General features: G+C 29.9%; 4 protein-coding genes across 5 annotated transcripts; 2 read left to right on the top strand and 2 right to left on the bottom strand.

Moving 5' to 3' along the window:
- Window positions 1-16,900: 16,900 nt before the first annotated feature.
- On the bottom strand, window positions 16,901-18,238 carry LOC139500124 (uncharacterized). Its single transcript, XM_071288862.1, has one exon. It carries the CDS (start codon window positions 18,236-18,238, stop codon window positions 16,901-16,903), a length of 1,338 nt encoding a protein of 445 aa, XP_071144963.1.
- A 273,335-nt stretch (window positions 18,239-291,573) lies between these two features.
- LOC139500123 (retinol dehydrogenase 12-like) lies at window positions 291,574-295,219 on the top strand. Its single transcript, XM_071288861.1, has 4 exons — window positions 291,574-291,878; window positions 292,274-292,480; window positions 293,028-293,172; window positions 295,017-295,219. The coding sequence occupies exons 1-4, from the start codon at window positions 291,792-291,794 to the stop codon at window positions 295,217-295,219; spliced, it is 642 nt and encodes a 213-aa protein (XP_071144962.1). The 5' UTR covers window positions 291,574-291,791.
- Window positions 295,220-310,342: 15,123 nt separating this feature from the next.
- Window positions 310,343-493,001, top strand: LOC139501535 (basement membrane-specific heparan sulfate proteoglycan core protein-like). 2 transcript variants are annotated; one of them, XM_071290645.1, is made up of 91 exons: window positions 310,516-310,889; window positions 326,170-326,317; window positions 343,161-343,326; window positions 348,512-348,663; window positions 349,522-349,578; window positions 360,507-361,016; window positions 362,148-362,273; window positions 363,184-363,303; window positions 365,073-365,189; window positions 369,591-369,701; window positions 371,754-371,876; window positions 372,654-372,758; window positions 373,479-373,607; window positions 374,555-374,682; window positions 377,845-377,986; window positions 378,405-378,509; window positions 384,969-385,211; window positions 385,596-385,709; window positions 386,580-386,699; window positions 387,435-387,542; window positions 389,498-389,605; window positions 391,082-391,209; window positions 392,250-392,391; window positions 393,936-394,079; window positions 394,858-394,974; window positions 395,663-395,794; window positions 396,680-396,967; window positions 398,564-398,691; window positions 399,864-400,037; window positions 401,545-401,640; window positions 402,973-403,056; window positions 403,842-403,987; window positions 404,617-404,728; window positions 405,038-405,151; window positions 405,746-405,873; window positions 410,470-410,621; window positions 411,097-411,164; window positions 411,811-411,951; window positions 412,435-412,620; window positions 413,516-413,614; window positions 413,799-413,882; window positions 419,303-419,421; window positions 419,758-419,869; window positions 420,849-420,962; window positions 421,662-421,789; window positions 422,594-422,680; window positions 423,444-423,508; window positions 424,090-424,169; window positions 424,618-424,758; window positions 425,167-425,358; window positions 427,256-427,351; window positions 427,706-427,795; window positions 428,324-428,656; window positions 428,846-428,973; window positions 429,290-429,376; window positions 429,977-430,041; window positions 431,211-431,483; window positions 431,850-431,953; window positions 433,455-433,469; window positions 438,183-438,357; window positions 438,544-438,816; window positions 439,197-439,346; window positions 441,834-441,974; window positions 442,373-442,518; window positions 442,867-442,984; window positions 443,544-443,667; window positions 444,346-444,500; window positions 445,423-445,704; window positions 447,479-447,586; window positions 448,411-448,590; window positions 449,009-449,272; window positions 450,183-450,345; window positions 450,804-450,910; window positions 452,267-452,350; window positions 454,643-454,822; window positions 458,926-459,061; window positions 462,166-462,410; window positions 464,092-464,280; window positions 466,585-466,734; window positions 470,118-470,336; window positions 471,538-471,630; window positions 472,308-472,529; window positions 472,865-472,981; window positions 473,536-473,616; window positions 477,056-477,183; window positions 477,487-477,658; window positions 479,399-479,533; window positions 480,178-480,403; window positions 486,828-486,911; window positions 488,017-488,126; window positions 490,019-493,001. In XM_071290645.1, exons 1-91 carry the CDS (start codon window positions 310,785-310,787, stop codon window positions 490,165-490,167), a joined length of 13,035 nt encoding a protein of 4,344 aa, XP_071146746.1. In that variant the 5' UTR covers window positions 310,516-310,784; the 3' UTR covers window positions 490,168-493,001. The 2 variants fall into 2 exon arrangements, with proteins under 2 accessions (XP_071146747.1, XP_071146746.1); XM_071290646.1 differs by lacking the exons at window positions 349,522-349,578; window positions 365,073-365,189; window positions 433,455-433,469 and having other exon boundaries at window positions 310,343-310,889.
- A 397-nt stretch (window positions 493,002-493,398) lies between these two features.
- Window positions 493,399-511,519, bottom strand: LOC139501536 (uncharacterized). The gene is made up of 7 exons (XM_071290647.1): window positions 511,354-511,519; window positions 507,404-507,615; window positions 506,458-506,739; window positions 505,856-505,894; window positions 498,760-498,792; window positions 497,447-497,485; window positions 493,399-493,873 (listed from the first exon to the last, which is right to left on the bottom strand). Exons 1-7 carry the CDS (start codon window positions 511,434-511,436, stop codon window positions 493,509-493,511), a joined length of 1,053 nt encoding a protein of 350 aa, XP_071146748.1. The 5' UTR covers window positions 511,437-511,519; the 3' UTR covers window positions 493,399-493,508.
- Between the last annotated feature and the right edge of the window lie 65,197 nt (window positions 511,520-576,716).

Raw genomic sequence — 576,716 nt, 5'->3', positions numbered from 1 at the left:
AAATACATGTTATAAAAAATATAGACAAGAAAGACCTCATAAATAGATAAAAATAAATACCAAATTAAAAGTTAAATATGAATGACTTACAACCTACATCTTTTTAAAGAGATCACTAAAGACCCAAATCCATGTTTAAAAAAACATAGACTAACAAGACCTATTAATAGGTATAAATAAAAACCAAAGAAAAAGTTAAATATTAATGACCAACAACGTACCCCTTTTTAAAGAGATCACTAAAAACCAAAATACATGTTTAAAAAAACAGAGACAAGAAAGACCTATCAATAGGTTTAAATAAACACCAAATAAAAGTTAAATATTAATGACCAACAAGTACCTCTTTTTAAAGAGATCACTGAAAACCAAAATACATGTTAAAAAAACATAGACAAGAAAGACCTATTAATAGGTATAAATAAATACCAAAGTAAAAGTTAAAAACTAATGACCAACAACGTACCTATTTGTAAAGAGATCACTAAAAACCAAAATCTATCTTTAAAAAAACAATATTAATTAACAACAACGTTCCCCTTTTTAAAGAGATCACTAAAAACCAAAATACATATTTAAAAAGGATTGACGAGAATGACCTATTAATAGATATTAATGAATACCAAATTAAAAGCTAAATCTAATGACCACCAATGTACGTCTATGGTTAAGGGTTCACTGAAAACAAAATACATGTTATAAAAAACATAGACTAGAAAGACCTCATAAATAGATAAAAATAAATACCAAATTAAAAGTTAAATATGAATGACTAACAACGTACATCTTATTAAAGAGATCACTTAAGACCCAAATCCATGTTTAAAAAAACATAGACTAACAAGACCTATTAATAGGTATAAATAAAAACCAAAGGAAAAGTTAAATATTAATGACCAACAACGTACCCCTTTTTAAAGAGATCACTAAAAACCAAAATACATGTTTAAAAAAACAGAGACAAGAAAGACCTATTAATAGGTTTAAAAAAACACCAAGGAAAAAGTTAAATATTAATGACCAACAACGTACCTCTTTTTAAAGAGATCACTGAAAACCAAAATACATGTTAAAAAAACATAGACAAGAAAGACCTATTAATAGGTATAAATAAATACCAAAGTAAAAGTTAAAAACTAATGACCAACAACGTACCTCTTTTTAAAGAGATCACTGAAAACCAAAATACATGTTAAAAAAACATAGACAAGAAAGACCTATTAATAGGTATAAATAAAAACCAAAGAAAAAGTTAAATATTAATGACCAACAACGTACCCCTTTCTAAAGAGATCACTAAAAACCAAAATACATGTTTAAAAAAAACAGAGGCAAGAAAGACCTATTAATAGGTTTAAATAAACACCAAGGAAAAAGTTAAATATTAATGACCAACAACGTACCTCTTTTTAAAGAGATCACTGAAAACCAAAATACATGTTAAAAAAACATAGACAAGAAAGACCTATTAATAGGTATAAATAAATACCAAAGTAAAAGTTAAAAACTAATGACCAACAACGTACCTATTTGTAAAGAGATAACTAAAAACCAAAATATATCTTTAAAAAAAACAATATTAATGAACAACAACGTACCTCTTTTTAAAGAGATCACTAAAAACTAAAATACATATTTAAAAAGGATTGACGAGAATGACCTATTAATAGATATCAATGAATACCAAATTAAAAGTTAAATCTAATGACCACCAATGTACATCTATGGTTAAGGGTTCACTGAAAACCAAAATACATGTTATAAAAAATATAGACTAGAAAGACCTCATAATAGATAAAAATAAATACCAAATTTAAAGTTAAATATGAATGACTAACAACGTACATCTTATTAAAGAGATCACTAAAGACCCAAATACATGTTTAAAAAAACATAGACTAACAAGACCTATTATTAGGTATAAATAAAAACCAAAGAAAAAGTTAAATATTAAGACCAACAACGTACCTCTTTTTAAAGAGATCATTAAAAACCAAAATACATGTTTAAAAAAACAGAGACAAGAAAGACCTATTAATAGGTTTAAATAAACACCAAAGAAAAAGTTGAATATTAATGACCAACAACGTACCTCTTTTTAAAGAGATCACTGAAAACCAAAATACATGTTAAAAAAACATAGACAAGAAAGACCTATTAATAGGTATAAATAAAAACCAAAGAAAAAGTTAAATATTAATGACCAACAACGTACCCCTTTTTAAAGAGATCACTAAAAACCAAAATACATGTTTAAAAAAACAGAGACAAGAAAGACCTATTAATAGGTTTAAATAAACACCAAGGAAAAAGTTAAATATTAATGACCAACAACGTACCTCTTTTTAAAGAGATCACTGAAAACCAAAATACATGTTAAAAAAACATAGACAAGAAAGACCTATTAATAGATATAAATAAATACCAAAGTAAAAGTTAAAAACTAATGACCAACAACGTACCTATTTGTAAAGAGATCACTAAAAACCAAAATACATGTTTAAAAAAACAGAGACAAGAAAGACCTATTAATAGGTTTAAATAAACACCAAGGAAAAAGTTAAATATTAATGACCAACAACGTACCTCTTTTTAAAGAGATCACTGAAAACCAAAATACATGTTAAAAAAACATAGACAAGAAAGACCTATTAATAGGTATAAATAAATACCAAAGTAAAAGTTAAAAACTAATGACCAACAACGTACCTATTTGTAAAGAGATAACTAAAAACCAAAATATATCTTTAAAAAAAACAATATTAATGAACAACAACGTACCTCTTTTTAAAGAGATCACTAAAAACCAAAATACATATTTAAAAAGGATTGACGAGAATGACCTATTAATAGATATCAATGAATACCAAATTAAAAGTTAAATCTAATGACCACCAATGTACATCTATGGTTAAGGGTTCACTGAAAACCAAAATACATGTTATAAAAAATATAGACTAGAAAGACCTCATAATAGATAAAAATAAATACCAAATTTAAAGTTAAATATGAATGACTAACAACGTACATCTTATTAAAGAGATCACTAAAGACCCAAATACATGTTTAAAAAAACATAGACTAACAAGACCTATTATTAGGTATAAATAAAAACCAAAGAAAAAGTTAAATATTAAGACCAACAACGTACCTCTTTTTAAAGAGATCATTAAAAACCAAAATACATGTTTAAAAAAACAGAGACAAGAAAGACCTATTAATAGGTTTAAATAAACACCAAAGAAAAAGTTGAATATTAATGACCAACAACGTACCTCTTTTTAAAGAGATCACTGAAAACCAAAATACATGTTAAAAAAACATAGACAAGAAAGACCTATTAATAGGTATAAATAAAAACCAAAGAAAAAGTTAAATATTAATGACCAACAACGTACCCCTTTCTAAAGAGATCACTAAAAACCAAAATACATGTTTAAAAAAAACAGAGGCAAGAAAGACCTATTAATAGGTTTAAATAAACACCAAGGAAAAAGTTAAATATTAATGACCAACAACGTACCTCTTTTTAAAGAGATCACTGAAAACCAAAATACATGTTAAAAAAACATAGACAAGAAAGACCTATTAATAGGTATAAATAAATACCAAAGTAAAAGTTAAAAACTAATGACCAACAACGTACCTATTTGTAAAGAGATAACTAAAAACCAAAATATATCTTTAAAAAAAACAATATTAATGAACAACAACGTACCTCTTTTTAAAGAGATCACTAAAAACTAAAATACATATTTAAAAAGGATTGACGAGAATGACCTATTAATAGATATCAATGAATACCAAATTAAAAGTTAAATCTAATGACCACCAATGTACATCTATGGTTAAGGGTTCACTGAAAACCAAAATACATGTTATAAAAAATATAGACAAGAAAGACCTCATAAATAGATAAAAATAAATACCAAATTAAAAGTTAAATATGAATGACTAACAACGTACATCTTATTAAAGAGATCACTAAAGACCCAAAATACATGTTTAAAAAAACATAGACTAACAAGACCTATTAATAGGTATAAATAAAAACCAAAGAAAAAGGTAAATATTAATGACCAACAACGTACCCCTTTTTAAAGAGATCACTAAAAACCAAAATACATGTTTAAAAAAAACAGAGACAAGAAAGACCTATTAATAGGTTTAAATAAACAGCAAGGAAAAAGTTAAATATTAATGACCAACAACGTACCTCTTTTAAAAGAGATCACTGAAAACCAAAATACATGTTAAAAAAACATAGACAAGAAAGACCTATTAATAGGTATAAATAAATACCAAAGTAAAAGTTAAAAACTAATGACCAACAACGTACCTATTTGTAAAGAAATCACTAAAAACCAAAATCTATCTTTAAAAAAACAATATTAATGAACAACAACGTACTTCTTTTTAAAGAGATCACTAAAAACCAAAATACATATTTAAAAAGGATTGACGAGAATGACCTATTGATAGATATTAATGAATACCAAATTAAAAGTTAAATCTAATGACCACCAATGTACATCTATGGTTAAGGGTTCACTGCCAAATTAAAAGTTAAATATGAATGATAAACAACGTACATCTTATCAAAGAGATCACTATAGACCCAAATACATGTTTAAAAAAACATAGACTAACAAGACCTATTAATAGGTATAAATAAAAACCAAAGAAAAAGTTAAATATTAATGACCAACAACGTACCTCTTTTTAAAGAGATCACTAAAAAACAAAATACATGTTTAAAAAAACGGAGACAAGAAAGACCTATTAAAAGGTTTAAATAAACACCAAAGAAAAAGTTAAATATTAATGACCAACAACGTACCTCTTTTTAAAGAGATCACTGAAAACCAAAATACATGTTAAAAAAACATAGACAAGAAAGACCTATCAATAGGTATAAATAAATACGAAAGTAAAAGTTAAAAACTTTGACCAAATGTCCAACAACGTACCTATTTGTAAAGAGATCACTAAAAACCAAAATACATATTTAAAAAATAATATTAATGAACAACAACGTACCTCTTTTTAAAGAGATCACTAAAAACCAATATACATGTTTAAAAAAACATAAACTAACAAGACCTATTAAACCAAAGAAAAAGTTAGATTATTAATAACCAACAACGTACCTCTTTTTAAAGAGATCACTAAAAACCAAAATACATGTTTAAAAAAACAGAGACAAGAAAGACCTATTAATAGGTTTAAATAAATACCAAAGTAAAAGTTAAAAACTAATGACCAACAACGTACCTCTTTTAAAAGAGATCACTGAAAACCAAAATACATGTTAAGAAAACATAGACAAGAAAGACCTATTAATAGGTATAAATAAATACCAAAGTAAAAGTTAAAAACTAATGACCAACAACGTACCTATTTGTAAAGAGATCACTAAAAACCAAAATCTATCTTTAAAAAACAATATTAATGAACAACAACGTACCTCTTTTTAAAGAGATCACTAAAAACCAAAATACATATTTAAAAAGGATTGACGAGAATGACCTATTAATAGATATTAATGAATACCAAATTAAAAGTTAAATCTAATGACCACTTATGTACGTCTATGGTTAAGGGTTCAATGAAAACCAAAATACATGTTATAAAAAGTATAGACTAGAAAGACCTCATAAATAGATAAAAATAAATACCAAATTAAAAGTTAAATATGAATGACTAACAACGTACATCTTATTAAAGAGATCACTAAAGACACAAATCCATGTTTAAAAAAACATAGACTAACAAGACCTATTAATAGGTATAAATAAAAACCAAAGAAAAAGTTAAATATTAATGACCAACAACGTACCCCTTTTTAAAGAGATCACTAAAAACCAAAATACATGTTTAAAAAAAACAGAGACAAGAAAGACCTATTAATAGGTTTAAATAAACACCAAGGAAAAAGTTAAATATTAATGACCAACAACGTACCTCTTTTAAAAGAGATCACTGAAAACCAAAATACATGTCAAAAAAACATAGACAAGAAAGACCTATTAATAGGTATAAATAAATACCAAAGTAAAAGTAAAAAACTAGTGACCAACAACGTACCTATTTGTAAAGAGATCACTAAAAACCAAAATACATGTTTAAAAAAACAGAGACAAGAAAGACCTATTAATAGGTTTAAATAAACACCAAGGAAAAAGTTAAATATTAATGACCAACAACGTACCTCTTTTTAAAGAGATCACTGAAAACCAAAATACATGTTAAAAAAACATAGACAAGAAAGACCTATTAATAGGTATAAATAAATACCAAAGTAAAAGTTAAAAACTAATGACCAACAACGTACCTATTTGTAAAGAGATCACTAAAAACCAAAATCTATATTTAAAAAACAATATTAATGAACAAAAACGTATCTCTTTTTGAAGAGATCACTAAAAACCAAAATACATATTTAAAAAGGATTGACGAGAATGACCTATTAATAGATATTAATGAATACCAAATTAAAAGTTAAATCTAATGACCACCAATGTACGTCTATGGTTAAGGGTTCACTGAAAACCAAAATACATGTTATAAAAAATATAGACTAGAAAGACCTCATAATAGATAAAAATAAATACCAAATTAAAAGTTAAATATGAATGACTAACAACGTACATCTTATTAAAGAGATCACTAAAGACCCAAATCCATGTTTAAAAAAACATAGACTAACAAGACCTATTAATAGGTATAAATAAAAACCAAAGAAAAAGTTAAATATTAATGACCAACAACGTACCCCTTTTTAAAGAGATCACTAAAAACCAAAATACACGTTTAAAAAAAACAGAGACAAGAAAGACCTATTAATAGGTTTAAATAAACAGCAAGGAAAAAGTTAAATATTAATGACCAACAACGTACCTCTTTTAAAAGAGATCACTGAAAACCAAAATACATGTTAAAAAAACATAGACAAGAAAGACCTATTAATAGGTATAAATAAATACCAAAGTAAAAGTTAAAAACTAATGACCAACAACGTACCTATTTGTAAAGAAATCACTAAAAACCAAAATCTATCTTTAAAAAAACAATATTAATGAACAACAACGTACTTCTTTTTAAAGAGATCACAAAAAACCAAAATACATATTTAAAAAGGATTGACGAGAATGACCTATTGATAGATATTAATGAATACCAAATTAAAAGTTAAATCTAATGACCACCAATGTACGTCTATGGTTAAGGGTTCACTGCCAAATTAAAAGTTAAATATGAATGATTAACAACGTACATCTTATCAAAGAGATCACTATAGACCCAAATACATGTTTAAAAAAACATAGACTAACAAGACCTATTAATAGGTATAAATAAAAACCAAAGAAAAAGTTAAATATTAATGACCAACAACGTACCTCTTTTTAAAGAGATCACTAAAAAACAAAATACATGTTTAAAAAAACATAGACAAGAAAGACCTATTAATAGGTTTAAATAAACACCAAAGAAAAAGTTAAATATTAATGACCAACAACGTACCTCTTTTTAAAGAGATCACTGAAAACCAAAATACATGTTAAAAAAACATAGACAAGAAAGACCTATCAATAGGTATAAATAAATACGAAAGTAAAAGTTAAAAACTTTGACCAAATGTCCAACAACGTACCTATTTGTGAAGAGATAACTAAAAACCAAAATACATATTTAAAAAATAATATTAATGAACAACAACGTACCTCTTTTTAAAGAGATCACTAAAAACCAAAATACATGTTTAAAAAAACATAAACTAACAAGACCTATTAAACCAAAGAAAAAGTTAGATTATTAATAACCAACAACGTACCTCTTTTTAAAGAGATCACTAAAAACCAAAATACCTATTTAAAAAGGATTGACGAGAATGACCTATTAATAGATATTAATGAATACCAAATTAAAAGTTAAATCTAATGACCACCAATATACGTCTATGGTTAAGGGTTCACTGAAAACCAAAATACATGTTATAAAAAATATAGACTAGAAAGACCTCATAAATAGATAAAAATAAATACCAAATTAAAAGTAAAATATGAATGACTAACAACGTACATCTTATTAAAGAGATCACTAAAGACCCAAATCCATGTTTAAAAAAACATAGACTAACAAGACCTATTAATAGGTATAAATAAACACCAAGGAAAAAGTTAAATATTATTGACCAACAACGTACCTCTTTTTAAAGAGATCACTGAAAACCAAAATACATGTTAAAAAAGCATAGACAAGAAAAACCTATGAATAGGTATAAATAAATACCAAAGAAAAAGTTAAATATTAATGACCAACAACGTACCTCTTTTTAAAGAGATCACTAAAAACCAAAATACATGTTTCAAAAAACAGAGACAAGAAAGACCTATCAATAGGTTTAAATAAACACCAAAGAAAAAGTTAAATATTAATGACCAACAACGTACCTCTTTTTAAAGAGATCACTGAAAACCAAAATACATGTTAAAAAAACATAGACAAGAAAGACCTATTAATAGGTATAAATAAATACCAAAGTAAAAGTTAAAAACTAATGACCAACAACGTACCTATTTGTAAAGAGATCACTAAAAACCAAAATCTATCTTTAAAAAAACAATATTATTGAACAACAACTTTTTAAAGAGATCACTAAAAACCAAAATACATATTTAAAAAGGATTGACGAGAATGACCTATTAATAGATATTAATGAATACCCAATTAAAAGTTAAATCTAATGACCACCAATGTACGTCTATGGTTAAGGGTTCACTGAAAACCAAAATACATGTTATAAAAAATATAGACTAGAAAGACCTCATAAATAGATAAAAATAAATACCAAATTAAAAGTTAAATATGAATGACTAACAACGTACATCTTATTAAAGAGATCACTAAAGACCCAAATCCATGTTTAAAAAAAACATAGACTAACTAACAAGACCTATTAATAGGTATAAATAAAAACCAAAGAAAAAGTTAAATATTAATGACCAACAACGTACCCCTTTTTAAAGAGATCACTAAAAACCAAAATACATGTTAAAAAAACATAGACAAGAAAGACCTTTTAATAGGTATAAATAAATACCAAAGTAAAAGTTAAAAACTAATGACCAACAACGTACCTATTTGTAAAGAGATAACTAAAAACCAAAATCTATCTTTAAAAAAAACAATATTAATGAACAACAACGTACCTCTTTTTAAAGAGTTCACTAAAAACCAAAATACATATTTAAAAAGGATTGACGAGAATGACCTATTAATAGATATCAATGAATACCAAATTAAAAGTTAAATCTAATAACCACCAATGTACATCTATGGTTAAGGTTTCACTGAAAACCAAAATACATGTTATAAAAAATATAGACTAGAAAGACTTCATAATAGATAAAAATAAATACCAAATTTAAAGTTAAATATGAATGACTAACAACGTACATCTTATTAAAGAGATCACTAAAGACCCAAATACATGTTTAAAAAAACATAGACTAACAAGACCTATTATTAGGTATAAATAAAAACCAAAGAAAAAGTTAAATATTAAGACCAACAACGTACCTCTTTTTAAAGAGATCATTAAAAACCAAAATACATGTTTAAAAAAACAGAGACAAGAAAGACCTATTAATAGGTTTAAATCAACACCAAAGAAAAAGTTGAATATTAATGACCAACAACGTACCTATTTTTAAAGAGATCACTGAAAACCAAAATACATGTTAAAAAAACATAGACAAGAAAGACCTATTAATAGGTATAAATAAATACCAAAGTAAAAGTTAAAAACTAATGACCAACAACGTACCTATTTGTAAAGAGATCACTAAAAACCAAAATCTATCTTTAAAAAACAATATTTATGAACAACAACGTACCTCTTTTTAAAGAGATCACTAAAAACCAAAATACCTATTTAAAAAGGATTGACGAGAATGACCTATTAATAGATATTAATGAATACCAAATTAAAAGTTTAATCTAATGACCACCAATGTACGTCTATGGTTAAGGGTTCACTGAAAACCAAAATACATGTTATAAAAAATATAGACTAGAAAGACCTCATAAATAGATAAAAATAAATACCAAATTAAAAGTTAAATATGAATGACTAACAACGTACATCTTATTAAAGAGATCACTAAAGACCCAAATCCATGTTTAAAAAAACATAGACTAACAAGACCTATTAATAGGTATAAATAAAAACCAAAGAAAAAGTTAAATATTAATGACCAACAACGTACCCCTTTTTAAAGAGATCACTAAAAACCAAAATACATGTTTAAAAAACCAGAGACAAGAAAGACCTATTAATAGGTTTAAATAAACACCAAGAGCAAAGTTAAATATTAATGACCAACAACGTACCTCTTTTTAAAGAGATCACTGAAAACCAAAATACATGTTAAAAAACATAGACAAGAAAGACCTATTAATAGGTATAAATAAATACCAAAGTAAAAGTTAAAAACTAATGACCAACAACGTACCTATTTGTAAAGAGATCACTAAAAACCAAAATACATGTTTAAAAAAACAGAGATAGACTAACAAGACCTATTAATAGGTATAAATAAAAACCAAAGAAAAAGTTAAATATTAATGACCAACAACGTACCTCTTTTTAAAGAGATCACTAAAAAACAAAATACATGTTTAAAAAAACGGAGACAAGAAAGACCTATTAAAAGGTTTAAATAAACACCAAAGAAAAAGTTAAATATTAATGACCAACAACGTACCTCTTTTTAAAGAGATCACTGAAAACCAAAATACATGTTAAAAAAACATAGACAAGAAAGACCTATCAATAGGTATAAATAAATACGAAAGTAAAAGTTAAAAACTTTGACCAAATGTCCAACAACGTACCTATTTGTAAAGAGATCACTAAAAACCAAAATACATATTTAAAAAATAATATTAATGAACAACAACGTACCTCTTTTTAAAGAGATCACTAAAAACCAAAATACATGTTTAAAAAAACATAAACTGACAAGACCTATTAAACCAAAGAAAAAGTTAGATTATTAATAACCAACAACGTACCTCTTTTTAAAGAGATCACTAAAAACCAAAATACCTATTTAAAAAGGATTGACGAGAATGACCTGTTAATAGATATTAATGAATATCAAATTAAAAGTTAAATCTAATGACCACCAATATACGTCTATGGTTAAGGGTTCACTGAAAACCAAAATACATGTTATAAAAAATATAGACTAGAAAGACCTCATAAATAGATAAAAATAAATACCAAATTAAAAGTTAAATATGAATGACTAACAACGTACATCTTATTAAAGAGATCACTAAAGACCCAAATCCATGTTTAAAAAAACATAGACTAACAAGACCTATTATTAGGTATAAATAAAAACCAAAGAAAAAGTTAAATATTAATGAACAACAACGTACCTCTTTTTAAAGAGATCACTAAAAACCAAAATACATGTTTAAAAAAACTGAGACAAGAAAGACTATTAATAGGTTTAAATAAACACCAAGGAAAAAGTTAAATATTAATGACCAACAACGTACCTCTTTTTAAAGAGATCACTGAAAACCAAAATACATGTAAAAAAAACATAGACAAGAAAGACCTATTAATAGGTATAAATAATAGAGATTATAAAAATTTCATATTTTCAATAATCTGGTTTAATTCAATCAAATATTTGTGTGGGTGTGTGGGTGTTGCAGCCTGTAGCTCATTGCCATATTCGGCATGGCCATAGAGGGCGCTCGCAGCTTGAATCAGAATTTTGGAATTCCCGTATCAGCTTGAATTAGAATTTTAGAATTCCCGAATCGGGCACTTGTTAATTTGCTGTCGACTAGAAAGCAGGTGTTACACAAATTAGTTAAACTTTTAAAAGAAAAAGAAAAGATGCCAAACAAGAGAAATGCTGTAGGATCGCCATCAAGGGCCATAGGAAAGAAGAGAAGAACGGCTAACAGGACAGGTGGACAGATAATGCAGAACCAGGAAATAACCCAAAAGAAGGACGGAGCTGGCCGGAGAAGAATTGCAAAGAAAAAACAAGGGGTCGGACACGTGGTGGCAGAAGGACCGGTGGAAACTACTGATTTTTCATCAGGTAATGAGTCGGAGGAGGATGCACGAGCGTTCACCTCTTTAAGGCACGACCCGTTACACAAAAACTTTGAAATTGCAAATAATTCCATTGATTTCACTCCTTCACAAGAATCTAGCATTCATGACACAGTGGGGGAACACGTGCCTTTTAAAATTAAGGAAAAAATTTGGGAGGGAAAGTTTATTGAGCTGCATTCTCTTTTGAGAACGCAAAAAGCAATGGAAGAGGTGGACGAGGGCGATTTGAAATTAAAAAGGGGAAAAATTTGCATTGAAAAAAGATCGTCGAGTGTTAATTTGTCCATAAATGAATGGACTTCAGCATTCATGGTTTTTATGAGTGTCTACATTGAGAAATACTGCACACGGGCACAGGAATTGTTAAAATATATGCGCGATATAAGACTAGCGGCAACGAGGTCAGAAAACTGGGCCACCTATGACGAGCAATTTAGGCTGAAAATAGAGAAGAATCCAAATTTATCTTGGGGAAATATACACGGTGAATATTGGCTATTACACATCACATCTCCCATAGTACAAAACAGCGTGTCAGTGCAATCACAGGGTTAAAGGACAAATACACAACATCCGCTAATCTGATGATTATAAATTCCTAACTGTCAGTATTAATTATAAGCCGATTCAACTATAAATTAGTGATAACGTATAATGTAAACATAACCAGACAAGGTCGTTAAACACTTCCATTTGTTTGTTGTTAACATAACAATCCTCCCCCTTTTAATTAAGATGATCAAGATAAACAAGATTAATCTCCAGTGAATGAAAGCAATAAATTCAATTTGCACTCAATTGAACTAAATAGCTACAAGTTTTAATGTTCAATTATGAAATGCTAAACCTACAGTTATATCACTGCACTAACTTAATTAACCACAATTATTTACAGTCATATATGTTTTCAATAAGTCTCTCTCAGTCTGGTGCCTTTCTTACTCTTTATGTGCGGTGCATAACTATAGTATCATTAGCATCTTCAATTGTTTTATTTTCGGTTATTTTAGTTTGTTCGGATTCATTGTTATTTTCAGATTTTTCGCTATCGCAAGTGAATTACATGTTGGTTAGGTTATTAATTCAGTGTAAATATCAGATATGGTAATTTCAAGTATGTTTGGTATGTTTTTATTTTCCTGCGGTATGAAGTTACGAATCTGAAAAATATGTCACTTCTAGATAAGTTACTGTTCCGAGTTTATGAACGATAGCTCCTTGTTTCCACTTGTTATTGTCTCTATAGTCTCTTTAAGATTTGAACTCCCTACTGGATGCAAAAAGAATATTTGTTTTTACCATCTCCCCATTTTATTATTATTCTCTGTGGAGCTATTGATTTGACATATTTAGAATTGACATCAAATGGTTTAATTGAAAAGGAAAAAATGGTCTACCCTACGTAACCAGGCTTTATTTAAAAAGGTTATTATAATATGGCCTTTATTGCTACAGTGCGATACTGGCATGTTGCACCCTTGAATGTGGGTGCAATAATAGAACAGAACAGAAAAAGAGTAATTTAGTGGCCAAAAATCTTTGTTACGGAAAAGAGGGGTAAAGCTATATTACATGAGAACATTAGGGCAAGTGAAGTGTTTTTATACAAAACAAATGGAACTTATTTGTCACAAACTGGAAATCAGGTTTTCTTGAATAATATACAAGGGTTTGTGTAGGGGGGAGTCGGTCCTACGCACAACATAATCAACTTTTCCTTAGAGTCAATAAAGAAAATTTTGTGGAGGTGAGAACCCATGTCAGATTTGGAAGCTGACTTGGGCTCTCATGTGGCGGTCCAGGGAGACTGGTAGTGATTGGGGGATTATTTCACTCGGCCCTTGCTCTGGGCCTGACAAGTTATAAAATTTGCAGGTTTGGAAAATGTGGTTAGTGGTAACGGTGTGGTCTACAGATGGGTGACTCTGGGACCTCCTCCACCTCATCTCATAGAGGGGAGGCCTACACCTGCCAACAGGTGGGGCGCTAACTGGAGCATTGGTAATACGAGTGTTTTCCCCGGTCACTCCCCATGGTAGGTGGTGGTGTAACCGTGTTTAACTACCAGGGGTTTTATGACACTATGTCAACATAGGTCAGCTGATAGCCATTGTGTGTAGGTAATCAGTAGTCCCCCTGGCGCCTCAACAAAATATCATAGAATACTCTGTAGCCAAAGTATTGCCAAAAAGTAAAAAATGTATATTCTAGTCATGAAAATGTAAATACAAGTTGGTGTAATAAATGTATGTTTAATTCAAAGGATTGTTTTGTATAAGTTGTATATGAATTAGAGGATGGAACCTCTACACAAATGAGTATAATACACAGAAAGTCTTTAGTTAGTATTTGGTATTTGTGAATTATAATTCACAACAGAAAAAGGGAGACAACTCTTGATTAAGTTTTAGTATGTTTAGAAAATACGTCGACAACTCTGGATCGTTGTTTTTCATCTCATTGTTATTCGTTCAGTATTGAAATAGGGTCTTCATATATGAGTATTGCAATTAATAGAGATTATAAAAATTTCATATTTTCAATAATCTGGTTTAATTCAATCAAATATTTGTGTGGGTGTGTGGGTGTTGCAGCCTGTAGCTCATTGCCATATTCGGCATGGCCATAGAGGGCGCTCGCAGCTTGAATCAGAATTTTGGAATTCCCGTATCAGCTTGAATTAGAATTTTAGAATTCCCGAATCGGGCACTTGTTAATTTGCTGTCGACTAGAAAGCAGGTGTTACACAAATTAGTTAAACTTTTAAAACCCGCCCGCCCTCCCTATGAGAATAGTTGCTGCTGTTTTTGTTTTATATTTTCAGGCATCTGTTTGCTGTATTTGATTGGCATATTATGGTTACCAGTATCCAAGCAGGACCTTCATAGTATTAGACCAATACAGGATAATTTCGAATAAACTTGCGTTTCTATGAATTGGACATTTCCGTTATTAAGCACTTTATTAACATATTATGGACTATTGTGATTTGAGCATCCAGCATTAATTTTAGTTTTTATTAATTAACAATTATATTAATTGGAACGAAAACAAGACATTTTTAAAAAATCAATTATCTTCTTTTATCCTAAGGCGCAGAGTCAATTTTGAATGGGGGGAGGTCCAGGGAGACTGGTAGTGATTGGGGGATTATTTCACTCGGCCCTTGCTCTGGGCCTGACAAGTTATAAAATTTGCAGGTTTGGAAAATGTGGTTAGTGGTAACGGTGTGGTCTACAGATGGGTGACTCTGGGACCTCCTCCACCTCATCTCATAGAGGGGAGGCCTACACCTGCCAACAGGTGGGGCGCTAACTGGAGCATTGGTAATACGAGTGTTTTCCCCGGTCACTCCCCATGGTAGGTGGTGGTGTAACCGTGTTTCAATAAATCGTTGTCAAAGCCTATCCCAGCACCCCAACTCCATAGATCATAAGGTGTTTCGAACATCTATTTAGACCAATTAGAATTAACTAATTGACCATGGCCATGTCCATCGTCAGGAGCCCAAGCCATTGCATAGTGACACTTATTATAAAAATACTGTAATTTTTATTAGGGGCTCGACACCTCATGATCTGTTTTATATTTTTCTATACTCTTTATCTACTTAACTTTGTTTATCAATTTAACGAACAAAGTTTAGAAACTATTTTCATAATCTGCAACATATCAATTACCCAGAGTTGCTGATGTTACTGTGTCTTTCAAGTTTTTATGCATACGGAAAGCAAACAGAGGTCTTTTATCAAATAAAATATTTCAATAAATCGTTGTCAAAGCCTATCCCAGCACCCCAACTCCATAGATCATAAGGTGTTTCGAACATCTATTTCAATAAATCGTTGTCAAAGCCTATCCCAGCACCCCAACTCCATAGATCATAAGGTGTTTCGAACATCTATTTAGACCAATTAGAATTCACTAATTGATCACGGCCATGTCCATCGTCAGGAGCCCAAGCCATTGCATAGTGACACTTATTATAAAAATACTGTACTTTTTATTAGGGGCTCGACACCTCATGATCTGTCTGACTCATATTTTTCTATACTCTTTATCTACTTAACCTTGTTTATCAATTTAACGAACAAAATATAGAATCTTTTTTCATAGTCTGCAACATATTAATTATTCAGAGTTGCTGATGTTACTATGTCTTTCAAGTTTTTATGCCTACGGAAGGCAAACAGAGGTCTTTTATCAAATAACAGTTTTGCCTCTTCGTCATCCTTTAATTTATCCCAGTGTTTTAAGATATTGTTCTTTATGTGTGATTTCTGTCTTGAAAACACTGTGGAGAATACCAAGGGAGGCGACTGTAATACAGATTTGGGCTTTACCATTAATGTATCTATTCTTTGTTTTGCAGTCACTTCCTGCATAACAGTTTTAATTTCATTTTTTGGATATCCCCTTTTAATAAGGCGCTCAGAAAATAACGCATATTGTGTTTGCAAATCTACTGGATCGTTCGTACATCTCTTAAAGCGAAGCATTTCTCCTTTAATTATGCCTCTGAAAGTAGAGGATGGGTGGTATGAGGATCTCTCTAAATACTGATAATTTTCAGTCTTTTTTCGGAATGTCGTGAGGTCTAAGATTCCTGTTTCTCTAAATCTTAGACCTTTGAATACCAGCACATCTAAAAACTGCATTTTAGTTTGTGATTTCTCGTGTGTAAATTTTAGAAGTGCATGTTGTCTGTTAGCATGTTCAAAGAATTGTGATATTTCATCATCTGTACCTTCATTGTAAATAAAAAAAGCCATCGTCCCTAAACCTGTAGAGACTTGATATTTTCTGTTTATGTTGAAAAGTCCTTAAAATACTATTTAAGACTTCATAAACTCTCAGATCCGTAATTTCAGGTGATAAACTATTTCCCATTGGAACTCCAGTTGAAGTTTTATAAAATTTACCATTGAACATAAATTCATTATTTTCAAGAACTATCTTAAGAAGTTCCAATATATATCGCAACGGAGGCAAAAGTATCGTATGTTTACATTTAATTATCGTAGGCCAAGCATGCTTGACTGCGTCAATCATTTCTACATGGGACATATTGTTGTACATTTCTTTTATGTCAAAACTGACTAAGTAGGCGTCAGGTTTTACCTGCAATTTCTCAATAATATTTATAAATTGTAATGAGTCCCTTAAATGTGTTTCTTGTTTTAATACTGCTGGAAGCATGAATTTATCCAAATACTGCCCTATTCTCTCTAAAACAGTACCCGATAATGAAACAATAGGCCTTCCTTGAATTCTGACATTTTTATACAGCGTAGGATTCTGTTGAACGCTTTCTATTAGTTCAGGATCAAGTTTGTGCAATTTAGGCAGAAGATACAACCTTCCTGGTTTGAGATCTCTCTTAGCAGAAAGATATTTAAAGGTGATTTCATCCATGACCCCTTTTCTATGCATTTCAAAGATAATAGTATTGATTTTCTGGTTAGTCTCTATAATGTTTAATTTTGCAATTTCCATGAAGTGAGTAGCACTACTTAATTGCCTCAGACCTTCATTTATATATTCTGTTTTATCCCAGATCACTGTGGTGTTATTTTTATCTGCTTTTCGAATTACTATTTTTTCGTTTCGTTTGAGGGAAGAAATTGCCTTTCTTTCCAGCGTAGTGAGATTATCGTGTGCTTTATTAATTGTTATATTATCTATCTCAACCTTAGTTTTGAATATATATGTCTCAATGGCATTGTTTGCAAGTTCCGGTTTATATCCGGATTTTGTTAAAAAGGGATGACGTTTGAAAATATCACCCTTGTCAAAATGATATTTACATCTTAGTTTTCTTGCAAATTCATTGAAATCTGATGCAATACTAGATTTTGCAAATTTCGTCGAGGGGGACGGTATATATTTTAATCCTTTACTGAGTAACAAAATTTCATCGTCTTTTATTTTTTCAGTGGTGAATATTTTTACATATTCACGTGCTTTTTCAATTGATTTTTTCCTCTTGAGAGAGCGAATCTTTATCTTTCTATTTATCTGATAGAAGGCCTTTTTCATGATAGCCTTTTTTATTTTTTTCCCTCTCTTAAAGTGTCTGTTAGCCATGCTTACAGATCGGAGGAAATCGCCAGAAGGCAGTGTGCAATTCATTTCTTGATGTAATATTGATTCTTTATCAAGCCTGTATGAATTCACCAATCAATCAGATATCAGTTACTCATTAGGAAACTAAATAAGGGGAAGAGGAGAACATCCCTCTAGACATTGCAACCAATCACCATTCATTGCTCTATAAACTGACACGTATACCAGATGTATTTTGACAATTTGACCTTTTAATTTATCAGACACTCAAAAACCATGCATTTTTGTTTTGCAAATCTCAGCACTTATAATCAACTTATTCCACTCACTAAACTCTGACGTATTGGTTTTTACATTTACTTTCTCTTTACTTGTCACAAAATTATTATAACAAATGATTCGTTCACCCGACGAGAGGGCTGCCTAGTTATCCATTTTATTCAGGGCTGCCTGAGAACTCAGTTTGTCCATTTGACAGTTCTTTTGGATACATGTTTTAGTGTGCAAATGGTTTTTTCACTCGAGGTTATCCGTCTCAGGTTGCAAAGTGAGCCCATACCCTCTAAGCATGGGCTGGGCCAGCGCTCAACATGCAGGTATTAAAATTAATTAAATAAAATAATAGAGTGGGTATACTTGAGTTACATATGTTTGACATGGGATGGGCCAGCGCTCAACATGTCACTCGTAGAGAGGTATTTTGAAGTAACATATAATTGTTCTTTGAATTATGCTTCGGGCTCTTGTAAATACTCTCTTTTAAAAGGCTCGCTTTGCTATTAGGTTCACATTGTTTGAGGTTTCATTCAATACTCTACGAGTTATGTTTCTGTTTGATGTATACTAAAGTGGCTCGTGACTTTCTCCTTAAAGTATATGGTGAAAGTTATTTGAAGTCACGGTACCACATCTACACTCTGTCGTCAAGTGCAAGTGCCGCGATAGATGCTCGAATAATGTGAATTTAATTGAGATATGTATTTTATTTTTTATTTTTTAAATACATATCAATTGCTAGCATGTTGCCCGTAACGCCAATTTTATATTTTGTATTTTTTATAATATTATGTTTTTATTACTGTTGTATATATATTATGTCTTGAATACAAGCCTGTGTAATTATATATAATAAATATTAGTCATTCTTAATTGATTTGATTACTTTAGCTTAGGTGGCAATTTGCTATACTTCATCAGTCGTTCTAATTCTGCATCTATGACAGATCTAATCTGTACCGTTACACACATTTAAATCTTAAACAGCTGGAGAAAGTTCATCGCTCGTTCAAATCTTTATCAATAGAAACACGGCTCATAAATGCGTATTAATGTTCATTAATTAAAGTTTATGTAAGTGTTTATTTCCTTGCAGATGCCATTTGTTTACTTTATCTCTTATCTTGACTTATTTATGGAAGTCTGGGAATTGTCTGACCGCAATGTTAATAGTCTATCTTGTTTGATATAAGGCATGTCAATCTTAAGTAACTCCTCCCTTACTTTTCTAGGGTACATTAGAAATTTAGTTAAGTTGCAGTTGTAATTTTTATATGGATTAGATACACATGTTTATTTTTATGCAATATTTTTATTTTGTAATTATTTACCCTCCATCCGCCCCTTACACCTCCGAGATTGTGGTTTGTGCTTTGGCAACATGTGCAGCAATTCGTTTGGGCAATGTAATAATGAATTTCATCCATTCTTTACTTGTCACAAAATTATTATCTGAGTTCTCAGGCAGCCCTGAATAAAATGGATAACTAGGCAGCCCTCTCGTCGGGTGAACGAATCATTTGTTTGTCCATTTGACAGTTCTTTTGGATACATGTTTTAGTGTGCAAATGGTTTTTTCACTCGAGGTTATCCGTCTCAGGTTGCAAAGTGAGCCCATACCCTCTAAGCATGGGCTGGGCCAGCGCTCAACATGCAGGTATTAAAATTAATTAAATAAAATAATAGAGTGGGTATACTTGAGTTACATATGTTTGACATGGGATGGGCCAGCGCTCAACATGTCACTCGTAGAGAGGTATTTTGAAGTAACATATAATTGTTCTTTGAATTATGCTTCGGGCTCTTGTAAATACTCTCTTTTAAAAGGCTCGCTTTGCTATTAGGTTCACATTGTTTGAGGTTTCATTCAATACTCTACGAGTTATGTTTCTGTTTGATGTATACTAAAGTGGCTCGTGACTTTCTCCTTAAAGTATATGGTGAAAGTTATTTGAAGTCACGGTACCACATCTACACTCTGTCGTCAAGTGCAAGTGCCGCGATAGATGCTCGAATAATGTGAATTTAATTGAGATATGTATTTTATTTTTTATTTTTTAAATACATATCAATTGCTAGCATGTTGCCCGTAACGCCAATTTTATATTTTGTATTTTTTATAATATTATGTTTTTATTACTGTTGTATATATATTATGTCTTGAATACAAGCCTGTGTAATTATATATAATAAATATTAGTCATTCTTAATTGATTTGATTACTTTAGCTTAGGTGGCAATTTGCTATACTTCATCAGTCGTTCTAATTCTGCATCTATGACAGATCTAATCTGTACCGTTACACACATTTAAATCTTAAACAGCTGGAGAAAGTTCATCGCTCGTTCAAATCTTTATCAATAGAAACACGGCTCATAAATGCGTATTAATGTTCATTAATTAAAGTTTATGTAAGTGTTTATTTCCTTGCAGATGCCATTTGTTTACTTTATCTCTTATCTTGACTTATTTATGGAAGTCTGGGAATTGTCTGACCGCAATGTTAATAGTCTATCTTGTTTGATATTTCAATAAATCGTTGTCAAAGCCTATCCCAGCACCCCAACTCCATAGATCATAAGGTGTTTCGAACATCTATTTCAATAAATCGTTGTCAAAGCCTATCCCAGCACCCCAACTCCATAGATCATAAGGTGTTTCGAACATCTATTTAGACCAATTAGAATTCACTAATTGATCACGGCCATGTCCATCGTCAGGAGCCCAAGCCATTGCATAGTGACACTTATTATAAAAATACTGTACTTTTTATTAGGGGCTCGACACCTCATGATCTGTCATATATTTCAATAAATCGTTGTCAAAGCCTATCCCAGCACCCCAACTCCATAGATCATAAGGTGTTTCGAACATCTATTTAGACCAATTAGAATTATCTAATTGATCATGGCCATGTCCATCGTCAGGAGCCCAAGCCATTGCATAGTGACACTTATTATAAAAATACTGTAATTTTTCGTCATAAATAGATAAAAATAAATACCAAATTAAAAGTTAAATATGAATGACTAACAACGTACATCTTATTAAAGAGATCACTAAAGACCCAAATCCATGTTTAAAAAAACATAGACTAACAAGACCTATTATTAGGTATAAATAAAAACCAAAGAAAAAGTTAAATATTAATGAACAACAACGTACCTCTTTTTAAAGAGATCACTAAAAACCAAAATACATGTTTAAAAAAACTGAGACAAGAAAGACTATTAATAGGTTTAAATAAACACCAAGGAAAAAGTTAAATATTAATGACCAACAACGTACCTCTTTTTAAAGAGATCACTGAAAACCAAAATACATGTAAAAAAAACATAGACAAGAAAGACCTATTAATAGGTATAAATAAATACCAAAGTAAAAGTTAAAAACTAATGACCAACAACGTACCTATTTGTAAAGAGATCACTAAAAACCAAAATCTATCTTTAAAAAACAATATTAATGAACAACAACGTACCTCTTTTTAAAGAGATCACTAAAAACCAAAATACATATTTAAAAAGGATTGACGAGAATGACCTATTAATAGGTATAAATTAATACCAAAGTAAAAGTTAAAAACTAATGACCAACAACGTACCTATTTGTAAAGAGATCACTAAAAAGCAAAATCTATCTTTAAAAAACATTATTAATAACCAACAACGTACCTCTTTTTAAAGAGATCACTAAAAACCAAAATACCTATTTAAAAAGGATTGACGAGAATGACCTATTAATAGATATTAATGAATACCAAATTAAAAGTTAAATCTAATGACCACCAATATACGTCTATGGTTAAGGGTTCACTGAAAACCAAAATACATGTTATAAAAAATATAGACTAGAAAGACCTCATAAATAGATAAAAATAAATACCAAATTAAAAGTTAAATATGAATGACTAACAACGTACATCTTATTAAAGAGATCACTAAAGACCCAAATCCATGTTTAAAAAAACATAGACTAACAAGACCTATTAACAGGTATCAATAAACACCAAGGAAAAAGTTAAATATTATTGACCAACAACGTACCTCTTTTTAAAGAGATCACTGAACACCAAAATACATGTTCAAAAAGCATAGACAAGAAAGACCTATGAATAGGTATAAATAAATACCAAAGAAAAAGTTAAATATTAATGACCAACAACGTACCTCTTTTTAAAGAGATCACTAAAAACCAAAATACATGTTTCAAAAAACAGAGACAAGAAAGACCTATCAATAGGTTTAAATAAACACCAAAGAAAAAGTTAAATATTAATGACCAACAACGTACCTCTTTTTAAAGAGATCACTGAAAACCAAAATACATGTTAAAAAAACATAGACAAGAAAGACCTATTAATAGGTAGAAATAAATACCAAAGTAAAAGTTAAAAACTAATGACCAACAACGTACCTATTTGTAAAGAGATCACTAAAAACCAAAATCTATCTTTAAAAAAACGATATTAATTAACAACAACGTTCCCCTTTTTGAAGAGATCACTAAAAACCAAAATACATATTTAAAAAGGATTGACGAGAATGACCTATTAATAGATATTAATGAATACCAAATTAAAAGCTAAATCTAATGACCACCAATGTACGTCTATGGTTAAGGGTTCACTGAAAACAAAATACATGTTATAAAAACATAGACTAGAAAGACCTCATAAATAGATAAAAATAAATACCAAATTAAAAGTTAAATATGAATGACTAACAACGTACATCTTATTAAAGAGATCACTTAAGACCCAAATCCATGTTTAAAAAAACATAGACTAACAAGACCTATTAATAGGTATAAATAAAAACCAAAGGAAAAGTTAAATATTAATGACCAACAACGTACCCCTTTTTAAAGAGATCACTAAAAACCAAAATACATGTTTAAAAAAACAGAGACAAGAAAGACCTATTAATAGGTCTAAATAAACACCAAAGAAAAAGTTAAATATTAATGACCAACAACGTACCTCTTTTTAAAGAGATCACTGAAAACCAAAATACATGTTAAAAAAACATAGACAAGAAAGACCTATTAATAGGTATAAATAAAGACCAAAGTAAAAGTTAAAAACTAATGACCAACAACGTACCTATTTATAAAGAGATCACTAAAAACCAAAATCTATCTTTAAAAAAACAATATTATTGAACAACAACTTTTTAAAGAGATCACTAAAAACCAAAATACATATTTAAAAAGGATTGACGAGAATGACCTATTAATAGATATTAATGAATACCAAATTAAAAGTTAAATCTAATGACCACCAATGTACGTCTATGGTTAAGGGTTCACTGAAAACCAAAATACATGTTATAAAAAATATAGACTAGAAAGACCTCATAAATAGATAAAAATAAATACAAAATTAAAAGTTAAATATGAATGACTAACAACGTACATCTTATTAAAGAGATCACTAAAGACCCAAATCCATGTTTAAAAAAAACATAGACTAACTAACAAGACCTATTAATAGGTATAAATAAAAACCAAAGAAAAAGTTAAATATTAATGACCAACAACGTACCCCTTTTTAAAGAGATCACTAAAAACCAAAATACATGTTAAAAAAACATAGACAAGAAAGACCTATTAATAGGTATAAATAAATAGCAAAGTAAAAGTTAAAAACTAATGACCAACAACGTACCTATTTGTAAAGAGATAACTAAAAACCAAAATCTATCTTTAAAAAAAACAATATTAATGAACAACAACGTACCTCTTTTTAAAGAGATCACTAAAAACCAAAATACATATTTAAAAAGGATTGACGAGAATGACCTATTAATAGATATCAATGAATACCAAATTAAAAGTTAAATCTAATGACCACCAATGTACATCTATGGTTAAGGGTTCACTGAAAACCAAAATACATGTTATAAAAAATATAGACTAGAAAGACCTCATAATAGATAAAAATAAATACCAAATTAAAAGTTAAATATGAATGACTAACAACGTACCTATTTGTAAAGAGATCACTAAAAACCAAAATCTATCTTTAAAAAACAATATTAATGAACAACAACGTACCTCTTTTTAAAGAGATCACTAAAAACCAAAATACATATTTAAAAAGGATTGACGAGAATGACCTATTAATAGGTATAAATTAATACCAAAGTAAAAGTTAAAAACTAATGACCAACAACGTACCTATTTGTAAAGAGATCACTAAAAAGCAAAATCTATCTTTAAAAAACATTATTAATAACCAACAACGTACCTCTTTTTAAAGAGATCACTAAAAACCAAAATACCTATTTAAAAAGGATTGACGAGAATGACCTATTAATAGATATTAATGAATACCAAATTAAAAGTTAAATCTAATGACCACCAATATACGTCTATGGTTAAGGGTTCACTGAAAACCAAAATACATGTTATAAAAAATATAGACTAGAAAGACCTCATAAATAGATAAAAATAAATACCAAATTAAAAGTTAAATATGAATGACTAACAACGTACATCTTATTAAAGAGATCACTAAAGACCCAAATCCATGTTTAAAAAAACATAGACTAACAAGACCTATTAACAGGTATCAATAAACACCAAGGAAAAAGTTAAATATTATTGACCAACAACGTACCTCTTTTTAAAGAGATCACTGAACACCAAAATACATGTTCAAAAAGCATAGACAAGAAAGACCTATGAATAGGTATAAATAAATACCAAAGAAAAAGTTAAATATTAATGACCAACAACGTACCTCTTTTTAAAGAGATCACTAAAAACCAAAATACATGTTTCAAAAAACAGAGACAAGAAAGACCTATCAATAGGTTTAAATAAACACCAAAGAAAAAGTTAAATATTAATGACCAACAACGTACCTCTTTTTAAAGAGATCACTGAAAACCAAAATACATGTTAAAAAAACATAGACAAGAAAGACCTATTAATAGGTAGAAATAAATACCAAAGTAAAAGTTAAAAACTAATGACCAACAACGTACCTATTTGTAAAGAGATCACTAAAAACCAAAATCTATCTTTAAAAAAACGATATTAATTAACAACAACGTTCACCTTTTTGAAGAGATCACTAAAAACCAAAATACATATTTAAAAAGGATTGACGAGAATGACCTATTAATAGATATTAATGAATACCAAATTAAAAGCTAAATCTAATGACCACCAATGTACGTCTATGGTTAAGGGTTCACTGAAAACAAAATACATGTTATAAAAACATAGACTAGAAAGACCTCATAAATAGATAAAAATAAATACCAAATTAAAAGTTAAATATGAATGACTAACAACGTACATCTTATTAAAGAGATCACTTAAGACCCAAATCCATGTTTAAAAAAACATAGACTAACAAGACCTATTAATAGGTATAAATAAAAACCAAAGGAAAAGTTAAATATTAATGACCAACAACGTACCCCTTTTTAAAGAGATCACTAAAAACCAAAATACATGTTTAAAAAAACAGAGACAAGAAAGACCTATTAATAGGTCTAAATAAACACCAAAGAAAAAGTTAAATATTAATGACCAACAACGTACCTCTTTTTAAAGAGATCACTGAAAACCAAAATACATGTTAAAAAAACATAGACAAGAAAGACCTATTAATAGGTATAAATAAATACCAAAGTAAAAGTTAAAAACTAATGACCAACAACGTACCTATTTATAAAGAGATCACTAAAAACCAAAATCTATCTTTAAAAAAACAATATTATTGAACAACAACTTTTTAAAGAGATCACTAAAAACCAAAATACATATTTAAAAAGGATTGACGAGAATGACCTATTAATAGATATTAATGAATACCAAATTAAAAGTTAAATCTAATGACCACCAATGTACGTCTATGGTTAAGGGTTCACTGAAAACCAAAATACATGTTATAAAAAATATAGACTAGAAAGACCTCATAAATAGATAAAAATAAATACAAAATTAAAAGTTAAATATGAATGACTAACAACGTACATCTTATTAAAGAGATCACTAAAGACCCAAATCCATGTTTAAAAAAAACATAGACTAACTAACAAGACCTATTAATAGGTATAAATAAAAACCAAAGAAAAAGTTAAATATTAATGACCAACAACGTACCCCTTTTTAAAGAGATCACTAAAAACCAAAATACATGTTAAAAAAACATAGACAAGAAAGACCTATTAATAGGTATAAATAAATAGCAAAGTAAAAGTTAAAAACTAATGACCAACAACGTACCTATTTGTAAAGAGATAACTAAAAACCAAAATCTATCTTTAAAAAAAACAATATTAATGAACAACAACGTACCTCTTTTTAAAGAGATCACTAAAAACCAAAATACATATTTAAAAAGGATTGACGAGAATGACCTATTAATAGATATCAATGAATACCAAATTAAAAGTTAAATCTAATGACCACCAATGTACATCTATGGTTAAGGGTTCACTGAAAACCAAAATACATGTTATAAAAAATATAGACTAGAAAGACCTCATAATAGATAAAAATAAATACCAAATTAAAAGTTAAATATGAATGACTAACAACGTACATCTTATTAAAGAGATCACTAAAGACCCAAATACATGTTTAAAAAAACATAGACTAACAAGACCTATTATTAGGTATAAATAAAAACCAAAGAAAAAGTTAAATATTAATGAACAACAACGTACCTCTTTTTAAAGAGATCACTAAAAACCAAAATACATGTTTAAAAAAACTGAGACAAGAAAAACCTATTAATAGGTTTAAATAAACACCAAGGAAAAAGTTAAATATTAATGACCAACAACGTACCTCTTTTTAAAGAGATCACTGAAAACCAAAATACATGTAAAAAAAACATAGACAAGAAAGACCTATTAATAGGTATAAATAAATACCAAAGTAAAAGTTAAAAACTAATGACCAACAACGTACCTATTTGTAAAGAGATCACTAAAAACCAAAATCTATCTTTAAAAAACATTATTAATAACCAACAACGTACCTCTTTTTAAAGAGATCACTAAAAACCAAATAACTATTTAAAAAGGATTGACGAGAATGACCTATTGATAGATATTAATGAATACCAAATTAAAAGTTAAATCTAATGACCACCAATGTACGTCTATGGTTAAGGGTTCACTGCCAAATTAAAAGTTAAATATGAATGATAAACAACGTACATCTTATCAAAGAGATCACTATAGACCCAAATACATGTTTAAAAAAACATAGACTAACAAGACCTATTAATAGGTATAAATAAAAACCAAAGAAAAAGTTAAATATTAATGACCAACAACGTACCTCTTTTTAAAGAGATCACTAAAAAACAAAATACATGTTTAAAAAAACGGAGACAAGAAAGACCTATTAATAGGTATAAATAAATACGAAAGTAAAAGTTAAAAACTTTGACCAAATGTCCAACAACGTACCTATTTGTAAAGAGATCACTAAAAACCAAAATACATATTTAAAAAATAATATTAATGAACAACAACGTACCTCTTTTTAAAGAGATCACTAAAAACCAAAATACATGTTTAAAAAAACATAAACTAACAAGACCTATTAAACCAAAGAAAAAGTTAGATTATTAATAACCAACAACGTACCTCTTTTTAAAGAGATCACTAAAAACCAAAATACATGTTTAAGAAAACATAGACAAGAAAGACCTATTAATAGGTATAAATAAATACCAAAGTAAAAGTTAAAAACTAATGACCAACAACGTACCCATTTGTAAAGAGATCACTAAAAACCAAAATCTATCTTTAAAAAACAATATTAATGAACAACAACGTACCTCTTTTTAAAGAGATCACTAAAAACCAAAATACATATTTAAAAAGGATTGACGAGAATGACCTATTAATAGATATTAATGAATACCAAATTAAAAGTTAAATCTAATGACCACTTATGTACGTCTATGGTTAAGGGTTCAATGAAAACCAAAATACATGTTATAAAAAGTATAGACTAGAAAGACCTCATAAATAGATAAAAATAAATACCAAATTAAAAGTTAAATATGAATGACTAACAACGTACATCTTATTAAAGAGATCACTAAAGACCCAAATCCATGTTTAAAAAAACATAGACTAACAAGACCTATTAATAGGTATAAATAAAAACCAAAGAAAAAGTTAAATATTAATGACCAACAACGTACCCCTTTTTAAAGAGATCACTAAAAACCAAAATACATGTTTAAAAAAAACAGAGACAAGAAAGACCTATTAATAGGTTTAAATAAACACCAAGGAAAAAGTTAAATATTAATGACCAACAACGTACCTCTTTTAAAAGAGATCACTGAAAACCAAAATACATGTTAAAAAAACATAGACAAGAAAGACCTATTAATAGGTATAAATAAATACCAAAGTAAAAGTTTAAAAGTAATGACCAACAACGTACCTATTTGTAAAGAGATCACTAAAAACCAAAATACATGTTTAAAAAAACAGAGACAAGAAAGACCTATTAATAGGTTTAAATAAACACCAAGGAAAAAGTTAAATATTAATGACCAACAACGTACCTTTTTTTAAAGAGATCACTGAAAACCAAAATACATGTTGAAAAAACATAGACAAGAAAGACCTATTAATAGGTATAAATAAATACCAAAGTAAAAGTTAAAAACTAATGACCAACAACGTACCTATTTGTAAAGAGATCACTAAAAACCAAAATATATCTTTAAAAAAACAATATTAATGAACAACAACGTACCTCTTTTTGAAGAGATCACTAAAAACCAAAATACATATTTAAAAAGGATTGACGAGAATGACCTATTAATAGATATTAATGAATACCAAATTAAAAGTTAAATCTAATGACCACCAATGTACGTCTATGGTTAAGGGTTCACTGAAAACCAAAATACATGTTATAAAAAATATAGACTAGAAAGACCTCATAATAGATAAAAATAAATACCAAATTAAAAGTTAAATATGAATGACTAACAACGTACATCTTATTAAAGAGATCACTAAAGACCCAAATCCATGTTTAAAAAAACATAGACTAACAAGACCTATTAATAGGTATAAATAAAAACCAAAGAAAAAGTTAAATATTAATGACCAACAACGTACCCCTTTTTAAAGAGATCACTAAAAACCAAAATACATGTTTAAAAAAAACAGAGACAAGAAAGACCTATTAATAGGTTTAAATAAACAGCAAGGAAAAAGTTAAATATTAATGACCAACAACGTACCTCTTTTAAAAGAGATCACTGAAAACCAAAATACATGTTAAAAAAACATAGACAAGAAAGACCTATTAATAGGTATAAATAAATACCAAAGTAAAAGTTAAAAACTAATGACCAACAACGTACCTATTTGTAAAGAAATCACTAAAAACCAAAATCTATCTTTAAAAAAACAATATTAATGAACAACAACGTACTTCTTTTTAAAGAGATCACTAAAAACCAAAATACATATTTAAAAAGGATTGACGAGAATGACCTATTGATAGATATTAATGAATACCAAATTAAAAGTTAAATCTAATGACCACCAATGTACGTCTATGGTTAAGGGTTCACTGCCAAATTAAAAGTTAAATATGAATGATTAACAACGTACATCTTATCAAAGAGATCACTATAGACCCAAATACATGTTTAAAAAAACATAGACTAACAAGACCTATTAATAGGTATAAATAAAAACCAAAGAAAAAGTTAAATATTAATGACCAACAACGTACCTCTTTTTAAAGAGATCACTAAAAAACAAAATACATGTTTAAAAAAACGGAGACAAGAAAGACCTATTAATAGGTTTAAATAAACACCAAAGAAAAAGTTAAATATTAATGACCAACAACGTACCTCTTTTTAAAGAGATCACTGAAAACCAAAATACATGTTAAAAAAACATAGACAAGAAAGACCTATCAATAGGTATAAATAAATACGAAAGTAAAAGTTAAAAACTTTGACCAAATGTCCAACAACGTACCTATTTGTGAAGAGATCACTAAAAACCAAAATACATATTTAAAAAATAATATTAATGAACAACAACGTACCTCTTTTTAAAGGGATCACTAAAAACCAAAATACATGTTTAAAAAAACATAAACTAACAAGACCTATTAAACCAAAGAAAAAGTTAGATTATTAATAACCAACAACGTACCTCTTTTTAAAGAGATCACTAAAAACCAAAATACCTATTTAAAAAGGATTGACGAGAATGACCTATTAATAGATATTAATGAATACCAAATTAAAAGTTAAATCTAATGACCACCAATATACGTCTATGGTTAAGGGTTCACTGAAAACCAAAATACATGTTATAAAAAATACAGACTAGAAAGACCTCATAAATAGATAAAAATAAATACCAAATTAAAAGTTAAATATGAATGACTAACAACGTACATCTTATTAAAGATATCACTAAAGACCCCAATCCATGTTTAAAAAAACATAGACTAACAAGACCTATTATTAGGTATAAATAAAAACCAAAGAAAAAGTTAAATATTAATGACCAACAACGTACCTCTTTTTAAAGAGATCACTAAAAACCAAAATACATGTTTAAAAAAACTGAGACAAGAAAGACCTATTAATAGGTTTAAATAAACACCAAGGAAAAAGTTAAATATTAATGACCAACAACGTACCTCTTTTTAAAGAGATCACTGAAAACCAAAATGCATGTTAAAAACATAGACAAGAAAGACCTATTAATAGGTATAAATAAATACCAAAGTAAAAGTTAAAAACCAATGACCAACAACGTACCTATTTGTAAAGAGATCACTAAAAACCAAAATCTATCTTTAAAAAAACAATATTATTGAACAACAACTTTTTAAAGAGATCACTAAAAACCAAAATACATATTTAAAAAGGATTGACGAGAATGACCTATTAATAGATATTAATGAATACCCAATTAAAAGTTAAATCTAATGACCACCAATGTACGTCTATGGTTAAGGGTTCACTGAAAACCAAAATACATGTTATAAAAAATATAGACTAGAAAGACCTCATAAATAGATAAAAATAAATACCAAATTAAAAGTTAAATATGAATGACTAACAACGTACATCTTATTAAAGAGATCACTAAAGACCCAAATCCATGCTTAAAAAAAACATAGACTAACTAACAAGACCTATTAATAGGTTTAAATAAACACCAAGGAAAAAGTTAAATATTAATGACCAACAACGTACCTCTTTTTAAAGAGATCACTGAAAACCAAAATACATGTTAAAAAAACATAGACAAGAAAGACCTATTAATAGGTATAAATAAATACCAAAGTAAAAGTTAAAAACTAATGACCAACAACGTACCTATTTGTAAAGAGATAACTAAAAACCAAAATCTATCTTTAAAAAAAACAATATTAATGAACAACAACGTACCTCTTTTTAAAGAGATCACTAAAAACCAAAATACATATTTAAAAAGGATTGACGAGAATGACCTATTAATAGATATCAATGAATACCAAATTAAAAGTTAAATCTAATGACCACCAATGTACATCTATGGTTAAGGGTTCACTGAAAACCAAAATACATGTTATAAAAAATATAGACTAGAAAGACCTCATAATAGATAAAAATAAATACCAAATTTAAAGTTAAATATGAATGACTAACAACGTACATCTTATTAAAGAGATCACTAAAGACCCAAATACATGTTTAAAAAAACATAGACTAACAAGACCTATTATTAGGTATAAATAAAAACCAAAGAAAAAGTTAAATATTAAGACCAACAACGTACCTCTTTTTAAAGAGATCATTAGAAACCAAAATACATGTTTAAAAAAACAGAGACAAGAAAGACCTTTTAATAGGTTTAAATAAACACCAAAGAAAAAGTTGAATATTATTGACCAACAACGTACCTCTTTTTAAAGAGATCACTGAAAACCAAAATACATGTTAAAAAAACAAAGACAAGAAAGACCTATTAATAGGTATAAATAAATACCAAAGTAAAAGTTAAAAACTAATGACCAACAACGTACCTATTTGTTAAGAGATCACTAAAAACCAAAATCTATCTTTAAAAAAACAATATTAATTAACAACAACGTTCCCCTTTTTGAAGAGATCACTAAAAACCAAAATACATATTTAAAAAGGATTGACGAGAATGACCTATTAATAGATATTAATGAATACCAAATTAAAAGCTAAATCTAATGACCACCAATGTACGTCTATGGTTAAGGGTTCACTGAAAACAAAATACATGTTATAAAAACATAGACTAGAAAGACCTCATAAATAGATAAAAATAAATACCAAATTAAAAGTTAAATATGAATGACTAACAACGTACATCTTATTAAAGAGATCACTTAAGACCCAAATCCATGTTTAAAAAAACATAGACTAACAAGACCTATTAATAGGTATAAATAAAAACCAAAGAAAAAGTTAAATATTAATGACCAACAGCGTACCTCTTTTTAAAGAGATCACTAAAAAACAAAATACATGTTTAAAAAAACGGAGACAAGAAAGACCTATTAATAGGTTTAAATAAACACCAAAGAAAAAGTTAAATATTAATGACCAACAACGTACCTCTTTTTAAAGAGATCACTGAAAACCAAAATACATGTTAAAAAAACATAGACAAGAAAGACCTATCAATAGGTATAAATAAATACGAAAGTAAAAGTTAAAAACTTTGACAAAATGTCCAACAACGTACCTATTTGTAAAGAGATCACTAAAAACCAAAATACATATTTAAAAAATAATATTAATGAACAACAACGTACCTCTTTTTAAAGAGATCACTAAAAACCAAAATACATGTTTAAAAAAACATAAACTAACAAGACCTATTAAACCAAAGAAAAAGTTAGATTATTCATAACCAACAACGTACCTCTTTTTAAAGAGATCACTAAAAACCAAAATACATGTTTAAAAAAACAGAGACAAGAAAGACCTATTAATAGGTTTAAATAAATACCAAAGTAAAAGTTAAAAACTAATGACCAACAACGTACCTCTTTTAAAAGAGATCACTGAAAACCAAAATACATGTTAAGAAAACATAGACAAGAAAGACCTATTAATAGGTATAAATAAATACCAAAGTAAAAGTTAAAAACTAATGACCAACAACGTACCTATTTGTAAAGAGATCACTAAAAACCAAAATCTATCTTTAAAAAACAATATTAATGAACAACAACGTACCTCTTTTTAAAGAGATCACTAAAAACCAAAATACATATTTAAAAAGGATTGACGAGAATGACCTATTAATAGATATTAATGAATACCAAATTAAAAGTTAAATCTAATGACCACTTATGTACGTCTATGGTTAAGGGTTCAATGAAAACCAAAATACATGTTATAAAAAGTATAGACTAGAAAGACCTCATAAATAGATAAAAATAAATACCAAATTAAAAGTTAAATATGAATGACTAACAACGTACATCTTATTAAAGAGATCACTAAAGACCCAAATCCATGTTTAAAAAAACATAGACTAACAAGACCTATTAATAGGTATAAATAAAAACCAAAGAAAAAGTTAAATATTAATGACCAACAACGTACCCCTTTTTAAAGAGATCACTAAAAACCAAAATGCATGTTTAAAAAAAACAGAGACAAGAAAGACCTATTAATAGGTTTAAATAAACACCAAGGAAAAAGTTAAATATTAATGACCAACAACGTACCTCTTTTAAAAGAGATCACTGAAAACCAAAATACATGTTAAAAAAACATAGACAAGAAAGACCTATTAATAGGTATAAATAAATACCAAAGTAAAAGTTAAAAACTAATGACCAACAACGTACCTATTTGTAAAGAGATCACTAAAAACCAAAATACATGTTTAAAAAAACAGAGACAAGAAAGACCTATTAATAGGTATAAAAAAACACCAAGGAAAAAGTTAAATATTAATGACCAACAACGTACCCCTTTTTAAAGAGATCACTAAAAACCAAAATACATGTTTAGAAAAACAGAGACAAGAAAGACCTATTAATAGGTTTAGATAAACACCAAGGAAAAAGTTAAATATTAATGACCAACAACGTACCTCTTTTTAAAGAGATCACTGAAAACCAAAATACATGTTAAAAAAACATAGACAAGAAAGACCTATTAATAGGTATAAATAAATACCAAAGTAAAAGTTAAAAACTAATGACCAACAACGTACCTATTTGTAAAGAAATCACTAAAAACCAAAATCTATCTTTAAAAAAACAATATTAATGAACAACAACGTACTTCTTTTTAAAGAGATCACTAAAAACCAAAATACATATTTAAAAAGGATTGACGAGAATGACCTATTGATAGATATTAATAAATACCAAATTAAAAGTTAAATCTAATGACCACCAATGTACGTCTATGGTTAAGGGTTCACTGCCAAATTAAAAGTTAAATATGAATGATTAACAACGTACATCTTATCAAAGAGATCACTATAGACCCAAATACATGTTTAAAAAAACATAGACTAACAAGACCTATTAATAGGTATAAATAAAAACCAAAGAAAAAGTTAAATATTAATGACCAACAACGTACCTCTTTTTAAAGAGATCACTAAAAAACAAAATACATGTTTAAAAAAACGGAGACAAGAAAGACCTATTAATAGGTTTAAATAAACACCAAAGAAAAAGTTAAATATTAATGACCAACAACGTACCTCTTTTTAAAGAGATCACTGAAAACCAAAATACATGTTAAAAAAACATAGACAAGAAAGACCTATCAATAGGTATAAATAAATACGAAAGTAAAAGTTAAAAACTTTGACCAAATGTCCAACAACGTACCTATTTGTGAAGAGATCACTAAAATCCAAAATACATATTTAAAAAATAATATTAATGAACAACAACGTACCTCTTTTTAAAGAGATCACTAAAAACCAAAATACATGTTTAAAAAAACATAAACTAACAAGACCTATTAAACCAAAGAAAAAGTTAGATTATTAATAACCAACAACGTACCTCTTTTTAAAGAGATCACTAAAAACCAAAATACCTATTTAAAAAGGATTGACGAGAATGACCTATTAATAGATATTAATGAATACCAAATTAAAAGTTAAATCTAATGACCACCAATATACGTCTATGGTTAAGGGTTCACTGAAAACCAAAATACATGTTATAAAAAATATAGACTAGAAAGACCTCATAAATAGATAAAAATAAATACCAAATTAAAAGTTAAATATGAATGACTAACAACGTACATCTTATTAAAGAGATCACTAAAGACCCAAATCCATGTTTAAAAAAACATAGACTAACAAGACCTATTATTAGGTATAAATAAAAACCAAAGAAAAAGTTAAATATTAATGACCAACAACGTACCTCTTTTTAATGAGATCACTAAAAACCAAAATACATGTTTAAAAAAACTGAGACAAGAAAGACCTATTAATAGGTTTAAATAAACACCAAGGAAAAAGTTAAATATTAATGACCAACAACGTACCTCTTTTTAAAGAGATCACTGAAAACCAAAATACATGTTAAAAAAACATAGACAAGAAAGACCTATTAATAGGTATAAATAAATACCAAAGTAAAAGTTAAAAACCAATGACCAACAACGTACCTATTTGTAAAGAGATCACTAAAAACCAAAATCTATCTTTAAAAAAACAATATTATTGAACAACAACTTTTTAAAGAGATCACTAAAAACCAAAATACATATTTAAAAAGGATTGACGAGAATGACCTATTAATAGATATTAATGAATACCCAATTAAAAGTTAAATCTAATGACCACCAATGTACGTCTATGGTTAAGGGTTCACTGAAAACCAAAATACATGTTATAAAAAATATAGACTAGAAAGACCTCATAAATAGATAAAAATAAATACCAAATTAAAAGTTAAATATGAATGACTAACAACGTACATCTTATTAAAGAGATCACTAAAGACCCAAATCCATGCTTAAAAAAAACATAGACTAACTAACAAGACCTATTAATAGGTTTAAATAAACACCAAGGAAAAAGTTAAATATTAATGTATAATCTTTATTTGTCATATAAGTAACATTATACTTGTGACATAAACAAAAGTAACAACAACAATAAAATAACTAAGTTGAACACACACATATATCTATATATATACAAGTAAAACTAACTAAGAGTCCCCTGTCCTCAGCTCTAAAGACTGTTTTATAAAGGAACCTGTTTTTTTCACTTGGTTTATATTAGAAGGATTTAGTAGAATTACTAGTTTTTGTGTATCAGATAGATTTGGAAACATAGGATTATCTATTGCCATGTCATTAAAAAGTTTTATACGTAAAACGTTATTAATTTGACAGTGGAGGAGAAAGTGATTTTCATCTTCTAAGGTTTTACAAGTTGGACATGTTCTATTGTCTCGAGGTATTTTTAGATATCTGCCCTTTTCAATGAGCAAATTATGGTCACTAATTCTGATTTTTGTAAATAAACGTCTAGTTTCTAAATTTTGATATTTAAGATAAAATTCTTGGTCTCGTTTGACTTTAATATTTTTGTAAAGAAAAAGTTTGTTATTTTCGTTCAAACTATTTATTTTATTTTCCAGTAGTTCTGTATAAAATTTACTTGTAGTATTCTTAATCCAAGTCTTTAATTTGTTAACTTGTTCCATGTTTTGACAGGACATTACTTTTTGTGTATCAATATTCATTTCTTGTGTTGAGTCTTTTATAAAAGTGAACCAAGTATAAACTCCTTGTGAATCAAGGTGTTTACTTAATGTATAACTTTCTTTTAGTAACGGGTTTATGTTTTCAGTATTTAATCTAGCCCAATAAAGAATTGCTTGTGTTTTTATATATTTTTCTATTGGTTGTCTACCAAGTTCAGCTTTAACGCCTAAATTAGCAGATGTTTTTTTAGTACCTAGAATATATTTACAGAAATTAACATGAACCTTTTCAAAGGGAGTCTTATCCAAATATTGGAAATTATCTATATCTTTGTTTTGAGATTTTAATCTGCCTTTTGCTCTATAATAAGATTGATATGTATCCATGTATGATATTTCAGCATTATATGTTAAAATTGGTTTTATAAGAGAATCAAAAAGATTACAGGATACATTAACAGGGAAATTTCCCCAAAAGGCTGCATGTTTTTTTAATGAAAACAGAGCTTTCCTAGCTTTTTTGGCTAAATCTGTTAAACTTGCATTTAAATTTCCGTTATTTTTTATCAGAGTGCCCAGAAATTTATATTCTGTAACGTTATCAATTTTTTCATTATTGAACCTTACAATGTATGGTTCCAGTTTTGTAGTTCTTTGTTCAATGATCATTGTTTTTGTTTTTTTAGTATTTAGACATAATTGCCATTTTTCACAGTAATTTGATAAGTTATTTAGGCTATTTTGAAGACCTTCTTTACTTTCCGATAAAATTATAAGGTCATCAGCAAACAAAAGACTTCCTATATCAGAATTTAATATTCTCAAGGGTGTTGAACCTTTATGGTCAAAATTTTCAACTATATCATTAATAAATAAATTGAAGAGTGTGGGACTAATACTGTCCCCTTGTTTTACTCCTCGGTCAATGGGAAAGAATCTAGAATGTTTATCATTATATTTTAAAGATGCTTCAGTATGAATAAACTGTTGTTTTATTATTTCAAACATATGTTTCCCTACACCCATTTTAGCTAATTTATAAAGCATTCCAATTCTCCAAAGGGAATCAAAAGCCTTTTTAAGATCTACAAAACAGACAAAAAGTTTTCTTTTATTTTTATGAATATATTTATTAATCAAAGTTTTAAGGATAAATACACTGTCTGCAGTTCTATGATTAACTCTAAATCCAAATTGGGCATTAGTTAATTTTTTTTCCAAAGTTTTAATCATTCTTTGATTTAAGATGCTACTAAATAATTTGGATATACAGTTGATTAAAGAAATTCCTCTGTAGTTGCTTGGGTTACATTTGTCACCAGATTTATGTACTAAAGTTATGTATGCAGTATTCCATGAAGTTGGATAGTGTCCTGTTTTTAACATAAGATTAAATAATTTAGCATATGCTTTGGTAGTTACTGGACTACTAAATTTAATTACCTCGTTTAACACACTATCTGGACCACTTGCTTTTCCATTTTTTAAGTTTTTTAAAATACAATTAATTTCAGAGCAAGTAATAGGCCTGTCTGTTTCAGGGTTATAAGAAATATTATCTTCAAAAATTTTCAGCTTTTGCTCAATTTTGGTTTGAAAATCATTATTTATTTTTGAAAACTTTCCTTGATTTTGGAAATGTTTAATTGTGCTTTCACTGTCCTTTAACATTTCTTTTAAATCATCATCTCCATCTGTATTTTTGTTTTCTAGTGATTTTAGTATTTTCCAGTATTCCTGAGGATTTTTATTCATTGAATCTGAAAGTTTATCAAAGATTTTCTTTTTATATTCTATTTTTTTCAGTTTTATTAACTTTCTAAATGATTTGAGTAAACAAAAATATTTATGTTTCAGTGAACAGTTAAAGGGATTTTGTCTTAATTCTTTTCCGACTGCATTTATTGACTTTTTATATTCATATACTTCATTATCTGACCATTTTTGTTTCTTTTTTTTGTTTCTTTTAGAGTTTGGTATACCTCTTACATGTCTTAATGTACAAGATTTTTCTGTTAAGTTGCATAAAATTAAATCAAGCTCACTAGCTGCCTGATCTATCCCATTTTGATTTTCACTATATTTCTTTGTTTCAAAGTTTATAATTTCATTTATAAAATTTTCAGAAGATATAGTATGAATTAATATATTTTTGGAGTTATCGTTCCACTTATAAGATTTCATTGTTTTCCATTTGTCTTCTGGAAATAGATACTGTTTTTCACTTATATTACATTTAAGAAATATTTCAATTTGTGCATGATCTGAAAGGTAGTTGATTTCATTAGTTTTAAAGTATATTACTGAGGTCAGGAGACTCTTACTTACAATAGCATAATCTACTGTACTCAAGCCATTGGGCGTGAAACATGTAAAATATCCCAAAGAATCACCAATGTATCTGCCGTTAAGTATACGTAGTCTTGATGACAAGCATAATTCTAAAAGATTGTTACCCTGTGCATTTAGTTTTTTATCTTGGTTATTTCTTTTTAAAAATTGATCCACATCATAATTTTGAGGTAATATATTTTGAGAATGTATATTAAATAGATCTGGGTCATCATTTTCTATAAAATCTGGATGACTGCTAGTGCGGGAGTTAAAATCTCCTGACCAACAACGTACCTCTTTTTAAAGAGATCACTGAAAACCAAAATACATGTTAAAAAAACATAGACAAGAAAGACCTATTAATAGGTATAAATAAATACCAAAGTAAAAGTTAAAAACTAATGACCAACAACGTACCTATTTGTAAAGAGATAACTAAAAACCAAAATCTATCTTTAAAAAAAACAATATTAATGAACAACAACGTACCTCTTTTTAAAGAGATCACTAAAAACCAAAATACATATTTAAAAAGGATTGACGAGAATGACCTATTAATAGATATCAATGAATACCAAATTAAAAGTTAAATCTAATGACCACCAATGTACATCTATGGTTAAGGGTTCACTGAAAACCAAAATACATGTTATAAAAAATATAGACTAGAAAGACCTCATAATAGATAAAAATAAATACCAAATTTAAAGTTAAATATGAATGACTAACAACGTACATCTTATTAAAGAGATCACTAAAGACCCAAATCCATGTTTAAAAAAACATAGACTAACAAGACCTATTATTAGGTATAAATAAAAACCAAAGAAAAAGTTAAATATTAAGACCAACAACGTACCTCTTTTTAAAGAGATCATTAAAAACCAAAATACATGTTTAAAAAAACAGAGACAAGAAAGACCTATTAATAGGTATAAATAAATACCAAAGTAAAAGTTAAAAACTAATGACCAACAACGTACCTATTTGTAAAGAGATCACTAAAAACCAAAATACATGTTTAAAAAAACAGAGACAAGAAAGACCTATTAATAGGTTTAAATAAACACCAAGGAAAAAGTTAAATATTAATGACCAACAACGTACCTCTTTTTAAAGAGATCACTGAAAACCAAAATACATGTTAAAAAAACATAGACAAGAAAGACCTATTAATAGGTATAAATAAATACCAAAGTAAAAGTTAAAAACTAATGACCAACAACGTACCTATTTGTAAAGAGATCACTAAAAACCAAAATCTATCTTTAAAAAAACAATATTAATGAACAACAACGTACCTCTTTTTGAAGAGATCACTAAAAACCAAAATACATATTTAAAAAGGATTGACGAGAATGACCTATTAATAGATATTAATGAATACCAAATTAAAAGTTAAATCTAATGACCACCAATGTACGTCTATGGTTAAGGGTTCACTGAAAACCAAAATACATGTTATAAAAAATATAGACAAGAAAGACCTCATAAATAGATAAAAATAAATACCAAATTAAAAGTTAAATATGAATGACTAACAACCCACATCTTATAAAAGAGATCACTAAAGACCCAAATCCATGTTTAAAAAAACTTAGACTAACAAGACCTATTAATAGGTATAAATAAAAACTTAAGAAAAAGTTAAATATTAATGACCAACAACGTACCCCTTTTTAAAGAGATCACTAAAAACCAAAATACATGTTTAAAAAAACAGAGACAAGAAAGACCTATCAATAGGTTTAAATAAACACCAAATAAAAGTTAAATATTAATGACCAACAACGTACCTCTTTTTAAAGAGATCACTGAAAACCAAAATACATGTTAAAAAAACATAGACAAGAAAGACCTATTAATAGGTATAAATAAATACCAAAGTAAAAGTTAAAAACTAATGACCAACAACGTACCTATTTGTAAAGAGATCACTAAAAACCAAAATCTATCTTTAAAAAAAAAATATTAATTAACAACAACGTTCCCCTTTTTAAAGAGATCACTAAAAACCAAAATACATATTTAAAAAGGATTGACGAGAATGACCTATTAATAGATATTAATGAATACCAAATTAAAAGCTAAATCTAATGACCACCAATGTACGTCTATGGTTAAGGGTTCACTGAAAACAAAATACATGTTATAAAAAACATAGACTAGAAAGACCTCATAAATAGATAAAAATAAATACCAAATTAAAAGTTAAATATGAATGACTAACAACGTACATCTTATTAAAGAGATCACTTAAGACCCAAATCCATGTTTAAAAAAACATAGACTAACAAGACCTATTAATAGGTATAAATAAAAACCAAAGAAAAAGTTAAATATTAATGACCAACAACGTACCCCTTTTTAAAGAGATCACTAAAAACCAAAATACATGTTTAAAAAAACAGAGACAAGAAAGACCTATTAATAGGTTTAAATAAACACCAAAGAAAAAGTTGAATATTAATGACCAACAACGTACCTCTTTTAAAAGAGATCACTGAAAACCAAAATACATGTTAAAAAAACATAGACAAGAAAGACCTATTAATAGGTATAAATAAATACCAAAGTAAAACTTAAAAACTAATGACCAACAACGTACCTATTTGTAAAAAAATCACTAAAAAACAAAATCTATCTTTAAAAAAACAATATTAATGAACAACAACGTACCTCTTTTTAAAGAGATCACTAAAAACCAAAATACATATTTAAAAAGGATTGACGAGAATGACCTATTGATAGATATTAATGAATACCAAATTAAAAGTTAAATCTAATGACCACCAATGTACATCTATGGTTAAGGGTTTACTGCCAAATTAAAAGTTAAATATGAATGATTAACAACGTACATCTTATCAAAGAGATCACTATAGACCCAAATACATGTTTAAAAAAACATAGACTAACAAGACCTATTAATAGGTATAAATAAAAACCAAAGAAAAAGTTAAATATTAATGACCAACAACGTACCTCTTTTTAAAGAGATCACTAAAAAACAAAATACATGTTTAAAAAACGGAGACAAGAAAGACCTATTAATAGGTTTAAATAAACACCAAAGAAAAAGTTAAATATTAATGACCAACAACGTACCTCTTTTTAAAGAGATCACTGAAAACCAAAATACATGTTAAAAAAACATAGACAAGAAAGACCTATTAATAGGTATAAATAAATACCAAAGTAAAAGTTAAAAACTAATGACCAACAACGTACCTATTTGTAAAGAGATCACTAAAAAACAAAATACATGTTTAAAAAACGGAGACAAGAAAGACCTATTAATAGGTTTAAATAAACACCAAAGAAAAAGTTAAATATTAATGACCAACAACGTACCTCTTTTTAAAGAGATCACTGAAAACCAAAATACATGTTAAAAAAACATAGACAAGAAAGACCTATCAATAGGTATAAATAAATACGAAAGTAAAAGTTAAAAACTTTGACCAAATGTCCAACAACGTACCTTTTTGTAAAGAGATCACTAAAAACCAAAATACATATTTAAAAAATAATATTAATGAACAACAACGTACCTCTTTTTAAAGAGATCACTAAAAACCAAAATGCATGTTTAAAAAAACATAAACTAACAAGACCTATTAAACCAAAGAAAAAGTTAGATTATTAATAACCAACAACGTACCTCTTTTTAAAGAGATCACTAAAAACCAAAATACATGTTTAAAAAAACAGAGACAAGAAAGACCTATTAATAGGTTTAAATAAATACCAAAGTAAAAGTTAAAAACTGATGACCAACAACGTACCTCTTTTAAAAGAGATCCCTGAAAACTAAAATACATGTTAAGAAAACATAGACAAGAAAGACCTATTAATAGGTATAAATAAATACCAAAGTAAAAGTTAAAAACTAATGACCAACAACGTACCTCTTTTTAAAGAGATCACTAAAAACCAAAATACATATTTAAAAAGGATTGACGAGAATGACCTATTAATAGATATTAATGAATACCAAATTATAAGTTAAATCTAATGACCACTTATGTACGTCTATGGTTAAGGGTTCAATGAAAACCAAAATACATGTTATAAAAAGTATAGACTAGAAAGACCTTATAAATAGATAAAAATAAATACCAAATTAAAAGTTAAATATGAATGACTAACAACGTACATCTTATTAAAGAGATCACTAAAGACCCAAATCCATGTTTAAAAAAAACATAGACTAACAAGACCTATTAATAGGTATAAATAAAAACCAAAGAAAAAGTTAAATATTAATGACCAACAACGTACCCCTTTTTAAAGAGATCACTTAAAACCAAAATACATGTTTAAAAAAAACAGAGACAAGAAAGACCTATTAATAGGTTTAAATAAACACCAAGGAAAAAGTTAAATATTAATGACCAACAACGTACCTCTTTTAAAAGAGATCACTGAAAACCAAAATACATGTTAAAAAAACATAGACAAGAAAGACCTATTAATAGGTATAAATAAATACCAAAGTAAAAGTTAAAAACTAATGACCAACAACGTACCTATTTGTAAAGAGATCACTAAAAACCAAAATACATGTTTAAAAAAACAGAGACAAGAAAGACCTATTAATAGGTTTAAATAAACACCAAGGAAAAAGTTAAATATTAATGACCAACAACGTACCTCTTTTTAAAGAGATCACTGAAAACCAAAATACATGTTAAAAAAACATAGACAAGAAAGACCTATTAATAGGTATAAATAAATACCAAAGTAAAAGTTAAAAACTAATGACCAACAACGTACCTATTTGTAAAGAGATCACTAAAAACCAAAATCTATCTTTAAAAAAACAATATTAATGAACAACAACGTACCTCTTTTTGAAGAGATCACTAAAAACCAAAATACATATTTAAAAAGGATTGACGAGAATGACCTATTAATAGATATTAATGAATACCAAATTAAAAGTTAAATCTAATGACCACCAATGTACGTCTATGGTTAAGGGTTCACTGAAAACCAAAATACATGTTATAAAAAATATAGACTAGAAAGACCTCATAAATAGATAAAAATAAATACCAAATTAAAAGTTAAATATGAATGACTAACAACGTACATCTTATTAAAGAGATCACTAAAGACCCAAATCCATGTTTAAAAAAACATAGACTAACAAGACCTATTAATAGGTATAAATAAAAACCAAAGAAAAAGTTAAATATTAATGACCAACAACGTACCCCTTTTTAAAGAGATCACTAAAAACCAAAATACATGTTTAAAAAAACAGAGACAAGAAAGACCTATTAATAGGTTTAAATAAACACCAAGGAAAAAGTTAAATATTAATGACCAACAACGTACCTCTTTTTAAAGAGATCACTGAAAACCAAAATACATGTTAAAAAAACATAGACAAGAAAGACCTATTAATAGGTATAAATAAATACCAAAGTAAAAGTTAAAAACTAATGACCAACAACGTACCTATTTATAAAGAGATCACTAAAAACCAAAATACATGTTTAAAAAAACAGAGACAAGAAAGACCTATTAATAGGTTTAAATAAACACCAAGGAAAAAGTTAAATATTAATGACCAACAACGTACCTCTTTTTAAAGAGATCACTAAAAACCAAAATACATGTTAAAAAAACATAGACAAGAAAGACCTATTAATAGGTATAAATAAATACCAAAGTAAAAGTTAAAAACTAATGACCAACAACGTACCTATTTGTAAAGAGATCACTAAAAACCAAAATCTATCTTTAAAAAAACAATATTAATGAACAACAACGTACCTCTTTTTGAAGAGATCACTAAAAACCAAAATACATATTTAAAAAGGATTGACGAGAATGACCTATTAATAGATATTAATGAATACCAAATTAAAAGTTAAATCTAATGACCACCAATGTACGTCTATGGTTAATGGTTCACTGCCAAATTAAAAGTTAAATATGAATGATTAACAACGTACATCTTATCAAAGAGATCACTATAGACCCAAATACATGTTTAAAAAAACATAGACTAACAAGACCTATTAATAGGTATAAATAAAAACCAAAGAAAAAGTTAAATATTAATGACCAACAACGTACCTCTTTTTAAAGAGATCACTAAAAAACAAAATACATGTTTAAAAAAACGGAGACAAGAAAGACCTATTAATAGGTTTAAATAAACACCAAAGAAAAGGTTAAATATTAATGACCAACAACGTACCTCTTTTAAAAGAGATCACTGAAAACCAAAATTTATGTTAAAAAAACATAGACAAGAAAGACCTATCAATAGGTATAAATAAATACGAAAGTAAAAGTTAAAAACTTTGACCAAATGTCCAACAACGTACCTATTTGTATAAATAAAAACCAAAGAAAAAGTTAAATATTAATGACCAACAACGTACCTCTTTTTAAAGAGATCACTAAAGACCAAAATACATGTTTAAAAAAACTGAGACAAGAAAGACCTATTAATAGGTTTAAATAAACACCAAGGAAAAAGTTAAATATTAATGACCAACAACGTACCTCTTTTTAAAGAGATCACTAAAAACCAAAATACATGTTTAAAAAAACATAAACTAACAAGACCTATTAAACCAAAGAAAAAGTTAGATTATTAATAACCAACAACGTACCTCTTTTTAAAGAGATCACTAAAAACCAAAATACATGTTTAAAAAAACAGAGACAAGAAAGACCTATTAATAGGTTTAAATAAATACCAAAGTAAAAGTTAAAAACTGATGACCAACAACGTACCTCTTTTAAAAGAGATCACTGAAAACTAAAATACATGTTAAGAAAACATAGACAAGAAAGACCTATTAATAGGTATAAATAAATACCAAAGTAAAAGTTAAAAACTAATGACCAACAACGTACCTATTTGTAAAGAGATCACTAAAAACCAAAATCTATCTTTAAAAAACAATATTAATGAACAACAACGTACCTCTTTTTAAAGAGATCACTAAAAACCAAAATACATATTTAAAAAGGATTGACGAGAATGACCTATTAATAGATATTAATGAATACCAAATTAAAAGTTAAATCTAATGACCACTTATGTACGTCTATGGTTAAGGGTTCAATGAAAACCAAAATACATGTTATAAAAAGTATAGACTAGAAAGACCTTATAAATAGATAAAAATAAATACCAAATTAAAAGTTAAATATGAATGACTAACAACGTACATCTTATTAAAGAGATCACTAAAGACCCAAATCCATGTTTAAAAAAAACATAGACTAACAAGACCTATTAATAGGTATAAATAAAAACCAAAGAAAAAGTTAAATATTAATGACCAACAACGTACCCCTTTTTAAAGAGATCACTTAAAACCAAAATACATGTTTAAAAAAAACAGAGACAAGAAAGACCTATTAATAGGTTTAAATAAACACCAAGGAAAAAGTTAAATATTAATGACCAACAACGTACCTCTTTTAAAAGAGATCACTGAAAACCAAAATACATGTTAAAAAAACATAGACAAGAAAGACCTATTAATAGGTATAAATAAATACCAAAGTAAAAGTTAAAAACTAATGACCAACAACGTACCTATTTGTAAAGAGATCACTAAAAACCAAAATACATGTTTAAAAAAACAGAGACAAGAAAGACCTATTAATAGGTTTAAATAAACACCAAGGAAAAAGTTAAATATTAATGACCAACAACGTACCTCTTTTTAAAGAGATCACTGAAAACCAAAATACATGTTAAAAAAACATAGACAAGAAAGACCTATTAATAGGTATAAATAAATACCAAAGTAAAAGTTAAAAACTAATGACCAACAACGTACCTATTTGTAAAGAGATCACTAAAAACCAAAATCTATCTTTAAAAAAACAATATTAATGAACAACAACGTACCTCTTTTTGAAGAGATCACTAAAAACCAAAATACATATTTAAAAAGGATTGACGAGAATGACCTATTAATAGATATTAATGAATACCAAATTAAAAGTTAAATCTAATGACCACCAATGTACGTCTATGGTTAAGGGTTCACTGAAAACCAAAATACATGTTATAAAAAATATAGACTAGAAAGACCTCATAAATAGATAAAAATAAATACCAAATTAAAAGTTAAATATGAATGACTAACAACGTACATCTTATTAAAGAGATCACTAAAGACCCAAATCCATGTTTAAAAAAACATAGACTAACAAGACCTATTAATAGGTATAAATAAAAACCAAAGAAAAAGTTAAATATTAATGACCAACAACGTACCCCTTTTTAAAGAGATCACTAAAAACCAAAATACATGTTTAAAAAAACAGAGACAAGAAAGACCTATTAATAGGTTTAAATAAACACCAAGGAAAAAGTTAAATATTAATGACCAACAACGTACCTCTTTTTAAAGAGATCACTGAAAACCAAAATACATGTTAAAAAAACATAGACAAGAAAGACCTATTAATAGGTATAAATAAATACCAAAGTAAAAGTTAAAAACTAATGACCAACAACGTACCTATTTATAAAGAGATCACTAAAAACCAAAATACATGTTTAAAAAAACAGAGACAAGAAAGACCTATTAATAGGTTTAAATAAACACCAAGGAAAAAGTTAAATATTAATGACCAACAACGTACCTCTTTTTAAAGAGATCACTAAAAACCAAAATACATGTTAAAAAAACATAGACAAGAAAGACCTATTAATAGGTATAAATAAATACCAAAGTAAAAGTTAAAAACTAATGACCAACAACGTACCTATTTGTAAAGAGATCACTAAAAACCAAAATCTATCTTTAAAAAAACAATATTAATGAACAACAACGTACCTCTTTTTGAAGAGATCACTAAAAACCAAAATACATATTTAAAAAGGATTGACGAGAATGACCTATTAATAGATATTAATGAATACCAAATTAAAAGTTAAATCTAATGACCACCAATGTACGTCTATGGTTAATGGTTCACTGCCAAATTAAAAGTTAAATATGAATGATTAACAACGTACATCTTATCAAAGAGATCACTATAGACCCAAATACATGTTTAAAAAAACATAGACTAACAAGACCTATTAATAGGTATAAATAAAAACCAAAGAAAAAGTTAAATATTAATGACCAACAACGTACCTCTTTTTAAAGAGATCACTAAAAAACAAAATACATGTTTAAAAAAACGGAGACAAGAAAGACCTATTAATAGGTTTAAATAAACACCAAAGAAAAGGTTAAATATTAATGACCAACAACGTACCTCTTTTTAAAGAGATCACTGAAAACCAAAATACATGTTAAAAAAACATGGACAAGAAAGACCTATCAATAGGTATAAATAAATACGAAAGTAAAAGTTAAAAACTTTGACCAAATGTCCAACAACGTTCCTATTTGTATAAATAAAAACCAAAGAAAAAGTTAAATATTAATGACCAACAACGTACCTCTTTTTAAAGAGATCACTAAAGACCAAAATACATGTTTAAAAAAACTGAGACAAGAAAGACCTATTAATAGGTTTAAATAAACACCAAGGAAAAAGTTAAATATTAATGACCAACAACGTACCTCTTTTTAAAGAGATCACTAAAAACCAAAATACATGTTAAAAAAACATAGACAAGAAAGACCTATTAATAGGTATAAATAAATACCAAAGTAAAAGTTAAAAACTAATGACCAACAACGTACCTATTTGTAAAGAGATCACTAAAAACCAAAATCTATCTTTAAAAAAACAATATTAATGAACAACAACGTACCTCTTTTTGAAGAGATCACTAAAAACCAAAATACATATTTAAAAAGGATTGACGAGAATGACCTATTAATAGATATTAATGAATACCAAATTAAAAGTTAAATCTAATGACCACCAATGTACGTCTATGGTTAAGGGTTCACTGAAAACCAAAATACATGTTATAAAAATATAGACAAGAAAGACCTCATAAATAGATAAAAATAAATACCAAATTAAAAGTTAAATATGAATAGCTAACAACGTACATCTTATTAAAGAGATCACTAAAGACCCAAATCCATGTTTAAAAAAACATAGACTAACAAGACCTATTAATAGGTATAAATAAAAACCAAAGAAAAAGTTAAATATTAATGACCAACAACTTACCCCTTTTTAAAGAGATCACTAAAAACCAAAATACATGTTTAAAAAAAACAGAGACAAGAAAGACATATTAATAGGTTTAAATAAACACCAAGGAAAAAGTTAAATATTAATGACCAACAACGTACCTCTTTTAAAAGAGATCGCTGAAAACCAAAATACATGTTAAAAAAACATAGACAAGAAAGACCTATTAATAGGTATAAATAAATACCAAAGTAAAAGTTAAAAACTAATGACCAACAACGTACCTATTTGTAAAGAAATCACTAAAAACCAAAATCTATCTTTAAAAAAACAATCTTAATGAACAACAACGTACTTCTTTTTAAAGAGATCACTAAAAACCAAAATACATATTTAAAAAGGATTGACGAGAATGACCTATTGATAGATATTAATGAATACCAAATTAAAAGTTAAATCTAATGACCACCAATGTACGTCTATGGTTAATGGTTCACTGCCAAATTAAAAGTTAAATATGAATGACTAACAACGTACATCTTATTAAAGAGATCACTAAAGACCCAAATCCATGTTTAAAAAAACATAGACTTAAAAGACCTATTAATAGGTATAAATAAAAACCAAAGAAAAAGTTAAATATTAATGACCAACAACGTACCCCTTTTTAAAGAGATCACTAAAAACCAAAATACATGTTTAAAAAAAACAGAGACAAGAAAGACCTATTAATAGGTTTAAATAAACAGCAAGGAAAAAGTTAAATATTAATGACCAACAACGTACCTCTTTTAAAAGAGATCACTGAAAACCAAAATACATGTTAAAAAAACATAGACAAGAAAGACCTATTAATAGGTATAAATAAATACCAAAGTAAAAGTTAAAAACTAATGACCAACAACGTACCTATTTGTAAAGAAATCACTAAAAACCAAAATCTATCTTTAAAAAAACAATATTAATGAACAACAACGTACTTCTTTTTAAAGAGATCACTAAAAACCAAAATACATATTTAAAAAGGATTGACGAGAATGACCTATTGATAGATATTAATGAATACCAAATTAAAAGTTAAATCTAATGACCACCAATGTACGTCTATGGTTAAGGGTTCACTGCCAAATTAAAAGTTAAATATGAATGATTAACAACGTACATCTTATCAAAGAGATCACTATAGACCCAAATACATGTTTAAAAAAACTGAGACAAGAAAGACCTATTAATAGGTTTAAATAAACACCAAGGAAAAAGTTAAATATTAATGACCAACAACGTACCTCTTTTTAAAGAGATCACTGAAAACCAAAATACATGTAAAAAAAACATAGACAAGAAAGACCTATTAATAGGTATAAATAAATATCAAAGTAAAAGTTAAAAACTAATGACCAACAACGTACCTATTTGTAAAGAGATCACTAAAAACAAAAATCTATCTTTAAAAAACAATATTAATGAACAACAACGTACCTCTTTTTAAAGAGATCACTAAAAACCAAATACATATTTAAAAAGGATTGACGAGAATGACCTATTAATAGGTATAAATTAATACCAAAGTAAAAGTTAAAAACTAATGACCAACAACGTACCTATTTGTAAAGAGATCACTAAAAACCAAAATCTATCTTTAAAAAACATTATTAATAACCAACAACGTACCTTTTTTTAAAGAGATCACTAAAAACCAAAATACCTATTTAAAAAGGATTGACGAGAATGACCTATTAATAGATATTAATGAATACCAAATTAAAAGTTAAATCTAATGACCACCAATATACGTCTATGGTTAAGGGTTCACTGAAAACCAAAATACATGTTTAAAAAAACAGAGACAAGAAAGACCTATTAATAGGTTTAAATAAACACCAAAGAAAATGTTAAATATTAATGAGCAACAACGTACCTCTTTTTAAAGAGATCACTGAAAACCAAAATACATGTAAAAAAAACATAGACAAGAAAGACCTATTAATAGGTATAAATAAATACCAAAGTAAAAGTTAAAAACTAATGACCAACAACGTACCTATTTGTAAAGAGATCACTAAAAACCAAAATCTATCTTTAAAAAACAATATTAATGAACAACAACGTACCTCTTTTTAAAGAGATCACTAAAAACCAAAATACATATTTAAAAAGGATTGACGAGAATGACCTATTAATAGGTATAAATTAATACCAAAGTAAAAGTTAAAAACTAATGACCAACAACGTACCTATTTGTAAAGAGATCACTAAAAAGCAAAATCTATCTTTAAAAAACATTATTAATAACCAACAACGTACCTCTTTTTAAAGAGATCACTAAAAACCAAAATACCTATTTAAAAAGGATTGACGAGAATGACCTATTAAAAGATATTAATGAATACCAAATTAAAAGTTAAATCTAATGACCACCAATATACGTCTATGGTTAAGGGTTCACTGAAAACCAAAATACATGTTATAAAAAATATAGACTAGAAAGACCTCATAAATAGATAAAAATAAATACCAAATTAAAAGTTAAATATGAATGACTAACAACGTACATCTTATTAAAGAGATCACTAAAGACCCAAATCCATGTTTAAAAAAAACATAGACTAACTAACAAGACCTATTAATAGGTATAAATAAAAACCAAAGAAAAAGTTAAATATTAATAACCAACAACGTACCCCTTTTTAAAGAGATCACTAAAAACCAAAATACATGTTAAAAAAACATAGACAAGAAAGACCTATTAATAGGTATAAATAAATAGCAAAGTAAAAGTTAAAAACTAATGACCAACAACGTACCTATTTGTAAAGAGATAACTTAAAACCAAAATCTATCTTTAAAAAAACCAATATTAATGAACAACAACGTACCTCTTTTTAAAGAGATCACTAAAAACCAAAATACATATTTAAAAACGATTGACGAGAATGACCTATTAATAGATATCAATGAATACCAAATTAAAAGTTAAATCTAATGACCACCAATGTACATCTATGGTTAAGGGTTCACTGAAAACCAAAATACATGTTATAAAAAATATAGACTAGAAAGACCTCATAATAGATAAAAATAAATACCAAATTTAAAGTTAAATATGAATGACTAACAACGTACATCTTATTAAAGAGATCACTAAAGACCCAAATACATGTTTAAAAAAACATAGACTAACAAGACCTATTATTAGGTATAAATAAAAACCAAAGAAAAAGTTAAATATTAAGACCAACAACGTACCTCTTTTTAAAGAGATCATTAAAAACCAAAATACATGTTTAAAAAAACAGAGACAAGAAAGACCAATTAATAGGTTTAAATAAACACCAAAGAAAAAGTTGAATATTAATGACCAACAACGTACCTCTTTTTTAAAGAGATCACTGAAAACCAAAATACATGTTAAAAAAACATAGACAAGAAAGACCTATTAATAGATATAAATAAATACCAAAGTAAAAGTTAAAAACTAATGACCAACAACGTACCTATTTGTAAAGAGATCACTAAAAACCAAAATACATGTTTAAAAAAACAGAGACAAGAAAGACCTATTAATAGGTTTAAATAAACACCAAGGAAAAAGTTAAATATTAATGACCAACAACGTACCTCTTTTTAAAGAGATCACTGAAAACCAAAATACATGTTAAAAAAACATAGACAAGAAAGACCTATTAATAGGTATAAATAAATACCAAAGTAAAAGTTAAAAACTAATGACCAACAACGTACCTATTTGTAAAGAGATCACTAAAAACCAAAATCTATCTTTAAAAAAAACAATATTAATGAACAACAACGTACCTCTTTTTGAAGAGATCACTAAAAACCAAAATACATATTTAAAAAGGATTGACGAGAATGACCTATTAATAGATATTAATGAATACCAAATTAAAAGTTAAATCTAATGACCACCAATGTACGTCTATGGTTAAGGGTTCACTGAAAACCAAAATACATGTTATAAAAAATATAGACAAGAAAGACCTCATAAATAGATAAAAATAAATACCAAATTAAAAGTTAAATATGAATGACTAACAACGTACATCTTATTAAAGAGATCACTAAAGACCCAAATCCATGTTTAAAAAAACATAGACTAACAAGACCTATTAATAGGTATAAATAAAAACCAAAGAAAAAGATAAATATTAATGACCAACAACGTACCCCTTTTTAAAGAGATCACTAAAAACCAAAACACATGTTTAAAAAAAACAGAGACAAGAAAGACCTATTAATAGGTTTAAATAAACACCAAAGAAAAAGTTGAATATTAATGACCAACAACGTACCTCTTTTTAAAGAGATCACTGAAAACCAAAATACATGTTAAAAAAACATAGACAAGAAAGACCTATTAATAGGTATAAATAAATACCAAAGTAAAAGTTAAAAACTAATGACCAACAACGTACCTATTTGTAAAGAGATCACTAAAAACCAAAATCTATCTTTAAAAAAACAATATTATTGAACAACAAATTTTTAAAGAGATCACTAAAAACCAAAATACATATTTAAAAAGGATTGACGAGAATGACCTATTAATAGATATTAATGAATACCAAATTAAAAGTTAAATCTAATGACCACCAATGTACGTCTATGGTTAAGGGTTCACTGAAAACCAAAATACATGTTATAAAAAATATAGACTAGAAAGACCTCATAAATAGATAAAAATAAATACCAAATTAAAAGTTAAAAATGAATGACTAACAACGTACATCTTATTAAAGAGATCACTAAAGACCCAAATCCATGTTTAAAAAAAACATAGACTAACTAACAAGACCTATTAATAGGTGTAAATAAAAACCAAAGAAAAAGTTAAATATTAATGACCAACAACGTACCCCTTTTTAAAGAGATCACTAAAAACCAAAATACATGTTAAAAAAACATAGACAAGAAAGACCTATTAATAGGTTTAAATAAACACCAAAGAAAAAGTTGAATATTAATGACCAACAACGTACCTCTTTTTAAAGAGATCACTGAAAACCAAAATACCTGTTAAAAAAACATAGACAAGAAAGACCTATTAATATGTATAAATAAATACCTAAGTAAAAGTTAAAAACTAATGACCAACAACGTACCTATTTGTAAAGAGATCACTAAAAACCAAAATCTATCTTTAAAAAAACAATATTAATGAACAACAACGTACCTCTTTTTGAAGAGATCACTAAAAACCAAAATACATATTTAAAAAGGATTGACGAGAATGACCTATTAATAGATATTAATGAATACCAAATTAAAAGTTAAATCTAATGACCACCAATGTACGTCTATGGTTAAGGGTTCACTGAAAACCAAAATACATGTTATAAAAAATATAGACAAGAAAGACCTCATAAATAGATAAAAATAAATACCAAATTAAAAGTTAAATATGAATGACTAACAACGTACATCTTATTAAAGAGATCACTAAAGACCCAAATCCATGTTTAAAAAAACATAGACTAACAAGACCTATTAATAGGTATAAATAAAAACCAAAGAAAAAGATAAATATTAATGACCAACAACGTACCCCTTTTTAAAGAGATCACTAAAAACCAAAACACATGTTTAAAAAAAACAGAGACAAGAAAGACCTATTAATAGGTTTAAATAAACACCAAAGAAAAAGTTGAATATTAATGACCAACAACGTACCTCTTTTTAAAGAGATCACTGAAAACCAAAATACATGTTAAAAAAACATAGACAAGAAAGACCTATTAATAGGTATAAATAAATACCAAAGTAAAAGTTAAAAACTAATGACCAACAACGTACCTATTTGTAAAGAGATCACTAAAAACCAAAATCTATCTTTAAAAAAACAATATTATTGAACAACAAATTTTTAAAGAGATCACTAAAAACCAAAATACATATTTAAAAAGGATTGACGAGAATGACCTATTAATAGATATTAATGAATACCAAATTAAAAGTTAAATCTAATGACCACCAATGTACGTCTATGGTTAAGGGTTCACTGAAAACCAAAATACATGTTATAAAAAATATAGACTAGAAAGACCTCATAAATAGATAAAAATAAATACCAAATTAAAAGTTAAAAATGAATGACTAACAACGTACATCTTATTAAAGAGATCACTAAAGACCCAAATCCATGTTTAAAAAAAACATAGACTAACTAACAAGACCTATTAATAGGTGTAAATAAAAACCAAAGAAAAAGTTAAATATTAATGACCAACAACGTACCCCTTTTTAAAGAGATCACTAAAAACCAAAATACATGTTAAAAAAACATAGACAAGAAAGACCTATTAATAGGTTTAAATAAACACCAAAGAAAAAGTTGAATATTAATGACCAACAACGTACCTCTTTTTAAAGAGATCACTGAAAACCAAAATACCTGTTAAAAAAACATAGACAAGAAAGACCTATTAATATGTATAAATAAATACCTAAGTAAAAGTTAAAAACTAATGACCAACAACGTACCTATTTGTAAAGAGATCACTAAAAACCAAAATCTATCTTTAAAAAAACAATATTAATGAACAACAACGTACCTCTTTTTAAAGAGATCACTAAAAACCAAAATACATATTTAAAAAGGATTGACGAGAATGACCTATTAATAGATATTAATGAATACCAAATTAAAAGTTAAATCTAATGACCACCAATGTACGTCTATGGTTAAGGGTTCACTGAAAACCAAAATACATGTTATAAAAAATATAGACTAGAAAGACCTCATAAATAGATAAAAATAAATACCAAATTAAAAGTTAAATATGAATGACTAACAACGTACATCTTATTAAAGAGATCACTAAAGACCCAAATCCATGTTTAAAAAAACATAGACTAACAAGACCTATTAATAGGTATAAATAAAAACCAAAGAAAAAGTTAAATATTAATGACCAACAACGTACCCCTTTTTAAAGAGATCACTAAAAACCAAAATACATGTTTAAAAAAACAGAGACAAGAAAGACCTATTAATAGGTTTAAATAAACACCAAGGAAAAAGTTAAATATTAATGACCAACAACGTACCTCTTTTTAAAGAGATCACTGAAAACCAAAATACATGTTAAAAAAACATAGACAAGAAAGACCTATTAATAGATATAAATAAATACCAAAGTAAAAGTTAAAAACTAATGACCAACAACGTACCTATTTGTAAAGAGATCACTAAAAACCAAAATACATGTTTAAAAAAACAGAGACAAGAAAGACCTATTAATAGGTTTAAATAAACACCAAGGAAAAAGTTAAATATTAATGACCAACAACGTACCTCTTTTTAAAGAGATAACTGAAAACCAAAATACATGTTAAAAAAACATAGACAAGAAAGACCTATTAATAGGTATAAATGAATACCAAAGTAAAAGTTAAAAACTAATGACCAACAACGTACCTATTTGTAAAGAGATCACTAAAAACCAAAATCTATCTTTAAAAAAACAATATTAATGAACAACAACGTACCTCTTTTTGAAGAGATCACTAAAAACCAAAATACATATTTAAAAAGGATTGACGAGAATGACCTATTAATAGATATTAATGAATACCAAATTAAAAGTTAAATCTAATGACCACCAATGTACGTCTATGGTTAAGGGTTCACTGAAAACCAAAATACATGTTATAAAAAATATAGACAAGAAAGACCTTATAAATAGATAAAAATAAATACCAAATTAAAAGTTAAATATGAATGACTCACAACGTACATCTTATTAAAGAGATCACTAAAGACCCAAATCCATGTTTAAAAAAACATAGACTAACAAAGACCTATTAATAGGTATAAATCAAAACCAAAGAAAAAGTTAAATATTAATGACCAACAACGTACCCCTTTTTAAAGAGATCACTAAAAACCAAAATACATGTTTAAAAAAAACAGAGACAAGAAAGACCTATTAATAGGTTTAAATAAACACCAAGGAAAAAGTTAAATATTAATGACCAACAACGTACCTCTTTTAAAAGAGATCACTGAAAACCAAAATACATGTTAAAAAAACATAGACAAGAAAGACCTATTAATAGGTATAAATAAATACCAAAGTAAAAGTTAAAAACTAATGACCAACAACGTACCTATTTGTAAAGAGATAACTAAAAACCAAAATATATCTTTAAAAAAAACAATATTAATGAACAACAACGTACCTCTTTTTAAAGAGATCACTAAAAACCAAAATACATATTTAAAAAGGATTGACGAGAATGACCTATTAATAGATATCAATGAATACCAAATTAAAAGTTAAATCTAATGACCACCAATGTACATCTATGGTTAAGGGTTCACTGAAAACCAAAATACATGTTATAAAAAATATAGACTAGAAAGACCTCATAATAGATAAAAATAAATACCAAATTTAAAGTTAAATATGAATGACTAACAACGTACATCTTATTAAAGAGATCACTAAAGACCCAAATACATGTTTAAAAAAACATAGACTAACAAGACCTATTATTAGGTATAAATAAAAACCAAAGAAAAAGTTAAATATTAAGACCAACAACGCACCTCTTTTTAAAGAGATCATTAAAAACCAAAATACATGTTTAAAAAAACAGAGACAAGAAAGACCTATTAATAGGTTTAAATAAACACCAAAGAAAAAGTTGAATATTAATGACCAACAACGTACCTCTTTTTAAAGAGATCACTGAAAACCAAAATACATGTTAAAAAAACATAGACAAGAAAGACCTATTGATAGGTATAAATAAAAACCAAAGAAAAAGTTAAATATTAATGACCAACAACGTAGCCCTTTTTAAAGAGATCACTAAAAACCAAAATACATGTTTAAAAAAAACAGAGGCAAGAAAGACCTATTAATAGGTTTAAATAAACACCAAGGAAAAAGTTAAATATTAATGACCAACAACGTACCTCTTTTTAAAGAGATCACTGAAAACCAAAATACATGTTAAAAAAACATAGACAAGAAAGACCTATTAATAGGTATAAATAAATACCAAAGTAAAAGTTAAAAACTAATGACCAACAACGTACCTATTTGTAAAGAGATAACTAAAAACCAAAATATATCTTTAAAAAAAACAATATTAATGAACAACAACGTACCTCTTTTTAAAGAGATCACTAAAAACTAAAATACATATTTAAAAAGGATTGACGAGAATGACCTATTAATAGATATCAATGAATACCAAATTAAAAGTTAAATCTAATGACCACCAATGTACATCTATGGTTAAGGGTTCACTGAAAACCAAAATACATGTTATAAAAAATATAGACTAGAAAGACCTCATAATAGATAAAAATAAATACCAAATTTAAAGTTAAATATGAATGACTAACAACGTACATCTTATTAAAGAGATCACTAAAGACCCAAATACATGTTTAAAAAAACATAGACTAACAAGACCTATTATTAGGTATAAATAAAAACCAAAGAAAAAGTTAAATATTAAGACCAACAACGTACCTCTTTTTAAAGAGATCATTAAAAACCAAAATACATGTTAAAAAAACATAGACAAGAAAGACCTATTATTAGGTATAAATAAAAACCAAAGAAAAAGTTAAATATTAATGACCAACAACGTACCCCTTTTTTAAGAGATCACTAAAAACCAAAATACATGTTTAAAAAAACAGAGACAAGAAAGACCTATTAATAGGTTTAAATAAACACCAAGGAAAAAGTTAAATATTAATGACCAACAACGTACCTCTTTTTAAAGAGATCACTGAAAACCAAAATACATGTTACAAAAACATAGACAAGAAAGACCTATTAATAGATATAAATAAATACCAAAGTAAAAGTTAAAAACTAATGACCAACAACGTACCTATTTGTAAAGAGATCACTAAAAACCAAAATACATGTTTAAAAAAACAGAGACAAGAAAGACCTATTAATAGGTTTAAATAAACACCAAGGAAAAAGTTAAATATTAATGACCAACAACGTACCTCTTTTTAAAGAGATCACTGAAAACCAAAATACATGTTAAAAAAACATAGACAAGAAAGACCTATTAATAGGTATAAATAAATACCAAAGTAAAAGTTAAAAACTAATGACCAATAACGTACCTATTTGTAAAGAGATCACTAAAAACCAAAATCTATCTTTAAAAAAACAATATTAATGAACAACAACGTACCTCTTTTTGAAGAGATCACTAAAAACCAAAATACATATTTAAAAAGGATTGACGAGAATGACCTATTAATAGATATTAATGAATACCAAATTAAAAGTTAAATCTAATGACCACCAATGTACGTCTATGGTTAAGGGTTCACTGAAAACCAAAATACATGTTATAAAAAATATAGACAAGAAAGACCTCATCAATAGATAAAAATAAATACCAAATTAAAAGTTAAATATGAATGACTAACAACGTACATCTTATTAAAGAGATCATTAAAGACCCAAAATACATGTTTAAAAAAACATAGACTAACAAGACCTATTAATAGGTATAAATAAAAACCAAAGAAAAAGGTAAATATTAATGACCAACAACGTACCCCTTTTTAAAGAGATCACTAAAAACCAAAATACATGTTTAAAAAAAACAGAGACAAGAAAGACCTATTAATAGGTTTAAATAAACAGCAAGGAAAAAGTTAAATATTAATGACCAACAACGTACCTCTTTTAAAAGAGATCACTGAAAAACCAAAATACATGTTAAAAAAACATAGACAAGAAAGACCTATTAATAGGTATAAATAAATACCAAAGTAAAAGTTAAAAACTAATGACCAACAACGTACCTATTTGTAAAGAAATCACTAAAAACCGAAATCTATCTTTAAAAAAACAATATTAATGAACAACAACGTACTTCTTTTTAAAGAGATCACTAAAAACCAAAATACATATTTAAAAAGGATTGACGAGAATGACCTATTAATAGATATCAATGAATACCAAATTAAAAGTTAAATCTAATGACCACCAATGTACATCTATGGTTAAGGGTTCACTGAAAACCAAAATACATGTTATAAAAAATATAGACTAGAAAGACCTCATAATAGATAAAAATAAATACCAAATTTAAAGTTAAATATGAATGACTAACAACGTACATCTTATTAAAGAGATCACTAAAGACCCAAATACATGTTTAAAAAAACATAGACTAACAAGACCTATTATAAGGTATAAATAAAAACCAAAGAAAAAGTTAAATATTAATGACCAACAACGTACCTCTTTTTAAAGAGATCATTAAAAACCAAAATACATGTTTAAAAAAACAGAGACAAGAAAGACCTATTAATAGGTTTAAATAAACACCAAAGAAAAAGTTGAATATTAATGACCAACAACGTACCTCTTTTTAAAGAGATCACTGAAAACCAAAATACATGTTAAAAAAACATAGACAAGAAAGACCTATTAATAGGTATAAATAAAAACCAAAGAAAAAGTTAAATATTAATGACCAACAACGTACCCCTTTTTAAAGAGATCACTAAAAACCAAAATACATGTTTAAAAAAAACAGAGGCAAGAAAGACCTATTAATAGGTTTAAATAAACACCAAGGAAAAAGTTAAATATTAATGACCAACAACGTACCTCTTTTTAAAGAGATCACTGAAAACCAAAATACATGTTAAAAAAACATAGACAAGAAAGACCTATTAATAGGTATAAATAAATACCAAAGTAAAAGTTAAAAACTAATGACCAACAACGTACCTATTTGTAAAGAGATAACTAAAAACCAAAATATATCTTTAAAAAAAACAATATTAATGAACAACAACGTACCTCTTTTTAAAGAGATCACTAAAAACTAAAATACATATTTAAAAAGGATTGACGAGAATGACCTATTAATAGATATCAATGAATACCAAATTAAAAGTTAAATCTAATGACCACCAATGTACATCTATGGTTAAGGGTTCACTGAAAACCAAAATACATGTTATAAAAAATATAGACTAGAAAGACCTCATAATAGATAAAAATAAATACCAAATTTAAAGTTAAATATGAATGACTAACAACGTACATCTTATTAAAGAGATCACTAAAGACCCAAATACATGTTTAAAAAAACATAGACTAACAAGACCTATTATTAGGTATAAATAAAAACCAAAGAAAAAGTTAAATATTAAGACCAACAACGTACCTCTTTTTAAAGAGATCATTAAAAACCAAAATACATGTTTAAAAAAACAGAGACAAGAAAGACCTATTAATAGGTTTAAATAAACACCAAAGAAAAAGTTGAATATTAATGACCAACAACGTACCTCTTTTTAAAGAGATCACTGAAAACCAAAATACATGATAAAAAAACATAGACAAGAAAGACCTATTAATAGGTATAAATAAAAACCAAAGAAAAAGTTAAATATTAATGACCAACAACGTACCCCTTTTTAAAGAGATCACTAAAAACCAAAATACATGTTTAAAAAAACAGAGACAAGAAAGACCTATTAATAGGTTTAAATAAACACCAAGGAAAAAGTTAAATATTAATGACCAACAACGTACCTCTTTTTAAAGAGATCACTGAAAACCAAAATACATGTTAAAAAAACATAGACAAGAAAGACCTATTAATAGATATAAATAAATACCAAAGTAAAAGTTAAAAACTAATGACCAACAACGTACCTATTTGTAAAGAGATCACTAAAAACCAAAATACATGTTTAAAAAAACAGAGACAAGAAAGACCTATTAATAGGTTTAAATAAACACCAAGGAAAAAGTTAAATATTAATGACCAACAACGTACCTCTTTTTAAAGAGATCACTGAAAACCAAAATACATGTTAAAAAAACATAGACAAGAAAGACCTATTAATAGGTATAAATAAATACCAAAGTAAAAGTTAAAAACTAATGACCAATAACGTACCTATTTGTAAAGAGATCACTAAAAACCAAAATCTATCTTTAAAAAAACAATATTAATGAACAACAACGTACCTCTTTTTGAAGAGATCACTAAAAACCAAAATACATATTTTAAAAGGATTGACGAGAATGGCCTATTAATAGATATTAATGAATACCAAATTAAAAGTTAAATCTAATGACCACCAATGTACGTCTATGGTTAAGGGTTCACTGAAAACCAAAATACATGTTATAAAAAATATAGACAAGAAAGACCTCATAAATAGATAAAAATAAATACCAAATTAAAAGTTAAATATGAATGACTAACAACGTACATCTTATTAAAGAGATCACTAAAGACCCAAATCCATGTTTAAAAAAACATAGACTAACAAGACCTATTAATAGGTATAAATAAAAACCAAAGAAAAAGTTAAATATTAATGACCAACAACGTACCCCTTTTTAAAGAGATCACTAAAAACCAAAATACATGTTTAAAAAAAACAGAGACAAGAAAGACCTATTAATAGGTTTAAATAAACACCAAGGAAAAAGTTAAATATTAATGACCAACAACGTACCTCTTTTAAAAGAGATCACTGAAAATCAAAATACATGTTAAAAAAACATAGACAAGAAAGACCTATTAATAGGTATAAATAAATACCAAAGTAAAAGTTAAAAACTAATGACCAACAACGTACCTATTTGTAAAGAAATCACTAAAAACCAAAATCTATCTTTAAAAAAACAGTATTAATGAACAACAACGTACTTCTTTTTAAAGAGATCACTAAAAACCAAAATACATATTTAAAAAGGATTGACGAGAATGACCTATTGATAGATATTAATGAATACCAAATTAAAAGTTAAATCTAATGACCACCAATGTACGTCTATGGTTAAGGGTTCACTGCCAAATTAAAAGTTAAATATGAATGATAAACAACGTACATCTTATCAAAGAGATCACTATAGACCCAAATACATGTTTAAAAAAACATAGACTAACAAGACCTATTAATAGGTATAAATAAAAACCAAAGAAAAAGTTAAATATTAATGACCAACAACGTACCTCTTTTTAAAGAGATCACTAAAAAACAAAATACATGTTTAAAAAAACGGAGACAAGAAAGACCTATTAATAGGTTTAAATAAACACCAAAGAAAAAGTTAAATATTAATGACCAACAACGTACCTCTTTTTAAAGAGATCACTGAAAACCAAAATACATGTTAAAAAAACATAGACAAGAAAGACCTATCAATAGGTATAAATAAATACGAAAGTAAAAGTTAAAAACTTTGACCAAATGTCCAACAACGTACCTATTTGTAAAGAGATCACTAAAAACCAAAATACATATTTGAAATAATATTAATGAACAACAACGTACCTCTTTTTAAAGTGATCACTAAAAACCAAAATACATGTTTAAAAAAACATAAACTAACAAGACCTATTACACCAAAGAAAAAGTTAGATTATTAATAACCAACAACGTACCTCTTTTTAAAGAGATCACTAAAAACCAAAATACATGTTTAAAAAAACAGAGACAAGAAAGACCTATTAATAGGTTTAAATAAACACCAAGGAAAAAGTTAAATATTAATGACCAACAACGTACCTCTTTTAGAAGAGATCACTGAAAACCAAAATACATGTTAAAAAAACATAGACAAGAAAGACCTATTAATAGGTATAAATAAATACCAAAGTAAAAGTTAAAAACTAATGACCAACAACGTACCTATTTGTAAAGAAATCACTAAAAACCAAAATCTATCTTTAAAAAAACAATATTAATGAACAACGACGTACTTCTTTTTAAAGAGATCACTAAAAACCAAAATACATATTTAAAAAGGATTGACGAGAATGACCTATTGATAGATATTAATGAATACCAAATAAAAAGTTAAATCTAATGACCACCAATGTACGTCTATGGTTAAGGGTTCACTGCCAAATTAAAAGTTAAATATAAATGACCAACAACGTACCTCTTTTTAAAGAGATCACTGAAAACCAAAATACATGTTAAAAAAACATAGACAAGTAAGACCTATCAATAGGTATAAATAAATACGAAAGTAAAAGTTAAAAACTTTGACCAAATGTTCAACAACGTACCTATTTGTAAAGAGATCACTAAAAACCAAAATACATATTTAAAAAATAATATTAATGAACAACAACGTACCTCTTTTTAAAGAGATCACTAAAAACCAAAATACATGTTTAAAAAAACATAAACTAACAAGACCTAATAAACCAAAGAAAAAGTTAGATTATTAATAACCAACAACGTACCTCTTTTTAAAGAGATCACTAAAAACCAAAATACATGTTTAAAAAAAACAGAGACAAGAAAGACCTATTAATAGGTTTAAATAAACACCAAGGAAAAAGTTAAATATTAATCACCAACAACGTACCTCTTTTAAAAGAGATCACTGAAAACCAAAATACATGTTAAAAAAACATAGACAAGAAAGACCTATTAATAGGTATAAATAAATACCAAAGTAAAAGTTAAAAACTAATGACCAACAACGTACCTATTTGTAAAGAAATCACTAAAAACCAAAATCTATCTTTAAAAAAACAATATTAATGAACAACAACGTACTTCTTTTTAAAGAGATCACTAAAAACCAAAATACATATTTAAAAAGGATTGACGAGAATGACCTATTGATAGATATTAATGAATACCAAATTAAAAGTTAAATCTAATGACCACCAATGTACGTCTATGGTTAAGGGTTCACTGCCAAATTAAAAGTTAAATATGAATGATTAACAACGTACATCTTATCAAAGAGATCACTATAGACCCAAATACATGTTTAAAAAAACATAGACTAACAAGACCTATTAATAGATATAAATAAAAACCAAAGAAAAAGTTAAATATTAATGACCAACAACGTACCTCTTTTTAAAGAGATCACTGAAAACCAAAATACATGTTAAAAAACATAGACAAGAAAGACCTATTTATAGGTATAAATAAATACCAAAGTAAAAGTTAAAAACTAATGACCAACAACGTACCTATTTGTAAAGAGATCACTAAAAACCAAAATCTATCTTTAAAAAAACAATATTAATGAACAACAACGTACCTCTTTTTAAAGAGATCACTTAAAACCAAAATACATATTTAAAAAGGATTGACGAGAATGACCTATTAATAGATATTAATGAATACCAAATTAAAAGTTAAATCTAATAACCACCAATGTACGTCTATGGTTAAGGGTTCACTGAAAACCAAAATACATGTTATAAAAAAAATAGACTAGAAAGACCTCATAAATAGATCCAAAGTAAAAGTTAAAAACTAATGACCAACAACGTACCTATTTGTAAAGAGATCACTAAAAACCAAACTACATGTTTATAAAAACAGAGACAAGAAAGACCTATTAATAGGTTTAAATAAACACCAAGGAAAAAGTTAAATATTAATGACCAACACACGTACCTCTTTTTAAAGAGATCACTGAAAACCAAAATACATGTTAAAAAAACATAGACCAGACCTATTAATAGGTATAAATAAATACCAAAGTAAAAGTTAAAAACTAATGACCAACAACGTACCTATTTGTAAAGAGATCACTAAAAACCAAAATCTATCTTTTAAAAAACAATATTAATGAACAACAACGTACCTCTTTTTGAAGAGATCACTAAAAACCAAAATACATATTTAAAAAGGATTGACGAGAATGACCTATTAATAGATATTAATGAATACCAAATTAAAAGTTAAATCTAATGACCACCAATGTACGTCTATGGTTAAGGGTTCACTGAAAACCAAAATACATGTTATAAAAAAACATAGAAAAGAAAGACCTCATAAATAGATAAAAATAAATACCAAATTAAAAGTTAAATATGAATGACTAACAACGTACATCTTATTAAAGAGATCACTAAAGACCCAAATCCATGTTTAAAAAAACATAGACTAACAAGACCTATTAATAGGTATAAATAAAAACCAAAGAAAAAGTTAAATATTAATGACCAACAACGTACCCCTTTTTAAAGAGATCACTAAAAACCAAAATACATGTTTAAAAAAAACAGAGACAAGAAAGACCTATTAATAGGTTTAAATAAACAGCAAGGAAAAAGTTAAATATTAATGACCAACAACGTACCTCTTTTAAAAGAGATCACTGAAAACCAAAATACATGTTAAAAAAACATAGACAAGAAAGACCTATTAATAGGTTTAAATAAATACCAAAGTAAAAGTTAAAAACTAATGACCAACAACGTACCTATTTGTAAAGAAATCACTAAAAACCAAAATCTATCTTTAAAAAAACAATATTAATGAACAACAACGTACTTCTTTTTAAAGAGATCACTAAAAACCAAAATACATATTTAAAAAGGATTGACGAGAATGACCTATTGATAGATATTAATGAATACCAAATTAAAAGTTAAATCTGACCACCAATGTACGTCTATGGTTAAGGGTTCACTGCCAAATTAAAAGTTAAATATGAATGATTAACAACGTACATCTTATCAAAGAGATCACTATAGACCCAAATACATGTTTAAAAAAACATAGACTAACAAGACCTATTAATAGGTATAAATAAAAACCAAAGAAAAAGTTAAATATTAATGACCAACAACGTACCTATTTTTAAAGAGATCACTAAAAAACAAAATACATGTTTAAAAAAACGGAAACAAGAAAGACCTATTAATAGGTTTAAATAAACACCAAAGAAAAAGTTAAATATTAATGACCAACAACGTACCTCTTTTTAAAGAGATCACTGAAAACCAAAATACATGTTAAAAAAACATAGACAAGAATGACCTATCAATAGGTATAAATAAATACGAAAGTAAAAGTTAAAAACTTTGAGCAAATGTCCAACAACGTACCTATTTTTAAAGAGATCACTAAAAACCAAAATACATATTTAAAAAATAATATTAATGAACAACAACGTACCTCTTTTTAAAGAGATCACTAAAAACCAAAATACATGTTTAAAAAAACAGAGACAAGAAAGACCTATTAATAGGTTTAAATAAATACCAAAGTAAAAGTTAAAAACTAATGACCAACACATACCTATTTTTAAATAGATCACTAAAAACCAAAATCTATCTTTAAAAAAAACAATATTAATGAACAACAACAGTTGGTGCACTTAGCGAACTCCATAATATTATGGAATTCCGTAACTTTTGTGAAAAATTAAAGTTTTCTCCCTTTGACTAACAGGCTAAATTTAAGATAACTATATTTTGAAACTGATTCTCTAAAAAAAAAAGGGAGACAAATGAAATCTATTTATTGTTTTCTGAAATACAATGGAAAAAAATATATAACATGTAGGAATGTTACCTCGGTGAAGAGTACTCGCTCGTGAAACATTTACAAAATGGAAACACAAAATTATATGCATTTTATTTATGTATTGTGGGTCGTTGTCTTTTTCTTTGTTTTATATATGTAAACTGTAATAATGTATAATGTTTTAAGCCATTGGCTCATATGGACGTAAAGTGCTTTTCAATAAAGAATTTAAGGACTGATAAACGTAAAACCCTCAACATTATAACAATGGACTAGATAATATGAATTATATACCATATAAATCATAATTAAAAGCTTATTTAATACATGACATACATGTTCTTATTTTATTATGTAAACTGACAATTATCTAATCCAGTAATTAAGTGATATCCATAGAAAAATTATTACTTAAACAACAGTATTAAGGGACCTTAAAAACACATTTTTTAAAATAATCAACAAGGGGATGATGTTTGAACTAACTGATGATCACTGATGACTTACATAATTTTCTGAGGGTCCACATGAGGTGCGCATTGAATTTGTTTGATCTAAAAGTAGTATCTTGACAACTGTGCATGGGATGACACTAATTCTCAATTTTATTTGTAACTAACAGTCCTGCTGATGAAAATATATGCTCTGACGGTATAAATGGTGAGGGAATGACTTAGATTAGCTTAAAGTGTAAGATTTTGAAAACTGAACTTGTTCATGGCATACCTCTGTTCGGGAGAATTTTAAATGAGAGCTAAGCGGAAATATTCGATTCGTATTTTAATTATCGAAAAATATTAGATATTATAATTGCAGGACATAAATACAACTATTGACAAATTGTTGATGCAATCACATTGACGTATGCGTATCTGTTTCCATATGTGTGCTTTTGGTACACGGATCCTTCAAATTGCACTTGCCAATTTAATATATAAAATTTTGTGATAAAAGATTAATCGCCAACTTTTATTTTTGTTTTAACTTTAATTGTTAATATGCTCTGAAAGAAAACAAACTTATCGATGACACAAAATAAAATAAAATCATTTGAAAAAGTCTATATAATAGAAAAACACTCACAACAAATTTATGAGTTTGTTTGAATGTTAAATTCGTTTGATTTTTTTTCGTATGTTCTAACTATCACGGACTTCAACGTGAAAGGTTGCTGGAATTTTAATTAAATTTATAATAAATGTTAAAAAGCTTGTGAAATACTAGAACTCCTTTCTTCTCGCGTGTGTTTGAATTACATGACTAATGTTATGGCATATTCAACTAAACTTGGAAATAGCGCTGTATTTTGTTTATATGTAGATTTAAATAGTCAACAAAACTTAATATGACTCCTCGAGCACAGTCTTTCCTCTGACATATAATACAGGGGCGGATCTAGCCATATTAAAAGGGGGATCCCAACTCAGGACAAAATGGGGGGTCCAACTATATGTTCCCATTCAAATGCATTGATCAGCCAAAAATAGGAGGGTTCAAACACCGGGATCCGCTAATGTAATAGTTCTAATTAATTGCCTCGAAAAATATCACTCATACGAAAGATGTCTTTGCCAGCACGAAACATGACATTTAATTGTATTGCAATACTTTAATTGTAATCTTCCTTTTAACATAAGCAGTATTGTTCATATGTTCTATTAATTTATTAAACTTTTCTAGGAGTTTTGGCTTAATTATATTCTAATAATTCGGTACAGAAATCCTGCAGGAAAAAAAATTGAGTAACAAGTCGACCTTCAATATTATTGCATTCATCACACAAAAGAACTACAAACAAGCTGTCCCAAGTCAGGATCATGTAATTCAGTGGTTGTCGTTTGTTGATGTATTACATATTTGTTTTTCGTTCATTTTTGTACGTATTTTAGGTTTGCATTGTTTTATATTTGTCCGGAACCTATTATAGCTGACTATGTGGTATGGGTTTTTCTCATTGTTGAAGACCGTACGGTGACCTATAATTGTTAGTTTCTATGTCATTTGGTCTCTTGTGGAAAGTTGTCTGATTGTTAATCTCATACAACATATTTTTTATAAGATAGAGTTTAGTTCATGATTTTTGAAATCTTTCAACATCAAGAATCACTTACACAGTGAAAATTGTTTTTCTTGAACTTGAGGTGAGTGATATTTTCCCCATATCGAAGTCCTAACTAATATTTCAAGTTGAAGACGAGCAATTAATGTGCGGTTCATGTGCTTTTTAGAGTTTTTAGCATTGCATGTACTGATTATGTGTCGTAGATAATTTTTTCGTCATTGTAATCACAATCTGAAAGAGGAAAAAAGGAATATTGCAGCTAGACAAAGTCTTTCAATTTTATTTATTCATTCATTGTATGCACTGTAATGAAAGATTCGAATTACCTCTATTTTCACTACTGTCCCGGAATATTGTGCGAGTTATAAAACAACACAAAACAATGCCAGTTAAATATAACTGGAGGCTCAAAATAGCCTGTGTTGCTCATCTTGGTCTATATCATATTAGACAAAGACACACTTCAACATTGTAGATGACAAAAACAGATGTTTTTTTTTGTTTTTTTTTATCTTATATTGGCGGTCATTTAAGTCTATTCAGTTTCTCTCATTTATATCTTATTAAGGACTAAATGCTTAAGTTTTAGAGATATAAATCAAACACTGCATCCCCGCTTATTTATTATTTAGCCATTCTGCCAGCTTGGTTGATGTTTGGTCATTGGATACATTTTTTTAACTAGATACCCTAGGGATTGTTTATGCAAAGTTTGTTTTAATTTGTACAAGTAGTTTCAGAGGAGAATTTTTTGGCAAATGATTACCGAAATGTAAGACAAATTGTGGGAAATTAACTGTAAAAGGCAATAACTACTTTTTGTAGATCTAGTTGCTGAAAAAGTTTGCTGTCAACAGTTTTTCTTCATGCATGGTAATATTCAGGATGATAGCCAAAAACTGCAAAATTTTCTTTCAACTATCAGTTCAAGGGGAAACAACACAACAACGGGTTGTCTAATGCATTAGTAGATAACCTTTGACTGAACGAACATAAGATTTGCTATAAATGCTTTAGTTTCAGAGATTTATACGCCAAAAACTAAATTTTACCCGATGTTCTATTTTTAGCGATGACTGCCATCTCGGTACACAAGCGTGGTCATATGCATCGGAATTAATTTTTTATCTACATACCCTAATAATGATTTAGGCCGAAATTGGTTTTATTTAACCCAGCAGATTCAGAGTGGAATATCTGTGTAAAAGCTATCAGACGACAACGACGGACGAAGGAAGACAATTGATGAGAAAAGTTTAATAAATAATCGCACTTTTGGCCTGGTGAGCTTAAAAGGAGATATTGCCAATTTGTAAATTTTATATACACAGTTAAACATTTTCTTTTGGAATGAAAAAAAACCGAACTAATCATAATGCATCTCGTTTGAATTGTTTTATCATTTGTAATTTCTGGGCCTTTCATATAGCAGACTATGCTGCACGAATTTTACTCATAGTTGAAAATCGTATCATGACCTTTATAGATATAAGAAGATAACATATGATTGCCAATGAGACAACTCTCCATTAAAGTCATAATTTTTAAAGATAAACCATTGAAGGTCAAAGTACAGTCTTATATGTACCATTTACTAGTTTTCTGGATCTTAGTTGATTAAGAGAGCAGGAAACTAAAAAGACTCAATGTGTCAGTGGCAACTCAAGCGTGGATCCAAAGGGGGGAGGTTTTTTTTTAAAAAGGCCGCCCCTGCAACTATTTGATACCCTTTGATAATTTGATTCACTTCATGTCAAAACAGTCACACTTACAATTTTGTTAATATACACGTGTCACACTTACAATTTTGTAAATATACACGTGTCACACTTACAATTTTGTAAATATACACGTGTCACACTTACAATTTTGTAAATATACACGTGTCACACTTACAATTTTGTAAATATACACGTGTCACACTTACAATTTTGTAAATATTCACTTGGCTTAAGGATGTACACCTCTGAGGAGCCAAAAATTTCTAGAATTAAACTTTTTTTCTTAACCTGATTTTTGGGTTTATAAGACTGTAAAAAATGATTGGTGAAGAAAAAATCATATTGTGGTGCACTTCTTTTTTTGCTACGGACCTTTGAAAATGCCAAATTTTGATGATTTTCCCATTTTTCATCGATTTTCACCTATTTTTGGGCTATTATCATGAAAAAAATCACAGTTCCACAATTAAACTTTTTTTCATACTTTCTATAAAGATTAAGTTGACTAATCTGAATAAATTTTACTTGAAAAAACTATAGGTAGGTGTTAATATAAGAAAGTTTTATCATATTTTGACGCTTTTTTGTGTATAATTTACCATGCTGTCAATTTTGTATTTTTGTGATTTTTCTCAGTTTTAAGAATCAACTGCATATTATTTCAACTTTTTTGTTATTAATGATTGAAAAAATACATATCTAAGAAATTTGAAAAGACCAAAATGATATGGGATGTACATGATTCTTGTAAAATCATTTTTTGTATCCCTAACCCATTTTCTCAAAATTTTGGCTAAAAATACTGACTTGATTGGTCGTAAAATTTGAAAACTGGATTACTCAAAAACCATTCATTGTAAATACACAATTTTTTTACAGAGTTATGTTTGATTATAATATTTTTAAAATTCATTGATATTTTCCACTTGTATCACATGTTTTGTAAATATTTCAAGAACGAGATTTCAACGAGACTGAACGAGACTGAAAAGTCAGAAGAATACATCCTTAAGCATAGTTTCATCAAATTTATACCGTTGGTTTTCCCGTTTGAATGGTTTTATACTAGTAATTTTGGAGCCCTTTATAGCTTGTTGTTCAGTGTGAGCCAAGGCTCCGTGTTGAAGGCCGTACGTTTACCTTTTTTTTTAAATTGTTATTTGGAAGGAGAGTTGTCTCATTTGCACTGCACACCACATCTTCCTATATCTAAGAGCTGATCTCAAGAGACTCTCCCTGGAACTACATATTAAATTTCAATCTATTTTGTATGGTAAACGTTTATCCATTTATGACATTTATGCTTCTAAAGGAATCATTTAGTTTTGTCTCAAAGCTCGAATTTATTCTTCAGTTGGTTCTCATATGTAAAACATGTATCAGAAGAAACTGGTATGGATTTAGACACTTTCAAGAAATATTCTTCTCATAAGATAACTAAAACTATTAGAGAACAAATAAAATTAAAATTGAAGGATTTTTATGAAAAGATAGTAAATGATAAGATATGAAGAATAACAGCAATCTCACTATTTATAATCTTGTAATACAAATGAAAAATATTTAACTTCCTCAAAATTTAATTTAGAAAACTAGAATTAGAGATTATAATTTATTAATAGACAAAAGAAAATATCTTAGGATGCCAATATATATAGAAGAAAGATTAAGCAAACACTGAAATTCATTTCTTTTCTATTTTGTAATAGTTACAGTAATAATAGAATTAATACCCAATCCAAGATCACACATTCAGGTAAATATAACAGGTGTTTTCGTCCTGTTATTTTTAGATTTCGGAGATAAAGCCACTGACTAAAGTCAAAACAGCTATAAGTTAAGCTTATATTATATTACTTCCTCAATAGTGCGAAAGAATTACAATGAAAGTTGAATGGTAATGTTCCAAAAAGACAGAATAGATAGTTATTTCAGTAAATGCTCAATACTAAGTATACAATTTATACATATGTCAATGTAAATGCACGGCATCTCTTCAGCTTGCCCGCTGTTATCTTATACTAGACCACGATCGCACCACGCTCAGCATGATCTAAAAAGTATTCAGATCGTGTTGAGGTCGCGGTATGGGCGGCATGAAAATGCAAATTTTGGATGTGTTCACGATGCTACTACGACCTCACTACTTTTCTACAACGATTCCGCCAAGAGTATACCCCGTTTTCATCACGCTTGTTCTGCGACCTCACTACGATAATCACGATCTTGCTACGCTCATCAGGTTCTTACTACGATTATACCACACTTATCTGATTAAAAAACGATCTTAGCACGTTTCTTCTGCGATTAAAGAACGATTTTATCACGATCATTCTACGATCTTACCATGTTCATATGGCAGTTTTACTACGCTCTCGATAATAACGTCAATATCATGTTGTCGGAGTCAATATAGATACTGTTCCATTCCTCCTTATTTTCATTTATACGTAGAATTCTCGATAACAACACAGACAGCCCACCAAAATCTACAATGTTTTGTATTTGTGCATGATAGGGATATAGGTAGTCAGTGGGGCGCCTCTGATACGAATCCTGATCCAGATGAGATATCGGATTAACATATCACAACGTATATTGCTGATCTATCAAGATCAAATGAAGATATTTTATTGAACAATTAATAGTGGGATGATACAAATGTGTCAATCATGGCTGAACTGTTGGACACTAGCGACATTAGGTCCAAATTATATACAGACGAACAAAACCTGGAGCTTTTACATGCTTTATTTGACAATGAGAATGAGCCCGAGCATGGCTATAAGTAAAAATGGTCGTAGTATAAACGTAGTAAGGTCGTAAGACGTGCGTGATTAGTACGGCATGAGCGTGCTAGAATCTTTTAGTGCCGATTATTGCTCCCGTTTGAGATCAGACTCGAAAAGTTAAAAAGTCGGATTACTATCTTCAATGATATGGAATGTCCTGTTATTGTCTGACCGCTGTAGTATACGTTCGTAACACTCAGACTCCTACGGATCGGAGAGTTTGGACAAGCACCCAGACAGTTAGGTGCGTCCCTTAACATTCGGGAAGTCTCAATCAATTTTGTCTAGTCGAATTACAATCGGTATTATGTCGTGACATAATACCGATTGTAATTCTCTAGTATCGCGATGATCAAAATCGTAACAATGATCTGTGACTAAGAATTTCATTATCCCAGGAATTGATCACCTTAGCAGTATTTGGCACATTTTTTTGGAATTATTGGTCTTCTTGTTTTGGTAATCAGTTTTTCTATTTATATAGTATATATAGGAAGATGTGGCATGTGCTAGTGCCAATGAGACAACTCTCTATCCAAGTATCAATTTATAAAAGTAAACCATTATAGGTCAAGGTACGACCTTCAACACGGAGCCTTAGCTAACACAAGATATAAAGTGTCCTAAAAATTACTAGTGTTAAACCATACAAACAGGAACGGTCTTGTTTTTTTGTTGTTTTTTTTTTTGGAGGGGGGGGATTGACAGACAAATTATAAAATCTGAGCCAAAACGTAGCCTTGTTTTTATTTACTTGATGCATTGTCCTTTAAACTATCGATTTTCTAGACTAAAAGGCAACATTAAAAAAAATTGTCACTCTCTCGGCCATGTGATAGAGAAGATTAACACCCTCGTATCAGCCATCAAAATATTGCATTTTCATATGAAGTATAATTCATTTTTTGTCGTTCACCAATTTAACGATAAGTCAGGCTGTTTGTTAACTTGTTTGAATTGCATTTTACCTATCATTTCGAGGCTTTGTAACTGATTTTGCAGTTTAGAATTTTTTTATTAGTGAAGGCCGTACGGTGACCTTAAGTTGTAAATTTTTGTGTCACTTGGTCTGTTGTGAAAAATTGATTCATTGATTACAATATCACAACTTTTCTTAAATTATGTTAATTACGTGAGCAAAAATTTAATGCATTACACGACGGTTCCCCAATGAATAGCCTTCATCTATAGATATATATATATGGTTAGGAATCTGTTAATGTGTAACAGTAATTGTAATATTTTCAAAAGTATACAAAGTCATGCAGTTGTGATAAGTTTAGAAAATTTAAATAAAAGATGATCTAGTCTTAAAGTGGTATTAGTGTCTTCCTCCATCTTGGATTGTAAAAAACTGACAACCAAAGATCAAGATTTTTCATCAAGATAGCAAAATTTGATGCAGGAATGCAGATATTTAATGTGAATTTTCATTTATAAAAGCCAATGTATAGGGAATAGAACTTAAAAATATTAATATTTTTGCAAATGTTAACTATTTTGGCTTGTTTTTTGTTTGTTTTTTTAATTGCCATTTTAAGGGGAGGTATCTCTAAAACAGGGCATTTTCTGAAGGATTCATGGAATTTTCTATTTTGTATTTTAGCCGGAAAAAAGTACGGTGACCCTATCTTTTCTTTTGATATTCTCGAAGCAGTGTCTGAAAACTATATTTTCCTGAAGTATTTAATAATTCTATCATTTTGTTTAGTTTCTAATCACAAAATGGTGTTTTTTCCTGTATAATCCATACAAAATGTGTCATTTTGTCCCGTCCTGTAGCTTGAGAAAATGCGCGTTGACTTATCATTTTTATTATATTTTTCGACATGTAAATAGATACTACGTTTTGGCAAAGTAACGAACAAATTCTATCATTTTTATTTTAGACTCCTATACCACCTTAAGTATTTTCTAGACTGATTTAACTCTGTAAAATAGTTAGTACAATCAGGGAGAATCCATGAAATGTGAAAAGGGAGTGTAAATCCCAAAAAGGCAATTAATACTGGCAAGAGGAGCTAGGTGAAGGACTACTTAATCCTTTAGATACATATAACTGTGAGAACCATACTATTTTCTGTCTATTTCGATGAAAGGAGGGGAGGGAGAACATCTTGCACACACCCTATCATAGATCGCCACTGGCAATGACAAGACTCGATTCTATTATGATTAAGTGGTAAAAAAATATGACATGGGTATAATCTGTTCTAATTTTCATAAGTAGAGTTTGAATATTGATTATATTTTTTAGTAAGACTAGACATCGTGGTTTCGTCCTTGAATCAAAGTACCTGGTATGCTTATTTTAAGACTGGACACGTATTGACGACTTATAAACAAACCCATGCTGATCTTAAAGGTGCACAGTTATCTTTGATTTCAAAACCTTTCTGTTTGAACCCGTCGTTGTTTTCTTGATACATTACACTTACAATAAACGAAGTTTAACTTTTCAACTTATTAACCAAAATCGAGTGGTGTTGGAGAGGAATGACATGTAAGAATGGTGTACCAAAGATTAACATAGATATAAAATAACTACTGGACCATAATTAATAATAAATTACGTCTTGTGTGCATAGAGGAGCTTTGATACTACAGTTTATAAAAAAATATTACATGTAATTAGTCACTTGATATAAACAAGCTTCAATCGATTTATATATACTAGTCAACAAAGGAAACGATTTGATTGGACTCCAGTGGCAAATAGTTCATGAATGGTTCCGGACGAACACAAGAAACAATACAAGGCAATGTATATCATTAAATTGGATACACTGTAAATATAAGACCAATTGGCCTATTATTTTCCTTATTACAGTGTATCCAATTTAATCAACTCTCCTTCCAAATAACAATTTAAAAAAAAGTAAACCATTATAGGTCAATGTACGGCCTTCAACACGGAGCCTTGGCTCACACTGAACAACAAGCTACAAAGGGCTCCAAAATTACTAGTGTAAAACCATTCAAACGGGAAAACCAACGGCATAAATTTGATGAAAACATGCTTAAGCCACGTGTATATTTACAAAATTGTAAGTGTGACTTTTTAAAAGGTGGTTTGACATGAAGTGAATCAAACCACCTTTTAAAAAGTTAAATTATCAAAGGGTATCGCAGGGGCGGATCAGGCCATTTTAAAAAAGGGGGAGGGGGTCCTAACCAAAGACAAAATGGGGGAGTTCCAATTACACATCCCCATTCAAATGCATTGATCGTCCAACAAAAAAGGGGGTTCAAACCCACGCTTGAGTTGCCACTGACACATTGAGTCTTTTTAGTTTTATGCTCTCTTAATCAACTCAAGATCCAGAAAACTAGTAAATGGTACATATAAAACTGTACTTTGACCTTCTATGGTTTATCTTTAAAAATTATGACTTTAATGGAGAGTTGTCTCATTGGCTCTTCTTATATCTATAAAGGTCATGACTTACAACTATGAGTAAAATTCGTGCAGCATAGTCTGCTATATAAGGCCCCGATTTTATATACACAGTTAAACATTTTCTTTTGGAATGAAAAAAAACCGAACTAATCATAATGCATCTCGTTTGAATTGTTTTATCATTTGTAATTTCGGGGCCTTTCATATAGCAGACTATGCTGCACGAATTTTACTCATAGTTGAAAATCGTATCATGACCTTTATAGATATAAGAAGATAACATATGATTGCCAATGAGACAACTCTCCATTAAAGTCATAATTTTTAAAGATAAACCATTGAAGGTCAAAGTACAGTCTTATATGTACCATTAACTAGTTTTCTGGATCTTAGTTGATTAAGAGAGCAGGAAACTAAAAAGACTCAATGTGTCAGTGGCAACTCAAGCGTGGATCCAAAGGGGGGAGGTTTTTTTTTAAAAAGGCCGCCCCTGCAACTATTTGATACCCTTTGATAATTTGATTCACTTCATGTCAAAACAGTCACACTTACAATTTTGTTAATATACACGTGTCACACTTACAATTTTGTAAATATACACGTGTCACACTTACAATTTTGTAAATATACACGTGTCACACTTACAATTTTGTAAATATACACGTGTCACACTTACAATTTTGTAAATATACACGTGTCACACTTACAATTTTGTAAATATACACGTGTCACACTTACAATTTTGTAAATATTCACTTGGCTTAAGGATGTACACCTCTGAGGAGCCAAAAATTTCTAGAATTAAACTTTTTTTCTTAACCTGATTTTTGGGTTTATAAGACTGTAAAAAATGATTGGTGAAGAAAAAATCATATTGTGGTGCACTTCTTTTTTTGCTACGGACCTTTGAAAATGCCAAATTTTGATGATTTTCCCATTTTTCATCGATTTTCACCTATTTTTGGGCTATTATCATGAAAAAAATCACAGTTGCACAATTAAACTTTTTTTCATACTTTCTATAAAGATTAAGTTGACTAATCTGAATAAATTTTACTTGAAAAAACTATAGGTAGGTGTTAATATAAGAAAGTTTTATCATATTTTGACGCTTTTTTGTGTATAATTTACCATGCTGTCAATTTTGTATTTTTGTGATTTTTCTCAGTTTTAAGAATCAACTGCATATTATTTCAACTTTTTTGTTATTAATGATTGAAAAAATACATATCTAAGAAATTTGAAAAGACCAAAATGATATGGGATGTACATGATTCTTGTAAAATCATTTTTTGTATCCCTAACCCATTTTCTCAAAATTTTGGCTAAAAATACTGACTTGATTGGTCGTAAAATTTGAAAACTGGATTACTCAAAAACCATTCATTGTAAATACATAATTTTTTTACAGAGTTATGTTTGATTATAATATTTTTAAAATTCATTGATATTTTCCACTTGTATCACATGTTTTGTAAATATTTCAAGAACGAGATTTCAACGAGACTGAACGAGACTGAAAAGTCAGAAGAATACATCCTTAAGCATAGTTTCATCAAATTTATACCGTTGGTTTTCCCGTTTGAATGGTTTTATACTAGTAATTTTGGAGCCCTTTATAGCTTGTTGTTCAGTGTGAGCCAAGGCTCCGTGTTGAAGGCCGTACGTTTACCTTTTTTTTTAAATTGTTATTTGGAAGGAGAGTTGTCTCATTTGCACTGCACACCACATCTTCCTATATCTAAGAGCTGATCTCAAGAGACTTCCCCTGGAACTACATATTAAATTTCAATCTATTTTGTATGGTAAACGTTTATCCATTTATGACATTTATGCTTCTAAAGGAATCATTTAGTTTTGTCTCAAAGCTCGAATTTATTCTTCAGTTGGTTCTCATATGTAAAACATGTATCAGAAGAAACTGGTATGGATTTAGACACTTTCAAGAAATATTCTTCTCATAAGATAACTAAAACTATTAGAGAACAAATAAAATTAAAATTGAAGGATTTTTATGAAAAGATAGTAAATGATAAGATATGAAGAATAACAGCAATCTCACTATTTATAATCTTGTAATACAAATGAAAAATATTTAACTTCCTCAAAATTTAATTTAGAAAACTAGAATTAGAGATTATAATTTATTAATAGAAAAAAGAAAATATCTTAGGATGCCAATATATATAGAAGAAAGATTAAGCAAACACTGAAATTCATTTCTTTTCTATTTTGTAATAGTTACAGTAATAATAGAATTAATACCCAATCCAAGATCACACATTCAGGTAAATATAACAGGTGTTTTCGTCTTTCCTGTTATTTTTAGATTTCGGAGATAAAGCCACTGACTAAAGTCAAAACAGCTATAAGTTAAGCTTATATTATATTACTTCCTCAATAGTGCGAAAGAATTACAATGAAAGTTGAATGGTAATGTTCCAAAAAGACAGAATAGATAGTTATTTCAGTAAATGCTCAATACTAAGTATACAATTTATACATATGTCAATGTAAATGCACGGCATCTCTTCAGCTTGCCCGCTGTTATCTTATACTAGACCACGATCGCACCACGCTCAGCATGATCTAAAAAGTATTCAGATCGTGTTGAGGTCGCGGTATGGGCGGCATGAAAATGCAAATTTTGGATGTGTTCACAATGCTACTACGACCTCACTACTTTTCTACAACGATTCCGCCAAGAGTATACCCCGTTTTCATCACGCTTGTTCTGCGACCTCACTACGATAATCACGATCTTGCTACGCTCATCAGGTTCTTACTACGATTATACCACACTTATCTGATTAAAAAACGATCTTAGCACGTTTCTTCTGCGATTAAAGAACGATTTTATCACGATCATTCTACGATCTTACCATGTTCATATGGCAGTTTTACTACGCTCTCGATAATAACGTCAATATCATGTTGTCGGAGTCAATATAGATACTGTTCCATTCCTCCTTATTTTCATTTATACGTAGAATTCTCGATAACAACACAGACAGGCCACCAAAATCTACAATGTTTTGTATTTGTGCATGATAGGGATATAGGTAGTCAGTGGGGCGCCTCTGATACGAATCCTGATCCAGATGAGATATCGGATTAACATATCACAACGTATATTGCTGATCTATCAAGATCAAATGAAGATATTTTATTGAACAATTAATAGTGGGATGATACAAATGTGTCAATCATGGCTGAACTGTTGGACACTAGCGACATTAGGTCCAAATTATATACAGACGAACAAAACCTGGAGCTTTTACATGCTTTATTTGACAATGAGAATGAGCCCGAGCATGGCTATAAGTAAAAATGGTCGTAGTATAAACGTAGTAAGGTCGTAAGACGTGCGTGATTAGTACGGCATGAGCGTGCTAGAATCTTTTAGTGCCGATTATTGCTCCCGTTTGAGATCAGACTCGAAAAGTTAAAAAGTCGGATTACTATCTTCAATGATATGGAATGTCCTGTTATTGTCTGACCGCTGTAGTATACGTTCGTAACACTCAGACTCCTACGGATCGGAGAGTTTGGACAAGCACCCAGACAGTTAGGTGCGTCCCTTAACATTCGGGAAGTCTCAATCAATTTTGTCTAGTCGAATTACAATCGGTATTATGTCGTGACATAATACCGATTGTAATTCTCTAGTATCGCGATGATCAAAATCGTAACAATGATCTGTGACTAAGAATTTCATTATCCCAGGAATTGATCACCTTAGCAGTATTTGGCACATTTTTTTGGAATTATTGGTCTTCTTGTTTTGGTAATCAGTTTTTCTATTTATATAGTATATATAGGAAGATGTGGCATGTGCTAGTGCCAATGAGACAACTCTCTATCCAAGTATCAATTTATAAAAGTAAACCATTATAGGTCAAGGTACGACCTTCAACACGGAGCCTTAGCTAACACAAGATATAAAGTGTCCTAAAAATTACTAGTGTTAAACCATACAAACAGGAACGGTCTTGTTTTTTTGTTGTTTTTTTTTTTTGGAGGGGGGGGATTGACAGACAAATTATAAAATCTGAGCCAAAACGTAGCCTTGTTTTTATTTACTTGATGCATTGTCCTTTAAACTATCGATTTTCTAGACTAAAAGGCAACATTAAAAAAAATTGTCACTCTCTCGGCCATGTGATAGAGAAGATTAACACCCTCGTATCAGCCATCAAAATATTGCATTTTCATATGAAGTATAATTCATTTTTTTGTCGTTCACCAATTTAACGATAAGTCAGGCTGTTTGTTAACTTGTTTGAATTGCATTTTACCTATCATTTCGAGGCTTTGTAACTGATTTTGCAGTTTAGAATTTTTTTATTAGTGAAGGCCGTACGGTGACCTTAAGTTGTAAATTTTTGTGTCACTTGGTCTGTTGTGAAAAATTGATTCATTGATTACAATATCACAACTTTTCTTAAATTATGTTAATTACGTGAGCAAAAATTTAATGCATTACACGACGGTTCCCCAATGAATAGCCTTCATCTATAGATATATATATATGGTTAGGAATCTGTTAATGTGTAACAGTAATTGTAATATTTTCAAAAGTATACAAAGTCATGCAGTTGTGATAATACTAATTTGATTGAAATCTTAATACATATTTTTCTTAAAAATTACAAGTTTAGAAAATTTAAATAAAAGATGATCTAGTCTTAAAGTGGTATTAGTGTCTTCCTCCATCTTGGATTGTAAAAAACTGACAACCAAAGATCAAGATTTTTCATCAAGATAGCAAAATTTGATGCAGGAATGCAGATATTTAATGTGAATTTTCATTTATAAAAGCCAATGTATAGGGAATAGAACTTAAAAATATTAATATTTTTGCAAATGTTAACTATTTTGGCTTGTTTTTTTTTTGTTTTTTTAATTGCCATTTTAAGGGGAGGTATCTCTAAAACAGGGCATTTTCTGAAGGATTCATGGAATTTTCTATTTTGTATTTTAGCCGGAAAAAAGTACGGTGACCCTATCTTTTCTTTTGATATTCTCAAAGCAGTGTCTGAAAACTATATTTTCCTGAAGTATTTAATAATTCTATCATTTTGTTTAGTTTCTAATCACAAAATGGTGTTTTTTCCTGTATAATCCATACAAAATGTGTCATTTTGTCCCGTCCTGTAGCTTGAGAAAATGCGCGTTGACTTATCATTTTTATTATATTTTTCGACATGTAAATAGATACTACGTTTTGGCAAAGTAACGAACAAATTCTATCATTTTTATTTTAGACTCCTATACCACCTTAAGTATTTTCTAGACTGATTTAACTCTGTAAAATAGTTAGTACAATCAGGGAGAATCCATGAAATGTGAAAAGGGAGTGTAAATCCCTAAAAGGCAATTAATACTGGCAAGAGGAGCTAGGTGAAGGACTACTTAATCCTTTAGATACATATAACTGTGAGAACCATACTATTTTCTGTCTATTTCGATGAAAGGAGGGGAGGGAGAACATCTTGCACACACCCTATCATAGATCGCCACTGGCAATGACAAGACTCGATTCTATTATGATTAAGTGGTAAAAAAATATGACATGGGTATAATCTGTTCTAATTTTCATAAGTAGAGTTTGAATATTGATTATATTTTTTAGTAAGACTAGACATCGTGGTTTCGTCCTTGAATCAAAGTACCTGGTATGCTTATTTTAAGACTGGACACGTATTGACGACTTATAAACAAACCCATGCTGATCTTAAAGGTGCACAGTTATCTTTGATTTCAAAACCTTTCTGTTTGAACCCGTCGTTGTTTTCTTGATACATTACACTTACAATAAACGAAGTTTAACTTTTCAACTTATTAACCAAAATCGAGTGGTGTTGGAGAGGAATGACATGTAAGAATGGTGTACCAAAGATTAACATAGATATAAAATAACTACTGGACCATAATTAATAATAAATTACGTCTTGTGTGCATAGAGGAGCTTTGATACTACAGTTTATAAAAAAATATTACATGTAATTAGTCACTTGATATAAACAAGCTTCAATCGATTTATATATACTAGTCAACAAAGGAAACGATTTGATTGGACTCCAGTGGCAAATAGTTCATGAATGGTTCCGGACGAACACAAGAAACAATACAAGGCAATGTATATCATTAAATTGGATACACTGTAAATATAAGACCAATTGGCCTATTATTTTCCTTATTACAGTGTATCCAATTTAATCAACTCTCCTTCCAAATAACAATTTAAAAAAAAGTAAACCATTATAGGTCAATGTACGGCCTTCAACACGGAGCCTTGGCTCACACTGAACAACAAGCTACAAAGGGCTCCAAAATTACTAGTGTAAAACCATTCAAACGGGAAAACCAACGGCATAAATTTGATGAAAACATGCTTAAGCCACGTGTATATTTACAAAATTGTAAGTGTGACTTTTTAAAAGGTGGTTTGACATGAAGTGAATCAAACCACCTTTTAAAAAGTTAAATTATCAACGGGTATCGCAGGGGCGGATCAGGCCATTTTAAAAAAGGGGGAGGGGGTCCTAACCAAAGACAAAATGGGGGAGTTCCAATTACACGTCCCCATTCAAATGCATTGATCGTCCAACAAAAAAGGGGGTTCAAACCCACGCTTGAGTTGCCACTGACACATTGAGTCTTTTTAGTTTTATGCTCTCTTAATCAACTCAAGATCCAGAAAACTAGTAAATGGTACATATAAGACTGTACTTTGACCTTCTATGGTTTATCTTTAAAAATTATGACTTTAATGGAGAGTTGTCTCATTGGCTCTTCTTATATCTATAAAGGTCATGACTTACAACTATGAGTAAAATTCGTGCAGCATAGTCTGCTATATAAGGCCCCGAAATTACAAATGATAAAACAATTCAAACGATGATTAGTTTGTTTTTTTTTCATTCCAAGAAAATATGTATAACTGTGTATATAAAATTTACAAATTGGCAATATCTCCTTTTCAGCTCACCAGGCCAAAAGTGGGAAAGTGCGATTATTTATTAAACTTTTCTCATCAATTGTCGTCCTTTGTCCGTCGATGTCGTCTGATAGCTTTTACAAAGATATTCCACTCTGAATCTGCTGTGTTAAATAAAACCAATTTCGGCCTAAATTTCTCTCGTATGAGTGATATTTTTCGAGGCAATTCGAACTATAACATTAGCGGATCCAGGTGGAGGGGGTCCGGGTGTTTGAACCCTCCTATTTTTGGCTGATCAATGCATTTGAATGGCAACATAAATATCACTTTTAGGGTATGTAGATAAAAAATTAATTCCGATGCATATGACCACGCTTGTGTACCGAGATGGCAGTCATCGCTAAAAATAGAACATCGGGAAAAAAATTTAGTTTTTGGCGTATAAATCTCTGAAACTAAAGCATTTATAGCAAATCTTATTATGTTCGTTCAGTCAAAAGTTATCTACCAACCCGTTGTTGTGTTGTTTCCCCTTGAACTGATAGTTGTAAGAAGATTTTGCAGTTTTTGGCTATCATCCTGAATATATGAAGAAAAACTGTTGACAGCAAACTTTTTCAGCAAAACTAGGTCTACAAAAAGTAGTAGGCCTTTTACAGTTAATTTCCCAAAATTTGTCTTACATTTCGGTAATTATTTGCCAAAAAATTCTCCTCTGACACTACTTGTCCAAATTAAAACAAACATTGTATAAACAATCCCTAGGGTATCTAGTGAAAAAAAATGTATCCAATGACCAAACATCAACTAAGATGGCAGAATGGCTAAATAGTAAATAAGCGGGGATGCAGTGTTTGATTTATATCTCTGAAACTTAAGCATTTAGTCCTAAATAAGATGTAAATGAGAGAAACTGAACAGACTGAAATGACCGCCAACATTAGATAAAAAAAAAAAAAAAAACATCTGTTTTTGTCCATACTTTTCTCATCTACAATGTGAAAGTGTGTCTTTGTCTAATATGATATAGACCAAGATGAGCAACACAGGCTATTTTGAGCCTTCAGTTATATTTAACTGGCATTTTTTGTGTTGTTTTAACTCGCACAATATTCCGGGACAGTAGTGAAAATAGAGGTAATTCGAATCTTTCATTACAGTGCAGACAATGAATCAAAAATCAAATTGAAAGACTTTGTCTAGCTGCAATATTCCTTTTTTCCTCTTTCAGATTGTGATTACTATGACGAAAAAATTATCTACGACACACAATCAGTACATGCAATGCTGAAAAAACTCTAAACAGCACATGAACCACCTTTTGGATTATAGCTCTTCATCTTTTATATAGCTTTGGATTTCAAATATTTTGGCCACAAGCATCACATGAGACATGTATTGTCAAAATGCGCATCTGGTGCAAGAAAATTGATACCGTTAATTTTATTAATTGCTCGTCTTCAACTTGAAATATAAGTTAAGACTTCGATATGGGGAAAATATCACTCACCTCAAGTTCAAGAAAAACAATTTTCACTGTGTAAGTGATTCTTGATGTTGAAAGATTTCAGAAATCAGGAACTAAACTTTATCTTATAGAAATTATGTTGTATGATATTGCCAATGAAACAACTTTCCACAAGAGACCAATTGACATAGAAACTAACAATTATAGGTCACCGTACGGTCTTCAACAATGAGCAAAACCCATAGTCAGCTATAATAGGTTCCGAAATGACAAATATAAAGCCATGCAAACCTAAATTACGTACAAAATGAACGAAAAACCAATATGTAATAAATACATCAACAAACGACAACCACTGAATTACATGATCCTGACTTGGGACAGCTTGTTTGTAGTTCTTTTGTGTGATGAATGCAATAATATTGAAGGTCGACTTGTTACTCATTTTTTTCCAGGAAATATTAATTCTGTACCGAATTATTAATATAATTAAGCCAAAACTCCTAGAAAAGTTTAATAAATAAATTGAAAATATGAACAATACTGCTTATGTTAAAAGAAAGATTACAATAAAAGTATTGCAATACAATTAAATTTGTCATGTCATGTTCAAACCGACCCGTCAGTTTCGTGCTGGCATAAAGACATCTTTCTCTCGTATGAGTGATATTTTTCGAGGCAATTAGAACTATAACATTAGCGGATCCAGGTGGAGGGGGTCCGGGTGTTTGAACCCTCCTATTTTTGGCTGATCAATGCATTTGAATGGCAACATATAGTTGGACCCCCCCTTTTGTCCTGAGTTGGGACCCCCCTTTTTGGCTAGTATTATATGTCAGAGGAAAGACTGTGCTCGTGGAGTCATATTAAGTTTTGTTGACTATATGTACATGTAACTTTGCACGTAAACAAAATACAACAGCTTCCCAGTTTAGTTGAATATGCCATAACATTAGTCATATAATTCAAACAAACGCGAGAAGAAAGGAGTAAGCTTTTAGCATTTATTATAAATTTAATTTAAATTCCAGCAACCTTTCACGTTGAAGTCCGTGAAAGTTAGAACATACGAAAAAAAAATCAAACAAATTTAACATTCAAACAAACTCATCAATTTGTTGCAAGTGTTTTTCTATTATATAGACTTTTTCAAATGATTAATTGATTTTATTTTATTTTGTGTCATCGATTAGTTTGTTTTCTTTCAGAGCATATTAACAATTAAAGTTAAAACAAAAATAATAATTTATAACTAATATCTACGCTTGTGTATTGTGATGCGTTGTCTGTTTTCAAAGTTGGCGATTAATCTCTAAACTTATATCACAAAATTTTATATATTAAAGTGGCAAGTGCAATTTGAAGGATCCGTGTACCAATAGCACACATATGGAAACAGATACGCATACGTCAATGTGATTACATCAACAATTTGTCAACAGTTGTATTTATGTCCTGCAATTATACTATCTAATATTTTTCGATAATTAAAATACGAATCGAATATTTCCGCTTAGCTCCATTTAAAATTCTCCCAAACAGGTATGCCATGAACAAGATCAGTTTTCAAAATCTTACACTTTAAGCTAATCTAAGTCATTCCCTCACCATTTATACCGTCAGAGCATATATTTTCATCAGCAGGACTGTTAATTACAAATAAAATTGAGAATTAGTGTCATCCCAACCACAGTTGTCAAGATACTACTTTTAAATCAAACATATTCAATGCACCTTATTTCGACCCTCAGAAAATTATGTAAGGCATCAGTGATCATCACTTAGTTCAAACATCACCCTTTGTTGATTATTTTAAAAATGTGTTTTTTACGGTCCAATTAATACTGTTAATTTTTCTATAGATATCACTTAATTACTGGATTAAGATAATTGCCAGTTTACATAATAAAATAAGAACATGTATGTCATGTATTAAATAAGCTTTTAATTATGATTTATATGGTATATAATTCATATTATCTAGTCCATTGTTATAATGTTGAGGGTTTCACGTTCATAAGTCCTTAAATTCTTTATTGAATAGCACTTTACGCCCATATGAGCCAATGGCTTAAAAGATTATACATAATTACAGTTTACATATATAAAACAAAGAAAAAGACAACGACTCACAATGCATAAAATGAATATAATTTTGTGTTTCCATTTTGTAAATGTTTTACGAGCGAGTACTCTTCACCGAGGTAGCATGTTATTATATTTTGTTTTTCCATTGTATTTAAGAAAACAATAAATAGATTTCATTTGTCTCCCTTTTTTTTAAGAGAATCAGTTTCAAAATATAGTTATCTCCCATCTTAAATTTAGCCTGTTAGTCAAAGGGAGACAACTTTAATTTTCCACAAAAATTACGGAATTCCATAATATTATGGAGTTCGCTAATTGCACCGACTTTTAATGATCTCTTTAAAAATAAGTACGTTGTTGGTCATTAGTTTTTAACTTTTTACTTTGGTCTTTGGTATTTATGTATACCTATTAATAGGTCTTTCTTGTCTCTGTCTTTTAAACATGTATTTTGGTTTTCAGTGATCTCTTTAAAAAGAGGTACGTTGTTGGTCAATAATATTTAACTTTTTCTTTGGTGTTTATCTAAACCTATTAATAGGTCTTGTTAGTCTATGTTTTTTTAAACATGTATTTTGGTTTTTAGTGATCTCTTTAAAATGAGGTACGTTGTTGGTCATTAATATTTAACTTTTTCTTTGGTTTTTATTTATACCTATCAAAAGGTCTTTTTATGTTTTTTTAAACATGTATTTGGGTCTTTAGTGATCTCTTTAATAAGATGTACGTTATTAGTCATTCATATTTAACTTTCAATTTGGTATTTATTTTTATCTATTATGAGGTCTTTCTACTCTATATTTTTATAACATGTATTTTGATTTTCAGTGAACCCTTAACCATAGACGTACATTGGTGGTCATTAGATTTAACTTTTAATTTGGTATTCATTAATATCTATTAATAGGTATTCTCGTCAATCCTTTTTAAATATGTATTTTGGTTTTTAGTGATCTCTTTAAAAAGAGGTACGTTGTTGTTCATTAATATTGTTTTTTTAAAGATAGATTTTGGTTTTTAGTGATCTCTTTACAAATAGGTACGTTGTTGGTAATTAGTTTTTAACTTTTACTTTGGTATTTATTTAAACCTATTAATAGGTCTTTCTTGTCTCTGTTTTTTTAAACATGTATTTTGGTTTTTAGTGATCTCTTTAAAAAGAGGTACGTTGTTGGTCATTAATATTTAACTTTTGTTTTGGTTTTTATTTATACCTATTAATAGGTCTTGTTAGTCTATGTTTTTTTAAACATGTATTTTGGTTTTTAGTGATCTCTTTAAAATGAGGTACGTTGTTGGTCATTAATATATAACTTTTTCTTTGGTTTTTATTTATACCTATTAAAAGGTCTTGTTAGTCTATGTTTTTTTAAACATGTATTTGGGTCTTTAGTGATCTCTTTAATAAGATGTACGTTGTTAGTCATTCATATTTAACTTTTAATTTGGTATTTATTTTTATCTATTATGAGGTCTTTCTAGTCTATATTTTTTATAACATGTATTTTGGTTTTCAGTGAACCCTTAACCATAGACGTACATTGGTGGTCATTAGATTTAACTTTTAATTTGGTATTTATTTTTATCTATTATGAGGTCTTTCTAGTCTATATTTTTTATAACATGTATTTTGGTTTTCAGTGAACCCTTAACCATAGACGTACATTGGTGGTCATTAGATTTAACTTTTAATTTGGTATTCATTGATATCTATTGATAGGTCATTCTCGTCAATCCTTTTTAAATAAGTATTTTGGTTTTTTGTGATCTCTTTAAAAAGAGGTACGTTGTTGTTCATTAATATTGTTTTTTTAAAGATAGATTTTGGTTTTTAGTGATCTCTTTACAAATAGGTACGTTGTTGGTCATTAGTTTTTAACTTTTACTTTGGTATTTATTTAAACCTATTAATAGGTCTTTCTTGTCTCTGTTTTTTTAAACATGTATTTTGGTTTTTAGTGATCTCTTTAAAATGAGGTACGTTGTTGGTCATTAATATATAACTTTTTCTTTGGTTTTTATTTATACCTATTAAAAGGTCTTGTTAGTCTATGTTTTTTTAAACATGTATTTGGGTCTTTAGTGATCTCTTTAAAAAGATGTACGTTGTTAGTCATTCATATTTAACTTTTAATTTGGTATTTATTTTTATCTATTATGAGGTCTTTCTAGTCTATATTTTTTATAACATGTATTTTGGTTTTCAGTGAACCCTTAACCATAGACGTACATTGGTGGTCATTAGATTTAACTTTTAATTTGGTATTCATTAATATCTATTAATAGGTCATTCTCGTCAATCCTTTTTAAATATGTATTTTGGTTTTTAGTGATCTCTTTGAAAAGAGGTACGTTGTTGTTCATTAATATTGTTTTTTTAATGATAGATTTTGGTTTTTAGTGATCTGTTTACAAATAGGTACGTTGTTGGTCATTAGTTTTTAACTTTTACTTTGGTATTTATTTATATCTATTAATAGGTCTTTCTTGTCTATGTTTTTTAACATGTATTTTTGTTTTCAGTGATCTCTTTAAAAAGAGGTACGTTGTTGGTCATTAATATCTAACGTTTTCTTTGGTGTTTATTTAAACCTATTAATAGGTCTTTCTTGTCTGATTTTTTTAAACATGTATTTTGGTTTTTAGTGATCTCTTTAAAATGAGGTACGTTGTTGGTCATTAATATTTAACTTTTTCTTTGGTTTTTATTTATACCTATTAAAAGGTCTTGTTAGTCTATGTTTTTTTAAACATGTATTTGGGTCTTTAGTGATCTCTTTAATAAGATGTACGTTGTTAGTCATTCATATTTAACTTTTAATTTGGTATTTATTTTTATCTATTATGAGGTCTTTCTAGTCTATATTTTTTAAAACATGTATTTTGGTTTTCAGTGAACCCTTAACCATAGACGTACATTGGTGGTCATTAGATTTAACTTTTAATTTGGTATTCATTAATATCTATTAATAGGTCATTCTCGTCAATCCTTTTTAAATAAGTATTTTGGTTTTTAGTGATCTCTTTAAAAAGAGGTACGTTGTTGTTCATTAATATTGTTTTTTTAAAGATAGATTTTGGTTTTTAGTGATCTCTTTACAAATAGGTACGTTGTTGGTCATTAGTTTTTAACTTTTACTTTGGTATTTATTTATACCTATAAATAGGTCTTTCTTGTCTATGTTTTTTTAACATGTATTTTGGTTTTCAGTGATCTCTTTAAAAAGAGGTACGTTGTTGGTCATTAATATTTAACTTTTTCTTTGGTGTTATATAAACCTATTAATAGGTCTTTCTTGTCTCTGTTTTTTAAACATGTATTTTGGTTTTTAGTGATCTCTTTAAAAAGAGGTACGTTGTTGGTCATTAATATTTAACTTTTTCTTTGGTTTTTATTTATATCTATTAATAGGTCTTGTTAGTCTATGTTTTTTTAAACATGTATTTGGGTCTTTAGTGATCTCTTTAATAAGATGTACGTTGTTAATCATTCATATTTAACTTTTAATTTGGTATTTATTTTTATCTATTATGAGGTCTTTCTAGTCTATATTTTTTATAACATGTATTTTGGTTTTCAGTGAACCCTTAACCATAGACGTACATTGGTGGTCATTAGATTTAACTTTTAATTTGGTATTCATTAATATCTATTAATAGGTCATTCTCGTCAATCCTTTTTAAATATGTATTTTGGTTTTTAGTGATCTCTTTAAAAAGAGGTACGTTGTTGTTCATTAATATTGTTTTTTTAAAGATAGATTTTGGTTTTTAGTGATCTCTTTACAAATAGGTACGTTGTTGGTCATTAGTTTTTAACTTTTACTTTGGTATTTATTTATACCTATTAATAGGTCTTTCTTGTCTTTGTTTTTTAACATGTATTTTGGTTTTCAGAGATCTCTTTAAAAAGAGGTACGTTGTTGGTTATTAATATTTAACGTTTTCTTTGGTGTTATTTAAACCTTTTAATAGGTCTTTCTTGTCTCTGTTTTTTAAACATGTATTTTGGTTTTTAGTGATCTCTTTAAAAAGAGGTACGTTGTTTGTCAATAATATTTAACTTTTTCTTTGGTGTTCATTCAAACCTATTAATAGGTCTTTCTTGTCTCTGTTTTTTAAACATGTATTTTGGTTTTTAGTGATCTCTTTAAAAAGAGGTACGTTGTTGGTCATTAATATTTAACTTTTTCTTTAGTTTTTATTTATACCTATTAATAGGTCTTGTTAGCTTATGTTTTTTAAAACATGTATTTGGGTCTTTAGTGATCTCTTTAATAAGATGTACGTTGTTAGTCATTCACATTTAACTTTTAATTTGGGTTTTATTTTTATTTATTATGAGGTCTTTCTAAGTCTATATTTTTCATAACATGTATTTTGGTTTTCAGTGAACCCTTAACCATAGACGAACATTGGTAGTCATTAGATTTGACTTTTACTTTGGTATTCATTAATATCTACTAATAGGTCATTCTCGTCAATCCTTTTTAAATATGTATTTTGGTTTTTAGTGATCTCTTTAAAAAGAGGTACGCTGTTTTTCATTAATATTGTTTTTTTAAAGATAGATTTTGGTTTTTAGTGATCTCTTTACAAATAGATACGTTGTTGGTCATTAGTTTTTAACTTTTACTTTGGTATTTATTTATACCTATAAATAGGTCTTTCTTGTCTATGTTTTTTTAACATGTATTTTGGTTTTCAGTGATCTCTTTAAAAAGAGGTACGTTGTTGGTCATTAATATTTAACTTTTTCTTTGGTGTTATTTAAAGCTATTAATAGGTCTTTCTTGTCTCTGTTTTTTTAAACATGTATTTTGGTTTTTAGTGATCTCTTTAAAAAGAGGTACGTTGTTGGTCTTTATATTTAACTTTTTCTTTGGTTTTTATTTATAACTATTAATAGGTCTTGTTAGTCTATGTTTTTTTAAACATGTATTTGGGTCTTTAGTGATCTCTTTAATAAAATGTATGTTGTTAGTCATTCATATTTAACTTTTAATTTGGTATTTATTTTTATCTATTATGAGGTCTTTCTACTCTATTTTTTATTACATGTATTTTGGTTTTCAGTGAACCCTTAACCATAGACGTACATTGGTGGTCATTAGATTTAACTTTTAATTTGGTATTCATTAATATCTATTTTGGTTTTTAGTGATCTCTTTAAAAAAAGGTACGTTGTTGTTCATTAATATTGTTTTTTTTAAGATAGATTTTGGTTTTTAGTGATCTCTTTACAAAAAGGTACGTTGTTGGTCATTAGTTTTTAACTTTTACTTTGGTATTTATTTATACCTATTAATAGGTCATTCTTGTTTATCTTTTTTTAACATGTATTTTGGTTTTCAGTGATCTCTTTAAAAAGAGGTACGTTGTTGGTCATTAATATTCAACTTTTTCTTTGGTGTTTATTTAAACCTATTAATAGGTCTTTCTTGTCTCTGTTTTTTTAAACATGTATTTGGGTCTTTAGTGATCTCTTTAATAAGATGTACGTTGTTAGTCATTCATATTTAACTTTTAATTTGGTATTTATTTTTATCTATTTATGAGGTCTTTCTAGTCTTTATTTTTTATAACATGTATTTTGGTTTTCAGTGAACCCTTAACCATAGACGTACATTGGTGGTCATTAGATTTAACTTTTAATTTGGTATTCATTAATATCTATTAATAGGTCATTCTCGTCAATCCTTTTTAAATATGTATTTTGGTTTTTAGTGATCTCTTTAAAAAGAGGTACGTTGTTGTTCATTAATATTGTTTTTTTTTTAAAGATAGATTTTGGTTTTTAGTTATCTCTTTACAAATAGGTACGTTGTTGGTCATTAGTTTTTAACTTTTACTTTGGTCTTTATTTATACCTATTAATAGGTCTTTCTTGTCTATGTTATTTTAACAAGTATTTTGGTTTTCAGTGATCTCTTTAAAAAGAGGTACGTTGTTGGTCATTAATATTTAACTTTTTCTTTGGTGTTATATAAACCTATTAACAGGTCTTTCTTGTCTCTGTTTTTTTAAACATGTAGTTTGGTTTTTAGTGATCTCTTTAAAAAGAGGTACGTTGTTGGTCATAAATATTTAACTTTTTCTTTGGTTTTTATTTATGCCTATTAATAGGTCTTGTTAGTCTATGTTTTTTTAAACATGTATTTGGGTCTTTAGTGATCTCTTTAAGAAGATGTACGTTGTTAGTCATTCATATTTAACTTTTAATTTGGTATTTATTTTTATCTATTATGAGGTCTTTCTAGTCTATATTTTTTATAACATGTATTTTGGTTTTCAGTGAAGCCTTAACCATAGACGTACATTGGTGGTCATTAGATTTAACTTTTAATTTGGTATTCATTAATATCTATTAATAGGTCATTCTCGTCAATCCTTTTTAAATATGTATTTTGGTTTTTAGTGATCTCTTTAAAAAGAGGTACGTTGTTGTTCATTAATATTGTCTTTTTAAAGATAGATTTTAGTTTTTAGTGATCTCTTTACAAATAGGTACGTTGTTGGTCATTAGTTTTTAACTTTTACTTTGGTATTTATTTATACCTATTAATAGGTCTTTCTTGTCTGTTTTTTTAAACATGTATTTTGGTTTTCAGTGATCTCTTTAAAAAGAGGAACGTTGTTGGTCATTAATATTTAACGTTTTCTTTGGTGTTATTTAAACCTATTAATAGGTCTTTCTTGTCTCTGTTTTTTAAACATGTATTTTGGTTTTTAGTGATCTCTTTAAAAAGAGGTACGTTGTTGGTCAATAATATTTAACTTTTTCTTTGGTGTTCATTTAAACCTATTAATAGGTCTTTCTTGTCTCTGTTTTTTTAAACATGTATTTTGGTTTTTAGTGATCTCCGTAAAAAGAGGTACGTTGTTGGTCTTAATATTTAGCTTTTTCTTTGGTTTTTATTTATACCTATTAATAGGTCTTGTTAGTCTATGTTTTTTTAAACATGTATTTGGGTCTTTAGTGATCTCTTTAATAAGATGTACGTTGTTAGTCATTCATATTTAACTTTTAATTTGGTATTTATTTTTATCTATTTATGAGGTCTTTCTAGTCTTTATTTTTTATAACATGTATTTTGGTTTTCAGTGAACCCTTAACCATAGACGTACATTGGTGGTCATTAGATTTAACTTTAATTTGGTATTCATTAATATCTATTAATAGGTCATTCTCGTCAATCCTTTTTAAATATGTATTTTGGTTTTTAGTGATCTCTTTAAAAAGAGGTACGTTGTTGTTCATTAATATTGTTTTTTTTAAAGATAGATTTTGGTTTTTAGTTATCTCTTTACAAATAGGAACGTTGTTGGTCATTAGTTTCTAACTTTTACTTTGGTCTTTATTTATACCTATTAATAGGTCTTTCTTGTCTATGTTATTTTAACATGTATTTTGATTTTCAGTGATCTCTTTGAAAAGAGGTACGTTGTTGGTCATTAATATTTAACTTTTTCTTTGGTGTTATATAAACCTATTAATAGGTTTTTCTTGTCTCTGTTTTTTTAAACATGTAGTTTGGTTTTTAGTGATCTCTTTAAAAAGAGGTACGTTGTTGGTCATTAATATTTAACTTTTTCTTTGGTTTTTATTTATACCTATTAATAGGTCTTCTTAGTCTAGGCTTTTTAAACATGTATTTGGGTCTTTAGTGATCTCTTTAAGAAGATGTACGTTGTTAGTCATTCATATTTAACTTTTAATTTGGTATTTATTTTTATCTATTATGAGGTCTTTCTAGTCTATATTTTTTATAACATGTATTTTGGTTTTCAGTGAACCCTTAACCAAAGACGTACATTGGTGGTCATTAGATTTAACCTTTAATTTGGTATTCATTAATATCTATTAATAGGTCATTCTCGTCAATCCTTTTTAAATATGTATTTTGGTTTTTAGTGATCTCTTTAAAAAGAGGTACGTTGTTGTTCATTAATATTGTCTTTTTAAAGATAGATTTTGGTTTTTAGTGATCTCTTTACAAATAGGTACGTTATTGGTCATTAGTTTTTAACTTTTACTTTGGTATTTATTTATACCTATAAATAGGTCTTTCTTGTCTATGTTTTTTTAACATGTATTTTGGTTTTCAGTGATCTCTTTAAAAAAAGGTACGTTGTTGGTCATTAATACTTAACTTTTTCTTTGGTGTTATTTAAACCTATAAATAGGTCTTTCTTGTCTCTGTTTTTTTAAACATGTATTTTGGTTTTTAGTGATCTCTTTAAAAAGAGGTACGTTGTTGGTTTTTATATTTAACTTTTTCTTTGGTTTTTATTTATAACTATTAATAGGTCTTGTTAGTCTATGTTTTTTTAAACATGTATTTGGGTCTTTAGTGATCTCTTTAATAAAATGTACGTTGTTAGTCATTCATATTTAACTTTTAATTTGGTATTTATTTTTATGTATTATGAGGTCTTTCTACTCTATATTTTTTATTACATGTATTTTGGTTTTCAGTGAACCCTTAACCATAGACGTACATTGGTGGTCATTAGATTTAACTTTTAATTTGGTATTCATTAATATCTGTTTTGGTTTTTAGTGATCTCTTTAAAAAGAGGTACGTTGTTGTTCATTAATATTGTTTTTTTAAAGATAGATTTTGGTTTTTAGTGATCTCTTTACAAAAAGGTACGTTGTTGATCATTAGTTTTTAACTTTTACTTTGGTATTTATTTATACCTATTAATAGGTCATTCTTGTTTATCTTTTTTTAACATGTATTTTGGTTTTCAGTGATCTCTTTAAAAAGAGGTACGTTGTTGGTCATTAATATTCAACTTTTTCTTTGGTGTTTATTTAAACCTATTAATAGGTCTTTCTTGTCTCTGTTTTTTAAACATGTATTTTGGTTTTTAGTGATCTCTTTAAAAAGAGGTACGTTGTTGGTCATTGATATTTAACTTTTTGTTTGGTTTTTATTTATATCTATTAATAGGTCTTGTTAGTCTATGTTTTTTTAAACATGTATTTGGGTCTTTAGTGATCTCTTTAATAAGATGTACGTTGTTAATCAGTCATATTTAACTTTTAATTTGGTATTTATTTTTATCTATTATGAGGTCTTTCTAGTCTATATTTTTTATAACATGTATTTTGGTTTTCAGTGAACCCTTAACCATAGACGTACATTGGTGGTCATTAGATTTAACTTTTAATTTGGTATTCATTAATATCTATTAATAGGTCATTCTTGTCAATCCTTTTTAAATATGTATTTTGGTTTTTAGTGATCTCTTTCAAAAAAGAGGTACGTTGCTGTTCATTAATATTGTTTTTTTAAAGATAGATTTTGGTTTTTAGTGATCTCTTTACAAATAGGTACGTTGTTGGTCATTAGTTTTTAACTTTTACTTTGGTATTTATTTATACCTATTAATAGGTCTTTCTTGTCTTTGTTTTTTTAACATGTATTTTGGTTTTCAGAGATCTCTTTAAAAAGAGGTACGTTGTTGGTTATTAATATTTAACTTTTTCTTAGGTGTTATTTAAACCTTTTAATAGGTCTTTCTTGTCTCTGTTTTTTTTAAACATGTATTTTGGTTTTTAGTGATCTCTTTAAAAAGAGGTACGTTGTTGGTCATTAATATTTAACTTTTTCTTTGGTTTTTATTTATACCTATTAATAGGTCTTGTTAGTCTATGTTTTTTTAAACATGTATTTTGGTTTTTAGTGATCTCTTTAAAATGAGGTACGTTGTTGGTCGTTAATATTTAACTTTTTCTTTGGTTTTTATTTATACCTATTAAAAGGTCTTGTTAGTCTATGTTTTTTTAAACATGTATTTGGGTCTTTAGTGATCTCTTTAATAAGATGTACGTTGTTAGTCATTCATATTTAACTTTTAATTTGGTATTTATTTTTATCTATTATGAGGTCTTTCTAGTCTATATTTTTTATAACATGTATTTTGGTTTTCAGTGAACCCTTAATCATAGACGTACATTGGTGGTCATTAGATTTAACTTTTAATTTGGTATTCATTAATATCTATTAATAGGTCATTCTCGTCAATCCTTTTTGAATATGTATTTTGGTTTTTAGTGATCTCTTTGAAAAGAGGTACGTTGTTGTTCATTAATATTGTTTTTTTAATGATAGATTTTGGTTTTTAGTGATCTGTTTACAAATAGGTACGTTGTTGGTCATTAGTTTTTAACTTTTACTTTGGTATTTATTTATACCTATTAATAGGTCTTTCTTGTCGATGTTTTTTAACATGTATTTTTGTTTTCAGTGATCTCTTTAAAAAGAGGTACGTTGTTGGTCATTAATATTTAACGTTTTCTTTGGTGTTTATTTAAACCTATTAATAGGTCTTTCTTGTCTGTTTTGTTTAAACATGAATTTTGGTTTTTAGTGATCTCTTTAAAAAGAGGTACGTTGTTGGTCATTAATATTTGACTTTTTCTTTGGTTTTTATTTATACCTATTAATAGGTCTTGTTAGTCTATGTTTTTTTAAACATGTATTTTGGTTTTTAGTGATCTCTTTAAAATGAGGTACGTTGTTGGTCATTAATATTTAACTTTTTCTTTGGTTTTTATTTATACCTATTAAAAGGTCTTGTTAGTCTATGTGTTTTTAAACATGTATTTGGGTTTTTAGTGATCTCTTTAATAAGATGTACGTTGTTAGTCATTCATATTTGACTTTTAATTTGGTATTTATTTTTATCTATTATGAGGTCTTTCTAGTCTATATTTTTTATAACATGTATTTTGGTTTTCAGTGAACCCTTAACCATAGACGTACATTGGTGGTCATTAGATTTAACTTTTAATTTGGTATTCATTAATATCTATTAATAGGTCATTCTCGTCAATCCTTTTTAAATATGTATTTTGGTTTTTAGTGATCTCTTTAAAAAGAGGTACGTTGTTGTTCATTAATATTGTTTTTTTAAAGATAGATTTTGGTTTTTAGTGATCTCTTTACAAATAGGTACGTTGTTGGTCATTAGTTTTTAACTTTTACTTTGGTATTTATTTATACCTATTAATAGGTCATTCTTGTTTATCTTTTTTTAACATGTATTTTGGTTTTCAGTGATCTCTTTAAAAAGAGGTATGTTGTTGGTCATTAATATTCAACTTTTTCTTTGGTGTTTATTTAAACCTATTAATAGGTCTTTCTTGTCTCTGTTTTTTTTAAACATGTATTTTTGTTTTTAGTGATCTCCTTAAAAAGAGGTACGTTGTTGGTCTTAATATTTAACTTTTTCTTTGGTTTTTATTTATACCTATTAATAGGTCTTGTTAGTCTATGTTTTTTTAAACATGTATTTGGGTCTTTAGTGAATCTTTAATAAGATGTACGTTGTTAGTCATTCATATTTAACTTTTAATTTGGTATTTATTTTTATCTATTTATGAGGTCTTTCTAGTCTATATTTTTATAACATGTATTTTGGTTTTCAGTGAACCCTTAACCATAGACGTACATTGGTGGTCATTAGATTTAACTTTTAATTTGGTATTCATTAATATCTATTAATAGGTCATTCTCGTCAATCCTTTTTAAATATGTATTTTGGTTTTTAGTGATCTCTTTAAAAAGAGGTACGTTGTTGTTCATTAATATTGTTTTTTTAAAGATAGATTTTGGTTTTTAGTGATCTCTTTACAAATCGGTACGTTGTTGGTCATTAGTTTTTAACTTTAACTTTGGTATTTATTTATACCTATAAATAGGTCTTTCTTGTCTATGTTTTTTTAACATGTATTTTGGTATTTAGTGATCTCTTTAAAAAGAGGTACGTTGTTGGTCATTAATATTTAACTTTTTCTTTGGTGTTATTTAAACCTATTAATAGGTCTTTCTTGTCTCTGTTTTTTAAACATGTATTTTGGTTTTTAGTGATCTCTTTAAAAAGAGGTACGTTGTTGGTCATTAATATTTAACTTTTTCTTTGGTTTTTATTTATATCTATTAATAGGTCTTGTTAGTCTATGTTTTTTTAAACATGTATTTGGGTCTTTAGTGATCTCTTTAATAAGATGTACGTTGTTAGTCATTCATATTTAACTTTTAATTTGGTATTTATTTTTATGTATTATGAGGTCTTTCTACTCTATATTTTTTATTACATGTATTTTGGTTTTCAGTGAACCCTTAACCATAGACGTACATTGGTGGTCATTAGATTTAACTTTTAATTTGGTATTCATTAATATCTGTTTTGGTTTTTAGTGATCTCTTTAAAAAGAGGTACGTTGTTGTTCATTAATATTGTTTTTTTAAAGATAGATTTTGGTTTTTAGTGATCTCTTTACAAAAAGGTACGTTGTTGATCATTAGTTTTTAACTTTTACTTTGGTATTTATTTATACCTATTAATAGGTCATTCTTGTTTATCTTTTTTTAACATGTATTTTGGTTTTCAGTGATCTCTTTAAAAAGAGGTACGTTGTTGGTCATTAATATTCAACTTTTTCTTTGGTGTTTATTTAAACCTATTAATAGGTCTTTCTTGTCTCTGTTTTTTAAACATGTATTTTGGTTTTTAGTGATCTCTTTAAAAAGAGGTACGTTGTTGGTCATTGATATTTAACTTTTTGTTTGGTTTTTATTTATATCTATTAATAGGTCTTGTTAGTCTATGTTTTTTTAAACATGTATTTGGGTCTTTAGTGATCTCTTTAATAAGATGTACGTTGTTAATCAGTCATATTTAACTTTTAATTTGGTATTTATTTTTATCTATTATGAGGTCTTTCTAGTCTATATTTTTTATAACATGTATTTTGGTTTTCAGTGAACCCTTAACCATAGACGTACATTGGTGGTCATTAGATTTAACTTTTAATTTGGTATTCATTAATATCTATTAATAGGTCATTCTTGTCAATCCTTTTTAAATATGTATTTTGGTTTTTAGTGATCTCTTTCAAAAAAGAGGTACGTTGCTGTTCATTAATATTGTTTTTTTAAAGATAGATTTTGGTTTTTAGTGATCTCTTTACAAATAGGTACGTTGTTGGTCATTAGTTTTTAACTTTTACTTTGGTATTTATTTATACCTATTAATAGGTCTTTCTTGTCTTTGTTTTTTTAACATGTATTTTGGTTTTCAGAGATCTCTTTAAAAAGAGGTACGTTGTTGGTTATTAATATTTAACTTTTTCTTAGGTGTTATTTAAACCTTTTAATAGGTCTTTCTTGTCTCTGTTTTTTTTAAACATGTATTTTGGTTTTTAGTGATCTCTTTAAAAAGAGGTACGTTGTTGGTCATTAATATTTAACTTTTTCTTTGGTTTTTATTTATACCTATTAATAGGTCTTGTTAGTCTATGTTTTTTTAAACATGTATTTTGGTTTTTAGTGATCTCTTTAAAATGAGGTACGTTGTTGGTCGTTAATATTTAACTTTTTCTTTGGTTTTTATTTATACCTATTAAAAGGTCTTGTTAGTCTATGTTTTTTTAAACATGTATTTGGGTCTTTAGTGATCTCTTTAATAAGATGTACGTTGTTAGTCATTCATATTTAACTTTTAATTTGGTATTTATTTTTATCTATTATGAGGTCTTTCTAGTCTATATTTTTTATAACATGTATTTTGGTTTTCAGTGAACCCTTAATCATAGACGTACATTGGTGGTCATTAGATTTAACTTTTAATTTGGTATTCATTAATATCTATTAATAGGTCATTCTCGTCAATCCTTTTTGAATATGTATTTTGGTTTTTAGTGATCTCTTTGAAAAGAGGTACGTTGTTGTTCATTAATATTGTTTTTTTAATGATAGATTTTGGTTTTTAGTGATCTGTTTACAAATAGGTACGTTGTTGGTCATTAGTTTTTAACTTTTACTTTGGTATTTATTTATACCTATTAATAGGTCTTTCTTGTCGATGTTTTTTAACATGTATTTTTGTTTTCAGTGATCTCTTTAAAAAGAGGTACGTTGTTGGTCATTAATATTTAACGTTTTCTTTGGTGTTTATTTAAACCTATTAATAGGTCTTTCTTGTCTGTTTTTTTTAAACATGAATTTTGGTTTTTAGTGATCTCTTTAAAAAGAGGTACGTTGTTGGTCATTAATATTTGACTTTTTCTTTGGTTTTTATTTATACCTATTAATAGGTCTTGTTAGTCTATGTTTTTTTAAACATGTATTTTGGTATTTAGTGATCTCTTTAAAATGAGGTACGTTGTTGGTCATTAATATTTAACTTTTTCTTTGGTTTTTATTTATACCTATTAAAAGGTCTTGTTAGTCTATGTTTTTTTAAACATGTATTTGGGTTTTTAGTGATCTCTTTAATAAGATGTACGTTGTTAGTCATTCATATTTGACTTTTAATTTGGTATTTATTTTTATCTATTATGAGGTCTTTCTAGTCTATATTTTTTATAACATGTATTTTGGTTTTCAGTGAACCCTTAACCATAGACGTACATTGGTGGTCATTAGATTTAACTTTTAATTTGGTATTCATTAATATCTATTAATAGGTCATTCTCGTCAATCCTTTTTAAATATGTATTTTGGTTTTTAGTGATCTCTTTAAAAAGAGGTACGTTGTTGTTCATTAATATTGTTTTTTTAAAGATAGATTTTGGTTTTTAGTGATCTCTTTACAAATAGGTACGTTGTTGGTCATTAGTTTTTAACTTTTACTTTGGTATTTATTTATACCTATTAATAGGTCATTCTTGTTTATCTTTTTTTAACATGTATTTTGGTTTTCAGTGATCTCTTTAAAAAGAGGTACGTTGTTGGTCATTAATATTCAACTTTTTCTTTGGTGTTTATTTAAACCTATTAATAGGTCTTTCTTGTCTCTGTTTTTTTCAAACATGTATTTTTGTTTTTAGTGATCTCCTTAAAAAGAGGTACGTTGTTGGTCTTAATATTTAACTTTTTCTTTGGTTTTTATTTATACCTATTAATAGGTCTTGTTAGTCTATGTTTTTTTAAACATGTATTTGGGTCTTTAGTGAATCTTTAATAAGATGTACGTTGTTAGTCATTCATATTTAACTTTTAATTTGGTATTTATTTTTATCTATTTATGAGGTCTTTCTAGTCTATATTTTTATAACATGTATTTTGGTTTTCAGTGAACCCTTAACCATAGACGTACATTGGTGGTCATTAGATTTAACTTTTAATTTGGTATTCATTAATATCTATTAATAGGTCATTCTCGTCAATCCTTTTTAAATATGTATTTTGGTTTTTAGTGATCTCTTTAAAAAGAGGTACGTTGTTGTTCATTAATATTGTTTTTTTAAAGATAGATTTTGGTTTTTAGTGATCTCTTTACAAATCGGTACGTTGTTGGTCATTAGTTTTTAACTTTAACTTTGGTATTTATTTATACCTATAAATAGGTCTTTCTTGTCTATGTTTTTTTAACATGTATTTTGGTATTTAGTGATCTCTTTAAAAAGAGGTACGTTGTTGGTCATTAATATTTAACTTTTTCTTTGGTGTTATTTAAACCTATTAATAGGTCTTTCTTGTCTCTGTTTTTTAAACATGTATTTTGGTTTTTAGTGATCTCTTTAAAAAGAGGTACGTTGTTGGTCATTAATATTTAACTTTTTCTTTGGTTTTTATTTATATCTATTAATAGGTCTTGTTAGTCTATGTTTTTTTAAACATGTATTTGGGTCTTTAGTGATCTCTTTAATAAGATGTACGTTGTTAGTCATTCATATTTAACTTTTAATTTGGTATTTATTTTTATCTATTATGAGGTCTTTCTAGTCTATATTTTTTATAACATGTATTTTGGTTTTCAGTGAACCCTTAACCATAGACGTACATTGGTGGTCATTAGATTTAACTTTTAATTTGGTATTCATTAATATCTATTAATAGGTCATTCTCGTCAATCCTTTTTAAATATGTATTTTGGTTTTTAGTGATCTCTTTAAAAAGAGGTACGTTGTTGTTCATTAATATTGTTTTTTTAAAGATAGATTTTGGTTTTTAGTGATCGCTTTACAAATGGTACGTTGTTGGTCATTAGTTTTTAACTTTTACTTTGGTATTTATTTATACCTATTAATAGGTCTTTCTTGTCTTTGTTTTTTTAACATGTATTTTGGTTTTCAGAGATCTCTTTAAAAAGAGGTACGTTGTTGGTTATTAATATTTAACTTTTTCTTTGGTGTTATTTAAACCTTTTAATAGGTCTTTCTTGTCTCTGTTTTTTTTAAACATGTATTTTGGTTTTTAGTGATCTCTTTAAAAAGAGGAACGTCGTTGGTCATTAATTTTTAACTTTTTCTTTGGTGTTTATTTAAACCTATTAATAGGTCTTTCTTGTCTCTGTTTTTTTAAACATGTGTTTTGGTTTTTAGTGATCTCTTTAAAAAGAGGTACGTTGTTGGTCTTAATATTTAACTTTTTCTTTGGTTTTTATTTATACCTATTAAAAGGTCTTGTTAGTCTATGTTTTTTTAAACATGTATTTGGGTCTTTAGTGATCTCTTTAATAAGATGTACGTTGTTAGTCATTCATCTTTAACTTTTAATTTGGTATTTATTTTTATCTATTATGAGGTTTTTCTAGTCTATATTTTTTATAACATGTATTTTGGTTTTCAGTGAACCCTTAACCATAGACGTACATTGGTGGTCATTAGATTTAACTTTTAATTTGGTATTCATTAATATCTATTAATAGGTCATTCTCGTCAATCCTTTTTAAATATGTATTTTGGTTTTTAGTGATCTCTTTAAAAAGAGGTACGTTGTTGTTCATTAATATTGTTTTTTTAAAGATAGATTTTGGTTTTTAGTGATCTCTTTACAAATAGGTACGTTGTTGGTCATTAGTTTTTAACTTTTACTTTGGTATTTATTTATACCTATAAATAGGTCTTTCTTGTCTATGTTTTTTTAACATGTATTTTGGTTTTCAGTGATCTCTTTAAAAAGAGGTACGTTGTTGGTCATTAATATTTAACTTTTTCTTTGGTGTTATTTAAACCTATTAATAGGTCTTTCTTGTCTCTGTATTTTTAAACATGTATTTTGGTTTTTACTGATCTCTTTAAAAAGAGGTACGTTGTTGGTCATTAATATTTAACTTTTTCTTTGGTTTTTATTTATACCTATTAATAGGTCTTGTTAGTCTATGTTTTTTAAACATGGATTTGGGTCTTTAGTGATCTCTTTAATAAGATGTACGTTGTTAGTCATTCATATTTAACTTTTAATTTGGTATTTATTTTTATCTATTGATGAGGTCTTTCTAGTCTATATTTTTTATAACATGTATTTTGGTTTTCAGTGAACCCTTAACCATAGACGTACATTGGTGGTCATTAGATTTAACTTTTAATTTGGTATTCATTAATATCTATTAATAGGTCATTCTCGTCAATCCTTTTTAAATATGTATTTTTGTTTTTAGTGATCTCTTTAAAAAGAGGTACGTTGTTGTTCATTAATATTGTTTTTTTAAAGATAGATTTTGGTTTTTAGTGATCTCTTTACAAATAGGTACGTTGTTGGTCATTAGTTTTTAACTTTTACTTTGGTATTTATTTATCCCTATTAATAGGTCTTTCTTGTCTATGTTTTTTTAACATGTATTTTGGTTTTCAGTGATCTCTTTAAAAAGAGGTACGTTGTTGGTCATTAATATTTAACTTTTTTCTTGGTGTTATTTCAAGCTATTAATAGGTCTTTCTTGTCTCTGTTTTTTTAAACATGTATTTTGGTTTTTAGTGATCTCTTTAAAAAGGGGTACGTTGTTGGTCATTAATATTTAACTTTTTCTTTGGTTTTTATTTATACCTATTAATAGGTCTTGTTAGTCTATGTTTTTTTAAACATGGATTTGGGTCTTTAGTGATCTCTTTAATAAGATGTACGTTGTTAGTCATTCATATTTAACTTTCAATTTGGTATTTATTGTTATCTATTTATGAGGTCTTTCTAGTCTATATTTTTTATAACATGTATTTTGGTTTTCAGTGAACCCTTAACCATAGACGTACATTGATGGTCATTAGATTTAACTTTTAATTTGGTATTCATTAATATCTATTAATAGGTCATTCTCGTCAATCCTTTTTAAATATGTATTTTGGTTTTTAGTGATCTCTTTAAAAAGAGGTACGTTGTTATTCATTAATATTGATTTTCTTAAAGATAGATTTTGGTTTTTAGTGATCTCTTTACAAATAGGTACGTTGTTGGTCATTAGTTTTTAACTTTTACTTTGGTATTTATTTATACCTATTAATAGGTCTTTCTTGTGTATGTTTTTTAACATGTATTTTGGTTTTCAGTGATCTCTTTAAAAAGAGGTACGTTGTTGGTCATTAATATTTAATTTTTTCCTTGGTGTTTATTTAAAGCTATTAATAGGTCTTTCTTGTCTCTGTTTTTTTAAACATGTATTTTGGTTTTTAGTGATCTCTTTAAAAAGGGGTACGTTGTTGGTCATTAATATTTAACTTTTTCTTTGGTTTTTATTTATACCTATTAATAGGTCTTGTTAGTCTATGTTTTTTTTAAACATGGATTTGGGTCTTTAGTGATCTCTTTAATAAGATGTACGTTGTTAGTCATTCATATTTAACTTTTGATTTGGTATTTATTTTTATCTATTTATGAGGTCTTTCTAGTCTATATTTTTTATAACATGTATTTTGGTTTTCAGTGAACCCTTAACCATAGACGTACATTGGTGGTCATTAGATTTAACTTTTAATTTGGTATTCATTAATATCTATTAATAGGTCATTCTCGTCAATCCTTTTTAAATATGTATTTTGGTTTTTAGTGATCTCTTTAAAAAGAGGTACGTTGTTGTTCATTAATATTGTTTTTTTAAAGATAGATTTTGGTTTTTAGTGATCTCTTTACAAATAGGTACGTTGTTGGTCATTAGTTTTTAACTTTTACTTTGGTATTTATTTATACCTATTAATAGGTCTTTCTTGTCTATGTTTTTTTAACATGTATTTTGGTTTTCAGTGATCTCTTTAAAAAGAGGTACGTTTTTGGTCATTAATATTTAACTTTTTCGTTGGTGTTTATTTAAACCTATTAATAGGTCTTTCTTGTCTCTGTTTTTTTTAAACATGTATTTTGGTTTTTAGTGATCTCTTTAAAAAGGGGTACGTTGTTGGTCATTAATATTTAACTTTTTCTTTGGTTTTTATTTATACCTATTAATAGGTCTTGTTAGTCTGTTTTTTTAAACATGGATTTGGGTCTTTAGTGATCTCTTTAATAAGATGTACGTTGTTAGTCATTCATATTTAACTTTTAATTTGGTATTTATTGTTATCTATTTATGAGGTCTTTCTAGTCTATATTTTTTATAACATGTATTTTGGTTTTCAGTGAACCCTTAACCATACACGTACATTGGTGGTCATTAGATTTAACTTTTAATTTGGTATTCATTAATATCTATTAATAGGTCATTCTCGTCAATCCTTTTTAAATATGTATTTTGGTTTTTAGTGATCTCGTTAAAAAGAGGTACGTTGTTGTTCATTAATATTGGTTTTATAAAGATATATTTTGGTTTTTAGTGATCTCTTTACAAATAGGTACGTTGTTGGTCATTAGTTTTTAACTTTTACTTTGGTATTTATTTATACCTACTAATAGGTCTTTCTTGTAAATGTTTTTTTAACATGTATTTTGGTTTTCAGTGATCTCTTTAAAAAGAGGTACGTTGTTGGTCATTAATATATAACTTTTTCCTTGGTGTTTATTTAAAGCTATTAATAGGTCTTTCTTGTCTCTGTTTTTTTAAACATGTATTTTGGTTTTTAGTGATCTCTTTAAAAAGGGGTACGTTGTTGGTCATTAATATTTAACTTTTTCTTTGGTTTTCATTTATACCTATTAATAGGTCTTGTTAGTCTATGTTTTTTTAAACATGGATTTGGGTCTTTAGTGATCTCTTTAATAAGATGTACGTTGTTAGTCATTCATATTTAACTTTTGATTTGGTATTTATTTTTATCTATTTATGAGGTCTTTCTAGCCTATATTTTTTATAACATGTATTTTGGTTTTCAGTGAACCCTTAACCGTAGACGTACATTGGTGGTCATTAGATTTAACTTTTAATTTGGTATTCATTAATATCTATTAATAGGTCATTCTCGTCAATCCTTTTTAAATATGTATTTTTGTTTTTAGTGATCTCTTTAAAAAGAGGTACGTTGTTGTTCATTAATATTGTTTTTTTAAAGATAGATTTTGGTTTTTAGTGATCTCTTTACAAATAGGTACGTTGTTGGTCATTAGTTTTTAACTTTTACTTTGGTATTTATTTATACCTATTAATAGGTCTTTCTTGTCTATGTTTTTTTAACATGTATTTTGGTTTTCAGTGATCTCTTTAAAAAGAGGTACGTTGTTGGTCATTAATATTTAACTTTTTCGTTGGTGTTTATTTAAACCTATTAATAGGTCTTTCTTGTCTCTGTTTTTTTTAAACATGTATTTTGGTTTTTAGTGATCTCTTTAAAAAGGGGTACGTTGTTGGTCATTAATATTTAACTTTTTCTTTGGTTTTTATTTATACCTATTAATAGGTCTTGTTAGTCTATGTTTTTTTAAACATGTATTTGGGTCTTTAGTGATCTCTTTAATAAGATGTACGTTGTTAGTCATTCATATTTAACTTTTAATTTGGTATTTATTTTTATCTATTGATGAGGTCTTTCTAGTCTATATTTTTTATAACATGTATTTTGGTTTTCAGTGAACCCTAAACCATAGACGTACATTGGTGGTCATTAAATTTAACTTTTAATTTGGTATTCATTAATATCTATTAATAGGTCATTCTCGTCAATCCTTTTTAAATATGTATTTTGGTTTTTAGTGATCTCTTTAAAAAGAGGTACGTTGTTGTTCATTAATATTGTTTTTTTTAAAGATAGATTTTGGTTTTTAGTGATCTCTTTACAAATAGGTACGTTGTTGGTCATTAGTTTTTAACTTTTACTTTGGTATTTATTTATACCTATTAATAGGTCTTTCTTGTCTATGTTTTTTTAACATGTATTTTGGTTTTCAGTGATCTCTTTAAAAAGAGGTACGTTGTTGGTCATTAATATTTAACTTTTTCCTTGGTGTTTATTTAAACCTATTAATAGGTCTTTCTTGTCTCTGTTTTTTTAAACATGTATTTTGGTTTTTAGTGATCTCTTTAAAACGGGGTACGTTGTTGGTCATTAATATTTAACTTTTTCTTTGGTTTTTATTTATACCTATTAATAGGTCTTGTTAGTCTATGTTTTTTTAAACATGGATTTGGGTCTTTAGTGATCTCTTTAATAAGATGTACGTTGTTAGTCATTCATATTTAACTTTTAATTTGGTATTTATTTTTATCTATTGATGAGGTCTTTCTAGTCTATATTTTTTATAACATGTATTTTGGTTTTCAGTGAACCCTTAACCATAGACGTACATTGGTGGTCATTAGATTTAACTTTTAATTTGGTATTCATTAATATCTAATAATAGGTCATTCTCGTCAATCCGTTTTAAATATGTATTTTGGTTTTTAGTGATCTCTTTAAAAAGAGGTACGTTGTTGTTCCTTAATATTGTTTTTTTAAAGATAGATTTTGGTTTTTAGTGATCTCTTTACAAATAGGTACGTTGTTGGTCATTAGTTTTTAACTTTTACTTTGGTATTTATTTATACCTATTAATAGGTCTTTCTTGTCTATGTTTTTTTAACATGTATTTTGGTTTTCAGTGATCTCTTTAAAAAGAGGTACGTTGTTGGTCATTAATATTTAACTTTTTCCTTGGTGTTTATTTAAACCTATTAATAGGTCTTTCTTGTCTATGTTTTTTTAAACATGTATTTTGGTTTTCAGTGATCTCTTTAAAAAGAGGTACGTTGTTGGTCATTAATATTTAACTTTTACTTTGGTATTTATTTATACCTATTAATAGGTCTTTCTTGTCTATGTTTTTTTAACATGTATTTTGGTTTTCAGTGATCTCTTTAAAAAGAGGTACGTTGTTGGTCATTAATATTTAACTTTTTTCTTGGTGTTATTTCAAGCTATTAATAGGTCTTTCTTGTCTCTGTTTTTTTAAACATGTATTTTGGTTTTTAGTGATCTCTTTAAAAAGGGGTACGTTGTTGGTCATTAATATTTAACTTTTTCTTTGGTTTTTATTTATACCTATTAATAGGTCTTGTTAGTCTATGTTTTTTTAAACATGGATTTGGGTCTTTAGTGATCTCTTTAATAAGATGTACGTTGTTAGTCATTCATATTTAACTTTCAATTTGGTATTTATTGTTATCTATTTATGAGGTCTTTCTAGTCTATATTTTTTATAACATGTATTTTGGTTTTCAGTGAACCCTTAACCATAGACGTACATTGATGGTCATTAGATTTAACTTTTAATTTGGTATTCATTAATATCTATTAATAGGTCATTCTCGTCAATCCTTTTTAAATATGTATTTTGGTTTTTAGTGATCTCTTTAAAAAGAGGTACGTTGTTATTCATTAATATTGATTTTCTTAAAGATAGATTTTGGTTTTTAGTGATCTCTTTACAAATAGGTACGTTGTTGGTCATTAGTTTTTAACTTTTACTTTGGTATTTATTTATACCTATTAATAGGTCTTTCTTGTCTATGTTTTTTAACATGTATTTTGGTTTTCAGTGATCTCTTTAAAAAGAGGTACGTTGTTGGTCATTAATATTTAATTTTTTCCTTGGTGTTTATTTAAAGCTATTAATAGGTCTTTCTTGTCTCTGTTTTTTTAAACATGTATTTTGGTTTTTAGTGATCTCTTTAAAAAGGGGTACGTTGTTGGTCATTAATATTTAACTTTTTCTTTGGTTTTTATTTATACCTATTAATAGGTCTTGTTAGTCTATGTTTTTTTTAAACATGGATTTGGGTCTTTAGTGATCTCTTTAATAAGATGTACGTTGTTAGTCATTCATATTTAACTTTTGATTTGGTATTTATTTTTATCTATTTATGAGGTCTTTCTAGTCTATATTTTTTATAACATGTATTTTGGTTTTCAGTGAACCCTTAACCATAGACGTACATTGGTGGTCATTAGATTTAACTTTTAATTTGGTATTCATTAATATCTATTAATAGGTCATTCTCGTCAATCCTTTTTAAATATGTATTTTGGTTTTTAGTGATCTCTTTAAAAAGAGGTACGTTGTTGTTCATTAATATTGTTTTTTTAAAGATAGATTTTGGTTTTTAGTGATCTCTTTACAAATAGGTACGTTGTTGGTCATTAGTTTTTAACTTTTACTTTGGTATTTATTTATACCTATTAATAGGTCTTTCTTGTCTATGTTTTTTTAACATGTATTTTGGTTTTCAGTGATCTCTTTAAAAAGAGGTACGTTTTTGGTCATTAATATTTAACTTTTTCGTTGGTGTTTATTTAAACCTATTAATAGGTCTTTCTTGTCTCTGTTTTTTTTAAACATGTATTTTGGTTTTTAGTGATCTCTTTAAAAAGGGGTACGTTGTTGGTCATTAATATTTAACTTTTTCTTTGGTTTTTATTTATACCTATTAATAGGTCTTGTTAGTCTGTTTTTTTAAACATGGATTTGGGTCTTTAGTGATCTCTTTAATAAGATGTACGTTGTTAGTCATTCATATTTAACTTTTAATTTGGTATTTATTGTTATCTATTTATGAGGTCTTTCTAGTCTATATTTTTTATAACATGTATTTTGGTTTTCAGTGAACCCTTAACCATACACGTACATTGGTGGTCATTAGATTTAACTTTTAATTTGGTATTCATTAATATCTATTAATAGGTCATTCTCGTCAATCCTTTTTAAATATGTATTTTGGTTTTTAGTGATCTCGTTAAAAAGAGGTACGTTGTTGTTCATTAATATTGGTTTTATAAAGATATATTTTGGTTTTTAGTGATCTCTTTACAAATAGGTACGTTGTTGGTCATTAGTTTTTAACTTTTACTTTGGTATTTATTTATACCTACTAATAGGTCTTTCTTGTAAATGTTTTTTTAACATGTATTTTGGTTTTCAGTGATCTCTTTAAAAAGAGGTACGTTGTTGGTCATTAATATTTAACTTTTTCCTTGGTGTTTATTTAAAGCTATTAATAGGTCTTTCTTGTCTCTGTTTTTTTAAACATGTATTTTGGTTTTTAGTGATCTCTTTAAAAAGGGGTACGTTGTTGGTCATTAATATTTAACTTTTTCTTTGGTTTTCATTTATACCTATTAATAGGTCTTGTTAGTCTATGTTTTTTTAAACATGGATTTGGGTCTTTAGTGATCTCTTTAATAAGATGTACGTTGTTAGTCATTCATATTTAACTTTTGATTTGGTATTTATTTTTATCTATTTATGAGGTCTTTCTAGCCTATATTTTTTATAACATGTATTTTGGTTTTCAGTGAACCCTTAACCGTAGACGTACATTGGTGGTCATTAGATTTAACTTTTAATTTGGTATTCATTAATATCTATTAATAGGTCATTCTCGTCAATCCTTTTTAAATATGTATTTTTGTTTTTAGTGATCTCTTTAAAAAGAGGTACGTTGTTGTTCATTAATATTGTTTTTTTAAAGATAGATTTTGGTTTTTAGTGATCTCTTTACAAATAGGTACGTTGTTGGTCATTAGTTTTTAACTTTTACTTTGGTATTTATTTATACCTATTAATAGGTCTTTCTTGTCTATGTTTTTTTAACATGTATTTTGGTTTTCAGTGATCTCTTTAAAAAGAGGTACGTTGTTGGTCATTAATATTTAACTTTTTCGTTGGTGTTTATTTAAACCTATTAATAGGTCTTTCTTGTCTCTGTTTTTTTTAAACATGTATTTTGGTTTTTAGTGATCTCTTTAAAAAGGGGTACGTTGTTGGTCATTAATATTTAACTTTTTCTTTGGTTTTTATTTATACCTATTAATAGGTCTTGTTAGTCTATGTTTTTTTAAACATGTATTTGGGTCTTTAGTGATCTCTTTAATAAGATGTACGTTGTTAGTCATTCATATTTAACTTTTAATTTGGTATTTATTTTTATCTATTGATGAGGTCTTTCTAGTCTATATTTTTTATAACATGTATTTTGGTTTTCAGTGAACCCTAAACCATAGACGTACATTGGTGGTCATTAAATTTAACTTTTAATTTGGTATTCATTAATATCTATTAATAGGTCATTCTCGTCAATCCTTTTTAAATATGTATTTTGGTTTTTAGTGATCTCTTTAAAAAGAGGTACGTTGTTGTTCATTAATATTGTTTTTTTTAAAGATAGATTTTGGTTTTTAGTGATCTCTTTACAAATAGGTACGTTGTTGGTCATTAGTTTTTAACTTTTACTTTGGTATTTATTTATACCTATTAATAGGTCTTTCTTGTCTATGTTTTTTTAACATGTATTTTGGTTTTCAGTGATCTCTTTAAAAAGAGGTACGTTGTTGGTCATTAATATTTAACTTTTTCCTTGGTGTTTATTTAAACCTATTAATAGGTCTTTCTTGTCTCTGTTTTTTTAAACATGTATTTTGGTTTTTAGTGATCTCTTTAAAACGGGGTACGTTGTTGGTCATTAATATTTAACTTTTTCTTTGGTTTTTATTTATACCTATTAATAGGTCTTGTTAGTCTATGTTTTTTTAAACATGGATTTGGGTCTTTAGTGATCTCTTTAATAAGATGTACGTTGTTAGTCATTCATATTTAACTTTTAATTTGGTATTTATTTTTATCTATTGATGAGGTCTTTCTAGTCTATATTTTTTATAACATGTATTTTGGTTTTCAGTGAACCCTTAACCATAGACGTACATTGGTGGTCATTAGATTTAACTTTTAATTTGGTATTCATTAATATCTAATAATAGGTCATTCTCGTCAATCCGTTTTAAATATGTATTTTGGTTTTTAGTGATCTCTTTAAAAAGAGGTACGTTGTTGTTCCTTAATATTGTTTTTTTAAAGATAGATTTTGGTTTTTAGTGATCTCTTTACAAATAGGTACGTTGTTGGTCATTAGTTTTTAACTTTTACTTTGGTATTTATTTATACCTATTAATAGGTCTTTCTTGTCTATGTTTTTTTAACATGTATTTTGGTTTTCAGTGATCTCTTTAAAAAGAGGTACGTTGTTGGTCATTAATATTTAACTTTTTCCTTGGTGTTTATTTCAAGCTATTAATAGGTCTTTCTTGTCTCTGTTTTTTTAAACATGTATTTTGGTTTTTAGTGATCTCTTTAAAAAGGGGTACGTTGTTGGACATTAATATTTAACTTTTTCTTTGGTTTTCATTTATACCTATTAATAGGTCTTGTTAGTCTATGTTTTTTTAAACATGGATTTGGGTCTTTAGTGATCTCTTTAATAAGATGTACGTTGTTAGTCATTCATATTTAACTTTTAATTTGGTATTTATTGTTATCTATTTATGAGGTCTTTCTAGTCTATATTTTTTATAACATGTATTTTGGTTTTCAGTGAACCCTTAACCATAGACGTACATTGGTGGTCATTAGATTTAACTTTTAATTTGGTATTCATTAATATCTATTAATAGGTCATTCTCGTCAATCCTTTTTAAATATGTATTTTGGTTTTTAGTGATCTCTTTAAAAAGAGGTACGTTGTTGTTCATTAATATTGATTTTTTTAAAGATAGATTTTGGTTTTTAGTGATCTCTTTACAAATAGGTACGTTGTTGGTCATTAGTTTTAACTTTTACTTTGGTATTTATTTATACCTATTAATAGGTCGTTCTTGTCTATGTTTTTTTAAACATGTATTTTGGTTTTCAGTGATCTCTTTAAAAAGAGGTACGTTGTTGGTCATTAATATTTAACTTTTTCCTTGGTGTTTATTTAAAGCTATTAATAGGTCTTTCTTGTCTATGTTTTTTTAGCATGTATTTTGGTTTTCAGTGATCTCTTTAAAAAGAGGTACGTTGTTGGTCATTAATATTTAACTTTTTCCTTGGTGTTTATGTAAACCTATTAATAGGTCTTTCTTGTCTCTGTTTTTTTAAACATGTATTTTGGTTTTTAGTGATCTCTTTACAAATAGGTACGTTGTTGGTCATTAGTTTTTAACTTTTACTTTGGTATTTATTTATACCTATTAATAGGTCTTTCTTGTCTATGTTTTTTTAACATGTATTTTGGTTTTCAGTGATCTCTTTAAAAAGAGGTACGTTGTTGGTCATTAATATTTAACTTTTTCCTTGGTGTTTATTTAAACCTATTAATAGGTCTTTCTTGTCTCTGTTTTTTTAAACATGTATTTTGGTTTTTAGTGATCTCTTTACAAATAGGTACGTTGTTGGTCATTAGTTTTTAACTTTTACTTTGGTATTTATTTATACCTATTAATAGGTCTTGTTAGTCTATGTTTTTTTAAACATGTATTTGGGTCTTAAGTGATCTCTTTAATAAGATATACGTTGTTAGTCATTCATATTTAACTTTTAATTTGGTATTTATTTTTATCTATTTATGAGGTCTTTCTAGTCTATATTTTTTATAACATGTATTTTGGTTTTCAGTGAACCCTTAACCATAGACGTACATTGGTGGTCATTATATTTAACTTTTAATTTGGTATTCATTAATATCTATTAATAGGTCATTCTCGTCAATCCTTTTTAAATATGTATTTTGGTTTTTAGTGATCTCTTTAAAAAGAGGTACGTTGTTGTTCATTAATATTGGTTTTTTTAAAGATAGATTTTGGTTTTTAGTGATCTCTTTACAAATAGGTACGTTGTTGGTCATTAGTTTTTAACTTTTACTTTGGTATTTATTTATACCTATTAATAGGTCTTTCTTGTCTTTGTTTTTTTAACATGTATTTTGGTTTTCAGAGATCTCTTTAAAAAGAGGTACGTTGTTGGTTATTAATATTTAACTTTTTCTTTGGTGTTATTTAAACCTTTTAATAGGTCTTTCTTGTCTCTGTTTTTTTTAAACATGTATTTTGGTTTTTAGTGATCTCTTTAAAAAGAGGAACGTTGTTGGTCATTAATTTTTAACTTTTTCTTTGGTGTTATTTAAACCTTTAAATAGGTCTTTCTTGTCTCTGTTTTTTTTAAACATGTATTTTGGTTTTTAGTGATCTCTTTAGAAAGAGGTACGTTGTTGGTAATTAATATTTAACTTTTTCTTTGGTGTTTATTTAAACCTATTAATAGGTCTTTCTTGTCTCTGTTTTTTTAAACATGTGTTTTGGTTTTTAGTGATCTCTTTAAAAAGAGGTACGTTGTTGGTCATTAATATTTAACTTTTTCTTTGGTTTTTATTTATACCTATTAAAAGGTCTTGTTAGTCTATGTTTTTTAAACATGTATTTGGGTCTTTAGTGATCTCTTTAATAAGATGTACGTTGTTTATCATTCATATTTAACTTTTAATTTGGTATTTATTTTGATCTATTATGAGGTCTTTCTAGTCTATATTTTTTATAACATGTATTTTGGTTTTCAGTGAACCCTTAACCATAGACGTACATTGGTGGATATTATATTTAACTTTTAATTTGGTATTCATTAATATCTATTAACAGGTCATTCTCGTCAATCCTGTTTAAATATGTATTTTGGTTTTTAGTGATCTCTTTAAAAAGAGGTACGTTGTTGTTCGTTAATATTGGTTTTATAAAGATAGATTTTGGTTTTTAGTGATCTCTTTACAAATAGGTACGTTGTTGGTCATTAGTTTTTAACTTTTACTTTGGTATTTATTTATACCTATTAATAGGTCTTTCTTGTCTATGTTTTTTTAACATGTATTTTGGTTTTCAGTGATCTCTTTAAAAAGAGGTACGTTGTTGGTCATTTATATTTAACTTTTTCCTTGGTGTTTATTTAAACCTATTAATAGGTCTTTCTTGTCTCTGTGTTTTTAAACATGTATTTTGGTTTTTAGTGATCTCTTTAAAAAGGGATACGTTGTTGGTCATTAATATTTAACTTTTTCTTTGGTTTTTATTTATACCTATTAATAGGTCTTGTTAGTCTATGTTTTTTTAAACATGGATTTGGGTCTTTAGTGATCTCTTTAATAAGATGTACGTTGTTAGTCATTCATATTTAACTTTTAATTTGGTATTTATTTTTATCTATTTATGAGGTCTTTCTAGTCTATATTTTTTATAACATGTATTTTGGTTTTCAGTGAACCCTTAACCATAGACGTACATTGGTGGTCATTAGATTTAACTTTTAATTTGGATCTATTAATAGGTCATTCTCGTTAATCCTTTTTAAATATGTATTTTGGTTTTTAGTGATCTCTTTAAAAAGAGGTACGTTGTTGTTCATTAATATTGTTTTTTTAAAGATAGATTTTGGTTTTTAGTGATCTCTTTACAAAAAGGTACGTTGTTGGTCATTAGTTTTTAACTTTTACTTTGGTATTTATTTATACCTATTAATAGGTCTTTCTTGTCTATGTTTTTTAACATGTATTTTGGTTTTCAGTGATCTCTTTAAAAAGAGGTACGTTGTTGGTCATTAATATTTAACTTTTTCCTTGGTGTTTATTTAAACCTATTAATAGGTCTTTCTTGTCTCTGTTTTTTTAAACATGTATTTTGGTTTTTAGTGATCTCTTTAAAACGGGGTACGTTGTTGGTCATTAATATTTAACTTTTTCTTTGGTTTTTATTTATACCTATTAATAGGTCTTGTTAGTCTATGTTTTTTTAAACATGGATTTGGGTCTTTAGTGATCTCTTTAATAAGATGTACGTTGTTAGTCATTCATATTTAACTTTTAACTTGGTATTTATTTTTATCTATTTATGAGGTCTTTCTAGTCTATATTTTTTATAACATGTATTTTGGTTTTCAGTGAACCCTTAACCATAGACGTACATTGGTGGTCATTAGATTTAACTTTTAATTTGGATCTATTAATAGGTCATTCTCGTCAATCCTTTTTAAATATGTATTTTGGTTTTTAGTGATCTCTTTAAAAAGAGGTACGTTGTTGTTCATTAATATTGTTTTTTTTAAAGATAGATTTTGGTTTTTAGTGATCTCTTTACAAATAGGTACGTTGTTGGTCATTAGTTTTTAACTTTTACTTTGGTATTTATTTATACCTATTAATAGGTCTTTCTTGTCTATGTTTTTTTAACATGTATTTTGGTTTTCAGTGATCTCTTTAAAAAGAGGTACGTTGTTGGTCATTAATATTTAACTTTTTCCTTGGTGTTTATTTAAACCTATTAATAGGTCTTTCTTGTCTCTGTTTTTTTAAACATGTATTTTGGTTTTTAGTGATCTCTTTAAAACGGGGTACGTTGTTGGTCATTAATATTTAACTTTTTCTTTGGTTTTTATTTATACCTATTAATAGGTCTTGTTAGTCTATGTTTTTTTAAACATGGATTTGGGTCTTTAGTGATCTCTTTAATAAGATGTACGTTGTTAGTCATTCATATTTAACTTTTAATTTGGTATTTATTTTTATCTATTGATGAGGTCTTTCTAGTCTATATTTTTTATAACATGTATTTTGGTTTTCAGTGAACCCTTAACCATAGACATACATTGGTGGTCATTAGATTTAACTTTTAATTTGGTATTCATTAATATCTAATAATAGGTCATTCTCGTCAATCCGTTTTAAATATGTATTTTGGTTTTTAGTGATCTCTTTAAAAAGAGGTACGTTGTTGTTCCTTAATATTGTTTTTTTAAAGATAGATTTTGGTTTTTAGTGATCTCTTTACAAATAGGTACGTTGTTGGTCATTAGTTTTTAACTTTTACTTTGGTATTTATTTATACCTATTAATAGGTCTTTCTTGTCTATGCTTTTTTAACATGTATTTTGGTTTTCAGTGATCTCTTTAAAAAGAGGTACGTTGTTGGTCATTAATATTTAACTTTTTCCTTGGTGTTTATTTAAACCTATTAATAGGTCTTTCTTGTCTCTGTTTTTTTTTAAACATGTATTTTGGTTTTTAGTGATCTCTTTACAAATAGGTACGTTGTTGGTCATTAGTTTTTAACTTTTACTTTGGTATTTATTTATACCTATTAATAGGTCTTTCTTGTCTATGTTTTTTTAACATGTATTTTGGTTTTCAGTGATCTCTTTAAAAAGAGGTACGTTGTTGGTCATTTATATTTAACTTTTTCCTTGGTGTTTATTTAAACCTATTAATAGGTCTTTCTTGTCTCTGTGTTTTTAAACATGTATTTTGGTTTTTAGTGATCTCTTTAAAAAGGGATACGTTGTTGGTCATTAATATTTAACTTTTTCTTTGGTTTTTATTTATACCTATTAATAGGTCTTGTTAGTCTATGTTTTTTTAAACATGGATTTGGGTCTTTAGTGATCTCTTTAATAAGATGTACGTTGTTAGTCATTCATATTTAACTTTTAATTTGGTATTTATTTTTATCTATTTATGAGGTCTTTCTAGTCTATATTTTTTATAACATGTATTTTGGTTTTCAGTGAACCCTTAACCATAGACGTACATTGGTGGTCATTAGATTTAACTTTTAATTTGGATCTATTAATAGGTCATTCTCGTTAATCCTTTTTAAATATGTATTTTGGTTTTTAGTGATCTCTTTAAAAAGAGGTACGTTGTTGTTCATTAATATTGTTTTTTTAAAGATAGATTTTGGTTTTTAGTGATCTCTTTACAAAAAGGTACGTTGTTGGTCATTAGTTTTTAACTTTTACTTTGGTATTTATTTATACCTATTAATAGGTCTTTCTTGTCTCTGTGTTTTTAAACATGTATTTTGGTTTTTAGTGATCTCTTTAAAAAGGGATACGTTGTTGGTCATTAATATTTAACTTTTTCTTTGGTTTTTATTTATACCTATTAATAGGTCTTGTTAGTCTATGTTTTTTTAAACATGGATTTGGGTCTTTAGTGATCTCTTTAATAAGATGTACGTTGTTAGTCATTCATATTTAACTTTTAATTTGGTATTTATTTTTATCTATTTATGAGGTCTTTCTAGTCTATATTTTTTATAACATGTATTTTGGTTTTCAGTGAACCCTTAACCATAGACGTACATTGGTGGTCATTAGATTTAACTTTTAATTTGGATCTATTAATAGGTCATTCTCGTTAATCCTTTTTAAATATGTATTTTGGTTTTTAGTGATCTCTTTAAAAAGAGGTACGTTGTTGTTCATTAATATTGTTTTTTTAAAGATAGATTTTGGTTTTTAGTGATCTCTTTACAAAAAGGTACGTTGTTGGTCATTAGTTTTTAACTTTTACTTTGGTATTTATTTATACCTATTAATAGGTCTTTCTTGTCTATGTTTTTTAACATGTATTTTGGTTTTCAGTGATCTCTTTAAAAAGAGGTACGTTGTTGGTCATTAATATTTAACTTTTTCCTTGGTGTTTATTTAAACCTATTAATAGGTCTTTCTTGTCTCTGTTTTTTTAAACATGTATTTTGGTTTTTAGTGATCTCTTTAAAACGGGGTACGTTGTTGGTCATTAATATTTAACTTTTTCTTTGGTTTTTATTTATACCTATTAATAGGTCTTGTTAGTCTATGTTTTTTTAAACATGGATTTGGGTCTTTAGTGATCTCTTTAATAAGATGTACGTTGTTAGTCATTCATATTTAACTTTTAACTTGGTATTTATTTTTATCTATTTATGAGGTCTTTCTAGTCTATATTTTTTATAACATGTATTTTGGTTTTCAGTGAACCCTTAACCATAGACGTACATTGGTGGTCATTAGATTTAACTTTTAATTTGGATCTATTAATAGGTCATTCTCGTCAATCCTTTTTAAATATGTATTTTGGTTTTTAGTGATCTCTTTAAAAAGAGGTACGTTGTTGTTCATTAATATTGTTTTTTTTAAAGATAGATTTTGGTTTTTAGTGATCTCTTTACAAATAGGTACGTTGTTGGTCATTAGTTTTTAACTTTTACTTTGGTATTTATTTATACCTATTAATAGGTCTTTCTTGTCTATGTTTTTTTAACATGTATTTTGGTTTTCAGTGATCTCTTTAAAAAGAGGTACGTTGTTGGTCATTAATATTTAACTTTTTCCTTGGTGTTTATTTAAACCTATTAATAGGTCTTTCTTGTCTCTGTTTTTTTAAACATGTATTTTGGTTTTTAGTGATCTCTTTAAAACGGGGTACGTTGTTGGTCATTAATATTTAACTTTTTCTTTGGTTTTTATTTATACCTATTAATAGGTCTTGTTAGTCTATGTTTTTTTAAACATGGATTTGGGTCTTTAGTGATCTCTTTAATAAGATGTACGTTGTTAGTCATTCATATTTAACTTTTAATTTGGTATTTATTTTTATCTATTGATGAGGTCTTTCTAGTCTATATTTTTTATAACATGTATTTTGGTTTTCAGTGAACCCTTAACCATAGACATACATTGGTGGTCATTAGATTTAACTTTTAATTTGGTATTCATTAATATCTAATAATAGGTCATTCTCGTCAATCCGTTTTAAATATGTATTTTGGTTTTTAGTGATCTCTTTAAAAAGAGGTACGTTGTTGTTCCTTAATATTGTTTTTTTAAAGATAGATTTTGGTTTTTAGTGATCTCTTTACAAATAGGTACGTTGTTGGTCATTAGTTTTTAACTTTTACTTTGGTATTTATTTATACCTATTAATAGGTCTTTCTTGTCTATGCTTTTTTAACATGTATTTTGGTTTTCAGTGATCTCTTTAAAAAGAGGTACGTTGTTGGTCATTAATATTTAACTTTTTCCTTGGTGTTTATTTAAACCTATTAATAGGTCTTTCTTGTCTCTGTTTTTTTTTAAACATGTATTTTGGTTTTTAGTGATCTCTTTACAAATAGGTACGTTGTTGGTCATTAGTTTTTAACTTTTACTTTGGTATTTATTTATACCTATTAATAGGTCTTTCTTGTCTATGTTTTTTTAACATGTATTTTGGTTTTCAGTGATCTCTTTAAAAAGAGGTACGTTGTTGGTCATTTATATTTAACTTTTTCCTTGGTGTTTATTTAAACCTATTAATAGGTCTTTCTTGTCTCTGTGTTTTTAAACATGTATTTTGGTTTTTAGTGATCTCTTTAAAAAGGGATACGTTGTTGGTCATTAATATTTAACTTTTTCTTTGGTTTTTATTTATACCTATTAATAGGTCTTGTTAGTCTATGTTTTTTTAAACATGGATTTGGGTCTTTAGTGATCTCTTTAATAAGATGTACGTTGTTAGTCATTCATATTTAACTTTTAATTTGGTATTTATTTTTATCTATTTATGAGGTCTTTCTAGTCTATATTTTTTATAACATGTATTTTGGTTTTCAGTGAACCCTTAACCATAGACGTACATTGGTGGTCATTAGATTTAACTTTTAATTTGGATCTATTAATAGGTCATTCTCGTTAATCCTTTTTAAATATGTATTTTGGTTTTTAGTGATCTCTTTAAAAAGAGGTACGTTGTTGTTCATTAATATTGTTTTTTTAAAGATAGATTTTGGTTTTTAGTGATCTCTTTACAAAAAGGTACGTTGTTGGTCATTAGTTTTTAACTTTTACTTTGGTATTTATTTATACCTATTAATAGGTCTTTCTTGTCTATGTTTTTTAACATGTATTTTGGTTTTCAGTGATCTCTTTAAAAAGAGGTACGTTGTTGGTCATTAATATTTAACTTTTTCCTTGGTGTTTATTTAAACCTATTAATAGGTCTTTCTTGTCTCTGTTTTTTTAAACATGTATTTTGGTTTTTAGTGATCTCTTTAAAACGGGGTACGTTGTTGGTCATTAATATTTAACTTTTTCTTTGGTTTTTATTTATACCTATTAATAGGTCTTGTTAGTCTATGTTTTTTTAAACATGGATTTGGGTCTTTAGTGATCTCTTTAATAAGATGTACGTTGTTAGTCATTCATATTTAACTTTTAACTTGGTATTTATTTTTATCTATTTATGAGGTCTTTCTAGTCTATATTTTTTATAACATGTATTTTGGTTTTCAGTGAACCCTTAACCATAGACGTACATTGGTGGTCATTAGATTTAACTTTTAATTTGGATCTATTAATAGGTCATTCTCGTCAATCCTTTTTAAATATGTATTTTGGTTTTTAGTGATCTCTTTAAAAAGAGGTACGTTGTTGTTCATTAATATTGTTTTTTTTAAAGATAGATTTTGGTTTTTAGTGATCTCTTTACAAATAGGTACGTTGTTGGTCATTAGTTTTTAACTTTTACTTTGGTATTTATTTATACCTATTAATAGGTCTTTCTTGTCTATGTTTTTTTAACATGTATTTTGGTTTTCAGTGATCTCTTTAAAAAGAGGTACGTTGTTGGTCATTAATATTTAACTTTTTCCTTGGTGTTTATTTAAACCTATTAATAGGTCTTTCTTGTCTCTGTTTTTTTAAACATGTATTTTGGTTTTTAGTGATCTCTTTAAAACGGGGTACGTTGTTGGTCATTAATATTTAACTTTTTCTTTGGTTTTTATTTATACCTATTAATAGGTCTTGTTAGTCTATGTTTTTTTAAACATGGATTTGGGTCTTTAGTGATCTCTTTAATAAGATGTACGTTGTTAGTCATTCATATTTAACTTTTAATTTGGTATTTATTTTTATCTATTGATGAGGTCTTTCTAGTCTATATTTTTTATAACATGTATTTTGGTTTTCAGTGAACCCTTAACCATAGACATACATTGGTGGTCATTAGATTTAACTTTTAATTTGGTATTCATTAATATCTAATAATAGGTCATTCTCGTCAATCCGTTTTAAATATGTATTTTGGTTTTTAGTGATCTCTTTAAAAAGAGGTACGTTGTTGTTCCTTAATATTGTTTTTTTAAAGATAGATTTTGGTTTTTAGTGATCTCTTTACAAATAGGTACGTTGTTGGTCATTAGTTTTTAACTTTTACTTTGGTATTTATTTATACCTATTAATAGGTCTTTCTTGTCTATGCTTTTTTAACATGTATTTTGGTTTTCAGTGATCTCTTTAAAAAGAGGTACGTTGTTGGTCATTAATATTTAACTTTTTCCTTGGTGTTTATTTAAACCTATTAATAGGTCTTTCTTGTCTCTGTTTTTTTTTAAACATGTATTTTGGTTTTTAGTGATCTCTTTACAAATAGGTACGTTGTTGGTCATTAGTTTTTAACTTTTACTTTGGTATTTATTTATACCTATTAATAGGTCTTTCTTGTCTATGTTTTTTTAACATGTATTTTGGTTTTCAGTGATCTCTTTAAAAAGAGGTACGTTGTTGGTCATTAATATTTAACTTTTTCCTTGGTGTTTATTTAAAGCTATTAATAGGTCTTTCTTGTCTCTGTTTTTTTAAACATGTATTTTGGTTTTTAGTGATCTCTTTAAAAAGGGGTACGTTGTTGGTCATTAATATTTAACTTTTTCTTTGGTTTTTATTTATACCTATTAATAGGTCTTGTTAGTCTCTGGTTTTTTTAAACATGGATTTGGGTCTTTAGTGATCTCTTTAATAAGATGTACGTTGTTAGTCATTCATATTTAACTTTTGATTTGATATTTATTTTTATCTATTTATGAGGTCTTTCTAGTCTATATTTTTTATAACATGTATTTTGGTTTTCAGTGAACCCTTAACCATAGACGTACATTGGTGGTCATTAGATTTAACTTTTAATTTGGTATTCATTAATATCTATTAATAGGTCATTCTCGTCAATCCTTTTTAAATATGTATTTTGGTTTTTAGTGATCTCTTTAAAAAGAGGTACGTTGTTGTTCATTAATATTGTTTTTTTAAAGATAGATTTTGGTTTTTAGTGATCTCTTTACAAATAGGTACGTTGTTGGTCATTAGTTTTTAACTTTTACTTTGGTATTTATTTATACCTATTAATAGGTCTTTCTTGTCTATGTTTTTTTAACATGTATTTTGGTTTTCAGTGATCTCTTTAAAAAGAGGTACGTTTTTGGTCATTAATATTTAACTTTTTCGTTGGTGTTTATTTAAACCTATTAATAGGTCTTTCTTGTCTCTGTTTTTTTTAAACATGTATTTTGGTTTTTAGTGATCTCTTTAAAAAGGGGTACGTTGTTGGTCATTAATATTTAACTTTTTCTTTGGTTTTTATTTATACCTATTAATAGGTCTTGTTAGTCTATGTTTTTTTAAACATGGATTTGGGTCTTTAGTGATCTCTTTAATAAGATGTACGTTGTTAGTCATTCATATTTAACTTTTAATTTGGTATTTATTGTTATCTATTTATGAGGTCTTTCTAGTCTATATTTTTTATAACATGTATTTTGGTTTTCAGTGAACCCTTAACCATAGACGTACATTGGTGGTCATTAGATTTAACTTTTAATTTGGTATTCATTAATATCTATTAATAGGTCATTCTCGTCAATCCTTTTTAAATATGTATTTTGGTTTTTAGTGATCTCGTTAAAAAGAGGTACGTTGTTGTTCATTAATATTGGTTTTATAAAGATATATTTTGGTTTTTAGTGATCTCTTTACAAATAGGTACGTTGTTGGTCATTAGTTTTTAACTTTTACTTTGGTATTTATTGATACCTACTAATAGGTCTTTCTTGTAAATGTTTTTTTAACATGTATTTTGGTTTTCAGTGATCTCTTTAAAAAGAGGTACGTTGTTGGTCATTAATATTTAACTTTTTCCTTGGTGTTTATTTAAAGCTATTAATAGGTCTTTCTTGTCTCTGTTTTTTTAAACATGTATTTTGGTTTTTAGTGATCTCTTTAAAAAGGGGTACGTTGTTGGTCATTAATATTTAACTTTTTCTTTGGTTTTTATTTATACCTATTAATAGGTCTTGTTAGTCTAGGTTTTTTTAAACATGGATTTGGGTCTTTAGTGATCTCTTTAATAAGATGTACGTTGTTAGTCATTCATATTTAACTTTTAATTTGGTATTTATTTTTATCTATTTATGAGGTCTTTCTAGTCTATATTTTTTATAACATGTATTTTGGTTTTCAGTGAACCCTTAACCATAGACGTACATTGGTGGTCATTAGATTTAACTTTTAATTTGGATCTATTAATAGGTCATTCTCGTCAATCCTTTTTAAATATGTATTTTGGATTTTAGTGATCTCTTTAAAAAGAGGTACGTTGTTGGTCATTAATATTGTTTTTTTAAAGATAGATTTTGGTTTTTAGTGATCTCTTTACAAATAGGTACGTTGTTGGTCATTAGTTTTTAACTTTTACTTTGGTATTTATTTATACCTATTAATAGGTCTTTCTTGTCTGTTTTTTTAACATGTATTTTGGTTTTCAGTGATCTCTTTAAAAAGAGGTACGTTGTTGGTCATTAATATTTAACTTTTTCCTTGGTGTTTATTTAAACCTATTAATAGGTCTTTCTTGTCTCTGTTTTTTTAAACATGTATTTTGGTTTTTAGTGATCTCTTTACAAATAGGTACGTTGTTGGTCATTAGTTTTTAACTTTTACTTTGGTATTTATTTATACTTATTAATAGGTCTTTCTTGTCTATGTTTTTTTAACATGTATTTTGGTTTTCAGTGATCTCTTTAAAAAGAGGTACGTTGTTGGTCATTAATATTTAACTTTTTCCTTGGTGTTTATTTCAAGCTATTAATAGGTCTTTCTTGTCTCTGTTTTTTTAAACATGTATTTTGGTTTTTAGTGATCTCTTTAAAAAGGGGTACGTTGTTGGTCATTAATATTTAACTTTTTCTTTGGTTTTTATTTATACCTATTAATAGGTCTTGTTAGTCTATGTTTTTTTTAAACATGGATTTGGGTCTTTAGTGATCTCTTTAATAAGATGTACGTTGTTAGTCATTCATATTTAACTTTCAATTTGGTATTTATTGTTATCTATTTATGAGGTCTTTCTAGTCTATATTTTTTATAACATGTATTTTGGTTTTCAGTGAACCCTTAACCATAGACGTACATTGGTGGTCATTAGATTTAACTTTTAATTTGGTATTCATTAATATCTATTAATAGGTCATTCTCGTCAATCCTTTTAAAATATGTATTTTGGTTTTTAGTGATCTCTTTAAAAAGAGGTACGTTGTTGTTCATTAATATTGATTTTTTTAAAGATAGATCTTGGTTTTTAGTGATCTCTTTACAAATAGGTACGTTGTTGGTCATTAGTTTTCAACTTTTACTTTGGTATTTATTTATACATATTAATAGGTCTTTCTTGTCTGTTTTTTTAACATGTATTTTGGTTTTCAGTGATCTCTTTAAAAAGAGGTACGTTGTTGGTCATTAATATTTAACTTTTTCCTTGGTGTTTATTTAAACCTATTAATAGGTCTTTCTTGTCTCTGTTTTTTTTAAACATGTATTTTGGTTTTTAGTGATCTCTTTACAAATAGGTACGTTGTTGGTCATTAGTTTTTAACTTTTACTTTGGTATTTATTTATACCTATTAATAGGTCTTTCTTGTCTATGTTTTTTTAACATGTATTTTGGTTTTCAGTGATCTCTTTAAAAAGAGGTACGTTGTTGGTCATTAATATTTAACTTTTTCCTTGGTGTTTATTTCAAGCTATTAATAGGTCTTTCTTGTCTCTGTTTTTTTAAACATGTATTTTGGTTTTTAGTGATCTCTTTAAAAAGGGGTACGTTGTTGGACATTAATATTTAACTTTTTCTTTGGTTTTCATTTATACCTATTAATAGGTCTTGTTAGTCTATGTTTTTTTAAACATGGATTTGGGTCTTTAGTGATCTCTTTAATAAGATGTTCGTTGTTAGTCATTCATATTTAACTTTTAATTTGGTATTTATTGTTATCTATTTATGAGGTCTTTCTAGTCTATATTTTTTATAACATGTATTTTGGTTTTCAGTGAACCCTTAACCATAGACGTACATTGGTGGTCATTAGATTTAACTTTTAATTTGGTATTCATTAATATCTATTAATAGGTCATTCTCGTCAATCCTTTTTAAATATGTATTTTGGTTTTTAGTGATCTCTTTAAAAAGAGGTACGTTGTTGTTCATTAATATTGATTTTTTTAAAGATAGATTTTGGTTTTTAGTGATCTCTTTACAAATAGGTACGTTGTTGGTCATTAGTTTTAACTTTTACTTTGGTATTTATTTATACCTATTAATAGGTCTTTCTTGTCTGTTTTTTTTAAACATGTATTTTGGTTTTCAGTGATCTCTTTAAAAAGAGGTACGTTGTTGGTCATTAATATTTAACTTTTTCCTTGGTGTTTATTTAAAGCTATTAATAGGTCTTTCTTGTCTATGTTTTTTTAGCATGTATTTTGGTTTTCAGTGATCTCTTTAAAAAGAGGTACGTTGTTGGTCATTAATATTTAACTTTTTCCTTGGTGTTTATGTAAACCTATTAATAGGTCTTTCTTGTCTCTGTTTTTTTAAACATGTATTTTGGTTTTTAGTGATCTCTTTACAAATAGGTACGTTGTTGGTCATTAGTTTTTAACTTTTACTTTGGTATTTATTTATACCTATTAATAGGTCTTGTTAGTCTATGTTTTTTTAAACATGGATTTGGGTCTTTAGTGATCTCTTTAATAAGATGTACGTTGTTAGTCATTCATATTTAACTTTCAATTTGGTATTTATTGTTATCAATTAATGAGGTCTTTCTAGTCTATATTTTTTATAACATGTATTTTGGTTTTCAGTGAACCCTTAACCATAGACGTACATTGATGGTCATTAGATTTAACTTTTAATTTGGTATTCATTAATATCTATTAATAGGTCATTCTCGTCAATCCTTTTTAAATATGTATTTTGGTTTTTAGTGATCTCTTTAAAAAGAGGTACGTTGTTGTTCATTAATATTGATTTTTTTAAAGATAGATTTTGGTTTTTAGTGATCTCTTTACAAATAGGTACGTTGTTGGTCATTAGTTTTTAACTTTTACTTTGATATTTATTTATACCTATTAATAGGTCTTTCTTGTCTATGTTTTTTAACATGTATTTTGGTTTTCAGTGATCTCTTTAAAAAGAGGTACGTTGTTGGTCATTAATATTTAATTTTTTCCTTGGTGTTTATTTAAAGCTATTAATAGGTCTTTCTTGTCTCTGTTTTTTTAAACATGTATTTTGGTTTTTAGTGATCTCTTTAAAAAGGGGTACGTTGTTGGTCATTAATATTTAACTTTTTCTTTGGTTTTTATTTATACCTATTAATAGGTCTTGTTAGTCTATGTTTTTTTTAAACATGGATTTGGGTCTTTAGTGATCTCTTTAATAAGATGTACGTTGTTAGTCATTCATATTTAACTTTTGATTTGGTATTTATTTTTATCTATTTATGAGGTCTTTCTAGTCTATATTTTTTATAACATGTATTTTGGTTTTCAGTGAACCCTTAACCATAGACGTACATTGGTGGTCATTAGATTTAACTTTTAATTTGGTATTCATTAATATCTATTAATAGGTCATTCTCGTCAATCCTTTTTAAATATGTATTTTGGTTTTCAGTGATCTCTTTAAAAAGAGGTACGTTGTTGTTCATTAATATTGTTTTTTTAAAGATAGATTTTGGTTTTTAGTGATCTCTTTACAAATAGGTACGTTGTTGGTCATTAGTTTTTAACTTTTACTTTGGTATTTATTTATACCTATTAATAGGTCTTTCTTGTCTATGTTTTTTTAACATGTATTTTGGTTTTCAGTGATCTCTTAACCATAGACGTACATTGGTGGTCATTAGATTTAACTTTTAATTTGGTATTCATTAATATCTATTAATAGGTCATTCTCGTCAATCCTTTTTAAATATGTATTTTGGTTTTTAGTGATCTCTTTAAAAAGAGGTACGTTGTTGTTCATTAATATTGTTTTCTAAAGATAGATTTTGGTTTTTAGTGATCTCTTTACAAATAGGTACGTTGTTGGTCATTAGTTTTTAACTTTTACTTTGGTATTTATTTATACCTATTAATAGGTCTTTCTTGTCTATGTTTTCTTAACATGTATTTTGGTTTTCAGTGATCTCTTTTAAAAGAGGTACGTTGTTGGTCATTAGTTTTTAACTTTTACTTTGGTATTTATTTAAACCTATTAATAGGTCTTTCTTGTCTCTGTTTTTTTAAACATGTATTTTGGTTTTTAGTGATCTCTTTAAAAAGAGGTACGTTGTTGGTTATTAATAATCTAACTTTTTCTTTGGTTTAATAGGTCTTGTTAGTTTATGTTTTTTTAAACATGTATTTTGGTTTTTAGTGATCTCTTTAAAAAGAGGTACGTTGTTGTTCATTAATATTATTTTTTAAATATGTATTTTGGTTTTTAGTGATCTCTTTACAAATAGGTACGTTGTTGGACATTTGGTCAAAGTTTTTAACTTTTACTTTTGTATTTATTTATACCTATTGAAAGTCTTTCTTGTCAATGTTTTTTTTAACATGTATTTTGGTTTTCAGTGATCTCTTTAAAAAGAGGTACGTTGTTGGTCATTAATTTTTTTTTTTTTTTTTTGGTGTTTATTTAAACCTATTAATAGGTCTTTCTTGTCTCCGTTTTTTTAAACATGTATTTTGTTTTTTAGTGATCTCTTTAAAAAGAGGTACGTTGTTGGTCATTAATATTTAACTTTTTCTTTGGTTTTTATTTATACCTATTAATAGGTCTTGTTAGTCTATGTTTTTTTAAACATGTATTTGGGTCTATAGTGATCTCTTTGATAAGATGTACGTTGTTAATCATTCATATTTAACTTTTAATTTGGCAGTGAACCCTTAACCATAGACGTACATTGGTGGTCATTAGATTTAACTTTTAATTTGGTATTCATTAGTATCTATTAATAGGTCATTCTCGTCAATCCTTTTTAAATATGTATTTTGGTTTTTAGTGATCTCTTTAAAAAGAAGTACGTTGTTGTTCATTAATATTGCTTTTTTAAAGATAGATTTTGGTTTTTAGTGATCTCTTTACAAATAGGTACGTTGTTGGTCATTAGTTTTTAACTTTTACTTTGGTATTTATTTATACCTATTAATAGGTCTTTCTTGTCTATGTTTTTTTAACATGTATTTTGGTTTTCAGTGATCTCTTTAAACTGAGGTACGTTGTTTGTCATTAATATTTAACTTTTTCCTTGGTGTTTATTTAAACCTATTAATAGGTCTTTCTTGTCTCTGTTTTTTTTAAACATGTCTTTTGGTTTTTAGTGATCTCTTTAAAAAGGGGTACGTTGTTGGTCATTAATATTTAACTTTTTCCTTGGTGTTTATTTAAACCTATTAAAAGGTCTTTCTTGTCTCTGTTTTTTTAAACATGTATTTTGGTTTTTAGTGATCTCTTTACAAATAGGTACGTTGTTGGTCATAAGTTTTTAACTTTTACTTTGGTATTTATTTATACCTATTAATAGGTCTTTCCTGTCTATGTTTTTTTAACATGTATTTTGGTTTTCAGTGATCTCTTTAAAAAGAGGTACGTTGTTGGTCATTAATATTTAACTTTTTCCTTGGTGTTTATTTAAACCTATTAATAGGTCTTTCTTGTCTCTGTTTTTTAAACATGTATTTTGGTTTTTAGTGATCTCTTTAAAAAGGGGTACGTTGTTGGTCATTAATATTTAACTTTTTCTTTGGTTTTTATTTATACCTATTAATAGGTCTTGTTAGACTATGTTTTTTTAAACATGGATTTGGGTCTTTAGTGATCTCTTTAATAAGATGTACGTTGTTAGTCATTCATTTTTAACTTTTAATTTGGTATTTATTTTTATCTATTTATGAGGTCTTTCTAGTCTATATTTTTTATAACATGTATTTTGGTTTTCAGTGAACCCTTAACCATAGACGTACATTGGTGGTCATTAGATTTAACTTTTAATTTGGTATTCATTAATATCTATTAATAGGTCATTCTCGTCAATCCTTTTTAAATATGTATTTAAGTTTTTAGTGATCTCTTTAAAAAGAGGTACGTTGTTGTTCATTAATATTGTTTTTTTTAAAGATAGATTTTGGTTTTTAGTGATCTCTTTACAAATAGGTACGTTGGTGGTCATTAGTTTTTAACTTTTACTTTGGTATTTATTTATACCTATTAATAGGTCTTTCTTGTCTATGTTTTTTTAACATGTATTTTGGTTTTCAGTGATCTCTTTAAAAAGAGGTACGTTGTTGGTCATTAATATTTAACTTTTTCCTTGGTGTTTATTTAAACCTATTGATAGGTCTTTCTTGTCTCTGTTTTTTTAAACATGTATTTTGGTTTTTAGTGATCTCTTTAAAAAGGGGTACGTTGTTGGTCATTAATATTTAACTTTTTCTTTGGTTTTTATTTATACCTATTAATAGGTCTTGTTAATCTATGTTTTTTAAAAATGGATTTGGGTCTTTAGTGATCTCTTTAATAAGATGTACGTTGTTAGTCATTCATATTTAACTTTTAATTAGGTATTTATTTTTATCTATTTATGAGGTCTTTCTAGTCTATATTTTTTATAATATGTATTTTGGTTTTCAGTGAACCCTTAACCATAGACGTACATTGGTGGTCATTAGATTTAACTTTTAATTTGGTATTCATTAATATCTATTAATAGGTCATTCTCGTCAATCCTTTTTAAATATGTATTTTGGTTTTTAGTGATCTCTTTAAAAAGGGGTACGTTGTTGTTTATTAATATTGTTTTTTTAAAGATAGATTTTGGTTTTTAGTGATCTCTTTACAAATAGGTACGTTGTTGGTCATTAGTTTTTAACTTTTACTTTGGTATTTATTTATACCTATTAATAGGTCTTTCTTGTCTGTTTTTTTAACATGTATTTTGGTTTTCAGTGATCTCTTTAAAAAGAGGTACGTTGTTGGTCATTAATATTTAACTTTTTCCTTGGTGTTTATTTAAACCTATTAATAGGTCTTTCTTGTCTGTTTTTTTAAACATGTATTTTGGTTTTTAGTGATCTCTTTAAAAAGGAGTACGTTGTTGGTCATTATTATTTAACTTTTTCATTTGTTTTTATTTATACCTATTAATAGGTCTTGTTAGTCTATGTTTTTTTAAACATGGATTTGGGTCTTTAGTGATCTCTTTAATAAGATGTACGTTGTTAGTCATTCATATTTAACTTTTAATTTGGTATTTATTTTTATCTCTTTATGAGGTCTTTCTAGTCTATATTTTTTATAACATGTATTTTGGTTTTCAGTGAACCCTTAACCATAGACGTACATTTGTGGTCATTAGATTTAACTTTTAATTTGGTATTCATTAATATCTATTAAAAGGTCATTCTCGTCAATCCTTTTTAAATATGTATTTTGGTTGTAGTGATCTCTTTAAAAAGAGGTACGTTGTTGTTCATTAATATTGTTTTTTAAAGATAGATTTTGGTTTTTAGTGATCTCTTTACAAATAGGTACGTTGTTGGTCATTAGTTTTTAACTTTTACTTTGGTATTCATTTATACCTATTAATAGGTCTTTCTTGTCTATGTTTTTTTAACATGTATTTTGGTTTTCAGTGATCTCTTTAAAAAGAGGTACGTTGTTGGTCATTAATATTTAACTTTTTCTTTGGTTTTTATTTATATCTATTAATAGGTCTTGTTAGTCTATGTTTTTTTAAACATGGATTTGGGTCTTTAGTGATCTCTTTAATAAGATGTACGTTGTTAGTCATTCATATTCTACTTTTAATTTGGTATTTATTTTTATCTATTTATGAGGTCTTTCTAGTCTATATTTTTTTATAACATGTATTTTGGTTTTCAGTGAACCCTTAACCATAGACGTACATTGGTGGTCATTAGATTTAACTTTTAATTTGGTATTCATTAATATCTATTAATAGGTCATTGTCGTCAATCCTTTTTAAATATGTATTTTGGTTTTTAGTGATCTCTTTAAAAAGGGGTACGTTGTTGTTTATTAGTATTGTTTTTTTAAAGATAGATTTTGGTTTTTAGTGATCTCTTTACAAATAGGTACGTTGTTGGTCATTAGTTTTTAACTTTTACTTTGGTATTTATTTATACCTATTAATAGGTCTTTCTTGTCTGTTTTTTTAACATGTATTTTGGTTTTCAGTGATCTCTTTAAAAAGAGGTACGTTGTTGGTCATTAATATTTAACTTTTTCCTTGGTGTTTATTTAAACCTATTAATAGGTCTTTCTTGTCTGTTTTTTTAAACATGTATTTTGGTTTTTAGTGATCTCTTTAAAAAGGGGTACGTTGTTGGTCATTAATATTTAACTTTTTCTTTGGTTTTTATTTATACCTATTAATAGGTCTTGTTAGTCTATGTTTTTTTAAAGATGGATTTGGGTCTTTAGTGATCTCTTTAATAAGATGTACGTTGTTAGTCATTCATATTTAACTTTTAATTTGGTATTTATTTTTATCTATTTATGAGGTCTTTCTTGTCTATATTTTTTATAACATGTATTTTGGTTTTCAGTAAACCCTTAACCATAGACGTACATTGGTGGTCATTAGATTTAACTTTTAATTTGGTATTCATTAATATCTATTAATAGGTCATTCTCGTCAATCCTTTTTATATATGTATTTTGGTTTTTAGTGATCTCTTTAAAAAGAGGTACGTTGTTGTTCATTAATATTGTTTTTTAAAGATAGATTTTGGTTTTTAGTGATCTCTTTACAAATAGGTACGTTGTTGGTCATTAGTTTTTAACTTTTACTTTGGTATTTATTTATACCTATTAATAGGTCTTTCTTGTCTATGTTTTTTCAACATGTATTTTGGTTTTCAGTGATCTCTTTAAAAAGAGGTACGTTGTTGGTCATTAATATTTTACTTTTTCCTTGGTGTTTATTTAAACCTATTAATAGGTCTTTCTTGTCTCTGTTTTTTTAAACATGTATTTTGGTTTTTAGTGATCTCTTTAAAAAGGGGTACGTTGTTGGTCATTAATATTTAACTTTTTCTTTGGTTTTTATTTATACCTATTAATAGGTCTTGTTAGTCTATGTTTTTTTAAAGATGGATTTGGGTCTTTAGTGATCTCTTTAATAAGATGTACGTTGTTAGTCATTCATATTTCACTTTTAATTTGGTATTTATTTTTATCTATTTATGAGGTCTTTCTAGTCTATATTTTTTATAACATGTATTTTGGTTTTCAGTGAATCCTTAACCATAGACGTACATTGGTGGTCATTAGATTTAACTTTTAATTTGGTATTCATTAATATCTATTAATAGGTCATTCTCGTCAATTAATATTGTTTTTTTAAAGATAGATTTTGGTTTTTAGTGATCTCTTTACAAATAGGTACGTTGTTGGTCATTAGTTTTTAACTTTTACTTTGATATTTATTTATACCTATTAATAGGTCTTTCTTGTCTATGTTTTTTTAACATGTATTTTGGTTTTCAGTGATCTCTTTAAAAAGAGGTACGTTGTTGGTCATTAATATTGTTTTTTTAAAGATAGATTTTGGTTTTTAGTGATCTCTTTGCAAATAGGTACGTTGTTGGTCATTAGTTTTTTACTTTTACTTTGGTATTTATTTATACCTATTATTAGATCTTTCTTGTCTATGTTTTTTCAACATGTATTTTGGTTTTCAGTGATCTCTTTAAAAAGAGGTACGTTGTTGGTCATTAATATTTAACTTTTTCCTTGGTGTTTATTTAAACCTATTAATAGGTCTTTCTTGTCTCTGTTTTTTTAAACATGAATTTGGGTCTTTAGTGATCTCTTTAATAAGATGTACGTTGTTAGTCATTCATATTTAACTTTTAATTTGGTATTTATTTTTATCTATTTATGAGGTCTTTCTAGTCTATGTTTTTTCAACATGTATTTTGGTTTTCAGTGATCTCTTTAAAAAGAGGTACGTTGTTGGTCATTAATATTTAACTTTTTCCTTGGTGTTTATTTAAACCTATTAATAGGTCTTTCTTGTCTCTGTTTTTTTAAACATGAATTTTGGTTTTTAGTGATCTTTTTAAAAAGGGGTACGTTGTTGGTGATTAATATTTAACTTTTTCTTTGGTTTTTATTTATACCTATTAATAGGTCTTGTTAGTCTATGTTTTTTTAAACATGGATTTGGTTCTTTAGTGATCTCTTTAATAAGATGTACGTTGTTAGTCATTCATATTTAACTTTTAATTTGGTATTTATTTTTATCTATTTATGAGGTCTTTCTAGTCTATATTTTTTATAACATGTATTTTGGTTTTCAGTGAACCCTTAACCATAGACGTACATTGGTGGTCATTAGATTTAACTTTTAATTTGGTATTCATTAATATCTATTAATAGGTCATTCTCGTCAATCCTTTTTAATTATGTATTTTGGTTTTTAGTGATCTCTTTAAAAAGAGGTACGTTGTTGTTCATTAATATTGTTCTTTTAAAGATAGATTTTGGTTTTTAGTGATCTCTTTATAAATAGGTACGTTGTTGGTCATTAGTTTTTAACTTTTACTTTGGTATTTATTTATACCTATAAATAGGTCTTTCTTGTCTGTTTTTTTAACATGTGTTTTTGGTTTTCAGTGATCTCTTTAAAAAGAGGTACGTTGTTGGTCATTAATATTTAACTTTTTCTTTGGTTTTTATTTATACCTATTAATACGTCTTGTTAGTCTATGTTTTTTAAACATGGAATTGGGTCTTTAGTGATCTCTTTAATAAGATGTACGTTGTTAGTCATTCATATTTAATTTTTAATTTGGTATTTATTTTTATCTATTTATGAGGTCTTTCTAGTCTATATTTTTTATAATATGTATTTTGGTTTTCAGTGAACCCTTAACCATAGACGTACATTGGTGGTCATTAGATTTAACTTTTAATTTGGTATTCATTAATATCTATTAATAGGTCATTCTCGTCAATCCTTTTTAAATATGTATTTTGGTTTTTAGTGATCTCTTTAAAAAGGGGTACGTTGTTGTTTATTAATATTGTTTTTTTAAAGATAGATTTTGGTTTTTAGTGATCTCTTTACAAATAGGTACGTTGTTGGTCATTAGTTTTTAACTTTTACTTTGGTATTTATTTATACCTATTAATAGGTCTTTCTTGTCTATGATTTTTTAACATGTATTTTGGTTTTCAGTGATCTCTTTAAAAAGAGGTACGTTGTTGGTCATTAATATTTAACTTTTTCCTTGGTGTTTATTTAAACCTATTAATAGGTCTTTCTCGTCTGTTTTTTTAAACATGTATTTCGGTTTTTAGTGATCTCTTTAAAAAGGGGTACGTTGTTGGTCATTATTATTTAACTTTTTCTTTTGTTTTTATTTATACCTATTAATAGGTCTTGTTGGTCTATGTTTTTTTAAACATGGATTTGGGTCTTTAGTGATCTCTTTAATAACATGTGCGTTGTTAGTCATTCATATTTAACTTTTAATTTGGTATTTATTTTTATCTATTTATGAGGTCTTTCTAGTCTATATTTTTTATGACATGTATTTTGGTTTTCAGTGAACCCTTAACCATAGACGTACATTTGTGGTCATTAGATTTAACTTTTAATTTGGTATTCATTAATATCTATTAAAAGGTCATTCTCGTCAATCCTTTTTAAATATGTATTTTGGTTTAAGTGATCTCTTTAAAAAGAGGTACGTTGTTGTTCATTAATATTGTTGTTTAAAGATAGATTTTGGTTTTTAGTGATCTCTTTACAAATAGGTACGTTGTTGGTCATTAGTTTTTAACTTTTACTTTGGTATTCATTTATACCTATTAATAGGTCTTTCTTGTCTATGTTTTTTTAACATGTATTTTGGTTTTCAGTGATCTCTTTAAAAAGAGGTACGTTGTTGGTCATTAATATTTAACTTTTTCCTTGGTGTTTATTTAAAGCTGTTAATAGGTCTTTCTTGTCTCTGTTTTTTTAAACATGTATTTTGGTTTTTAGTGATCTCTTTAAAAAGGGGTACGTTGTTGGTCATTAATATTTAACTTTTTCTTTGGTTTTTATTTATACCTATTAATAGGTCTTGTTAGTCTATGTTTTTTTAAAGATGGATTTGGGTCTTTAGTGATCTCTTTAATAAGATGTACGTTGTTAGTCATTCATATTTAACTTTTAATTTGGTATTTATTTTTATCTATTTATGAGGTCTTTCTAGTCTATATTTTTTATAACATGTATTTTGGTTTTCAGTGAAACCTTAACCATAGACGTACATTGGTGGTCATTAGATTTAACTTTTAATTTGGTATTCATTAATATCTATTAATAGGTCATTCTCGTCAATCCTTTTTAAATATGTATTTTGGTTTTTAGTGATCTCTTTAAAAAGAGGTACGTTGTTGTTCATTAATATTTTTTTTTAAAGATAGATTTTGGTTTTTAGTGATCTCTTTACAAATAGGTACGTTGTTGGTCATTAGTTTTTAACTTTTACTTTGGTATTTATTTATACCTATTAATAGGTCTTTCTTGTCTGTTTTTTCAACATGTATTTTGGTTTTCAGTGATCTCTTTAAAAAGAGGTACGTTGTTGGTCATTAATATTTAACTTTTTCCTTGGTGTTTATTTAAACCTATTAATAGGTCTTTCTCGTCTGTTTTTTTAAACATGTATTTCGGTTTTTAGTGATCTCTTTAAAAAGGGGTACGTTGTTGGTCATTATTATTTAACTTTTTCTTTTGTTTTTATTTATACCTATTAATAGGTCTTGTTGGTCTATGTTTTTTTAAACATGGATTTGGGTCTTTAGTGATCTCTTTAATAAGATGTACGTTGTTAGTCATTCATATTTAACTTTTAATTTGGTATTTATTTTTATCTATTTATGAGGTCTTTCTAGTCTATATTTTTTATGACATGTATTTTGGTTTTCAGTGAACCCTTAACCATAGACGTACATTTGTGGTCATTAGATTTAACTTTTAATTTGGTATTCATTAATATCTATTAAAAGGTCATTCTCGTCAATCCTTTTTAAATATGTATTTTGGTTTAAGTGATCTCTTTAAAAAGAGGTACGTTGTTGTTCATTAATATTGTTGTTTAAAGATAGATTTTGGTTTTTAGTGATCTCTTTACAAATAGGTACGTTGTTGGTCATTAGTTTTTAACTTTTACTTTGGTATTCATTTATACCTATTAATATGTCTTTCTTGTCTATGTTTTTTTAACATGTATTTTGGTTTTCAGTGATCTCTTTAAAAAGAGGTACGTTGTTGGTCATTAATATTTAACTTTTTCCTTGGTGTTTATTTAAACCTATTAATAGGTCTGACCTTCTTGTCTCTGTTTTTTTAAACATGTATTTTGGTTTTTAGTGATCTCTTTAAAAAGGGGTACGTTGTTGGTCATTAATATTTAACTTTTTCTTTGGTTTTTATTTATACCTATTAATAGGTCTTGTTAGTCTATGTTTTTTAAACATGGATTTGGTTCTTTAGTGATCTGTTTAATAAGATGTACGTTGTTAGTCATTCATATTTAACTTTTAATTTGGTATTTATTTTTATCTATTTATGAGGTCTTTCTAGTCTATATTTTTTATAACATGTATTTTGGTTTTCAGTGAACCCTTAACCATAGACGTACATTGGTGGTCATTAGATTTAACTTTTAATTTGGTATTCATTAATATCTATTAATAGGTCATTCTCGTCAATCCTTTTTAATTATGTATTTTGGTTTTTAGTGATCTCTTTAAAAAGAGGTACGTTGTTGTTCATTAATATTGTTCTTTTAAAGATAGATTTTGGTTTTTAGTGATCTCTTTATAAATAGGTACGTTGTTGGTCATTAGTTTTTAACTTTTACTTTGGTATTTATTTATACCTATAAATAGGTCTTTCATGTCTGTTTTTTTAACATGTGTTTTTGGTTTTCAGTGATCTCTTTAAAAAGAGGTACGTTGTTGGTCATTAATATTTAACTTTTTCTTTGGTTTTTATTTATACCTATTAATACGTCTTGTTAGTCTATGTTTTTTAAACATGGAATTGGGTCTTTAGTGATCTCTTTAATAAGATGTACGTTGTTAGTCATTCATATTTAATTTTTAATTTGGTATTTATTTTTATCTATTTATGAGGTCTTTCTAGTCTATATTTTTTATAATATGTATTTTGGTTTTCAGTGAACCCTTAACCATAGACGTACATTGGTGGTCATTAGATTTAACTTTTAATTTGGTATTCATTAATATCTATTAATAGGTCATTCTCGTCAATCCTTTTTAAATATGTATTTTGGTTTTTAGTGATCTCTTTAAAAAGGGGTACGTTGTTGTTTATTAATATTGTTTTTTTAAAGATAGATTTTGGTTTTTAGTGATCTCTTTACAAATAGGTACGTTGTTGGTCATTAGTTTTTAACTTTTACTTTGGTATTTATTTATACCTATTAATAGGTCTTTCTTGTCTATGATTTTTTAACATGTATTTTGGTTTTCAGTGATCTCTTTAAAAAGAGGTACGTTGTTGGTCATTAATATTTAACTTTTTCCTTGGTGTTTATTTAAACCTATTAATAGGTCTTTCTCGTCTGTTTTTTTAAACATGTATTTCGGTTTTTAGTGATCTCTTTAAAAAGGGGTACGTTGTTGGTCATTATTATTTAACTTTTTCTTTTGTTTTTATTTATACCTATTAATAGGTCTTGTTGGTCTATGTTTTTTTAAACATGGATTTGGGTCTTTAGTGATCTCTTTAATAACATGTGCGTTGTTAGTCATTCATATTTAACTTTTAATTTGGTATTTATTTTTATCTATTTATGAGGTCTTTCTAGTCTATATTTTTTATGACATGTATTTTGGTTTTCAGTGAACCCTTAACCATAGACGTACATTTGTGGTCATTAGATTTAACTTTTAATTTGGTATTCATTAATATCTATTAAAAGGTCATTCTCGTCAATCCTTTTTAAATATGTATTTTGGTTTAAGTGATCTCTTTAAAAAGAGGTACGTTGTTGTTCATTAATATTGTTGTTTAAAGATAGATTTTGGTTTTTAGTGATCTCTTTACAAATAGGTACGTTGTTGGTCATTAGTTTTTAACTTTTACTTTGGTATTCATTTATACCTATTAATAGGTCTTTCTTGTCTATGTTTTTTTAACATGTATTTTGGTTTTCAGTGATCTCTTTAAAAAGAGGTACGTTGTTGGTCATTAATATTTAACTTTTTCCTTGGTGTTTATTTAAAGCTGTTAATAGGTCTTTCTTGTCTCTGTTTTTTTAAACATGTATTTTGGTTTTTAGTGATCTCTTTAAAAAGGGGTACGTTGTTGGTCATTAATATTTAACTTTTTCTTTGGTTTTTATTTATACCTATTAATAGGTCTTGTTAGTCTATGTTTTTTTAAAGATGGATTTGGGTCTTTAGTGATCTCTTTAATAAGATGTACGTTGTTAGTCATTCATATTTAACTTTTAATTTGGTATTTATTTTTATCTATTTATGAGGTCTTTCTAGTCTATATTTTTTATAACATGTATTTTGGTTTTCAGTGAAACCTTAACCATAGACGTACATTGGTGGTCATTAGATTTAACTTTTAATTTGGTATTCATTAATATCTATTAATAGGTCATTCTCGTCAATCCTTTTTAAATATGTATTTTGGTTTTTAGTGATCTCTTTAAAAAGAGGTACGTTGTTGTTCATTAATATTTTTTTTTAAAGATAGATTTTGGTTTTTAGTGATCTCTTTACAAATAGGTACGTTGTTGGTCATTAGTTTTTAACTTTTACTTTGGTATTTATTTATACCTATTAATAGGTCTTTCTTGTCTGTTTTTTCAACATGTATTTTGGTTTTCAGTGATCTCTTTAAAAAGAGGTACGTTGTTGGTCATTAATATTTAACTTTTTCCTTGGTGTTTATTTAAACCTATTAATAGGTCTTTCTCGTCTGTTTTTTTAAACATGTATTTCGGTTTTTAGTGATCTCTTTAAAAAGGGGTACGTTGTTGGTCATTATTATTTAACTTTTTCTTTTGTTTTTATTTATACCTATTAATAGGTCTTGTTGGTCTATGTTTTTTTAAACATGGATTTGGGTCTTTAGTGATCTCTTTAATAAGATGTACGTTGTTAGTCATTCATATTTAACTTTTAATTTGGTATTTATTTTTATCTATTTATGAGGTCTTTCTAGTCTATATTTTTTATGACATGTATTTTGGTTTTCAGTGAACCCTTAACCATAGACGTACATTTGTGGTCATTAGATTTAACTTTTAATTTGGTATTCATTAATATCTATTAAAAGGTCATTCTCGTCAATCCTTTTTAAATATGTATTTTGGTTTAAGTGATCTCTTTAAAAAGAGGTACGTTGTTGTTCATTAATATTGTTGTTTAAAGATAGATTTTGGTTTTTAGTGATCTCTTTACAAATAGGTACGTTGTTGGTCATTAGTTTTTAACTTTTACTTTGGTATTCATTTATACCTATTAATATGTCTTTCTTGTCTATGTTTTTTTAACATGTATTTTGGTTTTCAGTGATCTCTTTAAAAAGAGGTACGTTGTTGGTCATTAATATTTAACTTTTTCCTTGGTGTTTATTTAAACCTATTAATAGGTCTGACCTTCTTGTCTCTGTTTTTTTAAACATGTATTTTGGTTTTTAGTGATCTCTTTAAAAAGGGGTACGTTGTTGGTCATTAATATTTAACTTTTTCTTTGGTTTTTATTTATACCTATTAATAGGTCTTGTTAGTCTATGTTTTTTAAACATGGATTTGGGTCTTTAGTGATCTCTTTAATAAGATGTACGTTGTTAGTCATTCATATTTAACTTTTAATTTGGTATTTATTTTTATCTATTAATGAGGTCTTTCTAGTTTATAATTTTTATAACATGTATTTTGGTTTTCAGTGAACCCTTAACCATAGACGTACATTGGTGGTCATTAGATTTAACTTTTAATTTGGTATTCATTAATATCTATTAATAGGTCATTCTCGTCAATCCTTTTTATATATGTATTTTGGTTTTTAGTGATCTCTTTAAACAGAGGTACGTTGTTGTTCATTAATATTGTTTTTTTAAAGATAGATTTTGGCTTTGAGTGATCTCTTTACAAATAGGTACGTTGTTGGTCATTAGTTTTTAACTTTTACTTTGGTATTTATTTATACCTATTAATAGGTCTTTCTTGTCTATGTTTTTTTAACATGTATTTTGGTTTTCTGTGATCTCTTTAAAAAGAGGTACGTTGTTGGTCATTAATATTTAACTTTTTCCTTGGTGTTTATTTAAAGCTGTTAATAGGTCTTTCTTGTCTCTGTTTTTTTAAACATGTATTTTGGTTTTTAGTGATCTCTTTAAAAAGGGGTACGTTGTTGGTCATTGATATTTAACTTTTTCTTTGGTTTTTATTTATACCTATTAATAGGTCTTGTTAGTCTATGTTTTTTTAAACATGGATTTGGGTCTTTAGTGATCTCTTTAATAAGATGTACGTTGTTAGTCATTCATATTTAACTTTTAATTTGGTATTTATTTTTATCTATTTATGAGGTCTTTCTAGTCTATATTTTTTATAACATGTATTTTGGTTTTCAGTGAACCCTTAACCATAGACGTACATTGGTGGTCATTAGATTTAACTTTTAATTTGGTATTCATTAATATCTATTAATAGGTCATTCTCGTCAATCCTTTTTAAATATGTATTTTGGTTTTTAGTGATCTCTTTAAAAAGGGGTACGTTGTTGTTCATTAATATTGTTTTTTAAAGATAGATTTTGGTTTTTAGTGATCTCTTTACAAATAGGTACGTTGTTGGTCATTAGTTTTTAACTTTTACTTTGGTATTTATTTATACCTATTAATAGGTCTTTCTTGTCTATGTTTTTTCAACATGTATTTTGGTTTTCAGTGATCTCTTTAAAAAGAGGTACGTTGTTGGTCATTAATATTTAACTTTTTCCTTGGTGTTTATTTAAACCTATTAATAGGTCTTTCTTGTCTCTGTTTTTTTAAACATGTATTTTGGTTTTTAGTGATCTCTTTAAAAAGGGGTACGTTGTTGGTCATTAATATTTAACTTTTTCTTTGGTTTTTATTTATACCTATTAATAGGTCTTGTTAGTCTATGTTTTTTTAAAGATGGATTTGGGTCTTTAGTGATCTCTTTAATAAGATGTACGTTGTTAGTCATTCATATTTAACTTTTAATTTGGTATTTATTTTTATCTATTTATGAGGTCTTTCTAGTCTATATTTTTTATAACATGTATTTTGGTTTTCAGTGAACCCTTAACCATAGACGTACATTGGTGGTCATTAGATTTAACTTTTAATTTGGTATTCATTTATATCTATTAATAGGTCATTCTCGTCAATCCTTTTTAAATATGTATTTTGGTTTTTAGTGATCTCTTTAAAGAGGTACGTTGTTGTTCATTAATATTGTTTTTTTAAAGATAGATTTTGGTTTTTAGTGATCTCTTTACAAATAGGTACGTTGTTGGTCATTAGTTTTTAACTTTTACTTTGGTATTTATTTATACCTATTAATAGGTCTTTCTTGTCTGTTTTTTCAACATGTATTTTGGTTTTCAGTGATCTCTTTAAAAAGAGGTACGTTGTTGGTCATTAATATTTAACCTTTTCCTTGGTGTTTATTTAAACCTATTAATAGGTCTTTCTCGTCTGTTTTTTTAAACATGTATTTCGGTTTTTAGTGATCTCTTTAAAAAGGGGTACGTTGTTGGTCATTATTATTTAACTTTTTCTTTTGTTTTTATTTATACCTATTAATAGGTCTTGTTGGTCTATGTTTTTTTAAACATGGATTTGGGTCTTTAGTGATCTCTTTAATAAGATGTACGTTGTTAGTCATTCATATTTAACTTTTAATTTGGTATTTATTTTTATCTATTTATGAGGTCTTTCTAGTCTATATTTTTTATGACATGTATTTTGGTTTTCAGTGAACCCTTAACCATAGACGTACATTTGTGGTCATTAGATTTAACTTTTAATTTGGTATTCATTAATATCTATTAAAAGGTCATTCTCGTCAATCCTTTTTAAATATGTATTTTGGTTTAAGTGATCTCTTTAAAAAGAGGTACGTTGTTGTTCATTAATATTGTTGTTTAAAGATAGATTTTGGTTTTTAGTGATCTCTTTACAAATAGGTACGTTGTTGGTCATTAGTTTTTAACTTTTACTTTGGTATTCATTTATACCTATTAATATGTCTTTCTTGTCTATGTTTTTTTAACATGTATTTTGGTTTTCAGTGATCTCTTTAAAAAGAGGTACGTTGTTGGTCATTAATATTTAACTTTTTCCTTGGTGTTTATTTAAACCTATTAATAGGTCTGACCTTCTTGTCTCTGTTTTTTTAAACATGTATTTTGGTTTTTAGTGATCTCTTTAAAAAGGGGTACGTTGTTGGTCATTAATATTTAACTTTTTCTTTGGTTTTTATTTATACCTATTAATAGGTCTTGTTAGTCTATGTTTTTTAAACATGGATTTGGGTCTTTAGTGATCTCTTTAATAAGATGTACGTTGTTAGTCATTCATATTTAACTTTTAATTTGGTATTTATTTTTATCTATTAATGAGGTCTTTCTAGTTTATAATTTTTATAACATGTATTTTGGTTTTCAGTGAACCCTTAACCATAGACGTACATTGGTGGTCATTAGATTTAACTTTTAATTTGGTATTCATTAATATCTATTAATAGGTCATTCTCGTCAATCCTTTTTATATATGTATTTTGGTTTTTAGTGATCTCTTTAAACAGAGGTACGTTGTTGTTCATTAATATTGTTTTTTTAAAGATAGATTTTGGCTTTGAGTGATCTCTTTACAAATAGGTACGTTGTTGGTCATTAGTTTTTAACTTTTACTTTGGTATTTATTTATACCTATTAATAGGTCTTTCTTGTCTATGTTTTTTTAACATGTATTTTGGTTTTCTGTGATCTCTTTAAAAAGAGGTACGTTGTTGGTCATTAATATTTAACTTTTTCCTTGGTGTTTATTTAAAGCTGTTAATAGGTCTTTCTTGTCTCTGTTTTTTTAAACATGTATTTTGGTTTTTAGTGATCTCTTTAAAAAGGGGTACGTTGTTGGTCATTGATATTTAACTTTTTCTTTGGTTTTTATTTATACCTATTAATAGGTCTTGTTAGTCTATGTTTTTTTAAACATGGATTTGGGTCTTTAGTGATCTCTTTAATAAGATGTACGTTGTTAGTCATTCATATTTAACTTTTAATTTGGTATTTATTTTTATCTATTTATGAGGTCTTTCTAGTCTATATTTTTTATAACATGTATTTTGGTTTTCAGTGAACCCTTAACCATAGACGTACATTGGTGGTCATTAGATTTAACTTTTAATTTGGTATTCATTAATATCTATTAATAGGTCATTCTCGTCAATCCTTTTTAAATATGTATTTTGGTTTTTAGTGATCTCTTTAAAAAGGGGTACGTTGTTGTTCATTAATATTGTTTTTTAAAGATAGATTTTGGTTTTTAGTGATCTCTTTACAAATAGGTACGTTGTTGGTCATTAGTTTTTAACTTTTACTTTGGTATTTATTTATACCTATTAATAGGTCTTTCTTGTCTATGTTTTTTCAACATGTATTTTGGTTTTCAGTGATCTCTTTAAAAAGAGGTACGTTGTTGGTCATTAATATTTAACTTTTTCCTTGGTGTTTATTTAAACCTATTAATAGGTCTTTCTTGTCTCTGTTTTTTTAAACATGTATTTTGGTTTTTAGTGATCTCTTTAAAAAGGGGTACGTTGTTGGTCATTAATATTTAACTTTTTCTTTGGTTTTTATTTATACCTATTAATAGGTCTTGTTAGTCTATGTTTTTTTAAAGATGGATTTGGGTCTTTAGTGATCTCTTTAATAAGATGTACGTTGTTAGTCATTCATATTTAACTTTTAATTTGGTATTTATTTTTATCTATTTATGAGGTCTTTCTAGTCTATATTTTTTATAACATGTATTTTGGTTTTCAGTGAACCCTTAACCATAGACGTACATTGGTGGTCATTAGATTTAACTTTTAATTTGGTATTCATTTATATCTATTAATAGGTCATTCTCGTCAATCCTTTTTAAATATGTATTTTGGTTTTTAGTGATCTCTTTAAAGAGGTACGTTGTTGTTCATTAATATTGTTTTTTTAAAGATAGATTTTGGTTTTTAGTGATCTCTTTACAAATAGGTACGTTGTTGGTCATTAGTTTTTAACTTTTACTTGGTATTTATTTATACCTATTAATAGGTCTTTCTTGTCTATGTTTTTTCAACATGTATTTTGGTTTTCAGTGATCTCTTTAAAAAGAGGTACGTTGTTGGTCATTAATATTTAACCTTTTCCTTGGTGTTTATTTAAACCTATTAATAGGTCTTTCTTGTCTCTGTTTTTTTAAACATGAATTTTGGTTTTTAGTGATCTTTTTAAAAAGGGGTACGTTGTTGGTCATTAATATTTAACTTTTTCTTTGGTTTTTATTTATACCTATTAATAGGTCTTGTTAGTCTATGTTTTTTTAAACATGGATTTGGGTCTTTAGTGATCTCTTTAATAAGATGTACGTTGTTAGTCATTCATATTTAACTTTTAATTTGGTATTTATTTTTATCTATTTATGAGGTCTTTCTAGTCTATATTTTTTATAACATGTATTTTGGTTTTCAGTAAACCCTTAACCATAGACGTACATTGGTGGTCATTAGATTTAACTTTTAATTTGGTATTCATTAATATCTATTAATAGGTCATTCTCGTCAATCCTTTTTATATATGTATTTTGGTTTTTAGTGATCTCTTTAAAAGAGGTACGTTGTTGTTCATTAATATTGTTTTTTAAAGATAGATTTTGGTTTTTAGTGATCTCTTTACAAATAGGTACGTTGTTGGTCATTAGTTTTTAACTTTTACTTTGGTATTTATTTATACCTATTAATAGGTCTTTCTTGTCTATGTTTTTTCAACATGTATTTTGGTTTTCAGTGATCTCTTTAAAAAGAGGTACGTTGTTGGTCATTAATATTTAACTTTTTCCTTGGTGTTTATTTAAACCTATTAATAGGTCTTTCTTGTCTCTGTTTTTTTAAACATGTATTTTGGTTTTTAGTGATCTCTTTAAAAAGGGGTACGTTGTTGGTCATTAATATTTAACTTTTTCTTTGGTTTTTATTTATACCTATTAATAGGTCTTGTTAGTCTATGTTTTTTTAAAGATGGATTTGGGTCTTTAGTGATCTCTTTAATAAGATGTACGTTGTTAGTCATTCATATTTAACTTTTAATTTGGTATTTATTTTTATCTATTTATGAGGTCTTTCTAGTCTATATTTTTTATAACATGTATTTTGGTTTTCAGTGAACCCTTAACCATAGACGTACATTGGTGGTCATTAGATTTAACTTTTAATTTGGTATTCATTAATATCTATTAATAGGTCATTCTCGTCAATCCTTTTTAAATATGTATTTTGGTTTTTAGTGATCTCTTTAAAGAGGTACGTTGTTGTTCATTAATATTGTTTTTTTAAAGATAGATTTTGGTTTTTAGTGATCTCTTTACAAATAGGTACGTTGTTGGTCATTAGTTTTTAACTTTTACTTTGGTATTTATTTATACCTATTAATAGGTCTTTCTTGTCTATGTTTTTTCAACATGTATTTTGGTTTTCAGTGATCTCTTTAAAAAGAGGTACGTTGTTGGTCATTAATATTTAACCTTTTCCTTGGTGTTTATTTAAACCTATTAATAGGTCTTTCTTGTCTCTGTTTTTTTAAACATGAATTTTGGTTTTTAGTGATCTTTTTAAAAAGGGGTACGTTGTTGGTCATTAATATTTAACTTTTTCTTTGGTTTTTATTTATACCTATTAATAGGTCTTGTTAGTCTATGTTTTTTTAAACATGGATTTGGGTCTTTAGTGATCTCTTTAATAAGATGTACGTTGTTAGTCATTCATTTTTAACTTTTAATTTGGTATTTATTTTTATCTATTTATGAGGTCTTTCTAGTCTATATTTTTTATAACATGTATTTTGGTTTTCAGTAAACCCTTAACCATAGACGTACATTGGTGGTCATTAGATTTAACTTTTAATTTGGTATTCATTAATATCTATTAATAGGTCATTCTCGTCAATCCTTTTTAAATATGTATTTAAGTTTTTAGTGATCTCTTTAAAAAGAGGTACGTTGTTGTTCATTAATATTGTTTTTTTAAAGATAGATTTTGGTTTTTAGTGATCTCTTTACAAATAGGTACGTTGGTGGTCATTAGTTTTTAACTTTTACTTTGGTATTTATTTATACCTATTAATAGGTCTTTCTTGTCTGTTTTTTTAACATGTATTTTGGTTTTCAGTGATCTCTTTAAAAAGAGGTACGTTGTTGGTCATTAATATTTAACTTTTTCCTTGGTGTTTATTTAAACCTATTAATAGGTCTTTCTTGTCTGTTTTTTTAAACATGTATTTTGGTTTTTAGTGATCTCTTTAAAAAGGGGTACGTTGTTGGTCATTAATATTTAACTTTTTCTTTGGTTTTTATTTATACCTATTAATAGGTCTTGTTAGTCTATGTTTTTTAAAAATGGATTTGGGTCTTTAGTGATCTCTTTAATAAGATGTACGTTGTTAGTCATTCATATTTAACTTTTAATTAGGTATTTATTTTTATCTATTTATGAGGTCTTTCTAGTCTATATTTTTTATAATATGTATTTTGGTTTTCAGTGAACCCTTAACCATAGACGTACATTGGTGGTCATTAGATTTAACTTTTAATTTGGTATTCATTAATATCTATTAATAGGTCATTCTCGTCAATCCTTTTTAAATATGTATTTTGGTTTTTAGTGATCTCTTTAAAAAGGGGTACGTTGTTGTTTATTAATATTGTTTTTTTAAAGATAGATTTTGGTTTTTAGTGATCTCTTTACAAATAGGTACGTTGTTGGTCATTAGTTTTTAACTTTTACTTTGGTATTTATTTATACCTATTAATAGGTCTTTCTTGTCTGTTTTTTTAACATGTATTTTGGTTTTCAGTGATCTCTTTAAAAAGAGGTACGTTGTTGGTCATTAATATTTAACTTTTTCCTTGGTGTTTATTTAAACCTATTAATAGGTCTTTCTTGTCTGTTTTTTTAAACATGTATTTTGGTTTTTAGTGATCTCTTTAAAAAGGAGTACGTTGTTGGTCATTATTATTTAACTTTTTCATTTGTTTTTATTTATACCTATTAATAGGTCTTGTTAGTCTATGTTTTTTTAAACATGGATTTGGGTCTTTAGTGATCTCTTTAATAAGATGTACGTTGTTAGTCATTCATATTTAACTTTTAATTTGGTATTTATTTTTATCTCTTTATGAGGTCTTTCTAGTCTATATTTTTTATAACATGTATTTTGGTTTTCAGTGAACCCTTAACCATAGACGTACATTTGTGGTCATTAGATTTAACTTTTAATTTGGTATTCATTAATATCTATTAAAAGGTCATTCTCGTCAATCCTTTTTTAATATGTATTTTGGTTGTAGTGATCTCTTTAAAAAGAGGTACGTTGTTGTTCATTAATATTGTTTTTTAAAGATAGATTTTGGTTTTTAGTGATCTCTTTACAAATAGGTACGTTGTTGGTCATTAGTTTTTAACTTTTACTTTGGTATTCATTTATACCTATTAATAGGTCTTTCTTGTCTATGTTTTTTTAACATGTATTTTGGTTTTCAGTGATCTCTTTAAAAAGAGGTACGTTGTTGGTCATTAATATTTAACTTTTTCTTTGGTTTTTATTTATACCTATTAATAGGTCTTGTTAGTCTATGTTTTTTTAAACATGGATTTGGGTCTTTAGTGATCTCTTTAATAAGATGTACGTTGTTAGTCATTCATATTTAACTTTTAATTTGGTATTTATTTTTATCTCTTTATGAGGTCTTTCTAGTCTATATTTTTTATAACATGTATTTTGGATTTCAGTGAACCCTTAACCATAGACGTACATTTGTGGTCATTAGATTTAACTTTTAATTTGGTATTCATTAATATCTATTAAAAGGTCATTCTCGTCAATCCTTTTTAAATATGTATTTTGGTTGTAGTGATCTCTTTAAAAAGAGGTACGTTGTTGTTCATTAATATTGTTTTTTAAAGATAGATTTTGGTTTTTAGTGATCTCTTTACAAATAGGTACGTTGTTGGTCATTAGTTTTTAACTTTTACTTTGGTATTCATTTATACCTATTAATAGGTCTTTCTTGTCTATGTTTTTTTAACATGTATTTTGGTTTTCAGTGATCTCTTTAAAAAGAGGTACGTTGTTGGTCATTAATATTTAACTTTTTCTTTGGTTTTTATTTATATCTATTAATAGGTCTTGTTAGTCTATGTTTTTTTAAACATGGATTTGGGTCTTTAGTGATCTCTTTAATAAGATGTACGTTGTTAGTCATTCATATTCTACTTTTAATTTGGTATTTATTTTTATCTATTTATGAGGTCTTTCTAGTCTATATTTTTTATAACATGTATTTTGGTTTTCAGTAAACCCTTAACCATAGACGTACATTGGTGGTCATTAGATTTAACTTTTAATTTGGTATTCATTAATATCTATTAATAGGTCATTCTCGTCAATCCTTTTTATATATGTATTTTGGTTTTTAGTGATCTCTTTAAAAAGAGGTACGTTGTTGTTCATTAATATTGTTTTTTAAAGATAGATTTTGGTTTTTAGTGATCTCTTTACAAATAGGTACGTTGTTGGTCATTAGTTTTTAACTTTTACTTTGGTATTTATTTATACCTATTAATAGGTCTTTCTTGTCTATGTTTTTTCAACATGTATTTTGGTTTTCAGTGATCTCTTTAAAAAGAGGTACGTTGTTGGTCATTAATATTTAACTTTTTCCTTGGTGTTTATTTAAACCTATTAATAGGTCTTTCTTGTCTCTGTTTTTTTAAACATGTATTTTGGTTTTTAGTGATCTCTTTAAAAAGGGGTACGTTGTTGGTCATTAATATTTAACTTTTTCTTTGGTTTTTATTTATACCTATTAATAGGTCTTGTTAGTCTATGTTTTTTTAAAGATGGATTTGGGTCTTTAGTGATCTCTTTAATAAGATGTACGTTGTTAGTCATTCATATTTAACTTTTAATTTGGTATTTATTTTTATCTATTTATGAGGTTTTTCTAGTCTATATTTTTTATAACATGTATTTTGGTTTTCAGTGAACCCTTAACCATAGACGTACATTGGTGGTCATTAGATTTAACTTTTAATTTGGTATTCATTAATATCTATTAATAGGTCATTCTCGTCAATCCTTTTTAAATATGTATTTTGGTTTTTAGTGATCTCTTTAAAAAGAGGTACGTTGTTGTTCATTAATATTTTTTTTTTAAAGATAGATTTTGGTTTTTAGTGATCTCTTTACAAATAGGTACGTTGTTGGTCATTAGTTTTTAACTTTTACTTTGGTATTTATTTATACCTATTAATAGGTCTTTCTTGTCTGTTTTTTCAACATGTATTTTGGTTTTCAGTGATCTCTTTAAAAAGAGGTACGTTGTTGGTCATTAATATTTAACTTTTTCCTTGGTGTTTATTTAAACCTATTAATAGGTCTTTCTTGTCTCTGTATTTTTAAACATGTATTTTGGTTTTTAGTGATCTCTTTAAAAAGGGGTACGTTGTTGGTCATTAATATTTAACTTTTTCTTTGGTTTTTATTTATACCTATTAATAGGTCTTGTTAGTCTATGTTTTTTTAAACATGGATTTGGGTCTTTAGTGATCTCTTTAATAAGATGTACGTTGTTAGTCATTCATATTTAACTTTTAATTTGGTATTTATTTTTATCTATTTATGAGGTCTTTCTAGTCTATATTTTTTATAACATGTATTTTGGTTTTCAGTAAACCCTTAACCATAGACGTACATTGGTGGTCATTAGATTTAACTTTTAATTTGGTATTCATTAATATCTATTAATAGGTCATTCTCGTCAATCCTTTTTATATATGTATTTTGGTTTTTAGTGATCTCTTTAAAAAGAGGTACGTTGTTGTTCATTAATATTGTTTTTTAAAGATAGATTTTGGTTTTTAGTGATCTCTTTACAAATAGGTACGTTGTTGGTCATTAGTTTTTAACTTTTACTTTGGTATTTATTTATACCTATTAATAGGTCTTTCTTGTCTATGTTTTTTCAACATGTATTTTGGTTTTCAGTGATCTCTTTAAAAAGAGGTACGTTGTTGGTCATTAATATTTAACTTTTTCCTTGGTGTTTATTTAAACCTATTAATAGGTCTTTCTTGTCTCTGTTTTTTTAAACATGTATTTTGGTTTTTAGTGATCTCTTTAAAAAGGGGTACGTTGTTGGTCATTAATATTTAACTTTTTCTTTGGTTTTTATTTATACCTATTAATAGGTCTTGTTAGTCTATGTTTTTTTAAAGATGGATTTGGGTCTTTAGTGATCTCTTTAATAAGATGTACGTTGTTAGTCATTCATATTTAACTTTTAATTTGGTATTTATTTTTATCTATTTATGAGGTTTTTCTAGTCTATATTTTTTATAACATGTATTTTGGTTTTCAGTGAACCCTTAACCATAGACGTACATTGGTGGTCATTAGATTTAACTTTTAATTTGGTATTCATTAATATCTATTAATAGGTCATTCTCGTCAATCCTTTTTAAATATGTATTTTGGTTTTTAGTGATCTCTTTAAAAAGAGGTACGTTGTTGTTCATTAATATTTTTTTTTTAAAGATAGATTTTGGTTTTTAGTGATCTCTTTACAAATAGGTACGTTGTTGGTCATTAGTTTTTAACTTTTACTTTGGTATTTATTTATACCTATTAATAGGTCTTTCTTGTCTGTTTTTTCAACATGTATTTTGGTTTTCAGTGATCTCTTTAAAAAGAGGTACGTTGTTGGTCATTAATATTTAACTTTTTCCTTGGTGTTTATTTAAACCTATTAATAGGTCTTTCTTGTCTCTGTATTTTTAAACATGTATTTTGGTTTTTAGTGATCTCTTTAAAAAGGGGTACGTTGTTGGTCATTAATATTTAACTTTTTCTTTGGTTTTTATTTATACCTATTAATAGGTCTTGTTAGTCTATGTTTTTTTAAACATGGATTTGGGTCTTTAGTGATCTCTTTAATAAGATGTACGTTGTTAGTCATTCATATTTAACTTTTAATTTGGTATTTATTTTTATCTATTTATGAGGTCTTTCTAGTCTATATTTTTTATAACATGTATTTTGGTTTTCAGTAAACCCTTAACCATAGACGTACATTGGTGGTCATTAGATTTAACTTTTAATTTGGTATTCATTAATATCTATTAATAGGTCATTCTCGTCAATCCTTTTTATATATGTATTTTGGTTTTTAGTGATCTCTTTAAAAAGAGGTACGTTGTTGTTCATTAATATTGTTTTTTAAAGATAGATTTTGGTTTTTAGTGATCTCTTTACAAATAGGTACGTTGTTGGTCATTAGTTTTTAACTTTTACTTTGGTATTTATTTATACCTATTAATAGGTCTTTCTTGTCTATGTTTTTTCAACATGTATTTTGGTTTTCAGTGATCTCTTTAAAAAGAGGTACGTTGTTGGTCATTAATATTTAACTTTTTCCTTGGTGTTTATTTAAACCTATTAATAGGTCTTTCTTGTCTCTGTTTTTTTAAACATGTATTTTGGTTTTTAGTGATCTCTTTAAAAAGGGGTACGTTGTTGGTCATTAATATTTAACTTTTTCTTTGGTTTTTATTTATACCTATTAATAGGTCTTGTTAGTCTATGTTTTTTTAAAGATGGATTTGGGTCTTTAGTGATCTCTTTAATAAGATGTACGTTGTTAGTCATTCATATTTAACTTTTAATTTGGTATTTATTTTTATCTATTTATGAGGTCTTTCTAGTCTATATTTTTTATAACATGTATTTTGGTTTTCAGTGAACCCTTAACCATAGACGTACATTGGTGGTCATTAGATTTAACTTTTAATTTGGTATTCATTAATATCTATTAATAGGTCATTCTCGTCAATCCTTTTTAAATATGTATTTTGGTTTTTAGTGATCTCTTTAAAGAGGTACGTTGTTGTTCATTAATATTGTTTTTCTAAAGATAGATTTTGGTTTTTAGTGATCTCTTTACAAATAGGTACGTTGTTGGTCATTAGTTTTTAACTTTTACTTTGGTATTTATTTATACCTATTAATAGGTCTTTCTTGTCTATGTTTTTTCAACATGTATTTTGGTTTTCAGTGATCTCTTTAAAAAGAGGTACGTTGTTGGTCATTAATATTTAACTTTTTCCTTGGTGTTTATTTAAACCTATTAATAGGTCTTTCTTGTCTCTGTTTTTTTAAACATGAATTTTGGTTTTTAGTGATCTTTTTAAAAAGGGGTACGTTGTTGGTCATTAATATTTAACTTTTTCTTTGGTTTTTATTTATACCTATTAATAGGTCTTGTTAGTCTATGTTTTTTTAAACATGGATTTGGGTCTTTAGTGATCTCTTTAATAAGATGTACGTTGTTAGTCATTCATATTTAACTTTTAATTTGGTATTTATTTTTATCTATTTATGAGGTCTTTCTAGTCTATATTTTTTATAATATGTATTTTGGTTTTCAGTGATCTCTTTAAAAAGAGGTACGTTGTTGTTCATTAATATTGTTTTTTTAAAGATAGATTTTGGTTTTTAGTGATCTCTTTACAAATAGGTACGTTGTTGGTCATTAGTTTTTAACTTTTACTTTGGTATTTATTTATACCTATTAATAGGTCTTTCTTGTCTGTTTTTTTAACATGTATTTTGGTTTTCAGTGATCTCTTTAAAAAGAGGTACGTTGTTGGTCATTAATATTTAACTTTTTCCTTGGTGTTTATTTAAACCTATTAATAGGTCTTTCTTGTCTGTGTTTTTAAACATGTATTTTGGTTTTTAGTGATCTCTTTAAAAAGGGGTACGTTGTTGGTCATTAATATTTAACTTTTTCTTTGGTTTTTATTTATACCTATTAATAGGTCTTGTTAGTCTATGTTTTTTTAAACATGGATTTGGGTCTTTAGTGATCTCTTTAATAAGATGTACGTTGTTAGTCATTCATATTTAACTTTTAATTTGGTATTTATTTTTATCTATTGATGAGGTCTTTCTAGTCTATATTTTTTTATAACATGTATTTTGGTTTTCAGTGAACCCTTAACCATAGACGTACATTGGTGGTCATTAGATTTAACTTTTAATTTGGTATTCATTAATATCTATTAATAGGTCATTGTCGTCAATCCTTTTTGAATATGTATTTTGGTTTTTAGTGATCTCTTTAAAAAGGGGTACGTTGTTGTTTATTAATATTGTTTTTTTAAAGATAGATTTTGGTTTTTAGTGATCTCTTTACAAATAGGTACGTTGTTGGTCATTAGTTTTTAACTTTTACTTTGGTATTTATTTATACCTATAAATAGGTCTTTCTTGTCTGTTTTTTTAACATGTATTTTGGTTTTCAGTGATCTCTTTAAAAAGAGGTACGTTGTTGGTCATTAATATTTAACTTTTTCCTTGGTGTTTATTTAAACCTATTAATAGGTCTTTCTTGTCTGTTTTTTTAAACATGTATTTTGGTTTTTAGTGATCTCTTTAAAAAGGGGTACGTTGTTGGTCATTAATATTTAACTTTTTCTTTGGTTTTTATTTATACCTATTAATAGGTCTTGTTAGTCTATGTTTTTTTAAAGATGGATTTGGGTCTTTAGTGATCTCTTTAATAAGATGTACGTTGTTAGTCATTCATATTTAACTTTTAATTTGGTATTTATTTTTATCTATTTATGAGGTCTTTCTTGTCTATATTTTTTATAACATGTATTTTGGTTTTCAGTAAACCCTTAACCATAGACGTACATTGGTGGTCATTAGATTTAACTTTTAATTTGGTATTCATTAATATCTATTAATAGGTCATTCTCGTCAATCCTTTTTATATATGTATTTTGGTTTTTAGTGATCTCTTTAAAAAGAGGTACGTTGTTGTTCATTAATATTGTTTTTTAAAGATAGATTTTGGTTTTTAGTGATCTCTTTACAAATAGGTACGTTGTTGGTCATTAGTTTTTAACTTTTACTTTGGTATTTATTTATACCTATTAATAGGTCTTTCTTGTCTATGTTTTTTCAACATGTATTTTGGTTTTCAGTGATCTCTTTAAAAAGAGGTACGTTGTTGGTCATTAATATTTAACTTTTTCCTTGGTGTTTATTTAAACCTATTAATAGGTCTTTCTTGTCTCTGTTTTTTTAAACATGTATTTTGGTTTTTAGTGATCTCTTTAAAAAGGGGTACGTTGTTGGTCATTAATATTTAACTTTTTCTTTGGTTTTTATTTATACCTATTAATAGGTCTTGTTAGTCTATGTTTTTTTAAAGATGGATTTGGGTCTTTAGTGATCTCTTTAATAAGATGTACGTTGTTAGTCATTCATATTTAACTTTTAATTTGGTATTTATTTTTATCTATTTATGAGGTTTTTCTAGTCTATATTTTTTATAACATGTATTTTGGTTTTCAGTGAACCCTTAACCATAGACGTACATTGGTGGTCATTAGATTTAACTTTTAATTTGGTATTCATTAATATCTATTAATAGGTCATTCTCGTCAATCCTTTTTAAATATGTATTTTGGTTTTTAGTGATCTCTTTAAAAAGAGGTACGTTGTTGTTCATTAATATTTTTTTTTAAAGATAGATTTTGGTTTTTAGTGATCTCTTTACAAATAGGTACGTTGTTGGTCATTAGTTTTTAACTTTTACTTTGGTATTTATTTATACCTATTAATAGGTCTTTCTTGTCTGTTTTTTCAACATGTATTTTGGTTTTCAGTGATCTCTTTAAAAAGAGGTACGTTGTTGGTCATTAATATTTAACTTTTTCCTTGGTGTTTATTTAAACCTATTAATAGGTCTTTCTTGTCTCTGTATTTTTAAACATGTATTTTGGTTTTTAGTGATCTCTTTATAAAGGGGTACGTTGTTGGTCATTAATATTTAACTTTTTCTTTGGTTTTTATTTATACCTATTAATAGGTCTTGTTAGTCTATGTTTTTTTAAACATGGATTTGGGTCTTTAGTGATCTCTTTAATAAGATGTACGTTGTTAGTCATTCATATTTAACTTTTAATTTGGTATTTATTTTTATCTATTTATGAGGTCTTTCTAGTCTATATTTTTTATAACATGTATTTTGGTTTTCAGTAAACCCTTAACCATAGACGTACATTGGTGGTCATTAGATTTAACTTTTAATTTGGTATTCATTAATATCTATTAATAGGTCATTCTCGTCAATCCTTTTTATATATGTATTTTGGTTTTTAGTGATCTCTTTAAAAAGAGGTACGTTGTTGTTCATTAATATTGTTTTTTAAAGATAGATTTTGGTTTTTAGTGATCTCTTTACAAATAGGTACGTTGTTGGTCATTAGTTTTTAACTTTTACTTTGGTATTTATTTATACCTATTAATAGGTCTTTCTTGTCTATGTTTTTTCAACATGTATTTTGGTTTTCAGTGATCTCTTTAAAAAGAGGTACGTTGTTGGTCATTAATATTTAACTTTTTCCTTGGTGTTTATTTAAACCTATTAATAGGTCTTTCTTGTCTCTGTTTTTTTAAACATGTATTTTGGTTTTTAGTGATCTCTTTAAAAAGGGGTACGTTGTTGGTCATTAATATTTAACTTTTTCTTTGGTTTTTATTTATACCTATTAATAGGTCTTGTTAGTCTATGTTTTTTTAAACATGGATTTGGGTCTTTAGTGATCTCTTTAATAAGATGTACGTTGTTAGTCATTCATATTTAACTTTTAATTTGGTATTTATTTTTATCTATTTATGAGGTCTTTCTAGTCTATATTTTTTATAATATGTATTTTGGTTTTCAGTGATCTCTTTAAAAAGAGGTACGTTGTTGTTCATTAATATTGTTTTTTTAAAGATAGATTTTGGTTTTTAGTGATCTCTTTACAAATAGGTACGTTGTTGGTCATTAGTTTTTAACTTTTACTTTGGTATTTATTTATACCTATTAATAGGTCTTTCTTGTCTGTTTTTTTAACATGTATTTTGGTTTTCAGTGATCTCTTTAAAAAGAGGTACGTTGTTGGTCATTAATATTTAACTTTTTCCTTGGTGTTTATTTAAACCTATTAATAGGTCTTTCTTGTCTGTGTTTTTAAACATGTATTTTGGTTTTTAGTGATCTCTTTAAAAAGGGGTACGTTGTTGGTCATTAATATTTAACTTTTTCTTTGGTTTTTATTTATACCTATTAATAGGTCTTGTTAGTCTATGTTTTTTTAAACATGGATTTGGGTCTTTAGTGATCTCTTTAATAAGATGTACGTTGTTAGTCATTCATATTTAACTTTTAATTTGGTATTTATTTTTATCTATTGATGAGGTCTTTCTAGTCTATATTTTTTTATAACATGTATTTTGGTTTTCAGTGAACCCTTAACCATAGACGTACATTGGTGGTCATTAGATTTAACTTTTAATTTGGTATTCATTAATATCTATTAATAGGTCATTGTCGTCAATCCTTTTTGAATATGTATTTTGGTTTTTAGTGATCTCTTTAAAAAGGGGTACGTTGTTGTTTATTAATATTGTTTTTTTAAAGATAGATTTTGGTTTTTAGTGATCTCTTTACAAATAGGTACGTTGTTGGTCATTAGTTTTTAACTTTTACTTTGGTATTTATTTATACCTATAAATAGGTCTTTCTTGTCTGTTTTTTTAACATGTATTTTGGTTTTCAGTGATCTCTTTAAAAAGAGGTACGTTGTTGGTCATTAATATTTAACTTTTTCCTTGGTGTTTATTTAAACCTATTAATAGGTCTTTCTTGTCTGTTTTTTTAAACATGTATTTTGGTTTTTAGTGATCTCTTTAAAAAGGGGTACGTTGTTGGTCATTAATATTTAACTTTTTCTTTGGTTTTTATTTATACCTATTAATAGGTCTTGTTAGTCTATGTTTTTTTAAACATGGATTTGGGTCTTTAGTGATCTCTTTAATAAGATGTACGTTGTTAGTCATTCATATTTAACTTTTAATTTGGTATTTATTTTTATCTATTTATGAGGTCTTTCTTGTCTATATTTTTTATAACATGTATTTTGGTTTTCAGTAAACCCTTAACCATAGACGTACATTGGTGGTCATTAGATTTAACTTTTAATTTGGTATTCATTAATATCTATTAATAGGTCATTCTCGTCAATCCTTTTTATATATGTATTTTGGTTTTTAGTGATCTCTTTAAAAAGAGGTACGTTGTTGTTCATTAATATTGTTTTTTAAAGATAGATTTTGGTTTTTAGTGATCTCTTTACAAATAGGTACGTTGTTGGTCATTAGTTTTTAACTTTTACTTTGGTATTTATTTATACCTATTAATAGGTCTTTCTTGTCTATGTTTTTTCAACATGTATTTTGGTTTTCAGTGATCTCTTTAAAAAGAGGTACGTTGTTGGTCATTAATATTTAACTTTTTCCTTGGTGTTTATTTAAACCTATTAATAGGTCTTTCTTGTCTCTGTTTTTTTAAACATGTATTTTGGTTTTTAGTGATCTCTTTAAAAAGGGGTACGTTGTTGGTCATTAATATTTAACTTTTTCTTTGGTTTTTATTTATACCTATTAATAGGTCTTGTTAGTCTATGTTTTTTTAAAGATGGATTTGGGTCTTTAGTGATCTCTTTAATAAGATGTACGTTGTTAGTCATTCATATTTAACTTTTAATTTGGTATTTATTTTTATCTATTTATGAGGTTTTTCTAGTCTATATTTTTTATAACATGTATTTTGGTTTTCAGTGAACCCTTAACCATAGACGTACATTGGTGGTCATTAGATTTAACTTTTAATTTGGTATTCATTAATATCTATTAATAGGTCATTCTCGTCAATCCTTTTTAAATATGTATTTTGGTTTTTAGTGATCTCTTTAAAAAGAGGTACGTTGTTGTTCATTAATATTTTTTTTTAAAGATAGATTTTGGTTTTTAGTGATCTCTTTACAAATAGGTACGTTGTTGGTCATTAGTTTTTAACTTTTACTTTGGTATTTATTTATACCTATTAATAGGTCTTTCTTGTCTGTTTTTTCAACATGTATTTTGGTTTTCAGTGATCTCTTTAAAAAGAGGTACGTTGTTGGTCATTAATATTTAACTTTTTCCTTGGTGTTTATTTAAACCTATTAATAGGTCTTTCTTGTCTCTGTATTTTTAAACATGTATTTTGGTTTTTAGTGATCTCTTTATAAAGGGGTACGTTGTTGGTCATTAATATTTAACTTTTTCTTTGGTTTTTATTTATACCTATTAATAGGTCTTGTTAGTCTATGTTTTTTTAAACATGGATTTGGGTCTTTAGTGATCTCTTTAATAAGATGTACGTTGTTAGTCATTCATATTTAACTTTTAATTTGGTATTTATTTTTATCTATTTATGAGGTCTTTCTAGTCTATATTTTTTATAACATGTATTTTGGTTTTCAGTAAACCCTTAACCATAGACGTACATTGGTGGTCATTAGATTTAACTTTTAATTTGGTATTCATTAATATCTATTAATAGGTCATTCTCGTCAATCCTTTTTATATATGTATTTTGGTTTTTAGTGATCTCTTTAAAAAGAGGTACGTTGTTGTTCATTAATATTGTTTTTTAAAGATAGATTTTGGTTTTTAGTGATCTCTTTACAAATAGGTACGTTGTTGGTCATTAGTTTTTAACTTTTACTTTGGTATTTATTTATACCTATTAATAGGTCTTTCTTGTCTATGTTTTTTCAACATGTATTTTGGTTTTCAGTGATCTCTTTAAAAAGAGGTACGTTGTTGGTCATTAATATTTAACTTTTTCCTTGGTGTTTATTTAAACCTATTAATAGGTCTTTCTTGTCTCTGTTTTTTTAAACATGTATTTTGGTTTTTAGTGATCTCTTTAAAAAGGGGTACGTTGTTGGTCATTAATATTTAACTTTTTCTTTGGTTTTTATTTATACCTATTAATAGGTCTTGTTAGTCTATGTTTTTTTAAAGATGGATTTGGGTCTTTAGTGATCTCTTTAATAAGATGTACGTTGTTAGTCATTCATATTTAACTTTTAATTTGGTATTTATTTTTATCTCTTTATGAGGTTTTTCTAGTCTATATTTTTTATAACATGTATTTTGGTTTTCAGTGAACCCTTAACCATAGACGTACATTGGTGGTTATTAGATTTAACTTTTAATTTGGTATTCATTAATATCTATTAATAGGTCATTCTCGTCAATCCTTTTTAAATATGTATTTTGGTTTTTAGTGATCTCTTTAAAAAGAGGTACGTTGTTGTTCATTAATATTTTTTTTTAAAGATAGATTTTGGTTTTTAGTGATCTCTTTACAAATAGGTACGTTGTTGGTCATTAGTTTTTAACTTTTACTTTGGTATTTATTTATACCTATTAATAGGTCTTTCTTGTCTGTTTTTTCAACATGTATTTTGGTTTTCAGTGATCTCTTTAAAAAGAGGTACGTTGTTGGTCATTAATATTTAACTTTTTCCTTGGTGTTTATTTAAACCTATTAATAGGTCTTTCTTGTCTCTGTATTTTTAAACATGTATTTTGGTTTTTAGTGATCTCTTTATAAAGGGGTACGTTGTTGGTCATTAATATTTAACTTTTTCTTTGGTTTTTATTTATACCTATTAATAGGTCTTGTTAGTCTATGTTTTTTTAAACATGGATTTGGGTCTTTAGTGATCTCTTTAATAAGATGTACGTTGTTAGTCATTCATATTTAACTTTTAATTTGGTATTTATTTTTATCTATTTATGAGGTCTTTCTAGTCTATATTTTTTATAACATGTATTTTGGTTTTCAGTAAACCCTTAACCATAGACGTACATTGGTGGTCATTAGATTTAACTTTTAATTTGGTATTCATTAATATCTATTAATAGGTCATTCTCGTCAATCCTTTTTATATATGTATTTTGGTTTTTAGTGATCTCTTTAAAAAGAGGTACGTTGTTGTTCATTAATATTGTTTTTTAAAGATAGATTTTGGTTTTTAGTGATCTCTTTACAAATAGGTACGTTGTTGGTCATTAGTTTTTAACTTTTACTTTGGTATTTATTTATACCTATTAATAGGTCTTTCTTGTCTATGTTTTTTCAACATGTATTTTGGTTTTCAGTGATCTCTTTAAAAAGAGGTACGTTGTTGGTCATTAATATTTAACTTTTTCCTTGGTGTTTATTTAAACCTATTAATAGGTCTTTCTTGTCTCTGTTTTTTTAAACATGTATTTTGGTTTTTAGTGATCTCTTTAAAAAGGGGTACGTTGTTGGTCATTAATATTTAACTTTTTCTTTGGTTTTTATTTATACCTATTAATAGGTCTTGTTAGCCTATGTTTTTTTAAAGATGGATTTGGGTCTTTAGTGATCTCTTTAATAAGATGTACGTTGTTAGTCATTCATATTTAACTTTTAATTTGGTATTTATTTTTATCTCTTTATGAGGTCTTTCTAGTCTATATTTTTTATAACATGTATTTTGGTTTTCAGTGAACCCTTAACCATAGACGTACATTGGTGGTCATTAGATTTAACTTTTAATTTGGTATTCATTAATATCTATTAATAGGTCATTCTCGTCAATCCTTTTTAAATATGTATTTTGGTTTTTAGTGATCTCTTTAAAGAGGTACGTTGTTGTTCATTAATATTGTTTTTTTAAAGATAGATTTTGGTTTTTAGTGATCTCTTTACAAATAGGTACGTTGTTGGTCATTAGTTTTTAACTTTTACTTTGGTATTTATTTATACCTATTAATAGGTCTTTCTTGTCTATGTTTTTTCAACATGTATTTTGGTTTTCAGTGATCTCTTTAAAAAGAGGTACGTTGTTGGTCATTAATATTTAACTTTTTCCTTGGTGTTTATTTAAACCTATTAATAGGTCTTTCTTGTCTCTGTTTTTTTAAACATGAATTTTGGTTTTTAGTGATCTTTTTAAAAAGGGGTACGTTGTTGGTCATTAATATTTAACTTTTTCTTTGGTTTTTATTTATACCTATTAATAGGTCTTGTTAGTCTATGTTTTTTTAAACATGGATTTGGGTCTTTAGTGATCTCTTTAATAAGATGTACGTTGTTAGTCATTCATTTTTAACTTTTAATTTGGTATTTATTTTTATCTTTTTATGAGGTCTTTCTAGTCTATATTTTTTATAACATGTATTTTGGTTTTCAGTAAACCCTTAACCATAGACGTACATTGGTGGTCATTAGATTTAACTTTTAATTTGGTATTCATTAATATCTATTAATAGGTCATTCTCGTCAATCCTTTTTAAATATGTATTTTGGTTTTTAGTGATCTCTTTAAAAAGAGGTACGTTGTTGTTCATTAATATTGTTTTTTTAAAGATAGATTTTGGTTTTTAGTGATCTCTTTACAAATAGGTACGTTGTTGGTCATTAGTTTTTAACTTTTACTTTGGTATTTATTTATACCTATTAATAGGTCTTTCTTGTCTGTTTTTTTAACATGTATTTTGGTTTTCAGTGATCTCTTTAAAAAGAGGTACGTTGTTGGTCATTAATATTTAACTTTTTCCTTGGTGTTTATTTAAACCTATTAATAGGTCTTTCTTGTCTGTTTTTTTAAACATGTATTTTGGTTTTTAGTGATCTCTTTAAAAAGGGGTACGTTGTTGGTCATTAATATTTAACTTTTTCTTTGGTTTTTATTTATACCTATTAATAGGTCTTGTTAGTCTATGTTTTTTAAACATGGATTTGGGTCTTTAGTGATCTCTTTAATAAGATGTACGTTGTTAGTCATTCATATTTAACTTTTAATTTGGTATTTATTTTTATCTATTTATGAGGTCTTTCTAGTCTATATTTTTTATAATATGTATTTTGGTTTTCAGTGATCTCTTTAAAAAGAGGTACGTTGTTGTTCATTAATATTGTTTTTTTAAAGATAGATTTTGGTTTTTAGTGATCTCTTTACAGATAGGTACGTTGTTGGTCATTAGTTTTTAACTTTTACTTTGGTATTTATTTATACCTATTAATAGGTCTTTCTTGTCTGTTTTTTTAACATGTATTTTGGTTTTCAGTGATCTCTTTAAAAAGAGGTACGTTGTTGGTCATTAATATTTAACTTTTTCCTTGGTGTTTATTTAAACCTATTAATAGGTCTTTCTTGTCTGTGTTTTTAAACATGTATTTTGGTTTTTAGTGATCTCTTTAAAAAGGGGTACGTTGTTGGTCATTAATATTTAACTTTTTCTTTGGTTTTTATTTATACCTATTAATAGGTCTTGTTAGTCTATGTTTTTTTAAACATGGATTTGGGTCTTTAGTCATCTCTTTAATAAGATGTACGTTGTTAGTCATTCATATTTAACTTTTAATTTGGTATTTATTTTTATCTATTTATGAGGTCTTTCTAGTCTATATTTTTTTATAACATGTATTTTGGTTTTCAGTGAACCCTTAACCATAGACGTACATTGGTGGTCATTAGATTTAACTTTTAATTTGGTATTCATTAATATCTATTAATAGATCATTGTCGTCAATCCTTTTTAAATATGTATTTTGGTTTTTAGTGATCTCTTTAAAAAGGGGTACGTTGTTGTTTATTAACATTGTTTTTTTAAAGATAGATTTTGGTTTTTAGTGATCTCTTTACAAATAGGTACGTTGTTGGTCATTAGTTTTTAACTTTTACTTTGGTATTTATTTATACCTATAAATAGGTCTTTCTTGTCTGTTTTTTTAACATGTATTTTGGTTTTCAGTGATCTCTTTAAAAAGAGGTACGTTGTTGGTCATTAATATTTAACTTTTTCCTTGGTGTTTATTTAAACCTATTAATAGGTCTTTCTTGTCTGTTTTTTTAAACATGTATTTTGGTTTTTAGTGATCTCTTTAAAAAGGGGTACGTTGTTGGTCATTATTATTTAACTTTTTCTTTTGTTTTTATTTATACCTATTAATAGGTCTTGTTAGTCTATGTTTTTTTAAACATGGATTTGGGTCTTTAGTGATCTCTTTAATAAGATGTACGTTGTTAGTCATTCATATTTAACTTTTAATTTGGTATTTATTTTTATCTATTTATGAGGTCTTTCTAGTCTATATTTTTTTATAACATGTATTTTGGTTTTCAGTGAACCCTTAACCATAGACGTACATTGGTGGTCATTAGATTTAACTTTTAATTTGGTATTCATTAATATCTATTAATAGGTCATTGTCGTCAATCTTTTTTAAATATGTATTTTGGTTTTTAGTGATCTATTTAAAAAGGGGTACGTTGTTGTTTATTAATATTGTTTTTTTAAAGATAGATTTTGGTTTTTAGTGATCTCTTTACAAATAGGTACGTTGTTGGTCATTAGTTTTTAACTTTTACTTTGGTATTTATTTATACCTATTAATTGGTCTTTCTTGTCTGTTTTTTTAACATGTATTTTGGTTTTCAGTGATCTCTTTAAAAAGAGGTACGTTGTTGGTCATTAATATTTAACTTTTTCCTTGGTGTTTATTTAAACCTATTAATAGGTCTTTCTTGTCTGTTTTTTTAAACATGTATTTTGGTTTTTAGTGATCTCTTTAAAAAGGGGTACGTTGTTGGTCATTATTATTTAACTTTTTCTTTTGTTTTTATTTATACCTATTAATAGGTCTTGTTAGTCTATGTTTTTTTAAACATGGATTTGGGTCTTTAGTGATCTCTTTAATAAGATGTACGTTGTTAGTCATTCATATTTAACTTTTAATTTGGTATTTATTTTTATCTCTTTATGAGGTCTTTCTAGTCTATATTTTTTATAACATGTATTTTGGTTTTCAGTGAACCCTTAACCATAGACGTACATTTGTGGTCATTAGATTTAACTTTTAATTTGGTATTCATTAATATCTATTAAAAGGTCATTCTCGTCAATCCTTTTTAAATATGTATTTTGGTTTTAGTGATCTCTTTAAAAAGAGGTACGTTGTTGTTCATTAATATTGTTTTTTAAAGATAGATTTTGGTTTTTAGTGATCTCTTTACAAACAGGTACGTTGTTGGTCATTAGTTTTTAACTTTTACTTTGGTATTCATGTATACCTATTAATAGGTCTTTCTTGTCTATGTTTTTTTAACATGTATTTTGGTTTTCAGTGATCTCTTTAAAAAGAGGTACGTTGTTGGTCATTAATATTTAACTTTTTCCTTGGTGTTTATTTAAACCAATTAATAGGTCTGACCTTCTTGTCTCTGTTTTTTTAAACATGTATTTTGGTTTTTAGTGATCTCTTTAAAAAGGGGTACGTTGTTGGTCATTAATATTTAACTTTTTCTTTGGTTTTTATTTATACCTATTAATAGGTCTTGTTAGTCTATGTTTTTTTAAACATGGATTTGGGTCTTTAGTGATCTCTTTAATAAGATGTACGTTGTTAGTCATTCATATTTAACTTTTAATTTGGTATTTATTTTTATCTATTTATGAGGTCTTTCTAGTCTATAATTTTTATAACATGTATTTTGGTTTTCAGTGAACCCTTAACCATAGACGTACATTGGTGGTCATTAGATTTAACTTTTAATTTGGTATTCATTAATATCTATTAATAGGTCATTCTCGTAAATCCTTTTTTAAATATGTATTTTGGTTTTTAGTGATCTCTTTAAAAAGAGGTACGTTGTTGTTCATTAATATTGTTTTTTTAAAGATAGATTTTGGTTTTTAGTGATCTCTTTACAAATAGGTACGTTGTTGGTCATTAGTTTTTAACTTTTACTTTGGTATTTATTTATACCTATTAATAGGTCTTTCTTGTCTATGTTTTTTCAACATGTATTTTGGTTTTCAGTGATCTCTTTAAAAAGAGGTACGTTGTTGGTCATTAATATTTAACTTTTTCCTTGGTGTTTATTTAAACCTATTAATAGGTCTTTCTTGTCTCTGTTTTTAAACATGAATTTTGGTTTTTAGTGATCTTTTTAAAAAGGGGTACGTTGTTGGTCATTAATATTTAACTTTTTCTTTGGTTTTCATTTATACCTATTAATAGGTCTTGTTAGTCTATGTTTTTTTAAACATGGATTTGGGTCTTTAGTGATCTCTTTAATAAGATGTACGTTGTTAGTCATTCATATTTAACTTTTAATTTGGTATTTATTTTTATCTATTTATGAGGTCTTTCTAGTCTATATTTTTTATAACATGTATTTTGGTTTTCAGTAAACCCTTAACCATAGACGTACATTGGTGGTCATTAGATTTAACTTTTAATTTGGTATTCATTAATATCTATTAATAGGTCATTCTCGTCAATCCTTTTTAAATATGTATTTTGGTTTTTAGTGATCTCTTTAAAAAGAGGTACGTTGTTGTTCATTAATATTGTTTTTTTAAAGATAGATTTTGGTTTTTAGTGATCTCTTTACAAATAGGTACGTTGTTGGTCATTAGTTTTTAACTTTTACTTTGGTATTTATTTATACCTATTAATAGGTCTTTCTTGTCTGTTTTTTTAACATGTATTTTGGTTTTCAGTGATCTCTTTAAAAAGAGGTACGTTGTTGGTCATTAATATTTAACTTTTTCCTTGGTGTTTATTTAAACCTATTAATAGGTCTTTCTTGTCTGTGTTTTTAAACATGTATTTTGGTTTTTAGTGATCTCTTTAAAAAGGGGTACGTTGTTGGTCATTAATATTTAACTTTTTCTTTGGTTTTTATTTATACCTATTAATAGGTCTTGTTAGTCTATGTTTTTTAAACATGGATTTGGGTCTTTAGTGATCTCTTTAATAAGATGTACGTTGTTAGTCATTCATATTTAACTTTTAATTTGGTATTTATTTTTATCTATTTATGAGGTCTTTCTAGTCTATATTTTTTATAATATGTATTTTGGTTTTCAGTGAACCCTTAACCATAGACGTACATTGGTGGTCATTAGATTTAACTTTTAATTTGGTATTCATTAATATCTATTAATAGGTCATTCTCGTCAATCCTTTTTAAATATGTATTTTGGTTTTTAGTGATCTCTTTAAAAAGGGGTACGTTGTTGTTTATTAATATTGTTTTTTTAAAGATAGATTTTGGTTTTTAGTGATCTCTTTACAAATAGGTACGTTGTTGGTCATTAGTTTTTAACTTTTACTTTGGTATTTATTTATACCTATTAATAGGTCTTTCTTGTCTGTTTTTTTAACATGTATTTTGGTTTTCAGTGATCTCTTTAAAAAGAGGTACGTTGTTGGTCATTAATATTTAACTTTTTCCTTGGTGTTTATTTAAACCTATTAATAGGTCTTTCTTGTCTGTTTTTTTAAACATGTATTTTGGTTTTTAGTGATCTCTTTAAAAAGGGGTACGTTGTTGGTCATTAATATTTAACTTTTTCTTTGGTTTTTATTTATACCTATTAATAGGTCATGTTAGTCTATGTTTTTTTAAACATGGATTTGGGTCTTTAGTGATCTCTTTAATAAGATGTACGTTGTTAGTCATTCATATTTAACTTTTAATTTGGTATTTATTTTTATCTATTTATGAGGTCTTTCTAGTCTATAATTTTTATAACATGTATTTTGGTTTTCAGTGAACCCTTAACCATAGACGTACATTGGTGGTCATTAGATTTAACTTTTAATTTGGTATTCATTAATATCTATTAATAGGTCATTCTCGTCAATCCTTTTTAAATATGTATTTTGGTTTTTAGTGATCTCTTTAAAAAGAGGTACGTTGTTGTTCATTAATATTGTTTTTTTAAAGATAGATTTTGGTTTTTAGTGATCTCTTTACAAATAGGTACGTTGTTGGTCATTAGTTTATAACTTTTACTTTGGTATTTATTTATACCTATTAATAGGTCTTTCTTGTCTATGTTTTTTCAACATGTATTTTGGTTTTCAGTGATCTCTTTAAAAAGAGGTACGTTGTTGGTCATTAATATTTAACTTTTTCCTTGGTGTTTATTTAAACCTATTAATAGGTCTTTCTTGTCTCTGTTTTTTTAAACATGAATTTTGGTTTTTAGTGATCTTTTTAAAAAGGGGTACGTTGTTGGTCATTAATATTTAACTTTTTCTTTGGTTTTTATTTATACCTATTAATAGGTCTTGTTAGTCTATGTTTTTTTAAACATGGATTTGGGTCTTTAGTGATCTCTTTAATAAGATGTACGTTGTTAGTCATTCATATTTAACTTTTAATTTGGTATTTATTTTTATCTATTTATGAGGTCTTTCTAGTCTATATTTTTTATAACATGTATTTTGGTTTTCAGTAAACCCTTAACCATAGACGTACATTGGTGGTCATTAGATTTAACTTTTAATTTGGTATTCATTAATATCTATTAATAGGTCATTCTCGTCAATCCTTTTTAAATATGTATTTTGGTTTTTAGTGATCTCTTTAAAAAGAGGTACGTTGTTGTTCATTAATATTGTTTTTTTAAAGATAGATTTTGGTTTTTAGTGATCTCTTTACAAATAGGTACGTTGTTGGTCATTAGTTTTTAACTTTTACTTTGGTATTTATTTATACCTATTAATAGGTCTTTCTTGTCTGTTTTTTTAACATGTATTTTGGTTTTCAGTGATCTCTTTAAAAAGAGGTACGTTGTTGGTCATTAATATTTAACTTTTTCCTTGGTGTTTATTTAAACCTATTAATAGGTCTTTCTTGTCTGTGTTTTTAAACATGTATTTTGGTTTTTAGTGATCTCTTTAAAAAGGGGTACGTTGTTGGTCATTAATATTTAACTTTTTCTTTGGTTTTTATTTATACCTATTAATAGGTCTTGTTAGTCTATGTTTTTTAAACATGGATTTGGGTCTTTAGTGATCTCTTTAATAAGATGTACGTTGTTAGTCATTCATATTTAACTTTTAATTTGGTATTTATTTTTATCTATTTATGAGGTCTTTCTAGTCTATATTTTTTATAATATGTATTTTGGTTTTCAGTGAACCCTTAACCATAGACGTACATTGGTGGTCATTAGATTTAACTTTTAATTTGGTATTCATTAATATCTATTAATAGGTCATTCTCGTCAATCCTTTTTAGATATGTATTTTGGTTTTTAGTGATCTCTTTAAAAAGAGGTACGTTGTTGTTCATTAATATTGTTTTTTAAAGATAGATTTTGGTTTTTAGTGATCTCTTTACAAATAGGTACGTTGTTGGTCATTAGTTTTTAACTTTTACTTTGGTATTTATTTATACCTATTAATAGGTCTTTCTTGTCTATGTTTTTTCAACATGTATTTTGGTTTTCAGTGATCTCTTTAAAAAGAGGTACGTTGTTGGTCATTAATATTTAACTTTTTCCTTGGTGTTTATTTAAACCTATTAATAGGTCTTTCTTGTCTCTGTTTTTTTAAACATGTATTTTGGTTTTTAGTGATCTCTTTAAAAAGGGGTACGTTGTTGGTCATTAATATTTAACTTTTTCTTTGGTTTTTATTTATACCTATTAATAGGTCTTGTTAGTCTATGTTTTTTTAAAGATGGATTTGGGTCTTTAGTGATCTCTTTAATAAGATGTACGTTGTTAGTCATTCATATTTAACTTTTAATTTGGTATTTATTTTTATCTATTTATGAGGTTTTTCTAGTCTATATTTTTTATAACATGTATTTTGGTTTTCAGTGAACCCTTAACCATAGACGTACATTGGTGGTCATTAGATTTAACTTTTAATTTGGTATTCATTAATATCTATTAATAGGTCATTCTCGTCAATCCTTTTTAAATATGTATTTTGGTTTTTAGTGATCTCTTTAAAAAGAGGTACGTTGTTGTTCATTAATATTGTTTTTTTAAAGATAGATTTTGGTTTTTAGTGATCTCTTTACAAATAGGTACGTTGTTGGTCATTAGTTTTTAACTTTTACTTTGGTATTTATTTATACCTATTAATAGGTCTTTCTTGTCTGTTTTTTCAACATGTATTTTGGTTTTCAGTGATCTCTTTAAAAAGAGGTACGTTGTTGGTCATTAATATTTAACTTTTTCCTTGGTGTTTATTTAAACCTATTAATAGGTCTTTCTTGTCTCTGTTTTTTTAAACATGAATTTTGGTTTTTAGTGATCTTTTTAAAAAGGGGTACGTTGTTGGTCATTAATATTTAACTTTTTCTTTGGTTTTTATTTATACCTATTAATAGGTCTTGTTAGTCTATGTTTTTTTAAAGATGGATTTGGGTCTTTAGTGATCTCTTTAATAAGATGTACGTTGTTAGTCATTCATATTTAACTTTTAATTTGGTATTTATTTTTATCTATTTATGAGGTCTTTCTAGTCTATATTTTTTATAATATGTATTTTGGTTTTCAGTGATCTCTTTAAAAAGAGGTACGTTGTTGTTCATTAATATTGTTATTTTTTAAAGATAGATTTTGGTTTTTAGTGATCTCTTTACAAATAGGTACGTTGTTGGTCATTAGTTTTTAACTTTTACTTTGGTATTCATTTATACCTATTAATAGGTCTTTCTTGTCTATGTTTTTTTAACATGTATTTTGGTTTTCAGTGATCTCTTTAAAAAGAGGTACGTTGTTGGTCATTAATATTTAACTTTTTCTTTGGTTTTTATTTATACCTATTAATAGGTCTTGTTAGTCTATGTTTTTTTAAACATGGATTTGGGTCTTTAGTGATCTCTTTAATAAGATTTACGTTGTTAGTCATTCATATTTAACTTTTAATTTGGTATTTATTTTTATCTATTTATGAGGTCTTTCTAGTCTATATTTTTTTATAACATGTATTTTGGTTTTCAGTGAACCCTTAACCATAGACGTACATTGGTGGTCATTAGATTTAACTTTTAATTTGGTATTCATTAATATCTATTAATAGGTCATTGTCGTCAATCCTTTTTAAATATGTATTTTGGTTTTGAGTGATCTCTTTAAAAAGGGGTACGTTGTTGTTTATTAATATTGTTTTTTTAAAGATAGATTTTGGTTTTTAGTGATCTCTTTACAAATAGGTACGTTGTTGGTCATTAGTTTATAACTTTTACTTTGGTATTTATTTATACCTATTAATAGGTCTTTCTTGTCTGTTTTTTTAACATGTATTTTGGTTTTCAGTGATCTCTTTAAAAAGAGGTACGTTGTTGGTCATTAATATTTAACTTTTTCCTTGGTGTTTATTTAAACCTATTAATAGGTCTTTCTTGTCTGTTTTTTTAAACATGTATTTTGGTTTTTAGTGATCTCTTTAAAAAGGGGTACGTTGTTGGTCATTATTATTTAACTTTTTCTTTTGTTTTTATTTATACCTATTAATAGGTCTTGTTAGTCTATGTTTTTTTAAACATGGATTTGGGTCTTTAGTGATCTCTTTAATAAGATGTACGTTGTTAGTCATTCATATTTAACTTTTAATTTGGTATTTATTTTTATCTCTTTATGAGGTCTTTCTAGTCTATATTTTTTATAACATGTATTTTGGTTTTCAGTGAACCCTTAACCATAGACGTACATTTGTGGTCATTAGATTTAACTTTTAATTTGGTATTCATTAATATCTATTAAAAGGTCATTCTCGTCAATCCTTTTTAAATATGTATTTTGGTTTTAGTGATCTCTTTAAAAAGAGGTACGTTGTTGTTCATTAATATTGTTTTTTAAAGATAGATTTTGGTTTTTAGTGATCTCTTTACAAATAGGTACGTTGTTGGTCATTAGTTTTTAACTTTTACTTTGGTATTCATGTATACCTATTAATAGGTCTTTCTTGTCTATGTTTTTTTAACATGTATTTTGGTTTTCAGTGATCTCTTTAAAAAGAGGTACGTTGTTGGTCATTAATATTTAACTTTTTCCTTGGTGTTTATTTAAACCAATTAATAGGTCTGACCTACTTGTCTCTGTTTTTTTAAACATGTATTTTGGTTTTTAGTGATCTCTTTAAAAAGGGGTACGTTGTTGGTCATTAATATTTAACTTTTTCTTTGGTTTTTATTTATACCTATTAATAGGTCTTGTTAGTCTATGTTTTTTTAAACATGGATTTGGGTCTTTAGTGATCTCTTTAATAAGATGTACGTTGTTAGTCATTCATATTTAACTTTTAATTTGGTATTTATTTTTATCTATTTATGAGGTCTTTCTAGTCTATAATTTTTATAACATGTATTTTGGTTTTCAGTGAACCCTTAACCATAGACGTACATTGGTGGTCATTAGATTTAACTTTTAATTTGGTATTCATTAATATCTATTAATAGGTCATTCTCGTCAATCCTTTTTAAATATGTATTTTGGTTTTTAGTGATCTCTTTAAAAAGAGGTACGTTGTTGTTCATTAATATTGTTTTTTTAAAGATAGATTTTGGTTTTTAGTGATCTCTTTACAAATAGGTACGTTGTTGGTCATTAGTTTTTAACTTTTACTTTGGTATTTATTTATACCTATTAATAGGTCTTTCTTGTCTATGTTTTTTCAACATGTATTTTGGTTTTCCGTGATCTCTTTAAAAAGAGGTACGTTGTTGGTCATTAATATTTAACTTTTTCCTTGGTGTTTATTTAAACCTATTAATAGGTCTTTCTTGTCTCTGTTTTTTTAAACATGAATTTTGGTTTTTAGTGATCTTTTTAAAAAGGGGTACGTTGTTGGTCATTAATATTTAACTTTTTCTTTGGTTTTTATTTATACCTATTAATAGGTCTTGTTAGTCTATGTTTTTTTAAACATGGATTTGGGTCTTTAGTGATCTCTTTAATAAGATGTACGTTGTTAGTCATTCATATTTAACTTTTAATTTGGTATTTATTTTTATCTATTTATGAGGTCTTTCTAGTCTATATTTTTTATAACATGTATTTTGGTTTTCAGTAAACCCTTAACCATAGACGTACATTGGTGGTCATTAGATTTAACTTTTAATTTGGTATTCATTAATATCTATTAATAGGTCATTCTCGTCAATCCTTTTTAAATATGTATTTTGGTTTTTAGTGATCTCTTTAAAAAGAGGTACATTGTTGTTCATTAATATTGTTTTTTTAAAGATAGATTTTGGTTTTTAGTGATCTCTTTACAAATAGGTACGTTGTTGGTCATTAGTTTTTAACTTTTACTTTGGTATTTATTTATACCTATTAATAGGTCTTTCTTGTCTGTTTTTTTAACATGTATTTTGGTTTTCAGTGATCTCTTTAAAAAGAGGTACGTTGTTGGTCATTAATATTTAACTTTTTCCTTGGTGTTTATTTAAACCTATTAATAGGTCTTTCTTGTCTGTTTTTTTAAACATGTATTTTGGTTTTTAGTGATCTCTTTAAAAAGGAGTACGTTGTTGGTCATTATTATTTAACTTTTTCTTTTGTTTTTATTTATACCTATTAATAGGTCTTGTTAGTCTATGTTTTTTTAAACATGGATTTGGGTCTTTAGTGATCTCTTTAATAAGATGTACGTTGTTAGTCATTCATATTTAACTTTTAATTTGGTATTTATTTTTATCTCTTTATGAGGTCTTTCTAGTCTATATTTTTTATAACATGTATTTTGGTTTTCAGTGAACCCTTAACCATAGACGTACATTTGTGGTCATTAGATTTAACTTTTAATTTGGTATTCATTAATATCTATTAAAAGGTCATTCTCGTCAATCCTTTTTAAATATGTATTTTGGTTGTAGTGATCTCTTTAAAAAGAGGTACGTTGTTGTTCATTAATATTGTTTTTTAAAGATAGATTTTGGTTTTTAGTGATCTCTTTACAAATAGGTACGTTGTTGGTCATTAGTTTTTAACTTTTACTTTGGTATTCATTTATACCTATTAATAGGTCTTTCTTGTCTATGTTTTTTTAACATGTATTTTGGTTTTCAGTGATCTCTTTAAAAAGAGGTACGTTGTTGGTCATTAATATTTAACTTTTTCTTTGGTTTTTATTTATACCTATTAATAGGTCTTGTTAGTCTATGTTTTTTTAAACATGGATTTGGGTCTTTAGTGATCTCTTTAATAAGATGTACGTTGTTAGTCATTCATATTTAACTTTTAATTTGGTATTTATTTTTATCTCTTTATGAGGTCTTTCTAGTCTATATTTTTTATAACATGTATTTTGGATTTCAGTGAACCCTTAACCATAGACGTACATTTGTGGTCATTAGATTTAACTTTTAATTTGGTATTCATTAATATCTATTAAAAGGTCATTCTCGTCAATCCTTTTTAAATATGTATTTTGGTTGTAGTGATCTCTTTAAAAAGAGGTACGTTGTTGTTCATTAATATTGTTTTTTAAAGATAGATTTTGGTTTTTAGTGATCTCTTTACAAATAGGTACGTTGTTGGTCATTAGTTTTTAACTTTTACTTTGGTATTCATTTATACCTATTAATAGGTCTTTCTTGTCTATGTTTTTTTAACATGTATTTTGGTTTTCAGTGATCTCTTTAAAAAGAGGTACGTTGTTGGTCATTAATATTTAACTTTTTCTTTGGTTTTTATTTATACCTATTAATAGGTCTTGTAAGTCTATGTTTTTTTAAACATGGATTTGGGTCTTTAGTGATCTCTTTAATAAGATGTACGTTGTTAGTCATTCATATTTAACTTTTAATTTGGTATTTATTTTTATCTATTTATGAGGTCTTTCTAGTCTATATTTTTTATAACATGTATTTTGGTTTTCAGTGAACCCTTAACCATAGACGTACATTGGTGGTCATTAGATTTTACTTTTAATTTGGTATTCATTAATATCTATTAATAGGTCATTGTCGTCAATCCTTTTTAAATATGTATTTTGGTTTTTAGTGATCTCTTTAAAAAGGGGTACGTTGTTGTTTATTAATATTGTTTTTTTAAAGATAGATTTTGGTTTTTAGTGATCTCTTTACAAATAGGTACGTTGTTGGTCATTAGTTTTTAACTTTTACTTTGGTATTTATTTATACCTATTAATAGGTCTTTCTTGTCTGTTTTTTTAACATGTATTTTGGTTTTCAGTGATCTCTTTAAAAAGAGGTACGTTGTTGGTCATTAATATTTAACTTTTTCCTTGGTGTTTATTTAAACCTATTAATAGGTCTTTCTTGTCTGTTTTTTTAAACATGTATTTTGGTTTTTAGTGATCTCTTTAAAAAGGGGTACGTTGTTGGTCATTATTATTTAACTTTTTCTTTTGTTTTTATTTATACCTATTAATAGGTCTTGTTAGTCTATGTTTTTTTAAACATGGATTTGGGTCTTTAGTGATCTCTTTAATAAGATGTACGTTGTTAGTCATTCATATTTAACTTTTAATTTGGTATTTATTTTTATCTCTTTATGAGGTCTTTCTAGTCTATATTTTTTTATAACATGTATTTTGGTTTTCAGTGAACCCTTAACCATAGACGTACATTTGTGGTCATTAGATTTAACTTTTAATTTGGTATTTATTAATATCTATTAAAAGGTCATTCTCGTCAATCCTTTTTAAATATGTATTTTGGTTTTAGTGATCTCTTTAAAAAGAGGTACGTTGTTGTTCATTAATATTGTTTTTTAAAGATAGATTTTGGTTTTTAGTGATCTCTTTACAAATAGGTACGTTGTTGGTCATTAGTTTTTAACTTTTACTTTGGTATTCATTTATACCTATTAATAGGTCTTTCTTGTCTATGTTTTTTTAACATGTATTTTGGTTTTCAGTGATCTCTTTAAAAAGAGGTACGTTGTTGGTCATTTATATTTAACTTTTTCCTTGGTGTTTATTTAAACCTATTAATAGGTCTGACCTTCTTGTCTCTGTTTTTTTAAACATGTATTTTGGTTTTTAGTGATCTCTTTAAAAAGGGGTACGTTGTTGGTCATTAATATTTAACTTTTTCTTTGGTTTTTATTTATACCTATTAATAGGTCTTGTTAGTCTATGTTTTTTTAAACATGGATTTGGGTCTTTAGTGATCTCTTTAATAAGATGTACGTTGTTAGTCATTCATATTTAACTTTTAATTTGGTATTTATTTTTATCTATTTATGAGGTCTTTCTAGTCTATAATTTTTATAACATGTATTTTGGTTTTCAGTGAACCCTTAACCATAGACGTACATTGGTGGTCATTAGATTTAACTTTTAATTTGGTATTCATTAATATCTATTAATAGGTCATTCTCGTAAATCCTTTTTTAAATATGTATTTTGGTTTTTAGTGATCTCTTTAAAAAGAGGTACGTTGTTGTTCATTAATATTGTTTTTTTAAAGATAGATTTTGGTTTTTAGTGATCTCTTTACAAATAGGTACGTTGTTGGTCATTAGTTTTTAACTTTTACTTTGGTATTTATTTATACCTATTAATAGGTCTTTCTTGTCTATGTTTTTTCAACATGTATTTTGGTTTTCAGTGATCTCTTTAAAAAGAGGTACGTTGTTGGTCATTAATATTTAACTTTTTCCTTGGTGTTTATTTAAACCTATTAATAGGTCTTTCTTGTCTCTGTTTTTAAACATGAATTTTGGTTTTTAGTGATCTTTTTAAAAAGGGGTACGTTGTTGGTCATTAATATTTAACTTTTTCTTTGGTTTTCATTTATACCTATTAATAGGTCTTGTTAGTCTATGTTTTTTTAAACATGCATTTGGGTCTTTAGTGATCTCTTTAATAAGATGTACGTTGTTAGTCATTCATATTTAACTTTTAATTTGGTATTTATTTTTATCTATTTATGAGGTCTTTCTAGTCTATATTTTTTATAACATGTATTTTGGTTTTCAGTAAACCCTTAACCATAGACGTACATTGGTGGTCATTAGATTTAACTTTTAATTTGGTATTCATTAATATCTATTAATAGGTCATTCTCGTCAATCCTTTTTAAATATGTATTTTGGTTTTTAGTGATCTCTTTAAAAAGAGGTACGTTGTTGTTCATTAATATTGTTTTTTTAAAGATAGATTTTGGTTTTTAGTGATCTCTTTACAAATAGGTACGTTGTTGGTCATTAGTTTTTAACTTTTACTTTGGTATTTATTTATACCTATTAATAGGTCTTTCTTGTCTGTTTTTTTAACATGTATTTTGGTTTTCAGTGATCTCTTTAAAAAGAGGTACGTTGTTGGTCATTAATATTTAACTTTTTCCTTGGTGTTTATTTAAACCTATTAATAGGTCTTTCTTGTCTGTGTTTTTAAACATGTATTTTGGTTTTTAGTGATCTCTTTAAAAAGGGGTACGTTGTTGGTCATTAATATTTAACTTTTTCTTTGGTTTTTATTTATACCTATTAATAGGTCTTGTTAGTCTATGTTTTTTAAACATGGATTTGGGTCTTTAGTGATCTCTTTAATAAGATGTACGTTGTTAGTCATTCATATTTAACTTTTAATTTGGTATTTATTTTTATCTATTTATGAGGTCTTTCTAGTCTATATTTTTTATAATATGTATTTTGGTTTTCAGTGAACCCTTAACCATAGACGTACATTGGTGGTCATTAGATTTAACTTTTAATTTGGTATTCATTAATATCTATTAATAGGTCATTCTCGTCAATCCTTTTTAAATATGTATTTTGGTTTTTAGTGATCTCTTTAAAAAGGGGTACGTTGTTGTTTATTAATATTGTTTTTTTAAAGATAGATTTTGGTTTTTAGTGATCTCTTTACAAATAGGTACGTTGTTGGTCATTAGTTTTTAACTTTTACTTTGGTATTTATTTATACCTATTAATAGGTCTTTCTTGTCTGTTTTTTTAACATGTATTTTGGTTTTCAGTGATCTCTTTAAAAAGAGGTACGTTGTTGGTCATTAATATTTAACTTTTTCCTTGGTGTTTATTTAAACCTATTAATAGGTCTTTCTTGTCTGTTTTTTTAAACATGTATTTTGGTTTTTAGTGATCTCTTTAAAAAGGGGTACGTTGTTGGTCATTAATATTTAACTTTTTCTTTGGTTTTTATTTATACCTATTAATAGGTCATGTTAGTCTATGTTTTTTTAAACATGGATTTGGGTCTTTAGTGATCTCTTTAATAAGATGTACGTTGTTAGTCATTCATATTTAACTTTTAATTTGGTATTTATTTTTATCTATTTATGAGGTCTTTCTAGTCTATAATTTTTATAACATGTATTTTGGTTTTCAGTGAACCCTTAACCATAGACGTACATTGGTGGTCATTAGATTTAACTTTTAATTTGGTATTCATTAATATCTATTAATAGGTCATTCTCGTCAATCCTTTTTAAATATGTATTTTGGTTTTTAGTGATCTCTTTAAAAAGAGGTACGTTGTTGTTCATTAATATTGTTTTTTTAAAGATAGATTTTGGTTTTTAGTGATCTCTTTACAAATAGGTACGTTGTTGGTCATTAGTTTATAACTTTTACTTTGGTATTTATTTATACCTATTAATAGGTCTTTCTTGTCTATGTTTTTTCAACATGTATTTTGGTTTTCAGTGATCTCTTTAAAAAGAGGTACGTTGTTGGTCATTAATATTTAACTTTTTCCTTGGTGTTTATTTAAACCTATTAATAGGTCTTTCTTGTCTCTGTTTTTTTAAACATGAATTTTGGTTTTTAGTGATCTTTTTAAAAAGGGGTACGTTGTTGGTCATTAATATTTAACTTTTTCTTTGGTTTTTATTTATACCTATTAATAGGTCTTGTTAGTCTATGTTTTTTTAAACATGGATTTGGGTCTTTAGTGATCTCTTTAATAAGATGTACGTTGTTAGTCATTCATATTTAACTTTTAATTTGGTATTTATTTTTATCTATTTATGAGGTCTTTCTAGTCTATATTTTTTATAATATGTATTTTGGTTTTCAGTGATCTCTTTAAAAAGAGGTACGTTGTTGTTCATTAATATTGTTATTTTTTAAAGATAGATTTTGGTTTTTAGTGATCTCTTTACAAATAGGTACGTTGTTGGTCATTAGTTTTTAACTTTTACTTTGGTATTCATTTATACCTATTAATAGGTCTTTCTTGTCTATGTTTTTTTAACATGTATTTTGGTTTTCAGTGATCTCTTTAAAAAGAGGTACGTTGTTGGTCATTAATATTTAACTTTTTCTTTGGTTTTTATTTATACCTATTAATAGGTCTTGTTAGTCTATGTTTTTTTAAACATGGATTTGGGTCTTTAGTGATCTCTTTAATAAGATTTACGTTGTTAGTCATTCATATTTAACTTTTAATTTGGTATTTATTTTTATCTATTTATGAGGTCTTTCTAGTCTATATTTTTTTATAACATGTATTTTGGTTTTCAGTGAACCCTTAACCATAGACGTACATTGGTGGTCATTAGATTTAACTTTTAATTTGGTATTCATTAATATCTATTAATAGGTCATTGTCGTCAATCCTTTTTAAATATGTATTTTGGTTTTGAGTGATCTCTTTAAAAAGGGGTACGTTGTTGTTTATTAATATTGTTTTTTTAAAGATAGATTTTGGTTTTTAGTGATCTCTTTACAAATAGGTACGTTGTTGGTCATTAGTTTATAACTTTTACTTTGGTATTTATTTATACCTATTAATAGGTCTTTCTTGTCTGTTTTTTTAACATGTATTTTGGTTTTCAGTGATCTCTTTAAAAAGAGGTACGTTGTTGGTCATTAATATTTAACTTTTTCCTTGGTGTTTATTTAAACCTATTAATAGGTCTTTCTTGTCTGTTTTTTTAAACATGTATTTTGGTTTTTAGTGATCTCTTTAAAAAGGGGTACGTTGTTGGTCATTATTATTTAACTTTTTCTTTTGTTTTTATTTATACCTATTAATAGGTCTTGTTAGTCTATGTTTTTTTAAACATGGATTTGGGTCTTTAGTGATCTCTTTAATAAGATGTACGTTGTTAGTCATTCATATTTAACTTTTAATTTGGTATTTATTTTTATCTCTTTATGAGGTCTTTCTAGTCTATATTTTTTATAACATGTATTTTGGTTTTCAGTGAACCCTTAACCATAGACGTACATTTGTGGTCATTAGATTTAACTTTTAATTTGGTATTCATTAATATCTATTAAAAGGTCATTCTCGTCAATCCTTTTTAAATATGTATTTTGGTTTTAGTGATCTCTTTAAAAAGAGGTACGTTGTTGTTCATTAATATTGTTTTTTAAAGATAGATTTTGGTTTTTAGTGATCTCTTTACAAATAGGTACGTTGTTGGTCATTAGTTTTTAACTTTTACTTTGGTATTCATGTATACCTATTAATAGGTCTTTCTTGTCTATGTTTTTTTAACATGTATTTTGGTTTTCAGTGATCTCTTTAAAAAGAGGTACGTTGTTGGTCATTAATATTTAACTTTTTCCTTGGTGTTTATTTAAACCAATTAATAGGTCTGACCTACTTGTCTCTGTTTTTTTAAACATGTATTTTGGTTTTTAGTGATCTCTTTAAAAAGGGGTACGTTGTTGGTCATTAATATTTAACTTTTTCTTTGGTTTTTATTTATACCTATTAATAGGTCTTGTTAGTCTATGTTTTTTTAAACATGGATTTGGGTCTTTAGTGATCTCTTTAATAAGATGTACGTTGTTAGTCATTCATATTTAACTTTTAATTTGGTATTTATTTTTATCTATTTATGAGGTCTTTCTAGTCTATAATTTTTATAACATGTATTTTGGTTTTCAGTGAACCCTTAACCATAGACGTACATTGGTGGTCATTAGATTTAACTTTTAATTTGGTATTCATTAATATCTATTAATAGGTCATTCTCGTCAATCCTTTTTAAATATGTATTTTGGTTTTTAGTGATCTCTTTAAAAAGAGGTACGTTGTTGTTCATTAATATTGTTTTTTTAAAGATAGATTTTGGTTTTTAGTGATCTCTTTACAAATAGGTACGTTGTTGGTCATTAGTTTTTAACTTTTACTTTGGTATTTATTTATACCTATTAATAGGTCTTTCTTGTCTATGTTTTTTCAACATGTATTTTGGTTTTCCGTGATCTCTTTAAAAAGAGGTACGTTGTTGGTCATTAATATTTAACTTTTTCCTTGGTGTTTATTTAAACCTATTAATAGGTCTTTCTTGTCTCTGTTTTTTTAAACATGAATTTTGGTTTTTAGTGATCTTTTTAAAAAGGGGTACGTTGTTGGTCATTAATATTTAACTTTTTCTTTGGTTTTTATTTATACCTATTAATAGGTCTTGTTAGTCTATGTTTTTTTAAACATGGATTTGGGTCTTTAGTGATCTCTTTAATAAGATGTACGTTGTTAGTCATTCATATTTAACTTTTAATTTGGTATTTATTTTTATCTATTTATGAGGTCTTTCTAGTCTATATTTTTTATAACATGTATTTTGGTTTTCAGTAAACCCTTAACCATAGACGTACATTGGTGGTCATTAGATTTAACTTTTAATTTGGTATTCATTAATATCTATTAATAGGTCATTCTCGTCAATCCTTTTTAAATATGTATTTTGGTTTTTAGTGATCTCTTTAAAAAGAGGTACATTGTTGTTCATTAATATTGTTTTTTTAAAGATAGATTTTGGTTTTTAGTGATCTCTTTACAAATAGGTACGTTGTTGGTCATTAGTTTTTAACTTTTACTTTGGTATTTATTTATACCTATTAATAGGTCTTTCTTGTCTGTTTTTTTAACATGTATTTTGGTTTTCAGTGATCTCTTTAAAAAGAGGTACGTTGTTGGTCATTAATATTTAACTTTTTCCTTGGTGTTTATTTAAACCTATTAATAGGTCTTTCTTGTCTGTTTTTTTAAACATGTATTTTGGTTTTTAGTGATCTCTTTAAAAAGGAGTACGTTGTTGGTCATTATTATTTAACTTTTTCTTTTGTTTTTATTTATACCTATTAATAGGTCTTGTTAGTCTATGTTTTTTTAAACATGGATTTGGGTCTTTAGTGATCTCTTTAATAAGATGTACGTTGTTAGTCATTCATATTTAACTTTTAATTTGGTATTTATTTTTATCTCTTTATGAGGTCTTTCTAGTCTATATTTTTTATAACATGTATTTTGGTTTTCAGTGAACCCTTAACCATAGACGTACATTTGTGGTCATTAGATTTAACTTTTAATTTGGTATTCATTAATATCTATTAAAAGGTCATTCTCGTCAATCCTTTTTAAATATGTATTTTGGTTGTAGTGATCTCTTTAAAAAGAGGTACGTTGTTGTTCATTAATATTGTTTTTTAAAGATAGATTTTGGTTTTTAGTGATCTCTTTACAAATAGGTACGTTGTTGGTCATTAGTTTTTAACTTTTACTTTGGTATTCATTTATACCTATTAATAGGTCTTTCTTGTCTATGTTTTTTTAACATGTATTTTGGTTTTCAGTGATCTCTTTAAAAAGAGGTACGTTGTTGGTCATTAATATTTAACTTTTTCTTTGGTTTTTATTTATACCTATTAATAGGTCTTGTTAGTCTATGTTTTTTTAAACATGGATTTGGGTCTTTAGTGATCTCTTTAATAAGATGTACGTTGTTAGTCATTCATATTTAACTTTTAATTTGGTATTTATTTTTATCTCTTTATGAGGTCTTTCTAGTCTATATTTTTTATAACATGTATTTTGGATTTCAGTGAACCCTTAACCATAGACGTACATTTGTGGTCATTAGATTTAACTTTTAATTTGGTATTCATTAATATCTATTAAAAGGTCATTCTCGTCAATCCTTTTTAAATATGTATTTTGGTTGTAGTGATCTCTTTAAAAAGAGGTACGTTGTTGTTCATTAATATTGTTTTTTAAAGATAGATTTTGGTTTTTAGTGATCTCTTTACAAATAGGTACGTTGTTGGTCATTAGTTTTTAACTTTTACTTTGGTATTCATTTATACCTATTAATAGGTCTTTCTTGTCTATGTTTTTTTAACATGTATTTTGGTTTTCAGTGATCTCTTTAAAAAGAGGTACGTTGTTGGTCATTAATATTTAACTTTTTCTTTGGTTTTTATTTATACCTATTAATAGGTCTTGTAAGTCTATGTTTTTTTAAACATGGATTTGGGTCTTTAGTGATCTCTTTAATAAGATGTACGTTGTTAGTCATTCATATTTAACTTTTAATTTGGTATTTATTTTTATCTATTTATGAGGTCTTTCTAGTCTATATTTTTTATAACATGTATTTTGGTTTTCAGTGAACCCTTAACCATAGACGTACATTGGTGGTCATTAGATTTTACTTTTAATTTGGTATTCATTAATATCTATTAATAGGTCATTGTCGTCAATCCTTTTTAAATATGTATTTTGGTTTTTAGTGATCTCTTTAAAAAGGGGTACGTTGTTGTTTATTAATATTGTTTTTTTAAAGATAGATTTTGGTTTTTAGTGATCTCTTTACAAATAGGTACGTTGTTGGTCATTAGTTTTTAACTTTTACTTTGGTATTTATTTATACCTATTAATAGGTCTTTCTTGTCTGTTTTTTTAACATGTATTTTGGTTTTCAGTGATCTCTTTAAAAAGAGGTACGTTGTTGGTCATTAATATTTAACTTTTTCCTTGGTGTTTATTTAAACCTATTAATAGGTCTTTCTTGTCTGTTTTTTTAAACATGTATTTTGGTTTTTAGTGATCTCTTTAAAAAGGGGTACGTTGTTGGTCATTATTATTTAACTTTTTCTTTTGTTTTTATTTATACCTATTAATAGGTCTTGTTAGTCTATGTTTTTTTAAACATGGATTTGGGTCTTTAGTGATCTCTTTAATAAGATGTACGTTGTTAGTCATTCATATTTAACTTTTAATTTGGTATTTATTTTTATCTCTTTATGAGGTCTTTCTAGTCTATATTTTTTTATAACATGTATTTTGGTTTTCAGTGAACCCTTAACCATAGACGTACATTTGTGGTCATTAGATTTAACTTTTAATTTGGTATTTATTAATATCTATTAAAAGGTCATTCTCGTCAATCCTTTTTAAATATGTATTTTGGTTTTAGTGATCTCTTTAAAAAGAGGTACGTTGTTGTTCATTAATATTGTTTTTTAAAGATAGATTTTGGTTTTTAGTGATCTCTTTACAAATAGGTACGTTGTTGGTCATTAGTTTTTAACTTTTACTTTGGTATTCATTTATACCTATTAATAGGTCTTTCTTGTCTATGTTTTTTTAACATGTATTTTGGTTTTCAGTGATCTCTTTAAAAAGAGGTACGTTGTTGGTCATTAATATTTAACTTTTTCTTTGGTTTTTATTTATACCTATTAATAGGTCTTGTTAGTCTATGTTTTTTTAAACATGGATTTGGGTCTTTAGTGATCTCTTTAATAAGATGTACGTTGTTAGTCATTCATATTTAACTTTTAATTTGGTATTTATTTTTATCTCTTTATGAGGTCTTTCTAGTCTATATTTTTTATAACATGTATTTTGGATTTCAGTGAACCCTTAACCATAGACGTACATTTGTGGTCATTAGATTTAACTTTTAATTTGGTATTCATTAATATCTATTAAAAGGTCATTCTCGTCAATCCTTTTTAAATATGTATTTTGGTTGTAGTGATCTCTTTAAAAAGAGGTACGTTGTTGTTCATTAATATTGTTTTTTAAAGATAGATTTTGGTTTTTAGTGATCTCTTTACAAATAGGTACGTTGTTGGTCATTAGTTTTTAACTTTTACTTTGGTATTCATTTATACCTATTAATAGGTCTTTCTTGTCTATGTTTTTTTAACATGTATTTTGGTTTTCAGTGATCTCTTTAAAAAGAGGTACGTTGTTGGTCATTAATATTTAACTTTTTCTTTGGTTTTTATTTATACCTATTAATAGGTCTTGTAAGTCTATGTTTTTTTAAACATGGATTTGGGTCTTTAGTGATCTCTTTAATAAGATGTACGTTGTTAGTCATTCATATTTAACTTTTAATTTGGTATTTATTTTTATCTATTTATGAGGTCTTTCTAGTCTATATTTTTTATAACATGTATTTTGGTTTTCAGTGAACCCTTAACCATAGACGTACATTGGTGGTCATTAGATTTTACTTTTAATTTGGTATTCATTAATATCTATTAATAGGTCATTGTCGTCAATCCTTTTTAAATATGTATTTTGGTTTTTAGTGATCTCTTTAAAAAGGGGTACGTTGTTGTTTATTAATATTGTTTTTTTAAAGATAGATTTTGGTTTTTAGTGATCTCTTTACAAATAGGTACGTTGTTGGTCATTAGTTTTTAACTTTTACTTTGGTATTTATTTATACCTATTAATAGGTCTTTCTTGTCTGTTTTTTTAACATGTATTTTGGTTTTCAGTGATCTCTTTAAAAAGAGGTACGTTGTTGGTCATTAATATTTAACTTTTTCCTTGGTGTTTATTTAAACCTATTAATAGGTCTTTCTTGTCTGTTTTTTTAAACATGTATTTTGGTTTTTAGTGATCTCTTTAAAAAGGGGTACGTTGTTGGTCATTATTATTTAACTTTTTCTTTTGTTTTTATTTATACCTATTAATAGGTCTTGTTAGTCTATGTTTTTTTAAACATGGATTTGGGTCTTTAGTGATCTCTTTAATAAGATGTACGTTGTTAGTCATTCATATTTAACTTTTAATTTGGTATTTATTTTTATCTCTTTATGAGGTCTTTCTAGTCTATATTTTTTTATAACATGTATTTTGGTTTTCAGTGAACCCTTAACCATAGACGTACATTTGTGGTCATTAGATTTAACTTTTAATTTGGTATTTATTAATATCTATTAAAAGGTCATTCTCGTCAATCCTTTTTAAATATGTATTTTGGTTTTAGTGATCTCTTTAAAAAGAGGTACGTTGTTGTTCATTAATATTGTTTTTTAAAGATAGATTTTGGTTTTTAGTGATCTCTTTACAAATAGGTACGTTGTTGGTCATTAGTTTTTAACTTTTACTTTGGTATTCATTTATACCTATTAATAGGTCTTTCTTGTCTATGTTTTTTTAACATGTATTTTGGTTTTCAGTGATCTCTTTAAAAAGAGGTACGTTGTTGGTCATTTATATTTAACTTTTTCCTTGGTGTTTATTTAAACCTATTAATAGGTCTGACCTTCTTGTCTCTGTTTTTTTAAACATGTATTTTGGTTTTTAGTGATCTCTTTAAAAAGGGGTACGTTGTTGGTCATTAATATTTAACTTTTTCTTTGGTTTTTATTTATACCTATTAATAGGTCTTGTTAGTCTATGTTTTTTTAAACATGGATTTGGGTCTTTAGTGATCTCTTTAATAAGATGTACGTTGTTAGTCATTCATATTTAACTTTTAATTTGGTATTTATTTTTATCTATTTATGAGGTCTTTCTAGTCTATAATTTTTATAACATGTATTTCGGTTTTCAGTGAACCCTTAACCATAGACGTACATTGGTGGTCATTAGATTTAACTTTTAATTTGGTATTCATTAATATCTATTAATAGGTCATTCTCGTCAATCCTTTTTAAATATGTATTTTGGTTTTTAGTGATCTCTTTAAAAAGAGGTACGTTGTTGTTCATTAATATTGTTTTTTTAAAGATAGATTTTGGTTTTTAGTGATCTCTTTACAAATAGGTACGTTGTTGGTCATTAGTTTTTAACTTTTACTTTGGTATTTATTTATACCTATTAATAGGTCTTTCTTGTCTATGTTTTTTCAACATGTATTTTGGTTTTCAGTGATCTCTTTAAAAAGAGGTACGTTGTTGGTCATTAATATTTAACTTTTTCCTTGGTGTTTATTTAAACCTATCAATAGGTCTTTCTTGTCTGTTTTTTTAAACATGTATTTTGGTTTTTAGTGATCTCTTTAAAAAGGAGTACGTTGTTGGTCATTATTATTTAACTTTTTCTTTTGTTTTTATTTATACCTATTAATAGGTCTTGTTAGTCTATGTTTTTTTAAACATGGAATTGGGTCTTTAGTGATCTCTTTAATAAGATGTACGTTGTTAGTCATTCATATTTAACTTTTAATTTGGTATTTATTTTTATCTCTTTATGAGGTCTTTCTAGTCTATATTTTTTATAACATGTATTTTGGTTTTCAGTGAACCCTTAACCATAGACGTACATTTGTGGTCATTAGATTTAACTTTTAATTTGGTATTCATTAATATCTATTAAAAGGTCATTCTCGTCAATCCTTTTTAAATATGTATTTTGGTTGTAGTGTTCTCTTTAAAAAGAGGTACGTTGTTGTTCATTAATATTGTTTTTTAAAGATAGATTTTGGTTTTTTAGTGATCTCTTTACAAATAGGTACGTTGTTGGTCATTAGTTTTTAACTTTTACTTTGGTATTCATTTATACCTATTAATAGGTCTTTCTTGTCTATGTTTTTTTAACATGTATTTTGGTTTTCAGTGATCTCTTTAAAAAGAGGTACGTTGTTGGTCATTAATATTTAACTTTTTCTTTGGTTTTTATTTATACCTATTAATAGGTCTTGTTAGTCAATGTTTTTTTAAACATGGATTTGGGTCTTTAGTGATCTCTTTAATAAGATGTACGTTGTTAGTCATTCATATTTAACTTTTAATTTGGTATTTATTTTTATCTCTTTATGAGGTCTTTCTAGTCTATATTTTTTATAACATGTATTTTGGATTTCAGTGAACCCTTAACCATAGACGTACATTTGTGGTCATTAGATTTAACTTTTAATTTGGTATTCATTAATATCTATTAAAAGGTCATTCTCGTCAATCCTTTTTAAATATGTATTTTGGTTGTAGTGATCTCTTTAAAAAGAGGTACGTTGTTGTTCATTAATATTGTTTTTTAAAGATAGATTTTGGTTTTTAGTGATTTCTTTACAAATAGGTACGTTGTTGGTCATTAGTTTTTAACTTTTACTTTGGTATTCATTTATACCTATTAATAGGTCTTTCTTGTCTATGTTTTTTTAACATGTATTTTGGTTTTCAGTGATCTCTTTAAAAAGAGGTACGTTGTTGGTCATTAATATTTAACTTTTTCTTTGGTTTTTATTTATACCTATTAATAGGTCTTGTTAGTCTATGTTTTTTTAAACATGGATTTGGGTCTTTAGTGATCTCTTAAATAAGATGTACGTTGTTAGTCATTCATATTTAACTTTTAATTTGGTATTTATTTTTATCTATTTATGAGGTCTTTCTAGTCTATATTTTTTATAACATGTATTTTGGTTTTCAGTGAACCCTTAACCATAGACGTACATTGGTGGTCATTAGATTTAACTTTTAATTTGGTATTCATTAATATCTATTAATAGGTCATTGTCGTCAATCCTTTTTAAATATGTATTTTGGTTTTTAGTGATCTCTTTAAAAAGGGGTACGTTGTTGTTTATTAATATTGTTTTTTTAAAGATAGATTTTGGTTTTTAGTGATCTCTTTACAAATAGGTACGTTGTTGGTCATTAGTTTTTAACTTTTACTTTGGTATTTATTGATACCTATTAATAGGTCTTTCTTGTCTGTTTTTTTAACATGTATTTTGGTTTTCAGTGATCTCTTTAAAAAGAGGTACGTTGTTGGTCATTAATATTTAACTTTTTCCTTGGTGTTTATTTAAACCTATTAATAGGTCTTTCTTGTCTGTTTTTTTAAACATGTATTTTGGTTTTTAGTGATCTCTTTAAAAAGGGGTACGTTGTTGGTCATTATTATTTAACTTTTTCTTTTGTTTTTATTTATACCTATTAATAGGTCTTGTTAGTCTATGTTTTTTTAAACATGGATTTGGGTCTTTAGTGATCTCTTTAATAAGATGTACGTTGTTAGTCATTCATATTTAACTTTTAATTTGGTATTTATTTTTATCTCTTTATGAGGTCTTTCTAGTCTATATTTTTTTATAACATGTATTTTGGTTTTCAGTGAACCCTTAACCATAGACGTACATTTGTGGTCATTAGATTTAACTTTTAATTTGGTATTCATTAATATCTATTAAAAGGTCATTCTCGTCAATCCTTTTTAAATATGTATTTTGGTTTTAGTGATCTCTTTAAAAAGAGGTACGTTGTTGTTCATTAATATTGTTTTTTAAAGATAGATTTTGGTTTTTAGTGATCTCTTTACAAATAGGTACGTTGTTGGTCATTAGTTTTTAACTTTTACTTTGGTATTCATTTATACCTATTAATAGGTCTTTCTTGTCTATGTTTTTTTAACATGTATTTTGGTTTTCAGTGATCTCTTTAAAAAGAGGTACGTTGTTGGTCATTTATATTTAACTTTTTCCTTGGTGTTTATTTAAACCTATTAATAGGTCTGACCTTCTTGTCTCTGTTTTTTTAAACATGTATTTTGGTTTTTAGTGATCTCTTTAAAAAGGGGTACGTTGTTGGTCATTAATATTTAACTTTTTCTTTGGTTTTTATTTATACCTATTAATAGGTCTTGTTAGTCTATGTTTTTTTAAACATGGATTTGGGTCTTTAGTGATCTCTTTAATAAGATGTACGTTGTTAGTCATTCATATTTAACTTTTAATTTGGTATTTATTTTTATCTATTTATGAGGTCTTTCTAGTCTATAATTTTTATAACATGTATTTTGGTTTTCAGTGAACCCTTAACCATAGACGTACATTGGTGGTCATTAGATTTAACTTTTAATTTGGTATTCATTAATATCTATTAATAGGTCATTCTCGTCAATCCTTTTTAAATATGTATTTTGGTTTTTAGTGATCTCTTTAAAAAGAGGTACGTTGTTGTTCATTAATATTGTTTTCTCAAGATAGATTTTGGTTTTTAGTGATCTCTTTACAAATAGGTACGTTGTTGGTCATTAGTTTTTAACTTTTACTTTGGTATTTATTTATACCTATTAATAGGTCTTTCTTGTGTATGTTTTTTCAACATGTATTTTGGTTTTCAGTGATCTCTTTAAAAAGAGGTACGTTGTTGGTCATTAATATTTAACTTTTTCCTTGGTGTTTATTTAAACCTATTAATAGGTCTTTCTTGTCTCTGTTTTTTTAAACATGAATTTTGGTTTTTAGTGATCTTTTTAAAAAGGGGTACGTTGTTGATCATTAATATTTAACTTTTTCTTTGGTGTTTAGTTATACCTATTAATAGGTCTTGTTAGTCTATGTTTTTTTAAACATGGATTTGGGTCTTTAGTGATCTCTTTAATAAGATGTACGTTGTTAGTCATTCATATTTAACTTTTAATTTGGTATTTATTTTTATCTATTTATGAGGTCTTTCTAGTCTATATTTTTTATAACATGTATTTTGGTTTTCAGTGAACCCTTAACCATAGACGTACATTGGTGGTCATTAAATTTAACTTTTAATTTGGTATTCATTAATTTCTATTAATAGGTCATTCTCGTCAATCCTTTTTAATTATGTATTTTGGTTTTTAGTGATCTCTTTAAAAAGAGGTACGTTGTTGTTCATTAATATTGTTTTTGTAACGATAGATTTTGGTTTTTAGTGATCTCTTTATAAATAGGTACGTTGTTGGTCATTAGTTTTTAACTTTTACTTTGGTATTTATTTATACCTATTAATAGGTCTTTCTTGTCTGTTTTTTTAACATGTATTTTGGTTTTCAGTGATCTCTTTAAAAAGAGGTACGTTGTTGGTCATTAATATTTAACTTTTTCCTTGGTGTTTATTAAAACCTATTAATAGGTCTTTCTTGTCTGTGTTTTTTAAACATGTATTTTGGTTTTTAGTGATCTCTTTAAAAAGGGGTACGTTGTTGGTCATTAATATTTAACTTTTTCTTTGGTTTTTATTTATACCTATTAATACGTCTTGTTAGTCTATGTTTTTTAAACATGGATTTGGGTCTTTAGTGATCTCTTTAATAAGATGTACGTTGTTAGTCATTCATATTTAACTTTTAATTTGGTATTTATTTTTATCTATTTATGAGGTCTTTCTAGTCTATATTTTTTATAACATGTATTTTGGTTTTCAGTGAACCCTTAACCATAGACGTACATTTGTGGTCATTAGATTTAACTTTTAATTTGGTATTCATTAATATCTATTAAAAGGTCATTCTCGTCAATCCTTTTTAAATATGTATTTTGGTTTTAGTGATCTCTTTAAAAAGAGGTACGTTGTTGTTCATTAATATTGTTTTTTAAAGATAGATTTTGGTTTTTAGTGATCTCTTTACAAATAGGTACGTTGTTGGTCATTAGTTTTTAACTTTTACTTTGGTATTCATTTATACCTATTAATAGGTCTTTCTTGTCTATGTTTTTTTAACATGTATTTTGGTTTTCAGTGATCTCTTTAAAAAGAGGTACGTTGTTGGTCATTAATATTTAACTTTTTCCTTGGTGTTTATTTAAACCTATTAATAGGTCTGACCTTCTTGTCTGTTTTTTTAAACATGTATTTTGGTTTTTAGTGATCTCTTTAAAAAGGGGTACGTTGTTGGTCATTAATATTTAACTTTTTCTTTGGTTTTTATTTATACCTATTAATAGGTCTTGTTAGTCTATGTTTTTTTAAAGATGGATTTGGGTCTTTAGTGATCTCTTTAATAAGATGTACGTTGTTAGTCATTCATATTTAACTTTTAATTTGGTATTTATTTTTATCTATTTATGAGGTCTTTCTAGTCTATATTTTTTATAACATGTATTTTGGTTTTCAGTGAACCCTTAACCATAGACGTACATTGGTGGTCATTAGATTTAACTTTTAATTTGGTATTCATTAATATCTATTAATAGGTCATTCTCGTCAATCCTTTTTAAATATGTATTTTGGTTTTTAGTGATCTCTTTAAAAAGAGGTACGTTGTTGTTCATTAATATTGTTTTTTTAAAGATAGATTTTGGTTTTTAGTGATCTCTTTACAAATAGGTACGTTGTTGGTCATTAGTTTTTAACTTTTACTTTGGTATTTATTTATACCTATTAATAGGTCTTTCTTGTCTATGTTTTTTCAACATGTATTTTGGTTTTCAGTGATCTCTTTAAAAAGAGGTACGTTGTTGGTTATTAATATTTAACTTTTTCCTTGGTGTTTATTTAAACCTATTAATAGGTCTTTCTTGTCTCTGTTTTTTTAAACATGTATGTTGGTTTTTAGTGATCTTTTTAAAAAGGGGTACGTTGTTGGTCATTAATATTTAACTTTTTCTTTGGTTTTTATTTATACCTATTAATAGGTCTTGTTAGTCTATGTTTTTTTAAACATGGATTTGGGTCTTTAGTGATCTCTTTAATAAGATGTACGTTGTTATTCATTCATATTTAACTTTTAATTTGGTATTTATTTTTATCTATTTATGAGGTCTTTCTAGTCTATATTTTTTATAATATGTATTTTGGTTTTCAGTGAACCCTTAACCATAGACGTACATTGGTGGTCATTAGATTTAACTTTTAATTTGGTATTCATTAATATCTATTAATAGGTCATTCTCGTCAATCCTTTTTAAATATGTATTTTGGTTTTTAGTGATCTCTTTAAAAAGGGGTACGTTGTTGTTTATTAATATTGTTTTTTTAAAGATAGATTTTGGTTTTTAGTGATTTCTTTACAAATAGGTACGTTGTTGGTCATTAGTTTTTAACTTTTACTTTGGTATTTATTTATACCTATTAATAGGTCTTTCTTGTCTGTTTTTTTAACATGTATTTTGGTTTTCAGTGATCTCTTTAAAAAGAGGTACGTTGTTGGTCATTAATATTTAACTTTTTCCTTGGTGTTTATTTAAACCTATTAATAGGTCTTTCTTGTCTGTTTTTTTAAACATGTATTTTGGTTTTTAGTGATCTCTTTAAAAAGGGGTACGTTGTTGGTCATTATTATTTAACTTTTTCTTTTGTTTTTATTTATACCTATTAATAGGTCTTGTTAGTCTATGTTTTTTTAAACATGGATTTGGGTCTTTAGTGATCTCTTTAATAAGATGTACGTTGTTAGTCATTCATATTTAACTTTTAATTTGGTATTTATTTTTATCTCTTTATGAGGTCTTTCTAGTCTATATTTTTTATAACATGTATTTTGGTTTTCAGTGAACCCTTAACCATAGACGTACATTTGTGGTCATTAGATTTAACTTTTAATTTGGTATTCATTAATATCTATTAAAAGGTCATTCTCGTCAATCCTTTTTAAATATGTATTTTGGTTTTAGTGATCTCTTTAAAAAGAGGTACGTTGTTGTTCATTAATATTGTTTTTTAAAGATAGATTTTGGTTTTTAGTGATCTCTTTACAAATAGGTACGTTGTTGGTCATTAGTTTTTAACTTTTACTTTGGTATTCATTTATACCTATTAATAGGTCTTTCTTGTCTATGTTTTTTTAACATGTATTTTGGTTTTCAGTGATCTCTTTAAAAAGAGGTACGTTGTTGGTCATTAATATTTAACTTTTTCCTTGGTGTTTATTAAAACCTATTAATAGGTCTTTCTTGTCTGTGTTTTTAAACATGTATTTTGATTTTTAGTGATCTCTTTAAAAAGGGGTACGTTGTTGGTCATTAATATTTAACTTTTTCTTTGGTTTTTATTTATACCTATTAATACGTCTTGTTAGTCTATGTTTTTTAAACATGGATTTGGGTCTTTAGTGATCTCTTTAATAAGATGTACGTTGTTAGTCATTCATATTTAACTTTTAATTTGGTATTTATTTTTATCTATTTATGAGGTCTTTCTAGTCTATATTTTTTATAACATGTATTTTGGTTTTCAGTGAACCCTTAACCATAGACGTACATTTGTGGTCATTAGATTTAACTTTTAATTTGGTATTCATTAATATCTATTAAAAGGTCATTCTCGTCAATCCTTTTTAAATATGTATTTTGGTTTTAGTGATCTCTTTAAAAAGAGGTACGTTGTTGTTCATTAATATTGTTTTTTAAAGATAGATTTTGGTTTTTAGTGATCTCTTTACAAATAGGTACGTTGTTGGTCATTAGTTTTTAACTTTTACTTTGGTATTCATTTATACCTATTAATAGGTCTTTCTTGTCTATGTTTTTTTAACATGTATTTTGGTTTTCAGTGATCTCTTTAAAAAGAGGTACGTTGTTGGTCATTAATATTTAACTTTTTCCTTGGTGTTTATTTAAACCTATTAATAGGTCTGACCTTCTTGTCTGTTTTTTTAAACATGTATTTTGGTTTTTAGTGATCTCTTTAAAAAGGGGTACGTTGTTGGTCATTAATATTTAACTTTTTCTTTGGTTTTTATTTATACCTATTAATAGGTCTGGTTAGTCTATGTTTTTTTAAAGATGGATTTGGGTCTTTAGTGATCTCTTTAATAAGATGTACGTTGTTAGTCATTCATATTTAACTTTTAATTTGGTATTTATTTTTATCTATTTATGAGGTCTTTCTAGTCTATATTTTTTATAACATGTATTTTGGTTTTCAGTGAACCCTTAACCATAGACGTACATTAATGGTCATTAGATTTAACTTTTAATTTGGTATTCATTAATTTCTATTAATAGGTCATTCTCGTCAATCCTTTTTAATTATGTATTTTGGTTTTTAGTGATCTCTTTAAAAAGAGGTACGTTGTTGTTCATTAATATTGTTTTTTTAAAGATAGATTTTGGTTTTTAGTGATCTCTTTATAAATAGGTACGTTGTTGGTCATTAGTTTTTAACTTTTACTTTGGTATTTATTTATACCTATTAATAGGTCTTTCTTGTCTGTTTTTTTAACATGTATTTTGGTTTTCAGTGATCTCTTTAAAAAGAGGTACGTTGTTGGTCATTAATATTTAACTTTTTCCTTGGTGTTTATTAAAACCTATTAATAGGTCTTTCTTGTCTGTGTTTTTAAACATGTATTTTGGTTTTTAGTGATCTCTTTAAAAAGGGGTACGTTGTTGGTCATTAATATTTAACTTTTTCTTTGGTTTTTATTTATACCTATTAATAGGTCTTGTTAGTCTATGTTTTTTAAACATGGATTTGGGTCTTTAGTGATCTCTTTAATAAGATGTACGTTGTTAGTCATTCATATTTAACTTTTAATTTGGTATTTATTTTTATCTCTTTATGAGGTCTTTCTAGTCTATATTTTTTATAACATGTATTTTGGTTTTCAGTGAACCCTTAACCATAGACGTACATTTGTGGTCATTAGATTTAACTTTTAATTTGGTATTCATTAATATCTATTAAAAGGTCATTCTCGTCAATCCTTTTTAAATATGTATTTTGGTTTTAGTGATCTCTTTAAAAAGAGGTACGTTGTTGTTCATTAATATTGTTTTTTAAAGATAGATTTTGGTTTTTAGTGATCTCTTTACAAATAGGTACGTTGTTGGTCATTAGTTTTTAACTTTTACTTTGGTATTCATTTATACCTATTAATAGGTCTTTCTTGTCTATGTTTTTTTAACATGTATTTTGGTTTTCAGTGATCTCTTTAAAAAGAGGTACGTTGTTGGTCATTAATATTTAACTTTTTCCTTGGTGTTTATTTAAACCTATTAATAGGTCTTTCTTCTCTCTGTTTTTTTAAACATGTATTTTGGTTTTTAGTGATCTCTTTAAAAATGGGTACGTTGTTGGTCATTAATATTTAACTTTTTCTTTGGTTTTTATTTATACCTATTAATAGGTCTTGTTAGTCTATGTTTTTTTAAACATGGATTTGGGTCTTTAGTAATCTCTTTAATAAGATGTACGTTGTTAGTCATTCATATTTAACTTTTAATTTGGTATTTATTTTTATCTATTTATGAGGTCTTTCTAGTCTATATTTTGTATAACATGTATTTTGGTTTTCAGTGAACCCTTAACCATAGACGTACATTGGTGGTCATTAGATTTAACTTTTAATTTGGTATTCATTAATATCTATTAATAGGTCATTCTCGTCAATCCTTTTTAAATATGTATTTTGGTTTTTAGTGATCTCTTTAAAAAGAGGTACGTTGTTGTTCATTAATATTGTTTTTTTAAAGATAGATTTTGGTTTTTAGTGATCTCTTTACAAATAGGTACGTTGTTGGTCATTAGTTTTTAACTTTTACTTTGGTATTCATTTATACCTATTAATAGGTCTTTCTTGTCTATGTTTTTTTAACATGTATTTTGGTTTTCAGTGATCTCTTTAAAAAGAGGTACGTTGTTGGTCATTAATATTTAACTTTTTCCTTGGTGTTTATTTAAACCTATTAATAGGTCTGACCTTCTTGTCTGTTTTTTTAAACATGTATTTTGGTTTTTAGTGATCTCTTTAAAAAGGGGTACGTTGTTGGTCATTAATATTTAACTTTTTCTTTGGTTTTTATTTATACCTATTAATAGGTCTTGTTAGTCTATGTTTTTTTAAAGATGGATTTGGGTCTTTAGTGATCTCTTTAATAAGATGTACGTTGTTAGTCATTCATATTTAACTTTTAATTTGGTATTTATTTTTATCTATTTATGAGGTCTTTCTAGTCTATATTTTTTATAACATGTATTTTGGTTTTCAGTGAACCCTTAACCATAGACGTACATTGGTGGTCATTAGATTTAACTTTTAATTTGGTATTCATTAATATCTATTAATAGGTCATTCTCGTCAATCCTTTTTAAATATGTATTTTGGTTTTTAGTGATCTCTTTAAAAAGAGGTACGTTGTTGTTCATTAATATTGTTTTTTTAAAGATAGATTTTGGTTTTTAGTGATCTCTTTACAAATAGGTACGTTGTTGGTCATTAGTTTTTAACTTTTACTTTGGTATTTATTTATACCTATTAATAGGTCTTTCTTGTCTATGTTTTTTTCAACATGTATTTTGGTTTTCAGTGATCTCTTTAAAAAGAGGTACGTTGTTGGTTATTAATATTTAACTTTTTCCTTGGTGTTTATTTAAACCTATTAATAGGTCTTTCTTGTCTCTGTTTTTTTAAACATGTATGTTGGTTTTTAGTGATCTTTTTAAAAAGGGGTACGTTGTTGGTCATTAATATTTAACTTTTTCTTTGGTTTTTATTTATACCTATTAATAGGTCTTGTTAGTCTATGTTTTTTTAAACATGGATTTGGGTCTTTAGTGATCTCTTTAATAAGATGTACGTTGTTAGTCATTCATATTTAACTTTTAATTTGGTATTTATTTTTATCTATTTATGAGGTCTTTCTAGTCTATATTTTTTATAATATGTATTTTGGTTTTCAGTGAACCCTTAACCATAGACGTACATTGGTGGTCATTAGATTTAACTTTTAATTTGGTATTCATTAATATCTATTAATAGGTCATTCTCGTCAATCCTTTTTAAATATGTATTTTGGTTTTTAGTGATCTCTTTAAAAAGGGGTACGTTGTTGTTTATTAATATTGTTTTTTTAAAGATAGATTTTGGTTTTTAGTGATTTCTTTACAAATAGGTACGTTGTTGGTCATTAGTTTTTAACTTTTACTTTGGTATTTATTTATACCTATTAATAGGTCTTTCTTGTCTGTTTTTTTAACATGTATTTTGGTTTTCAGTGATCTCTTTAAAAAGAGGTACGTTGTTGGTCATTAATATTTAACTTTTTCCTTGGTGTTTATTTAAACCTATTAATAGGTCTTTCTTGTCTGTTTTTTTAAACATGTATTTTGGTTTTTAGTGATCTCTTTAAAAAGGGGTACGTTGTTGGTCATTATTATTTAACTTTTTCTTTTGTTTTTATTTATACCTATTAATAGGTCTTGTTAGTCTATGTTTTTTTAAACATGGATTTGGGTCTTTAGTGATCTCTTTAATAAGATGTACGTTGTTAGTCATTCATATTTAACTTTTAATTTGGTATTTATTTTTATCTCTTTATGAGGTCTTTCTAGTCTATATTTTTTATAACATGTATTTTGGTTTTCAGTGAACCCTTAACCATAGACGTACATTTGTGGTCATTAGATTTAACTTTTAATTTGGTATTCATTAATATCTATTAAAAGGTCATTCTCGTCAATCCTTTTTAAATATGTATTTTGGTTTTAGTGATCTCTTTAAAAAGAGGTACGTTGTTGTTCATTAATATTGTTTTTTAAAGATAGATTTTGGTTTTTAGTGATCTCTTTACAAATAGGTACGTTGTTGGTCATTAGTTTTTAACTTTTACTTTGGTATTCATTTATACCTATTAATAGGTCTTTCTTGTCTATGTTTTTTTAACATGTATTTTGGTTTTTAGTGATCTCTTTAAAAAGAGGTACGTTGTTGGTCATTAATATTTAACTTTTTCCTTGGTGTTTATTAAAACCTATTAATAGGTCTTTCTTGTCTGTGTTTTTAAACATGTATTTTGGTTTTTAGTGATCTCTTTAAAAAGGGGTACGTTGTTGGTCATTAATATTTAACTTTTTCTTTGGTTTTTATTTATACCTATTAATACGTCTTGTTAGTCTATGTTTTTTAAACATGGATTTGGGTCTTTAGTGATCTCTTTAATAAGATGTACGTTGTTAGTCATTCATATTTAACTTTTAATTTGGTATTTATTTTTATCTATTTATGAGGTCTTTCTAGTCTATATTTTTTATAACATGTATTTTGGTTTTCAGTGAACCCTTAACCATAGACGTACATTTGTGGTCATTAGATTTAACTTTTAATTTGGTATTCATTAATATCTATTAAAAGGTCATTCTCGTCAATCCTTTTTAAATATGTATTTTGGTTTTAGTGATCTCTTTAAAAAGAGGTACGTTGTTGTTCATTAATATTGTTTTTTAAAGATAGATTTTGGTTTTTAGTGATCTCTTTACAAATAGGTACGTTGTTGGTCATTAGTTTTTAACTTTTACTTTGGTATTCATTTATACCTATTAATAGGTCTTTCTTGTCTATGTTTTTTTAACATGTATTTTGGTTTTCAGTGATCTCTTTAAAAAGAGGTACGTTGTTGGTCATTAATATTTAACTTTTTCCTTGGTGTTTATTTAAACCTATTAATAGGTCTGACCTTCTTGTCTGTTTTTTTAAACATGTATTTTGGTTTTTAGTGATCTCTTTAAAAAGGGGTACGTTGTTGGTCATTAATATTTAACTTTTTCTTTGGTTTTTATTTATACCTATTAATAGGTCTTGTTAGTCTATGTTTTTTTAAAGATGGATTTGGGTCTTTAGTGATCTCTTTAATAAGATGTACGTTGTTAGTCATTCATATTTAACTTTTAATTTGGTATTTATTTTTATCTATTTATGAGGTCTTTCTAGTCTATATTTTTTATAACATGTATTTTGGTTTTCAGTGAACCCTTAACCATAGACGTACATTGGTGATCATTAGATTTAACTTTTAATTTGGTATTCATTAATTTCTATTAATAGGTCATTCTCGTCAATCCTTTTTAATTATGTATTTTGGTTTTTAGTGATCTCTTTAAAAAGAGGTACGTTGTTGTTCATTAATATTGTTTTTTTAAAGATAGATTTTGGTTTTTAGTGATCTCTTTATAAATAGGTACGTTGTTGGTCATTAGTTTTTAACTTTTACTTTGGTATTTATTTATACCTATTAATAGGTCTTTCTTGTCTGTTTTTTTAACATGTATTTTGGTTTTCAGTGATCTCTTTAAAAAGAGGTACGTTGTTGGTCATTAATATTTAACTTTTTCCTTGGTGTTTATTAAAACCTATTAATAGGTCTTTCTTGTCTGTGTTTTTAAACATGTATTTTGGTTTTTAGTGATCTCTTTAAAAAGGGGTACGTTGTTGGTCATTAATATTTAACTTTTTCTTTGGTTTTTATTTATACCTATTAATACGTCTTGTTAGTCTATGTTTTTTAAACATGGATTTGGGTCTTTAGTGATCTCTTTAATAAGATGTACGTTGTTAGTCATTCATATTTAACTTTTAATTTGGTATTTATTTTTATCTCTTTATGAGGTCTTTCTAGTCTATATTTTTTATAACATGTATTTTGGTTTTCAGTGAACCCTTAACCATAGACGTACATTTGTGGTCATTAGATTTAACTTTTAATTTGGTATTCATTAATATCTATTAAAAGGTCATTCTCGTCAATCCTTTTTAAATATGTATTTTGGTTTTAGTGATCTCTTTAAAAAGAGGTACGTTGTTGTTCATTAATATTGTTTTTTAAAGATAGATTTTGGTTTTTAGTGATCTCTTTACAAATAGGTACGTTGTTGGTCATTAGTTTTTAACTTTTACTTTGGTATTCATTTATACCTATTAATAGGTCTTTCTTGTCTATGTTTTTTTAACATGTATTTTGGTTTTCAGTGATCTCTTTAAAAAGAGGTACGTTGTTGGTCATTAATATTTAACTTTTTCCTTGGTGTTTATTTAAACCTATTAATAGGTCTTTCTTCTCTCTGTTTTTTTAAACATGTATTTTGGTTTTTAGTGATCTCTTTAAAAAAGGGGTACGTTGTTGGTCATTAATATTTAACTTTTTCTTTGGTTTTTATTTATACCTATTAATAGGTCTTGTTAGTCTATGTTTTTTTAAACATGGATTTGGGTCTTTAGTAATCTCTTTAATAAGATGTACGTTGTTAGTCATTCATATTTAACTTTTAATTTGGTATTTATTTTTATCTATTTATGAGGTCTTTCTAGTCTATATTTTGTATAACATGTATTTTGGTTTTCAGTGAACCCTTAAGGTAACACGATACCGAATGACGTTACGCCATGAGTTATCGTTCCTGACGTTATCGAATAACGTTCACACATATAAGCCAATGCAGGGGGTTTTGTGTGGCATTTTTAACGGTAACTTTCCCTAGATGCAGAGTGCCGAGAGTTTTGATGCAATACGTAGCGGTTATTTGACATAGATTGTTTTATCGTTTTCCGGCAATCATTCTGCTCATTGTTAATCTTTAAAAAGTATTACTTTACTTTTTAAATATTCTGTTTCTTTGATATTTAAGCATCTGCACGCTTTATCTATATATGTTCTTATGCATAACAGACACAGTTTTATCACTTTATTTTTATTCTTGGTATAGATAAAGGAAGATGTGGTGTGAGTGCCAATGAGACAACTCTCCATCCAAATAATAATTTATAAAAGTAAACCTTGGTTTATTTTTGCAATAAGTACTTATTCATGATTCGCGCTGTATCCCCATGAAATTTTGTTTTGAAAGTAGAAATCTAATTTATAGCACTTGGGACTCGTATGGATAGTAAAAAAATTATTGTAATCGACTAGCAATGGATTGTTGAGACTTGATATATGTTTATACATTGTAGAAAATTGTAAATAAATTAAAAAAAAACACAAACATTTTTTTTTTTAGTGAGGTCCAAAAAAGGGGGGTCCATGCCCCAAATACCTGTGGTCTACTCAGGACGGACAGCAACATCGGAATGAAGCATTAGAAAGTTAACGAAGGTTGAGAAATACATGGGCACTTGATTCGGCAGAAATAAAATAACAAAATTAAGGTTCCGTTACAGTCTGAATAAAGCCAGCCCCGAGTATCCACTTGCGTCTACAAACGCAAGTTGGTACTTGGGGCTGGCTGTAGTCAGACCGGTTCCATGTTCCCTGATTCCGTTATAATTTTTTTCTCGGAATTTACATGCAAACGGCTGACTTTTTATTATTCAAACGGCAAGAGACTGTAAAAAAGCTAGATCTTGAAATCATTTAGATTTTATATTCGTGTTAATTTACGCTTGCATGGGTATTCGGTGTTTTTTTAGTTTTGAGTTGGAAATAATGTACATGTACAAGTTGGGAGACAAAACGACTGAAAGAAAATCAACAAAGTTATCTTTTAGGGCTCTGGGGGCCATATTGCTCGCATACTAGGCGTCGGAAAAGGTCCGAAAAGTTTCTTTCTTAAAATTAGTTTTTAGAACGAGTATACAAGTATATATATACATGTATAGCGTCAGTTAAAATTTTCCCGACCATCATCGCGGATGACCTGCCTCTATTGCAAAACCTACCTATTGTATTTATTGTTAACTTGTTCTCGTCCTGAGCATGCATGAAATATTTTCCACTGGACGTTAACCAACCAATAATCAAAGCAATCAATCCTACAATTTACACCCGTCACTTGGAACTTTAGTTGTTAAAATTTAAATCATTGCCTCTATTTTTTTCAAATAATTCGAAAAAGTTTAAACGCAGACCGCGAGGAAGACCAAAATTGAACAGTTACGCAAAACTATATATCTACGTTACCGCTTGCTCATTTTGGAAGTGGGGTAACATGAGACTTTATTTGTAAAAGTACAAGTACAAATATTTTTTTTTTTGTGTACATGTACATGTTATTTGTACAAAAGTTGGCTGATAGAATGATAAATGGAGATATGTGATATGCAATTTATAAGATAGCAACAGCTGGGCATTTATTAACTGACATCAACACCTTGAAGACATCAAGAAAATCGTAACTAATGCTAATTGGAATAGTATCTTTACACTTCTTATTTGTAGTTTTAGTAAAAGTTGGAAAATTTTGAGTATGTGTAGTATAATTGTCACAGTAACATTTCGGTCTCTTGGTTAATATTAGTTTAAGTCTTTTACAACTTTTGCTCTTCTCTAGAAAATTCAAACCATTATGAAATATAAGGAGATGCGGTAAAATTTCCAATTAATCAACTTTCCACCAAAGACGAAATGACGGAAATGCTAGCCTTCTTACATTGCTACTACATTTCAGATCTCCAAATTACCATTCCATTATATGAACTGCATATTCAAAAATATGCATTGTCACCAAATTACTTACAGAGCACGTATCATCATATTGTTTTACATTTGTCCGTTCGACCGTTAATCCCGCACTTAGTATATATAGGGTTAATTCGGCTAATTATTTAGGACTACAGTACTTTTACTTCAGCTTTAAAACTATGTACCTGGTGTTACTACTCATATTATAGGTGCGCATATCGTCTGGAGTTTTTTTTGTTTTTGTTTCATGACAGGTTGCTGGATTAGGCATTTTGATAAAATACAAAGGCACACAGAGTACAGACTCCGGCTTACATCTGATACAGGTTGAATTTCAAGCTGGAACTTTTAAATTTCGCAGTTGTTTTACTTATATAAAGAATGCATATATGATTTCAAGATTTTTTATGTAAATAATTTTTCACAAATGACAGAATGTTGAAATTTGTGAAATTTTGTATACAGTTTGCTAACCCGAATAATTCAGTCCCTCCCCGTAATCGATCTCTCCTACTTACTTAATGTAGTAAGCGGAATATAACGACTGAATTAATTCGGGTTAACAGTTTGCAAGGTTTGTCTGACTTGCTGAGCAAACAAGTAACACATTTACACCACGCAGAGTACTCTATACTACATGTATTGTATGTACCAAGTCAAGAATATGACAGCTGTTTATCATTCTTTTGATGTTTTTCAGCTTTTGATTTCGTCATTTGAAAAGGGATTTTTTTCGTTTTGAATTTTTCTTGGAGCTTTGTTATTCTATTTTTTGGAATGTGTATTTTAGCATGATTATTATTTTTCCTCATAATTTTCACTAATAACAGAATGTTTAATCTTTTTTGACTGGTACATCAAATGTGTCTTTTATAAACAACTGTTTTCAAAATTGTATTGTATCGTCCCGAACATGCATGAACTATTTGCCACTGAACGTTAAACAACCATCAAACCGAGCAATTAAAAAACAGTTAAATGAATCAAATTTTTTGAAATACTATATTTCTGCATCACGGGATGCAGTGATGATACCACCATGTCTAATATGATGGAGTTAAAAATCAGTAATTCGGATGAATCTCACGTGAAATATTTCATTTAATTTTCACGTAAACTTAACAAAAGTCTGAAGGAATTTTTTATGGTTTTAATCAAATTTTAGATCAAAGATATTATTTAAATAATTTTATTTCAAATATTTACGTGAATTTAACGTGTACAAAATTCCGGTGATTTATGCATGAACTATTATCATACGATTCACATGGAACCTGTTCACGCAAGTTTCAAGTATATGCTCGTTTGTTGTGAAAATCAGACGATATTGATATTAATTCATGAGTGAAATTCCATGTGCAGGACGAAATAAAATTATATCTGATTCAGTAGAATTTTATATTGCATTACTAGGAACTTTACGACAGTCGACAGGGGAAATGAAAATAAAATACTAGTATACTCATTCAGATCCCGACACATATTTTTTTCTCCATTTCTCTGAGAAGACGTTATATTCCGTACACCATAACGTCACACGTTTTTGGTCAAATTTTAGGCCTATCGATCAACTTTGAAGCCATTTATTTCAAAAACAAGGATGGTGACATATGAGTTTCTATACGTGTATGGATTCACTATGCAATCCTGGATATTATGTTAGTTTTTTGTTTTTCTCCGTATATAAGAAAATAGCCATCCATTCGAAAATCTAATTTGTAAGCCGAAAAAAAGGCATTTCCCCTATATACCTAAGTAAATTTGTCGCCAAAATTGACGTTTTCTTATGAAAATTACAAAAAAACAAAAATGGTGACCCCCATTTTTTATTTCATATTCCGATGTAACTCGATTCAAAGAACACGTATGCCAAAAATTTGGGAAATCGGGAGATATGCCATTCGGTATCGTGTTACCTTAACCATAGACGTACATTGGTGGTCATTAGATTTAACTTTTAATTTGGTATTCATTAATATCTATTAATAGGTCATTCTCGTCAATCCTTTTTAAATATGTATTTTGGTTTTTAGTGATCTCTTTAAAAAGAGGTACGTTGTTGTTCATTAATATTGTTTTTTTAAAGATAGATTTTGGTTTTTAGTGATCTCTTTACAAATAGGTACGTTGTTGGTCATTAGTTTTTAACTTTTACTTTGGTATTTATTTATACCTATTAATAGGTCTTTCTTGTCTATGTTTTTTTAACATGTATTTTGGTTTTCAGTGATCTCTTTAAAAAGAGGTACGTTGTTGGTTATTAATATTTAACTTTTTCCTTGGTGTTTATTTAAACCTATTAATAGGTCTTTCTTGTCTGTTTTTTTAAACATGTATTTTGGTTTTTAGTGATCTCTTTAAAAAGGGGTACGTTGTTGGTCATTATTATTTAACTTTTTCTTTTGTTTTTATTTATACCTATCAATAGGTCTTGTTGGTCTATGTTTTTTTAAAGATGGATTTGGGTCTTTAGTGATCTCTTTAATAAGATGTACGTTGTTAGTCATTCATATTTAACTTTTAATTTGGTATTTATTTTTATCTATTTATGAGGTCTTTCTAGTCTATATTTTTTATAACATGTATTTTGGTTTTCAGTGAACCCTTAACCATAGACGTACATTTGTGGTCATTAGATTTAACTTTTAATTTGGCATTCATTAATATCTATTAAAAGGTCATTCTCGTCAATCCTTTTTAAATATGTATTTTGGTTTTAGTGATCTCTTTAAAAAGAGGTACGTTGTTGTTCATTAATATTGTTTTTTAAAGATAGATTTTGGTTTTTAGTGATCTCTTTACAAATAGGTACGTTGGTCATTAGTTTTTAACTTTTACTTTGGTATTCATTTATACCTATTAATAGGTCTTTCTTGTCTATGTTTTTTTAACATGTATTTTGGTTTTCAGTGATCTCTTTAAAAAGAGGTACGTTGTTGGTCATTAATATTTATCTTTTTCCTTGGTGTTTATTTAAACCTATTAATAGGTCTGACCTTCTTGTCTCTGTTTTTTTAAACATGTATTTTGGTTTTTAGTGATCTCTTTAAAAAGGGGTACGTTGTTGGTCATTAATATTTAACTTTTTCTTTGGTTTTTATTTATACCTATTAATAGGTCTTGTTAGTCTATGTTTTTTTAAACATGGATTTGGGTCTTTAGTGATCTCTTTAATAAGATGTACGTTGTTAGTCATTCATATTTAACTTTTAATTTGGTATTTATTTTTATCTATTTATGAGGTCTTTCTAGTCTATATTTTTTATAATATGTATTTTGCTTTTCAGTGAACCCTTAACCATAGACGTACATTGGTGGTCATTAGATTTAACTTTTAATTTGGTATTCATTAATATCTATTAATAGGTCATTCTCGTCAATCCTTTTTAAATATGTATTTTGGTTTTTAGTGATCTCTTTAAAAAGGGGTACGTTGTTGTTTATTAATATTGTTTTTTAAAGATAGATTTTGGTTTTTAGTGATTTCTTTACAAATAGGTACGTTGTTGGTCATTAGTTTTTAACTTTTACTTTGGTATTTATTTACACCTATTAATAGGTCTTTCTTGTCTGTTTTTTTAACATGTATTTTGGTTTTCAGTGATCTCTTTAAAAAGAGGTACGTTGTTGGTCATTAATATTTAACTTTTTCCTTGGTGTTTATTTAAACCTATTAATAGGTCTTTCTTGTCTGTTTTTTTAAACATGTATTTTGGTTTTTAGTGATCTCTTTAAAAAGGGGTACGTTGTTGGTCATTAATATTTAACTTTTTCTTTGGTTTTTATTTATACCTATTAATAGGTCTTGTTAGTCTATGTTTTTTTAAACATGGATTTGGGTCTTTAGTGCTCTCTTTAATAAGATGTACGTTGTTAGTCATTCATATTTAACTTTTAATTTGGTATTTATTTTTATCTATTTATGAGGTCTTTCTAGTCTATATTTTTTATAATATGTATTTTGCTTTTCAGTGAACCCTTAACCATAGACGTACATTGGTGGTCATTAGATTTAACTTTTAATTTGGTATTCATTAATATCTATTAATAGGTCATTCTCGTCAATCCTTTTTAAATATGTATTTTGGTTTTTAGTGATCTCTTTAAAAAGGGGTACGTTGTTGTTTATTAATATTGTTTTTTAAAGATAGATTTTGGTTTTTAGTGATTTCTTTACAAATAGGTACGTTGTTGGTCATTAGTTTTTAACTTTTACTTTGGTATTTATTTACACCTATTAATAGGTCTTTCTTGTCTGTTTTTTTAACATGTATTTTGGTTTTCAGTGATCTCTTTAAAAAGAGGTACGTTGTTGGTCATTAATATTTAACTTTTTCCTTGGTGTTTATTTAAACCTATTAATAGGTCTTTCTTGTCTGTTTTTTTAAACATGTATTTTGGTTTTTAGTGATCTCTTTAAAAAGGGGTACGTTGTTGGTCATTATTATTTAACTTTTTCTTTTGTTTTTATTTATACCTATTAATAGGTCTTGTTAGTCTATGTTTTTTTAAACATGGATTTGGGTCTTTAGTGATCTCTTTAATAAGATGTACGTTGTTAGTCATTCATATTTAACTTTTAATTTGGTATTTATTTTTATCTCTTTATGAGGTCTTTCTAGTCTATATTTTTTATAACATGTATTTTGGTTTTCAGTGAACCCTTAACCATAGACGTACATTTGTGGTCATTAGATTTAACTTTTAATTTGGTATTCATTAATATCTATTAATAGGTCATTCTCGTCAATCCTTTTTAAATATGTATTTTGGTTTTTAGTGATCTCTTTAAAAAGAGGTACGTTGTTGTTCATTAATATTGTTTTTTTAAAGATAGATTTTGGTTTTTAGTGATCTCTTTACAAATAGGTACGTTGTTGATCATTAGTTTTTAACTTTTACTTTGGTATTTATTTATACCTATTAATAGGTCTTTCTTGTCTATGTTTTTTTAACATGTATTTTGGTTTTCAGTGATCTCTTTTAAAAGAGATACGTTGTTGGTCATTAATATTTAACTTTTTCCTTGGTGTTTATTTAAACCTATTAATAGGTCTTTCTTATCTCTGTTTTTTTAAACATGTATTTTGTTTTTAGTGATCTCTTTAAAAAGGGGTACGTTGTTGGTCATTAATATTTAACTTTTTCTTTGGTTTTTATTTACACCTATTAATAGGTCTTGTTAGTCTATGTTTTTTTAAAACATGGATTTGGGTCTTTAGTGATCTCTTTAATAAGATGTACGTTGTTAGTCATTCATATTTAACTTTTAATTTGGTATTTATTTTTATCTATTTATGAGGTCTTTCTAGTCTATATTTTTTATAACATGTATTTTGGTTTTCAGTGAACCCTTAACCATAGACGTACATTGGTGGTCATTAGATTTAACTTTTAATTTGGTATTCATTAATATCTATTAATAGGTCATTCTCGTCAATCCTTTTTAAATATGTATTTTGGTTTTTAGTGATCTCTTTAAAAAGAGGTACGTTGTTGTTCATTAATATTGTTTTTTTAAAGATAGATTTTGGCTTTTAGTGATCTCTTTACAAATAGGTACGTTGTTGATCATTAGTTTTTAACTTTTACTTTGATATTTATTTATACCTATTAATAGGTCTTTCTTGTCTATGTTTTTTTAACATGTATTTTGGTTTTCAGTGATCTCTTTTAAAAGAGATACGTTGTTGGTCATTAATATTTAACTTTTTCCTTGGTGTTTATTTAAACCTATTAATAGGTCTTTCTTATCTCTGTTTTTTTAAACATGTATTTTGTTTTTAGTGATCTCTTTAAAAAGGGGTACGTTGTTGGTCATTGATATTTAACTTTTTCTTTGGTTTTTATTTACACCTATTAATAGGTCTTGTTAGTCTATGTTTTTTTAAAACATGGATTTGGGTCTTTAGTGATCTCTTTAATAAGATGTACGTTGTTAGTCATTCATATTTAACTTTTAATTTGGTATTTATTTTTATCTATTTATGAGGTCTTTCTAGTCTATATTTTTTATAACATGTATTTTGGTTTTCAGTGAACCCTTAACCATAGACGTACATTGGTGGTCATTAGATTTAACTTTTAATTTGGTATTCATTAATATCTATTAATAGGTCATTCTCGTCAATCCTTTTTAAATATGTATTTTGGTTTTTAGTGATCTCTTTAAAAAGAGGTACGTTGTTGTTCATTAATATTGTTTTTTTTAAGATAGATTTTGGTTTTTAGTGATCTCTTTACAAATAGGTACGTTGTTGGTCATTAGTTTTTAACTTTTACTTTGGTATTTATTTATACCTATTAATAGGTCTTTCTTGTCTATGTTTTTTTAACATGTATTTTGGTTTTCAGTGATCTCTTTTAAAAGAGGTACGTTGTTGGTCATTAATATTTAACTTTTTCCTTGGTGTTTATTTAAACCTATTAATAGGTCTTTCTAATCTCTGATTTTTTAAACATGTATTTTGGTTTTTAGTGATATCTTTAAAAAGGGGTACGTTGTTGGTCATTAATATTTAACTTTTTCTTTGGTTTTTATTTATACCTATTAATAGGTCTTGTTAGTCTGTTTTTTAAACATGTATTTGGACCTTTAGTGATCTCTTTAATAAGATGTACGTTGTTAGTCATTCATATTTAACTTTTAATTTGCTATTTATTTTTATCTATTTATGAGGTCTTTCTAGTCTATATTTTTTATAACATGTATTTTGGTTTTCAGTGAACCCTTAACCATAGACGTACATTGGTGGTCATTAGATTTAACTTTTAATTTGGCATTCATTAATATCTATTAATAGGCCATTCTCGTCAATCCTTTTTAAATATGTATTTTGGTTTTTAGTGAAATTGTCTTTTTAAAGATAGATTTTGGTTTTTATTGATCTCTTTACAAATAGGTACGTTGTTGGTCATTAGTTTTTATCTTTTACTTTGGTATTTTTTTATACCTATTAATAGGTCTTTCTTGTCTATGTTTTTTTACACTAGTAATTTTGGGGCCCTTTATAGCTTGTTGTTCGGTGTGAGCCAAGGCTCCGTGTTGAAGGCCGTACTTTAACCTATAATGGTTTACTTTTTAAATTGTTATTTGTATGGAGAGTTGTCTCATTGGCACTCACACCACATCTTCCTATATCTATTTTGGTTTTCAGTGATCTCTTTAAAAAGAGGTACGTTGTTGGTCATTAATATTTAACTTTTTCTTTGGTGTTTATTTAAACTTATTAATAGGTCTTTCTTGTCTCTGTTTTTTGAAACATGTATTTTGGTTTTTAGTGATCTCTTTAAAAAGGGGTACGTTGTTGGTCATTAATATTTAACTTTTTCTTTGGTTTTTATTTATACCTATTACTAGGTCTTGTTAGTCTATGTTTTTTTAAACATGTATTTGGGTTTTTAGTGATCTCTTAAATAAGATGTACGTTGTTAGTCATTCATATTTAACTTTTAATTTGCTATTTATTTTTATCTATTTATGAGGTCTTTCTAGTCTATATTTTTTATAACATGTATTTTGGTTTTCAGTGAACCCTTAACCATAGACGTACATTGGTGGTCATTAGATTTAACTTTTAATTTGGTATTCATTAGTATCTATTAATAGGTCATTCTCGTCAATCCTTTTTAAATATGTATTTTGGTTTTTAGTGATCTCTTTAAAAAGAGGTACGTTGTTGTTCATTAATATTGTCTTTTTAAAGATAGATTTCGGTTTTTAGTGATCTCTTTACAAATAGGTACGTTGTTGGTCATCAGTTTTTAACTTTTACTTTGGTATTTATTTATACCTATTAATAGGTCTTTCTTGTCTATGTTTTTTTAACATGTATTTTGGTTTTCAGTGATCTCTTTTAAAAGAGGTACGTTGTTGGTCATTAATATTTAACTTTTCCTTGGTGTTTATTTAAACCCATTAATAGGTATTTCTTGTCTCTGTTTTTTTAAACATGTATTTTGGTTTTTAGTGATCTCTTTAAAAAGGGGTACGTTGTTGGTCATTAATATTTAACTTTTTCTTTGGTTTTTATGTATACCTATTAATAGGGCTTTTTAGTCTATGTTTTTTTAAACATGGATTTGGGTCTTTAGTGATCTCTTTAATAAGATGTACGTTGTTAGTCATTCATATTTAACTTTTAATTTGGTATTTATTTTTATCTATTTATGAGGTCTTTCTAGTCTATATTTTTTATAACATGTATTTTGGTTTTCAGTGAACCCTTAACCATAGACGTACATTGGTGGTCATTAGATTTAACTTTTAATTTGGTATTCATTAATATCTATTAATAGGTCATTCTCGTCAATCCTTTTTAAATATGTATTTTGGTTTTTAGTGATCTCTTTAAAAAGAGGTACGTTGTTGTTCATTAATATTGTTTTTTTAAAGATAGAGCTTGGTTTTTAGTGATCTCTTTACAAATAGGTACGTTGTTGGTCATTAGTTTTTAACTTTTACTTTGGTATTTATTTATACCTATTAATAGGTCTTTCTTGTCTATGTTTTTTTAACATGTATTTTGGTTTTCAGTGATCTCTTTTAAAAGAGGTACGTTGTTGGTCATTAATATTTAACTTTTTCCTTGGTGTTTATTTAAACCTATTAATAGGTCTTTCTAATCTCTGTTTTTTTAAACATGTATTTTGGTTTTTAGTGATCTCTTTAAAAAGGGGTACGTTGTTGGTCATTAATATTTAACTTTGTCTTTGGTTTTTATTTATACCTATTAATAGGTCTTGTTAGTCTATGTTTTTTTAAACATGGATTTGGGTCTTTAGTGATCTCTTTAATAAGATGTACGTTGTTAGTCATTCATATTTAACTTTTAATTTGGTATTTATTTTTATCTATTTATGAGGTCTTTCTAGTCTATATTTTTTATAACATGTATTTTGGTTTTCAGTGAACCCTTAACCATAGACGTACATTGGTGGTCATTAGATTTAACTTTTAATTTGGTATTCATTAGTATCTATTAATAGGTCATTCTCGTCAATCCTTTTTAAATATCTATTTTGGTTTTTAGTGATCTCTTTAAAAAGAGGTACGTTGTTGTTCATTAATATTGTTTTTTTAAAGATAGATTTTGGTTTTTAGTGATCTCTTTACAAATAGGTACGTTGTTGGTCATTAGTTTTTAACTTTTACTTTGGTATTTATTTATACCTATTAATAGGTCTTTCTTGTCTATGTTTTTTTAACATGTATTTTGGTTTTCAGTGATCTCTTTTAAAAGAGGTACGTTGTTGGTCATTAATATTTAACTTTTTCCTTGGTGTTTATCTTTTTCCTTGGTGTTTATTTAAACCTATTAATAGGTCTTTCTTATCTCTGTTTTTTTAAACATGTATTTTGGTTTTTAGTGATCTCTTTAAAAAGGGGTACGTTGTTGGTCATTAATATTTAACTTTTAATTTGGTATTTATTTTTATCTATTTATGAGGTCTTTCTAGTCTATATTTTTTATAACATGTATTTTGGTTTTCAGTGAACCCTTAACCATAGACGTACATTGGTGGTCATTAGATTTAACTTTTAATTTGGTATTCATTAATATCTATTAATAGGTCATTCTCGTCAATCCTTTTTAAATATGTATTTTGGTTTTTAGTGATCTCTTTAAAAAGAGGTACGTTTTGTTCATTAATATTGTTTTTTTAAAGATAGATTTTGGTTTTTAGTGATCTCTTTACAAATAGGTACGTTGTTGGTCATTAGTTTTTAACTTTTACTTTGGTATTTATTTATACCTATTAATAGGTCTTTCTTGTCTATGTTTTTTTAACATGTATTTTGGTTTTCAGTGATCTCTTTAAAAAGAGGTACGTTGTTGGTCATTAATATTTAACTTTTTCCTTGGTGTTTATTTAAACCTTTTAATAGGTCTTTCTAATCTCTGTTTTTTTAAACATGTATTTTGGTTTTTATTGATCTCTTTAAAAAGGGGTACGTTGTTGGTCATTAATATTTAACTTTGTCTTTGGTTTTTATTTATACCTATTAATAGGTCTTGTTAGTCTATGTTTTTTTAAACATGGATTTGGGTCTTTAGTGATCTCTTTAATAAGATGTACGTTGTTAGTCATTCATATTTAACTTTTAATTTGGTATTTATTTTTATCTATTTATGAGGTCTTTCTAGTCTATATTTTTTTATAACATGTATTTTGGTTTTCAGTGAACCCTTAACCATAGACGTACATTGGTGGTCATTAGATTTAACTTTTAATTTGGTATTCATTAATATCTATTAATAGGTCATTCTCGTCAATCCTTTTTAAATATGTATTTTGGTTTTTAGTGATCTCTTTAAAAAGAGGTACGTTTTGTTCATTAATATTGTTTTTTTAAAGATAGATTTTGGTTTTTAGTGATCTCTTTACAAATAGGTACGTTGTTGGTCATTAGTTTTTAACTTTTACTTTGGTATTTATTTATACCTATTAATAGGTCTTTCTTGTCTATGTTTTTTTAACATGTATTTTGGTTTTCAGTGATCTCTTTTAAAAGAGGTACGTTGTTGGTCATTAATATTTAACTTTTTCCTTGGTGTTTATCTTTTTCCTTGGTGTTTATTTAAACCTATTATTAGGTCTTTCTTATCTCTGTTTTTTTAAACATGTATTTTGGTTTTTAGTGATCTCTTTAAAAAGGGGTACGTTGTTGGTCATTAATATTTAACTTTTTCTTTGGTTTTTATTTATACCTATTAATAGGTCTTGTTAGTCTATGTTTTTTAAACATGGATTTGGGTCTTTAGTGATCTTTTTAATAAGATGTACGTTGTTAGTCATTTATATTTAACTTTTAATTTGGTATTTATTTTTATCTATTTATGAGGTCTTTCTAGTCTATATTTTTTATAACATGTATTTTGGTTTTCAGTGAACCCTTAACCATAGACGTACATTGGTGGTCATTAGATTTAACTTTTAATTTGGTATTCATTAATATCTATTAATAGGTCATTCTCGTCAATTAATATTGTTTTTTTAAAGATAGATTTTGGTTTTTAGTGATCTCTTTACAAATTGGTACGTTGTTGATCATTAGTTTTTAACTTTTACTTTGGTATTTATTTATACCTATTAATAGGTCATTCTCGTCAATCCTTTTTAAATATGTATTTTGGTTTTTAGTGATCTCTTTAAAAAGAGGTACGTTGTTGTTCATTAATATTGTTTTTTTAAAGATAGATTTTGGTTTTTAGTGATCTCTTTAAAAAGGGGTACGTTGTTAATATTAATATTTAACTTTTTCTTTGGTTTTTATTTATACCTATTAATAGGTCTTGTTAGTCTGTTTTTTTTAAACATGGATTTGGGTCTTTAGTGATCTCTTTAATAAGATGTACGTTGTTAGTCATTCATATTTAACTTTTAATTTGGTATTTATTTTTATCTATTTATGAGGTCTTTCTAGTCTATATTTTTTATAACATGTATTTTGGTTTTCAGTGAACCCTTAACCATAGACGTACATTGGTGGTCATTAGATTTAACTTTTAATTTGGTATTCATTAATATCTATTAATAGGTCATTCTCGTCAATCCTTTTTAAATATGTATTTTGGTTTTTAGTGATCTCTTTAAAAATAGGTACGTTGTTGTTCATTAATATTGTTTTTTTAAAGATAGATTTCGGTTTTTAGTGATCTCTTTACAAATAGGTACGTTGTTGGTCATTAGTTTTTAACTTTTTCTTTGGTATTTATTTATACCTATTAATAGGTCTTTCTTGTCTATGTTTTTTAACATGTATTTTGGTTTTCAGTGATCTCTTTTAAAAGAGGTACGTTGTTGGTCATTAATATTTAACTTTTTCCTTGGTGTTTTTTTAAACCTATTAATAGGTCTTTCTAATCTCTGTTTTTTAAACATGTATTTTGGTTTTTAGTGATCTCTTTAAAAAGGGGTACGTTGTTGGTCATTAATATTTAACTTTGTCTTTGGTTTTTATTTATACCTATTAATAGGTCTTGTTAGTCTATGTTTTTTTAAACATGGATTTGGGTCTTTAGTGATCTCTTTAATAAGATGTACGTTGTTAGTCATTCATATTTAACTTTTAATTTGGTATTTATTTTTATCTATTTATGAGGTCTTTCTAGTCTATATTTTTTATAACATGTATTTTGGTTTTCATGGAACCCTTAACCATAGACGTACATTGGTGGTCATTATAGGCGAGCGCCGATTTGAGAAAAAGCCTCTCGTTAAGGTTTTTAATGCACCTATCTAACACACAGCTAATTTTGGTATCAATTGAAAGAAAAACTTCTAGAGCATACGATTTGGGTGGTCGTCAAAGTTCCCTATGGTCACGTTTCTTGCAAATCTCACGAGAACACAGACATGTCGAAACACTTTGGATTATACGGTGACATTTAACATTGATTATATCGGCATTGTTGTAAATATATTATTCATTTCTATCTAAGATAGCTTTGACTACATTCTAAAAAGACATCGAATCCCCAAAAAATAGAAGATTTTATGAAAAATTAGTTAATTCAGAGGCATCTGTCAAACCAATCCTAAAATTTTAAAAAAATACCATAATTTTTTAGATTGTCAGTGTCAATGACTTATTAAAACTCTCATATGTTTTGTTTTTAGAAATTCCATATACCTTGAAAAGATTGCGACAAACATCGAAGCTCAATGATAGATAATAAATATTTGACGACTTCTCTAAAATCTGCATTATTAAACGGTATTCCGGATCTGTATCGTGTTTATCCCAGACGCTCAAAATTTATATAAATTGAGTATCTAATATGCACAGGTAACATTTGAGTTGCCAAAATACAAGTCGTGTTTTAACATATTACTAAATAAATATTCGTATATGTGTTACCGAAAGACAATTTTAAGCATTACTAACGATATTAGCATGTGATATGTAAGCAGCAGACTTCATTTTGTAGAATAGTTTATTCTTAAATATTATCATAATTACTCATCATTGATGAGTGTCAAAGTCCTGTGAAATGTGCGCCACCTCCAATGAAGCGCGGTCGCATGCCCATAAATTGGCAACGCTGTATAATATGTCAAAATATTACACAAGAGACTCTCAGTATGACAACCGATAGAGGTGTTACAACCTTAATGAATGCTGTAAGGCAAAGACAAGATGATGTGTTTAGGTTGTTTTTGAGTGAGGTTGATACATTATAGATGCATTTTTGGTTTAACAAGGAAGAAGGCTTCATTGATAAGATGGAATCTGACAAGGCATGTGCTTAGTCAGATAACATCGGCAATGAGAGCACGTGCGTGTCTTGTTCAGGTTGATGACCAATGTCACGAAGAAGCAAAACCAGCTGCAATGAAAAGGGATGAAAAACATGTACAAGATCTAATTGTTTATATAACAGAAAATATGACAAATCCATTTGACGTTGATAATCACCTCCGTCAGCTTATTAACATTTCAACTGGTCTCCATGCAAGTCACGATATTAAAGATTCACTGTTAAAATCAGTTGAAACTGGAAGAACTAAAATGAAGATATGTGTTGAGTCATCTCTATCAACAGACAAGGCAGGTAGCTTTTACCATCCCATCCAAAGATCAGGACTGAAGACCTTTGAAGATATGAACCCCAAAGTACAACTAAAATACAAATCTGGGCAAGTTGTAAAAGGTCGTTTAAATCCCGAGCTTGTGTTAAGACGTGCACTATCTATTACTAAATGTAAAGATGACGTATCTGTGGAAACTGTTTTTTCCTATCCAATTTGTCCCATTCCCACTGCATTATTTCATGACGATGGAACTATGAGGAAAACAAATAAGTCTGATCTTGCCCATGAATTGGAAATTTTAGTAGGATCAGTCCTTAACATTCCTCCATTCGACCACAGTGCTACCGTACTAATAAGAGATGACATGAGCTTAGTTTGATGTTAAAAGGATGTCCACATTTGGAGACTTGGCCAAATCTTACATTATGCAGGTACAATCATGCTTCCGATTCACAGACAAGGTTGTTGATGTCTTCGATCGATATGACACTGAACATTCCATAAAATAAGCAGAGCGACATAGACGATCGGCAACAACAACTACGCAAAAAGTTTATCATATCGCTGAAGGCCGAACTGTTCCAGACTGGACAAAATTTCTATCAAGCAACAAAAACAATCAAGCTCTGATTACTTTCCTTGGTGATTATCTGAGCAGCAATTTGTCTGATATGTTCCAGGAGGAAAATAATTGTTAAGTTCTTACCGGTGCATTTTCCAATCCAGAAATAGTGCGACAACTCTCTAACGAGCATGTAATCGATCTCCCAGACCTTTTCTGTTCGCACGAAGAAGCAGACACAAGAATCTTGCTTCATGTTATACACTCTGATAAAATCTTTCAGCAGTTGAGTATAAGGGGACGAATCATAGTCAAGTGTTCCGATACATATGTGCTTGTGCTCTGTGTTCATTATTTCAAGGTTCTTGTGTCGACTGAACAAATGTGTTTTTTTACGGGGTCAACTAATTCTCTTAGGGACTGTAGAAGGTACATACCAATCCATGAGTTAAGTAAATCTACTAGCTAACATTCTCCCTGCAGTTCATGCTTTAACTGGTTGTGATACCACTTCCGCTATATTTGGTTTCGGCAAAAAGACTGTATTCAAGTTGATAAGAAAATTTCCGAGTAAGTTTACAAATCTCCAAAACTTTGACACGATTGATTTTTCCACATCATTGTCAGCATCCAGAGAGCTTATTTCAAGCTTGTATGACCCAAAGCCAAATTTGCTTCATCACATGTTGACTTAAACAAGTTACGTGTTAAACTTGCAACATGCAAAGACACAAGTTTGTTGCGATTGCCACCAAGCGAACCTGCATTCAAAGAACATGTTTTGCGGTCATGTCTATAAACGAAAATTTGGATGTCCTCACATCTCGATCACCCAAATCCTTTGTCTCCTTATGAATATGAGTTCACATGGCCCGGATCCAGTCTACTTTTTAGACATGATGACGTCCGATTTCCTGCAAGATTTAATATGTTTTTGCAAGGGGAAATATATATATAGCAAGTCATGTATTTCTCAAGGGCAGCAGATGTCTTGCACTGAGCTTTGTCCATGTCAGGGTAGTGATACCTGCCAAAATATATATTGTAAAGAGGACATCGACCTCGAAGATCAAATGAATGACGCTGATGAAGATGAAAACGATGCCATTGACTAACAGCGAAAGAGCATTTGAGCAAAGGGGCAACATAAAATTTAATTTGCCTCACTGTTATTCAATGTAAATATGTATATTATTATTAATTTTATGTTTTTGTAATAACTCTACCAGGTGAAATAAATGGTTGTGTACTTAAATTCCGTATGCGATGATAGTGGTAGTTTAAAAAAAAAAAAAAGAAAAAAAACCTTGCTAGTGATCTTCGACCTTGGCGTGGTTGGCAAGCTTAAGACAATTAAATCATAATGTATTTATAACTGTCGAACTAACAGGAGACCAAAATAACATAGATTTTTAACTGTGCTGTAAACATGGTAAATATGCGCTTTAAAGCAGTTTTACGATATGTTTTAATATAGTTTTATCAATATTTGATCGGTATAAAAAACATGCTAGGCAACATAAGAACTTAAAAAACTAGTTATATATGTTATTAATATAAAACCAATACAATTTCTGGGTTTTCGATGCAAAATTAAATATTACCGAGCGTTTTGCGTCAATACCTGTAAAAATTATGATTTTCACAAAAATACGAGATTTTTTTCGTTTTAAACACTTTTTTTAATTTTTTTATTTCAGAAACAAAAATTAGATAGACTATAGTTTATTAAATGATATATTTCATCTTATATTGCATATGAATTTGTTTTTAAACTGCATTTTTCTAACAATATCGTCAAATTATGACTTATATTTTTTCCCCTTTTTTTGCCGTTTTTAGAAAAATGTGACCATTTCCCAATTTGACGACCAGGCAATTCTGAATGTACGATAAAATACCTTTTAAATGATATATCATATAGCCGTGTGTTAGGTAGGTGCATTAAAAACCTCCGAATCCTTGGTTTGGCGCTCGCCTATTAGATTTAACTTTTAATTTGGTATTCATTAATATCTATTAATAGGTCATTCTCGTCAATCCTTTTTAAATATGTATTTTGGTTTTTAGTGATCTCTTTAAATAGAGGTACGTTTTGTTCATTAATATTGTTTTTTTAAAGATAGATTTTGGTTTTTAGTGATCTCTTTACAAATAGGTACGTTGTTGGTCATTAGTTTTTAACTTTTACTTTGGTATTTATTTATACCTATTAATAGGTCTTTCTTGTCTATGTTTTTTTAACATGTATTTTGGTTTTCAGTGATCTCTTTAAAAAGAGGTACGTTGTTGGTCATTAATATTTAACTTTTTCCTTGGTGTTTATTTAAAGCTATTAATAGGTCTTTCTTGTCTCTGTTTTTTTAAACATGTATTTTGGTTTTTAGTGATCTCTTTAAAAAGGGGTACGTTGTTGGTCATTAATATTTAACTTTGTCTTTGGTTTTTATTTATACCTATTAATAGGTCTTGTTAGTCTATGTTTTTTTAAACATGGATTTGGGTCTTTAGTGATCTCTTTAATAAGATGTACGTTGTTAGTCATTCATATTTAACTTTTAATTTGGTATTTATTTTTATCTATTTATGAGGTCTTTCTAGTCTATATTTTTTATAACATGTATTTTGGTTTTCAGTGAACCCTTAACCATAGACGTACATTGGTGGTCATTAGATTTAACTTTTAATTTGGTATTCATTAGTATCTATTAATAGGTCATTCTCGTCAATCCTTTTTAAATATGTATTTTGGTTTTTAGTGCTCTCTTTAAAAATAGGTACGTTGTTGTTCATTAATATTGTTTTTTTAAAGATAGATTTCGGTTTTTAGTGATCTCTTTACAAATAGGTACGTTGTTGGTCATTAGTTTTTAACTTTTACTTTGGTATTTATTTATACCTATTAATAGGTCTTTCTTGTCTATGTTTTTTTAACATGTATTTTGGTTTTCAGTGATCTCTTTTAAAAGAGGTACGTTGTTGGTCATTAATATTTAACTTTTTCCTTGGTGTTTATCTTTTTCCTTGGTGTTTATCTTTTTCCTTGGTGTTTATTTAAACCTATTAATAGGTCTTTCTTATCTCTGTTTTTTTTAAACATGTATTTTGGTTTTTAGTGATCTCTTTAAAAAGGGGTACGTTGTTGGTCATTAATATTTAACTTTTTCTTTGGTTTTTATTTATACCTATTAATAGGTCTTGTTAGTCTATGTTTTTTTAAACATGGATTTGGGTCTTTAGTGATCTTTTTAATAAGATGTACGTTGTTAGTCATTTATATTTAACTTTTAATTTGGTATTTATTTTTATCTATTTATGAGGTCTTTCTAGTCTATATTTTTTATAACATGTATTTTGGTTTTCAGTGAACCCTTAACCATAGACGTACATTGGTGGTCATTAGATTTAACTTTTAATTTGGTATTCATTAATATCTATTAATAGGTCATTCTCGTCAATTAATATTGTTTTTTTAAAGGTAGATTTTGGTTTTTAGTGATCTCTTTACAAATAGGTACGTTGTTGGTCATTAGTTTTTAACTTTTACTTTGGTATTTATTTATACCTATTAATAGGTCATTCTCGTCAATCCTTTTTAAATATGTATTTTGGTTTTTAGTGATCTCTTTAAAAAGAGGTACGTTGTTGTTCATTAATATTGTTTTTTTAAAGATAGATTTTGGTTTTTAGTGATCTCTTTAAAAAGGGGTACGTTGTTAATATTAATATTTAACTTTTTCTTTGGTTTTTATTTATACCTATTAATAGGTCTTGTTAGTCTGTTTTTTTAAACATGGATTTGGGTCTTTAGTGATCTCTTTAATAAGATGTACGTTGTTAGTCATTCATATTTAACTTTTAATTTGGTATTTATTTTTATCTATTTATGAGGTCTTTCTAGTCTATATTTTTTATAACATGTATTTTGGTTTTCAGTGATCCTTTACCATAGACGTACATTGGTGGTCATTATATTTAACTTTCAATTTGGTATTCATTAATATCTTTTAATAGGTCATTCTCGTCAATCCTTTATAAATATGTATTTTGGTTTTTAGTGATCTCTTTAAAAAGAGGTACGTTGTTGTTCATTAATATTGTTTTTTTAAAGATAGATTTTGGTTTTTAGTGATCTCTCTACAAATAGGTACGTTGTTGGTCATTAGTTTTTAACTTTTACTTTGGTATTTATTTATACCTACTAATAGGTCTTTCTTGTCTATGTTTTTTTAACATGTATTTTGGTTTTCAGTGATCTCTTTAAAAAGAGGTACGTTGTTGGTCATTAATATTTAACTTTTTCCTTGGTGTTTATTTAAACCTAATAATAGGTCTTTCTTGTCTCTGTTTTTTTAAAACTTGTATTTTGGTTTTTAGTGATCTCTTTACAAATAGGTACGTTGTTGGTCATTAGTTTTTAACTTTAACTTTGGTATTTATTTATTCCTATTAATAGGTCTTTCTTGTCTATGTCTTTTTAACATGTATTTTGGTTTTCAGTGATCTCTTTAAAAAGAAGTACGTTGTTGGTCATTAATATTTAACCTTTTCCTTGGTGCTTATTTAAACTTATTAATAGGTCTTTCTTGTCTATGTTTTTTTAACATGTATTTTGGTTTTCAGTGATCTCTTTAAAAAGAGGTACGTTGTTGGTCATTAATATTTAACTTTTTCCTTGGTGTATATTTAAACCTATTAATAGGTCTTTCTTGTCTCTGTTTTTCTAAACATGTATTTTGGTTTTTAGTGATCTCTTTAATAAGGGGTACGTTGTTGGTCATTAATATTTAACTTTTTCTTTGGTTTTTATTTATACCTATTAATAAATAGGTCTTGTTAGTCTATGTTTTTTAAACATGGATTTGGGTCTTTAGTGATCTCTTCAATAAGATGTACGTTGTTAGTCATTCATATTTAACTTTTAATTTGGTATTTATTTTTATTTATTTATGAGGTCTTTCTAGTCATTATTTTTATAACATGTATTTTGGTTTTCAGTGAACCCTTAACCATAGACGTACATTGGTGGTCATTAGATTTAACTTTTAATTTGGTATTAATTAATATCTATTAATAGGTCATTCTCGTCAATCCTTTTTAAATATGTATTTTGGTTTTTAGTGCTCTCTTTAAAAAGAGGTACGTTGTTGTTCATTAATATTGTTTTTTTTTAAAGATAGATTTTGGTTTTTAGTGATCTCTTTACAGATAGGTACGTTGTTGGTCATTAGTTTTAAACTTTTACTTTGGTATTTATTTATACCTATTAATAGGTCTTTCTTGTCTACGTTTTTTTAACATGTATTTTGTTTTTCAGTGATCTCTTTAAAAAGAGGTACGTTGTTGGTCATTAATATTTAACTTTTTCCTTGGTGTTTATTTAAAGCTATTAATAGGTCTTTCTTGTCTCTGTTTTTTTAAACATGTATTTTGGTTTTTAGTGATCTCTTTAAAAAGGGGTACGTTGTTGGTCATTAATATCTAACTTTTTCTTTGGTTTTCATTTATACCTATTAATAGGTCTTGTTAGTCTATGTTTTTTTAAACATGGATTTGGGTCTTTAGTGATCTCTTTAATAAGATGTACGTTGTTAGTCATTCATATTTAACTTTTAATTTGGTATTTATTTTTATCTATTTATGAGGTCTTTCTAGTCTATATTTTTTATAACATGTATTTTGGTTTTCAGTGATCCTTTACCATAGACGTACATTGGTGGTCATTAGATTTAACTTTTAATTTGGTATTCATTAATATCTTTTAATAGGTCATTCTCGTCAATCCTTTTTAAATATGTTTTTTGGGTTTTTAGTGATCTCTTTAAAAAGAGGTACGTTGTTGTTCATTAATATTGTTTTTTTAAAGATAGATTTTGGTTTTTAGTGATCTCTTTACAAATAGGTACGTTGCTGGTCATTAGTTTTTAACTTTTACTTTGGTATTTATTTATACCTACTAATAGGTCTTTCTTGTCTATGTTTTTTTTACATGTATTTTGGTTTTCAGTGATCTCTTTAAAAAGAGGTACGTTGTTGGTCATTAATATTTTACTTTTTCCTTGGTGTTTATTTAAAGCTATTAATAGGTCTTTCTTGTCTCTGTTTTTTTAAACATGTATTTTGGTTTTTAGTGATCTCTTTAAAAAGGGGTACGTTGTTAGTCATTAATATTTAACTTTTTCTTTGGTTTTTATTTATACCTATTAATAGGTCTTGTTAGTCTATGTTTTTTTAAACATGGATTTGGGTCTTTAGTGATCTCTTCAATAAGATGTACGTTGTTAGTCATTCATATTTAACTTTTAATTTGGTATTTATTTTTATCTATTTATGAGGTCTTTCTTGTCTATATTTTTTATAACATGTATTTTGGTTTTCAGTGAACCCTTAACCATAGACGTACATTGGTGGTCATTAGATTTAACTTTTAATTTGGTATTCATTAATATCTATTAATAGGTCATTCTCGTCAATCCTTTTTAAATATGTATTTTGCTTTTTAGTGATCTCTTTAAAAAGAGGTACGTTGTTGTTCATTAATATTGTTTTTTTAAAGATAGATTTTGGTTTTTAGTGATCTCTTTACAAATAGGTACGTTGTTGGTCATTAGTTTTTAACTTTAACTTTGGTATTTATTTATACCTATTAATAGGTCTTTCTTGTCTATGTCTTTTTAACATGTATTTTGGTTTTCAGTGATCTCTTTAAAAAGAAGTACGTTGTTGGTAATTAATATTTAACCTTTTCCTTGGTGCTTATTTAAACTTATTAATAGGTCTTTCTTGTCTATGTTTTTTTAACATGTATTTTGGTTTTCAGTGATCTCTTTAAAAAGAGGTACGTTGTTGGTCATTAATATTTAACTTTTTCCTTGGTGTTTATTTAAACCTATTAATAGGTCTTTCTTGTCTCTGTTTTTCTAAACATGTATTTTGGTTTTTAGTGATCTCTTTAAAAAGGGGTACGTTGTTGGTCATTAATATTTAACTTTTTCTTTGGTTTTTATTTATACCTATTAATAAATAGGTCTTGTTAGTCTATGTTTTTTAAACATGGATTTGGGTCTTTAGTGATCTCTTCAATAAGATGTACGTTGTTAGTCATTCATATTTAACTTTTAATTTGGTATTTATTTTTATCTATTTATGAGGTCTTTCTAGTCATTATTTTTATAACATGTATTTTGGTTTTCAGTGAACCCTTAACCATAGACGTACATTGGTGGTCATTAGATTTAACTTTTAATTTGGTATTCATTAATATCTATTAATAGGTCATTCTCGTCAATCCTTTTTAAATATGTATTTTGGTTTTTACTGATCTCTTTAAAAAGAGGTACGTTGTTGTTCATTAATATTGGGTTTTTTTAAAGATAGATTTTGGTTTTTAGTGATCTCTTTACAGATAGGTAAGTTGTTGGTCATTAGTTTTTAACTTTTACTTTGGTATTTATTTATACCTATTAATAGGTCTTTCTTGTCTACGTTTTTTTAACATGTATTTTGGTTTTCAGTGATCTCTTTAAAAAGAGGTACGTTGTTGGTCATTAATATTTAACTTTTTCCTTGGTGTTTATTTAAACCTATTAATAGGTCTTTCTTATCTCTGTTTTTTTAAACATGTATTTTGTTTTTAGTGATCTCTTTAAAAAGGGGTACGTTGTTGGTCATTAATATTTAACTTTTTCTTTGGTTTTTATTTATACCTATTAATAAATAGGTCTTGTTAGTCTATGTTTTTTAAACATGGATTTGGGTCTTTAGTGATCTCTTCAATAAGATGTACGTTGTTAGTCATTCATATTTAACTTTTAATTTGGTATTTATTTTTATCTATTTATAAGGTCTTTCTAGTCATTATTTTTATAACATGTATTTTGGTTTTCAGTGAACCCTTAACCATAGACGTACATTGGTGGTCATTAGATTTAACTTTTAATTTGGTATTCATTAATATCTATTAATAGGTCATTCTCGTCAATCCTTTTTAAATATGTATTTTGGTTTTTAGTGATCTCTTTAAAAAGAGGTAAGTTGTTGTTCATTAATATTGGTTTTTTTTAAAGATAGATTTTGGTTTTTAGTGATCTCTTTACAAATAGGTACGTTGTTGGTCATTAGTTTTTAACTTTAACTTTGGTATTTATTTATACCTATTAATAGGTCTTTCTTGTCTATGTCTTTTTAACATGTATTTTGGTTTTCAGTGATCTCTTTAAAAAGAAGTACGTTGTTGGTCATTAATATTTAACCTTTTCCTTGGTGCTTATTTAAACTTATTAATAGGTCTTTCTTGTCTATGTTTTTTTAACATGTTTTTTGGTTTTCAGTGATCTCTTTAAAAAGAGGTACGTTGTTGGTCATTAATATTTAACTTTTTCCTTGGTGTATATTTAAACCTATTAATAGGTCTTTCTTGTCTCTGTTTTTCTAAACATGTATTTTGGTTTTTAGTGATCTCTTTAAAAAGGGGTACGTTGTTGGTCATTAATATTTAACTTTTTCTTTGGTTTTTATTTATACCTATTAATAAATAGGTCTTGTTAGTCTATGTTTTTTAAACATGGATTTGGGTCTTTAGTGATCTCTTCAATAAGATGTACGTTGTTAGTCATTCATATTTAACTTTTAATTTGGTATTTATTTTTATCTATTTATGAGGTCTTTCTAGTCATTATTTTTATAACATGTATTTTGGTTTTCAGTGAACCCTTAACCATAGACGTACATTGGTGGTCATTAGATTTAACTTTTAATTTGGTATTCATTAATATCTTTTAATAGGTCATTCTCGTCAATCCTTTTTAAATATGTATTTTGGTTTTTACTGATCTCTTTAAAAAGAGGTACGTTGTTGTTCATTAATATTGGTTTTTTTTAAAGATAGATTTTGGTTTTTAGTGATCTCTTTACAGATAGGTACGTTGTTGGTCATTAGTTTTTAACTTTTACTTTGGTATTTATTTATACCTATTAATAGGTCTTTCTTGTCTACGTTTTTTTAACATGTATTTTGGTTTTCAGTGATCTCTTTAAAAAGAGGTACGTTGTTGGTCATTAATATTTAACTTTTTCCTTGGTGTTTATTTAAACCTATTAATAGGTCTTTCTTATCTCTGTTTTTTTAAACATGTATTTTGTTTTTAGTGATCTCTTTAAAAAGGGGTACGTTGTTGGTCATTAATATTTAACTTTTTCTTTGGTTTTTATTTACACCTATTAATAGGTCTTGTTAGTCTATGTTTTTTAAACATGGATTTGGGTCTTTAGTGATCTCTTCAATAAGATGTACGTTGTTAGTCATTCATATTTAACTTTTAATTTGGTATTTATTTTTATCTATTTATGAGGTCTTTCTAGTCATTATTTTTATAACATGTATTTTGGTTTTCAGTGAACCCTTAACCATAGACGTACATTGGTGGTCATTAGATTTAACTTTTAATTTGGTATTCATTAATATCTATTAATAGGTCATTCTCGTCAATCCTTTTTAAATATGTATTTTGGTTTTTAGTGATCTCTTTAAAAAGAGGTACGTTGTTGTTCATTAATATTGGTTTTTTTTAAAGATAGATTTTGGTTTTTAGTGATCTCTTTACAGATAGGTACGTTGTTGGTCATTAGTTTTTAACTTTTACTTTGGTATTTATTTATACCTATTAATAGGTCTTTCTTGTCTATGTTTTTTTAACATGTATTATGGTTTTCAGTGATCTCTTTAAAAAGAGGTACGTTGTTGGTCCTTAATATTTAACTTTTTCCTTGGTGTTTATTTAAACCTATTAATAGGTCTTTCTTGTCTCTGTTTTTTTAAACATGTATTTTGGTTTTTAGTGATCTCTTTAAAAAGGGGTACGTTGTTGGTCATTAATATTTAACTTTTTCTTTGGTTTTTATTTATACCTATTAATAGGTCTTGTTAGTCTATGTTTTTTTAAACATGGATTTGGGTCTTTAGTCATCTCTTTAATAAGATGTACGTTGTTAGTCATTCATATTTAACTTTTAATTTGGTATTTATTTTTATCTATTTATGAGGTCTTTCTTGTCTATATTTTTTATAACATGTATTTTGGTTTTCAGTGATCCTTTACCATAGACGTACATTGGTGGTCATTAGATTTAACTTTTAATTTGGTATTCATTAATATCTTTTAATAGGTCATTCTCGTCAATCCTTTTTAAATATGTTTTTTGGGTTTTTAGTGATCTCTTTAAAAAGAGGTACGTTGTTGTTCATTAATATTGTTTTTTTAAAGATAGATTTTGGTTTTTAGTGATCTCATAACAAATAGGTACGTTGCTGGTCATTAGTTTTTAACTTTTACTTTGGTATTTATTTATACCTACTAATAGGTCTTTCTTGTCTATGTTTTTTTTACATGTATTTTGGTTTTCAGTGATCTCTTTAAAAAGAGGTACGTTGTTGGTCATTAATATTTTACTTTTTCCTTGGTGTTTATTTAAAGCTATTAATAGGTCTTTCTTGTCTCTGTTTTTTTAAACATGTGTTTTGGTTTTTAGTGATCACTTTAAAAAGGGGTACGTTGTTAGTCATTAATATTTAACTTTTTCTTTGGTTTTTATTTATACCTATTAATAGGTCTTGTTAGTCTATGTTTTTTTTAAACATGGATTTGGGTCTTTAGTGATCTCTTCAATAAGATGTACGTTGTTAGTCATTCATATTTAACTTTTAATTTGGTATTTATTTTTATCTATTTATGAGGTCTTTCTTGTCTATATTTTTTATAACATGTATTTTGGTTTTCAGTGAACCCTTAACCATAGACGTACATTGGTGGTCATTAGATTTAACTTTTAATTTGGTATTCATTAATATCTATTAATAGGTCATTCTCGTCAATCCTTTTTAAATATGTATTTTGGTTTTTAGTGATCTCTTTAAAAAGAGGTACGTTGTTGTTCATTAATATTGTTTTTTTAAAGATAGATTTTGGTTTTTAGTGATCTCTTTACAAATAGGTACGTTGTTGGTCATTAGTTTTTAACTTTTACTTTGGTATTTATTTATACCTACTAATAGGTCTTTCTTGTCTATGTTTTTTTAACATGTATTTTGGTTTTCAGTGATCTCTTTAAAAAGAGGTACGTTGTTGGTCATTAATATTTTACTTTTTCCTTGGTGTTTATTTAAAGCTATTAATAGGTCTTTCTTGTCTATGTTTTTTTAAAGATGGATTTGGGTCTTTAGTGATCTCTTTAATAAGATGTACGTTGTTAGTCATTCATATTTAACTTTTAATTTGGTATTTATTTTTATCTATTAATGAGGTCTTTCTAGTCTATATTTTTTATAACATGTATTTTGGTTTTCAGTGAACCCTTAACCATAGACGTACATTGGTGGTCATTAGATTTTACTTTTAATTTGGTATTCATTAATATCTATTAATAGGTCATTCTCGTCAATCCTTTTTAAATAGGTATTTTGGTTTTTAGTGATCTCTTTAAAAAGAGGTACGTTGTTGTTCAATAATATTGTTTTTTAAAGATAGCTTTTGGTTTTTAGTGATCTCTTTACAAATAGGTACGTTGTTGGTCATTACTTTGGTATTTATTTATACCTATTAATAGGTCTTTCTTGTCTATGTTTTTTTAACATGTATTTTGGTTTCAGTGATCTCTTTAAAAAGAGGTACGTTGTTGGTCATTAATATTTAACTTTTTCCTTGGTGTTTATTTAAACCTATTAATAGGTCTTTCTTGTCTCTGTTTTTTTAAACATGTATTTTGGTTTTTAGTGATCTCTTTAAAAAGGGGTACGTTGTTGGTCATTAATATCTAACTTTTTCTTTGGTTTTCATTTATACCTATTAATAGGTCTTGTTAGTCTATGTTTTTTTAAACATGGATTTGGGTCTTTAGTGATCTCTTTAATAAGATGTACGTTGTTAGTCATTCATATTTAACTTTTAATTTGGTATTTATTTTTATCTATTTATGAGGTCTTTCTAGTCTATATTTTTTATAACATGTATTTTGGTTTTCAGTGATCCTTTACCATAGACTTACATTGGTGGTCATTAGATTTAACTTTTAATTTGGTATTCATTAATATCTATTAATAGGTCATTCTCGTCAATCCTTTTTAAATATGTATTTTGGTTTTTAGTGATCTCTTTAAAAAGAGGTACGTTGTTGTTCATTAATATTGTTTTTTTAAAGATAGATTTTGGTTTTTAGTGATCTCTTTACAGATAGGTACGTTGTTGGTCATTAGTTTTTAACTTTTACTTTGGTATTTATTTATACCTATTAATAGGTCTTTCTTGTCTATGTTTTTTTAACATGTATTATGGTTTTCAGTGATCTCTTTAAAAAGAGGTACGTTGTTGGTCCTTAATATTTAACTTTTTCCTTGGTGTTTATTTAAACCTATTAATAGGTCTTTCTTGTCTCTGTTTTTTTAAACATGTATTTTGGTTTTTAGTGATCTCTTTAAAAAGGGGTACGTTGTTGGTCATTAATATTTAACTTTTTCTTTGGTTTTTATTTATACCTATTAATAGGTCTTGTTAGTCTATGTTTTTTTAAACATGGATTTGGGTCTTTAGTGATCTCTTTAATAAGATGTACGTTGTTAGTCATTCATATTTAACTTTTAATTTGGTATTTATTTTTATCTATTTATGAGGTCTTTCTAGTCTATATTTTTTATAACATGTATTTTGGTTTTCAGTGATCCTTTACCATAGACTCACATTGGTGGTCATTAGATTTAACTTTTAATTTGGTATTCATTAATATCTATTAATAGGTCATTCTCGTCAATCCTTTTTAAATATGTATTTTGGTTTTTAGTGATCTCTTTAAAAAGAGGTACGTTGTTGTTCATTAATATTGTTTTTTTAAAGATAGATTTTGGTTTTTAGTGATCTCTTTACAGATAGGTACGTTGTTGGTCATTAGTTTTTAACTTTTACTTTGGTATTTATTTATACCTATTAATAGGTCTTTCTTGTCTATGTTTTTTTAACATGTATTATGGTTTTCAGTGATCTCTTTAAAAAGAGGTACGTTGTTGGTCCTTAATATTTAACTTTTTCCTTGGTGTTTATTTAAACCTATTAATAGGTCTTTCTTGTCTCTGTTTTTTTAAACATGTATTTTGGTTTTTAGTGATCTCTTTAAAAAGGGGTACGTTGTTAGTCATTAATATTTAACTTTTTCTTTGGTTTTTATTTATACCTATTAATAGGTCTTGTTAGTCTATGTTTTTTTAAACATGGATTTGGGTCTTTAGTGATCTCTTCAATAAGATGTACGTTGTTAGTCATTCATATTTAACTTTTAATTTGGTATTTATTTTTATCTATTTATGAGGTCTTTCTTGTCTATATTTTTTATAACATGTATTTTGGTTTTCAGTGAACCCTTAACCATAGACGTACATTGGTGGTCATTAGATTTAACTTTTAATTTGGTATTCATTAATATCTATTAATAGGTCATTCTCGTCAATCCTTTTTAAATATGTATTTTGGTTTTTAGTGATCTCTTTAAAAAGAGGTACGTTGTTGTTCATTAATATTGTTTTTTTAAAGATAGATTTTGGTTTTTAGTGATCTCTTTACAAATAGGTACGTTGTTGGTCATTAGTTTTTAACTTTTACTTTGGTATTTATTTATACCTACTAATAGGTCTTTCTTGTCTATGTTTTTTTAACATGTATTTTGGTTTTCAGTGATCTCTTTAAAAAGAGGTACGTTGTTGGTCATTAATATTTTACTTTTTCCTTGGTGTTTATTTAAAGCTATTAATAGGTCTTTCTTGTCTATGTTTTTTTAAAGATGGATTTGGGTCTTTAGTGATCTCTTTAATAAGATGTACGTTGTTAGTCATTCATATTTAACTTTTAATTTGGTATTTATTTTTATCTATTTATGAGGTCTTTCTAGTCTATATTTTTTATAACATGTATTTTGGTTTTCAGTGAACCCTTAACCATAGACGTACATTGGTGGTCATTAGATTTTACTTTTAATTTGGTATTCATTAATATCTATTAATAGGTCATTCTCGTCAATCCTTTTTAAATAGGTATTTTGGTTTTTAGTGATCTCTTTAAAAAGAGGTACGTTGTTGTTCATTAATATTGTTTTTTAAAGATAGCTTTTGGTTTTTAGCGATCTCTTTACAAATAGGTACGTTGTTGGTCATTACTTTGGTATTTATTTATACCTATTAATAGGTCTTTCTTGTCTATGTTTTTTTAACATGTATTTTGGTTTCAGTGATCTCTTTAAAAAGAGGTACGTTGTTGGTCATTAATATTTAACTTTTTCCTTGGTGTTTATTTAAACCTATTAATAGGTCTTTCTTGTCTCTATTTTTTAAACATGTATTTTGGTTTTTAGTGATCTCTTTAAAAAGGGGTACGTTGTTGGTCATTAATATCTAACTTTTTCTTTGGTTTTCATTTATACCTATTAATAGGTCTTGTTAGTCTATGTTTTTTTAAACATGGATTTGGGTCTTTAGTGATCTCTTTAATAAGATGTACGTTGTTAGTCATTCATATTTAACTTTTAATTTGGTATTTATTTTTATCTATTTATGAGGTCTTTCTAGTCTATATTTTTTATAACATGTATTTTGGTTTTCAGTGATCCTTTACCATAGACTCACATTGGTGGTCATTAGATTTAACTTTTAATTTGGTATTCATTAATATCTATTAATAGGTCATTCTCGTCAATCCTTTTTAAATATGTATTTTGGTTTTTAGTGATCTCTTTAAAAAGAGGTACGTTGTTGTTCATTAATATTGTTTTTTTAAAGATAGATTTTGGTTTTTAGTGATCTCTTTACAGATAGGTACGTTGTTGGTCATTAGTTTTTAACTTTTACTTTGGTATTTATTTATACCTATTAATAGGTCTTTCTTGTCTATGTTTTTTTAACATGTATTATGGTTTTCAGTGATCTCTTTAAAAAGAGGTACGTTGTTGGTCCTTAATATTTAACTTTTTCCTTGGTGTTTATTTAAACCTATTAATAGGTCTTTCTTGTCTCTGTTTTTTTAAACATGTATTTTGGTTTTTAGTGATCTCTTTAAAAAGGGGTACGTTGTTGGTCATTAATATTTAACTTTTTCTTTGGTTTTTATTTATACCTATTAATAGGTCTTGTTAGTCTATGTTTTTTTAAACATGGATTTGGGTCTTTAGTGATCTCTTTAATAAGATGTACGTTGTTAGTCATTCATATTTAACTTTTAATTTGGTATTTATTTTTATCTATTTATGAGGTCTTTCTAGTCTATATTTTTTATAACATGTATTTTGGTTTTCAGTGATCCTTTACCATAGACGTACATTGGTGGTCATTAGATTTAACTTTTAATTTGGTATTCATTAATATCTTTTAATAGGTCATTCTCGTCAATCCTTTTTAAATATGTTTTTTGGGTTTTTAGTGATCTCTTTAAAAAGAGGTACGTTGTTGTTCATTAATATTGTTTTTTTAAAGATAGATTTTGGTTTTTAGTGATCTCATTACAAATAGGTACGTTGCTGGTCATTAGTTTTTAACTTTTACTTTGGTATTTATTTATACCTACTAATAGGTCTTTCTTGTCTATGTTTTTTTTACATGTATTTTGGTTTTCAGTGATCTCTTTAAAAAGAGGTACGTTGTTGGTCATTAATATTTTACTTTTTCCTTGGTGTTTATTTAAAGCTATTAATAGGTCTTTCTTGTCTCTGTTTTTTTAAACATGTATTTTGGTTTTTAGTGATCTTTTTAAAAAGGGGTACGTTGTTAGTCATTAATATTTAACTTTTTCTTTGGTTTTTATTTATACCTATTAATAGGTCTTGTTAGTCTATGTTTTTTTAAACATGGATTTGGGTCTTTAGTGATCTCTTCAATAAGATGTACGTTGTTAGTCATTCATATTTAACTTTTAATTTGGTATTTATTTTTATCTATTTATGAGGTCTTTCTTGTCTATATTTTTTATAACATGTATTTTGGTTTTCAGTGAACCCTTAACCATAGACGTACATTGGTGGTCATTAGATTTAACTTTTAATTTGGTATTCATTAATATCTATTAATAGGTCATTCTCGTCAATCCTTTTTAAATATGTATTTTGGTTTTTAGTGATCTCTTTAAAAAGAGGTACGTTGTTGTTCATTAATATTGTTTTTTTAAAGATAGATTTTGGTTTTTAGTGATCTCTTTACAAATAGGTACGTTGTTGGTCATTAGTTTTTAACTTTAACTTTGGTATTTATTTATACCTATTAATAGGTCTTTCTTGTCTATGTCTTTTTAACATGTATTTTGGTTTTCAGTGATCTCTTTAAAAAGAAGTACGTTGTTGGTCATTAATATTTAACCTTTTCCTTGGTGCTTATTTAAACTTATTAATAGGTCTTTCTTGTCTATGTTTTTTTAACATGTATTTTGGTTTTCAGTGATCTCTTTAAAAAGAGGTACGTTGTTGGTCATTAATATTTAACTTTTTCCTTGGTGTATATTTAAACCTATTAATAGGTCTTTCTTGTCTCTGTTTTTCTAAACATGTATTTTGGTTTTTAGTGATCTCTTTAAAAAGGGGTACGTTGTTGGTCATTAATATTTAACTTTTTCTTTGGTTTTTATTTATACCTATTAATAAATAGGTCTTGTTAGTCTATGTTTTTTAAACATGGATTTGGGTCTTTAGTGATCTCTTCAATAAGATGTACGTTGTTAGTCATTCATATTTAACTTTTAATTTGGTATTTATTTTTATCTATTTATGAGGTCTTTCTAGTCATTATTTTTATAACATGTATTTTGGTTTTCAGTGAACCCTTAACCATACACGTACATTGGTGGTCATTAGATTTAACTTTTAATTTGGTATTCATTAATATCTATTAATAGGTCATTCTCGTCAATCCTTTTTAAATATGTATTTTGGTTTTTAGTGATCTCTTTAAAAAGAGGTACGTTGTTGTTCATTAATATTGGGTTTTTTTAAAGATAGATTTTGGTTTTTAGTGATCTCTTTACAAATAGGTACGTTGTTGGTCATTAGTTTTTAACTTTAACTTTGGTATTTATTTATACATATTAATAGGTCTTTCTTGTCTATGTCTTTTTAACATGTATTTTGGTTTTCAGTGATCTCTTTAAAAAGAAGTACGTTGTTGGTCATTAATATTTAACCTTTTCCTTGGTGCTTATTTAAACTTATTAATAGGTCTTTCTTGTCTATGTTTTTTTAACATGTATTTTGGTTTTCAGTGATCTCTTTAAAAAGAGGTACGTTGTTGGTCATTAATATTTAACTTTTTCCTTGGTGTATATTTAAACCTATTAATAGGTCTTTCTTGTCTCTGTTTTTCTAAACATGTATTTTGGTTTTTAGTGATCTCTTTAAAAAGGGGTACGTTGTTGGTCATTAATATTTAACTTTTTCTTTGGTTTTTATTTATACCTATTAATAAATAGGTCTTGTTAGTCTATGTTTTTTAAACATGGATTTGGGTCTTTAGTGATCTCTTCAATAAGATGTACGTTGTTAGTCATTCATATTTAACTTTTAATTTGGTATTTATTTTTATCTATTTATGAGGTCTTTCTAGTCATTATTTTTATAACATGTATTTTGGTTTTCAGTGAACCCTTAACCATACACGTACATTGGTGGTCATTAGATTTAACTTTTAATTTGGTATTCATTAATATCTATTAATAGGTCATTCTCGTCAATCCTTTTTAAATATGTATTTTGGTTTTTAGTGATCTCTTTAAAAAGAGGTACGTTGTTGTTCATTAATATTGGTTTTTTTTTAAAGATAGATTTTGGTTTTTAGTGATCTCTTTAAAAATAGGTACGTTGTTGGTCATTAGTTTTTAACTTTAACTTTGGTATTTATTTATACCTATTAATAGGTCTTTCTTGTCTATGTCTTTTTAACATGTATTTTCGTTTTCAGTGATCTCTTTAAAAAGAAGTACGTTGTTGGTCATTAATATTTAACTTTTTCCTTGGTGCTTATTTAAACTTATTAATAGGTCTTTCTTGTCTATGTTTTTTTAACATGTATTTTGGTTTTCAGTGATCTCTTTAAAAAGAGGTACGTTGTTGGTCATTAATATTTAACTTTTTCCTTGGTGTATATTTAAACCTATTAATAGGTCTTTCTTGTCTCTGTTTTTCTAAACATGTATTTTGGTTTTTAGTGATCTCTTTAAAAAGGGGTACGTTGTTGGTCATTAATATTTAACTTTTTCTTTGGTTTTTATTTATACCTATTAATAAATAGGTCTTGTTAGTCTATGTTTTTTAAACATGGATTTGGGTCTTTAGTGATCTCTTCAATAAGATGTACGTTGTTAGTCATTCATATTTAACTTTTAATTTGGTATTTATTTTTATCTATTTATGAGGTCTTTCTAGTCATTATTTTTATAACATGTATTTTGGTTTTCAGTGAACCCTTAACCATAGACGTACATTGGTGGTCATTAGATTTAACTTTTAATTTGGTATTCATTAATATCTATTAATAGGTCATTCTCGTCAATCCTTTTTAAATATGTATTTTGGTTTTTACTGATCTCTTTAAAAAGAGGTACGTTGTTGTTCATTAATATTGGTTTTTTTTTAAAGATAGATTTTGGTTTTTAGTGATCTCTTTACAGATAGGTACGTTGTTGGTCATTAGTTTTTAACTTTTACTTTGGTATTTATTTATACCTATTAATAGGTCTTTCTTGTCTATGTTTTTTTAACATGTATTATGGTTTTCAGTGATCTCTTTAAAAAGAGGTACGTTGTTGGTCCTTAATATTTAACTTTTTCCTTGGTGTTTATTTAAACCTATTAATAGGTCTTTCTTGTCTCTGTTTTTTTAAACATGTATTTTGGTTTTTAGTGATCTCTTTAAAAAGGGGTACGTTGTTGGTCATTAATATTTAACTTTTTCTTTGGTTTTTATTTATACCTATTAATAGGTCTTGTTAGTCTATGTTTTTTTAAACATGGATTTGGGTCTTTAGTGATCTCTTTAATAAGATGTACGTTGTTAGTCATTCATATTTAACTTTTAATTTGGTATTTATTTTTATCTATTTATGAGGTCTTTCTAGTCTATATTTTTTATAACATGTATTTTGGTTTTCAGTGATCCTTTACCATAGACGTACATTGGTGGTCATTAGATTTAACTTTTAATTTGGTATTCATTAATATCTTTTAATAGGTCATTCTCGTCAATCCTTTTTAAATATGTTTTTTGGGTTTTTAGTGATCTCTTTAAAAAGAGGTACGTTGTTGTTCATTAATATTGTTTTTTTAAAGATAGATTTTGGTTTTTAGTGATCTCATTACAAATAGGTACGTTGCTGGTCATTAGTTTTTAACTTTTACTTTGGTATTTATTTATACCTACTAATAGGTCTTTCTTGTCTATGTTTTTTTTACATGTATTTTGGTTTTCAGTGATCTCTTTAAAAAGAGGTACGTTGTTGGTCATTAATATTTTACTTTTTCCTTGGTGTTTATTTAAAGCTATTAATAGGTCTTTCTTGTCTCTGTTTTTTTAAACATGTATTTTGGTTTTTAGTGATCTCTTTAAAAAGGGGTACGTTGTTAGTCATTAATATTTAACTTTTTCTTTGGTTTTTATTTATACCTATTAATAGGTCTTGTTAGTCTATGTTTTTTTAAACATGGATTTGGGTCTTTAGTGATCTCTTCAATAAGATGTACGTTGTTAGTCATTCATATTTAACTTTTAATTTGGTATTTATTTTTATCTATTTATGAGGTCTTTCTTGTCTATATTTTTTATAACATGTATTTTGGTTTTCAGTGAACCCTTAACCATAGACGTACATTGGTGGTCATTAGATTTAACTTTTAATTTGGTATTCATTAATATCTATTAATAGGTCATTCTCGTCAATCCTTTTTAAATATGTATTTTGGTTTTTAGTGATCTCTTTAAAAAGAGGTACGTTGTTGTTCATTAATATTGTTTTTTTAAAGATAGATTTTGGTTTTTAGTGATCTCTTTACAAATAGGTACGTTGTTGGTCATTAGTTTTTAACTTTTACTTTGGTATTTATTTATACCTACTAATAGGTCTTTCTTGTCTATGTTTTTTTAACATGTATTTTGGTTTTCAGTGATCTCTTTAAAAAGAGGTACGTTGTTGGTCATTAATATTTTACTTTTTCCTTGGTGTTTATTTAAAGCTATTAATAGGTCTTTCTTGTCTATGTTTTTTTAAAGATGGATTTGGGTCTTTAGTGATCTCTTTAATAAGATGTACGTTGTTAGTCATTCATATTTAACTTTTAATTTGGTATTTATTTTTATCTATTTATGAGGTCTTTCTAGTCTATATTTTTTATAACATGTATTTTGGTTTTCAGTGAACCCTTAACCATAGACGTACATTGGTGGTCATTAGATTTTACTTTTAATTTGGTATTCATTAATATCTATTAATAGGTCATTCTCGTCAATCCTTTTTAAATATGTATTTTTGGTTTTTAGTGATCTCTTTAAAAAGAGGTACGTTGTTGTTCATTAATATTGTTTTTTAAAGATAGCTTTTGGTTTTTAGTGATCTCTTTACAAATAGGTACGTTGTTGGTCATTACTTTGGTATTTAGTTATACCTATTAATAGGTCTTTCTTGTCTATGTTTTTTAACATGTATTTTGGTTTCAGTGATCTCTTTAAAAAGAGGTACGTTGTTGGTCATTAATATTTAACTTTTTCCTTGGTGTTTATTTAAACCTATTAATAGGTCTTTCTTGTCTCTGTTTTTTTAAACATGTATTTTGGTTTTTAGTGATCTCTTTACAAATAGGTACGTTGTTGGTCATTAGTTTTTAACTTTTACTTTGGTATTTATTTATACCTATTAATAGGTCTTTCTTGTCTATGTTTTTTTAACATGTATTTTGGTTTTCAGTGATCTCTTTAAAAAGAGGTACGTTGTTGGTCATTAATATTTAACTTTTTCCTTGGTGTTTATTTTAGGCTATTAATAGGTCTTTCTTGTCTCTGTTTTTTTAAACATGTATTTTGGTTTTTAGTGATCTCTTTAAAAAGGGGTACGTTGTTGTTCATTAATATTTAACTTTTTCTTTGGTTTTTATTTATACCTATTAATAGGTCTTGTTAGTCTATGTATTTTTAAACATGGATTTGGGTCTTTAGTGATCTCTTTAATAAGATGTACGTTGTTAGTCATTCATATTTAACTTTTAATTTGGTATTTATTTTTATCTATTTATGAGGTCTTTCTAGTCTATATTTTTTATAACATGTATTTTGGTTGTCAGTGATCCTTAACCATAGACGTACATTGGTGGTCATTAGATTTAACTTTTAATTTGGTATTAATTATTATTTTTTAATAGGTCATTCTCGTCAATCCTTTTTAAATATGTATTTTGGTTTTTAGTGATCTCTTTAAAAAGAGGTACGTTGTTGTTCATTAATATTGTTTTTTTAAAGATAGATTTTGGTTTTTAGTGATCTCTTTACAAATAGGTACGTTGTTGGTCATTAGTTTTTAACTTTTACTTTGGTATTTATTTATGCCTATAAATAGGTCTTTCTTGTCTATGTTTTTTTAACATGTATTATGGTTTTCAGTGATCTCTTTAAAAAGAAGTACGTTGTTGGTCATTAATATTTAACTTTTTCCTTGGTGTTTATTTAAACCTATTAATAGGTCTTTCTTGTCTCTGTTTTTTTAAACATGTATTTTGGTTTTTAGTGATCTCTTTACAAATAGGTACGTTGTTGGTCATTAGTTTTTAACTTTTACTTTGGTATTTATTTATACCTATTAATAGGTCTTTCTTGTCTATGTTTTTTTAACATGTATTTTGGTTTTCAGTGATCTCTTTAAAAAGAGGTACGTTGTTGGTCATTAATATTTAACTTTTTCCTTGGTGTTTATTTAAAGCTATTAATAGGTCTTTCTTGTCTCTGTTTTTTTTAAACATGTATTTTGGTTTTTAGTGATCTCTTTAAAAAGGGGTACGTTGTTGGTCATTAATATTTAACTTTTTCTTTGGTTTTTATTTATACCTATTAATAGGTCTTTTTAATCTATGTTTTTTTAAAGATGGATTTGGGTCTTTAGTGATCTCTTTAATAATATGTACGTTGTTAGTCATTCATATTTAACTTTTAATTTGGTATTTATTTTTATCTATTTATGAGGTCTTTCTAGTCTATATTTTTTATAAGATGTATTTTGGTTTTCAGTGAACCCTTAACCATAGACGTACATTGGTGGTCATTAGATTTTACTTTTAATTTGGTATTCATTAATATCTATTAATAGGTCATTCTCGTCAATCCTTTTTAAATATGTATTTTGGTTTTTAGTGATCTCTTTAAAAAGAGGTACGTTGTTGTTCATTAATTTTGTTTTTTTAAAGATAGCTTTTGGTTTTTAGTGATCTCTTTACAAATAGGTACGTTGTTGGTCATTAGTTTTTAACTTTTACTTTGGTATTTATTTATACCTATTAATAGGTCTTTCTTGTCTATGTTTTTTTAACATGTATTTTGGTTTCAGTGATCTCTTTAAAAAGAGGTACGTTGTTGGTGATTAATATTTAACTTTTTCCTTGGTGTTTATTTAAACCTATTAATAGGTCTTTCTTGTCTCTGTTTTTTTAAACATGTATTTTGGTTTTTAGTGATCTCTTTACAAATAGGTACGTTGTTGGTCATTAGTTTTTAACTTTTACTTTGGTATTTATTTATACCTATTAATAGGTCTTTCTTGTCTATGTTTTTTTAACATGTATTTTGGTTTTCAGTGATCTCTTTAAAAAGAGGTACGTTGTTGGTCATTAATATTTAACTTTTTCCTTGGTGTTTATTTAAACCTATTAATAGGTCTTTCTTGTCTCTGTTTTTTTAAACATGTATTTTGGTTTTTAGTGATCTCTTTAAAAAGGGGTACGTTGTTGGTCATTAATATTTAACTTTTTCTTTGGTTTTTATTTATACCTATTAATAGGTCTTGTTAGTCTATGTTTTTTTAAACATGGATTTGGGTCTTTAGTGATCTCTTTAATAAGATGTACGTTGTTAGTCATTCATATTTAACTTTTAATTTGGTATTTATTTTTATCTATTTATGAGGTCTTTCTAGTCTATATTTTTTATAACATGTGTTTTGGTTTTCAGTGATCCTTAACCATAGACGTACATTGGTGGTCATTAGATTTAACTTTTAATTTGGTATTCATTATTATCTTTTAATAGGTCATTCTCGTCAATCCTTTTTAAATATGTATTTTGGTTTTTAGTGATCTCTTTAAAAAGAGGTACGTTGTTGTTCATTAATATTGTTTTTTTAAAGATAGATTTTGGTTTTTAGTGATCTCTTTACAAATAGGTACGTTGTTGGTCATTAGTTTTTAACTTTTACTTTGGTATTTATTTATACCTACTAATAGGTCTTTCTTGTCTATGTTTTTTTAACATGTATTTTGGTTTTCAGTGATCTCTTTAAAAAGAGGTACGTTGTTGGTCATTAATATTTAACTTTTTCCTTGGTGTTTATTTAAAGCTATTAATACGTCTTTCTTGTCTATGTTTTTTTAAACATGGATTTGGGTCTTTAGTGATCTCTTTAATAAGATGTACGTTGTTAGTCATTCATATTTAACTTTTAATTTGGTATTTATTTTTATCTATTTATGAGGTCTTTCTAGTCTATATTTTTTATAACATGTATTTTGGTTTTCAGTGAACCCTTAACCATAGACGTACATTGGTGGTCATTAGATTTAACTTTTAATTTGGTATTCATTAATATCTATTAATAGGTCATTCTCGTCAATCCTTTTTAAATATGTATTTTGGTTTTTAGTGATCTCTTTAAAAAGAGGTACGTTGTTGTTCATTAATATTGTTTTTTTAAAGATAGATTTTGGTTTTTAGTGATCTCTTAACAAATATGTACGTTGTTGGTCATTAGTTTTTAACTTTTACTTTGGTATTTATTTATACCTACTAATAGGTCTTTCTTGTCTTTGTTTTTTTAACATGTATTTTGGTTTTCAGTGATCTCTTTAAAAAGAGGTACGTTGTTGGTCATTAATATTTTACTTTTTCCTTGGTGTTTATTTAAAGCTATTAATAGGTCTTTCTTGTCTCTGTTTTTTTAAACATGTATTTTGGTTTTTAGTGATCTCTTTAAAAAGGGGTACGTTGTTGGTCATTAATATTTAACTTTTTCTTTGGTTTTTATTTATACCTATTAATAGGTCTTGTTAGTCTATGATTTTTTAAACATGGATTTGGGTCTTTAGTGATCTCTTTAATAAGATGTACGTTGTTAGTCATTCATATTTAACTTTTAATTTGGTATTTATTTTTATCTATTTATGAGGTCTTTCTAGTCTATATTTTTTATAACATGTATTTTGGTTTTCAGTGAACCCTTAACCATAGACGTACATTGGTGGTCATTAGATTTAACTTTTAATTTGGTATTCATTAATATCTATTAATAGGTCATTCTCGTCAATCCTTTTTAAATATGTATTTTGGGTTTTAGTGATCTCTTTAAAAAGAGGTACGTTGTTGTTCATTAATATTGTTTTTTTTAAAGATAGATTTTGGTTTTTAGTGATCTCTTTACAGATAGGTACGTTGTTGGTCATTAGCTTTTAACTTTTACTTTGGTATTTATTTATACCTATTAATAGGTCTTTCTTGTCTATGTTTTTTTAACATGTATTTTGGTTTTCAGTGATCTCTTTAAAAAGAGGTACGTTGTTGGTCATTAATATTTAACTTTTTCCTTGGTGTTTATTTAAACCTATTAATAGGTCTTTCTTGTCTCTGATTTTTTTAAACATGCATTTTGGTTTTTAGTGATCTCTTTAAAAAGGGGTACGTTGTTGGTCATTAATATTTAACTTTTTCTTTGGTTTTTATTTATACTATTAATAGGTCTTGTTAGTCTATGTTTTTTTAAACATGGATTTGGGTCTTTAGTGATCTCTTTAATAAGATGTAAGTTGTTGGTCATTCATATTTAACTTTTAATTTGGTATTAATTTTTATCTATTGATGAGGTCTTTCTAGTGTATACTTTTTATAACATGTATTTTGGTTTTCAGTGAACCCTTAACCATAGACGTACATTGGTGGTCATTAGATTTAACTTTTAATTTGGTATTCATTAATATATATTAATAGGTCATTCTCGTCAATTCTTTTTAAATATTATTTTGGTTTTTAGTGATCTCTTTAAAAAGAGGTACGTTGTTGTTCATTAATATTGTTTTTTTTTAGATAGATTTTGGTTTTTAGTGATCTCTTTACAAATAGGTACGTTGTTGGTCATTAGTTTTTTACTTTTACTTTGGTATTTATTTATACCTACTAATAGGTCTTTCTTGTCTATGTTTTTTTAACATGTATTTTGGTTTTCAGTGATCTCTTTAAAAAGAGGTACGTTGTTGGTCATTAATATTTTACTTTTTCTTTGGTGTTTATTTAAAGCTATTAATAGGTCTTTCTTGTCTATGTTTTTTTAAACATGGATTTGGGTCTTTAGTGATCTCTTTAATAAGATGTACGTTGTTAGTCATTCATATTTAACTTTTAATTTGGTATTTATTTTTATCTATTTATGAGGTCTTTCTAGTCTTTATTTTTTATAACATGTATTTTGGTTTTCAGTGAACCCTTAACCATAGACGTACATTGGTGGTCATTAGATTTAACTTTTAATTTGGTATTCATTAATATCTTTTAATAGGTCATTCTCGTCAATCCTTTTTAAATATGTATTTTGGTTTTTAGTGATCTCTTTAAAAAGAGGTACGTTGTTGTTCATTAATATTGTTTTTTTAAAGATAGATTTTGGTTTTTAGTGATCTCTTAACAAATAGGTACGTTGTTGGTCATTAGTTTTTAACTTTTACTTTGGTATTTATTTATACCTACTAATAGGTCTTTCTTGTCTATGTTTTTTTAACATGTATTTTGGTTTTCAGTGATCTCTTTAAAAAGAGGTACGTTGTTGGTCATTAATATTTTACTTTTTCCTTGGTGTTTATTTAAAGCTATTAATAGGTCTTTCTTGTCTCTGTTTTTTTAAACATGTATTTTGGTTTTTAGTGATCTCTTTAAAAAGGGGTACGTTGTTGGTCATTAATATTTAACTTTTTCTTTGGTTTTTATTTATACCTATTAATAGGTCTTGTTAGTCTATGTTTTTTTAAACATGGATTTGGGTCTTTAGTGATCTCTTTAATAAGATGTACGTTGTTAGTCATTCATATTTAACTTTTAATTTGGTATTTATTTTTATCTATTTATGAGGTCTTTCTAGTCTATATTTTTTATAACATGTATTTTGGTTTTCAGTGAACCCTTAACCATAGACGTACATTGGTGGTCATTAGATTTAACTTTTAATTTGGTATTCATTAATATCTTTTAATAGGTCATTCTCGTCAATCCTTTTTAAATATGTATTTTGGTTTTTAGTGATCTCTTTAAAAAGAGGTACGTTGTTGTTCATTAATATTGTTTTTTTAAAGATAGATTTTGGTTTTTAGTGATCTCTTAACAAATAGGTACGTTGTTGGTCATTAGTTTTTAATTTTTACTTTGGTATTTATTTATACCTACTAATAGGTCTTTCTTGTCTATGTTTTTTTAACATGTATTTTGGTTTTCAGTGATCTCTTTAAAAAGAGGTACGTTGTTGGTCATTAATATTTTACTTTTTCCTTGGTGTTTATTTAAAGCTATTAATAGGTCTTTCTTGTCTCTGTTTTTTTAAACATGTATTTTGGTTTTTAGTGATCTCTTTAAAAAGGGGTACGTTGTTGGTCATTAATATTTAACTTTTTCTTTGGTTTTTATTTATACCTATTAATAGGTCTTGTTAGTCTATGTTTTTTTAAACATGGATTTGGGTCTTTAGTGATCTCTTTAATAAGATGTACGTTGTTAGTCATTCATATTTAACTTTTAATTTGGTATTTATTTTTATCTATTTATGAGGTCTTTCTAGTCTATATTTTTTATAACATGTATTTTGGTTTTCAGTGAACCCTTAACCATAGACGTACATTGGTGGTCATTAGATTTAACTTTTAATTTGGTATTCATTAATATCTATTAATAGGTCATTCTCGTCAATCCTTTTTAAATATGTATTTTGGGTTTTAGTGATCTCTTTAAAAAGAGGTACGTTGTTGTTCATTAATATTGTTTTTTTTAAAGATAGATTTTGGTTTTTAGTGATCTATTTACAGATAGGTACGTTGTTGGTCATTAGCTTTTAACTTTTACTTTGGTATTTATTTATACCTATTAATAGGTCTTTCTTGTCTATGTTTTTTTAACATGTATTTTGGTTTTCAGTGATCTCTTTAAAAAGAGGTACGTTGTTGGTCATTAATATTTAACTTTTTCCTTGGTGTTTATTTAAACCTATTAATAGGTCTTTCTTGTCTCTGATTTTTTTAAACATGCATTTTGGTTTTTAGTGATCTCTTTAAAAAGGGGTACGTTGTTGGTCATTAATATTTAACTTTTTCTTTGGTTTTTATTTATACCTATTAATAGGTCTTGTTAGTCTATGTTTTTTTAAACATGGATTTGGGTCTTTAGTGATCTCTTTAATAAGATGTAAGTTGTTGGTCATTCATATTTAACTTTTAATTTGGTATTAACTTTTATCTATTGATGAGGTCTTTCTAGTCTATACTTTTTATAACATGTATTTTGGTTTTCAGTGAACCCTTAACCATAGACGTACATTGGTGGTCATTAGATTTAACTTTTAATTTGGTATTCATTAATATATATTAATAGGTCATTCTCGTCAATTCTTTTTAAATATTATTTTGGTTTTTAGTGATCTCTTTAAAAAGAGGTACGTTGTTGTTCATTAATATTGTTTTTTTTAAGATAGATTTTGGTTTTTAGTGATCTCTTTACAAATAGGTACGTTGTTGGTCATTAGTTTTTTACTTTTACTTTGGTATTTATTTATACCTACTAATAGGTCTTTCTTGTCTATGTTTTTTTAACATGTATTTTGGTTTTCAGTGATCTCTTTAAAAGAGGTACGTTGTTGGTCATTAATATTTTACTTTTTCCTTGGTGTTTATTTAAAGCTATTAATAGGTCTTTCTTGTCTCTGTTTTTTTAAACATGTATTTTGGTTTTTAGTGATCTATTTAAAAAGGGGTACGTTGTTGGTCATTAATATTTAACTTTTTCTTTGGTTTTTATTTATACCTATTAATAGGTCTTGTTAGTCTATGTTTTTTTAAACATGGATTTGGGTCTTTAGTGATCTCTTTAATAAGATGTACGTTGTTAGTCATTCATATTTAACTTTTAATTTGGTATTTATTTTTATCTATTTATGAGGTCTTTCTAGTCTATATTTTTTATAACATGTATTTTGGTTTTCAGTGAACCCTTAACCATAGAAGTACATTGGTGGTCATTAGATTTAACTTTTAATTTGGTATTCATTAATATCTATTAATAGGTCATTCTCGTCAATCCTTTTTAAATATGTATTTTGGGTTTTAGTGATCTCTTTAAAAAGAGGTACGTTGTTGTTCATTAATATTGTTTTTTTTAAAGATAGATTTTGGTTTTTAGTGATCTCTTTACAGATAGGTACGTTGTTGGTCATTAGTTTTTAACTTTTACTTTGGTATTTATTTATACCTATTAATAGGTCTTTCTTGTCTATGTTTTTTTAACATGTATTTTGGTTTTCAGTGATCTCTTTAAAAAGAGGTACGTTGTTGGTCATTAATATTTAACTTTTTCCTTGGTGTTTATTTAAAGCTATTAATAGGTCTTTCTTGTCTCTGTTTTTTTAAACATGTATTTTGGTTTTTAGTGATCTCTTTAAAAAGGGGTACGTTGTTGGTCATTAATATTTAACTTTTTCTTTTGTATTTATTTATACCTACTAATAGGTCTGTCTTGTCTATGTTTTTTTAACATGTATTTTGGTTATCAGTGATCTCTTTAAAAAGAGGTACGTTGTTGGTCATTAATATTTAACTTTTTCCTTGGTGTTTATTTAAAGCTATTAATAGGTCTTTCTTGTCTCTGTTTTTTTAAACATGTATTTTGGTTTTTAGTGATCTCTTTAAAAAGGGGTACGTTGTTGGTCATTAATATTTAACTTTTTCTTTGGTTTTTATTTATACCTATTAATAGGTCTTGTTAGTCTATGTTTTTTTTAAACATGGATTTGGGTCTTTAGTGATCTCTTTAATAAGATGTACGTTGTTAGTCATTCATATTTAACTTTTAATTTGGTATTAATTTTTATCTATTGATGAGGTCTTTCTAGTCTATGTTTTTTTAACATGTATTTTGGTTTTCAGTGATCTCTTTAAAAAGAGGTACGTTGTTGGTCATTAATATTTAACTTTTTCTTTGGTTTTTATTTATACCTATTAATAGGTCTTGTTAGTCTATGTTTTTTATAACATGTATTTTGGTTTTCAGTGAACCCTTAACCATAGACGTACATTGGTGGTCATTAGATTTAACTTTTAATTTGGTATTCATTAATATATATTAATAGGTCATTCTCGTCAATTCTTTTTAAATATTATTTTGGTTTTTAGTGATCTCTTTAAAGAGAGGTACGTTGTTGTTCATTAATATTGTTTTTTTTAAGATAGATTTTGGTTTTTAGTGATCTCTTTACAAATAGGTACGTTGTTGGTCATTAGTTTTTTACTTTTACTTTGGTATTTATTTATACCTATAAATAGGTCTTTCTTGTCTATGTTTTTTTAACATGTATTTTGGTTTTCAGTGATCTCTTTAAAAAGAGGTACGTTGTTGGTCATTAATATTTAACTTTTTCCTTGGTGTTTATTTAAACCTATTAATAGGTCTTTCTTGTCTGTTTTTTTAAACATGTATTTTGGTTTTTAGTGATCTCTTTAAAAAGGGGTACGTTGTTGGTCATTAATATTTAACTTTTTCCTTGGTGTTTATTTAAACCTATTAATAGGTCTTTCTTGTCTCTGCTTTTTTAAACATGTATTTTGGTTTTTAGTGATCTCTTTAAAAAGAGGTACGTTGTTGTTCATTAATATTGTTTTTTTTAAGATAGATTTTGGTTTTTAGTGATCTCTTTACAAATAGGTACGTTGTTGGTCATTAGTTTTTAACTTTTACTTTGGTATTTATTTATACCTATTAATAGGTCTTTCTTGTCTATGTTTTTTTAACATGTATTTTGGTTTTCAGTGATCTCTTTAAAAAGAGGTACGTTGTTGGTCATTAATATTTAACTTTTTCCTTGGTGTTTATTTAAAGCTATTAATAGGTTTTTCTTGTCTCTGTTTTTTTTTAAACATGTATTTTGGTTTTTAGTGATCTCTTTAAAAAGGGGTACGTTGTTGGTCATTAATATTTAACTTTTTCTTTGGTTTTTATTTATACCTATTAATAGGTCTTGTTAGTCTATGTTTTTTTAAACATGGATTTAGGTCTTTAGTGATCTCTTTAATAAGATGTACGTTGTAAGTCATTCATATTTAACTTTTAATTTGGTATTTATTTTTATCTATTTATGAGGTCTTTCTAGTCTATATTTTTTATAACATGTATTTTGGTTTTCAGTGAACCCTTAACCATAGACGTACATTGGTGGTCATTAGATTTAACTTTTAATTTGGTATTCATTAATATATATTAATAGGTCATTCTCGTCAATCCATTTTAAATATGTATTTTGGTTTTTAGTGATCTCTTTAAAAAGAGGTACGTTGTTGTTCATTAATAGTTTTTTTAAAGATAGATTTTGGTTTTAGTGATCTCATTACAAATAGGTACGTTGTTGGTCATTAGTTTTTAACTTTTACTTTGGTATTTATTTATACCTATTAATAGGTCTTTCTTGTCTATGTTTTTTTAACATGTATTTTGGTTTTCAGTGATCTCTTTAAAAAGAGGTACGTTGTTGGTCATTAATATTTAACTTTTTCCTTGGTGTTTATTTAAACCTATTAATAGGTCTTTCTTGTCTCTGTTTTTTTAAACATCTATTTTGGTTTTTAGTGATCTCTTTAAAAAGGGGTACGTTGTTGGTCAATAATATTTAACTTTTTCTTTGGTTTTTATTTATACCTATTGATAGGTCTTGTTAGTCTATGTTTTTTTAAACATGGATTTGGGTCTTTAGTGATCTCTTTAATAAGATGTACGTTGTAAGTCATTCATATTTAACTTTTAATTTGGTATTTATTTTTATCTCTTTATGAGGTCTTTCTAGTCTATATTTTTTATAACATGTATTTTGGTTTTCAGTGAACCCTTAACCATAGACGTACATTGGTGGTCATTAGATTTAACTTTTAATTTGGTATTCACTAATATCTATTAATAGGTCATTCTCGTCAATCCTTTTTAAATATGTATTTTGCTTTTAAGTGATCTCTTTAAAAAGAGGTACGTTTTTGTTCATTAATATTGTTTTTTTAAAGATAGATTTTGGTTTTTAGTGATCTCTTTACAAATAGGTACGATGTTGGTCATTAGTTTTTAACTTTTACTTTGGTATTTATTTATACCTATTAATAGGTCTTTCTTGTCTATTTTTTTTAACATGTATTTTGGTTTTCAGTGATCTCTTTAAAAAAGAGGTACGTTGTTGGTCATTAATATTTAACTTTTTCCTTGGTGTTTATTTAAAGCTATTAATAGGTCTTTCTTGTCTCTGTTTTTTTAAACATGTATTTTGGTTTTTAGTGATCTCTTTAAAAAGGGGTACGTTGTTGGTCATTAATATTTAACTTTTTCTTTGGTTTTTATTTATACCTATTAATAGGTCTTGTTAGTCTATGTTTTTTTAAACATGGATTTGGGTCTTTAGTGATCTCTTTAATAAGATGTACGTTGTTAGTAATTCATATTTAACTTTTACTTTTGTATTTATTTATACCTACTAATAGGTCTGTCTTGTCTATGTTTTTTTAACATGTATTTTGGTTATCAGTGATCTCTTTAAAAAGAGGTACGTTGTTGGTCATTAATATTTAACTTTTTCCTTGGTGTTTATTTAAAGCTATTAATAGGTCTTTCTTGTCTCTGTTTTTTTAAACATGTATTTTGGTTTTTAGTGATCTCTTTAAAAAGGGGTACGTTGTTGGTCATTAATATTTAACTTTTTCTTTGGTTTTTATTTATACCTATTAATAGGTCTTGTTAGTCTATGTTTTTTTAAACATGGATTTGGGTCTTTAGTGATCTCTTTAATAAGATGTACGTTGTTAGTTATTCATATTTAACTTTTAATTTGGTATTTATTTTTATCTATTTATGAGGTCTTTCTAGTCTATATTTTTTATAACATGTATTTTGGTTTTCAGTGAACCCTTAACCATAGACGTACATTGGTGGTCATTAGATTTAACTTTTAATTTGGTATTCACTAATATCTATTAATAGGTCATTCTCGTCAATCCTTTTTAAATATGTATTTTGGTTTTAAGTGATCTCTTTAAAAAGAGGTACGTTTTTGTTCATTAATATTGTTTTTTTAAAGATAGATTTTGGTTTTTAGTGATCTCTTTACAAATAGGTACGATGTTGGTCATTAGTTTTTAACTTTTACTTTGGTATTTATTTATACCTATTAATAGGTCTTTCTTGTCTTTTTTTTTTAACATGTATTTTGGTTTTCAGTGATCTCTTTAAAAAGAGGTACGTTGTTGGTCATTAATATTTAACTTTTTCCTTGGTGTTTATTTAAAGCTATTAATAGGTCTTTCTTGTCTCTGTTTTTTTAAACATGTATTTTGGTTTTTAGTGATCTCTTTAAAAAGGGGTACGTTGTTGGTCATTAATATTTAACTTTTTCTTTGGTTTTTATTTATACCTATTAATAGGTCTTGTTAGTCTATGTTTTTTTAAACATGGATTTGGGTCTTTAGTGATCTCTTTAATAAGATGTACGTTGTTAGTCATTCATATTTAACTTTTACTTTGGTATTTATTTATACCTATTAATAGGTCTTTCTTGTCTATGTTTTTTTAACATGTATTTTGGTTTTCAGTGATCTCTTTAAAAAGAGGTACGTTGTTGGTCATTAATATTTAACTTTTTCTTTGGTTTTTATTTATACCTATTAATAGGTCTTGTTAGTCTATGTTTTTTTAAACATGTATTTTGGTTTTCAGTGATCTCTTTAAAAAGAGGTACGTTGTTGGTCATTAATATTTAATTTTTTCCTTGGTGTTTATTTTAAGCTATTTAATAGGTCTTTCTTGTCTCTGTTTTTTTTAAACATGTATTTCGGTTTTTAGTGATCTCTTTAAAAAGGGGTACGTTGTTGGTCATAAATATTTAACTTTTTCTTTGGTTTTTATTTATACCTGTTAATAGGTCTTGTTAGTCTATGTTTTTTTAAACATGGATTTGGGTCTTTAGTGATCTCTATAATAAGATGTACGTTGTTAGTCATTCATATTTAACTTTTAATTTGGTATTTTGTTTTTATCTATTTATGAGGTCTTTCTAGTCTATATTTTTTATAACATGCATTTTGGTTTTCAGTGAACCCTTAACCATAGACGTGCATTGGTGGTCATTAGATTTAACTTTTAATTTGGTATTCATTAATATCTATTAATAGGTCATTCTCGTCAATCCTTTTTAAATATGTATTTTGGTTTTTAGTGATCTCTTCAAAAAGAGGTACGTTGTTGTTCATTAATATTGTTTTTTTAAAGATAGATTTTGGTTTTTAGTGATCTCTTTACAAATAGGTACGTTGTTGGTCATTAGTTTTTAACTTTTACTTTGGTATTTATTTATACCTATTAATAGGTCTTTCTTGTCTATGTTTTTTTAACATGTATTTTAGTTTTCAGTGATCTCTTTAAAAAGAGGTACGTTGTTGGTCATTAATATTTGACTTTTTCTTTGGTTTTTATTTATACCTATTAATAGGTCTTGTTAGTCTATGTTTTTTTAAACATGTATTTTGGTTTTCAGTGATCTCTTTAAAAAGAGGTACGTTGTTGGTCATTAATATATATTTTTTTCCTTGGTGTTTATTTTAAGCTATTTAATAGGTCTTTCTTGTCTCTGTTTTTTTTAAACATGTATTTCGGTTTTTAGTGATCTCTTTAAAAAGGGGTACGTTGTTGGTCATAAATATTTAACTTTTTCTTTGGTTTTTATTTATACCTGTTAATAGGTCTTGTTAGTCTATGTTTTTTTAAACATGGATTTGGGTCTTTAGTGATCTCTTTAATAAGATGTACGTTGTTAGTCATTCATATTTAACTTTTAATTTGGTATTTATTTTTATCTATTTATGAGGTCTTTCTAGTCTATATTTTTTATAACATGTATTTTGGTTTTCAGTGAACCCTTGACCATAGACGTACATTGGTGGTCATTAGATTTAACTTTTAATTTGGTATTCATTAATATCTATTAATAGGTCATTCTCGTCAATCCTTTTTAAATATGTATTTTGGTTTTTAGTGATCTCTTTAAAAAGAGGTACGTTGTTGTTCATTAATATTGTTTTTTTAAAGATCTGCTGCAGATACTCCAGATCATAAATGAGAGAATGTATGAATAAAACTGTTGTTGTTATTACTAAGAATTTTTTTTTAGGTATTACAGTGAAGAAAATAGATGCTTCTGACTGCGGGTACAATTTCTTATGTGTGCATCTTTTTTTCAGTTTTATTTTTAACCGCCATTCTATATTGATCCACAGTATGACAATGACAATTTCATCAGCCAATCCAATAAAAATGTTAATGCGCACACATGTACTAACTATTCTGAAGACATCTGGTAGCCAGAAAAGTTTAAAACAAGTCTGAAAACTACTTTTTATCATATAAAAAAACTTAAAAGTGCATGCAAGATATATGCTTACATGGACTTCCTACAGTGAAATTTCGGTGGGACTACTTGGACCCGTACCGAAATTATATTAATTTAAATAGAAACTTCATGATTTTGTACTACTAGCAGCAAGATAAGACTCTAAAGTGGACAAAATATATTACTACATGCATGGTAAAAATATTCTTTACAATTCTGAATAGAAAAGGGCTCTCAATTTTTGATATAGTATCCTGTAATATTAGTTTTCTAAAAAGAAATATTCAAATTAATGAATTATGCAAGATATTTAAACTTTAACTTAGCAAAAAGATTATGTTTTTTGCCATTTTCTATCTATGATGGTTCTCTTTCTTTAGTCTAGACTACTGGTGTAAATAATACATAAAAAGAAGACAAGACAAGTGAAGAAAAGAAAAGAAAAGAAAAGAAAAGAACAGAACAGAAGCACAGATAGGAACATTTATATGTTGTTTTTTTCTTTCTTTCTTTTGTACTATTGAATACTTCACACTAGAGAATTTTACGTTTCAAACGAAACTTACGTACGTAAACGCAAGTGACTTAGGCCTACAATAATACGGACTTATAAGACATAAATTATTTTGTGGTTGTCTCCCTTCGCCGGTTTCAGCATGTCAAACTTCAGTCGGATACTATTCTTTTAATTCTAAATAACATTCATGTACGAAGCAAGGACCGTTCGATATTGGGGGGAGGGGGTCATGCTGTGAATTTAAAAAGAAGATATTTCTGCCCATTAGATAATTTTCAAAACAAAATTTCCGAATCAATATCTCTCTAACCTCCCCCGAAAATTAAATGATCGATTAACAAAATCAAAAATGGCTGCAAAACATTTAGAATATGGAATATTTGGAATATAGAAAAAATCACATAGGCAAGCAATGACAAAATAGGCTCAATCGAAATTTCTCCAAAAATGTTAGAAATAAAACAAATTTATCCATGTACCCCCTCCCCTAAAAATAAAAGGGTTGCTTCCTTATCAAAAACATGGACATGCATTTAGCTGAACGGAAGTAAAATGTGTACAAAAGTAAGAATATAACACATTTACAGAAAAAAGGTTTACCACAAAGTTTTTTTGGTATTCTTTGTTTTTGAAAGTCAATATTTTCCATTCTTTTTTATCCGTCTTCCGTTTTCTCGGGACTGAGGGAATTATCGACCTCACTATACAAAATGTATAGGTCTGCTTCGAACTGTGCAGAAAGCTGTTCAACTATCTGACTATACCTCATAATGTCAGGTCAAGTAAGATAAACGATACAGTGGCTGTAGTTCCATCGGGAAATCGGAGGAGTAAATCGGTTTAACTTAGGATGTAAATCGGTTTATATATGTTACAGTTCATAAGTTAACAAAGTAACAGGCCGACAGGTTGACACTAGAAAGGTTGACAGGTTGACTATAAAAAGGTCCATAATGTTGACAAGTGTTAAGGTGGACAAGTTGACAGGTCGACATGTTTAAAATTCGATAAATGCATAGGTCGACAGGTTGACAAGTCTTGTCAACCTGTCGACCTATTGAAGTGTAAAGGTTAAACGTCGTGTGAAGTTGAGTTATGTGTTTGACTTGCAAAGAGAAGGGCTGGATTTATAAATGATCCTGATGAAGAACAAGATGTTCCTACGGTTGCAGAATAAAGTCATGCAAGATTTGTTTAAATTTCGTTCTTAAAAGATAAAATTGTCAATATTTAAAAACCTTTTTTGTCCATTTTTCAAATAACAGTCCTTGTGGTTAATTTTAGTAAGGACGGGTCCTTTTCATTTTTTTTTTTATACCAACTCGTGTAGGTGAGTGAGACTGTAACAGACTCAACTGATATACATATTACATATACATGCAAGGACTGTGATCTGAAAATTGAACTGAATACACTGAAAAATCTAAACTTTTCAGTTCGATTTGGTCGTTTCAGTCTGATTATAAAATAATTAGTGGCAAGTTTTACGTCGTCACTACGAAAACATTTATGTGCATCAAGTTTAATTTAAAATAAACAAGTTAAATAACTAAACCTTTGTCCCATGATAATATGACTTGAAACACAATAATTGTTAGATACATCGAGAAAAAATATATACTGAACATTAATGATATGTATTATCTATAAAAAAAAGAAATATGACTCAGAAAATAAAACAAACTTAAAACCTAAAAATGTCGAGGGGCAGGGTCATGGAATTCTGCGCATCAATTTCAGTTGAACAGAAGACGGTCAAATATCGTATGTCATACTCGGTAGTTTGCCTCCATGCAGACCATCCAAGCTTACAATTTACAACAGATAAAAAGTTTCAAATAATGTACTCAGTGGTTGTACCAGGGGTGCGGGTCTGTGATTGGATATTTTTTTTCTTCGGAAAATTCGAAAGATTACGGGAAGATTACAGAAAAGGAGACAACAACTGTTTTTTTTCCCTCTTTATTCTGTAACCCCTATTTTTAAAATTTCTGGATCCGCCCCTTTTACTTATCTACCGCCATAGAACCACGATTTTGCTATGTATCCAAGTTTTTTGTAGTCTGTATGATCATGAAGCAGATTATGAATACGAAGATGTGGTATGGTTGCAAATGAGACAACTCTCCACAAAAGACCCAAATGACACAGAAATTAACAACTATAGGTCACTGTACAGCCTTCAAAAATGAACAAAGCCCATACCGCATAGTCAGCTATAAAAGGCCCCGAAATGAAAATGTAAAGCAATCCAAACGCGAAAACTTACTGTCTTATTTATATAATAAAAAATGAACGAAAAACAAATATGAAACACATAAACAAACGACAACCACTGAATTACAGGCTCCTGGCTAAGAACAGGCACCGTACGCGTACATACATACATACATAATGTGGCGGGGTTTAATAATTTAAGTTAGCAGGATCCCAACCCTCCACTAACCTTGGACAGTGGTATAACAGTACAATATAAGAACGAACTATAAAAATCACTTGAAAAAATATAAACTCATCAGATGGACTAAAATACTAGTGGATGTGGCCGGGTACTTGTACATCCCAACAACAAAAAGACAATAGGAACAGATCTAAGAGTACTGACGGCTAGTTCAAGGCCACTAACAACTTATAAACTAACTAGTATGATAGCTACCCGAATTAAAACAACAGAAATTTGAAACAAATCAAATATGCTGCTTTATGCAGCTTTGATTGTCACTTATGCATAACTTAGTTCCAATATTTAAGGCAATGCATTAGGAACAAATTATAAAGATTACTATTTCCAAAAACCTTACTCGGAATGGTTCACCTGTCATGGTAATGTATCATGTGACAGTCAATTTCTAAAGTTTATGCGCTGATCGTGGTAAAAGGGCCCAACAATCTTAGAATCAAGCCATCATGCTTCGTTGACATAAATGTTAGAGATATTATAACCCATTTTGAGTAATTTGAGACCGTATCTTGTATTTGATAACTTACATGTCGGCTTGGATTTTTTTGTCGAAACGCAGAACTTTTCTCTTCAAGAGACAGCCTTCTTTTTTTTCAGAGTAATTACCTGTCCCCAGCGATGCTTCGAGGGGTAATAGTAACACAATAATACCTTCAATCCCTCTGTCTGTCCGTCGGTCTGTCCGTTCGTAACACTCCTGTTGGCACTCTTGAACCTACATCCTTCAAGGAATTCTAAACATGAAACATGGCAAATGTATAACACAGCGATATGTTGTTTTTTTTTTTCACTTTCCATAATGTACTTTCCAAGGAAAATAAAATTGAGAATGGAAATGGAAAATGTGCCAAAGAGAAAACGACCCAACCATAGAGCAGACAACAGTCGAATGCCATCAATTGGTCTTCAATGCAGCAAAAAACTCCCCCACACGGAGGCGTCCTTCAGCTGGCCAAGTTTTCAAACTACTTTTCTTAATAGGTTATGGCACACACGACACAGATCATTCATTGAAAAAAAGAAAAGCTGGGTTATCAATAAGACAAAAAAAAAGTAAAGCCCATACTCATTTTAAAGGCAATCAAATAAAATAACTCACAGAACGATCTGATAATCATATAATCATGTTATTTTAATATGCCCAAATATTAGAAAACATTGCAACCTTCATGTATATTTATTCACCTAATTTTTTGAACTTGTACAAGGTCTTTTATTTTTGATAAAATTTATCCTTTTTAGAATATACATGTGTATATATATGTTAAAAAAAACTAATTTTCCCGTATACTCTTTGAACGCCATGTTAACAATATTAATTTGGTTGACCACAGAAACTCGTTTTGCACGAAAACATGAAACATTTGTAACTTTATATATTGAGAGCCGAAGTGACCCCCCCCCCTCCCCCCCCCCTCGCCCCCATTTTCAATTTTCCAATAAGAAATGCATTAAAAATAATTATTCGACGTCCTTCAAATTCACGCCAGCAAATTATCATTATTCCAGCCAGAAAATTTCAAAGTATATACCTGTGGCCCATGCGAACAAAATTTGGCCTTTTTGTATAAAACAAGTGTATACTCTGAGTCTCGCTCGTGGAATACGCTATTTTAAATAAATTTGAACTAAACGGAGAAAGGGAGACAAACACAATTTTATAACGACCAAGTTAAGGTGTATTACGTACGTCAAAATATACGATTTTTGTTTAATTCAGAAGTTAAATGGTCAACGGGAGATAACAATGAACATATTTTTGAAATGTTAAGGTTTGTTACGTTTAAGTACGTCAAAAACTTAAAATTCTCTACTAGGACATACATGTACCATGATAAACAAACACCCCCTTTTTTTTTATGTGTGATGAAACTTGTGTCATATAATTTAAATTTTTGTCTATAATTGTATTGCGTTGTATAAAGATGGATTCAACAAGAAGAAATAAAAGAGAGAGAGAGAGAGATGGGAGAAGAGGGGTTCAGCTATGTCTCTTTTTTTTCATGTACATGTACAACAATTTATAGATTATTTTTGAAAAATATTGCTGGCCCTGAAAGGGGGTCTCATTGGGGGGTTCCGATCCCGGATCCCGCTTACTTTTTTGTCAGATTCCCGTATCCCGCTTACACTATGTACGTAAGCAATTCTCATTTTTTTGTCATTTCCCAGGTCCCGCTAGACCTCATTTCCCGTTTTCACGACACAATAATTTGACTTTCACGTGTCCCGCTTACAAAAAATCGGCAATCCCGCGTCACGCTTAGACCCCAATGAGACCCACCTGAAAAGGGCCGTTATGTTTTGGTGAAAAATTCACACTTCTTAACTTAAGGTGGTATGGATGTCTTCCTCCATCTTGGATTGTAAAAAACAGAGAATCAAAGGTCCAGATTTTCCATCAAGTTAGCAAAATTTGATGCAGGAATGCAGATGTTAATGTACATTTTCATTTAAAAGTCTCAATTTATAAGAATATAACTTCTAAATATTGATATTTTTGCAAATGTTAACTATTTTTGGTTGTTTTTATCTTTTTTTAAAAATTGAACATTTTAAGGGGAGGTAACTCTAAAAAAATGCATTTTCTGAAGGATTCTGTATGGAATTTTCCTATTTTGTATTTTAGCCGGAAAAAACGTACGGTGACCCTATCTTTTCTTTTTATATTCTCAAAGCAGTGTCTGAAAGCTATCTTTCCCTGAAGTATTTAACAATTCTATCATTTTGTTTAGTTTCTAATCACAAAATAGTGTTTTTTCCTGTATAATCCATACACAATGTGTCATTTTGTCCCGTCCTGTAGCTTGAGAAAATGCGCGGTGATCTATCATTTTTATTATATTTTTCAACATGTATCAATAGATACAACGTTTTGGCAAAGTATGAACAAATTCTATCATTTTTATTTTAGACTCCCATACCACGTTAAGCACGTTCTCCACGGATTCTTCGGGCCAACTGGATATCCTTTGGCATGATGGTTACTCTCTTGGCGTGGATTGCGCACAAGTTGGTATCCTCGAAGATACCGACCAAGTAGGCTTCGCTGGCTTCCTTGTAGGGCCATGACGGCTGAACTCTGGAATCGGAGAGGTGTCTTTACTACTAGCCAACGCAAAGAAAAGAGTGCTTGAAATACATTACGATTTTATAAATAACGCTTCAGTGCAAATAAATAGCTACTAGAACACATCCGCGAAATCGCGGGCATTCAGAGCGTAGTTTATAGTATGTAAAGTGTTGTTGGAAGAATTATGTAAAATATTGAATGACTGGAGAATTTCAGCAAAAGTATCATAAGTCAAAGGTTATTGGGGACAGGAAAATGTGTTGTTTTTTTTTATCCCTCCTCCTTTATTTCCAAAATTCCCAATTTTGGTTTTCTATCAATTTCAATATGAACATAATACATTTAGTGGGGAATTTCAGCAAAAGTATCATATAAGTCATAGGTTATTGGGGACAGGAAAATGTTTTTTTTATATCCCTCCTCCTTTATTTCCAAAATTCCCAATTTTTGGTTTTCTATCAAATTCAACCAGACACAAGTTGGTTCCTTTTTCCTTTTTCCTTTTTCGATATTCAAATTTTGAAAAATATTACATGTCCAAACTGAATTTTTTTTTCCTTCAAAATTTTTTTTCCTTCAAAATTTTTTTTCCTAAAAAATGTTTTTTCCCTCAAAATTTTTTTTCCTCAAATTTTTTTTTCCTCAAAATTTTTTTTTCCCTCAAAATTTTGTTTCCTCAAAAAAAATTTGTCCTCAATTTTTGTTTCCTCAAATTTTTTTTCCTCAAATTTTTTTTTTTCCTCAAAATATTTTTCCTCAAAAAGTTTTTCTTCTACTTTTTTTTTCATTTCCTTATTCGTTTTCTTTTTCCTTTTTCGATTATCATCCTTATTCGATTTCCATTTCCTTATTCGATTTTCATTTCCTTATTCGATTTTCTTTTCCTTATTCGGTTTCTTCTTCCTTTTTCAATATTCATTTCCTTTTTCGGTTTCTATTTCCTTATTCGGTTACTATTTCCTTATTGGATTTTCATTTCCTTATTCGATTTTCATTTCCTTATTCAATTTTCATTTCCTTATTCGGTTTCTTTTTCCTTTTTCAATATTCATTTCCTTATTTGGTTTCTATTTCCTTATTCAGTTTCTATTTCCTTATTGGATTTTCATTTTCTTATTCGATTTCCATTTCCTTATTCGATTTTCATTTCCTTATTCGGTTTCTTTTTCCTTTTTCAATAGTCATTTCCTTTTTCGGTTTCTATTTCCTTATTCAGTTTCTATTTCCTAATTGGATTTTCGTTTCCTTATTCGATTTCCATTTCCTTATTCGATTTTCATTTCCTAATTCGGTTTCTTTTTCCTTTTTCAATATTCATTTCCTTTTTCAGTTTCTAGTTCCTTATTCGGTTTCTATTTCCTTATTGGATTTTCATTTCCTTATTCAATTTCCATTTCCTTATTCGGTTTCTTTTTCCTTATTCGGTTCCTTTTTCCTTATTCGGTTTCTTTTTCCTTTTTCAATATTCATTACCTTTTTCGGTTTCTATTTCCTTATTCGGTTTCTATTTCCTTTTTCGATTTTCATTTCCTTATTCGGTTTCCATTTCCTTTTTCAATATTCAAATTTTGAAAAAATATTACAAGTCCAAACTGAATTTTTTTTTTGCTTCAAATTGTTTTTCCTCAAAAAATTTTTTTCCTCAAAATTTTTGTTCCTCAAAATTTTTTTTTCCTCAAATTTTTTTTTGCTCAAAATTTTTTTTTCTCAATTTTTTTTCCTCAAAATTTTTTTTCCTCAAATTTTTTTTTCCCTCAAAATATTTTTCCTCAAAAAGTTTTTCTTCTAATTTTTTTTTCATTTCCTTATTCGTTTTCTTTTTCCTTTTTCGATTATCATCCTTATTCGATTTCCATTTCCTTATTCGATTTTCATTTCCTTATTCGATTTTCTTTTCCTTATTAGGTTTCTTCTTCCTTTTTCAATATTCATTTCCTTTTTCGGTTTCTATTTCCTTATTCGGTTTCTATTTCCTTATTGGATTTTCATTTCCTTATTCGATTTTCATTTCCTTATTCAATTTTCATTTCCTTATTCGGTTTCTTTTTCCTTTTTCAATATTCATTTCCTTATTCGGTTTCTATTTCCTTATTCAGTTTCTATTTCCTTATTGGATTTTCATTTCCTTATTCGATTTCCATTTCCTTATTCGATTTGTACGTAACTCAACGGTTGGTGCTGTTTTGGAGAAATCATTTAATGAATGAGGTCATTTCATTCATCATGATAACATCAAAAGAATTGAAATGCATATCAGCAAAAAAACTAGCTTCACGTTTTATTTGATAACGATTTCAACGTTTCTAGAACACTTTGTTTATGATTCCCTATGAAATTATTTAGTGGTACATAAGAGAATGAATCAAACAGACCTTAAACGAACTGAGTTGACATGACTTTAATATTCTAAATATAGATTTGCGTTTGTGATTGGTATTGGTATTATTCTTTTGTTTCTTATCTATATTCGTTAACGTGTCAAATTTGTGTTAATTTCATTGTATAATTGTTTCTTGCATGATTTTGAAATTAGACATTAAATATTAAACAATAAATTTCAGTCGTTTCATCAAAAGATTTTGTTTTGATGATTGGAAACCTGAGATTTTGCATTGACTCAGTGAGAAAAGGACACTCTTCTCATGTTTTTATTTTATCAACAACTTGAGACTTTTTTCTTGAAATGCATTCCAAATAAAAGTAACTGACAATTTATTGATAAATAAGACATATTTGCCTATTCTGTCGTCGATGAAAAACACCAATATAAAAAGGAAGATATGACATAATTGCCAATGAGACAACTCTCCACCACAGGCACTTGTCTGAGGCAAGTGCATGTGTTCTCGACATGAGACCAAATGACACAGAAATAAACAACTATAATAGACCACCGTACGGCCTTCAACATTGAACAAAGCCCATCCCGCATAGTCCGCTTTAAAAGTCTCCGAAATGTCAAGTGCTAACAAATTTCAAACAAGAAAACTGACGGCCTAATTTATGTACAAAATATGAACGAAAAACAAATATGTAACACAGCAACAAACGAGAACCACTGAATTAATTTACAGTTTCCTGACTTGGGATAGGCACATATACATACATAATGTGGCGGCGTTAAACATGTAACTTTGACAGTGGTGTAACAGTACAACATAGAGAGAACTATAAAAATCAGTTGAAAAAGACTTAAGCCTGACTTAACTCAGATCATGAGATACAAATAGAAATACACCTTGCTAAAACACAGTGTACGTGGCCTGGTACATATTTGAGAGTTTTTCCAGTTATTAACAGCTAGTTCAAAGCCAAAAACAAATAATAAACGAAATAATTAATCATCATAGAATTAAAAAGACTAGAATAATTATTAATTAAATTGTACTGACATTGTATTCTTTAAATATCTTATAAACGATCTTTTAATTGAAGCTTTCCTTCCACCTTTATTGGTTAAATATCGCATACGTGTGTATTACGATTTATTTTGAAAATGCTGAAAATATATTGATTGATTGATTGTTGGTTTCTCAACGTTCAGTGGCAAATATTTCATGAATATTCAGGACGAGAACAATTTAACAATATATACAATAGGTAGGTCTCGTAATAATTGAGGCCATCCGGGATGATGATCAGGGAAATTTTAACTGCCACAGGAAGATGAGGGTATATTGGATAGGGACATGAATTTTGCCTTGCATCAGGTATCCTACGAACCCCTCAAAGAGTTGTTGTAAGGGTTCTTAATGTACAAAGAGCATGACTTTCTCTTAACACGAGGCATCGGACTTAATCTATCTTAAATATGTATTTGTTTCTAATAAAATGCATAGTTTCAGCTTTCGCGTATGCAGTACGCATATGTTGTACTATGTTTAAGTGGAAACTCACAATTGGTTAATTTAATAGACCTTCACAGTCCTTGTTTCACAGTTGTAATACAACATCTAGAAGTTTTCAACGACCTTGACTGGCTATTGAAACATCCAAATGTTGTATTAGAATTGTGAATTTATAAGACCTTCACAGTCCTTGTTACACATTTGTATTAAAAAAGGTTTTGCATTTATGTTTATCATAATATACATTTTCAATAAGGCCGATTTTATATGTTAAAATAGCTCTTATTCTATCATGGTTTTGAAAGTCTACTTCAAAAAATTGCCAACTTATTCAATTTAAATTGTTGTATCTGTATAACAGGCGATTATTTGAAAAAAATATGAAAATATTTTATTTTTAGCTTGTTTATGTCTGTGCAATTTCAAGGGAAATAAATCTTAATCACAAACCGTACGTTGCAACGGTTACTACTTGCAACGGTTGTTTGAAAGCATAATCGAGTACACACAATGTCGTTTGTTATGAACGTTGCGAAATATATTGATTATATACCTTTTGTTCCTCTCTTAATACGCTTTCGAATGAGGTATAAAGTTTACAGGGCCGTAACTACCTATGAGGCAGGGGAGGCAACTGCCTCGCCTGAATTTTCTGCACCATTTTTTTTTTAAGTAATAAAATGAAATATTGACAATATGTACAAGAAGAACTTGAATTTATATCATAAACAACACAGTTTTAACAGTGTTATCATGATACATGATATATCTGTCATTGTCTGGATTTTTGATTGATAGTGAACCGTTTCAGTATTTGTTTTATTTTTATTTTTTCGTGTGGCTGTCCGTCTGTTATTCAGTATTCGTACGAGAACACATATGAAACTTTGCTTTCGACAAGTTTGAATAAAACCTAACTATTCACATTTATTTAGGGGCTCAATTAAGCAGAGGAAATTCACTTTGTATTGTGATTCTTTTATGATATCGGAAATTCGTTACCGGCTGAATCAGCTGTTGGATCATTTTTTTTAACATCTTCTGATCATACTAGAACATTATGGTCAATGCCTTAGTTACTTAGTTAAACACTCCCATTCGTTGTAGCAGGGACTTTCTATACTAAGTATATACTAGTATAGAAAGTCCCTGGTTGTAGTTTATACATGTCTGTTCAGCTTTCAACAATATTGAAATTCAAGGTCCTCGATAAAAAAAAATATCTTGCGTTCTATGATCTTGCTTTATATGTTTTTTTAACTTACCAGTTCGATTTCTTACAAAAATATCTTTAAATACAGATAATAATTGTTTGCATAAAAAGTGCTTCCAGGACCCAGCAATACTGATGTTTCTTAAAGAAAGGAAATCGAAGAAAAACGGGTACTGAATTTTTACGGCCACCGATTTTATTAAGAAAAAAATCCGCGGTCACATTGTATTTAATGTTAATAATTATAGGTCAAAGTACGGCATTCAAGACGTAGCCCTTGCCAGTCAACCCGAACAGCAATCTCAGATTGTTTTTGCATAAAATTGCTTCCAGGTTCAAGCAATACTGATGTTTCTTAAAGTAACGAAATTGAAGGAAAACGGGTAATTTTTAGCCATTTTACTGAGAGAGAAAAAAAAATCGGCGGGTCTAGGGGGCCTCAATCGGCGGCCCCAAACCCCTGCCTCCCCTGAATTCGAACCCTAGTTACGGCCCTGGTTTATCTGTAAATACGGGCTGAAGTGTCACAGCAGTCCATTCAATTATTCAAAATATCCATTTCATTATTCAAAATTGGCTATTTCCTAATTTTCACGCGTGTTTTGGCATTTAGGTCCTCCGTAACCCCTCTAATGGTCATTGCCGCACATATGGTTTATTATCAGTGTATTTCTCTATCAATAAGCTTTTTATTGGTGTATAATTTTTATCGTAATTATGAGCTGACGGGTTGCAGCAGTCCGTTCCATTATACAAAATAAGCTATTTCTCAATGTTCACGCGTATTTCGATATTAAGTCCGTCGGTACTCCTCTTATATGCGTTGCGGAACATATTGACTATATACCTTTTGCTCCTCTCTTAATAAGCTTACGAATGAGTTATAAGGTTTATCTATTATTCGGGGCTGAAGGGTAACAGCAGTCCATTCAATTATTCAAAATATCCATTTCATTATTCAAAATTGGCTATTCCTTAATTTTCACACGTGTTTTGTCATTTAGGTCCTCCGTGACCCCTCTAATGGTCATTGCTGCACAATCAACTTGTTATATCTTTAATCAGAGGATGAAGAATAGCAAAGGTCCAGAGAAAATAAAAAAAGACAACGTAGAGTATTTTAATTTTGATATATGATCATATATATATATATGTTTTGGTATTCAGGTTGTTCATACATGGAATTTCTTTTAAAAATAGTTAAGAAAAAGCCATAAGTTTATATCCTCCGAAACTAAATAAATAAATGAAATTAAAGATTTACAGAGTGTTTTTTTATAATAATTTGAATGATCGTTTGAGAACACTAAAATGACGAATTTAAAAATGCGGAATTTAGCTACAGTGTCAGTTATTTTTATTTCACTATTCACCGCTCCAACTTGAATAATGAAACCTAAACTATTTCATCATTCATTACTTAACATTGAATAGTGAATAGTGAACTAGTTCATTATTCATTATTGAATTTTGAATAATGAATAATGGACGTACTTCAGCGCGGTAAAAATGACAAGTATGATGGATTTTTTTCTGTGCCCGGTAAAAAGACCACCTACATAATGTAGTGTTCTAGTACTTCCAAGATCTATGGACAAACCGACAGGCAGGACGGAACACTCTTAGTTAATCATATGTACATACCACCTAAAACTTCATTTTTGAAGGATTATATATATACATGCAACCTCTAGTAACTTACCCTTTATTTCACTTTAAATGTGTCTTGTTTTATACTAATGTATAAGTGAAATAGTCGGGCAATCCATGACAGATTTTGCCAAGTAGCCTTTGCCAGCTGTTCATATTAAATTGTTCATATTGCCTCGCATATGTGTGTCTTCTATGCCACATACAACTGTGACGATATTGACTTTAGCAAACAATTCTGCTCAAACCGGTGCTAGGGACTGTCTTTCAACTTTCATTGAAACGAGCATGATTTCTCTGTGTAAAAGATCTCAATGTATTTGTCAAGAGAACAGCAATAAAGACGCTGTTTCTTTACTGCAAATGTATTGTGTATATGTCTTGATTTTGATGTCGGGCAAACTTATGAAAGAAAACGGAAACACAAAAATCAGTATTTTTTTTTTAATTTGTTAAGGCGCATAACCCTAGAATGGTATAAATGACGCCACCAAAATTCAAATGTGATCTGTATTTTGTTGTAATACGGATTGTGTACAAGTTTCTTAACATTTTGTTGAGGCAAACTCAAGATAAAAGAACAAAAACTAATTTTTTGACGTACGGACATACACACAGACAAAGCTGGAAAAACTTAATGCCCCCTCCACTATAAGTCATATTTCATTGAATAACCCGATGTTTTCATCACTTAGTCACGATACTTGCTATCTATATCCTATTCTTTTTTTATTTATATAAAGTTCCGGAAAAAATTTCCCTAACCGATATTAATCAGAGTCTTTTAAATAACTAGAAGGAATTCCGATCTATATATAGAAAATTATTGACCTGGCTACTGAGGTTGTCATTTGTCGCTTCTGTAAAAGGAGTAAAAAACGGGGCATGTAATATCAAACTCGGGAATACGCTGGCATTTCATAATCTATCATGTATTGTTACGTAGGGACATTTGTTCTTACGAAACAGCTTATAAATGCACATCTTATACAGGGGCAGATCCAGCCATTTTAAAAAGGGAGCGGGTTCCAACTATATGTCCCTATTCAAATGCATTGATCGGCCGAAAAAGGGAGGTTCCAGCCCCCGAAACCCCCTTCTGGATCCGCCACTGTTACAACATTTTGATGTCTCATATAGACTTTCCAGTTCGTTTTTCATTGTATACTAGAAAGATCTCATTTTTGTCTGAATTGGTGAACCCTTTTTAACGATAAAGAGTAATAAGGAAATGAAAATTGAATAAGGAAATAGAAACTGAATAAAGAAATAGAAACCCAATAAGGAAATGGAAATCTAATATTATAACAATGAAATAAAACCCAATAAGGAAATAGAAACCGAACAAGGAATGAAAATCGAATAAGGAAAAAGTTACCGAATAAGAAAATGAAAATTGAATTAGGAAATAGAAACCAAATAAGAAAATAGAAACCGAATAAGTAAAAAGTTACCGAATAAGGAAATGAAAATCGAATAAGGAAAAAGAAACCGAATAAGGAATGTTATTACATTGGTTGCAATGAATTACATTGATTTCCCAGTTAAATAAAAACCGATAATTTCACATGTGAAATAAACGTGGTTATTTCACTCTCTGACGTCATACAATAAGTACCGATTATCAGGTTATCTGCATGTTGATATCGTAAAATATCAGCTGCGAGACATAATATGAAGCTTTTTGTCGAGTGAGCGTAGCGAACGAGATCAACTAGCCTTCATATAATGTCAAGCAGCTGATATTTTACAATATCAATATGCAGATAATCTGATAATCGATTTATCGGGCTATATTTGCGTGTTTCGGAAGTGTTTTCTTTGTTTCACCAGCACACAAAAGATGACTTGATAAGTTCGGGTCAAAGTTATTAACGTCGGTTCAAACATTATGACGTCGCTGATATGTCAGGGTCAAAGTTATTAAGGCCGGGTCAACGTATTTGACGTCACAAAGACATGATACGGAATAATATTATTAATTTGTATATTTTAACAAATTTGATTCGTTTAGGGATAGTCACATGTTAAACTATATTTTCGAAGGTAGAGAGAAAACGGCGGATAGCAAAAAGCATATTGTACGGCAAAAAGCATATTGCACGGTTATTTTTAGAAAATATAAAAACCGATAAACTTTGTGACGTCATGTATTGAATTTCAGGATATTGTTAAACGATCTTAACGTTTTGAAACAGATGATATCTGTGATCGATTATTTGACGGAAAAAATCTTCAAATACTTAAGATGACAAACAAACAAAAAAAAAGCAATTGAAATAACAACTAATATTTTGTATTGTTAAGGAGACAATATGATATCTATAAAATTCCAACAAAATCAAATGACGATTTTGATACAAATATGGTCGGAAATTAATAATATAACAAATATAGCCTTTGTATGAGGTCAATACAGGATATATCGACCCAAAGAAGTATATCGACCTCGGACTACGTTCTCAGTCAATATACTTCTTTCAGGTCAATATATCCTTTTATCATATGTTTAGTAGTAAATACAGTAGTTTTGCATGTTTGATAAATAGCCTGCTGTTTAATCTGTATCGCGCAACTTTGGTGCGCACCCTTTATCGCATACCCTTTATCACACCCTTACCCTTTATCGCATACCCTTTATCACACCCCTACCCTTTATCACACTTCTACTTTTTATTTTTTTAATTTTTTTACATAAAGTCAGTTTTGGATATTTTTTTTGCTTATGAAAAATTTTCCTCAAAATTTTGTTTAATGACGTCATTGTTTGGTATGTGACGTCACGAACGTCGTTTTCATATTGTATGTGACGTCACGAACGTCGTTTTCATATTGTATGTGACGTCACGAACGTCAAGTTTTCATATTTTTGGCACACTAAATGCAACTATAAAAAATACAAAAATAAACAAAGTATTTTTAAAACAACAGCACGCAAATTGTAAGGTAACCAAGGTGCTTCGGATTAGTAATTGAGCAGTTCGTTTAAGGCCTTTGAAACAAGACAGAAGTAGAACTGAAGGTAACCCAGTGCTATGGAACAGAAAACAGTTCATATAATACTCTTCTGTTGAAACATATGATAAAGCGTATAATACATGGCAAAATCCGTATCATATTTCGTATCATCCCGAGACATCAATATCAGCTCGTTTAATCCATGCGTCGTTCGGTCACGCGTTGTCTTATTTTTGATATACAAATACGGCGATTAGTTATACTATAAATAATCGAAAAAGGAAAAAGAAAACGAATAAGGAAACGAAAAAAATTTTTTGAGGAAAAATATTTTGAGGAAAACAAATTTTGAGGAAAAAAAAATTGAGGAAAAAAAATTTTGAGGAAAAAAAAATTTGAGGAAAAAAAAAATTGAGGAAAAAAAATTTTGAGGAAAAAGAAACCGAATAAGGAAAAAGAAACCGAATAAGGAAAATGAAACCGAATAAGGAAATTGAAATTGAATAAGGAAATGAAAATCCAATAAGGAAATAGAAACTGAATAAGGAACTAGAAACCGAAAAAGGAAATGAATATTGAAAAAGGAAAAAGAAACCGAATTAGGAAATGAAAATCGAATAAGGAAATGGAAATCAAATAAGGAAACGAAAATCCAATTAGGAAATAGAAACCGAATAAGGAAAAAGAACCCGAATAAGGTAATAGAAACCGAAAAAGGAAATGAATATTGAAAAAGGAAAAAGAAACCGAATAAGGAAATGAAAATCGAATAAGGAAATGGAAATCGAATAAGGAAATGAAAATCCAATAAGGAAATAGAAACTGAATAAGGAAATAGAAAGCGAATAAGGAAATGAATATTGAAAAAGGAAAAAGAAACCGAATAAGGAAATGAAAATTGAATAAGGAAATGAAAATCGAATAAGGAAATGAAATCCAATAAGGAAATAGAAACCGAATAAGGAAATAGAAACCGAAAGAGGAAATGAATATTGAAAAAGGAAGAAGAAACGGAATAGGGAAAAGAAAATCAAATAAGGAAGTGAAAATCGACTAAGGAAATGAAAATCGAATAAGGATGATAATCGAAAAAGGAAAAAGAAAACGAATAAGGAAATGAAAAAAAAATTAGAAGAAAAACTTTTTGAGGAAAAATATTTTGAGGAAAAAAAAATATTTGAGGAAAAAAAATTTTGAGGGAAAAAAATGAGGAAAAAAAATTTTGAGGAAAAAAAAAATTGGAGGAAAAAAAATTTTGAGGAAAAAAAAAATTTTGAGGAAAAAAAAAAATTTGAGGAAAAAAAAATTTTGATGAAAAAAAATTTTGAGGAAAAAAAAATTTGAAGGAAAAAAAAATTCAGTTTGGACTTGTAATATTTTCAAAATTTGAATATCGAAAAAGGAAATGGAAACCAAATAAGGAAATGAAAATCGAAAAAGGTTATAGAAACCGAATAAGGAAATAGAAACCGAAAAAGGAAATGAAAATTGAAAAAAGAAAAAGAAACCGAATAAGGAAAAAGAAACCGAATAAGGAAAAAGAAACCGAATAATGAAATGGAAATTGAATAAGGAAATGAAAATCCAATAAGGAAATAGAAACCGAATAAGGAACTAGAAACCGAAAAAGGAAATGAATATTGAAAAAGGAAAAAGAAACCGAATAAGGAAATGAAAATCGAATAAGGAAATGGAAATTGAATAAGGAAACAAAAATCCAATTAGGAAATAGAACCCGAATAAGGAAATAGAAACCGAAAAAGGAAATGAATATTGAAAAAGGAAAAAGAAACCGAATAAGGAAATGAAAATCGAATAAGGAAATGGAAATCGAATAAGGAAATGAAAATCCAATAAGGAAATAGAAACTGAATAAGGAAATAGAAACCGAATAAGGAAATGAATATTGAAAAAGGAAAAAGAAACCGAATAAGGAAATGAAAATTGAATAAGGAAATGGAAATCGAATAAGGAAATGAAAATCCAATAAGGAAATAGAAACCGAATAAGGAAATAGGAACCGAAAAAGGAAATGAATATTGAAAAAGGAAGAAGAAACCGAATAAGGAAAAGAAAATGGAATAAGGAAATGAAAATCGAATAAGGAAATGGAAATCAAATAAGGATGATAATCGAAAAAGGAAAAGAAAACGAATAAGGAAATGACAAAAAAATTTGAAGAAAAACTTTTTGAGGAAAAATATTTTGAGGAAAAAAAAAATTTGAGGAAAAAAAAATTTGAGGAAATAAAAATTGATGAAAAAAAAAAATTGAGGAAAAAAAATTTTGAGGAAAAAAAAATTTTGAGGAAAAAAAAAATTTGAGGAAAAAAAATTTTGAGGAAAAAAAAATTTTGAGGAAAAAAAATTTTAAGGAAAAAAAAAATTCAGTTTGGACTTGTAATATTTTCAAAATTTGAATATCGAAAAAGGAAAAAGGAAAAAGGAACCAACTTGTGTCTGGTTCAAATTCAATATGAACATAATACATTGAGTATGTTATGATCATTTAAGTAAGGAGCCTGTAATTCAGTGGTTGTCGTTTGTTTATGTGTTACATATTTGTATTTCATTCATTTTTTTGTACATCAATAAGGCCGCTAGTTTTCTGGTTTGGATTGTGTTACCTTGTCAGTTCAGGGCCTTTTATAGCTGATTATGCGGTATGGGCTTTGCTCATTGTTGAAGGTCGTATGGTGAACTATAGTTGTTAATTTCTGTATCATTTTGGTCTCTTGTGGAGAGTTGTCTCAACATGGCTATCATACCACATCTTCTTTTTTTGTAATCAATGAATTTTGTAAAAGATTTAATAACTGGAGAATTTCAGAAAAGGTATCAAAAGTTCTCATGAATAATTTTAGCGCTTATATAAATCTGTATATTATGAACATTCATTACTATATAAATATAGTGTATTTACTTTCAATTTTAAGTTTACTAATCGATCCATGGTGGTCATTGATATAGTATACAGACCCTCTCTATTTAATAAACTATGTGACCGCCGTGGATAGTAAACTTGAAAATGATAGCAGATAGAATTCTTAAAATACAGTATACAGAAAAATGCAAACCGGAAGTCTAATCAGACTTAAAATTTCGTCCAATAACGGGACAATATCCGGATGCCTTTTGGTGTCAGACCACCAATTACTCCCTCCAATTTAGAACGTATGTAAAAGTAGCCCTACTCTGACACAAAATAGTGCTTTTGATGTCCTTGTTTACTTAAACTAACCAACAGATTTGCAGAAATGAAACTTTTGGTGAAAGAGAAATATATCTAGATCATTTTGAGCCAAAATTTACTTGTCTATGAGTTTGCATTAAAAATTGAGGATTAGTCATTCCCGGCGAGAAGAAATTCATGACTTCATGAACTATCATGAATGGTTCGTGAATGTTCATGAATGGTACATGAAAATTCATAAATAATTCATAAATGAAGGTTCATGAATCTAATTCATGAACTGTTCATTAAAAGTATTTTATGAATGTTCATGAAGTTTTGATGAATCACTAGCTGCTCATAAAAATTCATGAAATGTTCATTAAAAGTATTTATGAATGTTCATGAAGTTTTGATGAATCACTAGCTGCTCATAAAAATTCATGAAATGTTCATTAAAAGTATTTATGAATGTTCATGAAGTTTTGATGAATCACTAGGTGTAACATTTATAACTTACATCACACGTATAAATGAGTATCATAGGTACCGTTTCGACCGATCAGAGTAGAACATTTTACATAATTATTCGTGAAATATCATAAATGTATGGTGTTTTTATTTTTTTATTCCTGCAAAATAAAAAAATAAAATAAGATGAAATAGAAGTTGTAGCTGTATTTTAAGATAGATATTATATACAAAACTAAAATTTTAAAAGGAAAACGTATATTTTAATGAAAGTGAAATACATTTTCAAAACATTTTCAAACACCCATATTAAGGGGAAGTAACTCTTGTGATTTTAAATTTCTACAAACCGGCAAACCCCGCAAATCGGCTGTTTCCGTAGTCCAACGGTCGACCGATTTTGAGAAGTTCACTGAAATACCATAACAGGGACGAATCAACTTCGGGCCGATATTATATGGGACGAGATTGACACCTTGACTTAAACGCACTTGCAAATATGACGTCATATGATTACGCTGGATAACAAAAATGGAGAATCCAAACGCAGATGTTTTCAGATAAGTATTTGATTTAACATATAATGATTATGAAATACAATTTGTTGAGGCAATATAAAACATTTAGGATTTTAATCTGAGCAAAACATCAGAAAGTTTAGGCAGACAATAAATTAATGAAGAATGATAAATTGATATATTGTTGTCACATTCATAACAGACATATCGTAATCTGACATGTAAATGGTACATGGGTATATATGATAATCTGATATGTAGAAATTAAATTGTGTGAATAATATTCATCGTAAATTAAATTGGTGAAACGTTAATAATAATTTAAGTCGCCAGTTTCATCTTCAAGGGATAAAGAGGGGGGGGGGGGGGGGGGGGGGTACTAAATTTGAGTTTAACTTAAACTTCCAATGCAATTTAAGATGCATAATGCTGTTTCTATTGAATGTATTGCTTCATACAATCATTACCTCTTGAACAATTGATTCTTTGTGGATATTTTTGTACTTTTAGGGGATTAAATATGAGCTGCCAGCAATGATATGAAACAGATTTTATGCAGACTCTATTTTAATACCTTTATTCAGCAATTATTGTTGGAAATACAGAGACAGCAAGTTTTGAATTACAGAAAGGAAGAGAAGTTTATATATCACACATAATTTTTATATTAGTTAATCAGTTTGTGGATTTACCAGTGATAATTCCAGTGGAATCTACTGGAACAATTCATGAACAAGAAAGGTTCATGAACATTTAAGTGTTCATGAACTTCAATGTTCATGAACAATTTATGAACAAAGTTCATGAACAATTCATGAACAAGAAAGGGTTCATGATCATTGTTGTTCATGAACATTTAAATGCTCATGAACCTTTCTTGTTCATGAATTGTTCATGAACATTAAAGTTCATGAACATTACTGTCGATTTTCAGTTCATGAATTGCTCATCAAATGTTCATGAAGATATGATGAACTGTTCATGAAATCTGTTCATGAACAGTTCATGAAATGTTCATGCATATTCATGAATTATTCATTATCATCTCACAGGGGCGCGGCGCTCCCTAGTATACTAATTTTAGATTTCCAGAAAACCAGGTTTTTGTTTTGGAGTACCTCTGTTTGATGGTCAGTTATTTTGTTAGAAGGCTTTAAAAAGGTATGGTGAAAATTGGCATGTAGAAAGCTGATACATGTACAATTAAGGATATACCTGGTTTCTATGAAGTTAAACTTAAGGTAAAATATTTAGAAAGCTGTGAAAATTGCAAAATTTGGTTGAACAGATAGGGATTTTTAATTGGTGGTCTGACACCTTTAAGAGAAATGCGGTGAAACCCAAAATTCAGAAAACAATTGATTTTTTGGTCTTAACTGATCATTTGAAATAATAGTAGCCACATTTTAATCTTTTTTGGAGCAAAAATTCACATATTGCAAATTTAGAGCCTTAAACCTGAATGTGTGCTATTTTTAGCTTTTCCCACCCTGACAATATGCTTTCATATAAAAAATGTTATAAATTGTTATAAATGCACAGTAAGTTGTTTCTGTGGTGTTAAACATTTAAACATAGGTTGATTGCTACCCCAAAAAAATTGTCGTCATGAAGATTTGATGAAATTATTTGATTTTTACCCCTTATATCATTGCGGCATACCATGTATATGGCAGTTAACATAGCCTGATATAAACACTGCATAAACTCACAAAAATCTCATTTATTATCCCAAATGAAAGTTTTATACTTTTAATTTTATTGACTGATAGTAAATAAAACAGTTAAATGACCATGACTGCACTTTTGATCAGTTAATAGTCCCATTACTGACACCAGGTGTAAAAAAGGGGGGTCAATATTCCTTGACTCTTCAATACCTTGGATTTTTTATTAAACTCATTGTAAAAATTGTGGAAAGTCTTTAAAGCAGTAGAACAAACAAGGAAAAATCAACAAAAGCTGATCTTGATATTGAAAGTTTAGGTTTCTCTAGTCCAAAATGAGATTTTCAAGTATTTTCTATCAAAGGCTTACATTACAGTCAGTTTAAATTGAGCTGTGAAATTTGTTATATGAGTCGCATTATGCTCAGAAAGGATGTTTTTAACTTCAAATTGACTAAGGATTAAGAATAAACAAAACAAAAGATTTCTGATCAACTTTTTTTGCTCTTTAGGTGTCAGACCACTAATAACTCCCTCCAATTTAGAACGTATGTAAAAGTAGCCCTACTCTGACACAAAATAGTGCTTTTGATGTCCTTGTTTAAACTAACCAACAAATTTGTAGAAATGAAACTTTTGGTGAAAGAGAAATATATCTAGATCATTTTGAGCCAAAATTTACTTGTCTATGAGTTTGCATTAAAAATTGAGGATTAGTGCGCTCCCTAGTATACTAATTTTAGATTTCCAGAAAACCAGGTTTTTGTTTTGGAGTACCTCTGATGGTCAGTTATTTTGTTAGAAGGCTTTAAAGGTATGGTGAAAATTGGCATGTAGAAAGCTGATACATGTACAATTAAGGATATACCTGGTTTCTATGAAGTTAAACTTAAGGTAAAATATTTAGAAAGCTGTGAAAATTGCAAAATTTGGTTGAACAGATAGGGATTTTTAATTGGTGGTCTGACACCTTTTTTCTCGTTTTTCTCCCAAAATAACTCAATCTGAATAATCATATGAATGGGTGACAAATGCGACTATGCACTGTACCTATAGGACACAGAGGCGTGTTGATTAATTTATTGTGGAAAGAAGAGAAGCGACACCAAAAATGAGGTCTTCTCCTTTAATAGTATAGATATGTTTATATTTTCCGTGTTCATCCATTTTAACTTAGGGAGCTACCATTTGATTTTTATGGGGGGGCTAGGATGAAAAATTTTGTCCTGCATTTATTTTTTAGTTGTAATCTTTGTCCTGCATTTTTATTTTTCACTCTATTCGGTCCTACCTTTTTTTTAATAGTTTATCCTGACTTTTTTTACCTAAATAAATTGTCATCCTGCCTTTTTTTTTTTGCAAAGTGTCTCATCCTGCCTTTTTTTTTACTCAAAACTCCTGTCCTGCCTATTTTTTTTCAAATTTCATCCTAGCCCCCCCCATAAAAATCAAATGGTAGCTCCCTTACATCAGTAACACAATACAAAGGAAAACAATAAAAGGACTTGAGAAAAAATATTAACATCGTTTTAGAACTATTTTACAGGATACCGAACCGGAAGTACTAGACTCGATAAAAACCCCTTAAAATCCCTTGAGGTCAACTACAACTCGCCTCTACAGAGAAGAAGTGTATATATGGGGTCGATGTATCTTGTTTATAATAGTGAAAAGGGGGCCATAATAACAGCTTTTCTTGGTTATCAATACAAATTTGGCATGATCGTTATTAATTCGTCATCCATACAAAACAAATGTCATAAAACAGACCGTTCGAAACACACAGGTTCAGCCGAGACCATCACGGGTAGTGAGGCCCCTCATGGGGGGGTCCTAGTAATCACATAATCACCATTTTTTTGCCAATATAATCACATAATCATTAAATATTTGCTTATCTTTAGTAATCAAATAATCATAAACTAAAAATACAGTCCTAGGTAATCAAATAATCATGAAATATTTGGCTTAATAATCAAATAATCTTCTTCTTCTTTGTATAAGCTTCCTATAGACAGGAACACCTCTAATGATATTAGAGTATATATGAGGGTATTTTTGTGGATAATTTTTTTTTTTTTTTGTTGATCATAAAAAAAAGGGCCAAGTAATCACATAATCAAAAACCCCATGAGGGCCCTCGGTAGTCAATGACCGACTGAAATTGTCAATGTCGTTAAAAAAACATCAATGGAACCTATAAAGCCAGGAACTACAGTGAGATTCAGACATTACGAGAACACATTTGTAGATTTTTTTTTGTAGAATGTCTCTGTTTACGCACGAAGGCACCTAGGCACCTAGGCACCTCGACGAAGGCACATACTCAAAGGATTTCCAAAGCAATAAAAAATTAACATACGCACATATAAAAGCGGACAGAACATCAAATAATATATTATACCTTCTTACATTTTCTCAAACCAGGAATAAACTAACAAAGTTCGTGTGGTTCTTCTATTCCCCATGCATCCTCCAAACTGGTTTGCATTATTACTTCGTTTATTTATGCTCCACTGCTCAGGTGCACTTGACTGGTGTATCTGAAGACACATTTTCTCTGGTAATAGTGTTTAACATTCAACCAGCATACAATTAAAGGTTTGTCAATACATGTACTGTAGGGTTTGCTAGTTGAGAAGTAATTGTAAATATTTGCCAAAGGATTTAGATTTCATTTTAATTTACCAACAAACTTGACAACAAATAAATGAAATAGAAATTATTATTTCAAAGCAAAGATTTTTTTTAAGGCTACATCAAGAAAAGATGAGAAATATTCAATTTTTAAAGTTTTCTCAAATTCTTGTCATTCTTGTCATTTGATGATATTAACAGTTACTTCTCAATTAAAAAAAAACTTGTTTCACTTAATTACAGATCATTATTAGTTCATTGGAATTAAGATTGAAATAACTTATTACATATACAAAAATGGTTTACTTTTGATATAAATTCCACAAATATGACATGTTCTAAAATATTGTATGAATTAATAATTATTAATGTGTTACATATTGATTGTTATCAAACAACCAGCTCTAGGCAGATTCAGGGGAAGGGGATACCCTTTTCTGGGAGAAATTTGATTAATTATTATAGGAAATCATTGAAGCATATCTGTAGTGGGCCCCATCTTGGGTGTTATGAAAATTTCTGGTTCACTGCTGACACCTACAACATTAATTGATAATATTTACACATAAAACAATCAATATCAAGCCATTAACCACTAAAAATTCAAAATATTTATATCATCTGATACTATTATTTAAGAATTGAATGCTTCTTTTTGTAAATTTATTGGGGTACAAAAGCGTTGACCAAAGTACATTTTGTATGAAGCGCTTCTCTAAAAATGTGCGCACGGTCAACGCTTTTACAACCCTATAAAGTTACAAAAAGAAGCATTCAATACGCCACTTTATTGTTGGACCATGTGTTATCATGAATGAAAAGTTGTATTGAGCAATGCAACTGCTTACGGAATAACATGTGATGTGCAGTTAGCCAATCAAAATAAAGTATTATAATGAAACATACATCTAATGTAATTATTACTATACTATATATAAAAATATTAATTTTCGCGAACCATTTAGGTCACGGAAATTCCAAAATATGGCATCAGTAAGGAGAGTTGTACAAACAATGTAGATACACAGAACCCCATCCAAACTTGCTTTAGCTAATAGTATTCATCTTTTTCTATATTATATGTACAAACAACATTCCATTTTTCTATAATTTCGATTAAAAAATTCCAAAATCTGAGTTAAAATAGGTCGAATGCCCCAAATAAACGTTGTCTGATTGGTTGAAGTACTGTGGCGTCGATGATAAGCATAGAAAGCCTCGACGTAAAGCACACGCTTCACAGGAATAAGGAGAAATCCCGGGCTTAAAAACACGAAATCCCGAGGTCCCGAATTTAAATAAAGTTAAATCCCGAATCCCGTAATTTGAAAAAAAGAATTCCCGGATCCCGAAGGAGTAAATCCCGAAATCCCGAGCTTAAAAACACCCGATCCCGGAGTCCCGATAAAGGTCCTATCCCCCCTCAACATTCCATTTTTTTTTTATAATTCCGATTTAAAGATGTGGAAACCCGTAATAAAATTAGATGGCCTCAATGATTTAAAAGCAACGCAAAAAAATCCGTCAATACGACCCTGAGTTCAACCGGGGTTATATAAACCGATTCACAAATAGATCTCCTTGCGCTCAAATGTAATTCTTAGTGAAGTATACGGGTAAATTCGTTTACGGAAATTTATACACACTTTATCATTAATTATTACCAGGCTTTTGCATATTCACGTTTTTTTTATGCTCAACTTTAGTCAAATTCAATTCTATACATTTTTTTTTACGTAAAGCAATAGGAGTAAGAATATTATTTCGCGCCAATTTAACCAGCATCACAAAATTATTTACCGTTATCTTTGTGAAATTTCAGTTATATAGTTTATTAATTAGAGAAATTTTGGTAAGTATTACTTATTAATGTTAAGGTTCTACTGATGTGCTTCTCTAGACCTTTTTGACGGTCAGTTTTATCCCATTTATCTCAATATTATCCCCGATGACAAAAATGTCAACCCGACCTATTCGTGTCAAAAGTGAAAATCGATCTATTTGATTAACTAATTTCTTCATAAACTGTACATGCATTATTTCTGTATTATTTGACAACCAATCACATTCACGTTGCATGTTTGCATGATGATGGGTTATGTATTAGTGGATTGTAAGCCTTAAAGGGCAATGCAACATGTGAGGTCTGCGCGATCACGTGACATTATTATTTGTAAACAAACATGCTCCCCGTGTAACACGTGTCTGAATTATCCTTTCAAAGTGTTATGAATCTTCAATCACTATTTTATGATATATTTTTCTGTTTTTAGGTTTGCATATCAGTAGTCAAAGTGAATTAGACATAGTTCTGAGTATTGTGGTTTTTTTTTTAAATTAGAAGGTATAAAAAAAAAAATACATAACTTCATAAGTCATTATTTAACTCTGAGACTACTATAACACATTACAGTAGTCTCAGTTTAACTGAAGTCTAAAAAGATGACTCAACTTTCCCTCTTAGGCAGCAACCATTTGATTTTCTGGGGGGGGGGCTATGGTTTTTTTTTCTGTACAAACTTTTTTTTACGCCTGCGGCGAAAAACAATCTATTTTTTTCGCGACAAGTCGAAAACAATTTTTTTCTTTCAATTTTAGCATTACATATAGTGGCAGCTGAGGGTGAAACAAACAATTTTTTTTTCTCAGAATCAAAAACAAATTATTTTTTTCTCCAAAAACTGGAAACAAACTTTTTTTTCCAAAAAAAACCATAGCCCCCCCAGAAAATCAAATGGTTGCTGCCTTATTCTCCCTCTATTTTTGAAACTAGTCCGAGATTACTCTGAAAGGCAAAATGCCGAAATCGATGGGTCACTGTGAAAACTGTTAAAATATGGAAAAATAAAGGTTGGCAGGTAGGTGAAACTTACATAAATGAAGAGATAAATGAAAAATGAACAGATTGATGCCCGATTTATATAATTCCAAGGGCGTCAGTCGGCACTAGAAGTGACGAAGCAGCGCATCTATTTTGGGTGGGCAAATATCCACTTTTTGATATGGGACGAGCTCTGACGTCCCACGGCCCCAGCTTGTGTGGCAAACCAGCCGTTGGATGTCAGAATAATCTCGGACTATTTTGAAACCTGCATACCAAATGAAAGGGCATTTGCTCCCCTTCCCTGTCATTTCCCTTTAAATTTGCTCAAAAGTCATAGTCCATTTACAGTAACGGCTGATTTGTGATTTTACCATCTTAACTGCAATTTTCATATTGAACACATTTGACCATTCAGTATGAGTTCCCATGTATTTTTGTCTTATATGAAGGAGGTTTCAGGTCATGTTTTCCTAAACACCTTATTGCTATTTGTCTGTCTGGATTGTTAAAACCACAAATTCAAATATCGATGAATATGCAAGTTTTCAACAATCCAGGAGAATTGACATCCATGAAAAATATAGGATCCACAGTAAGATTTAGGTTTTGATAAATTTTGGAAATGACATTAGGAAGTTATAAAACTTTATTCTTTGAATATGTTTCAAGCATATTACATGCATGCTTGGCACCGCTTTTTATCAGGAATTTTATAATTTATGTCTTAAAATTCGGGTTTTTTCCATTATAATAGGTGGATTTTCAAGTTAATGAGAAAAATGCTTTGTTCACTAATTCAGCAATGCTTTAACTGTTGTGAATGTGAGCTCCCTTCGGCTATTATTAGAATCTAGATTTACAGCATTCATTTTCAATGTAAGAGTTCTCCTTTCATTCAAAAGGTAGATTTCCATGTTTGCTGGTCACTTGACTTGAAACTGCATTCAGTGATATTGTTTGTCTCAATTTACGCCTGAATTTCAGATTTTTCCTAATTACCAATCACTAAAATAAATGTCATTTAATACGTATTAAATACATGTAGCATTGTATGTAACTGGCTAAGTATTCAGTATAGTGTTGTTAGTGTGTGACAACATGTATGATTTTAAAAGTAGCTGTTTCAATCTTAATAACATGATTTTCTGAAAGGAGAATGATTCTAGTTTAGGGTTTTACATGTAAAAAGATAGTTATTTAGTCAGAAAACATAAAATTAGACCTAAATAGCATGTTGGACAGAGGTTATGTTGGACGTAACAGGACATTGAAAAATTGAATATTTTCCTTTTATATGAAGGCCTAGTTAATAAATATATCAATTTTTCTCTGACAGTTCATAAGATCTTCAATTAAAGTATATCATTTTGTTAAATTTTTCAAAAACTAACTTATAAGTTGGAAAAATCTTAAAATATGTCGGACAAACGGGGACATTTTTGGATGAGAATTTGTTCCATTTGCATCATTGAAAGTCAAAAACAAAATCAAAACTATGCTGTTTATACTAATATCTACAGCTGGTGTTCCTCAGCAAGAGGTAAAATGGTTCATTATTAAATAAATGGATAAAACAAAACCATAAAAAACTGTAGGACAAACATAGGACAGATTATATTCCCTGTCGGACAAACATAGGACAGAATTCATTAATTTACTGATCCTAATGGGAATTTAAAAATGGGCACCTCTTAAGAAGAGACTAGGAAGGGTCTGAGAACTATTTTTTAGTAGGTGGACTTGTTAGTTGTTAACAAGGTTCTTTTTACTTTTAAAAAGCTGTTACGTCCGACATTAGAAGATTTTGTCCTACGGTTCGTCCAACAGAAAATTAATGGACTCTTGTTACGTCCTAATTTTCAAAATTATGTCAAATTTAGACTGTCAACAGTTTAAAATCTCTTTATTTTTCATTTATATGGTAGTATTTAAGGTTAAGTAATTGTCAAAGTAGAAGCGAAATTGATTCTGTGACTTGTGGTAGCCATTTTAGAGAAAATCTTGGATGTTGGACCAAGGCTTCCAAAAAATATTTGAGCCAGCCGGACATTTCATATCTGATCCCGATTTTAATCCCTTAAGACTTAGTCACAAAAGGCAATTATGGTAATCAGATGGCCATTCCAATGATTGACATAACATTAAAAAAAACGATTTTAAACTTTACTTTGATATGATATGAATTTGATGTACGGATGTAACTGTTAAATTGGCAGTTCATCATTCAAAGTGTGCACATCAGCGTGCTCATATCTGCCTTAGACTTTTTATTTGTGCAAAATGACATTGTCAAAAACTTTACTTTCGTTTCACATTGTTCTAACTGGAGAGGTCAACCGGATGTTGACTTGACAATGGTAAAACATGGACCATAAACGGATACGTAAAATCCGTGTACGTTTACAAAGCACGACTGAGTGAAGAAGGTCTTTCCACGTTATTTCTTCAACAAAATACTTGAAACGAACGTTAGATACATGTTTCAATGATAATTTTAGCATTTTTGAAGAAATGTAGCCATTTATAGGATGCATAATTAAATTTCCCACCTGTGCACATGCGCACGTGTTCTAGTTCATACGACGTAGTTCTGACGATTTTTCATTTAAAACCTTTTTAAATTTTTCATCAAATCATGTTGATAAACTAATTTCTAATAATTTTAATCTTTTGGACTAAATCAATTAGAAACAAACCGCTGAAAAGTAAGAAAAAAATTGTGAATAAACCGATCAATTTATACGATGTCCGGTACTGAACATAGATCACCTGTCACCTGAACAGGTAGATTTCAGCTGTCCAACTACTAATTAGCCTTGATTAAAATTAGAAAGTATTGAAGTAGGTGTTGTTTTGATAGTAATTAATCATCATGTCACATTTATGACCGGAAATGTGATGATGTTGAAGGCATAAGGTTGGGTCAAAAAGAACGTGAATTATGTAAAAATGACCGAAAAAGCCTTGAAAACTAAAAAGTATATGACCGTTTCATGCTTTGACCAGCCGGTCTTTTACCGGACATTATACAAATGACCGGAATATATGACCGTTTTGGAAGCCCTGTGTTGGACGTAACATTTTTTTGGACAAATGTTGGATGTAACTTCCATCTCTTGGTTGGACAGAAAGAGTGTTCACCCCTTCAATGTCGTTGACCTCAAGTAAAAAGGAACAGTTGACAGCAATACCGTATGCACATCGCGATTGTCGTAAAATTTGTTGTCATAAACATTAAAAAAAACTTAAACTGAGTTGGCAACTTGCAAATGAAAATTGAAATTTTCGCCCGTAACGGTTGGACAGATTTTTCAAGAGTAAACTTTAATGACAATTCCTGAAAAAAATAAAACTTTCTGCTGTAACTTCATGATGAATTATCACATTTTAGTTAATAAGCTCAAGCCTCAAGATATTTTGTGCATTTAATTGCCCTCTATTGTTACATAACTTATATTTCATTTTCACATAGGAAGAAGACAGAAAATGTTAGTCCAACAACATGACCATTTAAAATTGTTTTTAATCCTTATTTTTCGATAATTTTTCATGTTATAGTGTCCTTAACCTTGCCAACCCTATTGTTTTACCTGAAAATCCTTTTTACCTAGTTGCCATTCATACAAAAAGGTTAATAAAACAATTTTGATTTTGGGTCATTCGACCATGTCACAAAATAAGCATGCAAAAAATAGGGAATTCAACACTTCATTTATAAAATACTTTATTCAACAATAAACTTTTCATATGAGACTGTTTATATTATCTCTTCATCATGCAGTGAATTGATTAGCTACCTGCATTAAAACTCAAAATAATCTAAAATATGAAAAAAATGCATTTTTCTGGGACACCCATTGAAACAGCACTTTACTGAATACTTAGCCAACTATCATATTCATGTTTTAATTTGACATTATGAAAGTACTATTGAGATCCAGGATTCTGACTTGAATAAACAGTGTTTGTAACACACATGGTTTTATCCGTTTCTTTCCCTTCCTTTAAAAGTATCTTTCAGTTTGAAACTACCTGACAATCATACTGAGTTCACACCTAATTTGAATTGGATTGCATCGACATTAACTAATTTGAATTAGTTAAATTCACATTTGAAATGGTTTACATTAACAAACACATAGTTCAAATGCGAATCGAATGCAAGTGAATTGTTTGTCTGTCTTATGGTCAACATGTTGGGGTATGACTATACCACTTTTACCAATTTTAAGAAACATTGTTGAATTTTATTTATGGAAGCTTACTTTTCATTTATATAAATTTAAGGGTTATGGATTGTCTCTACTTATAAAGGGGGAGGATTCCCAGTTATTTAATATATTTAATTAAATTGTATTCAGGCGCTTAGCTCCCTATATGCCAACACGCAACTGCGTGCGTATCAATTCAGCATGCAAAAAAAATATCAAAATAAAAATTTATAGCATTCGGCATGCAAAAAAAAATAATGTCAAAATAAAAATTTATAGCATTCGGTACGCAAAAAAAAATAATGTCAAAATAAAACTTTTAAGGAAAAACAAATATGTTGTTTATATAAACAAATCATTTAAACATTGTATGTTTTTCGAATATCATAAATACAGTTGTGAAAATGAATAATCAGTCCCTTGCTTTAATGAAAATGAAAAATCTTGCTTCACTAGTGCAGAAAATGAATAATTTGTCCTCTTAGATTACAAAAATAAATAACTTCAAAAACAAATCCTCCTGTCCCCTCCCCCAGAATATCAAATGGTCGACCCCTAAGTCTAATTATAGGATTTTTTTCTGCGACAAGTGCCTCAAACCATGTACATTGTATTAAGATTTTTGGATAAAGGACCACAATAGGTAAAAGTCCAATTTAATATTAAATGTTTTAAGTTCTTAGACTACATGTACATTCATTCTGTGTCAGAAACCTATTCTGTTTTGACTATTTGATCACAATCCAAATTCAGAGCTGTATCAGGCTTTAATGTTGTGTCCATACTTGCCCCAACTGTTCAGGGTTCGGCCTCTGCTGTAGTATCAAGCTGCGCCCTGTGGAGCATCTGGTTTATTTGAAGGGTAGATGTTCCCGACCTGTTTATTAGTGGAATTGTGAATCAGGCCATTACTCTTCTCAATTGTATTAATGCATACTTTTCATGTTGGGACAGTTTCCCTCATTTTTGAAGGCTGTATGGTTGCCTATAATTGCTTTGTCATTTGAACATTTGTGGGTAGTTGTCTCATTGGCAATCTTATTACGTATTTTAATTTTTATACGTATCCATCCTTCTGAAAAGTTGTTCCAAATGTAATGAATCCCCTCCAGGCTTGCCTTTATCTTCATTGGAACAATTTTTGGGATACGATTGCTTTCAAGCAATCTGTAGACTTATACTGGTGGCTCAGAGCGTTGCCCTCACGTCAATCGTTTTATTCTAAACATTAAGGAACATCTCAGATTCTTATGATTGTCTTGCTTTAAAAGGTAAAAACAAACAAAGGGATTGAACTTTAACAACTTTCCTATAATGTTCTTTTCATAATCTTCATGTTTGATAATTCCCTTGACTTATATATGCATGTTTTTAACAACACGGAAAATCAGAATTAAGCAGTATTTATATTTACTAAGTGTTTTTATAAATTTAGAAACACGTTAGAGGGAATTCCCAGTTTTGATAAAATGCGAGAGTTCTCTGACTTCCGATAAATCTATTTCTGTCATATAAGAACTGAAGTGGAGTTTTTCTTATATTTTACCTTTATGAAGGTACCTTTTGAGATTGTACTTCCATAAAGAAATAGAGAACTATCTAGGTCGTTTAATAAACATTTAATATACGACCTTGCTCCAGGTTTTTTTTTGAAATTATGCACATGGGTATAGTTTTCTTGACTTATGAGGGGTTTTCGATTGAATGGTTGCTCTGGATTCCCCACTCAATTAATTAATTTTTAACTCATGGGATCTTTTCTATGTATGTCTGCTATTGAAGGTTATTATTGTTGCATAATTTTAAATCATATGCATCATTTAAATTAAAATAAATATAGTCCACATCGTAGACCACCCCTTCAGGCGAAATGGAGTCTTCCATATTATTGTTTCGAGTTGTCTCCCTTCCGGAAGTAACTTCCGTGAATTCTGAATCAAAACAATACGTCGAGTATTAGCTCGTTCTGTCAATAAAGTGTATTACAATGTATATTAAAAACGATAGCAATTTAAACCGATAAATGTGTACGGAAAGGAGTTATGATCACTGACCGAAAGGAAATTAAATATTTAAAGAGTTAGGAATTGGGGCCTAAATTAAAATATTGTTTGTTTGCCCTTTTCCGACCCTATGTTTTGAAACAGGGTAGGTAGGTAGGTAAAATATTTTATTTTTTTCCCCAAAAAAATAATTTGATTCGGTATATTTTTTTACATGGGTAGGCAGGTAGGTATAATATTTTATTTTATAGATACGAAATCTGCATAATGTCATTTTTTGTCTGTTTTGCTTTTGCTTATAAGTTTGTGGGACAACGTTTTGAAAAAAAAAATTCATGTAGAATGTGAAGTTAATTCATATGGCTTTTTTTTTGCACTACTATTTTGTTTCCAAATATCAAAATAAAGTGCTGTGTCGCATATTTTCAATGTTCATTTATGCCTGTAACTTTGAAGAGTTTTAAATTGCACTAATATTCTGTACTACATACCTTGTGTGCTTACCTCTACCTAAAGGTTTTTTGTAAGAGATAACATTGTCCTGGTTAAATATGTCCGGGCAGACATACATTACTATAAGAAAAAGTCCCTAGAGTGTTTAAATTTCCGTGTGTGCCCACGTTTCCAATAAAAATGCTACAAAACTTAAACTCAATTGTCACGTATTTTACATCGCATTTATTAATGATTTGTATGGAAAACTTTGGCGATTTTACTGCCAAATATTCTCCACTTTACAGGCTTTTGTCACCAGTTTGGTTCATGTCAGATATAAATAATATGGCAATGCTTGTCGAAGGCATCGTTAACCATGATAATCATCCTAATGATTCCCTAATCTACGGATCACAAAAGGCCATCCCTACATAAAATACAACGTCCGTTTACAAAATAGTTTGTACACACGTTAATAATTTTTTATTAAACAAACTTTTTTGTAAATGAACCCTGCTCTTCAAGTAAAAAGATGCAGAGTTAACGTACGTCATATCATTATTTCAAAGCATTTAACATCGATTTCAAACAAATGCTTTGAAACTCTATGCATGCTATATGCAAGTGTTCATGTCAAACGCTCACGTGATACCAAACGGACTAGACCTTATACGATAAAGATAAAACCCGAGGATTCCGGTAAAAAAGTTTTGAGCGGGAAATACAAATATAAGATTTTTGGTAGGACGAAAAAATAAAATAAAATAAAATCTTGCTGGTAAATACAAATAAAAGATTTTCAGGCGGAACGAATTTATAGGGTCGGTCGGTAAAGGGCAAACAAACAATATTTTAATTTAAGCCTGGGTTCCTCCTAGAATTAACGTAGGAAAATAGGTGATAAGATACGAAGTGAAATACCTTCTCTCACTCTGAGTCTCAGTGACTGCTGTGGAAAGTAAACTTGGAATTGATAGTACAAAAATAAAACACAATAGGCTTAATTGCATTGTTCATGCACTTTTATCCGGGATTGGCTATTTTGTAACTATTTTACATGTGCAATTGAATTAGTTTTGAAAATAATATTATCCAGCTACATGTATACATGTACATGTGTCAACGAAACAACGGCAATCGTATCCCTCAGAGCAATCTGCTCTTTGATTTTTTTGGGGGGAGGGTTCCAAACCAGTTGTTTATAAGTTGCAAATCAGGCCATTAGGCATTACTTTTCTTAATTTAATTGTTGCTTACTTAACATGTCTAGACTGTTTTTTTCTCACTTTTTAAGGCTGTATGGTTGCCTATAATTACTTTGTTATTTTAACCTCTGGAAAGCTGTCTCATTGGAAATTATACCACATATATATTCAGATTTTTATATGGATTGTAGACCTGGTAAAGATTTTCAAAGTTGAATATGCTGCAAACTTCAAACAACCTACTACTTATTTACCATGCATGTCTATCATGAAACTTTTGATCAGAACTATATATAAGTGATTTCACCATTTCTTCATATGTGTACCACTATCAATCAACAGAACAAATGCAAATTATTTTTTTAATATTTGCATATGGTTTCCTTTAATTTCTCACATCTATTTTATTTGAATTTAGGGAAATAAGTATTATGTATATAAACAAATCTCATGTCGATATATAACATGTACAACAATCAAACATCAACCCACACCAAACTGGCTGTAGTTGAAAAACATCAATAGGGAAAATGCAGTGAAATTTGGAGAATTTATATTATCACATGTACATGCATTTGAAATATATTTAAAATATTTTTTTCAAATTTTTTAGTTTTAGTTTCCACCTAGCTACCATATTAGAAAACTGGGATTTAAACGCTAGTCTATTAGAGGGATATTTCCAGTGGCGAATCCAGAAATGTTCATAAGTGGGGGCCCACTGACTGCCTAAGAGAGGGCCCACTCTGATCATGCTCCAGTGGTTCTCTAAATAATCAACCATTTTTTTTCCAGACAAGGCCTCTTAATTCGCCTTTGATTTCATTGGTTGTAATTTTTATTTTATCATAAATCAGATTTGAACAGGACTTGGGGAATGAAGGTAAAGACCGAATGTCAGTTTTAGTCTTATATATGTACTCTAATTTTAGTCTTACATGTATTTATGTGTACATATATCACTGATTCAGTGGCGATGGTGAATAGCTATATATAGACACTGACAAGTCTTAGATAACATTTTATAGTTTTGAATGTTTCTTCATCAGTTGACTAAAATTAGGTGGAGGTATGTTTTTATTTCCAACAGAGGGGCACTCATGCTCAACCTATATCAGTTTGTGCATGAAGCGATTGATAGTTGCCAGACACTGAATGATTATACCACAAATTTGTGAAAGTTTTAACCTATGCATATATACTTTAAATACGATAAAAAAAATCATGTCTTTTTCAGGACTTCTGATCCAACCATGTAGAATGGCATGTTATTGAGATATGGTTCTGGTTGACGGATGTTCATGAAGGACCTGTAGTACAAAGTATATCACTGGATTGAGCTCTCTGTCAAGGTGTATTATTAAAGTGCTTTGCTTTGAGCTCGGTTCATTGTTATGCAATTCATTCTTTGTGAAATAAAGATTTTACAGACAACTCTCATGTACAAGGATGTCTCCAAGTATTATCATTTCTATGTACAATGTAAGTAACAGTGAGATAAAAGCATTTTTTGTTTGTTTGAACCAAACATTATTTGTCCATTGACCAAATTTGTTTTGCTTTCACCAGCTTTGAAGGAGATATTATCAAAGAATTGATAGAAAACAGCACAGAAGCTTACTTTCTAGCTCATCAGGCCCAAGCATCATGTTAGGCATTGTCATTACTAAAAACCAATAAATGTCTTCTAATCTGAGAATCAATTCACCATTTTAAAGTGTTTTACTAATGATACTGACAAGCCACCACAAAGATATACTGAGTGCCAATGAAAACGCAACACTTTTGTTTTTCAAAAAAGTCTGATAATTTTTATTTGTTTTATATTAGAACTTTGTAAAGTTGGTTGAAAATGACTTTAAAGACAATTGTCGACAACTTTACGGTTGGGTGATTTTTGGAACAAATGCGAAGTAAGGGTTATTATGAACGGATGTAAACCGAGTTCACCGCTTTTCAACATACGCACCATTTTCACGATTTTGTCATTTAAAGCTTGGCTAATGTCATGAATTTTCCCGCCCTTATTGTAAGGAAACTGCAATAAACATCTGAGTAAATGCCAGGACTTTCTGACAACCAGCGACATGCAGTTTCGGGCATGATCCAATGAAGCCTTTCACAGCATACAATAACCCAAATCATCCACAAATTGAACAAAAATGGATCAGTTAATGATAAGCCACATCCCGGGGTTCAAAAAGCAAGAAACCGGTTGGTTGTCATCGTGCAACACAGTTAATAACACATATAGGAAAATCATAGAACTACATTTATCATAAAACACTGTCAAACATCCAAACATACTATCCACACTCATCTGTGTCCACACTTGTATATTTTATAATATATCTATACATACAATTTCTATATATCTTTAATTTTTAATTTTTAATAATACTCTTAGAAGATATCTTACAAAACACACTTTATAAGACATCTCGCTAAATATAAGATAAATCTAATGAATTATACGAGTTATCTTACATAACTTATAAGAAATCATATTAATAATGTTAGAAATACGGAAAAAATGGAACGGTTATAAGATATTTTTCTTTTTTGTGATAAAATTAACAGTTCCAATTTTTGTGCACCAGATTCATATGAAATGTTCTTTCGGTGATGCTCGATGGAACACGTTTATTTTTTTTTTAAATTAATCAATCGTGCAAAATTGTCCAGAAACATTACATATCTTTAGAAAAGATATTTTATTATAAAGTTCAAGGGACATTGGACAATTCTGTCCACTACTAGGTATTATATTTATCAAATTCTCGGTTTTTTCTTGCATCTTTTAACAAAATGGTAAGTCCATTTTTAAACATACTAGAAAGGAATATTGTTTTACTTCCAGAATATACAGAAGATGGAAATGAAACTATGTTTCAGGTAAGGCTTAAAGAGTATATACGATGTGAGTTTTTATCACTATTGAAGGCCGTAAGGTGATCTTGGTTGCTTAAATATGTTATATTTTGACTCTGTTTGATTAGCAATCATAACACATACCCTTATATTATACTAGTCATAGCAGTCAAAATCCTATAAAGTTATACAAAACCTACTTTCAAGAGTTGAGAGTAAAAAGAAGAAAGATACCACAAAAATCAAAATATCAACAGAAAAATTACAAAGGCAGTGCACTGAAAACATACCAGTCAAATCCCATTAAAACTAGATGTTTTGAGCCGACCAGTATCTGAAACTACAAATAAGTGCTTTTCATGCTGAATATGTCCAAAAGTATCAAATGTAGATATTAACTTAGTTTTATATTGTTACAGGTAAATTATTTAAGCCAACTTTTGTTAACATTCCATTTGTTGCCAGTAATAAAGCGATCTGGTGACGATAGCAGAGTAATCCTTGTCAGCAGTTATGGACATAATTTCCACTCCACTCCATTTACTGTGGATAAAATACAAGGAAAGCAACACAACACTGGTAACTTCCCTAGATTCCATTATTATGGAAACTCGAAATTATATCAGGTAAAATCAAATATAAACCAAGGCCATACATAATTAACTAGTTTTCCATCATTATAAATGAAATAGTATATATTATGTGTGAAATGAAACGAAACGGAGGCAAATAAATTTTCGTTGTAGTATCAAAAGTTTAAAAAAAACCACATTGTTCTTTCAGACTTTTGTGATATTTTGATAATATACTCCAAATGTTAAACAGCATTACCCTGTACCTTAACTTATAAACTATGCAAACTATTCAAAGACAATGCACCTTGACTTAAGGTGCAGGAACAAATAACCCTTGGATGTGAGAAATGCCAATGCTAATACAACTACAATCCAAATACCAATGACTTATCATAAGCGATTCCCTGCACATACTTCAGTATGTAAACTTTGCAAAACTTTCAAATATCAATGGACAATGACTGAAATAATCTGGTATCTTGAACCAATTGTTAAATTATCTAAATCTCAATCTTACTATAAAGACAACACAGCTTTTTTGAATTAAGGATTTAGTTCTGTCTTTTTATCTCACTCCACAGAGACCATTTCATTTCAGATTTTACAAATGTATTTTATGAATCGTCGGCTTGCTGAAAGTAATGTGTGTGTGTTGTCACTACATCCCGGATTGGTAGACACAGAAGTAACACGAGGATTTCAAGATAATTCATGGATGACTTGGGGATGGAAAATAGCAAGAGGTAATTGCTACACATTTTTTACCCAACATGAGGCAGAAAATAAGGTCAAGATTTTAAGTCATATGCTAATATCAAACAAATGTACAAAACCCATATTGCATGTAAAGGCGTAGTTTGGAGAAACGTACGCAATAATGAAAAACATGATCCATCGATTTCAATAAAATCAAAAATAAGCTACATGAATATTCGACAGACAAGCCGTCTCCGTGGACATACTTTTGTTTCAATGAATGTAATATATGTATTACTGTTAAATTATCAAGTCAGGGATTTGTTATTAAAAGTCACCTAATAAAATTATTAAATGTTTTCTGTTTCTTAGATGTTAAAATTTGCTCAGTAAAATTGGCTTTAAGTGTGGATTTTTTATCGGTAAAACATTGATTTTATTTTTGAAAAATTGAAACATAACTAATAATCTTTTTTCTAATGTCCTACTTCCTGTCGATACCATATACTTATATAATGGCATTGCGCATACTTATATATTGGCATTGCGCAAGGCAATGTTTTCTCATACTGTTTTTGACATCTTAATTTACACTAAATTTGTTGGATGTGTACTTATTGATTCTTAAGTCTGTGAGACTGAGATCGTGATTTACATGTATTTATTCTTTTTCTGTCCGCATCGGGACAACCTCAAATGAGTATTTATGTATCTGTCATCTATATGATACTGTATGTACAATAAATCATTCACCATAATTGTACCATCACCATATATACACTCAAGTCATCAGGGTTGGAACCCCCCCTTTTTTTTGGCCGATCAATGCATTTGAATGGGAGCATATAGCTGGAACCCCTCCCCCCCCCCCCCCCCCCCCCCCCCCCCCCCCCTTTACTCTGGGTTGGGAACCCCCCCTTTTTAAAATGGCTGGATCCGCCCCTGCTGTTTAGTTATATGACATGTCACATGCTGATTTAGTCATAATCATTGTATGTGAGTAATATAGAAATGTTTCAGGACCTCCATTATTCGAATTCCGGATATCCATAAATTATTGAGGACTTCCTATAATATTTCAGTACCCCAGTATTCAAATTCAAGATATCCTGAAATATATCTGGATCTCCATAATTTGATTTAGGGATATCAGATAGTTATCAAAGGTACCAGAATTATAATTTAGTACGCCAGATCCTTTTATTGAATTTTAAAAGTCTTTTAGGGGGCTCACAGGTATAAATCTATTTTTTCTAATATAGGATTTCTCTATATTTTTCTATAAATGAACATTGTCATATATTTAAAAGAAAAAGATAACATAAACAAGAATGTGTCCCCAGTACAAGGATGCCCGACTCGCACTATCGTGGACCGTGAAATTGGGGTAAAAACTATAATTTGGCATTAAAATTAGAAAGATCATATCATAGGGAAAATATGCCTGAAGTTTCAAGTTGATTGGATTTCGACTTCATCAAAAACTACCTTGACCAAAAACGTTAATCTGAAGCGGGACAGACGGACGGATGAACAGACGAACAAACGGACGAAACAACGGAAGAACGGACGGACGAACGGACGCACAGACCAGAAAACATAATGCCCTCCATTATCGTGGTAGGGGCATATAAAATGGGGTCACCGTTCATTTAAACTCCAATCTGCCTTCGAAAGAAGCATACATGTTTGTACAGGTACTTTTTTTCTGTTGACCTGAAACTGATTTTTTTAGCTCCATAAGTATTTCAGGATATACAGAAATCGATAAATGTTAGTCCCATAATATTGATGGAGCTAATTGTTAAAGACTGTATTGTGAATTATAGTGACATCGACATTGAACTTAATGAATTCTGAATAAAGCTAATAACCTGTAATGTTAATACAGTTTTCAGTAAGTCATCAGCCGAAGGAGCAGAATGCACATTAAATGCAGCTATCAACCCTGCTCTAAAAGGTGTGCGAGATGTTTACTACCAAGACTGCAAACCAAAGAATACTCATGATGATGCAAGGTTTGTTTTTACTATTTTATTAGGTACATGTAGTTACAGTTTAGGTGGATTATCTGTATTTTGCAAAATATTTTAGGAATATTGGTCCACTTTGCTCTTCAACTTCATACTTTATTTATGACTTTTTAACTTTTTTGGATTTGATCTACCTGATGAGATTTTTGTAGACGAAACCCTTGTCTGGCGTAAATAAAAATATAATCCTGGTATCTATGCCTGCCCTTCTATTCAAACACTTTTAAGTTCTAATCTTAATTACGAAACAGTATGAAAATTCAAGCACTGCCTAACCCTTACAAGTTTCTATGAAATTCACTTTATAATGCCAGTGTGAACCACATATGCTTACCTCCTGAAATTATGTGCATATCTGGGCTGCAGCATATGCTTCATCTAGCTTACCTCGAGCAAAGTTAAAATTGGCCAGATATTTATTTAACTAACAAAATATCTTTTCACCACATTTAGTTTATATTGATAAGTTAAGAGGCAGGTTAATGAGGGGGGGGGGGGTACACAGGGTTTCAGGGACCCTGGGCTATATCAATTATTAATGAAATTGCTTCAACCTTCCCTCACCTTTTCCCTATCTATTTTCCTCTCTCCTCCCTTGATGCATTGCCAAATTTGGTGGATTAACTGTTGTCCAGTGCATACTTTATTTTTAGCTCACCTGACCTGAAAGATCAAGTGAGCTTTTCTTATCACTTGGTGTCCGTCGTCTGTAAACTTTCCAAAATTTTCTCCTCTGAAACTACTGGGCCACAATCATCCTTGGGGTATCTAGTTTTTAAAATGTGTTCGATGACCTGGCATTCAACCAAGATGGCCGCCATGGCTAAAAATAGAACACAGGGGTAAAATGTATATTTTGGCTTATATCTTTAAAACCAAAGCATTTAGAGCAATTCTGAATGGGGTAAAATTGTTGATCAGGTCAAGATCTATCTGCACTGAAATTTTCTGACGAATCAGACAACCTGTTGTTGGGTTACTGCCCCTGAATTGGTAATTTTAAGGAAATTTTGCAGATTTTGGTTATTATCTTGAATACTATTATAGATAGAGATAAACTGTAAACAGCAATAATGTTCAGCAAAGTAAGACCTAGAAATAAGTCAACATGACCAAAATTGTCAGTCAACCCCTTAAGAAGTTAGTTATTGCCCTTTATAGTCAATTTTAACAACTTTTTCGTATTTTTTGTAACTTGTACAAAAATCTTCTTCTCTGAAACTACTGGGCCAAATTTAAACTACCGTAACTTGGCCACAATCATAATTGTGGTATATAGTTTTAAAATGTGTCCCATGAACCCACCTACCAAACAAAATGGCCGACATGGCTAAAATTAGGACATAGTGGTAAAATGCAGTTTTTGCTTTATGTCTTTGAAACTAAGACATTTCGGGCAAATCTTTCAAGATTTAAATGTCTATCAGAATAAGATCTATCCCTCCCTCACAAATTTTCAGATGAATCCTACAACCCATTGTTGGGTTGCTGCCCTAAAATTGGTAATTTTAAGGAAATTTTGCAGTTTTTGGTAATATCTTGAATACTATTATAGATAGAGATAAACTGTAAACAGCAATAATGTTCAGCAAAGTAAGATCTACAAATAAGTCAAACAAGACCAAAATTGTCAGAGAACCCCTTAAGGAGTTATTGTCCTTTATAGTCAATATTGAACAACTTTTCATCATTTTTGTAACTTGTACAAAAATCTTCTTTTCTAAAACTATGGGCCAAATTTAACCAAACTTGGCCACAATCATTACTAGGGTATCTATTTTAAAAAAGTGTCTAATGACCCCACCAAGATGGCCAACATCAGTAAATACAGTAACAGGTGAGCGACACAGGCTCTTGAGAGCCTCTAGTTTGGTTTATGTTGGACTAGTTTGTCCTTTTTTTTGTTTGTAATGGCTGTTGGTTCCGATAACCTTATCATTTAGATTGCAAGAATTTTCCATCTCCCCCCTCTTTTTTACTTCACAATTTTGTTTGTCTTACTTCTGCATCCTCAATTTATTTTTACAATATAAAGTGCTACAGGTTACTGTATGCTTAATCTATTGAACAATATAATCTTGAACATCTTACTGTATCTCAAATCTTTTGAAAAACACATTCTCTTGCTTATCTTAAATGTATTGAGAAGCACAGTCTTGTTCATCTAACTGCATATTATATCTGTTGAAAAACACATTCTTGTACATCTTACTGCATTCCTGTTGTACATACATACACAGTGGTGAATCCAGGTGGAGGCTTCCATGCATTGGAACCCCAATTGAATGGGCATATAGTTTGAACCCCCTTTTTTTGCATTTGAATTGGCATATAGTTGGAATCCCCCTTTCACCTGGGGTGGGACCCCCTTTTAAAAAGTGTTGGACAGTGCAGGACATAAAGTTGGAACCCCTTTTCTCCTGGGTTGGGACCCCCTCCCTTTGTAAAGAATAAAACACATCTTACTACATCCTTCCTTAATCTATTTTATTTTTTTGTCAGATTTGAAACAGCTTATACTCAAAACAACAAATAAAATTCCTTTTTATATAATATTCAATGTGCACTGTTTGAGAGTTGAAAGTAACATTTTTTATGTAGTAGGTTATATTGGAATAATTGTAAATACATGTTACAATGATTTCCAACAAACTTGTGGTTATTCAACAAACACACTGAAATGTAAATTTTATCACAAATGTATGATTTTCAGATACTTTAATATAGCTTCATCTATGGTTAATGTTAAATATTATTCTCTCTTCATCTAACATTGCCTTGATTGGGGTCTATTTAGGTTTTGTTTATCTGTACTGTACATTTTGAAATAATAACAAGGTATATATATATTCTTGTATGTGGTTGTTTTTTTCAGAACAGTCAATAACAAGTCTACAACATCTTTGTAAACATTGTCTCCCTGATACGTTTCAGCATCAGGGTAATGTGATGCCATCTAAAATTATTTCCTTATAGATAGTGTAATGGATGCGATGCTTTAATTTCTAGCAAGAGTCTCCTCATGGGGTTATTGAATATGTGGCTGTGTTTATAGTGATTATTTGATTACCAGACAAAATATTTCATGATTACTAGTATTTGATTATTTTGTTCAAAATTGTGATTTAATATGGGATAACTTGGACACCCCTTTAAGGGGCCTGGAAACAAGAGGAAAGTTCATAATTTGCTATTTACCAGGATGCTATATGGGATCACTTGGACACCCCTTTAAGGGGCCTGGAAACAAGAGGAAAGTTCATAATTTGCTATTTACCAGGATGCTATATGAAATGTAGGGAGAACACTGGACTCATGTGCAGTGGCGGATCCAGGGAAGGGTCTGGGGTTGGAACCCCCTTTTTCTTGGATGATCAATGCATTTGAATGGGAGCATATAATTGGAACCCCCCCCCCCCCCCTTTACTCTGGGTTGGGAAGCCCCCTTTTTAAAATGGCTGGATCCACCACTGATGTGTCTTATTTGTATTTCAATGTAATCATATATTTTCTCTGTATTGTATTTATTGATAATTTGTTCTGGTCTGAAATATGCTTGGAATATTTGCCACTGGACATTAAGCAAGCAATTGATTTGCATTACCAATGGATGTCATATATCCTTAGAGATCATTTGGCCTAATCATCTCAGTCTAGGTATTTCAACTTTCAAAGTTTTATGTAAAATCTGTGAAAAGTTCACTTTAAAGGCAATCAGACACTATTTGCCCCCATGGAGACTCCCAAATTGAACATTTGAAAGATCCATGAAATGAGGTCGAGGTCAAGTGAAAACTGTCTGACAGGCATGAGGACCTTGCAAGGTATGCACATACCAAATATAGTTATCCTACTACTTATAATAAGAGAGAACTTAACATTACAAAAAATTTTAACTTTTTTTTCAAGTAGTCACTGAACGATGAAAATGAGGCTTAACTATGTAATTGTTAAAGGTTCCATCAAAGATTTATGATTCGAAGTATGTCAAATTCTTTGTTTATTTTTGGCATACATTTTAATAGATTAAATTTTTTGTCAAATGTATTAATGAAGTGACAAACTGAAATCTTGTACAAATGCTCAGTAAACACTTTGGACCTTGTAAAATATATGAAATATTTGTGTTTGGATTGTTGTATTTTGCAGTACAACAACAGTAGGAAGAATCCATTGTATCTTGTCAACAAATCTTTTTCTTTTATTATATGATTGATACTGAGTATTGATAGTATTCACTGTCAGTCTGTGTGAATTTAAATTTCTTATTTTGGTTTTAGATACTCTTTAAAAGTGTTTAAAAAACCTATTGGTGACCTTCTTCTGTTGTCTGTTCTATGGTTGGGTTGTTGTCTCTTTGACACATTTCCCATTTCCATTCTCAATTTTATTGTATTTAAAATTAACAATCTGATTAAAGTAATGAGTTTATCAAAATTCTAATTTATTACAGTTTGTCTCTTTTTTAAATGTACATTGTAGAGCCGTGATGTAGTGGTACTAAGTGCATTGGACTACTAACACAAAGGTTCCTGGTTCGATTCCCGTTTGGGATGAAAATTTCAGGAACTCAATTTTCGGCTCTCCCTTGACACCATCTGCGAGTATGGTCTTGAGGAAACGTTGATAGTCCATCGGAAGGGGGTGATAAATGGCTGACCCGTGTTAAGAGAGCCATGTCTCTTGCACGTTAAAGACACCCTTGTAGATTTCGAAAAAGAGTAGGCTAATGCCGCTACAAGGCCGCAAAGTGGAAAGGGATTAATATAAGTTGCAAAACTTGTTTCCCAATCCACTATAAATAAATAAGTTTAAACTAAATGAACATTGTAATTTCCAGTGGGTGTTCCGTGTTCTAATGTAGCTTTCTTTTTAAAGCTTAAAAATATAAAGGAAGGAAGCACCACATAGCTAAATTATAATCAACATAATCTCCAAGAATTTATGTTACAATGTATGTACAAGATTGAATCAGCTTCTACTTTATTTATTTTCCTATAGGGATAAAAATCATCAGTTGTCCACATCGTATCATTGTTTTACACCAATCAGCTTTAAGATATTAAAAACCAGGACATTGGATATTTAAAGTTCCCTTAAACCAGGACAGAGTTAAGCCAAAACACAGTTTGAAGAAAAATAAGGTAAGCATTATATGCATGAAGTTTGGATACCAGGAAGTTTATCAAGAGGGATAAAGGTACTTTTGACATGGGACATATGAAAATCAGTAGGACATTCAGATCCAGTTTTGTTACCCCCCCTCCCCCTTGTAATCAACCAAATTTTTCCAACAAAAAGAGAGGGGGCCTGCCCCCCCCCTGGATCCACCTATCTAATGTTGGTAAGTTAGGGTCTACACCATCCATTATTATGAGGTTCTTTTCCAGAATTTTATTTTGCTAATCATACATATTAATGAATGACTATTCCCATTAGGTTTGAATAACTCTACCTGTCTAATATTGCAGACTTTGAAACAAATAATGATAACTGGTATAATTCAGTGTAGCCAACTGTGTCAAAGTATGAGTTTGATTTTCAGAATGAAAATAACAGTAGAGGAACAAAGATTTCTCACGTATATAATTAACAATATGTACACAGTAAAAGAAAACAATTGTCATATTTGGCAGCACACCATCACCGATTATGGATATCCATCTCTCTGAATAACTTTTAGGGGGAAAAGGGTTGCTATACGGGCACACCGCCTTGTTTTTTATTTGTCAAATTATGCTAATCCATTGAACCCTAAAGTTCATGTCAGTCATGTTTGCCATGAGAAACTTTGTGTTAATGTTTTACATCTTAGCTATGAACCTGCAGTTGTCAATGCTCAGAGAAATTCTTGTTACAGAGCAAATAAATGCTTTGGACACATTGGTTATAAGAATTGTATTGTGTTAACCAAGAGGCAAGTAATGTTTCAGTTTGAAATTTGAATTATGTACAAAACAATATCAGTTTTTGGTAGAATAGAAACTCATACAGGTCAGTTTAGACACAATGGCATGTAATACACACTTTTTTTTTGGTGGTTTGGGGAATTAGAGACACATGAGTTATTTTATGGACTGTTTTATATATTCCAATTGACATTGTATTTGACATTGTATTTCTTTCAGGATGTCTTCTTCTGACGTTTCAGTCTTGTTGAAATCTCGTATTGGAATTATTTCAAAACTATGTTATAAAAGTGGAAAATAGCAATGTGTTTAAAAAATATCATTATCAAACTAAACTCTGTCAAAAAATTGGGTATTTAAATCAGTAGTTTTTGAGTAATTAATTTTTCATATTTTATTAACAATCAGGGTAGTCAATTTAGCCTAAAATGTGAGAAAATAGGTGAGGGGTACAAAAATGATTCACCAGACACATGTACATCCCATATCACTTTTGTCTTTTCAAATTACTTAGTTACGTTTTTTTCATTTATCAGACAAAAAACTTGAGATCATATGCATTATGTTCTTAAAACAGAGAAAAATCACAAATTTACAAAATTGACAGCATGGTAAATTTGCCAAGAAAAAGCATCAAAATATGACAAAACTTTCTTATATCAACACCTACCTATAGTTTTTGAATTTATTCAGATTGGTCTACTTCATCTTTATTGAAAGTATGAAACAAAGTTTAATTGTGGAACTGTGATTTTTTTTCACGATAATAGCCCAAAAATGGGCAAAAACTGATGAGAAATGGATAAATCATCAAAATTGGGTACTTTCAAAGGGCTGAAGCAAAAAAAGAAGTGCACTGAAATATGATTTTTTTCTTCTCTAATTATTTTTTACAGTCATATAGACCCCAAAAATCAGGTTAAGAGCACAAAATTTATGTTATCTTGTTTGATGATGCACAGACGCGGATTTAGGGGGCAGCAGCCCTTTTTCAAGAAAAAATTGGTTGCTTATATAGGGAATCACTGAAGCGTGACTGGAGTGGGCCACCTCTTAGGCAGTCAGTGGGCCCCCACTTATTAAAATTTCTGGATCCACCAGTGATGCAGCACATAAATTCCTATTTTTGAAAATCTCAAAGACTGTTATTTTTCAATGAATGTATCAATTAACATGTCACATTTATTTTTAAGTATAGTCATATTATATACACATTTGTTTGATTATGACTGAAATTGGATAGGCTGTTAGCTCACTTGCTATTTTGATCCATATATATGTTACTGTTTCAGAAATTTTGTCATTGTTCCCCTTTCAACCCCTACGGTACCTAACAATTTGTCTTCTCAATGTATTCATAAAATGTGTGTATTGTTATGCGTTTACTTTTCTGCATTGGCTAGAGGTATAGTGGGAGGGTTGAGATCTCATAAACATGTTTAACCCCGCTGCAATTTTGCGCCTGTCCCAAGTCAGGAGCCTTTGTTAGTCTTGTATGATTTTTAATTTTAGTTTCTTGTGTATAATTCAGAGTTTTGTATGACGTCCATTATCACTGTACTAGTATACAGGTGACATCCCATGAGTCCGACAACCATTATTCCGACAGCCCATTACTCCGACAGCCCATTATTCCGACAGCCCATTACTCCGACAGCCCATTATTCCGACAGCCCATTACTCCGACAGCCCACTTTTCCGACAGCCAATCACTTCGACAGCCCATTATTCCGACAATGCATCTATCTTAAGTTTATAGGTACATTTTCTATTAAAAAGACCAACTCCGTTCTCTATAATATTTGTGGTTGTACGTTTTGATTCCGATTCTTCTTCTCATGCGGAATATTTGTCTCAGTATATTGGAGTTGGTACACATGCGTTTTGCAACTGCTCAGTCCTGACCCTCGTCCCTCTTTCGTTTAAGTTTTTTTTTGGCTTTATCTATCTTCATTTCACTAGATCTTCGGATTCCCCCTTTCGCGCATCAGGGGAGTGAGGTTTAACCACTATTAACTACATAAATAAATATATCAGAGTTGGACAACACTACCCGCCCTCTTTGGTCACAACACATTCTTCTCCTTGTATGACACTCATCTGAGTTTTATTAAAATTGATTTTGTCGTGACAGTCAAAATGAGGGAAAAAAAGAGACAAATACAAACCAGGTCCTAAAAAAGATGACAAATAGGACGAAATATGTTTTCCGAAAAGATGAGTAATTCCAGCTTCTACCAAGACACCATACCGTGCGATTTTATGAATATCATTTTCGGGAATGTGAGTCCACGAAATACGGAGACATTCAGCACTTCCAATAACAATCGATCAGACATGGTTACACGCCATTATTCTGACAGCCCATTGTTCCGACAGCCTATTGGTCCGACCAGAGACATATATATGTGTATATATGTCTCTGGTCCGACAACCCAATATTCCGACAACCCATTGCTCCGACAGCCCATTTATCCGACAACCCATTAGTCCGACACTTATCAAGTATTAGGGTAAAATAAAATGTGCATGTCTGTATAATTACGTATATATGTTATAACATATTTAAAAAAAAATTACTCCTTATATATTACATAATTAGTTGGAATATTTTCTACATACTCAATTTGATATCTGTATATAGAATAGAACAGAATATAATATTTTATTTTCAAATTACAGGGTCTATAAAGAGCATATAAATCAAGAACAATAAGTGAAAGTGCGAGCTACTCACTTCAATGATACCCCGCCCAAATATTTTGGTAAACAGGAAGTTGTTGAGTGATGAATCTGAAAAAGCATCACACGTTATTGATGTCTTCAATATCCCTGTAATGTAGTTTATGAGAAAGATGCAACGAAAATATTCATTTAACCAAAACACATAATGTACTAAGTTTTTGATTCAAATAAGTTAATTGAATTCTTTTTGTAGAAATTCAATGCTGGAAAAAAACATGTATTGACCATAAAAAAATATAACTGTTTATTACACTTGTAGGCATCATATATAGTATTCCATCTTTCAAACCTACTAGTCTATGAACATTTTAACATTGATAAGTTAGTCGCAAAATAAGGAAATCTACCAAGTTCTGACATCACAGCTATACGAGTTACAATTAGTGTAATAATTTTCTCGCCTTTCCGTATATACAGAAATCGTTTAATATGTGTTCAGTACTATTTACAAAATTATAAAAAAAAAAAAAACAACGGATACACAAAACTATTTTGTGTGTGTTTAAGTTGGATAGACTTCGAATTACGTAAAAAAAAAGTACACACTATACAGAATTTAAATTACGTGTGTATATGCAGAATTCGAATAACGTTAAACAGGGAATTATTTGTACAGATTCTCAACAAACTATTCAAACCAATTCGGCTGGGTCAGCATATGGTCCGAGACCACAATTATTTCATAGTGCATTTCTTTTTAATAGAACATAAATGAAAATAAAAAAAAATCCCACCTGCGCTTTCTCAAAGAAACTTTTACAGTGTGTTGTACTACTTTTGGGACAAATTATATCTAAATTATAGAAAACTTCATCGTCTCTAACTCAAAATATGGACAATTTTATCTTTAGGGCGTCTTGAAATCTTTTGACAGCTTCCGAAGTGCTATTTTTCAACCTTTTTCACCTGGACCAAATCACTACTTTCCTTTAAAATTCTGGACCCAAGTTTTTTTACAGTGTAATTTCACCCCCCTACTTGCAATTTGAGGCATTAAACATGGAGAAATAAATTTGAAAGGGGTATAAAAATTATTCTAATGCAATTTGGATGTAACAATTTTTTTCATTGGCTCAGTAAAAGTTGCCGTCAAATCCACAGTTGACCAGACGTAACTAAGGAGGGACCCGCCATTTTGAATTGATGAATCAACAAATATTCAATTACTTCTATATAATCGAAAATAAAACAACACCTACCTCGAATTCGCCGTTTTAATGTTTTTTTATTCGAATTTGAAGCGTACAGGTAACGTAATAACCTCAAGTTTGTAAGTTTTCATATGTATGACGTCACGTTTAGCCATGACGTCTTTGTGCCAAAATCATTCATGAAATTTCGAGGATTTTTTTTTATTTGACAAATTTAGACATTTTTTCAAGTTTTATCGGATTTTTTTTTCTGTTTGTAATGCATTAGAATCGGAATAACAGTACTGTAGTTGAAGAGTTGCCACCGTCAATTTTGATTTGACGGTCGCAAATCTCTGTTTTACTGTCTCCACTACGCGTCGCCAGTAAAACTGCATTTGCGACCGTCAAATCTACAATTGACGGTGGCAACTCTTCAACTACAGTACTGTTATTCCTTAAATGGCAAGTAACCCACTGTCAACACTAGGGACTATATTTGTTATTCTGTATATCGGATGTTGTGTGACTTCAATATGGTCAAATCCAACCGGCACTAGTTACTGTAAGGATTAGGTGGGCGACTCTGCCTTAACCAATGAATAGAAGACAAACCAAGAGTAAGTCCAGGAGAAGGGAAATCATTGGACAAAGACACAATCGAGACAAAAATGTCACACATTGTCTTAGATACATGATTTTTTATTTATAAAAAAAGATGTGGTATCATTGTCAATGAGACAACTCTCCACAAGAGACCAAAATGACACAGAAATCAACAACTATAGGTCATAATATTTGTTATTGGCTTTGAACTTAAACTTTCAATAACTGCGAATACTTTCAGATCTGTACTTTGTATTTTTGTGGTTGTTAAGCCATGTCCACGTCCGGTATGTATAAGTGTTAAAAGTGTATGTGCTTTGTATAGATCTGATAAGTTAAGCCCTTTTCAACTAATTTTTAACCCTGCCATGTTCGTAATGTGCCTGTCCCAAGTCAGTAGCTGGTAGTCTAGTGGTTTTCGTTAGTTCATGTCTGACATTTTTGTTTTTCGTAAATAGTTATTTTGTAATTCATCAGTCCTGCACCTCTCCAACCATTTTAAAAGGTTTTTTTTCTAGATTTTAAAATAAGCTCGGGATATAAAATCGGTATCCCTGCAAATATATTGAGTGTTATCTCTTAGACTATGTCTGATCGATTGTTATTGGAAGTGCTGAATGTCTCCGTATTTCGTGGACTCACATTCCCGAAAATGATATTCATAAAATCGCACGGTATGGTGTCTTGGTAGAAGCTGGAATTACTCATCTTTTCGGAAAACATATTTCGTCCTATTTGTCATCTTTTTTAGGACCTGGTTTGTATTTGTCTCTTTTTTTACCTCATTTTGACTGTCACGACAAAATCAATTTTAATAAAACTCAGATGAGTGTCATACAAGGAGAAGAATGTGTTGCGACCAAAGAGGGCGGGTAGTGTTGTCCAACTCTGATATATTTATTTATGTAGTTAATAGTGGTTAAACCTCACTCCCCTGATGCGCGAAAGGGGGAATCCGAAGATCTAGTGAAATGAAGATAGATAAAGCCAAAAAAAAACTTAAACGAAAGAGGGACGAGGGTCAGGACTGAGCAGTTGCAAAACGCATGTGTACCAACTCCAATATACTGAGACAAATATCCCGCATGAGAAGAAGAATCGGAATCAAAACGTACAACCACAAATATTATAGAGAACGGAGTTGGTCTTTTTAATAGAAAATGTACCTATAAACTTAAGATAGATGCATTGTCGGAATAATGGGCTGTCGAAGTAATGGGCTGTCGGAATAATGGGCTGTCGGAGTAATGGGCTGTCGGAATAATGGTTGTCGGACTAATGGGATGTCACCGTTATAACATGTATGAGGTACTTTTGTACATGTTATAACTTGTATTTTTGCATTATACAAGTTATAACATGTACAATATTTTTGTACATGTTATAACCTGTACAAAATCGCAACTTGTACACGACATATATTTTACTTCATTAAAATTTATTTTAAATTTTGTACAAGTTAAAACCATTTTTAAGCAATATTTTGTACAGGTTTTAACATGTATGAGGTAATTTTGTACATGTTATAACTTGTATTTTTGCATTATACAAATTATAACATGTACAATATTTTTGTACATGTTATAACCTGTACAAAATCGCAACTTGTACACGACATATATATCATAAACTTAGTCATCTGTGCACTATTTTATTATTTATCAAAAGAAATCCATTACAAGAACAAAAAAAAAAAAAGTAAACATGAAAAACCGGGGGTTGTCTCAGATGCTTCGAAATAAGTAAACGGGCGTTTTTCAATAAAAGCGTATATTTCAGACCTAAAAAAATGGAATCAACTTGTCTAAAATTTAATTTCAAGAGTTATTTTGAATACCTCTATTATAGACCTGTTTGTAAACAAAAGGTCCAATCTTAAATACTCCTTAAAATGATATTTTTTTTCATAATTTGAGTACTGTTCAAAAGTCCCCTACGAAACTGCTTCTAAACACACATATGTTTGCAATTTTAAATGTTTCCTATAGACATTCAAGTTTGTTTACTTTATATACTAGGAAAATCTAATTTTTTTCTGAATTGGAGAACCATTTTTTATCGATGAAGATTAGACAGTACTTCACATATGAAGGTACAATTCGTGTTACGTAGTGGACATTTTGATGCGTTTCGTAGGTGACAAATCCGTTTCGTAGTGGACAAAAAGTTTCGTAGTTGACATCAACCCTATTCTATGTTAATAAAAACATAATAAAAATTACATGAAACTAACCCTTGGTATTTGCTTTGCACGAATATAATTGAAAAAAGAGTAAAAAAAGACTGCATGGTAGTGGTAGTGTCCCCTACGAAACGTTTTTCTCCCATACTTGTTTCGTATTCACATGTTTTATTTTTTTACCACAATCCCTTTATTGCAAAAGTAACAAGACTGATTGTATTCATCAAAGCATGTATTAAGCTGTACACTGATATTTTTTTCATAATTTTAAAACCAGATACTGATGGAGATTTGACCCGTTTCGTAGTGGACATTTACAAAAATACGGTATCACTCTGGTCCATTTGATGTGCTCAATTTTTTTTACCAACAATTTAATTGCCGTTATAAAAGCATCACTTCTTTTGTAAGACCCTAATGTTTATATCTCTTGCAAACAAAAATTACATTGATTTTATAAAACGGTTTATTAGCAAATTTAATGACTTCGTTTCGTAGTGGACATTTTGTTAGGGACACTTCTTCTGAAATTAAAAAGGCACTGGCTACGGTTACATGGAAATGTAACAATAATAAAAATATTATTGTTACATTGGAGACTAATTGCCGGAATGCAAAGTTGGGTAAGGAACCGATTAATTACGAATGTAACAATAATTATTGAGGCTACGGTTACATTGCGTTATTGTTACATAAAAAACAGCAATATACGCTAGATTTTTTAAACTTAAAAATCTTCTATAGTTTTATTGCTTAATTCTTTTATATGTACTTGATAATACTTGTAATAATGATAAATGATAAACATTATTATTTAACAAATGGTGTTTACATAGTTTTACATATTAAATTTGGTTTTGATGTTCTTAAAGATACTACACCAGATTAGGAGTGCCAAAGGCGAAAAATATACTAGTAGTTCAATCGTTTCACTTTTAAGTATTTAACTACACACCTACTCTTAATTTACTGTTCGATTATACTTTGAACAACGGATGAAGAGATTCCTATTATCAGTTTTGTTTAGGGTGGAAAATTTGAAATTTGGGATGCGTTTGAAACGAAACTGAAACAATATCAAGACACAAATTTCATTCAACTATACAAACGCAGTTCTAAATAATTTGATACATCAAAAGCAAACTGTGAACTAAAATACTGGGAACTTCTGTATACATGTATCCATGGAGGACGTTATTTCGTTCATCAAAAATGTGTCGGACTTAAACATGCTTTAACAACCACTTACTGGATATGTAGAAACTGTCATTGTAAATAAAAAAATAAAGAAATTGTATGTAATTATTGTATGTATTGTAAATATAAAATAAATGTCCTCAACTTTTATCATTTAGTAATAATTACTAGTCCCATCGTACATTGCTGTTTTTCATGTAACAATAACGCACTGTAACCGTAGCCTCAATAATTATTGTTACATTCGTCTCTAACCAACCATACATTCCGGCATTTAGTCTCCAATGTAACAATAATATTTTTATTATTGTTACATTTCCATGTAACCGTAGCCAGTGCCTATCAAAAATCCTATGTTAAAAGCTGTTTATTATAATATGTTGGCTCTAAACATACTTTTGAATTATTAAAGAACTTATATTAGTAAAAATAACATTTATTTCTACATTTTTTTACGAAATTAGCAATCCCTTTAAAAAATTAACTGTTTCTTTGCTTTAAAATGTTAAATCTAATTCAATGTACTGACTGCACAAAAAATTACTTGCAAAGACCAAACACATTATTTTTAAAGTGGCTAGGACAAGAAAATACGTTTTTATTGAAAAACGCCCAAACATGAAAAACCGGGGGTTGTCTCAGATGCTTCGAAATAAGTAAACATGAAAAACCGGGGGTTAATTTGTCTCAGATGCTTCGAAATAAGTAAACATGAAAACCGGGGGTTGTCTCAGATGCTTCGAAATAAGTAAACATGCAGATCCTGCCCAGTAGAAAATGTCCCGTATAATTTTGATGGAACTTTCCACAGAAAAAGTAAACTAGTCTAAAAAAAAATGCTAGTAAAGAAAGCAATGCCGAGGGTGCGATATTTTAAATTAACATTTATTGTTCTTATAGAATTATTCTTAGAAAGGCTATTTTATAATTTTATAAATGTTGTCTCATATTGAATGGGATTGTAACTGATGATGTATAAACCGAGTTTTTTTAATATTATGAAATGTAGTTTTATATTTTTTTTTTACTTTACGACACAATTAATAAGCAGTTACATCATCATAATAGTTAACATGCCAAAATTTTTGATCAACAGGGCAACCGCAAACACACTTGATAACGCCGATAAAAATATCATACACACAAATTTAAAGTTCACATTTTTCCTTTTTCGCACCTGTGATATGAAGTACCTAGGGTCGCGAAGATAATTATCCAAATAAAGAAGATCTTGAGAGCAAATATCCTTATCAGACCGATTATATAATTAATCTGGTTGAAGTATTATACTGTATAATTAATACCAGATTTTAAAGATAACGGTTATCTCAAAAGTCTCATTGACATGTTTCAATTTAGCAGATGAGGGGGGAATCCCGGGCTGTTCTATCAATTATACTTGGTTGTAAGAAAGTGTACTTCAAATGTCCGGTGGTATCACGATCATACATATTTGAGGGTTAAGTTGAAGGAAAATAATTGTTACAGTATTGCACACGTTTAAGTAGCTAATCAAAGTCTTTTTGTAATAATTGTGATGTTAGTGCGTGACTAATACGTGGGAGTTAAGTAACAGCCGAATAACATCGCCTTTCTTCAGTTCATTCAACCAGTGAATATAGAAAAGAAAGTGCTGGAGGCTTTTTGGAGGAGTTTGTTTTACAGTTTCAGCTGTTTTTCATTTTGTTGTTAGACGGCTGGGAAAAAACTCTGGCCTTGGATATTAGATAATGCATTTGAATAGGCATTTTTAATAGTGTGTCACGGCTTTTGTCTTTTTACATCTGGATTAGTACCGGTTAAAGAGAAAAGAAAAGGGGGTACTTACTGTCTGTTGCCCCAAAGGAAAGTGAAAATATGACCATGTATTCGTCTAGTAAAATATTATTCCTAAGGAACTGCAGAACTTTATTAATAAGTTTAATTTTATTAAATGGAATTTTATTATCAACTTCAGAATCGGTAAGTTTAAAAAGTGCTGATAAAGGAGTATTCTTGTCTGCATGTAGTCAGTAGTTAATTATTTTAATTATCTTATCAGAATATTATATAATCGGTGCATGTTTGAAAAGAGAACGCAATATATACAACACGTTTACATAAGTACTGGTACATGATGCATGTGTTTGAATTGATTATAGTCTGTTTCCATTTAGGAAAAGACATGCATGTGTATAAAGTGAAAACGTCAATTTAGCGATGCTATTTATTGAAATATTTGAAAACACACATAGGTGTATACTCGTATCTACATATTATAGAACAATTGACATAAAAAAAAAATATGCAACTTATGTGTTTATAGCTAATTTGACAGTATATCTGTATGTATGTACATGTGTGCATTTATCGTTCAAAACGGAAAAAAAGATGAAAAAGTTGCATACTAACTAATTTAATATTCCTGTTGCTAAGAAATATGTATACTTACATGTATATAAATGCAAAATTTTGTTTGGTGAATATTTCTAAAAATTCTTTGATGAGTTCTAGATCTTAAGATTTTTATAATAAATTATTTAGTTATGCAACTGTTGATCTGGTGCCTCCCAGATGTTTATAAATGATAACTGTCTTTAGCTCTGTTATGTGAAAGACTGGTTTCCTGCTGAGGTGATTTATCAGTCTTATCAAGGAGGTTATATGCTTTTCAGAACAAATATTTTTATTGATGAAAATCGTTTCACAAACCACCTGTGATGAATTAGTTTTCTTTTATGCATGGATATGTTGTTAAAGCAGCAGCAAAGCTGTTTTTCTTTGCATGTTAAATAGTATTCAAATTAGAGTTAGGACATAAAAAAGATATGTCTTGAGATCTTGCCAAACAAATTGTGATGTTATTTACTTTTTCCTTTTCTTTCTTTTTCCAATGCCAAGGCAACTTTTTCAAACAATTTCAGTAGAAAATTTGACCTACATGTTATCATTTCAATTTGTGACTGACTTCTGGAAAATCAAATATTAAATCTTGCCTAACCAAAATAAAATTTGCCTGGCAGATATGAAATCACACCCAAAATTTAAATAAAATTCATCATTGTCTGACTAGCTTTGACTATTCAGTCTATTGCCAATACTTGTCTGAAATAAAAATATTTCAGTCATATAAGTACATTGAATTATGGGGACCTCCCCTGGGAATAATTCAAGAACACACTGTTCTTAAAATGATCAAGAACTGTTCTAGGACCTAATTTTCACTTCAGTTCAAAGGAGATGTATTTCATGTATTTTGTATTCTTACATATACATATGTACATGTATAAAATAATCTTCAAAAATGGATTTCTTTAATATTTTTTTGGCAAATTGCAATTGCACAATGTAAATGTATTAAAATACAGAAAAGTGCAATGTTATCATGGTTATGTACATATTGGTTAATCCATGGAAGTAAAATGAATTATAATGCTTCCATGGTTTAACTAAAAAGACAATTTAAAAGCAAAAAATATTTTCTCCCAAAAAATAATTTTTAAAATGAAAATCAAACATTAATAGAAAGTCAAACTTGAATGTTATGTAAGACAAATTCTACCTTAGCATTTAATAACAAAAATATTAAAGTAGAAAATTATTCACAGATTTACTGATACAAATTTATTTCAGTCAAAAGCTAAATATAATCAGATGAAAAATAAGAGGTCACATTTTACAAATCTTTATGCAAGAGTTAATCTATTCATCTGGATTAAACCAATAACTATGAATATGAAATGATTTTACAATGAGAGTGACAAACAGGACATTCCTACAGGCTACTAATGGTGTAACAGATTTGTCTTCATGTATACAGGCTATCAACTGACCTGTATAGTGTACATGTCTGTATGCATGTTCACATTGTACAACCATTTTTGTACACTGTCATGACTGTATAACAATTTTAGATGTACATATATATAACACTTTGTAAGATGTTACATATATATATATATAATTACATTTGATGTATGTTTCATTATTTCGTTATTCTGATTGGCTAACTGCACAGCACGTGCTATTCCTTAAGCAATTGCATTACTCAATAAAATGTATCATTCATGATGACACGAGGTCCAACAATAAAGTTCACAGGTGAATTAAATAAAAACTTGATAAAAATCGTGTTTTCATGATCCTAGCTAAAAAATGTAATAAGTATTGAATGCTTCTTTTTGTAACTTTATAGGGTTGTAAAAGCGTTGACCGTGCACACATTTATAGAATGAAGCGATTCCGCGCTTCATACAAAATGTACTTCGGTCAATATTCTTTTACAACCCTATAAAGTTACAAAAAGAAGCATTAAATTCTTAAATATATATACGAGTCCAAATTGAAAACTACGTTTAAACCTATGATTGCGTTGGATAAAAACCGCAATTTTTATATGTGTGCATGTAAAACAAATTTCGTTGTAGAAGGGTCTAAATACAGCACAAACAACATTTTCCAAAAGACCAAAAATTTGAAGAAGTATACTTTTCATCTGAGAATATAAGACAGATTAAGTTAAGTTTCACTTCTAATTTTTGAATTTTCGGGCTGATGATATTAGCTAAAGGAAACATTTTTATTTGGATTATTTTAAGCAAAAAAATATGGCTGTCTAGTTCCTATACACTCCATGACCTCTGAATTTGCCTCTAACATGTCTAATTGTGGTTATAAGTCAAACAATATATGCGACTATAGTAAATATATACATGTACATGTACATGTACATGTCTATATATAGTAAAAGAAAGTCAGAGGTTGGAAAACGACCAGATACCACTGTACATGTAGTTATGACCATGTCATTTTCTTTGCTTTTACATGAATGTCAATGTATATTTGTGTACAAGTTATTGTTCATAATTATTTCATAAAAGTGAATTTTCTGTACATTTATATACAAAAAAAGCAGAAAGCATTGCAAAATATATTTGATGTACATTGTGTGTATACATTTGTACATGTACATGTAGGTATCTGAATATATATTATACTAGAGGGAAAAATGCAGACAAATCATACCCTTACATACACTGTCTGCAAGTACATGTACATGTATATAATCATGATAATAGTAAATACCATTGGAAATTAAGATTAAGTCTGATACATTGTAATACAATACAATACAATACAATATTTTTATTTTACAAATGTAAAGAGCCCATTAACATGATTAAGAGCATAACATTTATTACAACATGACATAATTACAGAGAGATTAAAGAAACATAAAATAATAATTCAAATGCATGAGGAAAGAATCAGTGGTCAAGGGGAGATAATTTTGATATCTTTAATTAGAGTAACTAATTTTCTAATTTTCTAAGTTGAAGACCTTTATCGAGGTATGCTAATTACAGCCATGTAAATTCTTTTGGGGGTACATGTAGTATATTTGATTCATGTTATAAAATCAGTGGGAAGCAACTCATTAACAAATACTTATGACTAAGTAGAAAATTATTTGTATTCCTTAAAGCTGGTAACTAAAACGATGTAATCAAAGAGGCTGCAGAGGAAGTTGACAGTTATTGCAATTGACATTTCGTGGTAGAAAATAATTATTATACATCATACATGTACATGAACTTAATAACACAATTCATTTTTGTGGTTAAAATTAAAAATGACCTAAATTTATAAAACACCAGGTTCTGTCAACGTATATTTGTTCCGCCTAACAGAAGTTCCAATGGAAACTTTGTTATAAACATTGTCATAATATCTATTCCTGTAGGAACAAATATTCTATACCATTTATTCCGTTAGGAACATATACTGTAATATTTGTTCCTGTGGAAATAATATTCCAGAATATATTTTCCTTTTGGAACTGATATTATGAAGGAACTTCTATTCCGTGACAGTTCAACATAAAATTTAAGCGATAGATATTTGGTTGCTGAATGTCTAACATGTTATTTAAAATATTATACATACATGCATATGAAAGAAGTACATTGTTCTATTAGCTCTAGGGATAAATGAAGGCATGGATTTACCTTTTTCAAATTTAAAACTGCTGCATTCTACATTGTGTACATCATCATGATCATGTATAATTCAAAATTTTAACAAAATAAATAATTATATCAATTATTCCCTCCCCCCCCCCCCCCCCCCAAATGAGACAACTCTCCATCCAAATCACTTTTTGTAAAGTAAACCATTTTAGGTCAAATTACGGTCTTCAATACAGATCTTGAGACTTGATCCACCGAACAGCAAGCTATAAAAGGCCCCCAAAATGACTAGTGTAAAATATTCAAAGAGGAAAACCAACAGTCTAATCTACATGTATATAAAAAACCGAAAAAAGAGTACCACATCAACAAACAACGACCACCACATCAACAAACAACAACCACTGAACATCAGCCTGAACTTGTAGACTCTAAAGAAGTTGTATCCTTAATGGTTTTGTCTGTAGAAAATTATAGGTTATCACTAAACAGCTTAAATACCCAAAATTGTTTTGCCCTATAATAACAATTATATTGCCATAAAATGTAGATAATTGGTCCAATTTCATTTTATCTAGTAAATATCCTCAGGTGTTCCTATTAAAAGTGAAAAGTAGGTTAATTGTACCCTTTTAACTTTGAGTTTCTGTAAAGCACATACACTATCTGGGTTTTTAGTACAATTAATAAAGGCATAGTGCGCAATTTAAAAATAGGTAACTTTTGATCCAAATATTTATTTTACCAAGTATATACAGTGAGTGGTTCATTTTATTTTTATTGCTTAAGCTGTGTGATCATATCTGGAGATTTTTCTACTTAATTTCATTGTTATATGATAAGAAAACTAATAAACTGATCAATTTTGCTGATTATGAAAAAAATAACAGAAGCTTTAAATACTTAATTGAAATTGACTTTAATGGATTGGTACATTGTACCAGTCTCTATAGAATTAGAACTGTTATAGGTGGACTAACTGGTACAATGGATTGGTACATTGTACCAGTCTCTATAGAATTAGAACTGTTATAGGTGGACTAACTGGTACAATGGATTGGTACATTGTACCAGTCTCTATAGAATTAGAACTGTTATAGGTGGACTAACTGGTACAATGGATTGGTACATTGTACCAGTCTCTATAGAATTAGAACTGTTATAGGTGGACTAACTGGTACAATGGATTGGTACATTGTACCAGTCTCTATAGAATTAGATCTGTTATAGGTGGACTAAGTGGTACAATGGATTGGTACATTGTACCAGTCTCTATAGAATTAGAACTGTTATAGGTGGACTAACTGGTACAATGGATTGGTACATTGTACCAGTCTCTATAGAATTAGATCTGTTATAGGTGGACTAACTGGTACAATGGATTGGTACATTGTACTAGCCTCTATAGAATTAGAACTGTTATAGGTGGACTAACTGGTACAATGGATTGGTACATTGTACCAGTCTCTATAGAATTAGATCTGTTATAGGTGGACTAACTGGTACAATGGATTGGTACATTGTACCAGTCTCTATAGAATTAGATCTGTTATAGGTGGACTAACTGGTACAATGGATTGGTACATTGTACCAGTCTCTATAGAATTAGAACTGTTATAGACAGACTATAAAGGCTGACTGCGCCATTAGTTTTATTACTATATTAGTTACTGATACAAATTTTAATCCCAACTTTTTGATTTTACCAAATAAGTCTTTCACCCATGCATTCATTAAAGAGTTTGAACTTGACAATACAGCTTGTTTAATGTATAGAGAAGGAGGGAATTCTTTTCTTCATGTTCAAGTAGCTAGCTACATGCAATAATTTAAATATTCAAAACTTTATCAGTACTTTAGTCAATTTTTTTTTTGCTTTTTAGGGGGGGGGGGGGGGGTAACAGACATTTCATTTAGCATCTTAAGTAAACAGGGAAATTTGAAATACAATCTTGTTTCTTAAAATTATAGCATGTGACATCCATAACTTAATCTATAATAAGAAATCCAATCCAGATAGCCTCATATTCAGAAATATAGCATGATATTACCATCATAATACTAATAGGTTTTGAGGAGTATCTGTTATCTGAACCCCTCCAACACTCCCCACCCCACGCTGGCTACAGGAATGTCTTTGAAACAGAACATGGTACTCAACTGTCAATCAACATGGCCTTTGTATTTTCCATTTAAAGTATATGTATGTATATGATACTGGTACATGTACATGAAATAGAAAATATACTTTTGAATATTACATGTATTAGGGAGGTTAAGGCCCTTGGTCTTAAATTACTATTTCCTGCAACTTATTAACTTGAGGATATATACATCTTACACTTACAGATATCATATTATGCATAATTTATTTCCGACTTTGAAAATTATGAACTTGAGTTAAAGATCTTATTGTGCAGATTCAAGTTGCCCTTTCCTTTCCTGTTTGGTAACATTAGATTGAAGTGTTAGATCTAAAGAAAATCATAAAGAAATATCATGTTTATATCATAAATTGTTGACAGGTCAGGGACAGATCCAGCCATTAATAAAAGGGGGATCCCAATCCTGGATAAAGGGGGTTCCAACTACATGTCAAAATGCACATTCAAATGCATTAATTGTTTACTGCAGGTCTTTTGATTGCTGGTTGCTTGAAACAGGAACAATTTAAGGATTTAAGTTTTAATTGGATTAATTGACTTTTTCCTATCATAATTGTAAAAATGTTGTTTTGAACAAGTTATTTGATGTTTTCTGATTGTTTTCTGATGTACACATCTATTCTTTCAATCAAATTTTATTTAACAAGCTGACTCACATATTAAAAAGTCTTCACATGTACATGTATCATTGAACCCATCCGAAAATGAACTAAACATCAAATGAAAAGGTTGCTGACTTGAGAAAAAAGATATGAAAAAATAAATTATTAAAAATAAAATCACAAAGCTGTGTAAACCCAGTTGTTAAACTGTCACAGTTTGTGGTATGATATAGGATGATTCAAATGTGGCTGTTGTTTGTTTGATGTCTCTGGTTTTCTCACCTGTAGGCTACAGGTAAATCTGATAAGGTAGATAAAAAGATGGATCTGTTCACCTTCAGTATCAGGTGTAAAAACAAATCATGGTGTAAAATTACTCAATTAATCATATCCTCTAAACCACAATGCATATATCCTCTAAACAAAAAAGTGTAAAGAAAAAATCTGTTAGAAAATAACTATTGACAAACAAAAGAGATTATTTGGTAGATATCCATTTCTATAGTTTACCTGTTGAACTGATTTAAACAAAAAGTGAAAATTCTCTCTGTTTTATACTAGTAAAAAAAGGCATTTTTGGCAGGAAATTTAAAAAAGGTAAACAAAAAGTCTTAACTTTTGTCAAACAAAACGGAATAGATTTTCTGTGAGACATCTTTTTCAGTAAGTTCTGAAATTTTAGCCACGGATTGTAAATGAGCAATAAAAAATCAATCAAGCTTTTTTCAATAGCTTACCTTATGAGCTGAATAGGAAAAGGCAGGATATTTTTATACACTTGGGACTATTCAATTGATCATTCTCTTAACCACAATAAACAAAAAGGCAAAGAAAAAATCTATCAAAAGATAACTATTGTCAACCAGTTATCTGGGAGACTTCTTTTTTTGATAGTTTACCTGTTGAACTGAATATGAAAAATGAAAATATTATTTAAATATCCTAGGGAAAACCATATTTTATAAAAGATGTAACAGTAGTATGTGATTTTTAACCACATCTTTATCCAAGCGGGGCGAGGAAATGGCTCCCTGGGAGATTTTCATACTTTTAAACCTTGTTTGAAAGAATGCAACTCTGTATTGTATGCTCAAGGTGAATGCACTTAGTTTACAGATGTGTGCAAGTATGCAGTCAAGTTTGAGATAAGAAAGTGCATTTATGATGGTGGACATGAGGGCACTCCATAAGATGATTAGATAAAATTTGTGCTAAAAGTAGCATTGAAGATGGATAATTTACATTTTTATCAAAAATGTTGCTAAACGATGTGATTTGAGGATTGACAATACAATTTTAAGGTTCTGACTGTTCATTTGACATAAATGCTAGCAAAAATAGGGAATAAATGCTTGAAGAGAAAGGGTATTCCTACCCTCATTTATGCAACAGGGCATGCATTTAGACACACAAACTTATAACCAAGTTCCCCAACTAGCTTTTATCATGGTTTTCACTGTAAATGTATTTGATTTTGGAGAAAAAACTGTATTTTATTGTACAGTGCAGTTTAGAGTTAAACAATTTTCTGCTGACAATATCCCTAAAATGCTACATTGCAATTAAATGTTTCCCCGATAGAAGGTTATTTTTAGGAATCGGTACATATACAATGTATGATATATAGATAGTTAAAATTAAGGAAGTTAAGGGGAAATAACTCTGAATTGATTGATGGATTGTTTGCTTAACACCCAGAGTGGATCTTTTGTGGCAGATACACTATTGTGCAAGTTCAAGTGCATATTAATGTGATATGTTATGCAATATTACTTTCAGTGATTTTACTTTATTCAGTTTACAAAAATTGGAACATATATATATATCATTGTATATACACAATATAAAATATGCAGCTGTAAAAACTGCATTTATCATGTTTTTCTGATTAAGATCTGTATTGCTTAAAGATGATTTCAACTTTCCAATTGTGAACTTTCCATTTTTAAGTAGCAACTTTCCAGCAGCACCTGCATACGGTGTATATATCTCCCAAGTAATACAATATTCCCGTGCTTGCATTTCCTATCATGATTTTCTTGATAGAGGGTTGTTGCTCACAAGGAAGCTATAAAATCAAGAGTTCCAAATGGTGAAGTTGAAATCATCCCTTCATACATTTTACGGACGCCATCACGAGTTGGTTGACTGTTATGGAATAACCGTTTCACAAATGATATCGGATATGTTCCTTATGTCATAACTACAATCCCTTTCCTTTCATGAATGTGACCTACCGAATTAGAGTGTTGTTTATTCTTTAGTTTTCTATGTTGTGTCATGTGTAATATTGTTTGTCTGTTTGTCCTTTTCATTTTTAGCCATGGCGTTGTCAGTTTTTTTCGATTTATGAGTTTGACTGTCCCTTTGGTATCTTTCGTCCCTCTTTTATTGTTTTTTGTCATCATTATTGGTTACTTGTTTCAGACAAGAAAAAAATGTTAGAGCACAAATATTACTGAAAAAAAGTGTCATAAAATTTTCCAATAGGCTGCTTTTTATATAAGTTGGTCAAGCAATTAGAATTTTATTTTTGACCTTACATGTTTTTATCTTGTTTGTGCATTTGAATGGGATTTTGGGATTTATACAGGTTTACTTCATAGTAATTGCAAATTGCCCCATAACCATGATAACTACTAATATTAGCATTTTGTCAATTTTTAAAGAAAAAATAACTCACTTTACAAATTGATTGCTCAGCCCTGGCTATAGGCTGTAACTGAAGTTAAGTACTTGAATTACTTCTGACTGACTTTTACAAGTAAATACACTGCATTTAAAAATATTATTGAAAATTTAACTGTATGGAATACGCTAGACATGTTACAAATGTAGATGTGGCTTAAAAAAGAATAATCTGAACCTTGGAGGCTTGATAGGCTTAAATTGACCTTGGAATTTTCATATGTGAATTTGTGACCTGAGGGTACCCTACTGGAGCTGCCAAAATGAACAGATATTCCATTAAAAAATCTGTCAAATAATGATAATAATAAAAACAAAGAATTTAAGTTGCTGATCTAAACTTACAATGGTTTTTTAAACTGGTTGTTAATGGATAAAATCAATGAAATGATTTGTTAGACATTCGACATATGATCTGATAATGGGATTGTGGCTTTATACATGTAGATGTCATAAGTTGTATATGCAAAAGTTTACTGTAGACTGACCCAAATAAAAGGGCTTTGTATGCACTATACTTTACATGTAATGTATATGTAAAAGTCAGTTAATAGTGCCATAAAATGTATTTCTTTTTAGTTTTAAAATGTATTAAAATAAAATCTCCATTGAGCAAAGAAAATGGACAGTTTGACAGACTTATTAATATTCTGTTTAAATGGCTCATGAACAGTTTCTTTAACAAAAAGCCATAAAGTATAATACCTCAATGTTGTCCATAAATAATTGTTAGTTTAGATATATTGAGTGAGAACAAAAAAAGAAGAAAAAGAGGTCCAAAAGGGGACATTTATATTTTGTCTGCTTGCTAACATGCTTTTCTTTTTCCTATCTAGTGGACTCTGTGGTTTACTTGTCTCAGTTACCTAACTACATAACTTACAATTCACCACCGAGGTGAGATTAAACACAGCATGTGGCAGTTGCACTCAAATCCAATTTTAGTTGACATGGATTGTCAGTTTTCCTTCGAAGGTTGTGCCATGGTTCTCTCAAGTGAATCTGGCTTCCTAAATGGCCAATGGTTCTCTCCGGTGAATCTGGCTTCCTGATTGGCCAATAGTGCTAAAAGTGTGCTGGTATTGGCTATTTATGTGTTTATAAAAGCTGAAGTATCTCGTATGGACTAGTCCTTTGATGTGCTTAGAATGGAGACATCTCATCTCATGGCTATAATGTTCTTTGTTTTGAATAAATAGGAGGCATTTCATCTCAGAGCTATTGCCCTTGGTGTGTTTAAAGCCTATGCATCAGTCAGCATAACATCTCAGAGCTATTGACCTTTGATGTGTTTAAAATCAAACATTTCTTCTGTATTATTCAAGATCATATATACATGTATATACAAAATCTATAATTATCTATCTGTAAAAACTGTAAAGAAGTACTTTTCTGTACCCCTCAAAATAATAAGATTAAAAATTTAGAGGAACAGGAGCATCACATCTCTGGGCAATTTCCCTTTGATGTGTTTAAAACAGAAGCATTACATCTCTGTGCAATTTCCCTTTGATGTGTTTAAAACAGAAGCAAGACATCTCTGGGAAATTTCCCTTTGATGTGTTTAAAACAGAAGCATTACATCTCTGTGCAATTTCCCTTTGATGTGTTTAAAACAGAAGCAAGACATCTCTGGGCAATTTCCCTTTGATGTGTTTAAAACAGAAGCATTACATCTCTGTGCAATTTCCCTTTGATGTGTTAAAAACAGAAGCATCACATCTCTTGGCAATTTCCCTTTGATGTGTTTAAAACAGAAGCATCACATCTCTGGGCAATTTCCCATTGATGTGTTAAAAACAGAAGCATCACATCTCTGGGCAATTTCCCTTTGATGTGTTTAAAACAGAAGCATCACATCTCTGGGCAATTTCCCATTGATGTGTTAAAAACAGAAGCAAGACATCTCTGGGCAATTTCCCTTTGATGTGTTTAAAACAGAAGCAAGACATCTCTGGGCAATTTCCCTTTGATGTGTTTAATACAGAAGCAAGACATCTCTGGGCAATTTCCCTTTGATGTGTTTAAAACAGAAGCATCACATCTCTGGGCGATTTCCCTTTGATGTGTTTAAAACAGAAGCAAGACATCTCTGGGCAATTTCCCTTTGATGTGTTCAAAACAGAAGCATTACATCTCTGGGCAATTTCCCTTTGATGTGTTAAAAACAGAAGCATCCTATCTCTGGGCAATTTCCCTTTGATGTGTTTAAAACAGAAGCATTACATCTCTGGGCAATTTCCCTTTGATGTGTTAAAAACAGAAGCATCACATCTCTGGGCAATTTCCCTTTGATGTGTTTAAAACAGAAGCATCACATCTCTGGGCAATTTCCCTTTGATGTGTTTAAAACAGAAGCATTACATTTGGGGCAATTTCCCATTGATGTGTTTAAAGCAGAAGCATTACATCTCTGGGCAATTTCCCATTGATGTGTTTAAAGCAGAAGCATTACATCTCCTGGCAATTTCCGATTGATGTGTTTAAAGCAAATGCATTACATCTCTGGGCAATTTCCCTTTGATGTGTTTAAAACAGAAGCATTACATCTCTGTGCAATTTCTCTTTGATGTGTTTAAAACAGAAGCAAGACATCTCTGGGCAATTTCCCTTTGATGTGTTTAAAACAGAAGCATCACATCTCTGGGCAATTTCCCTTTGATGTGTTAAAAACAGAAGCAAGACATCTCTGGGCAATTTCCATTTGATGTGTTTAAAACAGAAGCATCACATCTCTGGGCAATTTCTCTTTGATGTGTTTAAAACAGCAGCAAGACATCTCTGGGCAATTTCCCTTTGATGTGTTTAAAACAAGCATTACATCTCTGTGCAATTTCCCATTGATGTGTTTAAAGCAGAAGCAAAACAACTCTAGACAATTTCCCTTTAATGTGTTTAAAACAGAAACATCACATCTCTGGGCAATTTCCCTTTGATGTTTTTAAAACAGAAGCATCACATCTCTGGGCAATTTCCCTTTGATGTGTTAAAAACAGAAGCAAGACATCTCTGGGCAATTTCCCTTTTATGTTTTTAAAACAGAAGCATCACATCTCTGGGCAATTTCTCTTTGATGTGTTTAAAACAGAAGCAAGACATCTCTGGGCAATTTCCCTTTGATGTGTTTAAAACAAGCATTACATCTCTGTGCAATTTCCCATTGATGTGTTTAAAGCAGAAGCAAAACAACTCTAGACAATTTCCCTTTGATGTGTTTAAAACAGAAGCATCACATCTCTGGGCAATTTCCCTTTGATGTGTTTAAAGCAGAAGCATTACATTTGGGGCAATTTCCCATTGATGTGTTTAAAACAGAAGCATTACATCTCTGGGCAATTACCCATTGATGAGTTTAAAGCAGAAGCATTACATCTCTGGGCAATTTCCCATTAATGTGTTTAAAGCAGAAGCATTACATCTCCGGGCAATTTCCCATTGATGTGTTTAAAGCAGAAGCATTACATCTCTGGGCAATTTCCCTTTGGTGTGTTTATAACAGAAGCATTACATCTCAGGGCTTTTGCACTTTGATGAGTTTAAAGCAGAAAAATTCCTTCTGTATTTGAAAAAAATCTTACAAAATCTACAATTATGAATCTGCAAAAACCTAATAATCTGTACATTTTTGTACCCCTGAAAAGATTTAGTAGTAACATATTTTAGGGGCTCATTTCACATATTGCCCTTTCTTGTGTTTAAACCCAATGCATTCCCTCTTTATTTTAGCTCAAATTTACAAAATCTATAATTATATATTTGGGAAATATGATAATTTTTTGGTGAACTCTTGAAAAGATTTAAGGTACAGATAATTGTCACCTGTGTATAGGATTAAGATTAATCAGGCTTTAATATTCAGAATGATTTATGGAGAAGATAAAAGTGAAGGCAGATTTGTAATCAACAGGTGAATGTCTAGACTTAATCTCATCATGATGGGTTTATTGCCAAAATTATATTTTGAAATTTATGTTTGAAAATTTTTAATCACATAGATGTACATGTGCAGACCTACACTTTGTTAGTTTTAGGGGTTGTGGCATCTTTAAATGAAATATCTGACCTTATATGTATATACCTATGATTATTTAAATGTAGGACAGAAAGTCACAGGACAAAAAGTCACAGACAAAAAGCAACGGACAAAAAGTCACAGGACAAAAAGTCACAATTCATTTTTTCTGATTATTTTCTTTAAATAAAAAACGCTTATTTCTACAAAATGTATTTTTCTTGAACTATTGTGTATAAACCAACTTTGTAAACAAAATTTATCAAAAAAATATCAAAGATGATTAAATAATTGTTGAAAAAAAATGTCAGAGTGGCTTGGCACTTAAATGGCTACATCAGGTGCCAAGAAATCTTTCTTTTGCACGATTAAAACTAAATAAATCTTTATTTTTCAAGTATAATGACACATTTCCTAAACTTTAATATGAATATATAGATGTATTAAAAAGTAAATATTTCAAGATATTTTTCATACATATTCAAACAATTGTCAACATACACTGTATATATTATTTGTGACTTTTTGTCCTACCAAATTTATTACTTTTTGTCCTGTGACTTTCTGTCCGTTTACCGATTATTTAACGCAGAACTTTGTGTTTTTCATGGATTTTTTTTTTACAATCAAACATTTTGAATTTTGAAATTACTTCTTTATACCTCAATACAATGTTGCTGAATATATTTTAAAGTTCCTCAATGTTTTCAATTTCTGCTATTTGTGTGTCATCTAATTACCAAAAAAGTGACATGTTTTATAAACCTGCATGTATTTGGTGCAGATGTGATCATTTAAAGTTAGAAAATGTGGTGATTCTAAGGTATTTCACCAGAATTTTGCAAAAGACACGTGACAATTTGGTATATTGCAATAGAAATAATAGTGAAATTTTTTCTTCAAGGACCACAAGGGGAAAAAAATAAAAAGTTTTGAGAATCCTGTCTTTGAGGGTTAAAAAATCCAATTTAAAGTATATATTTTTTTTACTGAGTAATTTATAATTAATGCAACATATGATGAACATGTAAATAAATATACATATAAGGTTTAATCATGTAAATGTAGCATACATTGCATGTAGTATTTGGTTTCTTCCGAAGGTCAGCCATGTATGTATAGATTAACAACATTGAAACTGAATATAGTTTATGTCATTGACATGTATGTATTAAAGTTTATTGACAAAACCTGGAGTTTTAAATTTCATTCAGATTTTAATTTTATAGCTGTCAATGAAATTTGATAGCAGAAAAGGTCAGTAAACTGATGTGTCACTTTAACATATACTGAGAAATTTTTTTAGAAATAAAGGAAAAGTGGAGTGCATGTATACCTCACCTGGGAAGTATTTAAAAATAAATAAATGTAGTACGATTGCCAATGAGACAAGAAGATCAAATGACATAGCTGGTTTTCAAAGCTGAAAAATGAAAAACTAAGGATCAGGGGCAGATGCAAGCGAGATTGTGGCGGGCTGCTGCACCCTCCCCTTCCAAAATAAAAATGCAAAGCATGGGTTGTCCTCAGCATAATAAAGAATATTTTATCTTAAAAATTTAGTTTTAGGCCCCCTTTACCTAAAATACTGCCTTCAACAATGAGCAAAGCCCATACCACATTGTCAGGACCCGAAATGACAATTCATACGAAGAAAACTAACGACCTAATTTATGTACAAAAAATGTTTACTTTACTTACATGTACAAAATGTAGAATTTCATTTTAAAAGTTACATAATGTATTCTATTTAAAAAAAAAAATAAAAAATTCCAATATCATTTTGATAGTAGTCATGGTAGTAACTCTTAATTTTATGTTTTTCAGGAAAAAGATTTTGAATTTTTAGATGAAGAATTATCATTACATAAAGTAGAAAAACGTTCCGTAACAGATGATGAAGATTTTTTAAATGATGAATCAGGATCAACACCAGAGGGCAGTGGTGACACTGACGAAAAAGTCAGTTACAGAGGTAAACACATTTCTTGTAACTGTTATCATTTTAAGGATAAGAAAGACATAATTGTTTACTTTTTTTAATTTTATGCAATGAAATTATTACATAAGGTCAGGTGTGGTCTAGTATAATACTAAAATTACATATTTAGCTCTATTAGTTCCAAGGACACAGTTATCGTACTTAATATAGTCCCTAGTGGGAACAGTGTATAACTTGGATTTTTAATTTGATACACTTTCCCAATTTATTTCTTTGCATGAAATATTAAGAAGGTGGATGAATTACATGTTTAAAAAATTTGGGTGCTGAATCTTTATGTTATTTGTAGTGATTTGTTCCAGTTCAAAAAGGTCAAATTTGATTACGTCTGTCAAACTGAATTTTAGACCCCCTTAACACAGAATTGTCAATATTTTGAGTTAGAGCTGGTAGAAGTTTCTATAATTTTGATATTATTTGTCCCACTAGTAGTTAACTACCCTGTAAAAATGTTTTTGAGATAGAAATGGTGTGAATTTGAATTTTGAATTTGAATTTATTGTCTAAAAGAAATGCACTTCGAATTAACTCACTCACTCACTCAGTGTTCTTAGACCTTTTTATGAAAGGTGTTGATTGATTAGTAGGGTTATACAGTATACACTGAACCCATGTCCTAATTTGGTTATGTGTACATTTGTGGCACACTTAGACTGTGGTAAAAGTTAAAAACATTTGAAGCAATGATACATTACCTACATATTACATGAGCATTGTATGTCTGGAAGACATTTGTTAGTCAAACTGAATTGATATGTTATTGTTTTATGAGACTCCCCCACTCATAAAATATCTTAATACATTGTCATAATTCAATTTATCACTTCTTTTATGTGTGAAGATCTTTTAATATTTATCAAATCTGGAATCAAATAAAAATTGTCACCCATGCATGCAACAACAACAAAAAAACAACACTAAACAAGAAAAATATTAAAAAAAAAAAAAAAACAGGACAAAGGGAACAAAAAACTTCAGATTAAAATTGAATACAAAGATCAAAGCATTACAAAAACAATGTATAAGAAAACTAGTAAAAAGGTAAGATGTTTTGGCTGACAAGAGTTTTCTTAGACCTTTGGTCATAGAGGAAAACCTATTTGACCAAATAAGTTCAAATTTACACTTGCAAAGCTATATAATATACTTAGGACTCCCAATTATACTTTTTTTGTAACGATATTTTGGCTTGCTTAAGATTTCTAAGAACTTTGGTGACTTTGGTCATTGTTGAAAAGCAATATGACAAAATTTGATCAAGTTTACACTATAAAATATAAAATGTACATAATCTTTTGGCTACAAATAATAACATCAGATAACTGCATGTGGCCTATCTCAGTTTTAAATAAAGACAACTTATCCTGTTTACATGACTGAGCCGAGGGACAGAGTCTGATGTTTTTACATGACCCGAGGTAAAGATCACATGACCTGAGGTAAAGATCGTAGATGATATGTGAGACTTACATGTTCAGGGTCAGAATCTTCACAGATTTCTCTTCATCTTGTTTGTCATTGATTTATTTATAGCCGTAAACAAAAATTGAAAATGTTTATTTGAAGTTTTTGCTTGTTTGCTGTTGGCAAATGTAAAAATAGTTGTCAATTTTTGGATACAGTTACTTTTTAATTTTTTTACATGCTAAATTGTTTAAGTTTAAATTGAAAAAAAGCTATGTCTGTTTTGTTTTACTAATGTCATTCTATAATTTTCAATATAGTTTTCATAAGAATTACTTGACTGCTTTAAAAATGTTCATATTTGTTATATCATGGCCTTTTATAGCTGACTATACTGCATAGGTTTGGCTCATTGTCATTTGGTCTTTTGCGGACAGCTGTCTCATTGGCAATCATTATAACCACATCTTCTTATTTTTATGTAGCTATATTCTTGTGCTAATTTGGTTATATCTGATCCTAATAATAATATGAAATTAGAAGATGTGGTATGATTTTCAATGAGACAACTTATCTATGATGTAGATGTTAGGATGTCAGTCTATATTTGTTCTGCCTCTGTACACTTTGTCAATGTTTGTTTTAGACATTCCATCATATATTTGTTCCTGGAACAGTTATTCTGTAGTCTGTATTTCATAAGGTACAAATGGTTTTTCTGATCTTGTATATTCATGTAAAAGTACATAAACGTTCTTCAACTCTTTTTCATTAACACCCTGTCATGTTAGTGTAAACATCAAATTCATTTTATATGTAATACATCTGAATCTTATGGGACAAAGATGTTACAGATTCTTGAATGGGTGATTTGTAAAGGTTTTATTAGGAGATGAAATGGGGGTTTGGCATGAACTTAGGTAACAAAACTTTGAAGTTTTGATACAGAGAGGAAAAGGGGCTTTGAAAATAAGGTAGCATCAGTTTAAAGTTTAACCTTAAGATGAAAATGTGTTTTGAGTCTTAGGTAACATAAGTTTAAAGTTTTTATCTGGTGACAAAAAGGGTCTTTAAGCTTTCGTAAGTAAGAATAAGATTAAAGTTTTTACCAGGCGATGAAAAGGGGCTTTGAGCTTAAGTATAATAAGTTTTAAAGTTTTAACAAAGAGATGAAAAGGGGCTTTGAGCCTAGGTCAAATCAGTTTTATGTTTTATCAAGTGATGAAAAGGGGCTTTGAGCCTAGGTCGAATCAGTTTCATATTTTATCAAGTGATGAAAAGGGGCTTTGAGCCTAGGTCGAATCAGTTTCATGTTTTATCAAGTGATGAAAAGGGGCTTTGAGCCTAGGTCAAATCAGTTTCATGTTTTATCAAGTGTTGAAAAGGGGCTTTGAGCCTAGGTCAAATCAGTTTCATGTTTTATCAAGTGATGAAAAGGGGCTTTGAGCCTAGGTCTAATCAGTTTCATGTTTTATCAAGTGATGAAAAGGGGCTTTGAGCTTAGGTCAAATCAGTTTCATGTTTTATAGTACTAGAGGTCGGTCATTTAAAGACTTATCAACCGTATCAAATATGTTGAGGTATATATATGCATCTGCAGATTTACCAATAAACATTAAGTGATCCTGAGCTTTAATTTTATAAACTTTCAAGTATGCAGATGGGCAACTGATTATTTTCTACTGCTAGTATTCAATTGTGTAGCCGACTTAATTGTTTGAAAAGAGGGACAAAAGATACTAAAAGGGACAGAGGAAAAACGTATAATAGTCTTGAGCTTGGGATCACATAATATTTTTTGGTATATCTGCAGATGCGTAAATACGTCGAATGTATATGAGATGGTTGATATGTTTTAAAATGACCGACCTCTGGTGAGAGATAAATTTTGAAAAAAACAAATGTGGTGGACTTATAATAGTGTTTGATCTTTATGAAGAATAAATATACATATAGGTGTACACCTTTTAAGACTTATGATAGTAATAATTTTATCAATAGGTGGGGCTCTAAAAAATCATGACTCATAAAATAAGAAAGCTGTAGTTATTGTTATACATAGGGTAATTAATTAATGTATACTATATTATAAAATTGAGAATGGAAATAGGGAATGTGCCAAAGAGACAACAACCCCACCATAGAAAAAAACAGCAGCAGAAGGTCACCAACACTGTCTTCAATGTAGCGAGAAATTCCCACACCGGGAGGCGTCCTTCAGCTGGCCCCTAAACAAATATATACTAGTTCAGTGATAATGAACGCCATACTAATTTCCAAATTGTACACAAGAAACTAAAATTAAAATAATACAAGACTAACAAAGGCCAGAGGCTCCTGACTTGGGACAGGCGCAAAAATGCGGTGGGGTTAAACATGTTTGTGAGATCTCAACCCTCCCCCTATACCTCTAGCCAATGTAGAAAAGTGAACGCATATATGTGGTTATTGCATATAGATTTGTGAATTAATATTCATCACAATTAAAATCATGCAATGACCTTTTTCAAATTCAGATCCAGGATTTAAAAAAAAGGGGGAAGTGGGTAGGGCAACAAAGGAGGAAACATTTAATTCAGCATTAGGAGTGGGACTTGTAAAAATTCTATGCAGTAACCATGTATGTAGCTCCATATTTAAAAGGGTCCATTCTTCTTTACCCTTCACTACTTTAATTGCATGGATTTATGAATGTTTCTCGTTAATTAAATAAAGGACAGTGTTTCACATTGGACAAAAATTAAATAAAAAATTCTGACTTGTAAATAACAAATAAAATCTTAAAAGATCTACATTCTTTGACACAGGTTAAAAGATCTCTGTGACATTAAGTGTCTAGGTTAAGTAGCAGAGTATAGACACAGAGATAATATTTACATTTGGTTATGTTTGGAAAGTGGCCATTTAAATCAAGATGATATCTTATATACATTTTTGTATAGTAGACTTATATATTTAAGAGAAAAACATTTGAACTGATCATGAAACATTAATTATATGAAGAGTTAAGGTCAAGAAACAGTAAAAGAGCTAAGTCAGACACTGGTTTGGGTATCATTTTACATATAACTTTTGCTTGTACAATGAAAAAATTGGAAAAGAAAACACAATGGTTTTATCTTATTTCTAAATTATAACTGATTGAATTCTTTCAAAATACAACATTTGTTTAGATAGCAAATAAAATTGGTGAAAATTAGATTTTAATCTGAAATTTCTGTGACATCAGCCTATTTAGTATAACTTGACCTTAAGTTTCTATTGTATTTATAAATTTGTAGAGGTGATGGATTTCATCAATTAGAAGTAGAAATAAGTACTTTTGGGTATTTCTTTTGAAGAAGTAACACAGCTGCATATGTTCCTAAATTAGGATGGATGGCACTTCTATTACTATGACCTTGACATTTTGTGTAAGGGGTTAAGCTACACTTACTGAATTCTACTGTGTACTTTTGTCTGTAGAGAGGTGTTATTGTTTGGAAGATGCTAATTAATGGATTTTGTTTCAGAGCCAAACTTAAAATTCTTTCTGAGTAAAGTGCTCATACTTGTTTTTTTTCATAAAAGCTGTAATGCTTAAAATAACGAAAATCATGGAAATTGAAAATTTATGCTACATGTTTCAAGTTGAGTGCCAAATTCTGCCACATTATTTTCGCAAAATAGGATCACTTAAAAAACAATTTCAACACTTTCCTTTAATTAGCAATATGACACCACTATTTTAACAATGTGAATAATCTTAAATTGCAAAAATAAATATCAAAAGGTCTTGATGGGGTTTCAGTCTAGAAAAAGTAAATAATCTTAAATTGCAAAAAAAAAATAAAAAAATTAATATCAAAAGGTCTTGATGGGGTTTCAGTCTAGAAAATTGATGGGGAAAATAGAGAATTGGGCTAAAAAAAATAAAGAATTGACAAAAAAAAGTGAAAAAATAATTAAAAAAAAATAGAGAATAATGAAAAAAAATCATAAAGAATAGTGTTTTAGCTGTCAACATGGTTCTAAAGAAATTGCTTAAGTATATGTATAAATACTTGACTAAATTACAGTTAAACTTTTAACAACTTTGTGAAATCAATTGCCATCAAAATAAATGACTGTGAAATTGGTTATTATGAATTCACAAATGGAAATGTTATAACTGCCACCAAAATGTCATATTGCATGTCAAAGCAATTACGGTTTCACTAAACTATTTGTTTTTTTATGTACCTTACTATTTCAATTGCATATTTCATGTGATGATAAGGTAAACGGACCTGTGACTTTTATTGCTGTGACTTTTTTTCCTGCATTTGATGATAAGTACGTAAAGTGCAATTTGATGGGAGTCAGAGTGCCCTTAAAAAAGTTTGATCAATGTACAGTAAGACAACTATATTTTTTTCTGGAAAAAGGTGAGGGAGGTTTTCATCTATTTTAGTATTCTTTACCATTGTTTAAAATGACTTCAATAAAAAGCATTTGTTTTTATTAGAGTTTAAGAAAACGGTTTTTATGGCCCTGCAACAAAGTTGTCGGTGCCATATAGTTTTTCCCTGGTCTGAAATTCCGTAATTCCATCATTCCGTCATTCCTCAACAAACCAATATACAGAGTTTTTTCTAAACGCCTTCAGATATTAGGCTGATTTTTGGTATGTGAGTTAACCATGATAAAATGAGTTACAGATCAAGTTAAAGTTTCGTTCTGCTCTGCAAATTTTGGACTTTGATAAATTGTTGAAAATCACAGTTATACAGACTTTTTTTCTTAACACTTTCAGATATGGACTGATTTTTGATATGTGAGTTACTCATGATGAGTTACAGATCAAGTTTATGTTTTGTTCCACTCCACTTATTTTTGTCGATATTACGGGCTATGGACTTTGATAAATTGTTGAAAATCACAGTTATACAGTCTTTTTTTCTAAACTCTTTCAGATATTGGGCTGAATTTTGGTGTGTGAGTTACAGATCAAGTTTCAGTTTTGTTCCACTTTGCTAATTTTTTCCAAAATTAACGGTTTACAACTTTGAAAATTGTTGAAAATCACAGATTACAGACTTTTTTTTCTATATGCCTCCAGATTTTGAGCTGATTTTTGATATTTGAGACTACCATCATGTTTGTGTCCACATGTGTTATTGAAATTGTAGATTTTGTCAACTTTTTGAGACGGGACCGTTTGAGTCACTTTGACACATCTAGTTATTCTATTGAAGTTAGGGAAAAATATGAATACATCATTGAATTTAAAAAAAAAATGTTTTTTCTTGTTTGTTATGGGGAAAAATATATTTTTGTCATGTGGGGCTATGTGGTATTGGTTTTGCTCATTGTTAAAGGCCATATGATGACCTATAGTTACAAACTTCTATGGCATTTTGTCTGTTGTGGAGAGTTGCCTCACATCTTCTTATCTTTATACAGCAAATCTATACTATTAAAGGAGAAGACCTCATTTTATGTGTCACTTCTCTTCCTTCCACAATAAATTTATCATCATGCCTCTGTGTCCTATAGTTACATGACATAGTCACATTTGTCATCCATTCTTATGATTATTCAGTTTGGGTTATTTTGGGAGAAAAACGAAAAAAAAAGATGTCCCGGTATTGTTTTTCGACATTGGGCCAACTTTTAAGTCATGAAAGACTTCTGGTTTTTAACTTTTATAAACATATTATTTTCATATTAAAAATTCTGGAATAGGACAATTATTTTTCGGGTTATTCTTCATTTATTACTATGATTATACTCAGTCTCCTATAATGCATGTATGTACTATATTAGAGACCCTCTAGATGATCGCAGTGGAGAATCAAATGGGAATGGATTGTTAATAGCAACAAGGATTTGTATAGTACTATACAAATACTTGATAGCAAATACACTTTACACTTACACTTTATAATATATGTATGCTCATAGTATACAAAAATGTGAAAATTATGGAATTTAATAGAAAAATGAAGAATGGATTAAAATAATTGTCAGTGGCGGATTTTCATAATTTCATAATTTTCATATGTGGGGCCCACTGCCTAAGAGGGGGCCCTGCTCAAGATATGCTTATATTGTTGTCAGGTCATTAAAGATTGCATTTTTTGGCGTTAATATTGATTCACTTATAGGGTCTTTGCATCAGAACTAAACACATTTATTCAAAAACCAGTTGTTTGCATGACACGGGTTATGTTCTTCTCATATATATGTTATGATGGTATGATACTAAACCCCTAACGGAAGGATTGTGCCTGATATTCATATGATGAAATCACAATCTTTCAATCAGTTTAATTGAAGTCTGGAGCTGGCCTGTCAGTTAACTGCTAGTAGTGTGTTGTTATTTATGTATTATTGTCATTTTGTTTATTTTCTTTGGTTTCCTTTTCTGACATCAGACTCTGACAGACTTCTTGAACTGAATTTTAAATGTGCGTATTGTTTGAGTTTACTTTTCTACATTGGCTAGAGGTATAGGGGGAGGGTTGAGATCTCATAAACATGTTTAACCCCGCCACATTTTTGCGCCTGTCCCAAGTCAGGAGCCTCTGGCCTTTGTTAGTCTTGTATTATTTTAATTTTAGTTTCTTGTAACAATTTGGAAACTAGTATGGCGTTCGTTATCACTGAACTAGTATATATTTGATTAGGGGCCAGCTGAAGGACACCTCCGGGTGCAGTAATTTCTCGCTACATTTAAGACCTGTTGGTGACCTTCTGCTGTTGTTTTTTTCTATGGTCGGGTTGTTGTCTCTTTGACACATTCCCCATTTCCATTCTCAATTTTATTCATTGATTCCCTTTGTTATCAACCGTTTTTTTCAAAAAGGGGGTTCCAGGGTCGCCTGAAAACCATCTTAATCCGCCTCTGCAGTTTTGGTACCTTTTCTGAAATTCTCCAGAAAATATTTTTCAAAAAGGGGTCGCCCCGATATTCCGACACCCCGTTAGTCCGACACTTTTAACATAGATTATGACATTATATATAACTATGCAAATGCTTGAAATACTGAATGGACGAAAACATAATTGCAAACTGCATTCGTACATTAAAAGATATATAAAATTCAAACACTCAAAAACATGCTTACAGATCTGTTCCTAGCGTCTATTTGTTGTTTGGATGTACAAGTTAATGACAACGTCCACTTGTCTTTTCACCTGTTGAGTAAAGCCGTTTTCACCTAACTTGTATAGTTTGTTCTTGTGCCTGTCACAAGTCAGGAGCCAGCTGTAATTCAGTGGTTGTCGTTTGTTTATGTGTTACATATTTGTTTTTCGTTCATTTTTCTTTTATAGATAAGGCCGTTAGTTTTCTCGTTTGAATTGTTTTACATACATGTCATTTCAAGGGCCTTTTATAGCTGACCAAGCGTTATGGACTTTGCTCATTGCTGAAGGCATACGCGTACGGTGACCTATAGTTGTAAATTTCTGTGTCATTTTGGTCTCGTGTGGAGAGTTGATTCATTGGCAATCATAACACATCTTCTTTATACATATATATATTTATTGGCACAAACTCAATTACAATAATTGGCAACGGCCCATACAACTAGTATACTAATAGTAATGATGCAGCAATTGAACAATACTTACCGTAGCATATCATTGTGCACATTTCGAACAATGAAATGTGCAGTTATAAATATCAATATATATAGGTTAATTTGTAAGAATAGACTACTGACATAAGTATATTGTATATGTTATAGCTTCAAATTGTTCATATTACTCATTTATAAGGACATTTTTCCTGAATTCAAATGATTGATTAATAAAAGATGTTATTAATCTAAGTGTTTTTCTACACTTGTTATTAAGTAATAGTTTGATATATTCATCCTTAGTTTTAGATTGTTTGTCATAATTTTTAAAATTGGACAATTTTGATATAAGAACATTTCTTTGTGATTCATATTTTGTGCAATGCAAGATAAAATGTTTTTCGTCTTCTATATTTTTATTATGACATAATTTGCACAACCTTTCTTCTCTGTTAACTTGCATGTATCTACCTCTTTCAATTTCAAGATTGTGTGCACTTATAATATTGATTTAGGTGGAAAAAGCATTGATACACACCACCATTGAATAGTTATTAAGTGACCATACAGTACATCTGATGTACAAAATAAAAACATATATTGTTTATTGTTCTTTATCATTCATTTGAGCGTGTGAGTGAATGATACCATCGGGAATTTCATCTCTTGACTTTCACATTTATTTCTTCTTCAACACTTTGCAATGGCTAATTACTTTTGGGTCAATTGCTCTAATAAGTTTCCAAAGCTATATATCCGAGGTATTATTATTTACACTCTTCTAGTCATTTACTCAGTTGTTGAAATTTGTCAAAAAGGTTTTGAACCTAGCAGGAATGATACACGAAAGAACAATCATATGTCTAAGACAGGCATAATGGGCTTATAGTTAAATTGAGTATGACACTCACATTGAAACACTGATCATTCGCCGTGTGGACAATAGACTCAAGACTAATATCTTACCGAGAAAACGAGACAATAACTTATAATCAGAACTTGTTGTTCCGGGTTAATGTCATTATACATATTCCTCAGCGTGATCGTGTCCAAACCAGTTCTCAAAATATCTGAGGCGTTATTGTTGAATCTTGGAATTGGTATCAAATATACGAAAAGCTGTGTGAATTTTAACAGGTTTTTTTTTATGTCTTATACTTAAATTGAAACTCTTAAAGACGCATGTTTATTTACAGCATCTATTTTTTTCAGTATACGGATATGGATAGTAAAGTGCACATTGCTAGAAAACAAAGAAATATCGAAGGCATCGTCAAATACGTTAATAAAGTAATACAAATAGACAGGAAATACTAAAAAAAATATAAAAAACATTAATTAACAAAATTTTAATCTGCTAAACGAGTCCCTGTGATATGCACAGCAATACTTGTTTAAAGAACAGCTGCGCCATGTCTTGTGTATTAATTTTTATGCAATAATCATAAATTAAAGTTTCTGACATACAATTGTATGGCGCGGAATGTGGGACCCCCTTTTTTTTGTACCGAAAAATCAATTACTCTAAAATAAAATTTTGAATCATCACCAAAAAGTATACAGATCTTTAAATTAATATAACTTAGAAGTGAATAAAGTTATAAGCAATAATCATAAATCGTAAGATACGGCGCGACATGCTAGAACCCCTCCCCCTTATTTTACAAAATATTTAATAACTCAAAAACATAATTTGAGTCATCACCAAAAAGTATATAGATCTTTACATTGATATAACTAAGAATTTTGTAAAGTTTAAAGCCATTATCATAAATCGTTTTTGAAATATGGCGCGACATGTGAGCACCCCTCCCCTTTTTCTTTTACAAAATACTCAATGACTTAAAAATAAAATTTGAATCTGACATCACCAAAAAGTATATAGATCTTTAGATTAATAAAACTAAGAAGTGTGTTAAGTTTTAAGCAATAAATCATAAATGGCTTTTGAGATACGGCGCGACATGTGAAAAAAATACACCCCTCGTTTTAGTAACTCAAAAATGTTTAATCTTATTTTCATCAAAAAGTATACAGATCGTTTGACCATCATAAGAAACAACTACATGTACATGTATGTTTTTCATGAAATTTGGATGAGTCGTTCTCAAGTTACGGTGCAACATTTTTACACCGGACAGACAGATGGACAGACGGACATTTGTATATCATAATACATACAGTCAAAATTTTGACGGGCGTATAAACACAAACGCAGAACTGCCATAACATTACTTCTAATACTAGTATTTGAACCTGCAATTATTTTGTTGATATTTTGATACGTTGCCTAGCTAGATGCTTTTTGTAATTATATACATGTACGTGGTTTTTTTCCTTGGTTCCGTGAAACTACTATTGCACATTCGAATACCGGTAACAAGTAAGAATATACCGAACATCTATCTGGTGAGAGTTTCTTTGTCGTGTCTGTGGTTTATATCCTTCCAGATCACCTAGTTACATTTCAGGTTGTGAGTGCGAGTTTTTGTTTTAAACATGCAACTTTTATTTTTACTTAATAGTCAAATTGAGCATGGAAATTGGGAATGTGTAAAAGAGACAACAATCCGACCAAAGAACAGACAACAGCCGAAGGCCACTTATGGGTCTTCAATGCAGCGAGAAACTCCCGCACTCGGAAGCGTGTTGCAGCTGGCCCCTGAACAAAAATGATTGTTTAACTTGAACATTTGTATTGTCCTTAATTTTTGTATACTTACAGATCGATTTATTTGTTGCCTTTGACAAAGATACACTAGGGGTACCTAGATCAAAGTCGCAAAATTCCTGAATTTGTGTTCACTTTTATTTCAAATACAATAGATCTAAATACAAAAAGCACTCAGTTTTCGGTTTCGGTTAAACTAACCAATGAATGAATATCTTTAATCAACAATATTGAATCAATTCATTTACCAATAAATGAGTTGAAGATGATGATTGTTGTTTGCATCTCCCGCAATGGAGGGGTGAGGGGTAAGAAATTTCGTTCGGATAGTGGGTTAAATGATGTCGAAAGTATGTGTTTGGGCCCGTGTGTTCAGTTTCGGTATGCAATTTATCTTAATATGTTGTTCCTCGTAAAGATAAACATTTACATAATAGTAGGTTACCGATGTGTCCCTGATTGCTCTCTAAAAAATTGTATAACACTAGGTTCACAATTTAGTAAGTTTCTGTGTACCAGCTTAGTACTACAAATGTATTGGTCGGACTATTGGTGAGTCAGACCAATAGGGTGTCGGACTAATGGGGTGTCGGACCAATGGGGTGTTGGACTAGTGGGGTGTCGGACCAATGGGGTGTCGGACTAACGGGGTGTCAGAACATCAGGGCTGCCCCTTTCAAAAATTCATCTTACAACAGTTTACATACTTTCAACCAAGTTCTAAATGCCCGCAATATCCCGGGTGTGTTCTTGTAGATTATGAAATTAAAAACAAGCAGTGAAGCATTGTTAAATGAAAAACAAGCTCAAATATATGCAAAATATCTCAGTCACAAGGATTGGCAAGCAAAATAAATTTTAACCAAAATGAAAACTGCATGTTTCAATTTTATTAAGTTATATAGTGTATGGTTCATAGATCCTCTGTTTCTGTTTCACTGCAAAAGTCACTATGCACCTGTTGTCTAAAATGAATTAAAACAGAATTGCCAGATTTCTGGAAAATTAGAGATTAATTACTAAACGAAACACCTGGATTTTTCATCTGATTTTTAAAAGTGAAATTCACAAAATCACAGCCTTGCGATCCTGTAATAGTGTGGTAAGGGAAAAAGAATGGTCAATTAGACATCAACCCAACCAAACACAACAAAGTAAAGAAAAGTAAAAACACATGAAGAGTTTAGGTGTGCTTAAAGCAGTGGGTCAGTCTTCACAATCAAGTTTTGCAGCACATTTTGGAGAATCTTTATATATTGAATCTAATTTAGACTGCACGCAGTACATTTTCTTATAGACCTAATAGAATTTTACAAGCTTTGGCTGGTGGGTCTAGTAAAGACTCCTAGGTACAAGCACTTGTACACTGATTCATTTTCTTATGTTGAATTAATTTGTGGTTGGAAATTCCAGAGAGATCTGAGAAGAATCTCATAGACTATTTTTATAGACTGTAATTATCTATTGGAAAGTATTTATTTTTTATGATCTTATATCTGTTCCTCGTTTATGAAAAATCGTTTGATATTACCATTAATTGTTAAGGTACCAATTACATAAAAGAGAGGGATATTACAAGTTACCAATTATACATAAAAGAAAAAGGTCTGTTTGAATCGTTAACATTCTTTACTAATGTAATAACATCGGATGATGACCTTCTGCTTTGGTGCATCAGTTAAATTGCCAGACGTTTTCATGTTTACATGTGAAAAACTTGAAAATCTTAGGTGGGATGTGGTAATTTTTGTCTATACCGAAGAAAATTATAAACATTTGAAGATCAGTTTGAATGAAAAAGATAATTAATGACACTTAAAAGTCACTTTAAAGAAAATTAAATATTTGAAAATAATAGAATTAGAGGAGGAATATTTGAAAATAAGAGTAGGAATAAGTTGTAAATATGAGTAGGAGTAATGATTATAGCAGGCTGAAAATTGTATATGCCAGACACACATTTCCTCTATTAAAACTCACCCATTTAATGCTGATATCTACAAAGGCTGATAAAAAATCTTTTGTTTTTGGTCATGATTGCTTGAATTGCCCATCTTTAGAAGTCAATTCTTGATAGATGAAGTCTTCTGAAAGGAGTTTTTTTGAATATATCAATTAGACAGCAAACCAACACATAAAAAAACAAAAAAGACACATTAAAAGGTAAACGTCTGCAACAATAGCCAGGTGTCAATACAAAATGTTAAGCTTATAATGCACTAGTTTAAAAAGTTTGGAATAAATTTATTTTAATTTATTATTCTTTGTTGGATACCAATTTTTCGTTGTTTTTTGTGGGTACAGGTGAACCATGAATACAAATGTTTAATGAACTACAAATTTTCTATAGTCTTTGTATGCCTAGATTGGTGAAACCACAAAATCAAATATTGTTGAAAATGTTTGTTTTCTCCCATCCATGAAAATTGAATCCCACGAAAATAGAAGTATCCTTAGGATGTCACGGAATAGAATGATATAAGTTCCAAAAGGAAAATATATTCTGGAATAATATTTCCACAGGAATAAATATTACAGTATATGTTCCTAACGGAATAAATGGTATAGAATATTTGTTCCAACAGGAATAAATATCATGACAATGTTTATAACAAAGTTTCCATTGGAACCTCTGTTAAGCGGAACAAATATACGTTGACAGCAACTGAGAATAAACAGTTTTAAACATCAACATAAAATTTAGCAAACTTAAAAAAAACCCTAACATGAATAATCATCAGCTTGAATCACTGCAGCAAGCATAAAACTACCTTTTTGTGAAGCTATGAAAGGTCCACTAGAGTTATACATGTATTTTCAAATATGTTTGGTTAAATATTTCAATAGAATATAAGTCCTTGACCTTTGTTTTGTCAGAATATTTTTTCATGATTATCAAATTGCATGCTTATGAAAACTTCACCCTAAAACCATTCAAGTGTAACTTATTTGTCTGGAAAATTGTGAGTTTTGAATTAATCTTATACGAAATGGATAAAGAAATATATATATGATGATTAAACCAGAACTGCTTAGGGCTAAGGTAGAACTCTGGGAAACTCAAAAGTCAGTTATAAATTAACAGAAAAGCGAACTAAAATATGCTGTTGCAATTTAACCCTTTTTTTATTTCAAAATTTTTTGAATGAGTAGTTCTTATGACATATTTCAATTGAGATTTTAGTAAACAGAAATTCCTTTAATTCTTAATCTTAAGGAACCCTGCACATGGCAGGTGCAATTGACTCCATTCTCAATTAACTAGGATTGTCAGTTTCCCTGCAGGAGGTGGAAGTTTTCTGTGAGTTTCTTGAACCAATAAAAACTAACCCAAAAATTAAGGACAATAGGTCTGAAAGTGGCGTTAATTTAAACAAACGATAGATTAATGGTTTAAAATTTCTGGAATAAGAGTTATTGTTAGCCAAAAAAAATCATTGTTTGCAATATCATACATACAAAACAGTTTTTGATCAAAACAATACAAATTTTCGTATGAAATTTACCTATAGCATCTATTTGGGTCTAGCGTTAATAAAAATATTTTCATAGAAATAAGATGTGATATGAATTTGGGTTGTAACAGCCTTATTGATATATGTCCGTTTTCTGCTCCTATAAATGGAAATTGAAAAACAAAAATTTCAAAGCTCGGGTTTTTAAAATTAAAAAAAGACTAAGATTACTACTTATTTTTTAAAGCATTAATGGAAATTTTACGAAATGTATGCTAAAGTGACTAAGCAGAAACCAAGAGGTTTTCAATGGCAAAACCATTAAGATATTTAGATCCGGCAAAATGATTTATTATATCATGAAATCATATATAATCTCAATAATTAAACAGCAGAAAATAGTTAAATTTGTCCCTTGCAAGAATTTGTAGTGTATATAACTACCAGTAACACAACTCTATGGTAGTTTCAAGCTCTGGCGAATATTCAGGGAAATAATTAAGGAAGACTCTAATGCCAAAACATGTGTCATAATCAGACGAAGAATTCCAAGCAGGTTATTTTTTCTGCTGTATCACATGAGATGATCTGGTTTTATTGTATAATATAACATTTTGCCAGTTCTAAATAGCTTTATGGATGTCTGTAATCAATGTCAATTGTATAAAGAAAGATTGATATGATAAGCTATTATTAATGATGAAATTTTTTTATGAAGATTTAATTCTTGTTTTCAAAATTCCAATAGGGAATTTAACATATCTTTTATAATTGTATAAATAAACCAATTGTTCAAGACGTTTCGGCCATTGGCCTTTTTCAGTTGTTTATTATTCCTCTAAACTACATGGCTGCCATTCTTTTTTAAAACATTGAAAATAGGAATAATAAACAACTGAAGAAGGCCAATGGCCGAAACGTCTTGAACAATTGGTTTATTTATACAATTATAAAAGATTTAATTAACAATACAAGGGGTTTGTGATGGTTATGACAGTTATAACTGTAAGTGAAACTAACAAGTTTGTTGTCTTGCTTGAAGAAGGCATACTGCTGATGAGATCATTGGTTTGTGTTTGAGGAGAAAGGACGGCTATGTGTAGATAAAGCTGTTTGAGGAGAAATGAAGAATATGTGTAGATAAAGTTGATTAAAATACATGAATTGAGTCCCTTAGCTACGTCATTTAGTCTCTTGTGATGATTCGTCTCATTGGGAATCATACCACATCTTCTTACTGTTATATATGTACACTGCAACTTAATTGAATATAATTATAGCAACTTCCACCTGTACTTGCTTTGTTTAGATCAGTCCCTCATAAATAAAACCCATCCCCTCCCCCCCCAAAAAAAATTAAAAACAAACAAACTTAAAAACTTGTTTCAGTGAATTTAATCTAATAATTGAAGCTTTGCATCAATTTGTATATACTGTGGATTTATTATTTGTTGTGGGGAAACTAATTTTCGTGGATTACAATTTGAACAGATATTTTCTATATGCTTGTATGTGGATTTTGGCAAAACTAAGAGTTTATATATCCACGAAATTGTTTTTGTCAATTCATGAATATTAGAACCCAAGAAAATAAATGAACCCACAGTGGTTATAGTACATCATGTTAAGTTGTTTTTCATTAAAAACACATAATGTAGTTACCTCCCTATAATAAAGAGTCATACTTGAATATATAATAATTGCATTGCTAAATTATACTGTTTTTAATTTTTTTTCAGTTGTATACAGAGTAGACGTGAACTTCACAGATATTTTATATACGCAGGAATTATCTAACAGAGACAGTAATGAATTCAAAACTTTAGCAGAAAAAATTCAGAATGTCTTAACACCTTTATATATAAATGTACCTGGTACCCAGGAAGTAGTTGTGGTTCAATTTCAGTAAGTACCAGTATTCAATTTAAAGGAAGGTCAGTAATCTATAAATTTTCATTATTTTTCTTCAACAAGAACAGCATTCTCGGAGGAAGGATTTTTTCAATTTACAATCTTAAACAAGAACAATTTAAAGCATGCTATTCATTTAATGATGAGATAGATATCCACAAATACATGTATATTAATTAAAGGAGGTGTGTATATGTTATGGGACAGCTACCCAACAACAATAAAGCAGGAGACAAGCAGAGGTCATACATTCGTTATGATTGTCAATCTCAAATATCTTACAAATAACATAACTTGACATCTTTTTGATGCACTTTTGTTTTTTCTTTCGGATTTCCCACAGCAACACATGGACTGCCAATGCTAAAAACTTCATTCACTTACATTTGAATAAAATGAAACTTGACAGCATTGCTTAATAACATCTGCAGTTATGAATTTCAAACTTTTATATACTAAATTTAGTACTGGTATCTATGATGAGTTTACTTACAACCTGTAAGATTTATTTCCCCAAGGGTATCACAAGCCCAGCAGTCAGCACTTTTTGTGCTGACATGAATTGTCATTGATATGGTTATATTTATAAATTTACTGTTTACAAATTTTTGAATTTTTTGAAATACTAATAAGGCTTTTCTACCTCAGGCATAGATCACCTTAGCTGTATTTGGCAAAACTTTTAGGAATTTTGGTTCTCAATGCTCTTCAAATTCGTACTTTATTTGGGCTTTTTAACTTTTTTGGGTTCGAGCATCACTGATGAGTCTTTTGTAGACGAAACGCACGTCTGGTGTATATACTAAATTTAGTCCTGCCCTGCTTTCCTGACCTTGAATTATTCATGAATATTCATGAACAATTCATGAATATTCATGAATAATATTCATGAATATTCATGAATATTCAAGGTAACAGTTCATGAATATTCATGAATATTCATGAATGTTAAATGGCACCTTGAATATACATGAATATTGTTTGAACTGAATAAGCTTGAATATACATGAATATTGTATGAGCTGAATAAGCTTGAATATACATGAATATTGTATGAACTGAATAACCACGATTAAACATGAATAATTATCTGTAGAATATTCATGAACATGAAATAGGATGTCTATGAATAATGCATGATTAGAATCACCATGAATGAAAAATATATATCTATCCCAATTTTGAATGCTAAATACATACTCTAGAATAACCTTGAATATTTAATGAATATTGAAAGGTTGAATATTCTAGAATAACCATGAATATTGAAAGGTTGAATATTCTAGAATAACTATGAATATTGAATGGTTGAATATTCTAGATTAACCATGAATATTGAAATAAGTGTCCTTGAGAGGTTTTTTGAAAACCAAAAGCAAATACAGACATTTAAGTTTAAAATATTTTTTAATCATGATAGCTGTGAAATATGAATTTTACAATCACTTTCATTAAAAGCTAGCAAAATTGTCCACTATTTAATCTAGAATTTAATCCAAACCTGTTTAGTCGGATAGCTTTTTGAACATTTTGTAATTATGCAATGATATTTTTTCTCATTTATCTGGGAATTGTTCAAAAATTGTTATTGTCAATAATTCTTATGTAGGCCTATCTAATGCTGGCTTGACGTCGTCCTTTGCATTGGCTTTTCTTCCTTTCATTAACTTTACCCAACCCGCTAGTTTTCTCCAAAAATGAACAGGAAAACATCTATGACACATGACTGAAAGTCACTTTTGTTGCTTATTATTTTCTTGACATCTGCCCCTGCGAAATGATTATGAATAGTTCATGAATGTTCATGGATGATTCATGAATGATTCATGAACATAATTCATGAATTCCCCTGCGAAATGATTATGAATAGTTCATGAATGTTCATGGATGATTCATGAATGATTCATGAACATAATTCATGAATTGTTCATAAAAGATTCATGAACAGTTAATGAACTAGACATGAACTACAAATGGACAAGCACGTTCATGAACCAGTGAATAATGAACTATTCATGAACAGAAAGTGTTCATGAACTCTTTGGTTCATTAAAGTTCATGAACAAAAATAGTTCTTGAACTTTTATTATTCATGAATTGTTCATGATTTTAAAGTTCATGAACACGCTTGTCCATTTGTAGTTCATGTCCTGTTCATGTATAGTTCATGAATTTTTTTATGAATGATTCATGAATTTGTTCATGAATTTGTTCATGAACCATACCAGTCCATGAATCATTCATGAACACATGAACTACTGTGTTTATGAACTGTTCATTAGTAATTTAATTCATGAACATTGTCTGTCCACTTGTAGTTCATGAACTGTTCATCTAAAGTTCATGAAATAATTTAAAAGGATTTTTTTTAATTTTCATTTTTTGTGTTATTATCATAAGTAAACTTCTCTTCCTGTCTGTAATTAAAATTGCTGTATCAGGACTTCCAACTAGAAATGCTAAATAACATCTTGGTGCAGTTGTTCTGCTTGAAATTCTTCACAGTTGAACAGATCTTTTAATCAATAAATGCATCTGAGTTTCCCCCTGCAAAATCAAAAATCACTCCACAAAGAATCAAAAGTCCTTGATATTTGTTTTTATAAATAAGCACTCAAGATTAAACAGTTTCTAACAGGTATAATACAATGTAATAATTTAATTTAATAAATGTTGTTTTTATTAAAATATCAATAGAGTAAGATTAATAACATGAATATCACTTCAGCCTTTTCATGACATTTCAAATAATGTACCTACCCCCCTTTTTCCCCTTTTAATTTACCCACACACAATCATAAGAGTGGCTGAAGCATGAATTATTTTTACCTTGAAATACAATATATTGTACAAATCTATCAGTTATTCCTGAATGGAAATCATTAAACTAACACTGTAAAATGTAAAGGCTACTTTCTGGTGTTTTATATTTATTTTAATTAATCAATAATTATTATAAAATGCTTCAACAAATAGTTATTCAGCAAAAAAATATAATCAAAATATATATAATTTACTTATCTGATAACAAATCTGCTTTGTTTTGACAGCTATATTACTTCACTCCTCATCAAACATCTTCATTTGTATTGTAAGCGTCAAAAACATCATTTTGCTGACGTCATTATGACGTTTTTCTATTCCCAGTCACTTGGGGTTCGTGTTGTTTATTCTTTAGTTTTCTATGTTGTGTCATGTGTACTATTGTTTTTCTGTTTGTCTTTTTCATTTTTAGCCATGGCGTTGTCAGTTTGTTTTAGATTTATGAGTTTGACTGTCCCTTTGGTATCTTTCGTCCCTCTTTTGTAATCATTTGTCTACATTGTAATCTTTTGTCAAAGTCATTGAAGCGTTTTACAATAGGTAAACGTAATTCATTAATAATGATAATTATTGACACCAGTCTGCAATGTTTGGGAAAGAATGAATTGTCATTAATCTGTCCTTATTTTCCAAGTTCCTCTATGTGCCGTATGATGGTTAAGAAAGGCACATGTTTGAACTTTGAGAGACAATCAGAAATTACATCTTTAGAAGAAAGAAATTAAGTTTACCAAATTTGTCATGATTGTAAAAACGAAACATGAGAAACATCTCCAGCTCAAAGTAAGTTACAAAACTTCAAAGTGAGTCCCAAATTTTGTATGACTCTAAAAATGTAACACTCTTCTGGCATAGTATGAAAAAAAGAAAAAGGTGCTGAGCTAATATCTGTTGTTAAATGATTTTTTTTTAATGATTATTTTATTTTCTTTAATTTACCACAAAAAAGAGAGATATTTTATTTTTTCATATTTTATTTTTTTTCTCCAACTTTTTCTCTTTCTCCCAGCCTTCCTCTCCTTTCTCCTACCCCCTTTCTCCTTTCTCCTACACCCTTTCTCCTTTCTCCTACACCCTCCTCCCTGTCTCCCTTACCCCTGTCCTCCCCCTCATACATGTATTTACACTTTTGCTATTCAACTGAATTTTGTCTCAAAATGATCTCAAGATCTGTAAATGAATAAACTAGAGGTCATGCTAAAAGCACTTTAATTGTGATGTCATGATACAATGTAATGGATGTCAAATTTTATGAGAACTTGTATGACAGTCAAATTTATGAATTTTTTTATAAACTTTATGTATTCATTTATTCATTAAAGTTCATAAAATGTTCATGAACATGTGTTATGAACAATTTATGAACATTATGAACTGACTTACAGTTCATTAAAGTTCAGAAAATATTCATGAACTGCATTTTATGAACTATTCATGAACTAAATTCATGAACGAAACTTAATGAACTCATTATGAACAGTCATGCATTGTTCATGAACATTCATGAACAGTTCATGGTGGTTCATCAGTTCATGAATTTCATCTCGCAGGGGCAGTGTTTTGTATGAAGATGTTATGAATATCACCTACATGAGCTATCTATTAAAATTATCATATATTTTTTTCATTTAACTGTGGAATACATACATGTACATGTATGTTATTCCGCATCAACAATCAAGTAAAAATATACGTATACAAAAGTCCTAGAACAAATTTCATTATCAATTTTTATGCCGTTTACCACAAATAGTTCTGAGTCATTATCATGCAGCTTTATTCATGCTTATTCATGTTTGTCACACAATGGAAAAAATATTCTAAGTCCAAAATTTATTCCTCATTATTCATTCTTATTCATGAAATGTATGCAAAAAAATTCTAAGTCCAAACATTCATTCTTATTCATGTTTATTCATATTGACAAAAAGGGTTTTATTACCACAAAAAAACAATTTTGAATGAAGGAAACTTGATTATACTATGATATAGTAAGTGACTAGCATTTTAAGAACATTTATTTGTTGTCTCCAAACAGTTATTAAGAATTCATGTATATTCCACTTAATTCATGTTTCATATTCATGAATAATTTTGACACTGGAATAGTAACCATGAATGGAAGTGGAATATTCATGAATATTCATGAATATTCTACTTTATTCATGAATACATGAATATCATGAAAGCAGGGCGGTATCTATGATCAGTTTATTTATAGTAAATCTTTTTGAGGTTTATATTTGTTCTGTTCTCAGTTACAATGAAGAAGAAATTTGCAGAGACAAATATTTGTGTTTCAAAAAGCAAATGCATTGTAGAAACTATAATTCTCATGTTTTTTGTTAATTTTCAGACCTGGATCTCTTCTGACGACTTTTGATTTAACGTCACGAGGTTACTATGACGAACCTGTATTAAGACAAACCATAGAAAAACCCCTTAATGATGGACGAGTTGGACAGTATAGAGCTAGCCCCATTGGTTTTGCTTTCAGATCATTCTCTGGTAAGCACTTGTTTTGTTAATGAGAGATATTTTGTAAGCCTGTATCCTTAAAACTTATTAAATATAAACAGGTCGAAATTAACTGATAATTTTGACAATGAATAAATGCGAAAATTAACCCAAATATACATATATATTTATTTCTTGCATGATGAGGATGATTTAACTGTGTTGTCAACTAACATAGTTTGAAACAAACTTTTCCTCAAAACCCATATATAGTATGATAAACTTTGACACTAGGGTGAAAATACTTCTGCTTTTTGGTTGCGTTGTAGTCTTTTTAACACATTCCTTATTTCTATTTTCTATTCCATTGCTCTTAAAGTTTCCATTAACTTCCATTTGTAATTTTATACCTCAAAATGTCTATTCTAATGTTTTTTGGCACATTTTGAAACAAAACCACATGTCTCCAGGAGACTAAAGCCAAATAATTAAAGCAAAACGAAAAAGAAATCAAACTTCTCTACCTTAGAGTTGGTACAACCCTAATTCAAGAAAACTGGTCTTTTTAAATAATTTTACAGTACTATATATAGTTTCGAATAATACTTGTTGGGTTATAATTAATTATGTTTTACTAGCTATTACAGGTCTGAGATCAGGTGCAGATTCAGATTCAGGACTGAGGTGGATAATTCCCCCTAAAAAGATACTAAAAAAACAAAAAAACAAAAAAACAAAACAAACTTGTAAGTTGAAGGAAAATACAGCAAATTTGTACATGATCTTCTAGCTCTGAAATCTCAGGAGCTCCTCTCTAACATCAAATCCTGGATCTGCGCCTGTGCTTCTTTAAATATTGCAGACTATAGATTGTTGTTGACTCACAAAATGTATCTTTTTGTATACTAGGTCACAGTGATCCAACTAGAACGTTAACCCTTCCATCGACTGTTCTTTATCTCAATGGTAAAAGCAACCAATTCATGCTATGCTTTTTTCATATTTTCTATTTTGATAATATTTTTAGGGTTCAGTGGTTTTTATAAGAATGAGTCATATTTTTTCTGGAATTTCAAATTTTATAGCATGCCTTTATGATATTTATAGAAATTCTTTAAACTTATTTTATGAATATATAAATATATTGTATTATAAATTATGAGTTTAAAAATGAACTTTAATGTTTTTAGTAATATTGCATTTGATAACCAGTTGTTCACAAAAAATTAGGTTTTTCGTAAAATTATATGAAAGTAAATTTAAGTTTTACAAAAAAGTTTTACAATCGTGTGAATTATATTGGTATTGGTATAGATTTTTTTTTATAGTTCAAAAATCTTTCACCATGAATGAATGATCTTTTTCTCACAAACAGAGAACAAAAATTATTTCCTCACATAAAGAAAAATATTGCTAAGAAATTGTAAATCATGAAATGATGGTTTGAAATTTTTTATACCTTTTTCCCAGGTGTGCATGATTACAATAAAGGTTAAATATGTTTTATAGATAAGTAACTATAATATCCTATAATTTATAGATCATTATTTATTTTTATTGGGACAAGATATCTACTTTATATAATTTGAAAAATAAATATTTTCATAACAAAACAAACTTTGAATAGATTTTAAGTTATTGACCTGTAATCATTTGGACATGAGTTTTTATATGTGCACAATTTTATATTCAAGGTAGTTTTTACACAATGCATGATGTTAGAAAAGGGATTATCACATTTATTATAGTAATTTATAGTTTTTTAGGGTTTATTCATAAAATAGTTTTGCTACGGTCACAGCTTTAATGCATTTTTTGTACTTGTACTTTTGTGAATGGGAATTTTTTACATCAACATTAAAAAAGTATTTTTCACACTTATGCTTGTATCAATGCACACACATTTATATTTAAAAAAAAGATGAATTATTGAACAATTTAGTAACGCACAACCTGTAAAATTTTGTCTGTACTATAGTGTTTTTTAAATAGAAGCCCAATTGAATGGAATTGTGCTACATGTATGTAAATTTTATGCAGTTCTTTGTGTTTTTATAGAAAAAAATCCACTGTTAATTCAGAAAGTTTTTTGATGGTTTTGTAAAATTTGCAAAATCATTGGGCAACCATCTCAGAATAATTTTTTAACCCATTATTATGAAATATTTTTTAAAAAGGGATATTGAACCCCAGAGTCAGCAGGACAAAAAATGAAACTGACAACTTTCTTTAGGAAATGTATTCAGTTGTGTTCCATTTCAGTATATTTTTATGCGTCAGTGAATCTGAAGGTCACTCACCAAATCTTACAGAAAATCCAGATAACTTTTCTTTTATTTAGAAATAATTATTAAATTTTCTAAAAGAAATAGAAAACAGAATAGCCCTTTTGACATAGTTTTATCTATTTAAAGGATCATATTTTATACCTCCACTGGTTCATAATACCACTGTTTGTAAATCCATCAGATCTCTTGTGTCTATAAACTTTGTTTCAATTGACATACACAGGCCTGTGTGGTGAATAAATCTCTATTGAAAGGATTTGATAATGACATTCATAATAAAACAGATAAGATGATAAAAATTCTTCTGTACTATAAAGAATCTCTCCATTTTACTTGTTTTTTTTTTAAATGGAAGTCATAGGGTGTTTGTTTTATATATAACATTTAAAAAAAAAGAAAAAAAAAGGAGTAAATATTCATGAAATTTTCCAACAATGTGAAATTTTAATGTAATATTATGACTTTTCAATCAAGTTTACACGAAAAGTTTGCCTTTTTCTTTACTTTAAACATGAAATAAAGTTCTTGAAATGCAGAGGGGATGAACTGTGCAACTATAGAGCTCTAACAAAACTTAAGTAATATGTAAAAAAGTGCACAAATTTATTGTAATTGATTAAAAGAAATTTACAAAGAATCAGACATGCTAGTCTTTGCTTCATTTTAGGTCAAGCACATCCCTTAATTATGAGCAAACTTAAGATGCACCTCTGCTTTGTACTAGATCACTTGTAAAGATACAGTATGTACTCGTCTACCATAAACAACAAACAAACATGCATTTTCTTTACTATAATTGATAAACAAAAAACAAATCTGTTAGCATTGTTTCATGTTTTTCAAGTTACATCATTAAGGAAATCCCAGTTTGTCCTTCCCACATACATTACGTGTAATGTACCTAAAATTCTGATTTTAAAAAAAATCGCTGATGCGCTGATGACAGTTACCTATCTCATGTTTCCTTGGAGATAAAATTAACAAAATTTATGTAATTACTGCTGATTTATGTCTAGCATGCATGAAATTTGCAGATCTAATTTTTCTCAAGATGTATTTCCCATGCTAGATTGTCTACTCAAGTTTGTACCGAAATGACCTTTATACTTTTGATACATGCCTTCTCCAGATAAACAAGAGAACTGATATCTTCTGACATTTACATTTTTTGTTGCATTTGCTCTGCTGCTGGTTTGTTTCAATGCTAACTATATGTTTGCAAATATAATAAATAAGAAGATGTGGTATATTATATGATTGCCAATTATTCAAATCTCCACGAGAGGTTTCAAATCATGCTGTGTCTGTAAATACCGTATTTAGTTGTGTATAGTAAGCAGTTGTGTATAATACGCACCCTCCAAATTTGTCAAAAATAAGGATTAAAAAAAAAATGAAAAAAATAACGTACTATACACATCTAAAGACTGTATAAACATGATAAAATATAAGAATATTGCCAATGATACAACTCTCCACAAGAGCCTCACTCTGGGAGACTCCACGTAAGCCTCATTTAAAACAATAGCATTCACTTAGTTCAAGTTGCTTATCTAAATTTAATTCCATTTTCTTAGCCAAAAGACATATTTAAGTATTGCTAAGATAATGAATTTGAAAGTGCAATTTATACAAGGATACAGCTGGCTCAAATTGTAAATTACTTCAATGATAGTAGAAGTGTTAATCGGACAACGGACAACGTTTGTGGTAAAAAAAGATAAGTTTTAGAGAACATTGAGCAGTATTCCCCGAAAAAATTCTGAGAATGAACCATTATGGATGAAAATTGCTAAGCATATTGTTATTCTATTATTATTCACACACCTCTTGGAAGAACAATGATACAATCCATATTGTTTACAAGACAGGTAAATGAAAAATGAAGGAAAAGAGAGTATTAGAATATGTCATCACTTAGCTTGATAAATTTATTTATAATCAAACCTGTATAAAGGTCATACTCAGGACTTAAGAAAAATGACCCTATTAGAGGTCACTTTTTGAATTGAGGTTCAAGTTCCATAGGTTTGACAAAAATGGGAAAAATTTAGGGTGATCTGACATGGCCTGTTATTGCTTGCATGCTAAATTTGACTTTTATAATGTATAGAAAAGAAATACATAGTATTATGGTCAAACAATTTACAAAATTTGAGAAAAAAGTTCAAATGACAGTTGTGTCCTAATATTTTTCCTCCCTCACTATTTTCAAGTGCCACTTGTTCATATCTAATCATTTTAACACCATATTAAAGCCTTTGAAAGTTATGATAATTTTATAGTATATTCTAAGGTATGCATAACTTATAAAAATCAGATTCTGTTGAATCAGCAGTTTAAAAGTTGACTCACTTTATTGAGAGCTATTTAAACAACTTTGATAGTATGTTTATTCACTAATACCACAAAAACTGTGGTGCCCTACATTTATAAGTCTAGCATGGTTGATTTGTTAAGTGTATACATCAGAAAAAAAATATAGGTCAGACTGTAAATTAAGGATTTCAAAATAAAAAGAAAACAAATTTTAATGAGATATCTTAATTGTGCTTTTTATCAGGAAATATAAGTTTATTGAACTGGAAGGAAAGTTAAATTATGCATGACATCAAGACCATAAATGATCATTATCAATACATGGAGAAATTTCACTGAGGTTTAATAAGTGTCGACAATTTTGATTGATGGGATGTTGATAAGACCTTTTTGTTATAATTGTTTTAAAATACTTCTTTTGTGCAGTAATGTTAAAATGGGAAGTTAATATAATTTTGTCATGAGAAGTAGTCTGTCCTTGTCAAGAAAAAGACGTTGAGCACCTGGTTATTACCACCCAATTTGAGTAGAATTAATTTGTATGTTTATATTTTAATGTTCTGAAATTTGTTATTTACCAATTATGTTCATGTTATTGAGATAACAAAAGTTCTTTATCCCTATGATAATTAATAATGTTGAACATTTTTAGATAGGATATAATTCCAAAGTGGATAAATCATTTTAGTATTACAAAATGTACATAAGTTTTTTCTTTCTTTTTTCTTCTTTTTTTCAGTGTATTTTATCCTTTCTTCTAGCTTGTTTTTGGTGTATTTGATTTTAGTAATTTTGACTTTTGAACATTGCCAACTGCAAAAGCACATGATATATTTTGTATAAGAAGCAGTTTTAACAGTATCCTGAGCAAATACTAGAAAATCAAAGAAGGATAAAAATTCATATTAAAAACCAATTGTTGGCCTTGATGAGTATCATATCTTTGGGTTGATAAATCATTGTATCAACCTGATCAAAAGTCAGTAATTGTATAATATTAACCCATAGTATATCATTCAATCAAAATCAAAATGATACCATGTTGGTACAAAGCAGTGGCTACCAGTAATTAAACCAGGTCAAATTGTATTGTTGAGTTATAGTCACCTTAACCTTTAACCTGTTTCTTATTTGACATCTGTTGCTGCTTCTCTTGAAATAAGGTATGTAACTCAAGGGACAGTGATATGTCATATAGTTTGCTCCATTTGAGATTCTGGTTTGTAACTATGTAATGTAACTCAAGGGACAGTGATACGTCATATAGTTTGCTCCATTTGAGATTCTGGTTTGTAACTATGTACGGTTTGTATATTCCTTCTTTGTAGTTCTGCTCCAGTCTCAGCACATTCCAACTTTTTCATTAAGACATTTTTCTGCAAAATGAAATTTCTCTTGTGTTGATATAAACACCCTGAGGTATTGACGTATAGTCTAAATGTAGAGTTATCTTGTTTTCTTGGCAAATTATGCAATAACATTGTGAAGTTCATATGGAGGCTTCAATTAACCATGCAACAGAATCATCTGGGGAGTCTGCTGCCATCTTGGCATCATACATTTTCAAAATTCTCACGCATAATTTAAGTTCAGTAGTTTAATATGATTACATTAACAGTGTCTGAAATAATTTTAAGGAAATTTACAATATTGACTTCAATTTGAATCCCAACAGTTGACGAAATAAGAAAATTGTATAGGCAATGAAGTTTTAAATGAAAATCTTGTCATAGGGTGTAACAGAAGATACCTACAGCTTAACTTATTCATTTTTGGAATTAGAAAACAACAAAAAGGCATTTGTTTCAATCTATTTCAGATCTTATACCAGGAAACTATTAATATTAATGTTGCCTACAACTAGTCTACAAGTATATTAATATTTTTTGGGTGTTGACTTGAATAAGTCTCTTACTCATAAAGTCTGTATCTTAATGATAAAACAATAAATTTTTAAAGAATTGTTTGCTTTATTACGGATATATATAAATTATAAAGACACAGAAAGTTGTAGCTGAGAACAAGAGGACAAAGCAAAATAAATTGTCGAGGTGCTTGAGATGGCTATGACTGAAAGATTCTTTAACCTGAATAATTCCTTACTGTCCGCATTCTCTCTCCCTTTCAATTACTGTAGTGATCCATAGTGAGCTTAATATAATAACTGTATTATTCAGTAAAGGGATCTTTTTCTTTATCTCTATAAAAATTAAAGGGAAATAACTCTTTGTCAGGATCAGTTACTTCGCTGCCAAAGGACAAGGAATATTGTTGTAAAAGATTGACTGTTCTGACTCTAGCTGGAAGCTTTTTCATGAATGGTAAATTTATGGTAATCATGGGTTTCTTCCTATTGTGGGGTCACTCAGTTAAACAACTTTTAAGTCTGTTACAAAAACGCCTAAGAGATGACGTAAGCATACATTGTATGTTTGTCTGTGTAAGCATTCCTAGGTGAGTAAACATTGGTCATTTGTAATTAGGTACAACATGTATAGTCTGGCCAAGTTACTTAGTACTTACGCTTATATTTTGTAGGGTTTTGTATCTTTCAAAAGTTTGTCTACATTTTGCTTTATTGAACTTAGGAAATAAGAAAGGACACTGCAAGAATAGATTCACTGGAAACTTTAAAGTTATCAGGGGATCCTACAGTTGGGTCAGTTAAACAACTTTATAGTCTGTCACAAAAATTGCTTATACAAAAACATTATAAGCAGACATCGTATGTTTGTCTGTGTAAGCATTCCTAGGTGAGTAAACATTGGTCAGTAATTAGGTACAACATGTAAAGTCTGGCCAAACTACTTCCACTGATTATCTATGTTTATTGATAATCAGATATACCAATTATACTTATGTATATAGATATTGATATTGATAAGTATTGATAATGTAAATACTGCACTAGATATAAGATGGATGGATCAAAATTGAGCCATGGAATCTTAAGAATTAAAAGATTCTGATTGTGTTATTTTCTTTGGGTTCAGTTTGTACGGTATAAAATTAAAGATATATATGCAGAATGTGTCCCTTTTCTAGGTAGGGTTCAGTTTGTTGTTCTAAGATATAAATTTAGTCCTTTACTTCTTCAATTTTAATGTGTAAACAATATGCCTTGTAATATGCAAAATATATGTCTCTATGAATTGCTTTACTTTAGTAAGCTACATTACATATATCTGAGGGCTTTTGCTTTTATGACAAAAAAAAAGATGTTATTTGCAATTTTGTTTTGCATTCATGGAGAATTCCTCCTTGTAGGTGGGAGTGAAATAAATCTAACATGAAATGTTGTAGCTTTAACATGACATAATATTTACAGAAGGAAAACATAATTACCCAAGGTATTTTGTTACACATAAACAAAATACCAAATGGACTTTGTCTTTTAGAGTCTCAAAATTCATATGGCTAGTCCATCATTTTTTGGTAAAAAAGGTTATTTGCTTAAATTAATTTGTAATTTTGGAAGTTGTTACCATGTAAAAGTTAAAATTACCTGGATAGCATTTCATAAAAAATTAAATGTTTTGGGCAAAAACGGTTAATTTTGGAATTTAGAATTTATCTAAATATTAGTCTTGTTTGCAAAGATTGTAAAGAATTTTGATGTGATTAAAATATCAGCATAAAAAAGCTCTTTGGTCATCTTGCTATGTGCTTGTCTCTGGTTTGTAAGGGACGATATCAAAAGTTCAATGAAGGATAAAAACTTAATTCACATAGTCTTTTCATTGACCCCCCTACCCCCCTCCTAACTTAATTTGGGAAAAATTGATTGACCAATAAAGATACATGTAAAATCGATGTCAATTAAATAAAACTTGCAGCAATTTTACCCCTCACCCACAAACTATATGAATTAAGTTTTTTATCCTTCATTGATCTTTTGATGTCGTCCCTAAGGTAAAGATTTCAATACCTTGCCAGACTTGAAAACTGGTATAAATTTGTTTCTTCCCTTAACCACAGCATTTTGGGAGTCATTTATAAGACTGTTTGGCTTAAGAATATTATGCCCAGGTGTAGAGGCATGTCTTCCTGGAGACGGTTCAAAATCGGGCTCAGTGTGTCTGTCCAGTTCAAAGCAGTTAAGGCATATCGCATTATCATTACTTCTAATCTTGAATATTACAGACTTTTGACTCAGACATTTATATATTTTTTGTACACAACAAAATCATTGGAAAACAGTAAAATTTCCCTCAAGTTACAAGGATTATATGTTTAATTTTACTTCTTTTGGTTGCTCTCACTTGATGTATTACCACATAACCTGTTGAAAAGTTATACAATATGGAGTCAAAAGTCGGTTATATGAAAATTAGTCAATTAGTCCTTGGACGTTAAACAGCTGTCCATCATCATCTTCAAAATCTTTTTGTTGTCTGTAGAAATAAATAGCAAAACTTCAAAATTGACATTTTAATACAAATAAAGAAGGAAGATATTTGACTTTTTCTCGACTGTTTATATAACAATAAAAAAATATTTTTATATCAGTCTCAATATTTATATTTCTAGATCTGTTAATCTGCTGTAATTTATATACCACACATTTCCAAATTTCTTTAATTTGTTTACCTAACATAAAAATATTTTTATAATCAGATTCAACATGTTTAATATTTGTATCAGTTTAATAAGTGCTTATGATAACATTCATTGATAATGTCAAAAAGGTTATTCTCATATAGATAGGTCAATTTCCTACCCATTCAACCTAACATATGTGCTTCATTTCAAATGTTTGCTATCAGAGGGTAGAGATGGGGTCTACAGAAAAAATGAGTAATGGACAAAAGAGAAAAAAAAATGGGGGGAAATGATAAAGACAAATAAGACAAAAAAACATAAAGAACAGAGAAGAATGGGGTGCTGAAATATAAAGCATAGAAAATAAAGGACTTTAAATAGAGAAAAGTGTTCTAAAAACTAAAGGATAAAGAATTGAAGGATCCCCCATCCAGACTCTCCTATAAGCAGTGAGGCCACGAAATGAAAACATTAATTATTAAGCACTTATGAGTAATATGTATGATGTTGGCATGTGCATTAGCCCAATTAATGCATGTGTTTAATTATTATATCAGATGAAAATTATGCAAAAGTTATAGAAATTGAAAAAGTCATAATCATTAGATGTTCATTTCGTTGGTATTTAAACCATGTGTGAAGTATTAAAAGATTTATAAGAGAATTTATTGAAATATCTAACAGAACATTTTCCTGTTGCTGGAATTTTGTTATGTCTTGATTAATTTCAACAACAACAAAAAATACAACTTTGAAAAATCAAACAAAAAGAAGACAGAAAAAAAGGAAGAGTTCATTTTTCATATAAATGAATATATGCAGGGTAATAAGACAGTAACCAAAGACACAAAAAGAAAAACGCATCCCATTAGCTAAGAAAGGGGGGGATATACCAAAGCTGTATTTAAACTCATTAGTCAAAACAAACTGACAATGCCTAGGCAAAATATGAAAAATAAACAAGAGACATTATTTAAAACACAACATAGAAAACTAAAGATTGAGCTTCACAATCCCATCTTCAGCTTCCTAATTTAAAAAAAAAGGCCATCACAAAATTGCCAATAAGCTGACAGTGGCATGAAACACCAGAAATAAATCAATCATTGCTTGGATGGTTATTTGTAACAGTATGGCATACAAAATGAGATATAAAAGAAGTATAAATATACCATTGCAAATTCACACTAAACACCTAAGAGCAGGGAAACAGATTAACATTTCGAATCTGGGGGCCGCCACAATTTGAAAGGTAATAATATACTCACTATGGATATTTCCATTCCAAAATTTTGTTTGGGCTATTTAAGGTCCCAGCTAGTTGTTCTCTCTGACGAGATTAAAATGTGACCTGTGATAATGTACTTTAATCATGGGTTTCTGTTGAATGTATTTGAAAGACAGCTATTCTGCCAGGGTTCATAGAAGAGGTCCAAGACATTTCAATGTGGTGTCAAGTGACATTTTCTATGAATTTGACTCATATGTTTTTGAAACAGACAAATTCAGCAAATGGGAAGATTTAAATATTTAATCAACATGGAACTTTTCGTATTAAAAATTTAAGAATAGCAAGCAAGATCTGTCAATTACTTGTGATATGTTTTTTCATTGTATTTTGCTTTTTTTGCTATGGTGTTTTTAGTTTGTCTTTGACTTATGAGTTTGAATATCTTTTTGTCATAGATGTTCTGTTTCTCTTTAAGAATCCTCTTCTATCCTGGTTACTTTAAGTTTAAGAATGTAGAGTGTGAAATGGGGTTCACTGAGATTAGTAAATGTTGATGGGATTTTTATACTGCTTGTAGTTCAAATTGCAAAAGATGCCTAAAATCATTTTGTAATATGAGAATCTGGTAAATTTATTAATAAGACCTTAGGAATTCATTCCTTGAGTATCTTATATATCAATTTTTTTAAATCAAAAAGTCCTCTTTTTTCAGTGTGTAAACCCAACTTTAAATTTTTTTTTTAGAAAAAAATTCAAATGAAAAGATGTCTTTTTTTTCTTCAAAAGGTTCAAAAGATAAATATCATTTGACTTCTTTAGCACATTAAAAAACAGTTAATGATCAATTACAGGTAGTCATTTAAGTATTGATTACATTATAATTGCGGGGTTATGATTTCTTTTTTATTTGAAATATTTATTTAAAACTTCAGCGTAACCTGTTATTAGAACAGATCAAAGTGAGATACATGTACATTTACATTTACCTTGTATTTATGATATCCTTATATTGTGTAGCATGAGTTTATTTTACATGTACTTATATAATGACATGAATATTATTTTATCTGATTTGTTTGTGTAAAAGTTTTTAAAAAATAGCCCGCTATGTAAACCGAAAATAATATCTGTGATGTAATTTGAACATTCTAAACATGGATTTGTTTCGGAAATGTATTTTTATAATTTTTAACCTATATTTTGCCTCTGCACAATATGGGATTGTTTTTGAAAGAGGTAATTATGTATTTCTCATTAGTATGAATACTAACTTTATGTTTTATTAGTGTTTTAGTGTATGTTAATTGGTACATTCGACTATCAATTTTAAACTTTTCTTTCTGTTGTTACAATTATATAAATTACACATAAATGCATTATGCAACTGAAGGGCATTCAGCCTTAACTGTTTCAAAAATTTAGAACTACATTTTGAATTTAAAAAACTTAACATATTAGGTTAACTACAATGTAATATGAAAATCTTCTGACCAAAATTTGATATTTAATTACAGATGGAAGAACATGTCCAGATTTTGTTGGAAGGGACCCATCAAGATTACCTCGCTCTGGAGACAACCGTGCCAATCTTCTCATAAACAACATCTTTCCATGCCGTGGTTATGTCGTCGCTTGGCAATATTATCGTATTGTTCCTCGTTACACTGGCTATGTTGGTGTCTGGAGACAAATCAACGATTTACAGTTTCGACTTATTGGTAAAACAGAACTTCCAATTGCCAATGAAGGAAACCAGACTGTCTTCGTTGATCCACCAATTGCTGTCGAGAAAGGAGATTTCATTGGTATTTTTTATCCAAAACTGGCAGAAGAAGGCGTGGTTGCCAGTGCCACACCAGCAGAAGATGCTGTTGACTTCAGAGAATTGTATCAAAATTATTACGCAAAAATCTACAATGAAGATGCAAGTCCTGGAAGCATAGTTAATTTAAATGGCACTGACTTTCAGGATACAAAAGCTACTTTTGCCCTTAAAGCTATAATGGATTACACTGGTATAGATGGTAAGCTGTTAAATTGGTCAATATATAAAAGAAGATGTGGTATGATTGCCAATGAGCCCATTCTCCACAAGAGACCATTTGACACAGAAATTATCAACTATACATGTAGGTCACTTTATGGCCTTCAACAATGAGCAAAGCCCATACTGCATAGTCAGCTATGAAAGACTCTGAAATACCATGGTTGGTTTTCTTGTTACAAACGTTTCATGTTGTGTCATTCAGAGGCCTTTAAAAAAGTTTTATAGCTTACTATTACCTATGAGTTTTGCTCATTTTTGAAGGCAGTACATTAAAGACCTTACATATCCATCCATGTCCTCTGTTCTCTGGTAATCATATATTCAACAGTTTGAAAATATGACCTTACATTTCAAGTGATCTCAAATTGAAGATCCATTTAAGAAAATTTGAATTTACAGTAGTTAAGGTCAAGGGATGTCAACAGATTTTGATAAAATTTGGCACACAACTTTGGTTGGATGAATTATGAATGAGAAACAATGCATTTATACCTTTTTGAGTTAATACTGATTAAATTGTTTTTAATTAGGTAAAAATTTGCATTTAAAGCACATCGAATGAAAACTGTTCTTAAATTTATCAAATCTTCAATTTCAATTTTTGCGTAAACAAAATGTATGTTTTTGAACTTCCATTTTAATGATATTAAATGGTTTAGTGATAGCTGATAAGAAGGATATGGGATCCTATGGACACATTTTCTCGTTTGTTATTTTTATGCCACATTTATGTTCTCTGGTCCGTCCGCCTGTTTGTCCATTTGTTCGTCCATCTGTCCTACTTCCGGTTAAAGTTTTTGATTAAAGTTTTTGGTCAAGGTAGTTTTTGATGAAGTTGAAGTCTTTCATCTTGAAACTTAGTACATATGTTTCTTATGATATGATCTTTCTAATTTTAATGCCAAATTAGGTATTGATCCAAATTTATGGTCCACTGAACATAGAAAATGATATAGTGTACTATGGATGCATTCATGTTTTTCAAGTTCTACCTCTTGATCATATAAACTAACTTTGATATATTTCCAGTTTCTGTTACCCCATCAAGATGTGCAGACAACCAGTTCTACCTCTTGATCATATAAACTAACTATGAATATATTTTCAGGATCTGTTACCCCATCAAGATGTGCAGACAACCAGTTCCGCTGTGATGATGGTGATTGCGTAGATGGAAGGTTTAAATGTGACGGACAAATTGATTGTAATGATGAGTCAGATGAACTTAACTGTCGTAAGTTTCATGGACCTATAGTCAAGTCCAGTAATTTTATTTGCAGATAATTCAGTTCAGTTCATTGGTATAAAATTATTTGAAAAGACTAATTGAAAATATAATTCGAAGATGATGCTTTTATTTTTTTTTATTTTTCAAAACTTTTGGGTTAATTATGTTTTTTTTGGGGTAAAAACTACACTTTTACATTGATAGCAGCAATCACATGTTTAAATTAGATCTTTTAAGAAATTTTTCATAAAGTCCAATATATCTTTTAAGCCATAATCAGTGTTTTTACCAATATGTGTAAAGTTGTCTATTGAGTTTAAGGTCACTAGGTCAAAGACCAAGTCAAATATCAAGGTTACAATGCCTAGGAACTGATTGATACTTACACACAATATTGGTCACCATTCTTTTGTCTTTGGTTTATAATGGACATTTGGATGAAAAAGACTTGTATTTATTTTGAGTCAAGGGACAAGGTTACAGTAGCTTTTTATTGACTTATAAAACTGTTGAACCATACATCTAATCACTTCCAAAGTACGTATTGGAGACAAAATAACATCTAGATAAAAAGTTTTCATCTAAATTTCTTTTTAGTTTTTATTTAAAAGAGACAAAAGATACCAAAAGGATTTGCAAACTAATACTAACTGTTAAGGCTAAGGCAAAAAACAAAAAAAAAGACCAAATGACCAACAACAGTATAGGAAACACAACATAGAAAACTGATCAACACAAACCTTGGGAAGAGTAATCAGATCCTTTTCCACATTAGTAACTGATCAACACAAACCTTGGGAAGAGTAATCAGATCCTTTTCCACATCTAATCTAAATCATGTTACTCCTATAAAATTTGATGGCAATTTGTTGCACACATCTACTGATATTTTATGTTATTGATTTTATGCTTACAGCCGCAGTGATATGTAATACTGATGAGTTTCGTTGTAATAACAAGCAGCAGTGTGTACCCAAAGTCTTTGTTTGTAATAGACAGTTTGACTGTGCTGATGACAGCGATGAAGACAATTGTCGTAAGTTATCTCCTCTTGGATTTATTTAAATTTTGAGCTTTAAACCCTACTTCCTATTAAATTTATGAACTCAAATTTGCATTGAAACCTTTATATCTAGCTTTATCACTAAAATGATTGAAAATTGATTCTTCGGATTTTTGGAGATATATATATATGTGCTTTTTTTGTACCTGATTTGTACACCACATAATTATATTCTGTATATTTTGTTCTTCCTATCACATTTTATGGAAGTGAAATTTTGACAGCACAAAGCAGAAGTAATATTTGAAATAATTTAAATTAATTGAGTCAGAATACATGTATAAGGCATCTTGAGTTAAATTTTAGATAAGAACATTTACAAAACATTTTGAATTGCTAATAACTTTCTGCACTTATCAATGGATATCCTTATCAATGGCTTAAAGTTATTTTCATCTTATATACAAAATGAAATAACCCACATGCCTTTAAAAAGCAGATTTAATTTACAGCATTTTAGGAAATTGATTCAGCTTTTTTTTTTGCAAAACTGAAGTTTTCATGTTTATTTAAAGGGACAGTTTGAGAAGTGTAAATTAAATTTTCAGTTTGGGCAGGATCATGGTTTGGAGACTGGGTTAAGGTTTTTATAATGAAACAGTTTATGAAAATTATGGCCCTATCTATTGAATTGCAAAAGAGGGACAAATGATACCAGAGGGACAGTCAAACTCATAGATTGAAAATAAACTGACAACTCTATGGCTAAAAATAAAAAGAGAAACTGACAAATAATAGTACAGAAGACACAACATAGAAAACTAAAGACTAAGCAACACAAACCCTAGCAAAAACTGGGGGTGATCTCGGGTGCTCCGGAAGGGTATGCAGATCCTGCTCCACATGTTCTACCCGTCGAGTTGTTTATGTTATAGGTGCAAATCTTGAAAGTAATATTGGATAGAATAACTTTTTCATTTGAGCTGTCATATTTCACATGTAACCTGTTTTGTCCTCATTACAAGTTGTTACCCTCAGTGTATACAAATTGTATTAACTATTTTGTGACATTTCATTGTATTGTGTTCAGTTTTCCACACCCTTAATTAACTCATAAACTACCACCAATTTGTGCTAAACAACTGCTAAGGACATTGACAAGGTTACAAGACTAATTGATTGAAGGTCAAATGGGATTATCCAGATGTTAATATTGAGGTTTTTGGGTAATTTGTAAGTAGAATTTGTTGCCATTAGAAGGAGCTATAACTTTTGTCTCACTGGAAAGGGAATAAAGTTGTCTCTCCCCCATAGGAAAAGGAGTAATTTTGTCTCCTATACAGGAAAGGAATATAATTTTTGTCCCCTATACAGGAAAGGAAGATAATTTTGGTCCATGCTAGAAGGGTTGATAACTACATGTATGTGATTAAAGTACAAGAGCAGACAACATTGTTCCCACAGTCAGGGGAAATATCATTGTGTTTCAACTTCAAGGCCCAAAAACTTTGTCCCCTACATGAAAGGGAAAGTATTTTGTTCCTACAAGAAGGTTAGATTACTTTGGGATTAAAGCACAATGGGAGATAATTTTGTCCTTGCTAAAAGGATAGTTTACTTTGTGTTATAACAACTAGGACAGATAACTATGTCATTAAAGAACAAGAGCAGACAACCTTGTCCCCCACAAGAAGGGTAGACAACTTTATACCTTCTAGCATGGTAGATAACTTTGTATTCGAATTACAAGGGCAGATAACTTTGTCCCCCAGCATTTTGACATGTATATGTAAATGTTTTAGCCTATGATCAATGCTCATCAAGCGAGTTTCGTTGTGACGATGGATCATGCATCAGCGTGAATTCTGTCTGTAACGGCAGATCTGACTGCGCTGATCGCTCTGATGAGAGAGGATGTCGTAAGTATGGCTCAGGAGCATTTGTGATGTAACAGTGCATTATGCTCATTTATGCTCATTTATGCTCATAGTATCATCTCCCATGTAGAAATATTCATACTTAATTAAATATGTGTAGATATTCCAAGCCAGTCATTAGATTATTTATCTTATAGTTTATAACATGCTAAACTCTTGATGTACAGAAAGGGTTTGAATGTCCCAAAATGTTAAAAATTTATTCTAAAATATCTTATTTTTATTTTCAACTTTTTTGTTATGTGTCATTTATAGAATACATGTACTCACTTTTATTTGCCAAATTATTAGCTCACCTGGCCTAAAAGGCCATGTGAGCTTTTCTCATCACTTGGCGTCCGTCGTCGTCGTCGTCGTCGTCGTCGTTAACAATTTTTCAAACATCTTCTCCTCTGAAACTACAGAATAGATTTGAATGAAACTTAAAATGATTGTTCCTTAGATTATCCTGCACAAAGTGTGTGCTTCGATTTTTGATCCGTCAAAAAACATGGCCGCCGTTACTTAAAATAGAACATAGGGGTCAAATGCAGTTTTTGGCTTATATCTCAAAAACGGAAGCATTTAGAGCAAATCTGACATGGGGTAAAAGTGTTCATTAGGTCAAGATCTATCAGCCCTGAAATTTTCAGACGATTCAAACAAACCATTGTTGGGTTGCTGCCACTTAATTGGTAATTTTAAGGAAATTTTGCAGTTTTTGGTCATTATCTTGAATATTATTATAGATGAAGATAAACTGTAAACAGCAAAAATGATCAGCAAAGTAAGATCTACAAATAAGTTCATATGACCAAAATTGTCAATTGACCCCTTAAGGGGTTATTGTCCTTTAATGACAATTTTTCACAATTTGTTCATCACATTTGCTAACTTTAAAAAATCTTCTCCTCTAAAACTACTAAACCAAATTCAACCAAACTTCAACTGAATGATCAGTAGGGTGTTTAAAATAAAGTTTGTGCTTTATTTTTTATTTCGTCAAAAAACATGGCCGTCATGGCTAAAAATAGAACACAGGGTAAAATGCAGTTTTTGGCTTATATCTCAAAAACTCCAGCATTTAGAGCAAATAAGACAAGAAGTTAAAGTATTTATTAGGTCAAGGTCTACCTGTCCTGAAATTTTCAGCCGAATTGGGTAACTGGTTTTTCAGGTATAATGCCCCTGAATTGATGATTTTAAAGAAATTTTGCAGTTTTTGGTTATTATCTTGAATATTATTATAGATACAGATAAACTGTTAATAGCAAAAATGTTAAGCAAAGTAAGATCTACAAATAAGTCAATTTGACCAAAATTGTCAATTGACCCCTTAAGGAGTTATTGCCCTTTAAAGACTTTTTTCACAATTTGTTCATCATGTTGACTTACTTTAAAAAATCTTCTCCTTTGAAACTGCTGTATCAATTTCAGCCAAACTTAGGCTAAATGAGTTTCAGAGTATCTAGTATAAATTTTATATTTCATTTCCTTGTATGTCAGAAACATAGCTCCTATGGCTAAAATAGAACATAGGAGAAAATGATTTTTTTTTTGCTTTTGAAGAAAATAGGACGATTCAAAGAACATTTAAATAAATTGAAAAGCCAAAATAATCATTGATGAGAGATTTAACCAAAAAAATTAAGGTGAGCGATTCAGGCTCTTGAGAGCCTCTTGTTTTATAAACCCTCAATATACATGTATACATCTATTATCCATAATTATAATCATTTTAATTCCCAAAATAATGTTATTTCCCCTAACTGTACATGTTACATCAGTCATTTATAATAAAATCATTTTTATTCACCAAATTATTTTATAAACCCTAAATATACATGTAACTTATCTATTATATATTCATTGTTATTCCCAAGAATATTTTCAATACATGTATAAATTATATATTAATATAATCATTTTTATTTCAAACTTATTTTATAAAGTTCCAATATACATGTATACCAATTTTCCTCCCAGACAGAGTATTTACAGTTTACTATGGGTTATTTATTTTAATCACAATGGGTTTTCATTTTATATTTAAACACTCTGCTATAAATTGTGCATAATTCTTACTTCATACTTAAGTGTCCAAGGACTTCTTTGGCAGAGTAGTTCATTCTATTAGCTCTGAGGTTGTGAGTTCAAATGTTGCTGGATGCGAGGTGCATTTGACTACAATCTTAATTGACAAGGATTGCCAGTTTTCCTGTTTCATGGTTCTCTCTGGGAACTCTAGCCTCCTCATCAAAACTGTCAACCATGATGTATCCAAGGTTGCTGAAAGGATGTAGAGTCCCTGCTGTATATAACCTGAATAATTCAGTCCCTCCTTGTTATCCACACTTCCTCTTGCAAAGGCCTGAACACAATAATGATAAACAGGTTTCATTAATCCAACCCCCCTTAAATCTTCCACTGTTTTTCATCAATATGATTGAATTTTTACTGTTGGTTGTGGATATTTTTTTTTTTTATGGAACGAGGTTAGTGTGGTATGAAGATACCTTGCTAGCATGCTGGCTCACAAGATAAGCATTGCTATGAAGATTCTGACTCCATTTTCTGTAAGTCAGTGCTAGCATTCCTATATATCATGTTCTATGTTATATATGCATAATTATCAATTTAAAACCTTTTGATATATTAACCTAGATGAAAAAAATCATGGGAATGTCTTACTCAAAGGCAACACTCTACTACAGACCATTTGGGGTATTTTTGGTTATTGATAAACGACCTTTCTTCTATTGCAACCTTTAAACAGTGCAACTCTTGTGCGAAAGGAGTTATATATGACTTGTCAAATGGTGAATATTTGAAATTGGTTGTACATGATTTCTAAGCTTTAGATTGCAATGCAAAATACTTGGATTGTCATGTATTTTATTTTTAATGTTATTTTTATTAACAGATTTATTTAATTTATGGTGATTTTTGTAATTTTATTTTGACTCTTTAGTTTTTATTGACTTTACATGTTTTATTTGTTTTAGTACTAACTCTATTACTATTAGTAATAATGATTGATATGTTTATTTAGATATATCGTACATGTATTGCTAATAAAAAAATAATGCTGTAAAACTGTTTATGAACACTAAGAGATAAGATAAAATAAGATCAGATAGGGTGTATTGATATAAGATTTAAATTTCTAATCTTTGACTTCAGGAAACACCCTTAGAAAACGTGAATGCACTTTTTATACTGATTTATTTTCTTATAAAAGATTGCCACTTACATTTTATTAAAATTATGATGTGTACTTTGTATACATATGCTAGGGTTTACTTGCATTCTAAATAGGACTTATACCTAATGCCGCAATAAAGTCATTAGGGTATATATTAGCCAATCTGTTGTGAAAAGGAAGGTCCATTTAGACCTATATACCTAAAAGTTTCTTTTCAAGCAGTGTACAGAATTATATATTAAAAATTAAATACACAAAAAGAGTTTTAAAAGCAGCATTGTCCATGTATGTTCCAGAGACAATTATAATTACTTAGAAATCGGTAGTACGAAATATTTCAAAAACGGTAAGAAATTTACAGTAAACGCAAACATGACTTGCAAATCAGAAAATTTACTCTATTGTATAACATGTGTCAACTGTAAAGAAAATTACATAGGTCAAACAGGAAATAGTGTGTGTGAACGGGTCAGGATCCATAAACAGCAAATACGGCAACCCGAGTACAGACAAATTCCGTTGAGCGAACATTTAGACATTTGTGCGGGAGGAAAATTCAAAATTTTCCCGTTCTTCAAATGTACGGAACCAACAGAAGAATACCGTAAAGAACTAGAGAGAAAATTCATAAAAGTGTTTGACGCCAAGCTTAATGCTTAGTAGTTACATGAACAATAACGTCGCATCATACTACTAATATGTTACGAACAATGACGTTACGTCATAATACTAATGTGTTCCCCATAACGACGTTCATAGTCTTGAAAAGTCCCAAGATGGATGAAAGCGCTAGACAATGCTGCTTTTAAAACTCTTTTTGTGTATTTAATTTTTAATATATATATATAAGAATTAGAAGATTAAGAGATAAGGAAACAACAAAATCCAAGTTTATTTCTCATATATTTAAAAAAAAAAAATATCAATTTTTTTTTAAGGCTAGTAGGGCTGAAAAGAAATACACTCACTGATGCAATAACAATTATGATATGATGTTTAAAAAAGACTCTTTCAAATCATTATGGGTAAACAAATTTCTTTCATGGCATTATGGGTAATAATTATATTGAAATTATCCCCTACCATCCTTAATTATTGCTTTTCAAACTTGTGTTTATCATGAAAAGTCAGAAAAAGCTACCAAATAAATATGTTAAATAATGGAACATTTTGACAATTTTGTTAATGTATATTTTCAGCCGAGGGATGCCGTTTGGGCCAGTTTGAATGCCGTAACGGACAATGTATTGAATCCTTACTGAGATGTAATGACCAGTTTGACTGTGATGATCTGTCTGATGAAGAAGAATGTAAGTTTAAAGTCTGAGGGTGGGGATGGGTGTGGCCCTAGGTGACAGATGAAGTTTGGTGGTAGGGATGGGTGTGGCCCTAGGTGTCAGATGATGTTTGGTGGTAGGGATGGGTGTGGCCCTAGGTGAAAGATGACGTTTGGTGGTAGGGATGGGTGTGGCCCTAGGTGACACATGATGTTTGGTGGTTGGGATGGGTGTGGCTCTAGGGAACAGATGATGTTTGGTGGTAGGGATGGGTGTGGCCCTAGGTGACAGATGAAGTTCGGTGGTAGGGATGGGTGTGGCCCTAGGTGACAGATGACGTTTGGTGGTAGGGATGGGTGTGGCCCTAGGTGACAGATGATGTTTGGTGGTAGGGATGGGTGTGGCTCTAGGGTACAGATGATGTTTGGTGGTAGGGATGGTTGTGGCCCTAGGTGACAGATGATGTTTGGTGGTAGGGATGGGTGTGGCACTAGGTGACAGATGAAGTTTAGTGGTAGGGATGGGTGTGGCACTAGGTGACAGATAATGTTTGGTGGTAGGGATCGGTGTGGCCCTAGGTGACAGATGATGTTTGGTGGTAGGGATTAATGTAGCAAAGGGGAGTAAGTCTGAAGGTCAGGATTGATGTAGCTCTAGGGGACAAAAATGAAAGAGTTGAAGTTTTAACTCTGAGAAAAGTGATCGATGTAGCAAAAGGGTTCTGCTAGGTTAGAACGAAGTCATAGAGGAGGAGTTATTTGGTACTTAGGGGATAGACATGATTAAATGAACCTAAACATGGAAGTTTTGTGTTGTTAAACAAGAGAGGGCCTTGGTTGCTGAGAGTATAAGTAGTTCATCTGCAGTTATTACTTATCTGTCATGACTGAGGTTGTGGGTTCATACCTTGCTGGTGGCAAGGTGTGCTTGACTCCTATCTTAAATATCTAAGATTGCCAATAGCTTCCCCTACCTCTAAAGAATAGCCATCATGATATTGCCAATAGCTTCCCCTACCTCTAAAGAATAGCCATCATGATATAACCAATAGCTTCCCCTACCTGTAAAGAATAGCCATCATGATATTGCCAATAGCGTCCCCTACCTCTAAAGAATAGCCATCATGATATAACCAATAGCTTCCCCTACCTGTAAAGAATAGCCATCATGATATAGCCAATAGCTTCCCCTACCTGTAAAGAATAGCCATCATGATATTGCCAATAGCTTCCCCTACCTATAAAGAATAGCCATCATGATATAACCAATAGCTTCCCCTACCTGTAAAGAATAGCCATCATGATATAGCCAATAGCTTCCCCTACCTGTAAAGAATAGCCATCATGATATTGCCAATAGCTTCCCCTACCTGTAAAGAATAGCCATCATGATATTGCCAATAGCTTCCCCTACCTGTAAAGAATAGCCATCATGATATTGCCACTAGCTTCCCCTACCTCTAAAGAATAGCCATCATGATATAGCCAATAGCTTCCCCTACCTCTAAAGAATAGCCATCATGATATAGCCAATAGCTTCCCCTATCTGTAAATAATAGCCATCATGATATAACCAATAGCTTCCCCTACCTCTAAAGAATAGCCATCATGATATAGCCAATAGCTTCCCCTACCTCTAAAGAATAGCCATCATGATATAGCCAATAGCTTCCCCTACCTCTAAAGAATAGCCATCATGATATAGCCAATAGCTTCCCCTACCTGTAAATAATAGCCATCATGATATAGCCAATAGAGCTGAAAATGTCGTTAAACATCAACAACCAATCTATCTTCATCATTCAACAAGAATTATTGTAAATCAGCTTATTTTAGCAGAAACTTTGTGATATAATTTCACGTTTTTGAAATTACTTCGTGATGTTAAATAAGGAAAGATGCAAATTTTACTGATTTACAATGATTTATAATTGTGTTATTTTCTACTCCTGAAAATGGGGGAATAGATAATGTCTCTGAAAATTTGTTGGTTTACAGTCTTTTATATGGTCTCTATGGTCGGGTTGTTGGCGCTTTGACAAATTCCCCATCTCTTTTCTCAATTTTATTTTATATTTTATTTTAGGTAATGTTGCTCCACCATGTCCAGAAGGACTTTATCGTTGTGATGATGGACAATGTGTTTCACCAGACGCCAGATGTAATGGAATAGTCCAATGTAGGGATCGCTCAGATGAAGCAAATTGTGGTATGATTTAAAACACACAATAGATTCTAGCTTATTGCATAAGGCAACAAAATTTTTTCGAAAAAGAGTATCTGTTTTAATGAACATGAGAAAACCAATACACCTTATTGCTATTTGTCTATCATTACTGGACATCACAAAAGTTCCAGTAAAATTTTGACGCCATGATGGAAAAGTTATTGATGTATGATGTTCAAGCCAGGACAGACTTCCAAATAGCGATAAGGTGTATGGTATACTAAATACCAAACTAGAAAGGTACACCATTTGTATTGTAAAGACACAGTTTTATTGCCTCCAGATACTAGACAAATAATTACAGAAAAGTTCAGTGATGTTTTTTTATTTGCTTAAATTGCGACATGATAGGTTACACTACAATTAATGCTCCCATATGATTTTATATTTTATAACTTTTTGATATTTCTAAAATAGCAATTATTATTATTATTAGAATTTTGTTCATTGTTCAATAATAGCAATTAATCAATAAACACAAATATGATTGAATTTTTAGTACCCTTTATATGGGGTTATTTTCTCGTTGGGTTTTGTTTGCAGTTTTGGCTTACAGAAGGGAAAAGTTAAAAAAAATCTGCATTTATATTCTCATTTCAAAGTAAATAAACACTGAAATTTTCACTTTGAGTATATTTCACATTAAAAATGTCTCTCACACATATTGCAAAAATTAGACACAAACAGATATTTTTGGATATATAGTATGCAAAGAAAAGAGTTCTGAGTGGTCCAGACATCTAATCTTTCTATTTTTAGCCTGCAGACCAGATGAGTTTCGATGTAGAAGTGGACAGTGTATACCAAACTCTAGAAAATGTGATAGTACCCCTGACTGTCAGGATCGTTCAGACGAAGAAGATTGTAAGTTGTCCTTCTGACTTATGACCTTTGACCTCTATGTCATAGGGTACTTTGGATTATTTACTTTTAGTTGGGTATCAATTTTTATGGATTTCTTGTGTAAAATTTAAAAGTGCAATGAATTATGTAATTTCAAATGGTTTTGTTAGCAAACATTTGAAAAACTACAGAATCTTTTAAATATTCATAAAAATACATTTGTTCCTTGATTCTCAAAAAAATATAACCAATGAAAATAAAAGAATCTAAAATATTTGTATTCTTTTTAGTATATGGGAAGTCATTAATAATCAAATTCAGCACAAGTTTCTTTGCTTTTAAAAAAAAGAATTTGAATAAAAGGATTTCCCCACAAATGTCAATCAAACAGCAATCCAACAAGAACATACAACTAACAAGACAAGTAGAGGTGAACATACAATTATCAATTATATACAACCCCCATAAAAACAGGAGACATTTAAAAGGAGTTTTTTGAACGACCTTGACTACCTATGAGGGTCTTGCATTAAAGTTGGTATTTTAGAAATTAAGCTTTCAAGTCATATTTTCACTTCAAAGAAGCATAAACAAATCCTTTTCTAACAATGAAGGAAAGATTAATGTCATGTGCATTCTTGTTTCATTTTACAAAATCACAAGGTATTCACTTTCAGGGATTATATTGTATCAAAGATTTACCTTGCACTGATTCACTGTCGTTTGTTATTTATTTGATAGGTCCTGTAAAACCAGTATGTCCAGAGGGAATGTTTACCTGTGCTGATAATCAGTGTATACCACAAGCAAGGAGGTGTGACAATAGACAAGACTGTCGTGATAATACTGATGAATCTGTTGCAACATGTGGTTAGTATATCATTGTTGAGCCTGCGACATAGCGACCTACATTCCGTTGGCTGTATCAACATTTTTAAAAACCTTTTAAATTGAAAAAAATGCATAGCTTGAGTGGGGCATTCATGGGACACATTCTTCTTTTATGTTTGCTCTATTGCCTATACAAATAGGTACTGTAAATTTAATGTTTGCTCTATTGCCTATACATATCTTTTATGTTTGCTCTATTGCCTATACAAATCTTTTATGTTTGCTCTATTGCCTATACAAATCTTTTATGTTTGCTCTATTGCCTATACAAATCTTTTATGTTTGCTCTATTGCCTATACAGATCTTTTATGTTTGCTCTATTGCCTATACAAATCTTTTATGTTTGCTCTATTGCCTATACAAATCTTTTATGTTTGCTCTATTGCCTATACAAATCTTTTATGTTTGCTCTATTGCCTATACAAATAGGTACTGTTAATTTAGATTTTTTTCTCCAAAATTGCTACAAGGTCAGTCTTGCAAACAGGACAATTTTATTTTTATTTCATAAATTTCATTAATTGTAGGTATCTTTTAATGAATCATTACTCTCACAATTTTGTCATTTGTTCAACAATTTAAATAAGAAAAATGCACATATTTTTTTTTCAATTTATAATAACTCATATCAGTTTATTGTCCTGTCAGGTTTTGTTAGCATTTTGGGCTTTGAGATGTGGAAGTTAAATCTTTGCAATGTTTTAACATTAAATCACATTTCAAAGCATGTAAATGAACAGTTAAATTTTCTTGTGAGGTTAGTATATCATTGTTGAGCCTGCAAAATAGCAACCTACATTCTGTTGCCTGCATTAACATTATAGTTCAGTCTGTGGTTAAATTTCTTTTAACATCAATAACTTTGTCAAACCTTCATGGAATTTTTATTTGACTGAAAAATTACATAGTTTTGATTATTTTTTAGGTGTAATTGTGACCTCACTGAAAATAACGAACAAAGAGCTAGTTCTGAATGAGGGAGAAACTGCTGTGTTTGATTGTGTTGTTGAGGCTAATACCGCTGTCAAAATCCATTGGACCAGAGGTTCTCAGGTAATTACCATGGTGATAGTGTTGATGTTATTATTGTTTTTTTCATTTCAAAAGTTATAACCATGCAACTGGACATAATAGATATAGGAAGATGTGGTGTGAGTGCCAATGAGACAACTCTCCATACAAATAACAATTTAAAAAGTAAACCATTATAGGTTAAAGTACGGCCTTCAACACGGAGCCTTGGCTCACACCGAACAACAAGCTATAAAGGGCCCTAAAATTACTAGTGTAAAACCATTCAAACGGGAAAACCAAAGGTCTAATCTATATAAACAAAACGAGAAACGAGAAACGAGAAACACGTATATATTACATAAACAAACGACAACTACTGTACATCAGATTCCTGACTTAGGACAGGTGCAAACATTTGCAGCGGGATTAAACGTTTTAATGGATAATGCTTTTTTTTGCTTACAGATTTATACAATTATACTTATATGACAACATATAAATCAACACATAATAATTATTTTAATAAGCTTATTTTATATAACATAATCTTGGTGGAGTCCATGAAATAGTTTAAGATTTGACTCAACTTTAACACTTCAGAACTTTGATGCAATATCTTTCTTATATTAAGCAGTATTCTTTATAAGAAACACATTAACTCTGGAATATTTTATTTACTTGGAATTCCCTGTTTCAGAATTTGAGGGATTGTAGCTAATGTGACTATACTCAAAAATGAAAATAATGTGAATATCCTCTGTTTATAACTTTGTCACCCAATCAAAATGTTTTGGTATACTTTCTGATATTGATACCCAGAATGCATTAGACTGATGAGGATAACTTCGTTAATTTTTGTCAGGTCTTTTTGTTCCTTTCATTATTGCAAACAACCCTATCACTGAGAGTGTGAATTAAGCCACTCTCATTTGAAAAGTAGATTTTAAGAATTTTTTATTCCTATTTGTTGATTAAAAGTTTCAGGATAATATGGTAAGTATAATGTAAGTGGTATATATAACTTACCCTTAACAGGTAAGAGCAGACACAATGTTACATCAGTGATTTATTACATACATACTTCACATATTTCTACATGGACAATCATGTGACATTATCTTTTAAATGTGCAAATAGCAAATAAAATTATCAAATTCAGTGAAATTTGAGAAATTATGTTAGTTTTAATTGTACAAAAAAGGACAAATTTGAAGGCAATTTTTATATAAACCAAAATTTGAAAATATTCTGATTCTGTATCATTCTTTATAAGGCTGTACAAAATATTTATGTGGTTGGTTGTAAACAAATGTGTCTGCTCCACCTGGTATTTCCTGTCGGTGAGATTAATCCCTTTACACCTTTGTCTTGGGTGATCTCCCTTTACAGTACTACACATACACACAATATTTTGTCCTGGATGATTGTGTTTTTTTTGTACTGAGAAATCTGCCTTTACACTTCATGTTTTGTACTGGATTATTTCTCCTTTTGTACAGGTTAATCTCCCTTTACACTACGTATATACATGTTTTGTCCTGGATTTTTTCCTTTTTGTACTGGGTAATCTCCCTTTACACTTCATATTTTTTCCTGGATGCCTTCAAATCAATCAATTTATATTTTCATATTTTTCAAAAATTATTTTAATGTAGTATGGATTTTCCTTGTTTATTTAACACTTTTCCTCTGAAATATTACAAAATTTAATGCATATTTTATCTTCAATTTGAACTACATTTTATTTTCATTTTGTTAGATTCCTAACCTCTCTGGCAGAATGTTTGTGATAATAAATTGGATATACTATTTTGAAGATGATTCTTTTTCTTTTTTGTAATAAATATGTAAGGGAGACCTTGGGGAAAAATAAGATTATGATATATTGAAACAAAATATGCTTCTAGAATGGACCTGTTTGAATTTAGTACATGTATTGATTAGAAAAAAAATTGCCAGACAATATGCTATAATATAATCATAAATGCCACCATATTCTGAACCATCATTTATGGACTGGCTGTAGTAAGTCCAAATATAAAAATATACGGCATGTTTAGGCATAGGATTCTTAAAAAAAAGACTTTTGTCGTACGTTGCAACATACAGGGAAAATGGGATTAAGCAATACATTTACTATGAACAGTTAATGCCAGCTAGCACACGTCAATTAAAATAATGCGATCTCTCTTCAAATGTTAATTTTAGTTTAGTTAATATATAATGTGTTTTAATGTCTTAAATCGATTTTGTCTCTTCCTGAAATTCTAGAAAGTGAAACTAAAATTCTCTGTTGGTTAAAAGGTTGTTGGGGTAATACATTTTGTGGACATTGTCTATCCTTACAACCCCCTGTCTTGATAAGCCTATCAATATATATTGTATTGTAGCAGAAATATATACATAGAAGGCTAGTAGTTGTAAAGGCTATTTCATTACAATGGATGGGGTAGGCAAGGAACTTTGAAACACCCCACAACTAACATACTTTCTTTGCAAAATATTGCACACATAAAATGAACATACAGCTGCAAATGACCCATGTCTATTGTCCAAAATTAGATGTCCCTTTATATCCTCTGACAACTATTGTAATGGAATAGCCCAAACTGGATATTATCATCTTGTGAAAACACTTTCTCCTTAAAACAAAATCTTTTTTCTAGTATATGATATCTCTTTGGTTATTCTTTTCTTTTCATTAATTGCATGTTTCTCAGCTGATTCTTAAGAGTATCTTTCTGGATGGTGGTTAGATATTTCAAGACTGTAATTTACTATAAAAACAATGAAACAGCACATTTGTAGCTGTTCTTTATCTTAAAATGTTACAGTGTGGCATTCAATAATAAATCATGCCCCTTAGTATGTGGCCTCATCTTGGGAAAAACAAGTCAAAGATAGCCTCATTGCAGTGGATTAGAAAATTATAACACAGAGGAAAGTTAAAGAAAATGGTGATGCTTGGTACATACATATATTTATCTTTTCTTCAGATTCTTTGTTGAATAGCCATACCATTAAGATAATCTAAGGTTTTCCTGTTTGGGTCTTATTCTCATAATCAAGTATTTTTGTTTGGTCTTTCGATTTTGACGGAAGCAAATTTGAGGAAAGCAATTCCAAAATTTTGTATAGTGTGCATCAAATTTAGTAATGGTTAAATACTATATAATATATTAATTTCTATGTGAATAATAGGATATACCTTCTAAAGCTGTGATTGATAGAGGAAGACTGACCATTCCTAACCTGGTACTGGCCGATGCTGACACCTACATCTGTTCTGTACCTACCTCACCACGAGCCACTCCAGACAGGGCCAGTCTATTGGTTATCCCAGGTAAGGAGTAATTTATATATGTTTAGCAAAGGAAACTAAACCTTTCTTAAAAATTGATTGTTGTTTACCTGGTCATTTAATCAGCAAAGTGAGCTGTGCAAATGAATAAATACAAAATCTATTTTTCTTTGTTGTTTTTTTCAATAGATTTAAATTTTTCCTTGAATAAACGTTCATTCATTGATTAGATTGACTTTACAAAAAAAAATGTAACTCCTACTGATAGTTAAGAAAATAAATTTCCATAAATTTGTTCCATGGCTTCATATATTGCAGTTCACTTATTAGAAATATAGTAATCTTTACTTTCGAATCGTTAAAATGTTCATTTTATATCATTTTTGATCATTTGCTATATCATATATTATATATTTACACCATAAAGCAATCAACAATCAATCAATGTTATATATTTCAGCATGTGAACCTAACCAATTCCGTTGTCGAGATGGAACCTGTATTACAGACACGTACAGATGTGATGGTTATGCTGACTGTAATGATCGTTCTGATGAGGAAAACTGTAAGTACATGTGTACCCATTATTGAGGTTTCAAATAGGGTTTACATGATATGAAATAAAGGGACAAAATCTACCGATAAGTGTGCCAATCAAAGAATAGCAAAAATAGGCAACAAAAAAAATAAAGAATAAAATAAGAGAATAATGAGGCCCCTCATGGGGGGGTCCTAGTAATCACATAATCAACATTTTTTTGCCAATATAATCACATAATCATTAAATATTTGCTTATCTTTAGTAATCAAATAATCATAAACTAAAAATACAGTCCTAGGTAATCAAATAATCATGAAATATTTGGCTTAATAATCAAATAATCATTAAAAAAACGGCCAAGTAATCACATAATCAAAAACCCCATGAGGGCCCTCAATAATTTGGTGTAAAATATAAAGAATAAAAAATGATTGCATAAAAACCTAAGAATACAAAAAATAAAACCTCCTCTTCTTTGTGTTCTAATACATTTATGTTCAGCAGAAAATAATAGCATAACATGTTTAATGTTTTCTAGGGATTAGACCCAAGTTCTATTTTTATGCGGTTAAGCTGCATTATGCGAGCACCCTAGATTTATGGTCTACCCAATAAATGCTGAAATACTTGCCATTGTTATTATCTAGCTGGCTGCTATGTTATATGTAACTAATTGAACACTTTTTTAATACTTTTAATTCTGGATTACAAAAAATATGACCAGAAAAACCTTAAATGATCGTCGAATCACCCAAAAGTTTTGAAGTTGCACATAGGAAGTAGTGCTCATTAGGAATCCTTATGTAGTTTATTATTGCCTGTGCTTTTGGCTAAGATGTCAAAGAACAATTGTATGAAATATTTAATCGCCGAAAATCTTTAAAGACAAGTAGTTTAGTTTTCCCAAATGGCAAAAGTCGTAGGAATATTGTTTGTTGGCAATACGTAGTACTACGTCAGTAGTCTATTATATAATAAGTTCAACTGTTCATGCTGTTGGCGGCAATTTCAAATTAGAAGACGAAATTTTCGTATCTTTCAATTTGGAGGCAGTGGTTCAAATTAGCGGTGGTCCACAAATACATCTTTACCTGCCAACTTTCATGATTTTATAGGTGTGTATTACACGATTTTGACCCTTTGTCACGATTGGACGATTGTGATTGTAAAAAACCCTCTAAAACACGATTTTGTGAAAATCTACACGAAAAATATGATGGTTCCCGATTTTGAACTGTGTCCAAGGAAGACATTCGTGTTCAGCCAATCAAATTCTATGTTTCTCATGATTAAATTAATCAGCCAATCAAAAACGTTTTCTCTCAAGATAATTCTAACATCCTAGATTTTGAACTTGTGTTGAATTCCTCTTTTTTTAAATCTTGAACATGGCAAGTGGTTTTTCACCTGAAAGGAGGTTGTTACACAGAATAAGAATAAAAGCATGGCTTATTGACAAACTTCAATGATGCAGTACTATCATAAAGATAATAAATAGTAGTTTATTCACTAATTTATTGATATTACACTTGCTGTAACATTATGTTATTTATGTATTTAATTAAAATATCAAATCATTTAATGTACTATTCTTTTTTTACATGGACAAAACAAAAAACCCACATGAGGAATCCCTTAAATGAGGGACTTAATTCCCTTAATCAAGGGGTCATTTTACTTCTGTGAAAAATAAAAATGAAAAAAAAATGTAGATTTTTATTTAACTTATTTCTACTGATATATAATAACTAGAATCATGCAAATAAACTTAAGTAAAAGGCATGTAAGCTCATCTTACAAATATGACACTTTTTCTAGACCACAAAACAGCACACTCAAAATAGTCGTCGCAAAGAATTGTAACCTTTGAAATTGTTGTCGCGCACTAAAACCCCCAAAAGTTGGAGATTTACTTTTAGTCGAGTAGCAAGTATCAAGTTGCAAAAAGCGAGTATCAAGTTATGAAAGGTGAGTATCGAGTTATAAAAAGTGAGTAGCGAGTAACAAAAAGCGAGTATCGAGTTATAAAAAGTGAGGAGCAAGTAACAAAAAGTGAGTAGAGAGTTATAAAAAGCAGGTATCGAGTTATAAAAGTGAGTAGCGAGTAACAAAAAGCAAGTATCGAGTTATAAAAAGTGAGTATCGAGTTATAAAAAGTGAGTAGCGAGTAACAAAAAGCGAGTATCGAGTTATAAAAAGTGAGTATCGAGTAACAAAAGCTACAATTTATATTTTTTGTTTTTCAACGAATGATCATCTAACTGTTATTGAAAATTGGAATGTTAACATTTTTTTTTTGACAGCCCATATTTGGTAGAAATTGAAGACTGTTGAACATTGGGGTCTACCACTAGTAATATTGTGATCCCGTATTCGGTGAAGGATTTCATTAACATATACACCCATCACAGATCAACACATAAACATATTAATATCAGTGAGGTCAAAGGACAATTCCAGTATAATTCATGATGATTATCCTTTGTAATAAAATTCATCTTTTATGAACGTGTAGCTTGTTGTTCGGTGTGAACCAAGGCTCCGTGTTGAAGGCTGTTTTTTTTACCTACAATGATTTACCTCTATAAATTGTTACTTGGATGGAGAGTCTGTCTCATTGCACTCATATACCACATTTTCCTATATCTATGTATTTAGAATCATTTTTTTTTGTCTGGGGATAATGTTCCTTGTTTCCCGTACGTACATATTAAATTCGAGCATTTCTTTATATGACAAAAAGGAAAATATATGATATCTGATGAGGATCTCAATTAAGAACTACATGTAGGTCCTGACTACCAATATTAATGTGCATTTTTTAACAAAACTAATACAGATATATATAGTGTATGTTTCCTGGATTATTGCTTAACGTTTTGATAAATATTCCCATAATTAGCTAATTTGTAAATTTATTCATAAAAATACAAAGTGTAATTATGAAAAATCTTTTATTCAAACACCAATATACAAATTGAAATTATAGCCTCAGTCCTCCCCGGATCAGTCCTCCCCGGAGTTATGTTGTTTCGTTTTCCAATACAAAGCACTAGCATGTCAAGAAGAATACTAATTAGACTTGTATTATTTTTAATTTTTGTTTCTTGTGTACAATTAGGAGTTGAGTATGGTGTTCATTAGCAATGAACTAGTTCATGTAGTATAGATATTTGTTTATGGGCCAGCTGAAGGACGCCTCCTGGTCTGGGAATTTCGCTCTGCATTGAAGACCTGTTTGTGACCTTCTGCTGTTGTCTGTTCTTTGGTCGGGTTGTTGTCTCTTTGACACATTCCCCATTTCCATTCTCAATTTTAATTCATCTCCAAACAAGCGTTATGGTATGGTTATAAAAGTATTCTTTCACAATGGGACAAGTAATGAAATTCATCACCTATATCATTACTAGAGCAAAAATTACAGTCAAAGTTTTTGAATCCAAAAATTACTATTTAAAGTTCCAATTGAGGATAACATATTATAAACTTTGTCATAAGTTTAAAAATTCAAAATTTAATTTGAAAAGTAAAATTCTTTCCTTGTATCTATTTTCAGTTCCTTAATTGTAAAGAAAAGGTGTATTTTACAGGGTCCTACTAAAATGCGCCCGGGGAAAAGAAAAAGCGCCCGGAGAAGAAAATATAGCGCCCGGGGAACAGAAAAAGCGCCCGGGGAAAATATATAGATATTTTATTGGCATGAGACAAATTTGTTAAGAGATGAAAATTGATTTTTTTTTATTTTAGACAATTAATTTGCAAATTCAGATAATAGACATTTGTAATAAAGCACAAAAACAAGTATGAATATTTCAATTTTAACAATAATATATGAATACTTTTCGAAAGATTGATAACAATGGATCACAGTTTATGCGGAAGATTTATAAAATGTAAGACATCAAAAGACATGTTTTTCAAAAACGATATCAAAATGAAAAATGTATAAGACAACCCAAATTTCACAGATAAATATTAATTTAATCAAAAATTAAAAGAGGTACACATAATAAATCAGCACATGAAAAAAAGCAGTACTATACATGTACCGTAGTTAAAACAAGGGGGTAGAAAACAGGTGTTTGGTTTAAATTTAAGTCTAAGCATTAAAACCCTGATAAGCATAGCCATTGAACATGTTGAAGCAGTTTTAGTTTTATAAAATGATATAATAAATCTATCTCAGCATCTGTATAAAAAAGTGTTCACCATGCAGTTACGAAAATATTAGACCTCAGGCACCGATTATTTTTAAATAACAAAATATACATTTTGATCGAGGACAATGTCTTTCATGATTCTTCTATATACTCTTATTTATATTTATTTTCTTACTTATGTACAATTTTGAAATCTAAAATGTATAAGTGCAACAACACTTTAGATGTAGCATCGTACATATCCCCATTTATATTAAGGACAAAACAAGCAATGATTAGTTATTTTTTAAGGAAAAAAAAAATTGTTATAAAATATTATTATTTTCTTCTCCCGGGCGCTAATTTTCTTCTCCGGGCGCTAATTTTCCTTCTGCGGGTGCTTTTTCTTTTCCCCGGGCGCTTTTTAGTAGGACCGATTTTACAGATAGGTTTTCACTATTATTTTCATTATTTTTTTATACTAATTGGAAATTTCAAGCTGACGTACTATTTTAATAAAGATGTCTCTGTTTATAGTTTAATATATACACATGATCATCTAGGGGTAAGGTAGTTGGCTGTGACACAACGAAATGGGCGTAAGGCTAAAGCAAACTTAAACACACATGGGGGTCTTGCACAGTCGTACTGCATTTATAAGAATAATATGTATTTTAGTATATTACTTTACATTAGTTCTTTCAAAATGGCAAACAAAATATATCAATTTAAATTAATGAATTAAAATGAATATCCTTTGCAATGAACTATGATGCGCTGATATAAAAATGATAAGTACTTTTTGTTACTCGCTACTCACTTTTTATAACTCGATACTTACTTTTTATAACTCGATACTCGCTTTTTGTTACTCGCTACTCACTTTTTATAACTCGATACTCGGTTTTTATTACTCGCTACTCACTTTTTATAACTCGCTACTCACTTTTTGTTACTCACTACTCACTGTTTATAACTCGCTACTCACTTTTTATAACTCGCTACTCACTTTTTGTACTCGCTACTTACTTTTTATAACTCGCTACTCACTTTTTATAACTCGCTACTCACTTTTTGTTACTCGCTACTCGCTTTTTGTAACTCGATACTCCATTTTTATAGCTCGATACTCACTTTTTGTTACTCGATACTTGATACTCGACAAAAAGAAATCCTCCAAAAGTTGGCAGGTATGTGCATGGTAAATGAATATAAACACTAGAATTGAAAACCAAAAGATATATGTTAAAGAAAGAAAAAGCAGAAAATATTTTATACAGAAACTCAAAATTTAAATACTTTTTGACAAATTTTAATGTCAAAATCCTATACAATTTGACAGCTGGGAACAGTATATTTAACAATATATATGTTCCTGGTCACAGTATAAATTTTCTTTATCAGCAGTGATAAATGTTGATAATGCATGTAAGATGCTTTTAAAGTGTAAACATATTACTGCAATTTTGAAGGGGTATTTTTTTCTCAATTTTGAAGGGTCAGTTATATCAGAAATATAAGGGGAGTCCCTGGAGTTGCCCCATCCCCTCCCGTTTGAGAACTTGGAAATGGTCGAGTTCCCCGCCCCCAAAACCATACATACTCATGTATGGGACAATATAACTAATCAAATGAAATATAGGGGGATACCATGGGGTCACCAACCCCCTCCTGTTTGGAAACTTACGAAACGGTCGAGATCCGGCCACCCCTAAACACAATATATATTCAAGTATGGGACAATATAATAAATAAAATGAAATATAGTGGGAGTTCCTGGAGTCACCCCACACCCTCCTGTTTGAGAACTTGGAAACGGTTGAGATCCCAACCCCTAAACCAGATATATTCATGTATGGGACAATATAATAAATCAAATAAAATATAGGGGGAGTCCCGGCTGTGGTCACTGTACACTCTCCTGTTTGAGAACTTGGAAACTGTAGAGACCCCCTCCCCTTAACCATATATATTCATGTTTGTGACAATATAAAAAATAAAGTGAAATAATAGGGGAGTCGCTGGGGGTCACCCCACCCCTCCTGTTTTAAAATTTGAAAACGGCTGAGATCACCACCCCTAAACCATTTATATTCATGTATGGGACAATATAACAAATCAGATTACATATAGGGTGTGTCCCTTGGGTTACCCCACGCTCCTGTTTGAGAATTTGAAAATCGTTGAGATCACCACCCCTTAACAATATATATATTCATGTATGTTTAATAATTTCTTGCGTCCGAAGTGTTTTTCTGGATGTGTCATGTATGATTTATTTTATTTTGATAAACTCCTCTTTTATGAAAATATTTTTATTTTGAACCTTTTTTTTTCTCTACAGGCCCAGGAGGTCCATGTCGTACAGGTCAGTACGTCTGTGATGACGGGTCATGTGCCAGACAAGGAAGTGGCTGTAATGGCCGTACAGAGTGCAGAGATGGGTCAGATGAGTTTCCTAAATATTGTGGTTGTCCAAGTCTAAGACAGTTCCAGTGTAGAGATGGTACCAAGTGTATTGATGCCATGCAGGAGTGTGATGGAATTACTGACTGTACTGATCGCTCAGATGAACATAGCAGATGTGGTGAGTATCAAGTATTCATACTTTCTACTTGCTTCTACAAAGAACGATAGAAAAGTAAAGAATCAGGTTTCAAGGAAAATACAAAGATTCTTACCAAGGAAATTTAATGATTCCAAGGTACTGTGTGGATTCAGAAGAAAAAAATACTTTTTCATTTTCATTGTCTAAATCAGACAAGAAGACAAAAAAAATGCTGTACACATCAGCTTTGGCTTTGAAATTCATAAATGAAAATTAACCAGTTACAACAATTTACAAACAAAAATTTATCATCCAGATTTAATGTTGTTGTTTTTTTTTAAAACTTGGTGGTGATTGGTGAATAACAACCTGTAATGTTTCAGAATAATTGTTTATCAAAGAACTTTTGTTTGACTTTTGTAGTATCCACATGTCGCCCTGATGAATTCCGTTGTAGTGATGGTACATGCATCAACCTGGTTAAAGAGTGTGATGGTGTTAGAGACTGTGTCGACAATTCTGACGAAAATAATTGTCGTAAGTTTAGTTTTTCAAAAGTTTGAGATTGAGTTTTTTTTTCAGCATTTGTAATTTGATAGACATGTAGAAATAAGTTGCTGAAAACATGTATTTAATGTAAATTCAGAAATAATTGTGATGTTCTATTTATGCAAATTATAATGCGACTGGGGGAGTATCGCAGTAATAAGAACACACATTCTGATATCTGATACATTTATTTGTATGCAGATTAATCTGACAATAACTCACATTGTCTACAATAATAGCAATAATAAATGCTCACACTAATTTTTAAATTTACAGTACATAAAATGTATAAGTTTAAACATGCAGTTGCAGATTCAATTGAATGAAATTGGCAATTGCCACAAAAATAAATAAGAAAAGACATTTGCCAGCTTCAAAAGAAAACTTGTTTACTATAGAAGCTGACAAATTTATCATGCTTAATGTCAAAATGCTAGACATTGATTGGTTAAAACAAGGGAGATAATTTATGTTATCCCATGTCAAATATTCTATTACCCTTCACTGATAAACTAGATCAATTGTTTTTTTGTGAAATATTTGATTTTTTGTGGTAAAGAATGCATGCAATGCAATTAAAATTAAGAATGATCAAAACACTGGATTGCGGACAGATTTGAAATACTGTAAACCAACTTATCTTTGCAAGGTTTTGATTTCACGACTTCCATAATAGTAGTAAAATGATGCGAAATTGTTGTGAAAATGTCAAACTTGGATCTTTACTTATTAAACTACATCAAGTAAATTAGAAAATAGCAAAATTTAAAAGCTGTGATATGGACTAAAATTGGTAAAACGTGAAGTAAAGTTGGTTTACAGGAATCCTTTTAATTATGTCTTCTTTTTCTCTTGTAGCTACATTGAATTGTCGTGCTGATCAGTTTACTTGTACACAACAATTCCAGTGTATACCAGCAGCTAGAAAATGTGATGGTTTCGCTGACTGTTCTGATAGAACTGACGAGGAAGGCTGTGGTAAGAATAAAGTCAAATAACAAAAATGCCAAACTGTGAGGAAAAATTAAAAGCAGAAAGTCATTAATCAAATGGCATAATCAAAAGCTCAAACAAGTCAAACGAATGGATAACAACTGTCATATTTCTGACTTGGTACAGAGTCTTGTTGATTTGGACACCTAAGACGATTTATTATTGCAATTTGCGATTTGTTTACAGTTCCTTACAATTTTTACTTCTTATATTTGCTAGAAACTTATTCTTTAAGCATCATTGACAAAAAGGATTTTTTAAGTATACAAACCTTCATATGTTTAAAATCCTTTTCAGATTAACACCTACTGTTGTTGTTTAGTGTATTTTTGTTTAAATTAGAAGGAAACTGATAATATGAAAGAAGAAAATGTTAAGGCAATGGACAATATTCCAGTGCGTGTGATGATGCAACTTTACATCCCTGGTTAAAGAGAGATGATACCAAACTCATAAGTCAACAACAGACTGACAATTCAATGGCAAAAACAACAACCACAACACAAACAACAGAAAACAAAGCACAAAATAAAAAAACTATACTGAGAAAAAAGAACCCCATAAAAAAACCGGCAGTAATTTCATTAACTTTGGAGGAGTAAGCAGATCCTGCTACCCTTTCGTCACCTGTTGTGTTAAGGTTTGACCATTCCTGAGGAATTTACATTCAGAAAAGTGCTTTCAAAGTATAAAATATATGTTGTGTTATTTTTATCACAGCTTGTAAACCCAACGAGTTCCGCTGCAGTAATGGTCAGTGTATTGATAACAGGAGGCAATGTGATCGTAACAGGGATTGTTTGGACAACTCTGATGAAGAGGGATGTGGTAAGTTATAACGGTCAATTCTACACATTTTAGCTAAAATCATCAGACATCTGTATATGATTGTTTGCTAAGCAGTTGTTTAGATTCTGAACATGTTAAGAATACATTTTAAATTGACTGTGGATTTAAGGATGTACACCTCTGAGGAGCCAAAAATTTCTAGAATTAAACTTTTTTTCTTAACCTGATTTTTTGGTTTATAAGACTGTAACAAAATAATTGGTGAAGAAAAAAGCATATGGTGGTGCACTTCTTTTTTTGCTACAGCCCTTTGAAAATGCACAGTTTTGATGATTTTCCCATTTTTCATCGATTTTTACCTATTTTTGGACTATTATTACAGTTCCACAATTAAACTTTTTTTCATTCTTTCTATAAAGATGAAGTGGACCAATCTGAATAAAGGAGTAGGGGCAATAAGGCCCTTATTTGGCCCAAAAATTACTGCAAATTTGAAAGTTATCATACATATTTTAAAATTACTGAAAAGTATCTCAGGTAGAAGGTATTCAGAAAAACTAAATAATTTTGGACATTAAACAAGTTAACATTGCAACAAATCATGCCTTAATTTGCCTATTTTGTAAAATTTTGTGATTTTCCTTGTTTTTCATCAAATTTTTAAGTATATTTTCGATTGGAAAAGTATGTGCGCACGCAAGAAACAACTTTATATTTGGTGAGATTTTGTCAATAGTAATGATAAAGCTTCAGTTAAATTATTTTGTTGTTTCTTGGCTGCGCACGATGTTTCCACAACAGAAATAAAGATTGAAAACTGCATAAATTCTGAATTTTCATCGTTTTTGTGAAAACAGTATATATTATGACGTAATTGTGACGTCATCACATAAGAATCTTAATGTTTTTCATTTATATTTCTTGACCCTGTGCATTTCTAAAGATTATGTTCCAATTTGAAAAAGTTATCAAACATTTTATTTTCTTGGGCCAAAACCAGGCCTTAATGCCCCTACTCCTTTACTTAAAAAAACTATAGGTAGGTGTTAATAAAAGAAAGTTTTATCATATTTTGAGGCTTTTTTGTGTAAAATTTACTATGCTGTCAATTTTGTATTTTTGTGATTTTTCTCAATTTTAAGAACAAAATGCATATTATTTAAGCTTTTTTGTTATAGATGATTGAAAAAAATACATATCTAAAAAATTTGAAAAGACAAAAATGATATGGGATGTACATGGTTCTTGTAAAATCATTTTTTGTGCCCCTCACCTATTTTCTCAAAATTTTGGCTAAAAATAGACTTGATTGGTGGTAAAATTTGAAAACTGGATTACTCAAAAACCATTCATTGTAAATACACAATTTTTTCACAGAGTTATGTTTGATTATAATATTTTTAAAATTCATTGATATTTTTCACTTGTATCACATGTTTTGGAAATAATTCAAGAACAAGATTTCAACGAGACTGAACGAGACTGAAAAGTCAGAAGAATACATCCTTAATAATATTCTTGGTAAACTAATTTTCTTAGGTGTTGGTAAAACATGAATTCAGATATTCAAAACAGGAACACATTTAAAATAGATTTGTTCATAGACTTTGGCAAAATCCACAAAATCAGATATCCAGGAATTATTTTTTTTCTTCAATCAAACAAAATTGTGAAACCACGAAAAATAAATGAATCCACAGTACTTTTATAGCTTTGATTTAATGACTAATAGCTTTGTCCTGATTAATCGATGGGACTGTTTAAATAAATTACTAAATTAATGTGTATAACTATATAAATCTTTAAGCTAAAACAGCAAATATAGATGAAAATGCAATAAAAGGATAAAGTGAAACAATTTGAGACTGTATACCTGCTGATTGTAGAAATTACAGGATAACAGGTCAAACTTTAAATAATAAGATACTCAAGATGAGACTTTATTCATGCTGGCTTTGGACATACAACGGTACACTTAAACTTTTTCATTACAGGATGTCAACCAAATGAATTTACATGTAGAAGTGGAGACTGTATCCCTGCTGACCGTAGATGTGACAGGAGATCAGATTGTCGTGATGGATCAGATGAACTGAATTGTCGTATGTAAATTTGCAATATACAAACACAACAGTTTATAAAATGATTGGAACTTTTAAAATACCTGACAAGTATTCATTACAATTTAGAAAGATGTAGTATTACATTAAGAAAATAGCTTAATTAGAGAACAAAAATCTACACAGAAAAAATAATTTGAAATTCTTATATTTGTAAAAAAAAAAAGGGAAAAGTTGAGTCAAATGTTTCATTCTGTTGAGGCATGGAGGATTACATATTTCATATTATTGAATTTTGCTTTTATTTACTCTGATTTATCTATTTCAGTTTCTAAATAGTTCTTAGTGAGGTGCCCCAGGGACAATCATTTCAATTTTCTATTTCTGTGGGTAAAATGATCTTTGTAGTATGGTATTCTGTAATTAAAAAGATTAAAAATTCAGAAAACTTCATCAGCTCATTACACGAGCGCAAAAAAAAATTTGCGTCATATAATGATATCAATTCTTCATCGTCGTCCGAATACGCATTTAGTTTCCAGACAACTACTTTGATTTAGTTAATGGATCTCTATAAATTTTTACCAGAAGGTTTAATACTACTAAAGAAAAGTTGGGATTGATTTTAGAGGTTATGGTCCCAATAGTTTAGGAATTAGGGGCCCAAAAGGGGCCCAAAATAAGCATTTTGTAGTCTTCAAACAATAACTTGTGTTTAAGTGTATGAATCTCTCTGAAATTATACCAGTTTCCATACCATGATGGGATGGTTAATATTGACTTTAGGGGGTTATGGCTCAAAATGTTTCGGAATTAGGGGCAAAAAATGTGAAAAGCTAGGTATTTCTGGTCAGTGGACTATTAAGAAAATTTAAAAGCAGTGTAAGGGAGATTTCTAAAACATTTAACATACAATGTTTGGTATGTTTGGATTTAGTTCCCTTACACTACTTGTAAATAATGTATAAAGAAATGTCAGGTTTTGGACTTATTGCAAAAAAAAAGGAGGGTGGTAATAGATTTCCATTTTTTTTTTCAAGTTTCTCAATAACCAAATTTTTGAATTGTTTGAAGAAGAAATCTTTAATTGCACAATATTGCATAATAGATTTGTAAGATCTTGACATTTGTTCGGCGTCAGAAACTCGTATTATGTCAAGAATTTGATCTCAATCCAAATTCAGAGCTGTATCAAGCTTGAATGTTGTGTCCATACTTGCCCCAACTGTTCAGGGTTCACCCTCTGTGGTGATATAAAGCTGTGCCCTGTGGAGCACCTGGTTTTCTCTAGGCATCACAAAACAGAAAGACTATGGTATGGGTGTGGGTGAAGCCAGAGAGCTTCCGAGAAGAGGAAATTACACCTATTTTTACTTAACCAAATCTCATTTCTGCTCAACAAAAATTGAAAGAAGATAACTGTGTTCCCAGACCTAATGACTTAAAGTAAAGATGTTGCATGATATTATAGTAAATAATATATATTGTAAAAAATAACAATATTATTTTCTTTTGTAGCTTCTCAACAAGTAACCATCAGCATTACTCCCAGAGAGATGACTTTGAGAGTAGGTTCTCAGGCTTATTTTGAGTGTACTATATCACCAGCAGACACACCATTAGAATGGTACAGAAATGGAAATATTGTAAGTGTCTAAAATTTATAGGTTATCTTTGGTAATCTCAACAAGATTGATTATTCTTGCTTGAGCTGGTACGGCGAAAAGTGAGAAAAGCAATCGAGTAGAAATGACCAATGATAATCTGTTTATTAATTGCTATTTTACCTATGACGACATTGTTGATTTCATTGACAAAGGGCATGTAGGCTTTTACCTTCTGGCAATAAATTATCATATCACTCTACTGTGTTCAGAAAGGAAATTATCTGTCAGTAAGATCGATTCAAAATTTCATAAAATAATGAATCAACAGAGTACCTAATTTTAATTTTGACATAAAAACTAAATTTTTTAATCACATTTATCTCAAATCTTTCTGTGTGATAATTTTGCATCTAAGGCTGCCCAAGTGATTTTAGTTTTTCTGAGTAAAGATTAAAGAGAATGTATGATGTCAGATATTGTCTAGGACAAGTGTATATGTTTAAATAGATAATAGATATTATAAATGGTTTTTCAAACTTGAGGAAGTGTACATGTCTAGGTTACTTCTTAACTCGGTGCTATCCTCCTTTTTCAAGAATGTAGAATGTTGCTTTAAGAATTAAATGCTTCTTTTTGTAAATTAATTAGGGGGGGGGTATAAGCTTTGCCAGAAGTACATATTGTATTGGCTTCAATCTAAAAATGTGTGCTCAATCAATGCTTTTACAGCCCTATATACTAAAAGAATAAAATTGAGAATGGAAATGGGGAATATGTCAAAAAGACAACAATCCGACCAAACAGCAGATAACAGTCAAAGCAATGCTTATAATAACATTATTTTCCTAGGTTCATAAAGATTTCAATCAAGTTTTTCTTTCATTTAATTGAGCTCTTAATTGTGAAAGTGTGTGTCATCATGAAAATGTTCCTTTTTTGTTTTGAAATGAATGTAAATTAAGAATGATGCCAGATTGCTGTTAGCCAATCAAAATAATGTATTATAATGAAACCTTCATGTAATGTAATTATACACTATTGATTATCACTATATTATGAATTTTCTGTCTTTTTTGTAGGATATACAACCTAAAGCTACCGTGGAGAGAGGTCGTCTCATCATACCTAACCTTGATATTACTGATGCAGGAGATTATATCTGCTCTGGTATCTACAATGACAGGACATACACAGAATCAGCCAGGCTTGTAGTCAGGCAAAGTAAGTACGTAGCCTTGATATCACTGATGCAGGAGATTATATCTGCTCTGGTATCTACAATGACAGGACATACACAGAATTAGCAAGGCTTGTAGTCTGGCAAAGTAAGTACCTAGCCTTGATATCACTGATGCAGGAGATTATATCTGCTCTGGTATCTACAATGACAGGACATACACAGAATCAGCCAGGCTTGTAGTCAGGCAAAGTAAGTACGTAGCCTTGATATTACTGATGCAAGAGATTATATCTGCTCTGGTATCTACAATGACAGGACATACACAGAATTAGCAAGGCTTGTAGTCTGGCAAAGTAAGTACCTAGCCTTGATATCACTGATGCAGGAGATTATATCTGCTCTGGTATCTACAATGACAGGACGCACACAGAATCAGCCAGGCTTGTAGTCTGGCAAAGTAAGTACCTAGCCTTGATATCACTGATGCAAGAGATTATATCTGCTCTGGGATCTACAATGACAGGACATACACAGAATTAGCAAGGCTTGTAGTCAGGCAAAGTAAGTACCTAGCCTTGATATCACTGATGCAGGAGATTATATCTCTTCTGGTATCTACAATGACAGGTCGCACACAGAATCAGCCAGGCTTGTAGTCTGGCAAAGTAAGTACCTAGCCTTGATATCACTGATGCTGGAGATTATATCTGCTCTGGTATCTACAATGACAGGACATACACAGAATTAGTAAGGCTTGTAGTCAGGCAAAGTAAGTACCTAGCCTTTATATCACTGATGCAGGAGATTATATCTGCTCTGGTATCTACAATGACAGGACATACACAGAATTAGCAAGGCTTGTAGTCAGGCAAAGTAAGTACCTAGCCTTGATATCACTGATGCAGGAGATTATATCTCTTCTGGTATCTACAATGACAGGTCGCACACAGAATCAGCCAGGCTTGTAGTCTGGCAAAGTAAGTACCTAGCCTTGATATCACTGATGCTGGAGATTATATCTGCTCTGGTATCTACAATGACAGGACATACACAGAATTAGTAAGGCTTGTAGTCAGGCAAAGTAAGTACCTAGCCTTTATATCACTGATGCAGGAGATTATATCTGCTCTGGTTTCTACAATGACAGGACGCACACAGAATTGGCCAGGCTTGTAGTCTGGCAAAGTGAGGATCTAATGTTGCAATACATGGAAATATGGCTTAAACAGAGTGGAGGGTATTAATAACTTGTCTCTACATAATAGATTTTATAGGATTAATCTGCCATGTTCCATGTAATGATAAAAACTACATTAAATTCTTCATCAGAATTAAAAATAGCTTTGAAATAAGAATTTAAGAAAGATCTGTTGTGAATATGTGAAAAAAAAGTAGAGGTTTAGGAAAAAGGTTAGAAGTATCTTTCCATAACCCTTGTATTGAAAATAAGGGCATGATAGAATACAGAGGATTAGGAGTTTATCATCATCATCATAAACAATCATGGATTGTGGATGATTATTGAGAATTATAGTACCTGCTCATGTTAAAAGCATTGTCTTGAATAATTTCAATCTACTTTTAGTAACTGTACCAACAACGCCTGCACCGGTTGGTCCATGTGGTGTTGGACAAGCAACATGTAGGAATGGACAATGTATTCCGATTGACTATCGTTGTGATGGCGACAAGGATTGTGAGGACAACAGTGACGAAGACTCATGTACAGGTACAGTGAAACCGGTTTAATAGACCACTTGAGGGATAGCAAATTAGTGGTCTTACATGTACAGTGAAATCTGTTTTAAGAGTTAAATTCACAAAAATACTGAACTCAGAGGAAAATTCAAAACGGATTCACTAATCAAATGGCAAAATCAAAAGCTCAAACACATCAAACGAATGGATAACAACTGTTATATTCCTGATTTGGTACAAGCATTTTGTTATTTAGAAAAAATAGTGGACTAAACATCTTAGTTATATAACAGTTGTATTAAGTTCCATTATATTGACAAAGATTTGCGAACAAAACAAACAGACATAAAAGGTAAGAATTTTAAAAAAATAGGTGTACAGCGAATCAGCATTGTGTTATACCTTCATCACCATAAAAACAAACAAACATGTAACAAAGAAGCACAAAAAGGCATATAGACAAAGCACATTAGCAAAAATTAAAGACAAAAATTTACCATAGCACAATAGCACAATGAATATGTGAAGTGCAGAGTCATGTCATATGTATCAAAGAAACACAAAAAGACATATAGACAAAGCACATGCAAAACTGAAAGACAAAAATTTTACTATAACACAATAAAACAGTGACAGCAAACTTACAAAATTTTCTCAGAACATATAACAGTGTAATTTATTTAGTTTACAATTGAAAAAGAATGATGTTCATCTTCAACAGTATAGCAATTTACACTCTTTAAATTGAGGAACTTTTTTTCTTTTTTATGAATATCCTTCTATTTTCAAAAGAAGTGTTATCATTTCAGCATCTGCAATATGTGAACCCAATGAATTCCGGTGTAGAAATGACCGTTGTGCAATGAAGATCTGGCGTTGTGATGGAGATGATGATTGTGGGGATAATTCAGATGAAGAAGATTGCCGTATGTATTTCTGACTGTAACCTTTAAGTGAATAGTTGTGTCATTGGCAATAACAGCTCATTTTCATATTTTTATAATGGTATATAAAAGAATTTTATACCAACATTTCATGCTTAACACTTGTATTTGCTAAAAATGCCTGTTAAGTGGTAAACAAATTTCCGTATGCATAATATCAATTGTTTAATTTCACCAAATGCTCATTGTATCCATCATGACCTTAGAATTTTTATTGTTGTGAGTTTTATTATTATTATTTATGTAAGCACCAATTTCATAGATGCAATTGAGGAAAATATTTTCATGGATACCTAATTTCGATATTTTGACAAATTCAGCATACAAGTCTATATATAAAAGTTTTAAATTTTCATTTAAATTCATGGTTTAGCTAGGCCCCTTAAATCAAGATAATAAGCTACCCTATACATGTAATAATCATATTATATTATCATATCATATCATATTAATATAAATTATTATATATTACTGTAAATTCAGAATGCAGAAATTATTGACTTCATTTTTTATTGCAAACTTTGTAGAAAAGACTAAAATGCAAAAAATTGTGGTTTCAGGAAAATCTGTATACAGTTATACATATCAGATACAAGTTCTTATTATTGCGATACTTCATTCAATCGCATTATTTGCATTAATAAAAACCTTACATTGTATATCATTATAGCAACAAGAAAACCTGGTGATCCATGCGATACAATTGAGTTCCAATGTATGTCAGGTGATCAGTGTGTTCCAGGGTCGTACCAATGTGACGGAGAAATTGATTGTCAAGATCGATCAGACGAAATTGGCTGTTGTAAGTTAAAAAAGGTCACAGTTTATAATTTTTTTTTAACTGTAAACTTTAATATAATACATGGTATGTGATTCATATTTTTGAGAAATGACACTTGGTCATAAAATTTACATTTTGGGGATATAATTTTTACATTAAAATTTTCATTGTTGAGTATGTTTGTTTTGTTCATGCATCGTTGACAATGTAATGGAATTTGATGCGACTGTCATACAAGTGAGAGGTTTAGCTAGCTATAAAACCAGGTTCAATCCACCATTTTCTACATTAGAAAATGCCTGTACCAAGTCAGGAATATGACAGTTGTTATCCATTCGTTTGATGTGTTTGGACTTTTGATTTTGCCTTTTGATTTTTGATTTTCCTTTTTGAATTTTCCTCGGAGTTCAGTATTTTTGTGTTTTTACTTTTTACAAACAATGATTCTTCAAGTATCCCACTGAAAAATGTTATGACATAAATCTACATTAAATCAACTTCAAAATGGTGAATAACACACCTATTTCAGTTGTCAGAGTTATTCGTCACAGGCCTTCTAAGTTAGTCAACCATGATATATTTTGTCGTTTCACTAACAAACTGTAAAGTTTTTATCGCCTTGATTGATAAATTATATATATCTTGCAGTCATTTGGTAGAGGGAAAATGAGGGATTACAGAACTATTTTTCTTCAGTCATTATTGATTTATTAAAAAAAAAATAAGGCTTTTATTCTAAATTTTACACAATTTTATGGTCAATTTCTATTACTGTTTTATCAAAAAACTTGACTAAAATTAATTTGGCTCATTTGATTTCATATGTACTATCTTAAGAGAAAATTGATAGATGTAAAATATTTTTCTCTAATAGTGTAAGTATTTGTTTGTATAATTTATTTTTAGCTCCTCCCGTCATCAATTTACCACCAGTATCGAAGATAGATGTAGAATTAGGTGGGAGTTTTACCATTATTTGTGAAGCTGTTGGTACACCTACACCACTGATTGTCTGGAGATTGAACTGGGGAAATATCCCTACTGGGCCTCGTGTATTCACAAGCAGCAATGCTGGACGAGGAAATCTGACAATTACAGACGCTCGTGTGGAAGATTCCGGTGCATACACATGTGAAGCGATAAACACACGTGGTTCCATCTTTGCGACACCAGATGCTATTATTATTGTCAGAAGTAAGTAATGTTTATCTTATACATTTGAAAAATGAAAGTTCAAAAAAGAAAGAAATACAACTAGCATGAGGGCAAGGTCCTCAAGAACAGATTTTTTTTTAATCAATATACTAGTAAATCCAAAAAAGATTAAGCACTCATGTGAAACAGAAAAACAAAAATTAAACTGCATGTCAGAATTTTTATCATTGATATATTGAAAATTAGCAAATAATTAAGATTTAGTAAGTTGTCAATAAGAATATGAACTTTCTTTACCATATTAAAGGATCTTGACTTTTAGAACTTTTCTGTCTTTTATTTAATTCTATATCATAGAGAGAAAAATATAAAGAACATTATGTCTGCTTCTTTTTACAGAAAATATAACAGGTACTTTATACAGGATGTAAGAATAAAGTGAGCCAGTTTAGCCCATCCTATTGATATTATTGATGTATAAATGATTCTACCTCTGCATCAATTCTGATACTATGTTTTTTGACTTTAGACAGTCATACATAAAAGTTGAGGCTGAACAAGTATTTTTAATAAATGTAGTACTTTTAAAAGTTTTAACATTTAAAATGCTTGTGAAGCCTCAGGTTTTAGAAATGATAATACCTGTCTAGTCTGGAGTAATATTGTTTTGGAGAAGATTTGGTGGTGGTTACTGTTTCTCTAATGATATTTTTATGCCCCACCTACGATAGTAGAGGGGCATTATGTTTTCTGGTCTGTGGCTCCGTTCGTTCGTTCGTTCATCCGTCCGTCTGTTCGTTCGTTTGTTCGTCCGACTTCAGGTTAAAGTTTTTGGTCAAGGTAGTTTTTGATGAAGCTGAAGTCCAATCAACTTGAAACTTAGTACACTAGTTGCTTATGATATGATCTTTCTAATTTTAAAGCACAATTACACTTTTGACACCAATTTCATGGTCCACTGAACATAGAAAATGATAATGGGAGTGGGGCATCCGTGTACTATGGACACATTCTTGTTTTTACATAATTTATCAAATGATCTGAGGAAAGTTTTCTTTGTATGTGACATCATTGGTTAAATTTATTTCGTGATATCAAAATAGTATTTAAAATGAAAGCTAGAAAATTTGGCGTCATAATTGAATTTTGACGTCATAATTGAATTTTGACCAACGAAGAACTGAGACCAAACAAACCACAAGTTGATCAAATAAAAATATTCAACCAGTCAGGCAATGTATATAAATTGGACAAAATTTTTTGTTTAATCTACAATTTTTTCCAATGCACACTCTCCCATTTCTGCCTGAAGCACATACATTTGTATATGTCGGTTCACATGTTTTATTTTGATATTTTATTTGTTTTGTGTTAAAAAAAAAAAGATTGAAAATGTAAGAAGAAATAAAATATTGTTCTCAATATGTACATTTTGTATTATGAAAGTTAAAATATTTTATTTTAATATTTTATTTGTTTTGGGTTAAAAAAGATTTAAATTTTACTTGAGAAATTGGGATAGAATGGCTTAAAAGGAACAGTTTAAAACAATTTTATTCAAGAAGCCATCATTTTCACTGGATTAGCCTAGAAGGAATAAAATTAAAAATAAATATTTTTTTGTTTTATTATTAGGATATCCAGCAGGACTTTGCCAACAGCCATATTTCAACGTTGAAGCTTCTGTCACTGGTGATTGTGTTCGTTGTTTCTGTTTTGGACACTCTGACGAATGTTACAGCAGCAATTTACAAATTTCACAGGTATTTGGTTTATTTTTAGAAATTTTTAATTCTGCTGGGAATCCACTCTTTATCCACTCCTAATGTGGATATGTGGAAGCCACAAAATCCACCTGAACATAGTGAAGTAACAATGACAAAACTCATGTAGTGTGGTATTGATCACTGACATAACATAAAATTGTAGTGTGGTAAAAATGACATAGTTGTCATCTATAAAAGGTGACACAAGACATGAAATATAGTGTAGTAAAGATGAAATGTCACATGAACTGGTGTAGCAATGACAACACATGAACTACACATGAACTGGTGTAGTGATGACAACACATGAACTGGTGTAGTGATGACAACACATGAACTACACATGAACTGGTGTAGTGATGACAACACATGAACTGGTGTAGCGATGACAACACATGAACTACACATGAACTGGTGTAGTGATGACAACACATGAACTGGTGTAGTGATGACAACACATGAACTGGTGGTGTATTGATGAAAATTTATGAACTGTGATGTAGTAGGGATGACACAAAACACTGACTGTAGTGTAGTAATTATGACACACAATCATTTGAATTGTTCAGTGTAGTATAGATGACACATGAAATGTAGTGTAGTATAAATAACTTGAGTCAGACTGACACACCTAAATGGAAGTGTAGTAGAGATGACACGACTCATGAAGTAGTGTAGAAGAAATGACATGACTCATGAACTGTAGTGTAGAAGAAATGACACGACTCATGAACAGTAGTGTAGAAGAAATGACATGACTCATGAACTGTAGTGTAGAAGAAATGACATGACTCATGAACAGTAGTGTAGAAGAAATGACATGACTCATGAACATTAGTGTAGACAATTTGATGTGAAATGACCTGTAGTGTAGTTAAATGACAGAACACATAAGAATTTTAGTGAAGTGAAGATGACACAACACAAGACCAGTAGAGTACTCCAATTTCAAAATTAGATAAATACCAGTGTAATAATTTGTGTGAAAGTTATTGAAATTAGAATTTTACTTATTATGACGAAAACATCAGTTAAATTAGAAAATCATTAAAATGTCTGCTAGCTAATGCTTAACAAAAAAGAGGCATAAGTGAATATGAAATGTTAAATAGCTATACTAAAACATTTTGGAAGGCTATTAGTTTCAATTTTGTTCTTATATCTTTCAGATAAATCTAGTTGGTGAGATGAAATTGTTAGACACAAATTCATCAAGGACAGTTGAGACAGCCTATGTCCAGCAGCTGCCATCATTGAGGGGTGCACAGGTGCCAAGATTTGACCGACTTTCACCCAATATGTATTATTACTGGAGCCTTCCCAGCGAGTTTCTGAGTGAAAGGGTAATTATTATAAATTCTTTTATTTTCGAAGATATTAGATTTTGTGCATTTGAAGTTATTTGACTTTTGTTTTTTTCTAAAATCTACATACAATAGATATAGGAAGATTATGTATGAGTGCCAATGAGACAACTCTCCATCCAATAGATATAGGAAGATTATGTATGAGTGCCAATGAGACAACTCTCCATCCAATAGATATAGGAAGATTATGTATGAGTGCCAATGAGACAACTCTCCATACAATAGATATAGGAAGATTATGTATGAGTGCCAATGAGACAACTCTCCATACAATAGATATAGGAAGATTATGTATGAGTGCCAATGAGACAACTCTCCATACAATAGATATAGGAAGATTATGTATGAGTGCCAATGAGACAACTCTCCATACAATAGATTTTTTTTTTTTTTTCTTCCGCCTAATTTTTTTGTTGCGTATTGTTGATGTTTCAAAGATGTCGCTTAGATACTTGGAATATGATATCATATAGTTTATACGCTTTAAAAATTGACAAAGGCGTAACCAAATACTTTACGTTGTAAGAGTTATCTCCACAAACACTGTTTTTCTTGTGGCCACTACTCCTTCGCAACCATAAAAGATTACGACAAATTTATTTTACCAAATTGCTCGTTACATCTTCAGGATTCGGAGTTTAATTTGGACCGAAGCTATCCGGAGACTCCATATGAGAGTTGTTCCCCTTTATGTATTTGATATAAGTGAATTGCGTTTCAAACTGGTAAACCATAAGTGATAGAGACTTAAGGTATTTTGATTTGAGATCCTTGGTCCAAAAAAATGAAAATTAGGTCAAAGTCAAAAGTCAAGGTCATATTATAAATTATTTTTGCTTATTTTCAAACACTGTATAACATATCGACAAATTAGTTTTACTAAATTATTAGTTGCGACATGTCGTTACTTATATATTTTGGTTGAATGGGTACGTAGACAATTAATGGGAGTTTTTGCCCATCTAATACATTTAGAATTACGCGTAAAGTGATATTACTCTTTAACCAAACATATTAAAGACCTCGGATCTTTTGATTTAAGGTCCTTGGTTTGTGACCTTGAAATTGAGGTCAAGGTCATAGGGCAATAGGACGTTCTAGATTTTGACCTTTGCCTTAAATTCATATTAATACATCATAAAGCTATAGGAACTAACATTTTAAAGTGATTTTTCATATTTCAATATCAAAATAGATCTTTACTAGTGGAAAGACCTTCAATTGTTCTCTGAACAATTGGTTTTTAATTGTTGTATGTCTTTTTTACTATATCTTCTTTTATGAAAAATAGCATGTATTGGAAACTTAAAAAAAAATAAGAAAACTGAAGTTTATTTAATATTTTATAGCCAATAAGTTATTGTGGTAAATAAAAATAAAAGTTTTACCTTATTTGATTGTTGTTTGCTTAGTGTCCAGTGGCTCATATTTCATGCATGTTTGGGTCAAATATGTATAAGGAAAACAATTTTATTTTTTACAGTTAACCAGTTATGGTGGCAAGCTACAATACAATGTGTACTATGAAATAGCTGGTGGATCCCAGTATCCAACTCAACAATCAGATGTTATGATTACGGTAAGTTGATTGACGTCTTGACTTAAGTATTGACTTATATAAGGGATTGGGTTTGACGTCTTTCGCCAAAGAGTTTGTCTTTTTAGATCACCTGACCTGAAAGGTTAAGTGAGCTTTTCTCATCACTTGGCGTCCGTTGTTAACTTTTACAAAAATCTTCTTTTCTGAAACTAGGTTATCTTGTTTAAAAGATGTGTCCGATGACCCTGCCTGCCAGCCAACATGGCGAACATGGCTAAAAATAGAACATAGGGGTAAAATGCAGTTTTTGGGTTATATCTATGAAACTAAAGCATTTACAGCAAATCTGACGACAGTTAAAAATGTTTAATAGGTTAAGATCTATCAGCCCTTAAATTTTCAGACAAATCCCACAATCCATTGTTCGGTTGCTGCCCCTGAATTGGTAATTTTAAGGAAATTTTGCAGTTTTTGGTTAGCATCTTGAATACTATTATAGATATAGATAAACTGTAACAGCAATAATGTTCAGTAAAGAAAGATCAACCAAAAAATCGGAACCAAAATTGGCAGTCGATCCCTTTTATTGCATGCCCCTTATAGTCAATTTTTAATAATTTTTTGTAAATTTTTATAATCTTTTACAAAAATCTTCTTCTCTGAAACTACTGAGATAAATTTAATCATACTTTGTCATAATCATTATTAGGGTATCTAGTTTAAAAAATGTGTCCGATGACCACGCCTTCAAACCATGGTGGTGGACATGGTTAAGAATAGAACATAGGGGTAAATGCAGTTTTTGGTTTATATATCTGAAACTAAAGTATTTAGAGCAAATCTGACAGGTGGCAACAATGTTCATCAGATTTAGATTTACCTGCCATGAAATTTCAGACATATCCAACAACCCGTTGTTAGGTTGCTGCCCCTGATTTTTTGAAATTCTGAAATTTTGCAATTTTTGTTATTGTATATATCATTGTTCTATTTTATATCTAATATCATATGCATGATTACCAAAGCATCAGTAAAAACAGGTGAGTGACAGTCTCTTGACAGCCTCTACTTTACTTTATTTAATTCCTGTGTGCAGGTTCATTATCTGGACACCAGTCTTTCCTACTTTCAATACATGTTTTGGAGTTTAGTATGCCATTCATTTCTACTGAATAACTCAATTAGTACACATTGTTGTTAATTGGCCAGCTGATAGTCATCTCTGGGTATGGGATTTTATATTTATTTGCAAAAGGGTTTTGACTCATATTTTTAGGTTCAATGACCTTACAATAATGAAAAAGCTTGCAAAACACGGTGTTCTATGGACACATATTCTTATTCTCATGTCTTTTTTTTTCTTTTTTTTAGGGAAATGGTATTACCTTGTACCACAGAACTTCTACACAATTTCGACCAAGAGGAGAGAACTCTGTATCAGTTGCATTTTTGCCGGTTAGTTATATACCTATTGAAACCTTGTATATGTGCCAAACCATATAAATATATAATGATAACAACAGGTATTTTTCTGAGAGGGTGAGAGGTTGGTAATTTATTATTCAAATTTTCAAAATGGTAAGAAATAACTGAAATGAAAGTATAATATTATTCCCCATTCAGACCCTCGTGTAGTTTATCACATGATACAGACCAAAGTTTGATTAAATGACTCTTTTAGTATATATTTGTAAAACAAAAGTTTTAACCGCGGTTTGAAGGTAAGGAATGAAAAGGTATATGTTAAATAGTTTTTTTGGGGGTCTCTGTTAGCGTCAAATTTCTTAAAATTGCAGTTAGGTATAAGTGTGTGCTCCATATTGAAGGACAAAATACAGTTATGAGATTTAGAATTGCAAAAAGGTTCTGTAAGTTAGTATCAAACTGATTTTCCCTTCTTTTGAATTTTAATTTTGGGTTTTAACTTCTACTGTTATTTGATATTCAGACACATTTTTGTTGAAATCATTGAAAAATTCTTAACTTGCAGTTAAATATATTCAGAGCACAACATTCTACTGCATTTGATTATAAGATAAATAGAGAATCTACTAATACTGAGGATTTATTTTTTTGTGGGTACAAATGTTCGTGTATTAAGGATAACATACCCCAATACATGTATTGGGATAATTTCGTTGTTTTGCCAAAATCTATAGACCTATAGGAAATTTGTCATTTATAAAATAAAATAATGAATTCACATTAATATTTATAAAAGAAATATTTTGATAATTTAGAATGAGTGGACCAGGGAGGATCAGCCTAAGAGAGGCGATACCCCAGTAAGGGAATATGCCTCCAGGGAGGACTTGATGATGGTTCTAGAAAATGTTGAGTCCATTAAAATCCGCTCTCAGTATGATGCCAGACAGACTCTAACAAGGTATGATACTATAAATAGAATACAAGGTATGATACTTCAAATAGAATAATTTGAAATAAGGAAATATGGTTTGATTGCCATTGAAACAACTATGAACCAGAAACTAAATGATGTAGATTTATAGATCACTGTAGGGCCCTTGACAATGAGATAACCCAAATCAATGTCAAGGTGACTTAACAACAACTTGATATTATCTTAAATACAAGCCGTAGAAACGGGTAAACTTAAAGACTTTGCCAAGCATTTCTATTCTGTTTCAAGCTAAGGCAGGGGCCAATGTCAACTGGTCATTATTAAGTACAAAGCAAAACAAAATGAAAAAAAAACAAAATATAGAACTGATCAGATTTGATCATTTTAAAGGTCACACTGTTTCTTTTGAATAACAATTCATTTTACAAGGTCATTTATAAGCACAAAAAAAACAATACAAAATTAAAAATCAAAATATGAAATTGATCAGATTTGATCATTTTAAAGGTCACACTAGTCCTATTAAATAAGAAGTCATTTTAAAGGTCACACTAGTCCTATTAAATAAGAGGTACACCAAAGATAAGGTTTGGTTTGTCTAACCATTTTAGAGCTGCCTTCATTACTTAAAATAAATATATTTATGTTTACAGGGTTAATGATGTAATCTTGACCACAGGAGTACAGCAGGATACAGGTTTAGGTAGAGCTGTGTATGTAGAAGACTGTGTTTGTCCTGCTGGACATACTGGCTTGTCTTGTCAGGTGAGTTACTTCCCTTGCTTCAAAACAGGTTAAGAAAGATATGTGTATGTGAAGGACTGTTTGTCCTGCTGCACATGCTGGACTGTCTTTTCAGGTGAGTTACATCCCTTTTCACACCACATGTTTATTTGATTGCGTACTATTAGGAATAAACAATAAGGTAAACAGAATAATATTTTTTTTGGCATTAACATTGATGTCCAGTGTTGTTTAATGGAATAATGTTCAATAACTGTTCTTTTCTGGCAAATAATAATGTGGAATTATTGTTCTTTCTGGAATTTACAATAACTTGTTTTTATGTTTTAGGATTGTGCCGTTGGTTACCATCGAGTAAGAAATGGACCATACCTTGGAAACTGTGTACGATGTCGCTGTAACGGTCACTCAAATGATTGTGACCCTGTGACTGGTCAGTGTAGGGTGAGTAAAAAGCTTCTTATGCTTCTATTTCATAAAGAAAAAGATAAATAAAAAGTTGTTGAGTTTTAGTCAAACTATTTCCAGAGACATTTTGATGCAAATTTGGTTTGAAAATTAATGTACATAAACATAACAATTGACAAAATTTACTGAATTCAATAAAAGATATATATAGTTTAGATGCATTCATATCTGCCAACTGTCACTATTTGTGGGGTATTTATCCCATGAAAGCTCCAAAATTGAAATTTTGAAAGAGGCAATTTTGTCCAAAATTTTAAACAAAACAGTTTATTTCACAATGGCTATAGGCTTTAAAAAGCATGAAGAAGCCAAAATAGATGCATACATTAAAATGCAATGTGATGGCTGCCTTGTAGGTTTTTTAGGACTATAAGAGCCCTCTTGCACGTAAAACCCCCATGGGCATTTGGAAAAGTTTGCAGGATAATCCAATAGTTCACTGTTAACATTTTATTTATAAATGTTTTTTTTTTTAAATTGTGATTTTAAAGATATAAAAATCTTATATTACTTTTATGCATAACCTTTAGAGAAAAGATTTTTTTAATATTTTTGGAAATTTCTTTACAGTCCTGTCAACATAACACTGAAGGAACCAACTGTGAAAACTGTGCACGAGGTTACTATGGAGATGCCACTCAGGGTACTCCAAACGATTGTAACACATGTCCTTGTCCACTCACAGAATCAACCAATCAGTAAGTTTAAAATCAAAGTCACAGAAAGGTTAACTCGAATAATTCAGCGCCCTCTATCCACTACTTTTCTTGAGTGATCGAAGTGATCGTAATATAACGACTGGATTATTTGGGTTACAGAAAGGTTTGTAAATCTAAGGAAGTGTATCAAGTTTATATTTTGTCCAAAGATGAGATTTTTTTAAAGCTCTCATTAAAGACTTGTCCAATAATTTTTATGTGTCCCTCTTTTTAAAATTTATCGCCTTTTTATATGACCGCAAAAATTTTAATTTTTTGGTCGTCTATTGCTATCACGTTGGCGTCGTCGTCCGAATACTTTTAGTTTTCGCACTCTAACTTTAGTAAAAGTGAATAGAAATCAATGAAATTTTAACACAAGGTTTATGACCACAAAAGGAAGGTTGGGATTGATTTTGGGAGTTTTGGTCCCAACATTTTAGGAATTAGGGGCCAAAAAGGGCCCAAATAAGCATTTTCTTGGTTTTCGCACTATAACTTTAGTTTAAGTGAATAGAAATCTATGAAGTTTTGACACAAGGTTTATGACTACAAAAGGAAGGTTGTGATTGATTTTGGGAGTTTTGGTTCCAACAGTTTAGGAATTAAGGGCCAAAAAAGGGCCCAAATATGCATTTTTCTTGGTTTTTCGCACGATAACTTTAGTATAAGTAAATAGAAATCAATGAAATTTTAACACAAGGTTAATGACTACAAAAGGAAGGTTGGGATTGATTTTGGGAGTTTTGGTCCCAACATTTTAGGAATTAGGGGCCAAAAAGGGCCCAAATAAGCATTTTCTTGGTTTTCGCACTATAACTTTAGTTTAAGTGAATAGAAATCTATGAAATTTTGACACAAGGTTTATGACTACAAAAGGAAGGTTGTGATTGATTTTGGGAGTTTTGGTTCCAACAGTTTAGGAATTAAGGGCCAAAAAAGGGCCCAAATATGCATTTTTCTTGGTTTTTCGCACAATAACTTTAGTATAAGTAAATAGAAATCAATGAAATTTTAACACAAGGTTAATGACCACAAAAGGAAGGTTGGGATTGATTTTTGGAGTTGAGGTCAAAACAGTTTATGATTTAGGGGCCAAAAAGGGGCCCAGATAAGCATTATTTTTGGTTTTTGCACCATAACTTTGATATAAGTAAATAGAAATCTATGAAATTTAAACACAAGGTTTATGACCATAAAAGGAAGGTTGGGTTTGATTTTGGGAGTTTTGGTCCTAACAGTTTAGGAATAAGGGGCCCAAAGGGTCCAAAATTGAACTTTGTGTGATTTCATCAAAAATTGAATAATTGGGGTTCTTTGATATGCCGAATCTAACTATGTATGGAGATTCTTAATTTTTGGTCCCGTTTTCAAATTGGTCTACATTAAGGTCCAAAGGTTCCAAAATTAAACTTAGTTTGATTTTAACAAAAATTGAATCCTTGGGGTTCTTTGATATGCTGAATTTAAAAATGTACTTAGATTTTTAATTATTGGCCTAGTTTTCAAGTTGGTCCAAATGGGGGTCCAAAATTAAACTTTGTTTGATTTCATCAAAAATTGAATAATTGGGTTCTTTGATATGCCAAATCTAACTGTGTATGTAGATTCTTAATTTTTGGTCCAGTTTTCAAATTGGTCTACATTAAGGTCCAAAGGGTCCAAAATTATCTTGGGCTTATTTGATATGCGTTATCTAAATATGTACTTTGATTTTTGATTATGGGCCCAGTTTTCAAGTTGGTCCAAATCAGGATTCCATATCAAGTATTGTGCAATAGCAAGAAATTTTCAATTGCACAGTATTGCACAATAGCAAGAAATATCTAATTGCACAATATTGTGCAATAGCAATTAATTTTCAATTGGAGTTGTCTTTCTTTGTATAGAATAGTAGTTGATAATATATGTTGGAAATTTGCCAGACATGACTATGATGTCATTTTCTATTTTTATTTGCCAATAACTTTATGTAAATAACTTCATTGGAAATTTGCCAATAAAAAATGTTGCTGATGAAGCTTTTTTTCCTTATCTTATCTAAAATGTTTTTAGATAATGTATGTTGGACATTTGCCAGACATCAGACTATGATGTCATTTTCTATTTTTATTTGCCAATAACTTTATGTAAATAACTTCATTGGAAATTTGCCAATATAAAATGTTGCTGAGGAAGTTTTTTTTATTGTTTTATACAATAAACAATGTATATTCACTTTTACTACCAACCAATCTTTACCATTCAGTGATAACAAGCACTTTATTTTACATTTTAATATTTTATGATGTATTTAAAAGAGTAGTTATTGTTGCAAACTCCATTAGAAATTTGAATTGATATCAGTTTTGGAAAAAGGGAAACGGGGATGTGAAAAAAAGGGGGGGGGGTTAAATTTTTCTCATTTCAGATTTCATAGATAAAAAGAAAATTTCTTCAAACATTTTTTTGAGAGGATTAATATTCAACAGTATAGTGAATTGCTCAAAGGCAAAAAAAACCTTTTAAGTTCATTAGACCACATTCATTCTGTGTCAGAAACCTATGCTGTGTCAACTATTTAATTTTAGATTTAAAAAGTTTGAAGAAGAAATCTTTAATTGATTTGTAAAATCTTGACATTTGTTTTGTGTAAAAAAAAACCATGTAATGTCAAAAATTTGATCACAATCCAAATTCAGAGCTGTATCACGCTTGAATGTTTTGTCCATACTTGCCCCAACTGTTCAGGGTTCGACCTCTGCGGTCGTATAAAGCTGCGCCCTGCGGAGCACCTGGTTGGCTGACTTATATAAGATCTTTCTAAGGTTTAGAAACCATACAATGTAAGACACAGAAATTAAAACTATAGGTCAATGTACTGCTTTCAACAATGAGCAATACCCATACATCAATATGCATGTCAGAATGACACTTAAAATAAAAAAGAAGATGTGGTACAAATGCCAATGAGACAACTTTCCAACAGACCCTAAAATTGGTGGATTTAAGAAACTATAGTAAACTGTAGATAAAAACAACCTCCTAGAGTCAGTTTTTAGCTCACCTGGCCTAAAAGGCCAAGTGAGCTTTTCTCATCACTTGGCGTCCGGCGTCCAGCGTCGTCCGTCGTCGTCGTTAACTTTTACAAAAATCTTCTCTGAAACTACTGGGCCAAATTAAACCAAACTTGGCCACAATCATCATTGGGGTATCTATTTTAAAAAATGTGTCTGGTGACCCGGCCAACCATCCAAGATGGCCGCCATGGCTAAAAATAGAACATAGGGGTAAAATGCAGTTTTTGGCTTATAACTCAAAAACCAAAGCATTTAGAGCAAATCTGACATGGGGTAGAATTGTTAAACAGGTGAAGATCTATCTGCCCTGAAATTTTCAGATGAATTGGATAACCCGTTGTTGGGTTGCTGCCCCTGAATTAGTAATTGAAAGGAAATTTTGCTGTTTTTGGTTATTATCTTGAATATTATTATAGATAGAGATAAATAGTAAACAGCAATAATGTTCAGCAAAGTAAGATTTACAAATAAGTCAACATGACTGAAATGGTCAATTGACCCCTTTAGGAGTTATTGCCCTTTATAGTCAATTTTTAACCATTTTTCGTAAATCTTAGTAATATTTTACAAAAATCTTCTCCTCTGAAACTACTGGGCCAAATTAAACCAAACTTGGCCACAATCATCTTTTGGGTATCTAGTTTAAAAAATGTGTCCGGTGACCCGGCCATCCAACCAAGATGGCCGCCATGGCTAAAAATAGAACATAGGGTAAAATGCAGTTTTTGGCTTATAACTCAAAACCCAAAGCATTTAGAGCAAATCTGACATGGGGTAAAATTGTTTATCAGGTCAACATTTATCTGCTCTGAAATTTTTAGATGAATCGGACAACCCGTTGTTGGGTTGCTGACCCTGAATTGTTAGTTTTAAGGAAATTTTGCTGTTTTTGGTCATTATCTTGAATATTATTATTGATAGAGATAAACTGTAAACAACAATAATGTTCAGCAAAGTAAGATTTACACATAAGTCAACATGACCGAAATGGTCAATTGACCCCCTTAGGAGTTATTGTTCTTTATAGTCAATTTTTAACAATTTTCATAAAATTTGTAAATTTTTACTAACATTTTCCACTGAAACTAATGGGCCAAGTTCATTATAGATAGAGATAATTTTAAGCAGCAAGAATGTTCAGTAAAGTAAGATGTACAAACACATCACCATCACCAAAACACAATTTTGTCATGAATCCATCTGCTTCCTTTAATATTCACATAGACCAAGGTGAGCGACACGTTATAATAAGTGTCCTTGACATGACAAAATGTAAAACAATGCAAGCTGAAAAAATTCTTACATATGGTCTGATTTATAACACAACAACAAATGACATGCAGCAACTAAACACAGCTACTAAGCACTCTACCCTCCCCTAATCTGAAACAGTAGTGTAATGCACAATATCAAAACAATTTATAAAAATCAGTACAAAATAGCCTGATATATTAGAATGGCACAAAACATTTTTAGTATTTTATGATTTTTTTTTACACACAGATTTTGTGTATAATGATTTCTATTTATCCCACAGATTTAGCCCCACCTGTGAGATTGATCGTAGAGATGGACAGGTGACATGTACTGCCTGTGCTCAAGGTTATGAAGGAAGACGATGTGAGAGATGTGCCAGGGGTTACGTAGGAAATCCACAAATTGTAGGAGACTATTGTCGAATCAGTGATGGTTTGTAATATTAAGACTGTTTTTAATATATTGCCTAGTTAATACAATTTTTTTGGATATTGTTGCTAGGGGAAAAATTTAGAAACTTTCAGGACAATAAATTTTAAATTGATTTTTTTTGGTAAAAAATTTTTCTCAATCCATAAAAACATATACCAATCAGAAGAAATGAATGTATTCATTATTATTTAATGCCATTTTTTGTAGATTTAGTAACCATAGATTTGAATTTTCTAGGAATTGCAAATTTACTATTAATATATATATATAGGAATATTTGTCAAAACCATAAAAATCAAATATCCTCAAACAGGCAAGATTTCCTCAATCTGCAGAAAGTGAAAATAAATCATTCCTTTATGAAACATTTATTTTTAAATTTGAATGCCTACCTGTCATTTACAACTTTACATCTGTGTTCCACGGACTCATTCTCCATTTATTACATTTTGTCATAAACATTTTTGTTTTCCAGAGAGGTGTGACTCCAGAGGAAGTTTAAGTCAACTACCAGATTCTGTTACCAGACAATGTACATGCAAGGTAAATTTGTTTTAACATTTAAGGTTGTAAATTTTGCCACAATGATTTTATTATTAACTAAATATAAAAATAGTAAGATGTGTTTTTACCTAATGAGACAACAATCATTCATAGTCAAAATAAGGTAGAATTTAGCACCTATTGGTCTTTAACAATCAGCAAATGTATACTGCACAGAAAGCATCGAAAGCCCTGACATGTCAAATGTAAATAATATAAGAAAAGCCTGATTCATGCAGTAAAAATATTGAAGGAAAAAAATAAGTTTATTAACCTACAATTTCATGTTTACCTTAATCTTTTTGACAAGTTTGGTTTTTGACCCCAAACCACTTAACCTTGATCTTTGGAGAAGTTTTATTTCACTTTTCACAAAACTATCAACAGTACAAATCAATATGAAGACTTAACACGTTTATATTTTTCACGATTTTGTATTTTTTTGTCATTATTTTGTCATTTCCTTCTAACTTTACATTTGTATTATAAGATTCTGGCTGCCATAATTGGCTCAAAATGAGATATCTTGGATCTTACATGTATATCATTTGTCTAAAAAACCTCGAACTGCAAATAAAACTTGAATTCTAATTTTGAAAACACAAGATTAGAATACAGCTATCATTTTATCATCTATCTCTTTTAGACAAATGTGTATGGAAGGAATTGTGACCAATGTAAACAAAATACATTTTATCTGAGTGTAAACAATCCATATGGCTGTGTCTCCTGTTTCTGTATGGGTGTGACTCAACAGTGTACCAGTACCTTCTGGCATAGAGCTCAGGTAAGATAGGTCTGACTCAACAGTGTACCAGTACCTTGTAATAGAGCCCAGGTAAGATTCTACAGTAGCCATTATCAGTAGTATGTCTGATTGGTTAACTACAAGCAAACTGTATTCTGTTTGGTTAATATCCAGCAATCTATATTTAATAGGGGGAAATCTGTTAATTTATATAAACGAGGGAGGACTGTATAGCCAGTCAAGGTTGTTAAAATCTTCCATCATCAACTTATATAAATGAGTATCTAAAATTCATTGATGAGTTAATGAAAGAAACCTCATGTACAAAATGTATGAATTTTGCAGGCAAAAATTTTAGAATTTGTAACTTATTGAACACTTAACTTGTGGTTTACTTTACCCACAAAATCCATGGAATTTTAAATTCTTTGAAAATTTCAAAGAATTCACAGTATATGCAATGAATGCAAAATTGAATTATTGTCAGGTAAATGGTTTTTATGTATGAAATATATTTGATAGATTGGAGCATCTTTCACCAGAGACAGACAAGGATTTTCATTGGTTGATATTGCTCAGCGACAAGAACCAACCACAGATGGTTTTACAGTGAACAGCAATGTCAGAGAGTTGACCTATAGAAGATTTAACACACTACCACAGAGAGTATATTATTGGTCACTGCCTCAGAGGTTCTTGGGTGATAAGGTAAATCTTTGTTTGTCTGTTTATTCATTTTGATAATGAATGGGCTGATAACAAAAATTTATATTTTGTTTCATGGAAAAAATTAAACATGGTTTATACAAAATTCTAACATGACGTCCTTCAAGGGCTTTGAGTGTAAACCTGTGGTGAAATATGAATATATTGTTTTGGGCTGTTCCAATCGTACTCCCACATCATTTTTCTTTTTTTTATGAATGAGCTACCCAACGTCATAGAACGATGACGTCAGAAAATAAGCATTTTCCGGGAAAATACATGCTTGTGAAGCCGAAAATCATCACCACTTGGAAACGTAAACAAACGATATTAAAATGTGTTATTTTAGCAATTATTTGTATACATTTAATATATAAATATAATTGTCATTTAGATTCATCCAAACCTATCGAAATATGCTATTATAAATAGTTTAATCATGCCAACCCGTGGTAAAATCACGATATATTCAAGCCCCCATGAATTATTTCTTAAGTTTAACTCAACATATTTAATATCTACATAAGACTTATAAGTAAAAAAAATCCCAAATAAAGTATGAAGTCAAAGAGCATTGAAATTAAGCCAAATACAGCTAAATTAATCTGTTCCTGGCATAGATAAAGTATATCGAGCAATTAAAAGCTTGGTGAACATTTAATTGATAATAATGACATTATCAAAATGACTGACATTTGATATAAAGCTTCACGTGAGATTGTTACCTGTGATGTTCTCCTTTAATGTGACATTTATTATAAAGCTTCACGTGAGATGGTAACCTGTGAATTTTGTTCTACTCGAATGCAGGAGATCTTGTGTTTTAACTTCTGCCAAGTCTAACCAAAGACTTATTGGGTGTTTTTAAGAAGTTTATTTAATTATCTATCTATTACAGGTGACATCTTATGGTGGAAATCTTAACTTTGTGATCAGCTATAGACCTGGACTGGATACTAGCCCACAGGACACTGCTGCTCCACTGGTAGAAATAAGTGTAAGTGGAACCAGTTCAAAATCCAATTTTGTTTTCATGGACATTACAAAAGCTTTTCTCTATTTTCCTGGTACGGTAATATAACACATTGCGTTAAAATAAAATCAACAGCATTTTCAATAGCGATTATTACCATAATATCGTCTTTTCAACTTGTGTTTTATATTAAGATTTCTGTTTTCAGGGAAACGATATAACATTAGTTTACAAGGACAAGACTGCCCCAACATCAAATACACCTGCAGTATACAAAGTGCCATTATATGAGGTAAATTTTCAGGAGGAGTACTTTGAAAGAGGATATTCATGAATTTTAATCTACTACAATAACTTTTTATTTGGTTAAAATTGCTTTTGATATTTTTTTTTAGATTTATTGAGAATTAATTTCATAGAATGCATGAATTATGATCATTATAGCAAGTTGTTTCTGACATTATTTTATGATCATTATAGCAAGTTGTTTCTGACATTATTTTATGATCATTACAGCAAGTTGTTTCTGACATTGTTTTATGATCATTACAGCAAGTTGTTTCTGACATTATTTTATGATCATTACAGCAAGTTGTTTCTGACATTATTTTATGATCATTACAGCAATTTGTTTTTGACATTATTTTATGATCATTACAGCAAGTTGTTTCTGACATTATTTTATGATCATTAAAGCAAGTTGTTTCTGACATTATTTTATGATCATTACAGCAAGTTGTTTCTGACATTATTTGATGATCATTATAGCAAGTTGTTCCTGCCATTGTTTTATGATCATTACAGCAAGTTGTTTCTGACATTGTTTTATGATCATTATAGCAAGTTGTTTCTGACATTATTTTATGATCATTACAGCAATTTGTTTTTGACATTATTTTATGATCATTACAGCAATTTGTTTTTGACATTATTTTATGATCATTACAGCAATTTGTTTTTGACATTATTTTATGATCATTACAGCAATTTGTTTTTGACATTATTTTATGATCATTACAGCAAGTTGTTTCTGACATTATTTTATGATCATTACAGCAATTTGTTTTTGACATTATTTGATGATCATTACAGCAAGTTGTTCCTGCCATTGTTTTATGATCATTACAGCAAGTTGTTTCTGACATTGTTTAATGATCATTACAGCAAGTTGTTTCTGACATTGTTTTATGATCATTACAGCAAGTTGTTTCTGACATTATTTTATGATCATTACAGCAAGTTGTTTTTGACATTATTTTATGATCATTACAGCAAGTTGTTTCTGACATTATTTTATGATCATTACAGCAAGTTGTTTCTGACATTATTTTATGATCATTACAGCAAGTTGTTTTTGACATTATTTTATGATCATTATAGCAAGTTGTCTCTGACATTATTTTATGATCATTACAGCAAGTTGTTTCTGACATTGTTTTATGATCATTACAGCAAGTTGTTTCTGACATTATTTTATGATCATTACAGCAAGTTGTTTCTGACATTATTTTATGATCATTACAGCAAGTTGTTTTTGACATTATTTTATGATCATTACAGCAAGTTGTTTCTGACATTGTTTTATGATCATTACAGCAAGTTGTTTCTGACATTGTTTTATGATCATTACAGCAAGTTGTTTCTGACATTGTTTTATGATCATTACAGCAAGTTGTTTCTGACATTATTTTATGATCATTACAGCAAGTTGTTTCTGACATTATTTGATGATCCTTATAGCAAGTTGTTTCTGACATTATTTGATGATCCTTATAGCAAGTTGTTTCTGACATTATTTGATGATCCTTATAGCAAGTTGTTTCTGACATTATTTGATGATCATTATAGCAAGTTGTTCCTGCCATTGTTTTATGATCATTACAGCAAGTGGTTCCTGACATTATTTTATGATCATTATAGCAAGTTGTTTCTGACATTATTTGATGATCCTTATAGCAAGTTGTTTCTGACATTATTTGATGATCCTTATAGCAAGTTGTTTCTGACATTATTTGATGATCCTTATAGCAAGTTGTTTCTGACATTATTTGATGATCCTTATAGCAAGTTGTTCCTGCCATTGTTTTATGATCATTACAGCAAGTTGTTCCTGACATTATTTGATGATCCTTATAGCAAGTTGTTTCTGACATTGTTTTATGATCATTATAGCAAGTTGTTTCTGACATTGTTTAATGATCATTATAGCATGTTGTTTCTGACATTGTTTTATGATCATTATAGCAAGTTGTTTCTGACATTGTTTTATGATCATTATAGCAAGTTGTTTCTGACATTGTTTAATGATCATTACAGCAAGTTGTCTCTGACATTATTTTATGATCATTATAGCAAGTTGTTTCTGACATTATTTTATGATCATTACAGCAAGTTGTTCCTGACATTATTTTATGATCATTATAGCAAGTTGTTTCTGACATTGTTTTATGATCATTATAGCAAGTTGTTTCTGACATTGTTTAATGATCATTATAGCATGTTGTTTCTGACATTGTTTTATGATCATTATAGCAAGTTGTTTCTGACATTGTTTTATGATCATTATAGCAAGTTGTTTCTGACATTGTTTAATGATCATTATAGCAAGTTGTTTCTGACATTATTTTATGATCATTACAGCAAGTTGTTTCTGACAATATTTGATGATCATTATAGCAAGTTGTTTCTGACATTATTTGATGATCATTATAGCAAGTTGTTTCTGACATTATTTGATGATCATTATAGCAAGTTGTTTCTGACATTATTTGATGATCATTATAGCAAGTTGTTCCTGCCATTGTTTTATGATCATTACAGCAAGTTGTTTCTGACATTATTTGATGATCATTATAGCAAGTTGTTTCTGACATTGTTTTATGATCATTACAGCAAGTTGTTTCTGACATTGTTTTATGATCATTATAGCAAGTTGTTCCTGACATTATTTTATGATCATTACAGCAAGTTGTTTCTGATATTATTTTATGATCATTATAGCAAGTTGTTTCTGACATTATTTTATGATCATTATAGCAAGTTGTCTCTGACATTGTTTTATGATCATTATAGCAAGTTGTCTCTGACATTATTTTATGATCATTATAGCAAGTTGTCTCTGACATTATTTTATGATCATTACAGCAAGTTGTTTCTGACATTGTTTTATGATCATTATAGCAAGTTGTTTCTGACATTATTTGATGATCATTATAGCAAGTTGTTTCTGACATTATTTGATGATCATTATAGCAAGTTGTTTCTGACATTATTTGATGATCATTATAGCAAGTTGTTCCTGCCATTGTTTTATGATCATTACAGCAAGTTGTTCCTGACATTATTTTATGATCATTATAGCAAGTTGTTTCTGACATTATTTTATGATCATTACAGCAAGTTGTTTCTGACATTGTTTTATGATCATTACAGCAAGTTGTTTCTGACATTATTTTATGATCATTACAGCAAGTTGTTTCTGACATTGTTTTATGATCATTATAGCAAGTTGTTTCTGACATTATTTTATGATCATTACAGCAAGTTGTTTCTGACATTATTTTATGATCATTACAGCAAGTTGTTCCTGACATTGTTTTATGATCATTATAGCAAGTTGTTTCTGACATTATTTGATGATCATTATAGCAAGTTGTTTCTGACATTATTTGATGATCATTATAGCAAGTTGTTCCTGCCATTGTTTTATGATCATTACAGCAAGTTGTTCCTGACATTATTTTATGATCATTATAGCAAGTTGTTTCTGACATTATTTTATGATCCTTATAGCAAGTTGTTTCTGACATTATTTGATGATCATTATAGCAAGTTGTTCCTGCCATTGTTTTATGATCATTACAGCAAGTTGTTCCTGACATTATTTTATGATCATTACAGCAAGTTGTTTCTGACATTATTTTATGATCATTACAGCAAGTTGTTTCTGACATTGTTTAATGATCATTACAGCAAGTTGTTTCTGACATTATTTTATGATCATTATAGCAAGTTGTTTCTGACATTATTTTATGATCATTACAGCAAGTTGTTTCTGACATTGTTTTATGATCATTATAGCAAGTTGTTTCTGACGTTGTTTTATGATCATTATGGCAAGTTGTTTCTGACATTGTTTAATGATCATTATAGCAAGTTGTTTCTGACATTATTTTATGATCATTACAGCAAGTTGTTTCTGACAATATTTGATGATCATTACAGCAAGTTGTTTCTGACATTATTTGATGATCATTATAGCAAGTTGTTTCTGACATTATTTGATGATCATTATAGCAAGTTGTTCCTGCCATTGTTTTATGATCATTACAGCAAGTTGTTCCTGACATTATTTTATGATCATTATAGCAAGTTGTTTCTGACATTATTTTATGATCATTACAGCAAGTTGTTTCTGACATCATTTTATGATCATTACAGCAAGTTGTTTCTGACATTATTTTATGATCATTACAGCAAGTTGTTTCTGACATTATTTAATGATCATTATAGCAAGTTGTTTCTGACATTATTTTATGATCATTACAGCAAGTTGTTTCTGACATTATTTTATGATCATTACAGCAAGTTGTTTCTGACATTATTTTATGATCATTACAGCACATTGTTTTATGATCATTACAGCAAGTTGTTTCTGACATTGTTTAATGATCATTACAGCAAGTTGTTTCTGACATTATTTTATGATCATTACAGCACATTGTTTTATGATCATTACAGCAAGTTGTTTCTGACATTGTTTAATGATCATTACAGCAAGTTGTTTCTGACATTATTTTATGATCATTACAGCAAGTTGTTTCTGACATTGTTTAATGATCATTACAGCAAGTTGTTTCTGACATTGTTTAATGATCATTATAGCAAGTTGTTTCTGACATTGTTTTATGATCATTACAGCAAGTTGTTTCTGACATTATTTTATGATCATTATAGCAAGTTGTTTCTGACATTATTTTATGATCATTATAGCAAGTTGTTTCTGACATTGTTTAATGATCATTACAGCAAGTTGTTTCTGACATTGTTTTATGATCATTACAGCAAGTTGTTTCTGACATTGTTTTATGATCATTACAGCAAGTTGTTTCTGACATTGTTTAATGATCATTACAGCAAGTTGTTTCTGACATTGTTTTATGATCATTACAGCAAGTTGTTTCTGACATTATTTTATGATCATTATAGCAAGTTGTTCCTGACATTATTTTATGATCATTATAGCAAGTTGTTTCTGACATTGTTTTATGATCATTATAGCAAGTTGTTTCTGACATTGTTTTATGATCATTACAGCAAGTTGTTTCTGACATTATTTTATGATCATTATAGCAAGTTGTTTCTGACATTGTTTTATGATCATTACAGCAAGTTGTTTCTGACATTATTTTATGATCATTACAGCAAGTTGTTTCTGACATTGTTTTATGATCATTACAGCAAGTTGTTTCTGACATTGTTTTATGATCATTACAGCAAGTTGTTTCTGACATTATTTTATGATCATTACAGCAAGTTGTTTCTGACATTATTTTATGATCATTACAGCAAGTTGTTTCTGACATTATTTTATGATCATTATAGCAAGTTGTTTCTGACATTATTTTATGATCATTATAGCAAGTTGTTTCTGACATTATTTTATGATCATTATAGCAAGTTGTTTCTGACATTATTTTATGATTATTACAGCAATTTTGGACAAGACCAGATGGAGAACCTGCCACCAGAGAATTCTTATTGATGGCTCTAGCTGATGTTAGTGCCTTACTGATTAGAGCTACCTTTACAAGAGACACAGACTCAGCAAGGTAAAAACTAATGGCATTTCACATTTGTTTTATTTTTCTATTGAGAAAATATGGGGTTTCCCATAGCAAAACCTGGGATAGACATTGTGTATAAAAAATAAACACCAAGGATTTTGCAATATTGTGGGGAGGGGGATGAAACTTTAAACACTGGTCAAAATTTTGTTACTAGATTATCTAAGAAATGGTAAATAATGCTTTATACAATATTTTTAAACTCTCATTATTTATTTGATGGAATACAAATTTTAGGACAATATGGAAAAATGAAGTTAGCTTGTAGCAACATGGAAAATAGATTTTAAAACATTTTAATATTTTAAAATTTGATTTTAGTATCCGTGATGTAATTATGGACATAGCAGAAGACAGGGATACCAGATTAGACAGGGCTTATGCTGTAGAACAATGTGCTTGTCCAACTGGTTACAAAGGATTGTCCTGTGAAGTTAGTGAAAATATGATAATGATGATATACCAATTATGATGTATTTTTGAACCACAATTTTTAAATATTTTCATGAAAATCTTCAATTTTATATGCAATTCCAAAGTCTGCACATAAGCCTTTATATGCAGACTTTTGCAAAATCATGAACTCATACATCCACGAAAAAACATTTTTTCCTCAATTCATGAAAATTGATACCCTTGAAAATAAATAAATCCACTGTATATGATTTGAATTATTAAAATTATCTAGCTAAGATTGTATACTCTCAATTTCAATACACACACCAATAGGAGAAATATAAAAATAACTGTGATTAGAGATATAAAAAATCTATGAAGAAAAGGAAATATGGTGAGTATATCAATTAGACAGCAACCCAATGACAAAACTTGTTTTTTTCAAGATTTATTTACAGGATTATGAATCAATGCAGTTTTATTTTGATAACCAATTTAAATTTTTGTAAGCGACTTATTTTTGAGACTTTCTTGAACAGAAACCTAACACAAATATAAATTGCAGTGAATATGTGAAACTTCTGTCTTCTCTTTAATGTTCACATCAAGAAAATAAATCACTGCATAGTTTGCTGCTAAGGGCTTCAGTTTAAATGTATATTTGAATACCAACAGCACAGCTGTAAATCAACTGTATTTTAATTGGTTGGTAAGATAATCATTTCTTAAACAATAATCAAACAATAGTTGTGTTATGAGTGCCAATGAGACAAATCTCAATCAAAGTCACTATTTGTAAAAGTAAACCATTATAGGTTATAGTAAGGTCTTTATCATGGAGCCTTGGCTCACACCAAAGAGCAAGCTATAAAGGGCCCCATTCAAACAGGTATACCAACATTCTAATCTATATATAAAAAAACGAGAAACACTTATGATCCACATCAACAAACAACATTCAGTGAACATCACAACATAGAAAGACAATAAGTATATATATTTGTATAATTGTTTAGGATTGTGATAGTGGGTATACTAGGACAGGAGGAGGATTATACCTCGGGTTATGTGAACCATGTCAGTGTAACAGACATTCCAGTGAGTGTGACCCAGAGACAGGAACATGCAAGGTAGGGCCAGGTTACATGTTTTTACTGTGAAACTTTTTTTATCTTAAAATATGAAGAAGTTACCTTTTAAAGATTTATGTAAAAAAAAATCAATTGTTATACTTATGATACCATGATGTTGAAGTAGAAAAAAGTAAAAAGTGATTTAAAAGTCAAGGCTGATATGCATATTACCACTGAAGTTAAGATATCCAATAGCTATAGGAAACAGACATGTAGAGTTGTCTCATTGGCACTCATACCACATCTTCCTATAACTATGTTGTAGAAAAAAATCTGTCTTTTCGGAACAAATCTTAACTTAAGTAAATTTATTAATATGTGCCCAGAGGTTAAAAATAATTCAGAATTTGAAAATTCTGCTATATATTTCATAGAAAAATATATTTTTTATCAAAATTCTCCTGAAGTTTAATTTCTTGATGTAAATGAGTGAAAAGTCTACAGTTTCTTGCAATAATTGAAACATGTTTGTCCTATGACAGTACATTGAATAACTTTTTTTATAGTACAGTAATATAGAATTTATCACACATTTTTGAAAGGTGTAAAATAACTTCACTAGCTGACACAAATTCTTCGGGTGCAGGATTTTTTCACTGTGTTGGTGACCTGCACTGGCTGTAATCTGCACTTTGCTCGGTTTGTTGCTTTTCACATGTTCATTCTTAATTTTATCACAAATGAATCTATTTCTAGAACTGTCAACATAATACAGAAGGTGATATGTGTGAGAAATGTGCCCCTGGTTTCTATGGCGATGCTAGAGGAGGATCTCCAACCTCCTGTCAACCATGTCCATGTCCTCTTACAGAATCTCCAAATCAGTGAGTATATGATCTTTCAACTCTTCTGGTAATCATTTGTATACACCATGTATTAAACCAAAAGATGTCCCATTGCTTATTTTATTATGACATATACAGTCGAATATAGTTCTCACCCTTTTTATCCCCCAAAAATCTTTATTAATATAATTGATATTTAATATTAATAAAGGAAGTACCGGGACATCTTTTCGTCGTCCTTTTTGGGTTAACTATTTCGATTGTTTGATGGTTGAATTATGGTTAAAAAGAAATACTAAAAGACAAACATTGTTTGAGAAATGATCAGTATAATGGCAAAAGATGAGAAATGTAGATGTAACAAGAACAATGATTTTTGTATGTGGTTTTGAAAATAGCTGTTCATTCTAAAGAAAATTTAAAAAAGATAAACAGTCAAATAATTGTTTTTGTAGTAAATGCTTGTAATTATATTTGTTGACCAGAAAGTTTTGAAAATTGCTTTTGTTGGAAGTTTGACCAAACACTTTCAAGATAAAAAATTATGTTAAAAGGAATTCACTTCATTTGAAATGCTTATGTGAAATATCTTAAATGTTGTAAAATATATAAAGTACTGTAAAATATATAAAATATTGTAAAATATATAAAATATTGTAAAATATATAAAATATTGTAAAATATATAAAATAATGTAAATCAAATAAAATATTGTAAAATGTATCTAATGCTATTCTTAAGTAGATTATTGGCAGTACATTTGATTAATAGAGTTACTTAAATCTATTTAGAATTGTTTAATAGAGAATTATTTCCCTACAATTGATAAACATTTTACTTCAGATTCAGTCCAGTTTGTGAGTTATCCAGTGATGGCCAGGTGACATGTACGGCTTGTCCTGCAGGTCACACAGGCAGGAGATGTGAAAGGTAAATATTTAATATAAGCAGGAGGGCGGAAGGACATATTTTTGGATGTTAGTATTGTATCTTTAGTTTTGAGTGAAATTCAAGATTTACACTTATCAGGAATCAGGAATTAAAGATTATTTTCTTTCTGGAAAGAATGCTTTATTTTTGGGAAACGCAGATTCAGCTAAATTTTTCAGTGAATTTGGGACGACACCACCACATCTGAACCCCCTCAAATCAATATGTTTCAATATGTGACAATAGGAGTAAAGTACTCAACTTCAATTACTTTGGAGTCATTGCTATTCATACATATCAATGTTTGTGGATTTCGAAGGAATTGGTTAATTACAAATCTAATCTTAGATTAATAGAAATAATTAGAAGATGTGGTATGAGTGCCAATGAGACTACTCTCCATCCAAGTACACATTTTCAATAGGCTTGTTTGCAGACACAAAACAATAGCAAAAGATATCTTGGAAAGTTTCAAGCATCTTTAGAAAATAAAGCTTAAAACATTGCTAAGTTACTTCTTCATTTTTTAAAACTTGTTGGAAGATGAGTAAAAGCATTTTAACCTGAGATTTTTAAATTAAATTGTAGATATAAAAATCAAAGCTTTGGTTTGTAATTTAGAAATGTCATTATAACTGATAAACATTATCCAAACAACAAAATTTGCATTGCACGTCAAATAAAACAACTATTTAAAAGCTGAAGTTTTTCAGTTATTAATTTACTGGTTGCAAGACTAAATGAATAACCTTTGACCTTTCAGCTGTATACAAGGCTATACTGGTAACCCACTCAGACCTGGAGATTACTGTAAAATTGGACCAGTTGGTAAGTTAAAATGCAATTAAATTTTAAAAAATTACCTGCTATATAGTAATCAGTTGTTTGTACTTTGTGTTGTCTGTCAGAAAATCTTTTTGGAGTACTGCGGATTCATTTATTGTCGTGGATGAGGGAAAACTTGCATGTACTTGGATATTTAATTTAGTAGTTTTGATGAAGTCTATATACAAGCCTTTAGAAAATTTGTCATAATGGAAAACATTTAATTTTGTGGTTCACCTGTAACCACAAATTCCACGAAAATTTGCTTTGAATTTTTACATTGAAAGTTCACTAAAATTAAATATATCTCACATTTTTCTTAGAAAAACAGGAAGGGGGGTTGCTACCTGTAAGATATGAAGTGGACTTGTAAAAAGTCTATTCATTAACTTTATACTTAGGTCAATGAGGGTACCCCTTAATCTGTCTCTTATATCATGGATTTAGTAAGCGAAAAGTTTTTATTTTAATATTTTAAATCAATTATTGAAAATTTTTATGTAAAATTATCTCTAATTAAAGAAAAGATTTAAGACAGAAGCAAATATTGCCTGAATTATTTGCTATTATTATTTTGAAACCAGGACCAGATTGTAATTGTGACAGCAGGGGAACAGTTCCTAACACACAGTGTGATCCTAACAATCTACAATGCACGTGTAAAGTAAGTGACTGTATTCTTAGGACTTGTTGTCAAGTAACATTTTGAACCCCTCATGCTTTTTTCCTAGGCAATGCATTTAAATTTTGCCCACTTAATTTCAAAATTATTGTTTTTTTTGTTGTTGTTAAAATCTGTATATGAAGAGTTATATGATTGCTAATGAGACAAATATGAAGGACAGCAGCTGAATTATTAAGTACCGACTTCAAACTGTCACATGCAGAATGTGAATGGGTTAAACATCTTTGGACAGTGGTGTAACAGCACAACATAAGAAAAAAATCTGAAAAACAGATGGAAAGTTATTAATACTTATCTGATCAGAAAAAAAGAAAGAAAAAAAAACCCAAATGACATCAAACAACAACAATAGATTTGTCATTAACAAGGTCAGCCATTCATTGAAATGTGTATGATAGTATGTAAAACATTATGTTCTTGTTTTCAGTCCTATGTAAGAGGTCTGCGTTGTAGTTCATGTAAAGATGGCTATTTTTACTTGGACCAAAGTAACCAACAGGGATGTCTGGCATGTTGGTGTAACGGCCTGACCAATCAGTGCTCTAGTTCATCTTACTATAGAGATGAGGTAAGTACGATACCAGACAAAACAGTGCTTTTATTGCTATGGAAACATGCCTGTTATTTTTTATGTTGAATGTCATCTTTGTTTTCATCATTGTAAGGTTTGATTAAATGTAAAATTTTGACACATTTGGCACAAAAACACATATATAAATTTAACTGAAATTTTGAAACAATAAATGCAAATTGAAAATATTCCTACAGTGTTTCTCAAAATTTTGTTACAATTCAGACTTTTTCAAGATTTCCCATCAACATTTGACATCTTCACATAATTAATTTTCAAGTTAATTTTCTAATCGGGAAAAAGAAATCCCCCACAAAATTTAGACAGTTTGCAGTATAATTTTGTTTAAAGTATAATATCTTTGAAAAAATATCTTTTTATTTGCATATGTTTTAAACATTTTAGCTAAGACCACAGTTAGGATCAGATGGAAGCCATAACTTCGCCCTTACAAACAGAAGATTAAGTAATACAATTACTGATGGTTTTGAACTAGATGTCACAAGACGGGAAGTCAAATTCGCCAGATTAGATAGTGTCCAGAAGGAACGAGAAAGTCTTTACTTCAGCCTGCCTCCCAAGTTTAGAGGAAACAAGGTAAAGAAATTTTATTGCACAACTTCATTAGGTAAATCACCATTATTGCAAATCATCAGGTAAATCATGGTTACTGCAAATTATTAGGTAAATCCTGGTAAATGCAAATCATTAGGTAAATCATGGTTACAGCACAGCATCATTAGGTAAATCATGGTCATAGCACAACATCATTAGGTTAATCATGGCTATAGCATATCATCATCAGGTAAATAATGCTTATTGGAAATCATTAGGTAAATCATGGTTATTGCAAATCATTAGGTAAATCATTGTTATAGCACAGCATCATTAGGTAAACCATGGTCATGGTCATAGTACACCATCATTAGGTAAATCATGACTATAGCATTATTATCATCAGGTAAATCATGGTTATTGCAAATCATCAGGTAAATCATGGTTATTGCAAATCATTAGGTAAATCATGGTTATTGCAAATCATTAGGTAAATCATGGTTATTGCAAATCATTAGGTAAATCATTGTTATTGCACATCATCATTAGGTAAACCATGGTCATGGTCATAGTACAACATCATTAGGTAAATCATGACTATAGCATTATTATCATCAGGTAAATCATGGTTATTGCAAATCATCAGGTAAATCATGGTTATTGCAAATCATTAGGTAAATCATTGTTATTGCAAATCATTAGGTAAATCATTGTTATAGCATGTTATAGCAAATCATTAGGTAAATCATTGTTATAGCATGTTATAGCAAATCATTAGGTAAATCATTGTTATAGCATGTTATAGCAAATCATTAGGTAAATCATTGTTATAGCACATCATCATTAGATAAATCATGGCCATGGTCATAGTACAACATCATTAGGTAAATCATGACTATAGCATTATTATCATCAGGTAAATCATGGTTATTGCAAATCATTAGGTAAATCATTGTTATTGCAAATCATTAGGTAAATCATTGTTATTGCACATCATCATTAGATAAATCATGGTCATGGTCATAGTACAACATCATCAGGTAAACTATGGTCATGGTCATAGTACAACATCATTAGGTAAACCATGGTCATGGTCATAGTACAACATCATTAGGTAAATCATGGTTAGTACACCACATCATTAGTAACTGTAGGTACTCAAGTATAAAATCGGAAGTTTGGAAGTAAAATTAAGATTTTAGAGAGGGGTGACAACTTATAAGCAAGACCCATTTACTAGTGGAAAATCAAAGTCCAAGATATGCAGTCAGATTTAAATTCCCTAAGGAAAACTATGTTGGTAATAGCTAAACCTTTAAAACTCTCTTAATAAATAAATAAAATTAAATGACCACAATGAATGATGATGAATGGATTACAAAATGAATATAATTCCTGGATTTTGCATTGATTTTATAAACAGTCAGTTACTGTCTGTGGCAAAATTAAAATGCACAAAAATTTCCCAACTTATATGAGCCAACTTATATGAGGGTCAAGATTTATTCCTTGGATTTTGAAGCTGAAAATTGCATTCGACATTATAGCCAGATCAACTTTTTCTCAAGTACCAACGGTAAATCATCATCAGGTATTTCATGTAAAAAACATAGAATTTTCCTATTAATCTCTACAACATAGAAACAAAAAGAAAGAAATTTGCAAAAGCTCAATTTCTGGTATTTAAATCACCAGAGGTTCAGGGTTCAATTGGAAGTACATTAATTATATTAAATCTTCATAAATCAGGCCTCTAGTTTCCCTTTTGAATTGTTCTCATTTCGTCATTTTATGGCCTTTTCGGGATATCTTTACTGCTTAGATTTTTGCTTATTGTTGAAGTCCTTACCAGGAGTTATAGTAAGAACTCAGTGGGAAAGTTGTCTCGTTTACAATGATACCGCATCTTTTTATAAAGTTTTTATTTTTTAATTTTCAGGTGGAATCTTATGGTGGTTATCTACGATTTACATTGGAGACCCATGTAGCTCAGGATGCAGGAGGCACCTTTAGGGACGTTGATATAGAAATAATTGTGAGTATTTTCAAGCAATTGATACAAATTTCTTAGCACTCATAGAAAACATTTTTGTAAATGTTATCTGAGTAATTAAAAAAAATTATAATATAAACAATTTTTATTGATTGTATTTACAGAGTATTATGTATATATTTGCTAAATCTGTTCGTTCTTTTTTTACAATGAATGAAAATGAAATGAAATAAACCTGCAAAACTGTATGATGTATGGGACAGAAAATTGTTATATAAAGGAAAATTTATCATCTAGAATAGATGAATCTTTTTCTAAGCCTCCTTTGTAATGCACTTTCATATTAAAACTATTAACAAACATTCTATTTATAATATGCTTGAATTTTGTTTACAGACAAGTGGGCAGAGAGAGCGAATGTACCATCTATTCAATCCTGCAGTCAAGATGTATGAAGATAACTTATATGAGATTTTACTTAGAGAGGTAAGATTGCATTTTGAAAGAAGAACAATGAAATATTTGCCTCTGGAGGTTAAGCAATTAACAATTAATATATATGTTGAATAATGCTGTAAATATTGTTGTTCTCTTTTTTGTAAAAAAAATGGTTCTGACAAGGTTAAATTCCATGTATAATATAAGAGGTGTCCTCCCATTTCTTGAATTTAAAAATTGATTCCCTTGAAAGAATTTTTATATGTGCACACTTGCAAATATATCTCTGAAAATAGCTGTAAGCCAAGATGTAAAAAAATCCATATGTTAAGTTTGATATAAAATCAAAAATTATTTTAGTGGATTAATGTTAGTTGGTTATATGTAGTTATTTTAAGTATCTCATTAAAATCTAAAATAAAAAGATAAAAAAAAATAACTGTTACTTAGAAAAATAGAAGTAATTGTCTATCTTGATAGCAGTTATGAAAAAAATATGAAATCCAAAATTTCTTTTAACACGCTTTCAGCATAAACATCTAGATTCATAAGTGACCATTACATTTTGAATTTCAGTCAACTTTCCAATTGAGCGATGGATCAACACCAACCAGAGAAGCATTCCTTAGGATATTGTCTGACATCGAAGCCATTCTCATCAGAGCTACATACCACAGCATCACCTCATACACATCATTACGTGACCTTCGTATGGATACAGCTGTACCTGAAGTTACCAACCTTGGTCGCGCTCCAATGGTTGAGAGCTGTCGATGCCCAGAAGGATACAGAGGACTCTCATGTGAAGAGTGTGCTGTTGGTTATCTAAAGGATACCAATAACCGTTGTATCAGGTGTAGCTGTAATGGGCATGCTTCAGCATGTGACCCAGCAACTGGAGTCTGCTTGGTAAGATGTTGTTTGGTTTGAAACTAAATAAAAATTCAGTAAAATATATAAAAAAAAAAAATGAATAGTGGGCCAAGATCTAAAGATTAAAAAAAAAATTATACAAGGGAGAAAATTACATAAAGAAAATAAAAAAATTCAGTAATGAAGTTACTTCGTACAGAGACTCATTGAATTTTTGTTCAACAGAACTGTCAAGACAATACTGAAGGTGAGAGATGTGAAAGATGTGCTACTGGTTACTATGGTGATTCCACAACTGGTACCCCTAATGATTGTAGACCTTGTCCTTGTCCACTTACTGTACCCTCTAACCAGTAAGTATGAAAATTTTATAAAAATAATTGCATTTAGAATGATGGTGGCATTATAAGTACATAGCGGTTCTTGAAATTGCTGTAATGAATCTCATGATTGTGTCCATCATTTAATAAAAACAACAATAATTGTATGCAAAAATTTCTAAAATATGCAGATCATCTAAAAACTTTTAAGATATAGTAAAAAAGGAAGAACATAGTAAAATGGCAAGTTTGTGTGTAACATTCAAACAATTTTGAATTTACAGAACTGATATAGTCTTTAAGAATGAAATTATGAAAATATTGAAATTGAAAAATTTGTGCTTTACAGATTTTCACGAAGTTGTTACCTTGAATCAGATGGTCTAGTCACATGTGATAGATGTCCACCAGGATATATTGGTAGAAAGTGTGAAAGGTAACTCATATAACATTCTATACACCTTATGGCTATTTGTCTGCCATTACTGGACATCACAAAAGTTTTGTAAAATTTGACGTCATAAAACAAATATCTGACACCACAATGGAAAAGCGATTGTTGTATGACATCAATAGTTCAAGCGGGACAGATTCTCTGGTCAGCGGGAGAGACTGTGAAGGGCTTTTCCATTTAAGAGGTTGAGCTGTGGTAATGGGGTTGTAGAAAGTCTCTGTCAAATCTTCTTTCAACCAACATATACTTTCAATGAAAAATATTATACTTTTACCATTGCAGATCATTTTCTGTTTAATTAAATTTTGAAAGAAATTTAGCCATAGTGGAGGTTACTCAAACAATTCGATTGAAAAAAAAATGAATTCTCTGTAAATTTTCAGATTTTGCTTAAATCCAAGAGAATAGATTTGATAAAACATAAAAATAATACACTGTGGATTTTATATTTGTTTTCAAATATGCTTTAATGATCTTAAAATGAAAATCTTTCTTTTTATTGAGAAATAGTTTTGCAACCCGCTCTTCATCCAAATGGGTAGAAATTCTAGTTTTATATATCGAACATGATTTGTTTATCAGGTGTGATACAGACAGAGGCTACACTGGTAACCCTACAGAAGTAGGAGGAAGATGCCAGAGAGATGGTAAGTTACCAGTCATGTGACTTAATTTAGGAAATATTCAGAAAGAGGCTATGCTAAAAATAAAGAGATAATGTCAGGTTATATTTCATTGCGATATAAATGTACTGCTAAAAACTCATAAGACATCTATAGTGCAATAAACAGTTTTGAACAATAGACTGTTTTTTTTTTTGTCCCTAGTCAATTAGACAATTTGATTCACATGAGCAACATAATTGATTAGAATATAGACTTCCAATTTAAAATACAATGTCAAGGGCACTTCCAATTAATCTGGAAGAGGAAAGATAGTTGAGATGTCAGGTTGGTCGATGGTACACTATTATTTGAGATATGGAAGAATTAGATACTATAATGCATGAAGATACTGTAAATAGATATAGGAAGATGTGGTATGAGTGCCAATTAGACAACTCTCCATCCAAATAACAATTTATAAAAGTAAACCATTATAGGTCAATGTACGGCCTTCAACATGGAACCTTGGCTCACACTGAACAACAAGCTATAAAGGGCCCCAAAATTACTAGTGTTAAACCATTCAAACAGAAAAACCAGCGGTCTAATCTATATTAAAAAAATGAGAAATGAGATATACGTATAAAAGAGGGACGAAAGATACCAAAGGGACAGTCAAACTCATAAATCTAAAACAAACTGACAACGCCATGGCTAAAAATGAAAAAGACAAACAGAAAAAACAATAGTACACACGACACAACATAGAAAACTAAAGAATAAACAACACGAACCCCACCAAAAACTAGGGGTGATCTCAGGTGCTCCGGAAGGGTAAGCAGATCCTGCTCCACATGTGGCACCCGTCGTGTTGCTTATGTGATTACAAATCCGGTAAATAGTCTAATTATTATGTATAAATTACATAAACAAACGACAACTACTGTACAACATACTTATATTAGTCACTTTCACAAGTAGAATAATAACACAGATATGAATAGTTATGCTTATGCCAAATTTGGTTCTTCTCTTCAATGAATAAAAGAACAAGAGTAGAAAATCATGAATAGAAATCCTTGGAAAACAGTCTGAATTTAGTCTGGGCCGATTGCCAATGAGATTTTGAAATATTGGCATGGGTGTTTTAAATTTATTTGATATTTGCGTAAGAGAAAATCACTTGATTCAAATGAATGTTTTGTCTTCAGAGGTCCTAAAACCTGTTGTAACGGTCAACCCAACAGAGCTAGAGGACACAGTCGGTCAGACTATAGTCTTCCAATGTAATGTGCAAGGTCCAGGGCCTTTCAATGTAATCTGGAGTAGAATAGACGGCCAAGGTCTACCAAATAGAGCCCAAGTTGGTCCAAGATACTCACTTACAATCAGAGATGTACAAGAAACAGATGCAGGCAGATATGTTTGTACGGCAACTAATGTTCACGGAAGCAACAGGCAGTATGTCAACTTAATTGTGTTAGGTAGGTATTATGAATTATGTCCTCTTGTTGGCACTCTTTTATTTGGAATAAAATTGATTTGTACAAGAAAAATATGCAGGAAGAGATGTCTGTACGGCAACTTATGTTCACTCAAGCAGCAGACGTAATTGTGTTATGTAGATATTACAAATTATCTCCCCTTTCTAGCACTTACAGATTTTTTTGATTGCATAAAAGCTTTAGGTTTATTTGCTTATAGTAGCTTTTTGAAAAAACTGTCAAGATTGGAATTTTAAAAATCTTTGGGTGTGAATAAATTGGCAAAAGTCACGATTCAGCAGCTTTTATTGTCAGATTGAAAATTGGTTTGAAATTTATGCTTAAAAATATTTAATTTAACAACAGGTAAACAACAGCCTATTAGGGTGTACATTGAGCCACCAAAGGAACGATCAGTTGATCAGGGACAATCGGTTAGATTTGTGTGTGTTGCTCAAGGAGAAATGCAGGTACGTTTTGTCTGAAATCACCATAGTGATTAAAATTCATAATTTTAAATATAAACAGGTTTTTGCCAATTTTGAGATTTTAAAACTTTCATTTGAATTATTGCAATTTTAACTTTTCCTTTATTTTAACAACCAAAATGGACTAATGAAGATTTGTTATGCCCCACCTATGATAGTAGAGGGGCATTATGTTTTCTGGTCTGTATGTCCTTTCGTCTGACTGTCTGTTCCTTCGTCTGTCTGTTTGTCCCACTTCAGGTTAAAGTTTTTGATCAAGGTAGTTTTTGATGAAGTTGAAGCTCAATCAACTGGAAACTTAGTACACATGTTCCTTATGATGAAGTTGAAGCCCAATCAACTTGAAACTTAGTACACATGTTCCTTATGATATGATCTTTCTTATTTTAATGCCAAATAAGAGTTTTGACCCCAATTTCACGGTCCACTGAACAAAGGAAATGATAGTGCGAGTGGGGCATCCATGTACTGGGGACACATTCTTGTTTGTTTCAGCCTTTAATTACTGATATTTTTTTTTAATCATTTGATATTAAAGTTCCTTTGACATTGAACCTTCATTTTAATATTTTCAACGATTTCGTTTTACTTTTGTTATAAAATTGAGAATGGAAATGGTGAATGTGTCAAAGATACAACAACCCGACCATATAGCAGACAACAGCCGAAGGCCACCAATGGGTCTTCAATGCAGTGAGAAACTGCCGCACCTGGAGGAGCCCTTCAGCTGGCCCCTTAACAAATATGTATACTAGTTCAGTGATAAGGACATCATACTAAACTCTGAATTATACACAAGAAACTAAAATTTAAAATTATACAAGACTAACAAATGCCAGAGGCTCCTGACTTGGAACAGGCACAAAAATGTAACTTATTTACGAATGATGTTCCACTCTTAAAGTCAAGGCTATATTGTATTCAACTTGTCTGTCCATCTGTTCATTCAACAATTATTTTCATCACAATTTTTACAAACTCTACTGTCTAAAATGACTTTCTATTTGTTCAGCAATCTGACAATACAAATATGTAAAGTGTATAAGTGATTTTTGAATCTGTTGGACACTTACTGTTTCTTTACTTTGAATAACTAATTGGGTATATATGTTTAGTAGGACATCATATGTATTCTTTTTAATATTAACTTTAATAGGAAATGTCAAAGAATTCGTTTTACATGATAGTATTTAACAAAAAATGAATTTTCACAATTTTGTTATGGTACCACTTATTGTCATTTAGATTATTGATAAATACTTTTGTTACCAGTGGATAATGTCTGCAACTGGAAAATATTCCACTTTATATTAAGGGAGATTTTGTAAGCAGTGTCACATTCTAAGTTTGGATTATTTATGTTCTACTTTTATATATGTGATGCTATGTCAAATTATGATTTAGATATGGCGTACTGGTCGTATACAGGTAATTTATATACATGGGTAGAGGTACATGTAATCTATGCATTTGTATTGTATAGGGTCGCCGTCTGCAGGTAAACATTGGAGAAAAAATGTACTAACAAACCATTATTGAAAATTGCAGCTTTGTAATTTGTTTGTTTTTTCTTTTGAAATTTGCAGATTGGGGTAAACAACTTAGTCCATAATTATTGTTGTGCAATTTCCCCCCTCTCCCTCTTTCTGGTCTAAATTAGAATTTTCTATAGAAATCTTACTGTAAATTCAGAAATTTTTGCATGCATTTATTAATGCAATTGTGGGATTTGATTACAATGTTTAAATATTTCAGGAATTGCTGCATTCAACTAATCAAGAGAAAAGAGCTTAAAATTTGCAAAATTATCCCATTTGCAATAATGAAAGCAGTGCAAGAATTTCTGAATTTACAGTATCTAAATCATCTTTTGATAAAAAAATCTTTTTAATTCTCAAAGCCTGTTGCACAGAATGAATAAAATTAGCTTTTTGCATGCATATCTTTGAATTTATTAATTTTTTTTCCCAACTTTTTGAAGCAGCTAGCCTCATTTTTTTAATTCTTCAATTGAGGTAAAAAAATAATCTTGGAATATGGTAGAAAATTTAATGACTTACTGCAACCATGGTATCCACATATGGTTAGTCAAATGATATTGACTATATAAACAGTTGTGATATACTGTCACCAACCCCCAATAAAGCCGTCTTGGTTACACAAGTATAATATTGCCATAGAACTTTGTGTATAAAGCTTAGAGACACATATGAGTTGAGTAGCCAGCCTACAACAACCAGTTCATGTCCAAAGTCACACCAAACTTTTTAATTTGAGTACATTGTATTTTTAGTTGTTACAATAGAGCATGATTTTCAAATCCTATCAATATTCTCTTAATCTTTAAATCTCTTTTAACCACTAACCCAGGTTTTTCAGTTTGTTGCCAAATGTTACCTTTAAACATGATTTCCCTTCCAAAATATCATATGACAGGCAGATTTGAACATGTGACTGACCCTGCTCCACCAACTGAGCTACAGGAGCCCAAATGGTGGGCGTATATATATACGGCTGCAGTGCAGGCGATTTGGTGTCACGATATCACAGTAGCATGGGTTCCAATCCCAGCGAGGGAAGAACCAAAAATTTGCGAAATTGAATTGACTCCAATCTTGATTGACAGTGATTGCTACGTCAATCTTTAGACCCCACACATGACGGGTGGGATTGACTCCAATCTTGATTGACAGTGATTGCTATGTCAATCTTTAAAGACTCAAATGTTGCTAAACACTTATCCGACCTCCATGATAAATATGTTGTTGTCCCCGCAGACAAAGCCCCAAATAACATCGTTTTTGTCTGTAAAAGTCACTACATTAATTGCTTGATAAACGAATTAGGTATAGACAATTCACTTGGAAACTCAACATATACCCTCACGACACTTACCAAAGAGGAAATCCTGGATAATCATAGGTCTGTTCTTTGTTCCTTTGGTATTTCAACCAAAGATGAAGAACTGGATCTTCCATCACTGTATTGGATACCTAAACTACACAAGTGTCCTTACAAACAAAGGTATATTGCTGGGTCTTCCAAGTGCTCCACAAAACCTCTTTCTAAATTATTAACATCTATTTTATCAGCAATCAAAGACGGGCTTCAAAGTTATTGTGAAACTGCCTATTCTAGAGGTGGCGTGAATCAGATGTGGATACTTAAAAATTCCAAAGATCTTTTAGAGTACATACAATCTAACTCTCTTTCATCTTGTAACAGTATTAAAACATTTGACTTTTCTACTCTTTACACAAGTATTCCACATTCCAAACTAAAAGACAAATTGAAAGAGTTGATATTACTTTGCTTCATAAAAAAGAATGGCCAACGTAGATACAAGTATCTTGTCTTAGGGAGGGATAAATCATACTTTGTAAAGAATCACTCTGATTCAAACAAAAAATTCTCTGAAACCGATATTATCAAGATGCTTGATTTCTTGATTGACAACATATTTGTAACGTTCGGAGGACGTGTTTTTCAACAGACTGTCGGCATCCCAATGGGAACAAACTGTGCCCCTCTACTTGCCGACTTGTTTCTTTATTATTATGAGGCTGACTTCATGCAGGAACTTCTTAGAAAGAAAGATAAGAAGTTAGCAATATCCTTTAACTCTACTTTCCGCTATATAGATGACGTTCTTTCACTAAACAATTCAAAATTTGGTGACTATGTGGAACGCATCTATCCCATCGAATTGGAGATAAAGGATACTACAGATACAGTTAAGTCGGCTTCATATCTTGACTTACATCTAGAAATTGACAATGAGGGTTGGTTGAAAACAAAACTTTACGACAAAAGAGATGATTTCAGCTTTCCAATTGTGAACTTTCCATTTCTAAGTAGCAACATTCCAGCAGCACCTGCATACGGGGTATATATCTCCCAATTGATACGATATTCCCGTGCTTGCATTTCCTATCATGATTTTCTTGATAGAGGGTTACTGCTCACAAGGAAGCTATTAAACCAAGAGTTCCAAATGGTGAAGTTGAAATCATCCCTTCGTAAATTTTACGGACGCCATCACGAGTTGGTTGACCGTTATGGAATAACCGTTTCACAAATGATATCGGATATGTTCCTTACGTCGTAACTACAACCCCCTTCCCTTTCATGAATGTGACCTACCGAATTAGACTATTTACCGGATTTGTAATCACATAAGCAACACGACGGGTGCCACATGTGGAGCAGGATCTGCTTACCCTTCCGGAGCACCTGAGATCACCCCTAGTTTTTGGTGGGGTTCGTGTTGTTTATTCTTAGTTTTCTATGTTGTGTCATGTGTACTATTGTTTTTCTGTTTGTCTTTTTCATTTTTAGCCATGGCGTTGTCAGTTTGTTTTAGATTTATGAGTTTGACTTTCGTCCCTCTTTTACAGATCTAACATTGTTGGGTTGATGTTTAGACGAGTTGTATATATATATATATATACTTACTGGCTTAAATGAAGAACTGGTACACAGTTAAAAGGGAATGAGGCAAGAAACAGGATAGAAATGCCCATTAATCCTGTTTTTTTCTAAGCCCCACACACATGATTATTTGTTCCTAGACAATGTTTGGGGTATTCCATATTTTAATCTTTTGTTGATAGCTCATTGCATAAATTAAAAGAAGATGTCCTTGGAAGCTGAGTGGTAGAAGTAGTTCATCTACTATATCACAAGCCTGTCATCACTGAAGTTGTGAGTTAGACCCCACACATGACGGGTGGGATTGACTCCAATCTTGATTGACAACATTTATGCCAGTGATTGGTGGTTGTCAAGACACTCTGGCTTATCCTTCACTAATAAAAACTTACCACCATAATATAGCTGATAGTGCTGAAAGTGAGGTTAAACACCAAGAAACAATCACTCATCAGATATAAAGATGTTTACAAAAACAAGTTTTTGAATGAATGGTGATTGAGCATGTTTTCATAATTCTGGACTATGGTATAAATTGGTGAAAGTGTTTATTGTTATTTCTTGCCTAGCTAGGTAAAAGGGATACAGCAACAATAATGTTTATTGAATTTAAGCATGATTTTAACAGTCCAGGGACATTCTTAGGCCATGATAGTATTATTCCTAGATTAATAAAGTCAATTCAAAGTAAACTGGTAAAAAAATGTAATTGATAATCATACATGCATTATAGCTAATTGGTTAAAGAGGTCATCTTTCAAAAATAGATATTATGCAAATTACATAACGTTTTCATTTTGCTTTAGTATCAATGAAATTAGGAAATTCTTTCAAATTTGACAAATTGTAGGCAAAATAGTAATGTTTTGTAAATTTTCACTAGTATAGAAACAGTTATTTTCCATGTTAAATGAAAATCTTAAAACAACTAATATGGTTGAGGTGTTAAACCTCCAACACAACAACTGAATGCTCAAAGTTGGATGTAAAAAATATTTTCGAAACCTTGACAATTGTTAGTGTATGAATTTCCTAATTTCATGTTTACTGACCTTCATTATAATCTAGAATTATTATCATGACCCTATACTAATATTTTTTTAAAGTTTCTACTTAATTCATTGGTGCAATGGTTTGTAGCATTTTTAGAGTTCTTTTTGGTGAATTGTTTAAAAAAAAAATTATATAAGATTATTTATTTTAAAATGATTGTAACATTCTATCCCATTTTGCAAACATTATTTAGGAAATAAATGTAAAAAAAATCTGAAATTTCATAATTCTTTTTTGCTGAGACACTATAAGCAAAGAAAAGAAGTCATTTTATGTTAATGCAGATGTATAACTAGAGATTCATTTGGGTTGGATATTTTGCTATTGAGCAGCTGAATATTTATTTATTTCTGATGTAAAAAAGAATAATTAGATATGAACTTTGCTATTTCAACCAACATCCAGTTGGCAGGTCATCAAAGTTTACTAATGAAGCAATTAGTATATATGAAAAGTAACTTGTTATTAAAATAACATTTCATTTTATGTATCATTCTAATATGTAAATTCTGCGTCTAGCTGTTATCATTATATGTGAAATTGTCCACTTGTAAATGTTGCTTTATTAATAATATTGTTAGTTCTGTGTATAGAATATTAGACTCAGTGAATTGAGGCAATTTTTAAATGTGATCTTTTGATCCTAAAGGGGTGTGCCCTATTAGAGTCACCTAAAGCTGTGACAATTAAATTATGTTTGAACAAGATTTTATATCTTTTTGAACAGAGCAACTACATCCTGTCATGGTCAAAAGTTGGTGGTTTGATGCCAAACAAAGCTATTGATCAGAATGGTGTGCTGGTCATTCCAAATGTCCGACCAGAAGATGGTGGTACTTATGAGTGTACTGGTTCTGACATGTTCAATATGGATACAGATAGGGCTACTCTTGTTGTCAGCGGTAAATATAAAAAAAAAAAAAACATTTTTTTATGGTTTTGGTGGTACGTTTTTAGTATTTTGATTTACCAAATTATTTTCTTGCCAGTAAACTAGGTATCATTTGCAACACTTTTTTTTACTGAATATGAAACCAATGTCAAATACTTAAGTATTAATAATTGATGCTTTAAACTATATCTTACAGCACAACAAGTACAGCCTACTGTTAGAATTGAGCCAACATTCCAAACTGTGAACGAATTTGAGACAGCAGAGTTCAGATGTGTAACAACTGGTCGACCCGCACCAACAGTAGAATGGCGAAGAGGAACTGGTACTATGAACCCCAGTGCTGTTATATCTGGTGGTGTGTTGAGGATACCAGCTGCTCTAAGAAGTGACGAGGCCCAGTACTTCTGCAAGGCATCAAATGTAGCAGGAACCACAGAAGTTAGAACCATTCTTTATGTTAAATCTAGTAAGTACTATGATTTGCATGAACTTTAATTTGTTTCAGGGTATTCCATTATATTGGATTTGACTTTGTTTTGGACTATTCCATCAAACTTAATGTGACTTTGTTTTAGGCTCTTCCATCAAAATGGATATGACTTTGTTTAGACACTTTAAAATCTAAAAAAAAATTAACTGTGACAGTTTTTAAAGATTGAAACCTTTGACCTACTGGCTCGAAGCAAACCTTTGTGTTTGTACACTGGTAATGTAGACAATAGTATTTTCTGTTTTTTGTATTCTATTACATGGAGAAAATCTGTATGAAAATTTATCATTTATACATAGAAACATCTGATATTGTTTTCATGCAGCAGACACTATACATATGATTTCACCTTTCAGATCCACGACCACCGACTGACATAACAGTCATTGTAAGACAAGTAGCCATCATAGCAACAATAGGAAGTACAGAACAACTTATATGTTATATTGACGATAATTCAGTCAGACCTACGTTGATCTGGTCAAGGAATGGAGGTCTTCCATCAGGTGAGTCATAATAATGGGGGTCCTTTATTTCTATAGTTATTAGAAAAGAAATAGGTCATTTTTCTCTATTCTTTTATTTTTTTGCTCATTATTCTCTGTTCTTTAATTTTTAGCACTCTGTTATGATCAATTATTTTTTTTTCTATTCTGTATTTTTTGGGGGCCATTTTCCTGTAGATATACGTATGGTTCATTATTGTCAATTCTATAAACTGCATTCAGACCATCACAGTAAGCCTGCGCTATACCTTGTTTAGTAAGCCATATTCAAACTAGACCTGCCAACTTTTCATCCATGAGAGATTTTGACCGAACATTGAAATCCTCTACAGTAAATAAACTGCACAACTCAAAATAGGTATGTAAGGAAGTTAGAATGACACTTAATACATATACTCATTCAAAACAATAGTATAAAAATAAGAATCAACACACCCTAAATAAAAAAAAATTTAAATAGCGACAAAGGAATCTGAGGGAGAAAAAAAAATTAAAATATTGGAAACCCTCTTCCCACTATTTTAATCCCTCACAGGTAAAATTTAGAATAGCCTTCCAACATGTCATAATTATTAGCTCACCTGGCCCGAAGGGTCAAGTGAGCTTTTCCCATCACTTGGCGTCCGGTGTCCGTCGTCGTTAACTTTTACAAAAATCTTCTCCTCTGAAACTACTGGGCCAAATTAATCCAAACTTGGCCACAATCATCATTGGGGTATCTAGTTTAAAAAAATGTGTGGCGTGACCCGGCCAACCAACCAAGATGGCCGCCATGGCTAAAAATAGAACATAGGGGTAAAATGCAGTTTTTGGCTTATAACTCAAAAACCAAAGCATTTAGAGCAAATCTGACATGGGGTAAAATTGTTTATCAGGTCAAGATCTATCTGCCCTCAAATTTTCAGATGAATCCGACAACCTGTTATTGGGTTGCTGCCCCTGAATTGGTTATTTTAGGTAATTTTTGCTGTTTTTGGCTATTATCTTGAATATTATTATAGATAGAGATAAACTGTAAACAGCAATAATGTTCAGCAAAGTAAGATTTACAAATAAGTCAACATGACCAAAATGGTCAGGTGACCCCTTTAGGAGTTATTGACCTTTATAGTCAATTTTTAACCATTTTTCCTAAATCTTAGTAATCTTTTACAAAAATCTTCTCCTCTGAAACTACTGGGCAAAATTAATCCAAACTTGGCCACAATCATCTTTGGGATATGTAGTTTAAAAAATGTGTGGCGTGACCCGGCCAACCAACCAAGATGGCCGCCATGGCTAAAAATAGAACATAGGGGTAAAATGCAGTTTTTGGCTTATAACTCAAAAACCAAAGCATTTAGAGCAAATCTGACAGCGGTAAAAGTGTTTATCAGGTCAAGATCTATCTGTCCTGAAATTTCAGATGAATCAGACAACCTGTTGTTAGGTTGCTGCCCCTGAATTGGTAATTTTAAGGAAATTTTGCTGTTTTTGGTTATTATCTTGAATATTATTATAGATAGAGATAAACTGTAAACAGCAATAATGTTCAGCAAAGTAAGATTTACAAATAAGTCAGCATGACCAAAATGGTCAGTTGGCCCCTGAAGGAGTTATTGCCCTTTATAGTCAATTTTTAACCATTTTTTCGTAAATCTTAGTAATCTTTTACAAAAATCTTCTTCTCTGAAACTACTGGACCAAATTAAACTAAACTTGGCCACAGTCATCATTGGGGTAACTTGTTTAAAAAATGTGTGGCGTGACGTAGCCAATCAACCAAAATGGCTGCCACGGCTTATAATAGAACATAGGGGTAAAATGCAGTTTTTGGCTTATAACTCTAAACCGAAGCATTAAGAGAAAATCTGACAGGGTTTAATTGTTTATCAGGTGAAGATCTATCTGCCCTGATGTTTTCACATGGATCAGATAACCCGTTGTTAGGTTACTGTCCTGAATTGGTAATTTTAAGGAAATTTTGCCGTTTTTTGTTATTATCTTGAATATTATTATAGATAGAGATAAACTGTATACAGCAATAACGTTCAGCAAAATAAGATCTACAAATAAGTTTACATGACCAAAATAGTCAATTGACCCCTTAAGGAGTTATTGCCCTTTATAGTTAATTTTTAACATTTTTCATAAATTTTTGTTAATTTTTAGAAAATATTTTCCACTGTAATTACTGGGCCAAGTTCATTATAGATAGAGATAATTGTAGCAACAAGAATGTTCAGTAAAGTAAGATCTACAAACACATCGATCACTATCACCAAAACACAATTATGTCATGAATTTATCCGTGTCCATTGTTTAATATGCACAAGACCAAGGTGAGCGACACAGGCTCTTTAGAGCCTTTAGTTAACATTAGGTATTCTATGCTAAGCTATAGGTTAACTGTAAACTATTTGTGTACTGCATCCATTTATAAAAAAATGTATATTTATATTTTTTATTTTTGTTTTTGTTTTTATTTTTTATCTTTTTCATTTGCAGGCTCTGCACAAGAGAATGGTGTTTTGACCTTGAACAACATTCAGCCATCTTTTGCTGGTTCCTATGTTTGTACAGGTATAACACCAAATGGAGACAGGGGAACAGGCACAACTACTCTGACTGTACGACCTGAAATAGAAAGTAAGTACAATTGAATAGATATACCACCATGAACATCTACTGAATTGCATTTTTGTACCTTTTGTAAATTTGATATTGTATAACAATAAAACAAAACAAAAAAGCATGTTGTTTGCATACATATAAAATATACCTGCTTGACCATCTTGGGTACCAAACAAACAACAACAAAGAAACATGTTTGTTATGCCCGACCTAGGGTCATTATGTGTTCGGTCTGTGTGTCTTTTCATTTGTTTGTCTGTTACAATCATCAGAGACAAATAGCAATTTGTTATTCAATCTTAACTCGTAAGAATGCATTATGCAATAATGATGACTTCTGGCATAAAACAGATCTCTCTGATATCCATGTTCTTTGAGTTTAAAGTTCAAGTGCATTTTACTATTTTGTATAGCCACAGTACCAACTGCTACAGTGACACCAGATAGAACAACTATTGCCCAGGGAACTACTGGTACCATAAGATGTAGTGTAACTGGCACCCCACAACCTAAGATCACATGGTCTAAATCTAGAGGAGAATTGACATCCAGACATCAGGTAAACTGAGTTTTCAAGAAAAGAAAATTGAAAAAATTTGGGTCATTTTGACATTTAAAATTTCCACTTTGAAAAGGGAATGATTATTTCAAGGAATATTTTACCTTGCCTATATTTAGAAAAAAGCCAGCATTAGATATTTGAAATTATTTTAGCCTGAACTATTGTTCAACATTTTTTTAACAAGCGATAAAAACTAGTTTAGCCATTGGATTCACAAAATTTTCACTGCACTAATAGGCATCACACTACAAAATCTATTTAATGTCATCATAACAAATTGATTAAGTCAAGTGACATTTCAATTTAATGCTTTGAATTATCATAATATTATGTCTGTTTTTCTAGGTCGTAGGAGAAATGTTGAGAATCACTAACGCCCAAGTAGAGGACCGTGGTGTATACATCTGCCGTGCTGAGAATACTGCAGGGTTAGGACAAGGCTGGGCCATTGTAGAAGTTGAAAGTGAGTACAGTTGTACTAGTTAAAATAGTTGGAACTTTGGAAGTGAGTAAATAATATGATACTGTGGATTCAATATTATTCGTTAGATACCAATTTGTGGTGGTTTCGTGGGTACAGGTAAATAATGAATTCAAATATTCAACGAAATGCAATTTTTCTATAGGCTTTGAGAACAGAGATAGTCAAAATCATGAAGTCAAATATCCACAAAAATGCAAAGTTTTAATTAATTCACAAAAATTGATACCCTTGAAAATAAATGAATTCACAGTATGGGGTTTTGAAAATCTCAGAAATAAAGAAAAAAACAAAATGAAATCATAAGTTTGCCAGGATTTTCAACCAAAACAAATACTCATATTATGATGAAAATTGTTGAAATAAATAGAAACATGGCTCATGAATATTCTTTTTATTTCAGTTAGCTTCAGCTTTTAAATATTGTGCTGTATGTTATAAATATCCAAACTAAAAATGATGAACAGAATTTATGTATGAAGATTTGATGTTTTTATAATAATTGATTGATATCTAATACAAATATTTTATCTTGTTTCAGGAAGAGCTAAGCCTAAGTTGGACATCTATCCAGCAATATCTCAGACAATAAAGACTGGAGAAAGTGCATTGTTCCAGTGTCGTGTAATGGGTGGAGATCCTCCTCCCACTGTAACATGGTCAAGGTAAGCTTTAATAATTCTCAATTTTATTTTAAAAAATATTCAAATTTATAATTCCCTCAAAGAGGTTAAACTGTGTGTAATTATGAATGATGTGTATATACCAGAGAGCATGATTCTGTTGCAAAATCACCTGTATCCTTGGGAACTCTAATCTCTGTGTTACAAGGCAGCAATTTAAGTGACTGAGCTAAAGTATGATTGCCAATAGGACAACTATCAAGCAAATGTCTAAACCAAAGGCCTAATTTATAACAAAACATTTTGTAAACAACAGAAATGAACCAATGACAATCACTGAACTTCAGGATCCTGACTTGGGCTAGGCACATATAGAATGTGAAGAGGTTACTAATATTATTATAACTTTGAGTTTTGGAATTTTATGCTTATAAGCTAGAAAAACAAAAAAGTCATTGCATGCATGAACTAGTTGCAAATTGAATGCCTGCTCTGCACCTGAGGTTTTGCACACCACAATTAGACTAGACAAAAGTCCTTTTTTTTTTTAAATTTCAGCACTTTTTTGCTTTAAGTTTATAGATATAGATTTGATAATTGGTATACAGTTTTACTATGACACGTTACAGATCAATTTCTAATTTTTTTCCAGCATGATGATTTTTTGCAGAGTTATAGTTCTTGGACTTAAAAAAAGTAATTTTAATATTTTTTCTCCAGAGCTGGAGGAGAACCAATGTTGTCCACCATAGATACAATGGAGAATGGAGTCATCATGTTTAAGGGTGTGACAGGGGAGGAAGCAGGCGGCTACATTTGTACGGCCACAAATGAAATGGGATCTGTGACAGCTACAGCCACACTTATCATTCAGGGTAAGGTGTAAGATGAACTACATTACAGCTCAGGTGGAATTTACTTTGTCCACCCAACCACAGTTGGAGAAGGCACTGAGAGGGCAAAATTTCTAGCTTGTCCACTCTGCCCACCAATAGCAGTTAGCATGCAATTTCTTTTGTTTAATCAAAAGACTTGCAAGTGCAATCAATTGAAAAAAGCAGAAAAGCATTTTTAATTAATATTTTTTACAAATAAGATTATATAGCTAGAGTGGGCATATTTAGGCTGTGCACTGTAGGCAGATGGAAAAAGCAAAATTCACAAGGGCTGGTGTGTACATCTTAAAATAGAATTGGATTTTCAGTTTAAAATCACCTCAGAAATGGTACTGGAATCATTTTCAATGTGGAATAAATTGAGTTGAACTATTCCTATGGCGTTTTCTGGCAACTGATGGTTTTTGTTTTGTTTAAAGATCACATAGGCAGCAATATTGGAAACTTTCTCAATGTGGAACAATTAGAGCTGAACTAAGATGTTTTCTTGCAACTGATGTTTTTTCATCTAAAATGATACTGGATAAATTTGAAAATTCGCAAATGTAAGAATATATTGAAGTTAAGTTTGGACACTTTTGATTGACAATGCCATATTAAAGAATGAAAAGCAATGTTACGAAAGACAAACAATAGTACTCAACACACAAGATTGAACAACACAAGCATCATAAACCAAAGTCAGCTAGAGGGTGATATCAGGTGCTCTGGAAGGTAAACAGATCCTGAAATGGTAATAGGAATTAGGAAAGGTAGCAAATATTATTCTGTAAATAAAAATAAAAATTTATAGTATTTTGTGAGGTATAAAAAAGTTTTGTACTGAAAGCTTTTATATTTTCTCCTGAATAACCCTTTCTGAATACCAATCTTAGTGGAATATTTATTTTTTTAATTTTAGGTCCACCTAGAATTGTAATCTCTCCTAGTAAGAAAGTCTTTGCTGTAATCGGCCAGAGAGTATCTTTAGAATGTACAGGTGAAGGTGATCCTATTCCAACAGTACAGTGGAAATATGAAAGAGCCCCAGACAGAGGTGATGTACCAACACCAGTAGAGGGCGCCCTCAGTCAAGGATCGGCAACGCTTACTCTCAATGCTGTTTCTAGGAGTGATTCAGGAAATTACTATTGTACAGCTAATAATGTTGCAGGGTCTGTCACTGAAACTGTTCAACTTGAAGGTAAGAGACAAATACTTTTCTCTAATTCTTAGCCTGACCCTTTGAATACTTTTATTTAATTCTTAGCCTGACCCTTTGAATACTTTTATTTAATTCTTAGCCTGACCCTTTGAATACTTTTCTCTAATTCTTAGCCTGACCCTTTGAATACTTTTATTTAATTCTTAGCCTGACCCTTTGAATACTTTTCTCTAATTCTTAGCCTGACCCTTTGAATACTTTTATTTAATCAATGTGTGGTTTGGTTGATCTATGACAGAGTTAAAATGACTTTCAGATGTGTTTAGGTTTTTAATGCTAATGTTTGAGACTCAAAGAATTTATCATAATTATGTATTATATTATATATTCTACTTGGAGAATAAGTAGAATATATATCTAATTGATAATGGACATTTTATAATCAAAGTGACAATAATGCCTCAGGGCTTAATCCTTTATCTTTCTTAAATTAGAGACATTGCTAAAAGAGTTGTATTAATTATTTATCTTTCTTTATCTGGATAATAACTTGTTTATATTTGTCAACACATTAAGTGATAATTGATCTTAGCTTATTGTTTAATTCTCATATATATATATTGTACTATTTTGTGAAAAAGATAAGTTTGGAAGTCACAGTGTTGGTGACAAGTTCCAGTCTTGATAATAAATTATATACTACGTGGAATTCATCTTCTGTGTATTACTGCTAGTTTATGGTGCTTGGTTATTTAGGTTTAACATTTAGTTGTGACCAAATCCTCATATCAGTCTCCTAGTTTTAGACTGTGGATTTCTTGGTCACACATCTCAGTTTTTCATTGGTCAAATTTAAATTACTGTAAATTCAGAAATTATTGCAAGGCTTTTATAAATGTGAATAATGCAGCTGGGTTGAATATCACAATAATAAGAACTGGCATTCAGATAACTGAAACATAGACAATTATGCAGATTTTTTGCAAAATCCCCCAAAAAAGCAATAATTACCTCACATTTTTGTCTATTCTTGAAAGATTGCAATGATAGATGCATGCAATAATTTCTGAATTAACAGTATGACGTTATGAAATAAGACAACCATCACTGATGATACAGCATAGAAACTAATCATCTTCTAGTAGATTATTGAAAGCTTGTCTGCATATCATTCAAAAATCATTTGAGAATAAGATACTAGCACCAATACAATTCAATACAATATTTTTCAACTCTGGACAGTTGAATTTTAAATATTTAAGCCTCTAATTTATCTGTTCTGAGTGGCTACTCGTGTATTGAGGGGATAGACTTTTTTTTATCCCTTCAAGAAAATTTGGCATAACCATATTGGTTTTGATCATTTGACAAACTATTATTATGGATTTTGATAGAGCATAGGTATGGTAGATTTTTTTTTTCTTACCTTAAAGTTCTTTTTTAGGTGAACATGTATAATGTTTAAAAAAATGTGAGAATTTTAGCAGTCAGCAGCTTGAAAACAGACATGGATACTTAAATCATATTTAGGAAAATAGTATGATAAAAATGTACAATTTTATAGAGAATAATCAAAGTTAAAATATAAAAAAAATCAGATGTCATTTGAATGCCAGTGAGAAAACAATCCAACAGAGACAAATTACATGAATGAAAGCAGAATAGGTCACCATAAAGGCCTTCAACAATGAGAAAAACCCATACCATATAGTTGGCTAATAAGGCCCTGAAATGACAAAATATGAAGAAATTCAGAAAATAAATATCTGATCATTTTTTGGTTTGTACAACCATATTCTGTATTTTATTGTAGTTCAGGAAAGTGGCCAGCCATCAAGAGAGACTGGTGTGACAATCAGAGGACCAGGACAGCGTACAGTTAGAGAAGGAGAAACTGTAACAATCGAATGTGATACTACAGGTAAAAACTGCTTATTTAGATTATATGTATCTGTTCCAGACCATATGAGTATTTGGACCATACGTGTATGGTCATGACCATATGGGTATATACTCATATGGTCGGGGTAATTAACACTCTGTAACAGTTTACTTATAATACTTCTAAACTCTTCATATGGTATGACCGTTCATTAAAAAGATGCTACCATATAGGTAATTTTATTATTATTATTATAATAAAAATATTAGCTAAATAAAAATTAGAAGTTTCACATATAGTTAATTTACTTACTTGTCAAAACTATAATAAACACATTTTATACCGATGGTCGTTACCGATTTGTTATTACGAGTGAATGGCAATATGTCGACTTAAAAAAATAAATTCCAAAAATTTCTTAATGAACTGTTACACGAGAAGTAACATATAAGTAGACATATATTAAACCAGTGACAGTCTATTCATAAGTTTTTATATTTCCAGCAGTTCTGTCCCCTTTTTCTCTAAGTTTGAATAAGGTTTTACTCTAACATTTGAATTTTTAACAATAATTGGGAAGTTTATTTCTAATTTATATTTCTAAGAATTGTCTGCCCTTTTGCCCTGTTCTTTTTTTTCTTCATTTAGTGTAGGTGGTGGGGGTCATTACATAATGAATACGATTTTTCCTCTTCTGTATGATTGTGAATTGAGTAAAAGTTCTCATAATCAATAACTGCAGTCTTTAGAAATATCCACAAAAACAACACAATAGTCAAAAATAAATTTTGATAAATAATTTTTTTGTATATTTACCTCAACTTTTTTATCCCTTGATCATAATTTCTAATAATTTTCCATAGGAATACGAAATGCTGTGGTCCGTTGGAGGAAACGGGATGGATTGATGCCACCTAATCATTCAGTCCGTGGAGGAACATTAACCATACCTAATTTCAGATCAGTATACAGTGGGGAATACATCTGTTCTGCATCATCTCCTGTTAAAAATTATGAGACATCAGTTTTTATCATTGTTACAGGTAAGTACTGTGGAATTCAGAGCTGTTTTCGTGGAAAAAAAATTTCTGTTGAAACTTTTTTTCATGTTTTTTTTTTTTACAAATTTTACATTTTTATAGAAAACTTGTATTTTGTTACACTTCAATGCAAGAAAAAATAATTCATGATTGATTTGTCATAATATGAGTATATCTTATTAGAAATAGCTAATTCATGTTTACTACTCAAATTGTTTAATATTTCACCATGTCTATTTTCCACAAACTTGCTCTCCAGCCATGTTAAGTGAGGGTAGGGTTACTATTCAGCAAAATGTTATTCCACTTTTCATTTTTGTTTTCAGTTATGGCAAGTCTGACAATTTCACCTGTCAGAAATGAAGCAAGGGCAGGTTGGACAAATAATGTGAATGTAATTTGCTTTCTAATTTGTTTTCAGTTACACCAAGTCTGACCATCTCTCCAGCCAGAGTGGAAGCTAGGGCAGGAGGTACTGTTCAGCTAAGATGTCGGCCCCAGGGATCCGGACCATTTAACATTGAATGGTTGAAGGTTGATGGTGTCCTTAATCCTTCAGCTACACAGACTAGAGATGGTCTTCTAGAAATCAGACAAGTGACTGCAGCAGACACAGGCAGATACCGTTGCTTAGCAACAGGAAGCAGTGGATCTTCTGATGGTTTTGCTATAGTATCTGTAATAGGTAAGAAACATCCAATAGAATTATATTCATTGAAGGATTTAGGGATTCTGAGCTTTGGGCTTGGCAGTTTGTTAAGATAAAATATTCTGGTCCCTTAAAATTTGAAAATGAATATTAGGACAAGACTAATAAGTAAAAAAAAATCTAATTCCTTGCTATCAAATTATCAACATATTAAAATTAAATATTCTTTCTAGTCTTCTGGCAACAACATTTTAAAAGCAATAAAACTGTTAATTCAGTCTTTTCAAAAAGTTTCTGTAACTGTATCAACTTGTATGTTTGCAGATACTTTTTTCACTTTTGGTATTTTTCATCCAAATTCACAGAAATTAATGTTTGTGGTTTTCTAATTTTTCTTCATGTGTTTAAACAAGGGAATACCGGTACTTATATTCAGGATGACTTATATTAACATTATTATACTACTCACGAAAAATAAATTGCTGGTGAAATAATAAGTTGGTTTACAGTAGTTCAGATATGATTTTTTCCCTTAAATAAGTGTAAATAAAAAAACTTTCATTTGATTATATGATACATATATAGATTCTTACATTGGTAGCAGTGGATTATCGGATTTATCCAATCGAGATAGTTTAATTTTTGTTGATCAAATTTTTAATTTTAACTATCGTCTGAGATCATTGTCAGCCACCTGTTGATTAAATTTGTTTATTTAATACATCCAGAAAGGGTTAAAATATCAAAGAACTTGAGAAATATATCTACATGCAGCTTTTCATAAAATTGCAATAATTTATTTCCTATTTTTGTTATTTTTTAAAAATCGCAATCATAAATGCTCGTGACAATTTCTGAATTTAACTTACTCAGTCCAACTGCTTTAAATACTTCAAAAATGTAAATGTGTGTGTTTATAGGACAAAACTTTTTCTTTATATTCAAGTGCCGCCAACAATTACCCTTTCACAACGTGAAGCCAGGCCATACTTGGGTCAGTTGATGGAATTGAGATGTCAGGCTTCAGGAAACCCACCACCTAGTATAACATGGGAGAAAGAAAATGGAGTCCTTCCACGGGATCATACTGTCAATAATGGTGTTCTGCAGTAAGTATTACGTATCTCAAAGAGGTTACAGATCATCAAAGGACCTTAAAATAGTCAAATCCATCTACTGTCAACTTTACCTGAGGGAGTTGAAACCTTAGTATCTTTATAATTTCAAAATCTATAGACTGACAATTTTAGAAATTTTTGTTGTAAATCATGTCAGTAACAAAGTACTGACTAATGAGCTAATGATACCCTCAGTGGCTAATATTCGACCAAAAGAGGTACAATGTATCAATCCAGTACTGTAAATGAGCTAATGATACCCTCAGTGGTTAATAGTCGACCAGCAGAGGTACAATGTATCAATCCAGTACTGTAAAGTTAAAAATTACCACAAAAAAAAACATGTTTATTGATTCATTACTGATTACTTATATAGTTTGATTGATAAAAAAAGGTAGAATTAAAAAGAGTACTTTTGAGATTTATTGATTATGATTATTTTTTATTAGAATTTTCAATGTGAGACAAGAAGACAGTGGACGATACATTTGTCAAGCTGCCAGTCAGGCAGGAGTAGACAGAGAATATGTTACCCTTACTGTACAAGGACGTAATAGTAAGTGATTTTATTCAATAAATATAAATATATGTATCTGAAGAACTCAAGTCGAACATTAAAATGATTTGACGCATACAGGGGGACGTAGAGAGTTTAAATCCCTTTTTGTTTTGAAAAAATATAATTTTTGACATTGATTTGTCCAAAAGTTTTTCTTTTTCCAATGCTCTGAAATTTTTTACCATTTTGTATGATAACACTCCTCTTTCCTCTGACCCTTAATCGGATTCTTAAATGTTTCTGTCTATTTGTTGACAATGTTAACACCTTAAAAGACTGATAAAGTTTTAAGCCATACTTTCTGTTTAATTGTATTTCAAATGGTTTTGTTCTTTATAATAAAAACCTTGCCTAAAATGTTGGTGCATTTTTCTTTCACTTCCAATCCAAGGTTTCCACTTGTGTGTTCCCCTCATGAATATGTCAGAGTAAAATCTACATAGAATGTACATGGTTTTTGACTAGAAACAATTTCAACTGACCAGTCACATTCAGCTTTTTTTGGATATGCTAATGAAATAATTTATGTATATTTTTTTGCAATGGATTTTCATATTAAGTCATCTGAGGATAATGGTCCAATCACATTCAGCTATGTGTAAAAACATGTATGCTAATGAGATAACTAAGTGGTCCAATCACATTCAGCTATATGTATATACATGTATTCTAATGAGATAACTAAATGGTCCAATCACATTCAGCTATTTGTATATAAATGTATGCTAATGAGATAACTAAATGGTCCAATCACATTCAGCTATTTGTATATACGGTACATGTATGCTAATGAGATAACTAAATGGTCCAATCACATTCAGCTATTTGTATATACATGTATGCTAATGAGATAACTAAATGGTCCAATCACATTCAGCTAGCCTATTTGTATATACATGTATGCTAATGAGATAACTAAATGGTCCAATCACATTCAGCTATTTGTATATACATGTATGCTAATGAGATAACTAAATGGTCCAATCACATTCAGCTAGCCTATTTGTATATACATGTATGCTAATGAGATAACTAAATGGTCCAATCACATTCAGCTATTTGTATAAACATGTATGCTAATGAGATAACTAAATGGTCCAATCACATTCAGCTATTTGTATATACATGTATGCTAATGAGATAACTAAATGGTCCAATCACATTCAGCTATTTGTATATACATGTATGCTAATGAGATATCTAAATGTTCTAATCACATTCAGCTATTTGTATATATACATGTATGCTAATGAGATAACTAAATGGTCCAATAAAATTCAGCTATTTGCAAAAATGCTAATGAGAATATTTATGTATATTCTTTGTAATGTTGTGAAAATTTTCTTTACACAGCTGGAACTGGTACTGGTCCAATCAGGATAGATACACAGACTGTAAACATTGGTGAAAGAGTAGAAATGGAATGTGTTGTCACAGGTAAATATTTTATGTATGAATGGCTTAAAATTTTGGATTATCTCCCCTTATACATACACTAGGAGTTTGAGCCCACTAGTGCTTTGTGTCTGCTTGTTGGTTTTTCAGGTTTGATTTTGGAAAGTCTGAAATATTTCTCATTTTGTGGTTTATCTTCACTTGTCCATACATTAGCAGTCTTAGCCCACCAGTGCTTTGTGCCTTTCTATAGGTTTTAAGTTTGATTTTGGAATGTCTTAAAAAAATCATGGCAATGTAATTTGACTTTTATCTTGATTAACATAGATATTAACATCATTTGACTCTTGTGTAAATTTACAATGATTGCCAGTTTTCCTGCTGAAGGTTTTGGTTCTCTCTGTGCACTATGACTTCTTACTCCAATATATAAAATGCTGTAATGATATAACAAGGACTACTGAAACAACAACTATCATTCAAAGTACCATGCAAGTGATTTTCACATCGTAAAAACAAGTTTTTATTTTGCTTGTTCTTGTTTTGTTGTATTTTGGATACCCCAACTTTAAATGCTATGTTTTAAAAAACATGTATTGTATAAAGTGGAGAAAAAGTTTACATTATTTTGCATTTGTTGAAAGAAAATAAAAGTGCTTATAACAGGGATGAAAATGGTTACCACAGAGCAAAGGAGCTACATTATAATGTAATAAAGTACCATTATTAGTTGTTCTCTAAGTAATATTTTCCACATTTTAAGCAGTTCCAACTTCAATATCTTTACATATTCGGTATACTTTCTAATGTAAGGAAATTTATTTTAAAGGAGAATTAAGTAAGTATTGTTTGATAAGCTTGTCAGATATAACACTATTTTTTTCTCTGGGGCACTTCAGAGTGTTTTATCTTGAATGTCTTACTCACTCCTACCAACCAAGTGGGTAGTCTCCCTTTTACCAGTTCCACTAAGGAGAGGTAATTGGTGAAAACCCTTGTGAAGATATGAAGTATTTAAATATTTTAGCACAAAAGGATAAAATTGAAGTATCTTTTCAGAGATTTAATAATTTAAAACAATATGTTAATAAGATAAGATATTTTTTAATTTACTAATTGTGATAAGCATTCAATTTGCATTGGTTTTGCAATACATAAAAAATACAATCAAACAACTCAAACTATAAAGATAGGAATGACAATTCCTGGATTTTTAGTCACAAGAAATGAATTTTGACCCCCTTCACACATGGGATGTCCTAAGAGGGAGAATTATTTTTTTGAAGAAAAAGAGAAAGTCTCCCTTCTAGAATTGGTGGGTTGGCAATATGGTCCTACTTGATACACATGTCTTTTTACAGTTTACTCTTTACCTTTTTATAAGATATGGACTACAGAGAGCTAATTTCAATGAAACTGATGATTTTTTTAAAACATATATTTCTTTATCTTTGAAAGTTCCAAATTATTTTCTAGCATGAAATTTTAAATTTTGCATGGGAAGATTGTGGAAGGCATGATCTATGCATTTTTTGTTCTATACTTTTTTTCTTTGCAAAAACTTCGCAAAAAAGGCATTTTGCCAGCTGTGGATGTATTTATTTTGTTGGATACCAATTCACTTGGATTTAGAAACATTTTGTATTATCGTTGATATTGATTTGTGCTTTTGCTAAATAGATATAAGAAGATGTGGTATGAATGCCAATGAGAAAACTCTCCATCCAAGTCGCAATTTATAAATGTAAACCATTATAGATCAATTAGTATGGTCTTCGACATGGAGCCTTTGCATACAAAAAGCCTTGGCAGTACACAAGCCTATTGAAAATTTGTGCTTTGTTAACCTTTTGAATTCATAATGTTTACCTTTACCCACGAAATTTTCTGAAATTGGTATCCAACCAATAAATATCTATCCACAATTTCCTTTGAAAAGCATAAAAAAAATTCCTTTACAATTCTTTTCTGATTTTTTTTCAGCGTAGTTTTTGATTGCAATTATGGCATGTCCTTAGCTAAATTACTCTATTTGAGGAAATTGAACTGAAATAAAAAGAGACAGAAACTAGAATTTGATTTTTATAACATCCCTTCAGTAAACAGTATTTCTTCCCAGCTTTGTTATTTAATTCAGAGTTTCAAGATTTAGAGCATTAGATACCCATTTACTTTCCCTAATTTTATATCACCCTTATATTGATGTAGTTTATCCTTTGTATTAAATTTTAAAACCCTGCATCTGATCATGGAACTAGCTTTAGACCAAACTGACCTTTAAAATAATGATGTGTGTATAAAAAAATTTAATTGTAATATGAAAATAATTTGTAGGAACACCCATACCGACTGTTACATGGTCAAGAATTGGAGAACCACTGCCTGAGACTTCAACCGTGAACGATGTGTTCCTAGTTATTCCAAATGTCAGAATTGAGGATGCCGGGACTTATGTTTGTACAGCTCAGAATCTGAGAGGAACAATACAACAAAGAGTTAATTTGTTTGTCAAAGGTGAACCATTAACATTATTATACTTCATGTCAAAATACCATATTTTGATTGGCTAATAAAAGGTAGATTAAGTTTGTTTTATCCCATGTTAAATACTCAATATTACTCTTTAAGGGCACCCTTGATCAAGTGTGCACTTTACTCAATATGGATGGTTGTTATATACAAGATGTCATAGTTTATTATTTTAATTTTGAAATTTAATAGACAGTAATAACAGAATAATTAGATTACACATAGCTGAGATGGTGCTAGAGCAGCTTGGCTTCGCAACAGTTGACAATGTTTTCTCAGGGAAACAAATACTCTATCCAACTCTCAGCTGTTACGTTTCCAAATCAAAGTTATGCATATATATAACTAAAATAAGTGAATTCCTTTTGATCATAGAGTGATTGTATCAAAAACTAATGCTGAGTAAGAAAAAAAATTCTCTGCAATCATTCTTATAAGAACAAAAATGTAGGTTTTTTCAAAACATCAGTGTCGTCCTGCATATAGATCACTGAACACTTATGTTTTGTTTAAATATGTACACATCTGTCATTTAAGTTATTTTCATTTCATTATGAAAACACACACTTTTATGTACTTTCTGCCTGAAATGTATTTCACCCAAGAATGTGTACATGAAGAGTAATGATATGTCTTTTTCAATATCTTAAACTGCCCTAGAGAAAAAAATCAGTGGAATTACACTGGAATACCACTGATATTCCATTGTAATTTCCACTGGAATTCCAGTAATTATCAATGGAATAATTTGGCTGGAATTCCACTGGAACTACATTGGCTTTCCACTGGAATTACAGTGAAAATTCCAGTGTTATTTCACTGGATTCCAGCCAAATTATTCCACTGATAATCACTGGAATTCCAGTGGAAATTACAGTGTTATTTCACTTGTATTCCAGTGGAATTCCAGCCAAATTATTCCAGTGGAATGCGAATGTAATTCCAGTGGTATTTTGCTGCAACTCCAGTGGAATAACTACAGTTCCAGTGGAATTGCTACTCTGACATATACGCCCTATTGCTGGCCTTATCACTATACTTCTGAGAAACACAAAATATAGTGATTCATCATATGATTGATCTGATCATATTCAAATAAATAACATTTTTAACATCCTATCCATGAACAGAAAAATGTCCTGCATGGTTTGTATAAGTAGAATAAAAACAGTGTCTATATGGTCAGCTTAAACCGTACCCACAAACTGATTAACTAATATAAAAATTATGTGTGATATATAAACTTCTCTTCCTTTCTGTAATTCAAAACTTGCTGTCTCTGTTCTTCCAACTATAATTGCTGAATAAAGGTATTAAAATGGAGTCTGCATAAAATCTGTTTCATATCATTGCTGGCAGCTCATATTTAATCCCCTAAAAGTACAAAAATATCCACAAAGAATCAATTGTTCAAGAGGTAATGATTGTATGAAGCAATAAATTCAATAGAAACAGCATTATGCATCTTAAATTTCATTGGAAGTTTAGGTTAAACTAAAATTTAGTACCCCCCCCCCCCCCCCCCCCCCTTTTTAACCCTTGAAGATAAAACTGGCGACTTAAATTATTATTAATGTTTCACCAAGTTAATTTACGATGAATATTATTCACACAATTTAATTTCTACATATCAGATTATCATATATACCCATGTACCATTTACATATCAGATTACGATATGTTTGTTATGAATGTGACAACAATATATCAATTTATCATTCTTCATTAATTTATTGTCTGCCTAAACTTTCTGATATTTTGCTCAGATTAAAATCCTAAATGTTTTATATTGCCTCAACAAATTGTATTTCATTATCATTATATGTTAAATCAAATACTTATCTGAAAACATCTGCGTTTGGATTCTCCATTTTTGTTATCCAGCGTAATCATATGACGTCATATTTGCAAGTGCGTTTAAGTCAAGGTGTCAATCTCGTCCCATATGATATCGGCCTGAAGTTGATTCGTCCCTGTAATGGTATTTCAGTGAACTTCTCAAAACCGGTCGTCCGTTGGACTACGGAAACAGACGATTTGCAGGGTTTGCCGGTTTGTAGAAATTTAAAATCACAAGAGTTACTTCCCCTTAATATGGGTGTTTGAGAATGTTTTGAAAATGTATTTCACTTTCATCAAAATATACGTTTTCCTTTTTAAATTTTAGTTTTGTATATAATATCTATCTTAAAATACGGCTACAACTTCTATTTCATCTTATTTTATTTTTTTATTTTGCAGGAATAAAAAAATAAAAACACCATACATTAATGATATTTCACGAATAATTAGATAAAATGTTCTACTCTAAAAGGTCGAAACGGTGCCTTTGATACTCAAAATACGTGTGCTGTAAGTTATAAATGTTACACCTTGTCATAACGCAATAAAAAAGGAGAGTTATGAAACGAAATTGACAGGTGAACAGATATTACAGCCTCGGACTATTAGATGACCTGATTGAATTTTATTGACCGAACAATTTGTAGGTTACAGTTATACAAATGAAACAGTAATTTTAAATCATTTCAGATGACAAGGCCCATTTTTCGAGAATGAGTTATAATGATATAATTATTTAAATACAACAATACCGGCTGGTATCCGATTTCAAGGAATAACCATTTAATATAATGCAAATCTGCTGGGTCTTCTTAATTTGGCCGGTATGGTGGGAGAGGCTGTATTCAGATAAATTTCAATATATAAGAAACAAATAAGGGTGATGCATTAAAACATTTTTGAACAGAATGGCAATTTAATTTTTTTTCTTTGCACGTTGCTGCAGAAGTTGTCATTAAAGCAACAATTAAATTGCCTTTCAATTAAGACATCATAATTATTTTGACTAGGTACAAATGAATTGTACTGAGAATAGTCATTAGAATATAATATAAATACTTTTTCTACCCCAAAAAATGGCCATCAGTATCTAAATGATAAATCATGCAACCCAACAATGTATTCCAGTGGAATTACAGTGGTAAAATTTTCAAATGCCATTATTCCAGTGGAATTACAGTGGTAAAATTTTCAAATGTCATTCCAGTGGAATCACCAATCAAATTCCACTGGAATTTTTAGTTTTAAATGATTTACCAGTGGAATTCAAATGAGTCACTGTAAACCAGTGGAATTCCAGTGGAATCAACTGGTATTCCACTGGAATTCCATTGATATTTTCTATGGGGTGCTATTTAAAAAAATGGGGTAGACAAAACCTATGCGGGGAGATGTTAGATCCATGCCAAAAACAGAAATTTGAGAAAAAGACCAGCAATTGTAAACAGTCCACAAAACACTAAATAGAAAGCTAATTGCTGAGCATTAGGATAAGAAACCCACCCAAAAATGGAGCTGATCTCAGGTACCCAAGAAGGGTAAGCAGATACTGCTCCATATGTTCACCTATTGTGTTACACATGACAAGTCCAAATTCAGTTAAAAATCTCATTTGGTAATGTCACAATCAATTTAGGTTTTTAGGTAAATAGAATGATATACAGAATGAAATAATATACCTATTAAATATGTTGTAGCCCGTCCTATTATATACAGTTGCATTTGGGAATGTCACTTTCAATTTAGGATTTTTTTGTTCACCATAATCATAAATACACAATAAAATAATATACAAATGTCTTGTAGACTTTCCTAATTTATACATTCTCATTTGATGGTGTCACAATAGATTTTGGATTTTTAGGTCACCATAATCATATGAACAACTGAATAATATACCTATGAAATGTGTTGTAGCCCATGCTATTGTATACCATCTCATTTGGTAAAGTGACAGTCATTTAGGATTTAATGTAACCTTAATAATATACACAATGGAATAATATACCCATTAAATCTGTTGTAGCCCATCCTATTATATACAGTGGCATTTGGGAATGTCAATCAATTAAGAATTTGATATATTTATAATAATATACACAACAGAATGATATACCTATTACATTTGTTGTAGCCTGTCCTTTTATATACCTTCTCATTTGGTAATGTCAATCAATTAAGAATTTGATATATCTATAATAATATGTATATACAACAGAATAATATACTTATTAAATATGTTGTAGCCCGTCCTATAATATCAGGAAGTCAGGCTGACTCCATGACAGCAGCTCTGGGATCTAAGGCATCCATGTCATGTGAGGCTGTAGGATATCCACAACCTGATATCACATGGTACCGAAAAGATGGACAAATGCCAAGGTTTGTATTGGTACATGTACTTTTATTACTATGTAAGCAGGTGGTTACCAGCTCTAGGTTTTATTTTTAGCTCACCTGGCCGAAAGGCCAAGTGAGCTTTTCTCATCATTTGGCGTCCGGCGTCGTCGTCCTGCGTTAACTTTTACAAAAATCTTCTCCTCTGAAACTACTGGGCCAAATTTAACCAAACTTGGCCACAATCATCATTGGGGTATCTAGTTTAAGAAATGTGTCCGGTGGCCCGGCCAACCAACCAAGATGGCTGCCATGGCTAAAAATAGACCATAGGGGTAAAATGCAGTTTTTGGCATATAACTCAAAAACCAAAGCATTTAGAGCAAATCTGACGGGGTAAAATTGTTAATCAGGTCAAAATCTATCTGCCCTGAAATTTTCCGATGAATCGGATAACCCGTTGTTAGGTTGCTGCCCCTGAATTGGTAATTTTAAGAAAATTTGCTGTTTTTGGTTATTATCTTGAATTTTATTATAGATAGAGATAAACTGTGAACTGCAATAATGTTCAGCAAAGTAAGATCTACAAATAAGTCAACATGACCAAAATGGTCAGTTGACCACTTTAGGAGTTATTGCCCTTTATAGTCAATTTTTAACCATTTTTCGTAAATCTTGGTAATCTTTTAGAAAAATCTTCTCCTCTGAAACTGCTTGGCCAAATTTAACCAAACTTGGCCATAATCATCATTGGGGTATCTATTTAAAAAAATGTGTCCGGTGACCCGGCCAACCAACCAAGATGGCCGCCATGGCTAAAAATAGAACATGGGGGTAAAATGCAGTTTTTGGCTTATAACTCAAAATCAAAGCATTAAGAGCAAATCTGACTGAGTTAAATTGTTCATCAGGTCAAGATCTATCTGCCCTGAAATTTTCAGATGAATCGGACATTCCGTTGTTGGGTTGCTGCCCCTGAAATGGTAATTTTAAGGAAATTTTGCTGTTTTTGGTTATTATCTTGAATATTATTATAGATAGAGATAAACTGTAAACAGCAATAATGTTCAGCAAAGTAAGATCTTCAAATAAGTCAACATTACCAAAATGGTCAGTTTACCACTTTAGGAGTTATTGCCCTTTATAGTCAATTTTTAACCATTTTTCGTAAATCTTAGTAATCTTTTAGAAAAATCTTCTCCTCTGAAACTACTGGGCCAAATTTAACCAAACTTGGCCATAATCATCATTGGGGTATGTAGTTAAAAAAATGTGTCCGGTAACTTGGCCAACAAACCAAGATGGCCGCCATGGCTAAAAATAGAACATGGGGGTAAAATGCAGTTTTTGGCTTATAACTCAAAAACCAAAGCATTTAGAGCAAATCTGAGAGGAGGTAAAATTGTTGATCAGGTCATGATCTATCTGCCCTGGAATTTTCAGATGAATCGGATAATCGGTTGTTAGGTTGCTGCCCCTGAATTGGTAATTTTGAGGACATTTTGCTGTTTTTTTGTTATTATCTTGAATATTATTATAGATAGAGATAAACTGTAAACAGCAATAATGTACAGCAAAGTAAGAACTAAAAATAAGTCAGTATGACCAAAATAGTCAATTGACCCACTAAGGAGTTATTGCCCTTCATAGTCAATTTTTAACAATTTTCTTAAAATTTGAAGATTTTCAATAACATTTTCCACAGAAAGTACTGTTATAGATAGAGATAATTGTAAGCAGCAAGAATGTTTAGTAAAGTAAGATCTACAAACACATCACCATCACCAAAACACAATTTTGTCATGAATCCATCTGTGTCCATTGTTTAATATTCACATAGACCAAGGTGAGCGACACAGGCTCTTTAGAGCCTCTAGTTGCAATGTCATATGGTGTTCACAACCTGATATCACATCGTACAGAAAGGATGGAAAATGCCAAGTATTTTTTTTTAATTCTATTACTATGTAAGCAAGGGGTTACCAGCTCTATGTTCCATTAAGATAATTCCATGTGATGCCAAATGACACGCATAACCTGATGTCACATCGTACAGAAAAAATGGAGAAATGTCAAGTTTTCTTTTTGCTTTTTCATAACTTATGTCAGCAGAAGTTGATATCTCTGATTTTATTTTGACTATGCCATGTGATGCCATATGATACACACAACCTGATATTACATGGTACAGAAAAGTTGGACAAATGTCAAGGTTTGTTTGTTTACTTCTACAACTATGTTAGCAGATGGTTTCCAGCTCTTCAGTTTTATTTTTACAATGTTATGTGAAACCATATGATATGCACAATCTGGTTTCACATGGTACAGAAATGATGGACAAATACAGAAGTTTGTTTTTAGTACTTTAAAAACTATGTGAGGGAGTGGTTGCCATGAAAACTATAGGTTCTTTTTCTACACTTACAACCTGATTTCACATGCTGTGGAATTATTTGTTTCTTGGATACTAAATCGTGGTTTGTGGAGAATTCTTTTTTTGTGGATAACAGATTTCATGGTTTAGCCAAAAGATGTATACAATATGAACAAGCCTGTGTACTTCATTAAACATTCAGAATCATGTATTACCTATACCGAAAGATCTTGTACACAAAATCATCTGTGCAAATAAATTAAAGACCCCCTTACATCACTTCAAGCAGTTCAAGACAACAGAAAAGGTTTTAAGTCAAGGTCGAAGGGGACTTTAGGTTTGGACTCCGTCCAGCTGTCTGTCTGTCTGTTTGTCCATCTGTCTGTCTGGCAAATCAGTTTTCCACACTTTTTTCTTTGTTCTGAAAGATATTTATTTGATATTTGGTATATAGTTTTCTCATGACAAGTAATAGATCAAGTTCGAATGTTGTGCCAGTCCGAGAATTTGTTTAAGAGTTATGGTCCATATCTTATGTTAGAGTACTATATTAAACCATATATCTGTACAAAGAGAGATAACTCATGTATTAAAAGATTTTTAAATGACATTGTATTAGTAATTACGGATAAATTTTTACCTTGTAGGGTTCTATGTATTGACATGCAATACTCTCAAAATGTTTGTTTGAATCAATTGCAAGGTATGTGAATAAATAAATAAAAGCGATGAAATACCAAATATTTGAAAAGAAATTGTTTGTTTTCAATTTTAGCGAATATACAGTGGAGAAGGATGGTCGTCTGACAATACCCAAGGTAAACCCCGATGACGCTGGCATGTATGTCTGTAGTGCTGGTAATGAGCTTGGAAAGATTGAACAACCAATGGAACTTGTTGTTGGAGATCTGGTACCCTACTTCCCACAGAACCCAGTTTCCTATATAACTTATCCACCAATGAATGATGTTTATCTGGACTTTGATATCCTGCTTAGACTAAAACCAGAGGCAACTGATGGTAAGTGCAGAATATATTCATTAATGAGGTGCTAAAATAGAGACATATTGAGGTTCAGTCAAGAGTTGTTTAGTTCTTTCAAACGTTTTGGTGTAAGCTTTTGAAAATATTTCCCAGAATGTGCATGATTCTGAAATTCAGGCATTTATCTTCCAAGATATTGAAACAAGAAAAAATCTTTAAAATTTTGATTAGTAAAGATGAAAAGTATTGTAAGCTTTTGAAAATATTTTCCTGAATTCATTAAAATTTAGATAGGTATTTATCTTCCAATTTTTAGCTCACCTGGCCCAAAGGGCCAAGTGAGCTTTTCTCAGCACTTGGCGTCCGGCGTCCGGCGTCCGTCGTCTGTCGTCCGTCGTCTGTCGTCCGTCGTCCGTCGTCGTCTGGCGTCGTTAACTTTTACAAAAATCTTCTCCTCTGAAACTACTGGGCCAAATTTAACCAAACTTGGCCACAATCATCATTGGGGTATCTAGTTTAAAAAATGTGTCTGGTGACCCGGTCAACCAACCAAGATGGCCGCCATGGCTAAAAATAGAACATAGGGGTAAAATGCAGTTTTTGGCTTATAACTCAAAAACCAAAGCATTTAGAGCAAATCTGACATGGGGTAAAATTGTTCATCAGGTCAAGATCTATCTGCCCTGCAATTTTCAGATGAATCGGACAACCCGTTGTTGGGTTGCTGCCCCTGAATTGGTAATTTTGAGGAAATTTTGCTGTTTTTGGTTATTATCTTGAATATTATTATAGATAGAAATAATCTGTAAACAGCAATAATGTTCAGCAAAGTAAGATCTACAAATAAGTCAACATGACCAAAATGGTCAGTTGACCCGTTTAGGAGTTATTGCCCTTTATAGTCAATTTTTAACCATTTTTCGTAAATTAAAGTAATCTTTTACAAAAATCTTCTCCTCTGAAACTACTGGGCCAAATTAATCCAAACTTGGCCACAATCATCTTTGGGGTATCTAGTTTAAAAAATGTGTGGCATGACCTGGTCAACCAACCAAGATGGCCGCCACCGCTAAAAATAGAACATAGGGGTAAAATGCAGTTTTTGGCTTATAACTCAAAAACCAAAGCATTTTGAGGAATCTGACATGGAATAAAAATGTTTATCAGGTCAAGATCTATCTGCCCTGAAATTTTCAGATGAATCGGTCAATCGGTTGTTGGGTTGCTGCCCCTGAGTTGGTAATTTTGAGGAAATTTTGCTGTTTTTGGTTATTATCTTGAATATTATTATAGATAGAGATAAATTGTAAACAGCAATAATGTTCAGCAAAGTAAGATCTACAAATAAGTCAACATGACCAAAATGGTCAGTTGACCCCTTAAGGAGTTATTGCCCTTTATAGTCAATTTTTAACAATTTTCATTAATTTGGTAAATTTATGTAAATTTTTACCAAATATAGTTCTCTGTTACTAATGGGCAAAGTTCATTATAGATATAATTGTAAGAAGCAAAATCGTTCAGTAAAGAAAGAACTTCAAACACATCACCATCACCAAAATACAATTTTGTCATGAATCCATTTGTGTCCTTTGTTTAATATGCACATAGACCAAGGTGAGCGACACAGGCTCTTTAGAGCCTCTAGTTTTGTAACACAAGAGAATCTAATATTTAGCTTTAGTAAAGATAAATTGTATTTTATTGCATTTGACAGGTTTAGTTTTGTACAATGGTAATGATGACTTCCAGAGAGGAGGTGGAGATTACGTCTGCTTTGGGTTGAGAGAAGGTTACCCAGAATTCACCTTTGATGTAGGATCGGGACCAGCCATCATTCAGGGTAATGAGACCTTGGACCTGAACCAATGGCACACAGTCAGACTAGAGAGAAACAGGAAAGCTGGTCAGTTGTTATTTATAAACATTTAATTGATAAAATCATTTTATATTTTCTCTGTTATACAATCCTGAAAAAAGCCTCGGAAAACAGTTTTTTTTTTGTCATTTCTTATTAAATACTGTCGATTCATTTATTATTTATGATACCAAATTTTGCAGATTTAGGAAAAAAATGCACATTTTAGTAGAAATTTAATTTTTGTGATATGACTGGCAAAAATACTTTATGAAAATAAGTACTGTGGATTCATTTATTTTTGTGGGTACCAATTTTCAGGGATTGAGAAAAACCTGCATTTTCGTGGATATTTTATTTTATTTTTTATGCAGCAAAAATACTACAATCTGACTGGTTAATTACCCCAGGGTAAATAACACCCCACCCTTGTTCACCCCGGGATAAATAAAATTTTGTTAAAAAAAAAAATTAGATAAACGAATCCCCCCCCAAAAAAAAGTATTTGACAATATGCAGCGAAAAAACATCTACGCTATGGATAAAAAATAATTGGCTATAATGAATAAAACATAATTGATTCATTTTACAAAAAACAAAAAACAATACATGTATAATCAATTATCAGAAAATTGGGAGGTTTATAAAGGATGATTGTTTTGATATATTTTCCCAATATTTTCCACTGGACATTTAGCATTAGGAACAATAAATCGATAATATGTATTTTTAGGCAAACAAATAATGACAAATAAAGTTGTGGTAGTATATTTTGTTTATTTGTATTATTTACATGTGTTTTAGGGTCCTTGTTATTGATATTTTTTTATTTATTAACTTGTTCTTAGAGAATAAGATGTGTAATTTCTTATGATTATGAAAAAGATATCATTCTTATTTTTCTTATGCTACTTTTGAATGGAAATTTCCACAGTAAGTATCAAATATGAAATGTATATATTAATTTATGATTCGATGAACACATGCAATCAATCATCAATCAATGGTTTGTTGGTAAAAGAACGACCTTTTGCAGTGATTTGCAAAATACAAATTGGTTTTGGGCATGTTTGAAGTTAATCATGAAAAATAATAAAAGGATTCAATGGAAATAAAAGATATTATTGCATAGCAATATAATATTTCCCACAGAAAGTTACTAAAAGTTAGCGTGCAATAAATTCTAAAATTGCACTAGTGCAATAAATCTTCAAAAAATCATGACGTCATCAACGACAAAATCTTACTTTAAACCAATTTTTAAACGACCGCAAAAATTGAAAATGTATATTCACTTTTACTACCAACTGATAAATTAAAACAATCTTTACCATAACAAGCACTTTTTTTACATTTTAATATTTTATGATGTATTTAAATGAGTAGTTATTGTAGCAAACTCCATTAGAAATTTGGATTGAGATCAGTTTTGGAATTAGGGAAAGGGGGATGTGAAAAAAAAATTGGGGTGGGGAGGGGGGTTCAATTTTTCTCATTTCAGATTTCATAAATAAAAAGAAAATTTCCTCAAACATTTTTTTGAGAGGATTAATATTCAACAGCATAGTGAATTGCTCAAAGGCAAAAAAAAATAAATTTTAAGTTCATTAGACCACATTCATTCTGTGTCAGAAACCTATGCTGTGTCAACTATTTAATTTTAAATTTAAATAAGTTTGAAGAAGAAATCTTTAATTGATTTGTAAGATCTTGACATTTTTTTGTGTGTAAAAAACCCATATAATGTCAAAAATTTGATCACAATCCAAATTCAGAGCTGAATCAAGCTTGAATGCTTTGTCCATACTTGCCCCAACTGTTCAGGGTTCGACCTCTGCGGTCGTATAAAGCCCCTGCAGAGCACCTCGTTACTTTCCAATATCATATTGCTTTACAATAAAAGGGTTATTGCATGAATATTGGGGAATATTGTCCCTCGCAGAACATATATTGCACTCACAAGCTCGTGCGATATAAAATTCTACTTGGGACGATATTCCCCAATATTCATGCAATAACCCTATATTACAACATTATCAGAAAGTTACTACTGTCTTGTATTCAAATAGATTTACTATGATAACTTTTAATTTTTGCCAGACTATGCCATGGCTTACACTGCAATAATAAAACGTTGCAAAGTTAACAGTAAGTACTGGCGACATAGCTGTATTAGTAGCATGACAGATACTGTAAGGAATTCTGCTCAAATTCCGGTATTAGAAGCCATTTTACAATTGAAGTGATGTCTAGTGATGACCTCTCTGTTTATCAGAAGAAAAATAGAGTAAGATCGCTTGGTTTTTTGTCTGTTGTTCATGTAGTATATTTTTATTTTCTATCACATCACAGGTACTTTAACTGTCAATGAGAAACAGAAATACATTGGAGAAACTCCTGGCCGATTCCAGGGTCTGGACCTCACACAAGACATGTACTTAGGTGGTGTTCCAGACTATAGTAAGATACCACAGCCAGCCAGATATACCACAGGATTTGTAGGTAATGTCAAATTTATATTTAGTTTTTTAGCTCACCTGTCCCGAAGGGACAAGTGAGCTTATGCCATCACTTGGCGTCCGTCGTCTGTCGTCGTCTGTCGTCGTCGTAAACTATTTCAAGAATCTTCTCCTCTGAAACTACTGGGCCAAATACTTCCAAACTTTAACTGAATGTTCCTTAGGGTATTTAGTTTGTAAATTGTATCCGAAGTTGTGATCTATCAACAAACATGGTCGCCATTGCTAAAAATAGAACATAGGGGTCAAATGCAGTTTTTGGCTTATAACTCAAAAACCAAAGCATTTAGAGCAAATCTGACATGGGTAATATTGTTTATCAGGTCAAGATCTATCTGCCCTGAAATTTTCAGATGAATCAGACAACCTGTTGTTGGGTTACTGCCCCTGAATTTGTAATTTTAAAGAAATTTTGCTGTTTTTGGTTATTATCTTGAATATTATTATAGATAGAGATAAACTGTAAACAGCAATAATGTTCAGCAAAGTAAGATTTACAAATAAGTCAACATGACGGAAATGGTCAGTTGACCCCTTTAGGAGTTATTGCCCTTTATAGTCAATTTTTAACCATTTTTCGTAAATCTTAGTAATCTTTTACAAAAATCTTCTCCTCTGAAACTACTGGGCCAAATACTTCCAAACTTTAACTGAATGTTCCTTAGGGTATTTAGTTTGTAAATTGTATCAGAAGTTGTGATCTATCAACAAACATGGTCGCCATTGCTAAAAATAGAACATAGGGGTCAAATGCAGTTTTTGGCTTATAACTCAAAAACCAAAGCATTTAGAGCAAATCTGACATGGGTAATATTGTTCATCAGGTCAAGATCTATCTGCCCTGAAATTTTCAGATGAATCAGACAACCTGTTGTTGGGTTACTGCCCCTGAATTTGTAATTTTAAAGAAATTTTGCTGTTTTTGGTTATTATCTTGAATATTATTATAGATAGAGATAAACTGTAAACAGCAATAATGTTCAGCAAAGTAAGATTTACAAATAAGTCAACATGACGGAAATGGTCAGTTGACCCCTTTAGGAGTTATTGCCCTTTATAGTCAATTTTTAACCATTTTTCGTAAATCTTAGTAATCTTTTACAAAAATGTTCTCCTCTGAAACTACTGGGCCAAATACTTCCAAACTTTAACTGAATGTTCCTTAGGGTATTTAGTTTGTAAATTGTATCCGAAGTTGTGATCTATCAACAAACATGGTCGCCATTGCTAAAAATAGAACATAGGGGTCAAATGCAGTTTTTGGCTTATAACTCAAAAACCAAAGCATTTAGAGCAAATCTGACATGGGTAATATTGTTTATCAGGTCAAGATCTATCTGCCCTGAAATTTTCAGATGAATCAGACAACCTGTTGTTGGGTTACTGCCCCTGAATTTGTAATTTTAAAGAAATTTTGCTGTTTTTGGTTATTATCTTGAATATTATTATAGATAGAGATAAACTGTAAACAGCAATAATGTTCAGCAAAGTAAGATTTACAAATAAGTCAACATGACGGAAATGGTCAGTTGACCCCTTTAGGAGTTATTGCCCTTTATAGTCAATTTTTAACCATTTTTCGTAAATCTTAGTAATCTTTTACAAAAATGTTCTCCTCTGAAACTACTGGGCCAAATACTTCCAAACTTTAACTGAATGTTCCTTAGGGTATTTAGTTTGTAAATTGTATCCGAAGTTGTGATCTATCAACAAACATGGTCGCCATTGCTAAAAATAGAACATAGGGGTCAAATGCAGTTTTTGGCTTATAACTCAAAAACCAAAGCATTTAGAGCAAATCTGACATGGGTAATATTGTTTATCAGGTCAAAATCTATCTGCCCTGAAATTTTCAGATGAATCAGACAACCTGTTGTTGGGTTACTGCCCCTGAATTGGTAATTTTAAAGAAATTTTGCTGTTTTTGGTTATTATCTTGAATATTATTATAGATAGAGATAAACTGTAAACAGCAATAATGTTCAGCAAAGTAAGATTTACAAATAAGTCAACATGACGGAAATGGTCAGTTGACCCCTTTAGGAGTTATTGCCCTTTATACCCAATTTTTAACCATTTTTCGTAAATCTTAGTAATCTTTTACAAAAATCTTCTCCTCTGAAACTACTGGGCCAAATACTTCCAAACTTTAACTGAATGTTCCTTAGGGTATTTAGTTTGTAAATTGTATCCGAAGTTGTGATCTATCAACAAACATGGTCGCCATTGCTAAAAATAGAACATAGGGGTCAAATGCAGTTTTTGGCTTATAACTCAAAAACCAAAGCATTTAGAGCAAATCTGACATGGGATATTATTGTTAATCAGGTCAAGATCTATCTGCCCTGAAATTTTCAGATGAATCAGACAACCTGTTGTTGGGTTGCTGCCCCTGAATTGATAATTTTAAGGAAATTTTGCTGTTTTTGTTTATTATCTTGAATATAATTATAGATAGAAATAAACTGTAAACAGCAATAATGTTAAGCAAAGTAAGATCTTCAATTAAGTCAATTTGACCAAAATTGTCAATTGACCCCTTAAGGAGTTATTGCCCTTTAAAGACTTTTTTCACAATTTGTTCATCATGTTGACTTACTTTAAAAAATCTTCTCCTTTGAAACTGCTGTATCAATTTCAGCCAAACTTAGGCTAAATGAGTTTCAGAGTATCGAGTATAAATTTTATATTTTATTTCCTTGTATGTCAAGAAACATAACTCCTATGGCTAAAATAGAACAAAGGAGAAAATGATTATTTTTTTTGGCTTTTGAAGAAAATAGGACGATCCAAAAAACATTTAAATAAATTGAAAAGCCAAAATAATCATTGATGAGAGATTTAACCAAAAGAATTAAGGTGAGCGATTCAGGCTCTTGAGAGCCTCTTGTTTTCATTGACTTATTGGTATGTTTTGCCCCCACAAAGACAGTAGAGGGGCATTATGTTTTCTGGTCACTGGGTCCATTTATCTGATCGCTCCTTCGTCCGTCTGTCTGGCTTCAGGTTAAAGTTTTTGGTCAAAGTAGTTTTTGATGAAGTTGAAGTCCAATCAACTTTAAACTTAGTACACATGTTCCCTATAATAAGATCTTTCTAATTTTAAAGCCAAATTAGAGTTTTGACCCTTAATCCCCCAGGGCATCAATATAAGAAACACTTGTATGACAATGTTATGGAGTATTCCAGTTAATTTACAAGGATTGCATGTCCTGGGAAAGTCAAAAGTCCAGTTTTTCTTTTAGGTTCTCCAGCTCCTTTCTCTTATAGGCTTTTTAAACAAATTGGCCAATGTTATATTCCCAAAAGTTGCTGACAGAGGTTTTATTCATAATTTTTTGTAAAAGGTATTTGATTGTTTTGCAGGTGCCATTAGCCAGGTTGAAAGAAATGGTGATAACTTAAACTTGGGAGCTGATGCTGTTACTTTAGAAGGTATAGAGATGTATGATGCCTGTCAGAACAGACCATGTATGAATGGAGCTAGGTGTACTCCTGCTAATTCAGGAGATGGATTCAGATGTGTCTGTCCTCAAGGATTTACAGGGGAGAGATGTGACCAACAGGGACAGAGATGTTATCCAGGTAATGAATTATGTCTATGTTGTGTTGGGGAGTCACTGTCTGACTCAATGTGACCAACAGGGACAGAGATGTTATCCAGGTAATAAATTGTGTCTATGTTGTGTTAGGGAGTCACTGTCTGGCTCAATGTGACCAACAGGGACAGAGATGTTATCCAGGTAATAAATTGTGTCTATGTTGTGTTGGGGAGTCAATGTTTGACTCAATGGGACCAACAGGGACAGAGATGTTATCCAGGTAACGAATTGTGTCTATGTTGTGTTGGGGAATCACTGTCTGACTCAATGTGACCAACAGGGACAGAGATGATATCCAGGTAATAAATTGTGTCTATGTTGTGTTGGGGAGTCAATGTTTGACTCAATGGGACCAACAGGGACAGAGATGTTATCCAGGTAACGAATTGTGTCTATGTTGTGTTGGGGAATCACTGTCTGACTCAATGTGACCAACAGGGACAGAGATGTTATCCAGGTAATAAATTGTGTCTATGTTGTGTTGGGGAGTCAATGTTTGACTCAATGTGACCAACAGGGACAGAGATGTTATCCAGGTAACGAATTGTGTCTATGTTGTGTTAGGGAATCACTGTCTGACTCAATGTGACCAACAGGGACAGAGATGATATCCAGGTAATAAATTGTGTCTATGTTGTGTTGGGGAGTCAATGTTTGACTCAATGGGACCAACAGGGACAGAGATGTTATCCAGGTAATAAATTGTGTCTATATTGTGTTTGGGAGTCACTGTCTGACTCAATGTGACCAACAGGGACAGAGATGTTATCCAGGTAATAAATTGTGTCTACGTTTGTGAGTTCAAACCTCCCTTTTGGCAAGGTGCGTTTGACAAAAATATTGACTTGGATTACCAGTTAATATTCCTCTTCTGGTACTCCTTTGCCAGTTAATATTCCTCTTCTGGTACTCCTTTGCCAGTTAATATTCCTCTTCTGGTACTCCTTTGCCAGTTAATATTCCTCTTCTGGTACTCCATTGCCAGTTAATATTCCTCTTCTGGTACTACAGATTCCTCCACCAATTGACTTGGATTACCAGTTAATATTCCTCTTCTGGTACTTCAGATTCCTCCACCTTTATGGCTGCCATAATACAGGTTAGTGTGCTCTTAGTGGTGTTAAACACCAGGAATGATTGAATCATGAATGTTTAGGATTTCAAAATATATTTATCCTTTACAGGTGCCTGTGGACCAGCTGGACGTTGCCGTAACCTACCTAATGGGTTCACTTGTATTTGTCCAATGGAAAGTTCTGGACCTGGTTGTCTGACAGGTGAATATTAATATTATTGCCCTGGTAGTATGATATCAATTTACTGGCATTTCATTGGTTTTGGTGAATGAAAAATTAAAATTTTCCATAGAATAGAAAATGTTTATAGATGCATGGATAATGTATTTAAAAAAAATGAAATCAATAATTCTAAATTCTAAGGAAATCATAACTTCCAACTATTAATTAATTTAAGTGCCTGCTATTCTCCCACCAATATCAATAATTTTTGAAACAGCCTGTAGGTATTATATGTACATCCAAACACCAAAATATTAATCATTTTTATTCAAGTTATATAATTTTTTATTTTAAGATTCCATGGATGTTGACTCTATTCAGACACACATGGACATGTCTTATATTAAGGTGGTACCAATCACCTTGACTAAAATAAATTTGACTTGTTTACTTTTCTTAATATTTGGACAAAATATTTACTTTGGGCCTTTGACAAAAATATATAAAAAAAATGATAATAATTGAACCACACACTGCAATGGAAATATTTCATTGGTTATACATAAAGCAGTTTGACAAACACTAATTTTGATCATTGAGAAGCTCAATACTTCCTTAATAATAGAATGGAATTTAAACATTCATCTGATTTTTACAGAGTTATCTCCCTAGAGTGTTATGCACCAACCTATTAAGATTATTTAACTATATTTCAGTTGGAAGAATCAACATTCCAAGATTCAACAAGACTTCTTTTGCTGCCTACGCTGCTGTACAAGGAGCTAAGTTTGAAATGAAGATAGAATTAGAATTTAAACCACACAGTCTGGAGAATGGAATTGTTTTGTATAGTGCTCAAAGTAATGATGGAATCGGAGATTATGTCTCTTTGGCTCTAAGGAATGGATATCTGGAGTTCAGATACAATACTGGCTCAGGTAAGTTAAAATATGAGACATTTATCTCATTGGCTCCAGGAATGGATATCTGAGTTCAGATACAAGACTGGCTCAGGTAAGTCAGAACTAGATATCTTGTTGACTCTGGGAAATGATATCTGGAGTTCAGATACAAAACTGGCTCAGGTAAGTCAAATTATATCTCCTTTAGGTAGAAATTTTTCGGTAACAATAAAATATCACAAACATGTCTAAGATAAAGTATATGTAAAATATTCATGTGTATCGCATGTCAGCAAAGATTATTAGTTTTCAAATTTGTTATTAAACTTCTCATGCATATTTAAAAAGAAAAGCATTCAATTTCATTTCAGGCCCAGCAGTTCTCAGCAGTAGACGCAGGCTAACAGTCAATGAATGGGTCAAGGTTGTTGCTTCTAAGCAAGGACAGGAAGGAACACTTGTTGTTAATGATGAAGAGCCTGTCAAAGGTGAGATATTATACCTAATTTTGAGGTTTAGGGGAGTGTGAATGTTTGAAGTCCAAATTTTGCAATTTTGAGATATGTGTTTGAAGTGAAAATGGTTTCTTTTTCTTAAAATTTTTATCTGTTTGACTCAGATTCAAACTTCTTATCTGCTGATATTTAGACTTTTTTTTTAATTTTAGAAATGATTTTCTCTATAGTATCTTCTAATTAAAAGATATTTATCTCAAATACCACTGAAATGCATCGAAATATTCAATTTTAGATAATTTTTCAACTCAATTTTGTAATTAAATTGCCTAGCCAATCGTATCTCGATATATTTTTTTTGGTCATGGTTGCTAAGCAACTTATGGTTGATAATTGTGACTTAATTTTTCCTCAGTTGAGTTGATTGATGATAGTTTTCAATACATTTTTTTGTTTTGACCTTTGATAAATGAGACCTTAATTGCCCTTAGTTGAGTCAATTGGTGATTTTTTTATACAATGTTTTTGTTTTGACCTTGGTTGCTAAGCAACTAATGGTTGATAATTGTGACTTTTATTGCCCTCAGTTTGGCCATGGAGTTACTACAACAATAGATATAGAAATTACTACAACTACCATCTGTTGAGACGTTATCGTTACAGAAGAGGTATAGGCACTGCTTGATATCTGTTTTTTTAAAAGTAGTATAAAAAACCTATTGAAAATTCCTCATTTTACTTTTAAACAAAAATTAGAGAATGTAGAATAACTTTTATGTTTCTATGGTACAGACCTGAGTTTGACAAAAAAAATCTTGGGACCAAAATTTATCCTACGTTGCCAACAATTCTATATTAACCATCAATTTTAGTCAAAAGATTTTATGGGAAATGAAGGTCTGAATTGCCTTGACAAATAAGCTGTCAACCAGCATTGGTTGTTGTTTTGAATTGAAAACAGTTACCTTCAAATAAAATCTGTCAAAAAATTATGTGCAATAGAAAAAATTGTTTGTTTAATAAAGTAAAATGTTCTCTTGGATTTTTTTAACAGATATCGAATTTTCAATGGTGTTTTCGTACTGCTTGTATGCTTATCTTTGTCTTTGGAGACCAGTATTTTAACTTGGTGTGGGTTTTTTCATTATGATGAGCTTAGTTTTATCATTAGAATCAACATCATAAATCATTATCATTTAATTTTAGATTTTTGCATGTAAAAGGAAGATTCCTTTTAAGTAGGCCGTTCTAACTTGAATATTGAAAATGCATGGGTAGGGTTTAAAATATAGAAACAATATTGACTAGCCGTTAAGTATACATATATTTAGTAACTTAAAGATAAGTTGATATTTTAAGAATGTCCCATAATGTTGTGGGGGTTTTTTTGTCTGGAAGGAGAAAAAAATCATGATATTACTAAGAAAAAGAAATCGAAAAGGAAAAAAGATTACAGAGTAGATTTTGTTTGTTAGAAAAGGTTTCAATAAATAAAAAAAAATAAAGTTTTGCCAACCCACACCAAGAAGTAAATGAAAGGTCTTGTTTTTAGCTACATTTGAGATTTTTAATAATTTAATTAACATTTTGTGTGGTCTTAAACAGGATCATGACACTGTCCTGATAAGAAATATGTTGGCCTTATTTTTGCTCGTCAATGTAAAAACCTTTATTGTTAACAAAAAATAATTTGGAATGTGCATATTAACTATTTAATTTTGATTTTTTTGTGTCTTGTTCTGATTTTTTTCTTTCTGAAATAGATTTGAATGTGCATGTAAATTCAAGTCATGAAATATCAATTACTTTTTCAACATTATTTCTTTATTGAAGCTTGCTTTTACTGCTTGCAATGCAAATTACTGGCAGCATACTCAATGTTTAAAAATAGCAATGAAAGTTCATCATCAGAAAAGAGTGACAAAAACAGTTCACTGCAGAGATAATTGAAGATTGGGCAACACTTAAAACTAAGGTTGAATTCAAATGATTTCCAAGGGGCAGTAACTCCTGCTCCACTTGTGACACCTGTCATATCTCTATTGCTCCAAGCTAAGAGATGAATATCCTCTTAAATATGCACCAAATCACATGTACATACCAATTACATCAAATAAAATTATCTCTTTCTACAATTAAACATAGTGTCAAATCTAGCTTAATGTTGACCTGTAATCAGATGATGACTTTCAATGATTTTTTTAAATTTTGTGTAGTTATATATTTGGAACTTGGACAAAAGTGTATATATAAAGCTTTCACATCTATAAGGAATTGCTTAATTTATGAGAATGAATATTTTTCTGTTTAAATCTATGTTTTGAAATTAGGATATCTTATGATTTTTCCTCAAGAATGTTAGTAAAAAAAAAAATCTGACATGCTGACACATGCATACATAAACATGATAATGATAGCATTCTATGATTGAAAGTCATTTGTGTAGGTAATTCTTAACCAATCACAATGCATGATGCCTGCTGTTGAAAATTTGATTGGTTGAGTACCATTTGCTTAGAAGGTTCTAAACTAATCCCAATGCTTGATGAATGCTCTGAAAAATTTGAAATGGCCAATTGATGAATAGATTGATTGTCATTGCATGGTGTCATGAGAGTTTAGTTTTAACTTAAAATATAGATGTCTGCCTTTTCATTCTGTTCTTCAAAATTTAACATTTTAACCTACAAATCTAATGATGGAAGTTTCAGTCAGTAATCAATTGTTTTAGCTAACTTGGTCCAAAGCAGTGGCGGATCCGGGGGTTGGAACCCCCCCTTTTTTTGGACGATCAATGCATTTGAATAGGGACATGTGGTTGGAACCCATTTGTCCTTGGTTGGGACCCCCCCTTTTTTTTAAATGGCTTGATCCGCCCCTGCAAGACTTCAGTCTGACACTTTACATCTGTTATGTTTTAATTTCAATAATATGTTCTGCTACAAACAGTGGAACTCATAAAAATTGGCAGAAATAATTTTTATGCATTTTTATTGCTTCTTTGGTTTCATGAGAGTTAGAAAGAATTTTTGGGGGGAATTTATGATTGATCTGTTTAGTATATGGGAGTTTGGGGAAAGTTCATTTTATCTTTGGGAATTCAGGATTTAATTATATCGATTTTCATGGGAGTTTTGGTTTGGCATTTATTTTCTCCAATCAATCCTTCACTTTTGTCTCCCCCTTAATAGAAATAAGATGTCAATCAAATGTCATCAGTGAAATTTAAATCTCAAAAGATAAATGTACAATATGGGAAAAACTTCTATTCACTGGTCTATTTAGTTGAACTGCTATGCCATTAGCTAGTCAATATTGAGGTAGTGAGATCCTGCAAGTAGAAAGGATCACTCTATGCACTCAACACCAACCTTATTTGACTAGGATTGTCAGTTTTCCTAAGATAGGTTGGTTTTTCTCTTTGGGGACTCCGCTCACCCCATCAATTAAAACTGACTGCCACGAAATTGCACAAGAGTGCTGAAAGTGGCATTAAACACCAATAAACATTTAGCTTCATTTGATATTGACCATTCTTGATATTAGGCTGAGCTACCAGGTGTGCATTGCTTGCTCTTCAAATTGATCATTTTATCATTTATCTCAAGTCTTTAGCTTAATCTTGGTTGGCTAATATAGTTGGTAGATTTTTTAAAATTCAGGTATTGATTGTTATCTGTTCAATTTATCTTTCACTTTAACTGTTAAAATATAATGGTAACTTTGCATGGTTACAAAACGTATTTTCAGAAGTATATTTCTTAGTTTCTATTAATATTAAAAAACAAGAATTATATATATTTGCAAAGTAAATGAAGTTTAATTTAGAAATTTAGATTTCAGATGTTTCACAGACACTAGGACAGGAATGTTCTAGTTTGACATTTTGTAGATCGTTTAACAATGCCAAGACAAGGGGGGTTCAAATAAAAAGGAATTTAAAAAATATACAATCTCACATGTTAAATCATTCTTTAATATACACAGGTACAAATGATTCATTTTAAAACATATGGTCAATAACTTCCCTTTAAAATGTCAATTAAAGAAGGAGGGTAATCAATTTGTTTTAAAAATGACATTTACACTATTTGACTTCATTTTTAGCTGCATCACCTGGAACTACAATTGGTTTGGATCTAAGAACCATGTTATATATTGGAGGAACTGACTCAGATAATAAACTACCACAAAATCTTGGAATCACTGATGGTCTGGTCGGCTGTGTGGCTGAGGTGAGTTGTCATGTGATCAGAGGTACATACATGTAAAGAGGTTATAATGTGAGTTGTCTTGTGGTCAGGGTTCAAGAGTTCAGATTATGAGTTGTTATGTGATCAGGGTCCTGTCAAGTTCATGTTGAAATTTTTCTGTTAAATTTAAATTTAGATTTTACCATATATGTAAGGGCTGAAAATGTTTGAATCAAAATAATAAAAAAAAAAGTACAAATTTCTGAGAGAAAACACTAGTGTTTATGTGTTTCAAGAAATCTGATTACATATTTTTACTTTGTTATTTTGTCTTCATTTTAACAGGTAACTATTAATTCCAAACAAGTAGATTTGATTGGTTCAGCTGTGGAGACATACAATGTACAAGATTGTGGGGAGAGAAACATCTGTAATCGTCGGCCATGTTTGAATGGTGGAACTTGTGAAAGACTTTCATCTTTGGAGTACAGATGTGTTTGTCCTACAAAATTCACAGGTCAGGAATTTCAAGATTTAGTTTTCTGTGAAGTTTCTATTTTTCGATACCATTGGCAAAATTAAATCTTTTATTGGTTAGAGCTTTACCCCAAACTATAACTTCTCAATATAAAGGTGTTAGACATTTTGTAACAAAAAAAAATCTCATTTTGAGTAAAACTGCTGCTCATTATACTTTATGGTTATTATGGTTATGATAACAAAATGAGGCTATTTTGGCAATTTTGTTTTTTGATTGAATACAAAAAATTGAAGCTATCATAAGTCATATAATGTGTTAGAGTTGGTATTAGTGAAGTTATAATGATATCTTAAGTGTTATAATGTATCAGAGTTTGTATCAGATACTTTTGCACATCTTGTCATTTTAAGTGTTTACCATTAATACTGAAGTTAGATTTCAAAGAATTGTAAGAACAATAATGACCCTTTGTGAACCTTCTTCAAGACAAAAGTAGTTAATCAATTTTCAATTCTTATAAATCTATTTTAAAAGAACTTAAAATCAAAATAAACAACTAAAAAATGTAAACAGAGTTCCATGCCCTGTGAGAGGAACAAGACAGGGTAATTAAAGTGTCTCCTGCTCATGCCCTGTGAAAGGAACAAGACAGGGTAATTAAAGTGTCTCCTACTTTGCATGCCCTGTGAAAGGAACAAGTCAAGGTAATTAAAGTGTCTCCTGCTTTGTATGCCCTGTGAAAGGAACAAGACAGGGTAATTAAAGTGTCTCCTGCTTTGCATGCCCTGTGAGAGGAACAAGACAGGGTACTTAAAGTGTCTCCTACTTTGCATGCCCTGTGAAAGGAACAAGTCGAGGTAATTAAAGTGTCTCCTGCTTTGTATGCCCTGTGAAAGGAACAAGACAGGGTAATTAAAGTGTCTCCTGCTTTACATGCCCTGTGAGAGGAACAAGACAGAGTAATTAAAGTGTCTTCTGCTTTGCATGCCCTGTGAAAGGAACAAGACATGGTAATTAAAGTGTCTCCTGCTTTGCATGCCCTGTGAGAGGAACAAGACAGGGTAATTAAAGTGTCTCCTACTTTGCATGCCCTGTGAAAGGAACAAGTCGAGGTAATTAAAGTGTCTCCTGCTTTGTATGCCCTGTGAAAGGAACAAGACAGGGTAATTAAAGTGTCTCCTGCTTTGCATGGCCTGTGAGAGGAACAAGACAGGGTAATTAAAGTGTCTCCTGCTTTACATGCCCTGTGAAAGGAACAAGACAGAGTAATTAAAGTGTCTTCTGCTTTGCATGCCCTGTGAAAGGAACAAGACAGGGTAATAAAAGTGTCTCCTGCTTTACATGCCCTGTGAGAGGAACAAGACAGGGTAATTGAAGTGTCTCCTGCTTTGCATCACCTGTCATGTGAACATTGAATCAAGCTATCAACATATCACAATGTTGCTTTAACATGTCATTTATGCTTTTGACTTTTTTAGTATATTTGGCCTCACATGGAAAAAAAGAAGAATCGATAGTTTGAATGTTCTTTTGTATAAATAACTTCAATTACAATGTAACTTCTATCACCCTGTATTTGGGTGGGGTTCATATTGCTCAGTCTTTGGTTTTCTATGTTGTGTTTTGTAAACTGTTGTTTGACTTTTGATCTTTGTTCACTTTTTGCCTTTTAAAGTGTTGTATTTTTTTCTTCATTAAATGAGTTTGGATGTCCCTTTAGTATGGTTTATCTCTCAAGAAAGTAACTATATAAAAACTTGATGTTTTTATTTCCAGGAAAGAATTGTGAGACCCAGATAAATGTATGCATCACCAAGCAGCCATGTCAAAATAACGCCCCATGTAGTATAACTGCTGATGGATACAGATGTGACTGTCCACTCGGTTATATTGGTGTTCATTGTGAAGGCAGTAAGTATTTTATACCTACAGTATTAGGTTCAAATGCAATTTGGTATGTTATGTAAATTTTAATTGGATGGTGTAATTAGTAACATCATAGCTCAATAGCAGTCAATGTTTATTACCAAACAACAGTTTTGAGTTGTCTTAAGATAATGTATAAAGGGGATACAGAACACTTAGAGAAGTTTACTCTAAAAAAAATCAACTGAACATTTCAATTACATACTATTTTTAGAAAAGAGAAATCAAGCATCTTATTGATCAAAATATGTTTTTGTCAAACTTCTCGGTTATGGGGCTCCTTTTTCAAGATATTTGATTTTTTTTTAAATGGCGGGGAAAAGCTGACTTAGACTTTTACTTTATATGTGTATTCGCACTGGTATAATTTGGGTATTGAATTGAAAGAAAAGGGACATAGAACTGGCTTAAATTTTGGTAAATGACATTTTTTTATGCGTTTGAAGTCTTGTATAAAAAGAGGATGCATGTTATGGGGCAAAATATTTTACCCTGTATTACAGAGAAAAAACCAAGGAGTCTGCACTTTCGACACAAATTCCTAAACCTCATCTAAGTACATCCTTAAGTCAAAGTGTTGGGTACCCTCTTAAATATTTTAGAATTTGTCTTTTATATCATCTCAACAGCAACCCCACTTGGAGAAAAGATCACTGTTACAGGCGATGGATTTTTGGAGTTCGACAAATCTTTCTTGACCCAGACAGAGAACAAACAGATTGTCAAAGTGACCATCAGGACCACAGAACCTAATGGTCTAATATTTTACCAGGGCCAGGCTTCTCCTGCAGGAGGCATTAGTCGGTCAAAGGACTATGTATCAGTTGGTCTTAAAGATGGATTTATAGAATATAGGTAATGTACCAAAGCTTTGTAGTTTTTCAAGTCCGAATTAATTTTGTTTTTGACAAATTAATATTTCAATTCAGGTAGACAGTCATGCTCATCTTATACTGTAAATTCAGAAATTATTGCAAGTTTTTTATTGATGTGCATAACGCGACAGGGTGAGTATCGCAATGATAAGAACTCACATTCTTATAACTGAAACATAGACCTTTATGCATATTTTTTCGAAATCAAGTTCAAAGTTTTATTTCAAGTTGATACTAAATAAATTACATAAACAAAACCTCAAGAGGGCTTTTCATATCGCATTAATTAAACTCTCATTTTTGTCCCTTGAATAATGGCAATAAGAAATGCACTCAATAATTTCTGATTTTACAATAATTAACTTGGATTGTTAATATTACTCTTTTTAAGGAAAAGACAATTTCACATATGTTTGTTTAGGGGCCAGCTGAAGGACGCCTCCGGGTTTGGAATTTTCTCGCTTCATTGACGACCTATTGGTGACCTTCTGCTGTTGTATGTTCTATGGCCAGGTTGTTGTCTCTTTGACACATTCCCCATTTCCATTTTCCATTTTATTATATTTTCTGGGTACAAAATGTCCTTTAATTTTCTAAAATTTTGGATACTGAAAATGCCAGAATAATATGGATTCAACAGGGGAAAAATCCATAATTAAATATAAGTAATTCTCTTGAAATTCCTTCATTACATTTTATATTTTAAAATATACTTCTCGTTTTTGACTATATATTGAAATAGGGAGATGTGGTATGATTACTAATGAGACAAGAGTTCAAATGACATGGATATAAGCAATTAAAGTTTATTTTTATGCCCCATCTAGTGGAATTATGCTTTTCTGTCTGTGTGTTTGTTTCCTGGGTTGTTTGTATATAGTCTGTCCCACTTAAGGTTAAAGTGTCTGTCTGTGTGTTTGTTTCCTGGGTTGTTTGTATATAGTCTGTCCCACTTAAGGTTAAAGTTTCTGTCTGTGTGTTTGTTTACTGGTTTGTTTGTATATAGTCTGTCCCACTTAAGGTTAAAGTTTCTGTCTGTGTGTTTGTTTACTGGTTTGTTTGTATATAGTCTGTCCCACTTAAGGTTAAAGTTTCTGTCTGTGTGTTTGTTTCCTGGGTTGTTTGTATATAGTCTGTCCCACTTAAGGTTAAAGTTTCTGTCTGTGTGTTTGTTTCCTGGGTTGTTTGTATATAGTCTGTCCCACTTAAGGTTAAAGTTTCTGTCTGTGTGTTTGTTTACTGGTTTGTTTGTATATAGTCTGTCCCACTTAAGGTTAAAGTTTCTGTCTGTGTGTTTGTTTCCTGGGTTGTTTGTATATAGTCTGTCCCACTTAAGGTTAAAGTTTCTGTCTGTGTGTTTGTTTCCTGGGTTGTTTGTATATAGTCTGTCCCACTTAAGGTTAAAGTTTCTGTCTGTGTGTTTGTTTACTGGTTTGTTTGTATATAGTCTGTCCCACTTAAGGTTAAAGTTTCTGTCTGTGTGTTTGTTTCCTGGGTTGTTTGTATATAGTCTGTCCCACTTAAGGTTAAAGTTTCTGTCTGTGTGTTTGTTTACTGGTTTGTTTGTATATAGTCTGTCCCACTTAAGGTTAAAGTTTCTGTCTGTGTGTTTTTTTACTGGGTTGTTTGTATATAGTCTGTCCCACTTAAGGTTAAAGTTTCTGTCTGTGTGTTTGTTTACTGGTTTGTTTGTATATAGTCTGTCCCACTTAAGGTTAAAGTTTCTGTCTGTGTGTTTGTTTACTGGTTTGTTTGTATATAGTCTGTCCCACTTAAGGTTAAAGTTTCTGTCTGTGTGTTTGTTTCCTGGTTTGTTTGTATATAGTCTGTCCCACTTAAGGTTAAAGTGTCTGTCTGTGTGTTTGTTTCCTGGGTTGTTTGTATATAGTCTGTCCCACTTAAGGTTAAAGTTTCTGTCTGTGTGTTTGTTTACTGGTTTGTTTGTATATAGTCTGTCCCACTTAAGGTTAAAGTTTCTGTCTGTGTGTTTGTTTACTGGTTTGTTTGTATATAGTCTGTCCCACTTAAAGTTAAAGTTTCTGTCTGTGTGTTTGTTTACTGGTTTGTTTGTATATAGTCTGTCCCACTTAAGGTTAAAGTTTCTGTCTGTGTGTTTGTTTACTGGGTTGTTTGTATATAGTCTGTCCCACTTAAGGTTAAAGTGTCTGTCTGTGTGTTTGTTTACTGGTTTGTTTGTATATAGTCTGTCCCACTTAAGGTTAAAGTTTCTGTCTGTGTGTTTGTTTACTGGTTTGTTTGTATATAGTCTGTCCCACTTAAGGTTAAAGTTTCTGTCTGTGTGTTTGTTTACTGGTTTGTTTGTATATAGTCTGTCCCACTTAAGGTTAAAGTGTCTGTCTGTGTGTTTGTTTCCTGGGTTGTTTGTATATAGTCTGTCCCACTTAAGGTTAAAGTTTCTGTCTGTGTGTTTGTTTCCTGGGTTGTTTGTATATAGTCTGTCCCACTTAAGGTTAAAGTTTCTGTCTGTGTGTTTGTTTACTGGTTTGTTTGTATATAGTCTGTCCCACTTAAGGTTAAAGTTTCTGTCTGTGTGTTTGTTTACTGGTTTGTTTGTATATAGTCTGTCCCACTTAAAGTTAAAGTTTCTGTCTGTGTGTTTGTTTACTGGGTTGTTTGTATATAGTCTGTCCCACTTAAGGTTAAAGTTTCTGTCTGTGTGTTTGTTTCCTGGGTTGTTTGTATATAGTCTGTCCCACTTAAGGTTAAAGTTTCTGTCTGTGTGTTTGTTTACTGGTTTGTTTGTATATAGTCTGTCCCACTTAAGGTTAAAGTGTCTGTCTGTGTGTTTGTTTCCTGGGTTGTTTGTATATAGTCTGTCCCACTTAAGGTTAAAGTTTCTGTCTGTGTGTTTGTTTACTGGGTTGTTTGTATATAGTCTGTCCCACTTAAGGTTAAAGTTTCTGTCTGTGTGTTTGTTTACTGGTTTGTTTGTATATAGTCTGTCCCACTTAAGGTTAAAGTTTCTGTCTGTGTGTTTGTTTCCTGGGTTGTTTGTATATAGTCTGTCCCACTTAAGGTTAAAGTTTCTGTCTGTGTGTTTGTTTACTGGTTTGTTTGTATATAGTCTGTCCCACTTAAAGTTAAAGTTTCTGTCTGTGTGTTTGTTTACTGGTTTGTTTGTATATAGTCTGTCCCACTTAAGGTTAAAGTTTCTGTCTGTGTGTTTGTTTACTGGTTTGTTTGTATATAGTCTGTCCCACTTAAGGTTAAAGTGTCTGTCTGTGTGTTTGTTTCCTGGGTTGTTTGTATATAGTCTGTCCCACTTAAGGTTAAAGTGTCTGTCTGTGTGTTTGTTTCCTGGGTTGTTTGTATATAGTCTGTCCCACTTAAGGTTAAAGTTTCTGTCTGTGTGTTTGTTTACTGGGTTGTTTGTATATAGTCTGTCCCACTTAAGGTTAAAGTGTCTGTCTGTGTGTTTGTTTCCTGGGTTGTTTGTATATAGTCTGTCCCACTTAAAGTTAAAGTTTCTGTCTGTGTGTTTGTTTACTGGTTTGTTTGTATATAGTCTGTCCCACTCAAGGTTAAAGTTTCTGTCTGTGTGTTTGTTTCCTGGGTTGTTTGTATATAGTCTGTCCCACTTAAGGTTAAAGTTTCTGTCTGTGTGTTTGTTTACTGGTTTGTTTGTATATAGTCTGTCCCACTTAAGGTTAAAGTTTCTGTCTGTGTGTTTGTTTACTGGGTTGTTTGTATATAGTCTGTCCCACTTAAGGTTAAAGTTTCTGTCTGTGTGTTTTTTTACTGGTTTGTTTGTATATAGTCTGTCCCACTTAAGGTTAAAGTTTCTGTCTGTGTGTTTGTTTACTGGTTTGTTTGTATATAGTCTGTCCCACTTAAGGTTAAAGTTTCTGTCTGTGTGTTTGTTTCCTGGTTTGTTTGTATATAGTCTTTCCCACTTAAGGTTAAAGTTTTTTAATTTTTCGTCGTATATTGCTATCACGTTGGCGTCGTCGCCTTGCGTCATCGTCGTCGTCCGAATACTTTTAGTTTTCGCACTCTTACTTAAGTAAAAGTGAATAGAAATCGATGAAATTTTGACACAAGGTTTATGACCACAAAAGGAAGGTTGGGATTGATTTTGGGAGTTTTGGTCCCAACATTTTAGGAATTAGGGGCCAAAAAGGGCCCAAATAAACATTTTCTTGGTTTTCGCACTATAACTTTAGTTTAAGTGAATAGAAGTCTATGAAATTTTGACACAAGGTTTATGACCACAAAAGGAAGGTTGGGATTGATTGTGGGAGTTTTGGTCCCAACATTTTAGGAATTAGTAGCCAAAAAGGGCCCAAATAAGCATTTTCTTGGTTTTCGCGCTATAACTTTAGTTTAAGTGAAAAGAAATCTATGACATTTTGACACAAGGTTTATGACCACAAAATGAAGGTTGGGCTTGATTTTGGGAGTTTTGTTTATAATAGTTTAGGAATAAGGGGCCAAAAAAGGATCCAAATAAGCATTATTCTTGGTTTTCGCACAATAACTTTAGTATAAGTAAATAGAAATCAGTGAAATTTAAACACAAGGTTTATGACCACAAAAGGACGGTTGGGATTGATTTTGGGAGTTGAGGTCCTAACAGTTTAGGAATTAGGGGCCAAAAAGGGGCCCAAATAAGCATTATTCTTGGTTTTTGCACCATAACTTGAGTATAAGTAAATAGAAATCTATGAAATTGAAACACAAGGTTTATGACCATAAAAGGAAGGTTGGGTTTGATTTTGGGAGTTTTGGTCCCAACAGTTTAGGAATAAGGGGCCCAAAGAGTCCAAAATTGAACTTTGTTTGATTTCATCAAAAATTGAATAATTGGGGTTCTTTGATATGCTAAATCTAACTGTGTATGTAGATTCTTAATTTTTGGTCCCGTTTTCAAATTGGTCTACATTAAGGTCCAAAGGGTCCAAAATTAAACTTAGTTTGATTTTAACAAAAATTGAATCCTTGGGATTCTTTAATATGTTGAATCTAAAAATGTACTTAGATTTTTGATTATGGGCCCAGTTAAGTTGGTCCAAATCGGGGTCCAAAATTAAACTTTGTTAGATTTCATCAAAAATTGAATAATTGGGGTTCTTTGATATGCCAAATCTAACTGTGTATGTAGATTCTTAATTTTTGGTCCAGTTTTCAAATTGGTCTACATTAAAGTCCAAAGGGTCCAAAATTAAACTAAGTTTGATTTTAACAAAAATTGAATTCTTGGGCTTTTTTGATATGCTGAATCTAAACATGTACTTAGAATTTGATTATGGGCCCAGTTTTCAAGTTGGTTCAAATCAGGATCCAAAATTATTATATTAAGTATTGTGCAATAGCAAGAAATTTTCAATTGCACAGTATTTAGCAATAGCAAGAAATCTTCAATTGCACAGTATTGTGCAGTAGCAAGAAATGTTCAATTGCACAGTATTGCGCAATAGCAAGAAATCTTCAATTGCACAGTATTGTGCAAAAGCAAATATTTTCAATTGCACATGTAGTAGTTTGCAATAGCAAGAAATATCTAATTGCCCAATATTGTGCAATAGCAAGATATTTTCAATTGGAGTTATCTTTCTTTGTCCAGAATAGTAGTTGAATCAACTTAAATCATTGTTTTATACAATATACAATGTATATTCACTTTTACTACCAACTGATAAATTAAAACAATCTTTACCATTCAGTGATAACAAGCACTTTATTTTACATTTTAATATTTTATGATGTATTTAAATGAGTGGTTATTGTTGCAAACTCCATTAGAAATTGAAATTGAGATCAGTTTTGAAAAAAGGGAAAGGGGATGTGAAAAAAAAAGGGGGGGGGGGGTAAATTTTTCTCATTTCAGATTTCATAAATAAAAAGAAAATTTCTTCAAACATTTGTGTGAGAGGATTAATATTCAACAGCAAAGTGAATTGCTCAAAGGCCAAAAAAAAATTTTAAGTTCATTAGACCACATTCATTCTGTGTCAGAAACCTATGCTGTGTCAACTATTTAATCACAATCCAAATTTAGAGCTGAATCCAACTTGAATGTTGTGTCCATACTTGCCCCAACCGTTCAGGGTTCAACCTCTGCTGTTGTATAAAGCTGTGCCCTGGTTGGTCAATATACAGGTGCTTTAGTCTAATAATTCTTATTGTAACTTTGTTTGAATCTGTTATAATTAAATTTGATGCGACTGTCGTACAAGTGAGAGGTTTAGCGCTATAAAACCAGGTTCAATCCACCATTTTCTACATTTGAAAATGCCCGTACCAAGTCGGGAATATGACAGTTCTTCTCCATTTGTTTTTTTTGTGTTTTGTCATTTGATTTTGCCATGTGATTATGGACTTTCCGATTGGATTTTCCTCTGAGTTCAGTATTTTTGTGATTTTACTTTTTATATACATTTCAGTTATGACCTTGGAAGTGGACCAGCAGTAATTAGGTCATTACAGAAAGTAAATGATGGCTATGGCCATACCATTGAAGTTACAAGGTAATGAATATTTTTAATGTGATAAGAATTTAGAATAAATTTCAACTACAGTATACTCTCTCTCATGAAGTACCTTTAGGCCAAATAAATAATATGTGTGGTTCCAGTTACATCTTAAAATAAGTAATGGGTAGATTGGTAGGTAGGGATTTTTTTTATTTTACATTTTTTTTACATTGAGCCTAATGGGAGCAACATTCTGACTTTATCAGAGCTTAATGAAAAATGACAAAAATATCTTAAGGGTAGGCTATTGTTAAAAGTATGGTAGGTAGGGTAACTGGAACCACACATATATTTTTACTTGGCCTTATCATATCAGTATCAAATGAGAGAACAATTTTGAACACCTATAGAAATGCTACAGTAATTGTTCCATGAGGGAAAGATATTATAGCAGAATTTGTTTCACATTTCCATAGTCTTTCTTTCTTACAGAAGGAACATATTTGCTGACAACACAGTTTTTTCATATGTAACTGAGGATAAACAATTGTTCATAATGCCTAAAAAAGGGCATAACATATGGATTGAAGGGTTCAATAAACAGCAACTTTTTTATTCCTCCTCCACTAGGCTAAGAGGACATAAAATGTTACCCTTATCGGTCCTGGCTGTCCCTAGAGTATATCCTCAAAATTTGCTTCCGTTGTCTAATTTTAGTTTGCCTCAACCCAATGTTTTAGCATTTATTCACAATGCTTATTACCATAAAACATAGATCAAGTTCAAATTGAGTGGTATTGCTTTACCGTTCATCAGTTGTACCCCTTTATAATAATAATTATTTTTTTTTTCATTTTTGCTTATTGCTTTAGTTTGCCCCAAACAAATGTTATGAAACTTATACACAATGCTTATTATCACAAAACACAGTTCAAGTTCAAAATGTGGTGACATCACTTTTACGATTCATCAGTTATGCTCCTTTATAAACATGAAAGTTGCTGAATTTTTGGTTTGTTTACAAAGTCATTACTTAAATATGCAAAAGGGATGAGACACAAGTTAATCAAACTTATAAAGTCTTCTTCCAGTTGTTTACATCTGTGTCCATTGAACCCATTCCTCTTGCGTTTAATACTGAATGCATATTTTTTGACAGATTGGGACGTCAGGGTACACTAAAGATTGATGACAAACAAGAAACTGTAGTTGAGGGTACCTCACAAGGAATACTTCAGATGCTTAATGCAGGCAGTAATCTTTATATAGGTAAGTTCATTGTGTGAAGAACTCCTCAAAAGAATAATTTAGCAACATATCAAAAACTGTCTATAGCCATACACACCTCTCTACCAACTACTTTTTGGAGTTTAAAATGCATACTATACTCACCTAGAAACAATATACGTTTAGGGATTTACAAAAGGCAGAACAACAAGAAAAAATAGTTCACCAACTTGTACACTTCTATCTTAAGCTTGTTCAGCAATTAAGAAAACAGAAAAACAAATCATATTGAAAAATCAATGACAGGTTTATGTTGATATAATTATGTAATGACATGAGCATACATTATGAAGTGTACTGGTGAAAAAAGAAAAACTTTATAGAAATCGTAATGTAATTATAAGTATTGAATGTTTCTTTAGGAATATTATAGGGTTGTATAAACTATCTTTAGAATAGTGCACCAAATTTACTTCTATCAAAGCTTGGTAAACCCAGATGAATTTAAAAAAAAATAATATCCAGACATTAGTTTTATTTATTTAGGAAAGTTCATGCCATGCTGTATGAAACACCAACAAATCATTGAACTAATTTTAATTTTTTTTAAAATCCAGATTTCAAATATTTTTAAGATTTAAATACTTTTTTGTTTAAAAATCAGTAATGACATCTATAAAAATAACATCCTACAAAAAAAAAAAAATATCCTGTATCCCTGATGTAAATAGCTGGTATTAAGTTATCATCTATACTATTAAACGAGAAGACCTCATTTTGTGTGTCGCTTCTCTTCCTTCCACAACAAATTAATCATCATGCCTCTGTGTTCTATAGGTAACATACATAGTCGCATTTGTCATTCATTCTTATGATTATTCAGATTGAGTTATTTTTGGAGAAAAACGAGGAAAAAAAGGCATCCGGATATTGTCCCGTCATTGGCCGAAATTTTAAGTCAGATTAGACTTCCGGTTTACGTTTTTCTGTATACTTTGAACATACATATTCTACGAATAAAGAAGTGTATTTTCAGAATTCTATCTGCTATCATTTTCAAGTTTACTATCCACAGCGGTCACAGAGTTTATTAAATAGAGAGGGTCTGAATACTATATCAATGACCACCATGGATCGATTATTAAACTTAGAATTGAAAGAAAATACTCTTTATTTATACAGTAATGAATGTTCATAATATACAGATAAGCGCAAAAATTATTCATGTGAACTTTTGACACCTTTTCTGAAATTTTCGAATCATTTAATCTTTTACAAAATTCATTGATTACAAAAAAAAGAAGATCTGGTATGATTGCCATGTTGAGACAACTCCGTCCACAAGAGACCAAAATGACACAGAAATTAACAACTATAGGTCACCGTACGGCCTTCAGCAACGAGCAAAGCCCATACCGCATACTTAGCTTTAAAAGGCACCGAAATGACAATGTAAAACAATTCAAACTTGAAAACTAGCGGCCTTATTTATGTACAAAAAATGAACGAAAAACAAGTATGTAACACAAACAAACGACAACCACTGAATTACAGACTCCTTACTTAAATTGTCATAATATATACTAAATGTATGTTCATATTGAAATTGATAGAAAACCAAAAATTCAGAATTTTGGAAATAAAGGAGGAGGGATAAAAAAAAAAAACATTTTCCTGTCCCCAATAACCTATGACTTATGATACTTTTGCTGAAATTCTCCATTCATTCAATATTTTACAAAATTCTTCCAACAACACTTTACATACTTTAAACTACGCTCTGAATGCCCGCGATTTCGCGGGTGTGTTCTAGTAAGTTATAAATCTTGCACCAACAGATATTTTCTTGAATAAAACCCTCTTCAATTAAATAAAATGAAAATGGGTTAACATTAGCATGATTTAGGTTATTTAATTAATCTTTCTTTTTTTAGGAGGAGTACCTTCAGTAGAAACAATGACATCCAATAGATATAAAGAAACCTTTAGCGGTTGTATTTATGATATTTATTTCATGGACAAAGGGCCATTACGTGCTCCAGAAGATGCTGTTAGAGGATTCAATGTGCGCCCATGTAGCTAAATTTGTTAAATGACATGATTTTTTTATAAGAGTGTAAAAATCTGTTAATATTTGTTAATGTGCATGTGTGATCTTGTTAATGTGAACAAATTGTCTGCCATATTTTGGAATACTTAGATGGCGTGGATGGTTGATGGTTGATCCAATCAAATGATTTCAAAGATACAAAATAAATTCCTTATGAATAAAATTGCTTCAATTTTTCATAGCTTTGAAGCTTTCATAAATATAAATTTATATCCAGTGGTGGTAGTTAAAAGAGAATAAAAGCTCATTGAATTGTTATTTGTGCCAATAATTTTCAAAAGGATGGCAAATTAGTAAATTTTATGGATGAAGTGAACCAGCTTTTAAAATTACACATTTTGTGTACATTGAATGATATTATATGATTATAACAGTGAATGGTTTTCAGAATGCATGCAAGTTACGTACAGGAAACAAGTTAGCTATCTTGTTCATGCCACTAAGTTTTATTTAATTTCTTATATGGTAGTGATGCAGATCTGTTAATGTATTGAATGTGTGTTTCATTTGTTTTGTTAAATATGCAAAAATCATTTTGTAAAAATTTTTTTTTTTTTAAATATTTGAATGTCAAAGTGTTTGAATTTTGACATTTTAATTGTAATAATGCTGTAATTAATATTGTCAAAAATAGGTGCCGATATACCTTATTGTAGATAGTGTCCTTTTTATTATCAACTCCATTCTATCTGTTTTTGTTTTTAAAAATAATATTTTTATGTATATTTCCTGTATTTTGTTACCATAGATACTGTTTATATTGTTGAACTTTCTATTTTAAATGGTAACAGGAGTTAACTTTGCAGGCACTTAAGTACTTGATTGACTGCAAGCAAAAATGTTAGTACTGAATTTGAAATTAAAAAAATAATATGAAAAGTAACTTAAACAAGTCTTAAAGTTTGAAGTTTCAAAGAGGATGTTAAGATCCATTTACTTATGATGGTAGGCAATTCAATAAAAAAAAAATAAAACTAATTTTATTATAAAACTTTGTATTTCAATGTTTAAGGTGATGAATCCTATTGCAAATCCGAGACATTGTCTTGTTTATAATCCTTATCTTAAAATGTTTGTGTAACCTAAAAGGTTGTCATGGATACTGAGCTTTGTGTAGGTTGTCATGACCACAGATTGAACAAATCTACCACGCTTTTTATTTTTATTTCATTGTGTATTATTGTGATATATATAGACTTAATCCAAACATTTATATTTCATTTTATAAGTTTAGGTGCTGTATTTTTGTATTTTTTGTCTTATTTTATTGTAATAAAACCCATTTTTATATCATATAGTGTATTTTAGCTATTTTGAATGTTTTTGACAATGTATGTTGTCGTTTCTACAAAAATGAGAGCAAGCATTTCCAATTAAAAGACTGTATAAAATTTGTTTTGTTACCTAAACAACTGCCAACTTTTTTCTATGTCAAATATTTTTGTAATTGTTTCTGTTAAATTATCAGTACAGTGTAAAAATACTCAGTTTGAAAAAATAAACAGTGAAGTAGATTTTTGAAATTGTATGATACTGGTTAACTAATACAAATATAAATTCTTTCAGTTTGAAAATTCCTAAAAAGATACTTTAATCATAATGTGAAGGAGTGAAGATAAATACCAGTGTAGGCCTATTTTTTCTTCTTCATTTTTACGTCTAAAATAGTTTAAAAGTTTATACTGCATCATAGTGTTTATTTTGCAGGAGATACTTAAATACCGTTGCAAGCTAGTGAAAGCTTAAGCCCTAGCAAACTGTTTAGAATTACTGTCAAATTTCATTATGGTTATAAAGCCGATAGAAAAAAAATTGGATGTGCAATGAATTTGTAGTATCAAATACCTCAGCTTTGATCAAAATATACTGGCCAGTGCTAAAAGTATTACATCTTATTATAAGCATATATTTTAATCTCATTTTATACGAAATCCATACTTATCTTTATATAGAATGCATATGCACATGCACATTTTGTATTAAAGGTGCAAAATTTTGTTTGCTTGCTATGCAGTTGAAGAACTCAGATTCAGAATATTTAAGTCAAATAAAAAAATCAGTGTTTTTAGCTTTTAATTTTAATTTGTTACAGCTTAGGATCTGAATTCAGAGTTTTACTACAGTCCTAAAAATACCATTGAAATTATCCACTGAAGATGTACTTTTAACTTTAAGTATTAATTGTAAGATGTCTGTTGCAGTATTGATCTACGTGAACTGAACTTTTCATCTATTATCTAGTTGTTTCATTTTTTGCTATCTTTGTGGTTAGACTTGACAAAAATCTGTGGCAAACATAAGAACATGGTGGCAGTAATGCATTCAACCAATTGATTTACTGAAGTAAAATAACCACTGACAGACACTGTGTTACAATATCAAAGGAACAAATAAAGTGTCCCAAGTCATTGCTTTAAATTTATACATGACAAATTGTAAATTCATAAAGAAACAAATGTTCATTAAGCTTGCAAATTGCAAGAGAAAAAAAAACAAAGAAAAATAAGATTGATAGGAATTCACTGAATTGCAAATAATAGAATCTTTACCAATCCTACCATGTGATTGATTGGCAAAAGTACAAAGCATGTGCTTTATTTAAATACTTTACTTTCAACAGTATTTTTTAACAGTTTAGAAGTAAAATCATTGTTATCATTAGAAAATCAAAAATAGAAATATCTAGCATGCATCTAATTTTCATGAAATATTTTACAATTTATGAAGAGAAATGTATCATCAAATCAGTAAAGGGAAATTTCAAGGTGCATCAATAACAAAATACTGAATAAACACTACTGAGCTTTTGTGTAGTTTTGATCTTTAATATGCCATAGAATAAGTCGCTAATGCCAGAGAATTATTAATTACATTATACAAGAGAACTGCAACTCTTTTAAACTACTTATTCAAAAACTGAGATATTTTATTCTATTTTTTTTTGTCTGTCCTTTTGTCTGTCCCGCTTCAGGTTAAAGTTTTTGGTCGAGGTAGTTTTTGATGAAGTTGAAGTCTTATCAACTTGAATCTTAGTAAACATGTTCCCTACGATATGATCTTTCTAATTTTAATGCCAAATTAGAGATTTTGTCCCATTTTCACAGTCCACTGACATAGAAAATGATAGTGCGGATCTGTGTACTTGGGACACATTCTTGTTCTAGAGGTTTTCAAATATTTCAATTTGTTTGTTTACCTGATTCTCAAAACAAACCAACAAGCGAATGCAAAAATTACCCCCAAATAACAAAAAAAATTGACCTAAACTACCGGTAAGATATACAGCACACAACACTACAGTATCTAGCATAAAGTCATGGAATCGAACGAGTTTTACTTAGATCCTTCAATCTGTGATACATTGTCTCAAAAGCATCATACAAATTTTTCAAATCAAAACCAACAACGACCAAACTGATGATTCCAACGATTGAAACGCCAGATATCCCAATAACTTGTGCGCTGAATCTGTCGTCTGGTGCGCTTTTGAACTTCCGCTTATACTGTGACGTAGAATTTTTGCTTACTTTGATTTCACGTACAATCTTGTCAACGGATTCCTGTATTTCTTCCGGTGACATATGAACAGTGGTATTTTTGCTAGTTGCAGTTGGTTGTGTTGATTTGTTATTTGTAGATCTACATGAACAAGCACAAGGCGGTTCGGTGAAACTTGTTTCTGAAATTGATAGAAAAGTAATGTATAACATAATTATATTGTGACATATTATATTATACAGTGATGGCATGTACTCTTCATTTAAAATAATTGATACTTTTTGCTTTAATGAGGTTTTTATACGACCGCAAATTTTGAAAAAATTTTCGTCGTATATTGCTATCACGTTGGCGTCGGCGTCGTCGTCGTCGTCGTCGTCGTCGTCGTCCGGCGTCCGAATACTTTTAGTTTTCGCACTCTAACTTTAGTAAAAGTGAATAGAAATCTATGAAATTTTAACACAAGGTTTATGACCATAAAAGGAAGGTTGGTATTGATTTTGGGAGTTTTGGTCCCAACATTTTAGGAATAAGGGGCCAGAAAGGGCCCAAATAAGCATTTTCTTGGTTTTCGCACCATAACTTTAGTTTAAGTTAATAGAAATCTATGAAATTTTGACACAAGGTTTATGACCACAAAAGAAAGATTGGGATTGATTTTGGGAGTTTTGGTTTCAATAGTTTAGGAATAAGGGGCCAATAAAGGGCCCAAATAAGCATTTTTCTTGGTTTTTGCACAATAACCTTAGGTTAAGTAAATGGAAATCTATGAAATTTAAACACAATGTTTATGACCACAAAAGGAAGGTTGGTATTGATTTTGGGAGTTTAGGACCCAACAGATTAGGAATTAGGGGCCAAAAAGGGACCCAAATAAGCATTTTTCTTGGTTTTCGCACTATAATGTTAGTATAAGTAAATACAAATCTATGAAATTTAAACACAAGGCTTATGACCATAAAAGGAAGGTTGGTATTGATTTTGGGAGTTTTGGTCCCAACAGTTTAGGAAAAAGGGGCCCAAAGGGTCCAAAATTAAACATTGTTTGATTTCATCAAAATTGAATAATTGGGGTTCTTTGATATGCCGAATCTAACTGTATATGTAGATTCTCAACTTTTGGTCCCGTTTTCAAATTGGTCTACATTAAGGTCCAAAGGGTCCAAAATTAAACTTAGTTTGATTTTGACAAAAAATGAATCGGTTGGGTTCTTTGAATCTAAAAATGTACTTAGATTCTTGATTATTGAAGTTTTTTTGGTCCAGTTTTCAAATTGGTCTACATTAAGGTCCAAAGGGTCCAAAATTAAACTTTGTTTGATTTCATCAAAAATTGAATCCTTGGGGTTCTTTGATATGCCAAATCTAACTGTGTATGTAGATTCTTCATTTTTGGTCCTGTTTTCAAATTTCAAATTCTACATTAAAGTCCAAAGGGTCCAAAATTAAACTAAGTTTGATTTTAACAAAAATTGAATTCTTGGGCCTCTTTGATATGCTGAATCTAAACATGTACTTAGATTTTTGATTATGGGCCCAGTTTTCAAGTTGGTCCAAATCAGGATCTAAAATTATTATATTAAGTATTGTGCAATAGCAAGTCTTTTCAATTGCACAGTATTGTGCAATGGCAAGAAATATCTAATTGCACAATATTGTGAAATAGCAAATTTTTTTTTAATTAGAGTTATCTTTCTTTGTCCAGAATAGTAAGCAAGAAATATCCTATTTGTGCAATAGCAAGAATTTTTTTTAATTGGAGTTATCTTTCTTTGTCCAGAATCAACTTAAATCTTTGTTATATACAATATACAATGTATATACACTTTTTACTACCAACTGATAAATTTAAATAATCTTTACCATTCAGTGATAACAAGCAGTTTTTTTACATCTTAATATTTTATGATGTATTTAAATGAGTAGTTATTGTTGCAAACTCCATTAGAAATTTGAATTGATATCAGTTTTGAAAAAGGGAAACGGGGATGTGAAAAAAAAAGGGGGGGAGGGGGTTAAATTTTTCTCATTTCAGATTTCATAAATAAAAAGAAAATTTCTTCAAACATTTTTTTGAGAGGATTAATATTCAACAGCATAGTGATTTGCTCAAAGGCAAAAAAAACCTTTTAAGTTCATTAGACCACATTCATTCTGTGTCAGAAACCTATGCTGTGTCAACTATTTAATTTTAGATTTAAAAAGTTTGAAGAAGAAATCTTTAATTGATTTGTAAAATCTTGGCATTTGTTTTGTGTAAAAAAAAACCATGTAATGTCAAAAATTTGATCACAATCCAAATTCAGAGCTGTATCATGCTTGAATGTTTTGTCCATACTTGCCCCAACTGTTCAGGGTTCGACCTCTGCGGTCGTATAAAGCTGCGCCCTGCGGAGCACCTGGTTTGAAAATGGGTTTGAATGTGCAATTATAAATAACAACAAAGACATGCACGACACTACTACTATAATGCGGGACATATAAGTACACAATGAAAACGCTATGGGAGCTATCATTTAATTTCTTCTTAAGAGTGGGGTTGGGGTAAAAAGGTGCGGGATAACTTTTTATTTTTCACTCTATTCAGTCCTTCATTTTTTTAATTAGTTTATATCGTGACACTTTTTTTTTATGAATAATTTTATTGTTAATCCTGCATTTTTTTTTTAAGTATCTAGTCCTGTCCTTTTCAAATTTTATCCTATTCCTAATCCTCCTCCCCATAAAAAACAAATTGTAGCTCCCTGATTTCCCTATTATTACATTCCAGCTCCTCACTATAAATCTTATAATTAAATATACATTATATACGGAAAAGACTAATTATATACAATTATACGGAAAAGACTATCTATCAAAATTCGAACTGAAGACCTTTAGCATATCAAGCCACGACACAACCACTACACCAGGACGACTGGATACGAACTATCAGTAATTTAACATACTTAAAGGAAGCAAGATATTTTTATAAGTGGGGCGAGTTAGCAGACCTTTATTCAGTGGGGTTTAAACCCTTTTCGTCAATAAGTGAGTTGTCAGTGATTATTCAGTTTAATTTTACACTTTTTCAAAAGTGGGGCGATTTTTTTCATAAAGTGGCGATATAGGTTGGGCCGATTGGACAGTGGGGCGAGTTGACATTGTTTGATATCTACTCATCGTGTTCGGGGGTCAAAAAGGGTATAAATCATATAGTAATGTATAAAGTATATTATAATGGTTGTGTGGCGTTCTAAACTAGATTTTATGAATTGTAAATGGTTTTTCGTCTAATCATTATCTAAAACAGCTGGGATGTAAAATAGTTATCCCACTCGGACTTGGTGTGTCCGTGTTAGATCACCCTCTGGCCTCCGGCCATCGGGGTGATCTTACACTGACGCACCGCGTCATCGTGGGATAACTATTAAAGATCAAATTGCGAAATTATTCATCAGCACAAGTTCATCATGGTGAATTTCAGGTTAATGAATAAAAGATTCTTAAGAAAAAGTTTGACCCAGAAGATTATATTCCACGAAAATAAATTATTGTGCAGTATGTCCAACTCTAGTCTAAATAATTACGACGTCTGGCAAGGCTATTTTAATTTTTTTCTGGGACGCCTTCCTAGAAAAAAATTATTATTTGGACTAGGAAGGCGTCCCAGAAAAAAAATAAAATAGCCTTGCCAGACGTCATAATTATTTGGACTAGTCCAACTCCAGTCAACGTCAAAAAAGTCAATGCAGAATCAAAATATTTATAATACCTGCTTTTATAGTTTCATATACTTCTGTGATTACATCCTCTAAAATATAAAAACAATGTGTGAAAATTATCCAAGACACTCAAGTGAACATAACATCAGTTTAATTGAGGTCTGGAGCTGGCATGTCAGTTAACTGCTAGTAGTCTGTTGTTATTTATGTATTATTGTCATTTTATTTATTTTCTTTTGTTACATCTTTTGACATCAGACTCGGACTTCTCTTGAACTGAATTTTAATGTGCGTATTGTTATTCTTTTACTTTTCTACATTGGCTAGAGGTATAGGGGGAGGGTTGAGATCTCATAAACATGTTTAACCCCGCCGCAATTTTGCGCCTGTCCCAAGTCAGGAGCCTCTGGCCTTTGTTAGTCTTGTATGATTTTAAATTTTAGTTTCTTGTGTATAATTCGGAGTTTAGTATGACGTCCATTATCACTGTACTATTATGCATATTTTAGGGGCCAACTGAAGGACACCTACGGGTGCGGGAATTCTCGCTACATTGAAGACCCATTGGTTGCCTTCGGCTGTTGTTTGCTCTATGGTCGGGTGGTTGTCGCTTTGACATATTCACCATTTCCTTTCTCAATTTTATGAATGAACACAATAACAAACAACAACAAAAAAGTTAAAATAAAAAAAAAATATGAAAAAAGACAATAAGTAATTTTAAAACTGTAAAAAAGTCACATGGTTTATGCCCTCTCAACAAACCGACTTAAATCATTATGTCACATGGTTTATGCCTTCTCAACAAACCGACTCTAATCATTATGTTTGTCAATTTTGTTCATGGTACATGTACTCATTTTAAAAGTGTTTTTTAATATGATATTAGAGAGTATATAATAGATTGGGACTAATTGAGCTAAGATGTGTTAAAAAAAAACCAACTCTAAAAAAAAACTGCTTAAGTTTGTAATGGTTTAAAACATGTATTGAAATCGGGGGCTTCTGTACATTTTCTTTTTCCTAGCATAGAACTTCATATATCTGTAAAAAAAAAAAAAGTGTTCATATAAATATTTTCTTTGAATTTTGGAAAATAAGTTACAGGGAACTTTTAATAAAAACATGTCACGACCTATTACAACTGTATATTAACACACAAAAAACTGGATAAAATTAATTAACTTTCATATTTATATTTCAAACCATGTATATTTAAGAACAAATACAGTCCAGTGCGGACCCGAAATTTTCAGAAAGGTGGTGGTATATATAGCTGTTTCTTATGGACATAGACATAACATTTTTAAAAATGCAGAAAGTAAGAGCAAAAAGGCGAATAAAAATTATAAATTTATAATACTTATTGGTTCGTCTGCTTTTGTAGTAATTTCCTCTGTAATATAAAAAATACAAAAAATCTAAATCATATGAACATTTCCTGAAAACAAAGAAAACTTCCTGCATACATGTGAACATAGTAGAGAACATAATTGATGTCTTCAATAATAATAATAATATAATAATAATAATAAATTCTTTATTTAAAGAGGGTAAACACAGTTAGTTACAATTACTAATCTTCCCTGAGGCCCTCATATACATGTAAACAATCCAAGTAAAAAAAATTGAAATAATGATACGAGAAAAAAGCAAACATACAACTTAACTGGAATGAGTGTCGTAATATCATCAACGACTCACTCCGCGCCTACTGTTTGAAATGGGTAAAACGGGAAAAAGCTGACAAAAAATCTTTGGACTCTTTTATTAATTCAGTAATGAAGATAGTTGATATTCGAATACAACATTTTAAAGAACATTTTACCCTCAACAAAAACTATAAAAACCCTATTTCGCGTATCAAAAATAAACTAACAGAACTAGCCAAGGAATTTGTTTTTGTCCCGGCTGATAAAGCTGCTAATAATATCATTATTGTTTGACGTAAATTTTATATAGAGGTTCTGCAAAAGGAAATCACGAATTCACCAACATTCCAACTGACTTCATTTTCAGAAAACGACATCTGTAACAAACATAAACTTTTAGCTACTTCTTTACAAGCAGAACCAAACACAATGAAAGTCCCAACTATGTACTGGCTTCCGAAGCTGCACAAAAAACCTTACAAATATAGATTTATTTCATCTTCCAGCCATTGTTCAACTACTAAATTGTCTGTTTTACTTACTAGTACACTTGGTACAATAAAAAACCTGATAATAAATTGTTCAAATAAGGCCTTTGAAAATAGTGGAATTAATTACTTTTGGAGTGTCAAAAACTCGTTGGAAGTACTTGATAAATTGCATGCATATATTGGTGATTTTGAATCTGTTCAAAGTTTTGATTTTTCTACCCTATATACCACTTTGCCTCATATTCTTATTAAGAAAAAATTCACATCCCTAATTAACTGGGCATTTAAAAAGTCGGAATGCGAGTACATATGTTCAAACTCTTTTAGATCATTTTTTAGTAGCAATAAACAAAAGAACTATGTCAATTGGACATGCTTTGATACTATTTATGCACTTGAATTTTTACTTGATAACATTTTTGTTCGCTTTGGAGATTCCGTATATCGTCAAGTTATTGGAATTCCAATGGGGACTAACTGTGCACCACTTATTGCGGACCTGTTTTTGTATTGTTATGAGTTACAATTTATGACTAAAATTAGCAAAGACCCATCAAAACAACATTTGATACAAAAATTTAACAATACTTTTAGATATTTGGATGATATATTGGCTCTAAATAATGACGACTTCAGTATGTATACTAAAGAAATTTATCCTGTAGAACTTACTTTAAATAAAGCTAATGATAACAATGACCACTGCCCTTTCCTCGATCTTGATATCTATATCATAAACGGGAAGCTTAATACAAAAATTTATGATAAAAGAGATGATTTTTCATTTCCTATTGTTAATTATCCATTTTTAGATGGTGACGTTCCCTTGTCACCATCTTATGGTGTTTATATATCTCAACTTGTACGATTCGCTCGTGTATGTAACAATGTATTAGATTTTAGCGAGAGAAATTTATGTATTACTGAAAAATTATTACACCAGGGTATTCGATATCACAAACTGGTCAAAACATTTACTAAATTTTATCACCGGTATAAGGAAATAATTCGTAAATATAACTCAACATGCAGACATCTTATACGTTCAGGTATTTCACATCCAAAATTTTATGGAAATATTCTTTATAAAGCACAAAAATGTCAGTATTCTCCTCAGAAACTAACAAAACCTTTAAATAGACTTATTAAAAGGGGATATAGTTACGATACTGTTGTCAGGTCATTAAAGATTGCATATTTTGGCTTTAACATTGATTCACTGATAGGGTCTTTGCATCGGAACTAAACACATTTATTTCTAAAAAAACAGTTGTTGGCATGACACGGGTTATGTTCTTCTCATATATTTTATGATAGTATGATACTAAACCCCTAATGGGAGGGATTGTACCTGATATTCATATGATGAAGACATAATCTTTCAATCAGTTTAATTGAGGTCTGGAGCTGGCATGTCAGTTAACTGCTAGTAGTCTGTTGTTATTTATGTATTATTGTCATTTTATTTATTTTCTTTTGTTACATCTTTTGACATCAGACTCGGACTTCTCTTGAACTGAATTTTAATGTGCGTATTGTTATTCTTTTACTTTTCTACATTGGCTAGAGGTATAGGGGGAGGGTTGAGATCTCATAAACATGTTTAACCCCGCCGCAATTTTGCGCCTGTCCCAAGTCAGGAGCCTCTGGCCTTTGTTAGTCTTGTATGATTTTAAATTTTAGTTTCTTGTGTATAATTCGGAGTTTAGTATGACGTCCATTATCACTGTACTATTATGCATATTTTAGGGGCCAGCTGAAGGACACCTACGGGTGCGGGAATTCTCGCTACATTGAAGACCCATTGGTTGCCTTCGGCTGTTGTTTGCTCTATGGTCGGGTGGTTGTCGCTTTGACATATTCACCATTTCCTTTCTCAATTTTAACATATAAACACAATTGTATAGACATTGATTAAAAGATATAAAACAGTTACAGATTGCATACACTTGTAGTAAATAGATATAACATACAAATCATTAAAATCATACATTCTAAGAGTAATAGTTGCAATAATTTCAGACTGAATATTGGGACTGTCTCAAGTATTGTTTTATAATTTGTTTAAGAGAATAAGTGTTTTGCACTTTACATATTTCATATGGTAGTCCGTTCCATAAAACTGATCCAGAATAAGCAAAAGATTTTATAAACAGTTCAGTTTTTGGCTTTGGAACTATCAAATTACCTTGCGGAGTAACACCCCTTAAGGTGTAAGGATTATTAACAGATATAAGTTGAAACTTTTGAAATAGGTACTGTGGTGCTTCTTTCTGCATACATTTAAATAGCACTAAATATTTGTGGTAATTGATTTTGTTTTCTACTGTCATCCATCCAAGTTCTTTAAATAAGGGGGCTGATGGGTCTGCATCAAGAATTAATCTTGCTGCTCTTTTTTGAAGTTTTAATATTCTTACTATCCCTTCATTTTTACATTCTCCGCAAACAATACAGCAGTAATCGATGAGAGGCAGAATATACCCATTATAATATGCTTTCCTGGCATTAATATCTAAAAATGTCTTTAATTTAGAAAGAAGGTTTAACACCTAATAATTTCTCACATGATGAATTTTGTAGTTTTTCTGAATTTATTACTAAATTTGGTTGAAAATATTGGGTTGATAACTTCTGACTTGTTCCAGTAACCAAACATTTAGTTTTTTTGGTATTGATGAACATATTATTCATTTTGCACCATTCTTCAACTTTGCATAAATCTTCTTGAACATCATCATGTAAATTTTCTATACTTTTCCCGGATTTTTGAAGAGTAGTATCATCAGCATACAAGTCTGTTTTACAATTTTTAATGCAAAGGGGAAGGTCATTTATAAACAAGAAGTAATTGTAACAGGATGCTGTTACGAAGTCTCCCAAACAAAGCTCCCATAACTCGCCATTCATATGGTCCCATGTTCATTTGATTTGATTTTTTGTCCCATACAAGAATATACATGGCTTACGAGTAGGGATCTCCACCATTTACAAGTATTCAAACAGGAGGGGGTGGTGGTGACCCCCAGGGAATTTACCTATATTTCATTTCATTTGTTTTATTGTCCCCTACAAGAATGTATATGGTCTAAGGGTGGGGATCTGGACCGTTTGAATAATAATAGCACATTCTCAAATTGAACGGGGTGGGCAACCCCCAGGAACTTCCCTTTAATTTCATTTGATTAGCTTTATTGTCCCATACAAGAATATATATGGTTTAGGGGTGGGGATGTTGACCGTTTACAAGTTTTCAAACAAGAGGGGGTGGGGTGATCCCCCTACGGAATTCCCTTTTATTTCATTTCATTTATTTTATTGTCCCCTACAAGAATATATATGGTTTAGGGGTGGGGATGTTGACCGTTTACAAGTTTTCAAATAAGAGGGGGTGGGGTGACCCCATAGGAACTTCCCTTTAATTTCATTTCATTTGTTTTGTTGTCCCCTACAAGAATATATATGGTTTAGGGGTGGGGATGTTGACCGTTTACAAGTTTTTAAACAAGAGGGGGTGGAGATGACCCCCTAGGGACTTCCCTTTAATTTAATTTCATTTGTTTTATTGTCCCCTACAAGAATATATGTAGTTTAGGGGTGGGGATCCGGACCGTTTACAAGATAATAGCACATTCTCAAATTGACTGGGGTGGGGATGACCCCCTGGGACCTCCCATTAATTTCATTTGATTTGTTTTATCGTCCCATTCATTAATATATATGGTTTAGGGGTGGGGATCTGGACCGTTTACAAAATATAAGCATATTCTCAAATTGAAGGGGGTGGGGATGAACTCCCAGGGACTCCCCCTATATTTCATGTGATTTGTTTTATTGTCCTATAATCAATTCTGAAGACTGCATGTATCTATCACTTACAGTTTTCAAGTTATATTCATTTGAAAATTTTAGAAAATAAAATCCCATAGGGTTCTATAGTAAACCCCTTCCTCCTTTCTAACCCCCAAAATACCCCTTAATAGACCCCAATGCACAAACGAAAGATTGATGGCTCACCTAGACATATTAGACTACCATTTTATGAAATTCTAAGTCAATCTGACAAGCGGTTTTGGAGAAACGCTGCGGTTAAGTTCATTTTTTAAAGTGGCGGAAGAGGAAGAAGAAGAAGAAGAAGAAGAAGAAGAAGAAGAAGAAGAAGAAGAAGAAGAAGAAGAAGAAGAAGAAGAAGAAGAAGAAGAAGAAGAAGAAGAAGAAGAAGAAGAAGAAGAAGAAGAAGAAGAAGAAGAAGAAGAAGAAGAAGAAGAAGAAGAAGAAGAAGAAGAAAAATAATAAGAACTGAGCAAAAACAATAAGTCTCCAAACTTTGTTTGGGAGACTTAATAAGACAAATAATAAAGGACCTAGTATAGATCCTTGGGCCCACCCGGCCGAACACCAAATTTCACATCTTTTTTGTCAGAATTAACATTGCAAATGTTTACTTGCTGTGTTCTATTTCTTAGGTATGACCTGTAAAAAACTACTGCAGACTCATTGAATCCGTAAAGAGCAAGCTTTAAGCAAAGAATATCGTGATCTACAAGATCAAATGCTTTTTTAAATTCTAACAGTATTGCTAAGTTTAGATTACAATCATTCATTTCTTGCAGCCATTTGTCAATAATATCAATAAGTGCAGTTTGACAAGAATGATGTGGCCTAAAACCTGATTGTGTAGGATGATTCTAGGATGTAAAAGTTTAAATTTAAACAAGTACTTATACATGTTATTTGAGACCTGCCTTTCTAATACTTTTGATAGAGATGGAAGTACAGAAATTGGTCTGTAATTTGTTGCTAAAACCTTATCACCATCTTTGTAAGCTGGTGTTACCTTAGCATTTTTCAGTAATGAAGGATAGACACCAGTATCTATCATTCTGTTGAATATATATGTGAGAGGAGAGGCAATATATGGGGCACTTATTTTAAGGATGTATATATAAATATAGATGTTATTGTCTGGCTTTCTAGCTTTCAGTAACTGTGTGTACTTAGTGTCTTTTTTGTTGTGGGAATCTATCAATTCCAAGCGCCTGCCACATCCGTTCTTTCTTCTTGGTATTTTTTTTTATACCTCACCTAGTGACATGATTTTCGTTCTGTGCGTTCTTTCGTTCAAAACGTCTGTCTGTCCCGCTTCAGGTTTAAATTTTTGGTCAAGGTAGTTTCTGATGAAGTTAAAGAACACATGCTCCCTATGATATGATCTTTCTTATTTTAATGCCAAATTAGAGTTTTGACCCCAATTGAACGGTCCACTGAACATAGAAAATAGTAGTGAGAGTGGCCCAGGTTAAAGTTTTTGGTCAAGGTAGTTTTTGATGAACTTTAAACTTGATGCACATGTTCCGTGTGATATGCTTCTCTAATTCTATTAATGCGAAAAGAGTTTTGACTCCAATTTAATGGTCCACTGAATATAGAAAATGACTGTGTGTGTGGGGCATCCATGCACTATGTACACATTCTTGTTTATTCTGTGTGTTATGGGTCTGAATAATTTAGCCCTTTTCATAGAGTTTTTATCCCAATTTAATGGTCCACTGAATACATAACTGAATGATTGTGCCTGTGGGAGGACGAACATAATGTGGGAGGACAATTGTTTTATAATATTTAGCAACTTTACCAAAAAAATGCAAATGCAAAGGAACATGCATGAACTGCAAACATGATAATGTAAAAAAATATTACGTAACGCGTGTCACCTTGGGCGAGACTGGTACCAAAATAGGATTCAGATATACAATTAAACAAATATTTATTTTCAATTGTTCGTTTTCAATTGTTCATTTGTTCATTTTATCCATCTAATTGTAATAATAACAATTTGTAAAACTTAAAATAAAGATTGTGATAAATGTTTGTTTAGATTTAACCCATATGATCCAATAACATGTATAATCAGCTCGTACTGGACCACACGCGTATACTCATGGTCCGACCGTACGCGTATGGTCGGACCATACGAGTATACGTATACGGTTCGGACCGTATGCGTACGGTCCAAATACTCATATGGTCTGGAACATACACATTCTTGTTTATTCTGTGCTTTATCGGTCTGAAGAATTAAGCCCTTTCATTTATAATAGCCTGTTCTTATGTTGTACTGCAACACCACTGACCAATGTTAGGGCCGGGAGTGCCTGGCGCCAGCAAACTTGTTAAAACCCACAACATTCTATTTGCGCCTGTCATATAATATATAGTGGTATGGCCATAAAGATTTGAATTAAAGCGAATTGAATAAAATGACTGTTAAATTATGAAAATATAAGGAAATAAAATAAATTAATCTACATCATACCCTCTGTTTGGGCTTCTGCTTGTGTTGCACTGATATTTCCTGAAAATCCAAAATAAAACAATAAGGAAAAGAGAAGAGCTGAACGTGTTATCAAAGTGGTTAGAGTGACTATAATCTATGTCAAAAAGTTAAGAAATTGAAATTAAATTATTTTTTTGATACACAAATAAAAAAATACAATGTATACATAACAAATAAATTCCGATTTTTTTAAAATACGTCAGACGGAAATAGTTTCATGAATTTAAGATTTGAGGATCATAATTTGTCAAAACCATACCGATAAATCAGTCACATTTAAACCATACCGATAAATCAGTCACATTTTATCTACAAATATTCATTGAGATATAAATATTACTGGCTTTTATCATTAACATTAATCACCGATTTTTTTTTTTATTTCCATGAGTAAGCTACATGTGGAACCCGTTACCGGACGTGCTTACAGTACCTCCTCTAGGTCACATGCTATCCTCCTAGTTCCTGTTGGAGTTCGTACTGTTACCTATTATGAATAAAAAAACTCGTGTGTACAATTCATACCATAGCACCGTACAATACCATATTCGTTTATTTGCAAATAAATAACAAAAACTTGCCTTGAAAACATGTCTTGATGAACAAAGAAACGCCAGCATAGTTAGCCTCATTCTGTACACAATAATCCGTAGCTTTGGTGAAAAACAACCAGCAATCGTCTCCCTCATGTTCTGGCATATGAGCAGCCGCCCAGCATTCAATGTCGTTTACATTGTCTTCATTGAGACACACCATCAGACATTCTGTTTGGCTAATTTCACGTGTGTGTACATCCTCTAATAACATTAGTCGGTCACTGCTACAACCTCTACCTTGAGGTCTGTGTTCAAAAGTGCATTGCCCTGTCGACAGCAAATTAGTAATTGAAAATAGCAACACAATCAGACGTGAACTGGTGTGTGTTCTTTTTGAATCGTATTATAGAATTTCTGATTCTCGGTGAGTGTTTTAAAGTTTTTAAATCTCAGTGTGGTTACTTTTACATGCAGATCTCAATGTCTTGTTCCAAATTATTTTGACATAGTTTTGACGAGATTAGTATATGTTTATTCAGGAACATATATGTTAAATTCCGTGACTGTTTAAATCCGATGGGATACAACGTAAAACTGTTCATACAATCTTTATTTATAAACATTTTCTCCATTCTTTTATTTTTAGTGGTACCAAATTATCGATTCTTTGGTATTCTTTTTATTGTAGGTTAATTTGTCAATCGACTATATCATTTTGGCCAATATCTTGTACATGTAATTAATTGAAGGCCCGTTAATCTCTATTATGTTAACCCAACCAGACCCTGTATCTACGTTTCGCTAACATTTAAGTAAAGCGTGGACTCAAGATCTGTAATTTAAGGGGGTAAACCTTTGTTCAGAGAGATCACTCTTTAAATCAGTTATGGAGTTGTAAAAGTCCAGCTGCTTCAATGATTTTAAGCATTTAACTGAAACAGATCGGAAATTATCTATGTAACTTTATTTTAGAGATTGTAATTATGTTTACCTATGTCCATTTCACACACAAACCCCAATCGATCAGTACACGTATTTTTGTCCCAGTTCCCATGCTGAGCGTCTAATGCATAGCAATTCAGGTCAACTTCCTCTCTCCAAACGTTGTCGCTTGAGTATTTAGTCCAAGTCGGTGTTGAATCATCTGTCCATTTTACCGTTCCATATTCATCTTTACGTAGACCAATCCAAACATGAAAATCTCTGAAATCAAAAAATGATTATCATATATAAAGTTTAAAAAAATAGCGGGAGGGATGCCTTCAATTTCGTATTTGTATTAAATATATTTAACAAGGCCACTTCCTCTTCTTTTTTCTTCCTCACATTCTTCTTTATTCGTTATACGTCAACAGCTAATTATCATCTTTGCTTTATTTGATCTATCCTTTATTTTAATTTGTTCACCACATGCGATATGCAATGCTCTTCAACTTTGAACTTTTTTGGCTGTATAATATTTTTTAATATGAGACGGTCACTGATGAGTCTTATGTAGACGAAATGCGCGTCTGGCGTACTAAATTATAATAATGGTACCTTTGATAACTATAAACAGCCTCTCATGTTTTCATGGTTTTGTTTGGGGCCTTGATGACCGAATGGTCTAAGTAGTTTTACTTCTGTATCACTATCCTGTCAACACTGATGTTGTGAGTTCCAATCCCACACGGGGCAGGTGCAATTGTAACGTGTTTGGCTTATGAACTATATATGCGACTCGTATGTTTGTATCCGTTTTCACAGAATCTAACATGCTCCAATATTAATCTTTTAATTAACTCAAAAAACTAACTACAACTTTGAGGCTTTTCTTAAAAACTACAAGACCAACTTTTAAACTTTGAAACTTAATAAAGAAATATTATAACACTGTTTACACGAATAACTTTGTATCAAAAAGCAGTCTGAAAACTATAACCTCAATTTATCCTTGATCCTTTTAATGTCTCCGATGTCTCAACTGATTTGACAAACAATTATATAACAAGCTTCAAAAATCCTAGATTCATGAAACACCTAGTTCTGAGGCACCCAGTCTCTGAGACACCTAGTCCTGAAATGACTAGTCTCTGAAGTACCCAGTCGGAAACCCGGTTAAAATAGTGACAAAAATTTTAAAAGTTAATAGAAACAAACAAAATTACAATTGTCTTGTCAATTAAGAAGTGTTTTATTTTAAAAACACCATTTGCATAAGTTTTCAATTTATTTAGTACATAGTTAAGCAGAACAATTAGATATCAAGTCGACGACATGGGTATCTTTCAAGTTGGATGTAGAAAATGCATAACCTCCGATTTCTTTTAAAAATTTACCACGGACGGAAAACATATCAATCTATTAGTTCAGTAATTTTCGTGTCTGCCCTTCCATGATGTGACTCAAGAAAAAATTCCAAAAAATGGGTAACAATTGTATATCGAAAACAGAAAATCGAGTGCACCTTTTTATGTTAGGGCGTGTTTGAGTTGAATATTTTGTCTTGCTATCATATAAAGCAAGAATATTTCATACATCGTCTCGCTTCAGATTCTATCCTTTTTATATATCAAAGCTACAGGTTGACTTTATAACATAAAAAAAATCACAGTACTAAAAAATGAAATATATGGGTCAAGTGAAATACCTATCTAATGAATCACAAAAACAGAGTAGGTGTGTTCGAATAGCTATTTTTTTACTGAAAGTACTTGGCGACAGTCTTTCAAGTTGGATGATGAAAATGCGGATCATGAAATAAGATAAATATCGACATATATTTACTACGATATTATCATAACAGGCCTCATTGATATGCATAATTATGTCACTTTTAAGTAAAACTAGTAATAATAATAAAATAAGTTCATAAACTATACATATATGCCAGATTGAAAGTTTAATATTTCACAATTACTAAATTATTAGTCAAAAATTCACAAGATCATCATCCTGCGTAAACATTCATATTTTTTAATGAATTTCTTTGTAAATTTGCCAATTAGAAGGATAGAAAATCGGACAAACAACTATCTTCTTTGTTAGATCAGAATTTGAACACCTGGCTGTGTACACTGTGTCTGAACACACATGTTAATATTTTTAACACGAACGTTAAAACTTTGAACACGTCTCTAAGCATTAACATATGATGTTAAAATATTGAACATTCGGTGTACAAAGGAGTAGGTCCGGTAAGGACCGATTTTGGCCTCAAATTTCAGGTTCATCTATCGGAAGATTTTGGACACTTTTTAATCACTTAATAGTCCAGTCAATCTAGCACAAATTTGACCCTAACCCGAAAGTAATTGCAACAGAAGATTTTTAAGTTTTATTCTTTAGCATTATACCCCAAATATACACAGAAAAAAGTCCCATGAAATCTAACTTGAAGAAGACTAAAAAAATCACCATTTAAAATTCCTATGGAGATTTGCATTGAAAAGAGAGATAACTCTTGCAAAAAAGAGGCAGAAATATCAATAAAAATTTATACAAAATTATAACTTTACCACTTCTATTCATCAGAATGTATTGATTCTTGATTTTTTAGCGGTCTTTAGAGAATAACAAACAAGTCTAAAGGTGTTTTCATATATTTTATCAAGCTATAATCTAGATTTCATAATTGATTAATTGACCATTTATTGAATTTTTGTAACATGTCAAGGTAAAGAATCTCAAATTTAATAAAAATAATAAAGCATACATTCTTCTTTTTTGTGGTTTAAAGTTTCTTTAGATAAGTAAGTTGCTGAAAAAATATAATATACAGATATAAACAATGCCAAATTTTCACATTATTTCTTCAAAATGGTTTACAAAGCTTCAAATTTGCAATTTCTTTAATGAAAAATGCACAAAAAAATAAAACTACCCATAACACTTCGGTTTTGTACATTTCATGAGCAGAAGATTATATAATTTAGTCAAATACAAACTTATAACCCCATCAAAGTATCATACTTTACATAAATTTCAAGAAAAACAACAAAAAAGTGACCAAAAAAGACTCATTTTTGCAAGAGTTGTCTCCCCTTCCAATGTTAATTTTCATAGGAAATTAAAAATGCTGATTTTGAGTTTTCTTCAAGTTAGATTTAAGGGGACTTTTTTCTGTGTATATAAAGGGCATAATGCTATAGATTAGAACTAAAACATTTTCTATTGCAATTAGTTTGAGGTTAAATCGTAGTTTGACTGGACTATAAGTGTCTATTTCAATTGATTCAATTAGTTTATGTGAAAAAAATTAACTGATTTAGTCATTACAAACGCTCCGATATAAGTTTAAATATGAAAAATCTATCAAATATGCCAAAAAACGTCACTTTTCTGTTGGTTTTGTCAAAAATGAAAGGGGCTGCATCCGTGTACATCCTCAACCTTTATATATGTTATGTATTATCACCAACTACAACTTACATCTCAATATTATGAATGAACACGAATGCGGCCACTTTCATTTAAGACGGAAACCGTTTAAAATTTAACTAAAATGCTGATATTGTGAAGATTTCAGTAATTTAGCATGACTTTATGATGCTAGTTCCCGATATATATGCATTATATTGTCGATAACAGCCCATATTTATGTAGCAGAAGCATTCTTCTTTCCAATAAATAGCTAAAAGATTACATTTTCACAATTTTGTAAAACTGCTCTATTTTGGGGCCAAAAAGGGGTCTTACTGAACCTTATCCTTTTGAACGCGTCCGGACGCGTCAGGCGTCAGGTATATTTACAGTGCACGACATAGCATATTAGTGTTGAAAGTGGCGTTAAACACCAATCAATCAGTTTAGTGTTGCCAGTTAAACAGATATTTTTTCTAAAACCAGTTGTTGGCATGATACGGGGTACGTTGACGGTTCTTGTCAAATACTTAATGATTATACGAAACTTCTTGTTTCCCTCTTTGGTTAGAACACATACAATTTTCCCCCAATACTCACCCGTTTCCAATTTCACGTCCAGCATTGGTTAAATTGATGACGTAATCATTTTCTTGTAGGGTTTCTATTTTTAACATTCGCATTCCTGAATTTTCGCATATTTGCTTGGCGTCTGTAAAGTTTTTTTCCACATTGTAAAAGGTGAAATGTTGTTTGTCATAAGTTCCAATAACTACCAAATATAAATTATATAGAAATAAGAAGATGTGGTAAAAATTGCAATGAGACACACCATCTATGTCACAATTTAAAAAAATAAACCATTATACTTTTAAAATATGTTCTATTAAATTTATTAAATTGTATTGTATTTCATTGTATTGCATTGTATTTAAAATGTATATTTGTTTGTTTGTATTGCTTGACCCTTATGGGTGTAATTTTGCAATAACGATTATTATTATAGGTCAAAACACGGAGCCTTGGCTCAAACCGAACAGCAAGATATAAGGGCCCCACAAATGACTAGTGTAAAACCATTCAAACAGGAAAACCAACGGTCTTATCTATTTAAAATCGAGAAGCGAGAAATACCTATATGAACCACATAAACAACCTCCGAGCAATAGGTTCCTAAGCGTACGATGAGGTCAATGTACACTAACCAAAATTATTATAAGGGGATGCCTATTTAATTTCACTGGGGAGAGATGGAAAGGAATGTTTATTCCTGGATGTAAGTTTTAAACCACCTTGACTGGCTATACAGCCCTCGCACGGTGGGTGGCAGAATGTTCATTCACAGTTTGACTTATAAAGAAAGCTACCATTTGATTTCTGAAAGGGGGCTAGGATGAAAGAATGTTATCCTGCATCTTTTTTAGGTGCAATCTCTAAATTGTCATCCTGTTTTTTTGGGGGGTAAACTGTCCAATCCTGCTTTTTGTAATACTTGAAACTCCTGTCTGTTTTTTTTCAAATTTTATCCTAGCCCCACCACCATCTCCCCATAAAATTCAAATGGCAGCTCCCTTATTCTTGTTTAGTCACTCAAAACATTATTTTCCCTTCTATGCACAGTGATTTACTAAAATTTATTGAACAAATATAATTATGTTAATAATATATGACAAGGGACGACCATTTGATATTCCTGGAGAGAGTTGAGAAAGCACGATTAATTATATTTTTTTGTCCTCGGTGTAAAACGTATTTCGAACTAAGTTACCAGTTTAACAATCTTCAAACAATGCAGGAGTTGCTTTCAAAGTCAACCATAGGGGTGTGGATGGGAATTTACATAATAGAGAATAAAGGGCAATCTACACTATAGAGAATAAAGGGCAATCTACACTCTAGATTATAAAGGGCAATCTACACTCTAGAGAATAAAGGGCAATCTACACTCTAGAGAATAAAGGGCAATCTACACTCTAGAGAATAAAGGGCAATCTACACTCTAGAGAATAAAGGGCAATCTACACTCTAGAGAATAAAGGGCAATCTACACTCTAGAGAATAAAGGGCAATCTACACTCTAGAGAATAAAGGGCAATCTACACTCTAGAGAATAAAGGGCAATCTACACTCTAGAGAATAAAGGGCAATCTACACTCTAGAGAATAAAGGGCAATCTACACTCTAGAGAATAAAGGGCAATCTACACTCTAGAGAATAAAGGGCAATCTACACTCTAGAGAATAAAGGGCAATCTACACTCTAGAGAATAAAGGGCAATCTACACTCTAGAGAATAAAGGGCAATCTACACTCTAGAGAATAAAGGGCAATCTACACTCTAGAGAATAAAGGGCAATCTACACTATAGAGAATAAAGGGCAATCTACACTATAGATAATAAAGGGCAATCTACACTATAGATTATAAAGGAGAAACACATGATTATAAAAAAAATTTAGTAAAACGAACCAAGAAAGTAAAGAATTGAGAAAAATAATGGTCAAAAGAACAAACAAAAGAGAAAATTGTCTAAAAAATAAAGAACCGAAGACCCCTTCCACTTTAATGCATACATTTAACTATTCCCAACAAATGTCAGCAACGGCATCAAAACGAGTAAAACACGATTCTTTTGAAAAGATCATTAAACCAAATGTGACTCATAAAGTAAAGTTCTTGAATTGGTCATTGTTGAAGACCGATGACCTATTATAGTTGTTAATTTCATTGTCATTTGGTATCTTATCATTGACATTCATACCACGTCTTCTTTTTTTTATATTCTTAACATGCAATTGGTAACTTAAGTACTTACCAAATGATGGTACTGATAAAGTCAACACGACAGATAAGAAATTCCACATCTACAATTCGAATTGCAATTTTTGTTGACAATAAAATTGATGCTATCGTGCCACAGTGTTCAATGTAATTCTTTATAAGACTTTATAGCCATGTATAACGTGACAGCATACAAGGGATTAAATGGGTAAGCCAAAAAAAAATCAAAATAAAAAAATAACGTTAACGCAAACAAATCCTTTTGACGCCAGCGCTTACTCAGAATATGATGAGGTGAGTGACGATAAAAATGAAAATAGGATCATTTGACGCTGATGAAAACGGAAAAGGGGTGATAAATCCCTTTTTACCCTCAAATATAAGAATAAATCAATCTGAAATAATTCTCTACTAATCAATTATTTTGAAATTTGATGCGAATTCCAATAAGACTGTAACATATCTTAGTATATATAAAGCAATCATAAAATATCAGGTAACCTTCAGATTCATAATTTATTCACAACTTCGAAATAACTTTTTTTAATTGACAAATTGGTATGTAATAGATATAGGAAGATGTGGTATGGGTGCCCAATGAGACAACTCTCTATCCGAGTCACAATTTATAAAAGTAACCCATTAAAAGCTAAGGTACAGTACGGTCTTAAACACGGAGCCTAGGCTCACACCGAACAGCAAGCTATAAACGGCATCGATTTTTTTTTCTACTGTTTTAATCCAAATCTGTGAAACTTCACAGAAAGTTTTGCACACATATCGACAAAGTAGTGCACCCTCCTTGTTTAGTTCTTTTTTAAAGGTTTTTTTCTCTCACAATTTTATTATTGCGATTAATTTGGTATAAAAAAAAAGCCGACTGTGAAATGATTGCCAAAGAGACCAAAATGATACAGAAGTTAACCGCTATACAATACAATTTTTATTTTTATTTTCCAAATTAAAGGGCCCATTAAGAGCATAACATTAATTAAAACATGATATAAACATTACAGAGTGATTAAAGAAACATAAAATAATAATTCAAATGCATGAGGAAAGGATCAGTGGTCAAGGGGAGATAATTTTTATGTCTATTAGAGTATTTAAGTTAACTAATTTTCTGATTTTCTAAGTTGCAGGCCTTTATCGAGATATGCACATGAAATAGATAAAAATCTGCTATCTTCATTAATCATGATCCATGAAAAAAGATCTTTTCTGTTTAAATTATCTAAACTGGGGTATTTTTTTTTATATAATCAGTCATATCTCTTCTGAGGTTATTGTAAAAAGGGCATTTCATTTTCAATAACAATTTGAATTACAATGACGTTACTCACGGTGCTCGGTTTAGTAATGGTAACGTTAGTCGACGTCGTTTTCTATTATTTCAACCTACTTCTGTACCAAACGTCAAAGGTTTGCAGGTTTAAAAAAAAACGGCTTGCATTTTGATGTTTAACTATTTATTTAAAAAAAAAACAGCATGTTAACATGACTGATTACTAGTATATATATTTGACATCATATTCTTAACATAATGAAAGTGTATATTTCAAATATTTGTCACCGCCCAAGCATGTCAATTGTTGCAAAATGCACATCCTCTATGATTCTCAGAATTCCGTCATCACAAGTATCTAGGACTAGGCATTTATTTCGATTGGAAACAGTCAGTACCAAAGCTTTTTGTGCTTCAAGAGTATAAATGTTATTTAGCCACCTTCAACTAGTTTTTTAACTACTGTACCAGTTCGCGAATAATTTCAGGTCTTTTTATTCGTATTATCTACATCTCAAATATGTATCTTTCAAGAAGATTATAATGAAAAATAATCCTTGTTCAGGTCAATCGCAGCAACAGCTACTATTTATCCTCTGTTTGCTTGATCTATAATTTTAGTTTCATCCTCAGATTTTTGAAATGAAAACGGCAGTTTAGAATTGTTGATTTTATTTAAAATTAAAAAGTGATCTACAGTCCTTAAAATATAACTCAGTAATTTCAAATGCGTCTGTTTGTCGGATGCGTGGAAATGACTTTTAGTGTATACAACATATACAATCGTACTAGCAGACGCATCTATGTTACTAGAATTCAAAAACGAAAGCTTCGGCATGTTTAAAGCTTGTGCTACATATATATTCATCCGAAAATTTAGAGTAATATTTTGATAAATTTACATGTAAATTAACACATGAAAATCGCTGGATCATATAAAAAAAATCATGTTTGAATCATGCTTTTAGAGCTGTCTATGCGGTATGGGCTTTGCTCATTGTTGAAGGCCGTACAGTGACCTACAGTTGTTAATTTCTGTGTCACTTGGTTTAAAATGCAATTCTTTTGCATTAAAAATACCTAATCTTTTGCATGATACTTTTATTTATCCGACGCTTTTACGATCAGAAAATGGCCTAAAAATTTTGATGGAAGTCAAAGTTTCTTGTTGATTTAAATAATTATTCAAAAAATATCTCCCAAAATAATATCATCACACAGAACGTGTCAAATGCTTAAGAGACAACATGCTACACTTTTAGTAAATGGGAAATACAATTATATATTATAACGTTATATTCACGTTCCGTGCAAAAATCGTTCAATTTGGACGTGGTAACATTTACGGGAGACACGGAAAATACTGGAAAAAAAATAGGAGAAGCTATGTTAAAAATGAAAATATTTTTGTAAAATTCAATAAAATCACATTTTTATGTAGAGGTGGCGAACCTTTTCTATTATTTATATGAAAATATTATAATATTGAAGTGTTAACACATGGCAAGAGTAAAATCTCTTTGTTCTTACTCTGCTATAATCTTGATAATGCACAGCAAAGGTACCTAAAGAAAATGTTAAAGATTTTAAGCTTAAACACCGTACTTTGTCCAATCAAAGGGTAAACGACCCGTTTGCCCCAACTCCCGAATCCGCCATCTGCCTTGAAATTACGACAAAGTTGAACTTCGTACAATTATCGTAGTTTCAAAATAGGTAAAAAGATAGGTTTCTCATTCCTTTATTTTTTTTTTATCTAAGCTGGGACATAAACGGGTTGCGGGGAGTAAAAGGTTTTGAAAGAGAAACGTATTTTCTGTTTATTTAACATTTTAAATTTAGGTAATACAACATCTTCCTCGGTTCTTTTAAGCATATCATTGAGGAAAGGAAATTCAAAAGCAATTAATCTTATTTAAACTCAACAACCCTTGCAGGTATGGTTTTTTTTCATACACCGATTTGAAAGTACACAATTTTTATCAAAGTCTTAATCGTCACCAATTAAATAAAAATTGGGAATAAATTAACGGAAACGATTAAAAAGCATATACCATTAAAGCGCTATTTTAGTATGAGTCTAAATATAAAAAAAAGATTAATTTGAAACTTACCTAAGTCGTATTTCCCCCTTTCTTTACCCTACAAGAAACTTTCCTAGGACCCGTTGATTGCAGAATAACGTCCACATTTCTAAAACGTTCACGTATTACTAAATTGATTGCGTCATGTGTTAAAACAGTTATTGGCCAATCAAATCGGTATATGTAATTTAATCTGCACAGCACGAGATGACCCAATAACCCGAACTCCTACGTCGTTCGGGTTATTGGGTCATCTTGTGCTATGCAGATTAAATGACATATACCGACTTGTTTGGTCAATAACTATAACTTAGCTTTCATTTTTGTGTACTCGAATTTTCATAACTTACAGCTATATGGAATTTCGAAAATGGCTGCTAGATTGCGAACTGACAGGATATTTATCGTGACCGTTTAACATAATAAATATGATCATAATAATTTTATCATATCCCATCTGTACAAATTTTATCGAAATCCATTCAGTAGTTAGTATTTTTTCTTCGTTTATTTGTTTAATGGTTGGCGCTTGTTGTTACGTCTTACACGGAAAATACGGCAAACACTGGCAAAATCATTGTTTAATCATATAATGGGACATAACATTAAATTTATTAAAATCAGGTTTTATTTAATTTCGATTCAAATGAAAAATCAAGACAAGTTACTATTCAATAATGCGTAGATTTGATTTGTTTTTGTCATACTTATGCATCAAGAAATGGTCAAATGAAACATAGACCGAATACCGTGCGAAACGTCACTAGAAACATATCCTCTCATGTCGAGGTAATATTTCATATTTACCACATACATTTGTAATTCGTTCATGTCTGCCAGTGTCTATTCTTAAACAGTGATTGCTGAGTCTGTATTTTGTTAACAAGTGTTTTTGTGGTTGCTTTTTAAGTCAAAATAATTTTCATAGTCAAATGACCTTTTGAATGAAAAATAAGCGTCCAAGGTCACAGTACGACCTTCAACACTGCATAAAATTTCAGGAAAACTTATTAACGGATATTTATTTATCTCTTAGGGAATTCTACGAGGGGTTATGTTTTTTTCCTTAAGTCGATAAAATTCTGAATGCTGATTTCTACCTTTTAATTTTTTTAAAAGAAACAAGAATGTGTCCATAGTACACGGATGCCCCACTCGCATTATCATTTTCTGTGTTCAGTAGACCGTGAAATTGGGGTCAACACTCTAATTTGGCAATAACTAAGTACACATGTCGCTATGATATTTAATTGCCAAATTAGACTTTTGACCCCAATTTCATGGTCCACTGAACATAGAAAATAATAGTGCAAGTTTCAGGTTAAATTTTTGGTCAAGGTAGTTTTTGATTCACTGGTGGTAAGCGGATGGTCGTAACTAACTAAAAGTTACGACCATCTGAATATGGGAGACAACTCTAGGGATAAGTTTTTCTTTTCCGATTTTCGTGCAGTAAAAGGTTCATTTGAGTCAAACGGCTTGTCTCATATACACATATCGTGAGTGCATTCTTATTGAAACCAAATTTGACACATAAAATCATTCTAATTTTCGTAAAATAGTCATTCAAAAATTCGAGAATGATGGTCGTAACTTTAACTTGTGATGGTCGTAATGTCAACTGTAGTAATTTGGATGATGGTCGTAACCGACACAAGATGGTCGTAACTTTGAAAGATGACCGTAACTCAAGTATTTAGACGAACTTTTATCAAGCTATTTTAAAAGTACTGTGCTCATGCATAACCATGTTAATAAACTCAGTTGTTATATAAAGTTTACTACAAAAAAATATTATTTCATTTGTTACTCTGATAATGGTATGCAGAAATTAAGTTAAAGAAATATCAATCATACATTTTTGATATGTTCCAAACGACCATCATTTAGGAGAAACAGTGAAAACTAATCAACTCGCATTAAGCCAAATAATATGTTAGGGTTGAGTATTAATATATTTTTACTGTACGTTAAGGCATAAAATTGTTGAATATTTGCTTTCAGATTTTTTTTTTATTTACGACTCTTTACTTCCTGCAATCATGTCGGCAGATGAAATTATTGACCGTACAATTTTGAACAATCTTCTTTAATTTTTAATCAGCTATTGCAGCTTTTATAAACCATTGGCTTTCAAATATTCGGCTTTTGGTGAATCATGATTAATGAAAATCCACAAATGCCTGGTGTTTTTATCGTGTTGTCTTTATTTTTTATCGATTGCATGACGATATTGCGGTATATTATTGATAATTGTTCTAAGTATTGGTTCAGAATAAAAACTTAATCCATGGTGTCGCAATGAACAGTGTTTTAACCTAAAAAGTATGAATAAGGTTGAGATATTTTACAATGCTACACGCGTTGAATTTAAGAGTAAGATCAAATATCAGTAGTTTGTAGACAGGATAATATTACAAGGTAGAACTAAATGTACTGCGGCAAATATTACATACATATATGCAGGTATATATTTTACAATGATACACGCTTTGAATTTAAGAGTAAGATCAAATATTAGTAGTTAATAGCCAGCCTTGTAGCTAAGATAATATTACAAGGTAGAACTAAATGTACTGCGGCAACTATCACATACATATGCAGGTTGAAAATAATATTTATGTTATATGTTTATATTGTATGAATGTACTCAGATTTAAAAGACCAGCACGCTGAGTTGAAGAATAAAGATCTATATTTTAAATATTACCCTGGCTACAAGCTATGTATGAATACTGTTTGCTGAAGTCCTTTTGCTGAAATTTAAAAAAATACATTATCATCAGCACATAGTAAACAATGTGAATTGCTGACCCCCATATTCCTTAGAAAGAAGTTTAAGGATCCATACTGTGAAGGAATTTTTTTTTAACTCGTGTAGAAATTTTGACTCTAAATATGCCTCCTCTAGTAGTGGAAAGATGATCCCAAATTGTCAAGCCTGTGCCAGTATCTGATCATAGACTTTGCAATGACAAAATACAGAGTGAATCTACCGAGCTAAGAAAGATTGGCAAAATGTGTTTCTCTTTTGGTAACACCAAGTAAATGTTTACAAAATTCAATGCGTAGTCTTTCTGAAGGAATCTTAGGATAAGCCTGATCTACATTTTTTTGCTGAAGTTGAAAAAATGGCAAGATCATCAGCATATGTATAGTAAAGAATAGGCTGGTCGTGAATAAACAACAGCTGGATCAGGGGAACTTTTAACACAATCAGGAAGTTCATTTATAAAAAATTTAAACAAATTCGGACTAAAATTGTCTCGCTATTTTACTCCAACTTTAGTTCTAAAGAGATCTCTTACCATACTCTAACTATATTCAATAGCTTAAGTTTTACTTCCCTGGGAGAATGCCAGTATCAAAAGCCTTCTGGAAATCAACAAAGCAGGCAAACATTCTACCTTCTTTTGTATTACAATACTTATTTATAATAGTTTTTAGAATGAACATATGGTCAGATGGTCGTGTTATTTTTTTTTTTTTTTTTTTTTTTTTTTTTTTTTTTTTTTTTTTTGGTAAACCAAATTTGGCTCTCATCAATTCCTCGATAGTTATTAAGATCGGATGCATCATTCCCTTTATGAATTGGGGAAAAAAACGTGTGGTCCAGGGTTCATGGTATTTTCCATAAGAAAGACAAAGATGTATAACGGATAGCATGGTACCAATAGGCGTTTTCAGAATTTTCTAAAACCACGGGTAATAATTATACCTGAACTTCGAATTTGCACCTTATAATCAGCTTGACTATATGCCAAATGACAATACGACTTCTCAAAATCCAGGCTAAGAATAAGATGTATGTTGTTAAATTCGATTACGCACCTGCGAATTCGCGGATATGGTCTTGTCTCGATAACGATCCACATAACATTATTTTGACTCCTTACTTATGCTCTTTCGTCTTAAAGTATCAATTTTGAATTGTAGATTTTTCTTTTAAATTCCACCTAGTAGGTACATACTAGTTTTTAAAAAGTTTATCTTTTCAAAACATGCAAAATATGAAGAAAATAAATCAGGATACTGTTATTTCATGTGATGTCAAATTTGTTAAAATCGCCTTTTCTTAATTCGTAACTAAACCAGAGCTGTGTGTTAAAATGAATTCTCCACTTTTGAGAATTTATATTGTTATTAAACTTAACAGCTTATAATTAGTTGCCTCTTGGTTGATTTTATACATTATATTTTAAGCAACAGTGACTGGTCATTTCATTTTGTGTTGGGTTTTTTTTTCGATTCGTTCCAATTTTCTTTCCTTTCGCACTTTACAGGTATCCCTCTCTTCACCTCTTTTAGTTTTTATCATTTAGTGAAATCAACTTCACAAATATATCATATAATATATTCATATAACAAAAGACACGTTTAAAACTATTGACTTGTCTTATTAGGTCCTATTTAATAAAGAGTTACGACCATCACAATTTTAAGTTACGACCATCCTGAACATTTTTGTTTTTTTAGTTACGACCATCATGCTCGAATTATTGAATGATCATTTTACGAAAATTGGAATGTTTTTATGTATCCTATTTTGTTTCAATATCAACGCACTGACGATTAGTATGTATGAGACAAGCGGTTTTACTGAAACATTGTTTTACTGCACGAAAAACGGAAAAGAAAAATGTATCCCTAGAGTTGTCTCCCATCTTCGGATGGTCGTAACTTTAAGTTACGACCATCCGCTTACCACCAGTGTTGATTGGACTTCAACTTCATCAAAAACTACCTTGACCAAAAACTTTAACCTGAAACTTGCACTATTATTTTCTATGTTCAGTGGACCGTGAAATTGGGGTAAAAAGTCTAATTCGGCAATTAAATTAGAAAGATCATATCATAGGGAACATGTGTACTAAGTTTGAAGTTGATTAGACTTCAACTTCATCACAAGAGTGCACACGCTGAAATGTCTCGCCTTCTATACTAATCATTGATATTATGTTGATAGTCCTAAGTATAAAGCTAAGCTTTATTACAACTGTCACATAAACTTAACATTAACCAAGATAACTCAACAAAGACCAATGAACCTTGAAAATGAGGTCAAGGTCAGATGAACCATACCAGGCAGACATGTACAGCTAACAATGCTTCTATACAACATATATAGTTGACCCATAATTACTTATAGTTTAAGAAAAATAGACCAAAACACAAAAACTGAACACTGTGCAATGAACTGTGAAAATGAGGTCACGGTCAAATAAAACCTTCGCGACTGACATAAAGATCATAAAATATTTCCATACACCAAATATAGTTGACCTATGGCATATAGTATTAGGTAAAAAGACCAAAACTCACAAACTTAACTTTGACCACTGAACCATGAAAATGAGGTCAAGGTCACATGACATCTGCCCGCTAGACATGTACACCTTACAATCATTCCATACAACAAATATAGTAGACCTATTGCATATAGTATGAGAAAAACACACCAAAACACAAAAATTTAACTATAACCACTGAACCATGAAAATGAGGTCAAGGTCAGATGACACCTGCCAGTTGGACATGTACACCTTACAGTCCTTCCATACACTGAATATACTAGCCCTATTTCTTATAGTATCTGAGATATGGACTTGACCACCAAAACTTAACCTTGTTCACTGATCCATGAAATGAGGTTGAGGTCAAGTGAAAACTGTCTGACAGACATGAGGACCTTGCAAGGTACGCACATATCAAATATAGTTATCCTATTACTTATAATAAGAGAGAATTCAACATTACAAAAAATTTGAACTTTTTTTTTAAGTAGTCACTGAACCATGAAAATGAGGTCAAGGTTATTGGACATGTGACTGACAGAAACTTCGTAACATGAAGCATCTATATACAAAGTATGAAGCATCCAGGTCTTCCACCTTCTAAAATATAAAGCTTTTAAGAAGTGAGCTAACACCGCCGCCGCCGCCGTAGCCGCCGCCGCCGCCGGATCACTATCCCTATGTCGAGCTTTCTGCAACAAAAGTTGCAGGCTCGACAAAAAACTACCTTGACCAAAAACTTTAACCTGAAACTTGCACTATTATTTTCTATGTTCAGTGGACCATGAAATTGGGGTAAAAAGTCTAATTTGGCAATTAAATTAGAAAGATCATATCATAGGGAACATGTGTACTAAGTTTGAAGTTGATTAGACTTCAACTTCATCAAAAACTACCTTGACCAAAAACTTTAACCTGAACGAACGGACGGACGGAAGCACAGACCAGAAAACATAATGCCCCTCTTCTATCGTAGGTGGGGCATAAAAATTGATTGATAGCATCGAAAAACTTAATATTTTTGTTCGGGCCTGAAAATTATTACTGACTCAAAAACCCCTCCCCGTGAAATTAAATGGCTGTTACCTTACATTGAGCATACTGTATACATTTATCTACTTTCAAATTAACTCGATCATTAATGATCTAATTTTACTTCAATACGTCCTGTAGCTTGACAAACAAATAAGGAGATGTGTTATAATTTGTCAACATAAATGGGAAATGTGGCTAATAGACAACAACCCGACCAAATAGCAGAAAACAATACAAGGCCACAAATGAGTCTTCAACTCAGTAAGAAAATCCCGCAACTGCAGTCGGGCTTTAGCTGGCCCCTAAACAAACATGTAAAAATGGACCTTGGTCACACAAAACTTCAATGACAACCAATGAGACAATTATCCATCGGAGCACGTCACTTGTGAATGCAAGCAGCTATATGTCTTAATTTGTGTACGACCAATGACAACTTACTGAATTTCAGGCGCCTACAAGTACTGTGGACAGGCACATACAGAATAAGACAGGGTCACACATGTTTGTGAACGCTGAACGCTCCCCTAACTTGTGATAGTAGTGTAACAACATAACAAAAGGACATAAAGACTATGATACAGCTGTATCTAACTTTAAATACATGATTAACGTTATGGAAATGGAAATAACAGAAAGGTCTAACCAAAGCCCTGAGAACTTTTTACCTGAATTTTCGATGACTTTTAGCCACCTGTATGCTGTACATATCGAAGATAATTGATTCAGTGAATTCTTAGACAAAAACTACATTTTTGTAGGTTTATAAACTTGCGAGGTTTAATTTATCTCATATTACAACAGTTTCGTGCATAAAAAGTTCGATTTTTTTTTCATTTACATTGTACCTAAAACTGTTGTACAATGCAGTTAATATGGCTCCATATAAAAATATATTCACACAAGGAAAACTTATTAATTTAATTCCGAAAGCGGACCCACGATTGTGAAGATATTTGAAGTGACACGTATTCGACATCACACGAAATACCCCTGTGTTAGATATAGACAAAAGAAAGTGGTCATGCAAGCTGCTGTATAAGTTTGCTTATATTTCAATGACTTTGTTTTATCTTTATTTTTTATTTCCATATTCTTTAGTTCTGTTTTTCTTGCATGATTAGTTTGACAAATACATCTCGTCCTGACCCACGTTGATTTTCAAATTGTTTCTCGTTATGTCGATTATGGAGTGCTTTAAAACGCAGTTACGCATAAAAAATGCCATGAATAATGAATTAACCGTCCTTTTAAAAAAGACAATTCCGTACATAATTCAGTAAAATTGATTAACCGCCTACTTATCCTCAATATATGACCGATATTTCCATCAATTTATCAAATACAAAGCCTTATTTTTTAATATTTAAAAAGCAGCGTCAACCAATATTAGTTTTTAAAAACCAAAGTGTCATTTCAATTTTTAATTTTTATTTTATTAGCTTTGCCAAAGTTCTATTTGAAGACAATTGCATTTGTAAAGCATTGAAGTTTTTTGCAGTTGTATGTAAGTGATACGCAGTAGGCTTTATAATGAGGTCGTTCATTACTGTATCTAAACAAGAGTGCACACACTGAAATGTCTCGCTTTCTTGATATTATGTTGATAGTCCTAACTTAAAGTATAAAGCTTTATTACAACTGTCACATAAACTTAACATTAACCAAGATAGCTAAACAAAGACCAATGAACCATGAAAATGAGGCCAAGGTCAAATGAACCATGCCAGCTAACAAAGCTTCCATACAACAAATATAGTTGACCTATTACTTATAGTTTAAGAAAATAGACCAAAACACAAAAACTTAACACTGTGCAATGAACCGTGCAATTGAGGTCATGGTCAAATAAAACCTGCGGGACTGATATATAGATCATAATATTTCCATACACCAAATATAGTTGACCTTTGGCATATAATATTAGATAAAAAGACCAAAACTTAAAAACTTAACTTTGACCACTGAACCATGAAAATGAGGCCAAGGTCAGATGACATCTGCCCGCTAGACAGGAACACCTTACAACCATTCCATACAACAAATATAGTAGACCTATTGCATAAAGTATGAGAAAAACAGACCAAAACACAAAAACTTAACTATAACCACTGAACCATGAAAATGAGGTCAAGGTCAGATGACACCTGCCAGTTGGACATGTACACCTTCCATACACCAAATATACTAGCCCTATTACTTATAGTATCTGAGATATGGACTTGACCACCAAAACTTAACCTTGTTCACTGATCCATGAAATGAGGACCTTGCAAGGTACGCACATACCAAATATAGTTATCCTATTACTTATAATAAGAGAGAATTCAACATTACAAAAATTATGAACTTTTTTTTCAAGTGGTCACTGAACCATGAAAATGAGGTCAAGGATATTGGACATGTGACTGACGGAAACTTCGTAACATGAGGCATCTATATACAAAGTATGAAGCATCCAGGTCTTTCACCTTCTAAAATATAAACCTTTTAAGAAGTTAGCTAACGCCGCCGCCGTAGCCGCCGCGTCCGCCAGATCACTATCCCTATGTCGAGCTTTCTGCAACAAAAGTTGCAGGCTCGACAAAAAATGTGGCTGTTTTTCTGTATTCTTCCTTTTTTTTAAATTTCGGTAACCTATATTTACATCTGTTTCTTTCAATTTTCCATTATTTTCTATATTTTTGCACTTTTACCCCATTATTTTTTATTCTGTAAACCTCATCCAACCCCTCGTGAAAATGACACCCAGCCCTTCGTGAAAATGACAACCAGCCCCTCGTGAAAATGATATGCAGTCCCTCGTGAAAATGACATGCAGCCCCTCGTGAAAATGACATCCAGCTCCTAGTGAAAATGACATGCAGCCCCTCGTGAAAATGACATGCAGCCCCTCGTGAAAATGACATCCAGTCCCTCGTGAAAATGACATGCAGCCCCTCGTGAAAATGACATGCAGCCCCTCGTGAAAATGACCAATGTAACCATTATGTCAATGGGGGTTACAAAACAAGGTAACTGAATTATGGTGCACATTTTGTGCCGTATATGATTTTCCATCAATCATGACAAAAAAAATCATTAACATTTGAGAAAATGGAAATATGTATTCATATTCTTCCGTTTTGATCGTGTAACTAACTACGTTTACTTTTCTCATGCTTACAGAATTTTTCCTTTGGAAATTTTCATACGATTGATACTGGAGTATAAAGTGCAATTTGCTGGTAAAATTTAAAATATTCTTTGATTATTCCATTCCAAAAATCATTTTCTGCCTGATTTTCAACGACTGCTTGTACTATGTATTTTCGATAAATTATATCCCATATCATTTTCCAAAATAATTTTATTTTTCTATTTTGAATTGCAAGCAGTGTTTTTCGGCAACCATTTTAAAACGAATTGGTTTCTTTATGAAATTGCACTAATAGTATCACAAAAATTCCCCGTATTTTCACACATGATACTGCGTTTATACTTAAAGAAAATCATCGGGAAACGGCGTGCATCAGAGTTAAAAATACAATGCAAACAGACAGCTTAACAGTCAGTGAAAAAGTAAAAGAGGTACTTGAAGCGGAAGAAACAACGCTTCTATCTTGTGAAAGGACTAGACGGGGACGAGCCATAAAAAAACAAGACATTTAATCAATTTCTTTTAAAATAAGCTCCATATACCGACTAGTTTTTCATCTGTTCAGGGCGGGAGAAAGGACATATTAAAATTTTAACCATAGAATCAGAATCTTTAATGAAATGCTACTACTTTTATAGATTTCAGTTTTGACAAATCTCGTTTAAAAGCTTTGGTTGACCAGTTCACTAGTAAATACACTGACAATATTTGGCTGCCACCCTCCTACCCACCGTGCATCCCCAAATCAATAACCGACATATTTGTCACAAAAATCTGGTTATAACAATCTAAAGGGAGTTTACGCCATTAGATATAAAAAACTGCTATAAGTATTTTTGAGTTATTGTTTAAAACAGAGACATATAATATAATTGTATTATATGTCTCTGTTTAAAAACTGACTCAGAAACGTAATATCTAAAATTTATAACAAGAGTGCACATGCTGAAATGTCTCACCTTCTTTACTAATAATTATTACAACTGTCACATAAATTTAAATTACCGAAGGTGAGACATTTCAGCATGTGCACTCTTGTTATAAATTTTAGATATTACGTTTCTGAGTCAGTTTTTCAGATATGTCCTATTTTCGGTGCAAAATATAGTTAGCATGCATTTTGTGTCCTGGGATACATGGACACGTATGTATGGCTACATTCAAGAGTACAAAAGTGTTCTAACTATATAAACAGATAAACAATCAATGTCTATTATACGCTTGCGCAAAATCGTAATCTAGGACAGCATAACTTTAGGATTATCAAAACCGATATATAATTTTAAAAAAGTCGAAATATTTCCTGTGATGCGAACTATTGAATATTTCTGATGCTATTGGAAATCTCCACTTTTAATACATAATAATAGTTTTTTGTTTGTGTGTCCAGACACAAAATGCATGTCAACTATATTTTGCACCGAAACCTTGCCAGCTAGACATGTACACCTTACAATCATTCCATAGTGATAAATCAATACACCAAATATAGTAGACCTGTTGCTTATAGTATTTGGGACCACCAAAACTAAACCTTGTTCACTGATCCATGAAATGAGGTCAAGTGAAAACTGTCTGACTGGCATGAAGACCTTGCAATGTACGCACTTACTAAATATAGTTCAAGATAACAAAAAATCTGAACTATTTTTCAAGTAGTCACTGAACCCTGAAAATGAGATCAAGGACTATGGACATGTAAACCAAATATAGTAGACCTGCGATATAAAAAAAAATTTGAATCGTAATTGCCTGTCGATATGCACATCTACATAGTATGTCCTTATTATCTAAAAACGTTTCATGAAATTCTGTTGTGTGTTTTCAGAGGAGTTGCGATGACAAGGACAGGCAGACTGACATTGCGTAGGGTATAATAAACCAGATACAAAAACTGGGAAATCCCCCCCTTCTCTAGGAATAAAATCACTCAACTCAGAAAAGGTGCTTTCATCAATAGAAATAAACAATTCACTAAAGTTTTATACAACTTGGTGAACAAGTTTTTGTTGACAATGGACAGAAGGACAACAGTGTACCATAATACCTCCCTGAGGGAAAGGCCCATATCAAAAGGTTACCTGTACTATTAAGTTTGTATAATGAAACAATCATGCAATCATGATAATAATAAATATAAAAAGTTACAAAATTATTTCTTTAATACAAAATATAACATATCTATTAATATATTATATATTTTATATATTGTATAAATGTAATGTATTTCTTTCATATTGCTATTTTCATTGAATTTTGTTAATCATTTTTCGTCACAAGCTACTTGACTGAGAATTGTTTTCTCTCCATGAAATAGATTTGAGAATGAGACCATATAATGTGTCATTAACGTTGCTTTGGAAAAAGCTATAAACACATTAATTATGATATTTTTGAAAAGTTCTGTCTGTTCAATTTTTCATTCCTAACAATTATAGATTATCTACAGTTTTGGAAATGAGAGGAGGTTTCTAGGCTACAATTCATCACAGGGGTTGGCGCCTAACGCCCTTTGATGAGATTGCATCCAAGATTTCCCCTCTTGTTTCCAAAACCATAGATAATCAATAATCATTAGGATAAAATATTCAATAGAAGGGAAAAAAAATAATTTTGATTTGATATATTTAATCATTACATTTCATTTTAAAATGAAAATTTTCAGAGATATTTTAATTACAAACAGTGAAAAGAATAGACAAAACTATTTACAGAAATGAGCAACAATTTGTTATCAAAAACCTATAAGACGTGGAATATTTCCACCAAGTATCACTTAATTGATAATCAAAATTAATTTTGTTCACACATATATATGGGTAAAAATTAAGTTTTAATTTGACAGAAATATAATAATTAAGTTGGCAAATTAAAAATTCATTAAAGCCATTTTTAGAAATACCTATTTATTTTACATTCTATAATGAATGGTTCATTGATTTATTTTTAGTTTTAATGCCACTTTCAACACTTTTCTTCAAGCAAGGACTTTAAAAATGTTAAATTAACTATCGAGATTGGATAACTGATAAAGATTATGACCCTCACACTCAAAATCATCTTCAACCACACATTGATTAAATCTTTTTATACATTGGGTCAAAAAAGTGTTAATTGCTAAAGAATTAGAGAAATAAATATTCATGTGGCAAACCTTCAAGAAATTTTAATGTTTTAGAATTTACTGAGAATGTACAAAAATTTTTTTTTAGCATGCATTTTCACTTTGATCCTTTCACATTCTTTTTAAAATTTCAACTACTAGTCTTATTTTTGTTATAAATTCAAAAGGAATAAAAGGGGACTAACAAGGCAACTAGTGAACTTGCAATATTTGTAAAACTTAGAAGAGTATAAAACAGGACATTATTGATACGGTACAATTTAAGTAAACATGTATTTGAATACCTGCTATCTGTACAACAGTTGCAGGTAAAAAGAAAAATATAAATAGTTTTAAAAATAAACAATACAATACTAACCCGAATAATTCAGTTGTTATATTCCGCTGATCTACGATCACTACATTAACGCCTGAATGCAGACAATGAAAAATCTTCAATAAACCATTCGATTGGAATTAGCTTTGGATTTACCTATCTCGATAAAATTGAGCTGATTGCTTATTGGTCACCTTTTCTATAGGGCACCAATCAAAATCCAGGATTCGTGAAGAGTTTTTATCGTGTTAGGAATTCAGGCCCTCACAAGTAGGAGAGATTGATTACGGGGAGGGACTGAATTATTCGGGTTAATATAATACAAAAAATATATATATATATATACCAGTTTAATAAATACACAATATAATACACAAAAAAACAATATAATATGAGAAAAGTATACAATATAATACAAACAAATTTAATAAATAAAAAGTTTAGTACCATGCTTATCAAGATCAAGTTGAAATTTTGGTTAGAATAATAATTAACCCTTTTTTTACCCAAAATTTGCAGAAATCGGTTCTGTTCTCTAACTTAGGTCTGCCTCAACCAAATGTTTTTAAACTTATACACAATGCTAAGTACCATAGAACAAGAATCAAATTTGATTTGCGCCCTGATCCAATATATGGTTTTCCAGTTAGGCCAGGAGTGGCTTTCATGTCCTTCAGACTTATTTGTTGTCTTACTTTAGTTTCATGCATCATAAAAAAAAGTATGATTCACATCAATTGTGAGGGTCACTCAATGGGGAACAAAAAATTGCTGGTGTATAACACCTTGCGATCAGATGCCAACTTGGCTGTGTGAGACACTCAATGCGATAAGCCCAGTGCTGTATCCTTCTATAGATACTATTTTGTCAATAGTAAAAAGCGGTACCACGGATAGATTGTTCAGTGTCTACGTATGTCGGTTGAAAACATATGTACGATTAACCATGAATAACAATAGGTCATCTTTGCTAACATTAATGCATATTCATCAGGATTTCAGTATGAATATGGACAAAGTAATGGAGAAATTTGTTTCTACTAAGACCTAAAGAGCAGATATTGGACAATTTTGAGTAAAATTTATGTATTTAATGTACCATAATTTTCCCTATTCAAAAGAATTCTAAATAGATTTGCATTAATGGATGTCTAATAAGTCCTATGAGCACAACCTTTCTATGACCGAAAAAACCTACGGGAAAAAAAAAATTCTGCATAAATTGGTCTCGAAAATTTTTCATTTTATCCTAGCTATGCCCTGTAAGTGATTTGTTATTCTATTATTTTTTTTTAACTAGTTTTAGGAGATCACAATTTTACCTGATGTTGATCTGAATGATGCACAAATGGCTGTCATACACTTCTTATTTATCATAATTTAAAGATGTCTAATATATTTTTTTAAGATTGATGAAACATTTTGAAGAGACAAATAGTTTTTGTAACAAGTTAAAATCTCCAAATACTGATTATATGATAATATAAGATAAGAAACATTGCATAATTATATAAGATGTCACAATATATCACAAACCCAAGATGGAGTGTTTCTAAGCTGACAATATAATGTTTCTCTTGTAATGAGCTCTTTACATTGATATAATTATCAAAGTAAGCATTCTTTTTTTTTATATTATAATTATGACAATTTAAATTTAGATATAATAAAAGCTTTGGGTGATCTATTTTGAATATTTTAAAAATGAAATTTGAAAGGTTGAGGCCAATTTTCCCACAAAATGAATAGAATTTTTTCTGAAGTACATTACTTGTGGTGCATTCAGCCGAATTAATGTACTACGGTAACTTAATACTTTGAGATATGGAGGACTATGAAAAACTAAATCAAAGGATTTTCCCACCTTTTTCTCTTAGATCTGCAAATAAAAGTTGTTTTACTTCTTTATCAAAAAATTAATTACCTTGCAATTTTTGTCTGAACTAATAATATTTGAAAATTTAATCAGAGTGAAGCTGTACAAAATGTTAGAATCTCATAAAGTTGCCATAATATGATATTAACACCTGTCTACTGTAAACCAACTTCTTTTCGCGGATACTCTATTTCGCGTTAAGTTTTTCTAGTCTATTTCCCAGCAAAGTAATTTTGTGACTCTCAAATTTACTTGATGTAGTTAAGTAAGAAATAATCAAAGTTTTTCATTTTCGCTAAGATTTATATTCGTGAATATGCAGGTCCTTCGAAGACACATTTTCAACCCAAGTTTAATGAATAAGGGTTTTGTTCTTTCCTAAAGACATTTAACAACCTATATTTGGTGAATAAGGGTTTTGTTCTTTACTAAAGACATTTAACAACCTATATTTGGTGAATAAGGGTTTTGTTCTTTCCTGAAGACATTTAACAACCTACATTTGGTGAATAGGGTCTTGGTCTTTCCTAAAGACATTTAACAACCTATATTTGGTGAATAAGGGTTTTGTTCTTTCCTAAAGACATTTAACAACCTATATTTGGTGAATAAGGGTTTTGTTCTTTCCTGAAGACATTTAACAACCTACATTTGGTGAATAGGGTCTTGGTCTTTCCTAAAGACATTTAACAACCGATATTTGGTGAATAAGGGTTTTGTTCTTTCCTGAAGACATTTAACAACCTATATTTGGTGAATATAAGGGTCTTGTTCTTTCCTAAAGACATTTAACAACCTATATTTGGTGAATAAGGGTTTTGTTCTTTCCTAAAGACATTTAACAACCTACAGTTGGTGAATAAGGGTCTTGGTCTTTCCTAAAGACATTTAACTACCTATATTTGGTGAATAAGGGTTTTGTTCTTTCCTAAAGACATTTAACTACCTATATTTGGTGAATAAGGGTTTTGTTCTTTCCTAAAGACATTTAACAACCTTCATTTGGTGAATAAGGGTCTTGGTCTTTCCTAAAGACATTTAACAACCTATATTTGGTGAATAAGGGTTTTGTTCTTTCCTAAAGACATTTAACAACCTATATTTGGTGAATAAGGGTCTTGTTCTTTCCTAAAGACATTTAACAACCTACATTTTGTGAATAAGGGTTGTGTTCTTTCATTTAGTAATTTTCCAACATAAATTTGGTGAACAAGATACTTTTTCTTTCATGTAGACGTTTTCAATTCAGCTTTGGTGTACAAGAAAGAGTCCTTTTGAAACTATTGAACATTATCGATTATAACAATCTTCTGCACTCTTACATAATTTTCAGCCTTTGATGCATAAGATCATTCTTTCAAGTAAATGTTTTCAATTGTTCTCTCCATATATAAAGCCTCAGATTTAAAGTGCCCCTCTGACTGGACACCTCAATGATGAGAGGGTTTTCATCTGCAGAAAGCATGGTATTGTTTTCTCCATATACAAGTCCTCAGATTTCGAACTTAAATAAAAACGTAGAGAGGTTTTCATGTGCACTGACTGTCATGAAAATAGCCAAAAGAGATGATATTGACATTAAACACCAATCAGTTAATCAATCTCTCAAACCTTTAGTATTCATAGAGTTATATTCACTATGGAATCATTATTTTTCACTTAATACCAATTTTCATAGGAATATAAATTTTGTGCTGGTGGGGATTGAACAATAAAAAAAAAAAAAATCATTGAGAGATGAGTCATCTTATGACCAAGTCATTTTATCAGCCAAAAAAAGTCTTCCTAATCATGGGTTTTACATTCATATACCAAATGTCATGGTAACAATCTTTGTGGATTTCCCAAAAATAAAAGATTAATTAGAACACTAATTCTGTTGAATGATATCATGGTGTTATGTTTAACATGTACCCAATTTTCTTTAAGTCCATGCATGCATGCGCAGGCAGTGAAGGAAGTACAATTACTCAACCAAGAAATACCAGAATAGGTACCTTAAATCTGAAGCCTCCTGCAATCATATTTGAAAATCAGGACATTTAAAGAGGTATTGCCATATCTAGTTTACAAATTGAAAATCGGTACCATGAAATTTTGGGTTCTGAACTTTGTTTTGCTCGAATGCATATGGTGACTTAATGAAGTTGAAATTTGTTAATCCTTGAGAACCAGATAATCACTTTGGTGTTTCAGAAACCTAGGCAGAATTGTTCTGATTGTGTTGGCGGTCAAACAGAAAAATCCTGTCTGGTCCCTGAATTCCCCTGAAGGAATTATCCAATTCTCTAGGATTGACAAAATTTACCTTTTATAAACATTCATATGCACTCAACCAAAACAAAGCTAAGAAACCAACATTTCATGTTGCTGATATTCTACTTGCAAACTGAAAAAGTCAATATTTCTTGAATGTTCTGATTTTCAAATATATTTACTACAGATTAAAGCATCAAATTTAAGGTCCCCATTCTGATCAGATTTGGCTGCGTTAACATTTACATCCTGCACAGACTGGCCTGGACAGGGTTTTACTGCCGGTCAGACGACCAGGTGACGATATTTCTATTCCCCAGTCACCCTTGGGGTAAAATTGATATAAATTTAAAGTAAATGTAGGCTGGTCTTTAGTTTAAATAAATGAGTCACCCTATTTTACCAGAGTGAACTACTTGAAAGTAACCAATGAAAACATAAATTAAGTATTTGGTCAAAGCTTTTAAATTCATGACCACTGAATACAGTTCAATAGCATGGTCGCCTACAGTATTTGTTTAAACTCAATGTGGCCTGATGGCCAGTGAAATAATTTCATGAATATTCAAGACAAAACCAAATTATCAATACAACAAGCATTAATTCCCCATTTCCATTCTCAATTTTATGTTCTGTATAAAGTAGGTCTAAAGTGATGAAGAGCAAAACATTTGGACTACTGCCACTTAAAAAACTAGATGTGTCAAAACGACACGAATAGCCCCCATCTGAAAATGTTTGAAAATCTGTAATTTCAACAACAAATGTGGACACAAACATCCCCCCGATGATGGTAGTCTCACATATAAAAAATCAGCTCAAAATCATAGGGCTTTAAAATACTTCATACAACTAACTTTTAACAATTTATCAAAGTCCAAAGCCCATAATTTCTGCAAAAACTAACAGAGCAGAACAAAACCTTAACTTGACCTGCAACTCATCATGGATATATCACATATACAAAAAAATCAGCCCAATATCTGAAGGTGTTTAGGAAAAAGTCTGTATAACTGTGATTTTCAACAATTTATCAAAGTCCAAAGCCTGTAATTTCATCAAAAATTAGTGGAGCAGCACAAAACTCAAACTTGATCTGTAACTCACATACCAAAAATCAGCCCAATATCTGAAGGTGTTTAGAAAAAAAGTCTATATAACTGTGATTTTCAACAATTTATCGAAGTCCTAAGCCTGTTATTTCGATAAAAATTAGTGGAGCAGAACGAAACTCAAACATGATCTGTAACTCATCATGGTTAACTTACATACCAAAAATCAGTCCAATATCTAAAGGCGTTTAGAAAAATAAAACATATAATGGTTTGTTGCAGAATGATGGAATGACAGAAGGGCAGAATGATAGTTTGTCGGAAAAGGGTAAAACTATATGGCCCAGAAAACATTGTTGCAGGGCCATAAAAAACACTTGGATAAAGCTTATGATGAAGTTTATATCAACAAAATCCATACACCAGGCCTCATATTCAAAGTCCCTTCACTGACTTAACATCTCAATTTAGCAATGGTTTTCATATGCAGAAAATTTGGGATTGGCCACGCCATACATAAAACTTGGTATTGTTCTCTCCATATACACGTTGGCAGATCCAGAGGAGGGGTTCCGGGGGTTTTTAAACCCCCCCTTTTTTTGCCGATCAATGCATTTGAATGGGAGCATATAGTTGGAACCCCCCCTTTACTCTGGGTTGGGAACCCCCCCTTTTTAAAATGGCTGGATCCGCGCCTGTATACAAGACCTCAGATTCAAAATACCCCCCTGACTGTACACCTCAATTAAGCAAGGGTTTTCATATGCAGTAAACAATTTGTCAGTTCATGGTTTTACTTTGTACAAAAAAAAAAAACTTTCTATTAATTGTACAAAAAAAAAAGACTATTACTTAAAAGGTCTATTAAAAATGTAGAGACTAACAAATAAACCACAGAAACAAATCAGAAGACTAGAGCAATTGGCAGATAACAGCTTCTGTACATAATTTTGACTAATTTGGCAGAATAAATCCTGGGAACTTGAATGTGTCATTGTCCAGAAAAGTTATTAAAACACCAAATATCCTTGTTTAACACACAACAGATCAAGATCATGGATATCACTACCACGTCAGTAATCACGACAAGAGACAGAGCTTTGAAAAGACAACAAGGTTTGATATTAAATTTATTAAAGTCAAACCCTGCAAAGTTGATCTCAGATCTGTATGATACGTTGGTATTATATATTTTTGTTGAAATTACTTTTTAATAAGCAACTGTTACCACCAAGATGTCATTTTTGTCTATCACAGTTAGCAATTGTAGCAACTTCTGTACCAAAACGAGACAGAGCTCAAACTTAAAAAATTAGCGGTCAAACAGAAAAATCCTTTCTGATTTTCAACAATTTATCAAAGTCTAAAGCCCGTAATTTCTGCAAAAACTAACAGAGCAGAACAAAACTCAAACTTGACCTGCAACTCATCATGGTTAATTCACATATACAAAAAATCAGCCCAATATCTTAAGGTGTTTAGGAAAAAGTCTGTATAACTGTGATTTTCAACAATTTATCAAAGTCCAAAGCCTATAATTTCATCAAAAATTAGTGGAGCGGCACAAAACTCAAACTTGATCTGTAACTCACATACCAAAAATCAGCCCAATATCTGAAGGCGTTTAGAAAAAAAGTCTATATAACTGTGATTTTCAACAATTTATCGAAGTCCTAAGCCTGTTATTTCGATAAAAATTAGTGGAGCAGAACGAAACTCAAACATGATCTGTAACTCATCATGGTTAACTCACATACCAAAAATCAGTCCAATATCTAAAGGCGTTTAGAAAAATAAAACATATAATGGTTTGTTGCAGAATGATGGAATGACAGAAGGGCGGAATGATAGTTTGTCAGAAAAGGGTAAAACTATATGGCCCAGAAAACTTTGTTGCAGGACCATAAAAAACACTTGGATAAAGCTTATGATGAAGTTTATATCAACAAAATCCATACACCAGGCCTCATATTCAAAGTCCCTTCACTGACTTGACATCTCAATTTAGCAATGGTTTTCATATGCAGAAAATTTGGGATTGGTGTCGCCATATATAAAACTTGGTATTGTTCTCTCCATATACAAGACCTCAGATTCAAAGTACCCCCCTGACTGTACACCTCAATTAAGCAAGGGTTTTCATATGCAGTAAACAATTTGTCAGTTCATGGTTTTACTTTGTACAAAAAAAAAGACTTTCTATTAACATGATTAAATGTACAAAAAAAAGACTTCTATTACTTAAAAGGTCTATTCAAAATACAGAGCCTAACACAAAAAAAACACAGAAACAAATCAGAAGTCTAGAGCAATTGGCAGATAACAGCTTCTGTACATAATTTTGACTAATTTGGCAGATTAAATCCTGGGAATTTGAATGTGTCATTGTCCAGAAAAGTTATTAAAACACCAAATATCCCTGTCTAACACACAGCAGATCAAGTTTACGGATATCACTACCACGCCAGTGACTCACGACAAGAGACAGAGCTTTGAGAAGACAACAAGGTTTGATATTAAATTTATTAAAGTCAAACCCTGCAAAGTTGATCTCAGATCGCGCCCTGTCTGTATGCTACGTTGGGATTATATATTTTTGTTGAAATTACTTTTTAATAAACAACTGTTACCACCAAGATGTCATTTTTGTCTATTACAGTTAGCAAGTAACAACTTCTGTACCAAAACGAGACAGAGATCAAACTTAAGAAATTAGCGGTCAAACAGAAAAATCTTTTCTGGTCCCCGAATTCCCTGAAGGAATTATCCATCAATTCTCTAGGATTGACAAAATTTACCTTCTATAAACATTCATATGCACTCAACCGAAAAAAAAGCTAAGAAACCAACATTTCATGTTGCTGATATTCTACTTGCAAACTAAATAAGTCAATATTTCTAGAATGTTCTGATTTTCAAATATATTTACTACAGATTAAAGCATCAAATTTAAGGTCCCCATTCTGATCAGATTTGGCTGCGTTAACTTGTACATCCTGCACAGACTGGCCTGGACAGGGTTTTACTGCTGGTCAGACGACCAGGTGACCATATTTCTATTCCCCAGTCACCCTTGGGGTAAAATTGATATAAATTTAAGTAAATGTAGGCTGGTCTTTAGTTTAAATAAATGAGTCACCCTTTTTTACCAGAGTGAACTACTTGAAAGTAACCAATGAAAACATAAATAAAGTATTTCGTCAAAGAAGCTTTTAAATTCATGACCACTGAATACACACGAATGGCCCCGTCTCAAAATGCTGGAAAATCTATAATTTCAACAACAAATGTGGACACAAACTTCTCCCAATGATGGTAGTCTCACATATAAAAAATCAGCTCAAAATCTAAGGGCTTTAAAATACTCCATACAACTAATTTTCAACAATTTATCAAAGTCCAAAGCCCATAATTTCTGCAAAAACTAACAGAGCAGAACAAAACTCAAACTTGACCTGCAACTCATCATGGTTAATTCACATATACAAAAAAATCAGCCCATTATCTTAAGGTGTTTAGAAAAAAGTCTGTATAACTGTGATTTTCAACAATATATCAAAGTCAAAAGCCTGTAATTTCATCAAAAATTAGTGGGGCGGCACAAAACTCAAACTTGATCTGTAACTCACATACCAAAAATCAGCCCAATATCTGAAGGTGTTTAGAAAAAGTCTATATAACTGTGATTTTCAACAATTTATCGAAGTCCTAAGCCTGTTATTTCGATAAAAATTAGTGGAGCAGAATGAAACTCAAACATGATCTGTAACTCATCATGATAAACTCACATACCAAAAATCAGTCCAATATCTAAAGGCGTTTAGAAAAATAAAACATATAATGGTTTGTTGCAGAATGACGGAATGACAGAATGACAGAAAAGGGTAAAACTATATGGCCCAGAAAACGTTGTTGCTGAGGGCTATAAAAAACACTTGGATAAAGCTTATGATGAAGTTTATATCAACAAAATCCATACACCAGGCCTCATATTCAAAGTCCCTTCACTGACTTGACATCTCAATTTAGCAATGGTTTTCATATGCAGAAAGTTTGGGATTGGTGTCGCCATATATAAAACTTGGTATTGTTCTCTCCATATACAAGACCTCAGATTCAAAGTACCCCCCTGACTGTACACCTCAATTAAGCAAGGGTTTTCATATGCAGTAAACAATTTGTCAGTTCATGGTTTTACTTTGTACAAATAAAAAAGACTTTCTATTAATTGTACAAAAAAAAAAGATTTCTATTACTAAATAAAAGGTCTATTAAAAATACAGAGACTAACAAAAAAACACAGAAAAAAATCAGAAGTCTAGAGCAATTGGCAGATAACAGCTTCTGTACATAATTTTGACTAATTTGGCAGATTAAATCCTGGGAATTTGAATGTGTCATTGTCCAGAAAAGTTATTAAAACACCAAATATCCCTGTCTAACACACAGCAGATCAAGTTTACGGATATCACTACCACGCCAGTGACTCACGACAAGAGACAGAGCTTTGAGAAGACAACAAGGTTTGATATTAAATTTATTAAAGTCAAACCCTGCAAAGTTGATCTCAGATCGCGCCCTGTCTGTATGATACGTTGGGATTACATATTTTTGTTGAAATTAATTTTTAATAAATAAATGTTACCACCAAGATGTCATTTTTGTCTATCACAGTTAGCAAGTAGCAACTTCTGTACCAAAATGAGACAGAGCTCAAACTTAAAAAAACAAGTGAAACTGCGAGCTACTGCTCACTGATGATACCCCCGCTGCAAGTGGATAATACTAATAGTGTAAAAATATGCAAGTGTTTGGTAAACAGGAAGTTGTCGAGTGATGAATCTGAAAACGCATCAAACTGTTTAGCTGACTTATATAAATCCTGAAACCAAATTTCAGAATTCCTTGTCTTGTAGTTCCTGAGAAAAATGTGACGAAAATTTTCAACTTGGCTATCATGTGTAAAATCATACAAGTGTTCGGTAAACAGGAAGTTGTCAAGTGATCAATCTGAAAACGCATCACACGGTATAGCTGACTTAAATAAACCCTGAAACCAAATTTCAGAAATCCTTGTATTGTAGTTCCTGAGAAAAATGTGACGAAAAATATTCTTGGGACGGACGGACTGACTGACGGACTGACGGAAGGACAGACAGAGGTAAAACAGTATAATCCCCCTTTTTAAAAGCGGGGGTATAATTAGCGGTCAAACAGAAAAATCCATTCTGGTCCCGGAATTCCCTGAAGGAATTATTCATCAATTCTCTAGGATTGACAAAATTTACCTTCTATAAACATTCATATGCACTCAACCGAAACAAAGCTAAGAAACCAACATTTCATGTTGCTGATATTCTACTTGCAAACTGAATAAGTCAATATTTCTTGAATGTTCTGATTTTGAAATATATTTACTACAGATAAAAGCATCAAATTTAAGGTCCCCATTCTGATCAGATTTGGCTGAGTACTTGTACATCCTGCACAGACTGGCCTGGACAGGGTTTTACTGCTGGTCAGATGACCAGGTGACCTGGTATTTCTATTCCCCAGTCACCCTTGGGGTAAAATTGATAAATTTGAAGTAAATGTAGGCTGGTCTTTAGTTTAAATAAATGAGTTGCCCTTTTTTACCAGAGTGTACTACTTGAAAGTAACCAATGAAAACATTTATTAAGTACTTGGTCAAAGAAGCTTTCAAATTCATAGCCACTGAATGCAGTCCAATATCATGGTCAACTAAAGTATCCTGGCATTAGTCAATCAATATCACAAGAAAATAGAAAATCATCAATATCAAATTTGACCTCCATTTTCTTCATTAGTTACAACATTTATAAATTTGAAAAGCTTTGGTTGAACTGTTCACGTACACAACTGAAAACACCATTTTTCAATATTTCAAGAACCATAACTCCTCAACGGTAAAATCAAAACTGTCATTATTAAACTTGACCTCCATTTACGCATCAGTAATAACATATTAAAATTTTAAAAGCTTTGGTTCAACAGTTCTTGTGAGAAAATGCATGGACAGGACTGGAAACACCATTTTTCAATCTTTCAAGACCATAGTTCCTGCACGGTATAAGTCGAAATGGTCATTATTGAACTAAACCTCTATTTGTTGTCAGTAACAACATATTAAAATTTAGAAAAACTTTGGGTGAACGGTTCATGAGTAAATGCACGGACAACATTTGGCTACTGCCCGCCCAGCCGCCCGCCATACATCCCTCAATCAATAACCAACATTTTTATCACAAAAAACTGGTTAAAATTGGACAAAGATACATATTTTTTCTTTTATATCTATCTTTTTTCAAACTAAAATAAAAACTCGCTATCACAAAATAGCAAATAAAAAATGAAACAGGCATTAAACACCAATCAGTTAATCAAACTTTCAAACCTTTAGTAGTCATAGAGTTATAATAACTATGGGAACATTATTTTCCATTGAATACCAATTTTCTTGGGAATGTAAATTTTGTTCTGGTGGTGTAACCTCAGTTTTTGTCTAAGCTTCTACTGTGATAGGGAATCACTCTTCCACTGTCTCTAGCTAGCTTATTTGTAGGCGAGTTCAAGTTTTTTCTTGCCAGTACATATCCCTGTGAGACTATGAAGACTTCTACAATGCCTCATTGTGAAAGCATATGGTTACTACGATCTAGTATACTAGGCATAACTGTAAACCCAGATCTGATTAGCAGGGACCCTAGGTGTAGTGTCTCAGGCACCTTGTCTGTGAACATGACCTAGCATTCACTAACCTTGCTCCAGTTATAGGTTAGTAGCTAAAAAGATGAAAATGATCAGCCTTGGGAGGTAACCCATCTAGGAAAAGACAGACCATGCGAGGGCTGTATAGCCAGTCAAGGTCGTTAAACACTTCCAGTTGTCTAGGAAAGACAACTCTTTATAAAATGGGATAAGATTTGATCAAGTCTGATTTGGTTGGCAATTGATCTAAAGAAAATTCTCTGGCTCTCTAATTTGAGGATTGAACAATAAAAAAAAAATCATTGAGAGATGAGTTATCTTATGACCAAGTCATTTTATCAGCCAAAAAAGTCTTCCTAATCATGGGTTTTACATTCATATACCAAATGTCATGGTAACAATCTTTGTGGATTTCCCAAAAAAGATTAATTAGAACACTAATTCTGTTGAATGATATCATGTTGTTATGTTTAACATGTACCCAATTTTCTTTAAGTCCATGCATGCATGCGCAGGCAGTGAAGGAAGTACAATTACTCAGCCAAGTAATACCAGAATAGGTACCTTAAATCTGAAGCCTCCTGCAATCATATTTGAAAATCAGGACATTTAAAGAGGTATTGCCATATCTAGTTTACAAATTGAAAATCGGTACCATGAAATTTTGGGTTCTGAACTTTGTTTTGCTCGAATGCATATGGAGACTTAATGAAGTTGAAATTTGTTAATCCTTGAAAACCAGATAATCACTTTGGCGTTTCAGAAACCTAGGCAGAATTGTTCTGATTGTGTTGGCGGTCAAACAGAAAAATCCTTTCTGGTCCTCGAATTCCCTGAAGAAATAATTTAATTCTCTAGGATTGACAAAATTTACCTTCTATAAACATTCATATGCACTCAACCAAAACAAAGCTAAGAAACCAACATTTCATGTTGCTGATATTCTACTTGCAAACTGAATAAGTCAATATTTCTTGAATGTTCTGATTTTCAAATATATTTACTACAGATTAAAGCATCAAATTTAAGGTCCCCATTCTGATCAGATTTGGCTGCGTTAACTTGTACATCCTGCACAGACTGGCCTGGACAGGGTTTTACTGCCGGTCAGACGACCAGGTGACCATATTTCTATTCCCCAGTCACCCTTGGGGTAAAATTGATATAAATTTAAGTAAATGTAGGCTGGTCTTTAGTTTAAATAAATGAGTCACCCTTTTTTACCAGAGTGAACTACTTGAAAGTAACCAATGAAAACATAAATTAAGTATTTCGTCAAAGAAGCTTTTAAATTCATGACCACTGAATACACACGAATGGCCCCGTCTCAAAATGCTGGAAAATCTATAATTTCAACAACAAATGTGGACACAAACTTCCCCCGATGATGGTAGTCTCACATATAAAAAATCAGCTCAAAATCTAAGGGCTTTAAAATACTCCATACAACTAATTTTCAACAATTTATCAAAGTCCAAAGCCCATAATTTCTGCAAAAACTAACAGAGCAGAACAAAACTCAAACTTGACCTGCAACTCATCATGGTTAATTCACATATACAAAAAAATCAGCCCATTATCTTAAGGTGTTTAGAAAAAAGTCTGTATAACTGTGATTTTCAACAATATATCAAAGTCAAAAGCCTGTAATTTAATCAAAAATTAGTGGGGCGGCACAAAACTCAAACTTGATCTGTAACTCACATACCAAAAATCAGCCCAATATCTGAAGGTGTTTAGAAAAAAAGTCTATATAACTGTGATTTTCAACAATTTATCGAAGTCCTAAGCCTGTTATTTCGATAAAAATTAGTGGAGCAGAATGAAACTCAAACATGATCTGTAACTCATCATGATAAACTCACATACCAAAAATCAGTCCAATATCTAAAGGCGTTTAGAAAAATAAAACATATAATGGTTTGTTGCAGAATGACGGAATGACAGAATGACAGAATGGCGGAATGATAGAATGACAGAAAAGGGTAAAACTATATGGCCCAGAAAACTTTGTTGCGGGGCCATAAAAAACATTTGGATAAAGCTTATAATGTAGTTTATATCAACAAAATCCATACACCAGGCCTCATATTCAAAGTCCCTTCACTGACTTGACATCTCAAATTAGCAATTATTTTCATATGCAGAAAATTTGGGATTGGTGTCGCCATACATAAAACTTGGTATTGTTCTCTCCATATACAAGACCTCAGATTCAAAGTACCCCCCTGACTGTACACCTCAATTAAGCAAGGGTTTTCGTATGCAGTAAACAATTTGTCAGTTCATGGTTTTACTTTGTACAAAAAAAAAGACTTTCTATTAACATGATTAAATGTACAAAAAAAAGACTTATATTACTTAAAAGGTCTATTCAAAATACAGAGACTAACAAAAAAAAAACACAGAAACAAATCAGAAGTCTAGAGCAATTGGCAGATAACAGCTTCTGTACATAATTTTGACTAATTTGGCAGATTAAATCCTGGGAATTTGAATGTGTCATTGTCCAGAAAAGTTATTAAAACACCAAATATCCCTGTCTAACACACAGCAGATCAAGTTTACGGATATCACTACCACGCCAGTGACTCACGACAAGAGACAGAGCTTTGAGAAGACAACAAGGTTTGATATTAAATTTATTAAAGTCAAACCCTGCAAAGTTGATCTCAGATCGCGCCCTGTCTGTATGCTACATTGGGATTATATATTTTTGTTGAAATTACTTTTTAAAGGGAAACTTCGCAAAAAAATCAAAAATTGATATTATGTTTATTCTGTATAAAAATGCTCAAATTCATAGGTATTAAAGTTTTATTCTGCTAGATAAGAGATCACCATCGATTTTAAATTTAGAGTGTCAATTATCTCCGGTCGGCCATTTTGTCACCTTGTCGGATTTGCAGTCGCGATATGTCTAAGGACCAGAACTACAGTAACCCGATGTAGTCGTAATTGCGTGTCGATATCTCATCAATCGTACGGTTGTTTTATCCGACTAGTTAACTTGATACGGAAAATTTTCTTTTTTTTTTTTAATAACCATGATCTGTTATTTTAAGACTGTTAATATAGGAATTAGTGAAAAAGTCAAAATTTCAAATCATAAATAAGTCTTCCGTGAAACTTGAATTGTTTTCGGCAATCTAATTAGTTCATAATTCTTTTATGTAATAAACTTTATTCAAATAAATTAGGATCTTCGCTCCACTGATCACCCGCATGGCTAAAGGTATTACTCCCAAAGGTATTGTAGGGGGTGTGAGGTGACACGTCCAGGTATTCAAGCGATTTCCTGTCGAGTTTGCAAATTCATGCATCGTTTCACTTCTTAGTGTATTGATGGCCCAAGACCACAATTAATGACCCCGCTTTTCGTTGTCCACGAATATAGTTCCTTTTAATTAGAGTGTATTTTTCTTTAATTTTTTTTCTTTCCTTTCCTCACTCATTCCTTAAATCTTTTTGGGTGGAATTGAAAGAAGAGAGGTCAAATAAATTTTTGGAGGTTGTATTTTAACTGATTTTGATATGGAATGAGTGATTAGGTCAAGTGCAAAAAGGTGATATTTACAGTTTTCGGAACATCTCTTGACTTGTCAATAGGGGTATGGATGTGTATTGGCTAAATTTGTAAAAGTGATTGCTTCAATCTTTCTGAATTTTGGATATATATTTGGACTAGGACAATACATTACACACACAAAAAATTGAACAAAAGTGCATGGTGCAATTTTTTTAATGATGCAAAAGGTTATAAAGAACTGATAGAGGAATTAATTGTGGTCTGTGGCCTGATAAGTGTACATGGCCGATAACTTATAACTTTCCATTTTGAACTAGTAGGTGTATAATATACATCTCTATCTTGCGTGTCCGAAAGTGATATAATATATAGTCATTACTAAACATATAAGCTTGTTTATGAATAACATTTCTGGTTAAAAGAAAATTATTTATAAAAATATAAATAATACCAAAAAAAACAACAGATCTGATGAAATAAAAAAAAAATCCAAGAGTAAATTTGGTAAAATGTAATATATACTCGTTGTCAATGGTAAAGGACAGATTGGAACATACCAGAAATATATTGATTTAAAAAAAGGTACGCACTTGTCGACCATTCGTATATACGCCTGGATTATAAGTTACGGAACTATAGCGCAAATTAAAATATATACATTTATACATAGAACATAAGAAAGAATAATATATTTTGCGTAAATTGGGGTAAAAGTTTTGTAAAATGAAAAGTCCACGTATGCCAACAGTAAGTAATCATCAAATGTCGATAGATTATTGTATACCAAACGAAGAAGGAGAAGAAGGAGAGATTTAAACACAGGTCGATATATAACTTTATTTGGCTCATCGAAGTTATGGACATTTATAATTCAATTAGATTGTTCTCGAAAAAAGGACGAAATTCGTCTTCGTCACAATTGTTCCAAAATGCATGTAATATATGGTAAACGGACAGAAAGTCACAGGACAAAAAGTCACAGGACATAAAGTCACAAATTTGATAGGACAAAAAGTCACAGGACAAAAAGTCACAAATAATTTTTTGACAATTGTTTGAATATGTAAGAGAAATATCTTGAAATACTTACTTTTTTAATACATAATTTCATATTAAAGTCAATGAAATTTATCATGTTACTTGAAAAAAAAAAAGATTTATTCAATTTTAATCATGCAAAGGTCATATTTGTTGGCACCATGAAGCCATGTTTTTGTAAAAATAAGCATTTTTTATTCAAAGAAAATAATCAGAAAAAATGAATTGTGACTTTTTGTCCTGTGACTTTTTGTCCGTGACTTTTTGTCTGTGACTTTTTGTCCTGTCACTTTCTGTCCTACATTATAATATATACGCCACTGGAAGTACACTTATACCGAGGGATGTGAATATTTTCCGGGAAAACTATAGAGTATCAAAGTTTCAAATCAATTTCGGGATTTATTTTCTCTCTAGATATTCAATGACAGCAATTTAAAGAAACTGCTTGTCCGCTTTAGTGGTATTCTTGCCAGTTGAAACAGACTTATAATTACATTAAACAAGAATGTGTCCCCAGTACACGGATGCCCCATCCGCACTATCATTTTCTATGTTCAGTGGACCGTGAAAATGGGGTTAAATCTCTAATTTGGAATTAAAATTAAAAAGATCATATCATACAGAACATATATACTAAGTTTCAAGTTGATTAGACTTCAACTTCATCAAAAACTACCTCGACCAAAAACTTTAACCTGAAGCGGGACAGACGGACGAACGGACGAACGGACGAACGAACGAACAGACGGACAGACGGACGGACGCACAGACCAGAAAACATAATGCCCATAAATGGGGCATAAAAATAGGGAAGGATGACATTAAATTCGTTGTCTTTTTTTATACATCGTTGGTCAAATAGCTAAAGTATTATATATAGTTACGGTGTGAGACGAAGAGTATTTTAAGAAGGACATATTCCCGATTATGTATAAATTTTGTTGATGTTTTTCACACTTGAAAAGCATATCTGTTCGTAATTTGTCGATTCCATTCCAATTAGATCCTTTAATTTCCTGTCAATTTTTTTAAACATTTTTCTTTTTAAATATCTGAAGTCTTCATGTGTTGTCAGATTTAAAATATTTTGATGAGCTTATTAATTTCTAAATAGGTAATTAAAGATCACTTTGGATGGACTAAAATATATAATTGCAATTGTTAATGATCTGTTTGAAATATTTAAGGCTGCCGATCCTTATTTGAAATAGTACAATTTTTAGTTCATAAACTCGTGTTTAGAAGGCTATTTTTATTTATAAATTCTTCAATTAAAATAATTCAGTTTTTATCGTTACTAAAGTAATCAAAAGTCATAATTCATTAAAAAGTGATCTTATGCAAAATATAAAAATATACAACAGCTATCCAGTTATTGTGCGATCTTATTATTCCCGTTAATTAATTTTAATTTTTTTTTTACATTCATGTGTCTGAAATTTTGTCGGAGTCCCGTTTACAATTATGTTGTTCACACCTGAATGCCAGTGAACCGTGACGCCTAGATTTCACTGAATGAGGACCAAAGGATTAGAATTACATAATGCTAATCTTTTAATTACCTTGAGTTAACCTACGCATTCAACATTCTTTAAGTGTCACAAAACAATACACATTTTATTTCCACCGTACAAGCAAGTGAAAATGTTTGCTGTAATGAAGCAAAAACGTCAGAATACAAACATGTATTTTTAATACACTATTGATCATGTCAATTTCATATGTTTGTTTAAAGTATTTGTACAAAACAAATCATAAAAATTCGTTTTAAAATATCCACACGATCTAATTTTAAAAGTTGCATGGCTATCACTTATTTTTCGTTGGTTAATAGCTACACCAAAAGTCGTCGATGCGCTTAAAATCGCGTAATTAGATTGTTAACGAACAAGACTTAAATGAGATATTTTCACTCCCGGCATGCATCAAAGACTTAAACTACGTCACATAAGTCAGGAAGCGTCAAGAAATAAAATTAATAATTCCCAATTTTCTTCTTTATTAGATTTCATATCAAAATAAAACTTGGTGAATATGTTTTTTATGGTATTATGAACATAATAAGATGAAAAGTGAAAAATCGCGAATTATCCCTTTAATAAACAACTGTTACCACCAAGATGTCATTTTTGTCTATTACAGTTAGCAAGTAACAACTTCTGTACAAAAACGAGACAGAGATCAAACTTAAGAAATTAGCGGTCAAACAGAAAAATCTTTTCTGGTCCCTGAATTCCCTGAAGGAATTATCCATCAATTCTCTAGGATTGACAAAATTTACCTTCTATAAACATTCATATGCACTCAACCGAAAAAAAAAGCTAAGAAACCAACATTTCATGTTGCTGATATTCTACTTGCAAACTAAATAAGTCAATATTTCTAGAATGTTCTGATTTTCAAATATATTTACTACAGATTAAAGCATCAAATTTAAGGTCCCCATTTTGATCAGATTTGGCTGCGTTAACTTGTACATCCTGCACAGACTGGCCTGGACAGGGTTTTACTGCCGGTCAGACGACCAGGTGACCATATTTCTATTCCCCAGTCACCCTTGGGGTAAAATTGATATAAATTTAAGTAAATGTAGGCTGGTCTTTAGTTTAAATAAATGAGTCACCCTTTTTTACCAGAGTGAACTACTTGAAAGTAACCAATGAAAACATAAATGAAGTATTTCGTCAAAGAAGCTTTTAAATTCATGACCACTGAATACACACGAATGGCCCCGTCTCAAAATGCTGGAAAATCTATAATTTCAACAACAAATGTGGACACAAACTTCCCCCGATGATGGTAGTCTCACATATAAAAAATCAGCTCAAAATCTAAGGGCTTTAAAATACTCCATACAACTAATTTTCAACAATTTATCAAAGTCCAAAGCCCATAATTTCTGCAAAAACTAACAGAGCAGAACAAAACTCAAACTTGACCTGCAACTCATCATGGTTAATTCACATATACAAAAAAATCAGCCCATTATCTTAAGGTGTTTAGAAAAAAGTCTGTATAACTGATTTTCAACAATATATCAAAGTCAAAAGCCTGTAATTTCATCAAAAATTAGTGGGGCGGCACAAAACTCAAACTTGATCTGTAACTCACATACCAAAAAACAGCCCAATATCTGAAGGCGTTTAGAAAAAAAGTCTATATAACTGTGATTTTCAACAATTTATCGAAGTCCTAAGCCTGTTATTTCGATAAAAATTAGTGGAGCAGAATGAAACTCAAACATGATCTGTAACTCATCATGATAAACTTACATACCAAAAATCAGTCCAATATCTAAAGGCGTTTAGAAAAATAAAACATATAATGGTTTGTTGCAGAATGACGGAATGACAGAATGACAGAAAAGGGTAAAACTATATGGCCAAGAAAACTTTGTTGCGGGGCCATAAAAAACATTTGGATAAAGCTTATAATGTAGTTTATATCAACAAAATCCATACACCAGGCCTCATATTCAAAGTCCCTTCACTGACTTGACATCTCAAATTAGCAATTATTTTCATATGCAGAAAATTTGGGATTGGTGTCGCCATACATAAAACTTGGTATTGTTCTCTCCATATACAAGACCTCAGATTCAAAGTACCCCCCTGACTGTACACCTCAATTAAGCAAGGGTTTTCATATGCAGTACACAATTTGTCAGTTCATGGTTTTACTTTGTACAAAAAAAAAGACTTTCTATTAACATGATTAAATGTACAAAAAAAAGACTTCTATTACTTAAAAGGTCTATTCAAAATACAGAGACTAACAAAAAAAAAACACAGAAACAAATCAGAAGTCTAGAGCAATTGGCAGATAACAGCTTCTGTACATAATTTTGACTAATTTGGCAGATTAAATCCTGGGAATTTGAATGTGTCATTGTCCAGAAAAGTTATTAAAACACCAAATATCCCTGTCTAACACACAGCAGATCAAGTTTACGGATATCACTACCACGCCAGTGACTCACGACAAGAGACAGAGCTTTGAGAAGACAACAAGGTTTGATATTAAATTTATTAAAGTCAAACCCTGCAAAGTTGATCTCAGATCGCGCCCTGTCTGTATGCTACATTGGGATTATATATTTTTGTTGAAATTACTTTTTAATAAACAACTGTTACCACCAAGATGTCATTTTTGTCTATTACAGTTAGCAAGTAACAACTTCTGTACAAAAACGAGACAGAGATCAAACTTAAGAAATTAGCCGTCAAACAGAAAAATCTTTTCTGGTCCCTGAATTACCTGAAGGAATTATCCATCAATTCTCTAGGATTGACAAAATTTACCTTCTATAAACATTCATATGCACTCAACCGAAAAAAAAGCTAAGAAACCAACATTTCATGTTGCTGATATTCTACGCAAACTAAATAAGTCAATATTTCTAGAATGTTCTGATTTTCAAATATATTTACTACAGATTAAAGCATCAAATTTAAGGTCCCCATTTTGATCAGATTTGGCTGCGTTAACTTGTACATCCTGCACAGACTGGCCTGGACAGGGTTTTACTGCCGGTCAGACGACCAGGTGACCATATTTCTATTCCCCAGTCACCCTTGGGGTAAAATTGATATAAATTTAAGTAAATGTAGGCTGGTCTTTAGTTTAAATAAATGAGTCACCCTTTTTTACCAGAGTGAACTACTTGAAAGTAACCAATGAAAACATAAATGAAGTATTTCGTCAAAGAAGCTTTTAAATTCATGACCACTGAATACACACGAATGGCCCCGTCTCAAAATGCTGGAAAATCTATAATTTCAACAACAAATGTGGACACAAACTTCCCCCGATGATGGTAGTCTCACATATAAAAAATCAGCTCAAAATCTAAGGGCTTTAAAATACTCCATACAACTAATTTTCAACAATTTATCAAAGTCCAAAGCCCATAATTTCTGCAAAAACTAACAGAGCAGAACAAAACTCAAACTTGACCTGCAACTCATCATGGTTAATTCACATATACAAAAAAATCAGCCCATTATCTTAAGGTGTTTAGAAAAAAGTCTGTATAACTGATTTTCAACAATATATCAAAGTCAAAAGCCTGTAATTTCATCAAAAATTAGTGGGGCGGCACAAAACTCAAACTTGATCTGTAACTCACATACCAAAAATCAGCCCAATATCTGAAGGTGTTTAGAAAAAAAGTCTATATAACTGTGATTTTCAACAATTTATCGAAGTCCTAAGCCTGTTATTTCGATAAAAATTAGTGGAGCAGAATGAAACTCAAACATGATCTGTAACTCATCATGATAAACTCACATACCAAAAATCAGTCCAATATCTAAAGGCGTTTAGAAAAATAAAACATATAATGGTTTGTTGCAGAATGACGGAATGACAGAATGACAGAAAAGGGTAAAACTATATGGCCAAGAAAACTTTGTTGCGGGGCCATAAAAAACATTTGGATAAAGCTTATAATGTAGTTTATATCAACAAAATCCATACACCAGGCCTCATATTCAAAGTCCCTTCACTGACTTGACATCTCAAATTAGCAATTATTTTCATATGCAGAAAATTTGGGATTGGTGTCGCCATACATAAAACTTGGTATTGTTCTCTCCATATACAAGACCTCAGATTCAAAGTACCCCCCTGACTGTACACCTCAATTAAGCAAGGGTTTTCATATGCAGTACACAATTTGTCAGTTCATGGTTTTACTTTGTACAAAAAAAAAGACTTTCTATTAACATGATTAAATGTACAAAAAAAAGACTTCTATTACTTAAAAGGTCTATTCAAAATACAGAGACTAACAAAAAAAAAACACAGAAACAAATCAGAAGTCTAGAGCAATTGGCAGATAACAGCTTCTGTACATAATTTTGACTAATTTGGCAGATTAAATCCTGGGAATTTGAATGTGTCATTGTCCAGAAAAGTTATTAAAACACCAAATATCCCTGTCTAACACACAGCAGATCAAGTTTACGGATATCACTACCACGCCAGTGACTCACGACAAGAGACAGAGCTTTGAGAAGACAACAAGGTTTGATATTAAATTTATTAAAGTCAAACCCTGCAAAGTTGATCTCAGATCGCGCCCTGTCTGTATGCTACGTTGGGATTATATATTTTTGTTGAAATTACTTTTTAATAAACAACTGTTACCACCAAGATGTCATTTTTGTCTATTACAGTTAGCAAGTAACAACTTCTGTACCAAAACGAGACAGAGATCAAACTTAAGAAATTAGCGGTCAAACAGAAAAATCTTTTCTAGTCCCTGAATTCCCTGAAGGAATTATCCATCAATTCTCTAGGATTGACAAAATTTACCTTCTATAAACATTCATATGCACTCAACCGAAAAAAAAGCTAAGAAACCAACATTTCATGTTGCTGATATTCTACTTGCAAACTAAATAAGTCAATATTTCTAGAATGTTCTGATTTTCAAATATATTTACTGCAGATTAAAGCATCAAATTTAAGGTCCCCATTCTGATCAAATTTGGCTGCGTTAACTTGTACATCCTGCACAGACTGGCCTGGACAGGGTTTTACTGCCGGTCAGACGACCAGGTGACCATATTTCTATTCCTCAGTCACCCTTGGGGTAAAATTGATATAAATTTAAGTAAATGTAGGCTGGTCTTTAGTTTAAATAAATGAGGCACCCTTTTTTACCAGAGTGAACTACTTGAAAGTAACCAATGAAAACATAAATAAAGTATTTTGTCAAAGAAGCTTTTAAATTCATGACCACTGAATACACACAAATGGCCCCATCTCAAAATGCTGGAAAATCTATAATTTCAACAACAAATGTGGACACAAACTTCCCCCGATGATGGTAGTCTCACATATAAAAAATCAGCTCAAAATCTAATGGCTTTAAAATACTCCATACAACTAATTTTCAACAATTTATCAAAGTCCAAAGCCCATAATTTCTGCAAAAACTAACAGAGCAGAACAAAACTCAAACTTGACCTGCAACTCATCATGGTTAATTCACATATACAAAAAAATCAGCCCATTATCTTAAGGTGTTTAGAAAAAAGTCTGTATAACTGTGATTTTCAACAATATATCAAAGTCAAAAGCCTGTAATTTCATCAAAAATTAGTGGGGCGGCACAAAACTCAAACTTGATCTGTAACTCACATACCAAAAATCAGCCCAATATCTGAAGGTGTTTAGAAAAAGTCTATATAACTGTGATTTTCAACAATTTATCGAAGTCCTAAGCCTGTTATTTCGATAAAAATTAGTGGAGCAGAATGAAACTCAAACATGATCTGTAACTCATCATGATAAACTCACATACCAAAAATCAGTCCAATATCTAAAGGCGTTTAGAAAAATAAAACATATAATGGTTTGTTGCAGAATGACGGAATGACAGAATGACAGAAAAGGGTAAAACTATATGGCCAAGAAAACTTTGTTGCGGGGCCATAAAAAACATTTGGATAAAGCTTATAATGTAGTTTATATCAACAAAATCCATACACCAGGCCTCATATTCAAAGTCCCTTCACTGACTTGACATCTCAAATTAGCAATTATTTTCATATGCAGAAAATTTGGGATTGGTGTCGCCATATATAAAACTTGGTATTGTTCTCTCCATATACAAGACCTCAGATTCAAAGTACCCCCCTGACTGTACACCTCAATTAAGCAAGGGTTCATGGTTTTACTTTGTACAAAAAAAAAGACTTTCTATTAACATGATTAAATGTACAAAAAAAAGACTTCTATTACTTAAAAGGTCTATTCAAAATACAGAGACTAACAAAAAAAAATTGATATAAATTTAAGTAAATGTAGGCTGGTCTTTAGTTTAAATAAATGAGTCACCCTATTTTACCAGAGTGAACTACTTGAAAGTAACCAATCCCGTACGAAAATTTCAACAGGAGTTCAACTGGACTTCAGCTGGACTTGAGACGTATTCCAGTCTGACTTTGAAAAGTCCAGTCTGACTTGAGCCGTACACGTACTTTTTCTTATACTTCGGTTATTTGCCAGCCGGTATTTTCTTAAAAGTCCAACCGCACTTTTTGTAATTCTGACAAGAAAATAAACACGGCTGGACTTTTGAGGGAAATTATTCTTTCTGTAGAATGATCAGCAGGATTTTTGTCTTAGAAAATTTTACAGTCATTTATGAGCAGGAATTAAGACTTAGAATATTTTCATCAGCCAAATCTGCCCTTACAGAAATAAAAAGTTTGTCACTAGGATTCTGTTCTTTGAAAGGAACAATTTCTTTCAAAATGGAAAAGAGTTATAAATGAAAATTTGCAAGTTATAATAATGATATCATATTTTTTTACAATATACTTTAAGATCAATTAAACAATCAGATGTGATCTTTTCCCCTAAAATTTTCAATTCCATTATAAAATATTTAAAATAGACTGTAAATTGATAATTGAAATTTAATATAGGGGATATAATTTTGATTGAATTATATCCCAGTTAATATGTTTTCAACAATTATTTAACATTTTTACTTTTTCATGAAATAAAACCCCTAGCAAAATTACATCTATTAATAGGTTAAATTTATACATTTTCTAGTATAGTTATATTTAATTAGATGAATGCATAAAATAAATAATTATCATCATCCTTTAAATTAATATAAATTAGAAACTTGAGCCATAACAGTGATTTAATAGCAGTATGATAGTCTTGTAGAGAGTGCCATCTGTTTTCAATTAACCTCAGTCTGGACAGGTCACAGGAAGTAGCATCTACACAGAGGTTGATCATGGGGCCATTTGAAGGATAACACATTTCAAAATACATATATATATATCTGCAATAACTATCACTTTTATTAAACATTTCTTAATTGAACAAATTAATAATTGATTTTCTTTTTTTTAATATATCACATATTCAAAATTAAGACATATGCAAGAAGTCATAAGAAGAAATTTTTTCACAGCTCCTCAAACAACCTCATGTATTGCAATACAACAAAATTTGAATTTGGAATAAACAGGAAGATGTGTCTTCTTTCTTAAACAAAATGAGAAATTTACATTGGATGTAAAGCAAATGTTTGTTCTTTTCACATTATATTAGAGAAGATGGATCCTTCTGACTGGCATCAATTTCAATTTAGGAAGATTGCTGTTTGCATGTATTTTGGATTGCATATTCTGGTAAGTACAATCTGATGTGCTCTTTTTTCTTCAACATATTAATGAAATGATTACAACATTATAAATATATATTAGCTTAATTTTTATTTTTGAAGAGTAGAAAGAATTAAAAAAACTACATTAAATACTTAATTATGCAAAATATTTCAGTTTGAGTGATTTTCAAAGCTTTACTTTATTTTATGCACTTTAAATTTATTTAGTCTTAGTATATAATCCTGATAATTATAACCACACACTTTTAGGAGTAGCGTTTAGCTTCACAATTCCCCGTTTCTTGATTTTGCCAGCAAGACAGTAGAAAAAAGAAAAAGAAAAAAGCGGTACATATATGCATAATGCCATCTGTTTTTTTTTTAATTTTCAGATTATAACAAGGGATGCATATCAAATCAGAAGAATCCATCATCTAAAGAAAAACTAAGCAGAAGTAATCAAGAGGGAGGGTACTGTGGGGGTGGAACCCCCCCCCCTAATTTTTTGTGGATCAGCCCCTGCTGAGATCATCTTTAAAGGTCAAACAGAACTTTTTGAAGTCCAGCTGAACTTTTATGAGTTCAGCTGGACTTCTTAAAGTTCAGCCGGACTTTGTTAAGTCCAGCTGAACTTTATAGAGGCCTTTTTTTTGCCAGAAATGCCGGCTGGATTTTTTCAGACGTACTTTTATGAAAGTCCAGCTGGACTTTCTGAACCGGACTCCTGCTAATTTAAATATTTCCAGCCGGTTTACGGCTAATTTCGCTGAAAGTCCAGCCGGGTTATCCATTATAAGACATTCAAAGAAAAGTCCAAATGATTATTATAATTACGGTCTCAGTACGGCTACTGTCCAGCTGGAGTACGTGTCATGTTTTTCGTACGGGATGAAAACTTAAATTAAGTATTTGGTCAAAGAAGCTTTTAAATTCATGACTACTGAATACAGTTCAATAGCATGGTTGCCTACAGTATTTGTTTGGAATCAATGTGGCCTGATGGCCAGTGAAATAATTTCATGAATATTCAAGACAAATCCAAATTATCAATACAACAACCATGTTCTGTAAGTAGGTCTTAAATGATGAAGGGCAAAACATTTGGACTGTCTGACACTTGAAAAATAAGCATTTGGATAAGGCTTACGATGTAGACTAAATCAACAAAAATCCATACACAAGGCCTCTTATTCAAAGTCCCCTCTCTGACGACTGGACCCCTCAATGTAGAGAGGGTAGCATCTGCAGAAAACTTGGGATTGTCCTTTCCATACACAAGGCCTCATAATCAATGTACCCCCTGACTGTACACAAATTTAGCGAGGGTTTTCATATGAAGAAAACAATTGGTCAATTCCTATTTTTAATTTGTACAAAAAAGACTTTCTATTACTTAAATGGTCTATTCAAAATACAGAGACTAACAAAAAACATAGAAACAAATCAGAAGTATATTGGCAGATAACTTTTGTACATAATTTTGAAAATAATTTGGCAGATTAAATCCTGGGAATCAGAATGTGTCATTGTCCAGAAAAGCTATTAAAACACCAAATATCCCTGTCTATTACACGGCAGATCAAGTTTATGGATATCACTACCATACCAGTGACTCACGACAAGAGTCAAGAGCTTTAAGAAGACAACAAGGTTTGATATTAAATTTATTAAAGTCGAACCTTGCAAAAATGATCTCAGATTGCTCCCTGCATGTCTGTATGATACGTTGGGATTACATATTTTTGTTGAAATTACTTTTTAATAAACAACTGTTACCACCAAAATGTCATTCCTGTCTATCACAGTTAGAAATTTACAACTTCTGTACCATATTAACCAGACAGAGCTTTGCCAGCGACATTCAGGGTTCAACATCTTGTGCCCTGCCAAGTGGGATCAGTTTGGATTGGAATGCTGTTCAAACTAAATTTTCGCAACTTAGTTCCCTAAGTGCCCTGATATTTCTTTGAAAAATATACCGAAACTTAACAATATTCAAAATAGGTCTGAAGTTGTCTCAACAAAATATTAAACCAAAAAAATTAAATAAAACAAGACATCTTTTACCTTTCTGGAGTTTAATATCACAAACATTCTAAAGGTATTCAATTTTGCTCTGAAATACTTATTGTTGTAAAAATTAAAGCTTTTTTAAGATTTCATAAAATTCTGTGAAGGTTTGACAAAGCTTGGGATGTCTAAAACAAGAGTGCACACCCTGAAATGTCTCGCTTTCTTTAATAACCATTGATATTATGTTGAAAGTCCTAATTATCAAGCTTTATTACAACTGTCACATAAACTTTACATTAACCAAGAAAACTGAACATTGATCAATGAGCCATGAAAATGAGGTCAAGGTCAAATGAACCATGCCAGACAGACATGTACAGCTAACAATTCTTCCATACAACAAATATAGTTGACCTATTGCTTATAAATTAAAGGGGCACTAGCTGTCGAATTCATATTCACCGATTTTAATCAAAATTTATAACAATGTAAAACATTTATTCAAACTATTAGGTAGCACAATACAAAGATTGTATAACTCCAACTCCCAAGTTTTAAAATGCTGTAACTTTCTTAATAATGCTTGAAAATTTATAAAAGTGGAAGTTTTGGAAAGCTAACAGATTACTTTTTTCAAATTAATGCAGTGTTAGTATTATGCAACAATTATGTAACTAATTATAATGTTAACTGTGTCTAAAATATTTTTCATCAAATTTCCACTTTCAAATGAAATTAGCTTCTGCATATGTATACCTAGAGGGTTGATTTTATTATATGTTGTTCCTATGGTCATTATCTACAAAAGTGTGTCTCAGATTTCAGATAGAATGTATAGAACAAATTTTACACCTAATTAAACAATATCTTCTTTTATGTGGTTAGGATGTTTACACTAATTAGAGATTTATGAGAGAATGGAATACCATAGAGACAATCTGAGACACCCTTTTGAAGCCCATGATGTGTTGATTAAGATTTCATTAAAATTTTCTGTATAGTTAAAGAGATGATAGAGCTAAATTCATTCAAGTGAACTTACCCAGATTTTGCCACTAATTACATAATGATTGCATAATAAAAATATTGCATTCATTTAAAAGATTAATCTTTTATCTATCTATATATACCTCTTTTATTATTTTCTATGCATTCATAAGAAAGTTACAGCATTTCAAAGGTTAGTGATTGGAAGTAAAAAAATCTTTGTATTGTGCTACCTTAAAAGTCTCAAATAAACAATGAACAGCTAGGCACTGGCCTGAAAATACGGAGCTTCATTTCGTGTGTATTTTAGTCTAAACGCCATCTAATTTATTATCGAGTTGAGCATTGTTCTTACCTGAATATGAATGATTTTTTGTGGATCGGATCAATTAATCAAATGATTTACCTTTGTTTCACTTTCAATGTTGACATTCTTTTCCTTTAATTAACTATACACATACAATTCATGTGTTATCCATCTCAAGTTGAAAGGGTTAAATTGAAGTTCAGATGAATACGGATTCAATGACGTAGAATTATTCAATTGCAAGTGAATAATTCATAGTCAGTTATTTTGCTTATTTTAACAAAATTGAACCATACTGGCTGCTAAAAGCGAATAAATATTTCACAATTTGCATTTTACTAATGATTGAGCAAAAAACAAGAATGTGTTCATAGTACACAGATGCCCCACTCGCACTATCATTTTCTATGTTCAGTGGACCGTGAAAATTGGGGTTAAACCTTTAATTTGGAATTAAAATTAGAAAAATCATATCATAGGGAACATGTGTACTAAGTTTCAAGTTGATGTAACTTTAACTTCATCAAAAACTACCTTGACCAAAAACTTTAACCTGAACTTCGTACTATCATTTTCTATGTTCAGTGGACCACGAAATTGGGGTCAAAACTATAATTTGGCATTAAAATTAGAAAGATCATATCATGGGAAACATGTGTACTAAGTTTCAAGTTGATTGGACTTCAACTTCTTCAAAAACTACCTTGAACAAAAACTTTAACCTGAAGCGAACGGACGCAGACGGATGAATGAACGGACGAATGGAGGCACAGACCAGAAAACATAATGCCCCTCTGATATCATGATGTAATAATTAAACATGTACCCATTTTTTTTATAAGGCTTAAGGCAGTGATGGATTTACAATTACTCTGCCAAGTCTTATCAGAATGGGTACCTTAAATCAAAAGCCTCCTGCGATACATTTGAAAATCAGAACATTAAAAAAAAATCGCCATATCTAGTTTACAAGTAGAAATCTGCACCATAAAATTTTAGGTTCTGAACTTTGTTTTAGTCTAATGCATATAGACGCTTATAGAAGCTGAATTTGTTAATCCTTGAAAACCAGATAATCACTTTGGGGTTAAAGAAACCTAGGCAGAATTTTTCTGATTGTGTTGGCGGTCAAACAGAAAAAAACCCAGGGCTTTCCCCTTGAAACGGATGTAGTAGGCTAAATTAAAATTAAAGGGGGCTTAAAATTCATTTGCATATAACTATGTACATTTGTAAACAAATTACCCCCCTTTTTTCTCGAAAGACTGTTACATGTATTCAGTGGCGGATCCAGATTACTTTTCATAAGGGGGAGCCCGCTGACTGACCTAAGGGGGGGGGGGCTCCAGTCATGCTTCAGTGATTCCCTATATAATCAACCAAATTTTTCCCACAAAAGGGGGGGGGCCAGGGCCCCCCTGGATCCGCCTATGGTATTTAAATCATACAATTATTTCTAAAGCATTGACAGAAAATTGAAATATCCTCTGTTTTTCTCTTTTTTTTGTAAACTGTTCAATAAGAAGGATACAAAACTAAATCAATTGGAAATGTTATTTATTTGTGGCCGAGTCAACAATGTTTTACTTTTGTTTTTTAACTTAATTCTCTGAACACCATGTGGGCTTTGAAAAATGAACTTCAAAAGGTACTGTTTTCCAGATTCTGAACAACATGATATGATTTGACTGATATATTATTCCATAACATACTATTGTCATCTTATCTGATTGTTTGTCTTCACTTTCTTAAAAGCCAAAACGGACGAGTTAATGACCATCAAAACGTCTCTTTTGTTATCCTTCAATGACAATCGGAATGTCTCTCTTGTTATTCTTGAAAAGAAACTATGCATTCTGACTTTAAATAGCACAATACTGGTATAAAAATTTTGTACCAGTATTGTATTCCAGTATTGTACCAGTATTGTGTTTTTTTGTTTTTTTTTTTAAATAAACTTGTTAATTTGATTATAATCAGGTTCCCCTATTAAGCAACTTTTTATCATAATGGATATTGATATCTTTTATCTTGTTTATTGTGAATAAAATATAATGTCTTGTATTAAAATATCTGGAAAAAAATGCATGTAAATGCTGAATTTACAGTGTTGTAGCTGTAATAATTTGTTTGAATTTATTAAAAATTAACTCAGATTAAATTATAAGCAATTATTTATACATAATTTACAATTGTTTTATTATTGCAGTAGTATTTTGTTTATTTAGTTATTATTTTTAACTGGTTGTTAATTGATTTCACAATTATCCTCTATAATCTTTTTGAGTTCATTTAATCTCCCTTTGATCTTCTAATTTTGCTTAAAATTCAGTTTCATCATACACCTTAAAGTATAGTCAACAATACAACTACAATACTGGTATATCAGTAATGTACCAGTATTGCTGTTTTTTTTTTAAAGTTACAATACTGGTACAAATTTTTTATACCAGTATTGTGGACAATACTGGTATACCAGTATTGCAATCACCAACTACAGGAGATCCTAGATGACCAATCAGTGACCTGAATTCACATTAACTATATCTAGCCCAAGGTAAACTCTGAATTTTCATCCTTTTTTTCGTGACAGGGACTTTGCGACAAAATGTCTCTCGACTGCCTGTAATCATTTAAAAAATAATATTTTTTTCTTTATGAATTTATATTTTTGTCAGTGAAGTATCAAACGGCGGAACACTTTCACTACTGATTTTTTTTTTCCATGGGATTCCCTGGCCCAAATTCATTTGCACGAGCCATTTGTCTGACAGGAATTAATTTGACATGTGCTACAACAAAAACGATTTAATATTTGAATATTTTTTTTATTTCTAGAATTTTGGTTAATCATGAATAAACCATACAAAGAAATGAACTTGCACAAGGTCATGGTTTTCTTCAATGACTAAATCCATTGGTGTATATTTGTACTGATTGATATTTTAGTCCTAGATGCATATTTTTTTATTAGTTGTTATTGTCTTTGAACTACCTGTCAGCAACTACTTACAGCTTGTACTCTTAAGATCTCTGTACATGGCAGTGTCTTTTTTGTTATGAGGATTTATAATTAGTACCTTTCCAATTCTTCTTTATTATTGAAGATATTCACATTTTTGGGTAATTATTCCAAAATTTAAAATATGTCCACTTAAAACACCACTTTAATGTTTATTATCTTGAACTCTGTTTACAATTTTGTTTTGATATTATTTCTTGTCATTTTATCTTTTTTTAGGTTTTGTTTTTACAAAGCTATAGATAATTAAAATATCAATGTTTTTAATTTAAAAAACATATAGAAAACTTAAAAGTTCATGTACATTGATACCTTTGCTTTCATATTAAGGGGCACAATTCCCAAAAAAGTAAAAGGGTTGCCAACAAAATTTAAACTTGATGGGTGTTATGTAATATTCGGTATTGTGTACTTGTTTTATAACATAATGTGAAGTCACAGTATTTGTCATTTTTTGGGCCTTTTTTTAGCAGACTCTACAATTATGGCCATACAGTAACTTATAGTTGGAATGCATATGTCATTTTTGTTGTTTCTATGTATGTTCCCTTACCGTTTATTTTTGTTGTTTCTATGTATGTTCCCTTACCGTTTAATTTTGATGTTTCTATGTATGTTCCCTTACCGTTTATTTTTGTTGTTTCTATGTATGTTCCCTTACCGTTTATTTTTGATGTTTCTATGTATGTTCCCTTACCGTTTATTTTTGTAGCACTTCAGTGTTTCTGTTGTTCTGTTGTTTTCCTCTGATAGTTGATGTATTTCCCTTGGTTTTAGTTTGTTTCCCAGATTTGTTTATTTTTCTCTCAATCGATTTATGCGGTATATATACTACTGTTGTCTATTTATTTTGGTCTCTTGTGGAGAAAATTTATTAAGGAAACAAGTACAGCACATGCTAAGAGTGGAATAATCAACATGGAGATACAAAATCCATATATTTAAGTATATCTGGATTATTGCTACATAAAAATAGTAGGTTCACAATCAGAAAAAAAGAAGTCTCCTTTGTTGTAATTTTTTATAGTTCCCAACTGACCTCACCAACAACCCCCAGGCTAAGGTCAAGATATTGGCCAGTCTTCCTATATCGGATGCTCCTTACAACTAGCTATATATGAATTACAGAAGGAATCAATAATGTCAACAAACTCTGAATTATCTTTATATAAATAAAAACCAATAATAAAAAAAAAGCAATTTTGAATTTTGAAATAAGAAATGCCTAAATTGGGGAATGCGAGGTAAAAGTACAATGCAAGATCCTCTGTTTTCCGTAAGAAGCACCTATATCAAGTCTACTTCAGATGTAAAGATGGACAATAGGATGGATATCTAACACCAGCAACATACTTGTCCCACTGGCAATCATACCACATCTGATGTTTATATGTAAATGTGATTTGAATATGAAATGTTAGGTCATTGCTCCATCGTTAAAGACCCTGCATCAATCTCTGACATTTAGATTTGACAAGAGTTTGTCTTATTGGCAAGCATATCAGATCTCAATATTTGTATTGTTGAAGACAGTATGTTAACTTAGTTACTATGTGTCTTGGTCAAATTTGGTAAGTTGCTGTCTCATTGACGTTAATTACCCCACATATATCATTTAAAACATATGCCGAGTCATTTTTGGAACAGTTACCAGATAGAATGAAGATTCATCTAGTTTTTTTCCAAAACCAACTTGTCTTTGCTCTTTCTCTTAAGGTTTCTTTGGGTAGTAAAGGAATAGCAGTACCAATTTAGAAGTCTCTTAACTTTGACTCAGCAGGGGCGGGGAATAAAGGATTATTGAGACTGCTACAGGGGGATGACCAAGACTAGAAGAGGAGCATACTGTGAACCAACTCATTTTTTGGACAATTTATTAAGAAGACTTCAAAGAAAAAAAGTAAGCCGAATATAAATCACGAGTATTTCAAAATAGAATTGCGATATAATCCGAAAAATTAGATAATTACGATATTTATCCAAAAATGCTAAAAATGGCTAAATGGTCCCCAAGTGTGTTCGTTTGAATTGTTTTACATTTGCCATTTCTGGGCCTATCAAAGCTGATTATGCGCTTTGGTTTTTGCTCATCATTGAGGGCCGTACAGTTACATATAGCTGTTAATTTCTGTGTCATTGAGTTTCTTGTGGCGAGTTGTCTCATTGGCAATCATACCACATCTTCTTTTTTTTTTTAATATAAAAGCAGAAAAAGTCTTGTGAAATATGATAGAAATGGCAATATGTGAAAAAAATATCAGCTGAGAAATATGATAGAAATGTCTGTATGGTCGTAAGTTTTGTGGTTTGAATTGTTTTACATATGTGATTTCTGTGCCTAAATAGCTATGCAGTTCAGGCTTTGTTCATCATTGAGGGCCATACAGTTACCTATAGTTATTAATTTCTGTGTTATTTAGTCACTTGTGGAGAGTTGTCTCATTGTCAATCATACCACATCTTCTATAAATATATGGCGAAAAAATTCCTAAGTGACATATGATACAAAAGGAGATACACAAAAAAATATCAGTTTTTTTGTTTGAATTGTTTTGCACATGTGATTTTGAGGCCTTTTATGGATGACAATGCGGTTTGGGCTTTGCTCATCGTTGACGGTCGTACAGTTACCTTAAGCTGTTAATTTTTTGAGTCATTAAGTCTCTTTAGGAGAGTAATGTCTTATTGGCAATCATACCACATTGTCTTTCTTATATTTACATAGAAAAATAATCCTTATGTGAAATATGATAGAATTGGCAATACACAAAAAAAAATATCAGCTGCGAAATATGATAGAAATGACAACACAATTCAAAGGTCCACAAAATAAGTTGGTTAACAGTAGTTGGTTCCTATAGAAATGTCAACTGCATGTGTTACAAAAATAGGAAATTAAATTGGTGATAAATTGATTTTAAAAGGAAGATGGCCATTTATCTGTTCCCCATTAAATTAAAATTGGAATATAAAAATAATGGTCATTCGAAATGAAAAGAACAAATGTAAACAAAATTCTAAATGTGAATAGGTCTGAAGAGAGAACATTTTTCCAATTTTACATTTCATCACGGCCCAAAGAGATTCCTTATTATAAGTTAATATGAAGGATTTGGTTATTCTGGTTTTTTTTATAATTTGTCCTTGAATTAATTGAAAATGACTTTAGGGATTATGTTATTGAGACAGGAACTAAACAACACAAAAAACCGGGACCCCAGAGGTCAATATAGTCTCCAACAAACACAAGTTTCTATACTTTAGGTCAAGTACTTAATTGTATGTTTTTGTGGGTTTCTTTACAACACAAAATTGTTTTAATAGAGTGATTTTTTTTTACTCAATTTTAATGAAAGGAATTCTGAAACTCGCATACATGTTTAAACCAAAGGTTTCTTATTAAATGTTCAATTGATATTTAAAGTTTTAAAGGTACACTTTGGTTCTTGTTTGACAACTTTAAGAAAGACCACTTTAATGGTTAATTTGGACACTGGAATATATTTATTAAAAACTGAAAGTTTAAACGGGAATATTTTTTCATTATAATTTTTATCCAAAAGTACTGGGGTATTTGTGCTCCACAAACTTCAAAGCAACAATAAAATCATCACAACAATGTGAATACAACATTAACACATAACTTACTTCATTCAATGGACAGCAACTCTTTCCCCATTTATTCTTTTATCTCCCCTGTTCACCAGCCCGTGGATGTAACCTTCTCCCTCTTTTATCTCCGCAAATACACCAGGCCCTGGGTTTCCCCTCCCCTTTCTTTAAGCCATAAAATCCCAAGCCAAGGTACTTCCCTTATTCCTCCCTACCTGCCCAAAATCCCAGTCCCAGGTCAATTTTAAATGGATGTTGCTATATTGGGCTAGGGGTTAATTGAATAGACAATGAAAGAAAACATCAGCAAGCCAGCATAAGCTTTACATGTTAATTTATATATGCAATGCTAATTATCCTATGCAGGTATGAAGGTTTATGCAGATTGTGCAGTGTTAGATACATTGTTATACTCGACTTGCCAGTGTTAACTTTGGATATACTTTATATTTTTGTAAAAAAAAAGAAATTTGAACCCAGCAAGTTATGTAATAATGTTGTACTCAGACACTATAATAATGCAATATCATTCACATCAAGTTGGTGAAAGCCCAAATCTTTTGTTGAATTAAAGATTTTAAACTTATTTAATTGCAAGAATTTTTAATTATTTTTTAGATATTTAGTAAATTTTGTAGACTCTTTTCTTTATAGGTTAGTCATTTTTGTAGACTTTTTTCTTTACATACATTTAGTAAATTTTGTAGACTTTAATTTTTCTTTATAGATATTAAGTAAATTGTCAACTTTTTTCTTTATAGATATCTAATAAAATTTAGTCGACTTTTCTCTTTAAAGATATTTTGTAAATTTTGTCAACTTTTTTCTTTTAATAGATATTTTTATATTCAGTAAATTTTGTAACTTTTTTCTTTATAGATATTAAGTAAATTTTGTCGACTAATTTTAAACTATAAACACTAAACATATTGTATAGATGCCTATCTTTGTTGAAGACTATGTTGACCTAAAGACGCCTTGTTTTTGTTGTTTGTTAAGTACCCCTCATTGATGTATACCAAATATATTCTTTAATTTATCAGAAGCTGCCAAATTAAGATACAGAAACCTTATTTAATATTTTTTTGAAACTTTAATCATTGACATTAATTACCCCACATATATCATTTAAAACATATGCCGAGTCATTTTTGGAACAGTTACCAGATAGGATGAAGATTCATCTAGTTTTTTTCAAAGCCAACTTGTCTTTGCTCTCTCTCTTTAAATTTCTTTGGGTAGTAAAGGAATAGCAATACCAATTTAGAAGTCTCTTAACTTTGACTCAGCAGGGGCGGGGAATAAAGGATTATTGAGACTGCTACAGGGGGATGACCAAGACTAGAAGAGGAGCATACTGTGAACCAACTCATTTTTTGGACAATTTATTAAGACTTCAAAAAAAAAAAAGTAAGTCAAATATCAATCAAGAGTATTTCAAAAAAGAATTGCGAAATATTCCGAAAAATTAGATAATCACAATATTTATCCAAAAATGCTAAAAATGGCTATATGGTCCTCAAGTGTGTTCGTTTGAATTGTTTTACATTTGCCATTTCTGGGCCTATCAAAGCTGATTATGCGCTTTGGTTTTTGCTCATCATTGAGGGCCGTACAGTTACATATAGCTGTTAATTTCTGTGTCATTGAGTTTCTTGTGGTGAGTTGTCTCATTGGCAATCATACCACATCTTCTTTTTTTTTAATATAAAAGCAGAAAAAGTCTTGTGAAATATGATAGAAATGGCAATATGCGAAAAAAATATCAGCTGAGAAATATGATAGAAATGTCTGTATGGTCGTAAGTTTTGTGGTTTGAATTGTTTTACATACATAATTTCTGTGCCTAAATAGCTATGCAGTTCGGGCTTTGCTCATCATTGAGGGCCATACAGTTACCAAAAGTTATTAATTTCTGTGTTATTTAGTCACTTGTTGAGAGTTGTCTCATTGGCAATCATACCACATCTTCTTCTATATATATATATGGCGAAAAAATTCCTATTAAAAAAAGTGACATATGATAGAAATGGAGATACACAAAAAAATATCAGTTTTTTCGTTTGAATTTTTTTTTGCATATGTGATTTTGTGGCCTTTCATGGATGCCAATGCGCTTTGGGCTTTGCTCATCGTTGACGGTCGTACAGTTACCTTAAGCTGTTAATTTTTTGAGTCATTAAGTCTCTTTAGGAGAGTAAAGTCTTATTGGCAATCATACCTCATGGTCTTTCTTATATTTAAATGGAAAAAAATCCTTATGTGAAATATAATAGAATTGGCGATACACGAAAAAAAAAAATAACAGCTGCAAAATATGATAGAAATGACAACACAATTCAAAGGTCCACAAAATAAGTTCGTTAACAGTAGTTGGTTCCTATAGAAATGTCAACTGCATGTGTTACAAAAATAGGATATTAAATTGGTGATAAATTGATTTTAAAAGGAAGATGGCCATTTATCTGTTCCCCATTAAATTAAAATTGGAATATAAAAATAATGGTCATTCGAAATGAAAAGAACAAATGTAAACAAAATTCTAAACGTGAATAGGTCTGAAGAGAGAACATTTTTTCCAACTTTACATTTCATCACCCCAAAGAAATTCCTTATTTAAAAGAGGGACGAAAGATACCAAAGGGACAGTCAAACTCATAAATCTAAAATAAACTGACAACTCCATGGCTAAAAATGAAAAAGACAAACAGACAAACAATAGTTCACATGACACAACATAGAAAACTAAAGAATAAACAACACGAGCCCTGCCAAAAACTAGGGGTGATCTCAGGTGCTCCGGAAGGGTTCCATTCTGATTTTTAGGTATTAGGTATTTATCTGAAGTTAAAATCATGTATGACTAAATTGATGGCACGTTCTGTCTTATGAAAGTTATTTACTAATGACAGTCAGTCTCAACCCAATACATGCTATTCTGCACACATACTTAATGAATAAAAAGCAACCATATCCCTCCATCTGGTTAGTACTCCAAACCCTTACTAGGATGTCATACATCAATCTCTCTCTCCCTTGTGCCATCTATCACGCCACTTGAATACCTAACAACCTATTTAGGAAGTATCATGTTAGTAAACCCCCCCAGGTTATGTTGATACTTCATAGAATGAAAAGATTTTTAAATGAAGTACTAGATATGGAGGGACATAAGTACAATTTTTTTAAAGAAATTAAAATATTTCATAAACTTGAATGAATTGATGTTACAACTTTCAGTGTAGCTAACTGATTAGTGGAATAACCTTCATTAAGATTGCCAGAGATCAAAACTTTGTGGAGCCAAAATCAAAAGTTTTTCATGATCATTAAAAAGTCAAAAGAGATATAATATTTCCAAATTAATAAACTGGAAATTTAGAGAAATAAAAATAATAATTTAAATTTTTAAAAGCATTACTGCAGACCTGAATACTAATTCAGAATGGAAACTAGATGTGTCAAAGCGACACAAATGGCTCCGTCCCAAAAAGTTGAAAAATCTGCAATTTCAATATAAACACATGTGGACACAAACATGATGGTTAAGCCTCACATATCAAAAATCAGCTAAAAAATGGAGGGGAATAGAGAGAAAATCCGTATAACTGTGATTTTGAATAATTTCTCAAAGTCCAAAGCCCGTAATTTCAGCAAAAATTAGCGGAGCAGAACGAAACTTAAGCTTGACCTATAACTCATAATGGTTAATTAACTTACAAACCAAAAATCAGCCCAAAATCTGAAGGTGTTTAGAAAAAAAGTCTGTATAACTGTGATTTTCAACAATTTCTCAAAGTCCAAAGCCTGTAATTTTGGGCAAAAACTAGTGGAGCAGAACGAAACTTAAACTTGATCTGTAACTCATCATGGTTAACTCACATACCAAAAATCAGCCCAATATCTGAGAGCGTTTAAAAAAAAGTCTGTATAACTGTGATTTTCAACAATTTCTCAAAGAGCAGAACGAAACTTAAGCTTGACCTATAACTCATCATGATTAACTCACATACCAAAAATCAGCCCAATATCTGAAGGTGTTTAGAAAAAGAGTCTGTATAACTGTGATTTTCAACAATTTCTCAAAGTCCAAAGCCTATAATTTCGGCAAAAATATAGTGGAGGGGAACAAAACTTAAACTTGATCTGTAACTCATCATGGATAACTCGCATACCAAAAATCAGCACAATGTCTGAAGGCATTCAATAGAAAAAAACTCTGTATTATGGTTTGTTGTGGAACGACGGAATTACGAACAAGGGTAAAAATTTAATGGCACTGACAACTTTGTTGAGGGGCAAAAAAAAGGGTTATAACTAATTAAATATTGAAATAATGTTGAAGAGGGAGATTTTTTTTAAATCTGAAAAATGGAAAAAATGGCATAGAAGAACTATTAAAAAATTTAAAAGAGAACTAAAATAAAAAATGTTGACATTGCTATGGGAACCCTGCCCCTTTTAAGACAGACTTCATACAGGCACTTATCAAGGATAAAAAGAATCAAGCATTATCCCTTAATTTCACATTCCACAATGTAGGCAATCTCTTTAAATAGATAACTCAAAAGTTGACCACACCTAACAAAAAACCACACCTAACAAACTGAACCAGAAGAAGGATACAACACTGATACGGCGCTGTGCTTCAATACTTGCCATCACCTAGAAACCGTCAGCAAGGACCAGCTGAGAGCTATAATTTGACAAAAGAGACTTCAATTTTCCCATTGTGAACTTTTCTTGTGTAGCAGCAATCCAATTATACCTGTTCATGAATTTCATGTCTCCTTGCTAATTATTCCACTCTATGCATCTCATGCATGCATGTAGATATTTTCTTTAAAAAAACAGTTGCTGCTTAAAAAGAAACTTCTGAAACAAGGATTGTTAATGATCGTGTTGATTAAAAGTCATTCTTTACATGTTTTATTGTTAACAAAAATTCAAGATGCGAAAAAAAATCATATAGGTGTAATACCACCAAATCATGGTACGTCACATCCAGTTGCATACGAAAGTAGGCCTAAAAAAATATTCCCTTGAATTTGACAGTTGTAGAAAATTAACCCTGCATTTCAATGCACTTAAATTTTTCTGAGTCGTAAATATGTATGTTGGATGTCTGAAAGCATCATTCTTTTTTTATTTGATGGTCTTATAAAATATTTTGGAACATTAAAGTTACGTAGTTACCAAAGCAGGTAACATGTAAATAACAGTGTAAAAATTGGGTTGTTTACTTCCGGCGATGATTATTTTCTTATATGCAATGAAATGTAGTGTGAAATTTTCACTGTATCACTGGCAAGGATTAAACTTTACACATGCAAAGTATTTCTTTGGTTGAAATAAAGGTAAATACTGTACAATTTTTTTTAAAGTGCCAATTTAACAAAGACTAATAGGGAAAAATCAATGGTGGTATTACACCTATACAGTCAAACCTGCCTTAAAGATGTACACCTCTGAGGAGCCAAAATTTCTAGAATTAAACTTTTTTTCTTAACCAGATTTTTGGGTTTATAAGACTAACAAAATAATTGGTGAAGAAAAAAATCATCTGGTGGTGCACTTCTTTTTTTGCTACGACCCTTTGAAAATGCCTAATTTTTATGTTTTTCCCATTTTTCATCAATTTTTACCTATTTTTGGGCTATTATCGTACATAAAATCACAGTTCCACAATTAAACTTTTTTTCATACTTTCTATAAAGATGAAGTGGACCAATCTGAATAAATTTTACACAAAAAACTATAGGTAGATGTTAATATAAGAAAGTTTTATCATATTTTGATGCTTTTTTGTGTAAAATTTACCATGCTGTCAATTTTGTATTTTTGTAATTTTTCTCAGTTTTAAGAACAAAATGCATATTATTTCAACTTTCTTGATTGAAATGATACATATCTAAGAAATTTGAAAAGACCAAAATGATATGGGATGTACATGATTCTTGTAAAATCATTTTTTGTATCCCTCACCCATTTTCTAAAAATTTTGGCTAAAAATACTGACTTGATTAGTCGTAAAATTTGAAAACTGGATTACTCCAAAACTGTTCATTGTAAATACACAATTTTTTCACAGAGTTATGTTTGATTATAATATTTTTAAAATTCATTGATATTTTTCACTTGTATCACATGTTTTGGAAATAAATCAAGAACGAGATTTCAACGAGACTGAACAAGACTGAAAAGTCAGAAGAATACATCCTTAAGGTCATCACTTGTTTAAGAAGTCAACTATCTCTAATGGTCTCTTGGATACCATATCAAGAATTTTCTCTATATATTTCAGTGGTCACCTTATTTATGGATCTAGAAATATGAAGTAAATTTTGTGACTCCTTGTATTCCTCTCCCTTCAATTAATACCACTGAAAAGCATTTCACCAACTTATTTAGCCAATTGTATCAACACCTTTAAATATCTTCTTCAAATTTACAGAGCAAGAGTCCACCATTTAATATTTGTCTGCTCACATGTCAGAACAATAAATCTTCCAACTGTAACACTTAACCAAGTTACAATCCCAGCCACATGTTTTTTTTGGACTGGGAATATTTCAGAACCTCTTTTAAAAGGTCACTTTTGACACTTCCCATGAGTGACATGCTTAAAACAGACTTCTGTGTCATTTTGGTCTCTTGTGGACAGTTGTCTCATTGGCAATCATACCACATCTTCTTTTTTATATTGACTGTTAATGATCCTTGATACTTAGATCTTTAAATTCAAATTTTATATGGGGCCTTGGTGGCCGAGTGGTCTAAGTAGTTACTACTGTAATCACTAGCCAGTCAACACTGAGGTTGTGAGTTCGAACCGGCTCGTGCGGGTGCATTTGACGGACCAATCCAATATTTCATATTTTTCAAAATTTTTACCTTAATTTCAATGGCTGCTTAAAAAGATTCTACTGAACAATTAGGGTTTAAAAAGATAAAGTTTAAAGTCAATTCTTTCCATGATTCATAAACTAAAATTCAGGGTGTAGTTTAACTGCAAAAAATCATCTTCAGACTTCATTTCTGAGAAAATGTGTGTTAATAAAATAAAGGAAATGGATCTTCGGCCTTATAAAACACTTTAAACAAGAATGTGTCCAAAGTACACGGATGCCCTACTCGCATTATCATTTTCCATGTTCAATGGACTGTGAAATTGGGTAAAAAATCTAATTTGGCCTTAAAAGTAAAAAGATCAACCAATAGGGAACATGTGTTCTAAGTTTCAAGTTGATTCGACTTTAACTTCATCAAAAACTACCTAGACCAAAAACTTTAACCTGAAACTCACTTTTAATTTCTATGTTCAGTGGACCATGAAAATGGGGTCAAAAGTATAATTTTGTTTTAAAATAAGAAAGATCATATCATAAGGAACATGTGTACTAAGTTTCAAGTTGATTGGACTTCAGCTTCATCAAAAACTACCTTGACCAAAAACTTTAACCTGAAACTCACACTTTTAATTTCCATGTTCAGTGGACCTTGAAAATGGGGTCAAAAGTCTAATTTTGTTTTAAAATAAGAAAGATAATATCATAAGGAACATGTGTACGGACGGACAGACAGACAAATGTACAGAGGGAAGGACACAGACCAGAAAACATAATGCACCTCTACTATCGGACAGACAGACAGACGAACGTACAGACGGAAGGACACACAGACCAGAAAACATAATGCCCTTCTACTATCGTAGGTGGGGCATAAAAAAAATGTCTTGTATAACAAATCAATTTCTTTTAACTCAAATTTAGAGAAACTCAAAACCTCTACATCCCTTATAAAAAGAGAAACATTACTACAACCTTGTGGTAAGGTTGCAGCAATCTTTTTAGTTCGCCAGAAGACCTGAAAGTTGTTCACCAGTGTTTGCCGCTAGCAGCAAACTGTCCGCAAACATATGTTAAAAGTTGCCGCAAGGTTGTCACAAACTCTTAAAGTTCTTAAATTTAAAGGTACTTTGTAAACAAACTTTAAAGCAGTCCTAAAAAATAAATGGATGTTATATATGATAGATGTCTGAGTTATGATTCAATTAGTTCTTGGAACAGGCCATGCATCATTGATCATCTCTTTGTAAGTTAATTTAGGCAGTTTTTGCATGTAAATTTTCTATTATTGGTACAAAAATTATCAGTCACTTGATTTGCCAGTAGTTCACTGCAAACTATATAAGGTTTTGGAAGATTGTCAGAAGTTCAACACAAAAATGCTAGAAGTTCACCACAAACTATATAAGGCTATCAAAGTTTGCCAGAGGTTCACGACAAATAGTTGGCAGAAGTTCACCACAAACTATTTAAGGCTATAAAACTTTGCAGTAAGTCTGTCCCAACCTTCATTTGCATGGTAAAAAGTCGCAGTGTAGTTGCGGCAAACTATTTGCAGCAACCTTACCGCAGTATTTGCGGCAGATCTGCCGTAACAGTTTGCAGAAGGCTGATTTTTCAGTAAGGGATAACATAAGTTTTCAGCGGTATCATATTTTAACAGTTCTCCACAATTTTTTTTCATTTTCCTGAAATATACTGCCGCACCACCAAAAGATGCGTAATATAAAGGCTATTTTTCAATTAGAGTTACGACAACTGAAATGCATTATCAAGCTTATAAGAAAATTAATTCTCTCCCCCCCCTTTTTCCCCTTTCTTCTCTCTCTCTGCTTTTGTTACATTTTTAGCCTGGGAACTAAACCATAACAGATTTTCATTAAATATATTCACTTAAAATTCTTTCTTTAAGGTTCGATCATTCTGTAAGCAGTAGTGAATACCACATCTTTTACATAAACTTGGGCCATTTATTTGACTTTCACAAAAATTCCATTATTTTTTCGGTGTTTCAAGCAAAGATATTTCTACCCATCTGGCAGGTTTTACATCTTTCTGTATTTCTGTATAAAGTTTTCACCTAGTACGTTTCCCAAAGTCTTCATGCATTACTTTTACACTAAAACTATGTTCTATTTTTCTAACTAAATGTCCATGCAGCATCTTTTCCGCTTGAACTGTACATTGTTTTTCACTTTAATTCAGCATGTCACATGACTTTTTGAGAGATACCATGTGACTTACGAAAGAGTTATTGTCCTTTAATCAAGTTTTCTGGAAATTGGCCTCAACGAAATGTACAATTTATTGAAATTAGACGGCCTTTAATCAGGTAGAAAAGGTAAAAATCCTTGTAGGTTAAAGGGTTAACTAAAGTTATTATCCGGAAACCATCTGTCTTCGGAAGACGCTGACGTCGATACAACGTGATACATGTACCAATATACAATATATGACCAAATATTAAAAAAATTTTGCAGTTGTATAAAAATAAAACTAGTTACATAATATTGACTAAAAAAATCCATACATCAGTGAAATAAGTTTAAAAATTGTTGGGGATACTGGTTTTTTTTATTATTATGAAATGAAAAATCTTTAGCTGTTTAACAATATTCCAAGAAAAAATAAAGTGGTGCCTAAATAATAAAAGATTAAGAGGAAGGTGTTTGAGGACACTCAAGCTTCGCAATAAAAATTTACCAAGTAAAAAAGCGACATAACTCTAGAACAATAAATGACTCACTGCATGCCCGAATTCGATCTCTGTGCATTGTGGTTCTGTTCATTGTGTACAAGTTTTATAAAATTTAAGGCAGCTTAAGTAAGAGTGGGGAGTGGAAAATGAAAGACAAACCTCAAGAGTAACACTTAATGCCCCCATTAGCTATATTGGTGCATAAATATTAACTATATATAGTAATCTAAATTTTGCATCCTACTGTAGGATGCTGCAGGCAAAACCAAAATAGTAGGCACTTTTTTCATAAATGCATTTTTAAATTGCACTGAAATTGAGGACAAGACTTTACATGTTTGATTAATATTAAATTGACATTGGTGGTCTAGATGGCCGAGGTGTCCAAATAGTCAACTACTGTATACCTAGCATGTCAATACTCACAGAGGTTGTGAGTTTGAATCCAACTTGTGGCAGATACACTCCAAAAATATTGGATCAACAGGATAGTAAATTTTTCAACTTCGTGTTGTCGATTCTCTCTAGGCACTCTAGCTGGCATTAAATCAATAAATTGACATTTAAGGAATAGACTTTTTGTAACTTTATCTCCTGATTAAAATGAGGTTGAGAGACAACAAGGGAATAAATTACAAAAGATGCTTACCATCTTTTCTAGTGTTGCCTGCCGCAATGTTTACAATTTTGTTTTGATATTATTTCTTGTCATTTTATCTTTTTATTAGGTTTTTTTTTTACAAAGCTATAGATATTTAAAATATCAAATGAAAAACATATAGAAAAATTAAAAGTTCATGTGTCAATGGGACACATTGATACCTTTGCTTTCATATTAAGGGGCACAATTCCAAAAAAGTGTTGCCAACAAAATTTAAACTTGATCGGTGTTATGTAATATTCAGTATTGTGTACTTTGTTTTATAACAATGTCAAGTCAAGCTAAAGTTATGAGAATGGAGATCAATTTTGGAATGAACGTACAGCAGGGCATAAATAATATTCAAAATAATCCCACTTTTTACACCAACCTCCATGTTTATTATCTAGAACTCTATTCACAATTTTGTTTTCATATTATTTTTGGGTATTTAATTTTTTAATTTTTTCAATTCATTTTTTTAGTATTTTGTTTTCATATTATTTTTCCATTTTTTTCACAAATTTGTTTTTTTTTTTCATTTTATTTTTGTTATCTTATTTTTTCATATTTTTTTATTATTTTTTTACAATTTTGTTTTCATATTATTTTTTGCTATTTTATTTTTTCACATTTTTTTTATTTTTTTCATATTATTTGGGGTATTTTATTTTCTCTTATTTTTTTATTAATTCTTTTACAATTTTTTGGGGTATTTTATTTTTATACATTTTTTTTATTTTATTTTTTTATAATTTTGTTTTTGTAATATTTTTTGTTATTTTATCACTTTTGTTTAACAGAGCTCTAGGTAAAAAAATTAATATCAGATGTGAAAGGTAAAGGGAGCATTGGCACCGTCAAACTAGTTTAAACCCCATTTGAATTGTTTGGTATTTCAAATTTGTCATTTTTTTCGCCTTTTTTTTTTAGCCGACTCTACAATATGGCCATACAGTAACTTATAGTTGGAATGCAAATGTCATTTTCGTTGTTTCTATGTATGTTCCCTTACTGTTTATTTTTGTTGCACCTTGTAGGTCATTGAAAATGCAGAAACCGTAGCGAGTTGTGCAGACAAATTTTGATAAAATGTAGATAAATATTATAGGTTGAGTGTCCATAAACTTTTCATAGAGAAAGAAGCAGTTAAC

Source organism: Mytilus edulis, chromosome 13 (assembly GCF_963676685.1).
Source record: "Mytilus edulis chromosome 13, xbMytEdul2.2, whole genome shotgun sequence".
Taxonomy (NCBI): domain Eukaryota; kingdom Metazoa; phylum Mollusca; class Bivalvia; order Mytilida; family Mytilidae; genus Mytilus; species Mytilus edulis.
The sequence above is the reverse complement of the archived record's forward strand: the minus strand, read 5'-3'. Positions and strand labels throughout refer to the sequence as shown.

Coding starts and splice junctions, on each gene's coding strand:
- LOC139500124 (XM_071288862.1), bottom strand. CDS start 18,238: ATGGCTAACAGACACTTTAAGAGAGGGAAAAAAATAAAAAAGGCTATC.
- LOC139500123 (XM_071288861.1), top strand. CDS start 291,792: ATGGTAAGTCCATTTTTAAACATACTAGAAAGGAATATTGTTTTACTT. Junction 291,879..292,273: donor GAAATGAAACTATGTTTCAG/GTAAGGCTTAAA, acceptor ATATTGTTACAG/GTAAATTATTTAAGCCAACT. Junction 292,481..293,027: donor GAAACTCGAAATTATATCAG/GTAAAATCAAAT, acceptor ATTTCATTTCAG/ATTTTACAAATGTATTTTAT.
- LOC139501535 (XM_071290645.1), top strand. CDS start 310,785: ATGACCATGTATTCGTCTAGTAAAATATTATTCCTAAGGAACTGCAGA. Junction 404,729..405,037: donor ATACTGGCTTGTCTTGTCAG/GTGAGTTACTTC, acceptor TTTATGTTTTAG/GATTGTGCCGTTGGTTACCA. Junction 427,352..427,705: donor ACGTTGATATAGAAATAATT/GTGAGTATTTTC, acceptor TTTTGTTTACAG/ACAAGTGGGCAGAGAGAGCG.
- LOC139501536 (XM_071290647.1), bottom strand. CDS start 511,436: ATGCGAATGTTAAAAATAGAAACCCTACAAGAAAATGATTACGTCATC. Junction 507,616..511,353: donor GGACGTGAAATTGGAAACGG/GTGAGTATTGGG, acceptor TTTTGATTTCAG/AGATTTTCATGTTTGGATTG. Junction 493,874..497,446: donor ATATGAAACTATAAAAGCAG/GTATTATAAATA, acceptor TATCAATTTCAG/AAACAAGTTTCACCGAACCG.